This window comes from Budorcas taxicolor, chromosome 2 (genome assembly GCF_023091745.1).
Source record: "Budorcas taxicolor isolate Tak-1 chromosome 2, Takin1.1, whole genome shotgun sequence".
Taxonomy (NCBI): Eukaryota; Metazoa; Chordata; class Mammalia; order Artiodactyla; family Bovidae; genus Budorcas; species Budorcas taxicolor.
The window spans coordinates 33,959,255-34,535,970 of NC_068911.1; the positions used below are offsets into that span (position 1 = coordinate 33,959,255).

The 576,716-nt window shown below is 45.0% G+C and overlaps 1 protein-coding gene across 1 annotated transcript; it reads left to right on the forward strand.

The window, feature by feature from the left end:
* Positions 1-6,475: 6,475 nt before the first annotated feature.
* GRIN2A (glutamate ionotropic receptor NMDA type subunit 2A) lies at positions 6,476-442,865 on the forward strand. Its single transcript, XM_052664054.1, has 12 exons — positions 6,476-6,889; positions 262,539-263,131; positions 305,281-305,395; positions 345,747-345,952; positions 355,145-355,313; positions 355,399-355,552; positions 361,826-361,951; positions 365,555-365,784; positions 377,718-377,878; positions 404,443-404,630; positions 435,052-435,290; positions 441,066-442,865. Exons 1-12 carry the CDS (start codon positions 6,476-6,478, stop codon positions 442,863-442,865), a joined length of 4,395 nt encoding a protein of 1,464 aa, XP_052520014.1.
* Positions 442,866-576,716: the final 133,851 nt, after the last annotated feature.

Consider the following 576,716-nt stretch of genomic DNA (forward strand, 5'->3'; position numbering starts at 1 on the left):
CAGAGCTCTGATGGAGCAAAGGTGTTTTAATCAACATGGTGTGGGCATGTATACTGTCTTACAAGGTGGTTATTCTCAGCAAAGATAAAGATTAAAATTCCAGACTTACAAAACATAGGCAATCCATATTAAAGAGAGAGAGAGTTGTAAACAATCATTTTTACTGTATGGTTCACAAGAAGGAAGAGGGTGCTTATCACCATATAGAAAAACTAATGAAGGAAATGCCTGGATTCCTCAGCCCCCGGGAGAGGCTTGTCTCTCCTCTTAATTCCTGAATGGAATTAATAAGGAACAGAGAATTCCTGACAGATCCAAAACAGCACACAGGAAGCCTCCTGTTAAATGCTTCCTGACTCTCCTTGGAAGACAAGTTACGGCCAACCTAGACAGCACATCAAAAAGCAGAGACATAACTTTGCCAACAAAGGTCAAAGCTATAGTTTTTTCCAGGAGTCATGTATGGATGTGAGAGTTGGACTATAAAGAACGCTGAGCACTGAAGAATTGATGCTTTTGAACTGTGGTGCTGGAGAAGACGCTTGAGAGTCCCTTGGACTGCAAGGAGATCCAACCAGTCCATCCTGAAGGAAATCAATCCTGAATATTCATTGGAAGGACTGATGCTGAAGTTGAAACTCCAATACTTTGGCCACCTGGTGAGAAGAACTGACTCATTGGAAAAGACCCTGATGCTGGGAATGATTGAAGGTGGGAGGAGAAGGGGATGACAGAGGATGAGATGGTTGGATGGCATCACAGACTCTTTGGACATGAGTTTGAGCAAGCTCTGGGAGTTGGTGATGGCCAGGGAAGCCTGGTGTGCTGCAGTCCATGGGGTTGCAAAGAGTCGGGCATGACTGATAGACTGAACTGAACTGAATACGTTGTATAGGAAAACATAACTGGTTTCTACTAGGGAGTAGTGGCATCATCAACAAAGGGACACAAGGGTACTTTCTCAGTTCAGTTCAGTTCAGTTGCTCAGTTGTGTCCGACTCTTTCCGACCCCATGAATCGCAACACTCCAGGCCTCCCTGTCCATCACCAACTCCCGGAGTTCACTCAAACTCACGTCCATCAAGTCGGTGATGCCATCCAGCCATCTCATCCTCTGTCACCCCCTTCTCCTCCTCCTGCCCCCAATCCCTCCCAGCATCAGAGTCTTTTCCAATGAGTCAACTCTTCGCATGAGGCAGCCAAAGTACTGGAGTTTCAGCTTTAGCATCATTCCTTCCAAAGAAATCCCAGGGCTGATCTCCTTCAGAATGGACTGGTTGGATCTCCTTGCAGTCCAAGGGACTCTCAAGAGTCTTCTCCAACACCACAGTTCAAAAGCATCAACTCTTCAGTGCTCAGCCTTCTTCACAGTCCAACTCTCACATCCATACATGACCACTGGAAAAACCATAGCCTTGACTAGACAGACCTTAGTCGGCAAAGTAATGTCTCTACTTTTGAATATGCTATCTAGGTTGGTCATAACTTTTCTTCCAACGAGTAAGAATCTTTTAATTTCATGGCTGCAGTCACCATCTGCAGTGATTTTGGAGCCCCTCAAAATAAAGTCTGACACTGTTTCCCCATCTATTTGCCATGAAGTGATTGGACCAGATGCCATGATCTTCGTTTTCTGAATGTTGAGCTTTAAGCCAACTTTTTCACTCTCCTCTTTCACTCTCATCAAGAGGCTTTTGAGTTCCTCTTCACTTTCTGCCATAAGGGTGGTGTCATCTGCATATCTGAGGTTATTGGTATTTCTCTCGGCAATCTTGATTCCAGCTTGTGTTTCTTCCAGTCCAGCGTTTCTCATGATGTACTCTGCACAGGAGTTAAATAGGCAGGGTGACAATATAGATCCTTGATGTACTCCTTTTCCTATTTGGAACCAGTCTGTTGTTCCATGTCCAGTTCTAACTGTTGCTTCCTGACCTGCATACAGACAGATTTCTCAAGAGGCAGGTCAGGTGGTCTGGTATTCCCATCTCTCTCAGAATTTTCCACAGTTTATTGTGATCCACACAGTCAAAGGCTTTGGCATAGTCAATAAAGCAGAAATAGATATTTTTCTGGAACTCTCTTGCTTTTTCCATGATCCAGCGGATGTTGGCAATTTGATCTTTTGTTCCTCTGCCTTTTCTCAATCCAGCTTGAACATCTGGAAGTTCATGGTTTACGTATTGCTGAAGCCTGGCTTAGAGGGCACTTTCTAGGGGTGAGGAAAATGTTCTGTTCCTTGTTTGGGGTGATGCATCTACACAGATGCATATCACTTTGAAACTTGAACTGAATCCTTCAAAGATGCATTTTATTTTATATAATTTATGTCTTATTTCAATAGAAAAAAGCTGAACCTCTCCAAATTAGGGTCCTGTAACCTGTGCTAAAGTCCAAGAAATGATCATCTCCACCCAAGAGACGGGCCCAATCCAGCTCAGCCAAGTTACAGCTTCAAGAACGGAACACTTCTCAGTTCTCTGCCTTGTATCACACCACTCCACAATCTTACCCTCCAGAATTTCTCCCATCCTTTCTCTGTGGGTGATAAAACTCTGGAGAACTCGGCATATAGCCACCAACTTAATAATAAACAAATAGGTGTCCAGGAGCTCTGCTTCCATTCCTGTCTCCATTTCAGTGGCCATATCTGCACTCCTGGAAGGGGTCCCTTCTCTCCCAGGTCACTTTGTGGTTTATTGAGCACCTACTATGTGCTAGATCTTGGGGGCTCCTTTACCAAGGAGTTTTATCGTTTTCAAAATAACCCTGAGAAGTTGATTTTTTTTTTTTTTACTGTCTTCCCCATTTTTCTGACTAGAAAATCAACTAAGAAGATGAATAATCATCCTGGAGGTGGCACCAGGCCGGTTAAGTGGAGAACTCAGGGTTAGAACAGTGATTGTGAAACTCCTTACACTTTAAGGTCTCGTTTCTTCCAGGGCCTGAAGGGGAGAAAGCAGTGTTGGAAGGAGTGTAAAAGGGGCAAATGTCCTAACTTGGCAATGCTTTTCAAGCCCAGTTACCAGAATCCAAGTCAGTCAGGCCCCACACACCCAGGAGTCCCATGCTCTCTGGCTTGACCCTGCTGGTAGCTTAAAAGTGGCAGCTTCAGGGCGACTTTTGTTTGGTATAACTTAGAAAACAAGAAAGAAGCAAGTGGAGGGTGTCCAGACGTCTTTAGTTTTAGGTTTGTGGCTCCCTGAGACCCGAGGAGTGGGTTCCTCTTTGGGGTTGGCGAGGCACAGGGAGAGGCTTTGGAGCAGATTCTGTGGCGTGTGTGTGTGTGTGTGCGCGCGCGCGTGTGTGTTGGCGCGCCTGTGCGTGGAAGGGGGATTGCTGTACCCAGCGCAAGGCACTGGGGGAGGAGGAAGCGGTAGCAGAGATCTGAATAATTGATTCTTCAGCCGCACCAGACGCCTGGGAGCGGGCGGAGATCGTGGTTTCAGCACCACGGACAGCGGCGCGCCCGCCTCAGGCGCCCCCGCCGCCAGCCAGCCGCCTATCCCGGCCTTACCGCCGCCGTGCGCTCCAGGAGCCGGTGGGCCGCCGCCGAGGGACTGCGGGGTCTGCCTCGGCCCGCCTCCGGGGAGGGCGGCTGCGGACTGGAGACTTTCTCGCCCGCCGGAGCTCCAAACCTTTTCGGCTTTCGCGGGGGCTGCAGCGTCTCGCCGACTGAGAATAAGTCCCCAAGTTGGCGTGGGGGGCGCCCCTGCCTTCCTCCTCCTCTTCCTGCGAGGCGACCGCAGCAGAAGCACGCCTCGGGAGCCCGGTTGAGCCAGTTCTGTGAACCAGGGTGGCCGGGAGCTCTCCGGACTCCCGCCGGGAAGTGGGGAGCTGAACGCCTGGCGTGGAGCTGGCCCCACAGCTAAGGGCTTAGAGGGAGCTGCCTGTCCCCCCCCGCCCGGGCCTCTCTCGGCCGGGGACCGCGGGGATCCCCGGCCACACGAGCGCGCGCGCTCCCACATCCACTCACACACACACTCGCCCTCACACATCCACCAGCCCGGAGCCGGGGCTGCGGAGACGGCTCTCGCGCGCGCTCGGAGGACCGGGGCAGCGGCTGTCCGGAGTGGGGCAGAAAGCCCAGCTCGGGCTCTTGGAGGGAGGCGCCGAGGGCTTAGCCGGAGCATGGGTCCCGCTGAACGCTGAGTCGCGGCCGCAGCCATCAGCCCTGGAGATGACCAGGGGCGGCCACTGCTGAGAACTATGTGGAGAGAGGCTGCGGTGAGTGCCGGCGCGGGACGCGGGGCCTCGATAGCCCCTTCGGGAAGAGGACGGTGGGAGGCTTTCATAGGAGGGGCGACAGGACTGCAGGAGGGTCGTTGCGTGGGAAACATCGCACCTCCCTCGGGGGTCCGGGGCTGAGGGACCCGGAGTCCTTCCTTCCCTCTCTCCTCCTGCCGGCACATCGCAAACTCAACCCGCCCCCTCCCCCCACCTCAGCCCCCATTCCCTCCTCTTTGTCTCCCTACCCCCCTGCTTGCTTAGAAGCTCCTGGCCGCACTACTCCTGGCTGCCGGCGCCGGGGAGGCGGCAGGGGGTGAAAGCCGATGTGCCTTGTTAGCTTCTCGAGGGTGGCCAGCCCGGGGCTCCGGTTCTCCTGTGTGCCCCGGGAGTGAAGCTCTCCATTTCGGCCACACGGTTTTAGGAGCCGCACTGGGGGACGTCTCGGGCACAGAGCTTCAGCTTCCCAGCTCGGGCCGAACCCCCACTGTGCGCACAGGGGGCGGGGGTGGGGTGGGGGGGCTGTGTGAGCATTGCAGACTGCAGTCAGTTCCCCCCGTCCCTCTGCCTCCCCTCCCCCCGCCCGTGGGCTGACCCTGTCTCTCCGTCTCTTTCTCCGCCTCGGTAGAGCCCTGCTGCAGAGCCTCCGGCTGGGATAGCCGCCCCCCGTGGGGGCGATGCGGACTGCGCGGGACGGCCAGGGGAGCGCGCGGGGGCCGCAGCATGCGGGAACCCGCTAAACCCGGTGGCTGCTGAGGCGGCCGAGATGCTCGTGCGCGCAGCGCGCCCCACCGCATCCTCGACCTTCTCTGGCTACAGGTACGTCCCAGCGGGAAACCTGGGCCCCGCCGGGGTTCCGGGAGAAGGAACAGTCAGCCGGAGGAAGAGCGGGAGAAGAAGGATCAGGGGAGCGAGAGAGAGAAAGCGGGAGAGAGCGCAGCAGGAGCGAGGCGCGGGAGGAGCACCAGGGGGCGCTGCGGCTCCGCGCTCGCGGGGCTCCGCCGAAGAGTGCCGAGGCCCGCGCGAGTTCGCCCCAACTTCCCCTCTGCGCCAGGCAGCGCCTGGCCCGAGGGGCGCGCGCCTGAGCACGCGTGCCCGACGACGCTGGTATCTGCTGGCGGGCGCGGCCGTGCACCTGGCGCGGTCCATGTGTAGGCACTGGTGGAGGACGCGCGTGTGGACTCCGGATGGCCTTGGGCCCCTCTACTGCGGGCTTGCGGAGGTGCGCAGAAATGCACGCGTGCCTGTGAGGGTGCGCGGCCCACTGCCCACGAGCACCTAAGACTTGGTAACAGAATTTAAAGTGGGAAAGCCTGGGGTTGGGGGTGGACCAGTGCGGCACAGTTCACGTCGGTCGGAGAGCTTCTGGGGAACCAACCCACCCCGCCCAGCCCCACGCACGTTCCTTGCCAGCTCCCACGCGTCGGCCCGCGGCGGGGACGTGCCTCCCCTCCAGAATTCTGCATTGCACATGGCGTGCGAGAGAGATTGTGTGTATGTGTGTGTCCGAGCCTGTGTGTGCCCGGCGTGCGTGTAGGGGGCGGGTCCTGGGACTGCTGGCGGTTGCTTCCTGGCCCCTCTGAGCAAGGTGGGGCGGACCTTAAGTTTCCTCCAGGCACCCCGGATTCTCAGACGCAAGAGCGAGCGTCCTCAATTCCATGCGCTTGGGGCGATCCCTGCTCGAGAGGTGCGGGGTCTAGCGTGGGTGCTGAGTGGCGCCAGGTGGGTGATGAATCCCCGTGGGTTCTCAAGGGGCGGGGCCAGTCAACTAGCCTTGCGCCGTCGCTCGGCCGCCTCCGCACACTGGGGCTGGTCGGTAGTTTGCGCCGGGTTCGCAGGGGGCGGGGTCGGTAACTTGGACTCGCGGGGGTGGGAGAGGGGTGGGTGGAGGGTTTGCTCGGTGCGCCTACGTCAGGGGCAGTCGCCAAGTGGTCCCACTTAGGGAGTGCGGTGGTGATGTGGGTTGAGTCGAGGAGAGAGGAGGCTGAATGCGAACGTGGGTTTGAGGACAGTTACGGAGAATCAGCTCGGATTGGAGTTGTGGGCTGAGTTGCAGATGGGTCCAGGGACGTGGATGGCCAGGGAATGGGGAATGGAGTCAGAGACTCCAACAGCTCTCCCTGGGGTGGTTTCTGTGCCTGGCTGCCCAGAGCAGGGGGCTGGGTGGGTAAACCCCCTCCTCTAGAACCCTCGCGCACCGCCACGGCGCTGACTCTTCCTCTCCACCTTGCAGGGACCGTAAGTGGCGAGTATGGGCAGACTGGGCTACTGGACCTTGCTGGTGCTGCCGGCCCTTCTGGTCTGGCGCGGTCCGGCGCAGGGCGCGGCGGCGGAGAAGGGTCCCCCGGCGCTGAACATCGCAGTGCTGCTGGGTCACAGCCACGACGTGACGGAGCGTGAACTGCGAAACCTGTGGGGCCCCGAGCAGGCGGCCGGGCTGCCCCTGGACGTGAACGTAGTAGCGCTGCTGATGAACCGCACGGATCCCAAGAGCCTCATCACACACGTGTGTGACCTCATGTCAGGGGCGCGCATCCACGGCCTGGTGTTTGGGGATGACACCGACCAGGAGGCCGTGGCCCAGATGCTGGATTTTATCTCCTCACAGACTTTCATTCCCATCCTGGGCATCCATGGGGGCGCATCTATGATCATGGCTGACAAGGTAAGGCCGGGAGGCGACGGGCTGTCAGGACCCCAGCGCGCGCCAGTCATATGGCGGCCACTGCAAATTTTCGGGAGCCCCTGGCGTCCGTCTTAATCTGAAAGGGGGTTGTGGCCACCGACCCTGGGGAGAGCCAGGTCCTCCTTCTCCAACCTGGAATCGAATGGAAACGCTTTTTGCTTTGGTTCTGAAAGTGGGGGTACTCGGAGGCACCTTGGGTGTGCCAGGAAGAACTCAGTAAATGCAGAAGTAAATGGGGTGGTGGAATGCTTAGAGATGGCTAGGTGGTGCACAGAGGTGAGCCTGGGGGCAACTTGAAACAATAAGGTTTATATTCCTACAATATCAGTTTTACCTGATTGTGTTGTGGCAAATGTCTATTTTTTCCCCTACTAAAAGCCATGGAAACTATTTTTAAAGGATCAAACGTGGGAATATTGTGGAATAAAATGCAAAGTTTTAGCTAAAACAGAAAAAGGCAGAAAAATGTCATGTTTCCACAGATTGTCTACAATTAGAGGAAGTGGGGTGGGAAGTCTGAGGAGCCCTAGGCTAAGGGCACACAGGTCTGTGTTTCTCCAAGGGAGTGGCTGTGAGTGGAGAGAAGGGACTGCTGACCCAGAGCATGGTGGTGCTGGGTGTTCCTACTTGTTACCTGGGTGGGACTGCCCAGGGCTCCGAGGCCCTCAGATGGAAGGGTTGGCTCCCACAGAAGGGTTTTGATATCGGTAGTTGGAGAGTGTCCCAGTGAAGGAAAGGTGTCCAGATCGCTTGGCTTAGAGTGGGAGGGAGGGTCTTTCTGTGGATCACCTGGGGGTGTTGGTGTGGAGAAGACGGGTCTGGAGATTTGAGTGAGATGTTCTGAGGGCCTGGTTTGAGAACTGTGCCTAAGTGCAGGTGGAAAAGAAGCAAGGTGAAGAATGAGAAAGAAGGGGAGGGTTGGTGTTTGTGGGTGCCCTGTGCTTCTATCTAAGCCCTGGAGGAGAAATGGGGGGGTGTCAGGAAGGGAAGTGTGAATGTACTTGTGCACTGTGGGTGCCCCCAGCCCCGAGACCTTTTTGGAGCGTGTTCCTTAGATAGCAGGAGACATCCCAATGGAGCCAGCAGACGTTTATCATAGCACGTTGCCTCTGATGCTCTCAAAGCACTTTTACATCCATCAAATCAAATACTGCTTCTGCCTCAGCAATTCCCACCAGCTCCTTTGGGAACCGTATTAATTCTTTCAGGTCTCCTGGGCTGCGGCACATTCTGTTGAAATACACAACTGATGCAGTATCTTATTAAACATTCCTTTTAAATGGTTTGCAACCTAGCAGAATTCCTATGTGTGGCTGAGTATTTTCCCAGCCACCTCTCAGTTTTTTGGGGGTGGTTCCCAGTTTTTCTGGGATGAAAAAAGTAGGGAACAGCTGTGTCTTGCCACTGATATGTGGCCATTTCAGAACTGGAAAAGGTCTTCCAGTCTGTTAGAGCATCCTGTAACTTTCAGGTGAAGAGATTGAGGTTCAGGGCAATTAAGGACTTAGCTAAGACCACACAGTATGTGATGGAACTAGATCTCTGGTTTTCTGGTCCTCTGGTTTCTGATGAATGTACGAAGGAGGACAACAGCATTTCCTAGCAGGGTTTTGGAGTGGGATTTGGGCTTTAAATATCACCACTGATTCCTTCTCCCTTCTGAAGTTTTGACAGAGCAACATGCACTTAAACAGGAGCCATATTGAAAGTGAAATTTCTGTATTGACTAGGGCCCAGCACAATCAGTGGAGAAATACGGTAAAAGCTGAGTAGGAGAAGTGTTGCCAGCTGTGGGGCTTGGGCTCTTACCTGACTTACCCATCTGACTAGAGGCAAAGAAGCAGGAACAGAAGTGGGCTTATAGTTAGCATCCCCTTCATATGCAGTGACCCACCCATGTCTGGCTCTGACTTACTAGACCTCTAAGAGGGTATTAGGAAGGGAGTTTTGAGAAATCCAGAGGATATGGGTGGAAGCATCTTCTCTTGCAGAATTAAACTGCCTTATAGGGATTGGACATGAGTGTGACCCCACTTAAAGAAGAAAAAGGACTTCAGGAAAGGGCAAGAGGAAAATGAGAAAGGATGAGATGTCAAGATGAGAAACTGATTTAAGAGGGGGTGGAGAGAAGAGGAATAAAAGGGTGACTTGGCTCAAAAGTGGTGAAAGGAGTTGGATGGTCTTCATTACCGTTGGGGCTTTCCGAGTTGGTTTTGATGGCAGGAAGTCAAAGAAGCCATGGGATAACATTAGGGTATATGTTGGGTCCCCTATGTGGGATGTGCAAGTGATGTTAAGAGGAGTGGGGCTGAGGAGTGGGATTTCGGGAAACCTGATTGTGTTAAAGGGAAGAGATCATCTGGGGTGTGAACAGCCCTTCCTTCCATTAGCAACACGTTGAGTTGGCTTGTGTCTTAGCTGCCCGTTTCTGTGGAGTTGCAGTCTGGCTCTGAAGAAGCAGTCATGGGCATCGCCTTGTTCGGTTGGGTGTGCCCTCGGTCTTGTGGCCACAGAATCTGAGTCTCCCCAAACCACTGAGACCTCTCTGTCCCCCCCCATAAGATGACATCATTTGGTAAAGCCCAGCACATAGCTGTATTGTTTGCACTTCTAAATTGGTAACATGATACAATCTTGGTGAATAAGAATGGCAGTTAATTTGACTATCAATTAAATTGAGCCTCTCTCCCCAGTTCTTACCTTTTCCCCAATCTTCTTTACGCTTGGTGAGGGGAGGAGGGAGGAAAGAACAGAGCTTTGTAATAATTGAGATGTGTGAAGTGGCAGATTTTTGTGGTTTAATTTAATTTACAATGGAGATATTAATTTTTGCTTCTATCACTGGGTGGTCTTGAAATATAATTAATTTAGAGGTGAAAATAATGCTGAACATTGATAGAGTTCTAACCTTATCTTGGTCTGGCCATTTTGTTGCCATGCACATGAAATACACTCTGGTTTTAGTAACAGCCCTAGTAAATCGAGCATAGACACTGGACTTTTATGTTGCTGCTCAATGTCCTCACCTCCTCCCCTTCCCCCCTTATTTCTAACTGCTCCACCGGAGGGAAAAGGCAAGGCTTACATTTTAGCTACATCCATCCATGTCAGTTACTGTGTGGGTTTTGCTTTATATATTATTTCTATATATACTTTTTATCTCCTCTACTGGAGTGTAAGTTCCTTGAGGACAGATTTTTTTTTTTAAGTGTTTATGTGTATATGTATATTTGAAATAATGATATTCCTCCTCCACAGACAGTTTATAAAAATAATGTCTTTTCATTACAGAGCACTTAGAAAGTGTATTAAAGTTTAAAGAAGAAAATAAAAATCTCTCTTTAAATCTTATCGCCAGGGGTAACCACTGTGGACTCTTGGATCCCTTTCGTTTTAAGCTCTATGTATTTAGTTATAAGGGCTTCCCTCATGGCTCAGTTGGTAAAGAATCTGCCTGCAGTGCAGGAGACCTGGGTTCGATTCCTGGGTCGGGAAGATTCCCTGGAGAAGGAAATGGCAACTCACTCCAGTATTCTTGCCTGGAGAATCCCACGGACAGAGGAGCCTGGCGGGCTACAGTCCATGGGGTCACAAGAGTCGGACACGACTGAGTGACTACCCCACCACCACCATTTAGTTATAAGTTCAGGATTATATTATGTGTGTATATTGTTTTGTTTATTGTACTTTGTATCCTGTGGACTTTCTTAGAAGATCCAGGGTTTTTGTTTATCCTGGAAGAATCTCAGCCATTATCTGTTGGATGTTTCCTTCCTAACCTTCTCTTTCTCTTGCACGTAGTCTCTTAATAATTTCTCTGTGTATCCGAAACATTTTTTTAAAGTTCTCTGTCTCTCTGTGCTGTGTTTGTACGGTGTTTCCTCAATTCTTTATTCTAGTTAACCAGCTCTTTTCATTTGTGTCTGGTATATTTTTTTGCCTATCTGTGAAGTCTTAAATTTCAACACTGATTCATTTTATTTCTAAGATACATAACGGCTTTCTGCTTTTGTTTTGTTGAAACAATACCTTCTCATACCTTCCTGCTTTTGTTTTATTGAACCCTCTTCTCACTTTGTGGGGGTAAATCTCTTCTGTCCCTTCGAGGATTTGAAAAATACTTCTTATGAAGTCCTCCTCTGATTGCTCTAGCATCTTTTCTTCTTCCCGTGTGAATTCTTCTGTTTTGTAGAGTTTGATCGTTGGATATCCTCATATGTCCTCGAGTTTTTGTTTGTGAACTTATTGTCAAGGCAGTTTTATGGCTTCTTCTGCCCTGTAGCTATAAGCTGGTGTGTTTTTTAACCAGAGGTCCTGCCAACAGCTCAGCTCAGAGCTCTCTTCCTGCTCTGTACACTGTGGTGCAGGCTTGGGTCCTGGTCTCCTGTAGGTGCTCTCATTCTGGCCCCATTACGCATGCAGGGACGTTCCTGTGGCTGTGACTCACGGTGGATGGTGCAGACATCTTGTCCCCATTCACGGTCAGCTGCATGGTTTGGGTCCAGTCCTGCCCCTCGTCCCCTCGATAGATCTTGGGACCTCTGCTCCCACGGCTCATATCAGACTTACTCCCCCCTGCACTTTGATTCCTCCTGAAATTGTAGAGTCTCATCGTTTGATTCATTTATTTTTAGGGAGCACCTTCTATTTCTGATCTGTGATTCCCTTATTTTCAAGCAGCATTTTATAAGTTTTGAGATATCTAAAGTTTGATCTATAAATTCTGTGTCTTAAGAGCAGAAGAGGGAGGCAGCTGAATGTGTTCTCTCTGATTTTGACCCAGTTATATTTCACAACCTGCTTTCATTTCTTTCAAACTTGATTGTGTAGTCTTGGAATTTTTCCTTATCATTAAATCAGCTTCTCAAACATGATTTTAAATGGTGCAGAATGTTCTGTGTATACCATAATGATTTAAGCTTTTCTTCTGTTTTTCCCACCTTTAGTAAGGTTGGTTTGTGCTCTGCATGTGTGTTCTTTCGGGCACCTTGCACTGATCTTTGCTCTTTGCCTTTGTTTCTGGGTAAATATATGGTGACTGAGTGAGTCAAGTCACTGGTTTGGATGCCAACTTGCTGCAGTTTCTGGAAGAACTGACCATGCTGTGGGTCAGGGTTTTCCACCCAGTGTTTGTTCCCAAATGCTGACTGATTCCATGGGTGTGTGCCAAGTCTCCTCTTCTCTCTAGTGGGCAGAGAATCACTAGCCATCCTGAGGATTAACAGAAGGTGGGGGCTTCCATATGAAAGGCCTCCGTAGCTCTGCTGAGTAACAGCTCACCTGTAGGAGGATGCTGCACTCGTAACCCGGCAGCTCCGAGTTTGGGTGGGAGTGATGAGCCTACCCATTAAACTCAGAAAGCTCCTGGAAAGGGCAGACACACACATCAGAAGGGTGACGGAGCCCACTCAGATCCTGTTGTAGAGGCATCAGGTGGTTCCTGGGAGAGTGAGTGGGGAGCCCTATCTTCAGCCTTTTCCATGAGGCACGTCAGATGCAGTCATCACTCCTCCTCACAGAAGTCAGGGAGAGCCAGCCACCACCCCGAGAAGCACCGTGACCTTTCCATGGGGCCTTGGCGGGGGGAGGGGGGGGTCCCTGCTCATCACCTGGACCCCTGATAGATGTGGTCTGGCAGGGTTGGGGGAGTGTTCATCTTCTCTTTGGTAGCCTCACGTGGGAAATGCTTCTCTAGGTAGAGTGAGGGGGAGATGGAAAGATAATCACAGAGAGAAAGAGAGTGTGGAAAATCTCGGATTTACAACAGGGGCTTGTTGGCTTCTGATAAGGCCATCATGAAAAGGAATGGTTTAAATAGTGTGGTTTGTTCTAGGCTGCCCCTTAATTATTTAAATTTGAATTACTTGCCAACGTTTTAAAGTTAGGCGGTATCACATTGATTTTAAATCCAAATTTCTTGCTGCTTTGGGAAAATCAGAAGGCCTGGTAACACTGGCCTTGCTTCTCCCCATAGTGACAGGTGGCTGGAGATGAATAGTGCCCCTCCCCACCTTAAATTGGAAAAGGAAATGGCAACCCACTCTAGTATTCTTGCCTGGAGAATCCCCATGGACAGAGGAGCCTGGTGGGCTACAGTCCATGGGGTTGCAAAGAGTTGGACACGACTGAGCACCCCCTTAAATGGGCCTGAAGCTTGTCACCCCTTCAGACTCCAGTTTGCCTACATCACTCACTTATGTTACAGAGCTGGTCCTGAAGGCACTGGGATTTGTGATCCCTGATATGATAAAGAAAGAAGCTGGCCTTTGTTAAGAGGGTTGCTTTCCTTCTCTCCCAGACTGCTCCTTGAAAAGTGGAAAACTGGAGGTGTGCATGCAGCCACGTTGCTATGCTCACAGCTGCCACCCCTAATCCACTGTAGCATTTTGTCCTTTTTGACCATAAGCCCTAAATTCTTCTCAACATGGTCCTCCAGGAAGCCACTAGCAAGTTAGCTTGAGTTTGCTAACTACCAAGTTAGTTAACTTGAGTCAGAAGACCCCAGAATACCCTAGACAAACAGTCTGAGCACCTACATTCCATTTCCAAATAGCAGTGTGACTTTGAGACAGTCTCTTCAGCTTTCTCTACCTCAGTTTCTCCTTCTGTAAAATGAAAGTTTAGGGAGATAATATTTTTGCAAACCTCTTTCCAGCTCTGAAAATTTTATTGCCTTCGAGAAAAGGCTGGGAAGAAGCATAACAAAATGTGAGCCGTGATTATCTTTGGGTGGTTTGTTCATGGGTGTTTTCATGTTTTAAAAAATATCATTACAGCAAGGCTAATAAGGTGAACCTTGAGTTGGATTGTCTGTGTTTAAATTCAGGTTCTGGGGGATCATGGGGAAGTTGCTTCATGTTTCTGAGCCTTAGTGTCTTCATCTTTAGGATGAGAACAGTAATAGTACCTGCTTCCTAGAGTTGTGAGATTTAAATGGGATAATAGATATGAAGTATGTAGCTTAGTGCTTAGCTCTTAATATATACTTCTTATAGGAATGTTACTGTTACTGTGTCTATATTTTGTGGTTTTTATTTTTCTCCAAAGTACATGTGTGTGCTTAGTTGCTCACTCGTGTCTGACTCTTTGTGACCCCATGGACTGCAGCCCACCAGGCTCCTCTGTCCTTGGGGATTCTTCAGGCAAGAATACTGGACTCGGTTGCTATGCCCTCCTCCAGGGGATCTTCTCAACCCAGGGGTCGAACCCACTGCAGGTGGATTCTTTACTGACTGAACCACCAGGGAAGCCCGTAGTACATGTGCTTTTCAATAACCAGAAGGGTTATTATAATAAAATAATATTATAACAACCTGAAGGGTAATGTGGTGATATGAGGCTATTCCCTGGGAGAAACTGGAAATGAGTCTCATAGAACTCTTAGAATGGGAGAGTCCAACATGAAATGATTCATAATTTCTGAACTGGGACAACCAGCTTTCTTTGAGTTTTTAGGTTGCTATGAGCTTTATCTTGGCAAACTGAAGATTAAATGTGGCCAGTGTGAAAGTGACTGTTAGAGGTGACCTTTATGGTAAATAACTCCACCAATTGGAATACATGTTTGCACTGGGCTTAGGGCTTTGGGTCTAGACATATATGTGTGTGTGTGTGTTAGTCACTCAGTCATGTTCAACTCTTTGCAACCCCATGGACTGTAGCCCACCAGGCTCCTCTGTCCATGGAATTCTCCAGGCAAGAATGCTGCAGTGGGTAGCCATTCCTTTCTCCAGGGGATGGTCCTGACCCAGGGATTGAACCTGGGTCTTCTGCATTGCAGGCGTATTCTTTATCATCTGAGCCACCAGGGAAGCCTGTGGACATATATAGTTTCTCATTTTCTTTCTGCCAAGGATTAAGCACCTCTGAGACAGCCTGAGGACACCTAGCTGCCCCAAAGATATTTGACTGAAGAATCCTTGTGATCTTATTCTTTTCCTCTTATTTTATTATCCTTTCAAGTTAATGCTTGTAAATCCAGTTGGTTTAGGGAAGGGGCTTAGAGTCAAGAGGGAATATAGATTTTGATGTTAATAATCGGGTTGCTTTAACTGAAATGATTTAAGATGTTGGATGATGGAATTAAAATTCAAAACAGTCTTTCCAGGTTGAAATGATGAACCCATACTACAGACTGCACTGAAGGGTTTAAGGATGTACATTCTTGCAGGAAGAGGGAGATGTGACTTTCCAACTCACCTGAAATTGATATTTGTAAGAGTTGTGAACCAGTGGACTGCCTGCTGATCTGGCTCATGGATGAATTAGTATTTTATTTCATCAGCATAGTATTTTTAAATGCTTGAATTTTAATATCTTTGGACAAGGCATTCATTTTTAGGTTCCCTACAGCCCTCCTCGCTCCCTGTTATCTCACATCTAGTCAGATTCACATATTTATGTTAACTGCATGGTCTCTGCAAGCATTTGAAATTGTGATCCTCAATCACAGGATTTTTATTTCCTCATTTGTGTTGCCTTGACCAAGATACTCAGCAGGTCCCAAGAAGTGATAGGGTTCTTAAAAAAGTAAAGCCCACATCTCTAGAAATATAATGTCTAAATCAAGAGAGGTGATAGTTCTCTTATACCTTTTCCGTTGTCAGGAGTCTCTTCCGCTCCAAGTCGCAGAGTATTTGACCAGCTCTGGCTTAAACCATCAGGACATTTAGTTTTGTTGTTTAACGAGGTGCCCCAGGGCTGGTTTAGTATCCCAGTAGCCCGTTGAGGGCTCAGGTCCTTCCATTCCTGTTTTGCCTTCCTCAGATGCTGGTTCACCTTGGCCACAAGACGGCTGCTTCTGTCCCAGCTGTCGCGTCTTCACATGCCAGCATTCATAAAAGGAAGAAAAGGGAGAGACATGAGACTTTATTCTGGGCCCTCCCTCTCTCCTTTTAATAGAGCAGTCGTCCTGTTACATTTCATTGGCCCAAACTGAGTCATATGCCATCTCTTGAACATCACTGATTGAAATTCATAATCAGAATTCTTCTCCAAGAGTGGATAATTGCCACTGGAGCAAAATTTTCTTCTGTTAGCAGAGGTGTAGGAGCAGTGGCTAGTTGGTCCACCTGACACTGTCTCCAGCAACACTAACGCATCTGGACCCTTGACTTAGTTGCGGGGGGGGAGGGGGGTGGGTAATATTTGAAGATGAATGTTGGAAAACTTCAGTATGTCTAGAGGAAGAGCCTCCAGGATTATGTAGTATCTAAATAACGTATGATGAGAGTCTCAGAATAAATATTTAGGAAAATTCAGCCTGGAGAAGATAAATCTCAGAGACGGTAAGAGATATGTTCAAATACCCCATGGGCTCTTACAGAGTAGAAGGTTAAGTCTTAATTTTGTTGTTGTTCTGGGGACAGAACTGAGACCAGAGGGTGAAATTATAAGGTTGTTATGAAGAATAAGTTTGGCAATCAGGTCTCTAATAGAAGACTGTGATATTTCATAGAATAATGTGTCTGTTGGACCTGACTGAGCCCAGAGTGACTGCCATCTGTCAGGGACACAACAGAGAGTCAGACTCACACTGGCAAGCTTGGACTGGCTCACCTCCGAGGTCCTTCCTAACTCCTAGACTCTGCACCTCTCAAGTTCTTGAATTTCTAAAAATCCCCAAATCCTGATACTTTAGGCCCTTGGGTTTGGCTGAAAACCAACATCCCCACTTTCTGTAAGTGGGTGAGTAATTCAGTATAAATTTGCCTGGCATGGGGGAGGAATTTATGAACCCTGCATCATCACCCTAAATCCCCAGAGGACTTTACATCATTCTGAAGGGTAGATGATATTTGAAAAGCAGAAAACCTATGTATATATCAACTCACACACACACACATATAAATATGAACATAAGTAGGTCAGCTCGCGTCTTATTTACTAGTGGAAATGTTTTTGGCTGAGAAGTGCATCTACAGAAGACGACGTTTAGAGTAACTGCCAATGATCTCAAAAAGGGAAGTTTTTTGCAGTTCAGTTAATCATCATTACCTATTAAAGTGTATTCCTGTTTGTGTGCATATTACTTTGGTAATACTTTTGTATATCCTAAAGAAATAGCCAGACCCCTCTGTGATGTTTCAGCTAGGGAATTATCCTTTGCTGTCTGTTGTACTCCCCTGTGTTTTGAACATTTGCTTATGGCAGAAACTGCTCTGGGTACTCTTCCATTGTTTATCTCTTCCTCTGTTTTCCCCTCACACCTCCCAAGGAACAAACACAGCCCGCCTGACTCCTTCCAAATGCTTTGCCTTTCCATTCAAATTTTACAACTTTGCATATGATGGAAACGGATATTTTTTTTGTAATTATTCATTTATTAGAAATAGGTACGCAGGAGCAGAGTAAAAAAAAAAAAATCCAGAAAATACGATGCAGCATTCAGAGAAAGAATGTTTGCTTAATTAATGCACGATGCCTGGTTCTCTCCGTGGTGGTGACCCTGTTACCTATTCAAAGAGAAAATATGTTAATTGGGATGGTAGTTTGTTTCCCTTTGTGATTTTTGCTGAAGTTGGTATGTTACAAGGATCTTTTTCCTTTTTTAAAATCTCACTGACTTGAAAGAGGTTAATCGTTTTCCATTGGTCCCCAACTGTGTCTGTTTTTTCCCATGCAAAATAAAAGCTCACGCTCTAATATAAGCTGAAAATCACTGGCACCTCAAAGCTAGGCATACCTACTCATCCAAGGGATTTAAGATTTTTCGGGGGTGATCTGGGGAGAGGAGGAGTCGGGATCACTTTATAGGCTAATGAGAGCTACAGGCCCTTCCCCAGAGGAATATTCAGGAGCCTGCATCTGATACCATGTCAGTTTCAGGGGCACACAGACCCTCTGAAACCCATTCATAGCCTCCTTGGAATTGATTTATTCTTACTGGTTTATGAATATGTTCATTCTTCATTGAGCCTGTAAAACCTGGGCCCAAATGTTCTATAGATATATCTGTGATCAGATTATTTGCTTCCTTGCTATATAGCACAGAGAGCTCAGCTCAGTGCTCTGTGATGACCTAGAGAGGTGGGATGATAGGGTGAGAGGGGAGTCCAAGAGGGAGGGATATATGTATACATATCACTGATTCACTGTGTTGCACAGCTAATACTAATACAACTAAACTAATACTATAATACTAATAAACTAAACTAATACAACATTGTAAAGCTACTATCTCCAGTAAGAAAAATGCAGGTGTGTGCATGTGTGTGTGTATGTGTGCGTGCGCGCACACACACAGAAAAAAAGGTTATTTGCTTCCATGTAACTCAGAATCTGGTTGGAGGAGACGTACGGTTAAAGCCTTGAGTGATGGATCAGTGATTTGGGGGCCATGAGGCTATAGAAAGGAGCACCTCTTTCAGAGGTCTGAGGGTGGGGGATGAAAGCCAGGGAGGATGCCCTAGGGTCAAAGTCAAGAACTCTGGATTCGGGACCAGGCCACCACCCACGTGCCTGCCTGCAGGTCATCATTCAGCACAGTGGCCCGAGGAGCAGCCTCAGCGCGGAGGGGGCCACATCACCCCCCACCCCCAACCTGTCCCCCGAGGCTGTCAGGCTCCAGGGACGCCTTGACAGCTCCTGGATTTTCCTCTGGACGGCAGTTCTCAAAATCAAAACACTGAGTTTTTTGCCGATTTCTAGTCTGTTGTCACAAATGGCGGGATATCTCTTGCTTTATCTTGTCTCTTCCACGTTAGGAAATTCTTGCCAGAGGGAGTGAGTGCCATATAGTCCTTGGACTGAAACAAACAAACAAACACAAAACCCCTTATTTTCTAAGTGAATTGTTGTAAAGCTAAGATATTTGTGGGGCTGAGGAAATGTCGTGTTGATTGACGAGTGGATGACAGAGCCACTATGGGAAGATGCTGGGAGCTGTAGAAAAGGACGCGCTTGCAGAGGCTCTCGCGCCAGCTGAGGGGCGTGGCTTCCGCCCACGGAATTTTGAAGATGGCAGGCCCGGGTGAAGACCCCAGCTTTACGGTCAGATTGCCCTTTAAAAGTTAATTGCTGTTGGTTTTCACCTTGCTTAATTGGTATTCATTTTTTCCCTTCCCTTGTTTACTCTTTTTTTTTTTTTAATTGAAGCGTAACTGAAATAACATTATGTTAGTTTCAGGTAAACTATGCAACGATTTGATATTTGTATATATTGCAAAATGAACACCACAATGAGTCCAGTTAACATTCATCACCACGCATGCTTACAACCTATTTTTCTTGCAAAGCTGTTCCCGAAGGTGGTTTTTTTTTATTAGATAATTGCTTTACAATATTATGTTGGTTTCTGCCATTCATCAGCATGGATCAGCCACAGGTATACATATGGCCCGTCCCTCCTGATCCGCCCTCCCGTCTCCCGCCCCATCCTACCCCTCCAGGCTGTCTCAGAGCACTGGGTTGAGCTCCCTATGTCACACAGCAAAGTTCCGCTCGCTATCTATCGTATGTACAGTAATGTATGTGTTTCCATACTAGTCTTTTCTCCATTTGTCCCACCCTCTCCTTCCCCTGCTGTGTCCACTGAGGTGTTTTTTTATTTGAGGTGTTGTGTTTAATAGCAACAAATATGAAGAAATCGAAATTATCAAGTAAATCTCAATGTATCCATAGACTGGAAAATGTAGCAGATGAAAATGCTTATAAATAAGTTGTATTGATAATTACATATGAATTACCTGATACAATATAAAGTAAATTAAAAGCTATATATGAAGTTACATAATCAACATGCATATTTTATGTATGTGTTTAGATATAAGATATAGACAAAAAGATTAGAAGGATATATATCAAAAGGTTAATAGTAGCTGTTTGCAGATGAGATCAAAGGTGGTTTTTATTTTCTTTGTATATCTCTGAATCTCACAAATCCTCTAAAGTTGTGCATTTATTAGATTATTTTTATGTTAACTGTGGCTGTTTTTTAACAGTCCTTTACTGCTAATTGGCTTCCAGAAAGATTGGACCACTGGATATTTCTAATAGCTTGATAAAGTACCTCTGTAGTCTAACTATGGCCAGCACTTGAAACAAAGATTTTTCTAACTGACTTGGTGACAATGTTATCTCATTGTTTTAGTCTGCATCCCTTTTATGGCATCTGCTGTGGAATATATTTAATTTAGTCACACCTCACTTTTATATTCCCTGGGTGCTGCACATCTTAACCTCTGATATTTCTCATTGTGTAAATGGAAAACCTCAGAAAATGATGGATCCCAGTATAAAGTACAGTGAAATAATTTGAATTTCTAAAAAAATAATAAACATTTTGAAGCCTGGCAGGGAGTTCTATGATTATTCATTCTTAGTCACCCGGCATTGCTCAGCCAGTGTGTCTGTATCAGTGTTGTTTCAAGAATTGCTTTAACATGTAAAATTTCCCAGTGGAAAATCATCTTGTGGGACTTGACTATTATGATTTGCCAGGAGGTGCGGGGCAGAACCATGTCCTAGTTGGCTGGAGGTGGGCTCCTGTCACAGGCTTTGTGGTGAACGGTGGGGATGCAAAGGTTTGTTCTTTTCTTCAGAAAAGTGAAGGCAGGAGAAGGATGTGACGGTCACTGCCCTGCCACCTGAAAGGAATATTGCCTGAGTGGCAGGAACTGACTGATCTCTGTCTCTGTGGCAGGAGTAGGTGCAGTGAAAGGAATTGTACGTGAAAGTAAGAGGGATTTAGGTTGATATTAAGAGGTGTAGGGGGAGCTTCAAAATATTTAACCACTAATAAAGCATGATCAGTGTTATGAACTGTTTACGACCTTCCAAAATTCATATGTTGAAACCCAACCCCCATGTACCAGGTGGTAAAGCCTTTGGGAGGTGATTAGGTCATAAGGGTGGAACCCTTATAAAAAGAGACCCTGAAAAGTTGATGCTTAGAAAGTATGGAGAAGACTCTTGAGAGTCTCTTGGACAGCAAGGAGATCAAAGTCAGTCTTAAAGGGCTACTCATTGGAAGGATTGATGCTGAAGTTCCAGTACTTTGGCCACCTCATGTGAATGGCTGACTCACTGGAAAAGACTCTGATGCTGGGAAAGATCGAGGGCAGGAGGAGAAGAGGGTGGCAGAGGATGAGATGGTTGGATGGCATCGCTGATTCAGTGGACATGAACATGGGCAAACTCCGGGAGATGGTGAGGGACAGGGAGGCCTGGCTGGTGCTGCAGCCCAGGGGGTCAGGAAGAGTCGGACGTGACTTGGCGACTGAACAGCAGCGACAAAAGAGACTCCAGAGAGCTCCCTCGCCCCCTTCTGCCCTGTGAGGACGCAGTGAGAAGAGCTACCTTTGTGAATCGAGAAGCAGGTCCTCACTAGACTCCGAATCTCCTGGTGCCCTGATCTTGGACCTCCAGCCTCCAGAACTGTGAGAAAGAAATATGTCTTGTTTATAAGCCACCCAGTCTCTGGTTCCTTGGTATACAGCAATCCGAAGGGACTAGGACAGTCAGTAATGAGTCAGAGCACAGACCTTCTTTGTAAGATCCTGGAGCTCCCATTGTTTTGGGCACTAGTCCTTTCGTGACTGATTATGAGAAGGTGGGGGTGGGGGGAGGTTACTGAGGGAGGGACTGAATGGCTGAGGGACTTGAAGGCCCTGAAGGCTGTGGCAATCGAAACCCAGGCATTTCAGTGTCTTAATAATCAGCTCGGTTGTACGTGTTTGTATCAGCTGGCTGTAACACTAGAGTATTAGTGAGGTCTCTCGTGTCTTTCATGCCAAGGTGTGTGTAGTGGTTTTCCAGGACAGGAAAGAGGACGATTGCCTCCTCTGTCCTATGTCAGCCATGCCCTGAAGTGGGGAGGTGGGGCTGAAAACCTTCTGAAGTTCCCTTTTCTAAAGTATGGAATAGAAACGTGCTTTCTTCTACCTCTGAGCCCAGCGCTTTCCCCTTCTCTCCTGTGAGTTAATTCTCCACCTGCATGCCCCCTCCCATGATAAGAGGCAGACGAGAGCTGAAGCCAGCTTTGCTTTCACTGCCCGCCTTCCACCCCCTGGCTCCTTGTCTTCCAGGGTAAGACCTTCCCAAGCAACTCCTGTTTCATTGGCATTGAATGAAAGGGTCCGTTTCAGTAGTTTTGGGGATGTGATGTGGTCACTGGGAGAAGCACAAAAATAATGTTGTAACCTGCTTGGAATACTCCAAGCCTAAATGAGCTTTGTTCAAGATCCAGCTTTCCAAAGGATGTGCTTCGTTCAAGATCCAGCTTTCCAAGTCCCTTATACTTGATTTGCACGTAGAGTCTGCGCTTTTCCTCCCTCCTATAGAGTGGGAAATTCTCCTTCCCCATCCTGGTGCCTAGAGGTTTTCAAATCCTAATGGTTTCCAGGGAAGACAGGCATGCCTCTGGTTTCACCTGAGGATAGGAGGAAGCTGGGATATCTTGGAGTTAATTGTTTGAGAGTGTCACAGGCTCAACTGGGTCCCCCTAAAAACTACGTTGAAGTCCTAGCCCTGGGGCACTCAGAATGTGACTGTATTTGGAGATGGGGTGTTTACAGAGGTAAGTAAGGTACAGTGAGGACACGCTGCTGCTGCTGCTGCTAAGTTGCTTCAGTCGTGTCCAACTCTGTGTGACCCCATAGACGGCAGCCCACCAGGCTTGCCTGTCCCTGGGATTCTCCAGGCAAGAACACTGGAGTGGGTTGCCATTTCCTTCTCCAGTGCATGAAAGTGAAAAGCGAAAAGGAAGTTGCTCAGTCGTGGGTCCCAATACAATGTGACTCGTGTTGTTATAACCAGAGGAAGTGAGGACACAGTCATGCACGGAAGGTAGACTGTGCGTAGATACAGGAAGAAGACGGCCGTCAGCGAGGCGAGGAGTGAGGCCTCAGAAGGAGCCAACCATGCTGACGCCTTGCTCTCAGACTTGTAGCCTCCACAACCGAGAAGCTAAATTTCTCTTAAGTCATCTAGTCTGTCGTTAGGCACTTGGGTATGGCGGCCCTAGCAAAGCAATATGGAGAGGTGGGCTGGTGCTTCAAGCTTAAATCCAAGCTTTCTTAATGCTCTAATTCTCTTCCCAAACTGGAAGGGAGTTAAGATGCTCCAGCTTAGAACCCAGACCCCCACCTTCCTGAAGACTGACTTTGTTCTTCTCACGGTAATAAGGTTTCTGTTTTGGCCAAGGGGCTCCTGATTCCACTAAGTCGAGTCCTCGTCTTAGAATCCTTCCTAGAACACTTCTAGGACTTCAGTGGTTCCTAAATAGTTTTACTCCAATAGCCTTAGGGAGTGTGGTAGACAGAATAATCGTCCTCCACAGATGTTCTAATGCCCAGAATCTACTGCCTTTTATGGCAAAAAGGATGTTGCAAATATGATAAAGTTAAGGATCTTCGAGTGCGGATACTAACATACTTCGTCCATGCAACAGCATGAAGAAGTAGGCTGCCTTATCATCCCCAGTTTACAGATGAAGGAACTGAGACTCATGGAACCGTAAGGCGTGTGTCTGAATTCACACAGGTGGCAAGTGGTAGGGCCAGGATTTGAACCTCATTCTAGTTTGGCTCTTGGGCAGGGCTTCCCAGCCTCAGCACCTTTGCTGTGGGGGTGGGGACGGTGTTCTGTGCACCATGTGACATCTAGCGGCATCCCTGGCCTCTCCCCTGGTTCTAGTAGTGAAATCCTGAAGCCCTAGCTGTGACCAGCCAAAATGTCTCCAGACCTGCTAGATGTTGCCTAGATGAGAACCCTGGCTCTGGGTTTTGAGGTTTGCTCACGGGCCAGCACCATCTATACTGTGCTGTTCTGTTCTTAGTCGCTCAGTTCTATTCTTAGTCCCTCAGTTGTGTCGGACTGTTTTGCAACCCCATGGACTGTAGGCCGCCAGGCTTCTCTGTCCATGGGATTCTCCAGGCAAGAACACTGGAGCGGGTTGACATTTCCTCTACCAGGGGATCTTCCCGACCCAGGGATCGAACCCTCATCTCTTGCATCTCCTGTATTGGCAGGCAGATTCTTTACCACTGAGCCACCCGGGAAGCCCCACCATACAGTAGGTGCTTAATAAGTGATGTCTGCGTTACACTTTGAGCCTCACAATTCACAAAACCTTCGAAGCTCTCAGTAGGCAAGTGTCAGTTGATGTTCCTGCCTCTTTATCTCAGCAGCATCCAGCAGAATCTGTTCTCCTGTTTGGGGGTTGGTGTCAAGCCCAGGCAGAACTTTGTGTGCGAGGATGTTAATCCTTTGCATCGGCTTCCCTGGCAGCTGAGGAGTGCTGTGGCAGATTGAGTAAGGGCACCGAGCAGATTGCAAAAGGCACAGACACTTGTGCACATAGGCGCTTAATATCCTTTCCAGAGGGGTGATTCATGTAGCTCACACATGGCCTTGTGGGGAGTTGTCTGAACGATTAACATGCCTCCACCAAAGTCTTTGAGAACAGAATTTCCCCGTCACTCTTGGACCTTGATGGGGAAAAAAAGAGTCAAGAAATTCGGGATACTTGGGCAAGAGGAAAGAGCAAGAGTAAATTAATGATAAGCTCTCTGTTAATTTGAGCATTTCTCCAAAAAACAGCAAGATCAAGTTATATCTCGTAAATGAATCTATTAACTTTTATGGTTGACTTGGGTTAGGGCAATTGGTTGGAAGAATTCATTAAAGCTGCCAAAATCTCTGGTTCAGCTGCATGTAGGGACGTTTCTGTTCCCCAAGCATACCTACCTCTGCCTCTAAGCAGTGGTATCAAAAATACAAATTGTCAGTCGCAACATGAGATCAGTTCATCCACTTTGTTGCATGTATTGATGCTTTATTCCCTTTTATGTCTGAATAATATTGCATTGTGGGTAAACCCACTTTGCTTACCCAGTCGTCTTTTGATGGCCATTTGTGTTGTCTCCAGCTTTTGACCATTGGGAACAGTGATGCTATGAACATTTGTGCACAATTTTTTTTTTGTTTTGGTTGAGCACCTGTTTTCAATTCTTTTGGGTGTATGCCCCACAGAATGTTGGGTCATATGGTAATGCTACATTTAACTGATTGACGATTGACCTTTCTTCCCCCCACAGTGCTTTTCTTTACATCTTTAAAAGAAAATACATTTAAAAAGGAAATGCTATATCACTGCCAAAAATAGAAACCAGTTTCCCTTGCCATAAATAGATGGCAACAGTAAAGTAACACACACGATCACACACACACACAAACTTAAAAGCAAAATTAAAATGAGGACACACAACACAGAGCTATTAAATGTAACTGGGTGCTATTTTCCACTAAGGCTTAGCGTATCACACTCTCTTTGAAAGGGACATTAAAAAGTGTCAGAAGGGTGTTGAAGATCTATTAGCACCAAAGGGAGACCTTCTCATCAACTAATTAGAAAAACTGAAAGCGAATCAGCGCTTTATCGCACACGCTTGATTGCTGTTTGGTGCCTTGCTCCTGTAAGACAGAACCATCTCCGGCTCCACATCGGGTCCTCTGATCTGCGCATTCTTTGACTGCCTGAGTCTGGGTGACTGCCTCCCTCTCTGCGCCACTGGGTCCCTGTCACCTTTCACTTGGACTCTGACTCCCGACTTCCTGCCCGCATGTTCACTACCAGCCACCGCTCGCACCACCAAAGGGGAGCTTTGAGCATATTAATCTCCACTCTTGAAGCTTTGGTGATGTCCCCAGGGCAAAATTCACTATTTCTAGTATTGTTTTGTAAGTTTCTTCTTCTTCTTTATCCAGGGTGAAGTGTAAAGTCTTATCCAGGCACCCCAAGAGTCCCTGCAGTCTGTGCTCTGTCCTCTCCTGCTCTTTCTCCCTCCCATACCGTAGTGGACTTGAGACGCCTGCCCTTCCGTCTACACACCCCATCGTTCCGACTCTGTCACCGCATGCCTCACCGGTGTTGACTCTCACCTTGGTTGGCGTGCCTCTCAGAGTTCTTTCGAAGATCAAATAAGACATATGGAGACCCTGAGAACTTGAAAGAGAAATATGGTTGCAAAACGAGCCCTGCCTTGTCTGATGCCCTTGAGGTTCTCCATGTCAAGGTGCCTTTTCGCCTCTTAGGTTAGAAGCAGTTGCCTTCCACTGCCTCTTGCGCTCTCGGTATCTTTGTTGCCACACCACAGACAGACTGGTCTCCCATGTGAATGAATTTGTTTCTCTTCTTTATCCTTGCTGTCACCCTTCTCATCTTCCCTCCACCCCAGCCCCTGCAGTCCTCCCCAGTGCCTGGTATATGTAGTTTGAAACAGCAGATCCCTGTCTTAAGCTGCCCAAGAGGCTGTCTTGCCATCGTAGACTGGGAGTGCAAAATCTGTCGCTGCACCGGCTCCATCAAATATACTTTCTTTCCTGTTTCTCTTTCCCTATTAGTTGCATCTTTGAATGTTCTTCCTCTAATGGGAAGTGACAGTTTAATTGTTTGGGTTTCTTAAATTTATTTTCTGCTGCACAGCTGACCACACGTGATAAGGTGGGCAGCTCCGCTTCATGCCATGATCCCCTTCCTCTTGCTCTTTGCATTAGATGATTCAGCTGGAGCCACGAAGCAGCTAATTCCATGAGCGACAAGAGTGTTGAAAATCACTGTTGGGGACTGGAGCTTCCCTGGGGAGGAAGGAGACAGGTGTGTGCAGGAACCAGAAAGCTGGCAGTTCTCCTGGCCTCAAGGTTACACCATTCTTTCATTGTCCAGGGTCCCTTCCGCCACTTACAATGGATTTCTGCACGATTATTCAGTTTTGTGAAACCTTTTGAGCCTTTGGAAATGTGATACCTTAGACATCCAACATCATAATCGCTGATGGTATCAAAGTCACCTTATTGAACAAAACAGTTGACTGAGACCACAGAAAGATGTATTTAACTCAAGCCATTAAGTCGATGTGGAAGATGGGGTTCGGAGTGATACAAGGACTGGCTAAAGGCACCTGATTTCCTGACTCCCCGTCCATGGATCTCCTGGCCCATCAAGTGGTGCTGTAGAAAGGGCCTGCGAGGACATCCCTTTTCTGTGATGTGTGTGTGTGCGCTCAGTTATGTCTCTTTGCGACCCCATGGACTGTAGCCTGCCAGACTTCTCTGTCCATAGGATTTCCCAGGCAAGAATTCTGGAGTGGGTTGCCATTTCCTACTCCAGGGGATATTCCTGATCCAGGGATTGAACTGGAGTCTCTTGCATCTCCCAGCATTGGTAGGCTGGTTCTTTACCAACTGCACCACCTGGAAAGCCTTTTTTCTGATGGGGGATCCCAATGCAGACTTCATTGCCTTCAGATGAAATGTAAAATTACTGGTCGTACAAAGCCTCTTGCCCTGATTTCTGACCTCTGGCCACCTTTCTAACCCCCAGCCTCCATTCTCTCCCCTCTCCTTTCAATTTCCTCTAGTTATGCCTTCCCCAAACAGAATTCCAAGGAATATTGGTCCCAAGAGGTTTTCCCTCCAGAGAAGAGTTTAAGCCAAAATAAGTTTAGAAGATGTTCAGAATCAGGAAACCCTGAACATCAGGAAACCCTCAAATATTTACAACACATTATCTCATTTGAGGCTTTGAGAAGTCCTGCCCTACAGACCTCTTTTGAACCGTATTTAAATAGTTTCCTAAATCGATTCACTTGCGAAGCTCCCCTTTTGTTTTTTGTACAGTGCTTGTCCTTGTTGGCTTGATAAAACATAACAAAAAGTCCTGCTCCGGGTGTTTCAGTACCCCTGGCTTCTTGCCTGTGCTTCTGCTCTGCCTCCCTCTGGAACCCTTCGGGACTCATCTCAGAAGTCATCCCTCTGGGAGAACTGGCATCACTGCCCTCCCAGGAGTCAGGTGCCTTTCCTGTGGCTTTTTGCAGCTCCTGCATTCTGAGGCTGAGGATATCTTTTGTTGAGAATGGGAACCATTCTTTCTCACCTACCTCTTATCTGTGTGTGTGTTCAGTCATTCCACAAGTACGTATGGTGCCTCCTGTGTCCAGGCATACTTTAGAAGGCCCCAGGGATCTTCAATGACTGGAACAAGCCCCTGCCCTCAGGGGGCTTACATTCAAGGGATGGGAACAAAATATGAACTTGTGACAAATATGTAATGTTAGATTGTGGCAAGAGCTAGGATAAAAGCAGGATTAAGAGACGGAGAGTGTCGGGAGAGGCCCTTCACCATAGGGTTTTCAGAAAAGCTGGATCAGCTAGGATGGGTTTGCTTATGTTGCATAAACAATAACCCCTGTATCTTAATGGCCTGTCACAATGGGGGTTTATTTCTCATTCATGCAGCATGCCTGTCCAAGGGTCAGCTGGGAACTCCGTTCCACATCCCTCCGCTTGGAGAGCCAGATGGGCAGGCTCTGTGCCCCGTGGAGCTTGACTGGCTGTCATGGGTAGGGGAGAGGGGGTGTGAGGAGTCAGGTACCAGCTCTTAGAGGCTTCAGCACACCTTTGGCTGGCTACAGCTGACTCAAGGGCAGGGGCAGACGCTCTCCTGCCTTGTGCCTGCAGAGCGGGGAACTGGAGTGACTGATAGACAGCCTGAGTGAATCCGCAGAATCTCTGATAGGAGGACGTGTGAGCAGACACCTTAACGAGAGAGGAAAGGAGCCACGTGGACATGGGGGAAGGTACTTCCAGTGGAGGAGACAATACATACAAAGACCCTTCAGCACTCAACGTGGGGTTTTGCATTGAGTAGGTTATGAGGCTGTGTTTGTTGAATGAATTCTTGAATTTCAAGCCACTGTGCATTCATGAGACCCTTCTGTTCCAGTTGCCCAAGTGGCAGACTTGGGTGGGTGCACATTTATAAGGACCAGAACATATCTAACTAGCCCAAATAAGGGTTGTTTGATATTGGAGTCTCTCAGTTAAGGGACTTAGAGTCAGTTTACTGAGCTTATCTCTAGCTACATGATTTATTTTGACCTGCCCTTTGATTGAGGGTTTTTCCCTCAAGGATCTTATGTTCCAGACACAAAACAGGTAAAGTCACTTTAACTGTGTAATGTTGATAAAATTCATATAAAGAAGAAAACCAGTGTTGACTCGTGTGTCCCTGATGGCTTTATCATGCTTAAAATGATTGTTTTCACTGTCCTGACTCCCTGGTGCACTCCAAGAAGGCTGGGGCGTGTCTGTCTGCTTTACTGAGTACCCCTGGCACCTGGAATAGTGCCTGGCAAGTGATGGATGACCGGTACATCCAATACTTGTGGACTGGTTGGCCAAGGAAAGGGAAGGCTACGCATCTTTTAGAGTTCTGTGGAGAGAGTTCTGACTTCAGCGCCATTGCCTGTCAAGAAGATGAAATGGATTTAACCGGAGGAAGAGTGAGTTTATCTGGTAAAGGCTGTGGGGAACTGAACACCCAGTCAAGAAAGATGATAAGGTAGAGAACAGTTTGCTTGAGACCACAGGGAAATGAATTAGATCAGAGCAAGCACAGGTGGGGAGGAAGAACAGGCTCGATGGATGAGTAGAATTTTAACTGTGGAGCTGGGGGAAAGATTGCCACATGGGATCCATGGCGTTTCACCATAATTATGTCCATATTAAATGCTAACTTTGGCAAAAATAAGCAATCTGCCTGGGCTTATCCAGCCAGAGAGAACAGCATGAATAAAGACGTAGGCGGCCAAGTACATGGTGTGTATGAGGAACCATATGTAGATGGTGTGGTTGGAGCATGAGGTGTTTGCATTTAACCCTAACTCTTCTTGACTTTGATGCTAATCTGGGGCAAATAGAAATGGGACCAGCCATGTCCTTGGGTCTGCCAGGTGTTTTGATTTTCCAGTAAGAGCTTGCTCAGTCCTGAGGTCCTGCCCGCTCAGACCACCATTGTACTGGCTCCCCTGGTATCCAGTGCCAGGAGATGATGTCTGAGATGGGCTGGCTCTGGCTCACTGCAGCTCCTCGGGATGAGTGACGAGTTCAGCATCTCTGTTGGCATGCTGCTAAGTCAGCAGAAGTTTCCAAGTGTGCAGGCTCAGCATTTATCTTCTCTTCCTGCTGGTTTGAGTGAACATCTTACCTGCAGCTGCCTCGAGAAAAACTGCAGTGTTCAATGAGAAGGGTCAGGGGTCAGTAGAGGTTGGATGGTCCTGATGACTCTTGAGTGGGATTTTTGTTTGTTTGTTTTTTTAACAGGCTAGTATTTCCACCTGAAGAACCTTTAGTGCCTTGAACTCAGAGGCTTTGGGGGGAGCCTGTATGTTAATGTTCCTTGACAAGCTGAAGTTACTGGACAAACGCAAGATGGTAATGGCTGTGATAGTAATTTTGATAAAGGAAGGAGGAAACTTTCAGTTGGCTAGCCTGATTTCATTTTAAGGAAGCAAAAATGGAGGCTGATGATGTTGGCCTAACATTAATATCTTGCAGAAAATGCCCTGTTTTGTTATAGAGAAGAGATGCTCCAGGAAAATTGTTCTGCAGTTTTTCAACTTGAGTCCCTAGGGAGTCCCAAGGGATAGTATGTCTGTATACCTTGAAGGAACATTTGGTATTCATGCCTTATCATTTCCTTTTGTGTTGTGCCTCCGTGCAAGTTGTTACCTGCAGCTAGAAGGCCCTTCCCCATCCACTGTCAAAGTCAGAAACAGCTATTAACTTAAAAGCACCAGACACATTCTCTGGGCAGGAAAAGAGAGAGGGGCAGCTCATAAGATTGAGAATCCAAAGGGGCAGGGTCAAGGCAGAGCCTGGAGTTAGGGGAACAGAAACTGTTCAGGGTTTCTTGGCAGGGTTTGGGGGACATGCTTTTCAAAATAAAAAAAGCCTGTAGGACCCACTCTGCATCCTGTGTCTCAGATCTTGATCAGAGAAAGGCATCTAATAGATTTACCATGATAGCAGATGGCATCAAGGACCTATTGTATAGCACAGGGGACTCTAGAGTCAATATTCTGTAATAACCTATATGAGAAAAGAATCTGAAAAAGAATGACTATATGTACATGTATAACAATAACTTCGTTGTACATCTGAAACTAACACAACACTGTGAATCAACTATACTCCAATATTTAAGAAAATGAAAAAAAGATGATGGATGGCAAGAGTGAGGATTCCCCATAGGTATTTATGGTAAATACCCCAAAGGTATTTAAGGTGGTTACTGTGCCACCAAGGAGATTTAACATATGTATAGTCCATGCCTCAGCTCAATGATCACTTCCTCTTGGAAGCTTTCTTTGACTTCTTTGTTCACTCAACATACAACATTCAACAGATACTTGAACACCTGCTGTGTACTGGGCATGTTCAAGGCAACCAGGTGCAGTGATAAATAAGGTAGATAAAGTCCCTTACTTTCTGGTGGGGATGACATAATAAAAGAATGAATCACCAATAAGATAAATACGGGTAGGCAAGGAAATACAGCAGAGTAGGTGAGAGACCCCCTGGATGAGGCTGCATGTGAGACAGACTGACCAGGGGAGGTCTTTCTGAGGGGGTGACGTTTGAGCAGAGCCCCGAGTTAAGTAAGGGAGTCAGCTGTGAGGGGGATGGGCAGAGGGTGACAGCAAGTGCCTGGCCCCTGGGGTAGGGGTGGGTGGGCTTGGCATGTTCAGGGAACAGACTAGGGTGGCTAGAGGAGAGCGATCAGATGGGAAGTGGGAAGAGACAGTTTCTGAGAGGTGGGCAGATGCAGCTCCCATAGGATTTGTGGGCTATGAAAAGAAGTTTGGATTTTATTCCAAAATGTGATGGGAAATTGTTGGAGGGATTTAAACAAAGAAGTGATATAACCTTATGCATGTTAAAAAAAATTACCGAGGCTGCTGCATTGATAAAGAAGGGGATAAGAGGGCACCTGGGATGCTTCATGGCAGTAATCCAGCTGGGAGACAAGCCAGCACAGCTTCCTGGGCTAGGAGGTGTTGGTGGAGGCGGTGAGAATGATCAGGTTTGGGACGTACCTGGAAGGTGGACCACTTTTACTTGCTGTGGAGCGAGAGAAAGAGAAGTCCAGAATGAGAGAGAAAGAGTGCCTCCTGGGGTTAGTTTTGATAAACTAAACTTTATCAAAAGTTTAGTTGATAAACTTTGGAATTTGGGGATAATTTTAGATTTACAGAAAAGTCTCAAAGAGAATCCAGGGAATTTGCGTGCTTTCCTCACCCAGTTTGCACAAACAGGCAAAACCCTAGAGTTCTAACATGGTTAACATGGTGGATGGAAGTTGCTGTTTGTTGAGATGGGGAAGATGTGGGGGCGGGGGGGGAAGGATGCCTCCTCTAGCTCTGCTTGGGCCACGTTACTATGTCCTTTTACATCCACATGGAGACAGATGTCAAGTAAGTTGGCTGGATAAGTGGCTCTGGAGCTCAGGGTGGGGGCCTGGGCTATCCATGCTGCTCCCTGGATTTGCATGGCGTTTAATGTCATAAGACTTTGCATGGCTGAGTTCTAATGAAACTTTACTTGCAAAAACTGGGCAGTGGACTGGATCTGGCCCACATGCTAAAGGCTGCCAACTCCTGGCACCTCCAGTGTGAGGTCAGGAGGATGAGGAAGCATCAGCAAGGAGGCTGAGGGGGCAAGCCAGCAGGGTAGAAAGAAAAACAGGTGGCGTGGTGCCTAGGAAGGCATGTCAAGGAAAGGAGGCATGTGCCATGCCCGATGTTGAGTAGGATGAGGACTGAGAATTGGCCAGTGGATCTGCCAACACGGAGGGACCTTCACAAAGTTCATAGCTGGTGGTGGCCACGTGCCTGCCTGGAGTTAGTAGAGGAGAGGATGGTAAATGAAGAAGTAGAGGTGGCCGTTGTAGATGACTCTGGGGATCATTTTTGTTGTTAAAGGGAACAAAGAACTGGAAAATTATCTAGAGGAGACATGGGGGTCAAATAAGAATTTTTACTTCTGCTTTTAAGGCTGGAGCTGTGTTTATGTTTCAGAGCAGATCTTGTCCTTTTGCAGCTGTTGTACTTGCACACAGTTCTATAATTGCACCTTTCGCATAGTCGTTTATTTAAAATCTGTGTCTTCTGGGAGAGCAGGGTTTCTCAAGTTTGGTACACTTATATTTGGGGCTGGATATTTCTTTTCTGTAGGAGGGCCATCCTGTATACTGTAGAATGTTTGGAAGCATCTTTGGCCTTTACCCACTAGACGTCAGTAGCATCCCTTCCCTTGGTTGGGATAACCACACGTGTCTCCAGACATGGTCCTGTATCTTCCAGGAATATCGTTGCTCCTAACTGAGAACCACTGACTCACAATGTGCGCTCCTAGAGGGCAGGGACCAGATGGACTCTTCTCAGTCTCTCTGGTTCCTAATACTGTGCCTGGTGCAGATTAAGGGTTTAGTAAGTATTTTGTTGAGTGAGAGGTATTTTGATTATTTAATGGCAATAAATAATAAATATGTCACGTCATACCTGGATGATCCAATGGAGAGAGAGGGGAGGTGTCCAAGGAAGAGTTCAGCATGTCTAATCTTTTCTAGGGGTCCAGGGATTGCCTTTGAGAGAGTTTTGTGGTTGTCATCATTGAGGATGACCACATACCGCTGTCACTTCTTTTTAAAAAATATTTATTTATTTGGCTGGGCCAAGTCTTAGTTGTGACACTCGGGACCTTCGATCATTTTTGCAGCATATGAGACCCTTAGTTGTGGCATGCGAACTCCTAGCTGAGGCATGCAAACTCTCAGTTGTGGCATGCAGGATCTAGCTCCCTGGCCAGGGATCAAACCCAGGCCCCTGCATTGGGAGCGTGGCATCTTAGTCACTGGACCACCGGAGAAGTCCCACAGCTGCCATTCCTCACGCAGTCTCTGGACTGTCTTGGCCTCTCCCCTCTTGCCTCCATCACCACCTTGGGAATGTCACTGGCATGCTGTTTCTCCAGAAGGGAGTGGACACCAGAAATGGGGAAGGTCTTTATCTCGAGCTGGATTCTAGGATTCAGGCTAGTGCCCAGAAACCCCTGGCATCACCTCCTCAACTCCTGTCCTTCATCTCTAGACAGAAACCCAAAGGTAAGAGGACTTTCGGAGTCAGAACAACAGTAACACGAATAACCCCCACTCAGCAATAGCCCTGCGGATGTACACTCTGTCGGGGAGCCTTCATTCTCCCGCTGCTTCAGCTCTGGCATCTGTGTGTGAGCTGCTCTCAGCAGGAGCTGCAGGTGACCAGAAATAGATTCAGGCCCCACCCCTCATGCCCCGCCCCCCACCATGCCGGCTGACGTGATGCTCACCTCCTGCGGATCTGATAAAATGTCATTGAATGGATCGAAGAGTGATCTGTTTTTCTGCCCGCACCTTGTCCCTGAGTTCCTCGTTTCTGTGTCTCTTATTATTAACACCACCACAAGGGATGGGCATATTTACGATGGCTCAGTGGTTAAAGAATCTGCCTACAATGCATGAGAGACACAGGAGGGGCAGGTTTGATCCCTGGGTCAGGAAGATCCATCCCCTGGAGAAGGAAATGGCGACCCACTCCAGTAATCTTGCCTGGGAAATCCCATGGATGGAGGAGCCTGGTGGGCTACAGTCCATGGGGTTGCAAAGAGTCAGACACGACTGAGCATGCATGCAGCCACCACAAGGGAAGTCCCAGGGTTGCAGGAGTTGAGTACTTCCCTCCCTCTTACAGCCTTTTCTATTCTGCTTTCTCCTGGCGTTTGCCTTATCAGTCTATTACCTACCTGATGGGTCTACAAACTATATAACTCATCCCCTGATTTTGTAAATAAAGTTTTATTGGAACACAGTGCACCCCTTCATGTACGTACTGTCCGTGGTGGCTGCTTTCTCATTATGTCAGCAGTTGAGCAGGTGTCACAGAGATCATAGGACCCTGAAGCCTAACGTACTTACCAGCTGGTCCTTTACAGGAAAGTACGCTGACTCCCTTACCTACATTATTATTCAACCAAATGTTTCTTTAAATTGACTCAATTTTGAAGTTATTATGATGAAAATTATCAGACATACAAAGTAGAGAGAAAATGTAATGAACCCTCACGTACCCTTAATCCAGCTTCAACTCATAGAAAATGACTCTTTGAAAATGACTTCAGTCTTGTTTTCTTAATACTCTCTCCTCCTTCATACGCACCACCTCAATTATTTTAAAATGTGTTTCAGGGATTGCATCATTTTACAGTAAAATTTCAGTACGTATCTTAAAAGAGATTCCATTTGTTGAACTTAAACATTAATTTTGCCACTGCATTTAAAACAGTAATGAGTCTTTCATGTCATCATTTGCCCATAAATTGCTCAGTGTTTTTTAAACAGAAGTACCTGCTTACGTTTCATTCCAGGCAACAATTTGTTTGAAATTATGGTTTGGAAATGTTACTTATATTTTTTCTCATATGCATTCGAATAACTACTGAATTATTAAAAGCTTTGAAGGAAAATGTGTCCGTGTACCCTCATCTTGGAACACACCGTGTTAAAGAGGCCCTCGGCAAAGTTCTGACGACTTTTCCTCCCTGTTTGAGTGAAGGGTCTTAGCATGTCCTCATTTTACCGCGCCGGCAGAGCCCGTTAGAGCCTGGAGCAAACGCCAGGGACATGCAAACCAACCATGAAATCTGAAGGAACAGCAGCTTTGTAGTCACCTTCACCAGCTCAACACAATTTATAATACAATTAAGACCGACAGATATAATTGAATAAACAGAAAATAAAATTAAGGTAATCTATCCTCAGTGTACCAAATTCCTGTAATGAGTTGCTTTCAGCAGTTGTGGAAACATATAATTACCAAACAAATTACATGTTATTTTTATCCAAGAAGCTAATTAAGTGTTCTGTGTAAATTATTGTGTGGTGGCACAAGGATCCGAGTTGTATTAAGTACCTAATTGGAAAAGGGACGGGACCCGAGAATTTTACATGGGGATACGGTTGAGTGGGATCACAGGGAGGGTGCCTGATTGCAAGGCAAGGGTTGTGTGAAGACGGGAGGGAGGGACCGGGAAAGTGATTGGACGCCTACAGTTTGTTGAGCTGATTGAACGTGTGCCTGGGTAGCTGAAGTAAGTCACGGCTCTTTGCCTTGAGTGAGTCCTGGGTCCTTGTTATTTGTTTTTAAAAATTAATTTATTTTAATTGGGGAATAATTGCTTTACAGTATTGCAGTGGTTTTTGTCATACATCGACATGAATCAGCCACGTGTGCACATGTGTTCCCCATCCTGAACCCCCCTCTCACCTCCCTCCCAACCCCGTCCCTCTGGGTTGTCCCAGAGCACTAGCTTTGAGTGCCCTGCTTCAGGCATCGAACTTGCACCGGTCATCTGTTTTATACTTTTGTTTGTTTTAAAGCTTACTCCCCTTTCTAAACCTGAGCAGCAGAGCTCCCTTCATTCCAGCTTCACTGGGACCCTGGGCTCTGCCTTCTTTGTAGCACTTTGCTATCATCGCCTTGAGATTCAGTAACTTTTCCAGTAGCTCCCTGTGGGACTTGTGCCCTTTTTGTTGTTACTGTTGTTCAGTTGCTAAGTCGCGCCCGACTCTTGGCCACACCATGGACCATAGCATGCCATGCTCCTCTGTCCTCCGCTGTCTCCCAGAGTTTGCTCAAATTCATGTCCATTGAGTTGGTGATGGTATCTAAACATCCATCTTATCCTCTGCCACTCCCTCCTCCTTTTGCCTTCAGTCTTTCCCAGCATCAGTTTTGTTTTTTTTCTTTTTTCCAATGAGCCAGCTCTTCACATTAGAAGAGGCCAAAGTATTGGCGCTTCAGCTTCAGCATCAGTCCTTCCAATGAGTATTCAGCGTTGATTTCCTTTAGGATTGACTGGTTGGATCTCCTTGCAGTCCAAGGGACTCTCAAGAGTCTTCTCCAGCACCACAGTTTGAAAGCATCAGTCCTTTGGTGTTCAGTCTTTTTGCTTTCTGGAATGTGAGGAAATGGATATCTGGGGATGTACACTGCTTCTTTCCCATGTCTGAGAACAAGTAGTCTAGAAGGATTCTGCAATGGAGCTCAGAGCTGGACTCAGCCTCCTGAGCACATCCCTGTCGAGTGTTAAATAGGAGAGAAGGGTGTGTCTAGATGAAGGCAGGGGAGGAGCAGGTGGAAACTCCTCTGAACTGGAGTCATAAGATTAAATTTGTCCATGTCCTGGCTATGATAAACAGTGCTGTGATGAACATTGGGGTACATGTGTCTCTTTCAATTCTGGTTTTCTTGGTGTGTATTCTACACCCATGGTGGATTCATGTCAATGTATGGCAAAACCAATACAGTATTGTAAAGTAAAAAAAAAAAAAGATTAAATTTATCATCCTTGACCTGCTGTTGGTGAGCTGTATGACCTTCTACAAGGCATCACTCCCCTCTGAACCCTGGTACCTCATCTGTAAAGTATGGAAAATAGCCAGTGGCCTGTTTATCCATAGAGGTGCTTTGAGAATGACATCAGTTCAGTTCAGTCGCTCAGTCGTGTCCGACTCTTTGCGACCCCATGAATTGCAGCACTCCAGGTCTCCCTGTCCATCACCAACTCCTGGAGTTCACTCAAACTAATGTCCATTGAGTCGGTGACGCCATCCAGCCATCTCATCCTCTGTCGTCCCCTTCTCCTCCTGCCCCTAATCCCTCCCAGCATCAGAATCTTTTCCAATAAGTCAACTCTTCGCACGAGGTGGCCAGAGTACTGGAGTTTCAGCTTTAGCATCAGTTCTTCTAATGAATGCTCAGGACTGATTTCCTTTAGGATGGACTGGTTGGATCTCCTTGCAGTCCAAGGGACTCTCAAGAGTCTTCTCCAACACCACAGTTAAGAAGCATCAATTCTTTGATGCTCAGCTTTCTTCACAGTCCAACTCTCACATCCATACATGAACACTGGAAAAACCATAGCCTTGCCTAGACAAAACGTGGTTGGCAAAGTAATGTCTCTGCTTTTCTATATGCTATCTAGGTTGGTCATCACTTTCCTTCCAAGGAGTAAGCGTCTTTTAATTTCATGGCTGCAATCACCATCTGCAGTGATTCTCGAGCCCCCAAAATAAAGTCTGACACTGTTTCCACTGTTTCCCCATCTATTTCCCATGAAGTGATGGGACCGGAGGCCGTGATCTTCGTTTTCTGAATGTTGAGCTTTAAGCCAACTTTTTCACTCTCCTCTTTCACTTTCATCAAGAAGCTTTTTAGTTCCTCTTCACTTTTTGCCATAAAGGTGGTGTCATCTGCATATCTGAGGTTATTGATATTTCTCCCAGCAATCTTGATTCCAGCTTGTGCTTCTTCCAGTCCAGTGTTTCTCATGATGTACTCTGCATATAAGTTAAATAAGCAGGGTGACAATATACAGCCTTGACATACTCCTTTTCCTATTTGGAATCAGTCTGTTGTTCCATGTCCAGTTCTAACTGTTGCTTCCTGACCTTCATATAGGTTTCTCAGGAGGCAGGTCAGGTGGTCTGGTATTCCCATCTCTTTTAGAGTTTTCCACAGTTCATTGTGATCCACACAGTCAAAGGCTTTGGCATAGTCAATAAAGCAGAAATAAATGTTTTTCTGGAACTCTCTTGCTTTATCCATGATCCAGCAGATGTTGGCAATTTGATCTCTGGTTCCTCTGCCTTTTCTAAAACCAGCTTGAACATCTGGAAGTTCACGGTTCACGTATTGCTGAAGCCTGGCTTGGAGAATTTTGAGCATTACTTTACTAGCATGTGAGATGAGTGCAATTGTGCGGTAGTTTGAGCATTCGTTGGCATTGCCCTTCTTTGGGATTGGAATGAAAACGGACCTTTTCCAGTCCTGTGGCCACTGCTGAGTTTTCCAAATTTGCTGGCATATGGAGTGCAGCACTTTCACAGCATCATCCTTCATGATTTGAAATAGCTCCACTGGAATTCCATCACCTCCACTAGCTTTGTTCATAGTGATGCTTTCTAAGGCCCACTTGACTTCACATTCCAGGATATCTGGCTCTAGGTGAGTGATCACACCATCACGATTATCTTGGTCATGAAGATCTTTTTTGTACAGTTCTTCTGTGTATTCTTGCCACCTCTTCTTCATATCTTCTGCTTCTGTTAGGTCCATACCATTTCTGTCCTTTATCGAGCCCATCTTTGCATGAAATGTTCTCTTGGTATCTCTAATTTTCTTGAAGAGATCTCTCTTCTTTCCCATTCTGCTGTTTTTCTCTGTTGCTTTGCATTGATTGCTGAGGAAGGCTTTCTTATCTCCCCTTGCTATTCTTTGGAACTCTGCATTCAGATGCTTATGTCTTTCCTTTTCTCCTTTGCTTTTTGCTTCTCTTCTTTTCACAGCTATTTGTAAGGCTTCCTCAGACAGCCATTTTGCTTTTTTGCATTTCTTTTCCATGGGGATGGTCTTGATCCCTGTCTCCTATACAGTGTCACGAACCTCTGTCCATAGTTCATCAGCCACTCTATTGTTCAAGGTCAGGAAGGGCGGCCCTGAGGAGATACCCCTTGTCCAAGGTAAGGAGCAGTGGCTGGTGGTTTTCTGGTGCATCTGTGAAGAGATACCGCACGTCCAAGGTAAGAGAAACCCACGTAAGATGGTACGTGTTGCAAGAGGGCATCAGAGGGCATTAGAGGGCAGACACAATGAAACCATAATCACAGAAAACTAATCAGTCTGATCACATGGACCACAGCCTTGTCTAACTCACTGAAACTAAGCCATGCTGTGTGGAGCCACCCAAGACGGGCAGGTCATGGTGGAGAGGTCTGACAGAATGTGGTCCACTGGAGAAGGGAATGGCAAACCACTTCCGTATTCTTGCTTTGAGAACCCCATGAACATTATGAAAAGGCAAAATGACAGGATACTGAAAGAGGAACTCCCCAGGTCGGTAAGTGCCCAGTGTGCTACTAGAGGTCAGTGGAGAAATAACTCCAGAAAGAATGAAGGGGTGGAGCCAAAGCAAAAGCAGTACCCAGTTGGGGATATGACTAGTGATAGAAACAAGGTCCGATGCTGTAAAGAGCAATATTGCATAGGAACCTGGAATGTTAGTTCCATGAATCAAGGCAAATTGGAAGGGGTAACAGGAGGTGGCAAGAGTGAATGTCAACATTCTAGGAATCAGTGAACTAAAATAGACTGGAATGGGTGAATTTAACTCAGATGACCATTATATCTACTACTGTGGACAGGAATCCCGTAGGAGAAATGGAGTAGCCATCATGGTCAACAAGAGAGTCTGAAATGTAGTACTTGGATGCAATCTCAAAAACGACAGAATGATCTCTGTTTGTTTCCAGGGCAAACCATTCAATATCATAGTAATCCAAGCCTATGCACCAACCAGTAATGCTGAAGAAGCTGAAGTTGAACGGTTCTATGAAGACCTACAAGACCTTTTAGAACTAATACCCCAAAAAGATGTCCTTTTCATTATAGGGGACTGGAATGCAAAAGTAGGAAGTCAAGAAACACCTGGGGTAACAGGCAAATTTGGCCTTGGAGTACGGAATGAAGCAGGGCAAAGGCTAATAGAGTTTTGCCAAGAGAATGCACTGGTCATAGCAAACACCCTCTTCCAACAACACAAGAGAAGACTCTACACATGGACCTCACCAGCTGGTCAACACTGAAATCAGATTGATTATATTCTTTGCAGCCAAAGATGGAGAAGCTCTATACAGTCAGCAAAAAGAAGACCGGGAGCTGACTGTGGCTCAGATCATGAACTCCTTATTGCCAAATTCAGACTTAAATTGAAGAAAGTAGGGAAAACCACTACACCATTCAGGTATGACCGAAATCCAATCCCTTATGATGATACAGTACTGTAACGCAAATGAACATTATTTGTTAAGTCTAAATCTCAGCCGAAAAATAACTGGTTTGTGGTTATTATTAACCAATGTGGGCTTCCTTCGTGGCTCAGACAATAAAGAATCTGCCTGCAAAGCGTGAGACCTGGGCTTGATCCCTGAGTTGGGAAGATCCCCTGGAGAAGGGAATGGCTATCCAGTCCAGTATTCTTATGTGGAAAATCCCATGAACAGAGGAGCCTGGCGGGCTTGAATCCAGAGTCACAGAAAGTTGGAAACAACTAACGCTCTCACTTTCACTTTTTTTTCATTAACAAGGACAGTTCTACCAAGTCACACATGTGGGTGATGTAACTGAAAATACCAGGAATCATCTTTGAATCTGACTAGATTCAAGAGTCATTGGTCTTTTCCATTTCTCAGCGTGTTTTTTCTCTGTATTAAACTCATTTTCGGGGAATATCCTCTCATTCCAATTCCCAATGGGGCAGATGGCCACCAGAAGCTCTGGTCCTTCTCTCTACCAGTTACGTGACTCAGAGAAACTAGAAAAAGTGTGGAGCTTCCATCATGGTAGTTCCATCAAAAGTCCCAGGGCTCACCCTGATTGGACTCCTCTGGATCGTGTGCCCATAACTGAGCCAATCACTGTGGCTGAGGGATGGCGTGATGGAGTGCTGATTGGCTGGGTCTGCCCGATTACAGTTCAAGTTCTGCCAGGGCTTTTGAAATGAATATTCATTTTGAAATGAATAAACAGCAGCCATGGATCCCTATTTGTCATCTACTGGACCTCTGGAGGTTACAAATGGCTGCCTGTAGATAGGTTTTTTTTGTTCTTGCTGGAACCTTAAAAACATTAAGATAGTTCACTGAAAAGTTTGTATCTGGATTTTCTGCTTAAAAAAAAAAAAAGATCTAGAAACACGTGCCCTGATTTCTCTCAGGGCAACCTTTGATTTGAGCAGAAAAGTGGCTGCTCCCTTTCACTTAAGCATGCCATTCCAAGTTTACTAGTCACCACCACTCCCTAATGGTTACCCGGGTGGTTTAGATCACTCACATCACCTGTCTGGGTTCTGGGGTATTTGAATTTGCCATACCTGACAAACCAAATCAGTGTTTTCTAACCTCCCCCATGTTAAAAATAACCAGGGATGCTTCTTAGGTATCCCTTTGACCTCCCATAACTGTCACTCATTTTGATTCAGTAGTGTGCATGAGGCTGGATATTTGCATTTTTCACAAGGTGTGTGTGTAAGTGCGTACTAAGTCGCTTCAGGGGTGTCTGACTCTTTGCTGACCCCATGGACTGTGGCCCATCTGGCTCCTCTGTCCATGGGATTCCCCAGGCAAGAATACTGGAGTGGGTTGCCATGCTCTCTTCCAGGGGATCTTCCCGACCCAGGGATCAAGCCGAGTCTTTTTCATCTTCTGTATCAGCAGATGAGTTCTTTACCATTAGCACCACCCAGATAGCCCTTTTAACAAGGTACTCTCAGGTGATTCTCGTAAGGGCAGTTTGGAAACACTAGATTGATGTCTAAGCTTTGGAATTCAAAGTGTGGCCAATGGACCAGCAGGGTCTGTATTTCCCAGGGTATCTTGTTTAAATGGAAAATGTCAGCCCTGCCCCAGACAGACAACCAGAATCTGCGTTTGAATAATGTATCAGCCTGGCTTTTGATTTGACCTCTTTTCTGTTTTCATTTTAGTAAGCTTTCTCACCTGCCCTCCTTGCCCCAGGCTTCTTCAGGAGATCCAGTGTCCCCTGCTCCTCCCTGCCTGGGAGAACGTTGCAGGGACCTGTCCCCTCCCTGGGAGATGCCCACCCCACCCTCCCATCACTGAGAGATGACAGGGGAAGATGCTCTGCAAATCTAAAGAGAAGTCTCAGCAGCTGGAGATCTTGCTTCCTGAGAGCAGGTGGCCTGGACACCCAGGTCCACTGGCCTCAGAAGATCCCAGGCCCCCAGACCTGTCTCATGGTCTCACTAGGGCTGATTGGTTTTCTCCATCAAGTGTTCTGAGGTCTTTCACACATGACTGGGCTGAGACAATTTAGCCAAGCCTGTTCTGTTCCCTTTTTGCTGCTGCTGCTGCTGCTGCTGCTAAGTCGCTTCAGTCGTGTCTGACTCTGTGCGACCCCATAGATGGCAGCCCATCAGGCTCCCCCGTCCCTGGGATTCTCCAGGCAAGAACACTGGAGTGGGTTGCCATTTCCTTCTCCAATGCGTGAAAGTGAAAAGTGAAAGTGAAGTCGCTCAGTTGTGTCCAACTCCTAGCCACCCCATGGACTGCAGCGTATCAAGCTCCTCTGTCCATGGGATTTTCCAGGCAAGAGTACTGGAGTGGGGTGCCACTGCCTTCTCCTCTGTTCCCGTTCAGTGGTCTTGATTGTGAGGCTTTTTGTTCCCCAGTGCAAAACTTCCATGTGAAGAATTCTGAAATCCAGATACAGCCAAGTCTTTGCTGACGATGATCTTATCCCAGTACATTCATTCATTCAGCAAACTGTCTTTAAGCATATTCAAAGGATTCTGATAATGATGGCATATTAGACATAATGATGATAGTTGGCATGAAAGTTTATTATGTGCTAGGCATTGTGCCAAGTACTTTAAATATCTCTTTTAATCCTTTCACTAACTCTGTGATGCTTTGGGTATTCTTAGCTCCATTTGGCAGATGAGAAAACTGACACTTGTCAAAGTGAAACAAAGTACCCAAACAGAATCAAAGGTTAATTTGTTATATTATTCAAAGGCAGATTCTGATTGTCTGTCGGGGCTGGGATTGACATTTGCCTTTTAAACAAGATACTCCAGGAAATACAGACTCTGCTGGATTCAAATCCAGCTCTCTGTGACTTCTGAGCATGTTTTATTGACCATGGTGAGTCCAGCTAACATGAGTTAGACTTGATGAAAGGAACCCATTGTTAATGAAATGTTATCTATACAGAGTCTTTAATTCTTATTACTGCTGTGAGGAATGGGCTGTGTCCATTTGGTGATGACAAAACTGAGATCTGTAAATAGATTGGTCAGGAATTGGCGGACACCAGATTTGGGCTCTGGCTTGAAAACTGTTTTAAATCAAAGGCTCTCCCACCACCTCAGGCTGTACAGGCCAGTCTCCAGGAGCTGGCCCCTCAGAGCAGACTCCTGCCTAGTCCCTGGGAGTCTGACGAGTCCTGTGTGTCTCTGACAGACAGACCCCAGGCTCTGAGGATGAGACAATGACTTGGGTTGAGCTATGGTGATAATCCAAGTTTGCACTGATTCGACCAGTACCTCGTGCTAGGCACAAAACTCTCTCAGTTAATCTTTTCAACAACCCTGTGATTATCCCCATTTTATAGAGGAGGAAGCCAAGGGGTACGTAGTTATCTCACACAGAATAAACTAGAGGCTCTTCTGTAGGTCTTTTCTAGATAATTCTCTCTGTCCCCGGCTTCTGCTTACCAGAGGCTGGGGGTGAGCTGGAGGAAAAGGAGAGATACCGGTCTTTTAGTTTAGAAGATGAATAAATTCTTGAGATCTAACGTGCAGAATGGTGGCTGTAGTTCATGATAAGGTATTATAGAATTGAAATTTGGTACGAGAGTAAGATCGCAAGTGTTCTCAAGCCCCCCACCCCCACACGAAGAGTAACTATGTGAGATGATGGATAGATTAATTTGTTTGATTGTGGTAATCATTTCATAATGTATATGTTTATCAAAACATCACGCTGTGTGATATGTAATTTTTATTTGTCAAAAATAGACACCAATAAAAGAAAAGAAATGCCTCATTTTCCCTTCTCCCGAGCTCCTGACAACCACTCTTCTATTCTTCAATTCTATGAATTTGACTCTTTTAGATTTCTCATATAAGTGGAATCGTGCAGTACTTGTCCTTCTGTGACTGGCTTATTTCACTTACTGTAACATCCTCTAGGCTCAGTCATGTTGTCACGTATTGCAGAATTTCCTTCTTTTTTTAGAGCTGAGTAGTATCCTGTTGTATGTATATACCACAGTTTCTTTATTCATTGATCGATAGACATTTATGTTGCTTTTATGACTTGGCTGTTGTGAATAAGCTTCAGTGAGTGTAGGAGTGCCAATATCTCTAAGATCCCAATTTTCATTCTTTTGGGTAAATACCCAGAAATGTGATCGCTAAATCACATGATAGTTTTATTTTTAATTTTTAAAGAAATCTTTGGTAGCTCAGCTGGTAAAATATCTGCCTGCAGTGCAGGAGACCCCAGTTCAATTCCTGGGTTGGAAAGACCCTCTAGAGAAGGGATAGGCTACCCACTCCAGTATTCTTGGGCTTTCCTGCTGGCTCAGCTGGTAAAGAATCCGCCTGCAATGTGGGAGACCTGGGTTCCATCCCTGGGTTGGGAAGATCTCCTGGAGAAGGGAACGGCTATGCACTCCAGTATTCTGGCCTAGAGAATTCCAAGGGGGTCTCAAAGAGTCAGACACGACTGAGGGACTTCCGCTTTCACTTTCACTCTGTTCCATAGTGGCTGCACTCTTCTGCCTTCCCATGAATGGTAAGCAACTCTTCTAGTGCCTTCATATCCTCGCCAACACTTGCTGTCTTTCATTTTTAGATAATTGCCATCTTGGCAGGAGTGAGGTGATATCTCACTGTGGTTTTGACTTGCATTTCCCTGATTATCAGTGACACTAAGAATTTTTCACATACCTGTTGGCAACTTGTATGTCTTCTCTGCAGAGACCTGATTTTCATCAAGCTCCTTCATTTCTGCAAGTAACTTTATCCTCTTTGAGCCTTTTCTTTCCCCTAAAATGGGACTAATACAGCTTACTTATTAGGGCTGAGTAGTGCGTACTGCTGGTGCCTGCCTATATGCCCCGGTCATCATGTCTGTGTACCACAGGCTGTTGACTATGAATGCATGTGACTATCTGTGAGGTCTTTTCTGACTCTGGAAGCAGGTTCAACATACTTGCAGGGTGAGTGAAGGTGCTGGAAGCAGCCAGTGATGAGTGAGGAGTTGTGGATCAGCACCCCAGTCTCTTGCCTTTTAGGTGCAAAAACTCTAATGCCGATATTTTATGCTAGGTTCCTGATGGATAATGAAGTTCAGTTGCCCACAGTTGCAACTTGCTTAAAAATGCACAATTTACTGTTTTCTTTTCCTTCCCTGTCTGATTTCTCTTTTTCCCTACTACTGTTTCCTGGGATCTTTTCTCCAGTAGATGACTAAAAATTCGAATCTCTATCTCCTACTGGTTCAACTCAAAGTATGACAGGTTATCATAATGATCTAATTAAATACCATATGTAAAGTGTTTAGCACATCACCTAGCTCAAGGTAAGTCCCAGTAAAGGACAGCTACTATCATCGTCATCACCATCGTCATTCTGAAAGTAGAATGAGCTCATTCTTTCAAGACCTTTACTGGCAGATAAGGTCATCCAAAATTATGAAGAAAAATGTGAAAGAAAATGTCACTTGGACTCTGTACACCAAAAGTATTGAAATAGTTCCTTTTTTTTAAGGAGATAGTTTGTTAATTATTAATCAGTATTTTTAACCTTCAATCCTTGTCTAACAGCATGGATAACAGGTCTACAGTTTCATGAAGTACCTCTTGCATCATAGTTTGGTTATTCTGAGTTATCCATTTTGATTTTCTTGGAAGAAGTACTGGTTTCATTAGCATCTAGTTGCAACTGAACTTTACCTTTGACGTTTTTTGTTGATGTTTGGGCTTGCTTTCCTAGTGGTGGGCTGGAGAAAGAATTATTCTTGAGTTGGTGACTCAGATGGTAAGGAATCTGCCTGCAATTCCAGAGACCTGGATTCTTTCCCCGAGTTGGGAAGATCCCCTGGAGAAGGGAATGGCTACCTACTCCAGTATTCTGGCCTGGAGAATCTCATGAACAGAGGAGCCTGGCAAGCAATAGTCCATGGGGTCACAAAGAGCTGGACACAACTGAGCAACTAAACACCCATGCATGCATGTCTTATTGTTTTAGCCTTCATCTGTCGAAGAGGTGGGACTCTAGTGTCTGTGCTGTGGATTATTATGCTCTGATGTTTACACTATTGGCTTCCAGAGTAGTAAATGATGGACTTGCTAAAGCGAAGGACAACAGAGAGCCTTCAGAATCAATGGGGTTGGATAGACAGGAGCAAGAGGGGAAGAGGTGAGAGAGATGAAAAGATGAGCCCACTTGCCTGTAAACTTTCTCATTTGACTTATGCATGCTCACTCTGGACCTCGGACCTACGGGAAGGGATATCAAAATGCTTGAGAGACTATCCTGAGTGTTGGGGACATGGCATGATATGTATTACATCATACTTGGATGATAGTTTCATGTGTCAGTTTAGCTAGGTTTCACCTGCCAGTTTTCAATCAAATGCTAATCCAAGTGGGGTTATGAAGTTTTGTAAATGTGATTAAAGTCTGTTATCAGCTGACTTTATGGGAGATTATCCTAGATAATCTGAGTGGGCTTGGTCAGTTGGTTGAAGGCCCTAAGAGTGCAGCTGAGGGACTTCCCTGGTGGTCCGGAGGTTAAGAATCCACCTTCCAATGCAGGGCACACAGGTTTGATCGCTGAGCTGGAAAGATTCCACATGCTCTGGGGCAGCTAAACCGGTGAGCCACAGCTACTGAAGCCTGCGTGCCCTGGATGCATGCTCCGTAACGAGAGAGGCCGTGGCAGTGAGAAGCCCACTCATTGCAACTCGAGAGCAGCCCCCCACTTGCTGCAACTAGAGAGAGCCCACATGCAGGGACAGTCAGTGCAGCCAAAAAGAAACAGACAGATAGTGCAGCTGAGACTTCCGTAAGGAGAAACTCCACCTGAGGCTGGAGGCTTTGGCCCACGCCTAAGAATTCCAGCCTGTTCTACAGATATCAGACGTGTCTAGCTATTCCCCACCGTTATGTAAGCAAATTCCTTGTAATGAGTTTCTCAATACAGATCTCCTACTGATCTGTTTCTCTGATTGAATCCTGACTTACATGGATTTTGGTGCCAAAAGTGGGGTGCTGCCATAACAAATACCTACAAGAGGAGAAGTAGCCTTGGAATTGGGCAGTGGGCAAAGCCTGTAAGAATTTTGAGACATATCATAGAACAAGGTTAGACTTTCTTGAACTCATCATTAGTAGAAATATGAATTTCTACCGAACAGCTCTGCTACTGTGGACTTGGAGGAAATGATGAGCATCTTAGAGAAAACATGTGTCATCTTAGAGAACACCTGAATTATCATTAACTGACTGTTGGTAGAAACATCAGTGTTAAAAGTACTACCAGTGTCAGCCAGTCAGTTCAGTCCCTCAGACGTGTCCGACTGTGACCTCATGGACTGCAGCACGCCAGGCTTCCCTCTCCATCTCCAACTCCCGGAGCTTGCTCAAACTCATGGCCATTGAGTCGGTGATGCCACCGCCAGTGAGGATTAGAGGAATGGGAATGAGGAATATGTTATTAGGAACTAAAGAAAGGGAATTCTTGTCATAATGTGGCAGAAAGTTTAGCTGAATTGTGTCCTAGCATTATGTGGAAATCTGAAGTTGTAAGTGGTGAGCTCAACTAGTTAGCTGAGGAAATTTCCAAGCAAAATGTTGAAAGTGCAGCTTGGTTTGTTCTTTCTCCTTTAGCAAAATGTGAGAGGAAAAAAGATGGATTGAGGGAAGAATTGTTAAGTCAAAAGGATGATTTGGGAAATTCTCAGCCTATCTGAATTGTAAAAGATACTCCAAATAGGAGACTCGCTCTCAGGAAAGCTGCTCTGGAGAGAAAGCCAAGGATGTGACTGGATAATCTTTTATTAGTGCCTGGAAAGAATCAAAATGTCACAGCATTTGATCATACTATGAGATCTTTAAATAGATGAGGTGTGTGACTCATGGACCCCTCAGCTATCTAAGCAGAAGCCCAGGGATAGAGAGGATTATTTAAAAACGTTCTGTGGAAGAGCCTCTTGTCTAAGGAAATGAATCCCTGTGAAATACACAGTAGTCCCACAAGTTTCTTGAAATTTCATACTCGCAGGAGCATTGCCAACTTGGACTGAAGCAAACACAGAGGATGAAACGGAAGGTCATCACACTCCCAAAATTCTACAGGCAAGAAACACACTGCTAAACTCCTAGGCTGCAAACACATGCTACCTCTTGTGAAAAAGAAAGGCTTACTCTGAAGGCAGAGTCATGAAGCGCAGAGAATTACTTTCATGCCTTGAAACCTAATGTTTGCCTAGCTGGATTTCAGAATTCTTGGATGTGATTTTTTTTTTTTTTCCTTTCCATGATTTGTTTCCCTTTTAGATCAGGAATGGAGATAACTGTGATATTCAATGCCAGTCCCACAACTGTATTTTGGGAGCAGATAATTTTTTTTAATTAAGTAATTCCTTTGGTTGTGTAGGTCTCCACTGGGGCATGTGATCTACTTTGCATCATATGAGCTCTCCAGTTGTGGTGCCTGGCCTCAGTTGTGGCACACGGGCTTAGTTCCCCGACCAGGGATCAAACCCTAGTCCCATGCATTGCAAGACAAATTCTTAACCATTGGGCCACCAGGGAAGTCCCTTGTTTCCTAGTTTTATAAGACCTCAGATGGAGACAGATTTTGCTCCCGGATGGATCACACCTGACTGAGATGATTAGGATTTGGGACTTTTGAGCTGATGAGATTTAGATGAGATTTTTGGATTTTGGGTTGAAACTGTAACAGGTTGAAGCTTTGGGAGATGCAACGACTCTACTTTGCACATGGACCTGATGTGAATCTTTGGGGGCTGGAGAGGAGACTATGTATGGTAGGCAGAATAAAGGTCCAGCAAAGATGTCCACCTTCTAACCTTTGAAACCAGAGAATACATTATCTTTTGGGGCAAAGGGACTTTGTGATTAAGTTTCAACTCTTCCCATCTTGAAATGGGAAGCTTATCTTGGATTATTTGGGTGAGTCCAATGTAACCATAAGGGTTAGAGGGAAACAGGAGTATGAGTCAAAGGAGGAGATGTGATACTAGAAACCAGAGTTTAGGGTGATGTGGTTATGAGCCAAGGGATGCAGGCAACCTCTGGAAGTTGTAAAAGCCAACATTCTCCCCAGCCCTCAAAAGAAAGGTCTAGGAAGCCCTGAATGCTGACCCATTTTAGACTTCTGATCTCCAGAGCTAAGATAATACATTTACATAGTTTCAACCCACTATGTTTGTGTAACTTGTTACAGTGGCTAGGCCTTTGAAAACTAGGCCAGGCCTTCTACTAAACTCTTTAAATTTTTTTCAGCAGTTCCCCATGTTGTGACTGTGAAAACTGAGGCATTGAAAGTTCAGATAGCCTGCTGAAAATGATACAGCTAATAAGTGGTAGGTCTGGGATTTGTTACCATGTCCAGCTGGTTCCAATGTTTGTGGACTAGGTCTTGAATGATAAGTGCTGAAGAACATGATGTAGACAAATGGGTAAGCTGGAAATCCAGGAATACATAGTTCAATGTGAAGCTTTACACATGGCGTGGATGATGACCTGGTGGAAAGTGAGGTAACAGATGTTTAGGAGGTGTTATAGCAGATGGTCTTGAATCTGACTTTGCCACATTTACTGGTTCTGTGACTGTGGGCAAGTTATTTCACCTCTCTGGACCCCAGTTTCCTCACCTATTAATAGGATCATAGTGGCATCTTTCTTATAGGAATGTGGGGTTAAAAAGAGAATAACGTGGGTGAACATTCACCAGGGTGCCTTGCACAGGTTGTTGTCCAGTCGCTAAATTGTGTCTGACTCTGTGACCCCATGGACTGCAGCACGCTAGGCTTCCCTGTCCTTCACTGTCTCCCGGAGTTTGCTCAAACTCACGTTCGTTGAGTTGGTGATGCTGTGCAACCATCTCATCTTCTGTTGTCCCCTTCTCCTTATGCCTTCAATCCTTCCCGCCATCAGAGTCTTTTCCAATGAGTTGGCTCTTCACATCAGGTGGCCAAAGGATTGGAACTTCAGCATCAGTATCCATCCTTCCGATGAATAGTCAGGGTTGATTTCCTTTAGGGTGGACTAGTTTGATCTCCTTGTAGTCCAAGGGGCTCTCAAGAGTCTTTTCCAGAGCCACAATTCAAAAGCGTTAATTCTCCAGTGCTCAGCCTTCTTTATGGTCCATCTCTCACATCTGTACGTGACTACTGGAAAAATCATAGCTTTGACTATACAGACCTGTAGTAAGTGCACATAAAGAAAATAACGGTAATCGTAGTAATAACAGCAAAACATCAAAATACTAGTAGCAATGAAGAACTACTCTTCCTGTTATGGAACTCTAGGCAAGAGGGTATCAGGGGAAGGAACACGGGATCCATGGCAGGTAAGGGACGCAAGCATGTCACAAGCAAAGAGAAGAGGAGACTCTCCCAGCCTTCGCATATGCCGTGTTCCCCGTGGGGACCTCTCTTCTGCACCTCTTCTTAAACTGGCCACTCTCTTGGGGTCCTCATTTCTCTTTCGAAAGCCACTTGTCCCAGGAAGTCTTCCCTGATCTCGACTGGAATGGATGCTCTTCCTCTGTGGGTTTATAACGTGAAGTCCTTTCCTGCTCCAGTATCTTGGTTGCCCACCTAGGAACCTGGGAACCTCCTGAGGGTAGAAGTACCCTCAGTCTCTTATTCATTGCTCTGTCCTGGGGATTTCTTTCCTTTTTTATTGAATGAGTCACTGTTCAGGATGAGACTAGACCAGCAGACCTGAAGCATGCCAGGGAGGGCTTTCTCAGCTTCCAACATCCCCAAGAATTTCCCCTGAGTTGCTTTGCTTTCTTTTTGTAGCTGAGAACATCCCAGGGAGAGCTGAGGACACGGGGCCCACAGAGATGAGGCTGGTTGCCTAGCATCTCTATGGCCCTTCACCACGACAGCCCACTCTAGACACTGTTTCTGGTCTCATTAAAACCTGTTCTCCACCAGCCTCAGTGTTTAATATTTATTGATCTCCCACAGCATGCCAGCTGGTCAATAAGTGTATTCAGGAGCCTCACTCCATGCCTTCTTGATCGGCTCCTGCTGCTTCTTCCATCATCCCAGTTCTTGTAATCATGTAGTTGTGACTGAATTTTTAATCATCACCTTTCTAACAAAGGTCCCAGCTTCAGGGATGCCAAAGCTGAAGTTCATTTCATGTGCCTCCCAGCCTTCAGGGCACTGGTTTCTATAAAGCTGCCTCCTTCCTTCTTAGTCTTTAGTCCCCACACCTCTTCTTGGGATTGCCAAAAGGGAGGAAGAGCCCGTGATTGGCTCTGGTTTCCAGCTCCAGGTAGCTGTGCCAGTGTTAACAGCGTCTCTATTAGCATAATCCTTTTGACTCCCACAGCTGTTTGCTTTTTGGGGGGATCTGCCTGAGCCACGCCAGCCAGCCATTTCTGAACTTCCTTAATGAAGATAGGACAGTGGGTGGCTGGAGACAGGAAGCTGGAGGAGAAGGGGAGAGTCCCTTGGGTTATCTCCTTGTTACTCAATGTTGAATTGGATCCTCAACATGCCGTCACGTGATGTTTGGATGCTGGGAGGGGAGTTAAATATAGAATTCCTCCTTTTGGCATTTCGGAAGGTTTATATAATGTCCTGTTCCTTTTGACAGAGGGAAGGAAGAGGATAGGATGGTTTGGACGATGGGTCTGTGTCCAGAGCTCCATTCAAAGCAAAGGCTACTCAGCAGCCTGACCCATCTGCCTACTCAGGGCATGTTCTGGGAATCATGTTTGCAAAGATGCAGGTGTCCTTTTGAGCCTAAAGATCTGCTGAGCTCAAAGATGCTATTAATTCTATGATTCTACAAGTAGCCTTCACAAGAGTGGATGCTGAAAATAGATCAGTTGTGTGGCATGCCCTGAATTTGCCTGGGGCTGATGGTGATTTTTTTTTTTTTTTCTTCAACTCCTCCCTGAACCTGGCTTGGAAATTCTGTTTGCTTTGCCACTTGGAGTCCTGGATGCCAGCATTCAAACCTTGCCTCCACCATGTCCCAGCTATGTGACTCTTCTGAGTCATATTTTCCCATGTGTCCCCAAACCCGTGCCTCCCTCTACCTTCCCTTAGTAAATGACCCTGCTTTCTTTTTGTCGTTGTTAAATATTTATTTGTTTTTGGCTGGGCTGGGTCTTCGTTGCTGCATGTGGGCTTCTCATTGAGTGGCTTCTCTTGTTGCACAGCGTGGGCTCTAGGCCTGTGGGCTTTGTTGCCCAGGGGTATGTGGGCTTTTCCCAAAGCAGGGATCCAACTGGTGCCCCCTACACTGCAAGGAGAATTCTTAACCCCCGGACCTCCAGGGTAGCCCGACCCCACTTTCCATTTAGCTGTTCAAACTACAAACCTAGGAGTCATCTGTGATTTCTCCTTTTCTCTTAACTTCAGTGTTCAAATCATCAGCAAGTGCTGCCAGGCCTGCCTTCAAGACAGCCATAAAATGGTTCTCCATCTCCACCGTGACTCCCCACGTGGGCCACCATCAGAGACAACAGACAAGTCTTCCTAAGTGGTCTCTGCTTCCAGCCTTGACACCCCTACAGTCAATGCATGACCTAGCTAGGTCATGCCTGAGTGATTATAACAACAACAAAAAAACCCATAAATCAAATTATATTCATCTTTACTAAAACCTTCTTACAGCTTTCCATGTTACCAAGAATTAAAATCAATTCCTTGTCATGGCCTAAAAGGCTTGTGCACATCTCCTGATCACAGACAAAACCCTGTTCTTTTCCTTGGTCCTGTCTTTCTCTTCCTGGAATAATTCTACAGTACCCACCTCAGGGCCTTTGCACGTACTGTTGCCGCTGTCAGAATTTTCTTCCCTTAGGTCTTCCAATGGTTGGCTTCCTCTCATGACTCAAGTTTTATCTCAAATGTTGCTGCCTCTCATAAGCCTTTCATTCTTTCTTTTTTTTTAAAGTTTTTTTTTTTTTTAAATTATTGCTTACTTGTTTATTTGGCTGTGCCAGGTCTCAGCGGCAGCACCTTCAATCTCCATTGTGGCATGTGGGATCTTTAGTTGTGGTATGTGGGATCTAGTTCCCTGACTACCAGGGATTGAACCTGGGCCCCCCTGCGTCAGGAGCATAGAATTTTAGCTAATGGACTACCAGGGAAGTCCCAGGCTTTCCTTGATCACTCAGTCCAAGTGGCCTCCGTGCTCATTATTGCTCTGTTTTCAGCTTGATTTTCTTCTGTTCATATATATATACATGTTGTGTGCTCAGTCATGTCCAGCTCTTCGCAACCCCATGGGCTGTATATAGCCCGCCAGGCTCCTCTGTCCATGCAGTTCTCCAGGCAAGAATACTGGAGTGAGTTGCCATTTCCTACTCCACTTTGGTAACATATGTCTATCTAAACAGTGCTTTGTTTATGTTTTGGGCTTCCCTGGTGGCTCACATGATAAAGAATCTGCCTGCAATGCAGGAGTCCTGGGTTCGATCCATGTGTTGGAAAGATCGCCTGGAGGAGGGCATGGCAACCCACTCCAGTATTCTTGCCTGGAGAATCCCATGGACAGAGGAGCCTGGTGGGCTGAAGTCCATGGAGCCACAGAGACGGACACAGCTGAGCAACTGACACTCAGTTTATGTTTTATCTGACTCCTTGTATTAGAATTTGAGAGCAGGGAGCTTGCTAGTCTTGGTTACCCCTGTATCTTGTGAAGATATTTGTGCACAGAGTAGGTGCTTAATAAATACTGAATGAACGGATAGAGTAGCCATGGAATGAACACACACACACTTACGTGTGCTTTGAAACTGACATGATGAGAAATGCTGTTACTAGCTACAAGCCAGGCTTTCCATAGATCTCCTGTTGCCTTGGGTTGCCTTGATCATATTTATGCTCCCAAGAAACTTTTTCTGCCTCGCTGAATAAAGATTCTTTAACTTCTCGGCTACCTCATGGGCCTTCGCATCTGTTCTGCATCTGTTTCTTAGCAGACTAGCTTGGCACATGGTGCTTTTTAGAGACATTTAGCATGTAAAGATATTTATAAAGAAGGAATTCTCTTCTATTTTTGCCTAGTCATCTGTCGGAGGTAGAGGGATGGGGAGAGCAGCAAGCAGGCAGTCATGATTCATTCTCTTGCCTGGAGAGACTGCCCGTCTCCATCCGGGAGGGCTGGAGAGGAAGAAGAAGGCTGCCTTTAATGAATGAGGTGCCCATGATGGTGGCTTCGCCAGTCTCAACATTCCATAGCCAGGTCTGTTGTTTATGCCTCAATTTTTCCAGATGAGTTTTTTTTTTTTTTTAAATAAATATTATTTATTTATTTGGCTGCACCGAGTCTTAGTTGTAGCACTTGAGATCTTCAATCTTTGTTGCAGCATGCAGGATCTTTTAATTGCGGCATGTGGGATCTAGTTCCCTGTCCAGGAATTGAACCTGGGCCTCTGTATTGGGAGCATGGAGTCTTAGCCACTGGACCACCAGGGAAGTCCCCCCAGATGAGTTGTTATTATTATAGTCACTGCCCTCTGGGTGTCCTAAAGAGTGGGACTGCAAAGCTAAGGGAGCACAGTCCACCAAGCCACCCTTGAATCTGGTACCATTGCCAAGTGTTGGGTTCCCCAAGACCAACGTTAGTGTTGGTAATTCACTAGAAATTTACAGAATTCCCTTAAGGTTATGGTTTATTGTAGTGAAGGATACAGACTCAAAGCACCCAAGGAAAGCACATAGGGCATGGTCTGGGAAAGTTCCAAAGGTGGAAACTTCCAGGTGTCCTCTTCCCATGGAGTCATGGACACTGCTGTTTTCCTAGCAGCCATGTGAGACGACAGCACGCAGTCTTGGCAACTGGGGAAGCTTATCTGTGCCCTGATGCCCCAGGTACTGGGATCTGTGGTGGACAGCCCACATGCCTGTTGTCAGTCTCCAGTTGAGCTGCTATATATAACTCAAAGGCCCCACCTTAAACCCCATTGTTAGACTATCCAGTGTAAGTCGAGACCCCCAGGCAAACAAAACATCTTAACGGTTCATTGAGAAGTCATGTTAGAAGACCAGCCCTCAATTTTCTTCACTGTGTAAGAGCTGAACTTGATATCCTGGTCTGGACTTTTCCAGGTAGCAATGGGGCTAACCCTTTTCTTATTCTAACACTTGAAATGATCCATTGATTCCACAAATTTATACGGATTGTGAGCCATGAGCCTGGCTCTGTGCTCATTGCTGGAAATACAGCAGCAAAAGACACTGTTGTTCAAGCCTTCAAGACCTGGGGAAACAGGTAAACAGACAGTTATGGTGCTAGACATAATAGTAAGGGTTCTTGATGGATGGCTGGGTGTCTATTCCAGCCTCATTGCTGGTGAAGAGGGGGTGATGGTTAAGCTGAGATTGGAAAGATGATTAGGATTGTCCAACCTGGGTGGTATAGGGGGGTGGGGAGGTGGTGTTTAGTTAGAGGAAGGTCGCCTGAGAAGTGAGGGGGTTAGAAAGCATGTGATGAGCAAGAAGAGCTCCCTGCTCTTTTGGATGCCAGAGCTGGTTCACACTGAGCGTACAGTCAGTAGATACCATCAAGGATTTCTCCAACTTGTCCCAGTGTAGTTATGTTTCTAAATAAAGTTTCTTTGAGGGATTCTTGGCACCTGTTGCCATCAGAAAGTCTTTTAGACAAAAGGGAATGGAGGTGGATGGAAGGGGGTGAGGGGGTGGACAAGTGTGAGCTTTGGTGTTGAGTGGCAGAGGGCATCTCCAAGTCATTGAGAGACTGTCCTTTGCATATGGTGACCTCCAGACTTCAGGAGGCTTCCCAGGTGGCTCAGTGATAAGGAGTCTGCCTGCCAATGCAGGAGAAGAAGGTTGGATCCCTCGGTTGGGAAGATCTCCTGGAAAAGGGAATGGCAACCCACTCCAGTATTCTTGCCTGGAGAGTTCCATGGACAGAGTAGCCTGGTGGGCTACAATCCATGGGGTCCCCAAAGAGTCAGACATGACTTAGCAACTAAACAACAACAATAGCAGGACTAGAGAGTGTGACGCAGTCTTGTCATGGCCTCTGCAGAGGCAGGAAGAGAGTAGATTGGTGCTGTAGGTTTGGCTTATAAATTGGGTAGTTTATAGACACTAAGGATTTCTGAGACATTTTGGGCACATGAGCAGATAATTCATGGAGATTCTAGAAACCCTATTTCAAAGACAGAGAATATTTTTTGGCAGAATTAGATGGCTGCTTTGTGGTCCTTTCAGAGAGTTCAAGAAATGCCATAAAAATGGGTAGAAACTAGCCAAGAGGAGGGGAAAGAGTTGGCAATATTTTTCAGAGGGTTAACATCGTTCATATGAAAAGATTACTTACAAATTAAGAAATATGCAAATGTGCCAAAAGAAAAACTGACCAGGAAGATGAACAAGTGGTTGGTTCAGTTCAGTTCAGTCGCTCAGTCGTGTCTGACTCTTTGCGACCCCATGAATTGCAGCACGCCAGGCCTCCCTGTCCATCACCATCTTCCGGAGTTCACTCAGACTCACATCCATTGAGTCAGTGATGCCATCCAGCCATCTCATCCTCTGTCATCCCCTTCTCCTCCTGCCCCCAATCCCTCCCAGCATCAGAGTCTTTTCCAATGAGTCAACTCTTCACATAAGGTGGCCAGAGTACTGGAGCTTCAGCTTTAGCATCATTCCTTCCAAAGAAATCCCAGGGCTGATCTCCTTCAGAATGGACTGGTTGCATCTCCTTGCAGTCCAAGGGACTCTCAAGAGTCTTCTCCAACACCACAGTTCAAAAGCATCAATTCTTCGGCGCTCAGCTTTCTTCACAGTCCAACTCTCACATCCATATATGACCACTGGAAAAACCATAGCCTTGACTAGACGGACCTTAGTTGGCAAAGTAATGTCTCTGCTTTTGAATATGCTATCTAGGTTGGTCATAACTTTTCTTCCAAGGAGTAAGCGTCTTTTAATTTCATGGCTGCAGTCACCATCTGCAGTGATTTTGGAGCCCCCAAAATAAAGTCTGACACTGTTTCCACTGTTTCCCCATCTATTTCTCATGAAGTGATGGGACCAGATGCCATGATCTTCATTTTCTGAATGTTGAGCAAGTGGTTAGAGACCCCCTAAGAAAATGTTAAAACTCATTAATAATGCAAAGTATTAAAAATGAAATAACCAAGACAATCAGAGGACCCAGAAGTATTAAGTGGGACTCTGAATTACTTTTAAAATAAAAATAATTTATTTATTTTTGGCTGTGCTGAGTCTTCGCTGCTGTGCAGGCTCTTCCCTGGTTGTGGAGAGTTGGGGCTACTCTAGTGCGGTGCACGGGCTTCTCACTGCGGTGGCCTTTCTTGTTGCAGAGCACGGGCTCCAGGGCGCTCCGGCTTCAGTAGTTGCAGCACGTGGGCTCAGGGGTTGCGGCTCCCAGGCTCTAGAGCATGGGCTCAATAGTTGTAGTGCACGGGCTTAGTTGCCCCGTGGCATGCTGAATCTTTCCAGACCAGGGATCGAACCTGCATCTCCTGCATTGGCAGGTGGACTCTTTACCTCTGAGCCACCAGGGAAGCTCTCAATTAACTTTTTAAGTAAGAGAAGCAAAACTGCAGTTAAGGAAGCCAGCCAGGGCGCTTGGCAGGGCCTTCCTAAGAGCCTCCCTACTTCATTTCAGCGGGACTCCTGGGGGAGGAAAGAGAGGTCCGGGTTCCTCCCTTCTGTGATCTGGCTGCTCCCGAGTCCTTAGTTTGTCCCCACCCCAGCTTCCCTGCAGGTGTGAATGTGTCAGACCTCCTCTGTTCTGAGTAGGAGAGAACTCGCTGTATCTAGTGAGCTGAGGACAGGGAAAGACTTGCCTCAAGCACCCTCCTACTCCATCTCCTGCCCCCTCCTGCAAGATGCTGAGACTCCTGGCAGAGGAAGGAGGTGCCCTCCTTCTCCCTTCCTGGATTACCCGGATCATCACTGTGGTGGGTAAGGCGGCTCCCTTGCTCTCAGCCACCCAGCTTTGTGTAGACAGACTGGGCTAAGCATTTGGGGACCAGGGGACTCGGGGAGCCCTGTTTCCTTCTGGCTGCTCTTGGTATGGGGATTATATTTTAGCTCTCTCGCTTTGCTCTCGGGTTTCAGAGTCACTGGAGGGGAATTTCTGCCGCTCCCTGTCACGTCTCGGATTTGTGTAATTGAAGGAGGCTGCCGGGGGCAATTTACATCTGGGATTTATTTATTCCTTAGGAGTGCAGAGCTCGCCGTGGAGGGACAGGCTGGTCAATAGTGTGTTTACTCAGCACTGTCTCTGGAGGTTCTGACTCCTCCTCATGAGGGTTTGGGGTGGCTTTATCCAGCGCCTCCTGGGACTTTCAGTAAAGCTGAATGTTCTCTGCCTCCTCTGCACTTTTGACTCTGCATCCAGAAGGCTTTCAGGAATTCCTCACTTGGGGTGGTGTCTCCAGGGTCAAAGACCTTCCGTAGGAAGCAGAAGGCATTCAGAAGTCAGGTCCGGAACCGTGGTCCCAAGCCGCCGTGGGACTCAGTCTGTGCGGCGTTCAGTCTTTAGGTTTGCAGACAGACGGGTGGCACTCTCCTGTTCACTGGATCCCACTGTCTTTGGAATGCAGTCCTGGATCTTTACTGCAAGATCCTGCATCATTTGTCTGCTGCCTGCTTTTCTAGATTCATTTTCTACTGTCTCCTTTTTCTTGTTCTAACCCCAGGGCCTTGGCATCACGGTTCCCTATACCTAGAATGCTCTTCCGGTGCTCGGCACCTGATTACCTCCTTCTTATCTTTCAAGACTCAGTTTAAATATCTTTTCTGGGAGAGAGGCCTTCTGTGACAATCCTGTTAATTGTTCCCTTAGAAGCCTTCTCTTCCGGAACTCTTCGTTTAGTCGTATAGTCCTGTCCAATTCTGTGTGACTCCATAGACTTGTAGCCACACCAGCCTTTCCTGTCCATGGGATTCTCCAGGCTAGAATACTGGAGTGGGTTGCCATTTCCTCCTCCAGGGGATCTTCCTGACCCAGGGATCAAACCCGAGTCTCTTACGTCTCCTGCACTGGCAGGTGGATTTCCACTGAGCCACCAGGGAAACCCAACACAGCTCTCATTAACGAATATCTGTTCGTTTATATGATTCTGTCTCTTCTATGAGGTGGGCACTCCTTGAAGTTGGGGCCTTTGTTTCACCCATCTTCATTTTGTCTACTGAATGTCTAGTAGAGTCGCTGACACATGGGCCAACTTCACACACGGTGAGCCACGTGGAAAAACCTCTTCCCTCTAGTAACGTCAATCTCTTGTATCTAAGACCACAGAAAAGCTGTGCACCCAAGCACTGAGCAGTCCTGTCCTCGTTTATCATCCTTTTCGGTTGGCAAATAGCCTCTTTCCTCCTGGATGAACAGAGCATCATCCAGGCTGAGTTGCCGCTTTTCTTGGTCTCCTCTCCTGTTTGTCATTGTGAATGTGGAATTCTGATGGCAGCATCATAACAGCCTCCATTTATGAAGTGCCTTCTGCAAGAGGGGCAAGCACTTGACGTACATATCACTAATCCTCACGGCATCCCTGCGTGGTAGATTTTATTATCCCCTTTGACAGATGAGTAAATAGAGGCTTTCAGAGGTGAATTTGCACACAGCGTTCCCTGATTCCAAAACCCACATTCTTTTTCCACCCGTACAACACGGCCTGGCTTTGGGAACACAATGCATGCACAGCCCTTCTCAAACGACGATGGTAGAATGAGCTGGCCAGACCTTACTTGTTAAAAAGACTAAGCTGCTGGCTTGTGTTGTGAGGGTCAGAAACTTTCCATTTCACTTCCTGTGTCTCTGGGAACTCACCCGGGCTTCCTCTGGCCGAGAGGGAGGTGGACCCAGGTAGGAGGAAGCCAGAGCAGCGACAGCTCATGTCTTGGGTGTTTATTATGTTTATTTATTTGGATAAATATTTGGATATTTATTATGGTGTCCTGTGCTGCTGTGTTGAGTGCCTTTCACCTATGGCTGCATTTATTCCTCATGGCAACTCTAGTTTGCGCTGTTATTTTGAGCACTGTTCTGGAAATGAGGAAACTCAGACACAAGGAAAATTAGAAAGAGTAAATAGCAGAGGCAGGATGTAAACCCAAGTAATATGACTTCAGAGCTTAAGGGCTCAACTGCTGTGTGTTGTGTGTGTGTGTGTGTGTGCGTGCGTTCAGTCATGTCTGACTCTTAGCTACCCTGTGGACTGTAGCCCACCTGGCTCCTCTGTCCATGGGATTCTCCAGGCAAGAATACTGGAGTGCGTTGCCATTTCTTCCTCCAGAGGATCTTCCCAGATCAGGGATTGAACCTGCATTCCCTGCATTGACAGGCGGATTCTTTACCCCTGGGCCACCTAGGAAGCCCCAACCACTATATACCTACCAACTAGTTAAGTAAAGCTTCCCCCTGCTGTCACTATTCAAGGTGCCGTCCAGGAACCAGCAGTTCCAGCAGCCCCTGGGACTGTGTTAGAGATACCCAACCTCAAGCCCTCACCCCAGACTGATGGGGCCAGAATCTACATTATAACAAAGTCTCCCAGTGGGAAAGCCCCAGAAGCTGTGTGGATATGAAATAAGTGTGACTTTCCTGAAGTCAAAAGCTGGAGATTAAGGGCATGTGGGTTCTTGGAGACAACCTGCGATTTCAATATCTTACAAATTATGGCATTGACGAGCCATTGCTTCCTTTGCCGGCGGGATGAGTGATGACAAATTCATTTAGTGCCTTCAACAAAAATAAAAGCAAGTTGAGCTTGCAAAATTGATCCAAGGCTTAAAAAAAAAAGAGAGAGAGAGAGAAGCTGCTGCTGTCTACAGGACACAGTTGTCATAGAATTACCTTGAAGTGACCAGGGAGCTGAACTTGGGTTACTGAAGGTATCCAGGCTGCAGGTGAAGATTTGGCAAGTAGCATCTCCACGGATGGGGAGGTGATGACTGCTCTAGGTCTGCTGTGACTCACACATCTAAATGTGGTGAGAACAAAAGGGGCCTTTGATCCAAGAGAAACTGGTTCCACATCTTATTGTGTCAGGGGAAATACTTTGATTTCCTGCTTTGATTCGAAACACTGGCATTATGAGCTATATATATGTTTAATCATAGTCACTGGACCATTATTCGGCTCTGCTTCTTTATCTCACTGGGTCCTTGTAGATACACCCTTACATACCTGAATCCTTAACAGATGAGGAGAGGTGTTTGTTTTTTTTTTTTTTAATCTTTTGGGATGCATAAGTGCTCCAAAGGCCACAAAAAGCTCACGTGGACTTTGCCAATGATGTATGTGGTCATGTTCACGTCAACAGATATAGAAGGTGATTGACGTCAGGTACCTCTGAGCCACCTCATCTTCGGGGGGAGAAGATGCACCATTTATCCAGCAGGGGACTCCAAGAAGGCCAGGGCCATTTTCCTCTTTGCTGTTTCCTTTCATCTGGCCAAGCTACATTTAGCAGGTTATTCATCGAATTCCTTAAAAAAAAATTTGTAATGTTCTTCATTTTTTCTTTTAAGGGACGAAAAGAGCCTTTTAGGAAATGAGCATCAGGAAACTAATCAAAGCAGAAACTTTCTGGGAGGAATCTGACAGCAGCATGTCTTTAATGACCTTCAAGAAGATCACATGCTCCAGGCAATTATAGGATTTGGGAGAAAATAGCTCATTCTGAATAGCCTAACCTGTAGCAGTGTTTCTGCACTTTTCAGCCATCCTCTCCCACCCCACCCCCCTGGTAGCTTCCTTACTAAGAGCCTCCTGGACAAGATTTCACTTGGATTAATACTCCTTCAGCTTTAACAAACTGCAAAGGGGACAGCTGATGCTAAAAGGAGACCTTTCCCATGGTGCCAAGGTTTCTTCTGAGTTTTTTGGCTCTGGCTATAGGAGGTGCATAATACATTCTGACTTGGGGCCAGTTATTATTAGGGGATTTTGCCGCTTAGGCTCTTGGGTATGGGTGCAGCTGGGAAAAATAACATATTTGTCAATAGGTTACCCATTTCATAGCTGGTAGCATCCAAAAGGGGCTTCCCAGGTGGAGCTAGCGGTAAAGGGCCCACCTGCCAATGCAGGAGATGTAAGAGAGGAGGGTTCCATCTCTGGGTCTGGAAGATCCCCTGGAGAAGGGAACAGGAACCCACTCCAGTATTCTTGCCTGGAGAATCCCATGGACAGAGGAGCCTGGCAGGCTATGATCCAGAGGGTCGCACAGAGTCAGACATGACTGAAGTGACTTAGCACAGCATAGCACAGCAGTGTCCAAAAGAAAGGGCATTGAATGAACACCAGCTGGACTGGACTGAGGCTGGTCTAACATGAAGTTTTTCTGAAAAGGATTTCCAGGAGCCCAAAAGTGACCTTTCTGTGTGTGCGCGTGCGTGCATGCATGCTAAGTTGCTTCAGTCGTGTCTGACTCTTTGCAATTCTATGGACTGTAGCCCACCAGGCTTCTCTGCTTGTGGAATTCTCAGGCAAGAATAGTGGAGTGGGTTGCCATGCCCTCCTCCAGGGAATCTTCCCCATCCAGAGATCAAACCCCAGTGTCTCTGATGCCTCCTGAATTGGCAGGCGTGTTCCTTACCACTAGCGCCACCTGGGAAACTCTGTAACCTTTTTACTTTATTTTAATTAAACCACTTTTCCTTCTTGTTTTTAGGGCTATGTGAGATGTTAGGCACACCCTGATTCTTTTCCCCTCTTTTTGCCTGATGGTGTTTCCATTATTTGACCTCTTTCCTACTGAGTAAAATTCGCCAAGGCCTGTGCTGTATTAAAGTGTCAAAAGTTTTAGTATTTGCTCACCCTCCTTTCCCAGGGAGAATGGTTTCTCATCAGGTTTGCCTGTGTGCTCGGCCATGACTCGCAGTTTACAGCAACCCCCGTATTCCTGTGCAGTGAAAGAAACAGCATAATGATTTCAGCTCAGGCAGAGAGGCCTGGGAACATGTGAAGTGTGGCTGGACCCAGCGCCCGGCTGTGCTTGTGCTGGAAACCTCCTGCATTGATGTTATGGACATGGATGAGCTGCGCCTTGTGTTCCTGGGTTTCCTGACAGCTGCCTGATTTCCATGGTCACAGGGGGGCCAGAACATGACATGTGGACCCTAGCTTCTGCTGGATGCCAGCATTGTGAGCAATTCCAGGAGAGGAAGCTGTCTATGGGGTAAAGTGAGTGAAAGTCTGTCCCTCATGTATGACTCTTTGTGACCCCATGGACTATATAGTCCATGGAATTCTGTCAGCCAGAATACTGGAGTGGATAGCCATTCTCCTTCTCCAGGGAATCTTCCCAACCCAGGGATTGAACCTAGGACTCCCGAAAAGCCCCATTACCTTCCCCTTCACAGCTGCTGAGGACAGAGGACCAAGAGTTGGGAATTCTCTTAAAAAAAAAATATTCCCTGACAAGGTTGGGCAACCGTTCCCCAGGGGTGCAAGCTGACAGAAGAGGCAAAATGACCAGGTGGCCTCCTGGTGCCTGGGGGGTGGTTTCATCCTGCTGGTAGCTCAGTTTAACTCCGTGGTTGTCATCACTTGGGATGAAGGATGGGAGCATATGAGAGAGACAGTGTACCAAGGAGGCCGGTTGTCATGGTTGCCAGCTCACAGCCCCTGCTTCCTGAGGCTCCACCCCTTCTTCCTGGGCAGGGCTGGCTTGACCAGGGTCTTGCACTTTTAGAAGTGCAGTCAATCCACAGACTGTCTGATGACTGATGACTTTTGTGACTGGGCTTGAAAAGATGAACTTGAGTGTGGGGCTGTGTATTAGAAATCAGATAGGATTTTCCAGTGAGCCTCATTGATATGGGAGCTGAAAAGGTGCCATGAGAAGCTGACCAAATGAAGTGTGTGGGTGGGGACAGTAGGGTGAAGACTCTAGAGGGAGGCAGAAATAGGAGACTATGGAGAGAGAGAGGCAGGGGCAGGGAGACAGAGAGAGCACAAGAATATGAAGGCTTTCCAGTGGTAATCTATATGTGTCTTTACAATAAGCAGCTTTTTTCTTTTCTTTTTTTTTCTTGAACTAAGTGGGATGGGTCTCTTCTTGGTAACCCCAAACACCTGCATAGAAAGAGAGAGGGAAAAAAAGAGCAGGATCATGAGTGTATTTCAGACAGGAGATCTATTTTCCCGTGTGGTTAAATGTGGAGTCGTTTTGGTCGGCTCACCGCCCACCAACCCACCCACCTACATACACACACTCTCTCTCTCACTTAATGAATTTTTAAAAAGAGAAAGAGAGAGAGAACTTTAATCAGCAGGCAAAATGCTAAGACATGACCAGAAAATTGAGGTTTCTTGAATTAGGAAACTGAGAAACCTGTCTACTGGCATTAGGGCCCAGCAGAGTTCAGTAAGAGAAGGAGGCCTGAAAAAGAGATGAAGTGATTTACTGGAGAGGTAACCTCAGGTTACACCAGGGCTTCTCACCCTCAGCACAGTGAACATTTTGAGCAGGAAATTCTTAGTTATGGGGGCTGTACCATGTATTGTAGGAGGCTTTTCAGCATCTCTGGCCTCCTCCCACTAGACGCCAGTAATAATCCCCAGCTGTGACAACCAAAAATGTCTCCAGGCATTGCCAAATGTCCTCTGTGGGTGAAATGGCCCCCAGCACTGGGTTAGACAAAAAAGAAAGCCTTCCTTTCTTGAACAAGTTATGTCCTTTCTGGTTAAAGCTACTATTTGTGAAATGTGTGGAAGCTACTGAAATGATTTTAAGGCACAGACTGTGACCTGTATGCACTAACAGATTCCTGGAAAATATTAATGAAACCATCTTATCAAATAAAGCAGGAAAATCGCTTTCTCTTGGTTTTGAAGACCAGCAAAAATACCCATCTGTGTGGAATGGGTGAATCACATTCTAATTTAAAGTATGTAAAGATAATGGTAGATGCTGTGATAAACAAGCCCCAGGATTTCAGTGGTTTAACACAGTGGAATTTTGTTTCTTGTTCATGCAACAGGGTTCCTGGCTGGTGAATAGCTTTCCTCCACATGGTGATTCAAGGACCCAGGCTTCTGCCACATTGTGGCTCTTCAGTCCCTAAGATCTCACTGTCCTCTGTTTCCAATCAGCAGAAGAAAGAATAAGGAGAAGGCATATCCTCTTCTTGGGGTTCCCTGGTGGCTCAGCAATAAAGAATTCACACGCAGTGCAGGAGCCTCAGTAGACATGGGTTCAATCCCTGGATTGGGAAGATCCCCTGAGGAGGACACGGCAAACTACTCCAGTATTCTTGCCTGGAGCAAACCATGGACAGAGGAACCTGGAAGGCTACAGTCCATAGGGTTGCAAAGCGTTAGACAGGACTGAAGCAACTTAGCATGCACATATCCTCTTCTTAGGAGTCTTAGCCTGGATATCACTTTCTTTATGCTTACTTTCCATTGAAAATTAGACTCCTGATGACTTCTAATCAGATAGAATGAATCGAAACTGAATTGCTTCATCATGACTCAAACTCTGTGACACTCTCTGGGCACGATAATTCCCCAGGAGCCTGTAGATATGGAGTGCTTTCTTCAATATGGGGACACTTTTGCCTAGAGTTCTTCTATATGTGAGCGGGAGCTGGGGTGAGAATCCAGGTCTCCGTGTTCAGCAGTCTCTCTCTTTGCATCTCTTCTCTCCTCTACCAGGATTGGAGACATGGATGGTGCATAGTTCATTTCTCTATCCCCAGTACCTAGCGCAGGGTGGGCACAAATAAGGCATTCAGTAAATGTCTGCAGAGGGCATGAATGGATGAGCAGTATTGCTCACACCCTCAAAAGCATGCACTCAAGGAAAATTTCACTTGTTGACTGAAAATTACCACATATGTGCTTGTAAAACTGTACCCCCAGCTCTACAGTGTTGTCAGGGCAGGACGAACTCCAAGTTCTGCATTGGGGGTGATCATACTTCCCTTTGTTAGCCAGGGATCTAAGTGTCAGATGTGGAACTCAGAGAGCTTTAAGCTAAAAATGGCTATTCATTTGATCATATAACTTCAAAAGTTCAGGGGTTTTGGTTTCCAGCAGGGCCAGGTGCAGATGCTGGACAATGTGACCCTTAATTTCTTTCTCTCGGTTTCTTGGTCCTGCTTTCCTCTATGTCAGACTCATCATTCAGCAGTCTCTCTTCAAGTGATGCCAGAGATGTCACGGCTGGGGCAGACATTCATCTCTCAGCTGAGCCATCTCAGGGGAAAGACTCCAGAGAATGTCCCAGGGTTGAGTTTCATTGGCCCGTCTGGGGTCATGTGCCCATCCTTGCACCAATCACCGCAGCCTGCCTCTCATTGGCTGAACCAGGTCACATGTGTGCTGCAGACCAAGGGGATCCCAGTGGGCGTGGATTGAGAAGTAGAGAGGGACAGTTCTTTAGGGAAAACCTGGAAGGCATTTTCAAAAATATGAGGGTGCTGGATGGGCAGAGATACCTGATGTCGACTTTATTTTCCATCTCTTTATATAGCGGAACTCTTATGTTTTGCACCACACACTCATGAACGTTCTTTCGGTAGCTGTATCTGATTAACCTCTTTTAAGGCCCTTCCCTGCTGTGGAGAAGGCAGTGGCACCCCATGCCAGTACTCTTGCCTGGAAAATCCCATGGACGGAGGAGCCTGGAAGGCTGCAGTCCATGGGGTCGCTGAGGGTCGGACACGACTGAGCGACTTCACTTTCACTTTCACGCATTGGAGAAGGCAATGGCAACCCACTCCAGTGTTCTTGCCTGGAGAATCCCAGGGACGAGGGAGCCTGGTGGGCTGCCGTCTATGGGGTTGCACAGAGTCGGACACGACTGAAGTGACTTAGCAGCAGCAGCTGCTATGGCCCCTGAGCTTCTTGTGGAGGTTTCTCCCCATTCAGAAGTGGCGCATATGGCTTAGGCCTGGGCCACTGGGGAGATTATGTTCTCTGGGTCTCAGTGAGTAGTCCAGGGATGGTTAAGTGACCCAGGAAACGCCAATGAGATGAAATCAGACTTTCGCTCAAACTGGAGTGAAAGAGATCCTTTTTTTCAAAATTAACTTTTATCATGAAAACTTCCTTCCAGAACACCCAGAAATAGAAGTAACAGTAAAATAATACTCAGAGGTAACCCTCACAGACCCACTGTCCAGCTTTAGCATTTATTAACTCATGGACAATCGTATTATGTCACTAGCCACAGTGGATTATTTTGGAGCAGATTCTCAACATCATAACGCTTCATCTATTTATTTTTTTATTAAGTCTCTAAAGATAAGAGCTCTTGGGGGGGAAAAGATTATATTTCCAACTAATAAGGAAATCTGAGAAGCTGTAGGGAATAAAGTTGCTGCCGCCATCTTGCTTCCACTTAGGGGCAGTGATTGGAGCCAATCAGATGATGACAGAGCAGGAAGGAAGGGAGGACCTAAGTCTTGATGACACATTTTGGGTCCTGAATTCAGCTGTGCACAGACTCAGCTTTTTTCAGTTGAGTGAGCCAGAATATCCCTTTTTGCTCTGTTGGTGTCTTGCCCATGACCTCTTGGCCTACTCTGCAGGTCAGCTTCAAGCTTAGGTGGACAGTTCCCAACACAATGATGACTCCTCATCCCAGACATGGGTACCTCTCTGCCTAAGGGCTTTCTCTGGCCATAGTGTTGTGCTTGGCTCCTGCATATGGCACACCAGAAGTAGAAGGGCCTGAATGTTTCCCATAGCCACCCTCAACCATGAGGGGCAAAAGTTGGTGGATAAATACCTTGGCTTTCTTGTGGCCCAAGGAGAAAACACTGAGGCATGTTCACCACTGAGTGTCAGAAGGTCCCTTGTGAGACTGAGTCTGAGTTACCCCAGTATTCAGCCTCCCATTAATGTACCTGTGCTTGGCCTCCCTCTCCTTCCTGTCTTACATTCCTGTTCCATCACCATGCTAACTGCGATCACCTCCCAACTAAACAATGTTTTCCTGATTTCTTGTCTTTGGGTCTGCTGTAGAGAAAACCTAAACTGAGGTATTCCCCTCTCCTCCAGCCATTCTTAAAAAAAAACCAACCAACCAAACAAACAAAAAACAGTGCTATGTATTTATTTCTCACTCTCAATATTTGAGTGGACTATGAAATGATGGTTACTTTTGGGAAGCTGTGTCTCCCCCCAACCCTCGTACCCTGATATTCACGTAAGTTTCCAGTTTGAGGATCCAGTTGCAGAAGTCAGGCCTCAGGAATACCTGGTCTGCAGTGAATTTCACCTGCAGCCTAATAAAATCCCGGTGCTGTTGACATGGGCACAACTGCTGGACTGTGTATTGCAGCTAGTATGGATGCACCAGCAGCCTTGCATGATGGAGCCATCAGGGGCGTGCACATGGCAGGATGCTGTGTTCATCTTTCTTATGACGGATTTCTGGCATCTAAGAAAAAGAAGGTGGGGGGATACAAAGAAGAACACAGTCTCTGTGAGACTTTCAAGTGTCTTTCCTACTGTCTACAAATGAAAATACATAGGCAAGCAAACACTAGGTTGGTAATAAAACAAGTAGCTTCAGTAAAGAGACTTAGCAGTGTTTCTGGAGACCAGTGGTCCAGCATCTTGAACCTGTAAGGAAATCACAAAGTAAGCTGAGAAGAAAAAAAAAATCTTAGATCATCCGAACAACAGTCTCAACGTCTATGTGCTTTATATCAAAGGAAAGTCCTCCTTGACTCTCACTCAGGTTCAGTCGCTCAGTCGTGTCCGACTCTGCAACCCCGTGAATCGCAGCATGCCAGGCCTCCCTGTCCATCAGCAATCCCGGAGTTCACTCAAACTCATGTCCATCGAGTCGGTGATGCCATCCAGCCATCTCACCCTCTGTTGTCCCCTTCTCCTCCTGCCCGCAATCCCTCCCAGCATCAGAGTCTTTCCCAATGAGTCAACTCTTTGCATGAGGTGGCCAAAGTATTGGAGTTTCAGCTTTAGCATCATTCCTTCTAAAGAACACCCAGGGCTGATCTCCTTTAGAATGGACTGGTTGGATCTCCTTGCAGTCCAAGGGACTCTCAAGAGTCTTCTCCAACACCACAGTCCAAAGCATCAATTCTTCGGTGCTCAGCCTTCTTCACAGTCCAACTCTCACATCCATACATGACCACTGGAAAAACCATAGCCTTGACTAGATGGACCATTGTTGGCAAAGTAATATCTCTGCTTTTGAATATGCTATCTAGGTTGGTCATAACTTTTCTTCCAAGGAGTAAGCGTCTTTTAATTTCATGGCTGTAATCACCATCTACAGTGATTTTGGAGCCCCCCAAAATAAAGTCTGACACTGTGTCCACTGTTTCCCCATCTATTTCCCATGAAGTGATGGGACCAGATGCCATGATCTTCGTTTTCTGAATGTTGAGCTTTAAGCCAACTTTTCACTCTCCTCTTTCACTTTCATCAAGAGGCTTTTGAGTTCCTCTTCACTTTCTGCCATAAGGGTGGTGTCATCTGCATATCTGAGGTTGTTGATATTTCTCCCAGCAATCTTGATTCCAGCTTGTGCTTCCTCCAGCTCAGCGTTTCTCATGATGTACTCTGCATAGAAGTTAAATAAGCAGGGTGACAATATACAGCCTTGATGTCCTCCTTTTCCTGTTTGGAACCAGTCTGTTGTTCCATGTCCAGTTCTAACTGTTGCTTCCTGACCTGCATACAGATTTCTCAAGAGGCCAGATGGTCTGGTATTCCCATCTCTCTCAGAATTTTCCACAGTTTATTGTGATCCACACAGTCAGAGGCTTTGGCATAGTCAATAAAGCAGAAATAGATGTTTTTCTGGAACTCTCTTGCTTTTTCCATGATCCAGTTGATGTTGGCAATTTGATCTCTGGTCCGTCTGCCTTTTCTAAAACCAGCTTGAACATCTGGAAGTTCATGGTTCACATATTGCTGAAGCCTGGCTTGGAGAATTTTGAGCATTGCTTTAATAGCATGTGAGTTGAGTGCAATTGTGCGGTAATTTGAGCATTCTTTGGCATTGCCTTTCTTTGGGATTGGAATGAAAACTGACCTTTTCCAGTCCTGTGGCCACTGCTGAGTTTTCCAAATTTGCTGGCATATTGAGTGTAGCACTTTCACAGCATCATCTTCCAGGATTTGAAACAGCTCCACTGGAATTCCATCCCCTCCGCTAGCTTTGTTCATAGTGATGCTTTCTAAGGCCCACTTGACTTCACATTCCAGGATGTCTGGCTCTAGGTCAGTGATCACACCATCGCTATTATCTTGGTCATGAAGATCTTTTTTGTACAGTTCTTCTATGTATTCTTGCCACCTCTTCTTCATATCTTCTGCTTCTGTTAGTTCCATACCATTTCTGTCCTTTATCAAACCCATCTTTGCATGAAATGTTCCCTTGGTATCTCTAATTTTCTTGAAGAGATCTCTCTTCTTTCCCATTCTGTTGTTTTCCTCTGTTTCTTTGCACTGATCGCTGAGGAGGGCTTTCTTATCTCTCCTTGCTATTCTTTGGAACTCTGCATTCAGATGCTTATATCTTTCCTTTTCTCCTTTGCTTTTTGCTTCTCGTCTTTTCACAGCTATTTGTAAGGCCTCCCCAGACAGCCATTTTGCTTTTTTGCATTTCTTTTCCATGGGGATGGTCTTGATCCTTGTCTCCTGTACAATGTCATGAACCTCCATCCATAGTTCATCAGGCACTGTGTCTGACAGATCTAGTCCCTTAAATCTATTTCTCACTTCCACTGTAGAATCATGAGGGATTTGATTTAGGTCATACCTGAGTGGCCTAATGGTTTTCCCTACTTTCTTCAATTGCAGTCTGAATTTGGCAATAAGCCCTCATGATTTGAGCCACAGTCAGGTCCCAGTCTTGTTTTTGCTGACTGTATAGAGCTTCTCCATCTTTGGCTGCAAAAAATATAATCAATCTGATTTTGGTTTTGACCATCTGGTCATATCTATGTGTAGAGTCTTCTCTTGTGTTGTTGGAAGAGGGTGTTTGCTATGACCAGTGCGTTCTCTTGGCAAAACTCTATTAGCCTTTGCCCTGCCTCATTCCGTATTCCAAGGCCAAATTTGCCTGTTACTCAGGGCTAGATTACTCTTACTTTGCACACAATTCCAACAGAGGGTTGGAAGGGCAACCTTTTAAGCAGAAGGGAACATCACTAGTAGGTGCTGCAAATTCAAAAATTTAAAGGAATCAGGTGAGAGCTACAAACAAGTGAAAAAGGGCACGTGAACTAGGATTCCCGTGGAAATGTGGGTCAATTGCTGTCAGCTTGCCCAGTTTTTCAGGCAACAACTAGAAATTGGAATTTTTACAGTGTGTGTGGGGGAAACCTTTTATATAAGAAATATTTTAAGAAAAAGGCTTTAAAAACAAGGTGCAGTTTTGATACCTGGACTGGGGGCGGGGAGCTGACTTTGCCCCATCAAATGAAGCATGAATTCTCTATTTTGCCACTGCTGCTTCTTGGCTCCTTTAGTTTGTGATTCCTGTAGAGTTATGAGCACCAGGTCTGGATTAGGTTTTGGAAATACTTGTTGGAGGAATCAGTGGGTGTGTAGCTGTCTGCAGAGGTCGCTCTTAATTTGGTTGAGTGGGCAGTGTTCTTAACTCCCCAGAACACACCAGCTGTGGACATCCTGGGAGCCAAGTGGCAGGTGCCTGGGGACTGCTGGGAACTCAGGATGCTCTTCCTCCTCCCTTCCTGTGTTTACACAATTGGCTTTCAAAGATCATGATTCCTCTGTGGGCGACGGGCCGGCAGCCTCTGCTCTCAGCTTGGCTTGATTCAGGTCATTTCATCCAGGCTGGAACCTCACTGTCTGGAGTTCTCTAGGCTTTGCACAGCCATACCTCATTGAGCAGATTGAAAACAACCCCTTCAAGTCACTCTCAAGGAGCCAAGCAGTTATTGCGTGGGGCTTTCCTGAGAGCATATTTCAGCATCGACTTTGCAGAACACATTCCCAAGAAGTCCTGGGGTGTGGTTTGATGAAGGATTGAACCAATTCTCCTTCTTAAAATGGTCTTTACTCTATAAGACTCTACTCTTCAAGGTCATGAGATGGTCTTTTAAACGTTTAAAAATACTCTTTGGTAAATTTATTATTTTTATTGGTTCCTGAGACTGTTCTATGCCCACTGTTTTGGGAATATAGAATAAAATTAAAATGACCAATAATCCTGTCATATGTATTAAACACAAAAATGTCTGTCTCTGTCTGTTTAGTCGCTCAGTCATGTCTGACTCTTTGCAACTTTGTCCGTGGGGTTTTTCAGGCAAGAATACTGGAGTGGGTTGCCATTCCTTCCTCCAAGGACTCTTCCCGACCCAGAGATTGAACCCAAGTCTCCTGTGTCTTCTGCATTGCAGGTGGATTCTTTATCAGCTGAGACATCAGGGAAGCCTGATAAACACAAAACTTTTTTCCTTTTTTGTATGTGTGCACTGGCGTGTGTGTGTATGGATTTTAGCCTGTTCCAGCTGCTGTAACAGAAATACCATAAACTGCCTGACTTACAAACAACAAACGTTTATTTCTCTCAGTTCTGGTGACTGGGAAGTCCAAGGTCGTAGCACCAGTAGATCTGGTGTCTGGTGGAGGCAAGCCTCCTCATGCATGACCCTCTATTCCCTATGTCCTTCCATGGCAGAAGAGGGAGGGATCTCTCCTGGTCTCTTTCATAGGGGCACTCATCCCATTCATGAGGGTTCTATGCCTATGACCTCTTCACCTCCCAAAGGCCCCACCTCCTAATGCCATCACCTTGTTTGTTAGGTTTTCAGCTCGTGAATTCTGGGAGGAGAGAAATTGTCAGTCCATAGCAATGTGTGTGTATATATGTATGCATATGTGTGTTTATGTACACATGCACACATAAACATATACATGTATAAATGTATATTAATAATGGAAAAACATTTAAACATGAAGTTTGTATCTGCTTTTTAAAAATTTATTAACAAATTCTCTGCATGCATCATTTTTAATGCCTGCATAAGATCATGTCATGATGGTGCTTATTTAACCACTTATCCAGTGTTGAATATCTTGTGTTTTTTTTCATGGAAACCTTACCAGTGTAAATAACTTGGTGATAAACAGCTCTGTGGGCTTCCCAGGTGCTGTAATGGTAAAGAACTCATCTGCCAAGGCAGGAGACATAAGAGACAGAGGTTTGATCCCTGGGTTGGGAATATCTCCTGGAGGAGGGCATGGCAACCTACTCCAGTATTCTTGCCTGGAGAGTCTCTTGGACAGAGGAGCCTGGCAGGCTACAGTCCACAGGGTCACAAAGAGTCAGACACGACTGAAGCGACTTAGCACACACACACGCGTGCAAACATCTCTGTGGGTTTCCCAGGTGGCTCAGTGGTAAAGAATTCATCTGCCAATGCAGGAGATCTAGGTTTGATCCCTGGGTCCGGAGAATCTCCTGGAGTAAGAAATGGCAACTCACTCCATTATTCTTGCCTGGGAAATTCCATGGACAGAGGAGCCTGGCAGGCTACGATCCTTGGGTTCACGAAAGAGTCAGACATGACTGAGCAACTAAACAACATGAAAACATCTCTGTGCATAAATCTTTGTTTATTTTCTCATCATAGATTGCTCATTGAGAAGCCCCAAGCTGGCTAATTTCTAATACATTTAATTAATTTTTGCAAAAGCTGAAGTAAGGGTACTCTTTATTTCCACTTAATTGGTCAAGCCAGTAAAGAGCTTTTCTTGATTTCTTCCTGGATTAAAAGGTTGAGAATAATTACTGTAACATACAAACCCTCACATATCAGGGACTCAATGCACTAGAAATATTTAAGCCTAATGTAGATGCTTGTGTTCAGAGGGGAGTTTTTTGCCAAGTGGCAATTTAGAGATTTGGTTTCTTTTATCTTTGGATTCTGCCGTCATCAACAGGCAGCATCTAAGGCCACTGGGATGTCTGCATCAGGCTGTGGAAGGGGAGGGGCCTAGGAGATACTGTATGAACCGAATGTGCCTCAGAAGAAAATGGAGTGGGCTTAGCGAGCACTTATCCAGACCCCGCTACATCGTTACCCCTTACCTCATATATCTAGTCCGTCTGCAGATCCTGCTGGTTTTGTCTTTGCAATATTCCTTGATTCATCCACCTCAGCCTACATTCATGGCATTGACCTGCTGGGTTGTGATGCATTGCCATTTGACATAGTTTTAGGTTTGATCTGCTAATATTTTGCAGGATGTTTTTACATCATGAAGATAGTGGTCTATAGTTTTATTATGATGGCTTTGTCTGGCTTTGGATTCAGGGTAATAACTAACCTCATAAAATGAGTTGAGAAGTCTTCTCTCCTCATCTAGTCTATGAAGTAATTTCTGTGCTGTGTGTGATCAATCTCTCAGTCCTGTCTGAGACTTTGTGACCTGAGGGATTGTAGCTCAAGAGGCTCCTCTGTCCATGGGATTTCCCAGGCAAGAATACTGGAGTGGGTTATCATTTCCTGCTCTAGGGGATCTGCCCCGCTCAAGGATTGAACTCACATCTCCTGCATTGGCAGGTGGCTTCTTTACTACTGAGCCACTTGGGAAGCCCCAAATAAGTTGTACAGAATTGTTTTTTAATCTTTCTTTAAATGTTTGATAAAATTCATCAGAGAAGACATCTGGAATTGAGGTTTTCTTTATGGGAAGGTTTTAAATTATAACTGATATAGGACTGTTCAGGTTTGCGATTTCTTCTTTCTCCTATTACTTTTGGTAATTTGTGTCTTTGATACTATGATTTACGATGAGAGATATATAACTGGTTTTTCCACTTTAGGGCATAGAGCTCATAAAATCCTAGGAATTTCCTAAATGTTGAGAGTGATGAAGGTAAGTTTTCTTATGTTAATGAAGCGACTTTGGAAAGTACTTAAGAATAGGTTGATGGCCAGTGGAGCCAACCATGTGACTAGAGGGTTGGAACTCTCTGGCTCACCCACAGACCTCCAGCAAGGGGAGAGGGGCTGGAGGTTGAACCGGTTGCCAATGGCCAATGATGTAATCCACTTTGCCTGTGTAATGAAAGTTGTATTAAAACCCCCACGCATGGGGTTTAGACAGCTGCTGTGTGGAGATTTGGAGAGTGGTGGGCTTGGAGAGAGCATGGAAGCTCTGTACCACTTTGCCATACACTGCCCTGTGCATATCTTCCACCTGGCTGTCCTGCGTTATCTTCTCTGATAATCTAGTAACTGAAGAGTTTCTCTGTGTTCTGTGAGCAGCTCTAGCAAATTAATGGAACCCGAGGAAGACAGGGGATTGTGGGCACCTCTGATTTATTAGCCAGTCAGTCAGGAGTACAGGTCACAACCTGATCATGTTCATAATATTCCTTTACTATTTTTTAATATCTGAAAGGTCTGTAGTGATGCCCTCTATTTTATTTCTGCTATTGTCTCCTCTCTTTCTTGACTAATCTGTCTAAATTTATCAGTTTCACGGATATTTTTTTCAAAGAGCCATCTTTGGGTTTTATTGTTTTTTAAATTAATTAATTTTATTTGGAGGCTAATTACTTTACAGTATTGTGGTGGTTTTTGCCATATATTGACATGAATCAATGAATCACTCTTTTATTATTTTCCAGTTAGTTCTCAGCCTACATGTCTTCTCAGGAGGATGTCTCCATGCTAGCTAAAGTGGCTTCCCCTTTCTCTTGCTCTCCATTATTTATTTTCTATTTCACCCCTACATGTAATTATTTTAGTTATTATTTGCTCATTGTTTGTCACATGCCTTCTTTGCTGTTATATAATTTTCAGATATTGGTGATCAATAATTAGTCTATCCAATATGCTAATGTGTTTTGTAGATTTCCAGGAAGGACACATATGGCAGTTTCTGATGTTGGAATAGTATTAATAATATCTATAGTGGTCAATGGGCTTCCTGGTGGCTCAGATGATAAAGAATCTGCCTGTGAAGGCAGGAAACCCGGATTCGATCCTTGGATTGGGAAGATCCCCTGGAGAAGGGAATGTCTATCCACTCCAGTATTCTTGCATGGGAAATCCCACAGATGTAGGAGCCTGGTAGGCTGCAGTCCATGGGGTTGCAAAGAATAGGACATAACTGAGTGACTTTCACTTTCATTTTCTTCACAGTGGTTAGTAGGGCAACTCTAGAGTTGGCCAGTTTGAATTCAGGTAGTTGTGTGACTCTGGACAAGTTTGTCAACCTCATTGGGACTCAGTTTTTGCATCTGTAAAATGGAAACATAATGGTGCTTATCTTATCTCTTAGTTAAGATATGTACAGTGCCTAGTACCCAATAAGAGCTTAATAAATGCAAGCTGCCATCTTTTTTGCTACTTTTTAAAGCTCTTTGAGAAGCATCTTGCGGAATAAAATTCTATGGAGAACATTTTGGAAAACTGGTTTATGCACTGGATATTCGCAATTTTGACATAAATGGCATGGAATCATCTGAACCATTGCCGATAGGAGTTTGTGAGTGAGGGGGCACAGCTGAGCACCCAGAGCATGCCAGCTTGGTGTGCTTTGGTGACATCATGTGATTCCCCTGACAAGCCACAGGTGTTTCTTCCCGACTTGTTGAACGCTGATGCCAACCCTTCCATGCTACAATGAGGGTCACAGTATCCTGAATCACAAAGTCCTCTCTCAGATGAATGCTGATCCTTTCAGAGATGAGGGCTGTACGTGTGGTGGCCAAGAGTATAGGCTCTGTGATCTGGAGGCCTGGGTTTGAGTTCTGGCTCTGTCACTAGCCAGCTCTGTGTTGGGGGATGGATTGGATGAGGCATGCATGAGAAAGACCCAGCCCAGATCTGTCTGTTGCGCTTGGAGAATTCCCCTGAAACTCTAGTATTGTCCCCAAGAACATCATTTACCTTCTTCCCACCGAAGGTAAACGTTACCACGTCAGGCACTCTGTGTTATTCACCCGTATCCTCGCCACCTCGACCAGTGTGGTCAGATAGCAGGCCCTTCAGAATACTTGTGAAATCGATTCTTCTTCTTCTTGTTTATTATATCTGTGCCTCTGACTTCAGTGCCCTGAAGCTCAGCAGGAAAACAGCATCCTCAGCCATCTAGCCCTTGGTTATCTCAGCCGGCTCCTGCTCATCTCAGGTGAGCTGCTAATTTTCCTCTTAAGAATCCTCTAGACTGCCAGGATCCCCTGGGAGGGACAGGACCTTCAGGGATCTTGTGAACTCCAAAAAAAAAAAAAAAAAAAAAACAACCCAGCAAATCTTGTTCATAAAAGCATATCCACTGTTCTTCAGCCCTGGTTTGCAAATTCTAGACATGGTGGAGTGCTGCTGGCTTACGTGGGCTGGCAGGAGCATGGACACATAGTCAGAGGGTACAGGACTCGGGCAGACTCAGCAGGACCCCGTAATACACCCCACGGCGAATTTAATATTGGCCTACGGTGGTTTCTGTACCAGAGCTGCATGAAAGAGGTTGTCATGTTCCCTGGGAGCTGCTCTTGTTGTTTATGCCCCTCTGTTTCCTTTGGCGCAAGCAGATCCGTCCTATTTTTCCTTCGCCATCTTCCGGCCCTAACCTATCCTGTTTCATAGTGATGAAGCATGGGATGCAAACAGCTGAGATTTTCTGCCTGGCTCTTCTCAGTGCAGAGAGAGAACTTCCCTCTGTGTGGTTAGGAGTGAAGCACGCAGGCTCCTAGGACTTCCCTGGTGGTTCAGTGGTAAAGAATCCACCTGCCAATGCAGGAGACACAGGTTTGATCCCTGATCTGGGAAGCTCCCCTAGAGAAGGAAAGGGCAATCCACTCCAGTATTCTTGCTTGGAGAACCCCACCAACAGAGGAGCCTGGCAGGCTGTAGTCCGTGGGATTGCAAAGAGTTGGACATGACTTAATGGCTGAGCAAAAATAAATACAGGCTTGTAAATACAAAATCCCTTCAATGGGAGAGTCTGATTTCTACCTCGTGCCACCCCGCACCATGCTCTCTAGCTTCCTAGGTCCCTTTAGAGGTAGAGTTTTCTGAATTTGAAGGTAAAAGACCCTTACTTCTTGGAAAGGAAGTTATGACCAACCTAGATAGCATATTAAAAAGCAGAGATATTACTTTACTAACAAAGGTCCATCTAGTCAAGGCTATGGTTTTTCCAGTGGTCATATATGGATGTGAGAGTTGGACTGTGAAGAAAGATGAGTGCCGAAGAATTGATGCTTTTGAACTGTGGTGTTGGAGAAGACTCTTGAGAGTCCCTTGGACTGCAAGGAGATCCAACCAGTCCATCCTAAAGGAGATCAGTCCTGGGTGTTCATTGGAAGGACTGGTGCTGAGGCTGAAACTCCAATAATTTGGCCACATCATGCTTGGAAAAGACCCTGATGCTGGGAGGGATTGAGGGCAGAAGGAGAAGGGGATGACAGAGGATGAGATGGCTGATGACATCACTGACTCGATGCATGTGAGTTTGGGTGAACTCCGGGAGTTGGTGATGGACCGGGAGACCTGGTGTGCTGCAATTCATGGGGTCGCAAAGAGTCGGACACGACTGAGTGGCTGAACTGAACTGAACTAAAGCTGGGTTCAGATCTCCACAAGTCCATTTGTGAATGCTATGTTGGTTTTTTGTTTTCAGTCCAGTTCCTTTGTCTTAGTTTTGTTACTTGAAAGTGGAAATAAAGTCATTGTCTACCTCGGGAGGTTCTGAGGAGTAAAGAGTGATGCACACATTTAGCTCTGTTTTATTTTAAACATTGTTCACTTGACTGTGTCGAGTCTTAGTTGTGGCACTTGGGATCTTTGTCGCATCATGCGAGATCTCAAGAAAGCACAGAATCTCTCCTTGTGGGCCCAGTTGCCCCATGTGCTTAGTCGCTCAGTTGTGTTTGACTCATTGCAACCCCATGGACTATAGCCCGCTAAGCTCCTCTGTCCATGAGATTCTCCAGGCAAGAATACTGGAGTGGGTTGCCATGCACTCTTCAACGGGATCTTCCCAACCTAGGGATTGAACCCAGGTCATTCACACTGCAGGTGATTTCTTTACCATCTGAATCACCAGGGAAGCCCATGAATACTGGAGTGGGTAGCCTATCCCTTCTCCCAGGTATCTTTCTGACCCTGGAATCAAACCAGGGTCTCCTGCATTGCAGGCTGATTCTTTACCAGCTGAGCTACCAGGGAAGTACCTGCTAGCTGACCATGGCATATGGGATCCCAGTTTCCCAACCAGGGATGGAACCTACATCCCCTGCACTGAAAAGTGGATTCTTAACCACTGGACCACCAGGGAAGTCCCAGGTTTACCTGTCTTTACACAGCCTGCCTTGCCTGCCTTCCTTCCCTCCCTTCGTGACTCCTGCCATCTCCCACTCTGCTCCTTGAATCGCTGTTCACAAGAGTATTTTGAAGTCCTGCCTCATTCTCCTCTTTTCTCCAGAAGTGAAGGCGCTGACTTCTCAATATTTCTTGGAGTGCCCTTTTACTTTGTTAAAAGATCCCACTTCCTCTTGTGCCTTCAAATCTGTTCATCCAGCAAACATCACCTGAGTACCTTCTAGGTGTCAGGCTGCTTCCAGGCACCAGAAACTAGTCTTGCCGCTTGCCCTCATGGAACGTGGCATCAGCCACAGAGCAGGAGGCTGTAGCAGTGTGCTGGTGGATCAGCATAATGGTGTTCAGGTGCTGGTATTTAGAAGCTCTTTCTTATTTTTAAATAAAAAATTATTTTAACAGGAAAATTTTTTTTAGTTAAAAAAGGTTTTAAAAAGCTGCTAAGAAAACCCACTTCCATTAATTCCTTTCCCTAGGATGTTCATCAGGGCTTCCCAGGTTGTACTAGTGTTAACCTGCCTGCCAACTCAGGAGATATAAGAGATATAGGTTCGATCCCTGGGTCGGGAAGATCCCCTGGAGGAGGACATGGCAACTCACTCTAGTATATTGCTTGAAGAATCCCATGGACAGAGGAGCATGGTGGGCTATAGTCCGTAGCGTCACAAAGAGTCAGAAACGACTGAAGAGACTTACCACACACACATGCAAGGTGTTCAGCATCTTGCATATTTCAGACAGGGATGTATGCATGCCCCATATTATCTATGCTTTCTGGAGAGCTTGGGGGGGGCAAGCCTTTTTCCATACATACTTCTATCTATAATAGGTGCCAAAAATTGTAACATAGTGGCTGGCTGTTTTGCTTAATTTATTTAGAATGTCATAAGGAATTCCTGGGTCTTCCCTGGTGGCTCATATAGTAACGAATCCGCCTGTAATGCAGGAGACCTGGGTCCGATCCCTGGGTCAGGAAGATCCGCTGGAGAAGGGAATGGCTACCCACTCCAGTATTCTTGCCTGGGAAATCCCATGGACAGAGGAGCCTGGTGGGCTACAGTTGCAAAGAGTTGAAAATGACCGAGCAACTAACACACACACACACACACACACACACAAGGAATTCCTATGTCATTAAGACTGTTTATGTTTGTGCCATGTAGCAACTAGCCTGTGTACCACAATTACTGAGGCTTAGCTCTGGAGCTGGTGAGCCGCACCTGCTGAATGCACGTGCTCCAACTCCTGAAGCCCTCGCTCCTAAGCTCTGTGCTCTGCAGCAAGAGAAGCCACCACAACGAGAAGTCTGTGCACCGCAAGGAAGGGTAGCCCCCACTCGCTGCAACTAGAGAAGGCATGAGCAAAGCAACAAAGACCCATCATGGCCAAGAATTTAAAAATGATTGAGTTTTTTAAAATATATAAAAAAGACTGTTTATGATGGCTGCCAATACTCAATCAAGCAGCATGTTTCACATGCATCTAAGCCCTCCCACTGTAATTTTCAAATGTGGTTCCCTTAGGTTGGTGTATTCTTAATATCTCTATTAATGTTGGGTCAGATAGTCTGACTGCCCAGGCTAGAAACCTCTCCTGGCCCTTGATACGACCTTTATATTTCCCCCTCTCATTTTTCTGTCTTCAGAAAGACACAGTACAAACTGTTAACTTTGGAGGTTTTTGGCAGCTTCGCTAAAGGGCAAGGCTTTTTTTCTCCGGGGAATTGGCTTCACGCTTTAACTGCCGTGGTCAGCATTGCTGGGTAAAGACCCTTAGGCCTTTTGTCAGAGTCTCAGAACCTTCTTACTTCTGCTGAGCTCCTCCGGGCCTCCATCCATGGAAAAGGTTTGGGATGAACTCTGCCTCTTTTAGGACCATGACTGCACGCTCCAGACGCAGAGCATCACTGTCTTAATCTTGGCAGAGAAGATGAAGACTTGTTTGGGCAACTAATTAACAGTTTATTTCAGGCTTCTTTTATTTTATGCCTCCTCTATGCCCCCGTTGACACTTAGCAGGTGCCTCTGTTATATCATTTATCACATTGTGTTATCATTTTATTTTATCTAATTTTGACTTGCCCATCAATTTTGCTTATAAACTCTGAGCACATGAAGGATGTGGAAATCTGACCTGTTTCCCTTCTTGGCACCTACCGGAGTACCTGCATATACAGGGGGATCTAAAATGTTGACCTAATGGGAACCAAGAGATCATCGTATTGATTTTTAAGGCTGGGTATTCTTTGCACTTTTCCACTCAGAACTCAGGAGGGACTCAGTGTAGAAACCTGGCATTGTCATGCTGGTGACCCAAAGAATCCAGTTATTGGGAAAAAAAAAAATATAAGACCATTCCTCCCTACATCTTGGTAAAATCGCACTCATGTAAGCTCCCCAAACAAAAGAAGGCATTCAACCAAATGGAAAGCAAGTGTCAGAGGAGAATTCATGTAAGTTACATATTTATTACTTAATTACTTCATCAAATCCTTTATTCCAGTAGTTATTTATTGGATTCCCGCAAACTCTGGGGACGCAAAGTTGAAAAGATTTTGTTCTCATCCTTGTGCACATGGATGAGATTTCCGCACATTGGAAATCATTCATTTAGCAAATATTTGTTGAGTATCTACTACTGTTTGAGGTGCTAGGGATACAACAGTAAAAACAAAATAGACAAAACTATTGTCTTGTCCGCAATGGGAGTGCAGAACGGTGAAGGCGTGAGTGGTGCTGTCAGCCAGGTGCCTGGCAAACGAACAAAGCAAAACACAAACCCTTCAACCGAAATCCAAGCAAACATGGTATCAGGGGTTTTCTTCCCACTCTGCCCTTTCTTCTGCTTCCTTTCTTACCCATCTTCTACCCTCTTTCTTTCTGGGGGTTGGAAGAGGATGGGGCAAGTGTTTCTTTAGGAGTTTTAATAAATGTACATCTTATTTGGTGTGATTCATTTGACAGCCTAAGGTTGAAATATAAATAGTTCACAGCATGTCTGAATCACTAATCAAGATTGTGTCTGTCTCTGTACATAAGCTGGTTAAAAGGAAAAGATTGAACTCAAACTCAGTTTTTGTACTACAGCAGACTCATTTTTTCTTCCAGTTGTATTGATATATAATTGAGATATATAGCACTATGTAAGTTTAAGGTCGTTTGGTCTACATACATCATGATAATCACATTACATTTAGTGAACATCCATTATTTCATAATCAACCCTGAATATTCACTGGAAGGACTGATGCTGAAGCTGAAGCTCCAATACTTTGGCCACCTGATGCAAAGAGCCAATTCACTGGAAAATACACTGATGCTGGGAAAGATTGAAGGCAGGAGGAGAAGGGGGTGGCAGAGGATGAGATGGTTAGATGGCATCACTGACTCAATGGACATGAGTTTGAGCAAATTAGTGAAGGATGGGGAAGCCTGGCGTGCTGCAGTCCATGGGGTTACAAAGAGGCTGACGTGATGGAGCGACTGAACAACAATAATGACAGCAACATTAAAGGAATAGAAACAATTTTTTTTCTTGTGATTAACTTTCATTTATAACATACAGAAGTGCTAATGATATTTATCATTATGTTCAATTCAGTCGCTCAGTCGTGTCCGACTCTTTGCGACCCCTAGAATCGCAGCACGCCAGGTCTCCTTGTCCATCACCAACTCCCGCAGTTCACTCAAACTCACGTCCATCGTGTCAGTGATGCCATCCAGCCATCTCATCCTCTGTTGTCCCCTTCTCCTCCTGCCTCCATCCCTCCCAGCATCAGAGTCTTTTCCAATGAGTCAACTCTTTGCACGAGGTGGCCAAAGTACTGAAGTTTCAGCTTTAGCATCATTCCTTCCAAAGAACACCCAGGACTGATCTCCTTTAGGATTGACTGGTTGGATCTCCTTGCAGTCCAAGGGACTCTCAAGAGTCTTCTCCAACACCACAGTTCAAAAGCATCAATTCTTCAGCACTCAGCTTTCTTCACAGTCCAACGCTCACATCCATACATGACTACTGGAAAAACCATAGCCTTGACTAGACAGACCTTTGTTGGCAAAGTAATGTCTCTGCTTTTGAATATGCTATCTAGGTTGGTCATCACTTTCCTTCCAAGGAGTAAGTGTCTTTTAATTTCATGGCTGCAGTCACCATCTGCAGTGATTTTGGAACCCAAAAAAATGAAGTCTGACACTGTTTCCCCATCTATTTCCCATGAAGTGATGGGACCGGATGCCATGATCTTCGTTTTCTGAATGTTGAGCTTTAAGCCAACTTTTTCACTCTCCTCTTTCACTTTTATCAAGAGGCTTTTTAGTTTCTCTTCACTTTCTGCCATAAGGGTGGTGTCATCTGCATATCTGAGGTGATTGATATTTCTCCCAGCAATCTTGATTCCAGCTTGTGCTTCTTCCAGCCCAGCGTTTCTCATGATGTACTCTGCATAGAAGTTAAATAAGCAGGGTGACAATATACAGCCTTGACATACTCCTTTTCCCATTTGGAACCAGTCTGTTGTTCCATGTCCAGTTCTAACTGTTGCTTCCTGACCTGCATATAGGTTATATCCTTAGTATTTATTTATAAGTGGAAGTTTGTACCTTTTCCAGGCAGAACCATTTTTGATGGAATTCAGTCACACTTTTTTCCCCTTGTTCACATCTGCCACGTAATTTAGCCATGTCTGTATTTTCTGACTCTGCATCCCTAGTTATCCTTTTATTCATCACTTGTCTTATACAGTGCAAGGTGCTCACCATGAGAAATGTGTAGGAATGCAAGACAGATGCAGTCTCAAGCTAAAGTTGTAGTCTCATTGGACAGAAACACCAAATAATGAATCAGGCATCAATATTTAGTTATGATTGCCAAAATTGCAATGATTGGGAATTACAGGCTGCTATGAGAGGGGCCCTCAGGGTGAAGGGCAGTGCCTAAGCAGCATTTCTCTAAGGTGGTGATGTTTGAATCACTTCTGAAGGGTAATGAAGAATTAGCTAGGTGAAGGTGGGGCTGAAGGAGAGAGTAGCTGAGAAGGAGAGCATTCCAGCATGTGTAAAGGCTCTGCAGCTGGAAGGACTATGGCCTCTTTAAAGAACTGGAGAAAGGCCAGAATGATTACACACTGCAGATCCAGGAGTGGGGGTAGAGGAATGGAGTGATGGTGGTGTCAGAAGAGGCCAGGCCATGCAGAGGCGAATGGGCTACTCTGGGCAGATCCATGAAGGGTTTTATTTAGGAAATAGACATGATCAGCTTTCTCTCTCTCTTTTTAAATATTTAACTTTTTAAAAGTTTTGTTTATTTATTTATTTGGCTGCGCTGGGTCTTAGTTGCGTCATGCGGGATCTTTCATGTGGTGCACGGACTCTTGAGGTGTGGCTTGCAGGCTTAGTTGCTTCATGGCACGTGGAATCTTAGCTCCCTGACCGCCCTGCATTGCAAGGCAGACTCTTAACCATTGGACCACCAGGCAAGTCTGCAGGTGTTTTATTTTATTTTATTTTATTTTAAGAGAGCTCTCTGTCTGCTGAATGGGGAATGAATTGTAGGAGGCAACAATGGAAGGAGGAGGAAAGGTTTTCAACTTGTCATTGAACTTGTCCAGGCAAGAGATCACAGAGAGTCAGGCCAGGAGAGAAAAGAGAACAGTAGATGGATGGAGACAAATAGTGTATCAGAGGGAGAGTGACCAGATACAGGGCTTGAGGGGAAGGGAGGTAGTGAGAGTTCTAGAATTTCAGCCTGAACATCTGGGAGGATGGTGCTGCCATACTGAAGGGGAGGGTTAGTCTGAAGAGGGAAAAGTGATGAGTTTTTTTTTTTTTTTTTTTTTTTCTGTAAACACGGTAGATTGGAGGAGGCTGCAGGTCATCCTGATGGAAATGTCAGGGCAACAACCTGGAGCTGAGTGGCAGGTGAGCTTTAGCCGTGAAGATAGATAAGATCGCCCTGGGAGGGGGAAAAAGGTGGGAAGAGAAGAGGGCTGTGGAGTGAGCCTCAAGTGAACAATAAAGGGTAAGACGTGATTTTATCCATCATGTATGCCCACTTCCCTGGTTATTCAGTGGTAAAGAATCTGCCTGCAATGCAGGAGCCGCAGCAGGTGCAGGTTCGATCCCTTGGTCGGGTAAATCCTCTAGAATAGGAAATGGCAACCCCATCCAGTATTCTTGCCTGGAGAATTCCACAGACAGTGGATTCTGGCAGGCTACAGTCGATGGGGTTCCAAAGAGTCAGACACTACTGCATACATACAAACATCATTATATGCCCAGCCCTTAATGGCAACCCACTCCAGGACTCTTGCCTGGAGAATCCCATGGAGGGAGGAGCCTGGTAGGCTACTAGTCCATGGGGTCGCAAAGAGTCGGACATGACTGAGCGACTTCACTTTCACTTTCTCATAGGCTATAGTTTTAGAATCAGTACAGATCTGTAAACAATGCATAAATGAATGAATAAATTTAATAGTTTTTTCAAACTATTTTGTATTAGGAAAACTGTAGTTTGCAATTTGCCTGGTCCCAGAAAGGGAGAAAATTCCTTTACTTCTGCCTAATACAGTATGATTTTTTAAAGCCCTTTCACAAATGTTTATATCTTTGGCCACATTCGTTTCTGGGTTCCGTATTTTAAGAAGGATGTTGATCAACTGGACTTGTTAAGAGGAAGATGCCCAGGGGAGGTGTAGGCGACTGGAAATGGTTCATTAAGAGTATCAATGGAAGGGTAAGTGTGTGTTCTGGGAGTAGAGAAAAATAAGGAAGGGAGAGGACTTGGTACCTTGCTGTATACAGTAATCTGAAGGGCTTCCATATTGAATGTGGAGCAAATATGTTCCAAGTTGCTCTGGAATGTAAAGAAAGAGGTAGCCCAGGGGAGATAGAACCTGGCTCTGGAAAGAATAAGCAGGAGCACTGGGTGGACTCAGAGTTCTTTGTCATTGGAGGGTCAGCAGGCAGCATAAGCACGTGTCACAGAGAATCCAGCAGGAATTCTGGCACTAGGCTGGATGGCTGGGTATGAGCTTTCTTGTCCTTCAGATTCTGCGAGGTTATTAGGACTTCTGGTGATAGTCCCATGATATGGGTAGGTACTGGGCTTCACAGGTGGTGCTAGTGGTAAAGAAACCACCTGTCGATGCAGGGAACTTAAGAGATTCAGGTTCAGTCCCTGGGTCAGGAAGATCCCCTGGAGGAGGGCATGGCAACCCACTCCAGTATTCTTGCCTGGAGAATCCCATGGACAGGGGAGCCTGGAGGGCTACGTGCATAGGGTTGCAAAGAGTTGGACACGCGGGTATTGCTCCAGCTGCCCAAATGAGCATCTCCTTATATCCTCTCCGAATTCTAGAACCATGGCCATCGAATTGTAAGAAGAAATATTCTGAGGTTAGTACCCTTGACTGTCAGGATTCTGTGTGGTCGTGATTCTCTTTGTATCTATTCTGGTCTCACGATGGCTGAAATGATTGATCACTGCCCTCCAGACACTCATGCATTCTCTGCTCTGAAAAATGTCTGCAAATTGTGTCCTGATTGGTGTAAGGAGAGGCCGACCTCCATCCCCAAGTATGCTGTTTCTTTCAGCTCTGCTGATTCAGAGCCTGTGGTTTGAGTTTTAGCTTTGTTATGACTAGGTGTGCATCTTCGGATAAGTCTACATTCTCCTATCTTCAGTTTCTTCATCTTTAAAAAACAGTCTCTGTCTCTGCTGATAGTATCTATATCCCTGGAGCTGAGAGTGTATCTCCCTTTTGAGGGGCTTCCCAAGTGGCACTGGTGGCAAAGAACCCACCTACCAATGCAGGAGACATGAGAGATGCTGCTTCAGTCCCTGGGTCAGGAAGATCCCCTGGAGGAGGGCATGGCAGCCCACTCCAGTATTCTTGGATAGAGGAGCCTGTCGGGCTATAGTCCATGGGGTCGCAAAGAGTCGGACACAACTGAAGTGACTTAGCATGTACACACGCTCCTTTATGAGAGAGAACATAAGAGAAATTGCCCTATATTATCTGCTCAACTAGTCTGTGAGCCTCTTGATGTCAGGGATCATCCATTCCTTTCTTTCCAGCATCCAGCACAGGGTTTGGCTCAGATTAGAAAAGGAATGCTTGTTAAATGACGCTGCAACCCAGGGCATGTCTGTGGGCAGGTGAGTCTCGGACAATGAATGTCCAGGGAAAGAGTGTTTGAAGACCATGGAGAAGGTGACGGTGAAGTCGCTCAGTCGTGTCCGACTCTTTGCAACCCCATGGACTGTAACCTACTAGGCTTCTCTGTCCATGGGATTCTCCAGGCAAGCATACTGGGGTGGATTGCCATTTCCTTCTCCAAGGGATCTTCCCGACCCAGGGATTGAAGCCGGGTCTCCCGCATTGGAGGCAGACGCTTTAACCTCTGAGCCACCAGGGACCATGGAGAAAGCATGATAAATGTAGTCTTTAATTTTGGTGAGACATAAGTTTGAATCCCAGCTCTGCCACTTACTACCTCTGTGACCTCCAACAAGTTACTGATCCTCTCTGAGCCTTTCTGTCCTCATTGAAAAAGAATGGGTGATCACATCACCAATGTCAGTGAATTCCTGGGATGACTAGATGAGATAATTATGTGAAAATCCTCACCCAGTGCTAGAAGCATACTGGTTGCTATTGTATTGGACTTCCCTGATGGGTCAGTTGGTAAAGAATCTGCCTACAGTGCAGGAGACCCTGGTTGGATTCCTGGGTCGGGAAGATCCGCTGGAGAAGGGATAGGCTACCCACTCCAGTATTCTTGGGCTTCCCTTGTGGCTCAGCTGGTAAAGAATCTGCTTGCAATGAGGGGGACCTGGGTTCCATCCCTGAGTTGAGAAGATCCCTTGAAGAAGGGAAAGGCTAACCCACTCCAGTATTCCAGCCTGGAGAATTCCATGGACCATATAGTCCATGGGGTTGCAAAGAGTCGGACACGGCTGAGTGACTTCCACTGTAAGATGATCACTGTGTTGTGAGTTTTGCCTGTCATCTTTGCCTTTATGAACATCATTATATGCCCAGCCCTTAATGGCAACCCACTCCAGTACTCTTGCCTGGAGAATCCAATGGAGGGAGGAGCCTGGTAGGCTACTAGTCCATGGGGTCGCCAAGAGTCGGACATGGCTGAGCGACTTCCACTGTAAGACGATCATTGTGTTGTGAGTTTTGCCTGTCATCTTTGCCTTCACAAAGGTGGGTTGATGTCTTGAAACTGAGACTAGACTAAACTTTGAGTGGATTTTCCCCCAAACCTTCTAAACTGTCCCTCAGATGAAAGCAACAACAATTCTCTCATATAGTGGTGCTGTCTCTCCAACAAAAGCTTGGAATGTTCTTTTAGGGCTTGGGGGTATTTTATGTGTGTGTCTGTCTTTTCTTATCTCCATTTGATTTCTTTTTGCCTGAGACCCCACACTGATTTTCAAGGAAAGGAGAGGTAAAGTGGACTGACATCCCTGGGTTTTTCTTGCTGGAAGATTATAGGTGCATGTCCTAGGTTTATAATTGGCATCCAGAAAAATGGATTGAGAGGTATCAACCAGAAGGAGAGAAGAACTGGGTAAATCACAGGCCCGAATGACCCCTGGGATTCTAGCCAAAACCAGGGAGCAATCTTTCCTGGAACCCCAACATCTGCTATTAATCAGAAAGCTTCCTGGTAATTTGAGTCAACTTAATTAATTAGCCCATCTTCTTTATAGCTCTTGGAGCTTTAATCCTTTGAGACAGTGAACAGCTCTGAGTTGCCTGACTCACCTAGATGCTTCTTTTATCTGCTACTTCATGCGGTAGTTTTTAGCTCCTCTTCTCTCCAAGGTGTGCCCATTGGACCCTCCAGGGAGCAAAGGCTGATCTGGAGAGTCAGGAGTGGAGGTGTATAGGAGGTGGGGAGAATGAGAGTGGGAAGAAGCAGGGCGAGCAAGTGACAGACTCAGACCACGATGCACAGATAGTGGAACCCTACTTTGGGCAGAAACAATGAGGCCCTGGTAAGTAACCCCACCATGCTCAGTTACTGGCTGGGGAGTGCCTGGGGAGAGCATGGCCTCAGCTCTAAAGCTGAACCAGATTCCAAAGGCTGTAGGTGGAGGCTGACAGTGAACTGCGCTCCCAGTGGCTGAACAATTTGCTCTTTCTTGAAGGCAGATTCCATGGAGTGGTACTTCCTGGAAATCAGCATGTTTATGATGGATAGACAAATTCAAATGATTAGGGAGCCTGGCTGAGAGCCATCAGCTGGATCGTTCAAGTCCAATCCCTCCACAAATATTTATTTACACTTTCTGGATGCTTGTCACCCTGTTTAGCACCCTACTTTGCAGTGTGGTGAATCCAGCAGGGACTATCCCTTCAAAGAACAGAAAGCCTTGCTTTAATACTTTAATGAAGTAAGAAGTGTGGACATACAACCATTTCCAAGGACATAAATGGGCAAGGGTGTTATGAGCAGCGCCGAGAGGATCATCACTATAACAATAGCTGTTGTTATTGAATTCTCATGACAGGATAGGTACTTTCCACGTGTCATCTCATTTCATTAAGAGTTGTGGGCATTATTATTCCCATTTCACAGATGAGGAAATGGAGGTCCAGAGAGGAGAAGTGACTTGACTGACATTGTACAACCAGTAGAAACCCTTCTATCTCCACTCTCCCCTCTGTGTCCAGTGCTCAGTATCTCTTGCCAGGACAACTGCAGGGTCCTCAGGTTGCTCTCCTGCATGCATCTCAGCTCCTCTGTCAAACCTGTTCTCTCCACTGAATCCTGTGGGTTCTTTCAAAATACAGTCCATGTCTCACCCCTGCTGAAACCCCTTTGCTGGCTTCCTTTGCTATAGTGGTTCGAATGAAAGATTGTCTCTGTGATCTTTGAGGCGCTACTTGGCTGACCTCAGTTACTTCTCCGGCCACATCTCTTGCCTGCCGGATCTCTGCTCATGGGCCTTCATAGTCCCGTGGGCCTTCTTGTGGTTCCCCTTGTGCTTGCTTGCTTCTTTCTGACCCAGGCCCTTTGCACCTGCTGTTCCTTCCATGGTCACTCCTTGACCAGTAAATTCTTTTCATGTGCTTGAATAGCACTCACTACGATTTGCGATGTTCTATTTGCTTCTTTGATTATTTGACTAGCTCCTGTCTCCAGGCTCTGTAAGGGTGGAGAATCACCCATTTGTCTTCACCACGGTCTCTCCAACTCCTCGAACAGTGTCTCAGCCTGCAGTAGGTGCACAAGAACTTTGTTGAAAGAGCACATGTTATTCTTGTGCTGATATTTGATCTGAGATCATTCTGACTTCACTGTTGTGGACAGGCAGAGTTCGAACCGGTAGTGGCGGAGGGTCCCCAAGGCATCCTGGAGGAAGGGGCATTGGAATCCAGCCTTTGAAGCAAGTTCCTGCTCTTCTATCTCTTGGCCCCAATAAAGTGAAAGTGAAAGTCGCTTAGTCGTGTCCCACTCTCTGCTATCCCATGGACTCTAGCCCTCTAGGCTCCTCTGTCCATGGAATTCTCCAGACAAGAATACTGGAGTGGGTAGCCGTTCCCTTCTCCAGGGAATCTTTCCAACCCCGGGATCAAACCAAGGTCTCTTGCATTGCAGGCCAATTCTTTACTGTCTGAGCCACCAGGGAAGCCTCAGTAAACCAGCCAGCAAATCAAAACCCTGGAGATAGAAGGACTGGGTCAGCGAGCAGATCTCTTCTGCTCCATTCCGCTCTTGGGAAAATGCAGCCGCAGGTGGGATCAGCCTTGTGAAAGAGTACCTCTTTCCACATTTCTCTGAGCCAGGGGAGCCTTGATTATCTGAGGAGGTTGGAGGGGAGGGAGAACAGCATCCTATTGCCTTTTGAGTTATTTGTTTCCCCTGGTGCTAAAACTAGGCACTGGGGAGACAGGCCCCTGAATTTGGAGCTCTGGTGATTTGCATTTAATTACTGAGAATGTTCCTCTCTTTTAAAATTGTAATGCTGCTTGCAACAGTAAAAGAAGTTCCTGTTGAAATGAAAACACCAAAAGCTTTAGAATAGGTATCTTTTCTATTGAATAGGTGGAGTTGGAGCCATCTCAAAATAGGTAATTGATTTTTGTAATGGTTTTGCAATTACCTGTAATGATGCCCTTTATAATTTAAGGTCAAGGAGGAAATCTCTGGTCCAGTGGCACAAGGTATGGAGAATTTTAGAAGCCTCTTTGCTTTGATCCAGGGCTTTCCTGGTAAAGAATATGCCTGCGATGCAGGAGGCGACCCTGGTTCAGTCCCTGGGTTGGGGAGATCCTCTGGAGAAGGGAATGGGAACCCACTCCAGTTTTCTTGCCTGGAGAATCCCATGGACAGAGAGGCCTGGCGGGCTGTAGTCTACGGGATTGCAAAGAGTCAGATACGACTGAGTGACTAACACTTGCTTTGATCCAAATTTCCATAAGTGGGGGCGATTAAGAAGGAAAGGGCAGCTTAAGGATCTGAACACACTGACCAGTCATCTGTTGTCTCTGGTGGTCCCCAGGTTTGGCTCTATAGTACCTAGGATCTTCCTACAGTGGCAGACTTGGTCAGTCCCTGTCCAGGCCCTGGATTTCAGGAAAGATTTCATGGACCAGAAGGAAGGACAGAAGTTGGCTCTGCTGGCCCCTCTGTTGGAACTGCTGTTCCAGTTTGGCTGGAGGCTCTGCTCCCTCCCTGGTCCCTCAAAGATTTGATCACAGTGGATGTAGTCTCCAAGACACCCAGATGCTGTATGTGGTACAGGTTTCTTGGGAAGTGGCCCGAGTCCTCCTCCTCTAAGATTTCCAACCTCAAACATCTCCTCAACAATTATTTATTTAATGTGTGTTTTTTAAATCACTCCCTTTTAAATTTAAGTACATTTGTTTTAAAAAAGCAACTTGGCATCAGAACCATAAATGGGAAACCAGTATCACTTCCCACAAATAGAAAGTAAGTGCAAAAATAAATATGACAAAGACCAAACAGTGCTTTTTTATTTCTAGCTGGAGCCTGCTGCCTGCCTAAAGGCTCTGAGCCTGAGGCCTGAACTCTGTTAAAACAGGAGATTAGCCAGTGTCATAGTGCGTTCAGGACTTTTAAAAAAATTTTGTGACGTTTTCAGGAAGGGTTGAAACAGACTTGCAAGGGAGCCACTTTTTTACCATGTGATATGATGTTATTTAATTTTGTATTCTTGTACCAACCACCTAAAAATCATCGCAGTTAACATCACTATTACAGCATCACATGTGGAAAAGAGTTCTAGTCTTTTCTAGTAGGTGCCCTTGCATTTGTAGATTGGTTCTTTGTTTCCAGACTGAGTGGGCCTGGCATGAGAGTGATGTACGAGAGAAGTTAGTTCAAGGGTTAGTGGTGGTTGTAGCAGGACTGTGCATGGGGTGCTGACCTGCAGGGGAAGTAAAAGAGATATGGGATATTTGGCAAGAAGAGAATATAGTGGGCATGGGTTGGAATAGTAGAGGTAAGATGCACTATTTCGCTGTTGTTCCTGGACTTCGTCCTTTGGGGACCATTTAGGGAAAGTGATCTGGGACTTGATTTAAAATTTTTCTGAGTTCCCTTTTGTCCTCTCATTGGATCTAGACCTTTTGGGCTTCCCAGGTGGCGCTAGTGGTAAAGAATTCGCCGGCTGGTGCAGGAGACACAGGAGACATGGGTTTGATCCCTGGATCAGGAAGATCCCCTGGAGAGGGAAGTGACAGCCTACTCCAGTATTCTTGCCTGGAAAATCCTATGGACGGAGAAGCCTGCAGGCTACAGTCCATAGGATCACAAAGAGTCAGGCACGACTCAGTGACTGACACATTCACAAACACTAGACCTTTGTTATTCAAAATGTGGTCTGCAGCTCAGCATCAACGTCACCTTGGAGCTTGTTAGAAATGCAGTATCTGGGAGAAGCCCACCAAGACCCCCCTGAATCATAATCTATTTTAACACTATTCATAGGTGATTTGTATCCATAGTAAAACTGAGGTTGCACACTCAGGAAATAAAAGAGATGCAGGAAAAGGGAATGGCAGATCCCCTGGAAAAGGGAATGGGTGGAAAAGGGAATGGCAACCTACTCTAGTATTCTTTCCTGGAGAAGCCTATGAACAGAGGACACTGGCAGGCTACAGTCCATGGGGTCACAAAGAGTCGGACATGACTGAAGCGACTTAACACACACGCACATAGGTGATTTGTATCCATAGTAAAGTCGAGGTTGCACACTCAGGATCATGGCAACACTATTCACAATAGTCAAGAGGTGGAAACAACCGAAGTGTCCATCTGTGGATTAACAAAATGTGCTATATACAGACAATGGAGTATCGTTCAGCCTTAGAAAAGGAAGGAAATGCTGCCACATGCTACAACATGGATAAACCTTAAGGACATTATTTTAAGAGAAATAATCCAGACACACAAAGGCACATACTGTGTGATCCTACATGTGTGAGGAATCGAAAGTCATCAAGTTCATGGAAACAGAAAGTAGAAAGGTGGTTGCCAGAGGCTGCAGGGAGGGAGAGACAGGAAGTTGTTTAATGGGTACAGTTTCCATTTTGCAAGATGAAAATGGAGATCCATTGCAGCGACATTAAATATACTTAGCACTACTGAATTGTGCATTTAAAAATGGTTAAGATAGTAAATTTTATGTTGTGTGTTTTTGTTTTTAATTTTATTTTACTGAAATATAGTGGTTTTTATTTAGACTGTTGTGTTAATTTCTGCCTTACAGCAAAGCAATTCAGTTATTCATATATATATATATATATATATATATATATATATACTTTTTTCCATCCTTTTGCATTATAGTTTATCACAGGATATTGAATATAGTTCCCTGTGCTCTGCAGTAGGACCTTGTTGTTTATCCATCCTATATGTAATAGTTTATACCTGCTAGTCCTACCGGAGAAGGAAATGGCAACCCACTCTAGTACTTGCCAAGAGAGTTCCGTGGACAGAGGAGCCTGGTGGGTTGCTGTCCATGGGGTCGCACAGAGTCAGACATGACTGAAGCGACTTAGCATGCATGCATGCATTGGAGAAGGAAATGGCAACCCACTCCAGTGTTCTTGCCTGGAGAATCCCAGGGACGGGGGAGCCTGGTGGGCTGCCGTCTATGGGGTGGCACAGAGTCAGACACGACTGAAGTGACTCAGCCGCAGCACAGCAGCCCTGTGCTCCTAGTCCTTCCCTACCCCAGCCGCCTCTCCCTTGGCAACCACCTCTGTGTTCTCTGTGTCCGTGAGTCTGTCTCTGTTTTGTAGATGGGTTCATCTGTGCCGCATTTTGTTATAGATTTCACATGTAAGTGATACCTGGTTTTTATCTTTCTGATTTACGTGACTTACTGTGATAATCTCTAGGTCCATTCACATGGCTGCAGTGGCATTATTTCATTCTTTTTTATGGCTAAGTAATATTCCACTGTATATAGGTACTGCATCTTCTTTATCCTCTCATCTGTCAATGGACTTTTTATTTTAACCACAATTAAAAATTAACTGGAAAGGGAAAGAAGAATGTTATTTCACCTTAAAATAATTGAGAGGCAGTGTAGACTGTGGTTCTCAAGCTTTAGTGGGCATAAAGGCTTTCTTCCTCCAGGGTCTGCTTCATTATGTCTGGATGAGACCCAAGGGTTTCTGTTTCTAACAAGTCCCGGGCGATGCTGCTGCTGGTTGGGGATGCCTTGTTGTGAGCCATTCTACACTGGACCATCCACCCTGGTGCTCACTAGTCCAGAGAATGTCAGAATGAAAATTCCCTCTAAGACCCATAGGAGTTCTCCACCCAAAGAAGCACATTAGAATCACCCAAGGGGCTTAAATAACCACAAAAAACAAATATGCAGATGCCTGGACCCACACCTAGTGAATCTGGTTTTATCAGTCTGAAATGGGACCTAGACCCATTATTATTCCTATTATTTTAAACTGGATATCTTGATGTACACGTTTACAGAGAATCACATAGCAGATGAGTGGCAGGACAGAGCCTACAACCTTTACTTCCTGGCTCCCCGTTCTGTGCTCTTTTAAACCCCAGTCCTGCTATCCTCGAGCTGTTCTGTGTCTTAGTGTCTCGCTGTTTCCGGGCCATGACTCATCCACCCCATCACAGGTGAATGTGGCAAGGGCTGTGGGGGAGAGAGTGATGAAGGGCATGGCTGAGTCCCTGGGTATAATGTGCCTCCCCTCCCCCGTCACACTTGTCACCGTGCTGAGCAGAGAGCAGCTTCTCATTATGGGCTGAATCCTGCCATCTCCAAGTTCATATGCTGAAATCCTAATCTCCAGGACTTCAGAATGTAACTGCTTTTGGAGGTAAAGGGCTTTTAAAGAGGTGATTAAGTTCAAATACAGCCATCAGAATTGGCCTTTATTTCATCTGACTGGTATCCTTGGAAGAGAGGATTAGGACACAGAGGACCGTGTGAGCACACGGCAAGCAGGCAGCCATCTGCAAGTCAGGGAGAGAGGCCTCAGAATAAAGGAAGCTGGCCTGCACCTTGATCTCAGGCTTTGAGCCCTCAGGATTGTGAGGAAAGAAATTTCTATTGTTTACAGATGTAGAGAGCAAAGGTATGGGTCCCAAGGAGGGAAGGTGGGGGGTGGGATGGATTAGGAGTTTGGGATTCACATATATACACTACTTTGTATAAAATAGTAACTAACAGGGAACTCTGCTCAATGCTCTGTGATGACCTAAATGGGTAAGAAACCCAAGGAAGAGGGGATGTTTGTATATGCATAGCTCATTCATTTTGCTGTACAGCAGAAACTAGCACAACATTGTAAAGCAATGATGCAATAATTATTATAAATAATGAAAAATAAATATTAAGATATTTAATTAAATTAATTAAATGAATAATATTAAAAATTAAAAATATATTAACAATAAAACTTAATGAGAAAAAAGAAATTTCAGTTGTTTAGACAGCCCAGGCAAACTAATACACTCCTCAATAAAACCCCGAGTTTTCCGATTATTTGACAGACATCTGGGTCTCAAATCTTGGGAACCGGGGCTAGGAAGAGGAGATTTAGGTTTCCACCGCCCCTTGAGCACTCACTCACTGGGGCAGCACATCCATCCTCTATGGGCCACACTCTCATGTGTAAAAGGAGAGAAACCGACCTAGGTGAGGTCTGTGATAGCGGGCCCCAGGACCATCGCCTCCCTGGAGTTTTGGGCCCCCTGGGCAAAAGTGTTAGTCACTCAGTCGCGTCCAACTCTTTGCAACCCCATGGACTGTAGCCCATCAGGGTCCCCTGTCCCTGGGATTCTCCAGGTAAGAAGACTGGAGTATGCTGCCGTTTCCTCCTTCAGGGGATCTTCCTGACCTAGGGATTGAACCCACGTCTCTATGTCTCCTGCTTGGCAGGCAGGTTCTTTACCACCAGTGCCACCTGAGAAGCCCTCTGCTTGCAGTGGGAAGAAACTGTAACTCTTAGGTCTCTGCTCTTCTTCCTAACGGGGTCTCAGAAAGGTGGGAGGTAGCATTAAAATTTACTTCTCTTTCCCGAAAACCTTCTAATTAGTGTCCTTGAGTACAAGAGGAAGGGGGCTTTATGAGAAGGGACTCCAAGTTTATCTGCTTGATTTGCATCCTGCCTCCATTATATTGATTTTCTGTGGGATCTTGGGCAAGCCGCTTAACCTTTCTATGGATCCTCATCTGTGGATCTCCGGGGAATCTTCCTGACCCAGGAATCAAAGCTGCGTCTCCTGCATCGGCAGGCGGATTCTTTACCGCTGAGCCACTTGGGAAGCCCCTTCCTCATCTGTAAAAGGGGAATAAAAAAGAACTGACCTCATAGGGTGGTTATGAGCATTAAATTAGTTAAGACACAAGCGCTTAGAACAGTGCCTGGCACATCCTAAGTTAGTATTGAAGGCCAGATAGTTAAACATTGCCCATTTCTACTTCTTCCTTTGGAACTGGGAAGCTATTATATTCTCAGACAAAGGAGAGTTCCTTGTGCTCTGATGTTCTAGAGAAGTGAAGACACGACAGTCTCCGTCTTTTGCTGCCTCATTTCCCTGGAGGCACGGGAGGCGCTGCTGTCCCTGGTGGCTCAGGTCGGAAGGTCTCACGGGCCAGTGACCTTCTGCTGAGATGCTAACTTACTATTCAGCTTTAAAGACCGATTTTCCCTGGACTGTAACAAGATTCCTTTTCTGGAATGGAAGAGATTTAAAATATATGCGTGTAGATATTGTTCTGACACTAGTGTGCTGTTTGTGTGACTTAAAAAAAAAAAAAAACTCTTCCTAAATATTGATTGGGCAGGATTGTTCAGAGAGATAGAAGTTAGAACCTCTCCAACTTCACACATCACTCCTCTAACCAAACTCTTGTACCTCTTGTGTGTGTGTGTGTGTGTGTTTATTCTCTTTAAAAAGTTTTTGTGTATTTTTGGCTGTGCTGGGTCTGTGTTGCTGCATGGGGGCTTTCTCTAGCTGCAGAGAGTGAGGGCTACTCTCGAGCTCTGGTGCTTGGGCTTCTCACTGCAGTGGCTTCCCTGTGGAGCTCGGGGCCCAGGGTGTCACGGGCTTCAGTGGCTGTGACGCGTGGGCTTAGCTGGCCCCGCAGCATACAGGATCTTCTCTGCATCGGCAGGCAGACTCCCAACCACTAGACCATCAGGAAAGTCCTACCTTCTGTTGAAAGGTCTAGTTTGGTGGTACAGGAGACCACAGAGATAGTCCACAGACTATTGGGTGGACTGGCCAGAATTGCTTTATTTTTACGCCTTTATTGGTCATAATTGACAAATCATAAAATCTACTCATAAATTCAATTATTTTTAGCGAATACACAGATTTTTACAACCATCCCCACAAGAGAGTTTTCAAGCATTTGTATCACTCCTACAAAAATTCCCTCAAACCTGTTTGTATCAGTCATCTCTTCCACTCCCAACTCTAGGCAACCATGGATCTGCCTTCTCTGTAGATTTGCTTTTTCTGGACATTTCATGTAAATGAGACCATACAATATATGGTCTTTTGAATCTGACTTCATTCACGTAGCATAATGTTTTTGAGGTTAACCCATGTTGGAGTGTGTATCAGTGTTTCATACCTTTTCTATTGGCAAATACTATCCCATTGTTTGAATATACAGTGTACCATTCGCGAGCTGATGGATATTTGAGTTGCTTCCAAGGTTTTGTCTGTCATAAACACTACTCCTGTGAACATCCATGTGCAATATTTGTGTGGACATATGTTTTACTTTTTCTTGGGTAGATATCTACAAGTAGGAGTTGTCAGACTGTCTTCCATTGTGGCTGTTACCATTTCACATTTCCATCGCAGCAATGTATGAGAGTTTCAGTGTTTCTATATCTTTGCCAGTACTTTTTAAGTCATTCTAGTATGTAAGTGATATATCATTGTTTTAATTTTTATTTCTCTAATGACTAGTGATAAGCACCTTGTCATTTACTTATTAGCCATTTGTAGGTCATATTAATGAAATATCTATGCAGCCTTTAACCATCTTTTGAGTTATTTGTTTTCTTATAGAGTTGTAAGAGTTTTTATATATTCTTGATATATATCCTTTATCATGTAGATGATTTGAAAATATTTTTTCACAGTGGCTTATCTTTTCAGTATATTTTGGAGTGCAAAAGCTTTTAATAAAGTCTCATTTACCCATTTTCCCATCAATGGCTCATAAAAATGGTGCTGTGTCTAAGAACTCTTTGCCTAACCAAAGGTCAGGAGATTTTCTATAATACGTTTTTCTAAAAGATTTATAGTTTCAGCACTTAAGTTTTGAGTTAGTATTTGTGTGTGTTTTGAGATAAGAATATGAGTTCACTTCTTTACTTATGGATTTAAAATATTCCCAGCATCATTGGTTGAAAAGACTAACCTTTCCCTGTTGAATTCTCTTGGCATGTTTATCAGAAATTAAGTGACATAAATATAAGGGTTTATTTCTGAACTTTTAGTTAGATTCCATTGATCTGTGTGTCTCTTCTTACTTTAATACCTCACTATTGATTACTGTAGCTTTATAGTAAGTTTGAAATTGGGTAGTGTAAATCTTCCAACGTTGTTATTCTATTTCAAATTTATTTTGGCTACTTCATATCCTTTGTATTTATATTTCCCCAGGACCAAATTTTAGAATGTTTGTCAAGTTTTACAAAAAAAACCTTTCTGCTGATATGTTGATGGAGGTTTATTGAATCTAATGGTCTTCCAATCCATAAACATGGCATGTCTCTCATTTTATTTAGATTTTCTTTAATTCTTTTGGAGACTGTTTTGTGTTGTCAGGGTATAAATCTTTTGCTTATTCTGTTAAATTAGTGAAGCAGAAGATATTAAGAAGAGGTGGCAAGAATACACAGAAGAACTGTACAAAAAAGATCTTCACGACCCAGATAATCATGATGATGTGATCACTAATCTAGAGCCAGACATCCTGGAATGTGAAGTCAAGTGGGCCTTAGAAAGCATCACTACGAACAAAGCTAGTGGAGGTGATGGAATTCCAGTGGAGCTGTTTCAAATCCTGAAAGATGATGCTGTGAAAGTGCTGCACTCAATACGCCAGCAAATTTGGAAAACTCAGCAGTGGCCACAGGACTGGAAAAGGTCAGTTTTCATTCCAATCCCAAAGAAAGGCAATGCCAAAGAATGCTCAAACTACCACACAATTGCACTAATCTCATATGCTAGTAAAGTAATGCTCAAAATTCTGCAAGCCAGGCTTCAGCAATACGTGAACCATGAACTCCCTGATGTTCATGCTGGTTTTAGAAAAGGCAGAGGAACCAGAGATCAAATTGCCAACATCCGCTGGATCATGGAAAAAGCAAGAGAGTTCCAGAAAAACATCTGCTTCTGCTTTATTGACTATGCCAAAGCCTCTGACTGTGTGGATCACAGTAAACTGTGGAAAATTCTGAGAGAGATGGGAATACCAAACCACCTAACCTGCCTCTTAAATCTGTATGCAGGTCAGGAAGCAACAGTTAGAACTGGACATGGAACAACAGACTGGTTCCAAATAGGGAAAGGAGTACATCAAGGCTGTATATTGTCACCCTGCTTATTTAATTTCTATGCAGAGTATATCATGAGAAGTGCTGGACTGGATGAAACACAAGCTGGAATCAAGATTGCCGGGAGAAATATCAATAACCTCAGATATGCGGATGATACCACCCTCATGGCAGAAAGTGAAGAGGAACTAAAAAGCCTCTTGATGAAAGTAAAAGAGGAGAGTGAAAAAGTTGGCTTAAAGCTCAACATTCAGAAAATGAAGATCATGGCATCTGGTCCCATCACGTCATGGGAAATAGATGGGGAAACAGTAGAAACAGTGTCAGACTTTATTTTGGGGGCTCCAAAATCACTGCAGATGGTGACTGCAGCCATGAAATTAAAAGACGCTTACACCTTGGAAGAAAAGTTATGACCAACCTGGATAGTATATTCAAAGGCAGAGACATTACTTTGCCAACTAAGGTCCGTCTAGTCAAGGTTATGGTTTTTCCTGTGGTCATGTATGGATGTGAGAGTTGGACTGTGAAGTAGGCTGAGTGCCAAAGAATTGATGCTTTTGAACTGTGGTGTTGGAGAAGACTCTTGAGAGTCCCTTGGACTGCAGGGAGATCCAACCAATCCATTCTGAAGGAGATCAGCCCTGGGATTTCTTTGGAAGGAATGATGCTAAAGCTGAAACTCTAGTAATTTGGCCACCTCATGCAAAGACTTGACTCATTGGAAAAGACTCTGATGCTGGGAGAGATTGGGGGCAGGAGGAGAAGGGGACGACCGAGGATGAGATGGCAGGATGGCATCACGGACTCGATGGACATGAGTCTGAGTGAACTCCGGGAGTTGGTGCTGGACAGGGAGGCCTGGCGTGCTGCGATTCATGGGGTCGCAAAGAGCCAGACACGACTGAGGGACTGAACTGAACGGAAATATTTTATCCTTTTGATGCTAATGTATATGGATATCTTTTCTCTTGCTTTTAATATTTATTCATTAGTTAGTATTTTGCAGATTCTCTAGGATTTTCCACATATATTATAGGATTATGTGACCTATGAATAAAGAAAGTTTTAGTCCCTTTCCCACCTGGACTGGATAGCTTTAGTTAATAAACTAATTAACAAAGTCATCTGCATTTACTAAACTTCACTGACTAGAATCTCTAGTACAATATTGAATAAAAATGGTAAAAGTGACACCCTTGCTTTGTTCCTGGTTTTTGGGGAAAAACATCATCTTTTACTCTTGAGTGTGATGTTAGCTGTGGGTTTTTGATAGAAGCCATGTATCAAGTTGAGGATATTTCCATCTCTTCAAAACTGCAATAGCGTCTTTCACAGAAATGAAAGAACCCGAAAATTTGTATGGAACCACATTATCTAATCTGAGCCTCAGATTTCTGCTACAGAGTAAAGGTGACTTGCTGGTGCTACAGGGGCTCTTCCGTCTCATTGAGCCGAAGGTGTTCCCTACCTACAAGACAGGGATTGAGATTTGGGGGTCGAATGCGTCCCTTGCTGTCTGCTTTCATCTTACTTGTCCCAGCTATTGGAGACCATTCTCCCCAGTGTCTGTGGAGGGCTGGGGTTGGGTGTGGGTAAAGTGGGGTACAGTGATGCTTGATGTGACCCCAGAGAGTCTATGGTGGCAGTTTCCATGCTGAAGCTTAGGGAACCTGCTTTAGGGTTGTAAGGTGTGTTTCTCAACCTGGGCACCTCTGCCAGGGGCTCCGAGCCTCAGCAGTGTGAACTGCCATAGGTGGGTGCATATATGCATTTCTCAAGGGAGAGGGTGGAAGTGTTCATTAGTTCCTCAGCAAGGTACTTGATGTCTCCAAACATCCTGTGATGATGATATTAGTAATAATAGGTACATTCTACTGAGCTCTTAGAAAATGCTAGACATGTGTTAAGTGTATTATATAGATGAGCTCATCTAGTCCTTGTATCAGCTGGTGTTTAAGCTTTTTTATACTGCCATAACAAGCGACCCCCAAATCTCAAAGGTTTACAAAGCAAAGACTTATTTCTTGTACATAGCTTATGTGCATCTCTGAGAGGCTGAAGGAGCAGCCCCTAGCTGGGTCATGGCTTGTCTCCTGGCAGAGGTAAAAGAGAAAGAGATAAAAGGGAAAGGTGTGGACCATGGGATGGGTCTTAAGGTTCTTCTAGGAAGTGGCACACGTCACTTCCACTCACATTCCACTGACTCTGAGCCTCCCTTCGGTGGGGATTCCAGTTGCCCCATGGGGAGAAATCCTACAGAGAGGGGCAGGGAACACTTGAACAATAACGTAATCCCTGGCAGCTCAGACGGTAAAGAATATGTCTACAGTGCAGGAGACCTGGGTTTGATCTCTGGATTAGGAAGATCCCTTGGAGGAGGGAATGGCAACCCACTGCAGTGTTCTTGCTTGGAGAATCCCATGGACAGAGGAGCCTGGCAGGCTACAGTCCATGGGGTTGCAAAGAGTCAGACACAACTGAGTGAATAAGCGTGTAATCTACTAAAAATTCTGTAAAAACCAATAAGGTCATTGGTGGTGATTATTATTACTGTTCCCTCTTTACAGGTGAAGAAACTGAGGCTCAGAGAGATTACATTTTCCCCTAGTGCTGCATGATTATTAAGTAGTGGATCCAGGATTTTTCAGTGGACTCAGTCTGGCTCCAGAGCTTATGACTTTAAGCCCTACATTATCCTGCTCTCCAGGGCTATAGCTGCAGCTTCTTCTCTCTTCTCTCCTCCCTCTCCACCCTCAATCCCTGGCAATCCAAACACACCATCCTCTTAAACCTTCATCGCTCTCTGACAGTGCTCAAGAGAAAACCACTTCCCTCCCTGGGTTTCCATGTTTTCCTAGTCCACAGGCTCGGGATTCATTCTGGAGTGTCCAGCTAGGCATCCGTTTGGCACCATTCCTGTCCGCTAAGAGCTCACTGTCCGTGCCACGTTGGGAATGCGCTGGGTATTTTTAGAGCCCAGCAGCCTTGCAGAGCTGCCTGCTCTTCCCCGCAGCCCATGGATTAACCCAGGCGTGACATATGCCCACATTTGCAGGCCTTGTCCTGGTCCACAGTCCTCTGTGGCTGTTGAGAAAACAGATTGTCCCAGGTAGATACATAGCCAGATTTCCCACCCCCCCTGCTTCCCTCCTCTTCTGAGCCGCTCCTCCTCTTTTTATGGTGTAGCTTCTCTTGGGGACCCACTGTGATTTGGCAGCTGTTCCTGAGCCAGCAAAGATGGTGGGATTTGCTCTCTTGCAGTGAAGTCTGGCCAGGAAGCTGCTGGTTCTTGCTGCAGATGTTTCACGTGTTTGAGGCTTTGCCTGTGCTCCTGGGCAGCGGGATGAGAAGATTCAGAGGGCTCCAGAAGCAGTGATTTCTTTCGGTATCACTGTTTTTCCAAACACTTACGGCCCAGAAACTGGTGGGAGGGCCACTGTGAAGCATGGTGGCTTTGGTTTGCTTATTGTCAGAGCTCCGGGTAAGGGTTAGTTAGCAACGTTGCAATTTGTTGCAGAACTGTTGTGAATCTTCATGGGAAGGAAGGCTGGGGATTTGCATGAAATGTTATAGAATACCCAGAGACACTAACTCCGGTGTGATTCAGTTAAGCAAATGTTTCCTGAGTAGCTACTGTGTGCAAGGCATAGGATTTTGCTTCACATAGAGGTTACAGCATTTCAGGACGTGCCTGGAGAGCAGATGAGCACAGCCCCCAGTGTAACCCCAGATATGATATTGATAGGACATTCACATTTTTCTTTCATCTGTTCATTTGTTCCTTCATTCTAGTGTTGTGGTTAAAAGCATTAATTTTGGAGCTGAGGGACTGAGTTTGAGTCTTTACACTCAGCTCACTGGCTGTATGACAGGACAAGTAACTGAAATGCTCCGTAAGTCAGCTTGTTCCTTCCTAATATGGGATTAATGACAGTCCCTAACTCACAGAGTGGTATGGATTGAATGAGTCACTGTACATAAGGCACTCAGCACGGGTCCCGGTGCGTAGAAGCCCTGCCGAAGCGCTGGTTCCTCCTCCTCCTCTCATTCATTCACCAGATTTTTTTTTTTCAGTTTTAATTTTTTTCCTATTTTTTTAGTGGCTGCACTTGGCATGCAGGTTCTTAGTTCCCTGACTAGGGATCAAAACTGACACCTCTGCAATGGAAGCATACTGTCTTAACCTCTGGACCACCAGGGAAGTCCAACAGATGTGTTCTGAGTATCTGCTATGTGCCAAGTACTGACCTAGGTGCTAGTTACAGAGCAGTGAGCCAAATCCAAACCCTTTCCCTTGTAGAGCTTATGTTTCAGAGGAGGGAGACATTAATAAGGGAATAAATATATCATGTATCAGGTGGTGCTGGAGGCTTGGGAGAAAAGCACCCAAGATTCAGACTCTGGAGAAGTCAGATGGGGAGAGATTAATTCCTAATGAGTGGAGATTATGAAAACCCCCCTGGAAGAGGTAACATCTGCTGAGATAAAGATGTGGTTGCCCAAAGTATGCATATGACATCCAGTCCCCAAAGAAGATGTTGCTGGGCTATTGAAATAGTGTCCTCAGAAGGCATATTTGTCATATATCTCCCTTTTTCTTGGGCTTCCCTGGTGGCTCAGATGGTAAAGAACCTGTCTGCAATGCAGGAGACCCATGTTCGATCCCTGGGTCAGGAAGAGCCCTTGGAGAAGGGAATGACAACCTACTCTAATAGTCTTGCCTGGAGAATTCCATGGACAGAGGAGCCTGGCGAGCTACAGTCCATGGGGTCGCAAAGAGTTGGACACGGCTTCCATCCTTCAAATAGAGATTCCAAGTGACGTCAGAAGCCAGGACTTAGTTCTGGTCTAAATGGCCTCAGTGTTAGCTTCAGGGTTCCAGGAAGGGTTTTGTCCAACTGACAGATTTCAGGAGGGGACTCATTTCCTTGCTGCTGCTGCTGCTAAGTCGCTTCAGTCGTGTTCAACTCTGTGTGACCCCATAGACGGCAGCCCACCAGGCTCCCCTGTCCCTGGGATTCTCCAGGCAAGAATACTGGAGTGGGTTGCCATTTCCTTCTCCAATGCAGGAAAGTGAAAAGTCAAAGTGAAGTCGCTCAGTCGTGTCCGACTCTTAGCGGCCCCATGGACTGCAGCCTACCAGGCTCCTCGGTCCATGGGATTTTCCAGGCAAGAGTACTGGAGTGGGGTGCCATTGCCTTCTCCTCATTTCCTTGCTAGACTGATACAAAGAGGGGCTTGCTCTACAGGAAGGATTGTACCAAGCCCCACAGGTAAGGTTCTAGGAAGAATGGCGGAATCTTGCCTGTCTTGCGTTCTGTCCGCCCACACAACTTTTGGTACTGAGTAGGTGCTCAGTAAACAATAGAAATATTCACCGGGTGCTTATTACGTGCTGATGACATGTCAGTTTCTAAGCACTTGATGTACATTAACTTATTTAATTTTTACAACCAAAGTGCTATTTTTATCCCTGTTGAACAGATTAAAAACCAACAACAACAAAAAACTGAGCTCAGGCTATCTCTGGAGAAGGAAATGGCAACCCACTCCAGGAATCTTGCCTGGAAAATTCCATGGACAGAGGAGCCTGGCCGGCTATAAGTCCATGGAGTTGCAAAAGAGTCGGACACGACTTAGCGACTAAACAACAACAGGCTATCTTAGGCTCTCTAACACACCTTGGGAGGAATCAGAGAAGGCTTCCTGGAGGCGGTGACTTTGAAGTACGTCTTGGAAGATTAACAGTAGCCATCTTTGTAAGATAAGGCAGGCAGAGAAGCAGCCCAGTGAGAGAGCAGTGAGTTTGGTGAGTCTGCAGTGAAGAACTCTGGGAAGTCGTGAAAGAAGAGGATAGAGAGGAGGGCAGGGCAGACCGCATGAGGGGCCTTGTAGACCTTGTTCAGTAATTTTATCTTAATGACGTTGGGTAACCGTGCGCGTCATTTCTGAAAGGGAAGTGTCCCATCTTCAGACTGGCTTCCTATAAAGGTTACCACTTAAACCCAGCAACCAATGGTTTAGCACTTAATTAAATACTGTCTCGCAACATTTAATCCCACCTCGCAGCAGCCAGGCACGTCTGCTCATTCTCACGTGCGCTAGCACCTGTCTGGTGTCCAGGATGGTGGGAATTAACGTGGAGATTGTTGCATCTTGCACACCTGTCAGAGATTTGCACACCCAGAACAAACTCCCATTTGCATCATCTCTCTCCAGCTCTCCAAATGCCAGATAGTGGGAGTTTCTTCTTGGCTGAAGTTGTTGTTTTTTTGGGTTTGAGACGCAAACGTTTCCTTTGAAAAGATTTTTTTTTCTTTCTCATAGAGCAGCTTGTTCCTCCTATGCTGGCAGAGGCCTCTTTTCCTTAGCACTTGGAAGCTTATCTACCCATGCTGTGATCAAGTCAACCCTGGGTGCCCGTGGAAGCCTTTAATTTTCAAAAAGAGAATTACAGGTAAAGGAAATGGGCCAGTTAGGTTTTGAAGTCTTTTCTGTTTTATCATTATTGAAGGAGGCCCACGTGCAGAAATGTCTAGTGCTGGCTCCTCGTTTGGATAGCACTGACAGCATTCCACCTTGACCTCTTTAGAAATTTGTTGGTTCTTGGCTTGTATATTAGCTGTGTAACGAGTTGCCGTGGATGAGTGACTAACACCTATTTATTGTTTCACAGATCCTGTGGGTCAGGATTCCAGGTGCAGCTCAGCTGCATTCTTGGCTCAGGTCTCACAAGGCCGGCATTCAAGTGTCAGCTGAGGTAGGGTCTCATCCGAGTCTCAGGGTCTCTTCCTGAGATCATGTGGTTATTGACAGGGCTCATGTCCTTGAAGCTGTGGACCTCGTAGAGCTTTCCTTGTTCAAAACCAGCAATGGAGGGAGAGGTGGGGAGAGGGAGAAAGAGACTGACTCTCTCTGTTACTTCCAGTCCCAGAGCCCAGGGATAGCTTTAGCCTGCTTTTAGAGCTCTCACCTGATGAGGTCAGGCCCACCCAGGATAATCTTCCTTTTACTTAACTCAAAATCAACGGATTAGGGACCTCAGTGACACCTGAAAACCTCTTTGCCTTTATCACACGATGTAACATAATCACAGGAGTGTTGCTCTGAGATCATACAAGGGTCTGGATCATTGGTGGTCATCTTAGAATTCTGTCTGCCATGGCTGATGACCCAGATCCAAGAGAGAGACTCTGTGCTATTCGTCCTGATCTTTGGATTCAGCCTGTGGGCTTGAGAACAGCTGTTTTCCAAAGGCATCTTTTACTTTCATTGTAAGAGGGGGTGGGTGTGACTGTATGACATTTTGGATGTTTCAGTTCTGGGTGAGATGGAACCCCTGGATACAGGAGAAGCATCTCTTGTTTGCAGAGCCAGGTGAAAGCCTCCTGTTTCTAGGTGGGCTTTGTTAGAACTGATTGCTCTGCAGCATAAAACAGACCAGCAGATTCATAGCCCTGTGGAAAATGAAGTTTCTGGAAGTCGACAAGTTCTGGAAGTGATTAACCTTGGACCTGCTGACTCTAGGTCCTCTTGTATCATTTTCTTTCTTTCTTTTTTCCCTTTTAGTTTTTTTTAAATTTTTACTTTATTTTACTTTACAATACTGTATTGGTTTTGCCTTACATTGACATGAATCCACCACAGGTGTACATGCGTTCCCAAACATGAATCCCCCTCTCACCTCCCTCCCCATAACATCTCTCTGGGTCATCCCCGTGCACCAGCCCCAGGCATCCTGTATCCTGCATCAGACGTAGACTGGCGATTCGTTTCTTACATGGTAGTATACATGTTTAAATGCCATTCTCCCAAATCATCCCACCCTCGCCCTCTCCCTCAGAGTCCAAAAGTCCGCTCTACACATCTGTGTCTCTTTTGCTGTCTCGCATACAGGGTCATCATTGCCATCTTTCTAAATTCCATATATATGTGTTAGTATACTGTATTGGTGTTTTTCTTTCTGGCTTACTTCACTCTGTATAATTGGCTCCAGTTTCATCCATCTCATTAGAACTGATTCAAATGTATTCTTTGTAATGGCTGAGTAATACTCCATTGTGTATATGTACCACAGCTTTCTTACTCATTCATCTGCTGATGGACATCTAGGTTGTTTCCATGTCCTGGCTATTATAAACAGTGCTGTGATGAACATTGGGGTACATGTGTCTCTTTCAATTCTGGTTTCCTTGGTGTGTATGCCCAGCAGTGGGATTGCTGGGTCATAAGGGAGTTCTATTTGCAATTTTTTAAGGAATCTCCACACTGTTCTCCATAGTGGCTGTACTAGTTTGCATTCCCACCAACAGTGTAGAAGGGTTCCCTTTTCTCCACACCTTCTCCAGCATTTATTGCTTGCAGACTTTTGGATCGCAGCCATTCTGACTGGTGTGAAGTGGTACCTCATTGTGGTTTGGATTTGCATTTCTCTAATAATGAGTGATGTTGAGCATCTTTTCATGTGTTTGTTAGCCATCCGTATGTCTTCTTTGGAGAAATGTCTATTTAGTTCTTTGGCCCATTTACTGAGATTCTTGACATACACCAGTGTGTAAGTTTGATGTGTACAGTATAATGATCTGACTTACATACATTGCAAAGTGATTACCACCATTGGCTGACATCTGTCATCTCACAGAGATACCAAAAAAAAAGAAAAAGAAAAAAATTTTTTTCCCTTGTGATGAGAACTTTTAGGGTTTCCTGTCTTAGCTCATTGGAAAAGACTCTGATGCTGGGAGGGATTGGGGGCAGGAGGAGAAGGGGACGACCGAGGATGAGATGGCTGGATGGTATCACAGACTGGGTGAACTCCGGGAGATGGTGATGGACAGGGAGGCCTGGCGTGCTGCGATTCATGGGGTCGCAAAGAGTCAGACACAACTGAGCGACTGAACTGAACTGAACTGTCTTAGCAGCTCTCCAGTATGCCATCCAGCAGCAGCAGCGAGTTATTCTGCTGTCCGCTGCACGCTCAGTGCATCTTTAACTGGAATTTTGTACCTTTTTAACCACCTTCCTGCCATTTCCTCCCACCTCTGGTAACCACAAATCTTATTCCTTTTTCTGTGACTTCAGGTTTCCTCCTTTTTTTAAGATTCCACCTTTAAGTGAGATCATGTCGGATTTGTCTTTCTCTGGCTTATCTCACTGAGCGTAATGCCCTCAAGGTCCATCCATGTTGCGAATGCCCGGGTTTTAGTCTGTGAGATGGCTTGAGCTTGCTATTTTCTGTCCACAGGTCTTAGCTTCCTGATCTGAGGGTCAGAGAGCCTCTGAGGTCCCTACTCGTCTTAGTATCAGTTACACAGTCTGACTCACACGTGGAACACGTGCATTTAAGGAACAGGCAGGCGTGGGGAGAGATCCCTAAGCACTTCTGTCCCTCTTCCACAATAACCGGTTCCGGCTAGATGTTTTGTCTTCATGAAGGCAGAGAATCCTTCCGGGCAGAGAGAAGTTCTATTTGTATTTACAGCCGTCCTCAGTTGTATTTGAAAATGGAAGACTGTGTAGCTTAGGGTCCCCCTGGGTTCATGGTGCTTACTTTTCCTTAATGCCTCAATTGTACTTTTAATCAGAACAAATTTCGAACATTAATCCTCTGTGCCTGTGCCTGCCATTTCCAGCCACTCAACACTTCTTCCATAAACAAAGTGACAGTTTGATTGAATGTGGTTTTTTAATTAACTTGCCTTCACTTGGAGCAACTTTGGGAGCATATGTAGGGAGCAGAACTTCAGAAGTGGGAGCTCAGGCTGACTTCTGAGAAACATCTCCAGGCAGTTCGAGCAGAACAAAGGAAACCAGACAAGTGGAATTAACCAGGCACCAGGAACACAGGGCAACAGCTCCCGTTCCGTCCCCGCTCCCCGTCCCCTGTAATAAGTGTGCAAAGGCTCAGCAGTTGGTCCAATCGCCTCATGGTGAACTCAGAGCATGTGAAATCTGAGGAAATTGCCCCCCAGTGGCTATTTACATGGTTGGCATTTAAACTGTTTCTGGCATGTCACTCTCTTTCACAGTTGGGACTTCGCAAAAACAAAATGAAATGAGACCACTGTTATTCTGCCTGCAGGCACAACTCAGAGTTTTATGAGCAAGGGTGGCAATACAAGATCTTCCGAGATCTTAGATGTAATGGGGGAGACAAAGAAATTTGTGGAGATAAAACATACGAGATGGGAAGTCACGAGTGTGCAGTCCCAGCTTAGAAGGTGGAGCTGGAGCTGGAAACTACGTTACAGGCTCTTCAGAGGGCTGTTGGAATATGACAGGGGACAGTATGTCAGAGGACAGCGTTTGACCTCCTAGAAGTGGGAGTTTCCACGGAGAGAGGGTCCCAGCGTTATTGTCTGGGTACCATGCAAGGCTGCAGGTGGAGGTGATGGTTTTAAGTGGCATCAGCTGAGAAGCCCGTCCCTCCTTTGGTGTTCTGATATTCTGTGGACTAGAGATCTACCCTGATAAATAGCTCTGCTGCGGAGAAATCCATCAAGTCTTCACATGACTCATCTCGCTGTGGCAGGCATGGCGCTCAGCTTCCAAGAATAGCCTAGCCTAAGGGATCCAAGCTCGGAATCCCTTCCAACTTTCAGGGCTCTGAAGTTCGGCGCCCACAGAGGTCTGTGCTTAGGTAACGGGGGTGCAGATGGCTTGGTGTTTGCAGAGACAGCAGTTAATAACCATCTCCCTTCCACTTTTCCTTTCTTCAAAATTCCAGGAACACAAAATTTCAGGCTGGATCATGTTGCTGTTACCTAGGAAGCCTAATGCTAAAGAGGCCTGAAGGTGCACTTCAGTGGCTCCAAGGTGAGAGAGGCAGGAAGCCCACTCATTCATTTATTTGTTCATTCAGCAAATGTTTGCCGACCGCCTTGGGAGGGAGAACCCCAGTGAGAAGCGTAGCAGAAGGGTCTTGCTGAGGGGACTCCAACCTAAAGGCTCAGCCCTGAACGTACCCTTCAGCACTAAATCCTGGCAGGCAGGCAGGGGAGTGACAAAAATAATTGCAGGCATTTATTGAGCACTTACTATATGCTGTGTCTCAAGCACTTCCCACAAATCAACTAGCTGAATCTTCCCAATCATTCCCCTGGTTAGTTTCCATTATCATCCTCACCGGTGAACAATAGGGCACAGAGGGCTGCTTCCTGAAGTTCATACAAGCTGTCGGGAGCTGTGTAAGGAGCTGAACCCAGGGTTCTCTTATACGAAACACTTCAACATCACAATACTACCAGTGACCCTCCTCCCAGAATGTGCTGAGCTCTTTCTTCCTTGTGGGCTTTGCACTTCCCTCTGCCTGAAACACGATTGATTGCCTTGGCTCTTCCTCATCCTTCAGGTCTCACCTCAAAGACCGGGTCTCTACGAGGCCTGGGCTGTCAACCCAGTAAGTACTTTCCTCTTATTCCCTAGCCCAGAGCTTCATATCCTTCACGATCATATTGTGACATGAGGCTATCTGTCTCTGTGCTTTTAACTTCACACCCCTCCACACCAATCCCCTCTAGACTTGACGCTCCCGAAGCTAAGGACCTGTGTGTCTTATTTGCCTCCATCTCTGCAGCCTTATGGAGAAGGCAATGGCACCCTACTCCAGTACTCTTGCCTGGAAAACCCCATGGACGGAGGAACTTCATAGGCTGCAGTCCATGGGGCTGCGAAGAGTCAGACACGACTGAGCAACTTCACTTTCACTTTTCACTTTCATGCATTGGAGAAGGAAATGGCAACCCACTCCAGTGTTCTTGCCTGGAGAATCCCAGGGATGGGGGAGCCTGGTGGGCTGCTGTCCATGGGGTCGCACAGAGTTGGACATGACTGAAGTGACTTAGCACCAGCAGCCTTAAGCGGCAACCCACTCCAGTATTCCTGTCTGGGGAATCCCATGGACGGAGGAGCCTGGCAGGCTACGGTCCATAGGATCGCAGAGTCGGACACGACTGAAGTGACTGAGCACACACACATGTACGCACGCACTGCAGCCCTAAGACAGAGCCGGGCGCTCGGCAAGCCCTCCGTAGATACTTGCTGGATGGTCAGAGGAGGGACACAGGAGCAGAGCCTCCACAATGCCTCCCTGTTAGAGTGGATGAAGCCATGTGTTCAGGGCTGTGTACCTACTGTTATTACTGCCATTAGCGTGGCTGCTGAAGAGGAAAGACACCGGGATACAGCGCACAACAGAACACTCGCGATGGCAGTGCCCCCGCCACCCAGGAGTTCCTCAACGCCCGTCCCTTCCTGGGGGCTCAGTCTGTGGAGCTGCACCGGGAGGTTTCCACACAGCAGCCCACTCCAGGATTCTTGCCTGGGAAATCCCATGGGCAGGGGAGCCTGGCGGGCTACAATCCATGGGGTCGCAGAGAGTCGGACACACGACTGAGTGACTGAGCAGTAGCGGAGGAGGCATCAGCTCCTGGACAGTTGCCCTCGCCCGCCCCGCTCCCCTCTGTAGATGGAAGAGAGCTGTGCCCTGTGTTCCCCACAGCTGCTAGAGGCAGAGAAAGGGTGCAGACTCAGGCCCGGGGGGGCCCCCCACAGGGCGGCAGTGACTGAGTGGAGACTTGAGGATGCAGGCTGCATCCTCCTCGGGCGCATCACTGTGGCCCAGCGCCCCTTCCGCCCTCGCAGGACCTCCTCCTGCCAACCCCCCATCCATTTGCTTTGTTTCTCCTCCCCTGCTTGGCTTCACTTGCCACTGGTTCATGCTCATTCCAGAACATTCTAAGTATGTGGCCCCTGCATCTCACTCTGTTCCCACGTGAAATTGGGTGACATTGACCAACAGGGTGGTCATAGGATTAAGTGGGGCTGTCATTTGCCAGGCCAGTTCCCCAGCACTTGACGAGTGAAGCTGTGCTGTGCTGGTCCCATCCCAGTAACAACAATAAACCAAAAATATCTTATACTTAATGAAGGTGATTCAGACGTTAGACTAAGCACTTTATAACTGTTATTGCCATTATTATTATTACTGTTAAAATGTGCCTTTTTACAGCCTTATTGAGGCATAATTGGCATTGCAATAAACTGCACTTAAGTATCAACATATGTGTACCCTGATGAAACCGTCACCGAGTTTTATTCAGTTCTTACCACATCCCTAAGGAGGGCTTCCCAGGTGGTGCTAGTGGTAAAGAACCTACCTGCCAATCAGAAGATGTGAGAGGTGTGGGTCCGATCCCTGAGTCAGGAAGATCCCCTGGAGGAGGGCATGGCAACCCACTCCAGTATTCTTGCCTGGAGAGACCCGGGAACAGAGGAGCCTGGGGGGCTGCAGTCCATAGAGCTGCAAAGAGTCGGACACAAATGAAGCGACTGAGCATGCGTGAAGCACATTCCTTTTTAAAGACGAGGACACAGAGGCTTAGAGACATGAATACCTTATCCCGGATCACAAGGACAGCCCAAGGCAGAGCTGTCTGATCTGGGCCTGAGCCTCCAACTCTGTGCTGCCTCCCTCGGCAGGGACGTTTCCTGGCTCCAGGATGTTGGAGGAAGCCTGGCTGCTCACGCTTGGGAGGTTTGCAACCCCATGGACTCTAGCCCACCAGGGTCCTCTGTCCATGGGATTCTCCAGGCCAGAATACTGGAGTAGGTTTGCCATGCCCTCCTCCAGGGGATCTTCCCAACCCAGGGATCGAACCCAGGTCTTCCACACTGCAGGCAGATTCTCTACCATGCGGGCCGCTGGGGAAGCCCTCACAGAGCTAAGGAGCCAAATAGCTTGAGCTGTTCACTGGTCAGCTCACCCACAGCGAAGCTTTTGCTCTGCTTTGCCCACATGTGAAGCTGCATCACGGAGCTCGCTTGACGACAGGACGGGCAGCTTTGCAAGGGTGGATGACAGCTCACCAAGATGGACAGTGTTCCATTTTCCAGAGGGTGATCCATGATGCATCCACAGCCCGAAGCCCAACCCCTCAACTCAGGGCTATGTGGGAACGTTTTGGAAACTCTCACTGATGTTACTAGATACGGTGTCCCAGTCTCCAGAGACTCGGAATGCTGGACACGGGTGGGGGTCCCAGAAGCTGCAAAGGCGTATGACCTGGTCCCCATCCACGATTATCTCCTCCATGCACTTCGGGGCCTTCAAACCCTTGCTAGTTTGTGGAGGTTTTCCTTAGACTCTATGTGTTTGCTTAGACTCTTCACCACACCTTTTCTCCATCTCCTTGACCTGTCTCATCCATGGAGTCAAGCTGCCTGGTTTAATGCTCTGTTGCTTACTCACTGCATGATCTTGGACAAGTTACCTAATCTCTTCGCAGCGTTTCATCCACCAGGTGTATGTGTTATGTGCATTAAATAAGGCCTAGCAGGATGCCAAGGCCAGCGCCAAGCACCCAGAGATGCTGCTGCTGTAGCTGTCAGTGGTGGCTTTTCTTATTAACATCACCCTTTGCCTAGATTGGTAAAGAATCCACCTGCAATGCAGTTCGATCCTGGGGTTGGGAAGATCCCCTGGAGAAGGGAAAGGCTACCCACTCCAGTATTCTGGCCTGGAGAATTCCATGGACTGTATAGTCCATGGGGTTGCAAAGAGTTGGACACGACTGAGCGACTTTCACTTTGCCTAGATGGTCACTTGTCTCGAATTTAACCTGCACTTTCGTCTTCTCTTCCTCCTCCTCCATATGATCATTTTATTACTTGCCCTGCAATGTATTACCTACTACAAAACCTTCTCTGATATTGTTGCAGGAAAGGGGACCCCTTCCAGGGCCTGAGAGGGGCTCTTGTCTAACACTGGGAAATGAACTGTCCGAGGAGACGCACACGCTGATGAAGCAAGAGACTTTATTGGGAAGGGGCGCCCGGGCAGAGAGGAGAGCAGGAGGGTCAGGGAACCCAGGAGAACTGCTCTGCCACGTGGCTCACAGTCTCAGGTTTTATGATGATGGGATTATTTTCCCGGTTGTCTCTGGCCAATCACTCTGACTCAGGGTCCTTCCTTGTGGTGAGTGTGTTGCTTAGTCAAGATGCATTCAAGCAAGAGGGATTCCGGGAGGTTGGTAGGGCATATGAGCTGGAGTCTCCTCTCTCCTTTTGACCTTTCCTGAATTCTTCTGGTTGGTGGTAGCTTGTTCTGAGTTCCTTACCAGGACCTCCTGTTGTAAGATAACTCATGCAGGTGGTTACTATCGGGCCTGGCCAGGGCAGGTGGTTTGGGTCAGTGTTTTCCCTAACAATACGACCCACCCTTTGAGTTAAGACCTTCTCTTCTGAGGCCTAGTTATTCCTTCTGTCAACAGATATTTATTGAGTAGCTACTATGTGCTGGGGAAATGAACAAAGGGGACAGAAATCCCTGCTGACATGACACTTCATTTCTTGAGTAGGAGGAGGGGAAGAGGCAGACGATACAGGAGATGAATAAGTAAAATATGCTGTTTAAAAGCAGCAGGTCTGGTGGAGAAAAATAAATCAGGGAGCAGGGCTTGGGGTCTGCCCTAGTCTAAGTCTGCTGTTTCAGGATAATGGCTGATAGTTTCAAAACCATCTCAGTTTGGACAGCACTGTGTTCACCTTGGAGACAAGGATTGCTAAGGATGAGATTGTAGCTTTACATCTGACGTCAAGGAAGGCTTCAGTGGTGAGGTGATATCTGAATAAAGGCTGAAACGGGAGGGAGTGGACCATTCATGTGCAGAGGCTCTGAGGTGGGGACGTTTGGGGCGTGTTTGAGGAAAACTGAATAGGTAAGGGGAACTTCCCCGGTGGCTCACGGTTGAGAGTCTGCCTGCCAAGCAGGAGGCCCAGATTCAGTCCCTGGGTTGGGAAGATTCCCTGGAGAAGGGAATGGCTACCCACTCCAGTATTCTTGCCTGGGAAATCCCATGGACAGTGGAGCCTGGCGGGCTACAGTCCATGGGTTCTCAAAGAGTCGGACATGACCTAGCGACTAAACAGCAACAAAGAGGCAAGCACAGCTTGGGAAGGAAAGGAGCTGCTGGCAGAAAGGCGACTGGAGCCTGGCTGGAGTGTGGAGGGCCTTGCAGGATGCAGTGAGGCCTTGGCCGGGAAGCCCTCGCAGGGTTTGGGGTATGTAAGGAAGGTGGGCTGACTGATACTGCTGCTGTGTCGGCTTTGTGTTGATACTGAATGGTAAGGAGGCACAAGGGGGACCGGAGACAGTCATTCAGGGGAGAGCTGATGGTGGCATGGACAGGCTGCTGCTGCTGGTGGTGAGAGCGGAGAGGATTTGCTGATGTCTGGGATTCGAGGAATGAGAGGAAGAGTCAGAGATGCCTCCAAAGGGCCTGGCCTGGGACTTCACTGGTGGTCCAGTAGTTAGAACTCCGTACTTCCAGTGCAGAGGGCGTGGGTTCAGGCCCTAGTTGGGTAAGTAAGATCCCACATGCTGTACCCCGTGGCCAAAAATAAAACTAAATTAATGAATAAAATACAAATGAACGAGGTGTCTGGCCTGAGCAACTGGAACCTATTGGCCGAGACTAATGGTACATTTGAGATGCTCCTCAGATGTTGCATTAGTTTTCTACTGCTGCCCCAAGAAATTCCCATAACCTCATAGCCTGAAACATCTCATTTCTTATTTTCTAGTTCTGGAGGCCAGAAGTCTGACACGGGTCTTGTTGGGCTAAAGTCAGGGTGTCAGCAGCACTGGGTTCCTTCTGGATGCTCCAGAGAAGGGTGTGTCTGTTGCCTTTTCCTGCCTTTAGAGGTTGACCACCTCCTTTGACTCCTTCCTCTGTCTCCAAAGCCAACAACATTGCATCTCTTTGTAGCTTTCTTTGGTAAAAAGATGTCCCCCCTCCAACCAAGCTGGGAAAGGCCCTCTGCTTGTAGGAACCCTTTGCTTGTGATTGTATCAGGCCCATCAGAATCATCCAGGGTTATCTTCCCATCTTACGAGCTTTAGCTTAATCGAAGCTGCGAATTCCCCTTTGCCAAGTAAGGTAGGAAACTCCAGGTTCCAAGGATCAGGGCCTCTTTGGGGGGGCATTCCTCTGCCAGCCAGCACATAGATCTAGCTGGAGATGCTGGGTGGGGTGACAGTGGGGTATTCAAATCTGGATTTAGGGGGGAGTCCACAGTCCTCTCGATCCTCCAGACTTACACTTTGTGTCTATTCAGTCCCGTGGCTCTTTCTCCTCCAGACTCCAAGCTGTGTGAGGCCAGAGCCTGTGTCTTTTTCCTCTGTGTGTTTCTCAGAGCCCAACCCCGAAGAGTTCCAGATGGTCTGTGATGTGAAAATAGTTTGAGACCAAATTTAAACCAAACTCATCTCTTATTCAAGGACCATGACGTAGGTCCTTGGTCTCAGGACGGACACTGAAGCCTCTGTTCCCTGCCTTGCCTTGTGCTGATGGCTGGCCTTGTAAGAACCGAATGTAGACTGTGGACCCCCCAAACTCCTGTTGCCGCGTTCAGGTCCCCACCTTCGTCACTCTGGGCGTGAACTCAGTACATGGTTCCAGGTTTTGGGGGGGTGGATGCAGCAGATGTTGCTACACTGAAAACTCACCTATGGATGGTTTTTGGGTCAAGGCCCAGTTCCGCTGGATCCCATCGTGAGTCAATTTGCAAAGCTTAGCCATGGGGTCGTGAAGAGTCGGACACGACTGAGTGACTTTACTTTCACTTTTCACTTTCATGCATTGGAGAAGGAAATGGCAACCCATTCCAGTGTTCTTGCCTGGAGAATCCCAGGGACAGGGGAGCCTGGTGGGCTGCCATCTATGGGGTCACACAGAGTCGGACAGGGCTGAAGCGACTTAGCAGCAGCAGCAGCAGCAGTGCCTAACTCAGTGGAGAGGGAAATAAGCGCAGGCCGCAAGGACAGACTTCCTACCAGTGACTCAGAAGACGCCTGTGGGGGTGGGGTCCTCCTGCCACTTTGTTTACTCATACCTCAGGGCTTCCCAGGTGGCGCCAGGGGCAAAGAATCCACCTGCCAATGCAGGATATGCAGGAGCTGCGGGTTCTATCCCCAGGTCGGGGAAAATCCCCTGGAGGAGGAAATGGCAACTTACTCTGGTATTCTTGCCTGGGAAATCACATGGACAGAGGGGCCTGGTAAGCTATAGTCCATGGAGTTACAAAGAGTCAGACACGACTGAGCAACTTAGCAGCATGCTCACATCTCAGGTGCAGGGCTGGGAGAAAGGTCTGCTCAGCTCTGTGTTTGAACACGAGCAACGTTTTTGTGCCTTCTCGTGGGCAGCTCAATGGGCAGTTTTTGTGCTTATGCAGATGGGTCTCAGAATGAACTTCTTTGGAACAAAAGTGGACAAAGGGATGGTTTCAATTTCCTCCCTGTCCTTATAGGAGCCTAGGGACTTTATCTGGTTCAGAACCCAGACCCAGGACCTTAGACAGGTCATCTCTCTAGGTCTCAGTTTCCTAACTGGATTGAGTGTGATTGTGAAAATAACAGCCAACATCCTGGATGTTTACTATGTTTCATGCTTGAGATATTACTATTTTCCTCCATATACAGAAAAGGAAACTGATGTACAGAGACGTGAAATGACTGATATAAAGCACCCTGGGCTTTATAGGCGGAGAACAGAGGCTTCAGTGGCCGTCCTGAGACCAAGGTCAAGCCTGAAATTTATTTTTGGCCGTTTTTTTATTGTGGTAAAATACACATAACGTAAAATTCACCATCTTAACCATTTTTTAAGTATATGCATGCTCAGTCGCTTCAGTCCTGTCTGACTCTTTGCGACTCCTTAGCTCACCAGGCTCCTCTGTCCATGGGGATTCTCCAGGCAAGAATACTGGAGTGGGTTGCTATGCCCTCTTCCAGGGGCTCTTCCTGACCTGGGGACCGAACTCACATCTACCTGCATCTCCTGCATTGCAGGCGGATTCTTTACCCGCTGAGCCACCTGTGAAGCCCTTTTAAGTATATAGTTCAGTGTAATTAAGTACATTCATCTTGCTGTACAGCCATTACCACCATCCATCCACAGAACGCTTCTGTTCTTGCAAAACGGAAACCCTGTACCCATTAGACACTAACTCCCCATGAGTCCCTCCCCCTATCCCTGGCAACTACCATTTTTAATTCCTGCTTTTTAAAAAAATCTTCCCTTTTCTCTTATATCCTAGCCTTGTAGCCACCATTCTACTCTCTATTGCTGTCCGTTTGGCTTTTATTAATGTTATTCTAGAGTCTACATGTAAGTGAGAGTGTGAAGTATTTGTCTCTGTCTGGCTTATTTCACTCAGCATAATGTCTTCCAGGTTCATCTAAGTTGTTGCAAATGGCAGGACTTCCTTCTTTTTTAGGTCAAATAATATACCATTTTTAATCCATTCTTCTGTCGATGGACATTTAGATTGCTTCCATATCTTGGCTGTTGGGAGCAGTGCTGAAGTGAACATGGGGTTGTGGATATCTCTGCAAGATGCTGATTTTATGAGATTTTAACCCAGGTGATTTGGCTCCAGAGCCTTGTCTTCAGCTACTATACTATGCAGTCTCTCAACAATAATACTTCAGAGAGCTCTTTTAAGCATGCTGCTGCGTTTGCTACTAAGTCGCTTCAGTCATGTCCAACTCTTAGCGACCCCATGGACTGCAGCCCACAAGGCTCCTCCCTCCATGGGATTCTCCAGGCAAGAATACTGGAGTGGCTTGCCATTTCCTTCTTCAGGGGATCTTCCCAGCCCAGGGATCGAACCTGGGTCTCCCACATTGCAAGCAGACGCTTTAACCTAAACCCCACAGAGAAATTTTGTACCTATTAGCATTCACTTCCCATTTCTCCCCCCATGCCCCTGTCTCTGCCTCTGGAACTCAACTCTACTTTCTGTCTCTTGGATTTTTCTGTTCTGGAAATTTCGTACAAATGGATTCATACGTTATGCGGATTTCTTTCACGCAGCGTGTCTTCAAGCTTCATCTACCTTGTAACCTGTATCACTACTTCACTCCTTTTTATGGGCTAAGAAGACTCTGTTGTCTGGATAGAACCCCTTTTGTGTATCTGTTCATCATATATTCGTGAGCTGATGGACAGTTGGGTTACTTTCACCTTTTGGCTGCTGTGAATAATGCTGCTATAAACCATGTATGTGTGAGTTTTTGTGTGGACACAGGTTTTCATTCTTTCAGATGTATAGCTAGGAGTGGGATCTCTAGTGCCAAGTCACTTCAGTCGTGTCCGATTCTTTGCGACCCCATGGACTGTAGCCTGCCAGGCTCCTCTGTCCATGGGATTCTCCAGGCAGGAATACTGGAGTAGGTTGCCATGCCCTCCTCCAGGAGAGCTTCCTGACCCAGGGACCAAACCCTCATGTCTCCTGCATTGGCAGGTGGGTTCCTTACCACTAGCACCACCTGGGAAGCCCAGGATTGCTAGTTCTTTAATAATTCTGGCTCAGACGGTAAAGAATCCTCCTGCAATGTGGGAGAACTGGGTTCGATCCCTGGGTCAGGAAGCTCCCCTGAAGAAGAGAACAGCTTCCCACTCCAGTACAGTATTCTTGCCTGGAGAATCCCATGGACAGAGGAGCCTGGTGGGCTATAGTCCATGAGGATGCAAAGAGTCAGACAGGACTGAGTGACTTTCACTTTCTTTCATAATAATTCTATGTTTAGCTTTTTGAGGAACTGCCAGAATGTTTTCCACATCAGTTGCACCATTTTATACTTGCACCAGCACTGCACAGGGTTCTTTTTTCTCCACATCCTTATGAACACGTGTTATTTCCCATTCTGTTCATTTTACCTATTCTAGTGTGTGTGAAATGACACTGTGGTTTTGATCTGCATTTCCCTAAACACCAGTGATGTTGAGTATCTTTTCAAGTGCTTAATGGCTGTTTGTATGTCATCCTTTGAGAGATGTCTGTTGAAGTCCTTTGCCTATTGTTTCATTGGGTTATTTGTCTTTTCATTGTTGAGTTCTAAGAGTTCTTTATATGTCCTGGAAGTATGTTAGTTGCTCAATCGTGTCTGACTATGCAACCCCGTGGACTGTAGCCCACCAGGCTCTTCTGTCCATGGAATTCTCCAGGCAAGAGTACTGGAGTGTGTTGCCATTCCCTTCTCCAGGGGATCTTCCCAATTCAGGGGTCGAACATGGGTCTCCCAAATTGCAGGCAGATTCTTCACCATCTGAGTCGCTAGGGAAGCCCATGTCCTAGATAGTAGACTCTTATCAGATACAGTTTTCAAATATATTCTTCCATTCTGTGGGTCGTCTTTTCACTTAAGAGTGGTCTTTGATGCATAAAATTTTTAATTCTGATGAAGCTTGCCTAGCATCCTTGTTTATGATCCATTTCCCCCTTTAGCCCACTTTATGTATCCTCAGCCATCACAGTGGCTTAGGAATTTGTTTGTGCTGTGCTGCTTCTTTGGTTGGGGAAGAACAGACCAGTCCTCTGTACCTTGACAGACCCCAGACTCAAGGTGAGAGAGAAGGAGGGATGAGGTCCATCAGTCAGTTGAGGTTGGTACCCAGTGGTCACCATCAACACCTCAGCTTCAGAATCCCTTTCCTGGACCAAATCTGCCTGGCATCAGCCTGTGATGAAACAGCCCTTTGGAATCTTCAGAGGCAACACTCTATAAATGTTTTTCCTGTCTCCCCCGGGCTTTGCCTACAAGAACCTTTCATTTCTCTCTAGGTGTCAGGAAAACTCAAGAATTATGGGGCCTTGTCCTCGAGTTTGCTCAGCCTCCACCTCTGTCTCAGCTCATTTTTCCTCTTCCTTCTCCACAGCCACCTGGTTGAAAACCAGCTGCAGGTTCATTGACACCCAATTCCCCAAGGGTCCAGAACTTCAGGGTGTGTCAGGACCACCCAGGAAGTGTGCTATCCAGCATGCAGATTCCTGGGCCATTCCCCCAGGAACACTGAATTCAAATTTCTGGAGGATGGGACCCAGCGGTGTGCATGTTTAACCAGACCTCCAGGTGATTCAGATATCAGGGATCCGTAGACCAATCTGGAGAGGTGCTGCCCTATTCTACAAGCCTTCCACCCAAATCTGAGATCCCCATGGTTCTCTAACTTGACTGCATATCAGAATCACCTGGTGAAAAGCTGAAACCTCTGGACAACCAGGTCACACCATAGGCCAGTCAAATCAGCATCCCTGAACCTGGCACCCAGGCATTGGTAGTATTTAAAGCTCCCTATGTGGTTCCCAGGTGCAGCTAAGATTGAGATCGAGAGGTTATATAACCGCCTGGGGCTGGAGGCTAGCACGTTGCATGTACTGTTTCCTTTTGCTAAGCCCTCTCACCCACTCAGCAGCTGGATTCGGGCTTTACTCTCTTCTCTTTCACCCATGCTGCAATCCGTTTTTATTCTCTTGCTGCAAACTGAGGGCGCAGAATTGGAAGAGGAGGAAATGTGTGCATGTCTCTGAGTTCGCGACAGCAGGGGTTGGCTGAGCACACCGGACACTGCCCAAGGCCGCTTTTCTCACTCTCATGCTAACACTACATTGACCTGGACTTAATGAGGGAGCCACTGATGTCCCAAGCCCCCCAGATAAAGGGATCGTCACCTTCTGACCCTGAACCCGTGATACCAGAGTCTTTCTGGAGAAGGTTGTTCTACAAAGTAGTCAAGAGTGTGGGCTTTGAAGTCAGGCTGTGTGGTTTGAATTTTAGCTCCATCACTTGTGTGGGCAAGCTGCTGGTCCTCCCTGAGCCTCTGTTTTCTCCTCAGTGCAATGGGAATACAGAAAAGTACTGAGGAATTATCTTAAGCAAATGAATGGATAAAGAAAATGTGATGTATACACACAGTGGGGTACTATTCAGCTTTAACAAAAGAAGGAAATTTTGCAAAATGAGACAACATGGATGAACCCGGAGGATGTTATGCTAAAAGTGAAATAAGCCAGACACAGAAACACAAATAATGCTTGATTCCACTTACGTGAGGAATCTAAAACAGTCAGATTCTTATCATCTTAGAGTGAGAGCGTGGTTGCTGGGCGCTGGAGGAGGGGAAATGGGGAGTCATTTGTCAACAGGCATAACGTTTTAACCAGACAAGTGGAGTAAGCTCTGGAAACCTGCTTGTATCCACAGTTAACAGTCCTGTGTTTTGCATTTTAAAATGATCGCACCCTGGAACCCCATCCCTGTCCTGTATTTTGCATTTAAAAATGTCTTAAGAGGGTAGATCTCATGTGAAGGGTTCTTTCCACAATAAGGCAAACATACATAAATAAATGTGATTGAGCTTTCAGAAAGGAGGACATTTGTGTGAAGGATTAAGACGGAGGACTTCTCTGGTGGTTCAGTGGTTAAGACTCTGTACTTCTACTGCAGGATGCGTGGATTCAATCCCTGGTCAGAGAACTAAAATCCCATATGCCTCAGGGCTTGGCCAAATAAATAAATAAAAATAACCTATCTCCCAGCTCTCTCTCTCTCTCTCTCTCTTTTTTTTCTTTTTAAAAAAAAGCAGTTAAAGAATTAAGATGACCTGTGTAGGATGTTTAAAGCCCCTTGGCTGGCGTGAGCTTGTCTCCCTTCTCCTATAGGATTCTCCTCCCATAGGATTCTCCTCCCAAGCAGCAAGGATGACAGGAGGGCAGGTGCCTGGGACCATGCCGGCCACAGAAACGACGGCCAGGTACCTTGTCCCAAACACTTCCACGTGCGCAGGCTCAGCCCCGCCCCATCCTTTTCCACTCCAGCCCTGCCCGTGCATGCATGTGTGCTTAGTCTCTTCGGTTGTGTTTGACTCTTTGCAACCCCGTGGACTGTAGCCCGCCAGGCTCCTCTGTCCGTGGGGATTCTCCAGGCAAGAAGACTGGAGTGGGTTGCCATGCCCTCCTCCAGGCCGTCTCCCCGGTCCAAGGCTGGAATCCATGTCTCCTGACTCTCCTGCACTGCTGCTGCTGCTCAGTCACGTCAGTCGTGCCCAACTCTGTGCGACCCCATGGACTGTAGCACCCCAGGCCTCCGTGCTGCTTCTGCTCAGTCACATCAGTCGAGTCCGACTCTGTGCGACCCCATAGACGGCAGCCCACCAGGCTCCCCTGTCCCTGGGATTCTCCAGGCAAGAACACTGGAGTGGGTTGCCATGCCCTCCTCCAGGCCGTCTCCCCAGCCCAAGGCTGGAATCCATGTCTCCTGCATCTCCTGCATTGCTGCTGAGGCTGCTAAGTCGCTTCAGTCGTGTCCGACTCTGTGTGACCCCGTAGACGGCAGCCCACCAGGCTCCCCCATCTCTGGGATTCTCCAGGCAAGAACACTGGAGTGGGTTGCCATTTCCTTCTCCAATGCATGAAAGAGAAAAGTGAAAGTGAAGTCGTTCAGTCGTGTCCGACCCTCAGCGACTCCATGGACTGCAGCCTTCCAGGCTTCTCCGTCCTGGGATTTTCCAGGCAGGAGTACTGGAGAGGGGTGCCATCGCCTTCTCCAGCGTCTCCTGCATTGCAGGCAGACAATTGACTGCTGAGCCACTGGGGCAGCCCTGCCTGTGCAGACCTCACCATTTGCTCTCTACACAGCATCTCCCCAAGCTCCCCGCCACTTCCTCTCTGAAGGCACAGCTGTGATCACACCCTGGAACCCCATCCCTGTCATTTCACACACTTGAAGTTTTGCTCAATTTAACCTCTCCATGGGCAAAAGGGCCTTCATGTCAAGGCACACAAGAGATACATGTCCATCTTCTTAGTGAGACCCATGCCTTGCCTGGTAAGAGATCGACTCTCCCACTTGAGTCTCATGTTGCAGTTGTGGAGTGTGGACTCTTTTTTTTGTTTCAAAGATTAATTTTTATTGAGTATAATTGATTTACAGTGTTGTGTTAATTTCTACTGTACAGCAAAGTGAATCAGTCATATGTATATTATGAAAGTGGAAGTTTAGTTGTTCAGTTGTGTTCGACTCTTTGTGACACCATGGACTGTAGCCCACCATGCTCCTTGCATGGAATTCTCCAGGCAAGACTACTGGAGTGTGTCACCATTCCCTTCTCCAGGGGATCTTCCCAACCCAGGAATCAAGCCCAGGTCTCCTGACTTGCAGGCAGATTCTTTACCATCTGAGCCACCAGGGAAGCCAGTACGTATACATATATCTCCTCCCTCTGGACTTCCTTCCCATTGAGGTCTGTATGGGTAACAAGAGTGTAGACTCTCTCCTCTTCCCCTTTGACCTTGAAAGGGTTCGTATCCACATGACAGTGATATGTCCTCAAGTCCATATATTACATTGCCTTTCTACTGACTTCATTCTTAGAATATTTCAAAGTTTATAATTTTCCAGCTGTGCATGATGGGGCTGCGAAACAGCTGACCACACTCTCCAAGTTCTCATTCAACAGTATCTGGTGTTCAACCATGTGTGAAGTGTGGTTGTTTTATGGATGTATTACCCTAGATTTTCCCTTCTGATCAATACCGCCTGTGGCCTGGCCAGGGAAGTGTTGGATAGATGACAGTCATCGCTCCAGGAGGGTGCAGAGCTCCTGTGGTCCCCAAGGCAGGACTCTCACGTAGTTGATATGTGGATGCTAACTGCTCTCCCAAACAGAGGAGTGGGGAGAAAAAAGAAACCAGAGCAAAGGGAGCTGACTCTTTGGAGGGGAAAGTGCCCCTGAGAAAAGCAGGCGACGGAAGTGGGGCTGCTTGGAACACGTCTCTTCTATAAAGCATCAGGTCCAGATGGCCTGCGTAGGAGGTGGCCTGTGAGCTGGTTAACCCCACCGCCCAAGAATTTACAGCTGGTTCACAAAATCTCAGAGGAGTCACAGAACTCCAGACAGGAGTCTAGATAGATGGAAAAGAAGGGCTTACCTAAATTTACTACATGGAAATCTGATGAGTGGCAATCATGGAGCATGAAGGTGAGAAGTTCATAAATATCTCAGTGTCCCCAGGATCTCCGGCCCCAGGATGGTCCGTGAAGTTTAGGAACAAGTCATCTCAGGCCACAGCAGTAGCATTTTTACCATAATTACAAGCAGTTGCCGGACAGGAACATTATGGCTCGTTGAGCGGCAGGCTAGCGTTTCTCAAACTTTCATGCGTACACATCATCTGGGCTCTGATTCAAGTGCAGATTCTGCTTCCACAGAGCAGAGGGGCAGCCTGAGACTCTGCATTTCTAAGAAGCTCCCAGGAGATGCTTATGCCTCTAGTTATGGACCGCACAGTGAGTGGTGGGGCTAGCAGAAGGCTTGGTAAACAGAGGTAGGGGGTCCTGAATGGAGGTGTTCCCAGGTGGCCTGGAAGGGCTGCCAGCCTTTCTGAGGCTGTGTCCAGGGGAGGACTCGGGGGTCCCCCTAAGGTGACGGGGTAGAGTCAACCTTTCTGTCTGCCTCCAAGAGAAGAGAAAGATCGCAATCTTGAACCTTGTCATGGAGCTTAGAGAAAGGGAGGAGGCAGGCTAGGGGGTGGACAGGCAGGAGGAAACCCACAGGTATTCTTTAGTATTTCTTGACTGTTTTCCCTCTGCTTTCCGCCCCCACCTGTCTCTTCCCTACTCTTTCTCTCCTTAATAATCGCACCCACCATCCACCCAACTGCTTAAACCAAAGGCCTGGGGGCTGTCCTTGGATTCTTCCCTCTTGGGAAAAGGCGGTTGTGTGCAGCTCGCATGTCTGCTTAAGAGCAGGCTTGGGCCTGGAATGTTTTCTTGCAAAGAGATAAGCAGCGCTCACAGCCTGCTCTGGACTCATCGCCTTGCCTGGGCGTGTCTTTTCCTGCTCTGGGCTTGATGTGAGCTGCCTTGTTCTGCTTAAGCCTGTGTGTTGCGTTAATGCCTGCCCCCCCGCCCCACCCCCACCGCTGCTCTGTCTGTTCCTGGTGGGGTGGGGGTGGGGTCCATCCACTGCAAAATGAAGTGGGGTTTATGTGGCCATAGCTCTGCATGGACTGCAGGGTACATCTTGGCCTATGGGGCACTGACAGAGGGGGCCGGGATCTTGTGTGTTCTCATTTGTCTTGCTGCACATAAGCGCTGGACCCCGTGAGCTCGGTGTGTGTGTTGTCTATTCCCACTGACCTTGAATCATGCACGGATCTCTTCCCTGGGTGTCACTTACCTGTCTTTTAACCTTGACCCTACTGCCTTACTCCACCATGGAGCAGTGGACCATTCCTTTCTCGATTCCCCCATACTCAGCCTAATGCACTTTATAATCATTCTCCTTCAAACGTGTGCCTCAAATGCGTCCTTACCTCCACTTCCACACCCCCCATCTACCCCCTAGACCTCTGGATTAGCCTTCTCTCTCCCTGCTTCCACCTTCACCCCCCTCCAATCCATCCTTCCCACTGTAGCTGGGTCAGTCCTCTCCTTGAAAGCTGTCAAGAGCTTCTCATGGCATCTCAGCCAGAGTCCAGGTACCTTCTCAGGATCTGCATGGCCCTGCCTTTCTCATCCCTCTCCCCTCTGCCAGATGAGCGCCACCAAGCTGGCCATTCTGAACACACCCTGTGTGTTCCGAGTCTTTGCGTATTCTGTTTCCTCTGCCTGGAACCGGCACCTCTTCCCCCACCTGGAGTAAACCCTCCCATTTCACCATGGCCTCCTGCCGATCAGTGGGTCTCTGCTCCCCTCTCCTGTCCTCAGGGAGGCCTTCCCTGAGCACCTTGGGGGTGGTGAGTCCCCAGCACCTGTGCCTTACCTTCCTGGCACTGACCAGGAGTCTGGTTTGTATACTGTGGGTTGCCTGCCTCTCCTGCTTGGCTGTGGGCACCACTAGGGCAGGGGTCCTGCTTTTCTCCTCTGCTGCTGAATACCCATTGCCCAGATCCAGGGTCATAGCAGACACTCAATACATATTTATTCAAGGGTCGAGTGAAGTAGAGAAAAAATAAGCTTTGGGAATGCAGAGAACAGAGAGGAGTGTGTACAAGAGGCTGATGTTCACTGAAGCACCTACTGTGTGCATCTCATTTACTCTTGCCCACGGATGGCTATCAAATTCATCTCGCAGTCCAGAGAAATGTGACTCACCTGCTCCAGGTACACAGTAGCGAGTTTGCACCCTGCTCAAGCTTAGCCTAGGGTTTCTTGACCTTAGCCTTATGACATTTGGGTCAAAATAATTTTTCGTTGTGTGGTGGAGGGGGAGGCTGGGTTGTGCCTTGTCGGGCATTTAGCAGTACCCCTGGCCTCTAACCCTCTCAATGCTGGGAGCAGCCTCTCCAACATATGGCAACCAGAATGTGTCCAGACACTGTCAATTGTTACTTGTGGGCCAGGCCAGCCTCCACTTGAAAACCACCAGTTTAGCCTCCCCTGTGCTCCTCGACGCCGGGCCCCACCACCCCTGTCCTCTCTGAGAGCTGCTGTTTCTTGTGGACTTTCCCTTACCCACTCATTTCTGACACCCCTGCCTGTGTATCCCTCTGGGAATGCCGCAAACGGATGGTGAGGTTCCGCATGTTGCAACAAACATTTGCTTTTCTGGTTCATTTAGCGTCAGCCCCGAGTTCAGATGTTTGTATCAGTGGCGTGGATGCGCACAGGCTGTCTAGAAAGTGTGCGGCATATTTTCCCCCTTTGCCTACATCACACATCTGAATGTTTAGCATGAGATAAACCAGTATGTTTATGAGGAGATAACTTGTCAAAACAGACTCATGGCTTCACCGCTGGCACAGCCTGGCCTCCTAGCCTTTCTTCATTCAGAGACAGAGTGTGAATGTTTCTTGGGTGTTTTATGTGGATTTAAAGTAAAAATTTATTTCCTGCCTGTTTTTTTTGACAGAGAAAAAAAGCCCTGAATACAAGTTGTTTTTTTTTTTTTTTAAACAAAAGGGACGAAGAGAGGAAAAGGTATAGAAAAGAGGCATGTGTTCATTAGAGAAAAAATCGAGTGAGTTCCTAGTCAAGGGATCCAGTTAGAGGTAGGGCTCCCTTTTTTGCTCATTCATCCACCCATCCATCCCCTCATCCACCCACCCATACCCCCCATTCATCCATTTATCCACTCGTCCATCTACTCATCCACTCATACGTTCATTCACCTGTCCAGCCACCCATTATCCTTCCACCCATCCATTTACCCATCTATCTATCCACTCATCCACCTGCCCATCCATCCATCCATCTACCCATCCACCCATCCACTCATCTGTCCATCCATCAGTTCACCCACCCACCCACCCGTCCATCCCTCTACCCATCTACCCATCTACCCATCCACCCATCCACTCATCCACCCACCCATCCATCCACCCATTCATCCATCTACCCATCCACCCATCCACCCATCCACCTACCCATCCATCCACCCATCCATCCATCTACCCATTCACCCATCTATCCATCCATCAGTTCACCCACCCACCCACCCGTCCATCCCTCTACCCATCTACCCACCTACCCATCCATCCACCCATCCATCCATCTACCCATCCACCCGTTCACCCATCTATCCATCAGTTAGTTCAACCACCAACCCATCTACCCATCCGCCCGTCTGTCCTCCAGACGTTGTCCATCTGTCTTTGTATCTGATAGATTATGAGCTGGAAGTGTGCTGGTGCCAAGGGCTGGGTCCTGATTTGTCTCCCCTCTCTAGGCATTTTGTGGAAGATACATAAATCAACAATTATTATGTTACAACACTGTGTGTCAAGTGCTGGGACAGAGGGAAACACAGGGACTGGAGTAGCCAGAGGAAGACCCCTTGGTCCCGTATTGTGGAGGGCTGCTAGTCAGGGAGAGCTTCCTGGAAGGGGTGAGCCCTTCCTTCTAGCCGCAGCAAATGCATCTGAGCGCAGAGTTGCTCCCTTCCAGCAGGTAGCTTTCAAGAGGGCAGAGGGAGAGCTGTGTCTGCTTGCTTACACCCACTGTGGGTTTCTGTAGAGCTTCCCGTGTGCTCTGCCTGCTCATGGGTGGTCTCACTTGGCCCTCACAGCTGCCCTGTGAGATTGGCACTGTTGTCGGAGGAAGCTGAGGCCCAGGGAGGTGAGGGTAGCTGTGCTTACCTTTCAGGTTGTTGTAATAATTGAGGGTATTGTATTTGAAGTTTCTGGTACCCGGTACCTGCTCTGTATCACTGTTACCAACAGAGATCTCTCCTGCTAACCTAGGGATGCTTCCTTGGCGTTTTCATTTTGGACCTGGTTTATTTCACCTAGCATGGTCATCCATGTTGTAGCATGTGGCTGGATTTCTTTCCTTAAAGGCTGGATAATAACCTAGCTCTTGATGAAAGTGAAAGAAGAGAGTGAAAAAGTTGGCTTAAAACTCAACGTTCAGAAAACTAATATCATGGCATCTTGTCCCATCACTTCATGGCAAATAGATGGGGAAACAGTGGAAACAGTGACAAACTTTATTTTGGGGGGGGGGGGGCTCCAAAATCACTGCAGATGGTGACTGTAGCCATGAAATGAAAAGACGCTTGCTCCTTGGAAGAAAAGCTATGACCAACCTAGGCAGCATATTAAAACACAGAGACATTACTTTGCCAACAAAGGTCTGTCTAGTCAAAGCTCTGTTTTTTCCAGCAGTTATGTATGGATGTGAGAGTTGGACTATAAAGAAAGCTGAGCACTGAAGAATTGATGCTTTTGAACTGTGGTGTTGGAGAAAACTCTTGAGAGTCCCTTGGACTGCAAGGCAATCCAACAGTCCATCCCAAAGGAAATCAGTCCTGAATATTCATTGGAAGAACTGATGCTGAAGCTGAAACTCCAATACTTTGGCCCCCTGATGCGAAGAACTGACTCATTGGAAAAGACCCTGATGCTGGGAATGATTGAAGGCAGGAGGAGAAGGGGACAACAGAGGATTAATTGGTTGGATGGTATCACCTACTCAATGGACATGAGTTTGAGTTAGCTCTGGGAGTTGGTGATGGACAGGGAAGCCTGGCATGCTGCAGTCCATGGGGTTGCAAAGGAGTCAGACACGACTGAGTGACTGAACTGAACCAAATAACCCATCATATGGACAGACCACATTTTGTGTATCCATTCATCTGCCAAAGGACATTTGAGTTGTTTCCATCTTTTGAGTATTGTGAATAGTACTACTGTGATGTGAAGTGTTAGTTGCTCAGTCGTGTCTGACTTTTTGTGATCCTATGGACTATAGCCCAACAGGCTCCTCTGATTTATGGAACTCGCCAGGCAAGAATACTGGAGTGGGTGGCCATTCCCTTCTCCAGGGAATCTTCCTAACCCAGTGATTGAAACTGGGTCTCCTGCATTGCAGGTGAATTCTTTACCATCTGAGCCACTGATGGACTGGCCTTATAAATTGGTATTAAAGCCAAGTGTTACTAAGTGCCTCCTATGCACCTGGCACTGTGCTGGGTGCTGCTTACACAGTTCCCTTGTGTAACTGTCTCCATCCCGTGATGTTGACCTTCTGTGTCACACGGAACAGACATGGTTGGGAAGGGAGGCTTTACATGGTCCAGTCGCTTGTCCCAGGGTCTCTGAGTGATAGATCCTGGGTGGGGATGCCTGTCCCTTGGAAGCTCATCATTTTTATAAACAGAGTAAGTGATCGTGAATGAGGTCTCTTTCAGTGAGGAAAATGAGAAAGCCTGTAGCTTGCCTCTGCTGTGATGTCCGTGTGTTTGCATAGCGCTCCTTCAGCATAGCTACCTTCAACAGGCCGCTGGTTCTCCACCGACAGGAGCTAACCTTGAAGCTCTCTGCTGCTCCTTCCCTCTCTGCTTTTGGTGACAGAGATATGTAAGTTGGTGCTCGCTCCAAAAGGACATAATGGGACAGGATCCCAATCTGGGAAAGACCCTGGGGGCTGCTGCGTGAGCCAGTGCACAGCCAGCCCTCCCAGAAGTGCAGTGCAGCAGAAGCAAAGACCCCCGAGAGGCGGCAGGGGGGAGACACATCCCAAACTTCAAAGGCTGTCAGGCTCCTGCTCTGACGCCGGGAGAGATGAAGTCCTGCGTCAGGACAGAGCAGCATCTGCTTCCTAAAGCCTGAAGGAGGCTTCCACTCAGCTCCGAAGATGGGACTGGGGTGTGAGGTCAGGAGGACAAGGAGGAATGGTCGTTGAAGTCATGACCCATTTCCTGAAGCTGTCTCTCAAGGAAGAACCTTGGTGATGTGGGCAGGTAACGTTCAATGAGGAGAAGGGGATGACAGAGGATGAGATGGATGGCATCACTGACGCAGTGGATGTGAGTTTGAGTGAACTCTGGGAGTTGGTGATGGACAGGGGGGCCTGGCGTGCTGCAGTCCAGGGGGTCGCAAACAGTCGCACACGACTGAGCGACTGAACTGAACTGAACTTTCAGTGTACTGTCAGTTTGGTTTCGGTTTGGACTGGGGTTCGAGTAAGGGATGGCTCCATCCTTCTTCCAGCTTAGCATTCTGCTTGGTGGTTAATGAGATCTTCCATAATTGATACACTATGAAAAACACGCTACATTCTGAGCTTCGTGCTGAGTGTTTTATATCCATGATCTCACTGAATCCTTTTAAAACCCCTATAAGGTGTAGGGAGAGAAGGCAATGGCACCCCACTCCAGTACTCTTGCCTGGAAAATCCCATGGATGGAGGAGCCTGGTAGGCTGCAGTTCGCAGGGTCGCTAAGAGTCGGACACGACTGAGCAACTTCACTTTCACTTTTCACTTTCATGTATTAGAGAAGGAAATGGCAACCCATTCTAGTGTTCTCACCTGGAGAATCCCAGGGACGGCGGAACCTGGTGGGCTGCTGTCTACGGGGTTGCACAGAGTCGGAGACGACTGAAGCGACTTAGCAGCAGCAGCAGCAGCAGCATAAGGTGTAGGGGCTAATGCCCCTCTTTACAGATGAGGAAACTGAGGTTAAGTAACTTGCCCAAGGTCACACAAGGAGCATATGACAGCAATCTAAACAGAGATAAATGCCCTTTGGGGATGGGTGACTCCTTGAGGCACCTTGGACAGATGGATTCTGATCAGCCTGAAGTAGAAAGACCTCTGTGACATTCATATTGAATTGTCATAGATGGAGAAAGAAAACTCTGGTTTTAACAAAAAGCCCTAAATAGAAAGGAGAGATACTTTGAGTTGCAGGTGTGTTATTTTGGTAACAAGTTTTTTCTCATCTGGATACTGCCATGTGGTGGGTACCATAAGGAACATGTTTATATAATGATGTTAATAATTCTCCAAACTAATGCCAGGAAGGTGTGTTACATTAGAGTGAAGCACAGAACTCATTGGCATCTATGAATTCACTTGCACCAGATATTTATTAAATTTCTACCTTACACTAAATGCAAAGTATGAGATGCTATGTGGAGAGCCTTATGTTGTCACCAGACGTTGCTGAATTTCCATGTTTTTTTTTTTTTTTTTTGGCACGGTCTCAGGCCTTCTCTTTCAGTTAAATTATTATGGAATTTCTAATTTATGTTACCTTCTGGACGCTGTAGGTGATAGTCAAAAAGTTTAATTGGTTAGTTGTAAATACTGGTCAGCTTGAATGGATGGATGCATTGACCAGCTGAATGGATGCCAGTCATTGCCTGCTGGCTGGATATCAATCATGCTCTGAGGTACTGAAGGTTTCCCCCTAGTTTAGTCCATGGAATCAAAACAGTAATTTGTGTTTCACCAAAGTGTGTGAGATCCAAACAGAGACTGAACCAGCAAGAGTCAGAGATGAGCATGCAAAGCAAAGATTTTCATTTGCGACTTTTGTGTGTAGTCTTCCTGGAGTGGTGACAGCGGGCCCTGTTGAACAGTGTCATGACTTGATATGTTTTAGCCACAATATTAACTCATCTTGAAATTTCAAATACCAGTAGAGAAAAATGCACGTTTAAAAATGTGGTATCAAGATAAATGGGTAATGAAAAAGCAGTGTATACACACCATGGAGTTTTATTCAGCCCTAGAAAAGAAGGAAGTCCTGTCATTGGTGACAGTACAGATGAATGTGGAGGACACTATGCTCAGTGAAGTAAGCCAGTCACAGAATACTGAATGACCCCGCTTATGCAAGGCACCTGAAACTGTCAGGCTCATGGAAGCAGGGAAGAGAGCCACGGTTGCCGGGGGCCAAGAGGAGGGGGAGATTGGACTCGCTTAGTTGGTATAGTTTTGGTTGCATAAGATGAATTCATTCTAGAAGTCTGATGTGTAGGATTGTGCCTCTAGTCAACAACTCTGTATTATGCTAAACATTGAAGAGAGTATTAAGCAAATACTGAAACAAAACAAAACAAGGCAACATGCACACAAAACCACAAAGGGGCACGAGGAAGCTTTTGCAGGCGACAGACCTGTGTGTTCCCTTGATATTGTGATAATGACATCACGAGTGTGTGCATATTTCCAAACTTATCAAATTGTATACTTTCAGTGGTGATGCACGTGTGCTCAGTCGTGTGCGACTCTGCAACCCCGTGGGCTATAGCCCGCCAGGCTCCTCTGTCCGTGGAATTCTCTAGGCAACAATACTGAAGTGGGTTGCCATTTCCTACTCCAGGGGATGTTCCCGACCCAGGGATCAAACCCAAGTCTCTTGCGTCTCCTGCATTGACAGGTGGATTCTTTACTGCTGCGTCACCTGATAATGCAGTTTATTGTATGTCACTTATATCTCAGTAACCTGAGATATAAAAATGTTTATCAAAGGGGCATGAGTTATAAAAGCTAAGAAAGGCTAATGAAAGTGTGAGCAGAAGTAAACATTGGGTCAGTGTAGCTTTGGGGGCATTATGGAGCAAAACAGTTCATCTTTCTCAGATCAATTTTTAAAAAAAGATCCTCACTGAAAATGTTTGAGGATCTCTGTTTCTGGGCTTGGGGAATCAGGGAAGGTCTCAATGCCCAGAAAGTGAGGATGAGGAGAGCAGAGGCCAAGGCCAGCGCTGCTCTGAGGCATCAAAGCATCTCCACCCCCATCTCTGGGTGGAGACGGGGACGTGCCTGGGACACACTCAGCTGTATTCATGGAGTGCTTGCCAGTGCCCAGTTCTGCACGTTGTTGGCACTAGTCGGGGGTTGTTTGGAAAACAGGAAAGTCAGTTCCAGCTTCTCAGGGCATTTCTGTTCTGGCAGGAGAAACAAAGCACTTAGCGAAGTCAGCTCAGTTCCACAGGTATTGATTGAGTGCCGACCATGGGAAAGAAACATTCTGCCTGGGAAGTAACTGGAGAATCACTGCAAAATGACAGATGGGTGTGAATTGAATGAAGCAGGACAGAGCAATCCTATGCGTGCTGCTGTGAGATACAAACCTGCAGAGCACGGGGCATGCTCTGACTAGCAAAGGCTTCGAGGATGAGGTGACTGTGGACTCATGGATACAGTGGCTACCTCCTAAGGGAACATGGAGAAAAAGCTTTTGCTCCGTTACCAGCTTGGCTCTGAGCAATGCGAGAAATGAAGGTTACCATGAGTAGAGAAGTTTCTAATGTTTTCGCCACCTAATGTGGTTCTTTTTATTATGTCGGTCCCTGAGGACACTGTTTTTGGAAGGATTTTATACTAATCAAATGTACCTGTAACTTGAGACCCAGATCTTCTTCTTTGCTTGCTTTATTTGCTTGCTTTGATTTATTCATTTAACCAATATTCACTGGATACTGAACCAGTTGATTTAGGTTTGGTGGTTTATGACAGAAAACTCATATGAACAATGGATTAAGTGAGACAGAATTTTATTTTGCTCTTATATAAAAGAAGCCTGGCAGTGGAGCACTCAATGCCTGTAAGGTGGCTACACAATAAGGACACAATTTTCTTCTATCCCGTTCCTTACTGGATGGCTTCTATGCCCCCCAAGGTCACCTCATGTTTCAGTATGGCTGCTGGAGCTCCAGCCATTGTGTCTACATTTCAGATAACTGGATAGGGAAAAGGGGTGAAAGAGGCAATAAGCTGTCTTTTAATAGAGTTCCCCAGGAGCTGCCGCATATACTTTCCTACATCTCACTGGTCAAAATTTAGTTACATGGCAAAACCTAGCTGCAAGTCAGCCTGAAAAGTACAGAAGTGTAAGCTTCGACTGTAGCTGAGACTTGGGATTGGAGAATAAAGAAGAACAAGAGAACAGATTTTTGGGTGGGAAGCTAGTGGTTTCTGTCACAGGCACCTACTAGGAGCTGCACCCCAGACCATGTGCCAGAAGTGGTTACGTGAGATGGCAATTTGCTGTGTTTCTAGCTTGATGGTTTTTGAACTTCAGTGTGTGTCAGAATCACCTGGAAGTTCTGTGGAAATAGAATTCTAGATGTCACCCATGGAATTTCTGATTCATTTGGTTTGGAGGCGGAAGGTTAAAAATTTGCATTTCTAGAACATTCTAGATACTGCTGACATTGCTGGTCTGGGAACCACATGAACACAGTGCCTTAGGTAAAGAGGCAACAACTCACGGCCCATGGGTCAAATCCAGCTGAGTAGTTCCCAAAGACACCCTGAAGCCTGCAAACCGACAGTGTTTATTATCTGACCTTTTACAGAAAAGTTCACCAACCCCTGCCTTCTAAAAAGCTGATTCCAAACAATCCCTAAGGACGTATGTAGAGAGTGGAAGTGTTAGTTGCTCAATCCTGTCCAACTCTTTGAGACCCTATGGACGGACTATAGCTCCTCTGTCCATGGGATTTTCCAGGCAAGAATACTGGAGTGGGTAGCCATTCCCTTCTCCAGGGGATCTTCATGACCTAGAAACTGAACCCAAGTCTTCTGCATTGCAGGCAAATTCTTTACCACCTGAGCCAGCAGGAAAGCCCATGTGTAGAGAAGTCAGTAAGTATGGGACCCAGATTCCCATCACATCCATGCCACTAATTTCCACGTGCCTTTGGGAATCAACTTCCATTACCCTGAGACTCAAGTGCCTCATTTATATGAGTGGGCATTGAACAAATGATTTCAAAAGCACCTTCCAGCACTTCTCTGATGTCAGCAGAGTTGACTTTACAGCTGCACAGAATGCCAGACTCCTGGCTGAATACGTTCCATTTTGCCAAGCCACCTTTGTTCCTCTGTTTGTGAAGGTCTCCCCCTCACTACTCTTGGAGGGAACACCTTCCTTTCTGCACCTTTGATTGACAGCTGACATTTGTTGGCTCTGACATTCATTAGTCCCTACTTTCCCCAGCCAGTTTCCACCGTGTTCTGTTCATCACTGTGACTTTTTGGTGCCTCTGAGACTGCTGACCTTCTCAGAGTCAGAAAAGAAGCACTTAGAGTTTATAATGACATATAATATCAGACCACCCCTCTCTACCCCAGAATTAGTTCACTATGGATTTGAGAGTTTTTTCCAGAAGCAACAAGGGAGAAAAATCTTTTTTTCCTAGAAACTTGCTGAGATTTTTTTTTTTTGGCTGTGCCATATAATATGTGAGATGCAGGGTCTTAGTTTCTTGACTGGGTTCTGTGTCCCGAGCAGTGGACATGCAGAGCGTTAACCACTGGAGAGCCAGAGAAGACCTAGAAAACTCTCCTTTCGATGGCACCTAGCCAACCAAAGTGAGATGCACAGTTGACTATATTTAAATGGAAATGAATGAGTAGAAAAAGTACATCGAGGAATCTCAATTCATTTGGCTTTTTAGTAAGAATTACGGGCAGGTTTCTGCATTGTTTAGGAATTGTGTTTGTCAGTAGACGGATCTAGAAATCAGTTGCTAAAACAAAATAGAAGTTTATTTCCTCCTGGGTTAAAGCAGCCTGGAGGTGGGTGGTTCAGGCTGGCATGGTGGCTTCTTGGTGTCATAATAGCTCTAGGTTGCTCTGTACACTGTTCTGTTTCTAAACACATGCTTTACTTCATTGAAGTTGCTGCGTTTTCCAGAAGGGCTACTGGAGCTCTGTAGCCATTGGTCAAGACAGTGTATGAAATGTTATGTAATCATGTGTCTCTTCATTAGCTACAGGAGAAAGTCAGAAAATTCTTTCTCTGTTATTCACGACCCTCCCTGGTGGTTGCATAAGCTCTATTCTCAACCTATTACTCACGACTGAACTGCAGACATTCTTAGAATAAAGGTTTTTTTCCGTCTTGCCCATTATCTCCAAAAACTATCTTCCAGCTGCCCGGGTCTTTCTGTCTCGGCCAGCACTGCAAGCTGGGGAGTGAGTGCTCTCTTAAAGTTTGTGTCCTAGATGCCTTAGCCTTGACCCAGGTGACCATTGCTCTCATTTGGGTGGATGCTATAGCATCTAAGCTTGCTGCTTCTGCCAACAGTCTTTTCCGCTGTAATCCATTCTCTACCCAGCATCCAAAGAAATCTTTTAAAACAATGTAATCAGATGCTTTTATCTCCCTGCTTAAGCCCCCTCTCAGTGCTGGATTTAAAGTGCGACCCCAACCCGTCCCCTGGGTCTATGAGGTCCAGCATCATCACCTGGTAGCTACTCCGCTTTCCTTCCCTTCTTCCTCTCTAGTTGCTGTCCTCACTCCAGCTGCACGAGCCTTCTTCCTGTTTCTCAGCTACCCAAGCTCCCCTCCCATCATAGGGTCTCCGTGTTCTGAATTTTCTGCATTGTGGTTCCCTGGGCTCTTGCTTCCTCCATGGATTGTCATGCCAAGAGTACCTCCGCTCTCCCTACTGAGGTTTAACTGTACCGTATAGCTCTGAGGTAGGCTGCAGTCCATGGGGTCGCTAAGAGTTGGACACGACTGAGCAACTTCACTTTCGCTTTTCACTTTGATGCACTGGAGAAGGAAATGGCAACCCACTCCAGTGTTCTTGCCTGGAGAATCCCAGGGACGGGGGAGCCTGGTGGGCTGCCGTCTATGGGGTCGCACAGAGTCAGACACGACTGAAGCGACTTAGCAGCAGCATAGCTCTGAGGATTCACTACCCAGCGGGTGTCTCAGTCTGTAACTGTCGTGTTATTTGCCTGCTTCTTGACTATTCTGCCCACTAGAATATAAGCTCACTAGGGCAGAGACCACATCTGTCTTTTCATCCCAAAGTGTTCCTGCTGCTGCTGCTGCTAAGTCGCTTCAGTTGTGTCCGACTCTGTGCGACTCCATAGACGAGAGCCCACCAGGCTCCGCCATCCCTGGGATTCTCCAGGCAAGAACACTGGAGTGGGTTGCCGTTTCCTTCTCCAGTGCATGAAAGTGAAAAGCGAAAGTGAAGTCGCTCAGTCGTGTCTGACTCTTTGCGGACCCCATGGACTGCAGCCTACCAGGCTCCTCCATCCATGGGATTTTCCAGGCAAGAGTACTGGAGTGGGGTGCCATTGCCTTCTCCAAAAGTGTCCCTAGCACTTGCCACATTGTCAAGCATGTCATAAACACCTATGATTGTTTGGAAATGAGTGAGTGAATAAATGAATGGATCAGTGCATAAATACTTTAACACATAAATTTGGAGTTTCTGTCCTGGGGTCCATGGGCCCCCAAGGGGGTCTGTGAAAAGAATTCAGTGGTCTGTAAACTTGAATGTGGGAAAAGTTATCTATTTTTACTCACCTGTAACTGAAAATTTTATTTCCTTTCATTTTGAATGCTAGCAATGAACCACACTAATAGGAGCAGTTCTCTGTTTTCACTAATAAAAATCACTTGTATTTTCATATCACATTGCCATGGTTGCAGATATCTTAGAATTATTGTTTACTTTCATCAAATTACTTTGAAATGACAGTAGTTATTAAATATAGTATAGATCTTACTATTTAACATTTTAATATGAATTTATATACATATCACACATTTATTTCAAATATATTGCTATGATTGTGTTTTGATAGAATTGGTTTCCTTCATCACTTGGTATATTTTCAGTCATTTAACAGCTGTGTGCTGGGGAGGAATCTGGTCTCCACCAGCCTGCCAAAGCAGTCCTTGGTACAAAAAGTCAGGGCCTCTTGGGTGAATGAATGACTCGTGTAGTTTTGTTTATTGAGGACCATTCTCAATAGGTAGCAATCACTGACTCAAGGAACATGAATTTCCTTGAGCAAACTCCAGGAGATAGTGGAGGACAGGGAAGCCTGGTGTGCTGCAGTCTGTGGGGTCACAAAGAGTCAGACATGATTTAGCCACTGAACAACAACAAGTTCTAGATGAAGTCCCCCGCCCCCTGCAAGCACCAATTAGTTAAATCCTAACAACCCTTCAGAGTCTAGGTAGATCTTTCTCCAAGAAGCCCCTGGGCTCCTACTTCTCTGAAAGTGTGTAGCGTTTACTCACTTTGACAGATCCCATAGAGCCCCCATCCTGCCTTAAGCCCATGTAGGGGATGAAGGTTCACTTCTTATGAGTTTGTTCTTGTTTTCCCAACTCCCGGAGGCCTTCCCAGCCGTAACTGGTGTCCTGGCCCCTGGGGTATTAGGGTCTTCTTCATAGAACCGAGTTCTTTCCTTCATGGAATTTAGCACAACTTATAAATACTAAGTCCCTTACCTATGAACCTTCAAGTTTCAAACTTTCAAGTGTGCAAAATGTGTGTTTGCAAGTCCAGATCATGTAAATTAGTTCATGTGTCGGACATACATTGTCACGTGCCTACATCCTCTACAACGGGTTGTGCTTTTGCATATAATACTGATAGAGTACAGTTGTACAGTATCGTTATTTCAAGCCCAGCATGACTGGAAGCAAGCATAAAAGCAACAGTATATGACCAATTGTCCCGGTAGGGTACCGAGGCTAACTTGGGTTGGACTTACAAACAAATTGGACTTATCAGTGCGCTCTGAGAACAGAACTTGTTGATATGTAGGGGACTTCTTGCATTTATTTGTATGATTCTTTGTTTAATGCTGTATATCCATCAGGGAAGAGACTGCTCATCACGTAGTGAAGGCTTTAGAACTTTTATATTGGAAGGGGGTGGGTGGTCCAGACTTTTATATTGGAAGGGCCTGAGTGCCACCAATAGGTGGTGAACGTGACTGGGGAACTTGCCTTGAAGCTCAGTTTTCTTGACAAGCTCATTGTGTTTATTTAGCTTATATTTATACTTGGAGTCTGGTGATGTTAACGGGGATATTAGCATGCATGGGAGGCAAAGCCCATGACATTTTGCTGCTGTCATTGTTTCTGTTGTATATTTAGCTCTCAGAACAATGTCCGGCACATAGACCATAAATAACCCGTGGATGGATGGAATGAGTGGTGGATGAGGTGGATGGGTGAAGGGTTATGGAAGGTTTACCTACAGGTTGGAGATTGGAGAGGTGGTGGAGTAGTTGGTAGAAAGAATGGTATATGAGGTTCATAAGGTGGCCAAAACTTAGTACTGCAAATTCGGTGGCTTAAAACTACAGAATTTTATTGTACCAGAGTTCTGGAGGGAAGGGGCTTCCCTGGTAGCTCAGCTGGTAAGAATCTGCCTGCAGTGTGGGAGACCTGGGTTTGATCTCTGGGTTGGGAAGGTCCCCTGGAGAAGGGAATGGCTACCCTCTACCAGTATTCTTGGCTGGAGAGTTCCATAGACAGAGGAGCCTGGCAGACTAGAGAATTCTTGGCTGAAGAATTCCATGGACATGGGGTCACAAAGAGTAGGACAGGACTGAGTGAATTTCACTTTCACTTTCTTTCTGGAGGGAAGAAATCCAACATCAAGGTGTTGTCAAGATTGTGTGCTTGCTAAGGCCTTAACAGGAGAGAGGATCCTTCCTTGCTTCTTCTAGCTTCTGGTGAAAGAAAGTGAAAGTGTTAGTTGCTCAGTTGTGCCCAACTCTTTGTGACCCCATGGACTGTAACCCACCAGGTTCCTCTGTCCTCAGGAGAGAATATGGAAGTGAGTTGCCATTTCTTCCTCCAGAGGATCTTCCTGGCCCAGGAATTAAACCCACTGACTTGGGTTGGCAAGAAGATTCTTTACCATCTAAGCTACGTGGGAAGCCCAAAGAATATGGGGTGGGTTGCCATTTCCTTCTCCAGGGGATCTTCCAGACTCAGGGATTGAACCCATGTCTGTGTCTCCTGCATTTACAGGCAGATTCTTTACCACTAGCACCATCTGGGAAGCCCCTAGTTTCTGGTGGTTGCCAGCAATTTTTGGCTTTTCTTGACCTGTAGATGTTTTCATTCTAATCTCTGACGTTGTTAGGTGGCATCCTCCTGTGTCTCCTTGTCTCTATTTTCTCTTCTTAGAAGGGCAGTAGTCATAGAAATGAGGCCCGCTCTAATCCTCTATGACCTCATCTTAACTAATTACATCTGCAAAGATCCTGTTTCCAAATAAATAGGTCATATTCTGAGGTTCTAGGTGGACATGAATTTTGGTGGGGGGACACTATTCAATTGCAGTACAGGTCGTTAGTAGTTGGAGAGATGGATGTGTGGAGCCATGAAAGGTAATTGAGTAGGTGATGGAGAGTTGGAAGGGAGGATCAAGGTCGTTGGAAGCGTGGAAGGATGGATGGGTGAAGGGTTATTGTGAGGATGAGTGGAAAGATGTAGGATTCAGAGTGAAAAGCTGGACTGGAAGAAGGGCGAGTGGAGGGATGGATGATTGGCTGGATGACTGTATGAGTGAATTAATTGGATTATAAACATCATAGTAGAACTCATGGCTTACGTATTTATCTTCTCTTTATTACTTAGTATGGCACTTTGCATTTAGGAAGTGCGTATTAAATATTTGTTTTGTGCTTTTCTCTGTACAGACCTTTTGTTCGTTGGACTGACTCCTGGCAGCTCTCTTTGGCTATGAACTTGCAGGGGAAGAGAGTATATGTGTACATTTACCTGATGCAACATTCAGTCTGGATCTACGTCCAGCCTGGAATGTAATTCTGGTGCTTGAAAGGACTAAGATAGAAATAACATGTTGCATATAATTCTCACTGTTCAGGAATAAAAATATATAAATACCACTGTTTCATATCTCAACATATTTAAAATCTTAAAAAAACATATCAGATAAAGCTGCCTTTAGGCATGCACAGTTGCATTCTTTTTTTTCTTTTTTCAGATTGGAAGGGTTAATGTTGTAGTGTTGGTGATTCTGAAGTGTGGGTATTGATTTATGTTTGAAGGTTTTACTTTATTTGTCTAGGGAATGGCTTAGTTGAATTGGAAAGCAAATGACTCTGGTGTTTAAGTGATGGAGTTTGCCAGTGCTCTTTTAATAGGAGGTTAGCAGGTTGGTGCCAGATGGATTCACTTCATCAGATGCCAGAGATCTTCTTGGTGCTTCGTCTGCTCAGAGCATCCATTAACATTGGTCCAGACATCTCTGATGAGCTCAGAAGTCTCAGAGAAGTGGTCATATCATTGTGTTTGAAAACTTTTCTTTGTTCTTTAAAAGAAAAATGCTAGGATATTTCAGATGTACACAGAAGCAAATAAAATAAAATAACAAGCACCCATAATACCAACCATTCAGATTTAACAAATGTCAAGACTTTTATGATATGTGTTTTAGAATTTTAAAATATGAATAAAGATCTCATCAAATCCTGTTACCTTTTTCCTATTCCCTTCTCTTTCTCATCAGAAGAAACCACTAACCTAAAGCTAACAAAGGTGTTTTTCCATATGCGCCTGCAAACTTAGAGTGTATGGTAGTTGTGTTTTCAAGCTCTTTATAAATAATACTACATTGTATATATTCTTCTGCACTTTTTTTTTTTGATAGTATCTTACTGAAATTCATCTATGTTTAAACGTGAGCTCTGGTTTATAGCATGCATTGTACAGATATACAATATTTTTTTTACTTACCCTTAAACTAAATGTTGGGTAGTTGGGTACCATTTTTTTTTTTAAACTAGAAACAGGGAACATCTTTACATCTTAAGAGATTTTCTTAAGAATATATACCTGTAAGTAGAGTTTCTGAGTCATAGGATGTGAGCATCTTCCATATCACTAGAGACTGCCAATTTGTTCAGCAAAATGACTGAGCCAGCTTATGCTTTCATAGCCAAGAAGGAAAGACACAACTTTCTCATATTTTTTTCAAATCTTGGTATTATTAGTCTTGTTCGTTTTTGCTTATATGATAGGTGTGAAATAAAATCTTATTATTGTTTTCAGTTTTTCTTTATATTGTTACTAGGGAAGTTGAGCATATTTTCTTGTCTGTTGTCCATTTGGGTTTCATTTCTACTTGGATAATTTTTTCTTATTGATTAATGTATATTTTTATTTATCATATATGCTAGTTTTTTAATCTGTTGTGGACTTTAAAAACCCCTCATCTTTCAGTTTGTCTTCTAATTTTATGTATTGGGTCTCATAATTTAAAAGATGAAAAATTTTAACACAAGAATTTATAAAACTTTTTCTTAGTGGGTTTTGCTTTTTGCATCTTAAAAATATGATTCTCCTTAACCCAATGGCATTAAGATAGGCCCTTTAAAATGTAAAGCTTTGCCTTTTACATTCAAATGCTTATTCTACCTAGAATATGTTTTGTATGTGACATGAAATAGCAATTTAATTTCATTCTTATATGGAGAGCCAATTACTTCAGCACTGTTTGTGGAATATCTCACCACTTTCTCCCAAATTTGCAATGACTCTTCAGTGATACCATTCTTTCTGGATTCTATGCTTTGTTCCATTGGATTGTTTATCCTCATACCTTTTTCATAATGGTTTGGGTTTTTTTTTGCATTAATGTAGCTTTATAATAAGATTTGGTTTCTGAGAGGGTAAGTCCTTCAGTCTTGTTTGTTTTAATCATAATTTTCTTTTGTTTTCATAGGCCTTTATCCTTAGCTATAAATTTTGTGCTCAGCTTGTCATAGTCTATAAAAATTCTATTGATTGCATTCATTATTTAAAGTGGTATTACATTTATAGATTAATATAGAGCAAATCAGAGAAAGCAGTGGCAATCCACTCCAGTACTCTTGCCTGGAAAATCCCATAGATGGAGGAGCCTGGTAGGCTGCAGTCCATGGGGTGGTTAAGAGCTGGACACGACTGAGCGACTTCACTTTCACTTTTCACTTTCATGCATTGGAGAAGGAAATGGCAACCCACTCCAGTGTTCTTGCCTGGAGAATCCCAGGGACAGGGGAGCCTGGTGGGCTGCCGTCTATGGGGTCGCACAGATTCGGACATGACTGAAGCGACTTAGCAGCAACAGCAGTAGCAACAGCATAGAGCAAATCAACATTTGATAAGGTCGTCTTATTCATGTACATGGTATAGCCTTTTCACTTATTTGGGACATATTTTAAACCATTTATTGAAAATTTAAAACATTTTCATAACTGTCTCACGTATTTTTGACATCCCTGAAAGTGAAAGTCCTTCAGTCGTGTCCAGCTCTTTGTGATCCCATGGCCAGAATACTGGAGTGAGCAGCCTTTCCCTTCTCCAGGGCATCTTCCCAGCCCAGGAATCGAACCCAGGTCTCCCACATTGCAGGCAGATTCTTTACCAGCTGAGCCACAAGGGAAGCCCAAGAATATTGGAGTGGGTTGCCATGCCCTCCTCCAGGGGATCTTCCTGACCCAGGAATCAAACTGGGGTCTCCAACTGAGCTATCAGAGAAGCCTCGTTGACATTCCTGAGTGCTTTATAATTAAAAAAAAGAAATTCAGTGGGATAGATAGCTCTAGCCATAGATAAAACATTTTCTACTTGATACTTACTTGTGTGGAGGGACATTATTGTTTTCAGCACATTAATGTCATTTTAAAAATATTCTGAATTTATTGTTCTCATTATTTACCTATATATGAATAGATATTTCCATAAGGCAATCATATTGTCTGTGAATGTTAATAAATATTTTCTTATCTTTCTAATGCTCGTATTTCTTGAATAATCTTCCTTGACTTATTACACAGACAAGATTGCCAGTTCAGTGCAAAGCAGAAGTAAACTATAAGGACTTTTTTTGCATCATCTAATTTAACCCTCACTGATGTCCTATGGGGTGTGTCCATTTTACAGGTGGGATAAATGAGACTTGGACTGATTATGTGAAGAGCCCAAGGTTGCCCAAATAGTAAGTAGGCTTTTTAACTCAGGCAGCCTGGCTTCTAACTACTATGTAACACTGCTTAAAAAAAAAAAAAAAAAGCTTTATTTATAAACTCAAAATGGATTAATGATCTAAATGTAAGACCAGAAACTATAAAACTCCTAGAGAAAAACATAGGCAGAACTCTCTCTCTGACATAAATGACAGCAAGATCCTGTGGGACCCACCTCCCAGAGTAATGGAAATAAAAGCAAAAATAAACAAATGGGACCTAATTAAAATTAAAAGCTTTTGCACAAAGAAAGAGACTATAAGCAAGGTGAAAAACAGCCTTCAGAATGGGAGAAAATAATAGCATACGAAGCAACTGACAAAGAATTAATGTCCAAAATATGCAAGCAGCTCATGCGGCTCAATTCCAGAAAAATAAACGACCCAATCAAAAAATGGGCCAAAGAACTAAATAGACATTTCTCCAAAGAAGACATACAGATGGCTAACAAACACAGGAAAAGATGCTCAACATCACTCATTATCAGAGAAATGCAAATCAAAACCACAATGAGGTACCATCTCACGCCAGTCAGAATGGCTGCTATCCAAAAGTCTACAAGCAATAAATGCTGGAGAGGGTGTGGAGAAAAGGGAACCCCTCTTTGTGGGAATGCAAACTAGCACAGCCACTCTGGAGAACAGTGTAGAGATTCTTTAAAAAGCTGGAAATAGAACTGCCATACGACCAGCAATCCCGCTGCTGGGCATACACACTGAGGAAACCAGAATTGAAAGAGACACATGTACCCCAATGTTCATCGCAGCACTGTTTATAATAGCCAGGACATGGAAGCAACCTAGATGTCCATCGGCAGATGAATGGATAAGAAAGCTGTGGTACATATACACAATGGAATATTACTCAGCTATTAAAACGAATGCATTTCAGTCAGTTCTTATGAGGAGGATGAAACTGGAGCCTATTATACAGAGTGAAGTAAGTCAGAAAGAAAAACACCAATATAGTATATTAATGCATATATATGGAATTTAGGAAGATGGTAACGACAACCCTATATGCGAGACAGCAAAAGAGACACAGATGTAAAGAACAGACTTTTGGACTCTGTGGAGAAGGCGAGGGTGGGATGATTTGAGAGAATAGCATTGAAACATGTGTATTACCATATGTGAAATAGATGACCAGTCCAGGTTCGATGCATGAAGCAGGGCACTCAAAGCTGGTGCACTGGGACAACCCTGAGGGATGGGGTGGGGAGGGTGGTGGGAGGGGGGGTTTGGGAGTGGCTGGGGGGTCACATATACACTCATGGCTGATTCATGTCAATGTATGGCAAAACCCACCACAGTATTGTAAAGTAATTAGCCTCCAATTAAAATAAATAAATTTTTAAAAAGCTTTATTTAAGTGTAATTTATAAATAAAACTGTACATATTTAATGTATACAATCTGATGAGTTTAGAACTATGGCATACAACTGTGAAATCACTACCACAATCAAGATAATAAATAAACCCACCACCTCCAAAAGTATCCCTGTGCCTCCCTTTCTTATGTGCAGCATTCCCTTAAAATCTCTTTGGTACCCTAACCCTAAGCAGCAGGCTCACCCCAGAGTAAGAGCTCAAGCCATCATGATTAAGAGGGTCAGGAGATCTTGGGTTATTTCCATGTCCCAGAGCCAAGGAACTCTCATCATTTGACCACTTTGGCCTCAGTTTCCTCCTCAGTTACCAAATGTGTAAGAGAACCCTTGCCCTTTGCACTTGCGTCTCAGCTCTGCCTACAGGACTGGTCTGTGGCTCTTCATTGCCACTGCCAGCTGCCCTTCACTCTGCTGCCATCAGCGCCCACCTGGACTGCCACTGGTTTCCTTGCCTTCTCTCTGCTCACCTCAAATTCATTCTCCCCCCCTGCTGGAGGGAACACAAAGCTTTCCTCAGACAGTTTCATGAAGGGACTCTGTAATCAGGCCCCTCATCCCTCCACTCCTGTTCTCAGAGGTTGCTATATAAGCATTTTTGGTTTCTTTAGAATTCTCTGTGATGCAAAGACTAGCATAGCATACAGGCAAACGGGTGAACTGGAAAGAGCTTACATGAAAACGTCGTTCATCTTCTAAGAACTGAGGTTGAGCTTTTTACCTAGAACTCTTTGAGGGGGCCTCCTGCTCCCCCACTTCCTGGTCCTGATCATTGACAAGGGCTCCTTAACTGTAGGAGGCACGGTTTAGACGAGGCGAAGAGGTCTAATTGTGGCTCCATGTTCTCCCCAGGCCAGCCCAACTTAATGGAGGTTTGGATCTCTTAAAATTCTCCATGAACTTGTTGCTTTTTCTCCTCCAAAGACATCAGCAACTCTGTTTGTGACTCACAGTCCACGGGAGAGATGAGACAGAGCAGGAGGAATCTGGGCCTTAGACATACATTCAGGCCCCAATCCCAGTTCTTCTCTTACTATTTGTCCGACTCTGAGCAAATTAAGTTAAAATGGGACATCCTTATAAGATTTTTGTGAATATTAAACAAATTGACACATGAAAAATGACCAGAGAATCTGACATGCATTAGATGCTCAATCAGTATACAGTAACTTTTGTTTTAGCCTGACATGTAGAGTCCTGTGGATCAAACAGCCTCATCCACGATATCCTCTGCTACTCATCTACAGAAACCACCTGTCTCAGTCCATCTGATTTTCTTGAATCTGAGCTTCCTTGAGTTTGGAGTTTCGAGTGCAGTGCCTCCACTCCACCTGTCCCTGTCTAACTCTTTCTCCAAGCATGGTCCTGGACCTGCATCAGAATTACCTGTGGAGTTTGTTCAACATGCAGACTCTCAGCTTTCACCCAAACTCACCCAAAACTGTCTGATTTTAGTGGGAGTGGGACCTAATATCTGCACATAGAGGCTCCCAGGCAGAGATTTGCTGCCTTGACAAATCCATCTTTATGTTTAGCGTGTGACCCACGTCTTCCAAGAGGTCTTTGCCACAAGCCAGCCCTGGGTGAGTGTGCCCTCCCTCCAACTGTGAAATAGTTTGTGTCTTTGTCCACTCCTCTCCCAGGTGAGCCAGTTGTCATTCCTGTCCCCTCGGGCAGACGGGAGCCCCTTTCTGACAGGGCTGGTGTCTCATTTGCAACTTGACTCTTCCCATTGGAAGCTCACAGTAGACAGTAAGTAGAACTTAGCAAGAGTGTGGCAGGGAGCCCAGGCTTGATACTTATCCAGGATCAAATTCCAGCTCTGGCTCAACCTCCTGTCTGTTTATTTTTGTTGAGAATTAATGAACATAACATTTTTTTTGGTAAGTTTAATGTATACAGCCTGTTTACTTGCTACCTTATATATTAGAATATGGTTATCACTGTGATATGAGCTAACACCTCTGTTGCCTCATGTAATTATCATTTCTGTGGTGGGAACAATAAGATCTAGTCTCTTTGCAACTTAGAAGTTTATTATACAGTATTATTGTCTCTGGACTTCCCTGGTGGCTTAGTGGTAAAGAACCCTCCTGCCAATGCAGGAGACGCGGGTTTGATCCCTGGGTCAGGAAGATCCCCTGGAGGAGAAAATGGCACTGTTCTTGCCTGGAGAATCCCATGGACAGGGGAGCCCGGTGGGCTACAATCCACAGGGTCACAGAAGAGTCAGACACGCCCTGGGGACTAAACAGCAACAGCAGCAATGTTGTTGTCTGTAATCATACACTGTGCGTTAAATCTCCAGGACTTATTTATCTACTGGTTCCAAGTTTGTATCCTTAAACAACATCTCCCCAATTTCCACCCTCCTCTAGCTTCTGGTAATCACGATTCTATTGTTTTTATAGTCTGACTTTTTTAGATTGCACATGTAAATGATATTATACAGTATTTGTCTTTCACTGACTGGCTGACCTCACTTATTATAATGCCCTCAGGGTCTATCCGAGCTTCTCTCGTAGCTCAGCTGGTAAAAGAATGCAGGAGACCGTGGTTTGATTCCTGGGTTGGGAAGTTCCCCTGGAGAAGGGCATGGCAACCCGCTCCAGTATTCTTTCCTGGAGAATCTCCATGGACAGAGGAGCCTGGTGGGTTCCAGCACACGGGGTCACAAAGAATCGGACACGATTGAGTGACTAAGTACAGCATAGCAAAGTCTATCTATGTTGCAGCAAATGGCAGGGCTTCCTTTTTCTCATGGCTGAATAGTAGTCCCCTGTAAGGATAAACCACATTCTGTGTAGCCATATTTCTGCTGATGGACACAGCTTGTTTCTGTATCTTGGCTATTGTGAATAACATTGTAATAAGCATGGGAGTGCATGTATCTCTTCAATACCTTGTTTTCATTTCCTTTGGATAAATACCCGGAATTGAGATTGCTGGGTGATATAGTAGTTCTGTTTTTAATTTTTTGAGGAGCCTCCATAGTGTTTTCCATAGTGGATCCTCCGTCTCACCTTTAAAGCTGTGTTAGCTTTGCCCACCTCTCAGGTCTTGTGTGCCAAGTCGCTTCAGTTGTGTCCATCTGGGTCTTTGTGACCCTATAGACTATAGCCCACCAGGCCCCTCTGTCCGTGGGATTCTCTAGGCAAGAATGCTGGAGTGGGTTACCATGCCTTCCTCCAGGGGATCTTCCCAACCCAGGGACTGAACCCACATCTCTCATGTCTCCTGCGTTGGCAGGTGGGTTCTTTACCGCTAGCGCCTCCTGGGAAGCCCCTCGCAGGTCTGGAGGGGAAGATTAAATGTAATAGGCTCTTTGAAAAGTAGTTTCCTTTTCTCCACTATTCCAAATGGGGAATACATCTATCATTAGGATTATTTCTGTGTTGTTTTCCTCCACAGTAAGATTTAATAGCCTCACGAATCTCCTGACAACATTGTTTTTGGTGTGCGTGATGTTGTCTTCCGGCCTCAATTCTTGTCCTTTAGGGACTTCTCTTTTCAGTCCATTATGATTCTGCAGTTTTCCTACTGAAGTCATCAGTAAAACAGGTAGCTTGGGATCTCTCAGCGCAAATGAAAGAGGTTCTTGGAGTTTGTTTTTCTTTTTTTTTTTTCGGCATTTGACGGTGATCTGAGAAATGAAACTGCATTGTTATGAGGTTCCCACTGCTGCAAATGCAGTCTTTATAAATGCCGATCTAATTGTGACGCCCCTCTGTGACAAGCATTGTTGACAGGTTTTAGGAAACGAAAACCTTACAGGTTGAAGTGGAGAAAGGAAAAGCCTTTATGGATTAAGATATATTGAGCCGCTTAGAGTATCAGCTCAAGGAGGATAGCCTGCTGCTTGCCCGTTTCCAGGGAATGCTCATGCCCGCATGACCGAGTGCTGGGGTATGTCAGCATCTGGGGACACTGATAGCTGTCTGTCTGTTTCCCAGGACAGAGGGACTATTCGGCAGACACAGATCTATCCAGGCACATTCCTTAAGTGTTAATTCAAATTCAGGAAATCAATCAGTTTGCAAGAAACACATTCGCACATATCCGAATGAAGTCTGGGATTGTGCTTGGGACAGGTGGGAGAAGCTTGCTTCTTGCTGTTGCTGACTGTGTTTGGAACTGGTGGACCACTTGAATGGATTCCATTTCATGGCAGAAGTGGTAAAAAATTCACCTGCCAATTCAGGAGACACAAGAGACATGGGTTCCATCCCTGGGTTGGGAAGATCCCCTGGAGTAGGAGAAATGGCAACCCACTCTGGTATTTCTTGCCTGGAAAATCCCATGGACAGAGAAACCTGGTGGGTTACAGTCCATGGGGTCACAAAAAGTCAGACACGACTGAGCACACGCTCATACACATAGTTGCTTTACAATGTTGTGCTAATTTCTGCTGTGTAGCAAGGTGAATCCGCTCTACGTATACATATGTCCCCTCTTTTTTTGGAGTTCTGCCTCGTTTAGGTCACCACAGAGCCCTGAGAAGGGTTCTCTGAGCTATACAGTGAAAAGTGAAAAAGTCACTTAGTCCTGTCTGGCTCTTTGGGATCCCATGGACTGTAGCCCGACAGGCTTCTCTGTCCATGGAATTCTCCAGGTCAGATTACTCGAGTGGGTAGCTGTTCCCTTCTCCAGAGGGTCTTACCAAACCTAGGTCTCTCCTGCGTTGCTGGCAGATTCTTTACCATCAGGGAAGCCCGAGCTATACAGTAGGTTCTCATTAATCGTCTGTTTTATACATGATGCCAATAGTGTATGTATGTGAATCCCATTCTCCCAATTCATCCTACCACCTCTACTTTCCCCCCTTGGTGTCCATGTGTTTGTTCTCTATGAAATGTATTCCTGCAGGGAAATTCTAGGAATCAATGCAGAATCCATGCCTGATAATTATCCTTACCAAGGAATGAGGCGGCTGGGCTATTTATACTCCCATGCCTATTAGTCATCAAAGGCTGTTCCAGGGTGCAGTATGCCTGGTGGATCAGCTCCAGGCAACAGGGGGTCAACATCTGCAGAGTTGCTCTCCCACAAAGATGCAGGTGTTGGTTATTGGAAGTCAAATGGGTCTTACTGGAATGGTAAGGATATCTGAGGGCATTTCAGTGCAGAACCAATAGCGTCTGTATCAGCTGTGGGACTCGAGTCTATAAAACCACAGAACAAAGTGAGGCAAGTTACTGTGAGTGCAGCGGTTCTTCCCTGAGGGCAGTTTTGTCCCCTTTCTCCCGCAAGGACAATGTCTGGAGATATTTTTGGTTGTCACAACTAGGTTGTGTACCCTGTAGGTATTGCCACTAGTAGCTAGCATGTAGGGCTTGAGGATGCTGCAAAATATCCCACAAGGCACAGGAGGGTCCCCACAGCAAAGAATTATCTAGTTCAAAATGTCGGTGGGTACAGAGATTGAGAAACCTAGCGTAGGGCAAAAGGCTTTATTTCTGAGCTTCATGGAGGAGGGTAGACACCTGAATAAAATGGGAAACGGGTGGGGGTGCTCATGGAAGTTGGTTGTGCCACAAGGATGATCTACTGCAGAGGGGCTTTGCACATTTTTTATGACTGACTTCATAGGAGGCATGTGCAGCTCTTTCCTACAAAACGTCTCTGGATGCCTCTGCCAGACAGTGCTGTGGCCTGAACGGGCCATTGGTCTGACCCAGTCTGGCATTTCTTATCTCCATCAGGCTAGCTGCCAAACCCTGAGGATAGGACGTCACCTCTGGCAGGAGATCAGTCAGGATGAATTGACGGTGAAGCTGTGTCCCACTTTGAACCTTTCTCTTCTGCTGCCTGAGCTGTACAGACCAGTTTCCAAGAGGCCTGAGATGAAGCCTGTGATGCTAAACAACATGAAATAGCCAGAGACCCCTGGGGAACATAGGGGAAAGGAGAACATTTTGAGTGGAAGGAAACGATAATTTTCTGGGAGAGGGTATCTATATGATTATTATTACTATTATAGGTGTCTGCATGTTTTAAAATGCCACTTTGTCATGTTGAACTCCCAGGATAGATTTTCATAGGCCATACCTTATCAGAAATCCTGGAGTCAGGTCTGCAGCCTTGCATTGCAAGTCACCAAGGAAAGCTTTGGCCACTTGACAAGGAGCTGTTGCCAACTTGAAGAAGACTAGGACATCAACCAATGGTCCCAAACAATGTTTTTCAAAAGTTATTTTTGTACCATTTTCTGCCAGGTGATTATGTATAGTAAATGTCTAATTCAAGAGCAATTTCTTTGCATTGCTCAATAATTCATTGGTCGTTGATTGGGGAATGGGTTACCCAATTAATGCTTAACTAAACAGATGACAGTTGTCACACATTTAGGTACAAATATTTAAATGCTTGCCTCGATGTTGGAGACATAGTGATGAAAAGAATCCATTCCTTGCTCTCGGAAACTCACAGTCCAAAAGAGAAGACAGTTTCAAACACACTGTTTGTGTTAACTGTGATAACTGTTACAGAAACACAGTAGACATTGGGTGCCATTTGAATTGTAAATGCATTTATCCATTGCCTCGAGATTTATTACGCTTCTACTAATACCAGCCATTTGTACTTGGGGAGTTGAAAGTATGTGGTTTTTTGCATATCTGATTCTCAAAGAGATTTTCAAGAGCAGATAATCACAAAGCAATAAATTTCTTGTTTTATTAAAGATATGTGCAGAAAGATATATACTTCACTGTGGTCTGAAGCACAGTGACTTAATTTAGGGGTTGGGAGATATTGTTAAGAAAGACTTCACAAAGACTGAGCAAAGGGATGAGGAAAGAAGGAGGTATAAAAGAGGGCAGGCAGGTCAAATTTGTCAATGCACCAAAAAAACAATACAGACATGATTGCAAAGATATTATTGCAGCCCTTTTCTGTTGACCAGACAATCTAAGACTATGTTAGGGATTCATGTTATGCCTACTATTTTGATATCTAGATTCAGGAGAATCTGTACAAGAGAAGAATTTGGCATCAGAATTTGATCTTAAGGAGCAGACAGTGGGGCTGATAGGGGCAGGTTAGTATGCTTGAATCAATTTGAAATCCCTTAGAACTAACCTATGTGTTTCCAGTTGTCAGTACAGTGGGGGTTCAGAGCAGGGAGCCTACACTGAGGGCTAGATGGTGGCAGAAGCATTTCCCGCTGAGATAATTGAAGGTTGGTGGTGCCTTTGTAGAATATTGAGAAATAACACCTTCTACAGTGAGAAGTGGAAAATCACATCAAGACCTGTCCAGCCTGGGAAGGCTGCACGGCAGAGGGCGATGTTTGGCTCTATCCAAAGCTGAGGAGTTAGCATTCAAGGTTTGGACTCGCTGTTGCTGTAGTCCAGACTGCCTTCCTGAGTGAATCTGGGGTGGGGGGGGGGGGGGGGGTGCTATCTCAGCATGACGTTTTCCTTATCAGTGCGGTGTGTTGGAAAGAATGTGAACTTAGAGTTCAACAGTCATATACTGAATCCAAGCTGTGTCTCTCATTAGCTGTGTGACCTGGGGCAATCTATTCAACCACTTTGAGTTTCAACTTCTTCATCTTTCAAATAGGGATGATAAGGACTTCCCTGGTGGTCCAGTGTTTGAGACTTTGCTTTCCAGTGCAGGGAGTGTGGGTTCAATCCCTGGTCAGGGAGCTAAGACCCCACATGTCTTGTGGCCAAAAAACCAAAACCTAAAAGAGAAGGAATACTGTAACAAATTCCATAAAGATTTTAAAAATGGTCCACATCAAAAAAAAATCTTAAAAAAAATAAGGATGATAATATCTGAATTGTTGGACCCAGAGAGATTAGAAATCAGCTGTGGGAAGTGGCAGAGATAGTGCCTGATGTAAAATACAGGTTGCCCATTAAATGTAACCCTTTGAATGAGCTGGGATGTGTTTAGGTACATGTAAGAGAACTTTGACTTGAAGTAGCTTATACGATGGAGGAGTTTATTATTTTGCATGACCAGAAACTCTGAAGTAGGTCAGGCTTTGGGACCCGTAGAGTCAGTGCTTCAGGGTCATCATCAAGAACACAACTTTTGGGGATTTTCTTGACTGTCCAACCGTTAAGACTCCATGCTCCCAGTGCGGAGGGTGTGAGTTCAATTCCTGGTCAAGGAACTAAGATTCCACATGCCGCAAGTCTTGGCCTGAAAAAACCACAAAACAAATCAAAAAAGAACACAGCTTCTTACTTTCTCTACACTACTGTCCTTGCAGCTGCCTTCACTCATAGACTGGTTCCAAAATGATTTCTGAGGTTTGGGCTATCACATCTAGGCACAACTGCCTTGTAGCACAACAGCGACTTTGTCCCCTTCAGTCCAGTCCAGTTCAGTTCAGTTCAGTCACTCAGTCGTGTCCGACTCTTTGCGACCCCATGGATTGCAGCACACCAGGCCTCCCTGTCCATCACCATCTCCCGGAGTTCACTCAAACTCAATTCCATCGAGTCGGTGATGCCATCCAGCCATCTCATCCTCTGTCGTCCCCTTCTCCTCCTGACCCCAATCCCTCCCAGCATCAGAGTCTTTTCCAATGAGTCAGTTCTTCGCATGAGGTGGCCAAAGTACTGGAGGAATGAGTAAGTAAGCCTTTCCCAGAACCCACGTCTCCCTTGGCAGCTTCCTCTCATTGTACCACTTTCCAGGATTGGTTTAAATTCCTGAACCATGTGCTGATGGAATGTATTAGTTTGCTATTGGTGCATAATAAATTATCCCCAGACGTAGCAGTTTGAAAATAAACACCTTTTTCTCACAGATTCTGTGGGTCAGGAATTCAGGAGCAACTTAGGTGGGAGATTCTAGTTTGTGATCTTTCACGTGGTTGTAGTTAAATAAAGGCTGGACTGAGGCTGGAAGAGCTGTGGACAAGATGGCTATGGGCAGGAGGCTTCATTTATTCTCTTTGAGAACTTCTCCATGGGGCTACTTGAATGTTCCTGCCAGCCAATCCTTCTAGAGTGAGTGATCCAAGACAGAGAGGTGGAAGCCACAGTGGTTTTGTTGATTTCATCTCAGAAACCACCAGCTATCACTTCTGCCATATTCCATTCATTGCAAGTGAACCACTGAGGGCACTGGAGGGAATCAGGCCTCACCTTTTGAAAGGGGGAGAAGTGTATAAAAAAAAATTGTGGACTCATTTAAAAACTACCAATTGAGTGATGCAACAGAAATACCGTATTGTCTGAGAACAGTTTTCTCAGATCATAACAGTTTTCTCAGGTCTGGGTGGAGAGCATGATGGGGAACCAACCACAGGTCTGCCCTGTTACCTTAAGTCACATAAACTGAGGCACACCCGCTGGGTCCTTCTCATTCTTCTGGGTGCCGAGGGGCCCACAGGGATGAGTTAGATGTGGACCCTGGTAATTATGGTACGGAGGGAGTATAAGCTGTGGTGGAGATGACATTACAATACAGAATGCTAAATGGCCCCCAGGAGAGGGACAAAGTGCTGGAAGGCAGGTGTAGATCACAGGTGGAAATGGTTTACTTCCATTGCACACTCACAGAGAGACTTCATGGTAGAGATGGGGTTTGAACTGGGCTCCATGGAAAAGGTTAGATGTATTCATTCAGAGACGGGGATTGGGGCTTGGGAAGAACATGAACATACCAAAGGTATCAGCTAGCATTAACTGAGTACCTATATGTACCACGCAGCTTCCCAGGTGGCTCAGTGGCAAAGAATCCACCTGCCAATGCAGGAGCTGCATGGGACACGGGTTCGATCCCTGGGCTGGGAACATCCCCTGGAGGAGGAAGTGACAGCTCACTCCAGTATTCTTGCTTGGGGTTAACCATCTGTCCATAGGGTTAACAGAGGAGCCTGGCGGGCTATAGTTCAGACGGTCACAAAGAGTCGGACACGACTGAGCGACAGAGCGTGAGCTCGACATACCACACACTGTGTATATGCATATATATATATGTGTGTATATATGAAAAGTAAAAGTGTGAGTTGCTCAGTCATGTCTGACTCTTTGTGACCCCATGGACTGTGGCCTGCCAGGCTTCCCAGTCCATGGAATTCTCCAGGCAAGAATACTGGAGTGGCACCTTCTCCATAGGATTGTCCCAACCCAGGAATTGAACCTGGGTCTCCTGTATTGCAGGTGGATCCTTTATCTTCTGAGATACCAAGGAATCCTGTGCATATATATATATATATGTGAATATACATGTATATATATACTTATACCCCCTTATAGCACTCCTGGGAGGCAGACAGTATTATCTCCATTTTGCAGATGAAGAAACAAGCTCAGTGACTTTCCTGGTGGTCCAGTGGCTAAAGACTGCAATTCCAATGCAGGGAGTCTGGGTTTGATCCCCGGTGGTCAGGGAACTAGAACCCACATGCTGTGCAATCAAGAGTCTGCGTGCCACAACTAAGAGCTGGTGCAGCCAAATAAATAAATAAATAAAAATAGACATTTAAAAAAGTGATCTCCCAGAGGACTTGTAGCTAGTTAAGAGGCCCCACCCAGATGCTTGCCTAAGGGATACTCCTATTTCAAAGCACTTGGGGGACAGTGTCTTGCCTTCAGAAATCTGGTTAGCTTGTTCAAAGCTATATGACAATGTAGCTTTAGGGAGTAGGTACAGCAGAGTGAGTAATCTCTTTACAAAAGAATTTGTCATTTTATTGAAACTTTACTGAAGCTTCTCCCTAATTATCAAGCCCACACCCCATCCAGTACATTGAAAATATGATTCAAAACTTATTAAGATTAACTTTGCATACCTCTCCTCCTGGAATTCCTACTCAGCATCATACCTTTTGTAGGCTGGGTTGTTGGAATAATTAGCTTATAAAAAAGAATCGCTTGTAACACTGGGATGGTCTCACAGAGGAAGCGAGGTCTTAAAAATTAAATTCACTTTTTTTTTTGTTACTATAAAGGTGATAAGTTTTATTAAAGTAAAAAAAGTAATTGTTGTTAATTAACACCTGGAACTCCACCCACTCAGATAATCGCTGTGTATGGGAAGTGAGTCAACCGTGGTTACTTTGTCAAGACAGTTTAGTGTCAGGAGGAGGCTGGGAAGGGCTTACAGGAAGCACAGAGAAAACTCCCCTCCCCAACCTGAGACACAGGGAAAGTTAAGGTTGAGATCACTCTTGTCTCTGGAGCGCCGAGGGACCTCCCAGCCCTCTCCCCAGCATCTGCATCTCAGTCTCCAGAATGGCTCTTTAAGGGTCAGAGGCAGATGTAAAGAGAATTAGAGGCACAAATGGATGTATGAGTGGAAAAAGGTGGCTTAAAACTCCACATTCAGAAAACGAAGATCATGGCATCCGGTCCCATCACTTCATGGCAAACAGATGAGGAAACAGTGGAAAGAGTGAGAGACTTTATTGTTTAGGGGGCTCCAAAATCACTGCAGATGGTGACTGCAGCCATGAAATAAAAAGACGCTTACTCCTTGGGAGAAAACTTATGACCAACCTAGACAGCATATTAAAAAGCAGAGACATTACCAACAAAGGTCCATCTAGTCAAGGCTATGGTTTTTCCTGTGGTCATGTATGGATGTGAGAGTTGGACTATAAAGAAAGCTGGGCACTGAAGAATGGACGCTTTTGACCTGTGGTGTTGGAGAAGACTCTTGAGAGTCCCTTGGACTGCAAGGAGATCCAACCAGTCCATCCTAAAAGAAATCAGCCCTGAATATTCACTGGAAGGACTGATGAAGCTGAAACTCCAATACTTTGGCCACCTGATGCGAAGAACTGACTCATTGGAAAAGACCCTGATGCTGGGAAAGGTTGAAGGCTGGAGGAGAAGGGGACGGCAGAGGATGAGATGGTTGGATGGCATCACCGACTCGATGGACATGAGTTTGAGTAGGTTCTGGGAGTTAGTGATGGACAGGGAGGCCAAGAGTCAGACATGACTGAGTGACTGAACTGGACTGTGTCATGGTTTGCTGGTGTTTTGTGTTTATATACGTGTAGTGTGTGTGGTATGAACGTGTGTATTTATGTGCATGTCTGTGTATTTGTAAGTCTGTGAGTTTGTGTATGAGCTGTGTATAGGGTTGTGTATTTGTGTGTGGAGTGTGAGACATACAGTTTGAGGTATGCGTGTCTGTATATATAGTGGGGATGTGTGTGGTGTGAATGTGTGCATCTGTGAGTTGTGTATGAGGCGTGTGTAGGGTTTGTGTGTGGAGTGCGAGATGTTTGCGCATGGTGTGTGTGTGTGTATGTGTATTCGGTGTGTGTGTGATGTGAATGGGTATGTGTGGGTATGTGTGCTGTGAGTGGGTAGGGTTGTGAGTATGTATGTGTGTGGAGTGTGGAGAAAGGACTTCTCTCTCCTTCAGCCCAAATCCTTCGCAGCTGAGAGAGGGGCCAGATTTCTGCCTGGCTCCCAAGGGGAGAGGAGCTTGGAGCTGCCCCTGGGCCAACCCCGCCCTTCTTCCGGAGCTGCCCCGCCCCCGCCCTCCAGGCTCCTCCCTCCGCTGCGCTTGGTATTGGGTGCTGCGCTGCTCGGTAGGTGGCAGCGTTGTAAGCCTGGTTCCCATCCTTGCCTCGGGGGGATTAGCTTTAGCAAACGTCTTTAAGACTTAAGCTTCTTGGAGGAAAAGAAAAAAAAAAAAAAAAAGGCACCTGTATCTTTTAAAAGAAAACAGCGAGTTTGGTTTTAACAAAACGACATTTACCTGAGACCCCGGGGATAGAGAGCCGGTTTGGTACCCGGCTGCGGTGTGAGTCATATATACTGCTTCCACGTTTCTACATTCTTACTCGCCTTCGAGCGGTGTGCATGAAAAAGGCTGAGAAAACACGCTGGACACAGAGAAACCTCTTCAAATCCGGACACCAGGGGACAAGACCACCCTCCTTTCTGTTTTCCACTCACTTGCCTTTTCATCCACTCGATCCACAATGGGAGTCCATTCCTTAGGCAGGCCCCGCGCCAGCACCCCAGGCACGTAATAGAAGCAGATGTGGTCCCGGCTAACAGGAGGGAGACCAAAGGAAACGCACAATGAACCTGCATGGTGAGAGATGTGGTTAAAAATGGGACATGGCACCTTGGGACCTGGAGGAGGGGCTGGAGAGCTTCCTGGAGGAGGTGACACTGCACTGAGTTTTAAAGAACCAGTTGGAATTATCTGGGCTTGGGTACATTTGGCAATATCTAGGAAGATTCTCCAGGGCTTCCCAGGAGGTGCTAGTGGTAAAGAGACTCCCTGCTGGTGCAGGAGACACTGATTCAATCTCTAGGCTGGAAAGATCTGGAGAAGGGCATGGCTACCCACTCCAGTATTCTTGCCTGGAGAACCGCACGGACAGGGCAGCCTAGCGGGCTACAGTCCATGGGGTTGCATGCGACTTAGCATGCTCGCACAGGAAGACTTTTGGTTGTCAGAACTGGAGGTGGGGAGGAATTGCTACTAACATCCAGTGGGCAGAGGCCAGGGAGGCTGCTAACAGCCCTGCAGTGCACAGACAGCCCTGCATGGGCTGGATTATCCATACCCCAAAGGACAGTGGTGCCGTGGTCCAGGCAGAGCAGGAAGGAAGGACATTCCAGGGAGCGTGATGGGGCCCGAGAGAAGCTGAAGGACTCTCTGCTTGCCTGGAGGGACGGCCAGGTAGGAGGTGAGCTTAGAAACAGGAGTTGAGACACTGTCACATGCAGAATATTGAAGACCCTCAAATGCCTGCTAAGGAGTTTAGACCAGGAAGCCCCTTAAAGCGGTTTAAGCGGGGGATGCCATGGTGAGATAAGCTTTTTAGAAAGACTGTGGTGTATGCTGAGAGGCAGGTGAGATGGAGGGGGGCAAGGCCGAGCCTGTGGGGGGCAGGGAGTGGGTGCTCTTAACGCAGCCAGTGGAGAGGCCATCACTGCGCATCCATGGAAGGGCTTCGAATCCTGTTAGTTAACTCGGTGCAGTGGAATGTGGTTATATAACAGGGTCGCTTTTATATTTCATGAAGAAAAGCATTGGCGAGATGGGTAGCCAGTGTTTCTCCTGGCTACCGGTGCCCTTTCGTTTAAATTGCCAGTCAGGTCAGCACGTTGCATAATGACATGAGCAATCCACTTTTTGCTCACCCGAGCAGAATTGTCCAGGAGCCCAGATTCTGATGCTTGGACTGGGGACGAGGGATGTCTGTGAGCTGATGTGTCATCAAGGCAAGTGAGTTGTTTTTTTCCACAGTTTGGATCCTCCAGGGATCAGAGGTGTTTTTTTCACCTGACAAGGTGTCATGAGCCTAACTGTCCCCCTCCCAACTCTGTGGAGAGTTCCTTAACCCCCAGGACCTTGGAATGTGACCTCATATGGAGACAGCATCTTTACAGAAGTGATCAAGTTCAAACGGGGTCATCAGGATGGACCCTAATCCAAAATGACTGGTGTTCCTATAAAAAGGGGAAACTTGCAGACAGAGTCAGATTCATACACAGAGAAGATAATGAGGAGACACGTATAATTTTTTAAAAGTACTACAAACTAATGTTTTTGTTATTGTTGTCGTTTAGTCACTAAGTCATGTCTGACTCTGTTGGGACCTTCTGGACCGTAGCCCATCAGGCTCCTCTGTCCATGGGATTTTCCAGGCAAGAATCCTGGAGTGGGTTGCCCTTTCCTCTTCCAGGGGATCTTTCTAGTCCAGGGATTGAACCCATGTCTCCTGCATCTCCTGCACTGGCAGGCAGATTCTTTACCGAGCCACCTGGCAAGCCCACTAATACTTTTATTATGGCATAAATGGGAGAGTGTCATCTGTAAGCCAAGGGACACCTGAGGCTACCAGAAGCTAGGAGAGAGGTGAGAAGAGGTTTTTTTTTGTCCTAGTTCTCAGAAGGAACCTGCCGACCTGGTGCCTTTGGGGCTATTCACCTCCAGAGCTCTGAGAGAATGAGTTCCTGTTGTTTAAGCCACTCAGTCTATGGTCCTTTGCCGCATCAGTTCAGTTCAGTTCAGTCGCTCAGTCGTGTCCAACTCTTTGCGACCCCATGAATCGCAGCACACCAGGCCTCCCTGTCCATCACCATCTCCCGGAGTTCACTCAGACTCACGTCCATCGAGTCCGTGATGCCATCCAGCTATCTCATCCTCTGTCTTCCCCTTCTCCTCCTGCCCCCAATCCCTCCCAGCATCAGAGTCTTTTCCAATGAGTCAACTGTTCTCATGAGGTGGCCAAAATGCTGGAGCTTCAGCTTTAGCATCATTCCTTCCAAAGAATTCCCAGGGCTGATCTCCTTCAGAATGGACTGGTTGGATTTCCTGCAGTCCAAGGGACTCTCAAGAGTCTTCTCCAACACCACAGTTCAAAAGCATCAATTCTTCGGCACTCAGCCTTCTTCACAGTCCAACTCTCACATCCATACATGACCACAGGAAAAACCATAGCCTTGACTAGATGGACCTTAGTCGGCAAAGTAATGTCTCTGCTTTTGAATATGCTATCTAGGTTGGTCATAACTTTTCTTCCAAGCAGTAAGTGTCTTTTTATTTCATGGCTGGAATTACCATCTGCAGTGATTTTGGAGCCCCCAAAAATAAAGTCTGACACTGTTTCCACCTTTTCTCCATCTATTTCCCATGAAGTGATGGGACCAGATGCCATGATCTTTGTTTTCTGAATGTTGAGCTTTAAGCCAGCTTTTTCACTCTCCTCTTTCACTTTCATCAAGAGGCTTTTGAGTTCCTCTTCACTTTCTGCCAGAAGGGTGGTGTCATCTGCATATCTGAGGTTATTGATATTTCTCCCGGCAATCTTGATTCCAACTTGTGTTTCTTCCAGCCCAGCGTTTCTCATGATGTATTCTGCATAGAAGTTAAATAAGCAGGGTGACAATATACAGCCTTGACATACTCCTTTTCCTATTTGGAACCATGTTGTTCCATGTCCAGTTATAACTGTTGCTTCCTGACCTGCATACAGATTTCTCAAGAGGCAGGTCAGGTGGTCTGGTATTCCCATCTGTTTCAGAATATTTCACAGTTTATTGTGATGCATACAGTCAAAGGCTTTGGCATAGTCAATAAAGCAGAAATAGATGTTTTTCTGGAACTCTCTTGCTTTTTCCATGATCCAGCAGATGTTGGCAATTTGATCTCTGGTTTTTCTGCCTTTTCTAAAACCAGCTTGAACATCAGGAAGTTCATGGTTCACATATTGCTGAAGTCTGGCTTGGAGAATTTTGAGCATTACTTTACTAGCGTGTGAGATGAGTGCAACTGTGCGGTAGTTTGAGCATTCTTTGGCATTGCCTTTCTTTGGGATTGAAATGAAAACTGACCTTTTCCAGTCCTGTGGCCACTGCTGAGTTTTACAAATTTGCTGGCATATTGAGTGTAGCACTTTCACAGCATCATCTTTCAGGATTTGAAATAGCTCCACTGGAATTCCATCCCCTCCACTAGGTTTGTTCATAGTGATGCTTTCTAAGGCCCACTTGACTTCACATTCCAGGATGTCTGGCTCTAGATGAGTGATCACACCATCATGATTATCTGGGTCGTGAAGCTCTTTTTTGTATAGTTCTTCTGTGTATTCTTGCCACCTGTTCTTAACATCTTCTGCTTCTGTTAAGTCCATACCATTTCTGTCCTTTATCAAGCCCATCTTTGCATGAAATGTTACCTTGAAAAGTGAAAGTGAAGAAGTGAAAGTGAAAGTGAAGTCACTCAGTCGTGTCCGACTCTTTGTGACCCTATAGACTGTAGCCTATCAGGCTCCTCCATCCATGGGATTCTCCAGGCAGGAATACTGGAGTGAGTTGCCATTTCCTTCTCCAGGAGATCTTCCCAACCCAGGGATTGAACCCGGGTCTCCCACATTGTAGGCAGACACTTAACCGTCTGAGCCACCAGGGAAGTCTGTAATGTTCCCTTGGTATCTCTAATTTTCTTGAAGAGATCTCTAGTCTTTCCCATTCTGTTCTTTTCCTCTATTTCTTTGCATTGATTGCTGAAGAAGGCTTTCTTATCTCTTCTCGCTATTCTTTGGAACTCTGCATTTAGATGCTTATATCTTTTCTTTTCTCCTTTGTTTTTCACCTCTCGTCTTTTCATAGCTATTTGTAAGGCCTCCCCAGACAGCCATTTTGCTTTTTTGCATTTCTTTTCCATGGGGATGGTCTTGATCCCTGTCTGCTGTACAATGTCATGAACCTCAGTCCATAGTTCATCAGGCACTCTATCTATCAGATCTAGGCCCTTAAATCTTTTCTCACTTCCACTGTATAATCATAAGGGATTGGATTCAGGTCATACCTGAATGGTCTAGCGGTTTTCCCTACTTTCTTCGATTTAAGTCTGAATTTGGCAATAAGGAGTTCATGATCTGAGCCACAGTCAGCTGTTGGTCTTGTTTTTATTGACTGTATAGAGCTTCTCCATCTTTGGCTGCAAAGAATATAATCAATCTGATTTCAGTGTTGACCATCTGGTGATGTCCATGTGTAGAGTCTTCTCTTGTGTTGTTGGAAGAGGGTGTTTGCTATGATCAGTGCATTTTCTTGCCAAAACTCTATTAGTCTTTGCCCTGCTTCATTCTGTATTCCAAGGCCAAATTTGCCTGTTACTCCAGGTGTTTCTTGGCTTCCTACTTTTGCATTCCAGTCCCCTATAATGAAAAGGACATCTGTTTTGGGTGTTAGTTCTAAAAGGTCTTGTAGATCTTCATAGAACCGTTCAACTTCAGCTTCTTCAGCATTACTGATTGGGGCATAGACTTGGATTACCATGATATTGAATGTTTGCCTTGGAAACGAACAGAGATCATTCTGTTGTTTTTGAGATTGCATCCAAGTACTGCATTTTGGACTCTTTTGTTGACCATGATGGCTACTCCATTTCTTCTGAGGGATTCCTGCCTGCCGTAGTAGATATAATGGTCATCTGAGTTAAATTCACCCATACCAGTCCATTTTAGTTCACTGATTCCTAGAATGTCTACGCTCACCCTTGCCATCTCTTGTTTGACCACTTCCAATTTGCCTCGCTTCATGGACCTGACATTCCAGGTTCCTATGCAATATTGCTCTTTACAGCATTGGACCTTGCTTGTATCACCAGTCCCATCCACAGCTGGGTATTGTTTTTGCTTTGGCTTCATCCCTTCATTGTTTCTGGAGTTATTTCTCCACTGATTTCCAGTAGCGTGTTGGGCACCTACTGACCTGGGGAGTTCCTCTTTCAGTATCCTATCATTTTGCCTTTCATACTGTTCATGGGGTTTTCAAGGCAAGAATACTGAAGTGGCTTGCCATTCCCTTCTCCAGTGGACCACATTCTGTCAGACCTGTCCACCATGACCCGCCCGTCTTGGGTTGCCCCGCAGGCATGGCTTAATTTCATTGAGTTAAGCAAGGCTGTGGATCAGTCCTAGCAATTAATACAGTCAGAGTAAATAGGATGATTAAAAAGGGGGAGAGCCTTGTGTATTTCAGAGAGACCCCTTGATCTCAGTAACACAAGTGAGGGGTTATTAGTGGGTGCTTTAACAACCCTCAGTCACCACTTGCACCTGAAGCATTTTCTGCGAAAATCAAATTCCGTAGAAATACGTTAATGTCTAGTGCAGTCATTCTCGAAGTGTGGTCCCCACACCAGCAGCATCAGCATCATCTGGCAGTACAAATTCTTGGGCTTCTATGCAGAGAACTGCCCTCCTCCCCAAATCAGAAACCCTCCGGTGGTGTTGATGGACACTCATATTTGAGAGCCACTGGCTTAGGTGTGGAAGACAGTGGAGAAGTCAGTGCATGCTTCATGGTGGAGACAGCACCCGAGATGGGCCTTGAAGGATGGGTGAGCCTTCAGCGGGGAGGGACATTTCAGATGGAGCAGAGGCAGGGAGGGATGGAAGCCTGAGGCTTATTTAGGGGGAATGGAGCAATCCGGTTTGCCCGGAGGGTAGAGTCTGTGTTGGAAGAGGAGTGGGAGAAAAAGTAAATACAGACACACAGTGGGAAGTGAGGATGAAGCCAGAGATGTTCTGTTGTGAGGGATTTGAAAGCCAGGATGAGTTTATGCCTAACGGGGAGACCTGGCAGGAGTTTCAGGACAGTTACTATGGGATGATGCATCCATGTGTGATTTGTATGCGCGACACTCAAATTGGCTGAACCTGGTAGGATGCTCCCAGCCAACAAATCACTGAACACTCAACTAGTATTTCTCAAAGTGTGGGCTGCACACTGGTGCTTCTTGAGATGACAGAGGGGTCACACCAATACCAGGTTAAATTGACTGAATCACAGACCCCCTTGGTACTTCATCTCCAGCTTTCCAGATTATGTCAAGATAGAGACTTAGCTGGAGGTATCATTTCTCCAGCTCTAGCTTTTCTCCATTTTAAACAAAATGTCATAGGACTCTGGTTGAAGATTTTTGTCAGACTCCTGTTACCACTAGAATTCACCAGCATTATTTTGTAATTTATTTGTATTTACATTTATAGCTGACTTTATGTCATGATGAACGATACTGTTTTTACACTTCTAGTGCTACAAATAAAATTATATTTCAAAATAAATTTATTTAAGTGAAGACTAACTAAATTTTAAAAATGTTAAGTTGCTAATAACATAGGTGGCTTGCAGATAAGGCAAAAATCCCAAAGATGATTTTTGGAATGATGGAAGCTGGAAATACACCAGTGTAGAATAGGCAAAGAAAAGTGCAAGTATTGAAGAAGGGCCTTGTTGTATGTGAGGAGGGTGAGTTTCCAGTGTAGGGATCTTAGGCCCCAATTGATTTATTCCTCATGAGAACCACTGACAGTTTTTTTAGAGTGAATGTGATGTAATATCAGCTGTACATACATGCATTTGTGTGTCTAGATGTGCATTCATGTATGTCTATCTCTACACAAATATGTGTGAGTGTCTCTCTTTGTATCTATACATCTGTATATCTTTCTGCATTTATTGATACATGCTTGCATGTGTCTACATAAGTCTGTTATATAGTATACATGTATATATATGTATATTTGTGTCTGTGTATATATGCACATCTGAATGTGTAATGATACGTGTGTGCATATATATGTGCCTGTGTACATATATAAAAAACATATGTGTATTTGCATATGGTAGGGGCTTCCCTGATGACTTGGGGGTGAAGAGTCTGCTGCCAATGCAGGAGATGCAGGTTCAATCCCTAGGCTGGGAAGAGCCCCTGGAGAAGGAAATGGCAGCCCACTTCAGTATTCTTGCCTAGGAAATCCCGTGGACAGAGGAGCCTGGTGGTAGTCCATGGGGTCGCAAAAGAGTCGGACACAACTTAGCGACTAGACAACAGCGACAACATGCATATGCGGGGGATGCTGGGGGCACCTTGAACTTGAAGCTCTTTAAGAATGCCAAGGGCAACAGACCTCCTCTACAGATATTCTAGTTTTCTCTCACGTGAAGCTATTAAAAGGCAAGTAACTCCTTTATGTCCTGACCTTGCCCATTAGCCAGCAAGTTATGATTCTTCTACCCAGCATCTGGCTCCACCACCTCTGAGCCAATTTTGCCGCAAGTTGCTAAGCTCCCCTGATCACCAGTGCTGCCTGAAGGCAGAGAGTGATGGGCAGTTGTCTCTGGGAGCCACATGATTTGGTCAGATAAAGTGTGGATCTGCCTGCCCTTTTCTCAGCTAATCTCGGCTCCCACGGTTGCCTGGCTTCGGAGGACATCCATCTATGCCAGGGTTCTGGCCCATCCTGAGAGTTCCTCTAGCACATGTTTCTGGTTGGTTGTTGGGCCTGGGGCAAAAGGAAAAAAATTTAAAAAGAGGCAGAGAAGGGGCCCATCTGTCTCTGTCTCCTCTTTGCTCAGTGACCTGGTGAGGTGGGAGGAGGAGGATGCCTCCTCTCTGCCTTTCTCACAGTTGGCTGCTGGGCTGGACAGCCTGCAGGCAACACCCGTCTCGGTGGACAGCGAGCAAGCGTGGATTCTGTGTAGCGAGGCTGAGTCAGGAGGAAGGCAGTGAAGAGGCAGAGGCAGGTCGTGCGGGGTCTTCAAGGCCATGCTGAGAATTCAGGTTTTATTCAGAGAGTGAAACAGGAGGCCATTGGAAGCTTGAGAGCTGGGAAGTGACAGGAACTGAGTGGCAGAAGGAACTGTTTTTGTTCAGACAGTGAATCGTGTCTGACTGTGACCCCATGGACTACAGCACGCCAGGCTTCCCTGTCCTTCACTGTCTCCTGGAGCTTGCTCAAACTCATGTCCGTTGAGTCGGTGATGCCATCCAACCATCTCATCCTCTGTTGTCCCCTTCTCCTCTTGCCCTCAGTATTTCCCAGCACCAGGGTCTTTTCTAATGAGTCAGTTCCTCACATCAGGTGGCCAAAGTAATGGAGCTCCAGCTTCAACATCAGTCCTTCCAATGAATGTTCAGGGTTGATTTCGTTTAGAATTGACTGGTTTGATCTCTTTTCTGTCCAAGGGACTCTCAAGGGTCTTCTCCAGCACCATAGTTCAAAAGCATCAGTTCTCTGATGCTCAGCCTTCTCTTCATGGTCCAGCTCTCACATATATTCATGACTACTGGAAAAAGCGTAACTTTGACTATATGGACCTTTGTCAACAGTGATGTCTCTGCTTTTTAATATACTGTCTAGGTTTGTCATAGCTTTCCTGTCAAGAAGCAGAAGGAATATTTTTCTCTAATTCCAGGTACCCAAACCTCTTTCCCAAATTCAGATGTCTCCTTGGCCTCATGAACGTTGGCATACTTCATGAACGTTGGCATACTTCTATGCTGGCAGCCACTGTAACAGAGCCCGCCCCAGAGCAGAGCATGAGGCAGAAAGCCAGAGAGGCCGACTCCACGCTCCCGAGGCTCCACGTGTCCCAGGGTGCGGCCAAAATAAATAAAGTTAACTAAATAAAACCAGAGAGGCTGACTCCACGCTCCCAAGATTCCACGTGTCCCAAGGTGTGGCCAAAATTAATAAATAAAATTAAATTAACTAAATAAAACCAGAGAGGCTGACTCCATGCTCCCAAGATTCCACATGTCCCAAGGTGTGGCCAAAATTAATAAATAAAATTAAATTAACTAAATAAAACCAAAGAGGCTGACTCCATGCTTCCAAGATTCCACGTATCCCAAAGTGTGGCCAAAATAAATAAATAAAATTAAATTAACTAAATGAAACTAAAGAGGCTGACTCCACGCTTACACTGCATGGGGGTGTACTTTTGATTCCCTGGTCTGGGAACTAAGATTCCGTGTGCCCTGAAGTGTGGCCAGAATAAATAAATAAAACCAAAGAGGCTTTACTTAAAAAAAGAAATGGTGACAAATTATAAACTTGTTTACCGTCCTTCCCACTAGACTGTAGGTGCCTTGACAGCAGCAAGTGTGTTTTGCTCATGGCTATGACTCTTGAGGCTTGAACAGTATCTGAGATTGTAGATGTCAATAACAGCTTGCTGGGTTAATAGACGATCACCCTGAACTTAGTTTCCAAGTAATGTCTCTTGGCTTGAGAGCAGAAATTCAGCCAGCAAAGAGGAGGGGGAGGGCTCGAAGGAAGAGAAAGGTGGGAGAGGCCCTTTTGGAATTCATCGATGGAAAACCCCAAAGGAAAACACATCTTATGCTTACAATAGATCACAGGTAGAAAGTAATCCACAACCAATACCTTTCTGCCTGAAAAGGCCAGGTCCTGTGTAGGACTTCTCAGGATGCCTGGATTTCCAGGTGCAGCTCAATCACCCACTGGAGGAGAAAGCGCAGGCAGGAGACTGGAGCTAATACCTTGTGAGTTTCACACTCGGCTCCCCATGGCTATGGTGGGGACTGAGCATGGCAGCGCTGGAGAGAGCAGCGGCCACACCCCTTCAGTGCCTCCCAAGGAGGCAGCATCTCGGCTGTTAAGAGGCTGCTAATGCACTCACATCAGCGTCCGGAGCAGAGAAGCAGAGAAGGGGGACGGAAACCCAGAATGCATGTGTCTGTCATATTTTCTGCCAGAACTGACAGTAGTATTGAGTGACAAGGGAAACCCCATTGTGCAGTATTTAATGGTTAAAAAAATTTCACCCAAGAGTGTGAAGATGTGGAAGGTGTCTGGAAAGGTTTCCTCATATCCAGCATAGCACCTTGCCTGCCATCCGTTTCCACCACCAGCAATAAACTCGGAGGACCCTGCAGCCTCGTGGAATTTCTGTTTTCACTGACTGCGTTATGCAAAAAGCCATTGTGTGAACAAGGCAGGCCCCCTTTTAATCACAGCTGAGGTGAGACATACACTTCATCCCCTCAAATAAATGTTGGGGCATTAACTTTTAAGTGCTACATCAGGTTTTTCTATTTAATGTTTTATTCAGCATTTCTGTCCTCTTTTTAAAATGCTGTTTTTCATTTGACTCTATAAGACGGCAGCCTTTGGGAAGATGTGTGATTAGGCTGGGAAATGTCCCCTTTGGAGACTCCTCCTTCTGATTTTCCACCAACAGTGAAGCCTGAGGCCTAGATTCATGGCCCGCTCAGGCCTCAGGGAAGGAAGATGGGGTTGGGCCTGGGAGATCCCTTCCTGTGTGTACAGTCATGGATGGTCAGGGGACCAGTGAGGACTGTTTGTGATCACTCCTCTCCTCTCCCCAACGTTACTTGATTAACTTTAGCTACCATGACAGATGACTCAGCCACCCTCAGTTTCAACGGGTTTGCCAAACTACAGCTGAGGGCCAAGTCTGGCTGTCTGTTTTATTTGTAAATAAAGTTTTATTGGAACACAGCTGCATTCATTCGTTTACAGATTGCCAAAGGAAGCTTTCATGCTGCAAGGGCAGAGTTCGGTCGCTGTGACAGAGACTGTAAAGCTGAACATATTTGCTGCCTAGCTTTTTATATAAAAAAGTTTGCTGATCTCTGACTTCCTAGTAAAGCTCATTTCTCACTCATGCAGTGGTCCAGTGCAGGTCAGTAAGCAGGTTTTTTTTGGGTGGGGCAATGGAAGACCCAGTTCCTACCACCTGTGGCTCTGTCCTTCTCCAGAGTTTTCCAAGGTCAGCCAGGGGAAGCAGAGGTGGGAAGGTGGGGAGGAGACTTCTCACCTCGTAAAAAATGCTGGCTTGTGTCCTATTGGTTAGAACTAATCATGTGGCCACACCCAACAATGGATGCTGGGAAATGTAGTCTCTGGCTAGGCGACTACCTCCCATAGTGACCACACCACACAGTGTTTACCTAAAGGGGAACACACATTTTGGACAGATAGCCATCATCTCTTTTCCCTCTATGCTAAATTTATCTTTGAATCATCATTCTGCCACTTATTGACTATGAAACTTTGAGGAGTTCAATTAAAGACCCTCAATGTGGATGCCTCAATTTTCTTGTCTCTGAAGTGGCTGTAACAATAGTGCCTACCTCACAAAGTTGTTGTGAAGAGTGAGTGAAACTATGTGCTGTCATCCACAGAACACGTGTGGCATGGGGCATTTGGAGAACAAGTGCCTGTCGCTAGTGATGATGATGGCTTTCCAGCAACTCCACAGAAAACCAGAAAACCAGCAACATCCTCTAGTCATAGTCCTGAACCACCTGGGCTTCTGTGGGGGGAGCTGAGTGTATGTGAAAAGGGATGCTTTCCAGAGAGATTTGTCCAGGCCAAGGCCATGGGGACAGACAGAAGGTGGAAAGGGCCCTCTCATCAAGACACAGAATGCCTAGGAGGAAGGAGAAGAGAGCAAGCAGAGAGCCTGGTTCACGGGTGCAGCAGCTCTTGCTCTGTCCTTTACAGGAGACAGCATCCCTGGCTTGTCTGAATGGGAAGACATAGAGGCGCTGGGCCAGCCCCCCCGGAGCTTAAATACTTCCAGTAACATCTCACAAGAGCCCCTCCTGCCTTACCAGTTACCCCTTTCACCACAGAAGACAAACATTCTACTGATACTCAGAGCAACTGGTTGGTGGTAAGGATTTATCATTCCGCTTCACAAATGGCAAGATGGAATCACTGACAGACACGCCAGCCTCACCCAGCTGGTCAGTGCAGACCAAGCCACGCCAGCCTCACCCAGCTGGTCAGTGCAGACCAAGCCAGGCTCCTATCCTGCTCTTGGGATCATAGAGGTTGTGACCAAGACAAGCCAAGACAAACATTCCTTGGAGAGGAAGCCCGTTACATTTCCACCATTGATATTCAGATACTGGTGTTCTTGCCTGCTAAACTGCTAAACTTTGCTGTGAGGTCTTAGACAAGCCCCTCATCTAAGTTTTCTAAGCCCCTTGACCACAGTTTTCTCATCTGTGATATGGGCAACTTCTTTTTAAGGCCCCTTCATGCCAGAGAAGGCAATGGCACCCCACTCCAGTATTCTTGCCTGGAAAATCCCATGGATGGAGGAGCCTGGTAGGCTGCAGTCCATGGGGTCGTGAAGAGTCGGACACGACTGAGCGACTTGACTTTCACTTTTCACTTTCATGCATTGCAGGAGGAAATGGCAACCCCCTCCAGTGTTCTTGCCTGGAGAATCCCAGGGACGGGGGAGCCTGGTGGGCTGCCATCTATGGGGTCACACAGAGTCGGACATGACTGAAGCGACTTAGAAGCAGCAGCACACCTTCATGCATATGTCTTGGGTTGGGGGAAGCTATTAATGACTCATTCTTTCATGCAACAAATAATATTTGAGAGACTTCTATAGGCGGTGAATGCTGTGGATATACAGCAGCCAACAAAACAGGCAAAACCTGTGTCTTCTTTGTGGCGACGCTGTAGTGTGTGTGTGAAGCAGGGAGACAAAGTATGAAACATGTCAGCTGGTGATAAGCACGAGGGAAAAAATGGGGCAGGGAAGGGCAAAAGAAGAGTTAGGGTGGTGGTGCGATGGGGATTCAGTTTTAAGTAGAGCCATCAGAGGGTTTTGCTGAGAAGGAGCCATTTGAGAACAGACAGAGCCTGTAGGAGAGGGTGTAATTCCTGCCAGAAACTTGAGGAAGAGCATCCATAAGTGAGGGAACGGCATGTTCAAAGCCCGGAGGTTCCTCCAGCTGATAGGAAGAATCTGAAGGCACCTGCTTTCACACTTCCCCATTTTTTTTTTTTTTTGGTGGGGGGAGGAAAGAGAAAGAGAAGTAGGTGTGGTTCTTGTTTGACCTGCCTCTGATTGAGTGGAGTTGGTGATTTTCCCTGGGGTTGCTGTTAAAGAGCTGTCACGGCCCATGTCTGCTGGGGGTGCTCTGCTCTCCAGATTCTCTGAAGTTCCTCCTGGCTTGCCTGTGTGGCTGAGAAGGGCATCTCCAGGGTCTTCAGTTGATGGAAAGGGAGAGTCAGAGATCAGTCCTAATGCTCTTTTTGGATCAGGGGACAAAGTGATCTGAAGATTGAATTTAGGAAGGACTTTTTTTTTCCTTTTTCTTCCCCAAACCTTTTGCATATGTTGGGTACATTGCATGGACTTCCCTGATGGCTCAGCTGTAAAGAATCCACCTGTAATGCAGGAGAATTTGGGTTCAATCCCCGGGTTAGGAAGATCCCCTGAAGAAGGAATTGGCAATGCACTCCAGTGTTCTTGCCTGAGAAATCCCGTGGACAGAGGAGCCTGGTGGGCTACAGTCCATGGGGTCACAAAAGAGTCAGACATGACTAAGCGACTAAGCACACACTTTGCATCAACCACATTGAAATGCAGAGAAAAAGAGACTCCACCCAAATAACAATAATAAATAACAATAGCAGTAGCTTCCTGTCCATAGTGGACAGTGCCTCGAGGATTTTATTTTTTGACATTTTGTTACTTCTGTCATGCCGATGAGGTGCAGAAAGCTGAAGTGACTCGCCCCAGACCATTCACGTAGTGAGAACCTAGGTCTGGATTTGAAGCCTGCTCTCAATCACTAAGCAGTCGTGAATCCTGCCACCGAGTGGGAGGATTCTGAAGGTCTTCTTTGCCTCCTTCTGGCTTTGTGTGTTTTTTCCTATGGTGAGCATAGAGAGCTTCTATAACCAGGAAGAAGGTTGGACTGAAAACAGAGAAAATGTAGAGCCAGACAGTGTCAAGTGAGTCGGAGAGCCTGCCAGGGTTGACTCCAGGACTTGGCCGCCAACTTGCTTTGCCACACTTGCCTAAGCCACTTGCCCCCCTTTCTCCTCTGGAGGAAAGTTCCACTGCCTCGGATACATAACGTCATTGCAACTCTGTCCAGAGCTTTGTGTGGAAGTCTCCAGGGTTTGCAGCAAGATTCCTCTGAAGCAAGGCTGTATCTTCCTCCATGAACCTTGGCATCCCCTAGCCTGCCTCTCACCACAGGGGACACACTGGGGGCGGGATGGCTCTTGTCAATGCCTTTGGGTGGACCCTGCCGAAGAGGCTGCTCTTGCGTGTTTGTTTTCCCTCCTGGGGCAAATTGTTTTCCTGGAGTCAAATTAGAAGGTTCGCTGGCCTCCTTACTTTAACACATTCCAGGAGTCCTGCTGCTTCCCCAATCTGGCAAGTTTGAGACTAACACCTTTCTTTAAACCCTGGAGTCATGAGTTTCCTATAAACATGAAAGTGTGATGATTCAGCTGCACCACTAATAATTGCTTTTCCTTCTTAGCCTGTCTAACCTCTCTGTGTGTCTCTCAATTCCCTCCTCTGCTCTTGCCCCTTCTCCCCGCCCTCTCCTCTCCATCTCCTTCCATTCTCTCTCTATTCCTTTCTCCTCTTCATTCCGTCTTCCGCCCCTCTGATCCTTCTCCAGCCACATCCCTCAGCCACTCCAGCCTCTCTCCGCTTCAACCATCCCATTCACCCTTGGATCATTTTGTGGGAGACTGTGCTTGAATTAAAAGCTCATTTCATTTCTTCAAAAAATGAGCAAGCAACCAACAACCAAGTAGCTATTCTGTGTCCATAGGTGGTCTCAAGTCACTCAGCTTCCTTGACACAAAATCCTTGCTGAGCCAGGGGAGAGCTTTTGTGCCTGCCTTCAGCAAGTGAGGAGTCGGGGGTTATGCTTGAACGTGGGTCTTTCCGCTCGTGTTTAGTACTCTCGTCTGGATATCACTCTGACTCTGTGGCTTCAGTGGGACTGCAGAATGAGAGTCTGAAGGCCAGGTCCACCGTGGGCTATTGTGTGATTTCCAACAGGCAACACGAGGCAGAGACGAGGCAGTAAGGACATGGGCTGTCTGAGTCCGAAGCACATCTTTGCCTAGGACTCTGTATGGCATCGATTAAGTCTTCATAAGAGTCTAGCATGAGCCACAAATCCGATGAACGGGCAGGTATCTGATGGGAATCTGATGGACTTAATGTGAGCCCTTGTCTGTCCTGGGGAGAATCTGGATGCCATGGTAGTTGAGGGCAAGTCTTTGGGTTCAAATTCTGGCCCTGATGACCATCCATCTAACCTTGGATGAGTCATTTAACCTCTCTGGGCCCTAACTCACTCTTCTGAACAACGGACACCATGACAGCTTCACATGTAGATTAAATGGCATAATGTGCAAAGTTTCTGGCATAGAGCCCATGTTTAATAAACATTTCTCATCAGTCTTTTCACTGTTTGGGGATCTCATTTTCTTTGTGTGTAAAATGTTACCAGTGCCCACCTCCCAGGGCTGTTGGAAGATTAAGTGAGATACCGTATGTTGATGGCTTCTTTGGAGGGCCTATGGAAATGAGTGGGTCCGTTGTCACTCCTATCATTTCTGTCTGCAGGTACAACTAGCAAGACAAGAATGCCCATTTATATCCATATACACTGAAAACTTTCATCTCATAAGAAGTCATTGAACCAGGACATAGGGAAATACCAGAATGCTCTTTCTGGACGTTTAATTCCACCATACCTATTTCTTTCATCAATAGTTATTGAGAAGTTCTCAGTTCTCACCATCAGTTGCAATAGTAGAAAAATAGACTCATATTGGTGTTCAGATCCTGGTCTGCTGCCTGACTGGTTTTAAGATTTGTGCCATATTTCTAAGTAAATCTCAGCCTAAGTTTCTCATCTATAAAGCTGTAATCATAATACTGATTTTGAAGAGTCATTATGAAAACCGTACTTGTATGCACCCAGATATATACCAGACATAAATACTGCAGAAAATCACCAGTAGATCATGTGGTATCTGTCCAATATAATCTACTTGGCTTCTCCTGGTGCTTATAGAGCCAGTGCCTTAGTTGGCTCAATTATTCCTGATTTGGAAATACATTGTTCTCAAGCTTTGAAATGTAACTGGAATACCAGGAGCAGCTGGTGGTCATCATTTTGTTTGTTTACGAATTGGTATACAGTTAGCCTGGGAGAACTCAGTTGGAATCTACCTCCTCAGCGTCGACAGCGGATTGCTGAGGCGAGAATCCTGGCTTCTCCTCTTACCAGCTGCTGAGATGTTGGACTAGCTTTTTGGATTTCACTTTCCTTTGCTCTAAAATGGGGATAATAATAGATCTACCCTTAGAGGGTGATCCAGAGGGGCTTCTAGGAGGGCGGAGCCTACATACAATAGGTGCTCAATAATGTTTTAATGAGTGTATGCACTTGCCTTTTGGTGTACCTCCTCCACAAGAGTAAGTTCAGTGAGGGCTAGCTCCATCGCCTATGACAGTGCCTGAAATATGGTAGGTGTTCAGTAAATATGTGTTGAATGGATCCATGCTGGATCCATCCGTTGACGTCATCCGTCTTTCAGCGCCTAATGTACCCGAGAGCTGGGAAGGCACAGGTTTCTCAGAGGACCCAACTCTGGTCTCCCTTCTCCCAGCCACCTAGTGTCTGGTCCCCAAAGTCCTTGGAAATGTTTCTCTGGGGGTTCTGGCAGCCACCTGCCCCTGGAAGGACTTCTCCCAGATCCGGATCCGTTGAATCTCAGCCAACCAAGACTGCTTAGTTGTTAACGAGTCTGAAGCTGCTTGGTGAGCGGTGTAGCGCGGTGCTCAGAGGCAAGAGGGAGAAGCCCATGGGATGCAGTGGAATCGCGCACATCAGGTACGGTTTCCATAGAGGCTCTTCAGAGTCAGTATTGTGATTTACAGCTTTATAGATGAGAAACTAAGGCTGAGATTTGCTTAGAAATTCTCACGGATCTTAAAACCAGGTTTCAGAAGTGCAGGGGCCTGACCGAGACGCAGCACAGCTCAGTGACGTGTCCAGACTCTGCACCTGTGGTCCTCTGTGCTGGGGCTGACACAGATAGGATCCCTACTACACCTGGCAGGAGAGTAGCAAGGATAATGATGGTGATTATTACGAGAGGACAATAATGCTATTCACTGAACGCTTAATAGGGGCCAAGCACTTTGCCTGGTACTTATATGTACTTAATTTTATTTCATCCTTACAACATCATGGGTTACACTGTAATTATTTACCCTCATTTTGCAACTGAGTATTGAAATACTTAACTCATTGGCCTTATCTCAAATAGCTAGTGAGCACATTTGATCTCTTGCCTCCAGAGTCCACGTTCTCCTTGGCTGTTCAGACTCAGAAGTTAAAACTCTGTATTATCGAGCATCCTACTGTGTGCCCCATGCATTAACCTCCTACTTTGTACTGTAATGATAATATGCAGACCTTCAATTTTATATTTATTGGTTTACCTACACCATGGAAGGTGTTTTCTACATAATAGGTTTCTGGACTTGCTGGAAAAATAATGCAAGGCAGGTATGAGAATTCTCATTTTCCAGATGAGAAAACTGAACCCAAAGAGCTACAGTGAGCATGGAGGTGCATGCACGGAATGAAGGATAGAGGCCAGGTCTTGATGGACGGTCATCTGACTTCAAGGCTGGTCCTGCTTCCCTACACCAGTTCTTCTAAAAACAACAGTGATGATGAGATCCACTTTAAAAAAAAAAAATATTGAGTTTTTATTGTCAGATACTTTTCTAAAATACAATAAAAAATAATTACTGGACAAACGATCTTACATGTGGACATTGCAGCAGTGCCAAATTGCTAAAAATGTGTCTAGACACTTAACTCTCAGTTTCTGTTGCTGTTGTCCTGAAACCATAACAACCAGGTCCACGGACCACACTCTGAGTCGCTAACATTCCTTGAGACACACACACTGCTTCTCCACTGCATCCTCTTTCTCTTGCCCTGCATCTCCCACCCCTGCACATACATTGCATCACCAGACAGTGAAAGTCTCTCAGTCGTGTCTGACTCTTTGTGACCCCATGGGCTGTAGCCTACCAGGCTCCTCTGTCCATGGAATTTTCCAGGCAAGAGTGGGTTGCTGTTCCCTTCTCCAGGGAGTCTTCCTGATCCAGGGATCAAGCCCAGGTCTCCTGCATTGCAGGTAGATTCTTTTACCATCTGAGCCACCAGGGAAACCCACATCACCAGAAGGTTGTCTCAATTAATTGTTCTGAGATGGAGCCTGAGCATCTGAATTTCCAGAAAGTACCCTACATGGTGCTCATGTGTAGCCAAGGTTGAGTGTCTGTGTCCATTATTTTGCTTGAAACTGTTCTTTAAAGGATTCAAGTGGGATGATGTTCCTTATCTTTGTCGTTTCTTACTGATGGAGAGCTGAAGGTCAGAGAGACGGGGTTCACCACGGAGCCAGATCTAGTCTGCAGTCCTAGCCCAGGGCTCTTGCTGCTCTTCTGGTACCCTAGAGAAAGCCCCTGACTTTCCACAAGACCCTGGAACCCCTCTGCTTAAGGCCTGGTTAGTGGAAGTCCTCAGGCACTCCTAGCTGGATGGTGAGGGAGGGAAAGGAACGAGGAAGCTGGTACCTGGGCAGGAAGGGAAGGTCGGAGCAGCTCCTGGAGGCTGAAGCTGCGTCTGAAATTGAGGGACCTGTGTGCGTGCATCCTCAGTGACTGGCGGAGAAGCAGGGCTTGGACCAACCAGCCTCCTGAGGGCTTTGTGATTCCAGTGACACTGAGCTCAGTGGCCTGACTGGCATGAATCTGCTTCTGTCTTCTCTTTATTTACAAAACTACCACGAACGTGTAGAAAAATACAGAGAGCTGTTTTACAACACTGGCCAGCCTATCTCCTAAGACTGAATGTTTACCCGAGCTTCTGGCCCAAAGTGGAGTCTATTAAAAAGTTGACCAAGATTAGAGACTAAATGTTCAGAACCAGCTACCCCTGGGGAAACGTGCTTTCAGATCATGAGCCCAGAGCTTCAGGGGCTTTTCATTTCTGCAGGATAATTTCTCCTTCAGCCTGGAAGTCACTGTGGGGTGAATCCAGGAGCCACCACTTCTGATGTCTGTGGTTCTGAATCCTTTCTGGCCTGTGGGCTGAAGCTGTGGTTGTTGTTCAGTTGCTCAGTCACGTCAGACTCTTTGCAACCCCAAGGACTGCAGCATGCCAGGCTTCCTTGTCCTTCACTGTCTCCTAGAGTTGGCTCAGACTCATGTCCATTGAGTCAGTGATACTATCTAACCATCTCATCCTCTGTCAACCCATTGTCCTCCTGCCCTCAATCTTTCCCAGCATCAGGGTCTTTTCCAATGAAAAGACCATTAGAAAAGAGCTTTTCCAAGGAAAAGCTCTTCATATCAGGTGGCCAAAGAATTGGAGTTTCAGCTTCAGAATCAGTCCTTCCAGTGAATATTCAGGACTGATTTCCTTGAGGATTGACTGGTTGATCTCCTTGCAGTCCAAGGGACTCTCAAGAGTCTTCTCCAACACCACATTCAAAAGCATCAATTCTTTGGTGCTCAGCGTTCTTTATGGTCCAACTCTCACATCCGTACATGACTACTGGATAAACCACAGCCTTGACGAGACAGACCTTTGTTGACAAAGTAATGTCTCTGCTTTTTAATATGCTGTTTAGGTTTGTCATAGCTTTCCTTCTGAGGAGCAAGATCTTTTAATTTCATGGCTGCAGTCACCATCCATGGTGATTTTCGAGCCCACGAAAATAAAATTTGTCACTTCTTTCATTTTTTCACCATCTCCCCAGGAGCCACCACTCCTGATGCCTGTGGTTCTGAATCTTTTCTGACCTGGGCTGAAGCTAACCTGGCTACAATCTCAGAAAAAAACATTTGCTGAACAAATGAGTAGTAAAAAAGGAAATTGGGGCATGGGGTGGGGGTGGTTTAATCCACTTGAGAGCAAACTGTTTTCCTGCTCTGGGTGGATAAATTGTTTATATGCAAATAATGCTAATTAGAAATGCCTTTTATCTTTACATTAAAGTGTGCCCACGGATGTCTGCTTAGAAATACTGTTTTCACTTTCCTCTTTGAAATGCCTCGGAGAGTGTGCCATTCTTTTGACAATACCTACCATTTATTGTGCTCCTGCCGCATGCCAAACTGTGATGGATGCTTTACATGCATGATCTAATTCTAATCCTTACAACCTAATAATAATAATAATCATGACAGCAATGATTATAAAACGATAACAAACAATAACTCTCATGCGTTGAACACTTGTCACATGCCAGGCATTGTGCTGAATGCTTGCTTTAACTGCACCATCTCATTTTATTCTTACACCTGCCATGCAGGAAAGGACTGTTTATCTGCCCATTTTACCAGTAATGTATCAGCAGTGGGAGTGATTCCCCCCTTCTTTTATTGTTGGGGCAACTAAGACACAGATCTGGCAGTTTGTTCAAGATCACAAGCTGAAACTGGGATCTGAGTTTCTCAGAGATCCCTGTTTCCATGAACTTATCAGAGAATGGATCATCTCACTGTTGGACATCTGAGTCGTGTCCAAGTCTTTTGTGACCACATAGACTGTGTAGACCGCCAGGCTCCTCTATCCATGGGACTTTCCAGGCAAGAATACTGAAGTGGGTTGCAATTTCCTCCTCCAAGGGATCTTCTTCACCCAGGGATCAAACCCACATCTCCCACATTGGCAGGCAAATTCTTTACCATTGAGCCACCAGGGAGGCCCTTCATCTCATTGAAAGTGAAAGTCGCTCAGTCGTGTCCAACTCTTTTGCGACCACATGGACTATACAGTTCATGGAATTCTCCAGGCCAGAATGTTGGAGTGAGTAGCCTTTCCCTTCTCCAGGGGATCATCCCAACCCAGGAATCGAACCGGGTCTCCTGCATTGCAGGGGGATTCTCTACCAGCTGAGCTATCAGGGAAGCCCAGCTTTAGGGCATCATCTCATTGGGTCTTGTTAAAAACATATTTTCTTAAAAATAGAGTTGTTTTCTTGGGGCTTAGAGGGATTTGGGGAAAAAAAAGTGGGATCTGAACCATGGTTTAGTCCATAGTCATTGGATGCAACCCCAGCCTGTGCTGAGACGGAGAGTTTAGAGCTGTATCCCTGGGTTTATTATCAGAATGTCCGAAGTGTGGGTGTCTCTGAGTCTGAGATCTGGGCAGTCAGAGCAGCTTTGCAATGAGAAGCGAGTTTCCTTCCCGCTCACCTTCACAGTACAGCGTGGGGCTGGGTGTGCTGCATCTGGGTGAAGACGGGGACAGGCCAGCTAAGGACAGCGACCTCCCTGGTCGAGATCCCCACATGCAACCTCAGTGCTAGCTGGATCGGAGGCCCCCCGCCCTTCTGTGCAAGTGTCTCCTAGGTGGGCAGCCTGAAGACCCTCCAGGACCTCTCACCTGTCTGCACGCAGGTCTGGCTTCAGAGTGGAGCTGAGGCCTGGACCACACGGTGCAGGATGTGTGGGTGAGCTATCCTCCAGGGGCTGGAAGGCATGTCAGTTACGATGGGGCTGCTCCCTGTGTACCTGCCTTCTGGCGCTACCTCCCCAACCCCACCTCTCCCTAGTAAACATCAGCCTCCCTTTTTCTCCTCCTGATTGGAATTTATATAACACCCACCAGTGTTTCACTTCAGTTCAGTTCAGTTCAGTCGCTCAGTCGTGTCCGACCCTGCGACCCCATTAATCGCAGCACGCCAGGCCTCCCTGTCCATCACCAACTCCTGGAGTTCACTCAGACTCACGTCCATCGAGTCCATGATGCCATCCAGCCATCTCATCCTTGGTCATCCCCTTCTCCTCCTGCCCCCAATCCCTACAAGCATCAGAGTCTTTTCCAATGAGTCAACTCTCGCATAAGGTGGCCAAAGTACTGGAGTTTCAGCTTTAGCATCATTCCTTCTAAAGAAATCCCAGGGTTGATCTCCTTCAGAATGGACTGGTTGGATCTCCTTGCAGTCCAAGGGACTCTCAAGAATTTTCTCCAACACCACAGTTCAAAAGCATCAATTCTTCGGCGCTCAGCCTTCTTCACAGTCCAACTCTCACATCCATACCTTACCACAGGAAAAACCATAGCCTTGACTAGATGGACCTTAGTCGGCAAAGTAATGTCTCTGCTTTTCAATATACTATCTAGGTTGGTCATAACCTTTCTTCCAAGGAGTAAGCGTCTTTTACTTAGCAGGTATTTATCGTCTCCCATTTTGGTTTTGTGTTTGAAGTGGCCCACATGTTTTCCTTTGCCTCTCAAGCTGGACTAAGTGCCTCCCAATCAAGCCTCCTTTTAATAATTCTTCTCTTTAAAATTGTCATCTTAACCCTTTTCTCTAGTTATAAACATGACATGTACTCATAAAAAATTTGAAAGAATGCATCAGAGTCAAGACTCGGTGACCTAATGAAGCAATGGCTTTGGGAATAGAATTCAAGGAGGGGGGTGCCAAAAACTGATGTCAAGATAGATGCTGCTTTGATGCAATACTTAGAAGAACAGAAATTAATGTATTCTATGATGAATTCTATGATGAACAAAATATTGAACTTTTTAATAAAAAGAGGATCCAACGGGACTAGGACTCAGTACCAACCAGGTGGATCAGACAAATGCAGGGGCACACCCTGTCTTTATTTCAAATTCTGGTATTTCTTTCATCATGGGTTTTTCTTGCATTTATTTTGATTTGTAAAAGTGTGGCATTCAACTGTTCTCTTTATTGCTGAGTCTTTTGACACCTTCTTAAATTCTGTACCCAAAGCAAATATCTCATTCACTTTGCCCAGGTCCCAGCCCTGATAATAATTAATGACCAATGTTTATTGAGCACTCCCTGGGTTCTAGGCTTGTTCTCATGCTTTTTAAAAAATGTAATTTTTAATTTTTAAAATTTAATTAATTTATTTTTAATGGAAGGATAATTGCTTTATAGTATTGTGTTTGTTTCTATCAAACATCAACATGAATCAGCCATAGGTTTCCCTATGTCCTCTCCCACTTGAATGTCCCCCCATCCCACCCCTCTCGGTTGTAACCGGTTTGAGTTCCCTGAGTCATAAAGCAATTTCCTTACTGGCTGTCTACTTTACATATGGTAATGTAATTTTAAAAATTTATTTATTTGACTGCGCCAGGTCTTAGTTGGGACCTGTGGGCTCTTCAGTGTTTGTTGCGGGTTCTTTAGTTAGGGCATGTGGGATCTAGTTCCCTGACCAGGGATTGAACCTGGATCCTCTGCTTTGGCAATGAGGAGTCTTGGCCACTGGACCACCAGGGAAGTCCCTCGTTTTCATGCCTTTTATGTGTACAGTCCCCACAGCAACCTCATGAACTAGGAATTGATATTGTTCACATTTCTCAGAGTAGTTTTCATAACTTTCTACTAATGCAGCTTGAATGAGGCCAAACCAAGATGCTGACCTAGGCTGTCTGGCTCTAGACCAGCCACTGGGGTGACCACACTCTGTGCAGAAGTAATTTCCAGTCCTGCCTTCAGCCATCGTCTTCCCCAGGTAGCCTTCTCTGACTGCCAGACTGATCAGCTGCCCCATGACGGCACCGTCACAGTGTTATTTACTTGTCTGTCTTCCTCCCCGGCCTCTTAAAAATAGCCATTTCTCCATCTTTCCATGGTTATCTTGTGGCCTATAGAGGGGAGGTTCACCCTCTGCTTTGGGCTCATGATGGGCTCTGGACTCAACCTCATTTGCCCCATAGAAATACCTCTGAGAGGACAGAAAGAGGCATCTTATCTCATGGATAAACACAGCTCTTCCCAGCTTTTGTGTTCATCCATCATGGCCCATTAAGCAGCAATGGCCTGGGGCCATTCTCCATTATGACTGATGACATTTGAAGAATCAGCAGAGAAGGTGTGGGAGCTCCATCCTGCCTGGCCTGTGCGAGGAACAGTGGTGGGGTCAGGGGTGGTTCTGGTCGAGTCAGAGATGCAGAAGCCCCCACTACCCCTTGCAGGGGGCAACGTTGTCACTGAAAGTAGGAGAGGAACCAACTAAACACCCAGCCTCTCAGTTATCCATTTGTCTCAGAGTCACTGTGCCAGACACTTTGGCCCCAGCAGGGACCGGGGAAGACAGGGCTCGCTGCCTTCATCAGGCACATGATTTGTTGAGCCATCTGCGTTGTACACAGAAATGGGTTTATGGTTGTGTTGCAGAAACCAGTACTCGAGAACCCAAGCACCACACTCGGAGAGTCGGAGAACTCAGGTCTATTACGCCGGCGGGCTCAGAGGAGTTAACCCTCCAAGCTCTGAGCCCTGGACAAAGGGGTTACAGTTTTTATACACAGACAGGCATGATTTAGCAGGTTTGCGGGTTTGCAGGGACTAAGGTGATTGCAAAGAGCAGGAAGAGGTGAGTGGGATAAGCTCCAGGTCCTAGTATTGAGAGTCCTCACTTTCTGAGACCTACATGATTTAGACTTAGCAAGGAGCAAGCTGAGTTACAGAGGCAGAAAGAGCAGGAGGTTATATAAAAATTTTAACTTTTCCTCTCCAGTTGGAGCACAGTGGCAGCCCCTTACAAACACACTGGATGCAGCGTCCTGTGCTTCCTAGTGCAGGAAGTGGGGGTCTGAACCTGACCTGTCCACACTGTGTGCTGAGGGCTGCCTGGGGTGAGAGAGGGAACACTCACCATTCAGTTGAGAATTGAGCAACTTTCTAATATCCAAGGTGCCTTTCTAATATCCAAGGTGTTCCCTACCCCAACATAGGCTGGGTTAGGTGCCCCTATGACCCTCGCCAGCTTCCTTTGCTCAGGGCAAGCCCTCCGTGTTATTGAATCAGGGTCTGCCATCTGTCCGTGGGGATGGCAAACAGTCGGATAGGACTGAGTGACTAACACTACTGCCTGGGGTGCTCATTTCCTGGACCGACCATGAGCTTTCTCAGAGCAGAGACTGATTTGTTTTACCTCCGTCCCTGCAGTTGCTGTGGGCCTGGTAAATAGTACCTGCTCAGTAAATGTTTGTTGAAGGAATGTGGGGAATGGATGATTGAGCAGCTGAAAACGCTTGGGAGTAAGCGTATGCTGCAATGTTAAGTGCATGCAAATTAATCTAGTGCAAACTGCATCTGTAAGGGCAAAGCGACTTTCCAAATATAAGTATTCTCAAAATTTGAAGTGCTTTCAGAATCAGCAGGAAGTCTTTTTTTTTTTTTTTTTTTGCTTAAGTAAGCTAGTCATTGTGTCACTATTAATTTGAAGTAAGTCATCTTAGAAGCAGTCTCTGGTGGTATGCCACAGGTCCCTGTACTTGGGTCGGTTGGATAAACACTGTGGGTCTTTTGGGTCTGTGGCTTCCTCTCCTTCTTTCCTCCTATGTTTTATAAGACTCCAGTTATTTCTCATTTGGGCTGTTACAACAACCTTCTAAATGCCCTCTTACCCTTCTATCCGTCCATCTTCCCATAAACACTAGAAGAAAAAAAAAACAACTTTTTTTCTGAAATGCAAATGTCATGTTCTGATTAATAAGCCATTCCTTGTGGATAAAATCCATGTCACTTCAACTTCTGCCCAAGTCCCTCGGTTCATAGCTTTCCAGGCTTGTCTGTTCACTTTCACCTGTGTTTCAACCACTTAAAATACTTGTCACTTCCTGAGACACCTCCATGCTTTTGTAATGCTTTTCCATTTGTCTGGGGCTGCTATTCCATTCTCACCTGTTAACCCCTGCTGTTCGCACAGAACCCAGCTTTTTCTAATAATAGCACTTAGTTACACGATCATCTATTTATGTCTCTGTCCCTCTTACTTGATTGTGAGCGTTCTGAGGTCAGGGTCATGCTTTTCTCTTCTGTTTATCTTCAGCTGCCCCTTGGGTTTGGCTCATAGTAGCCACTCAGGCTGTGTTTGATGACTGAACGAAGATCCAAGGTTTTCTTAACCAATCAGTAAATGGCAAAGCTAGGAGGAAGGAACATATAAAGGCGAGTGAAATCAAGCTTCAAATATGGGTCACTGAACTGGAATGTGGAATAAAGTTGTCACTCAAGTGACACAAGTATTGAAGTCTGGCATTTCATTTACAGAATTTATTCTGCAAGTGCCAGGTTGAAAGGTGGTGATACTCATCCATGAAAAAAAAAGACCAGATGATGTTAATAGGGTGAAATTTCCATTTGTGTTAATAATAAGGCAGAATAATGACAAGTAAGATGCTCCCACACATTCACCGACCTACCCATTTATTAGCTAGACTAGGTGCCAGGGAGGGTGGTGAGCAAACATAGATTTAGGCCCTATTCCCACAGAGTTTATAGTCTAGTGGAGGTCACAGACATTAAACAGCCAGCCGTGGGAACTGCGTCTACTTACGGAGAGAGTGTTATAAAGGAAAAGGACCCTCACTGGAGGAGTTTGATCCAGATTTGTAGCTGGTCAGGGAGGGCTTCTTTTCCTTTTAAAATATATTTATTTATTTATTTTTGGCTGTGCTGGGTCTTCGTTGCTGCAGGCGGGCTTTCTCTAGTAACGGTGAGTCGGAGCTACCCTTCGCTGCTGTGCGCGAGCTTCTCGTTGCGGGGGCTCCTCTTGTTGCGGGGGCTCCTCTCGTTGCGGGGGCTCCTCATTGCGGGGGCTCCTCGTTGCGGGGGCTCCTCTCGTTGCGGGGGCTCCTCTCGTTGCGGGGGCTCCTCTCATTGCGGAGCCCGGGCTCTAGGCACATGGGCTTCAGTGGCTGTGTCTCCCACTCTAGGGCACAGGCTCAGTAGTTATGGTGCAGGGGCTTCATTGCCCCTCAGCACGTGGGATCTTCCTGGACCAGGGATCGAACCTGTGTGCCCTGCATTGACAGTTGGATTCTTAACCACTGAGCCACCAGGGAAGCCCAGGAAGGTCTTCTTTGAGGAAGATTTGAGGGCTGAGTAGAAGTTGACTCAAGAGCTTGATGATTTCCAGGAAGGGAAAGGAGATTGGAGGGAGTGAAATGGCAAACCATACAGAGGTCATTTGGAGTGATTTTTCTCTTTGCTGGAGAAAATGTCTTTACCTGGGGAAAGATTAAATAATTTTAAGCATAGTTTATATTATCTGCCTTTGAGAAGATACAGAACTGAAGTTACCATGGTTTGCTGTCCTTGGTCCTGAAGCAGGGTATGCGGGTTGATGCCAGTCACTTCATTTAAGAAGGGCATGAGGAAATTCAGTATGTGATCAGAGAGGACTGTGATTCCAGCAAAGGTCTCAAGAAGAAAGGCAGAGGCCATGTGAAAGCAGTCATCAAACGTCTAAAAGACTCTTCTGTGGGAGAGAGGTGGCAGACCTTCTGAAAAATCAAAGCTCTTAGGTATGGGGATGACGCTTGTGAAAATAGTCAGCTCCCATCATGTGACACGTTTAGGCAGAAGCAGGATGGCCCTTCCCTGTGATAACACAAAGAGAATGCTTTCATGGGAGTAAGCTGAATCCAGCCCACAGATATGCTCTGGGCCTCAGAGTGTTAAAAAATCAAATCAGTTCTCAGTAAACTATTTAGATTTGAGCTACCTCTGACAAGGCAGAAGAGCTGGCAAATGGGGCCAGCATTCCAGAACTGTAACAGCTGTTTGCAACTGATACTTGGGTGTATTGGTTTCCTATTTTTCTAACAAATTACCATCCAGTTAGTGGCTTGAGGGGCTTCCCAGGTGGTTCAGTGGGTAAAGAGCCAATGCAGGAGATTTGGGTTCAATCCCTGGGTCGGGAAGAGCCCCTGGAAAGGGAAATGTCAAACCACTCCAGTATTCTTGCCTGGAGAATCCCATGGACAGAGGAGCCTGGTGGGCTGCAGTCTAAAGGGAAGCCCAAAGAATGGCTCCATGGTAAAGAATCTGCTGCCAATTCAGGAGACACAGGATCAATCCCTGCTCTGGGAAGATCCCACAGGCCACAGAGCAACTAAGCTTGTGTGCCACAACTATTGAGCCTGTTTTCTGGAGCCTGGGAGGGGCAGTCACTGAGCCTGTGCACCCTAGAGGCTATGCTCCCCCCAAAGAGAAACCAGTGCAAAGCAAAACCCGAGTACCACAAAGACGAGTAGCCCCCGCTCACCTAACCGCAGCTAGAGAAAGACTGTGTGCAGCAATGAAGACCCAGCACAGCCGAAAATAAATGAATAAATTTAAAAAATTAGATAAAGAAAAGATCCTTACCTTAATCACATCTGCAAAGTACCCTTTGCCATGTATGGCAACATATTCACAAGTTCCAAGGATTAGGGTATGAACATAATTATTTGGGGACCATTATTCTGCCCACCCCCTTGACCACCCTTTTAGAGTCTACTGAATGGGCTTTATGTAGTTTCTCTGTCTCTTCACTGTAGATATTTGCATGTGTGACACCTGAATTAAAAGGTTTGACCAGTTGACTAGCCCTACAATTATTCCGTAACTAGAAATTAGTTTAGCATATGAATGAGGGTTAGCTCTATTAATGAAAGCTTTCTTTCTTGGGGGACTGGAACCAGGAGAAAAGGAGGTGAGGGAGAATTTGAAAGGTTTTTTTTAAAAGTATCAATTGTATTGCTTGCACGATGTCACATAATCAGTTCATTTCAACTTATTACCGAGCATGAGCTCTGTTCATTACTGGGCCAGAAAATATGGAAGACAAAGCATAAAATGGAAATCTCTTTCATTTCTTTCCCACTCAGGGAAACATTTCAGAACACAGGTGCTCAAGAATGACGTGATTACAGAAATGACTTTGAATGCACTGTAGTTTACCAAAAAGCTGAAATCATTTATAAATTCTGCCATTTGAACTGGGATTCTGACAAATTGGTGGCATCACACCTCATAGCTGACCACTTGGTCCACTGGGAGGCAGGATCTCTTATCTGTGATAGAGTCTCTGACCTTCAGGAAAATAAGTGTTACAGTGAAGCTCGGAGCAGTGTATAGCCTTGTGTGTGGTTGAGTACTTGTGCGTGTGGTCCAGACAGTGGGTGGTAAGTGGCTCTGGAGGGCATCATGGTGAGCCACCTCCGAAGGATGCTTGGTGGATATCACTCCATCAGATAGCAGGTTCCCGCCCTTGGGTTCGACAGTCAAGAGCAGGGAGAAGAAACCAACTTGGGGTAACTTACATTAAAAAATCATTCAATGGTAGGTTTCAGGGATGCTCTGGAAAAGCATGTCTCTTCCAGAACAGGAAAGAGGGTCTCTCTGGGGACTCAGGAAGCAGGGCCAGATGGGCAGTTACTTCAGCACACAGCCCAAGGTGAATCAGCTCTGACCATGTGTCTTTCCCCTGGAAATTCAAATTATTGGAGGGAATGAATTTGCTTGGTTGATCTGGATCCCACTTTGACTGGAGAGGGTAGGTAATGATGCCCAAAAGGAAATCTGATGTTGCTACTCGCAGAAGAAGGAATGGTTAGTGACGTCAGCTGTATCATTTTACCTGAAATAATTGTCAGTCATCATTGTTGTTCAGCCGCTAAGTCGTGTCTGACTCGGTGACCCCATGGACTGCAGCACACCAGGCTCCGCTGTCTTCCACTGTCTCCTGTGGTTTGCTCAGATTCATGTCGATTGAGTCAGTGATGCTGTCTGACCTTCTTGTTCTCTGCTGCCCTCTTCTCCTTTTGCCTTCAATCAGGGTCTTTTGCAATGAGATGGCTCTTTGCATCAGATGGCCAAAATATTGAAGCTTTGGTTTCAGCAACTCTCCTTCCAGTGAATATTCAGGGTTGATTTCCTTTAGGATTGACTGGTTTGATCTCCTTGCAGTTTAAAGGAATCTCAAGAGTCTTCTCCAGCACCACAATTCGAAAGCCTCAGTTCTTCAGTGCTCAGCTTTCCTAATGGTCCACCTCTCACATCCATACATGGCTAATGGAAAACCTTAGCTTTGACCCCATGGACAGTATCATAGTTGAGGTCCAGTTGATTCCATAGGTCCCCTGGAATCTTGCTAAGTACTTAAGGTGAGAGCTGTACATGAGCTGAACCAACTTGGTTGAGTCCATTTTCCTTTCTGGGATTCAGTTTCTCCTCTTAAAAAAGATGGGGGAGGCTTAGAGCATTTCTAAGTTCCCTCTCATCTCCAAATCTAGGATTCTATCTAGCATAAGTCCCCGGGCAAATAACTTTAGCAGTGGATAAGTTAGTTTAACATTTACCTGCTATTAATGATAGGAACCATCTTCAAAGGAAAGGCACACATATTTCTGTACAGTCCTAACTGATTCATGAATCAGAAAAAGTGGGGAGAGGGGTGTGGGCATCTCCCTAGTTGCTTGTGGGGATGGTAGCTGCCAAGGGAGAGTGTGGCACTGATGGCTGGGTACACTGGCCATGAAGAGGTGGGGTGGGCACCATGGAAACAGTGCTACAGTGATAACCCAGCAGACTGAAGCTTTAGCACATGGGGTCTGCCACGATTTCTCCACTCCAGATTCCCGAGGGAGATGATGCCCATGGAAGACGATATGAATGCCGCCCCCTGCAGTTGTGCAACGTGGCAGTCCTGGATGAGAGATCAGCGTAAATACACATCATCCCTGGGGACCAAGCTTAGCCTTCTGGAGAGGCACGATAAGACCCTTTGCCACTTAGGTGCCTGAGGTTCGAGGTCTGCCCTTTCACTGAGTCATCACTTGCTGATACTGCATATCCGTGGTCTTCATGGATGGATAATAATGATGGGAAGCATTGGACTTGCCCGGTGGTCCAGTGGCTAAGATGCTGTGCTTCTAATGCAGGGGCCAGGGATTCACTCCCTAGTGGGGTAGCTAAGATCCCACATGCTGCATGATGTGGCCAAAAAAAAGGGGGGGAAGCATTTATGAAGAACCTACTAACGCTCCCTATACATGAGCGCATTTAATTCTACAATAATTTCCAGAGGTAGGCACTGTTGTTAATCTTCTTAAGACTGAACACTCTCTTGCCACTGGAACAAGCTCCAATCTTGAAAGTTCTGGAAGACTCAGAAAAATATGCATATGTGAATTGCCCTCTGTGGGACTTATTCTTGCCCAAGTGCACAGGGTAATAAACAACCAGATAATTAATAATAAAACAAGGACACTCACCTTAAGGTAGGCATTGTCTTATCTGCCTGGAGGGTGGAGACACTCTCATCAGGGTGCCCCAGGGCACAAAGCTAGGATGTAGGAATTTGAACTGAGTTCAAAGCGATACGTGTGCTCAGAGGGGACACTCAGAGAACGCAGGGGCCTGGGCCTGGGTCTGGGCCTAAGAAAGTGGCCGCTCCACGCCAGGCCAGCATCGTTAGGAAACTCAGGTCCAGCCTCTGTGTGTTGGCTGCCTCTTGCTCATCTCTGTCCCATATGATCTCTCCCTGCAGGGTTTGCCTCTGGCCATGTGACCTGGCTCTTCCGTTCTGTGCTGGAATGATACAGTGATATTCATTTCCCGCAGGAAAGACGAGGTTGGCAGGTTTTGCTCATTTGAGAGAGACAGTGAGAACATGGAGGGTAGAGACAGGAAGTGAGTGGCCTTTTGCAATCTGTGCTTTATCAGTGAATTGAGTGCAGGTAAGACACGACTGAGTGACTAAGTACAGCACAAGAAAGACCCACGAGAATCACAGGTTGGTTTAGTCGCTAAGCTGTGTCCGATACTTGCAACCCCATGGACTGTAGCCTGCCAGGCTCCTCTGCCCATGGGATTCTCCAGGTAAGAATACTGGAGTGGGTTGTCATTTCCTTCTCCAGGGGATCTTCCTGGTCTAGGAATTGAACCCAGGTCTCCTACGTGGCAGGCAGACTCTTTACCGACTGAGTTATGGGGAAGCCCCACCTGGGGCAGGTATGCTGGTAAATCGAGGCACCGATTCCACTGCACCCCATCCCATCCAGGTCTCTCCCCCATTACTACTGGCCTCTCCTGATCTGTGTCTAGGTATTGCTTTGTCCTTGGGGATTGAGTTGACTCTAAATAAAAGGCCACTTATGGCTTTGGGTTGAGCATACTTTTGAGCATACCGCCTACAGTATGTCACTGTCACTGTCTACCTCAGCGTTAAAAAAAATCCACCTCCTCTTGGCTTTTAATCCTCACTCCATCCTTAATCTACCTTTTGCTTCTCTCAGTGTACCAATTCTATTATGCTCTTATGGTTATATATTTTAAAATATTTGTTTTGAATAAGCAGTACATGCATGTGGTAAAAAAATTAATCAGCCCACCATGGATAGAGCAAACATTCCCCTTCCATAACCTCCCTTCCTGGGGGAACCACTGGCTCTGTCTGTGTATGTATTAAGTTAGACCACGTGAAATTACCTTGTTTATAGGTTAGAATGGTGGCATATTGGCAATTTCACGTGGTTCCGCCAAATTCAAGCGTTAATGTGGGACCTATATCTTATCACGACCTGATATATAACCTGTTTTCACGTGTACTCTCTGTGTTTCTCCATTATCTTGCAAATGCCGTGGCACTAGGACTTGTTTTGTTCACTGCTGTATCCCACGTCCTGGGTACAGAAAGTGTTCTCAACAATAAATGAATACATCGCTCACTCTCTTTTCACAAATGGTGGCCATCTCCATACACTGTTCTGCGTCTTGTCTTCTTCACTCAACACTGTGTGTTTCAAACTGTTCTTTGTAAGTACAGTTGGCCCTTGAACAAAGCCAGAATTAGGGGTGCTGACCTCCATGCGGTCGAAAACCTGAGTGTTACTCTCTCTGCCTCAAAAGCGAAGGCGTTGATAAATGACTCACCCAAGGGCAGGAAGCTGGGACAGACTGGATAGAATCAGGACTCAAACCCTAGGTCTTTAGTTCCCACTAATCGAGGTTGTGTTACTATCGTAAGTAGATTGTCGTTGTTGTTTAGTCGCTCAGTCATGTCCAGCTCTTTTGTGACCCCATGGACTATAGCCCACCAGGCTGCTTGTCCATGGGATTTGCCAGGCGAGAGTACTGGGATGGGTTGCCATTTCCTTATTCAGGGAATTTTCCTGACCCAGGGTTGAAACCTGCGTCTCGTGCCTTGTCAGGCTGATTCTTTACTGCTGAGCTGCCAGGGAAGCCCTGTTTTGAGTAGATGTTGCCTAATCGTTCCATTGGATGCCTAGAGAGAAATCACCATTCTCATGGGCCTGGTGTTTGATCTTTCGGTTGTTACTGCTGCAAACAACACACCCACCTTCTTGGCTCCCACAAGAATGCGGGGGAGGTGGTGGCTACACACTGTTCACACTTCTAGAATTCTGTCTTACTAACCCCAGTGGTCACCAGTAGTCCGTTCCTTGTGTGCTAACCTGTTACATCTGTATTGGAAGACAGATTTCTCAGCATGACACAACCAAATTCGTTCTGTTGGAAGCTGCCATAGGATGCTAGTTGGGACAGAGCTGCAGCAAAGCCAGGAGACATGAAAACTTGGGAAGGGGGGACGTGGCCATGAAATCACAGTTTCTCTTAGGAGCGAGAGCTGTCAGGGTGCAAGACAGCAGTTTTCCTCCATGGACTGCAGCCCCCGCCTCCTCTCTAGAGTTATTATGACCTGGCTCCAATCTTCTTGGCTTCAGCGCCCTTTCAGAGTACCTGCTGTATGCTAAATGCTTCTGCTCGAGATCCAGTTGAACTTTCTTAGAGTCCAAGGACACCAGCTGCATCTCAGAGAGGATGTAACAGAGGCTCAAAGAGGTAGACTGACTTGCAGAATAAGTGTTTTAAAAACGTGATATCACCTCATACCCGTCAGAATGCATGCATGCGCACCTGCTAAGTCACTTCTGCTGCTGCTGCTGCTGCTAAGTCGCTTCAGTCGTGTCCGACTCTGTGCGACCCCATTGATGGCAGCCCGCCAGGCTCCACTGTCCCTGGGATTCTCCAGGCAAGAACGCTGGAGTGGGTTGCTATTTCCTTCTCCAATGCATGAAAGTGAAAAGTGAAAGTGAAGTTGCTCAGTCGTGTCCAACTCCATGTTGCTACCCCATGGACTGCAGCCTACCAGGCTCCTCCGTCCATGAGATTTTCCAGGCAAGAGTACTGGAGTGGGGTGCCATTGCCTTCTCCATGTCCAGCTCTTTCTGATCCTGTGGACTATAGCCTGCCAGGCTCCTCTGTCCATGGGATTCTCCAGGCAAGAACACTGGAGTGGGTTGCCACATCCTCCTCCAGGGGATCTTCCTGACCCAGGGATGGAATCCACACATCTCCTGCACTACAGGTGGATTGTTTACTGTTGAGCTACTGGGGAAGCTGGTTACAGTGGCCGTCATCAAAGAATCTACAAATAATAAATGCTGGAGAAGGTGTGGAGAAAAGGGAGTTCTCTTTCACTGTTGGTGGGAATGTAAATTGATACATCCACTATGGAGAACAGTATGGAGATTCATTAAAAAACCGGGAATAAAACTACCATATGACCCAGTAGTCTCACCACAGGGCATATACCCTGAAGAAACCATAATTGAAAAGGACACATGTACCCCAATGTTCATAGCAGGACTATTTATAATAGCTAAGGTATGGAAGCAACCTAGATGTCCATCAGCAGATGAATGGATACAGAAATTGTGGTACAATGGAATATTACTCAACCATAAGAAGGAACAAGTCTGAGTCAGTTCTAGTGAGGTGGACGAACCTAGAGCTTGTTATACAGAGTGAAGTCAGAGAGAGAAAAGCAAATATCATATATTAACATGTATATATGGAATCTAGAAAAAAGGTACTGATGAATTTATTTGCAGGGAAGGGATGGAAATGTAGATATAAAGAATGGACTGTGGACACAGTGGGAGAAGGAGAGAGTGGGACAAACGGAGAAAGTAGCGTTGACGTATGTATACTACAGTATGTAAGATAGATAGCTGGTAAGAAGTTGCTATGCAACACAGGGAGCCCAGCCTGGTGCTCTGGGACGACCGCGAGAGGTGGGATGCAGGGAAGGGAAGGCTCAAAAGGGAAATGATATATGTGTGATTATGGCTGACTTGCCTTGTTGTACGGCAGAAACCAATACGTTGTAAAGCAATTTTCCTCCAATTAAAAAATAAATTTAAAAAATGTAAATAAGACTTCCAGTTTAAGACCTTCCAAGTGAAAGCCTTCTCATAATTCTCACTCGGCCTCTGCCAATAGCTCCGATTCAACGTTACTCCCCATATCTTCTTCTCACGTCTCGATCCAGGAACCATAACCTTCTATTTGCCCCTTAAATGTACAGGCTCCTTCCTACCCCTGGGCCTCTGTGTTTCTACTTCCCTGTGCCGAGAACATTCAGCCCCTAAGTGACAAGCACAGTGGGGATGTCACCTCTTCAGGATGCCACATCCTTCTCGTCTCTCCCTTTCATCACACTCCCTCTCATTGCCCTGTTTTTTCCTTGTGCACAGATCTTCCCACAATCTGAAAATATGGTTTTTGTTGTTCACATGTTTTATTTATTGACGTGGCCTTTGGGGTTGCTTTTTTAAAAAGTGTGTTGTAGGGAGAATGGATAGGTGTATATGTATGGCTGAGTCTCTGCTGTCCACCTGAAACTATCAGAGCATCATTAATCAGCTGTATTCCGATACAAAATAAAAAGTTTAAAAAAGAAATAAAAACTGTGTTTTCAGATCTGGGTAAAATGCTTATTTGTAATTCCATTCAAATTTTGACCTTAGGCTAGGAGGACGTGACCTCTCTGGCTGCAGTTGGGATTGGTGTCCAAGATTCCTGGGACCATTTTACTTGGATTGACCAGCGAGGCTGGTTAAACTGCATTGGGAGGTGGGGCTTGTCTTCTCTCATATAAAAGAGGTAATTATTCCAACTCTCATCCCTGCATATATCTTCACTGAAGGAAAACAATTATTGGTTGACCCTGGTCAAAGCTGTAAGATGAGGTTAAAAGCTACCCTTTAAGAATTTATGGTTTTAAAAATAATTGGGTTTGTGTAGGTGTGTGTACTGGAGAAGGAAATGGCAACCCACTCCAGTATTCTTGCCTGGAGAATCCCAGGGACAGAGGAGCCTGGTGGGCTGCCGTCTATGGGGTCATACAGAGTCAGACACGACTGAAGCGATTTAGCAGCAGCAGCAGGTATGTGTACATAGATGTGCACAGGCAAAAGAAACAAATTCTATATGAATATGACCATACCATGCCACTGAGTGAGACCCTCCCCCTTTTGTCTTCAGGTTGGAAACACAAAAGCACTTAGCGGAACTTACGATAGAGTTTGCAAGGTGTCAAGTCATAGGTTGCCTAAGTCTTGACTTACGGTTTTCGAGTCATTTGGCCTGCATGGTGTTCTGATTTAGCCTCCAACATTCTAAAACCCAGAAATATTACATAAAATTCTGGGGTTTTGGCTTATCTTGAAAGTTTAAACACTCTGCTGATGCTGCCTTTTGAAACAGCAGTAATGTAACAGGTGTGAACAGTGGCTTCTTTCTCTGGAAAGGGTCTGCTCCCGCCAGGCTGCCTGCCGCCTTTCTCACCTGGACCACTTCACTCACTCACGTCACATCCTTGGCCCCGTCAGCATTTGATTTTGTGACTTCCATTCTGAAATTTCTCATCCATTTCCCTTTAGAATGGGAAATAGCAAGTAATATGAGTAATAAAAGATGATATATTCATGTTTGTTAATTGGTGTAATTGCCCAAGTTTACCAATACAAATAGCAGATGTGTGTGTGTGTGTGTGAGAGAGAGAGAGGAGGTGAGGAATCAACATTTAAGACTACAGTGGCTCAGAATAGCAGTAGTTTTGTTATCTGATCTTCCTTGCTACTTTAAGCATCAATACTTATTTAAAATAAGCTCTGATCATGTACGCATGGCTGAGTCCTTTCGCTGTTCACATAAAACTATCGTAATGGCTCAGTTGGTAGAGAATCTGCCTGCACTGTAAGAGACCTGGATTCACTCCCTGGGTTGGGAAGATCCCCTGGAGAAGGAAAGGCAACCCACTCCAGTGGGTTCTTGCCTGGGAAATCCCATGGACAGAGGAGCCTGGCAGGCTACAGTCCATCAGGTCATAAGAGTTGGACACGACTTAGTGACTAGAGGAGCCTGGCAGGCTACAGTCCATGGGGTCACAAGAGTTGAACATGGCTTAGTGACTAAACTATCACCACCAACATTGTTAATCGGCTATACCCTAATATGAAATAAAAAGTTTAAAAAGCTAAAATAAGTGCTGACAAAGAAGTAATTACTTGAAATGATTACTTTAAGAGATGCATGGTGCTGGTTGTGATTTTTTTTTTTTCAAATGATTATTTTCATTGGTTAATGCTTGTAACCTAGATATCGGACAGTGCCCTTTTTGGTCCAGTCTCAGAATTGTGTCAAATTCGGAGAAATACAGTTGAAAGTGAAAGTGTCAGTCACTCAGTTGCATCTGACTCTGCAACCCATGGACTGTAGCCCACCAAATTCCTCTGTCCATGGAATTTTCCAGGCAAGAATACTGGAGTGTGTTGCCATTTCCTTCTCCAGGGGATCTTCCCTATCCAGGGATCGAACCCGGGTCTCCTGCATTGCAGGCAGTTTCTTTGCCATCTGAGCCACCAAAGAAGTCCATAGGCTGGATACTAAACTGCTAAGATATCCATGTCAGAATGCCTGGACTCTGTAAATATGTGAATATGTTACCTTATATGGCAAAAAGGACATATACAAAAAGCACATCGACTAAACCAAGGATCTTTAGGTAGAAAGATTATCCTGGATTATTCAGATGGACTCAGTGATATAATCACAAATATTCTTAAGAGGAAGACAGAGGGAGATTGTCCTAGAGGAGATGCTGAAGTCATTAGATAGCTGAAGAAAAACGCTACGCCATGGGCATGCCTCTTCCTTGAAGATGGAGTAAGAGGCCATGAGCCAAGAAATGCAAGGACTGCAGCTCCAGGAGCCAGAGAAGGCCAGGGAATGGATTTCTCCCCAGAACCTCTGGAGAGATTATACCCCTGCTGACACCTTAATTTCAGCTCAGTGCACTTGCCTTAGGACTTCTGACATCCAACTGTAAGTGAATAAATACGTGTTATTTTAAGCCATAAAGTCTGTGGTAATTTGTTACAGCAGCTAGCAGAAACTAATACATCCCAGAACCGGTGTCTTCCTTTGCGGCCCGTGGGTGGCAGTGAGACAGCACGCACAGGGAACCAGGACAAGAAGCCACCCTCTTTCCCCATCCCATGATTTCTTCCCAGGAAAGACAAGGAAAAATGGATGAGATGAGGTGGTGGAGCTGTGTGACTATGTGATCTGGTATCCACAAGGACTTGACCAAAATCAATGCAAGAACTGACAACTCAGTAGAACCAAGAGTCTTCCTCAAGCGTTGATCCCTTTTTAAAAAAAAAAAAATAACTCATATTAACTAATTCATTAGAACTTCCCTGGTAGCTCAGATGGTAGAGAGTCTGCCTGCAATGCAGGAGATGAGGGTTCAATCCCTGGGTTGGGAAGATCCCCTGGAGAAGGAAATAGGAACCCACTCTAGTATTCTTGCCTGGGAAATCCCAGAGATAGAGAAACCTGAGGGGCTAAAATCCTTGGGGTCTCAAAGAGTTGGACACCACTGAACGATTAAACAACAACAACTAATTCATTACGCAGTTTCTTTGCTATAATGACCTCATTCATTGCTGCACAAGCCCACCCAAACCATCCACCAGACTTTCTTCTGACATGGGCTTACCTAGACTACATATGGCTCTGCCTCCGGTGACTGTCTGCTTCATTTGCATGGGTTTTACTTATTCTGATGTCATTAGTATAAAGCAGGAGTCTCATTGCCAAGCAACCAGAAGTGGGAGCTTGCATGATTTCAGCCTTCTCCAAGCACTCAGATCTGCTTGGTACATTCCCACTGACTTCTTGGCTCTCCCGTCTTCCTTTGCCAAAATAATGCAAACCATTCCATGGTCATTCTTGTTCATTCTTCCTCTTTTTGTTAATGGTTGAGAAAGTCTATACAGTCTTTCCTGAGTTCCCTAACTTAGTTCTATAATTTCTCCTAGCTAATGCTGATGTCTTTTCCTTTTCTTGTGCAAATGGATTTCCTATCTGAAATCCCTCTGTGATAATTATTACCAGCCACACCTTCCACAGGGTTACCTGGTGGCTCAGACAGTAAAGAACCTGCCTACAATGCGGGAGACCTAGCTTTGCTCCCTGCGTCAGGAAGATGCCCCTAGAGAGGGGAATGGCAACCCACTCCAGTCTTCTTGCCTGGAGAAGCCCATGGACAGAGGAGCCTGGTCGTCTACTGTCCTTGGGGTCGAACAGAGTCAGAGACGACTGAACGACTAACACTTTCACTTTCCCCACCTTTCGCGTGGGCTTTTCTGTTTCTTCCACACTACTCCTGACCACTCCATGCTTCCTCACCATTGAAATTAGAAGCCAGAGCCTCTCTCTGTTTTTCTCTTGTTTTCTTTTCAAGTTTAATTTTTCTTTTATATTAGAATGGATTTACAGTGTTCTGTCTGTTTCAATGTACAGCAACGTGATTCAGTTATGTTTGTACATGTATCTGTTCTTGTGCGGATTCTTGTCCCACACAGGCATTACAGAGTGCTGAGTAGATGTCCCTGTGCTAGACAGTAGGTCCTTGCTGATTCACTTTTCATATTTATTACTGGGTGTACATTAAGATCAGCCTTCTAATTTGTGCCACCCACTCCATCTTTTGTTTTTGGTGATCATAATTTTGTTTCTTAAGTACTTGACTCTGTTTTTGCTGTGAAAATGAGTTCATTTGCATTGATTTTTAGATTCTACCCATAAGCGATATCCTAGGCTCTTTGTTGTTCTCTGTCTGACTTCCTTCACTCAGTATGATCATTTCCAAGTGCATCCATTTTGCTGGAAAAGGCGTTTTTTATGGCTGAGCAATACTGCATTGTATGCGTGTGTGTGTGTGTGTGTGTATTTGTAAGACACCTTTATCCGTGTATCTGACGAGGCCCATTTTGGCTGCTTCCACATCTTGGCTACTGTAAAGCGTGCTGCAGTGAACCCTGGGGTGCGTGTGTCTTTGGGGTTCATCTCTGCACGAAGGCCCACAGTGGCACTGCTGGACCACGCGGTAGCTCTCTGTTCAGTTGTCCCAGGAACCTCCATGCTGTCCTCCATTCTGCTGTTACCACTTTGCATTCCCCGGAGCAGTGTAGGGGGGTTCCCTTTTCTCCATCCCCTCTCTGGCATTGATTGTTTCTAGACTTTTGGATGATGTTTGCCCTGCATCTTGACTGGACCACTCAAAAATGGATGGAAGATCAGGGACTCCGTATTTTCTGAACAGAAAGACAGAGGAAGGCCTCCAGGAAATGAGGTCCTCGTTTTACTTCACTGCTTTATATTGCCTTTCCCCTTAAATGGGCACCAAGAGCTATTCGGAGTCCTGATGTCCGAAAGTATTAGCCTCTGCAGCTACTCACTCACTCAGTAGCAACATGCCGGATATTTCTGGTAGTTAATGCATAAAAGTTTATTTACACTTCACAGAATGTTGGTGAATTTTGACATAAATAAAAGGCCTTCCAGGGTTACATAGGGAAATTACCTTTCTCAGAGAGGCCGTGAGATGGGGGGCCCATTAGGCAATTGTAGTTCACAAATGGATTCTCTTTGACCTTCATGAAATCTTAAATGTGAGTGAGATTCCAACTTTCAAAATAGGAATACTTCACACAAAATCTGATTTCTGAATTATCTTGAAATATGGAAAGACTTAACAGCATTATTGTGTTTCTTATGGCCATAGAGAGCTACAGTCGAGCAGTTGCTTATCTTGGGGGTGACATGGCAACTTTGATTCATCTAGGTCTGGCATTTATTTTGTTAACATTTATTTATTTGGCTGTGCTGGACCTTTGTTGCAGCATGGGGGCTCTTTTTAGTTGTGGTATGCGGGATCTAGACCTAATTCACGACCAGGGATGGAACCTGGGACCCCTGCATTGCAAGCGTGTTCTTAACCGCTGGAACACCAGGGAAGCCCCCCAGTCTGGTATTTAAATCAACCTGAGCGTGTGCATGCTCACTCTCTTCAGTCCTGTCCTGCTCTCTGTGACCCATGGACTGTAGTCCACCAGTGCCCTCTGTCCATGGGGTTCTCTAGGCAAGAACACTAGAGTGGATTGCTGTTTCCTCCTCCTGGGGATCTTCCTGACCCAGGGATCCAACCCACGTCTCCTGCATTGCAGGTGGACTCTTTACTGCTAAGTCGCTGGGGAAGCCCTTAAATCAACCCTACTTTGCTCAGTTTTGTAAACTGCCTGATTTCTGGTAGGCATTTGAGTTTACAACTTCTCTCATGGAGTTCCAGACTCACAAGAAGAAGGTACCAGATAGGTGGCTATACCTCCCTCATCCGCCTGATCTGGGAATGTCTCTTTGCTATGTCTTGACGCTGGTTATTTGGTCTCCAGAAATGAAATGTTCCTTGCCTTCCCACGTAACTGTTCCTTCTGTAATCAGTTCTCCCTCCAAGAAAAGTTCTGCCGTAGACTGCAGTAATGTTTTCATTTAAGACTTCCCAACCCTTGGTTGGAGTTGTACTTGGGGGTGCGTCCATGTGGATTATTCCGCCCCACCCCCAAAACCTGGTTTCCACTGCGTTCCCAAGGGCTGGACCCACTAAAGGCTGTCGGTTCAACATTCGTCCTGTGTTGCTTGTAATGCCCCGGGGACCCTGGTACCTCCTCTTCCTGTGATTCTCTTTATCTGGTTATTTTATGTCATCGGAAAGCTCATCTGAAATGTGATGCCATCTGAGAGATTGCTCAAGGCTTGCTTGGGAAGACCCAAAGGAAGGTATATTAATTTTATAGTGATAATGATGTTGATAGCAATGTTGATCATAGTAGCTACCCTTTACTGGAAAACTGCTGCCAGGGCAAACCACACGCCAGGATACATGATAAATAATCATTGTTATATCTACTACCTAATTAAAGGTAATCCTAATCCTAATTAAAGGCTGCCTAATTAAAGGTAGAAATTATCCTAGATTACAGATGAGTAAACTGAGGCTCAGAGAAGTTAAATATATTCTCAAAGCCATTGAGGTGGACATTGTGTTGTCTCTCCAAAATTCATTCCTCTGTCTTTTGGTAATTGCAAAAGTTTTTCTTCGGATTTCCACTCCTGCATCATGTGGGTCTTGTTCTTTGGGAAGACAGGCCATATAAGTTAGGCTTATATCAATCAGCACAATTCCCTTTCACTGGCCACAGTGATTGGTTTGTTGGTAAGTATGAGTCATGGTTAAGAACAGTGGGACTGGAGACTGGTTGGGGGAGCTTCTGAGAACCTTCTGAAGAGACTCTTTGTGTTACCCAGGACACAGAAGAGCATGCATGTTGCTCTTGGAATGCTTGGTGTGTTCTTCTCTTGTGTGCAAAAGATGGTTTTAACAGGGAATGCAGACCAAAATGGTAGAAAGAACCAAATCCTGATGGTATCACTGGTCCAACAACTTAAAGTCATCCTGAAGTCATCTTTGTCACTGGTCATTCTAGTCACATGAGCTGATAATGTTTTCTTTTTAAAATTTTTTTAAAATTAAAATTTAATTTTTTTTATTTTAAAATTGTTGAATTATAGTTTGTTTACAATGTTGTGTTAATTTCTGCTGTGCAGCAAAGTGATTCATCTATGTATATTATATATAATATATTTATATATATATACTGTGTTTCATATTCTTCCCATTATGGTTTATCACAGGATATCAAATATAGTTCTCTGTGCTATACAGTAGGACCTTGTTTATCCATTCCATATACAATAGTTCACATCTGCTGCTGGTGCTGCTGCTAAGTCGCTTCAGTCGTGTCCGACTCTGTGTGACCCCATAGACGGCAGCCCACCAGGCTCCTCCGTCCATGGGATTTTCCAGGCAAGAGTACTGGAGTGGATTGCCATTGCTTTCTGCATCACATCTGCTAATTCCAGATAATATCTTCTTTATTGTGTAAGATGGTTTGAAATTTCTGTCACTTGCAACCAGGTGAATCCTAACTGGTGGATATAGTCAGTTACTAAGTAATGAGGTCATGATTCAAACCCAGGACTGTCTGGTTCCAAAATCTCTGCCATTGCTACTCTTCTGAGCTTGGTTTAGACAGACCTTCTTTTGATAGAAGCACAGAATCTCAGAGCTGGAAGAGAGAGACCTATGAGACTGTAACACCCAGCCTCTGATCTTACAGACAAGGAAACTGAGGCCAAGAAAGGAAAAGTAACTTGTCCAAGTAAGGTGAACTTCAAAGCTGAGGGGGGCTGACCCCAGGGCACTGCTCTTCACATCACAGTAACTCTATTCCCATTCCTGTTAAATGGATTTTTCTCTCAGGGATTCAGATCCCTTGCCTACAGATCATGGACCAGTGGGTGATGGGACAAACTTCCTGGGGCCAGCAGGGGTGAGGAGATCATGCGTGAAGTCTGCTTTTTATGTTGCCACTAAGACTAGGATCAAAGCAACGGGGATGGAAAGCTGAAGATACCCAGTACTGCATCCATTCCTAGAGAAGGAGAGAGAAGGGAGTGAGTGAGGACAGTAGGGGAGGGAAAGAGGAGAACAAGGAGAGAAAAAGAGGAAAAAGGTGTGCATGAGATGCTGTCGAAAGCAAAGGAAGCATGAGGGATAAAGGAGAATAACTTTTGCCTTTCTCCTCCCTCAACACAATGAAATCTGTAGATCAGATTGTCCACTGTGCCCAGAATGCTGCTGCTCTCTTCCATGCATTTGGCTATTCCATGCCAAAGCAGCCTCGAGGACTTCAGGGCCACTTAATAAAGTTTTAGAACATAACTCAGCTCTTGATACTTCAGACAAGCAGCCCATGGGTGAAAAAGGAAAGAGATGTTTTATCAAGTGATTTTAGAGGAATTCTAAGAAAAGGCTATCGGATTTTTACTCTCTCTCTTGAGCCACGAACGCTTCTCATTTTCCTTTTAAAGGACAAGATGTTGTCTTTTTCTGTACTAGTAGGAGTAGCAAAAAAGCAGTAGCAGGTAACATTTGAATCTCACCACACATGGCTGGCAGAAGAATGACTTTCCAAAGATGTCCATATCATAGTCCTCGGAATCTGTACGCGTCCCTTGGCGAATCTTATCAATCTAATCGCCCTTGGCGAAAGAAACTTGGAAGATGTGATTGAGGATCTTAGGGACTTTCCTGGCAGTTCAGTGGTTAATACTTTGCTGTTCAATGCAAGGGGTGCAGATTCAATCCCTGGTCGGGGAGCATCGATCCCACATGCCTCGTGGCCAAAAAAGCTAACACATAAAACAGAAGCAATATTGTAACAATAAAGACTTTAAACATGTTCCACATCAAAAAATCTAAAAGAAAAAAAAAAGAAGAACTAAGCATCTTGAGGTGGAAAATTGATCCTGGATTCTTCAGGGGGGCCCAGTGTCATCACCAGGGTCCTCAGAAGTGAAGGAAGGAGGAGGCGGGGTCAGAGAGGAGAAGATGTGACGGTAGAAGAAGGGGCAGAGGTCAGGGTGTTGAGACTGTCGGCAGCGGAAAGACCCAAAGAATGTGGTCAATCCTAGAAGCTGGAGATCAATGAAATTATTTTCCCTAGAGCGTCCTGATAAGCACAGCCCCATGGACACTTTGATTTTAGTGCAGTGAAGCCCAATTAGAACCTATGGCTTCCACAGTTGTGGGATGATAAATGTGTGTTGTCTTAAGCCACTGACCTTGCGATAGTTTGTTGCAGCACCAAATGGAAAGTAATGCATCTTGTGACAGGGTTTGCACTCATTGTATTGCGTGCATTCTTGCTTAACTTTGATCAGCGCTTCATTAGGGTGCTTCTCCAGTGACTCAGACAGGGAAGAATCTGCCTGCAACACAGGAGACCTGGATTCCATCCCTGGGTCGGGAAGATCCCCTGGGGAAGGAAATGGCAACCCACTCCAGTATTCTTGCCTGGAGAATCTCACGGACAGAGGAGCCTGAGAGGCTACAGTCCATGGGGTCACAAAGAGTTGGACATGACTGAGCAACACACACTTTCACTTCCTTCACTGTATGTAAAGTTGATAAAATATTGCTCTGCGAGCTAAGTTAATATATGTAGGGTTACTGCATTAATTAAGCGGTTGGGTCAGCCTCTGAACCCAGGGGTCTGATACCCGAACCTGGATCCTTAACTGTTGCTCTCGGCTGCCTCCCTGATTGGACTGGAAACTCATAAAAATGTCCTTCCTGGCCCTGGGAAGCTGTCTTAAGTGTAAAGATCTGAGTCGTCCTGAGGGAAGTACTCCACTTGTCTAATAGGAATTGTGATGTCCTGGAATCTCTAACTTTGGTTGTTCTATGGATATAGTGCTTCTACTGGCTTTGACCTGACTGCAAGGATAAGAATTCCAGGAATCCTTATGCCCACCCTCCCCTCCTCCCCTCTCCCCCCACCCCCCAGCCTATTTATGCTCCTCGTGTGGCTGTCCAGAAAGCCAGTTCTGAGTGGCAGGAAGGGAGAAGCCATGCATGTCATTGGAACTGATACATCACCTGAATTTTGGGTGGGAGTTGGGGGAGCATTGGCGACTATGGTCAGAACCATTCATAGAATTGGAGAGGAAGGTTGGAACAGGTTCCCCACAATCCTGAAAAGGAAATAGAGCTTTGAGAGTGCAGGAAGGGAGCAAAAGAGAGAGGAGGAGGAGAGAGAAAGAGAGGAGGGAGACACAGATACTGAAATAAATTGAGGATGAGACATAGAAAGAGGTGCACTATACAATAACACACAGAGAAAAGAAGTAAGATTTTACAGGGCCATTTGCTGATCTTTAAAACACATAATCTGTGATTTAACAAGTTTACATTTGTTTTAGGTCAGTAAAATACCCATAATGTAAGCTTTTCTATTTTAGCAGTTTTTCAAGGCACTAAGTACATTTACAGCACCGCTATCTAGTTGCAGAACATTTTTTATCACCCAAGTGGAAACCCCATACTTGTCGAGCAGACGCTCAACATTTCCCCCCTCGCCCAGCCCCTGTGCATGCTTTAATCGCTTCAGCTGTGTCCGACTCTTTTGCAACGCTGTGGACTGTAGCTGCCAGGCTCCTCAGTCCATGGGATTTCCCAGGCAAGAATACTGGAGTGGGTTGCCATGCCCTCCTGCAGGGCATCTTCCCGACCCAGGGATGGAACCCTTGGCTCCTGCATTGCAGACGGTGTCACTGGGGAAGCCCCCCCACCCCCACCCCCCCCACCCCTAGCCCCGAGCAGCCATCAGTCTGCATTCTGTCTGTGTGGACTTACCCATTCTGGACGTTTCACAAATGGAATCACTCAAAACATGCTTCCTCGGCATGTTTTCAAGGTTCGTCCACAGTGTGGCGTGTAGTGATGGCAACAAAAATAACCACACATGGACTAAACGTTGATTGTAGGTCTAGGACTCATCTGTACCATGGGAAAAAAGAATCTGATAGAATGAAATGGAATCTTAGACTGATACCACTGTCTTCGGGGTCTCTAAGACATTGTTTTGCCTGAAAGCAGCAAGTTATAGAACAGAAAGCCTATCCGATTATTTAGGTAGAAAGTTATGAGACGGGTTGATATAATTCTCTATATAAATATAGGCTCACAATGCACAGGCAAAGGCTTGGAACCCGGCAAATTTATCACACCACAGCAGTTGCTGTGGGATTAGGGGTGATGGTCAAGGGATCAAGAGATCAAGGTCAAGATACCAGTGTTTAGATTTGCCAAAGGAGACTATGTTCATACACTGAATGAGTACACATGACTGACTGGAATTGAAAGCAAGCGAGAAACAGCGTGAAAGAGACCAACAATGCTGAGAACAGGCACGGAAAGCAGCTCACAGTGAGGCAGAGAGGCCCTGGGGTGGAATTCAGTGAAACTGTTCATCACACCATTACTCTGCCCTTTGGAGCGTTCCTTAGGGCATGCGTGGGGTGTGTTGAACGGTGAGAGCTTTAAGCTTCCGGCTTCTCCCCACTGTGATAAACTGAATTTAATTACAGCATCTCAAACACTGGTGATTATTGGTTTGTGCCAGTGTTGGAAAGTCTTAGAGGCCAGTTCCGGCCGAAGCTGCTGTGTTAAGTCTTACTCGGCAGTCAGTGTTTCGATTTCAGAGGAAAGTTTTCTGAGCTGAAGTTGTTCTTCCTTTGCCGTCAGGATGATAAATTCCGAAGATGGTGATGATAAAAAAAAAATCGTGATTTGCTTAAAGGAATGCAAGAGCATAGCTTAAGCAATTGTGTAAAAGATTGGCGTCTTCTGCTTAAAACTTCACGTGTGCGTGTTATGTGTGTGTGTTGCTTCGGTCGTGTCCAACTCTTTATGACCCTGTGGACTATAGCCCACCAGGCTCCTCTATCCGTGGAATTTCCCAGGCAGGATTACGGGAGTGGGTTGTCATTTCCTTCTCCAGGGGATCTTCTCAATCCAGGGATTGAACCTGGGTCTCTTGCTTTGCAGGCAGATTCTTTACCATGTGAGCCACTGTTTGAAACTTCATAGGAATTAGCCATTCAGTGTATGAAAAATAATTTTATGATGTTAAAAATAACCTGGTGGAAGAATTAGATGAGAAAAAAATGAGCAGTACTGTTTTCCTTGTTAAGAACTCTGAATTCTGGGGTTTGGGATCCCCACCCCTATTCCTTTACTCATTCTTACCAATCAAAAAAGAATTATGATTATCTTTATTGATGTACAATTGATTTACAATATTGTATTAATTTCAAGTGTATGGAAAAGTGATTCAGTGATACATATGTATATATTAGTTCAGTTCAGTTCAGTCGCTCAGTCATGTCTGACTCTTTGCGACCCAATGAATCACAGCATGCCAGGCCTCCCTGTCCATCACCAACTCCCAGAGTTCACTCAGACTCATGTCCAATGAGTCAGTGATGCCATCCAGCCATCTCATCCTCTGTCATCCCCTTCTCCTCCTCCCCGCAATCCCTCCCAGCATCAAGATCTTTTCTGATGAGTCAACTCTTTGCATGAGGTGGCCAAACTATTGGAGTTTCAGCTTCAGCATCAGTCTTTCCATTGAACACCCAGGACTGATCTCCTTTAGGATGGACTGGTTGGATCTCCTTGCAGTCCAAGGGACTCTCAAGAGTCTTCTCCAACACCACAGTTGAAAAGCATCAATTCTTCGGCGCTCAACTTTCTTCACAGTCCAACTCTCACATCCATACATGACTACTGGATAAACCATAGCCTTGACTAGATGGACCTTTGTTGGCAAAGTAATGTCTCTGCTTTTGATTATACTATCTAGGTTGGTCATAACTTTTCTTCCAAGGAGTAAGTGTCTTTTAATTTCATGGCTGCAGTCACCATCTGCAGTGAGTTTGGAGGCCCCAAAATAAAATCTGACACTGTTTCCACTGTTTCCCCATCGATCTGCCATGAAGTGATGGGACCAGATGCCATGATCTTCGTTTTCTGAATGTTGAGCTTTAAGCCAACTTTTTCACTCTCCTCTTTCACTTTCATCAAGAGGCTTTTTAGTTCCTCTTCACTTTCTGCCAAAAGGGTGGTGTCATCTGCATATCCGAGTTTATTGGTATTTTTCCCAGCAATCTTGATTCCAGCTTGTGTTTCTTCCAGTCCAGAGTTTCTCATGATGTACTTTGCATAGAAGTTAAATAAGCAGGGTGACAATATACAGCCTTGACGGACTCCTTTTCCTATTTGGAACCAGTCTGTCGTTCCATGTCCAGTTCTAACTGTTGCTTCCTGACCTGCATATAGGTTTCTCAAGAGGCAGGTCAGGTGGTCTGGTATTCCCATCTCTCTCAGAATTTTCCACAGTTGATTGTGATCCACACAGTCAAAGGCTTTGGCATAGTCAATAAAGCAGAAATAGATGTTTTTTCTGGAGCTTGCTTTTTCCATGATCCAGTTGATTGTGGCAATTTGATCTCTGGTTCTTCTGCCTTTTCTAAAACCAGCTTGAACATCAGGGAGTTCACAGTTCACGTATTGCTGAAGCCTGGCTTGCAGAATTTTGAGCATTACTTTACTAGTGTGTGAGATGAGTGCAATTGTGCGGTAGTTTGAGCATTCTTTGGCATTGCCTTTCTTTGGGATTGGAATGAAAACTGACCTTTTCCAGTCCTGTGGCCACTGCTGAGTTTTCCAAATTTGCTGGCATATTGAGTGCAGCACTTTCACAGCATCATCTTTCAGGATTTGAAATAGCTCCACGGGAATTCCATTACCTCCGCTAGCTTTGTTTGTAGTGATGCTTTTTAAGGCCCACTTGACTTCACATATCAGGATGTCTGGTTCTAGGTGAGTAATCATACCATCGTGATTATCTTGGTCTTGAAGCTCTTTTTTGTACAGTTCTTCTGTGTATTCTTGCCACCTCTTCTTAATATCTTCTGCTTCTGTTAGGTCCATACCATTTCTGTCCTTTATCGAGCACATCTTTGCATGAAATATTCCCTTGGTATCTCTAATTTTCTTGAAGAGATCTCTAGTCTTTCCCATTCTGTTCTTTTCCTCTATTTCTTTGCATTGATCTCTGAGGAAGGTTTTTTTTATCTCTCCTTGCTATTTTTTGGAACTTTGTATTCAGATGCCTATATCTTTCCTTTTCCCCTTTGTTTTTTGCTTCTCTTCTTTTCACAGCTATTTGTAAGGCCTCCTCAGATTGCCATTTTGCTTTTTTGCATTTCTTTTCCATGGGGGTGGTCTTGATCCCTGTCTCCTGTACAATGTCACGAACCTCTGTCCATAGTTCATCAGGCACTGTGTCTGACAGATCTAGTCCCTTAAATCTATTTCTCACTTCCACTGTATAATCATAAGGGATTTGATTTAGGTCATACCTGAATGGTCTAGTGGTTTTCCCCACTTTCTTCAATTTAAGTCTGAATTTGGCACTAAAGAGTTCATGATCTGAGCCACAGTCAGCTCCCCGTCTTTTTTTTGCTGACTGTATATAGAGCTTCTCCATCTTTGGCTGCAAAGAATATAATCAATCTGATTTCGATGTTGACCATCTGGTGATGTCCATGTGTAGAGTCTTCTTTTGTGTTGTTGGAAGGGGGTGTTTGCTATGACCAGTGCGTTCTCTTGGCAAAACTCTATTAGCCTTTGCCCTGCTTCATGTTGTACTCTAAGGCCAAATTTGCCTGTTACTGCAGGTGTTTCTTGACTTCCTGCTTTTGCATTCCACTATATATGTATATTTCAGATATTTTTCCGTTATAGGTTATAATAAGATATTGAATATAATTCCCTGTTACAGTAAATCCTTGTTGCTTATCTATTTTATGTATAGTACTTTGTATCTGTTAATTCCATACTTCTAATTTATTCCTCCCCCCACCCTTTTCCCCTTTGGTTACTAAGTTTTCTTCCCTCTATCTGTGAGTCTGTTTCTATTTTGTATACAGATTCATTTGTATTTATCTTTAGGCTCCATATGTTATATCATATAATATTTGTCTTTCTCTGCTTCACTTACTTTACTAACTATGATATTCTCTAGGTCTATTCATCAGAATTATTTAATGAGTGGTTATTATGAACCAAATGCTAGGGAATTAAAGAATACTCATGGCCCGTTTCCATGGATGGAGTTTATATTGCACTTGGGGAGTCAGAAACTCAACAATAACCACAACAGTTACGTATGTGTGATGACAGATGCTGACAAGGGGAATTCTGCGCAGACAAGTGAATTTGGAAAATTACTTCCAGGTGTGCAAACCATAATCCGCTCAGGGACTGATCACCTGGGAAAGCACATCTAGTTGGATTTCCGCACTCTGGCCTCGGGCAATTAGTTTTCTCTCTTAATGAGTATGGTAATGGGTAGGAGCAGGTCTTCTGACGTTCGGTTTGCATTTAGTTGAACTCAATTTCCTTGTGTGCCTGAGTCTGAAAGAATCGTTAGTTGGGAGAGCCCAGGGAGGTTGCTTCATGGCAGTGGAAGCAGAAGTGCTTTTACCTGGTGCGGCCCTGCAGAAGAGACCGAGGCTTGCTCCTGCACCTGAGTCATCAAGGCAGAAAGAAGCGAATGATGATATAACTGTTGGAGAGGAGCCTCCGTCCTGCAACCACTCTGCCATTTTCTTGGTCATCTTGCTTCTTAACCCTTCCTGGCACCCCTGCCTTCCATCCTTTTATTGCTTTATTTCCACATTCGTTTCTCCTTTTTTCCTTTCTACACCCTCCTTTTTCATTCCGTGTCCTCCCTTGTCTCCTCCCACTTACACCTTGCTCTCTTTGGGTCCCTCCTACTAGCCTATTGGTTTTCCTCCTTTGTCTGTTATTTCATCTCTTTGTTCTCTCTTGATCAATGTGCTTCCAACTTCCCTTGGTTCTTTTATTTTTCTACCTCCCTACAAGTCCCTCCCCCATTATATCTTAGATTCACAAGAATTCTACACACATCACTTCCTTATCCCTCTGGTGTGACAATTAGGGTCGTAGGGACCACTTACCCCTTGCACTGAAAAGGCATTCTGAGGATATAGGATTGGGAGACCCACTGAGACTGGGGTATGTAGAATGTAAGAACTATTAACTTGATTATCACTTGCCGTAACTTTATAATCACATTGTACGCTGTGTGCATGTGTGTGCGTGCCTGTGTGTTGGAGATGGGGAGATGAGGCGAAGGGAAGTGTTGATATCAGTTGATCAACATCTTGGGGGCATTTACCTGTTGGGGAGATTTCAGCCTGGGTCAGACTGGTTGGAAACCCTGCTTCATTCTCTCACATCATTGTAAGCCTTTCCCTCCTTGAACTGGTGCCAATGTGTCTGGAAAGAGTGAGATTTCCTCATGCTATGTCAGCCAAACAATGTTAACAAAATTCTAGTCTTTCTTGAACCTCTTAAAAGGTGAAAACCTGCAAAGTCTTCTTAAAATCCTAGTTCTTCATTTCCCCTCTGTGAACCTGCTTAAAAATTTCCTGTCTTTTGTTTGTTCCCCAAACTCTCTTTTTCAGCTGCATCAGCTTAGCCTTACTTTTCCCTTGTCCCTTCCTCCACCCTCCCCAAGTCTTCACATGCCCAGTTTTCTTCTTGCCATTTGGGTCCTTGTCTGACCTTCTGTAACGTGGAAAAGATACCTTGGAGGATTTGCTGAAAACCGAGGACTCTCTTCCCAGGAACATGCACTTAAGTCTAATAGTTTTCGTTTTCTCCAATTTCAGGAGATTTCTCAGCTCCCCTGAAGCACATCTCTCTGGACCTTTTGGGCATCTGTTCTGCCATCTCAGTCCCCTCCCTTGTTACACCCTAGCACATCAGCTTGTGTTTATTTGCTCCTTATAAAGCTAGCTGAAATTAGGCTGTTTTCTTGCTTATTTGTGGTCATCAACATCTTGACCAAGAACACCTCCATTACCATAGCAACTGGAAGCAACGGGAAACATTTCCAGGAAAAGGCAATCCAATGACATGAAGGCGTCAAGCCTAGAATGTTGCTTAATGTTTTTTCCTGCTGTGGTAATGCAGGTACCCGTGGCCTGAAACTTCATAGAGAAAAACTCTCAGTTATAGCTGGTGGTTTCCATTTGTACACAAATCCTTCGCTGTCTATGGTGTTCTCTTCTATTTGCTCTGTCTGTTTTGATAGAAATCAATAGTTCCCTCATCTCACCCCTGCATTTAGAAAAGGGAATTGACTCTGCAGTCTCCCCACTCCTTTGATGCACAAAGATTAGCATCTGGGGGAGGTCAGTCCTTGGGACAGAACTTTGTTAAGAGAATGTTTTCTTCCTAATTGATTGGATCCTGTTGCTCAGACCCTCTCATTCCCCCTTTCACCTGGGGACTCAAAGGGCTCCACCATCTCCGGAACACTGACATTTTGCTTGATTGCCTGGAAGAGAAGGAGATAGAAAGCTTGGACACAGGCAGTATGAGAACAGGTAACCCAAGTCACCTCTTCAAATCATGGGAAGAAACTCGCCAGGAGCAGATAAATGGGTTTTGTAGCCAGACAATGCAAGACCCTCTTCAGCGGTTTGCCTTGGGAATTGGAAGAAAATGAATCTTGTCATTGAAGATGGAGCGTTTTTGGTTTTTATGTGAGGAAGGGGGAGTTCTACAGCATTACCCTCATTGCTGAGCATTTGTGTCAAAGACGTGAGATAATAGCATGCAGGATGGTATTTCATGTGATGAACGTCTTCTTCTCTTGCCCCGGAATGTTCAAGAACAAGTATTCATCTGCAGTTCCTGTAAGAGAGCAAATGGCTCTTCAAAAGTGAGTTGAAATGGACACGCAGCAGAACACAGAGAGATTTCAACAGTGATAGAGACAAAATCAAGGGATTAAGTAGCTGATTAAATAGTTAATCCCACTGGGGATTGTAAGGGCTCCCCAGGTGGCGCTAGTGGTAAAGAACCCACCTGCCAATAAGCTATAAGAAGTGCCAGGTTTGATCCCAGGGTTGGGAAGATCCCCTGGAGGAGGGCATGGCAACTCACTCCAGTATTCTTGCCTGGAGAAGTCCATAGGCAGAGGAGCCTGGCAGGCTACGGTCCACAAGGAAGCAAAGAGTTGGACACAACTGAAGCAACTTAGCAGAGCCCACAAAGGGGATTGTAAGTAGAAAAAATATGGGAGACCCCTGCAAGTTAATGATCACTTAAAATAGTAGGTTTGCTTAACCACAAAAGCAAGCAGATTTGCTTAGCAACAAAACCACACAATGGAAGCTTGAGCCATGCCCCCAAACAATAAAACTATGGTGGCATGAGACCCACATGCTGCCCAGTGAGCTCAGTAAGTTAGTGATCCCTAGGACATGCTCTCTGCACAAATAAAAACAATAATTTATGGGAAGGTGCTCATTGTCCAGAGACCTGAAATATATTTTACAGCCCTGCCTTGACCATGTAGGGACCAAAAAAAAAAAAAAAAACCACCTCTGCCCAGCCTGGAGGAGGAGCTAATGATGTTCACATGCCATCCACTCAAGAATGAAGAAGAAAGTTGTCTTTTTCCCCACTCCACACTTCCTTTGATGGTGAAGCTGTAGCCCACTAACTTCTCAGGGCATGGCACCCTCTCTCCCACCTGCTTGTAAGTCTCACCAGCATTTGACTCTAATAAATCACTTCTTATCAATCACTTTGCCTCTTGCTGAATTCTTTCTGTGCTGAGACACCAAGGACTGGAGCTCTCTGGAGCTCCCCTAAAGCACCACCTAACACTTCCAGTAGTGAGCACCAGGACTGAACCTCTTCCTTCCACAAGCATCTTACACTCACTCATGATGCACCTTGCCGTTTCTTGCCCCTAATAACTTGGTACCTGGGGTCTTTACCAGGGCGTGACGGTGGAGATAGGGCAGATTTAGGCTCTGGTTTTAGTTTTCCCTTTTGACAGGGTGAGTGGGCACCTTTGGGAACGTCACCCAATTACTCTGTGCCTTTCTTTCCCCACCTTCGATACAGGATGGAGGCACATCTCATGCACAGGAGAAATTTGAAATGCAAGAGTCTCAATTCCTAAGGAAAATAAAATTGTTTGTTTAAACTATGAGAGTTTATCGCCATTACTTACTGAAGGAAATTGCAGTGTTACACACAAGATTGAAAGGCGGCGGGGCCTGCGGATGTCTCCTGGCGCGTGTCTTGTCATGTACTCTAGCCTCTCTGTCTCAGATTTGTCCTGTATCAACATTTCCCCGTGAACTGCATTTCACATGGTTGCTTTGATTCCTCTTCGGCCTGATTTATTAGCCCTGGTTGATGCAAAGCAAACCTCTGTGTGCAATCAAGAACCATTTATAACCTGCTTTGTCAGCAAATATCCAGAATGTTATTCACCGTAAATGAGTTAGTTGGTTCTGTTCTCTGCCCCTGGTTGAAGAGGCGAAAACAGGGCAAATTATTTTAGCCACAGATGCCATCTCCTTAACTTCAGGAACTAAGAAATATATTGGCCTGTTTCTTACCTTTGATGGCTCAAAGAAATAGGACACAAATAGTTTGCAGTTAACTGGTGGAGTGCAGCTGGCCCTTTTTCTGCTGAGCAAATAGAATAGCTCATCCCTATTGCATCTTCACGTGGGAACATAAACTCCCAGAGCTTCCAGACAGATAAATCCTTGTCTTCACTTCTTCCAGCTTTCTTTCTAAGCTATCTTATCATCTGAGAGGCCTCCACATTATGAACCATGATTGAAATTGGAAACCGCGTCCTTTATTTTACCAAATGGACCATTTAGTAATTCAGAGCTAGACTTTGGGGTCAGATGACCAAGATTCAATTGTTTCTCCACCTTGGGGACATTGTTTCCTCTTTGGGTCCTGTCTTCCTAATCTGCAAACTGAGTTAATAGCGCTTGATATTAGATTGTTGGGTGCATTAAATCTGATAACTCTACTAACATGCTGACTGCAGTGCCTCATTAAGAAATGCCAGGCATTTGCCTTTTTTCCATTTTCTTTTTAATGAGAACATTGGCATATTATAAATATCAGGTCATTTGTTAAAACAAGAAAGCTGTATTATTCAAAAGCTAACTTACAAGCTCTGTTAGCCAAAACTTCTCTTACACTTGACCTTTATGGGAAAGAGACATGTTAAAAGAAATACCTGAAGTTTTTTCTCAAAATTCTACTTCTAGGCAGAATCTAGGATCAGCATTCATTTTTACCCTAAAATTTTGGTCCCTGGGCAACGATTATTGATATTCAGGGTGATGGTACCAAATCCCTGCCAGGGTCAGCTTCACATATCAAGATTCAACACTCACCAAGATTTCATCTCCTTATTAAGGCAGAAAAATGGACCAATGTATTAAGCTTTCAACATCGACTTGAAGGGAACATAAGGATTAGTTAGGATGAACATTGTTAGCTAGGTAGGTCTGTTGATTACACCTTTCTTCCTTCTCATCTTTCTAACTGAAAACATTGGATTCTTGGGGAGCTTGGGCTACATTATATCAAAAGTAGGAGTACCAGGGGACTCTGTGGTATTACATAAAGTGTTCTTTGTCCTTGTTAAAAATGTGTGGGGGTGTGTGTGTGAGAGAGAAGGGGGTGGGTAGTTAGAGGGTAACCATTAGGGGCTGTGGGGATTCACTTGTGGCTCAGCGGTAAAGAAGCCACCTCCCAATGCAGGAGATGCAGGTTCAATCCCTGGGTTGGGAAGATGCCCTGGAGAAGGAAATGGCAAATGGAAAATCCCAAGGACAGAGGAGCCTGGTGGGCTACAGTCCATGAGGTTGAAGAAAAGAGTCAGACACAACTTAGCGACTAGTGAGGAGGAGTAGCTAGACCTGGAGGGGGCTGGAAGAAGGTTTCAAGTGGTTTTCTGTATCTCGATTTGGGAAGTGGTTACATGCGTGTGTTCAGATCGTAAAAAAATTGAGTGGTATTCCATAATGATTCATCCACTGTTATGTATTAAAATTTTACAAAAATGTGTCTGTGAGACATGCATACCCGCAAACACATATTGATAACAAGGTCCTCGTTCTTCCCATGTCCGGGGGAGACACAGTCCCATAGAATCTTGGTGTCTCCTTCCTTCGGTTAATGTTGCTGACATCAGATGTGATTTTGGTCCGTATATCTCTTTGAACCTGGTACTCTTCCATTGCCTCTATTAGGTGGTAGGTTGGTGTCGTGGGAGTCATCTGGACTTTGGAAGCAGAGAAATTAGGGTTTGAGAAGAGAAACCAGGGTCTTGGGTTTACCTTTCTATAAGCCTCTGATTTCTTGTCTGCAAAATGGTTTCTGTGAAGATTAGAGATGATTCAGGTAAATCATTCTGAGTATTAGCATTGCACTTTTGGGCTTTCTTTCTTGGGCAGACACAATTCCTTGCCCCTAGTCTGGAAAGATGTTGATTTCTGTAGAGTAGCTTTTCTGATGGTCAAGAAACTGACTCATGCCTGGGGATTTCTCCCTCCTGGAGTGGGTATATCTATCCAACCTAGATCTGAGTTCACTGGGATTTTCCTAGAAGTGTTTAAGACCATTACTTCTGGACTGGGCAAGTAGAGGGAGAAGTTCTCATGTAAGTGAGAACTCTTTCTTTGCTTTTATTTAAGCCGGATGTATACAGCTGAAGTATCTAGTCATTTGCTTCTATCTGGGGTCATTGGTTTTATTTTCTCAGTTTAGCTCAAGGCGGAGGTGACTATATATTTTTAGTATGCCACGTTTTCAACATGGGTGGGCATATTTGTTTACTTTTCTATGTTGCCATTTAATTCTACTGCATTTGGATTGGGCGTAAAGTAGCCTTTATCAGGTGGATGCTATTCTTAGTGAAGAGGCGGAATTCCATAGGGGCATCTAGCGGTAGACAAAACGATGTTACTTTAGTTGCTTTCTTACCTCCCCTTTAGTTTCTGAATTACAGATGGAAGTGAAGAGGCTATGATATGCAACCACATAATGAATGTTTTTAACAAAGAAAGAAGTAGCCCAAGTTGGAGTCATCTTTGTTGATCAGTCACCAGAATCAGTTTAGAGAGCTCTGGGACAAGCCATGGCTCTTTTGTCTTAATTAGTAACCTGTTTAAATTTTTTAATTTAAAAGTCACTCAGTCATTTCCAGCTCTTTGTGACCCTATGGACTATATAGTTCATGGACTTCTCCAGGCCAGAATACTGGAGTGGGTAGCCTTTCGCTTCCCCACAGGATCTTCCCGGCCCAGGAATCGAACCGGGGTCTCCTGCAGTAACCTGTGGCAGACAGCAAACTATGTGCCCAGTGGAGAGTTGAGTCCCTAATAGATGTCTATAAGTGGGTCCATGGAACACTTATACCAATGACACCATATATGCTGGCTCAAAATCCAGATTCCTGGGTACCATATCCAGAGATTCTGATACAGTGAGACTGGAGTGGAACTCCTTTACATGCCTTTAAAAAACTGCGTTGTATGCTTAGTCGCTTAGTCACGTCCAACTCTTTGTGCCCCATTGACTGTAGCCCACCAGGTTCTTCTGTTCATGGACTTCTCCAGGCAAGAATCATGGAGTGGGTTGCCATTTCCTTCTCCAGGGGATCTTCCCAACCCAGGGATCGAACGAGCATCTCCCGTGTCTCTTGCATTGGCAGGTGAATTCTTTGATAACTCCTGAGACTCCTGGGAAGCCAGGCGATTGTGATGGTCACCAAATTACTGAATTCCTGCTTCCTGCATTCTAAGAGTTTGGAGGATGGAAAATCCCTTTGTGAGGTGGTAGGGATTCTGGGAGAGGGAGAGTGATATCTAGATCTTGAAAGCTGACAAAACATTGACAAAATTAGCGTATATTATTTCTTAAGAAATCTTTTGGTTATTATAATAAGTGCATGTTGTTTAAAATAGAAGGAACTGTGAAATATAATAGAAAAAGCACTTGTAATACTATCACTACTGTAATATTTTGATATAGTTTTCAATGTTTATTTTTTCTTTAAAGTATCTTTTGAGATGATCCTGTACTTATTTGTGTTTGCTTTTGGTAACCCAATATTATAGCTTAAGCATTTCCCTTGTTATTACAGCCTCTCAATATCCTCTTTTTTCCTTGATCATAGAATTCCTTTTTTATTTGGTGTAGAATATTCCATCAGGTGTATTTCCTTTCTTATCGGTGTATCTTGGTACACAGGTAGGAAGGACAGTGGTGATGATGGTTTCTGCTTGCAAAGGGAGATGAATTCTGCTATTTTCCCTTCAGAGCTGTGGTTCCAGCCGATTAACTAGGAGTCCTCCATGTGCCTCCATGATTGTGATTGCCTCTGGGCTTGGCCGGATGATGGCCTCACACCCACATATTTCCCTTGTAAAACACTGACAAGTCATCACTTCGGATCATGAAGACAGATAGGAACCAGAGGATAAACTGAAGTTTCTTCCCATCCCATACAGAAAGCCATGTAGAAATGAACGTGTGAATTAGTCCGCCCCATAGCAGGAAGTTGCGATAACACCATTTGGTTTTTTCTTCTTGATGGCAAGGGAATCTGTCCCTCCTGTGTAACTAAGGAGCATTCTCAGAGCTGGGCAAACCAGGCAACTTCTGTCAATAATCGAGTTTTAGGCAGAACCTCATAGAGAATCAGGTTGCTTTTTAGAGTGAATGAGTGTGTGTGTGCGCGCTTGTGCACCTGGAGCATATGTACGTGTGAGGGAAGGTGCATGTACTGGTGTGTGTGTGTGTGTGCGCGCGTGCGCATTTGTAGGTGAAAGAGTGTCACAGCAAGAATGAGCCTATCCAGAAATCCAGGTGCTCCTTGGCTTGTGGGAGCATCACTTGAGCTGTCTCCTCTTTCATCTTCACATGACGCTCTCGCTGTGTGTGTGTCTATCTCCAAGCATCTTTTCATAAGAATGTAGCTATACTGGATTAGGGTCCCCTAGTGACTTCACTTTAACTTGATCACCTCTGTAAATATCCTGTCTCCAAGTACAGTCACATTCTGAAGGCAATAGGGGTTAGGACTAAACACATGGATTCTGGGGGTATGGTGGGGAACACGGTTCAACCTTTAACAGATATTGTTTAAAAATAACCCTCAAAATATAAAGATAAATCTTCCTACATGTGAAAATATGCACTGAATAATGATACTGAAAAATAAGACAATTACATAGTGAAAGAATCTTTACCTGCCTATCTATCTATATAATCTGTCTATCTGGGGCTTCCCTGGTAGCTCAGAGTTAAAGAATCTGCCTAGAATGCAGAAGACAGAGGTTTGATCCCTGGGTCAGGAAGATCCCATGGAGAAGGGCACAGCAACCCACTCCAGTATTCTTGCCTGGAGAATCCCATGGACAGAGGAGACTGGCAGGCTACAGTCTGTGGGGTCGCAAAGAGCTGGACATGACTGAAGCAACTGAGCACAGGCGCATGCATTCTATCTACACACACACACACACACACACACACACAAACACACACACACACACACACACGCACACATGAATGTATAATACCGGGGGTGGCTATGAAGGAAGGGGGAAAGAGGATGCAGGGAATAGAAGCTAGATGTCTTTGACTATATACTATTTTTATAGATTTGACTTTAGAGACATTTAGGTATTTTATCTCATTATGAAAAATGAAATTAAAAAGCAACTCCTAAGTACTAGAAGGAAAGTAAAACAAGTAAATCTAATTTTTGCAATAACCACACAGAAAAGAGCTATTCCAAGTGACTTTATTTTATTTATTCATTCATTTCTGGCTGTGCTGGGCCTCGCTGTGGGGGCCTTTTCTCTCGCTGCAGTGAGCAGGGCTCCCCTCTAGTTGTGGAACACGGATTTCTCACGGCAGAGCCTTCTCTTGTTGTGGAGCGCCAGCTCTAGGTGCATGGGCTTCAGTAGCCGCGGTGTGTGGGCTCACTAGCAGTCACTCCCGGGCTCTGGAGCACTGCACTCAATAGTTGTAGCACGCAGGCTTAGTTGCTCCACAGCGTGTGGGATCTTCCTGGACCAGGCATCAAAGTGATGTCCCATGCATTGACTGGAAGATTCCTCACCACTAGACCACCAGGGAAGCCCACAAGTGTCTTAAAAACAGAACTTTGTATATTCCAGGTAGAATGAATCCTTAAGGACAAAAGGAATAGCAAGAAATCTTGTTTTCAGTATTTTCAGGAATAGTATTAATAATAATGTTTTTTTTTTCCTGAGGCTTGTACATGTATAGTGTGAGATAAAGAAAATTAGTTAATTATGTTGATGACATGGAGAATGAGTCTTTTGTCATAAGAGAAAGAAGAGATCTGTGAGATTGAATCCTGAACTTAAAGAGTATCGGGATGAATGTATGATGTATTTTAACTTAAAATATCTGTATATGTACTCTAGGATATTAGCCAACTTAGTAGCAATAAGCACCTCTAGAATCAGATCTTGGTTTCTAAATACTGTTTGGCTCTGAGAGAAACCACTGGGAAATTGGCTTTTTCACAGTGTGGGGCTGATCCTTTCTAGAGCATCCTTTCAGAGCAGAGAGCAGAGCAGTTACAAAGACTGCAGGTCAAAAAGCCCAGAAGCCAATCTGAAGTTCCCATTGGCCAGGGATGGAACAACTTGGGAATTCATAAGCATGTGTGTGCTAAGTCACTTCAGTCGTGTCTGACTCTTTGAGACCCTGTGGACTGTAGCTGCCAGGCTCCTCTGTCCATGGGATTCTCCAGGGAAGAGTACTGGAGTGGGGTGCCATTGCCTTTTCCAGGGAGTCTTCCCAACCCAGAATCGAACCCAGGTCTCCTGCATTGCAGGCAGACACTTTACCCTCTGAGGCACCAGGGAAGTGCTAATAGTGACAGAGATCAGATCAACTATTGTCAGGGTTCAGAGGCAGAAAGTTTAGGTGCTGAACACAAAGAATGAGGGAGAATTTGGGGTGAAGGAAATAGACGTAGATATTTTCTGTTACAACTGCTGTCACAATACTGTATGTATTTGTCAAACTGTATAAAACTGTGTGCTTAAAATGGGTAAGTCTGTCCAAGGGATTCTCCAGGCAAGAATACTGGAGTGGGTTGCCACGACCTTCTCCAGGAGATCTTCCCAACCCAGGGATCAAACGTGCATCTCTTATGTCTCCTGCATTTGTAGGTGAGTTCTCTACCACCACTAGTTCCACCTGGGAAGCCCATTGTATATCAAGTATATCATAATAAAGCTGATGAAAGAAAAAAAAATCAAGAAGAAAAAAACAAACAAAGATGCTGAGGCCAGAAAAAGCTGATCATGGTCTGGAAACTGTCGAGGTCTGTTGTGATTGGTGAACAGTAAGTGAGAAGGAGAGAGGCCCAAGATATTTGATCTAATTTGGTTTTCAGAGTAACCACGTGGACTGTCCTTATTGGTCCTCTCATTTCATAGATGGGAGAAGCAAAGCAGTCCTCTGGTGTCATTACTAGTAAGTCACGGAATAGACTCTCAGATCCTTTTTATGAGACTGGTCCTTCCCCAGGCAAATAAACTAAAGCCTCTCTTGCTCACTCTTCTCACTACCAGAGAGGTCCGTTTACGCCGTACATGGCAGGACCGCAGGGAGGGACTGGGGTTGAAAAGAAAGGCGAGATCCCACATGCTCCTCAAGCTGACGTCAGGGCTTCTTCACAGGTTTCGCTGTATAAGTAGGAAATATGGGTACAGCTTTTCAATGTCTTATAAGCATCTGTGGGCACATAGCAGAATTTGCTGTCACATCCATCTGCTGCTCTGCCTCTGTCTCGCTGAGTAACCTGCCATTTGAGATGGGGAACCAGAGCCACATCATGTCATCAAAGCAGAGATGAAGACATCCCGGTTCCGGTGCGGCATGGGCTCAGCAGCTCGGAGTAGGAAGCAACTTGCTTTCACCCTCTGAGAGACGCCTGCTGCTGATTCCCCAGTCTTCTTTTCTCCAAAGGAAAAAGGAATGAAAAGCCTTCTGGGGTATGTTCCTATTGCTCACAATTGTTTTCATGGTGAGCTTGACCCGGGTCACCGAGTGGGAGAAATCTGAGGTTGACACTGAGTATAGACCTTTTCTGTAGGAGGAGAAAGAGAAGGAGGAATAGGAGGGGGAGAAGCCCTGTGGAGCACTTCACATACTCATGATGACCGTTACAAAAGCCCAGCCAGGCTAGGAGTTATAATCACCTTTCTACAGATAAGCTCAATGTAGCTGAGAAAGGTTAGCAGACCTGCCCAAGTTCCCATAGACAAGAAGAAGCTGAACCAGGCCCGTGCAGCTCCATTCCCTGAAGCACACAGTTTCTCCATGGATGCTCTGAAATGTGAGCGGTTGGTGCTTTGCTGAGACTGTCGCATCTTAGTGTCCTAGAAAGGTAGCATCTGAGAAATGTAGCATCCAGGTGTTTCATGGTGCACAGAAGAGGCTCAAGAAGGTGAAGAATGTGTCCAAACTCCCCCAGCTGAGAAGCAGCAGAGCCTGGATCCAAGTTCTAACTCCAAGTCCACTGCTTTCTTCTCAAACCATCGCTGCCTTGTTCTTGCCGGAGCTCTTTTTTCCTCAATTACTGTGGTCAAGGTCCAGGGTCAGCATAATTGAGAATGTCCTTGTTTTGTCAGTTAGAAAGGATTTTCAGTTTACGTAGAGTTGGGATTGAGGTTAAGAGAGGAGTGTATTCACCAAAGTCTACTTCCCTAGGGAAAGCCGACAGACTGAACTCCTGTGTGTGTGTGTGTGTGTGTGTGTGTGTGTGTGTGTGTGTGTGTGTGTGTGCACTCGCTCATTTGATGAGGGGCAGAGGGGGACTGGGCACATTTGCATATGTGCTACTGTTGAAAAAAAAATTCTGCTGTATTCTTTCCAGTTTCTTCTGGTTGGTCTGAAGATCAACTGACATGAGACACATTAACAAGAGAAAACCAAATTTAATTACATTTGTACGGGCTGGGGTAGCAGGCTCCATAAGAATAAAGGACCTAGTTAGGCAGTTGAGGCTTATGTGTTATTTGAGAGAGGACAAGGGTAGGGGTTTGGGACTTCAAAGGGGAGGAAGGCAATTTACAGGAAGATCCAAAAGAATCAATGTTTGGGAAACAAATGTTTGCTGGGCCACCTGGAGACACAGAAAGTACTTTGATCAAACTGGCCTTCAGGGATATATGTATCCATATAGCTGATTCACTTTGCTGTGTAGCAGAAACTAACATGACATTGTAAAGCAACTATACTCCAATAAACATTTTTTTTAAAAACACTATATGTGAAAATGATAGTTTAAACTTTGAAAGAACACAAAGATATAAATGCTTAAGAAACTTGCCTTTCTGTGTTCCATTGACATTTGAAATCTTTCCTCCTTTTGTATTTATTTAGATTTGGTTTGGGCGTAAATTTGAATTCTCTTTTGTATCTAGTAAACAATTTTTAAAAGTTAAAAAATAATGGTCTTGTTAGTTTCTGCCTGTCTGCTACACCAAGGTCATAAACTGTCATACACCAAGTACGTGGTTATCTGTGATGATAGTTCTTTCTGGAACCGGTCCTCTATCTAAATCCTTTTAGCAGTTAGAAAGTAGAAGTGTTGGTCACTGAGTTGTGTCAAATTCTTTGCAACCGCATGGACTGTAGCCCGCTGGACTCCTCTGTCCATGGGATTCTGCAGGCAGATTCTTTACCATCTGAGCCACCAAGGAAGTGCCAAGGTGTTGGTCACTCAATTGTGTCCAACTCTTTGCAACCCTATGGACTGTAGCCCAGCGGGCTCCTCTGTCCATGGAATTCTCCAGGCAAGAATACCGGAGTGGGTAGCAGGTGCCATTCCCTTCTCCAGGGGATCTTCCTCACCCACCAATCCAACCCGGGTCTCCTGCATTGTAGGCAGATTCTTTACCATTTAAGCCACCAGGGAAGCCCCTGCAAGGCAGTTAGGGTGAAGGTCTTCCTGAGTCTTTGGACCTTGATTGTTTTAGCTGGAAGCAATTTGCATGCTGAAAGGGCACACATTGAGGTGGCAAATTCTGCTTAGCCAGGCTAGTTAAAATTCACTGGCAGAGCTGCCTAAAAAATGTGCTTGAGATCGGCCTTCAACTCAGCCCTGCAGTGGGCAGTGTCCTGTATTCTGAGCCCCTAAATGTGCACACAGCCTGTGTCTCTGTGCCCAGACACAGGGGGCTTCATGTGTTACCTGGCAGGTGGTCTGCAGTGCTGTCTCCTGCAGTTTGCTCAAATTCATGTCCATGTCGGTGATGTTACCACGCCATCTCATCCTCTGCCTCCCCTTCTCCTTTTGCCTTCAGTCTTTCCCAGCATCAAGGTTTTTCCAATAAGCAAATAACATACCCAGGGCTCAAGTCCACATCTGTGTAAGTTTTGAAACTGGGGTCTTGCAGGCCAGTTGCACACTGAATGGGGATCATGTAACCAACCGGTCGATTAGGGATTAGTCGCTGTGATCAATTAAGGAATGCAGAGAGTTAACTTCTTAGCTGTTGGAAGCAGAGGCAAAATTGGACAAAGTTCATTCACAACAGTGAGCAGAACCTAGGCAAGACAAACTGTTTTGTATTCCACGATTGTGGCAGCCTTTCTCTGATAACTCATGGATTCCGAGATCTCATTCCTCACCCAGTGTGGTGCCAGGCCGGCCAACTGATGGATAGTGGCTTTCCTCCCAGGGGTGAATTTACAAGGCATGCCAGCTGAGCCACTTCAGAGGACCTGCATCCTCCCGAGGCTCCTGCAGGGTGGGCGTGGGGGTGCCTGCCTGCAATTCCATTACTGGGATTGACGCGCTCCCTCCCAGTTTTCGTAACTCCCGCTGATGACGTCAGTCTTGTCGGACAAACAGACGTGGCTCTGAATATTCCTGGGGGCTGACTGCTCCCAGCACACTGGTCTGGGTCTTAATTTATAAAGGTGACTGACAGACAGCATGAGGATGCTGGTGCCATTGAAAGAAAGCTTTCATTACTCATGGTTCCCTTGAAACAAGAGACAGAGCAGGTCCAACGGAGGAGAGCCACTGGGTTTGGGTCAGGAAGCAGAAGCTGGGAGGAGCAAAAAGGATAAGGCAGATGATTTATTGGGGTTTCCAGGAAAGGCGGGACAGGGTAAAACAGTTTGGGCTTAGCTAATTTGAATAATTTCAGTGGGCTCTAAACTATAGGGATGGTGTGCAGCTGCCTGGCACCTGGTCCTTGGATGATTCTGGCAAAGGAACATTGCCTCCGGGGGTTTATGGGCCCAAGAGAGGCTGTGTGGTTCTGGACTGGTTTGTTTGCATCAAACAAACCAAGTTTGATGTTCCCGAGTCCTTGCTATATCTAAGAATTGGATAGCACCAGAAGGTGCAATCTCTCCCATAAGACGTCAGAAAGGCTTTTTAAGATACCAAAACATCATAATACACAGAAAATTTAAAATATGTATAATATGCACACCCGGGCTTTCCAGGTGGTATGATAGTAAAGAATCTGCCTGCCAATGCAGGAGACCCAAGAGATGCAGGTTGGATCCCTGGGTTGGGAAAATCCCATGGAGGAGGAAAGGGCAACCCACTGCAGTATTCTTGTCTGGGAAATCCTATGGATGGACGAGCCTGGCGGGCTGCAGTCCACGGGGTCGCGAAGAGTCGGGCACGACTGAGCGACTGTGCACACACGCGTACACACCTAACTCTCTGAATTGGCTCAGGATTTTGGACCTTTGGGTTCTAGCAAAGAATCAGAAGATGAGTGGGTCTGCAGTCCTTTCTTTTGTGACATGAGACCAGTTAGTCTCCTCCTTTGCACACATGAGGGAACTGGGTTGCATCAGTGTCTCCCAGGATTCAGGATGCGACAGGTGAATGAGATGCTTTTAGATGGTTTGGCCTCAGCCTGACAGAATGTAGACTCAGAGCAGGCATGCACCAAGGCTGGGATTTCAGAATATGGTTTATTTTTGTGGTGATAATTTATGTAAGTGACATATGCTAGCTACAAAATCTCCCTTAAAGAAGCTTAATTACATTTTTGAAATTTATTTATTTTTAATTGAAGGCTTAATTACATTTTAAAAGTTGAGTTGATTTATAGGCAAATAAGTAATCGCAAGTATCTGTGATTGAAGAGAAACTGATTATGGAGGTATCTGTTTCTCCCTTCAGTACTATTAAGTATTGGGGGATTCTACTATTACGTGCATTCATGTTTATGAATGTTCTATCTTCCTGATGAATTGACCCTTTTATCATTATGAAATGTCCCTGTGGTAAATACTCTTTTGTCTTGAAGTCTGTTTTATCTGATGCTATTACAGATGCTCCAGCCTCCTAATGTCTACTGGCTATATGGTATGTCTTTCTCCATCAATTTACTTTCAATTTGTCTGTGTCTTTATATTTAAAGTGCATCTCTTAAAGAGAGCAAATAGCTGGTCTTGCTGTTTTTAATCCATTCTGATAATCTTTGCATTTTATCCAGTCCCGACAAATGTGCCTATGGATGTGTGTAGATGGGGTAGATCATTTTATTGTCCTCTGCTTTCTTCTTCTCTTCTCTCTTATGTATTGGTTTTCTTTTTTTATTTTATTTTATTGGAGTATAGTTGCTTTATGTGGGCTTCCCAGGTGGCTCAGTGGTAAAGAATCCACCTGCCAATGAAGGAGACATGGGTTCAGTCCCAGGGTCTGGGAGATCCCCTGGAGGAGGAAATGGCACCCCACTCCAGTCTTCTTGCCTGGGAAAGCCTATGGACAGAGGAGCGTGGCAGGCTACAGTCAGTGGGGTTGCAAAGAGCCTCGTACGACTTAGTGACTAAACAACACCACATAGTTGTTTTACAATGTTATGTTAGTTTCTACTGTACAGCAAAGTGAGGCAGCCATCCTTATACATATATATGCTCCCTTTTGGTCTTCCGTCCTGTTCAGGTCACCATAGTGCATTAAGGAGAGTTCTCTGTGCTATGCAGTAGGTTCTCATTTGTTATCTATTATCTATTGTTGCTGTAACAAATGACCACAGACTTCAGGGTTGCAAGACTGAAGTTTGCATTTCCTTACTGTCTCTGGGGTGGGGGTTGGTCCCCAGCAATGACTGGTCCTGAACCTATAGGCTTTGACTATGACTCTGACTCCTCTGCCGCCCCTCTCTGATTTCAGCCAGAGGAAGTTCTATGATTTTAGTGAAGCGAAGTCACTCAGTCGTGTCTGACTCTTTGCGACCCCGTGGACTGTAGCCTATCAGGCTCCTCCATCCATGGGATTCTCCAGGCAGGAATACTGGAGTGGGTTGCCATTTCCTTCTCCAGGAGATCTTCCCAACCCAGGGACTGAACCCAGGTCTCCCACATTGTAGGCAGACACTTAACCGTCTGAGCCACCATGATATGTGATACACTGGGTTCAGTGGGCTCATCTCTCTGTTTTAATGTCCTTAACTACTCTGCAATCTTCTTTTTTTTTTTTAATGTAATGACATATTCCTAGGATCTAGAAATTGGAGCACAGGTATCTTTGGGGACCATTCTGCCTGCCACACCTACCTTAAAAAATATTTGTGGATATTTTAGAATTCCATTTTAACTTACTTATTGGTTTCAACTATATGTCTTGCCTTTTTAAAGTGATTGCCTTGGGAATTACATAAACATCCTTAGATTTTCACAAGCTATGTAGGTTTAATATTGTACCACTTCAGGTAAAATGTAGAAACATTTCACTGGATATGCCCATTTACCATCCTTCAGCATTTTTTAGGCTGTGGTATGATATCCACTGAATCTACATACATTAAAACTGCAGGAGACTGGAGCCGATTATACAGAGTGAAGTAAGCCAGAAAGAAAAACACCAATACAGTATACTAACACATATATATGGAATTTAGAAAGATGTCAATGATGACCCTGTATGCAAGACAGCAAAAAAGACACAGATGTGTATAGCGGACTTTTGGACTCAGAGGGAGAGGGAGAGGGTGGGATGATTTGGGAGAATGGCATTGAAACATGTATACTATCATGTAAGAATCGAATCACCAGTCTATGTCTGATGCAGGATACAGCATGCTTGGGGCTGGTGCATGGAGATGACCCGGAGGGTTGCTGTGGGGAGGGAGGTGGGAGGGGGGTTCATGTTTGGGATCGCATGTACACCCGTGGTGGATTCATGTCAATGTATGGCAAAACCAATACAGTATTATAAAGTAAAATAAAGTAAAAATTAAAAAATAAAAATAAAAAAGTAAAAAAAAAAAAAAAAGAACTGCAGGAGACAATGTAAGAACTTTTGCTTTAAACAGCCGTATGCATATGTATTTTTTAAATTAAGAGGAAAAATAATTTCTTATACTTATCCAGATGTTTACCATTTCTATTTATCATTTCTAATGCTCTTTATTTGCTCCTGAAAGAATCCAGGTTTCCCCCTGGTATTATTTCCCTTCAGCGTGAAGAACTTTCTTTGATATTTCTTGAAGTACTGGTCTATTGGCAATGAATTCTCTTTGTTTTCTTTTATTTGAAAAGCCTTTAACTTGCTTTCATTCTTTGTTTTTCAAAACCCAGGACTCATCTTATTTTTATTTATTTTAAAAATTTTATTGGAGTATAATTGATTTGCAGTGCTGCACCTGTTTCTGCTGTATAGCAAAGTGTATCAGCTATACATCTGGATATAAGCACTCTTTGTACTTATTAATGCTTTCATGCTCCAGAGGCATTTTCTCCCAATACAGAATTCAGGAATTTTCTTTCATCACTTTGAGGATATTATTCCAGTGTGTCCTGGACTTTATCAACTATAGTTTGTTAAGCCTGTGAATCATTTTCTGTCTATCAGTTCAGTTCAATCGCTCAGTCATGTCCAAATCTTTGAGACCCTATGAACCGCAACATGCCAGGCCTCCCTGTCCATCGCCAACTCCCAGAGTCCACCCAAACCCATGTCCATTGAGTCGATGATGCCATCCAGCCATCTCATCCTCTGTCGTCCCCTTCTCCTCCTGCCCTCAATCCCTCCCAGCATCAGGGTCTTTTCAAATGAGTCAGCTCTTCGCATCAGGAGGCCAAAGTATTGGAGTTTCAGTTTCAACATCACTCCTTCCAATGAACACCCAGGACTGATCTCCTTTAGGATGGACTGGTTGGATCTCCTTGCAGTCCAAGGGACTCTCAAGAGTCTTCTCAAACACCCCAGTTCAAAAGCATCAGTTCTTCGGTGCTCAGCTTTCTTCACAGTCCAACTCTCACATCCATACATGACCACTGGAAAAACCATAGCCTTGACTAGATGGACCTTTGTTGGCAAAGTAATGTCTCTGCTTTTTAATGTGCTGTCTAGGTTGGTCATAACTTTCCTTCCAAAGAGTAAGTGTCTTTGAATTTCATTGCTGCAATCACCGTCTGCAGTGATTTTGGAGCCCAGAAAAATAAAGTCAGCCACTGTTTCCCCATCTATTTGCCATGAAGTGATGGGACCGGATGCCATGATCTTAATTTTCTGAATGTTGAGCTTTAAACCAACTTTTTCACTCTCCTCTTTCACTTTCATCAAGAGGCTCTTTAGTTCTTCACTTTCTGCCATAAGGGTGCTGTCATCTGCATATCTGAGGTTATTGATATTTCTCCCAGCTATCTTGATTCCAGCTTGTGCTTCCCCCAGCCCAGCGTTATGTATCATTTTTTTCTTGCTAATGTCAAGATTTTATTTGTCTCCTGATTTTCATTAGTTTGACTGTGATGTGCCTAGCATGGTGTTCTTCACATATATTCTGTTTAGGGTCTGCTGAACTTTTTGAATTGTAAATTTTGGTCTTTTGCCAAGTTTGGGACGTTTCTAGCCATCATTCTTCAGTATTTTTTCTATCCCATTTTTTTCTCTTTCACATACTTTACTTTGCTAATTTTTTATGCGTCTTTCTGTCATAATGAGTCATTTCTTTCACTTGAAGTTCTTTGAATCTTTCTTATGTCATCTCCATTCTCATTTTAAGTCCACCAGTAAATTCTTTATTTCAGGGACTCTCTATTGACAGCACAGTCACAGGGCCATCTCGATCCAAGAGGAGGAGAAAGGACCCATCTGGCAGTGGGGAGGATGGCAAGAAATGTGGAGCCCCCTTTAATTCATCCCACTTGTTCCTGCCTGCCCCCTCCATCTTTACCACCTTGCCATTTGTTCATGCCCTCAGCATCTCTTTGTAGGACCCCTGAAGTAGCTTCTAACTTGTCCCCTCCCTTCTCAAATTTCCCTTCAGTCTTGCCTCTCTTAACTATCTACCTACACAATCCCTTGACTTCTTGAGAAAGTCTTCCTCTCTCTTCCAGAGGGAATGACCTTTCCATTTGCTCACTCAGTTGTGTCCAACTCTTTGCCACCCCATGGACCATAGCCTGCTGGGCTCCTCTGTCCATGGGATTTCCAAGGCAAAAATGCTGGAGTGGGTTGCCATTTCCTTCTCTAGGGGATTCTTGTGACCCAGGGATGGAACCCCTGGCTCCTGCATTGGCAGGTGGATTCTTCACCACTGAGCCACCTGGGAAGCTGACCTTTCCATATCCACACTTTTAGTATTTACCACTTTGTCCTGCAATGATAAGGTCTGTTTTTCTTCCTCACCAACTAGTCTCAGCTTCCCAGGGGAAGGGACCATATTTGATAACATCCATTGTTTCTCCCAACAAGAGCTCAGTGGCTGTAATCTCCCTGTGAAGGCTGAAGACTTTGACTGCTTTGTTTATCATGTCCCCAGAGCCTAGCCTCATGCCTGGCTCATCAGAGATGCTTAATAAATATTTCTTGAACTGGAAAGATTTAAAAATAAAAAATTCACACAGTCAGTTAAGGCAAAACCACAACTGGGTTCCAGATTTGTTTTCCCTCTCAATTAATTCTTTCTAGGGCTCCCCAACAGCTGAGTGAGACTCCACCATCCTCAAGGCTTCTTTTCCTTAGAATATCCAGCTTATATCTTCATCCACATATCTCAAGAGCACTTTCTTTCATGTTTTAAAACATAAACCAAGTTTAGCAGGGTGAAGAGAGTTGAGGATTTTTCCACATTGGTCTCTGTTCCAGCCTCTCTAATGAGCAATGCACCAAACACTGCTATAGTTCCTGGTTTCAGACTTGGAAAGAATCCATCCAAACTCCAGGACTAAGAAGCATTTTGCATATCACATACTTGTTGCTTTGGACCATGAACGTTATAGGTTTATTTCTTCTGGAATCGTGTGATAAAGGAGAGAAAAGACTTCAGTGACTAACCTGGAGGCCCAGGAGGTTGCATCCTGAAGGCTGAACTCAAAGTACTCACCCAGACTGTGAACTTCCTTTTCTGTATCAACTCTTCTGTTGCTTGACAGAGAACGAGAGTTCAATGGATGTCTTTGATATTAAAGTTGTCTCCACCTAAAGCAATGACTCTCAAACTTTAATCTGCATAACAGTCACCTGTAGAGCTTGTTAAAACACTGATTCTGGGCCCTGCTTCAGACATTCTTGTTCAGTAGCAACTGCACATTGAAATGATAATGTTTTGGATCTATTGGGTTGAATAAGATACATTGCTAAAATTGATTCCACATGTTTGTAAGATAAGATATGAAATTACCTATGTGGCATGCATTGTATTTTTTAAATATTTGTTCATGTTGTTGTTGTTCAGTCACTCAGTCATGTCCACCTTTGAGACCTGCAGCCCGCCAGACTTTCCTGTCCTTCACTATCTCCCGGAGTTTGCTCAAACTTATGTCCATTGAGTCGGTGATGCCATCCAACCATCTCATCCTCGGTCATCAACTTACTTCTCTTCCTGCCTTCAATCTTTCCCAGCATCAGGGTCTTTTCTAATGAGTCAGCTCTTCACATCAGATGGCCAAAGTATTGGAGCTTAAGCATCAGTCAGTCCTTCCAATGAATATTCTGAGTTGATTTCCTTTAGGATTGACAGGTTTGATCTCCTTGTAGTCCAAAGGACTCTCAAGAGTCTTTTCCAACACCACAGTTCAAAAGCATCAGTTCTTGGGCGTGCAGACTTCTTTATGGTCCAACTCTCACATCCATACATGACTCCTGGAAAAACCATAGCTTTGACTATACAGAGTTTTGTCAACAAAGTGATGTCTCTACTTTTTAATATACTTTTAGTTTTGTCATAGGTTTTCTTTTGTTTATAAATAACTGTTTGTAAATTTTTTGTTTATTAGTTATTTGTAAATACATTTATATAAATATTTTAAAATAAGCTTATTTATTTATTTAAATAAATGAATAAATAAATGTCTTTATATTTATAAAATATAAAACAGTGGCTCTTACTTGTGGTGTGTAGGATCCAGTTCCCTGACCAGGGATTGAACCCAGGCCCTCTGCGTTGGGAGCATGGAGTCTTAATCACCGACCCACCAGGGAAGTCTCTGCATATTTTGTTGGACAGTGCTGCCTAGAGCAGTTTCCATGGAGAAATGAGGACTAAGACCAGCTGATAGCTGAGGAGTGAGCAGGAGGTGAGGGTGTATTCACGGAGAGTGGACGGCTCTTTGGGCAAAAGGGAGGGCTAGCAGTCCCATTGGCCAATGTGGATTGCTTGCTCTTTGGCAGAAAGAGGGAAGGTGAGTGATGGTATTGTTATCTAGAGGAAGAAACAGTGTCTCCAAGGAAGGGTGTATTTTCAGAAAGAGAGAGATTTGGACATGTTTGAGGCCACATGTGAAAGAGTCAACAGAGAAGAGGTGGTAGCTAAGGAGAGAAGAAAGAACAAAGCAAGTTGAGGATTAAGGAGACTGTCCTTGAACAGCTGGGTGGAGGGGAGGGGAGAACTCATCTTTGTCTGTAGCCCCTCTGAGCCTCATTCTCTTAAAAACGGGGGCCAAGGATCATGTTGTAATGGTAATGCTTCCTCACAAGGCTGTTCTGGGCTCTAAATGAGATAGTTGATAGGGGATCAACTTGGTAGGTGGTGAAATACCACAGAAGTTGGAGTCCCCAACCTCTGGGATCTAATGCCTGATGAAAAAATAATTATAGAAATAAAGTGCACAATAAATGTAACATGCTTGAATCATCCCCAAACAATTGCCCTTTCCCTGGTCTGTGGAAAAATTGTCTTCCACCAACCAGTCTCTAGTACCAACAAGGCTGGGGACTGCTGAAAATACTTCAGCCACAGTCACCAAGTACTTCAGCCACAGTCACTTTCTCTCCCACAGTTTGCTGCTGTGGACTCCTAATACATTCAGGGTTTATATTCTTTATTGCCAGAGTGTTGCAGGAAGAATTCAGTCCAAATTTCCAAAAGTAGAACCTTTTCTACCCAGAATCCACTGCTAACATGTGCAATGGGAGTGATTTCTGAACAGTGATAGCCATTGGGTAACCCTTGTTACCATTGAGAACCCTGGCAGTGGTTCTCAAAGTGTGTTCCCTGGACCAGCAAAAATCAGCATCTCTTGGGGAAAGGCCTAGAAAGTGGGCATTCTCAGCTCTACTGAATCAGAAACTCTGGGGGCAGGCCCTGACAACCTATATTTTAACAAGCCTTTTGGGTGATTCTGGTTCAATCTAAATGTTTAGAACACTGCCCTAGTGAAGTCAGGTCACTATCCTTTCAGTGCAAGGATCCTCAAACTTTGGGAAACCGGTTAAAATTCAGATTCTGGGCCTATGAAGCTGCATAGAAAAGGTCCCAGGATTATTCAGATGGGTTACCATAATATATTGTAAAGTAGGAGTCAGTGAACATTTTCTGTAAAAGGCCAGATAGTAAATATCTCAGGCTTGGCTGACAAAGAGGCCGCCTGCTCTGCTCTTGTAGCAGAAAAGCAGCCACGGGCAATGCTTTAAGCAAAGAGTGTGGCTGTGTTTCTGGGGCCAAATGACATGGAATGCATGGTGGGTTTGGCCAGTGAGCCATTCCAGCTTTAGAATCTAAATATCACCCTTGGTTTGTGGTATAGGTTTGTTTCATCTTCCCATCCATCATTCTCTTTCATTTCACTCATTCATTCACCCATTCATTCTTTAATACTTCTTACTAGATCTGAGCTTCCCAGGTGGCACTCGTGGTAAAGAACCTGCCTGCCAATGCAGGAGACATAAGGGAGATGTGGGTTCGATCCCTGGGATTGGGAAGACCCCCTGGAGGAGGGTGTGGCAACCCACTCCGGTATTCTTGCCTGGAGAATCCCATGGATAGCCCATTGGGGTGCAGCCCACTGGGTCGCAGAGAGTCGGCCATGACTGAAATGACTTAGCTCAGCACAGCCCTAGATCCTGACTGTGGGCCAGGCACTTACGTAGGCATGGGAGACTGACGCTGATTTTTTGGAGAGGTTCTTGCTGTCAAGGAGATGGCAGTCTCACCCAGTGTGTGGGCAGTTGGGTGGGGGGTGGGGAGGGGGATGTTAAACAGTGTCAAAATCTGTTGCAATGTCTGGTTAAAATGGGGGAGAACGTTTACTAGCCCTCCAAAGAACTTGTATTCCATAGCCCAGCCCAATATACTCTGTGTTCAATTTTCTGGCTTCCTAGCTACCCAAGTGTTAATAAAGTTGGGGGAACCTTTGGGAAACATTTTTGATTCCACCCCACCAGTTCCCAGTTCTCTGCAAGTGATTTACAAAGCACTTATCACCCACCACCGGTTAGGAGCCAGACTAGACCAGCTGGTTGATACGGCGCAGAGGGTTAGGAGAGGGATCTGTTGTAGCTGTTGGTATGGAGATGCTGACACACCAGGCAGTGTTTGTTCTGTCAGCCTACGAGGATGCAACAGTGTTTATGAGAAAGTTTTTCTTAGGAACTTTTGTCCAAATGGGAACTCTAGATGTGTGTATCTTTTGGAGCAGTTCCTTAAGACCTGAGCATCCTCAGGATTTACAACTGATTGGCGTGCCTCCTGGTCCCAGAGGTTCTGGCATTTTCTTCTCAGACTCCTTTGAATCTACTGTAACAATAACGATAGTAATATCTTAGTATGTAACCATTCCCAGGCACCTATTGTACAAGCCAGGCATGGTGCCAAGTACCAGTGTGTATGGTGGGCAGAAAATTGGCTCAGCAAAGATGCCCATGTCTTAACATCTGTGAATATGTTACTTTAATGGCAAAAGGAACTTGGCAGTTGTGAGTCAGGGTAAGGACCTTGAGATGGAGAGGTTATTCTAGATTATGCAGATAGGCTCAATTTAAATACATGAATCTTTAAAAGTAGGGGGGCTTTCCCAGCTGCGGTCAAATGTGAAGACAGGAGAATCATCAGAGAGATGCTAGCCTGCTGGCTTTGAAGGTGGAGGAAGGAGCCGTGAGCCAAGGAATGCAAAAAGCCTCTAGAAGCTTAGAAATTGGAAAAGGGAGGGGTTTTCTCCTGGAGCCTCCAGAAAAGAATGCAGCCCTGCCAGCACTTTGAGGCTTGTTTTTGGGCTTCCCTGGCGGCTCAGATGGTAAAGAATCTGCCTGCAATGCAAAAGACCCAGGTTTGATCCCTGGGTCGGGAAGATCCCCTGGAGAAGGGAATGGCAACCCACTCTAGTATTCTTGCCTGGAGAATCCCATGGACAGAGGAGCCTGGTGGGTCCACACGCTTGCAAAGAGTCTGCCACGACTGAGCGACCAGTACTTGCAGACTCTTTTTTTCAACCCTGACTTTCAACTCTAAGCATAATAAACTCGTATCATTTAAGCTGCCAAGTTTGTGGTAATTCATTAAAGCAGCAAGAGAAAGTTAATACACCATGATCTCGTTAAATCCTCAAAAGAACCCTTTTTGTCTAACTGCTAAGAGTTCCCTGGAGAAGGGAATGGCAACCTACTCCAGTAGTCTTGCCTGGAGAAGCCCATGGACAGAGGAGCCTGGTGGGCCACAGTCCGTAGCATTGCCCAGAGTCGGACATGACTGAAGCCGCTTAGCACACACGCACGCAATAAACATAGAGATGGAGAGTTAACAGACAAGCAGTAGTTGTTTAAGAGCCTTTTTATTTTTTCAACAGTACTTTACAGAGGTATAACTTACATGTAATATAATGCAAAAATCTTACATGTATGCTCAACGAATTTTTTAATTTTTAATTTTTCAATTTATTTTTAGTTGGAGACTAATTGCTTTACAATGTTGTGCTAGTTTCTGCCATGCAACAATGTGAATAAGCTATAAGTGTACATGTATCCCCTCCCTCTTGAACCTCCCCGCAACTCCCCATCTTACCCCTCTAGGTTATCACAGAGCGCTGAGCTGAGTACAATACAGCAGCTTCTCGATAGCTGTCTCTTTTCCACATGGTAGTGTGTATATGTCAAGGCCACTCTCTCAGTTTGTCCTACCCTCTCCTTCCCCTGCTACACTCAGTGAATTTTTCCATGTGTTTCTGTGAGATCACCATGCAGGATCAAGGTGTGGAACACTTCCAGTGCCCCGGAAATTCCACTTTTGCTCCCTGCCCATCAACCCCAACATAACTTCTGCTCTGAATTCAGTCACCGTAGATTAGCTTTGACTGTTCTTGAACTTTCTATAAAATTTCTGCTCTGTTACATTGTTCTTAGAAGGATTATATAGTTGTGCATTCTTCTATAGCTAGCTTCTTTCACTTAGCATAACGTTTTTGAGATTCATCCGTAATGTTGAGAATAGAAAGCTCTTTACCGCTGCAGTTCACTCGTGCCTCCCGTATCGTCAGATGAGTTCCCAGCCTGTAGGGTGGACCTCGAATGGATGATGCTTCCTTTTTGACATCTGAATGGTACCCGGTGATTCCCGTTTGGAATATCTTCCTCATGGGCTACAGCTTCAGTTAGAAAGTGGTTCTTGTTACTGAGTAGAGACTTAATGCAGGACCATTAAGTAAATGTGTACATGACAAGTGTTTCTCCACCTAAAATCTGTTGAGGGGTTACTATGATAGCAAGCACTATAGAGCTGAGCATTTTGTGTTCACTTGGATGGAGGAGCCCGGTAGGCTGCAGTCCATGGGGTCACTAAGAGTTGGATACGGCTGAGCAACTTCACTTTCACTTTTCACTTTCATGCATGGGAGAAGGAAATGGCAACTCACTCCAGTGTTCTTGTCTGGAGAATCCCACGGACGGGGGAGCCTGCTGGGCTGCAGTCTATGGGGTCGCACAGAGTCGGACACAACTGAAGTGACTTAGCAGCAGCATCTCATGTAAACAAACAACAACAACAACTTGTTGACTTGCCTGAATGGTAGATATTATTATCCCTAGTATATAAAGCCTAAAATTGAGACCAAGTCATAATGAGCCCAAGCCACACAGTTAAAAAGTGACACATTGCTTGATTCCAATAAATATTAATATAGTCCCCTCCATCTGTCTGGACTATATTTTAATTTAACTGACTTTTCCTTTCTAAAGTAAACACAGAAGTTAACTATAGGAAATTTGAGAAATACAGAAAATCTAAAGGGAGAAAAAATAATAGTATTCATGTGCCACCACTCCAGGACAATCACTATTAATATTTTGGTGCATGTTGTCTTCTTGCATTATTTTCTATGTACAGTGTATTATTTGTTCGTTTAATAAGAGTATGGTCGCGGTTGTTGTTGTTGTTCAGTCACTAAGTTGTGTCTAACTCTTTGTAACCCCATGGACTCCAGCATACCAAGCTCCCCTGTCCTTCACTATCTCCCAGAGTTTGCTCATATTCATGTCCATTGAGTCAGTGATGTTATCTAACCATCTCACTGTCTGTCGCCCCCTTCTCCTCTGGCCTTCAATCTTTCCTAGCATCAGGGTCTTTTCCAAGGAGTCAGCTCTTAGCATCAGGTGGCCAAAGTATTGAAGTTCAGCCTCAGCATCAGTCCTTCCAATGAAGATTCAGGGTTGATTTCCTTTAGGATTGACTGGTTTGACCATGGTACACCTACAAAATTATACCTTACTTTTTCATGGAACTTTTTTTCTGGGTTGTGTAAACTCAGTGGTTGTGATGATTTCATTCAGTATTCATTCAGTTGATGTTTCTGGATTACTTGCTGTGCGACATTATTTGTTGAGCCCCTCCTTTGTGCGGGGTACTCTGAGGCTTGTGTTCCTTACTTGCAGGATTGACTGTCTTCTATTTGAGCCAAGTTAGTTGGGTCCCAACCAGAAAGTCACACCGTCTCCCCCTTAGAGCATTGACGTTGCTGGATGATGTGCCTTTAATGGATGACTCCTAGGTTTGAGGCTGCTTTTCTAATTAATAAAAGAAGAAAACCACAAGAACAGCATCCATGTTTCCCTGCAGACTCCCAGGGCTCCATGCTTTTAGCACAGCAGGAATTCTGTGTAACAAATTGGAGCAGGGACTCCTGGGATACACCGTCCCAGGTGAGGAGTTCAGATCTCACACACAAGAGCGCTGGTTGCATACTTACATACCAAAGAGGCTTGCTCTGCAAATAGATTGAAGGAATTCCAGAACCTGAGTGCCACAACTTGATTTTCAGAATCAGCCAGAAGCTGCAAGCCTGTTAAGAGCTCTTACTGGGGCATGTGCAGGGCGTGAGGAATTGAAATAGGAGGAGATGCAGTGTCAGGTAATTCCACCCTAGATTCAGGATGAGAGCTGGGGGGATGGATCAGGGATGAGCAAATGAAGCTAGCCTGTGCATCTCCTGGGAGGTTGGGCAAGATGTTTTCTAGAGGGCTGTGAATTATTTGAAGCAGATTTCAGAGCACTGCAGCAGATGAATGCAAATCCAGCCTATTTCTCTGGTCCAGATGGTTACTTATCCTTCAGCTCAAAATCAAACATTTGAATGGAAACAGTACTTACGGGGTGGAACAGAGCCAGACTGCTCCTAGCAGTGTTTCAGCGGCTTAATGGAAAGAGAGTTATGCATGCTGAGGGGCATAGGTTGAACATTTGTCTCTATGAACATAAATTAGCACCAATTCTTTCCTCTTTATATCTTTTCAACACCAACTCCTCTATGTTCATTCATTCATTCATTCAGGAAAATCTGTTTAAAGTTTTCTGTATGTCCACACAGGTGATACAACAGTGAGCAAGGCCATTCCTGGGTGGATTTGGTGATCTGTTGTGGGAAGGGAGATTACGCTTTAGATATTCACTGAGCACCTACTATATGAGGCTTGGGAAGAGATGGTATTATGAGCTATTCAAGTTTTAAGTTCTGCCCTCACATAGCTTGAAATGTGACACGAAAGTTAAGATACGCAACTGATACCTGAGACATAGCAAATATTCTTCCTCCAATGCACTGTGATTCTCCATAATTCATTTTGGCAAAATACTTACATCCTATTGGTCTGTCCTAGGGCCAATTTGAGGACCAGGTGACTGAGAATCTGCTTTACAAACAGATTCCTGTGCCACACCTCAGGCAGCGACACTAGATAAGAATCTATGGAAATAGGACCCTGGAAGACCATGAGTAAATGCATGGAGGCAGAGGGCTGGATTTGTGTGTCTGTGTGTGCATGTGGTCTTTGATAGGCATGATGGATCATCAATAATTAGTTTGGCAACTTACAGTCTAGTTTACCAACAAAAATAGATTTAGAAGCCCAACATGGCCCAGTTTGGCAAAGGTAAGCCATGACCCTGTGGCATGCCAACTTGCAGACAAGATGGGTTTGGTAGTGAGTTCAGGGTGGACTGGATGCTGTAGATTGGCAATCACAGTAATGACTAAATGTATTGGGAGTTCATTGAATGCCGGGTGCTTTTACATCATCACCACCTTTAATCCTCTTAGTCTTCTGTGCAGATGGTTATCTTTTAGGCAGTTATCTTCGCTACCAGAGGAGGAAACCAAGGCACAACAGAGGTTAAGCAACTTGCCCAAAGTTGCCAGGCTTGGAGTTGGAGAGCTAGAATCCTAATGTAGTTTATTATCATCCTTCCTTCCCAATAAAGCTGAGAGGAAAGACTCGACAAGAAGCACACATCATCAGTAAGAAAAAATGAGCCAACCTGGCCTTTGGGAGGACCTTCATTTCCTTGGCAGATGTTGGTCGTGAGAGTGACCCATGTCACACTCTGGAACCCAAGAGTATGCTTGCTGGCCCCTCCAGGAAGAGCCTCTGGTGATATTCTCAGGCATAGCTCTGCAGGCAGTTCTGAGATGAGGTTCAAAGGGGCCCAAGCAACTACCTCTCTGAGCCACCTAGCCCTTCAGAGTTGTCATGGGTCATCTTTGGGTTGTTAAATCATCCAGTTAAGGAGTCAGTGTTGCCCCCTCCCTTGCCCCCTTCCCTGTGGTTGAGAATTCTGGTCCCATCTCTTGGTATGACATGATTGTATCATTCTAGTAATCTCCTTCCATCTAGGAACTATTCTCAGGGTTTTTATTTGCCTCATTTCTGCTATTCTGGCTGCCCAGTGTAAGCAGAGTGTAGCTGTGGATTGCAACTTTGTTCCTTATAATGTCTCAAGAGGTGATTTGGGTTTTCACAAGTGGAGGCGTGAAAAAGAAGGTTCCTTATAGGAGACCACAGTGTCTGGAACCAAATGCTAAGGCGTGCTTTTAGAAGTAAAAGACCTTCTTCCTCCTTGGGTGGCCCATGGGGCAAGTGGTGGCCTTGTCATGTGGCAAAAGCAACCCTGGGCTTGCAATTCAATCCTGGATCCACCATTTGTGAGCTGACCCTGAGCAGTCTGTTTAACTCAGCTCCCCCAGGAGTAAAACAAGGGTCTAGTGCCAGGTCATGCTGGTCCCCTGAGCTTAGAACAGGCCAAGGCAGGGAGCACACAGGGCCAGAGTGACAAGCCAGGGGTATTCCCAGGGTGGAGAAAGTTAAGAGCGCTTTGTGATCACAGAGAAGCAGAGGAGCACTAATAAGGTAATTAACACCTTTCCTCTGATGAGCAGCCAGGGAATTAGTGATAGAGATTAAGTAGAAACTGTGAAAAGATCCCTGGGTAACTGAGAAGTAAGGGAACGGTAATATCCTGTTATCTATGCAGAAAGGAATAAATGTATGTTTTATGCAGAGAAGGGGTCTTTGTCACCCTTGCTCAGATGTCTTCTATTCAGACCTCCACACTTGCTTTCTACCACGGAGCGTTTGCACATGAAGCTCCCTCTTCATGAGAGGCACTCTTTCTTCTACTCTTCGTTCGTTTTGTTTTGACCACACCCCAGGGCATGCAGGATCAAAGTTCCCCAACCAGGGGTCGAACCTGTGTCTCCTGCAATGGAAGTGAGGGTTCTTTACCACTGGACTCTCTTCTCATCCTTGCTTAGGTCACTTGCACTCCAGCGTCCCTTCCTCAGGGAAATCTCTGACCATCTAGATTGTTCACTTTCCTTCACTGTGGCTTCCTAAAGCACCATAAACTTTCCCTTCAAATCTTGAATGTCAGTAGCAATTTTACATTCACATAACAGTTTGATTTCTGCTTGTCTCCCACCTGGACCATTAGCTCTATAGGCGTAGGTTCCTTGGCTGTTTTTATTCACCGTTGGATCCCCATTCTTCAGCAAGGTGCATGGCACAAAGATGAATAAACAGTAGGACAAATGAATGAAAGACGTACTTGGCATCGGGTCCTTTGTACAGTTCTAGAAAGTTGGTAAAGCTGGAGTTATTTGTCATTCCCGTGAAGAAACCGAGGATCAGTGAAATAAAGGGACTTTCCCAAAATGCTCACCCTAGAAACCAGAACTCATATAGAACCCTGGAGAATCTGAAACTTTCTTCATCTTTGCTTTAAGTATGGGTGTCATGTCACTTATTGCTAAAAGTAGTTTAAAAATTCAGAAAGTTAAATGAGCAAAAATCAATAACAACAAAAAAATGAAAGACAGACAACAAAGGACCATGGATTCTGTTCCAGTTCCTCACTTTAGCGTCAGCCACATTTGAAGAATGCCCACCTGTTGCACGTAACTTGCCTGGCACACACCTCTGTGTTCACCTTATTGCAGCCCCTGGAAATATTTCTGCATGTTGATCACCAGTGGGAGCAAGGAAACCTTCAGCCTTCCTAGGATGACACGGACAACGTCAGGGAAAGATGTGGGGACCACGGTAGGAATGAGCACTTGGTGCCTGTCTGAGGTTTGTCAGCATGATGCCCAAGCCGCCCGGCATCGCTGCCCAAATGTTGTGCAGCCTGCTAAGCTTCCTGGCTTGTTGAAGTTACAGGTGGAGATGGAATCTGAATCAGAAGTATCTTCCTTAGTTCTGTGTGACTCAGGGACCTAATTCACATGGACACACATGGGCAAGACTCCTAAACCCATTCAAAAGAAGCTGGTAAACCAAAGCACATGGTTAGGACATGTCACCACAGCTGTCAGCTCCTTGCAGATGGACAATTCCTGAATCTTAAACTCCAGCCCTGACCTCCTTCTTGTCTTCAGACCTGCGTATCCCGGTGCCTGTTAGGCTCTCCTACACAGAAGCTCGCAAACAGCCAATCGTAACTGCTTCCTGTGGTGTTTCCCCCTTCTCCTCCCAGCACCTGCTCCCCGACCTTGCTCACTCATTCATTCAACAAACGTTTACTGAGCCACTGCTCTGCATTAGGAACTGCACTAGGTGGCAGGGATACACCTGGGAGGAAGAAAGCAAGGGCCCCTGCCTGTTCTCCACCTTTGTAAGTGACATGCCATTCACCGGGCCAGCCTCCTCAAATCCTCCCTTTCCTCCACACCCCCATCCTGCCAATCCAATCAGTTGGTTGCCAAACCCAGTAGGATCTGTCTCCTAAACATCTCTTGAATCTTTCTCCTCCTTTTTTATCTCCATTGCCACGATCCAAGTTTGGGTCTTTCCCTCTTTTTCTGGGATTGTGCCTGTGGCTGCTTAACCTGCTCTTCCTGCCTCGATTCTTGCCCCCTCCCTCTCCAAGCTGTTCTTCAAGCTTTAGCTAGGGTGGTCCTTTCAGAAGACAAAAATCTGATCATGTCATATCTCTGCTAAAAATCCTTCAGTGGATTCTTCTCATCAGCTGTAAAGAAAAAGGCCAGTCCAGAGTGAAGAATTGAGGACCCCCATTCATCAGCATGATGGGGCTCTATTACCAAGTATGGCTTTCTCTCTGGGTGAATCTAGGAAGCCAGTAGCCCCCCACCCTCCATCCTCAATTTTGTATAAAATGGGAAGGAAGAGAGCTGTCTTCTGATTTCTTATGGTTTCCACAGAGGTTGCAGTAAGTATAGAATACATGAGGGTGAAGGGTACTGATGGGGGTTGGAAGGCCAGTGGGCGATATGTGCCAGGGCTCCTCTTGCCTCTGGCACCCAGAAGCAGGAGCCTCTTACGTGTCCAGTGACCCTGAAGAGGACACACCTCCCTAAGCATGCCGAGGCCGCACCAAATGTATCTGTAGCGGGGAAGCCCTGGGTCTGAGCAGACGTACAAGTGGACCGTCATCAATTGTGTTTTTCTCCTTTCAGATAGCAATTTGGAACCCTTTTCAGAGGCTGACATTCAATTTTCCCTTTTATGTCACTTCTCCAGAAAACACTCAAACCATCACTTTTTCTGTTAAAATCTCTCCCTCCTTACCACCCCCTTTTTACATCCCTAATTCCTTTTGTGCTTGGAGTTCAACTGGGGCGATAAACTCTGGTCCCAATTAATTCATCCCCTTTTTATTTTGAGCTTCAAGTGGATCTTGGCTTAGCCCTTGTTAGAGGGAACAAACAAATGTCCGCTTTTTGTTGTGTGCCCATACACAAATGTGCCGGGAGAACTGAGCGTTGCCCCGGGAAAGGGGCCACTGGGACTCTGTGTTTGGTCCATGGGTCTCCAAGGGCATGAGAGATGGATAAGTCTGATGCTCTTCAGATGCCTAGAGCTGCATACGTTCCAGGAAGCTCTTCATTCTTTTAGCGTCACAGGGAAGTGATTAGTAAGCAGAGTATTATGCCCAAGTAAAACGGGGCAGGTGCGTGTGTGGAGCCAAGTCGCATGAGTCGTGTCTGACCCTTTGCGACCCCATGGGCCATAGCCCTCCAGGCTCCTCTGTCCATGGGATTCTCCAGGCAAGAAAAGGGGGCAGGTAGGGATTCTAAATCAGTTGGCATCAGTTCAGGACTCATCCTCGTGCTGTAGAAGCATCACTCGTAGAAGAGGCATCCAGCACTGTGCTGAGAAGGGGTGATCTTTAGGCAATATTTGAATATATGCCTCAGGAGCCTGCCTTGGGCCGAGGAAAGAAAGCAAACAGTGACAAACGGTGGAGAGCAAGGGCTTTGGAATCCAACAGAATTCAAATGAACTCACTTTGATGTTAATACTGCCAACTCCACGGGCTTGTGCTAATGATTAAATCAGATAATGCGGGATAAGGGACTAGCTTGGAATAAATAACCGGTAGCTAGCCTCCACTTGTGGGTCAGGCGCTGCGCTGGCTGCTCTGTGTGCCTGACCTCATCTAGTCCACCAGGGAGATGGCAATTGCTTTTCCTGTCTCACAGCAGAGGACATGGAAGCTTGCTGATGCTGAGTCGGAATCTCGGGGCCCCAGAGCTGGTCGGCTGCAGAACAGAGGTTTGAATTCAGATGTGTCTCCCACCCCAAACCCGTGTGCCATCCACCACAGCAGGTAACCCCACCACCTGAGATTCTGCCAGGTCTGTGCCCATGCAGAGCAGTTACACCGTCCTGCTTGAGTGTGTTAAAGGACGGGAAGAACCAAGCCTGCTTGGCAGCCCTGTTGAGAGAAGGATGTCATCACAGCCACTCAAGTATACGTTCTGTGAGGTCGGGTGTGACTGGTGACCACAAGGCTGCTGGAGAACCTCAGATACCCAGGAAGAGCAGGAACACTTGGATGGTCACCTGTGCCCTTCTGGACTCCCCGGAGGCCCTTCCTTCCAGCTGGGCCAGCACCTCAAGTGACTGTGAGGTCTGAGGACCCCTTGTCACACCAGCTGAAAGACTGAAGGGACCTAGAAGAAGCAGCCAGCCTCAGCTTCTGGCCCCGCTTGCTTACTTTATTTATTTGTATGCTGTTTTTAAAAATTGTGATAAAATACAGCTAGCTTAGGATTTAAATGCACATTAAAATGCACAGTTCTGTGACAGCTACTCGGTGTTATATGACCACTATCCACTTCCAGGATCTTTGTCACCCATCGGCAGCCCCTCCCTCCTGTCCCCAGCTCCCGGCACCTGCCCACCTTGCTCTCTGTGGGTGGATTTCCCAGCTGTGGATGAGCCACATAAATGGAGCCAGACAGCAGGTGGTCCTTGACTCCTGGCTTCTTTTGCTGAAGTTCTGTGATGGCGGTGCGGGGGGTGCACAGAACAGGGGAGTTGGGAGTGAGGTTGGCATTGGGAAAGGAAAGGCTGTGTTCCTGGGTTTGGATACAGGGGCTTACTTGTCATTTTGTCTGGATCTGTTTGGTTCCTGAGTTCTGCCGAGCAAGTGGCTGGTGTGCAGACAACATGGAATACCAGCCCAATCCCTGCGTGCCCCTGCTATGCCCCATTTGCTTTCTGCCTTCAGATCATGAGAGTTTGGATAGCAGAGGCTTGATTCCTGTACTCCAGACACTCAGATTTGTTTCCCAGCTCCCTTGTCTCACACCCCCACGCCCACAGCACCCACTTAACCCCCACCTCCCAACTCTGAGGACGCGCCCATGACTCAACCACTCTTTCTCACTGAATGTTCTTTCATTCCTTCCCTTCCTCTTACTCACACTTTAATTCACTCATTCCCTGTCTCACCCACACCCCACTCCATCCATGCATTCATTCACTCTCTTTCCCACAACCCCCTTCCTTCATTCATTCCTCCCCACTCTTAGCCACACCCCACTTCATTCAGTCACTCTCTTACCCACAGCCCCTTCCTTCATTTATTCCTTCCTTCCCGCTCTCACCCACACCCCACTCCATCCATTCATTCCTTCATTCTCTCTTTTACCCACAACTTCCTTCCTCCTTTCTTTCCTACCTTCCTTCCTTCCCTCCTTCCCTCCCTCCCTCGCTTACTTACACCTTCAGCTAATGTGTTGTGTTCTTAGCCCCACCAGGTATAAGAGCTGGCCTGGGTGCTGCTCTGTAGAGAAAATTCCTGTAGCGGAATTTACATTAATCTAGTTGCATGGAGACAGATATGTACATTAGACAGCCTGAATACCTGGTGGTGAGATCAAGAGTCGAGACCTGGACCGCGTGTTCTGGGAGCTCACGGGTTGCAGGGAGAGGAGGGGAGAGAGGAAGCAGCAGTGGCTGGCTCTGTGGCCATGGGTGGCACACCTGTCCCTGTTCCACAGTTCACAGGGCACCTGCACATCACCGCACCACAGGTGGCCGGGCAGCCCGCCAGAGCCCCACTGGGTCCATTTTACAGATGGTAACAGAGAGGCTCAGAGGGACTCAGCCACCTACTCGTACGTGAGACCAGCAGGGCTAGCCTGAGGGGGTGGGGAGGTAGCTGACTTCCCAGAGAAGTCACGCCCACACCGGCAGGTGGGTGTGGGCACCGCCTGGGTGATGACGACCTCGCTGTACTCCCCTGGCTTTGGGTGGCCTTGTGCTCCCGGGAGGGGGCAGTTCTCTGGGGCGGGCCCCTCTGCCTCCCTCCCTCCAGCACAGTTAAGCTCTGACTCACAGCCTCTCCCTTCAAGCACTTTGTCAGATAAGATGATGGGAGCGACAGGCTGTGACACGTGGCTGTCTCAGCCAGGAGGCTGATGGAAACACACAGGGGCCAGGATGTCAGACAACTGACGCCCTCCCCTCCCTTCCCTGGAAGACAGAGTCCACCTGGCGTCACAGCTGAAGGCTCCTGTGGGGTCAGCCTGGAGGTCTGAACCTCTGTTCTGCCAGACACTGGGCAACCTTGGGCATGGGGCCAGCGGCTGCAGCGCTGCTGCTCAAAGCTTAGTCCGCTGACCAGCAGCATCAGCGCCACCTGAGAGCTTGTTAGCAATGCCCCAGTCCACACCCACAGAGTCTGAGTCTGCAGCGGAATAAGAGCCCGCCATGGTTCTGATGCTCCTTAAAATAAAGAAGCATATTTCTCTATATCCTCAACTTCCTGCACTGTTAAATGGGAACAGAAATACATTTCCTGAAAGGTTAGTGTGACAATTAAATGTGCTTAGACTTCTCTGCTTGGCTAAGAGGGTCACCCTGATTTGCCCAGCACTTAAGGGGCTCCAGGAACACAGGCCTTGCCATTTGAACACTGAGATGAGTTGTCACCTGTGCTCAGCTGGTGCCTGGCACAGAGTAAGAGCTCCTTTGAAGTGATGGTGTCATGTTAGGACATTTAGGAAGCATGTAGAGGGGAGCCCCAAGGGAACTGTCTGTATTTTCATTAATGCTGCGCTGGTGGGTTGGAGTGTTTGGGGCTTCATTGTCGTCATTGTGGTTCATTCTTTCCTGATGACAGCAGCCACGGTGGTTCCAGCTCTCATTAATTGAGCTCTCGGTATGTGCCGAGAACTGTTCATGCATCATCTCATCACCACAACCTCTTGAAAGCAGGGACTGAAATTCCCTCCCTTTTGAAAATGAGAAAACGCAGCCTCTGAGAGAAGATGGATGTTGCCCAAGACCCTGACATTAGCAAGACAGAGAGCTAAGACTTGAACCCTCCATATATTTGGCATCAGTGGCTATGTCAGGTAGACTCCCCAAACACCCAGATTCCCAAATGGAGAAGCGATTTCCTCCGAAGGCTTGGATTCCAGAGCTGTTCATGGATATTTCTTAGGGAACATCAGGGCATTTTGAAGAAGACGTTTCTACTAAAATGTTTACCACCAGAGCCTGCCCCTTCCAAGTATCATAGGAAAGTCTGGGATTCTCCTTTTTCCAAAATAAAGCTGCCTACTTCAGTGCCCCGGCATCCCCTCTGTGTGTGACAGCCAGGGACGGGAACGTAATGAACGGGACCTGTTTGCTTTTCCTCCTCGCTGAAACAGATAATGACAAGCGACTATTATTGGTGGCAACTTGTCACATCTTTCCTTTTGGTCATGACAGCGCGGCTGTCAGACTGACTGAGAGGAAGCCAAGCTCAGTGGCATATGAAAGAAAAAACAAAATACCCCCCAAAATCAAGGAAGGATGAAGAGCTCATGCAAGGAAGAGAGATACATGTGGAGAGAGGCGGCTGCCCCCGGGGGAAGAAGCAAGGATCAGAAAAGGAAAGGATGGCAAAGGGACATGCACTACTCTGTGGCCCAGATTCTTCTGATCCAAGTTTGGAAGATGAGTGAAGAATGAGTCACATTATTCTCCATTTTTTTTCCCTTCCCTAAAATGGTCAGAAATCTTTGGTTGCCAGTGACAGAAAAGCTAATTCAAATTGGCTTAAGCGAAATAAAGTCACTAATTGGCGATTAACTGGGACATGCAAGGACAACATCCTGATTCTTTCATCTTCTCTTACCTAGAAAGACAGTGACATTGTTAACTGTGACATCTGCTTTGGGTATTAAGGAGAATACTACAATTAAAAGTCCAAAATAGTGTAGCTGTTGTTCAGACATCCAAGGAAATAATTAGGTGGCACTAAAAACCCTCTTGATGAAAGTAAAAGAGGAGAATGAAAAAATTGGTTTAAAGCTCAACATTCAGGAAACGAAGATCATGGCATCCGGTCCCATCACTCCATGGGAAATAGATGGGGAGACAGTGGAAACAGTGTCAGACTTTATTTTGGGGGGCTCCAAAATCACTGCAGATGGTGATTGCAGCAATGAAATTAAAAGACGCTTACTCCTTGGAAGGAAAGTTATGACCAACCTAGATAGCATATTCAAAAGCAGAGACATTACTTTGCCGACTAAGGTCCATCTAGTCAAGGCTATGGTTTTTCCAGTGGTCATGTATGGATGTGAGAGTTGGACTGTGAAGAAGGCTGAGCACCAAAGAATTGATGCTTTTGAACTGTGGTGTTGGAGAAGACTCTTGAGAGTCCCTTGGACTGCAAGGAGAGCCAACCAGTCCATTCTGAAGAGGATCAGCCCTGGGATTTCTTTGGAAGGAATGATGCTAAAGCTGAAACTCCAGTACTTTGGCCTCCTCATGCGGAGAGTTGACTCATTGGAAAAGACTTTGATGCTGGGAGGGATTGGGGGCAGGAGAAGAAGGGGACGACAGAGGATGAGATGGCTGGATGGCATCACGGACTCGATGGATGTGAGTCTGAGTGAACTCTGGGAGTTGGTGATGGACAGGGAGGCCTGGCGTGCTGTGATTCATGGGGTCACAAAGAGTCGGACACGACTGAGCAACTGAACTGAACTGAACTGAACTGATGGGTGTAGCTCAGCTGGTAAAGAATCTGCCTGCAATGCAGGGGACCCTGGTTTGATTCCTGGCTTGATAAGATCATCTACAGAAGGGATAGACTACCCAGTCCAGTATTCTTGGGTTTCTCTGGTGGCTCAGTTGGTAAAGAATCTGCCTGCAATGCAGGAGACCTGGGTTTGATCCCTGGGTTGGAAAGATTCCCCTAGAGGAGGGCATGGCAACCCACTCCAGTATTCTTGCCAGGAGAATCCCCATGGACAGAGGAGCCTGGTGGGCCACAGTCCATGTGCTCACAAAGAGCTGGACACAACTGAGCAACTAAGCACAGCACAATGACAACAAGGCTTCAGGTCTGGCTTGAACAAGGTGCTCAACATGACATGGTAACTCCAAGTCGCACATCTCCATCTTGTCCTAACCCTAATTTTTTCCTTTGACTCTGATGACTTCCTTCTCAAGATACTGTGTCTTGGCGGGATGGTTGTTAGAAATTTTGGCTGAATGTACTTACAGGTTTAAGTCTAACAGTAAGAGAAACTTTTTCTAATCGCTCTCCCACAAATCCCAAGAATCACTCTGATTGCACCACTTAGGATGTGTTCCTACCCATGAATTAATTGCCAGCCCTAAGGGAATTGGGTGGGCCAGTTGGTTTGACTGAGAAAGGGGAAATGATGGCTCCCTGTGGAAATTTACGATGACCAGTAAAGGAGGAAGATCTCAGCGGTCGGAATGGCAGATACCCATGATGTGGCTCAGGGAGGCTCATGCTTCTTTAAGAAAAGGAATCTGAAATAAAAATGGCTTTAGGTGCACAGAGAAAGGTCAGTAGGCCAGTTACACTTGGGACCTCCAAAAAAAGATGCTCTCGCTATCAGCTCTTTAGAGACCTGGCTCAGTGATCTGATCAGGTAGAATTTCCCTCTGGTTTTCTCTGTGAGAATGGGTAGACCTAGAAGGCGATGACACCCCACTCCAGTACTCTTGCCTGGAAAATCCCATGGATGAAGGAGCCTGGTAGGCTGCTGTCCACGGGGTTGCAAAGAGTCAGACACGACTGAGTGACTTCACTTTCACTTTTTGCTTTCGTGCATTGGAGAAGGAAATGGCAACCCACTCCAGTGTTCTTGCCTGGAGAATCCCAGGGATGGGGGAGCCTGGTGGGCTGCTGTCTATGGGGTCACACAGAGTCGGACGTGACTGAAGCGACTTAGCAGCAGCAGCAGCCTCAGAGAATCTATAATCGCTAACAACCCTGTTTGGAAGGCTTGAGTCAGATGGTCACCCGCAGGTTGACAGAGCACCGGGTGAAGCCAGCTTGGGCCTTTGCTGCATCCTTGCATAGAAATAAGGGCCTGAATCTCAGCAGGTGTCTCTTCTTGGCCAGCCCTGCTAATGATCCGGAGAGCAGGACTGGTCTAAGAGTGAGGATATGCTTCTGAGGAATGTGGGGGATGCTGGACTGTCCTGAGCTAGTTGCAGCTGGAAGCAAGGCATAATCTCTCCATGCCTCTGTGAAGTCTCTCCTCTGGCACTGTGGTATCTGTTAGAGGGAGGGCTTGACTCTGGATGGTGAACTGGGATGAGCTCTGAATGGCCCCAGCAGACGTGGTTGTCCTCACCACACTATTCAAGGTTAGGGCACCAGGTGACTGAATGATGTAGCAAACAGTTACCTGCCTTTCTGCATCTTCAAGGGAGGCTCCCCTCCTGGCACAGGTAGGAATTCCAAAGAGAAAAATGGGGCTGGCTCACATGAAATGCCAACATCCCCAAAGTTCCAGATCCTCTCCTGAGCTAGGAGATACTACTGGTGCCTTTAGCAGAGGAATTCTTTGGAATAAAAAGGACCTAGGAATTAAATCCAGCCCCCTTGCCATGATCTTCAGAGCTCTCACTGTAACATGTGGGCTCTGCTGCCTGTCCTACCTAACTTTTCTCACCACCCTCTTGTTGGCAGATTCAACTGCAACTGTTCTGATCTTCCTTCTGTTCCCTGACCTTCCAGGCCCTTTCTTACCTTTGTGCATGCAGCTCCTTCTGCTTGGAGGGCTCTCCTTACCTCCAGCCCACTCCTCAGCTTTGCCTGGCTGACAACTCCTTTATTTTCTTTCGATCTGCTCCAGGGTAACAGACCAGATGATCAAAAAGGGCACTCCTCTCCCCTCCCGCCTTGAACTGCTGCCTATCTGATTTCCTTTCTCCTTGTCTGTCTCCTCCCATGTGCTGTGCTTAGTTGCTCAGTTGTGTCCGACTCTTTCTAACCCCACCCCGGGCTGTAGCCCGCCAGGCTCCTCTGTCCATGGGGATTCTCCAGGCAGGAGTACTAGAGTGGTTTGCCATGTCCTCCTCCAGGGGATCTTCCCAACCCAGGGATTAAACCCAGCTCTCCCGCATTGCAGGCAGATTCTTTAGCAGCCAAGCTACCAGGGGAGCCCATCTCCTGCCATAAGAATGTAAAGTTCCCGAGAGTGGGGATCTTCACTTTGGAAGCCTCCTTCCCTTGATTCCCTTTCCTAGAACAATGCTGGGCACATAGCGGGAGTTTGTTAATAGTCGCCGAATGAACGAGAGGCGATTCTAGGTGGACGTCTCCTCCTAGAGCAGTAGACCCGCAGGCTCACTCAAGTCCATAAAGCACTGGTCTCCAGCTCTGCTCCCTTTCAGCCTTGCACCCTTGGGATGTTACTCCCCGTTTCATTCCCAGAACCGTGGCGCACTGCCATGCAAGGGGTTGATGAGGACTCAGAAGGGTGAGGGCTCCTGTCCTTGAGAATTCTAGTCTGAAGGACAGGCGAGATGCGTGCACCCAGGCAACCACACAGAGGGCTGAGGGGTGGGCTGGAACGATCACAGTGCTGAAAATTCAGAAAGGGGGAATATGTCGGAAGTGGGGCAGTAAGGAGGCCATGGTGGACATGAGACGAGGCTTCACGGTCAAGGTTACCATCTGTCCACCTCTACTAACTCCAGGTCGACTTGACTGAGGCCCCGCAATGTGCCAAGTGCCTTATGCACTTCGTTGTTGTTCAGTCGCTAAGTGGCATCTGACTCTCTTCGACCCCATGGACTGCAGCACGCCAGGCTTCCCTGTCCTTCAGCATCTCTCAGAGTTTGCTCACACTCATGTCCATTGAGTCGGTGATGCCGTCCAGCCATCTCATCCTCTGCCGCCCCCCTTTTCTTTTGCCTCCAATCTTTCCCAGCATTGGGATCTGTTCCTATGAGTCAGCTCTTTGCATCAGGGGGGCAAAGGATTAGCATATTTAGGGGTAAATATATATCCTAGGATTCCTCTAGGTGAGATGCTGATTCAGTGGAGATGGCATGGAGCCTGGAAATCTGAAGGTATAAAACCTTCCCCAGGTAAGCTAATACAAAACTATAGGGTTGGATGCTGAAGACTTGGGTTAGTGTTTTCAATCTTGGCTGCACATTAGACTTACCCAGGGGAATTAGATATATTCTGAACCCCATCCCAGACCAACTGATTTGGCATCTTTTGGGGTCGGACTGGTAGGGGACAGCATCAGCTTTGAAGATTTTTGAGCCTCTTAAAATGTGGTTAGTGACTAAGAAACATATTTTATTGTACTTCATATTTTAAGAATCAGTGTAAATAGTCATGTGTGCTCAGTACATGCTAAGTTGCTTCAGTTGTATCTGAGTCTTTTGTACTCTGTGGACCATAGCCCACCAGGCTTCTCTGTCCAGGGGATTCTCCAGGCTGGAATACTGGAATGAGTTGCCTTTTCCTCCTCCAGGGGATCTTCCCAAACCAGGGATTGAACCTGCATCTCTTATGTCTCCCGCATCAGCAGACCAGTTCTTTACCGCAGGGCCACCTGGGAAGCCCGTGGTCAGTAGGTGCTGTATTGGAAAGCCAGGCTAGAAGACAGTTGAAGGCTTAGTCACTTTATGTGGCTCCTTCCTTGCTCCACCCCAAGTCATAGTGTTCTCCTTTGTAGTTATCTTGCCTGACACCCATCCTTCCCGCTTTATTCTGAGAGGCTAGTGCACAGACTCAAGTGTTCCTCTCCTGGTCTCTGAATCAAAATTCTTCAGCTACCTTGGACACAGCTACCCTAGCTGGGAACCCAACACTCACTAGAAACTTAACACTAAACTTCTAATTTGAAGAGAGGAGAGGAAAGAGCTGAGAAAGGATTTGTTAGGTTATTTTTGACAAATGCTGGTCCACCAGCTCCCGACAAAAGCAAAATGGGAGATAGACCACAGATCATAAAATGGTCCAGTGAGGTTGCTTGGAGTGGAATTCTGTGTCTGTGGGGAATGGGGCTGGTGTGTTTTGGGGACATGATGGACCGGGGAATGTATGAAGACTTCCTTTGGGTTTCTTTACAAGCACTCATTACTTAGCTTAGTTAGCTCTCTCAGTAATTCAGCTTACCACATGTTCATGGAGTCCCTGACCTCTCACAGGTGCTGATGGAGATCCTGAGTCCCAAACACTTGAGTCCAGACTGTGATGGGGTTGGTGTGTGTCTCCACTTTATCTTGAAGGCTGTTGGAGCTACTGAAAAATGTAAAGAGGAGGGCCCTGTGGTCCAGCTTGAACTTTAGAAAGACAGATCCAGCAGCAGTGTGGAGGGTGGGCAGGGGAAAGGGGAGATCAGGGTAGGCACTCTAGATAAGAGGCTCCTTCTGTATAGTTAGAGAGAGAACTGCCAAGGGTCTGAACATGAGCGGGTGCGACAGGGAAAAGAAAATGAAATAAACCCGTTGGGTGATAAAGATGATGTGGATGCGGCTTGGCTTGAGAAGTGGTGGACTACAGCCATAAATGAGGGAACAACCTGTCTGTGTCTTCTGAGAGGAGCCAAGTGAAGGACAGATCATGGATCATAGAATGGTCCAATGGGTGGAGGCTGCCTGGAGTGGGATATCGTGTTCGTGGGTGGTGGAGCTGGTGTGCTTTGGGGAAACGGTCCCTGGGTGTGACTTCCCCGCTCAGTTCCGCTCTCCCGCATACCCTGCTTGACACCTGATGTGAGGTCGTTGCTACTGGTTGCCCATTTCTGAGGGATTTCCAGTTGGATGCCTCAAGAAAGATTAGTGGTGGTATTCACCACACACACACACACTTACGCCTTTCTCCTTTTCTGCATACCTGGAATCAGTGTTTTCCGGTAGCTAAGCAACCAGATTTTGGACTTGGATCACCTAGCCTTGAATCCTGCCTCTGCCATGTACTGGTTCTGTGGGTTTGGGCAAGTTACATTCTCTGAGCCAGTGTTTTTAACCTTTATAAATAATACTTGCTACTATATATCACATTGTATTATATATAGAGGGGCTTCCCAGGTGGCTCAGTGGTAAAGAACCCACCTGCCAATTCAGGAGACACAGGTTTGATCCCTTGGAAAAGGCAGTGGCACCCCACTCCAGCACTCTTGCCTGGAAAATCCCATGGACGGAGGAGCCTGGTGGGCCACAGTCCATGGGGTCACTAAGAATCAGACATGACTGAGCGACTTCACTTTCACTTTTCACTCTCATGCATTGGAGAAGGAAATGGCAACCCACTCCAATGTTCTTGCCTGGAGAATCCCAGGGATGGGGGAGCCTGATGGGCTGCCGTCTCTGGGGTCGCACAGAGTCAGACATGACTGAAGCGAGTTAGCAGCAGCAGCAGCAGGTTTGATCCCTGGGTTAAGATCCCCTGGAGAAGGGCATGGCAACCCACTCCAGTATTCTTGCCTGGAGAATCCCATGGACAGAGGAGCCTGGCGGGCTACAGTCCGTGGGGTTGCAGAAGAGTCAGATACAACTTAGCGACTACACAACAGCAGCTGCATATAGAATAAATGCTGGTTGCGGTGATGACCATGATGACGAAGGTGAGGATGGCTGGATGGCAGTGCTGAAGAAGGTGGTGATGGCGGTGATATTGCTGCTGATGATGGAGGAGGCAGCAGGCAGATGGCGAGAGGAAGAGAGATCCTCTAGTGAAACAGATCCAGCTTACATGTATGTGAGCATTCTATTCATCTGAATCCTCAGGCTCCTCAAGCTTGACATTTCTACTTTTCCTCTCATCCATGAAAAATGAAATAAAATATGCTTACTAGCTCAGTTGATACACAACAAGAGGAGCAGAAAGGACATCAGGGCTTAGCCAGGCGGAAAGCAAATTCCCAAGGAGTCTTTCAAGATCTTTGTTGGGTCTTCTGCAAGACTATGCTTTTTTGTTTTGGTGCCCACATGGCAGGCAGAGGAAAATAAGCTATGGAAATGGGTTCCGGGTTAACAACAGCAGCCAGTTCTCTCTTGCTTCCTCAGGATGAGTTTCCTGCTCATTTACTTTTCTCACCAAATATTTATTGGGCCCCTACTGTGTGTCAGACAGGGCGCTAGGCTTTGAAGATACGAACGTGAGCAATGCTCACCTGCTGCTGAGAGAAGATAGAGGAAAAACAAATATGTCAGCTTTGCCGTTCATATACTCAGGTCACAGAAATTCAGTTTCAGCTGGACTGGCATGGAGCATGAACACTGGTTTTTTTGGGTTTTTTTTTAGCTCTCCAAGTGATTCTGCTGTGTAGCCAGCAGTGAAAGCCACTGGTGTGTGTAAAGAAACACTGGATGACATCTTGCAATAAGTCAGCTGTTGTCAGCGTGGGGCCATGTGGATTTTAGGGAAATCATTTACCCTTCTCCCTGTGTCTTTATGAGAAATGCCATCCACGAGGGTTATAACCACTGGCAGCACCTCATCTCTTGAGTAGTTAGAATCAAAGAGATAATGGGCGTGGGTGTCCTTTATAGCCTCTAAATGGGTACGTGTAATGAGAGTTGGTTTTAGACTCTATTAAACATCAGACCTTGATCCCCATGGAGTCAGGTCTCACCCCGGGAACTCAGCGAGGTCTGGAGCATTCTAGAATGACAGTCACGGCAGGACTGGAATGCAGAGTAGAAAGCAGACACCCGTAATCCCACACTTCCCTGCCCCTCGACTCTGGGTTTGAAACGGTTTGTTCTGCTTCTGCAGAGCCGTGAGCTTGGGGAGGGAACCGCTTTTGCTCCAGAACCAAAGCGGGTGTCTGAAATCTGTTCCTCTGCCCCGGCAGCATGCTGCCGAGGGAGCCGGTGCCAGAGTTGATCAGGCTGATCTGTGGGGCCTGAAGGGAGCAGGCTGAGTGATGGTGGGAGGAGGGATGTGCAGGAGGGTCAGCCTTTGCTGTCCAGGTGGGAATCGGAAAGAAGGTGCAGGAGGGCCTTGAAACAAAGGCCCATTTGGCACACACATCAGATGCTAGGTCCCAGGCGTGTGGTCAGACTCCCCCATCACCTCCTGCACATCCATAGAGCCATCTTTGAAAATCCCAAAGCTAAACACAAGCCTTGTCAGTGCCTTGCTGTGCAATTATGCTTTTTAAAAAATTATTTAATTTAATTGAAGGATAATTACTATACAATATTGTGATGGTTTTTGCCATATATCAGTATGAATCGGCCATAGGTACACATGTGTCCTCTCTCCCTCGGGAATCCCCCCCGCCACCCCATCCCTCCAGGTTGTCACAGAGCCCCTGCTTTGGGTGCCCTGCATCATACATCAAACTTACACTGGTTATCTATTTTACATCTAGTCATGTAGATGTTTCAATGATATGCTCTCAAATCGTCCCACCCTGTTCTCCTCCCACTGAGTCCAAAAGTCTGTTCTCTACGTCTGTGTCTCCTTTTGCAAATAACTTCTGGCTTTCATCCCTCCAAGGGGTATACATTGCCTTTTGTCCGCCGTGGTTTGGGAAGTTTAAGTTTCAGACGCCAATGGAAATGGCAGTGGTGCTTGAGGTCCGTAAAGGACATTAGCCACGGTTTCTCTCCAAAGCATGATTCATCTCTTCCTTCTGTTCGTGCAGCCCCTTGGGCTCAGGATGAACGGGCTGGATGATCTGGTTTTGGACGGAGAAGGGAATGCAAAACTATCATGTCAGTAGACCTGGAGATACCATTTTTACTTATAATAAGGATCTGACCCACTTAGGTTTCTGGCAGTGTCCATGTGGTCTATCTAGAGTAGGGGTCCCCAGGCTCTGGAATCTAAATGCCTGATGATCTGAGGTGGAGCTGACGTAATAGTACTAGAAATAAAGTGCACAATAAATGTAATGCACTTGAATCATCCCCAAATCATGCCCACTGTCCCTGGTCTGTGGGGAAATTGTCTTCCACGAAACTGGTCCCTAGTGCCAAAAAGGTTGGGGACCACTGGGAGAACAGAGGATGAGGAGGGGACCCCCTGAACCGTGGGACTCAGCCTTTCACTCCTGCTTATCCTCACAGCAGCCCTGTGGATGGTACTCACAGTTACCGTGTCATAGGCAAAGAAACTCAGATCCAGGAGGTTTAGGTAGCCGTGGTCACATGGCTAGCTGGGCTTTCTCTGTGGCTCAGCGAGTAAAGAATCCACCTGCCAGTGCAGGAGATGCGGGTTTGGTCCCTGCGCCTGGAAGATCCCCTGGAGAAGGAAATGCCAACCCACTCCAGTATTCTTGCCTGGAAAATGTCATGGACAGAGGAGCCAAGTGTGCTACAGTCCAAAGGATCGCAACTGATGACTAGGCACGTGGCAGTTAATGCAGAGCCAGGACTTGAACTCAGGTCTGATAGACCCCAGAGCCCGTGCTGTTTCAACTATAAAGTCTGACTGGTGTGCGTGAAGGGGTAGAGTAGAGGGTGTAAACTGAATGTAATAGATCCACGGGAGCCATCAATGTGTGTGTGTTACAGCAGTGTGTTACAGCAGTCTTTTAGAAATTTCAATCAGGCAGCCAAGGACAAGGCTAATTGTTGAGATGCTCGAGTCAGGAGTGAATTACCAGGACTTCTCTGGCGGTCCAGTGGCCGGGAATCCACATTGCAGTGCAGAGACACGTGTTCGGTCCTCAGTCAGGGCACTAAGATCCCACATGTCCAACTCTCTGTGGCCCCATTGACTGTAGCCCTCCAGGCTCCTCCGAGCATGGAATTTCCCGGGCAAGCTTACTGGAGTGAGTTTCCATTTCCTTCTCCAGGAGAGCCTTCCAACCCAGGGGTCGAACCCACACGTCCTGCTTGGCAGGTGAATTCTTTACCACTGAGCCACCAGGGAAGCCCTCTTTGTCAATAAAGGGTACACTGGTATATTTTGGGCATTGGATGGTGCAGTGGTTCCTCAGAATAGGGGGATAAGCATGTGGAAAACTTTCATTTTTTGGACATGACGTGCAAGTCACACAAAATGCAGGCTTGGATGCTGAATTCTCCCCTTTCGCGCCGTGTTTAAATCAAGGACACCTCTCTCAGGCTGCGCTCACACATCTGTCCCCTCATGCACTCGTTCACTCTCCACTTACTGACGGGCCATGTGCCAGAGCTTCTGCCAGGTTTCGGGGACACGGGTGAGGACAGCAATCTCTGCCCTTAAGCAGTTCGCAGCCTTGTTGAGGCATGATTTAAAGTGATTAGTCAATCCAAGAATATTGGATTTCTCCAAAAGCTACTGTAGGGAAAAAGATAATTATCCAAAGTCTTTAAATCTGTTACCCAATTTAATTGATTTAATTAGGGAAAATTCATAGAACTGTAATGTTGAAAGGGACCCAGAAGGCATTTATTTCTATTTTTTTCTCTCTGCCTTCAGGCCACGCTGCACTCAATTTATCCCCCCAAACACCATGCACTTTAGGAAAAGGGGGATATTTCTAAGAACTGTAGCTTTTACCCTTTTTGGATAAAATTTTCTATTCAGTGAGCATCCTCGGGGAAAATTATGCAGACTTGTTGAAAGACTTGACATGCACAGCTACAAAGTATTGCTCTGAAAGACATGAATGGAATCATCTACTCACAGACACACACATGCACACATGCATGAAATGGAATCACTGTATCCATACAATTGAGGATGTGTTAAACATACATGGTAAGTACAGAAGGCAAAATGCAAACATGGCTGCAATATGATAGTTCAGTTCAGTTCAGTCGCTCAGTCGTGTCCGACTCTTTGCAACCCCATGAATCGCAGCAATATGATAAGGACCCTCTAAAAATTCGTTCAGTTTCCAGAAAAAAAATACATCTCAACAATTGTCAAACCCTGTTTTGCTATAATACAGGTTGATACTTTCTGTTTAGTCATCGTTTTCACACCATGCCAGTGGGTCCATGACATGGTTTAAGCACCTACTTTATGGACATCTTCAGTGATCCCAGTGGTGGTATTTTGGGAGGAGGGCAGGAAGTTGAACCAAAACCTGAGTTTGGATGCTGACTCGCCATGGACTGTCCTGAGGCTCATTTGCCCCTGCCAGTTGCTCAGTTGTGTCTGACTCTGCGACCCCATGGACTGCAGCACTCCAGGCTCCCCTGTCCTTCACCATCTCTCGGAATTTGCTCAAACTCATGTCCATTGAGTCGGTGATGCCATCCAACCATCTCATCCTCTGTCGCCCGCTTCTCCTCCTGCCCTCAGTCTTTCCCAGCATCGGGGTCTTTTCCAATGAGTTGACTTTTTAAATCAGATAGCCAAAGTATTGGAGCTTCAGCATCCAGTCCTTCCAATGACAGTACCAGCCTCACAGGATCATCACAGAAATCTGACAAGTTAAGGGTTTGGAAATGGCACAACTGTGTGCATCACCTGTTCTTTTTCTAAACAGATATTTGCTGTTATGATCAGGGTCATGACTTGGGGAGATGTTAGGACTATGAGGGACCCTTTAACCCAACACAAGTAACCATGTCACTTTCCAGGGTAAGCATTCAGGCACTCACCCTTATGCTCAGTATAAGATCTGACACGGCTCCTGAGGCTGTATGTGATAGGGTTTCTGCCAAGCTCTTCAACATCATCTCATCCCCCTACATCACAGGCCATCATCCATTTATCTCCAGCTCCTGAAACAGTCAAGATGTATCCCCAGGGCTCCTCTGACTACACTGTCCACTGGCTTCCCTCTTTTGAAACTTCAGCGTCTCCTTATGCCTCTCTTAGCAATCAGTTCATTGAAGTTACTCTTCCTCACTTTTATTCCACATCTATGAAGGCAGAGACCATGTGTGTCAAGCGCTAACATGCTGTTGCCATGTAATTAGGTGATTAGCAAATATTTATTGATCAGAGAGATGTCCACCTGGTGTTTATCACAGTCGATATTTCACAGGAATCTAAAGTTCAAGTGACCGAAACCTTGCTCAGATTAGTTTAAGTGTGGCTTATGTAACCAGCAGGTCTAGAGTAATTGGCTCCAGAAACAACAGAGTCTGTCATCAGAAAGCTCCCCCATCTCCTGATGTTGTTTCCCGGCTTCATTTTCCAGTCCTGAGTCTGGGGGTCAGGTAGTGTTTGGGGACCCAAAGGGTTGGTAGTGTGATGAACTGGTAGACAGTGAAGCTGGCAAATTAACAGATGTCCTTCACTGTTACAGGCTCTGGGCTCCAAGTTCAGGGACCTCCTTCATCTCTGCGTTTCCATTATCTATTCCAGAGCGTGGCCTACAGTAGGTGATCAGGAATGTTTGCAAATGAACAGGCATGTGATTTCTTTCCCGTCATTTCTAGGAAGGAGCTACAAAGACAGATGGTCATCTGTAAGCTGCCTTCTGCCTCATTTGCTGTTTTGCTTTCTTTTCACCCCATGGCAGGATCCAACGTCTACCTTCTTCCAATTTGGAGCATCCATCCAGCAGCAAGCCACGGTCATGCTGAAGATCATGCAGGATTACGACTGGCATGTCTTCTCCCTGGTGACCACCATCTTCCCTGGCTACAGGGACTTCATCAGCTTCATCAAGACCACAGTGGACAACAGCTTTGTGGGCTGGGACATGCAGAACGTGATCACGCTGGACACGTCCTTCGAGGACGCAAAGACGCAAGTCCAGCTGAAGAAGATCCACTCTTCCGTCATCTTGCTCTACTGTTCCAAAGACGAGGCGGTTCTCATCCTGAGCGAGGCCCGCTCCCTCGGCCTCACCGGGTACGATTTCTTCTGGATCGTCCCCAGCTTGGTCTCCGGGAACACAGAGCTCATCCCCAGAGAGTTTCCATCGGGACTCATTTCCGTCTCCTACGACGACTGGGACTACAGCCTGGAGGCGAGGGTGCGAGACGGGCTGGGCATCCTGACCACGGCCGCGTCTTCCATGCTGGACAAGTTCTCCTACATCCCCGAGGCCAAGGCCAGCTGCTACGGGCAGACGGAGAAGCCGGAGGCCCCCATGCACACGCTGCACCAGTAAGAGGGGCTCTTTGCTTGTCCCCCAAAGTGGGACCAGAGTTTTGTCGTGGTTGTCTGTTTCAGTACTAACAGTCACACACGCTCCTTGCTGAACTGTGCAGAGAATAGAGGATGTTGTGTGTCCGCCTGTAGGATTTGCTGGCTTGCTTGCTTGTTCTCCTCTCCCCTCTTCCTCTCTTCTCATGTCCTTTTGTTTTTAAGTAACAGCATCCTTCCTTGGTTTTCTACAACTTGCTTTTTTTACTCAACAGTATACCTTGGAAACCTACGCTTGAGATCTATATATCTGCCTATCTCTCTATCTATCCACCTTCTATCTATAGTTATATCTTAAGTATAAATGTGTATATATGTGTGTATCAGTGTGTATATACACACATGTACATAAACATGTGAATATATGTAGATGTATGTATTGAATGAGTGACTAACAGTCACTCTTTGTGTCTGTTCTTTGTGTCTGACTCTGTGACCCCATGAACTGTACAGGCTCCTCTGTCCATGGGATTCTCCAGGCAAGAATACTGGAGTGGGTAGCCTTTCACTTCTCCAGGGGATCTTCCCCACCTGGGGCTTGAGCCCGGGTCTCCTGCATTGCAGGCAGATTCTTTACCATCTGAGCCACCAGGGAAGCCCAGATGTATGTAGCCATACATATGAATTCATACATGTGCAAATGCATGTGAACAGATATATATATAGGTCTGCATATGAATATGTAAATATGTGGATATAGGAATACTGACATTTCTTGTAACCTACATACTGCGTTCCTCAATAGGGCTATCCCAAGTTTTATTTATCCAGTCTTCATAATAATAGAAATTTGTGTTGTTTCAGATTTTTTCCATTAGAAACTAAACTTCAGTGATGATCGTCCTGACCTGACTTTTCACATACATGTACGAGTATCTTTCTAGATTTGTTTCTAAGAGGTAGACTTTTGGGGTCATGGAACATGTGCATTTTAAACTTTAAGTGTCTATTGTCAAACTGTCCCACCAAGTCACTGTGTAACTTATGTTCACTCTGGCAGCGTGTGAAATCACTCGTCTTCCCATGTCCTCACCAGCATGTTACACTTTGGGGCAAGTGCCCACACTGGCGCTCCTGGTCTTGGAGTTTGTATGTCTCTTCCCTTTGTATGTCCCAAGTATTTTTGCAGGTTGTTGGAAATCTTGGCAAGCATCACTTTTAAAGTTGCGCTGTCTCCCTTCATGTGGCTGTGTCATAATTTAGTGAGCTACTCCCATCTTCGTGGACATTTAAGTTAGATTTTATGTTTCTGAGTAGCATTGTTTGTCTTTGCAGGCTGTCGTTATGGCTCAGCTGTTGAGATTTGGAAGGATCACTCCTACACTCATTGTGCTTGTTTTTGCCTGATGTTGACTGATTTAATCCAAGCTCATTTCTTAGATAATGAGCAGGATAGCACTGTGATGAAGGGACTGGGCTATGGAGTTAGACTTGTTGGCTTTCGAATCTTGTCGTATCCACTTTCCATGTAACTCGGACAGTCATTTTACCTTTCTGGGCTTCCATTGTTCATTGCAAAGTGGTAATAATAACACTACTTTCTAGGCGGTGATTCTCATACTTCAGCGTGCATCAGAGTCACTGGGTGGGCTTGTTAAAACAAGACGCTCTCAGAGTGTCTAGTTTCTAATGGAAAAAATCTGACACAGCATAAACTTCTATTGTTATAAAGATTGGATAAATAAAGCATGGGATAACCCTATGGAGGGCCCCACACTCAGAGTGTCTAATTCAGTACCTCTGGACTAGGTGCCAAGAATTTGCAGTTCTAGCAAGTTCCTGGTGATGCTGATGTTGTCACTCTGGAGAACATGCCTTGAGAACCAATGTTCTAGGAGTTGTCATGAGTATTACTTGAGGTGATGCATGAAAAGTGCTGCTTAGCACAAATGCTGAGCACCTGGCAGTTACTTAATGATTGTTAGAGTGAGCAGTGAAATTGTTTTGGTCATCAGAAATTATAGTCCACAGATCCTGTGAGTTTATTACCCAAAGAATAACACATCTCTCTAAAATGTCTCAGGCTTCCCTGGTGGTTCAGATGGTAAAGAATCTGCCTGAAATGTGGGAGATCCAGGTTTGATCCCTGGGTCAGGAAGATCCCTTGGAGAAGAAATCACTACCTACTCCAGTATTCTTGCCTAGAGAATTCCATGAACCAAAGAGCCTGGCAGGCTACAGTCCATGGGATTGCAAAGAGTCAGGCTCAATGGAGAGAGTAACATTAAAATGTCTCTGGAAGGTTTTAGGACTTTAAATCTGCTACAGTTCAGAGATAATTTCTGGTCTGGGGCTTGGTGTGTGTGTGTGTGTGTGTGTGTGTGTGTGTGTGTCTGTGTGTGTCTGTGTGTGTCTGTGTGTGTCTGTGTCTCTGTGTGTGTGTGTGTGTGTGTGGTGGTTTAAACATTTTACCTGAAATTGACATTTACCTGAAAAGTGAACTTTTGGGTTAAGAAATCATGGTCCTTTGAAGTTTTCCCTTCCCCTATCTTCTTTCCCTCTTTAACAATCTTGTTTCTACATTGCTACTTTCAGCATTTTAAATAATTGCCCAAGTATCAGGAAGGAACTCAGATAAATTGGTGTGAAGCATAGGAGCATGTTAGAGTCAGGACTGCTGCCAGCCCAAGACAAGGGCTGCACTAATGAATTCTTACTTTCCGTCATAAGTGCCCTGCAGCTGGAATATTTGTATGATTCTGATGGAAACATGACTCAATTGTAGGGCAATTGAAATATAACGTATACAGGAAAAGGAATTTGAGAAGGATAATTGGCAAGACAGTCAAATACTCTCTCCAGTGACCGCCCTGAATTCCATTCCTTAAAAAAAAAAATAAATTCTACTGCTCTGAAATGTTGGCCTGCTATTTCCAGGAGTCATGCTTCGAATGCAGCAATGTTGTAGGTGGTATTTCAGCCCCAAACAAGTAATGCATTAAGTGCAGTGAGCCGTCATCCCAGCCTGGTGTTTAATAAAACATCTCTCTACCCGAGGAGCGCCAGAGGGTTCAGTTCACATGCGGCGCTCAGGCAAGTGTTTGGGGTCCTCGCCACACTTCCCGACTAGCCCAGCGTTTATTAAACCCATCTCAGAAAGAGTGGGACCTTTCCAGGCAAGGCAAGGATGAGCAGCTGGAGAGAGTCCCAAGAAGGTGGTTTTTAGGGAAGGGGTTAAGAGCACTAGATCTCTGTCTTCTATCCATCACTCCTTCTATCCAGAGAACCATGTGTTAGCCTCCAAAATCATGCACAAATTAGCATACAATTTAAAGAATGTACAGTCTGATGAAGGTTGAGAAATTTGTCTAAAGACAACCTCAGGTAACAAGTAAAAGTGGAAGCGTTAGTCACTCAGTTGTGTCCAACTCTTTGCAACCCCATGGCCTGTAGCCCTGCCAGGCTCCTCTGTCCATGGGATTCTCCAGGCAAGAATACTGGAGTGGGTAGCCGTTCCCTTCTCCAAGGGACATTCCCCACCCAGGGATGGAACCTGAGTCTCCTACATTGCAAGCACACTCTTTACCATCTGAGCCACCAAGCCCAGGGTTAGGTAACAAGGACTCTTTTCTTTTTTTTTTTTTTAAGGAGAGAATAGTATCAAAAAGCTGAGTCTGATGAAACACCCACCCCTATACTTGAGCCAGAGAGCTAAGTGAACACGTCATATTTGTTTCAAGTGTTTAAAAGAAATAACACAGTACTGATCAGGTAGAAGTCCTGCTTATTTCTTTCTCCCTTTCTCGCCATGGGAGAGAAAAACAGAAAAACACCACAGTGAATCTGGCATGTAACCAAATCCATGCACATGTTTTGAAATTTTGATGTAAACATATGTACGACCTTAGACCCAATGTGTGTGTGCCCTCAGTTGCTCAGTCATGTCCGACTCTTTGCAACCCCATGGACTGGAGCCTGCCAGGCTCCTCTTGTCCATGGAATTTTTCAGACAAGAATACTGGAGTGGGTTTCCATTTCCTCCTCCAGGGGATCTTCCTAACCCAGGGATTGAACTTGCATCTCCTGCATTGGCAAGCGGATTCTTTACTATAAGCACCACCTGGGAAGCCTTAGACCCAATGGATAGCTCTTTTTAATATATATATAAGTGGTATCTGATGTTGGAATTTCCTTTACCTCCACCTTATGGCTCAAGCATGGTCTATGAGGACAGATAGAATTCTAGCATATTCATCTTCGTTGCTTTTTTTGTATTCTGTTTTATGTGTTCCATCTTTTAGTTAATCATCTCCCTTTGATGGACATTTGGGTTGTTGACAGTAAGGAATCTTTAGTCTGGATAACAGAGAACACGGCCTTCCCTGGTGGCTCAGACAGTAAAGAATCCGCCTGCAATTCAGGAGACCTGGGTTCGATCCCTGGGTTGGGAAGATCCTGTGAAGAAGGGAATTGCTGGAGAATCCCATGGACAGAGGAGCCTGGCAGGGCTACAGTCCATGGGGCCGTAAAGAGTCGGACACAACCGAGTGACTAACACTTTCACTTTTAGCAGAGAACACACGTGTCTGCACCCTGATTCAGACCCATCACCTTGTTCAGTGCAAGCCCATGACTCCAGATTTAGGAGTTCTCACGTTGGGCTTTGAAAGTTACCTTTTCAACTAGAGGAAAAAGTGTTAGTTGGCAAAGCAACTGTAAACAAATAGCTCTCATCACTCCCACTCCGTAGTGAGGAGGGTGCAAACTAGCTTCGGAAGAGGTTCAGGTAAAGTCATACATGATGGATTCATGGCGAGGTGCCGAGGGACTGGGGGTCCTGCTTTGACTGGTTGAGTTTGATGTCTTGGGTCTAATTAGGGACTGGTGGTCCTCATGGACATTGCTGCTAGTCTGGCGCACAGAGTTTGGGTAGTTAGGATACTGTGCAGTTGTTCACTGCTGACAGTGCCAGCCCAGGCATAGAAGACTGCTTGCTGGGTTAATGACCCCACTGTGGACCTGTGTCTGTTCTGGTTTCAGGAAAAAAATAGTGGGGAAAAGGGGAACTGTTCCTGATGTTTAATATTCCTGGTTTTAGAGGTGGCACTTGGGAAAGAACAGTCAGCATTTTCCCAAGTTCAAAAATAGCTCCGCCATGTTACGTAACCTGCGCCTTGCTGCTGCAAAGTTGCTAAACATCTGTTCCTTCACCAAGCACAGAGCACATCGCTGGCAACTCCTGGAGCTGTGAAGGTAAACCGTTACCTGTTTCATTGGCACAGAACCGAGAGTGCTCTGTCCTGTCCTGTCCCGAGAATGTCTCCAGTTTGCTAGTGGGTGGGGCTCCGGGAAGGGGCACAAGATCACAGTTAAGAGTGTGGGCACTGGAGCCAGGCTGCCTGTGTATGGATCTCTGATCTGAACTCTCCTGGGTCTGAGACTCTTGAGCAGGTCACTCAGTTCCTCCAAGTCTGCTCCCTCAGATGTAACACAGGGATAAGAAAAGTTTTGTTTCTTAACCTAGAGCCTGGCACGTGGAAAGCGATCTGTAGATGGTTCTGTGTGTGTGTGTGCTCAGTTGTGTCCAACTCTTTGTGACCCAATGGACTGTAGCCCATCAGGCTCCTCTGTCCTTGGGATTCTCCAGGCAAGAATACTGGAGTGGGTTGCCATTTCCTACTCCTGGGATAAAAGATTACTACTCTTGATTCAATGTGTGCACATTTGTGAGTATCCTCATCCACTTTGGAGGGGACACATTTTACATTTATTGAGGAGGAGGTCATAGCAGGGAGATGGAAGGTGTTTTTAAGACCTGAGTGCTCTTGCCAGAGGATTACCTTGGGAGGAACGCTGTGAAGAACACCACTAGTGGGAAGAAGGGGAGTGTGGAGGAGAGAAAAATTCATGAGAAGGGTAATTGCCAACTTGGTTTTGAATTAGCCACATATTTACCAAGTATTAGTTACTAAGTGCTGTGAACTCAGGTTTTAAAAAAAAGAAGCCTCTGTGTGTGTGCGAGGTGGTAGGGGGAGTCATTTCTTTGTATTGTAGTAGAATTAAATGGAAGTATATATGTAAAGCACTCATCATTGTCCCTGGCATGTAGCAGTAGTTGCTATTCAGTCGCTAAGTCATGCCCAACCCTTTGTGACACCATAGACTTTAGCCCGTCAGGCTCCTTTGTCCATGGGATTTCCCAGGCAAGCATCCTAGAGTGGGTTGCCATTTCCTGCTCCAAGGGATCGTCCTGACCCAGGGATCAAACCTGCGTCTCCTGCATTGGCAGGCAGATTCTTTTACCACCAGCCACCAGGGAAGCCCCGCATGTAGGTGGTACTTCACAAATAACTGTAAAGTCATTGTTGTCTTCTTCTTATGACGATGATCATTGTTATTACTTTAATTTTTGCTTATTATACTGCAAGCTGTACACAGACAGGAAAGAGAGAAATGGAGGTATATTTCAGTCTCGTTTCTTGCCAATCGAGTTATGTCTCTGTGTCCTAGGGCTCCCATTTCAGTTAGGGGAGGAGGAGGTGGAGATGTTACTACACTGAAGTCAAATAGAAGCGCTCAGGTAGATCGATAGCCCAAACCAAGGCAACAAAAAAATCTTCTCTTGGGTGAGTTATGAATTAGTATTGAAGGGAAGTTATTTGGCTTTAATTAATGATACCTGGCTTGACCACTTATGTGTTTTACAGTAACTTCCTGATTTATGAAGTCCAGTTTCTGCTTTAAGAAGCAACAAGATTGTAAATTATGACCCTGACAGGAAGGGAAATGGAAGGAAGATATATAAGTGAGAAAGAGTTTAACTCATATCCAAGTTACATTTGATACTTTTTTCAATCTTCCTTTCTAAAATAACCATAGGAAAAGCTGCTGGTTTAGTGACCCATTAAGAGACTGAGCTGAACCTGGTTGGCATATTTTTATTTGGTAATCAGAATTATCACTGTTGGTTTCTTTTTTTAATGCCAATAAAGGAGCCTGCTCACTTAATTCTCTGAGCTTGACTGGAGTTATAACTTCCCTGGGTGAATGTGATAACTCTCTGCAAATATTTATCTGTGGGATCACTATATGCTCAACAAACATTTCTGGCAGTGACACCAGGCACCCAGGAGACCAGACCATCCTCTGGGCCTGTGCTGTAAATCTGATTGGGAGTCTGGACTCAGGGATGGGGAAAAAAAGCTGAGCCTCAAAGAGATATGCAGTGAGAGAATCCTGCAGCCATGTGCCAAATTGAAAACCCAAAGCATATTCTACAAGGCTACGTGACTTTGCAGGCTTCCCAGATAGTGCTAGTAGTAAAGAAACTGCCTGCCAATGCAGCTGACATAAGAGACACAGGTTCAATCCCTGGGTCAGGAAGATCCCCTGAAGGAGGGTATGGCAACCCACTCCACTATTCTTACCTGGAGAATCCCATGGACAGAGGAGCCTGGTGGGCTACAGTCCACAGGGTAGCAAAGAGAAGGACGTGCTGAAGCGACTTGGCACACACAGACACGTGACTTTGTGGAATGTGGCTCTGGATAGTGCTTTGTTCAAACCATTTCCTGGACTCAGAGAAGGTTGTCCCTGGCAACTTACTTAACATCTTTGAGCCTCCATTTCCCTGAGTATATACAGAGATGATTCCAACCACAGAGGATTAAGGTAACATTCAAATCCATGGAATATATTTAGCCAAGCACCTAGGATGGAGTTGGCACCAAGCAGATGTTGATTTTCCCCCTTCCCCGGGGCCAAATGCACAGCTTGATCTAACACCTCCTATGGCCCGATGGACCCACAGGAGGTGGGCTGTGCCCCCTGGGCCTTCAGTCGGGGAGCGAAGTCAACAGCCTCTCTTCAGCATCATCTCTGTTTGTGGCATCTCTCCTGGACCATGGCCCTCTCTGTTTTCTGGCTGGAAGTCAGGAGTGCCGTATGCCAGCCCTGCAGTGCAAGTCAATCATTTCCAATTGGCATACAATGAATAGCTCGACAAATGGTGGAAGCCTGATGCTGGCGACTTGAAAGGATCAGAAATCGTCCGTAACTTTACCTTGAGGGAAAGGAGGTTTGAAATGTTTTGGGGGTCACACATAAAGCATAAATATTGTTCAAATTTGCCTTATATCAGATGCAACTTTTTAGATTCTGGAACCAGGCTGCCAACAAAAATATATATTGATCTTTTTCTTCCAAGGTTGAATACTAGGGATGGTTTCTTTTTGAAACTTGTTAATTTGGTGACGTATACTAATGATTTGCTGCAGCTCTCTTCTGTGAAAAGATAATGCAAAGAAAAACACCATCATCAGTACTCTGGTGCCTGATGACAGAGAGTATGTTGGGGGCAAGGGGTCTTGATGTGTAAGCAGAGGGGCCAGTTATGACACCGTAACGTGAATCTCTGTAAGGCTGGGGGTTCAGAGACAAGTGGGTGGGGTTATGCCTGTTTTGGAAGTGAAATTAACAAAACATGATGGATGACTATGAAGTGGTAGAAGAGCTACAATATCATTTTTTCACTTGAACAGCTGAATAGATGGCGGTACCTTTTACAAAACTGGAGAAGAAATAAGTTGGGGGAGAGTGAGCCAGGAATGGCATCTAATTTCAAACACGTTCAATTGAACATACCTTGGAGACATCCAGATGGCAATCTCAAGGAGGCAATTGGAGAGAAGAGTCTGAGTTCAGGCTGTAAATACAACACAGAGGTTTTGAGCTTACTGACGGCGGTTAAAGCCCCAGAATTGGGTGACATCACCTAGTCGGGAGTGAAGACTCAGAGGTGGGAGCAGGTTCCAAGATTAATTGGTAAATCACCCCCAAGGGGAAGGAGAACACTGGAGGAAATGAATTGGGCTGTGAATTTCAGCTGCCATCCACCTTTGGAGACTCTCCATTTCCAGCCTTGATTTTGTCGTGTAGCCTGGTGGGTGTCTGTGTGGTATCTGCTCTATGCTTTGCTGTTGTTCAGTCACTCAGTTATGTCCAACTCTTAGACATGGCGATAGGAGCCACAGACCTTCCAAAGATCTATAGTCCATAGCCATTTCTAGTCTACCTGGGCTTAGCACAACCTAGGAGGGTTAAATAATCATACCAATAGTTTTGGCTTCCCAGGTGGTGCTAGTGGTAAAGAACTCGTCTGCCAATGCAGGAGACATAAGAGACTCGAGTTTGATCCCTAGGTGGGGAAGATCCCCTGGAGCAGGGCGTGGCAACCCACTCTAGTATTCTTGCCTGGAGGATCCCGTGGACAGAGGAGCCTGGCAGCCTACAGTCCATGGGGTCGCAAAGAGTCGGACATGACTGAAGTGACTTAGCATGCACACACACACACACACCAATAGTTGTAATCGATACATGGAAGAAGTAAAATTTATTTCATGATGAACTGCCTGGAAGATCATCGGAACAGGAAATGCTTTCAGTTAAAGGGAATCAGGACTTGACTAGGCTGGAGTCATGATACAGATGACGGGCCAAGTGTTTGGATCCGAAGCCATGAGGAGGTCACACTCAGGAAGAGGCTGGGAAAAACCTCTGCCTTTGTTTCATTCTTGACATGATCTGGAAAACATCCGATGCCACACAAAACGAGTTAAAAATCCTGTCCACCAGCAGGGAGGAGCATATGGTGCAGTGTGAAGGGCCAGTCCATTTATAAGCTGTTCTTTGCTTTCTTTCCTGGAAGGGTGTCTGTCTCTGCACCTCCTCCTGGTATGTAGGGCAGAAGCCCGCCCTATCACTCCTTCCAGGTGGGAGCTAGACAGCCAGAATGGACCTCTTCCCCTGTCCTCTGCCTCCCCCTTCTATTGCCTCCGTGTGGACGCTGCCGGCCTGCAGGTGTGACTGCCTGCCTGCAGGCCCCCATGCAGACTCTTGGTGCCTCCAAGCGTGGCATGGATCCCAGGGATGAAGGAGTCACTGTCAGCTTGGCGATGCTCGCTAGGTTCTGCGTGGGCGGGGAGGCCAGCCACATTTCCACACAGGCCCCAAAGTTTGGTGAATGAACTGGCTGATCTGCTTATGGTCTGGTGTGCTCTTGGCCAGATCCCTGTAGCCAGTTCTTACAGGTTTGCTTCGTCTGATTAAATTCTATTGAAACACAGGAATAAATATATATCACGCAGTTTCCTACGTGGTTGGAGGAGCCCTCTCCTGAGACTCAAGCTCATTTCCTTTTCCTTTCCATCCCTATTAATAAAAGAACTTCTTAACAGTTTTATTAATACATTTCTATATGTTGAGGGGGGAGGAAAGGGGAACTTCAAGTTTCATTAAGTTATATTATGGAGGCATATATATATTTATTGAAATAGAGTTGATTTGTGATGTGTTAGGGGCTTCCCCTGTGGCTCAACTGATAAAGAATCTGTCTACAATGCAGGAGACCTGGGTTTGATTCTTGGGTTGGGAAGGTCTTCTGGAGAAGGGAAAGGCTACCCACTCTAGTATTCTGGCCTGGAGAATGCCATGGACTGTATAGTCCATGGGGTCACAATGAGTTGGACACGACTGACCAACTTTCACTTTCACTATGATGTATTAATTTCTGGTGTATAGCACAGTGATTCAGTTATATGTATATATTCCTTTCAGATTCCTTTCCATTATAGGCTATTACAAGATATTGCATATAGTTTCCTGTGCTATGCAATAGGACCTTTTTGTTCAATCTGCAGCAACATGGATAGACCTAGAGATTACACACTAAGTGATGTAAATGAGACAGAGAAAGATGAATATGATATCAAATGTGAAATCTAGAAAAGTGATACAAAGTGAATATAGACCCACAGGCGTAGAAAACAAACTTATGGTTACTAAAGGTGATGTGGGGAGGTGTAAGGTGGAAGCATATATGTTTTAAAATCAGATATAATGGAAATGTTGAAATACTCTAATGATAAAACCTATCATGTATTTAGTACCTCCTATGTGCCACTTTAAATGCATTATCTTTAATCCTTAGGTGTGACCAGTCACTTTAAATACATTATCTTTAATCCTTAGGTGTGAGTTAGGATTCTTTTGCAGCAAGTAATAATCAACTGAAATTAGTTATGTGATTGAGTTATTTGATTGGAATCCCAGAGACAGGGTGGACTTCAGGTGCAGTATGGTCAAGGTTCTGGTTCTTTCCCCTATGGTCTCCTGACTGCTCTTTGAGGAGTATAGTCCTTGATCTCAGACTGCCTCCTTCACGACCTTAAGTTTGCTTCAGAAGCACCTTAGATGACTTCCTTGTTCATGACTGCATTAGATCTTGTGCCCACCTCTAACAGCCATTTTCAAAATGCTGTATACTGACCAGGTTAATTCTGGACTGCTGACCCAGTCCCTGAGAAGTCAAATAGGATCCAGTTCAGTCAGTTCAATCGCTCAGTTGTGTCCAACTCTTAGCGACCCCGTGGACTGCAGCACACCAGGCTTCTCTGTCCATCACAAACTCCCAGAGCTTGCTGAAACTCATGTCAATCGAGTCAGTGAAGCCAGCCAATCGTCTCATCCCCTGTCATCCCCTTCTCCTGCCTTCAGTCTTTCCCAGAATCAGGGTATTTTCCAATGAGTCAGTTCTTCGAATCAGTGGCCAAAGTACTGGAGCTTCAACTTCAGCATCAGTCCTTCCAATGAATATTCAGGACTGATTTCCTTTAGGACTGACTGGTTTGATCTCCTTGCTGTCCAGAGGACTCTCAAGAGTCTTTTCCAACACCACAGTTCAAAAGCATCATTCTTCAGCACTCAGCTTTCTTTATGGTCCAACTCTCACATCCATACATGACTACTGAAAAACCAGAGATTTGACTAGATAGAACTTTGTCGGCATAGTAATGTCTCTGGTTTTTAATATGCTATCTAGGGTGGTCATAGCTTTTTTTTTTCCAAGGAGCAAGTGTCTTTTAATTTCATGGCTGAAGTCACCATCTGCAGTGATTTTGGAGCCCAAGAAGATAAAGTCTCTCACTGTTTCCATTGTTTCCCCTCTATTTGCCATGAAGTGATGGGACTAGATGCCATGATCTTAGCTTTCTGAATGTTAAGTTTCAAGCCAGCTTTTTCACTCTCTTCTTTCACTTTCATCAAGAGCTCTTTAGTTCTTCTTCATTTCATTTCATTTCAGTTCAGTTCAGTTCAGTCGCTCAGTCGTGTCTGACTCTTTGCAACCCCATGAATTGCAGCATACCAGGCCTCCCTGTCCATCACCAACTCCCGGAGTTCACTCAAACTCAGGTCCATCGAGTCGGTGATGCCATCCAGCCATCTCATCCTCTGTCGTCCGCTTTTCCTCCTGCCCCCAATCCCTTCTTCATTTAGGTCACACCAAACCAAACCAGAACGAGGATGGGGTAAGCTTCCATTCCTGCAAGTTCCATGGATTCTTGCAGGAAACATGAAGTCTCAACAACTGTGATTTCTCATTGAAAAAGACTGATGTAGGGAAAGATTGGGGGCGAAAGGAGAAGGGGGTAACAGAAGATGAGGTGGTTGGATGGCATCACCCACTCGATGGACATGTGTTTGAGCAAACTCCAGGAGACAGTGAAGGACCAGAAAGCCTGGCATGTTGCAGTCTGTGGGGTCACAAAGAGCTGGACACAACTTAGCAACTGAACAACAGCAACAATTAAGAATGAGGAAAAGGGAAACAGACATTGGATAGATTACCAGCTGGCCAATTAGAAATCATAACTCCTATTAAAGATAAGGAAACAAAACTAGATAAGTTATGGTCCCCAGAGACCAAGGTCATGCAGGTAATACAAAATGAAGTCAGAATTCAAATCTATTTTTTTTCCTTATCTGAACTCCATTATACTCCTTTATTTTTTATTTTTTGGCATGGCATGTGGGATCTTAGTTGCTTGGCCAGGGATCGAACCTGCGCCCCCTGCATTGGAAGCATAGAGTCTTAACCACTGGACCACCAGAGAAGTCTGCATGCTACTCCTTTAAAAGCTTGCAAATTGAAGCTTGAAACTCAAACAAATTGACTTGAAGTTGCGATATTTCTTTTTTGACTTGAATGTCTTTACTCTTTTCAAAAGTTGAATAAATCCCAACATTTTAAACCTGTAAGATTTCACAAAAAAATTATATTTTTAGCTTGTCTTGAAAACTGTGAAAAGCTGATAATGATAATCCCACATTCCTATCTGACAGTCTTAAAAGTTGGGGCTCTACATGTTGGGCTTCCAAACCGTTCACTCTTCAGGGAGAAGCTGGAATCTGCTTTCTTGACTTTGTATTACTGTGCTGTGGGTGGAGTATATGACAAGAAAGTATCTCAGCCTTTTGTACCCATTTGGATGTGGAGTGGGTATTTTCTTGTTGGGGCTTCCCAGGTGGTCCTAGTGGTAAAGAATCCACCTGCCAATGCAGGAGACATAAGAAATGTGAGTTCAATCCCTGGGTCAGGTAGATCCCCTGGAGGGAGGGCATGGCAACTCACTCCAGTATTCTTGCCTGGAGAATCCCATGGACAGAGGAGCCTGGTGGGCTGTAGTCCACAAGGTCACAAAGAGTTGGACGTGACTGAAGCAACTTAGCACACACGCATTTTCTTATTCACTTGATGTATAGGAGTCACTCAGCTGGTTTCTGGATTTATTTCAGAAAGAATTGCTCCATAACTGTAGATTCAAAGTATCCATGGGTGAAAGTGTTTCAAGAAAGCCGCCAACCTCTTATACCAGAACCTTCCTCTTATTTGGAGATGGTAAGCTGGACACAAGACCTGACCTTTAGATCAAGAAGGGCCTGCCCAATTCCACCTGGACTACTTGTTCATATCACCTCCATAGTTTCTTTTAAGTGTTTTATCATAAGATGTCATATATTTATTTTATTAATTTTATCATAATCATCATTATTTATAGGCAATACCAAGCAAGACCTTGAGGAACCTTAAGACTGGCAGATACTCAAATGAGTGATGATAAAAAGTTTTCATATCTCACTTAGAAGAATCACCTCTGGTACTAAGTGGTCATTTTATATGGCCGTAGTTCATAAACCTACTTGTCTGTTCAACTTACAGGTGAGAATTTGAGTTGTTTCTGCCAAGTGGCTTTCCCAAGACAAGGACTTACTGAATTATCCAAGGAAAGTCCCACTCATCCAATTGGATCAATTTGTAGATGTTCCTCTAAAACTTGAAGAAAATATTTGTTCTGGTAGGTGGGGTGGGGTAGGTTTCCTGCTTTTCTACAGTCTGCTGAAATTTGTCAAATAAACAGCAAATGAGGAAGTCTGATGGAACTCATGCCAGTTCTTGAGGATCATTGCTGAAGATATCAGTTTATTATCTAAATCTCGTAAATTCTATGGTTCGAATCTGATTTTTCTTCTTTATGGCTCAGATTCATAAAATATATTATTAGTTGTAACAAATTATTTTCAACTGGTGTTACAACAGTAAAATTATAAATTACTTCTCTACGCTTTATTACAGATGAGGAAAGTGAGGCTTGGAAGACTCAGGGTTCATTTTTTACTATTGAGAGACTGGCTAATGGCAAGGACATGCTGAGCCGAAGTTTTCTTTCTCTCAGACCCAGATGTGTTGTTCCAAAGAATCAGTCCTCTTTCCTTATAGGTCCTTTATGATTAATAATAGTCATATGGTGGTGATGATGATGGAGGCGGTGGTGGTGGTGATGGTGGTGATGGTGGTGATGGTGATGATGGTGGTGATGGTGATGATGGTGATGGTGGTGATAGTGATGGTGGTGGTGGTGATGGTGGTGATGGTGGTGATGGTGATGGCGGCGGTGGTGGTGGTGATGGTGGTGATGATCGTGGTGATGGGGTGATGATGGTGATGAAGATGATGATGGTGATGGTGATGATGGTGGTGGTGATGGGGTGATGATGGTGGTGGTAATGATGATGATGATCGTGGTGATGGGGTGATGATGGTGATGGTGATGATGGTGGTGATGAAGGTGATGATGGTGGTGATGATGGTGGTGGTGATGGTGGTGATGAAGGTGATGATGGTGATGATGATGATGGTGGTGGTGATGATGATGGTGATGATGATGGTGATGGTGGTTATGGTGGTGGTAGTGATGATGATGATGGTGGTGGTGATGAAGGTGATTATGGTGATGATGGTGGTGGTGATGGGGTGATGATGGTGATGATGGTGGTGATGGTGATGATGGTAATGATGGTGGTGGTGATGGGGTGATGATGGTGGTGATAATGAAGGTGGTGGTAATGATATGGTGATGATGATGGTGGTGGTGGTGATGGTGGTGGTGATGATGGTGATGATGATGGTGGTGGTGGTGATGATGGTGGTGATGATGGTGGTGGTGATGGGGTGATGGTGATGATGGTGATGATGGTGATGATGGTGGTGGTGATGATGATGGTGGTGATGATGGTGATGGTGTTGATGATGGTAATGGTGATGATGATGGTGGTGATGATGATGATGTTGGTAATGATGGTGGTGGTGGTGGTGATGATGGTGGTGGTGATGATGGTGATGGTGGTGGTGGTGATGGTGGTGGTGATGGTGATGATGGTGATGATGATGGTGGTGGTGATGATGGTGATGATGATGATGGTGGTGGTGACCATGAACTCCAGGGACCTTGTCCATTATATCTGCATACCCCAGTACTCAGCATACTGCAGACACTTAAATATGTGTTGAATGAGTGAATCATGCCGTTGTAATACAGTGCTTGACCGGATCTAAGGATTTTTACATACATTATCCTATCTTATTCTCACAAAAACTCTGTGAAATAAGTGGTATTATTATTTCCATTTGTGTGTGAGAAAAAAAAAAAATCTCAGAGAGAAGAATGGCTTTTCCAGGGTCACTTAATGGTAGAATCTGGATCAAGATTGCCTCTCTGACTTTAGCATCTAATCCTCTGATTGTCTGGCCTCGCAGGGTAAGAAGACACCCTGGGCGTGTTTTCATGAGGCCCTAGAGGTCTTCCAGTGCCCTCAAGCTCATTCAGAGATTCTCCCATTGTGTATAGGAGTCATTTCGCTTGTCTTAGAGGTTAGTGTATCACAAAAACGTGATGTATGGGATTTCATCTTGTAAACCACAAAACCTTCCTGAAAATGTTAATAACATCCTCACCATCAATATCAGCTAGTATTGTTGTCATGATCGTAGAGATTGGTGTTTGGCATTGCCAAGAATAAAGCAAGTGGAAAACAAAGGAAGAAGCTAATCTTTCCAGGGAGAATTTTTATGAGAATAAGTCAGAAGCTCAGTTGCAGAGTCATCAACTCCCTTTAAATTAGTTCAGTAAATATTAATTGGAAGCGAAGAATTGAGCAAAGACGTCATCAAGGAAGTCTCAGTAATTCTGACTAGGCAGAAAGAAGGAAGTAAAAGGTAGGAAGGAAGAGGGAAGCCAATATTTAATTTCGACACTGGGTGCATGCCAGGTCATAATGGGGTTGTCTGCCTTAATTTTTAAATATTCTATTCACATATATTCAGGAATGCTAAACAATTGGCAAACTCAGAATAGGGAGGAAGCCATCATCCATGCCTCTAAACTATTTACAGATCTTGAGTTTAATCTTCTGCTTTCAAAACAGAGCATTTCTTAAATAAGACTCTGAATTCTGAACTCGGAACATAGGACTGGGAGAAAGTGTTTGTTTTCAGCTGGCTAAGTGAAAACAAAACAAACAGAATAAAGACAGTGCCCTGACGTCTGTTACCCATATTCATCTGTTGATTGCCTGGGTCTCATTCTTTGTGTTCATTCGTTCACTCACGCATACATGCATTTTTTTTCATCCGTGTATTCTCTCATGTAGTCAACACATAGTGTGTGTCTGATGGTCTTTGCTGGTGGCTCGGATGGTAATGAATCTGCCTACAATGCGGGAGACTCGGGTTCCATCCCTGGGTCAGGAAGATCCCCTGGAGAAGGGAAAGGCTGCCCACTCCAGTATTCTCGCCTGGAGAATTCCATGGACAGAGGAGTCTGGCGGGCCACAGTTCATGGGGTCACAAAGAGCTGGACACAACCGAGTGACTAACACTTTTTCATGTGTCATACCCACGGTGTGTGTCACATACCCACTATAGGTATGAGATGTGTGCAGTGATGGACAAACAGACAGGGCTCCCCACCTAAAGCTCCTGTTCTAGAGAGGAGACCAAAAATAAGTAAACAGACACATAATGTCAAGTTAGTATTGACATGAGATGGGGAGAAAATTGGGCAAACCAAGCTCCATAAGGTCTTAAAGGCCATGGTGAAGGTTTGGGGTTTGTTTCAAAAGCTATGGGAAGCCATTGGAGAGTTTTAGCAGGGGAGTGAGATAGATGGCTCCAGAGAACCCTGAACTTGCACAGGGTATTTCTGGAGCCTCATTTGCTTTTTCTTTGTCCTGTGCCATTTCATTTCCTATTAGAAACAAGCTTTGCTTAGTGTGGAACATAAGGTGATTTCCCAGGTTCCGTTTTTCTCCTTCCCCACTATGTAGGCTGTGATGGGTGGGCCCTATTTGGCCACAGCTCTTTAAAAATAATCCCATCCATGTCCCTATAGCAATTGGTTCAGGAATGAACATGTGATCTAAGTTGGTCTAACAGAGCGAACGCCAGGACTGTTCAATATATGGCAAGTCTGCAGATGTAAGGACTGGAATTTCTGCTGCTGGGTTTTTTGTTTTGTTTTGTTTTTTCTTTTTTACTATGGAAGAAATCAGGTAGAAGATAATGGTAACTCACACACTGGCCAGAACAAGAGAAGTAGAGTATAGCAAACAAGCCAGAGCATGATCAAACTATGCTGAAGTCCATTCTATCATCAATATTTTCAGATATTAACCACCAGACTTCCTTAGTGGTTTAAGTTGGTTCAAGTTGGTTTCTGCTAATCACAACCAAAAGAACTTTTATAAATATTCATATTTGGCAGCAAATGTGTAATATTATGCTAAATAGTTGATGTATCATATCCTTTAATGTGGTTGCCTTTAATAAAGCTGAATTTGAACAACAAGGAGATATTATCATTAAAAATCTTAGATTGTTTTACCGAGACAACTGTGACTCTACTTCCAGGCAAAAAACTCCTTAATGGGCATAATCTGTGCTTTGTTATGGCAACCCACTCCAGTATTCTTGCCTGGAAAATCCCATGGACAGAGGAGCCTGGTAGGTTACAGTTCTTGGGGTCACAAAGAGTCAGACAGGACTGAGCAACTGAGCACATAATGTTTGTAGCCTTTGGAGGATTCCAATCTAATAAATCCCACAGACCTTGAAATCAGATTCTAGATTTTTCTGCCACTCATTAGCCGTGGAACATCGAGCAGGTAACTAAAGTACATCTGAACCTCATTTTTGTCATCTGAAACATGGAGATGATGCTAGTCCCCACTCAGAGTGGGGAGTTTGTGAGAATTATATAAGCCATGGAAAGCACTGGGCTCAATGTCTGATACATGTTAAGTGACCTATGCATTTTAGTCCTTGTACAATAATATAATGCTCAGAATGATCAAGAAAAAAGAGTAACAAAAATGCCACCTAGATGGCAGGGTTGCTTTGCATATATTAATTAAATGAGTTTCATTATTCTAACTCCCTGGGGCTTTTGAAAGAAAAATAGACTTTTAAAAATTTAGAAAGGCATTCTCATTAACTAAGAGAGTGGGGAGGAGCAGTCCGTAGGGAGTAAATGAGAAGGAGGAAGTGGTGAAATTGTGGAGCAGACTACGTTAGTATTGATGCTAACTTGCTCCTAAACAGTAAATAGACAAAGAAAGCCACATAACCATGTTTTTTCCAGAGGATTTTTTTTTTCAATGTAAGAAGAGCTTGAGTTCTCCATAAGAAGGAAATGTCACCATATTTTACGTAATCTAAGACTCCAACAATTGTAAAAATAATCTTTATTTCAAAAACGATAAAAGGTACAAATTGGGCATCTGAAAACTGATGCAGAAGAGTAACAGTGCCTCCCATGCCCAGCGCTCTAAGCACTTAAAAGGTAATCAATATCTTCATTTTATATATGAGTAAATTGAGATTCAGGAAAGTTAAGTGACCTTTTCAGAGTGATACCAAATGGCCAAGAGTCACCGTTGCATTCATTCACTCACTGGAAGAGTTTATCTGGGGTTCAGTGTCAGTCCTGCACGGGATACGCCAGTGAATACAAGAGTATGCCCAGTCTTCAGGAGGCTTCAGTCTACTAGAGAGTGCAGACAACAATGAGAAGGAAGTCCAATAAAGAAAATCATCACACATCTCTGTGGCTGCTGAGGAGAGACAGGAGGCACTGAGATGGAGAGCATCTAGGCTGGGAGTTGCACTTCTCTCTGCAGCGTGCAAGGAGAATGCCCCTTCGTGGAGGATGAAGGACTAGATGTGCACAGAACCAGGGGAAGCCATGCTGGGCAAAGGGAGCAGAGCTTGCAAAGTCCCTGAGATGGGAAAGACTTTGGTGTTCATATGGAAATGAGAAAACAGATGTTATCCTGGTGGGCCGCAGTTTCATATCTTCCTGACCACTAGGTCACACCCTTTTGAAGAAAGGGGCTGTCACTGACTGTTCAAAGGATGAGAAAGGCTATGGAGCAGTGGCTGTCCAAGGGGGGCTGGTCACTGCCTCACGTCAGCGACGTAATCCTCCAGAAGAGAAGACCTCTGGGACATCATCTAACTAACCCTGTCCTCATCCTATTAAAGCTGGAGGAGATATTTGAAGGCTTCCATATGAGGCATGTGGGGGAGTGGCCTACATGAGATTGCCAAAGGGAGGCTGATGGAACAAGAGCTGGCAGTGGACAGCATTTGTTGACCTGAGCCATCCCCTGTCAGAGCTGGCTTCCTCTGGAGCACAAGGTGCCTGTTAATCCCACACAGCAGAAGGCACATGGCTCTCATCCTGCCATGGCCCCAGCTGTTCAAGTTGTGCCCTTCATCCTGAATGGCTTCACCTTAGAACCTTCTTTTCCACCAGGAGGTGTTGAAAATAAGGAAGAATGAGAAGACCTCAATTCACAAATGCCTGCCAAGTCAAGCTGTAGGAGAAGCTCCCACTCTTAGCCTCTTGGCCTGTCTGAGAAGCTAGATAACACTTTGATGTAACGTACTCTTGGACTTCCCTGGTGGCTCAGATGGTGAAAATCCACCTGCAATGCAGGAGAACCCAGTTCAACTCCTGGGTCAGGAAGATCCACTGGAGAAGGGATAGGCTGCCCACTCCAGTACTCTTTGACTTTCCTGGTGGCTCAGTGGTGAAGAATCCACCTGCAATGCAGGAGATCCAGGTTCAATCCCTGGGTTGGGAAGATTCCCCTGGAGATGGGAATGGCAACCCACTCCAGTATTGTTGCCTGGAGAATTCCATGGACAGAGGAACCTGGCGGGCAACAGTCCATCGGGTTGCAATGAGTCAGGCACAGCTGGGCAACTAACACCTTCACTTTCACTTGCACCCTTTGACTTTTCCCATGGACTTGCCATGAAGCTTGGGCTCGGTGGAAGGCTCTGTGGCTAACAGGACCATCATTTTGTATGGTTCCCCTTCCACATAACAGCATAATGGATAGTTATTATTGATACAATAGTATTGTATAGAGCTTTTTGGATTCAAATACAGAATGGCCTTGAATCCTCATAATGACCCTGAGTCAAGTGAGATTATTCTCCTTTAAGAGATAAAGATAATAATGTTCATAGAGGTGATATGATATAGGCAAATCACACAAAGATATCGACTCGATGCTTAGGCCTCCAGGCCCAGAAGATAAAGGTTGCTGAAGGTTGGGAGACATGATATTCTTTTGTGTCTCTCAACAATCTCAGGGAGGAAGTGAAGATATTGATTAATAACTAGTTCAACAATCATAAGCATCCATCATGTGCCTGGGGCATACCTGGCACACTGTGCTCTATTCTATGTATCAATCAATTGAGCCCTTGTGACAACTCCATGAAGTAGTCTCTACTACTGTCTCCATTTAGCAGACAAGGAAGGTGAGGCTCAAAGAGGTATAGTAACCACTTACCCCAGTTTACCTAACCAGCAAGTTCCACAGAGAAAGAGTTCACAAACCCTAACAGTTTGACTCCAAATCCAGTGTTTGCCATCCCCACTTAACTTGCATTGTGTATGAGTCACTGGTTCACCGTGTTGAGCACACTTCTATTTGTGACTCTCCTCTTGGTGACTCTTGGTTAAAAAAAAAAAGAAATTAGAAGTTTTAGGAACAGGATACCATTATATTCTTACCACATAGGCACAGGGAAGCAAATAATTGGAGGACTTGCTTTGATAATAAATAATCAGACTGCAGAGCTGCTGTCCTAGTAGAAATGTGTTCATGTGTATTTCCTATTTTATCAGAATGTTTGGATGGTTGCCTGAATCCATGCCATTCTTCCTAAGGCAGGGGTTCGCTGTTATTAAGGGCAGTAGACTCAATTCCAGCTTCCCAATTTTGATGTGTTCCATAACCAGGCAATTCCTATTTTCCTGACTTCTGCTTTGCTGTCAGCTTCAGCTTCTTCCACTGGCCTTATTAAGAATTTTGCATAGTCAATAGGATGCAAATAAATGGAAACATATGCACCTCCCTGCATGTGGGAAGCGTCACTGTTGGCAGTCCTGCCACTTAGCTGCCTTGGCTCTAGCTTCCGATTGAGGCTTTGCATCTTTGGGGGCTGATCTGACTGCTACTGACACATCCAGGTGATGGAGCTAATCCAACATTGGTGGCAAGTTCAGTTCACCGACTCCTCCCTCAGTTTGGGTCTGAAAGCCCCTTCTGGGTCCGTTTGTGCATCTTCAGTGAACCTAACTTCTATGCCACTGTGATCATATGCGCTGGAGCTGGTTCCTGAACTTGGACTTGGGGAGAATGCTCCACTGTGCTTTCATGCTGTCCAGAAGCCAGATCTGATATCCAGGGCAGGTGCAGACCTGTCAGCCACACAGCTGGTTGAGTTAGCTCTAGCAGACAGAGTTGGACATTCCTGTTGTCTGAAATAGAAACGAGTATGGTGGCAGGCTGTCCATTTGCCAAATGGTACCCCTGTCGGGCTGGCTTGGGTCTGCCTCTCTTGTTGGTACATCTGCTGGATTTGGCTGCCAGCATGTTGGAAACTGGCAGTTCTCTAAAGTTTTACTGTCTTTCTAGGTGTTTCTGTCAAGAAGAGAAATACTAAAACTTGCCATTTTAAAAAATTAATTTATTTTTTATTGAGAGATAATTGCTTTACAGAATTTTGCTATTTTCTGTCAAACCGCAACATGAATCAGTCACAGGTGTACATGTATCCCCTCCCTTTTGAAACTCCCTCCCATCTCCCTCCCCATCCCACCCCTAAATTTGCCGTTTGTTAATGATGACTTAGCATTTTTGATTCCTGACTCTACTTCCACTAGAAGAAATTAGCCTCTGATTTTATGTTAATGTCAGAAGTGCGTTATCTTTTGGACTAAGAATGACTTTCTACTTTTCCTGTATATCATAGGTTCTCAGGAGCCTCTGTTCTAAATTCTTTCCAAACACTTGGTTCCACTGCCTCTCAAAGAATGAATTCTTGTAATTTTTTCCCTTTCTCTTTTTCTTTTGAAAATCAGCTGCAAGTAGAAAGAACCCCAGTGGATGAAATGCAATAGCCCTCCTAGAGAAGACATGGAGACAGTGTGTTCTCAGACTTCAAGCCCGCACTGATGTGATCTGCCTTCTTCATGCTTGGCAGGCTTTGAGGACTGAGATGGGAAATGCAAACGTAACCTCTTAGTTAAAGGCAAAGCTTAAAAAAAGGTGTGGAGCGGGGCTTGTTCATCAGGTAGCTCTTACTAAAGGGCTTTTTTTTTTGAGTGAAGTGCAAGTGAAGCATAGAATAGAGCTCCTTTCTGGGATGCTATGCTATGCTATGCTAAGTCACTTCAGTCATGTCCGACTCTGTGCAACCCCATAGACGGCAGCCCACCAGGCTCCCCTGTCCCTGGGATTCTCCAGGCAAGAACACTGGAGTGGGTTGCCATTTCCTTCTCTAATGCATGAAAGTGAAAAGCGAAAGTGAAGTTGCTCAGTCGTGTCCGACTCTTAGCGACCCCATGGACTGCGGCCTACCAGGCTCCTCTATCCATGGGATTTTCCAGGCAAGAGTACTGGAGTGGGGTGCCATTGCCTTCTCCACTTTTCTGGGATATGAGACCCAATTTCTGAAACATGTGAACTCTCGATTGTATTAGCTGCTTCGTTGCAAAGCAGCTGGGGTGTGAAATTCAGTGACTTACGTTCAGCACCCAGCACTGTGCGTGGCACGTGTTGAACCCCCAGGTGGATATCATCAATAAGGATTCCTATGTAAAGGGAAACATAAAAACACTGGGTTTGATGACTTCTTTGACATGAAATACAGGTTTGCCTACCTTGTAGCTGAATGCCTGTCAATCTTTACATAAATGTTCCTGGGATAAGATTTCATTCTGATCATATTCTGAAAATCCCACATTCTGTCTGGGGAGAAGACAGAAGAATCTACAGGTGTGCTTTGGAATGGAAAGGAGTATTCATATCTAATATACATGAGCAATGGCTGGAGAATCCCACAGAAGGGACTTCCAAGGGAGATACAGTATTTGTCTTCAGAGTTTTAAAGTTTTGTAGTCTCCTTTGCTTACAGTGGGGAAGTAGAGCCAGCAGGTTGAAGTTTCAAGGAAATAATTCTGGCTCTGTGGAAGGAAGACTTTGCTAAACTCTTAGAGCTGTCAGTGAAAGGGACCTTCCTAGGAATTGGGGAGATGGCACTCAGACACTGACTGGCACCTCCCCATAGATGGGCAGCTGTCTGTCAGGAAGGGGTCCTGCGGTATGTGCTGGGGTCAAGTGTGGAGGGAGGCAGTTCTATCAATTTAGATAAATAACCTTAAAACCCTTCTATGTGGAGACTGTTTGGGTCCATTGATTTCTTTGCCTTAGAATCTTCCATCCATTTGTGCTGAAGAGTACACCCACTGCTGCCCTCTAGATGTGGAGTTCAGTAGCCTTGGTCCTTGGCTCAGATCCTCCGCTTAACTGTGCCCCTTGAAACCTAGACAGCATATTAAAAAGCAGAGACATAACTTTACCAACAAAGATCCATCTAGTCAAAGCTATGGTTTTTCCAGTAGTCATGTATGGATGTGAGAGATGGACCATAAAGAAAGCTGAGCATGCTTTTGAACTGTGGTGTTGGAGAAGAATCTTGAGAGTCCCTTGGACTGCAAGGAGATCAGTCCATCCTAAAGGAAATCAGTTCTGAATATTCATTGGAAGGACTGACGCTGAAGCTGAAACTCCAATACTTTGGCTACCTGATGCTAAGAACCGACTCATTGGAAAAGACCCTGATGCTGGGAAAGATTGAAGGCAGGAGGAGAAGGGGACAACAGAGGATGAGATGGTTGGATGACATCACCAACTCAATGGAGATGAGTTTGAGTAAACTCTGGAAGTTGGTAATGGACAAGGAAGCCTGGCACGCTGCAGTCTATGGGACTACAGAGTTGGACATGGCTAAGCGACTGAAGTGAAGTGAACTGAATGGCTCAGATAGTAAAGAATCTGCTTGCAATGCAGGAGACCAGGGTTTGATCCCTGGGTCAGGAAGATTCCCTGGAGAATGGAATGGCAACCCACTGTTTCTTATGAATGTATTCTTATCTGGAGAATTCAATGGACAGAGGAGCCTGGTGAGTTGCAGTCCATGGGGTCACAGTGAGTCAGACACAACTGAGCAACTCATAATTTCACTTTTCACATACCAGTGATAACTAATGTTTATTCTTCAGTTATTAAGTTCCAGGATCTGTATAAAGTGATTTCTGTGTATTGTTCTTTTAATACAGCAGCCGTATGAGATGAATATTTTCTTAATTGAGATATAATTGATATATATTATATTAGCTTCAGGTGTACAATGAAATAATCTGATATTTGTGTATATTGCAAAATGATCATCATAATAAGTCTAGTTAAGATCCATCACCATACATAGTGATGAGAATGTTTAGGATTTATGTCTTAGCAACTTTCAGATAGTGCATTATTAACTATAATCACCATGCTAGACATTTGCCTGACTTATTTGTTTTATAACTGGAAATCTGTAATTTTGACCCCCTTTCACCCATTTTGCCCCACTCCCCACCCCCTGCCTTGACAATGACCAATCTGTTCTCTGTAATCTATGGGCTTGGTTTTCGTTTTTTTGGTTCCATGTGTAAAGTGAGGTCATATGGTATTTGTCTTTGTCTGTCTGACTTAATGCACTTAGCACAATGCCCTCAAGGTCCATTCATTTTTTTTCACCAGTGGAAGAGTTTTCTTTTTTATGACTGATTAATATTCTATTGTGTGTGTCACATTTTTTAACCCACACATCTGTAGATGAATTGTTGCTGTGGTTCAGTTGCTAAATCATGTCCGACTGTTTGTGACCCCATCAACTGCAGCACGCCAGGCTTCCCTGTCCTTCACTATCTCCTGGAGTTTGCTCAGACTCATGTGCATTGAGTCGGTGATGCCATCCAGCCATCTCACTTTCTGTCATCCCCTCTCCTCTTGCCCTCAATCTTTCCCAGCCTCAGATGTGCACTGAGGTTGTTTCTGGCTTGGCTGTTGTGAGTGATGCTGCAGTGAACATGGGAGTGAAGATACCTCATTCCAGATCCTCTTTCCTTAGAATTTAACCTGAAAGTGGGATTACTGTTGAACCAATTCACATTCCCCACAAGGTTCCCCTTTCTCCACATTCTTGCCAACAGTTGTTATTGCTTGTCTTTTTATCTTTTTGGTAAGAACCATTCTAAAAGGTATGAGGTGATGTCTCACTGTGGTTTTGATTTGCATTTCCCTGATGATTAGTGGTGTTGAGCATCTTTGCCTGTACCTGTTGACTATCTTCTTTGGAAAAATATCTATTCAAGTCCTTTGCTCATTTAAAAACCAGATTATTAGTCCTTTTCCTGTTGAGCTGTGTGAATTTCTTGTATTTTTTCTATACTAACCCCTTATATGGTACATAGTTTTCAAAGATTTTTCTCCCTTTCCTTAGGTTATCTCTTCCTTTTTTAATATTTTTGCTGTGAAGAAGCTTTTTGTTTGATGTAGTGCCACTTGTTTATTTGGGCTTCCCTGGTAGCTCAGCTGGTAAGGAATCCACCTGCAATGTGGGAGACCCCATTCTGATTCCTAGATCAGGAAGATCCCCTGGAGAAGGGATAGGCTACCCACTCCAGTGTTCTTGCCTAGAGAATCCCTATGAACGCAGGAGCCTGGCGGGCTACAGTCCAATGGGTTGCACAGAGTCGGACGTGACTGAGCAAGTAAGACCAGCACCTGTTTACTCTTGTGCCCTTTCTATCAGAGAGGTCATAGAAATGATTCTTGGATAGAAGTTTAGATCAAAAAAACTGTGGGATCCCTGATAAATCTCATATCCCAATTCAGACTACTTCTTGTATATTTTTTAAAAACATAGTGTTTTGAGTCTTTATTGAATTCATTACAATATTTGTTTCTGTTCTATGTTTTGGCCCCTTGACCACAAGGCACGTGGGATCTTAGGTCCCTGAACAGGGACAGAACCCGCACCCCCTGCATTGGAAGGCAAAGGGTTAACCACTGGACCACCAGGGTAGTCCCTCTTTGTTATTAAAAAAAATTTTTTTTATAATATTAAAATACATATAACATAAAATTTATATAATATAGCATACAATTTATATTTATAAAATTTATATAACATATAACGTAAAATTTATCATCTTAACCATTTTAAACTATATAATTCAGCAGTGATAAGTACACTCAAAGTGTTTTTCAGACATCGTGATTCTCTAGTACCAGACAGTGATTCCACAGATCAGTAGTTCTTCTGTCTTTTGCCTAACCCCAGACAATTCCTCTCCCAGTTATGCACCCCTAAAGAATTTAAAATAATATTCAAGAAAAACTTGTACCTGAACGTTCATAGCATCAGTACTCACAATAACCAAAAGGTGTGGACAAATGTCCATCAACAGAGGGATGGATAAGCTTAATATGTATGTCCATACAATGGAATATTATTCAGCCAGAAAGGAATGAATACTAATTAAAGCTACATCAAAGATGAACCTTAAAGACAGGGTGCTAAGCGAAAGAAGCCAGACATGGAAAGGTCACGTACTGTATGATTCCATTTATATGAATATGTTTATTACCTTGTTCATATCTCTAAGCCCTCTGTGATATTTTTCACATAGTACTTCTTCACATCGATTTACTGTTTTAGAGATAAAATGTCACTGCAGTTTCTTCCTAAGCAATGATATCTATGAAATAAGGGGTCTGAGGTGCTCGTTCCACTTTCAGATATATGTTAAAATAAACAAACTTGATTCTACAAATAAAGTTATCCTATGCACTTATCGAAATGCATCTGTTTGCCTCCTGAAGCGTACACTTAGGGCATTTGGGAAAACAGCCTCCTGGTTCCTCTTGGCGACCAATTCCTTCCTCAATGTGATTCACAAGGCTTCCAGACTTCAGCTGTCCAACACTGGCAGATGCGGGCCACAGGTGGCTATTTAAATTTAAGCTAATTAAAATAAAATAAAACGGAAAATTCAGTTCCTCAGTCACACTCTCCACATTTCAAGTGCTCAGCTCAGTAGTGCCAGGTGATGAGCAGCTGCCGCCACGCACATCACAGATGTATGAATTTCCATCCTGGGGGGAAGGTATATTGGGCCCAGCAGGTCCAAAACTGGCTTTCATTCTCCCTGTTATCCCAGGGAGGTGCCCCATTTCCCAGGTCCTATGGGTAGGTCAGCATCTCACTCAGCACCCTCGCTTCCCACCGCTTGTTCCTGGCCGACCATTCATCCCCCAGCCAGGTCTGAAATTGACCTACTTTTCCAATGTCACCAGGGAGGGCGGGGTGCCAAGGCACAGCATGGGGCCCTATCCTGCTTCCTGTGCACCAGCTCCAGACTCCGTCCTTCTTCTCTTTTTCCTTTCTCTTTAAATTGGAGTATAGATGCTTTACAGCGTTGCGTTAGTTTCTGCTGTGCGACAAAGTGAATCAGCTCTATGTATGCATATATCCCCCTTTTAAAAGATTCCCTTCCCACTGAGGTCATCACGGAGCACTGAGTTCCCTGAGCTACTGTGCATTCTCTTTTTCCCTCTCTCTCTTCCTCCCACACCACCGTTTCCAGCTTTCCTGAAGAGCCCCGCTCTGCTTCCAACTCCATTTCATTTTGTTATTCAAGTGGGAGAGAACACCCCCCTCCCTTTCCCAGGCTTCTCTGCCCACTCTCTTATTTGTCTGCCTTTCTCTCCCTTCGCCATGCCTTTCCTTCTCTTCCTTCATTTCCCCCTTCCTACTCTTATGTTTCCTCTTCTTCTTTTTACTCTCCCCTCAATCATCTTCCTGGAGTTGTAAAATGAATCCTTTAAAGTGATACGGAAAACAAATAGGAAGAGGAGCTATAGAGAGAAAGAGCTGTATTCTTTCTATTATTTATAGAAAAAAAAAATCCAGCCATCGTTGAAACAGCAATTCTTCTTTGCTCTTTAGGAGGTAAATACATGATTTTCTTCCCCACCAAGAAAGTGATCTAGCAGTTACAGACGAAAATATGACTATCGGGGCAGGACAGGACTGTGGAGCTGAGTTTACCAGGGGGCACATTTCCACACCAGAAATCCATGGCAGGATGTGAAACATTATTACTGCTGGATTTACACAGGGCTGTCAAGTTTCATTATGAGATGAGGCAGCATGTAGACCACTATTTAGGCCAGGACATATTTAACTCTGTCCTGATGGGCGTGAGGTGTCACCCAGCACACCGAGACATTCTCTGTGCTGCTGAGGGCTCCAGCTCTGGCCAGATGAAAACCTGGTCCTGTTCATTCAGCAAATGGTCACTGATCACCTGTGCTCAGGGTGCACGGCGTGCAGCAGCAGCTCAGACACGGCCCCTGGTCCCCAGGAACTGACCATCCAGCCAAGGATGGATGAGTGGATGTGGAATGTGCACAGTAAGATGATGCATATGTATGTGGAAAGCTCTGCAAACACCAAGGTGGAGAAGGGGGCTGTGGAGGAAGTGGTGGGAGGTCTGAGGAGGGTATAGGGGACCCTCCTACAGAATCAGTGAACATTTGGAGAGGAGGTGAACTCTGTGCTGTTTTTTTTGCAGGGGTATGAATATGTGAGTATTCAGGGGAGAAAAATCTTTGTACTCATTGAGACTTTTATGACTTTCAATGATAGAAAACCGATTCTCATTAAGCTCAGAAAAAATGGAATAGGAACTTCTTTCACATTCCAGTGATTAAGACTCTATGCTTCCAATGCAGAGGGCACAGTTTCAATCCCTGGTCAGGGAACTGGATCCTGCATGCAGTGCAAAGTGATCAAAAATTTTTTAAAATAAATGAATTTACTTATTAAATTTATTCATAAATAAATGTATTGATTAATTTTATTTCTAAAGAAGTGATTTAAAATAAATTTAATGAATAATATTAATTAATAAAATAAATATAATTGATTAAATTTTATTAAGTCAAATTAATTTTTTTATAAAATAAATTTAATTAAACAAGATGAATTGGTCTTTTCAACTGGAAAGAATATGGGGTGTATGTCTTACCTGCCAAATCTTAATCTAGGCTCAAATGATGTCTTCAAATTTCTGTCTATCTGTCTCTTTCTCTCTCATTCTTTTCCTCTTTCTCTCTCCTTGTTCTCTCTGTTATGGCTCATTGTTTCATCCTAATGAGATAGGGAAGAGCATCATTTAAATAGGTATGGGTTCACATACTTTCGTCACTGTGTCTCCTTAAGTCAAAAGAGTGGGTATTTTCTCTAGTTTCAACAGAAAATTCCCAGAGAAAGATTCTGACTGGATGAGCTTGAGTCACGTGCCAATCCCTGAACCGATCACTGTGTCCAGAGATACTCTTGTTGGTCAGGTAGGGGAATGGTCAGGTAGGGGAAGACGTACTATCAAGAAACAGCCGTAGGGAGAAACAATAGCTCTTACTGTTTTCTCAGTAAAAGAAGATGTAGGAATAATAACCAAGGGGTGGAAATTCACAAGGACATCACGAGTCATTTGGGTCTGCTCCAGAGCAGGGTCGGTAAAGAACAGTTTTTAAGAAGGAAGGTTGAAAGCTAAAGTTGACTAAGGAGCGTGCATTTTAGTCTTGGACATTAGGGAGCCACTTCAAGCTTTTGTGCAGAGGTACGTATAACAGAAACTGACGTTTCGGAACATTTATCTGTCAGGTAGGCTTACTGTGAGTGTAAGGGATGATATACAGGGAGTCAAGAGACCAAGTAAGATCTTTCAATAGCCCGGGTAGGAGCAGAATATTTCTTTAAAGTGTTTAAGTAATAGGTGCAAGGAGATCCAACCAGTCCATTCTAAAGGAGATCAGCCCTGGGTGTTCTTTGGAAGAAATGATGCTAAAGCTGAAACTCCAGTACTTTGGCCACCTCATGCAAAGAGTTGACTCATTGGAAAAGACTCTGACGCTGGGAGGGGTTGGGGGCAGGAGAAAAAGGGGACAACAGAGGATGCAATGGCTGGATGGCATCACCAGCTCGATGGACGTGAGTTTGAGTGAACTCCGGGAGTTGGTGATGGACAGGGAGGCCTGGCGTGCTGCGATTCATGGAGTCGCAAAGGGTCGGACACAACTGAGTGACTGAACTGAACAGAAATTAATTCTAACTAGCTTAATTTACTGGAGAAGGCAATGGCAACCCACTCCAGTCCTCTTGCCTGGGAACTCCCATGGGTGGAGGAGCCTGGTAGGCTGCAGTCTATGGGGTCAATAAGAGTTGGACACGACTGAGCAACTTCACTTTCACTTTTCAGTTTCCTTCATTGGGTCAATAAGAGTTGGACACGACTGAGCAACTTCACTTTCACTTTTCACTTTCCTGCATTGGAGAGGAAATGGCAACCCACTCCGGTGTTCTTGCCTGGAGGATCCCAGGGACAGGGGAGCCTGGTGGGCTGCCGTCTATGGGGTTGCACAGAGTCAGACACAACTGAAGCGACTTAGGAGCAGCAGCAGCAGCTTAATTTAAACAAAATGAGATAATGAATGATCGAAAATCTATTGGGGATCCATTGGGACTTTACTGGAGTCTCTTGAGAAATCAAGGTAAATGTTGAGAAGCCAAGGTTTGGAAAGGTCAGGAGGTAAGCCTACATTTACTGATGAAACAAAGTTACTATCACCTTGGACCAGATTGAATAATTTCTGGTCTCTGTCTCAGCTATAAATTTTCAGATTCCTAGGTGAGAGAATCTGATGGTTCCAGCTTGGATCAGGTGCACTTCCCTCTCCCAGCAGATCTAATTTTTTATGGTCAAAGGAGAAGAGAAGAGTAAATGTTCTGGTGTATATAGTGATGGGGGCGGGGGTTAGTGTTTTTCAAAATAAGGGAGCTCATTGTGTGTCAGTAAGCCACCCTCCAAAGGATGTAATCTTGTGAGCTGTACTGGCACAGAAGGAAGCAGGGTTTTTGCTAGAGGAAGGAATATGAATATTCATAAGTTTAAATTTAGAACAGAGAGTTCAAATGAATGGTTAGTAGATGTGCTATATTTCATTTAAAATATTATTTTTAAAATAAATTGTTGAATGCCTTTAGCTGGGATTTTCACCATTCTCAATAATCTCGCATCTAGTCCATTTTAGTCCTTGATGTTACCTGTCCAATTTTATACCTGGAAATCATGAGAGGTTTTGTTTTGGTTTTTTTCCGGCAAATAATTGCTTTACAATGCTATGCTATTTTCTGCTGTACACGGACATGAATCCGCTATGTGCATACATATATCCCCTCTCAACTCCCCTGCCCTTCGAGGTCATCACAGAGCACCAAGTCAAGCTCCCTGCGCTCTACCTACTAGCTATCTATTTTACACATGGTAGTGTGTATTGAAAAGTGTGAGAATTTTTTAGTATTTCAGCGAACTTAACTTGGTGTTTTCACTGAAAAAAAAGCAAGCAGAAATGGAATAATGGAAGAATAATCAGTATTCTGAGAGATTAGGTCCCCTGTTAAAGTTCCTATAGCTTCAGGTACTTTAGTTGTGGATATATATATTACCATTTTTTGGTAATATATCCTGCTTTTTTGCTAAACTCTAAGTAACTTCATGGGAAGGACCACATGTTTTTTACTTACCATTTTATCTCCTGCATGTTGCTGGCATATAGCGGTTACTCAATATTTGTTTAAATTGATTATGTATTTGGTAAATGAATTTGAAACCTTTCTATAGATGTGCTTTTGAGGTGTTGCTTACTGGACCAAACTCTTAATTTTTGATCCATAACTTAAGGTCCTGGTTTTAGCACTGAATGGTCCCTCCCGCAGGAAATCTCTCAGTTTTGGGAAAACTGGCATAGTTGTTCATACCGTTTATGAACAATAAATGGTTTATGTCATACTGTTTATGAACAACAAACGTTTACGAACAATAAATGTCTACGGTGATGTAATCAGTTACGTATATGTCAATCCTACCTCTTAGCCCCACCACCATGAAACTTCTCATTAACTTTGTGTAATTGCTCTGCACTGAATGTTTGCATTCTCCCAAAATTCACATGCTGAAGTTATGTTGAACTCCAGTGTGATGTTATTTGAAGGCGGAGCCTTTGGGAAGAAATTCGGGTTAGATGAGGTAGTGAGGGTGGGGCCCTCATGATGGAATTAGTGTCCTGAAAAAAGAGGAGGAGACGAGATCCAACTCTTCAGCCTTGTGAGGACACAACAAAGTGGTGCATAAACTGGGAAGAGGATCCTCATCAGAACTCGTATCTGTCTGGGCTTGACCTTGGACTTCAGTCTCCAGAGCCATGAGAAATAAGTGCTTGTTGTTTGAGGCACCCAGTGTGTGGTGTTTTGTTATAGTAGCATGAGCAGATTAAGACAGCAGTGGTTTCCCCATTGACACAGGAGTGAGGGGAAACTCCTGGGAGCTGGATGAATTGCTTGAAGGTACAGCATCAATCACGGTGGATTTAAAAACTCAACTGCAGCTTGCAAACCCCTAATCTGCTCTTCCCTCTACATGACAATGTTCCTAGAGTTCAAAGTACTGAGTTATGAACTCTTGTCCTCAAGGACTTTGTAGCCCAAAGATAAAGCTGTGCAGGTGATGAGTAACACGGGGGCCCTTTTTGCATCACATGTATCACAGATTTGTGTTTTATTTTCACAGTTCTTCTGGCAGATGGTAGTATCGGGTTGTATTAGTCAGGGTTCTCCAGAGAAACAGAACTAGCAAGATATTTATATAGAGAAAGACATTTACTACGAGAGATGGGCTCACAAGATGATGGAGGCTCAGAAGCCCCACAATCTGACCCCACCTTTCTCCTCTGCCTCTATTACCTCATCGACTTTTCCTTCCCTCATTAATATGTACTGAGCAGCTTCTCCACGCCAGTCACTGTTCCGGGTTCTGGAAGGAGGATACAGCAGAGAACAAAAGAGAAAATTCCCCTTCTCGTGGGGCCTAGGTTCTAGGATGGGGGATACCCAGAGATTCCTGGATAAATTCACACTTTGAATTGACCCATTCTGCATATTTGGGGAAGATGAGGAGTCAGTATGCATGTACATCTGCCTGTTTGAGATCCTGAATAATCTGACAGCAGAGACACAGGTGATCTAGGAAGCTTGTAGAAACTGCTTGTCACTTGGCCTACTTTTGTCTGGCTCTCTTGGAATAGATGCTCTTGGAAAGGACTGGATCCACTGACCCCTGTGCCTGTCAGTTCCAAATGCTTAGATGAGGCAGAGCCATGAAGGGTTCATGGTGACATATTTGGTACTATTTTGATAGTGTTGCAAAATACTACCCAGAATTTCAAGAACTTCCACATCCTCCACCAGGTTTCTGAAAGAACCACACATATAAGGAGCAAGAGATCCCGAGAACAGCTTTATTAATGCACCCTCAGTCTTCCAACAACTCCTGATAAAGTAGAGTTAGAGCATACATATTAGATCCTAAGTATTGGAGCTTCAGCTTCAGCACCAGTCCTTCCAGTGAACATTCAGGGTTGACTTCCTTTAAGATTTACTGCTTTGATCTTCTAGCAGAAGCTCTAATACTTTGGCCACCTGATGTGAAGAGCTGACTCTTTGGAAGAGACCCTGATGCTAGAAAAGATGGAAGGTAAAAGGAGAAGGGGGTAGCAGAGGATGAGATGGTTAGATAGCATCACCGACTCGATGGACATGAATTGAGCAAACTCCAGGAGATAGTGGAGGACAGAGGAGCCTGGTTGTGCTGCAGTTCCTGGGATCGCAAAGAGTCGGGCAGCCCTAAGTGACTTTTAGCCAGATGGGTCAGGCATGTTGTCTACTGATGGGATGAATAGAATAGTCACACTTATAGAGAAAACTTTGCCCTAACTTACTCCATGTTTTAGACTTAGAAGTTATATTCAAAAGACAGTAGGTGGGGCATGTCCCCGAAAATCGCCTTTGGCTCAGGTATGCTCACCAAGCAGAGACAGGAAGCCCAAGAGCCATGAAAGGCATGCTGGCAGCTGGGTCAACACCCTTGCATCATAATCCAGTCCAGGGGTACCTGGAGCTCTGAGCAATCAGATTAGCCTGGGGTAGGGACCTGGAGGGTTCATTGCCTCCCTTCAGAAACAGGGATTAGCAGCCCAAATGATCCTCCAGCATCTCAGAGAAAGCCCTTTAATTTCAAAATTTAGAAGGAGAGAAGATAATTATGTGAAACCATGACAACTACTGCTACCCCCGCTGTCATCATTTACCAGACACCATTATGTGCCAAACACTCTGCTGGTCACATTATATACCTTCTCTCGTTAAGTTTCATCTAATGTAAGCCCTGTGATTACACAGAGATGTGGCCATTATAACTTCACTTTTACAGAAGAGGAAATGGATGCTCTGAAAATTTAGGAGACTTACCTGGGATTGGAAGCCACAGAACTGCATTCTAACCCTGAGCTTGCCAATTCCCAAACTAAGCAGTCGTCTTGCAGAATTGCCTCTCTACAGTTGCACAGAAAATAAACATTGAATGAACATGATCTCAGTGGCCTATGGCCACTCATTCATTTGTTCCTTTATTCAACAAATATGTTTAAGCTTGTACTGCAAGACACTCTAAGGTGTTTTAGAATCTCAGTGATCAAAAGAAACATCCCTGCCTTTTTGGAGCTTGCCACTCATGTTCTAATTTTTTAAAAATTAGTATTGCTTAGCTGACAACTAACATTAATATGTTGTTTTTTCTTTTTTAATTTGGCCACAATGGAATTTGAGAAGGAGTAAATACTCACTCTCTTTTTTTAACCCAGTTTTTTATTTTATTCTTTTGCTTTTCCATAATGCTGTAGTTTCTGAGCCCGTTTTGAATGCCTTACTGGCCTGGATTATGCAGATCTGTGTGTTGGAGTTATTATATTTCAGTCCTGACATTTAAGTTTCAGCTCTGTGGTCATGCCTTTGGTAATCATTCAAGGGAAACCAGAAACCACCAATGAGTATATGAGATTGGGGCAAAGAGGAAAGTACACTCATCTAGAGACTCGCTGAAAGGAAATGGTGTGAGGATGTATTTGGGGCAGACGTGGGGCAGGAGATGGGAATTAAAAGTGATAAAAGCTCCACGAGTTTGCTCTAAAGAGACGATTCATGCCCGTAAGGGAAGGGTTAATGGAGGATGAGAAGGTGCTGAGAAAGGCATCCACATGGAAGGGATTTCAAGCCACCAGGAGGACTCTGGAAAGAGCCAAAACATTTTGTAAAAATGAGAGTGTCTTGAGAACTGAAAAAAGGTTAAAGAAAACAGTGACTCTGTTTTCCAAAACATGTAAATTAGCTGACAAATGAAAAAAATGGTGACACGCATAGCAGTCTGTGTAGGCATTTAAGGGATAGTGTGATTCGGGGAAAGGCCCGGGGAACAAGGGAAGTAGCAAAGCAGATGGAAAATTAACTGAAAATTGAGACACACTGAATGGGTTATGGTGGCATTTATGAAACTGTAAGGGAATTAAAGTCTGAAGGGAAATAGTGAATAATAAATATGTCTAGAGAACATTGCAAACAATCAGATTTGGGAAGTTAAAGGAGAGTTACGAGGCAAAAGAGAGAAAGTAGAAATCTGGAGGAAGGAGACGTTTTAAGTAATAGGTAAAGGCTTATGCAGCACATATTTGGATGGCTTTTATTTTTTCTTTTCTTTTTTTTATTGGCCTTCTCAGGTGGCGCTAGTGGTGAAGAACTTGCCTGCTAATGCAGGAGACATAATAGACTCGGGTTAGACCCCTGGGTCAGGAAGCTCCCCTGGAGGAGGAAATGGCAGCCCACTCCAGTATTCTTGCCTGGAGAATCCCACGGACAGAGGAGCCTGGCGGGCTACAGTCCATGGGGTCACAAAGAGTTGGACACGATGCAGACCAGATACGGATGACTTTTTTTTTCTTTCTTTTTTTAATTGGGGTATAATTGCTTTACAATGTTGTGTTAGTTTCTGCTGTACAGAGATGTGAACCAACTGTAAGTGTACATATGTCCCCTCCCTCTTGGACCTCCTTCCTGCCCAGCCACCGCCATCCCACCCTCTCGGTCATCACAGAGCACCCAGCTGAGCCCCCTGCGCAGGACAGCAGCTCCCACCAGCTATCTGTTTTACACGTGGTAGTGTCTGTATGTCAACCCTAGTCTCCCACTCCATCCCGCCCTCTCCTTCCCCCACTGGAGCCACAAGTCTGTTCTCTACATCCGTGTCTCTACTCCTGCCCTGGAAATATGTTCATCTGTACCATTTTTCTAGATTCCACATATATGCCTTAATATGTGGATGGACCAAGAATCTGTCATACAGAGTGAAGTAAGTCAGAAAGAGAAAAGCAGATATCGTATTTGTCAAAAGCTTTCTTTTGACAAAAAGAAAGCACTCTGGCAACGAGTGGATGGAATGGCAGCGATAAGCATGGCTTTACAGGGACTAACAACAAGGTTGTGTTTGGGGCAGTGTGTTAGGAAATATGTCAGAGTAGAAAACTATTTTTAAAAATGCATGAAAGCTTTATGTAAAGGTTAGGCAACATCTGTGTACCAGAAATTGGACTGGATGTTTTTCTATGAACTGTTGCTAATCCCACTCACAAAACCTGGGAGTTAGGGATCTGTTAGGTTAAACCACATGAAGCCATCACGGTTAGTTCATATGGTTTAACCTGATCCATTTTTACAAAGAAGGAAATTGGAAACTCAGAGAATTTTAAATGCACAACCCTAAGAGATGAAGCTGAGGAGCAGCAGAGGCAGGGTTCAATCTCAGCAGTTGCTGGATGGCAATTCATTCCTTTGTTCATTCTGCACCTGTTTGTTTTAGCACCTCCTTTGTGCAAGGCACTCTGTTCAGCACTAGAAATAAAATACAAAACAAAGCAGAAGAGGTCCCTGCCTTCAGGATGGATCTGCTGGTTAAGAAAACAAGACAAAACACCGAAGACGGTCCTGAATAGCTGTCCAATAGAAATATAATGTAAGCCATTTATCATCTTCAATTATCTGGTAGCACTTCAAATAAGTAAAAAGAAGATGAAATTAATTTTAATAATGTGTCTTATTGCAATCAACGTGTCTAAAGTATTGCAACATGAAATCAATATAAATTTATTCATGAGATTTTATACTTTTTTTTTCATACAAAGTCTTCCAAATCCAGTTTTGTTATGCCCTTTTGGCACATTTCTATTCACACTAACCACATTTCAAATGCTCCACAGCCACCTGTAGTTGGTGACTACTGTTTAAAGCAGATCTTGAAAGAACTTGATAATTCTGACCCAATTTTTTTGTGTGGTGATAATGTAGGAAAAACAGTCCACCATGTTTTTCCATGTTATTTCTGACCCACATACGCCAGCCATTCATAGGGCACAAAATACAAGCAACAGAAATGTTTCTTTCACCTGGGACTTCAGCTTCATACACCTGAGGCTGTAGGTACCAAAGGAAACTTAGATGTACGTGCATCACATAATTTACATATTTTCTGTTATGTGTGTCACTGATTAAAAACGGCACCTCACAATCAACGGACAATAATAATACAAAAATGGCTCCTCTGCAAGCCACCAGAGCCTTCCCCACATCCACATTTTGCCAGCATGTCCTCTTGTGTTTATTGCTCCCGATGAAAATATTGAAGATGTAATTCGAAGCTTAGCAGCAGCCAGAATTTCTGATACTGTATCTGGTCACTAAAAGTTTGTAATCAATTTTCAAAAGATAAAACAGTGATAAGATTTTACTGTTTAATACAAGTGCCCAGCAGGTGTTAATGGGGACCAAGCAGTGGGGTGTAGAATGTTTTTTCCCTGGGTAAAGAATTTTTCTTTAGAGTAAGCTTAAGTGGGAAGAAAGCCTGCAGAAATATGGATTGTCCTTCCTAGAAATTGGATGGTGGAATTGAAGGTAATAGGTACTTGTTCCCTACCAACTTCATAATGAAATTACTGTTGAACGAAAGAAATTCTGTTAGAGGGCTTTTTCCCCTCCCAAGGGACAGAAGACTCTTAATAGGAAGAAAGCTAGACCGAAAGGAAGGCAGGAAGGTAGATAATATAAACACTGAGTATACGGACTCATTGGCCCAGAATATTGAATCTTTAAGGAACAGAGAACAATTGGAGCCTTAGAATTTCCATACAGTTGTTTCCATATAATCTGAAGAAGAGAAATTGCATCTAAATAATGTCCCTGCTACTTCCATCTGATTTCACTACAAAATGGGAGGCAAGGGAACAAGTGGGGAAAACAGAAGTGGGGAATGAAAGAAGAGAGATTTAAGTACATCCAACTGGCAAATCGGAAGAAGAGCAGGTGCTCAACAGGGCATGCCAGCTCCGAGATTAAAGCGGTGACAGCAACATCCATTCACACAACATAACCCTGTGAATGGCTCTCCCCTGGGCCAGGTGTCCAAGTCAAACCCAAAGGATTCGTCCGCTGCTCCGCCTTTTCCAAACACAGAACGAGCTGGGTATTTCCAAAGCTCTTGTTGATGGACTAAATTTCTCAGTTTCACTTACCTTTGGGGCATTAGGTAGACTGAACACGAGCTCTAGTTACCTCAAGTTATTGTATAATCAAAATGTGGCTTGAGAGCTTATTGGATGACATTTTAAACAAGCAAAACCCCTCAGTGAATCAGCTGGCCTGTGAGTTTTAGACAGCAGATACGGAGTGACTTGGTCATGGATTTTTTTTGCCAGCCCAGATGAGGTCCACTAGTGGGCTTTGTAGTTTTTATGCTGAAACTCCATGGGCAGTGTCCCATCAGGATGTTTCATGGGTCTACGCCCTTGGCTTTGCAGTTTCCTATGTGCAGTGAGTCACTTCTCCCCTCAAAACCTTCCATGATCCTCACGTCCTTCGGAACAAAATCCAGACACTTAAGGCCCCTATGGTCTGGCTTCAGAGAAGCTCTGTGGATACATCCCCACTGCCTGTTGTTCTAACTAAGCTATTTCCTATGTCCCATAGCACGTGTCACTTCCTTTGCTGACTCTTTTTTGTTGAAGATGACTCCTCTGCTCCGAATATTCTTCCCCACCTCTCGTCAACCCCTTCGCTCCTGAAGATTCCCCTGGAAGCCCTCCCTACGTCACGGAGCTCACATTAGAGACCCTCCCTCTATGTTCTCACGACTTCTCCTATTTACAGAGCACCAGTACACAAGTGGCCTTCTACGGGCTAGCAACATTTGCGTGTCTTTGTCACTGAATTGTGAGAATGGAAGGGGTGGGATGGACCCTGTGTTTTCTATTTCTGTATTTATAGGACTCTCTGTAAGGCCTGGCACATGATAGACATTCGGTAAATAGTTGTTGAATCCGTAAATTATCTTCCTAGGAAATGATCAGATGTACCAAATAAGATGGTGATTGCTCTTTGCCTCTTCCAGAATAGCAGTGTTTCATTTTTTTTTTTTCTGTGTTTAAACAAAGAGTATCTTTGTTAAAAATAAAAAGTATTTGCAGAGAATTTCAAGAGTACAAAGATAACACAAAAGAAAATAGAAAGTACCTGGAATCTTTCCATGCATAGACAAACCCTATTTTTATCTTCGTTTCTGCTTGTTTAACAGTAAGTAGCGAGAATTATCTTCATGCCATTAACTTTTCTTGAAAAACATGATTTTTTAAGGACTCTAAGAGGCCTTTGAATGGATACACAGAAATGTTCTTTGCGTTTCCCCCACTTTCTTCACCTTGGAGACCTGAGTCTTTCCCCAGAGGACACAGTCGGGTCTTGTGCACTGTGGCTGCCCAGGGGCAGACATGTGATCAATTAGGCCAGTCACTCTACGTGGAATTGTTTTTATAGTCTAGTCCCCTTCCTTGGTATTTTACTTCTTTAGCTGCTTTTGTTGTTAAGGGAATATAAAGCAAGAAAATGCTGCAGCTTTGAGATACCCTGCCTTTCTGGGGGTGTTTGCTTGCTTTTAACCACCATACTGCATTTGCTGACTATCTCCTAAGTGCTACGTTTTCTGGACATCTTTAACAGCGTCACAGTTTTCTCAAGCTGAAAAGGAAATGTGAATCCCTGAGAACCTTCCTCCCAAATCCTGTCTTGCTTCATGTCAGCGCTGAGCCTGGCTACAGGCAAGTGGTTTTGAGGAGGGAGGGTTGGAGACGGAGTATCATGAGACAGACAAGCCTCCCTTGTGATAAAGATAACGGACGGATGTTGTACAGGGCAGACACTGAAGACCCATTCATGATGCTTCTCTCCTCTACCCTCAAATCTGACCTATCCCTAAATACCTGCTTAAAACTTCTCCACTTGGTCCTGTGTGTTACGGCTCCTGCTCTTCCTTCCCCTACTCTTTTGGGGTCAAAGCCAGCATCATCTCTGACCTGGATTAATAAGAGCACTGTAATCGGTCCCCCATACTCACTGTGGTCCTCTGCAACCCTGTTTTCTACACAACCTTCAAGTCTGATTATATCACTGGTTAAAATCTTTGATGTCCTTCTATTGTTTTCAAGCAAAGACAGAACTGCCTAAATGGCCTGAAAAGCTTTGCACTGTCTGCCCCATTCACCTTCTCACCCACACCACACTCCACAGCCCCTTGGCTCTCTCTGCTTCACTCAGTCCTCAGTAAGCACTACCACAGGACCTTTGCCCATGCTTTGCCTTTTGCTTGGAGTGTGCTTATGTCTTTTCTTATCTAGTTAATGCTGCCTCATTCTTCAGGTCAAGCTGCACTTCCTTTTAGGAGCCTGGTCTGAGCCCCATTTCACTTTCACGGAGCACATACACCCCTACCCCCGCCATCGTAACACTTGTCGTCTGTTGTTGTTTAGTTACAAAGTCATGTCTGAATCTTTGCAGCCAATGGACTGCAGGCCACCAGGCTTTTCGGTCCATGGGATTTCCCAGGCCAGAATACTAGAGTGGGTTGCCATTTCCTTCTTCAGGGTATCTTCCTGACCCAGGGATCAAACCCACGTGTCCTGCATTGTGGACAGTTTCTTTACCACTGAGCCACCTGGGAACCCCAACACTGGTCATATATCTGTGATTAACCAATTAATACCCATCCTCTCTCTTAGACTATAAGCTTCTGGAGAGCAGGGATCATGTCTGTTTTCTTGTTTATCCCCAGCCAACCAGCTGATTGCTGGCATGTAGCAAATATTTAATAAATATTAGTTGAACAAATAATGAATTAATGGGATATCATTTCTTTGATGTTGTATACCATGTGGCTTGTGAGCAAGCAGTTTCCTTTAAAGTAGCTTAAGATGCTTTCAGATCCTCTTGTTAGAAGATCATTGAACAAAGGTCTGTAGCCTGACAGAACAAAAATGTTCCAACTCATCTGTTAATTGCAACCAGTTATGGGAGTCTGGGAGTGATTACAGGTACTGATTAGCAGAGCCTGCACAGGTACTGATGCTTCCACAGGTAGAGGCTGCTGGCAAAGAGTTTACACCTTCTCAGCGTTACACGGATGGTGGCATCTGCTCATTTGTCTGAAACCTCTTAGATTTTTCCGTAAACATTTGTCTTTCTCTCTTCCTTTCTCCAGATTTATGGTCAATGTGACGTGGGATGGCAAAGACTTGTCCTTCACTGAGGAAGGCTACCAGGTGCATCCCAGACTGGTGGTCATCGTGCTGAACAAGGACCGTGAATGGGAAAAGGTGAGCATCGTTCCATGTGCCGAATACAGGGGAGGCAGGAGAGGATGGGCAACAAGCGGGCTCACACTCCTCCTTTTCCCAAAGCGTTTCCCTCTGAGCAGCTCCAGATGCCATCTCAGGGCACTGGGAACAAGACAGACAGATACCGTCAGGCGCGATGGAGGTGCTTTCCCTGGGTGACTCGGGCAGTTGTGTGTTGCTCTCTGCATTGGGTTCACAGATCTGAGTAGGGAGCATCCTGGAAAGACTTGGAATAATTTAAAGTCAGTGAAGTTTGGTTCGCATCATTACAGTAGCAAGTATTGACTCTATGGCAGTGATCACACCAGTTTGTCTAAGCCTCATAACTTGGTACTGTAGTCACACATTTTGCCCTATGAGTGAACCCCCTATATCTTCATTTGTTTGGTCTTTTGCTTTGAGTCCAATCAATTCCAAAACTTAAACGTATCCATTCTTCAAGTCATGGGTTGGAGAGGGGTGTTCTGTTTCTTGTAAAGCACATTTTCCAGTGCATGTATGTTAACTATTAAAAAATAAAAAAACTCAGTGTACAGGAAAAGCTTATCTAACGTACCACACAAACTGTGTCCTGAGTCAGAAAGGAGAGACTTCACAGGGAGTTTGGAGATGACCCTGTGAGTATAGTGGCAACATCTGGCCCAGTGACATTCCTCTTCCCACATAACTCAACTCTCAGCTCTCAAATTCAGTTCAGTTCAGTTCAGTCGCTCAGTCGTGTCTGACTGTTTGTGACCGCATGAATCACAGCATGCCAGGCCTCCCTGTCCATCACCAACTCCTTCACTCAAACTCATGTCCATCGAGTCGATGATGCCATCCAGCCATCTCATCCTCTGTCATCCCCTTCTCCTCCTGCCCGCAATCCCTCCCAGCATCAGAGTCTTTTCCAATGAGTCAACTCTTCACATGAGGTGGCCAAAGTATTGGAGTTTCAGCTTTAGCATCATTCCTTCCAAAGAACACCCAGGACCAATCTCCTTTAGAATGGACTGGTTGGAGCTCCTTGCAGTCCAAGGGACTCTCAAGAGTCTTCTCCAACACCACAGTTCAGAAGCATCAATTCTTCAGCGCTCACCTTTCTTCACAGTCCAACTCTCACCCCCATACATGACCCCTGGAAAAACCATAGCCTTGACTAGATGGACCTTTGTTGGCAAAGTAATGTCTCTGCTTTTGAATATGCTATCTAGGTTGGTCATAACTTTTCTTCCAAGGTGTAAGCGTTTTTTAATTTCATGGCTGCAATCACCATCTGCAGGGATTTTGGAGCCCCCCAAAATAAAGTCTGACACTGTTTCCACTGTTTCCCCATCTGTTTCCCATGAAGTGATGGGACTGGATGCCATGATCTTCGTTTTCTGAATGTTGAGCTTTAAGCCAACTTTTCACTCTCCTCTTTCACTTTCATCAAGAGGCTTTTTAGTTCCTCTTCACTTTCTGCCATAAGGTGGTATCATCTGCATATATGAGGTTATTGATATTTCTCCCGGCAATCTTGATTCTAGCTTGTGCTTCCTCCAGTCCAGCGTTTCTCATGATGTACTCTGCATATAAGTTAAATATGCAGGGTGACAATATATAGCCTTGAAGTACTCCTTTTCCTATTTGGAACTAGTCTGTTGTTCCATGTCCAGTTCTAACTGTTGCTTCCTGACCTGCATATAGGTTTCTCAAGAGGCAGGTCAGGTGGTCTGGTATTCCCATCTCTTTCACAATTTTCCACAGTTTATTGTGAGCCACACAGTCAAATTCTTTGGCATAGTCAATAAAGCAGAAATAGATGTTTTTCTGGAACTCTCTTGCTTTTTCCATGATCCAGTTGATGTTGGCAATTTGATCTCTGGTTCCTCTGCCTTTTCTAAAACCAGATTGAACATCTGGAAGTTCACGGTTCATGTACTGCTGAAGCCTGGCTTGGAGAATTTTGAGCATTACTTTACTAGCGTGTGAGATTAGTGCGATTGTGTGGTAGTTTGATCATTCTTTGGCATTGCCTTTCTTTGAGATTGGAATGAAAACTGACCTTTTCCAGTCCTGTGGCCACTGCTGAGTTTTCCAAATTTGCTGGCATATTGAGCACAGCACTTTCACAGCATTATCTTTCAAGATTTGAAATAGCTCCACTGGAATTCCATCACCACCACTAGCTTTGTTCGTAGTGATGATTTCTAAGGCCCACTTGACTTCACATTCCAGGAGGTCTAGCTTTAGGTGAGTGATCACACCATTGTGATTATCTGGGTTTGTGAAGCTCTTTTTTTGTACAGTTCTCCTGTGTATTCTTGCTACCTGTTCTTAATATCTTCTGCTTCTCTTAGGTCCAGACCATTTCTGTCCTTTATTGAGCCCATCTTTGCATGAACTGTTCCCTTGGTATCTCTAATTTTCTTGAAGAGATCTCTAGTCTTTCCCATTCTGTTGTTTTCCTCTATTTCTTTGCATTGATCTCTGAGGAAGGCTTTCTTATCTCTCCTTGCTATTCTTTGGAACTCTGCATTCAGATGCTTATATCTTTCCTTTTCTCCTTTGCTTTTTGCTTCTCTTCTTTTCACAGCTATTTGTAAGGCCTCCTCAAACAGCCATTTTGCTTTTTTCATTTCTTTTCCATGGGGATGGTCTTGATCCCTGTCTCCTATACAGTGTCACGAACCTCCGTCCATAGTTCATCAGGCACTCTGTCTATCAGATCTAGACCCTGAAATCTATTTCTCACTTCCACTGTATAATCGTAAGGGATTTGATTTAGGTCATACCTGAATTGTCTAGCAGTTTTCCCCACTTTTTTCAATTTAAGTCTGAATTTGGCAATAAGGAGTTCATGATCTGAGCCAAATTAGTCATCACAAAATCGCATGGAAAGCAGAATAAAAGATAATGAAAAGGAAAAAGGACTATATTGTTATCACATCTTTTTGGACAAGCAGTGCCATGTCTCTGAACCACTTTAGCAGCCCCAGATTTGTCTTCACTTGGCACATCAGACCTATGGGTAGGAAGACATGGGATATAGTGTGGAAGTCATATTATACTTAACTAGAATCAGAAGACAAGACTGTGCAAACAGAAGCATTGCCTTTGGAGTAGGGGGCCGATGACAGATTCCTGCCGGGGGATGATGAAGAGGAAGCTTTGGAGTTTGTGCTGCTACATCCAGGAGCTACCAAGTTCCCATTCCTTCCAGTGCACTTGAAACAGTGACCAAAGTAGACTATATGCTGGAGCCTAAAATAAGTCTGTTTAAAAGGGTTCAAATATGCCCAGTGCATTCTTTGACCATAGCAGCATTGAAATAAAAATTAATGATAAGAAGATATGCAGGAGACACTGGTTCGATTCTTGGGTCGGGAAGACTGCCTGCAGAAAGAAATGGCAAGTCGCTCTAGTATTCTTGCCTAGGTAATCCCATGGACAGAGGAGCCTGGTGGCCTACGGTACATGGAGTCACAAAGTGTTGGACGTGACTTAGCAACTAAACCACAACAGTGAAAGCTCAACATATCAAAATTTGAAGAATAAAGTTGGTGACATGCTAACAGGGAAATCCATAGCTTTCAATGCTTATAATTTTATAAAAAGGAAATTGTAAAGTCAGGCTCCTCTGTCCATGGGATTTTCCAGGCAATAGTACTGGAATGGATTGCCATTTCCTTCTCCAGCAGATCTTTCCAACCCAGGGATGGAACCCAGGTCTCCCGCATTGTAGACAGACACTTTACCGTCTGAGCCACCAGGGAAGTCCCTACATTAAGGCACTGGATAAAAAATAGAGCAAACTAAACCCAAATGAAGTAGAGAAAGAATATGATAAGCGTAAAAATCAACAAAGTAGAACATAAAGTGTAAAGAAAATCAACAAAGCCAATAGCCAATCTGAATAGTTCCTGAGAAACTTGATTCAAAACTAAAACCCTTCCCATTTAAAAAACAAAACTTCATCCCCGTGCACCAGCCCCAAGAGATGATATGGGGTGGGAGGTGGGAGGGGGGTTCATGTTTGGGAACTCATGTACACCTGTGGTGGATTTATGTCAATGTATGGCAAAACCAATACAGTATTGTAAAGTAAAATAAAGTAAAAATAAAATTTAAACAAAAAATAAATAAATAAATAAGAAACAAAACTTCAGGCTTAAATGGCTTCACTGTAAATTCTATCTATCAAATATTTTTAAAAGAAATAATGCAAATCTACCCAGAGATTTTCAGTATTTTAGTAATCACAGTTTAGCAATATATTGGAAAAGGAAACTGCATTATGGATAAGTGGGGTTTATTCTAGGAATGCAAAATTGGTTTAACATAAAAAAATAAATCAGTATAATTTGCCATATTGACATGATAAGGAGAAAATTATATAAACATCTCAATAGATGCAGACAAACCATTGGACAAAATCCAATATCCATTTTTTTTTTTTTTACTGGAATACAATTGCTTTACAGTGCTGTGTTGGTTTCTTTGTACAACATCATGGACCAGCTGTATGTGTACGTGTATCCCTCCCTCATGAGCCTCCCTCCCACCCCCTCATCCCACCCCACCCCCCCAGGTCATCAGCAGGCACCAAGCTGAGCTCCCTGGGCTGTACAGCCACTTCCCACTGTGTTACACGTGGTAGTGTGTGTACCAATATCCATTCTTGATAAACAAGGGCCATTCCTCAATCTGATAAAAGTTATCTATGAAAATTCTATAGCTAATATCTTATATAATGATGAGATAATGGAAATAGGTTCATAAATATATATTCAAATGACTTTTGATGAATAATTATAACAATGGGAGAAAGGAAAGCCTTTTTAATAAGTGCTGCTAGGTCAACTGGATATTCTTAGTGAGAAAATAAAAAAAGCAAAACAAACAAAAAGCAACCTTGACTCAGTTCATACTATACACAAAAACTTAAAATAGATTCCAGACTTAAATGTAGAATTTCTATAAGAAAAAATTAGGAAGATATTTTTGAGCTATAAGAAAGCATACAGTAAAAGTAAGAAACTGGACTCCATCAAAATTTAAATCTTTTGTCGTGTATAGACACTGTTAGAAAATGAAAAAGGCAAGCCACACATTCAGAAAAAATGTTTTTAAAAAATTACCTGAATCAAAGGACTCATATCCAGAATATATAAAGAACTGCTATAAATCAATAATAAAAAGAAAATCAACACAGTTAAAATGGGAGATTGACTTAGGAATTTTACAAAAAAAATTTAGTCAAATGGCCATTAAATACATGAAAACATGCTTAACATCCATGATGATCAGAGACATGCAAATTAAAACCACGGTGAGCTACGACTTCATACCCCCTGCTTGGCTAAAATGAAAAGGCCCAACAATACCAAGTGTTGTTAAGAACATGTGGTGGTTTGGCCACTCAGGCATGGCTGACTCTTTGTGACCCCATGGACTGTAGCCCACCAGGCTGCTCTGTCCATGGGGATTCTCCAGCCAAGAATACTAGAGTCGGTTGCCATGCCCTCCTCCAGGGGATCTTCCCTACCAGGTATTAAACCCAGGTCTCTTGCACTGCAGGTGAATTCTTTACCATCTGAGCCACCAGGGAAGTGCTTATGATCCAGCAATTTCACTCCAGCAATTCACTCCAGCAACTCACTCTAGTGTTTTTGCCTGGAGAATTCCATGGACAGAGGAGCCTGGTAGGATACAGTCCATGGGGTCACAAAGAGCTGGACATGACTGAGTGACGAACAGTATGACCCAGCACTCCTAGGTGTGATCCAGCAATTCCACTCCTAGGTGTTTACTGCAAAGACATGTAAAAATATACCCCAAAAGTAATATTTGTGAAAGACATTCATAATAACAAAACATCAGGAAGAAATCAAAGATTCATCAACAAGGATATATACATTATATATATATGAATATACATATGAATATATATATTCAACAAGGTAAATACATTATATATATATTCCTGAAATGGATTGAAAATGAAAGTTGCTCAGTCCATGGAATTCTCCAGGCCATAATACTCGAGTGGGTAGCCTTCCCCATCGCCAGGGGATCTTCCCAACCCAGGGATTGAACCCAGGTCTCCCACATTGCAGGCGGATTCTTTACCAGCTGAGCCACAAGGGAAGCCCAAGAATATTGGAGTGGATACCCTCTCCCTTCTCCAGCAGATCTTCCTGACCCAGGAATTGAACCAGAGTCTCCTGCATTGCAGGCAGATTCTTTACCAACTGAGCTATCAGGGAAACCCATAAAATGGATTGCTACACGTGAATAAGTTGTGAGCTTGTAATACCCACAACAATGTGAATGAATTGCAGAGGCATTATGTTGAACAAAAGAAGCCAGACGCAGAAGATGATACTGTATATCATCTTCCATTTGTATGAAGTTCAAGGAGAGACAACACTAGTCTGTGGGGTCAGATATCAGAATGATGCCTGGAGGAGGGCATGGCAACCCACTCCAGGATTCTTGCCTGGAGAATCCCATGGACCGAGGAGCCTGGTGGGCTATAGTCCAAAGGACCACACACAGTCAGACACAAGCGACTTAGCATGCACACATCAGAATGATGGTTGTTTTTATGGAGAAGAAAATTAAGAGGAAAAATGCACAGGCAACTTTCTAGTGTTATAACAATATTCCCTGTCGTGAACATTTGTCAAAATCCATCAAGCCACCACAAAAGATTTGATATTTTACTGCTTGCCGTTGTATCTTAATTAAAAGATATGTTTTGAAGCCATTCAAACTGAGATACCCTGTACAATGAATTACCGATGTTTACTGAATTTTCATACTCAACTCCATGACATGAGTACTATTGATGACAACAATAGCTGTTGTTAATTGAACACTTGCACAATATGTCCTTTATGTGGTACACCCAAGCTCTGAGTGACAACGTGGTTTGTTCATCCCTTCCACAAATGTTTATTCAGGGCCTGGTGTGTGTGCCAGGTGCCATTCTTGGTGCTTGGAATCTGTCAGTGAACAGAACAGACAAGAAAGCAATTTCTGAGTCACTGAACTTAGATTCTAGTGTATGTGGAGAGGGATGGGGTGGGGTTTTGTGCATTTTGGTGATGCTTCAGGAGAGCGCTGGATTCTGTCTCCAGGAGTTAGCTCCACTCTTCCCTCTGATGTACCCTATAGCCCACCGTCCTAAGTGGCGCACATCTCCATGTCTGAGCTGGTTCCTTTATGCATCTGAGACCTTGAACATGCTTTTTATTTTTCTTTCCTGTAATGCTTTCCTGTATCCTCACTTTCTTTTATTCATCCCTCAAATTCTGGCCTCTCTTTCCTCTTGCAAATGGAAAGTCAAAATGCAACTTACTTTTTTTTCTTATCCATAATGGGAGGTAGAGAACTCAAGCCTGTCTGTCTGCCTTTGGTGTTTACACTTGAGGGTTATTTTTCCACCTTTTGAAGTTACACAATCGGAGGATCACTCTCGGAGCTGTAAAATCATTCTCATTGGTCAGATTTCACCAGTCCTGGGTCAGGCTCGGCTCACACCTGTGAATTCTCCTTGCTGCCTTTGGACCTGGCTCGTTTGCCAGGAAGTGTGTTTACAAGGGAGGTCACTGCAGTGCAGTTGATAACACTGCATAAAAGAAGGCTGCCCTTGACAGACTCCATTTCCATCTACAGAAAAAAAAAAAAAAATACCTTTTTAATAGTTTGCATGTCCTCCTTCAAATTTCTGTTGAAATATAGCAATTTCCCAAAGAAAAAGGCAGCTCGGGGAATTGCTGCCGACTCAAGCTTAGAATGTACAAATGCTTCCTGTAGTTGCTCTGTTCTCTGGCGCTCAGGGGATCCAGTGCTTCAGAAATAGCTCCTTGTGCTTCTGTCTTGAAGAAAGAGGAAGCCAGTGGAGCAGGTAAATACCCATCATGTTACCCTGCAAGCCCTCCCCAGCAGCATCATCTGATAAGGCAGGTCAGCAGATAGCGTCCCTGGAAGCAGCAGCGTGTAATGAGGGTGTCTTGGACAACATGACAAGCCCTTAGAGGGACACTGGCTTTATGCTGGGGCTTTGTGTGCAGCAGGGGTGGATGGTTCCAATGCCTTGCACAGCTTGCTTGTGTTCAGCAGACACGGAGCTCAGGGCTGAGCAGGCTTCCCTCCAGCACACTGGAACCTCCACGCCCTTTGCTTCTCTCCCCCTTTCCAATGGCTTTGCTCTGCATTGGAGCATGATCAGTTCAAGCCTTCCCAGTTGTTCAGTCGCTCAGTTGTGTCTGACTCTGTGACTCCATGGACTGCAGCATGCCAGGCTTCCCTGTCCTTCACTATCTCCTGGAGTTTTCTGAAACTCCTGTTTATTGAGTCGGTGATGCCATCCCACCAGTCTCATCCTCTGTGGTCCCCTTCTCTTCCCGCTGTCAATCTTCGTAGCATCAGGGTCTTTTCCAATGAGTTGGCTCTTCACATCTGGTGGCCAAAGTATTGCAGCCCAGAGGTGCTTGAAAATAATATCCTGGATACAAGCCAATTGGCACCCTGGGCCAATACAGTCAGTACCCTCTGTGGGCCAACTCGGTGGCCAACATTTCATCTGCACCAGGGTCGGGGACAAAGATAGGTAGGAAACAACCCCCTCCCCCCAAGTAGCTCATGACTGAGCCATCTCCAGGGAGAAAGGGGTGGACTTAGTTGGGGAAGTCTTCTTGAGGGTAGGGACACTGAGTAATAGATTAGATTTCTCCACATTGAATCACTTTCTTATTAACTACTTGAAAAAATCCTTTGGAAATAATTCCGTTTACCATTTTAGGGTTATACCAGATTTAAAATGAAAATATGTGTGCATATCAATGTAACGTACATACAGACAAGCTTTATGTGTGTGTGTACTCATTTGTGTATGACTCTTTGTGACCCCACAGACTGTAGTCCACCAGGCTTCTCTGTCCATGGGATTTCTCAGGCAAGAATACTGAAATGGATAGCCATTCCCTTCTTCAGGGCATCTTTCTGACCCAGAAATCAAACTCTGGTCTCCTGCACTGAAGGCAGATTCTTTACCATCTGAGCCACCAGGGAAGCTAATTGAGGACAATAGAGATGCCCCAGAAGACAGAAGGGAGACCCATGATTACCTCTTCTTAAACTGAGGGTCTGTCTCCCATCTCTCATGCATCCACTGCCCCCTTTAATCTGACCACTCTGGCTGCGTTCTTTTTGGTGCCCTTGGTCTCAGCTGCTTTCCTCACTGTGATAACTCCCAGGTCCTTGTCTCCAGCCCAGATATCTCCTGGTCTACCAGACTTGCCACCTGGACACCTTAACATGGACAGCCCATAGCCCTCCAACTTTTCTCTTATTCAAAACCAAAGTCATCATCTTCCTCTCCCAAATATGGTTATTCTCCTGGGTCCCATCACAGAAAGCTTCATTCGTATCCTCCTAAGATCTCCCAAGCCCTTATATTTGCTTGTCATATGCTCATTCTCTGTCTCAGATCCTATCTATTTGAACATTTTCCTCTTTTTGCCAAGGATACCCCTTCTGGATAATCCAAAGTGAGTTGAGTCCTTTCCGCTTTGTACTAACCTATATCCTAGTCCCTAAGAGTGTTAACAGCTTATATTGCAGTTGCTTTCTTGCACATCCATCTTCACCTGGACTGTGAGCCCCACCAGGGAAAGGTCTGTTCCCTCCAGGGGTTTCTTCAGTTGCACCATGAGGCACTGGTTCAGTGCCTACAAGGGCCTCTCTACAATCTGCTGAGAATGCTGATTCAGCCAGTATTTACTAAGATCTACTCTATATCAAGAACTGTGCTGAGCAGTTTGTATCCATGATCTCCTTCAGTCATTTCAACACCTCCTCTACAGTAGGTATTCTTTTCCTTGCCTCATAAATGGAAATTCAGGTTCAGGGAGGCCAGGGACTAGGTTCAGATCCTGCGTGTGATGGAAGCAGGATGTGAATGGAGGCTTGCCTGACCCCACAGACTGTGTTCCTAATACTTACATCATACTCAATAACGGGTAGTGGGAAGGGACATTTTAGAGGGGAAATGAAGGGAGTTCCTCCCATCTGTAGAGTGATACCACCTCCTTATTCTCACTGGATGCAGCAGGTTCCACTCAAACCCAGCCAGTGGGAACCTGGGGTATCAGCATTTATCTCATCTCACAGGTGCTGTTTCTTTTTCATTCTACTGAAGTCCCACCTTCCAATCTGGCTCCTGGAAGTAGGAAATTGTACCCTGCCTCTGAATCTCATGCATAACGAAGCAGATGGCAGGTAAAGAATTCCTAGTACAGATATGATAAAGGAGATCTTAGGAAAAGCTAAGATTGATCCCCACTTCTGGCTGTGGCATATCATTGTGATACCAGCTCTATCGAGGCTGTCACCCACCATGATGTATACATGGGGTGCAGTTCTTTCATGACGGGCTTGCTAATTATAAAAAGTTGTAACCCCCTGCCTTCTAAATCATTCTATTTCCACTACCCCTCTATCACTGTCCCATCACATTTAACGTAGATGGCTGAGTCTCACGGTTCACGTGCACATTTCTAATGTGTGTGCTTGCGTGTGTGTGTGTGTGCGTGTATGTGCAGTATCAATTACCTGCCAAAAGGTTCATCCTGCTAAAAGACGGAAGTATTTGTGGAGACATTATGCTTGGCATATGCACACACATACTCCAATGATTATGCTGAAGAAATCATGGAGGAAAATTGTAATTGAGAAGACACCAGTAAGTGACAATTGATAGAGCAATTGTGCGAATTGTTAAAACTGAAGTGCATTGTTTACATAGCCTATACACGGCCAGGAATATGTTATGCCTTCTCCTATGTGCTCGCTTTGCTTAGAAAAACTATGGTGGTCCATTGATGAAGCTGTGAATTCTGGCTCTGACAAGCACTGAAGGAATACTGTTCATCTTCAGGTTTTTCCTTTGCCATTCTATCGCTGGCACTCAGTAGCTGAGACTCAGTAACTGTTTGTAGAATGGATACAAGAATGAAAGAACTTTCTCATGAACCTTTCCAAATAAGGATCATCTTTTAATATGGTCAACTTATAAGTGTGGTACTGTTATTACTTTGGTTATTTTTTTTTATATTTCTATGTTATTTCTATGTTGTTCTTGCATCTCAAGCTCTTCAACAGAACACCCAAAGATGACTGAATAAAATCCCATAGCCATATCAGAGTCACCGTGGAAAAGATGTCAAAATATTAGCACTACCTCAAACCTGCGGAAGAATCGTTTCTGATTCTGCTTTGTCATAAGCTCCCCTAGCGATGCCCATTAAAAGTGTAGAACTACTGCTTTAGGACATGAATTTACTCTCTGTCATCCTGAAAAAGAGTCGTTTGATCTAGGTCATCCTAGTTATCAAGGCTTCCTGCTTCTTAGCCTTTGTATGTCTTTCTTATTTTGGAATACACTGCTTAGTAGCAGTGTTTAAGAGCAGGGGTGCAGAAGGAAAGGAAATAAGAGTGGTGTCTTGTTGCACCAATTGTAATCTCTGCTGAGTGGGACAGTAACAATGCCAAGTAAAATGGTGCTTATGGATGTAGTACAGTTCCTGTCACCTGGTGTGTCTTCCATAAATAGAGTTATTAAGTGACTGATTTTTTTTCAGTTAAAAGCATCTCCCTTAAATAGAGATGGTTGAGTTTGGAGTTTATAAACCTTACTTAGTCACACATTCATTCCATCAAACAAAATTTCCTGAGTACCTACTATGTGCAAGTCACTGTTGAGGGATTCAGTGAGACATAGACCAGCCTTAGAGGGTCATAGGGCATGAGGAGATGCTCATAACTACAAGACAATATGAAATGTGCCACAGAAGATGCCCCAATCTAAAAGTCTATGGTATTTATAAAAGGGATCTGTTATGTATAGGCCCTAAGAGGGTCAAGGGCATCCATACAGAGAGAGCTTCTCATTTGAACAAGGTCTCAGATTAGACCTTCTGGACACGTATAATAAGGAGGTTCTTCCATGAAGAAGGACCATCAAAAGCCAAAGTCCAGAGGCAAGCATGCTCAAGGCTCATTTGAGGAAGAGTTCAGTGAGTTTGAAGCATTCTGCCTTGTATGGTAGGCAGGATTCTAAGAATGACTCCCAACGACCCTTACTCTTCTGTGATCCTCTCTTGGAAAGTGAATATGGTGAGACATGCCTTTTGTGATTGTTATGTTAGGTAGCAAAAGAAGGTTTTCAGTTGATTCTGAGTTCATCAACAGGACTGCTAGCAGGGTGAGCCTAACCTGATCACATCAGCCTTTTGAAAGCAGAGAGTTTTCTGAAACTAATAGCAGGAGAAGTCAGAGAGATTTGAGCCCAAGCAGGAATGGATTTGAGGACTGAGGGGACCACATGACAGGGAGTGCAAATGACCACTGGGAGCTGAGTTTAGACGCTGACCAACAGCCTGCAAGGAAACAAGAACTTCAGTCCTACCACCTCTAGAACTGAACTCTCCCAATGACCTGAGTGAGTCTGGAAGTGCATTTTCCCCAGATCCTGTAGCTATGAGCCCAGCTGGCTCACAGCTTGGTTTTGGCCCCAGGAGATCCCGAGCAGAGAACCCAGCTGAGCCTGGCCGAACTTCTGACCTACAGAACTGTGAGGTAATAAAGGGGCATTGTCTCAAGTGGCTATGTTTGAGGTAATCTGTTACATGACAATAGAAAGTGAATACAGATTGTTCAAAGGGAAAGTATGGGAATGAAGGACCAGCTGGACTTTGAATTATAGGCCGTGGGGTTTTATTTTGGGGAGTCGTCTTGGGACTATTGTTGAGGAGCCAAATGGGAGAACAGCATAAAAATAATAGCAGTAATAGCTAACACTTGTTCAGTACTGATGACATACCATGCAGGGTGCTAAGCGTTCAAATATATTAACTATCTAATCCTCAGATAAACACTATGATGCAGATGCTACTGTTCTCTTTTACATATGTAGGGGATAAGCGTTAGTCGCTCAGTTGTGTCCCACTCTTTGCGACCCCATGGACTGGAGGCTGCCAGGCTCCTCCATCCATGGGATCTTCCAGGCAAGAATACTGGAGTGGGTTGCCATTTCCTTCTCCACGGGATCTTCCCGACCCAGGAATCGAACCCCGGGTCTCTGCATTTCAGGCAGACTCTTTACCATCTGAGCCACCAGGGAAACCCCGTGTAGGGGATAAGACCCTGAGAAATTCAGGAACTTGCTCGAGATGACAGAGCTAGTAAGTTGCAAAGCCAGGATATGAACCCCACAGCCTACTCCCTTAGGCATAAACTAAACTACTTCTTTAAAAATGAAGCGGTGATTGGCGTGAGTCTTTGGGAAATTTTCTAAGGGGCTCTTTAAGTAGCTCAGGTTAAAGGGAATGTGGGTGTGAGCAGGAGCATTGGCAGTGGCATCTGAGAAATTCCAGAAACAGAACTGAAAGTGCATAGCATAGACTGGATGATTTGCTGAGAGGTTCATGAAAGAGAGAAGTCAGTCAGATTAAAATGACTCTTTTTTAGGCATGGGTTTGGGCTTTGGCATTTCTGAACTGAGCATTTCCAGAAGAAATTCATCATGAAGGTGACATGACATGAACCTGTAAGTGACATGGCTCATCTCTCCTTCTCCCCCTCTTTCCCTTTCTCTGTATTTCCTTTATTCTCCAAAAATCCACAGCTAATGTTAAGTGCCCTTTTGTAAGATGGGTTTTGTAATATCACTCCCTTAGCAGAAGCTGTATAAAATTTCATTTGTTTCCTTATAGAATGATCATTACGTTTCTCAAATGATGTGAGTCCCTGAGAGGGAAAGTTTAGCCATTACAAAAGATTTTAAATTATCCTCTGACTTCCCTAGAGTCATACACAGTGACTCTTTTAAATACCTATGTGGTATACAGTGTGTTAGGTCACAGTGGGGAGAAGACAGTAGGTGTCTAGCAAATTAACACATCAAAGTGAAACGAGTGATGTCATCTTCTTGTGTGCATGCGTGTGTTTCTGCCTTGCGTGGTTAATTTTTCTTTCTCTTTTTGCAGTTGTAACCTATGTCCAACTCCAAAAAGCACAGGGATTGAACTATGCTTTTCTGCAAGGCAATATTCTGCTAATAGTTTTCTAGATTTCTAAAAAAATTTTTAGAAGTAGTTCATAGAAAAGACATCTCTAGGGGAACATGCATTGATGAGAATATTGGTAAAGATGATTGATGATGATGGTCATGATAATGATGGTGCTCTTAATTGATGCGAGGATCAAGGAGACAGCAGCTGCCATTAGTTTGAGTGCCTGTTATTTGCCAGACACCATGCAGAGTGTCTTATTTCACTGAAATATCACAACATCCCCTGCATTTTGTCTCATATGTAGAAGGAAGGTGATAATAGTACTTACCTCAAAGAGTTGTTGGGAAAGTTAAACAAAATAATATGTCAGGTGCTTCAAACACTGACTGGCATATAGTAAAGTGAAATCGCTCAGTCATGTCTGACTCTTTGCAACCCCATGGACTGTAGCCCTCCAGGTGCCTCTGGCCATGGGGTTCTCGAGGCAAGAATACTGGAGTGTGTAGCCATTCCCTTCTCCAGGAGATCTTCCCAACCCAGGGATTGAACCCAGGTCTTCTGCATTGCAGGCAGCAGATTCCTTACCATCTGAACCACCAGGGAAGCCCATAGTAGGTGATCAGTAAATGCCAGCTCCAGTTATTGTTGTTGTTCAGTCACCAAGTTGTGTGCTACTCTTTGAGACCCCATGGACTGCAGCACGCCAGGCTTCCCTGTCCCTCACCATCTCCTGGAGTTTGCCCAAGTTCATACCCATTGAATCGGTGATGCCGCCCAACCATCTCATCCTCTATCTCGCTCTTCTTCTTCTGCCTTCAGTCTTTCTGAGCATCAGGATCTGTTCCAATGAGTCAGCTGTTCACATCAGGCGGCCAGCATATTTCCAAAGAATATTCAGTGTTGATTTCCTTTGAGACTGACTGGTTTGATCTCCTTGCTTTCCAAGTTATCATTAGAGCTCCACTGTATAGGAAAGAAATTGATAGCTGCACGGGATGAATGACTTGCCCAAGGTCATATAGTAGTGAAGGCAGAATTTGAGCCTAGGCAGTATTATAATAGAGCTAGAATTAACCAGTATGTCATCTGCAGTGTCCATCTCTACCCAGTTCACAAATTCAGCTTGATAAGGAAGCTGTCTGAGGGTGATGGGGCATTTTTAAGCTGACAGATGATATAAATGTAAGACAAAAGCCATACCCTTGATCATTTGCCATCACCATCAATTATGAAAATGAGTGAATAGATTATTGAAATGATCTCAGATAAGTAAATTATTCAAACAGACTCGCAGTCAGAAGTATTTCTAGAAACTCCTGTACAGACAGATGAAAACCGTTTTTATTTTCGGACTGGGTCATCAGCTCATCTGTGTTGTAGATGGATGCAAAGCCCTGAGATCCTGTCATAGCGGGGAGAGAGGTGGACGGTCGGCGGAAAGAAGAGACAGAACAAGAGAATGGACACCAGGCCTTAGTCAACACTGCAGAGCATAGAACAGACTTCCTCCTTTATTTGGGGAAAGTTTCTTTTTTTTTAAATTACGTTCCCTGAAATGCTATGTTCTTGGAGTACTGGAAGGGCCTCTGAGTAGATTGGGGTTAATGAGACAGAATACAGCTTTAAGCAGAGATGGTAAGGTTTTATCTGTTTGCTCTATTGGTGCTCCAAGAGAACGTTCATTTGTGGAAAAGATGGACTATTTCTAAAATAAGCTTGTAAGCATAAGAAGATTCACTTTAGTCATCTTCTGAATATAATGCAGATAAATAGTAAGCATTTCCTGAGCATCTATTATAAGCTGACCCTTACAACATTGGCTTTATATTTACCCTTCTACTTGAGCGACAATGATAATCCTATGGAGTATTCTGTAACTGTTGAGTAGGGAAGATTTGGAGATATTTGGTGGCATTTTTTCAGTAGCTGAGAAAATATTCAAGTTTAAGTCTTGTGGGTCTCCTAGCCTGGTGCTCATTCAGATACTTGACACAGCTTCTAGGATTAATGATGGGGATTTTCATAAAGGACCTAGAGGCTCTTGGCAGTGTTATCTGCCTTGGACATTGAGTGGAAGGAAGGAATGCGAGTTTCTTTAAGCAGACTCAGAGCTTATTCCTTTGTTGTTTTTGTTGTTCAGTCACTAAGTAGTGCCCTGTTCTTTTCGGCCCCATGGGCTGCAGCATGCCAGGTTCTCCCGCTCTTCACTATCTCCTAGAGTTTGCTCAAATTCATGTCCATCGAGTCGGTAATGCCATCCAACCATCTCATCCTCTGTCACCCCCTTCTCCTTTTGCCTTCAGCCTTTGCCAGCATCAGGGTCTTTTCCAATGAGTGGGCTCTTCGCATCAGGTGGCCAAAGTATTGAAGCTTCAGCTTTAGCATCAGTCCTTCCAATGAATATTCAGGGTTGATTTCCTTTAGGATCTATTGGTTTGATATCTTGCATTACAAGGGACTCTCAAGAGACATTAATTATTAACAATGAGTGTCTGATATGATTGAACTATATGTCTATTTATCTGTCCACCCAGCCAATCACCCAGTGACCAGTCACCTAATAAACCATCCATTTGTCCATCCATTCATCCATCCATCAACCCATCTGAGTCTGACCGACCATCTTTCATCCATCCATCTGGTCAGCCACTCTCAAACCCAGCACTTACCAACTGCTGATCTGGTTACCTTGTATCTACCTTGTACCAGGCCAGTGGCAGGTGTAGATGGAGCCAAAACGAATAATATAATATCCCGGCCCTCAAGAAACTCACAGTCTAGCTGGAGAGACAGAGAAATGAACTTTCAGTTACAGCATAGGTGAGTGCTAATAGTGGCAGTAAGCCCAGGGCAATGCAGGATGTCTCCCCAGCCTGGGTGTTAAGAGGGGGATGAGAAGAAGCTTCCTTGAAAGAGCTAACACGTGTCATGAGTCCTAAAGGAGGAAGAAGCCTTATCCAAAGGGTGAGAGTCATTTGATCCCTTTTATTAACTGAATCACCAGCATTTGCAGCTCCTCATTTTTTTCTTGATCTCACAATTTGTCCAATTAGCTAGCTGTCCCTGGATGGCTTCCCACCCACCTACAGCTACCAGACCTCCATGATTTGTTGTCTGGACCCGCTCTCTACTTTCTGAGCAGTGTGTCTGTCATTTTTGTTATGTCCCCCATTTGCACAGTGATGGTGCAGACAGGAATGGCATTTGTCTGTCAGAAAAGAGGCAGAACAGTGAAGCGTACTACCCCAGCAATCTGCTTCTGGCTACAAGTGGCTGTGTCAGGCTGCCTTCTGTGGCCGCACTTTGGTTTTCTCATCTGTGTTACTGGCAGCACTTTCCACGATGCTGTTTTTCTTGGCTTTGGAGCCTGGGTTGGACCAGAGAGAGAGGCAGAATAAAGACTGAATATTCCCAGGGTAGCTCTCAAAACTGTGGAAGACTTACTGTGCTTTCTGCTCTCTGAAGACAAGAAAATCAGCTATCTGTTACCTTGAGATCTTCCCCCACATTTTGTAAAATAATCAGTAATAAAGAATACAAAGTAAGGCATGTTCTCATTAATTATCTATTTTATACCTAGTATTAATAGTATGTGTGTATATATATATAGATCAGTTCCAATCTCCCAACTTCTCCCATGGCTTCCTTTCCCCTTTGGAATCCATAAGTGTGTTCTCTATTTCTGCTTTGCAAATAAGATCATCTATACCATCTTTCCTAGATTCCACATATATACATTAATATATGATATTTGTTTTTCTCTTTCTGACGTCACTGTATAAGACACACTCAAGACTTTCTTCATCTTTGTGATCAGTTATTCTTGTCTATAAAATAAATGTCTGCTTATAGATAAATTTAAAAATATAATTTCTGTGTCCTAGTTATAGCTTGTGTGTGTGTGTTGGATTCAGTCATGTCTGACTCTTTGTGACCCCATGGATGTAGCCCGCCAGACTCCTCTGTCCATAAAATTCCCTAGGCAAGAATACTGGCATGAGTTGCCATTTCCTACTGCAGGTTGTCTTCCCAACCCAGGAATCGAACCCATGTCACTTGCATCTCCTGCACTGGCAGGTGGATTCTTTACCACTGTCACCACCTGGGAGAGCTTTATATCCATTACTTTGACCCCATTTCAACAGATATTCAACATGAATACTATCATCCTTTCCCCAATTTATATGTAAAGCAAATGAGGCTCTGAAAGAATTGATGACTTGCCCAAGGTTACAGAGTGTAAATGGCAACTTCTAGACTGCAGCTCAAGTCCGTCAGATGATAAAGTCCATTTTATTTTGATGACACTGGATGGTAGATGGGGTTACTTGTGCAGTGATGGTGAAGGTTGGCATTGCTATAGTTACGGACACCTGCCTTGGGAGCCCCCATCCATGCCTGCTTTCAGTGTGTGCATGATGGTCGGATACAGGTATGAGATTCTCCACTAAACCAGGCATCTCTTCCTCAACTTAGCCCATAACATTCCACTGAGCTGTGTGCAGATCTGCCATGTAATCAGTCTCTTGCATCTTTGTGCAAAACCAGTTAACATTCTTCTGCAAATCTAAGGCTATCATCACCCCCCACTCTTGCAATGCGCTGCATATTCATCCCTTATTACTCCATCATACATTTATTATCTGTAGCCACTGTCTTTTGAAAATATTTTTAAAAACTCACTGCAATCATATCTCTGCTGTGTGCTTAGTTGCTCAGTCATGTCCAACTCTTTGAGACCCCATGGACTGTAACCCACCAGGCTCCTCTGTCCATGGGATTTCCCAGACAAGAATACTGGAGTTGATTGCCATGCCCTCCTCCAGGGGATCTTCCCATCCCAGGGATCGAACCCAGGTCTCCAGCACTGCAGGTGTTACCGTCTGAGCCACCAGGGAAGCTGTCATGTCTATAGAGTTCCTGGAGTCTATTTCCCTTCCATTTGTGTTATAATTCTGCAAATTAGAAAGACAGAAGGGACCTGTTTGAGGAGGAAGGGGATAGGGACAGAACCATCTTGATTTCTCTGCTTGTGCACATAAAGACTCCACTGGGAATGCACATGAGGGAAAAAACACTGACGTTGAGAAAAGACAAGAGTCAACTCTTACTCACTTGGAGGAAGTTTTACAATGACTTGAAGAAACCAATGTTCCCTTGGTTATATTATGTTTAACTTTAAAGTTGAAAGAGGCAATCTGAGCTGTCTCTGATTCTTTGTATCTTTTTTCATCATAATGACCTCTATGTGTGCAGCAAATTATAGCTGATGGCATATCTTTTTTCTTTCCACAATTAAAGTGTGTTTGGAGCATAGGCAGTTAGATGGTAGAAAAGGAGGGCAAGAATCTGATTTGGATAGAGATCTTAACACCCACCCTACTTAGAGGAAAAGCAGGAACATTTACCTCATTTTAGAGGTAAAAGAGAAGCAGACGTTGAGATGGGGTAAGATGCTTGATCAGGGTTCCTTGGCAGGGACTGTACACATCTCTGTCCACAGAAGCATTCAAGTTGGTGCCTTGAATCCACGTAGGATTTAGGTTTCATTATCAAAATGACACCCTGACCTTTGCATTCAGAAATTGTCATCTCATAGAAAATGGATGAGGATTCAGAAATGTGGGACACCCATCCAGTTATACTATAAAATCAATCAGGACAGAAGTTGGAGACAAAGATGTGTCTAATCCAGAGCCCAAATCCTGAATCCGTGTCCAAAGGTAAGGGAGTGAGTGGTCCAGGCAGGCAAAGGTCAGCACCACGGTCAGCAGACAAGGCCTGATGGCCTGGGTGAGCCTGGCACTGGCTGGTAGCTGAGACATTTAGGAGAGTGGAGTATTTGATCAACTTTACAGGAGCTGATAGACTCTCCTGGTGGCTCAGTGATAAAGAATCTGCCTGCCAGTGCAGAAGACACAGGTTTGATCTCTGGGTTGGGAAGATCCCCTGGAGAAGAAAATGGTAACCCACTCTAGTATTCTTGCCTCGAGAACCCCATGGAGCCTGGTGGGCTACAGTTCATGGGATCGCAAAGAGTTGGACACAGCTTAGCAACTAAACAATAACAATAAAAAGGAGCTGATAGTTGTGAGACCCAAGTCAATGCTGTCATTCCTTGTATTTCTCAGATTGATCAGTTTCACCATCAGTAAAATGGAGCCAATGGTAATACACACCTCATGGGGTTTCTGTGAGGATATTAATGCTACCATTTATTAAATGCTTCTTGCATGTCAGAAAGAGCTTTAAGTGTAAGATCTTTCTTAATTCACACAGAACCTAATGAGATGGGTACTGTTATCATCCTATTCTATAAATGAGAAAACTAAATAAGACAGCTGCTGCTGCTAAGTCTCTTCAGTCGTGTCCGACTCTGTGCGACCCCATAGACGGCAGCCCCCCAGGCTCCTCTGTCCCTGGATTCTCCAGGCAAGAACACTGGAGTGGGTTGCCATTTCCTTCTCCAATGCACAAAAGTGAAAAGTGAAAGTGAAGTCACTGAGTCGTGTCCAACTCTCAGCGACCCCCTGGACTTCAGACAGGAAATATCCAAGAATCTGAACTGAGTTTTGGCCCTCTCCCATTTGTCTGATTATGAAGCCCATACTTTGACCACTGAGCTCTATTATCTTCCTCAATTGAATTCTAAAACGCAGGGATGTCACCCAGGGCTGCCGGAGGTCGAGGATGCAAGTGAGAAAAGCACGCAGTTTGTTTTTCTGACATGATTTCAGATAATGAAAGCACAGAGCCTCACGATTTCTGAGCAGTGACTATGCCGCAGGCCCTGAGCCAAGCATATCACATACATTATCACAATTTATGTTCACCAGAGCCCTAAATGGTAGCTTTCATAATGATTTTTATTTTACAGATGAGAAAATTGAGGCCAGAGAACTGAATTAATTGCGGCATGGTCACCCAGCCACTTCATAACTTGAGAGATTATAAATAATGTGTGTGAAACAGCCAGCAAAGGGCCTGGTACACAGTGGAAAGTGTTTAACAAATGGGAATTATTATGCAAAGTGCAATATGGATTCTTTAATGACAATTACCAGGTTTTGGGTTTTTTTATGCATTTTGAGTGGGTTTCTGAAAACCTATTGCTGGTATTCTCTTTTCTCAAAGGAGCTGGGCTCCAAGTTCAAAGGTGAACATACTAACGAATCATTGTCCCTTTGTTTTCTGTTTGAGTCCCACACAAGGAGTTGAATACTAAAATGCAGACCATTAAGCAAGTCCTGGGCCAGCAGTCAGAAAACTCTCTAGTTCTTTCACGCATCTGCTGTCCTCTTCTGGCCCATGTTACTTGAATGATCAGTAGTTTATGGCTCTGAAAAATTGTAACAATATCTCCTCTACCTTCATATGACTGCAATGAAGGTCAAATGAAATGAGATAATAAATAGCAACTTGTAACCCACAAAGAGCTATATAAATTCTGGGGATTTTATATTATTAACCTCACAGTAACATTCAGCACTTTGGCCAGGGTGATTGTTCCAAGTATGTCTTGGAAGTTTATCTGAAATTTCCATCTTATATGTCTTTTCTTTTTCATCCCAACACAGCTTCTTCACCAGCTGAGAATTCAAAAGTACATTCATAAGGTTGTATTTTGGGGCATAAGGATCCAAGAAGGCTTGGGTTACATTTATAGTTACAAAATTAATGGTATGCGTTAATTCTGCAGAATTTCAAACCAGCAAATGGAATTAAAAATAATTGTCAGGCCTCTGGATTTATTGCTAGAGCTAAAATAACACTGGGCTGCTTTTGGCAGGAATTCTGTGCACAGAATTATATTAATAGGCAATATCAGTTCTATCTAGAGTAGGTGAAGAACATATCTGTTTCCCTTTGGGGGAAAAAAGCAAGTGCATTTCCAAAGGGTTATCTTGGTATAGAACACCTCGGCTTGGAGTTTTGGTAAAATTAATGTTTTGCTCTCTCCTATTCTGAAGATACAGTCTGTGCCCTACATTTAGGGGTTAACTTCAACTTCAAGAGTACCTGCACATTGTAGATGGGAGTGAACTAACCTTGACTGAATACCTGCTATGGACCAGGCTGGGAGTTTCCCATAAGCAACTCATGTAATTCCCACAAGAGCCCTGTGTATGAGGGCACCTGGCACTGGTTGAGCAGCAGTGGCCAAGTGGCACACAGAGTCATAATTGTTCTGTAGGCCTGGTTTTATTTAATTCTCACAACAGTCATATGATACGATTACTCCTAGCATACCCACTTTACAGAGGAGGAAACTAAGGCCCAGGAAGTAAACAAGTAAACACAGCCAAGGTCGCACAGCTAGTGAGCATAATAGCTGATATATGCAGGCTCAAGTTCAGCCAAGTCCGAAATCCACATTATTTTCAGTACATATGACCAGAAGAAGCCAAATAAAGTTGACAAGTTATTACAGGAGGATCATGGTTATGGTGGGCATGTTGGGATATTGACTTATTCAGTTGTCTGCTTAATTAACATTTACGTATCTACTCTGTAAGAGGCCCTGGACTGGGTGTAAGGGATACTAAGGTGATGGAACACAGTGCCCACGCTCAGTGGGTCTGCTGGGCAGGCGGGTGAGTGTGCAGGTACTCATAACACTTTCTGAGACAAGCAAGGCGGTCACCTGGCCAGTGTTCTGGGATCATCAGGGTCTGCTTCCCAGAAGAGGTATTCTCTAAGTTGAGTTCTGAAGGGCAAGTCGAAGGGTGCCATTTTGTGTGTGTGTGTGCCGCGTGAGGAGCATGTGTGGATACCTGTCTCTGAGACAGGAGCTTGATGTACTTGGGAGCCTAGGATTAGTTCTATGGGATTCAGCAGTCCATGTGTGGGATTTGGCCATCAGAAAGGAGGCTGGCATGAAGGCAGAGAACTAGAGACGCCTGGGATGCACTGGGTCATTTGGGGCATGGTCAGGCATGTTCACTTGATTTCGAGTGTAGATAAAAACCATCCAAAGGCTTTAAGGGAGAGACTGGAATGGTCATATATGCAGGGATGTTTGGAGTGTTGGCTTGGGTTGCAGCGGGGAGGAGAGGCTGGAAGGCGTGCTGTCTGGCAGGGTGGGGGAGCAGTCTGGAGACGGTGGCAGGAACCAGAAAGAGGCGAAGACCAAGACTGAGGGGTGGTCTGACTTAGGAAAGAAGAGGACAAGGGGAAATATTCAAATATTAGAACTCGCAGGGCTTGGCAATTGATTTCACATAAATGGAGGTGGAGGGAGAGGGGTGAATTAAGGACTGTTTCCAGGGTTGAGATTTCAAGAACTCATATTTGGCACATGGGGGAAAATATTGTGCTTTTAAAAAAATAAAATAAAATCACTGAAGGTAAGATGATGAGTTCTGCTCTGACTCTGTTAATAGAGTTTGAGCTCTCCTGGAGGCTAAGAAGAGGAGCTGGTGAAAGACAGCCGTGTCTGAGAAAGGTCACCATAGAGATGATAACTGAAGAGTGAGTAATAGATGCCTGAACAAGAGGTGTGAGGGCAGGAGGGAGGGGCAGGGAGTGTGAAATGTGTGCAGAGAAAGAGGGGCTTGGATTTTGACAGAGCTGGGGAAGTCAAAGAGGTGGGGACTCACCCAGAAAGGGGAGGATCGTGACTGTCTAGGGCAGGGGACTCAAGGAAAATGGGAGTGACTTTCAAAGTCAAGTGGATGCACCTGTTGGCTTTCATGATGAGAAAGTCACTGGCAACCTTGATGAGGCCTGATTCAGAGGAGAGATTGGTGCAGGAGTGTGTCCAGGTCACAGCTGATGGGATTAGTAGGAAAGAGTTCCCTGGCATCAGTGGAGGAGGGGCGAAGGATGACAGGTATGCAGAGACAGGTAAGCTTGGGGGGTTTATGGGTCATCCATAGACTGTGAAATCAGAGGCAGATTCATCAGCTGGGAGTGAGGATGGAGCTGGAGGAGTTGCAGTCCCTCGTGGGCAGGTGTGAAGGTTTGAAATAGTTCCCAGGGAATGGAAGAGAGCCAGGCAGGAAAAGGGGAAAGAACTGCTGGTCAGGGAGGGAATCCTTACATTCAAAAGGGTCTCTGCGGTTATGTGATGTTCTCCACCTCTATATTTTGGTTTACAGAGTGATCTACAGAGGGGGAAGTGGCCGGACTGACTGAACTGGTGAAAGGTGGTGCTGGGCAGGTGTGACAGGAAGACAAAGTGGGGCGTGATAGCTGTGGAAGTGGCAGAGCGTCCATCGATGTTGATGGAGAGGTCTGCATTGGAATGGGGAGGACGTAAAGGCTCGAGTGAGTAGATCAGTGGACAGAAAAGAGAGGACCCTGGGACCATGGCCAAGTGATGCTGGCAAAGGGGCATGAGGACAGCAGCGTGAGAGCACTGTGGGTTTATCTAAATTGAGGATCACTGAAGTCAAGCATTTCTAAGTGAATTTCCCCTCGTGGGAATGAGTGGCTCAAATGCGCTGGAGGTGGCCGGTGGAGAAGAGGTCAATAAACTGACCTCTAATTTTATCCAGATAGTCTGGCAAATAAGAACATATTTATGAAGCAAATGGTGCAATCATTGGAAAAGAGGACAATGCCGAAAGACGTGGAAAGCGATAAATACCAGCCACACATGTGTGAAATCACCAGTACTATCTCCGGTGCTAAGTCATCAAGGGACTCCCAGGGCCAGTTGCCATTTTGAACTCAAAAGCAACCAGATTGCAGTTTGCATGTAGCAATTTCAGCCCAGTATCCAGGGGTTTCTATAATTTGTCCCACTGTATCCTTTTATTCCTCTTTCTCGCTCATCCCCTTTGTACACTGTGTGTTTCATCCCATTGGGGCAGCTTCCTAGTCTACAAACATGTCCCTTAAGCTCCCTTGCTATGCTTTGGTCTGCAGTCTTCATTCAACCAAGAAGTCTTGTCTCTGCACGCTGATTGTCCAACTCCTCTGCCAGCTCTCCAGCCTCTCTCAATTGCTGCTCCTTTCGCAGTGTCTCCCCTCCCTCTTCAGATCTGCCCTTCCATTTCCTATTCTCCCCGCTGTGTTTGTTTCACCTTTCCTTTCTCAGTACCTGTCATTTTCTCTTTTAGTTTATAACTAATTCTGAGAGCATTGTATTGCATTGTATTTTCCCTATTAGTAGTCAGGTCACTTACAGACAGAGACGTGGATCAGGGCTTGGTAAACACTTTATGCAAAAGACAGCTAGTAAATATTTTAGGCTTGGCGGGCCATGCTGTATGTATGGCAGGAACTCAAGTTCTGCTGATTTAGTGGGAAAGCAACCGTAAACAGCGTATAGGAAAAATGAACTTGGCCATGCTCCAATCAGACTTTATTTACGGACATGGAAATTCAGATCTCATCATTTTCACGTCACAGAATATTATTCTTTCCATTGTTTTCGACCACTTAAAAATATAAGATCCATCCTTAGCTCACAGGCTGTACAAAAACTACTGGCCCTGGGGTCTGAGTTGGCTGACCACCAGCTCAGAGTCCACTTACTGCTGTATCACCAGTGCTAAGACAGTGTGTGGTACATAGTAAGCTCTCAATAAACATTTACTGGGTGAATTAACCAATGGATCAATGTCATCCAACCCTAACTGACCAAAAGCCTAGAAAACAGTTTTGTGTGTTGGTTGTGAACGCTCAGAATCATCAAGCAACTTGGGCTTCTACCTTTGGCTACAATGTGTGTGAATCTGAAAAGTTTGTATTTCATTAGCATGACATGGCTCAGAAGTATCATCATGGAACTTGACTTTGAGTCTTCTGACTTCAAGTCTAGGGTTCTTTTGAACTGTGAGTTTGCCAGTAGGATTCGATAAGGAATGCCACTAGCTCCCTGGATGGTCACCGAGATTCTCATTTCATCCAAGTAACTGTGCCGGATTCTGGCATTGTTAATTAGTGTCCAAGATGGGGACAATTGGTTTGGATGAAATGGGATTGACAGTGGAGGGCTACTGAGGCTCAGTTTACTGAATAGAGTGAGTCTTATCTGGTCCATCCCAAGGGGATCCTCATCTCCCTCACTGCCTTCTAATAATCACGTTTTTAACAGTGGGCAAAGCTGTGGTTAAGCTTATTACTGTTTCCTCACCATTAAATCTTCTGTTGGCTTTAGTATTTCAAAGGATCCTCTCTCTGGAATACTTTAGGGTTCAGAAAAGCCTGGAGCAAAGTAGTTTGGGGCCAGAGCTGCACTAAGAAAAACGATTGTGAAAATACCGTCTTATTTAAGGTGAATTGAAATTCTCATCTGTGTGCATTTCATCACAGGGATGGCTTTCGTTAGCATCTTTGTAATAACCAGAAGGGCCTCAGGCACCAACCCCTGGCTCGCCCTTTTGTTTAGAAGAAGGAAGATGTCCACCACAGAGACTTAAATGTATTATCTTGCCCCAGATATGAAAGAACCAATGCCCATCGGGGACCTGACACCAAGTGTTCCAAACCCGTCAACTTTTACAAGCCAAGAACTTTTCACGGGCGAGGGGATGAAATGCTTTGCCACTGATCGATACCCCCAGGTCTTATAACCTTATTTTAAAACTCTGCAGACACTGTCAATGAGGTTAACTTTGAGTGTTTAGGCTGAGATCCAAATGGAATTGGCTTCTTTACATAATGCTGAGTGAGGAAAACCATGAGTCTTTGGCCTGTCTTATCCCTTAAGTCAGGTTTGATGCATTAAGGTCTCTTGCTTCCTCAGCCTGCGATTTAATTACCTGGAACTTATCTCCTTTTAGGGCTTCCTGGTGGCTCAGGGGTAAAGAATTCGCCTGCAATGCAGGAGACCCAAGTTCAGTCCCTGGGTTGGGAAGATTCCCTGGAGGAGGAAGTGGCAAGCCACTACACTATTCTTGCCTGAAGAACCCCGTGGACAGAGGAGCCTGGCTGGCTACAGTCCCGGGGGTTGCAAAGAGTTGGGCACTACTGAGAAGCTTTCACTTTATCTCCTTTTAGAAGCTGTTAAACACAAGGCCCCCCAATTTTTTTTTTTTTTTTTTTTTTTTGCCACTTTGCAAGGTTTTCACGGGGGGGGGAAAAAAAGTTGTTCAAGAGGAAGAGGAAGAGTCATGTTTGTATTCATATCCAGCCTAGTCATAATTTTCAGGCTGGTGAGAATGACTTAGGAATCCCAAGGAATGTGGGGCCCTCTGAGCTATCAGCCCAGTTTTGAAGGGCTTCTAACACCTCCTGAGCTTCCCTGATGGCTCAGATGGTAAAGACTCTGCCTGCAATGCAGGAGACCCCGCTTCAATCCCTAGGTCAGGAAGATACCCTGGAGGAGAAAATGGCAACCCACTCTAGTATTCTTCCCTGGAGAATCCCATGGACAGAGGAGACTGGTAGGTTACAGTCCATAGGGTCACAAAGAATTGGACACAATTGAGCAACTAACACTTTTCACTTTCTAACACCTCCTAACTCTTACTGGCAACTCTGCCAAGGGAACCAAGAGCTGCTAAATATCCTTCAAGTAAATATTCAAAAAAGAGCTATTTACTCTGCCAGATTGCAAATGGCATTTCATTTATCTTACAAGTAGAAACTACACTGATCTTTGAAATTTACCCAGAAGTACCTTAGAAGGTCAAAAGAAAAACCTTTTCCATGCTTCCAAATTGTCTTTGCAAAGGTGTCAAATAATATTTGCGGTTATCACAGCTGCTATAATAGAAGACTGATCTTGGGCCAAGTTCTTGTCCAATATTGGGTGCTTATTTTCCCCAACTCCACGTTCTGCGATTGTCCCATTTTCCTTCACATCTCCTTCTAAGCTGTTTCTGCAGACCTAGAGTCACACAGAGTGACTATTTTAAATACCTACGTGGTATACAGGGCGTTAGGTCACAGTGGGGAGAAGACAGTGGAGCTGGTGTGTCAGAGGCATGTTCCAGGGTGGAACTCAAGGTCCTTAGAAGAATCAAGTTACAGGAACACTGAGGAAATTGGCAAACGTGAAAGAAAACCACATGGCAGCCGTCCCTGGCTGTAGTCTCCTTTCCTCCTGTATTTCACGAGAAAAGAACACCTTACCCCTCTCTAAAGGAGACAGGCCACGCATGTGGAGAGGCTGAGCTCAGGTGTCCCAGCTCCCCGGGATATTGCTGCCTGCAGTGAGGTCTTTCCATTTCATCCACAGAATGTCCCCTCTTTCCCCTTGTTTGCCTTAACATCTCCCAGACCAGATCTGATGGCACCCTGGGGAATGTCGAGCAGCAGTGATGGCCTAGGTGCTTGAGTCTGATGGCCTGAGCTCAGCCTCCATGTGCTCTCAGTGGCTTTTTTGATCTTGGTTGAGTCACATCAGCTCCCAGTTTCCCAGTCTGTAAAATGGACTTACTGACGTCCTTTTCCATACAGAGTTCTGAGGGTAAAATGAGAAAGTCCATGTTAGGGTGATCACCGTGCCTCAAGACATACCAGTTATTATACTTTTTAATTATTTAGTAATTATTATTACAGCCTGTTGGAGGGCTGGCTGATACAGAAGTTTCACAATGAAGGACTCCCAGGAGAGGGCTCAAAGATTAATTAGTATTAATAATTGTGAGAGAGGCCTCCTTTTTATTTTTTGCTGGCTTTTCAAATCTCTAATGTTAAGTCATTCCAAGGTGAACCCAAAGAAGAGAAAGAAAACACTCTTAACTGTTTAGTTAATGACCAGGACACACCCCTTTTTAAAAGCATGCAGGAGTCTAGAATGATTGTACTGGTGAACCTATTTGCAGGGCAGCAGTGCAGACGCAGACATCGAGAGCAGACTCATGGGCGCAGTGGAGGAAGGAGAGAGAGGGACGGATTGAGAGAGTAGCCTGGGAAACATGTACACTACCACACGTAAGATAGATAGCCAGTGGGAATTTGCTGTATGATGCAGGGAGCTCAACCCAGGCCGCTGTGTGACAACCTAGAGGGGTGGAGTGGGTGGGAGGTGGGAGGGAGGTTGAGGAGGGAGGGGGCATCTGTATACCTACGGCTGATTCATGTTGATGTATGGCAGAAACCAACACAATATTGTAAAGCAATTATCCTCCAGTTAAAAAGAAATGAATTTTACTGACTCATGTCAATGGATGGCAAAAAGCACCACAATATTATAAAGTAATTATTCTTCAATTAAAATCAACTAATAAAAATACATAAATTTTTTCAAAAGTAAAACAAAGAAGTAGAACTTATCTCCATCCCCAGGAACCTGGGAACAGACACTTTGGAGAACTGAAGATAATAAATGGACTTCTGAAGAATATGGAGGCTCCTTGTTCCAGAGACCTTTAAATGTGAGGTTTACCCAGCCTTGAGCTCTTCTCGTGTTGGCTGAACCTCAGGAGGAGAATGGAAGCAGCAAGTTGGCAGGTTGTTCATGGAAATCACAGCGATCAAAACACGTTTTGAATTACCAGTTCAGTGCTAAGTCCTAAGACAGCTGATGCTGTTATCCATAAAGATATTAGATTATCCTGAGAACAGTTGTTATAGGAGAAAAAAAAAAAATCAACTGCTCCAATGTGAGCTGTATAACAATTAAGCAATTCTGAAATTTCAACTGAGAGGAATTTAATTAAGGCTCTAATAGCTGATTAAACTCATTTAGATCTGCTGGCAGTTGCTACTGGTGACATAAGAAACCCAGGAAGACAGACTTCCTCCTTTTCTGTGTGCTGTATTTAATCCTGCCGGTAGTCACAGGTATGATTCTTTAAAGTGAAGTCGCTCAGTCGTGTCCGACTCTTTGAGACCCTGTGGACTGTAGCTGCCAGGCTCCTCTGTCCATGAGATTTTCCAGGCTATAGTACTGGAGTGGATTGCCATTTCCTTTTCCAGGGGATCTTCCCGACCCAGGGATGGAACCCAGGTCTCCTGCATTGTAGACAGACGCTTTACCGTCTGAGCCACCAGGGAAGTCCTTTAGGGGCTTCTCAAAATGTGGTCCTTAGATCACCTAGAACAGAACGACCTGGGATCCTGGTTAAAAAGTTAGGTTCCGGGGCCTCCCTCATCCCACATCTACTGATGCAGAGACTCCAGAGATCTACAAGAGTGCATTCATTCATTCATTTTAATTGAAGTATAATTAATTTACAATACTGTATTAGTTTCAGATATGCAGCAGAGTGATTCAGTTACACATATATATATATGTATATTTTCAGATTCTTTTCCATTATAGATTATTACAGGATATTGAATATAGTTCCCTGGGCTACACAGTAAATCCTTGTTGTTTATTTTATATGAAACAGTGTGTATCTGTTAATCCCATACTCCTAATTTATCCCTCCTCCCTCCTTCTCCTTGGAGTTTGCTTTCTTTTTGTTTTAATTTAAATTTTTATTTTATATTAGAGTATGGTTGATTTGCTATGTTGTGTTAGTTTCAGGTACATAGTACCGTGATTCAGTTTTGTATATATATATTCTTTTTCAGATTCTTTTCCCATATAGGTTGTTAATATTAAGTAGAGTTCCCTGTGCTATAAGTAGGTTCTTGATTTTGGTGTCTTTAATTAGTTTTTACTGGAGTGTAGTTGCTTTACAATGTTGGGTTAGTTTCTGCTGTACAGCAAAGTGAATCAGCTACGTACACGTGTATCCCCTCTCTTTTGGATTTCCTTCCCATTTAGGTCGCCACAGAGCACTGAGTGGAGCTCTCTGTGCTGTGCAGTAGGTCCTCAGTAGTGATCTAGTTTATACATGGTAGTGTATACATAGAGTCTGCATTCTTAATCAGCCCCCAAGGAGAGGTTCTTATTCCTGCTAAAGTTTCATAATCCAACAACCTTTAGTAATTGCATTTAAGACCATGAATTCCAAGGAAGTGGGTGCTTTACTTCAGCACCTGAAAAGCAGTTCTTAGTTTCACTCTGCCAGTGGCTATCTGAGGCCCCATGACACAGGACAAAGTAGGTTTGGTCCACACCTGCTTTTCAGCAGTTTCCTTGTAGAAGCTGGTTTGACTGTAGGGTGCAGTGGAAAGCTGGGGTCCAATGTGACATCGAGTTTCACAGACTCCTGCTGTCTTGAAGGAACCATAGATTGAATCGATTCACAAACAAACCGCTAGACTCAACTGCGAACTACTCCAAATAGAACATATTTCAATTTGGTATCAGGTCACAGTTGTGGCTCAGACATCTTTGCTGTGAAGTTTCCAGATCAATCAAATTCAGGTCTGCTTTTGGTTTCAAGCAGCAGCCGAAGACACAGAATTACTCGTGCGTAACCGTGCTATCACCCACTCCAGTACTCTTGAATGGAAAGTCCCATGGACGGAGGAGCCTGGTGGGCTGCAGTCCATGGGGTCGCGAAGAGTCGGACATAACTGAGCGACTTCACTTTCACTTTTCGCTTTCCTGCATTGGAGAAGGAAATGGAAACCCACTCCAGTGTTCTTGCCTGGAGGATCCCAGGGACAGGGGAGCCAGGTGGGCTGCTGTCTATGGGGTCGCACAGAGTCGGACACGACTGAAGCGACTTAGCAGCAGCAGCAGTGTGTATATTTGGAGAAGGAAATGGCAGCCCACTCCAGTGTTCTTGCCTGGAGAATCCCAGGGACGGGGGAGCCTGGTGGGCTGCCATCTATGGGGTCCCACAGAGTCGGACACGACTGAAGCAACTTAGCAGCAGCAGCAGCAGCAGCAGCAGCAACCGTGCTATCAGCTCTCTTGTGTGTTACATTTGCATGGGAGTGATGGAAATTGATGATACTGTTTATGCTAAATACGGACATTAAGTCATTTTAAATACCCTTCATGGACATTAATCTTATGTCCTTTGAAATACTTTATATTTCAGGTGGAGAGAAATTGGCCTCCTGTTTGCTCTGTTTTTCTCCTGAAATTCATCTTCCTGAAGAGTTAATTCCTCACATTTTCTCCAGCTTGGGAGTAAATCACTGCTTATTACCCAGAGTGAAATGTCTTCTGGTGTTTCTGCACATGTGAAGCATTCGCTTTAAGGCTTCTTCCCCCACCTGGTTATGATATCACCCAGTGAGCTCACTGGGGCCAGTCAAGCTGGAGCCCAGGCAATGTGAACTCTGGTTTCATCATCGGTTTTAATAAATTTCTTCTCTGATTTTTAATTTTGCAATCCCTATTGTCTTCTCTCCAAGGAGAGGATCTGAGTAAATAGGCAAGTTTCCTCTTTTAACTTTGAATTCTAAGTAAAAATTGATGCTGTGCTACAGTCTGAATCGAGTTCAGTTCAGCAAATATTTATTGAACCGGCCTGTGGTAAACACTGTACTATAGCTGGTGTGGGTCAGGAGGTAGGAAAGTCTGGTTGGGCCAGATATTCTATAATTCAGGGCAAACTGAACCCTTGCTCCCCACCCGCAAGCAGTCATAGAGTTGGTCTCTAAGTTGTATTGATTCCAACAATTTGGGGTCCTGACCGTTCATGCAAGCCCCCCCCACCACTTCGATATGGCCCTATACCAGGTTTCTCCAGGTTAACTGCCTCCTGACCAGTTACTCCGTTCAGAATCTTCTAGGCACAACCCCTTTCTCTGCACTGCCTTGAAAAGAAGTGTCCTAATACATCAGACTGATTTTATCCCTCCCCCAGTTAAAAGTCTTCTTATAGTACCCATCTCCTTCCTGCTACGCTCTTCTCTCACCCTGAGAACAAAGGTGGAACTCCAGAACAAGCCACGCACCAACTCTCCTGCTCTGGCTCATGGCTGGAAGTCACTTCCTGTAGGAGGAGCATCTTTGGTTTCCTTGCAGAGCAGGATGTACCCTGCTCCAGTGGCATCCTGTGCCTACCCCAGCATGGGAGTTATTGCATTCATGATCTCATGTTATCTCATGAGATCCCGTGTGCTCCAACTCCTCTTCTCAACAGACAGGAAAGTCTGAGGACAAGAACCAGGTCTGGATTAGTCTCAGCTGCAGCCCCAGAGCCTCCTGCAGAGCCTGCCATAGTGCAAAGCCCTGGATGCACATGTGCTGAGCTTATGAACGAACACGCAGGAGAATTCAAGGGAAAAAGACTGTTCAAAAATGCACTCTGGCTGGAGAACTAGGCTGCAGGGGAGCAGTGGTGTTTAAGCTGGAAGTGGAAAGAATGGACAGGATTCCAGTCAGTGGAGATGATAAGGAGAGGGATTTCAGGCAGAAGAGGTAGTGGAGGCAAAGAAGGGGCATGGGTGTCATGCAGGGTGTGTGCAGTGAGAAGTGAAAAGTGTACGTGTCATTGTGGCTTAGTGTTGTAAGTGAGAGTGGAGGTGTGTGTCAGGTATGTATGTGTGTGTCATTATACCGGTATGTGGAGGTGAGTTGTATATGTGTGCATAGCGAATTCAAGTAGGTATGAGTGTAGCTGTATGCATAGATGTATAAGTATATGATATGTGTAAAGTATATGATCTGTATTATGTATATGTATATGTACATATATACACATATATATACACACACACACATATATATATACATATATGTGTGTACATATACGTACACACCCTGGTAAAGAATCTGCCTGCAATGCAGGAGACCAGGGTTCAATCCCTAGGTCGAGAAGATCCCCTGGAGAAGAGAATGGCTACCCTCTCCAGTAAATATTCTTGCCTGGAGAATTCCATGGACAGAGGAGCCTGGCAGGCTGTAGTCCATGGGGTCGCAAAGAGTCCGAATAGCATGAGTTTGAACCGGGTGGATCCACTTCTATGAATTTTTTCAGTAGTGAATTTCTGTAGTACTTACTGCACAGTCCCCAGGGGTTGAATCTGCAGATATAAAGGAACCATGGATATGGAGGGCCACGTCCTCACTGCCTGCATGAACAGTCAGTGCTCCTAAACCCCACGTTGATCAAGGGTCAACTGTACCCACATATATACATACATACATGTGTGAATATTTGTAGGTGTTAGAGTATCTGTGTTTGAAGATGTAACATGTATATGTTTTAGTGTGAGGGTATGTATAGAGTGTGAGGTCTTCCTTCGTAGCTCAGTTGGTAAAGAATCCACCTGCAATGCAGGAATCTACCTGCAGTTCAGGAATCCACCTTCAATGCAGGAGACCTGGGTTTGATTCCTGGGTCTGGAAGATCCTCTAGAGAAGGAAATGGCAACCCACTTCAATATTCTTGCCTGAAAAGTTCCAGGACAGAGGAGCCTGGCAGGCTACAGTGCATGGGGTCGCAAAGAGTTGGACATGACTTAGCAACTAAACCACCACCATGTATAGGGTGTACAAAAGAGAGATGGAAAAAGTGATAGAAAGAGAGAGTATTGGGGTTGATGGGAATCTATACTGTGGGGTCTATTAACATAAGAGGAGACTGGATTTGATTCTGTGGGCAGTCTGTGACATGGAAGGGTTTGAGTAGAGATAGAGCTATGATTTGGGTGTTTAGGTGTACATTTTTAGGAGTGGCTTGGGAGAGACCAGTTGTGAGGTGATTTTAATTGTCTCTTGTTAGCATTTCATTGGAAATGAATGAAACGATTCATTGAAAAAGACCCTGATGCTGGGAAAGATGGAGGGCAGGAGAAGGGGTGACAGAGGATGAGATGGTTGGATGACATCACTGACTCAATGGACATAAGTTTGAGCAAACTCTGGGAGAGTGAAGGACAGGGAAGCCTGGTGTGCTGCAGTCCATGGGGTCACAAAGAGTTGAACAGGATTTAGTGACTGAACAACAAAAAGCATTTCATGAATAGATCCAATACAATCAGTCTCACCTCTTTGAAAGGAGAGTCTCGAATATCTATTAACCTCATTTCTTCCAGCCTTTTGCAGCCTCTGTGACACTTCCATGGATTTACCCAGATATGAAGGGATGAATACTAACTTATGACAGTTTCTGGAGACGAAATTATCTTTTCTCTGAGAAAATCTTGGCTGAACATTTTGATAAGTAATCACTGACCTTTCACTAAACAGCTCCTTTTAGGAGCTGAAGAGCAATTAGGTTTCTAAAAGCACAGCATTTAAATTTTATTAATAAGAATGGTTAAAAAAATCATTGCAAATTAATCTTCCTTTTCTATACTTCTTTTAACAAGATCACTTTTCTCCATTAAAGGTTAATTATTTTTCTTTGTCCTCAAAACTTCAGTTTATTCGCTGAAAGCGTTTAAAGGTTTCTCACCAAAATTCAGTTTATTTTGAAGATAAAGATTTTTTTTTTCCTTGTCCCATACAACCTATTTGGGTTAATTTGGGACTGTTTTCAAGTACCAAAAAAAAAAAAAATTCATGAAAGAGATAAAAATCATCTGCCCACACCTTTTTCTCGTGTATATGGTGTTTATAAAAATTAAAACAGTGCTAAGAATGAAAAGTGAAAAAGTGAAAATGTTAGTCTCTTAGTCATGTCTGACTCATTGTGACCCCATGGACTGTAACCTGCCAGGCTCCTTTGTCCATGGAATTCTCCAGGTAAGAATACTGGAATGGGTAGTCGTTCCCTTCTCCCGGGGATTTTCCCAACCCAGGGATTGAACCCAGGTCTTCCACATTGCGGGCAGATTCTTTACCATCTGAGCCACCAGGGAAGCCCGAAGTGCTAAGAATAGTGCTTATTAATCTCTGGACCTAGATATTATCACACTAAGTGAAGTCAATCAGAGAAGGACAAACAGCCTATCACTCATATGCGCAATCTAAAAAGAACATGATACAAATGAACTTATCTACAAAGCAGAAATAGACTCACAGACTTGGGAAACAAACTTACCAAAGAGGAAAGGCAAGAAATTAGGAGTTTGGGATTAACCAATACAAACTACTGTGATCTAATGTTACAGACTCTGCCACGTGTGCTATGTTCATTCTTTCCATCACCAGCTATCCCTTAAGTCCTTTGTGCCAGGCCGTGAGTTAGAAGCTGTAGACCTAAAAACCAATTAATATGCATATATTTATATAATATATTGGGTTGGCCAAAATGTTTCTTATGTTTTTCATACCTTCTTATGGAGAAACCAGAACAAACCTTTGGGCCAACCCAATATATATACATATCCCTGCTAGACTGAGGTGTCACCATCTAATGAATGAGACATAGACACAGAGGGATGGTACAGGGTGGGATATGGGAGGGGGATTCAGGATGGGGAACACGTGTACACCTGTGGCGGATTCATGTTGATGTATGGCAAAACCAATACAATATTGTAAAGTAATTAGCCTCCAATTAAAATAAATAAATTTAAATTTAAAAAACATAGACATAAATATATAGATTGTGAAGGTATAATATTGTTAGGCAAATGGAAATTTAGATATTTCAATCAAATTAAGGATTTGTAAATGAAATGTTATGATGTCTGGGATTTCCTTCAGTATTATATGGGAGGAGTGGCTGGGAGTATAAATGAGACAGGACTGGCCATGAGTTGGTCATGAATGAAGCTAGATAATGGGAAGATGGAGATCCATTCTACTATTTTACTTTTGTATGAGTTAAAATTTTTTCATCGTAAAAAAAAGAAAAAAAATGAATGGAGGAAGTAAAGAGCTTCCACTTTTAGGCAGATTATGTTTGGACACATATTCATCATGATTTCTGCATTTCTTTCTTTGTTCCAGATAACAGACTAGATTAACTCTCAGGGTAAATCTCAATTCCCCTTAATAGGACCTACAGGGCTTCACATCATCTGGCCCCTGCCTGCCTGGAGTGCCCCCCTTCCATCCTTTCATCCTTTCATCTTGGATTTCCAATCTCAGCTTAAGTGCCACCTCCTTGGGGAAGCCTTCTGGGATTTCTTTCTCACTCTTTCCAATCTTAGACCCATATTTTTTTTTTCCTCCTAGTTTGCATGTATATATTCTTGTATGATTATTTGACTCATGTGTGTCTTCCCAATTAGCCTAAAAATTCAATGCAAGTAAAAATATTGCTGTTTGCACTACAGTATCCTTGGTGCCTAGCACAGTGCTTGACACCTAGAAGCCACTCAGTAAATATTTACAGAGTAAATGAATCTCTATTAAATCTGTATACAAACCCCAGACTCATTACAGCCCTTTGTAAATAGGAATATAGGAGGGGAAAGTGAAGGTTGTCTGTTTCTCCCCAGTCTGCTAGAAAAAATCTTAAGAGTTGAGACGTTTGGTGTTTGGAACAGGAGCCCATCAGACTCTGAGAAGGAGGTGCAAGCTCTCAGGATCCAGGGCAATGTTGACACAGCAGCTTCAGCTCCGGATCAAGTTTTCCACCCACCGCATATTTCCACCCTCCTTGGCTGACCCATGGGTGCTTACTTAGATGTGTTGGGAAGGAAGGGAGTTAGAGAAGATCTCAGAAGTTACTGCACTCCAGGGACTCATAGCCCTTTGTAGCCTGTCTCTCCGTGAGTCAGCCTTGGGCTGGAACTTTTGCCTGCCTCCCACAGTGTAGAGTATGTGATGTGGTCAGTGACGTCACTGAAGATTCTGCTAACTCAACGGGCTTTGCCTCTATTTGTGTGTGTTACCTTGGGATTTTAGGAGTTGTCTCTGCAAGGAAGAGAGGATCTTGGAGCAATAACATGATTACTGCAGATCCATTACTAGGAGCACTAGTGGGAAAATGCCTTTGGATTCAGATGATTCCATGGTGTAGCTCTGGCTCCACCACTTAAAAAGCTGTGCAAGTTTGGGCAGGTTGCATAACTTCTCTGTGCTTTAGTTCCCTGAACTGTGGTGTTGGAGTAATAATCTTTATCATATGGGATTTGTGGGGATTAAGCAAAGTGGTAATATTGGCATATTTCCTTAGCACACAGAAGTGCTCAGAAGTGACATTGTTATAATTATAGCTTCAAATGCTATGGGGGAGCTGGGAGCAATGTTCTATATTACCAGGGAACATGGGAATGCCTTTGCAAATTAAGTCATATTTGAGCTATATCTTACATGCTAACTTCCCAAGTGGTGCTAGTGGTAAAGAACCTGCCTGCCAATGCAGGGGACATAACAGACACGGGTTCAGTCCCTGGGTCAGAAAGGTTCCCTGGAGGAGGGCATGGCAACCCACTCCAGTATTCTTGCCTGGAGAATCCCATGGACAGAGAAGCCTATAGCCCATAGGGTCACAAAGAGTCAGCAGCAACTTAGCACAACCACGCTAATAACATAATAGTATCTGCCATGTATGTTACATTCTAAGGAAATTCTGTACTAAGCGCTTCAGGTGTATTTTTGGCTTATTCAAAGCTCACTATAGTCCTGAGAGCATATGCTGTGTCCATCCACATTCTACAGGTAAAGCGAAGCTCAGAAAGGTTAAGCCACTTTTTCAAGGCTGCTTAGCTAATGGGTGAAGCCAGGATCAGCATTTAGTTCCGTTTGACTCCAAAAGCCATTGTCTTGGCCACTGAACTACCCAGTCTCTTAAAGGTTATGTTTGAGTTTTCTAAGAGAGACGGAAAAGAAAGGGATGGATGTAGCATATTCCAAAAGGAAGAGCCTGAATATCTCTTCATCTATTTGCATGTTTATTATTGTTGGCTTGGAAGGCAGGGAAGTGATAAGTTTTGTCCCTCATTGTTCTCAGGCACATGCCAGCAACCTAGCCAGCGTTCAATAAATCTCTGTTGAATGAATGACAGATTTGATGGGCTCCATTTTCTCTCTATCCTGTGTTACACATCACAGCATGAGGCGATGAATGTGTTTATTTGTCCAAATTACTCTACCGCCTTCCGTAACTTAAAAAGGAAGGTATTCGTGAAGCTGGGCAGTTTTGTAATTGGCCACGTGGCACATTTCTCGACAAGCAGCAAACATTTTCCAGTCCAGATGCTGAAGTCATCTCTGAGAACAGACTGATTGCCTTCTCTCCCGACACCCCGTCACCTCTCCCAGTGTCCAGCGTATCTGAATTCTCTTTAAGGGCCTGAGATTCATTTCTGGTGACACTTACATTACAGGAGGAGAGATGAGAGGGTCACGTCAACAGAGACAAGCCCGGACTCTCAGCACTTAGCTCTTCAGACGAGGTATTTTTCCTTGAGGTTGATGCTACAAATAAAGCACTGACCTGCGGTGTCAAGCAGTTGCATGTGGGAGCAGGAGTAGGAAGGAGAAAGTGCGAAGCTGGGGGCAGCTTTCCCCCCGTGTGTATGCGAAGAGTGCCAATAAGCTGTCAAATAACATTAAGGTTCAAAACATACAGCCTTCAATTTGATTTTGCTAAGATGCCGGCTGCTGCAGGGAGGGAACACAATCGATTCTGTTTTGACAGCTCTCAGTGTTCGCTAAGCAGCAAAAGTCTCCACTCTGTGCCTGACTGATAAAAGCTCACCTGATTTGCAACTTAAATAGAACCCCATCTGAGCTGGAAGGGAGGCTCTCATCCTCCCACCAGACCTCCCTCCCTTTTGCTCTTGGACTTCTTCCTTTTCCTCTTTCTCTCTTTCTTAGCACTTGTTAAATTTCTCTCCCTCTCGCTGTCTCTCTTCTATACTTACAGGGAGAGTTTACACAGTCCCTAATACCTGCCAGGCATCGGGCTGTAGGCTTTTCTCAAAATGCCTTGTTTCATTCCCATGACATCCTTATAAAGTAGGTGGAATTGTGTCTATTTACAGATGAGAAAACAGATGTTCATCGTGATTAAGAGCCTGCCTGGGGTTGTACAGCTAGCAACTGGTAAGAGCTGGGGATTTAAGTCCAGACCTCTCTAACTGGAAAAGTCCCTGCTTTTTCCTTTTTCCTTTTGGGCTAGTTTTGGCCGTGCTGGGTCCTCAGTGCTGAGCGGGCTTCTCTCTAGGTGCAGCAAGCGGGTCGGCTCCCGAGTTGCAGTGCTTGGGCGTCTCATTGCCGTGGCTTTTCTTGCTGCTGAGCATCCGAGGTGCACAAGCTTCTGTAGTTGCAGCTCCCAGGCCCTAGAGTGCAGGCTCAGTAGCTGTGGCGCACGGGCTTAGTTGCTCCGTGGTATGTGGGATCGTCCTGGATCAGGGATGGAACCCATCCATGTCTCCCCCGCCCTGGCCTGCAGATTCTTAACCACTGGACCACCAGGGAAGCCTGGTTGCTGTTTTCATGACATCAGTGGTCCTGAGCACTGGGGGCACGTTACAGTCAGCTGGGGAGCTCTAACAGCATCTGTACTTCGTCTCCAGCCCCGTATTTACTCAGTCTGGGGAGAGTCCCGGGCACGGGGTTGCTTTCTCCTTTATCCCCATCTCTCTTAGTGTACAATAGATGTGTGTGTTGAGGTAGGTAACGGAAAGCCCCGAGGATGGTGGACTTCTTCTCCCGTGCCTCTTCTGGGGGAGGACTCCCCCTTCAAGAAGCCGGTGGTGCAGGAAAGCACAAGCGTGTGTCTGTCTTTTTGCCGCAGGTGGGCAAGTGGGAGAACCAGACCTTGAGCCTGAGGCATGCCGTGTGGCCCAGGTACAAGTCCTTCTCCGACTGTGAGCCGGACGACAACCATCTGAGCATCGTCACCCTCGAGGAGGCCCCCTTTGTCATCGTGGAAGACATTGACCCGCTGACAGAGACGTGTGTGAGGAACACCGTGCCGTGCCGGAAGTTTGTCAGGATCAAGTGAGTCTGGGGGTACAGTGGGTTGAACGTGCCCAATCGTGCCCAATCCTTTACAATAGCTTGTATCACTGATAACAACAATACCTCTTGTTGTTGTTGTTCCATCGCTAAGTAGTGTCCAACTCTTTGCCACCCCACAGATAGCTGAGAAAGGAAGAGAAGTGAAAAGCAAGGGAGAAGGGGAAAGATATACCCAAGTGAATGCAGAGTCCCTGAGACTAGCAAGGAGAGCTAAGAAAGCCTTCCTACGTGAACAGTGCAAAGAAGCAGAGGAAAACAGTGGAATGGGGAAAACCAGAGATCTCTTCAAGAAAATTAGAGATACCAACAGAACAATATCTCTAAAATAATAATGAAATGTAATATAAAACATACTCTATTATAATAGATAAGATCAGATCAGATAAGAATAGATTTTTTTAAGACTAGAACTACACCAGCTGGTATGCATTCATTTCATTTCCAGCAACAGTAATGGGGGGGTGTGGTTCTGCCCATTTTAAACACCATAAAAGCTGAGTTTACTGGGAGAGTAAGAAGCGCATTCAAAGCCGCTCAGCTAGTAAATGAGAGAGACAGGACTCAAGCACTGGGCCATCTGACTCCACTGCCATATTCTTAACCATATGGTGAATCAACCCTCCCCTCAGTCCTTCCTAAAATAATTATTTCTTTTGTACTTTTCTGGTTGCTCCCTCCCCCAAACCATAGCTTCCACTTCCTTCCACCTCCTTTCTAGTTTCCAGATCCACACTCCTCAGTATTTTCAAAACTTCTCTCCATATCGGGGTCAACATCTCCCTTCCAAGTGACTTTCTGATGTGAACCAGGTGGAACTGATCTCCTGGAGGTCTCCTTGGTCATCAGCAGCAAAGCCAGCATCACATCAAAGTTGTTTCTTCTTTTATTATGATTAAAGAGAAACTGACAGTTAAATCAGAGCCTCTGGCAAAGGGCTGTCCCTAATCTATAAACCCTTTGGAGACTTGTAAAGCTTCATGGCTGAGTCCCAGATGCTGATTATAGTCTTTGTAATACAAACATAAACACAAATACCACCCTGGTGGGGAATTCACAAAAGGATAAAGCCTGTCATTGGATGGAAATCTTTTTATTTGTTTTTTTTTTTTCTGAGCATTTTGCGATTGCCTTCTTCCGCCTGGAAAATCCTGGCTTGTCCTTCAAGTCTTAAGCACTTCCTCCCAAGTTGGGTTAGTTCTCCCTACTTCCACAGTGCTGCCTCTGTCTCTGTCTCTTAATTCACTCAGGCCCTTGTGATGAATTACCACGAGAGGGTGGCTTAAATAACAGCCTCACAGTTCTGGAGGCTGGAAAGTCCATGGTTAAGGTGCCGGCAGGTCTGGTGTCTGATGGGGACCCTCTTGTTTGCACGTGGCTGTCTTCTTCTTACCCGCTTCTTCTTATCAGGGCACTGCTTCCATTTATAAAGGTTCCACTCTCATGACCTAATTACCTCCCCAAAGTCCCACCTCCAGATAGCATCACAGCGGGGATCAGGGTTTCAATATAGGAATTTGAGAGGAACATAAACATTCAGTCTGTAGCCCTCTCTTGTTTATCTGTCTCACTTGTTTTTGTGGTTTAAAGTGTGTCCATATTTTCCCCGGGGGTATTAGCTTCTCTGGTGACTCAGACAGTAATGAATCTGCCCACAATGCAGGAGACCTGGGTTCAATCTCTGGGTCAGGAAGATCCCCTCGAGAAAGGAATGGCAACCCACTCCAGTATTCTTGCCTGGAGAATTCCATGGAATTCCCTAAAGTCCATGGGGTCACAAAAGAGATGGACATGACTGAGCAACTGTTACTTTCACTGTCATTAGCTGTCTAAATATAGGGAACGTGGCGTATTATTCTGTGTCCTCAGTGACAAGCACAGAACGTGACACACAGTGTTGGTGACGCTTGAACTGAGGAGTGAATGGATACTTTTCCTCCCACCTGCCAAATTCCAACCTCAGTTATTATTATATGAGATGCAAATCCCCATGGCTCAGCGCTTTGGATAAAGATAATTTTTAAAAAATATGATTGCTAAATGTACGATGAAGGCGCATTTTGGTTTGGAGAAATTTTTGTCAATGAGTAAGCTTTCTGGGGCTGAAATTCTGAATGGACTATTCAGTAAGTAATCATCAGCTTTTTTTGGAGTCATCAGCCTCTTCAGGGTTGAAATTCTGAATAGATTAGTCAATAAATAAATACTCATGCAGCATAGTTTCTGTGTTAGTCACCGTGCTGGGCATGGGAGATGTATCAGTAAACAAGGACAAATCTTGCAGTCAAGGCCTGCACAAGTGTGAAAAAAAAAACCAACTCAGCCAATAAGGAAACAGAGCAGCTCTACATTAGGATAAACCCTGTGAAAGATGTGAGTAAGGTGGCGGCATCAGAGATAACTGGAGGCATGCGGGGCTCCTCCAGCTCGCGCAGGTAAGGCTTACGGTGACATATAAGGGAGGAGAGGGAGCCAAGCACGTGATGAACGAGGAAGAGCCAGCCAGGTAGAGGACAGGTGCAAAAGGCCTTGAGGGAAGAGAGAGACTGGCGAGTTTGGGAAACAGAAGGAAGTACTTGGAAGTGATGAGCTTGGGATGGGGGTGGGGGTAAGGATATTGGATCGGCCAAAAAGTTCGGTGGAGTGTTCCCATGGAAAAAAACCAAATGAACCCAACAGAAGGGATTATGTGGGAAAGTTGACAAAGGAGGTTTTGACTTCGGTGGGTGTTCTTTGAGCAGATGGTCAGATGAACTGGGTCTTTGAACTTGTCCAAATGAAGAAAGCAGAGTAGCTAACACGAAGCAAAAAGTATAACCCCACTGGGGCACCCCCTTTATAATAACAATATCTCGTCTGCTTCAGTAAGGCCAATCAGGCCCGGCCTCTTATGCTTCACACTCGATCATTGCCGTTTAAAGTCTTTAAAATCAGAAGCCTTGGAGCTGAAAGCAGTAGATCACCAAGTCCTGAGACACACGGTCTAGAGGAAATGAGCCTACAGATATATTACTGTCTTTAAAAGAATCGGCTTTTCAACTGAACAATATAAACCGATTAACTGGTTCAAATTCACATTTTGTGGTGGTGTGGAAGGTGGTGGCTTGCAATTTTTCTTTTCCCACTTGGTGACGTGAGAAGCTTGCTGTGCTTCTAGGTGTCTTTGATTTACCTGAAAGCAATGGAAAATAACTAGGATCCACTAATCCCACTGTAACACAATTAAATCAATTGTATTTCCTAAAGATAACATCTTTGAGGCAGGGTGATTGGTTCCATTGAGAACTCCCATTAGACAACATGATTGTGTTCATTTTTCTTGGAGATATTCTTTCAGGGAAAGCCCTTTGGCTATCACTTCTGGCAAATGGTGGGATCTTGAGAACACAGATCAGTCTCCTAAAAAATCAGGTAGTAGGAAATGAGCTGAGAAACCAGACTTTTCTTCTAATCTGCTTTAGTTGAGTGTTAAGACATGAATAGAAAATTGAGGAACAATTATCTAATTTGATATGTAGGGATAAATGGCTATTTGTTGTTGCTCAGTAGCTTAGTTGTGTCCGACTCTTTGCAATACCATGGACTGCAACATGCTAGGCTTTCCTACCCTTCACCATCTCCCAGAGCTTGCCTAAATTCATCTCCATTGAGTCAGTGATGCCATCCAAGCCATCTCATCCTCTGTTGTCCCCTTCTACTCCTGCCTTCCTTCTTTCCCAGCATCAGGGTCTTTTTCAGTGAGTCAGCTCTTCATATTGGATGGCCAGAATTGGAGCTTCAGCTTCAGTATCAGTCCTTCCAATGAATATTCAAGATTGATTTCCTTTAGGATGGATTGGTTTGATCTCCTTACAGTCTAGGGGACTCTCAAGAGTCTTCTCCAACACCACAGTTCAAAAGCATCAATTTTTTGGCCTTCAGCCTTCTTTATGGCCCAACTCTCACATCCATACATGACTACTGGAAAAACCACAGCTTTGACTAGACACTTTTGTCAGCAAAATAATGGCTCCGCTTTTTAATATGCTAGGTTTGTCATAGCTTTTCTTCCAAGGAGCAAGCATTTTTTAATTTCATGGCTGTGGTCACCGTCTGCAGTGATACTGGAGCCCAAGAAAGTAAAGTCTCTCACTGTTTCCATTGTTTCCCCATCTATTTGCCATAAAGTGATGGGACCAGATGCCATGATCTTAGTTTTTTGAATGTTGAGTTTTAAGCCACTTTTTCACTCTCCTCTTTCACTTTGATCAGGAGGCTAAGTTCCTCTTCACTTTCTGCCATAAGCGTGGTGTCATCTGCATATCTGAGGTTGATATTTGTCCCAGAAATCTTGATCCCAGCTTGTGCTTCATCCAGCCCAGCATTTTGCATGATGTAGTTTACATATAAGTTAAATAAGCAGGGTGACAATATACAGCCTTAACATACTCCATTCCCAATTTGGAACCGGTCCATTTTTCCATGTTTGGCTCTTGACCTCCATACAGGTTTCTCAGGAGGCAGGTAAGGTGGTCTGGTATTCCCATCTCTTTAAGAATTATCCAGTTTGTTGTGATCTACACGGTCAAAGGCTTTAGTGTAGTCAATGAAACAGAAGTTTTTCTGGAAATTCTTGCTTTTTCTGTGATCCATTGTATGTTGGCAATCTAATATCTGATTCCTCTGCCTTTTCTAAATCCAGCTTGAACATCTGGAACTTCTTGGTTCACATACTGTTGAAGCTTGGCTTGTAGAATTTTGAGCATTACTGTGCTAGCATGTGAGATGAGTGCAATTGTGCAGTAGTTTGAGCATTCTTTGGCATTGCCCTTCTTTGGGTTTACAATGAAAACTGGTCTTTTCCAGTTCTGTGGCCACTGCTGAGTTTTCCAAATTTGCTAGCTTATTGAAAGCAGCCCTTTCATAGCATCATCTTTTTTTTTTTTTTTTTGCAATCTTCTTCTTTTTTTTTTTTTTTTTTACTTTACAATACTGTATTGGTTTTGCCATACTTTGACATGAATCCGCCACGGGTGTACATGAGTTCCCAATCCTGAACCCCCCTCCCACCAGCCTCCCCATATCATCTCTCTGGGTCATCCCAGTGCACCAGCCCCAAGTATCCTGTATCCTGTATCGAACCTAGACTGGCAATTCGTTTCTAACATGATAGTATACCTGTTTCAATGCCATTCTCCCAAATCATCCCACCCTCTTCCTCTCCCACAGAGTCCAAAAGTCTGTTCTATACATCTGTGTCTCTTTTGCTGTCTCGCATACAGGGTTAGCATTACCATCTTTCTAAATTCCATATATATGTGTTAGTATACTGTATTGGTGTTTTTCTTTCTGGCTTACTTCACTCTGTATAATCGGCTCCAGTTTCGTCCACCTCCTTAGAACTGATTTAAATGTATTCTTTTCAATGGCTGAGTAATACTCCATTGTGTATATGTACCACAGCTTTCTTATCCACTCATCTGCTGATGGACATCTAGGTTGCTTCCATGTCCTGGCTATTATAAACAGTGCTGCAATGAACATTGGGGTACATGTGTCTCTTTCAATTCTGGTTTCCTCAGTGTATATGCCCAGCAGTGGGATTGCTGGGTCATAAGGCAGTTCTATTTCCAATTTTTTAAGGAATCTCCACACTGTTCTCCATAGTGGCTGTACTAGTGTGCATTCCCACCAACAGTGTAAGAGGGTTCCCTTTTCTCCACACCCTCTCCAGCATTTATTGCTTGTAGACTTTTGGATTGCAGCCATTCTGACTGGTGTGAAATGGTACCTCATTGTGGTCTTGATTTGCATTTCTCTGATAATGAGTGATGTTGAGCATCTTTTCATGTGTTTGTTAGCCATCTGTATGTCTTCCTTGGAGAAGTGTCTATTTAGCTCTTTGGCCCATTTTTTGATTGGGTCATTTATTTTTCTGGAATTGAGCTGCATAAGTTGCTGATTTGAAATGGCTCAGCTGGAATTCCATCACCTCCACTAGCTTTGTTCATAGTGATACTTCCTAAGGCCCACTTGACTGCACTCCAGGATGTCTGGCTCTAGGTGAGTGATCACACCATCATGGTTATCTGGGTCATTAAGATCTTCTTTGTATAGCTCTTCTGTGTATTCTTGCCACCTCTTCTTAATATCTTCTGCTTCTGTTAAGGCCATACTGTCTCTGTCCTTTATTGTGCCCATCTTTGCGTGAAATGTTCCCTTTATATCTCTAATTTTCTTAAAGAGCTCTCTAGTCTTTCCCATCTGTTGTTTTCCTCTATTTCTTTGCATTTATCACTGAGGAAGGCTTTCTTATCTCTCCTTGCTATTCTTTGGAACTCTGCATTCAGATGGATATATCTTTCTATTAAATGGCTATACTGGCAGTTAATCCCCTAAACTGTCAAATCATTGGTGAGAAGAGAGGGAATGTATTTTCAATCACTTATGTGAGAAGTACTTTAGATACTTTATTTGTCCAACTATTATGTAAGGTAGGTATCAGCTTTCTCCACGTACGAGTATGTAAATCAAAGTCTGTGAATGAAGAGGCCCGTCTGAATTTCCATGCTTGTTAAGGGCAGACCCAGGATTTGAAATTCTGTCTGACTTGCAAGGCACATCCACTGGCCACACTGGGAAATGGTAGAGCCGAGAACTGATGATTTATTGGATCCCTCTCCCTGTATATGTTCTGATGAGTCTCCCTGTCTTCTGGGTAATGGCAGAACGGAGACTCTCAGATGTCTGGGTCGTTGTCAAGCCCCCTCCACATGCACACAAGGTCTGTGATAGAACCAGTGCAAGTCCCCACTGTGGTCTGTGTTCGCATCGTTTCCATGTTCAATCCAACTAGTGTACTTTCTGCTTGTCTTTTTCACTCCGCATCCCCAGGATCTCCTTCCCTGTCTTTACAGGGAGTAGCTACTCAGGGGTGCTTGTGGGGTGAAAATACATCAGTGACCACTGGCATCTACAATGCACTAAGTGTTAGGGAACTTGGGGAATAATTAGTTTAGAGACTGACTGAGGTTCCCAGTGAGGTAAAAGAAGCAGTGAGGCCCCGATATGGCTGTCACCTTGAACCTTAAACCTTAACTCCTATCCAGATTGTCCCAGGTGAAGGAAAAGACTGTAATAGAATAAGGGAAGAAGCAGAGAATGAAGGGGATACAGATGGAAAGAGGTGCTAAAGAGGCACTGATGCACAGCCTACAGTGGCCAAAGAGAAAAATAGAGAATTTGATATGGGCATGTTTTTCCAAGAGCCATAGATACCAAGAAGAAAATCATATTTGAACATGCCATTAATTGAATGTGCTTAGGACATGCTTCTGTATTTATGGCAGTCGCAACTCCAGCTTGACCCTTTCTGCTCTGGGAAATTGGTGGAGAGAGGAAAGGTCCCTACTTCCTGTTGTATTACAGAATTAAGTCCCCCAACCATCCATCATCTGTAAATATATGTGGTGTGGCCTCCCCCAGCCCCCAGGCTGAGGGCAGCAGGGCCCAAGCAGGTTGTCCAGCCTCAAGGCTGGAAAGTGAGGTCTCTGGTGGTCCTGGCTGGCAGATGCAAGTCAGTTGAGCAGAACTCAAAAACAGGATCGGCAGGGGCAGTGGTGAAGACAGCAATTTAGGATAGGTGATCTGTGACCCTGAGATAAAGAAAACACTGGGGATGGGGAAGGTTTCATTCTGCAACTCACTTCCATTACTCAAAGTTAGACTGTCAAATCTATCCATATTCTTGGATATAGATGTATACCAATGGTGCTTAATATGTGTGTGTGGTTAGCCAATTACGTATATGGTATATACTCACTCCAGACAACTTGGGGGGGGACTAAAAATATGAAAAAAGAAAGACATGTCTTACCATTCAAAAATAGCTCTGCTTCCTATTTCATTGTTTTTCCATCCAACTACATCATAAGCTCATTTGTTTTTATATCGCTTTGACTATTCTGTATGTATCACTGTGTAACCTACTTTTCTCATGTGATATGGAAACATAAGTATTTTCCTATGATGCTGTTAGAATTCTGTAAACATCGTTTTAGTGCTTCGGCAACAGTTCATTTTAGTACTTAGATGTGCCAACAATGGAATAGTCAGGCAGCGCGGATCCCGTGACATGCATATGTCAGCATCAGAGCCTCGTGCGAATGGAACACCCCAGAGCAAGGTGGAATCAAGTGCATTGCCCAGAGAGGTCTTGATCCTCCCACATGAGTTGTTTAAATAGTTTTTATTATCAATTAGGAAGACCTCAGTTTCCTCCCCTTTTAAAAGCATTTCTGGTTTTTCTGTGGGTGTCCTTTGAGTATGACGTGGTCAAGTAAATAAAGCACAGTGGCTGGTACAAAGCAACGAGTGTAACCTGGGTAGGTTTTGATAGGTTTTAAGACAGCAATCAATGCCTTCTGTATTTTAATAGGGCTTTTTCCTGATGAAGGGCATTGCTATTTAATAGTGTCACTGTTTACCCTTCCTGCCATGTAGGGAAAATGTTATGAATGAGCCTTCATTTGACATATGACTAAATCAAGAAATATTAAGTTGATAGACTCGGGCACAGAGTAGACCCCAGGTCTCCCGATTCTTAGCTGAGAATTCCTAGTTTTCTTCAGCAAGGAAAGTGCCTTTCCTAAGGAGGTAAGGCACCCATTTTTCTCCCCTTTGGTTGCTAACCTCTATCTTTAGTGAAAGAATAAGGCAAAACTCTCCTTGCTCTGGTAATTTCATGTCTTCCTCTCCTCCATTTTCCACCGTTTTTTTTTTTTTTTAAAGAATTCAGTTTAGATCAGATGACTAAACTGATCTAAAGAGGTTTGATGTCTTACAAGCTCTAAAAAATAAGAGGTAGTAATTCTCATCTGTGTAATGGGGATCTGGATACTACCTAATTAAGAGAAATGTCATGAAGATTAATCCAAGAATTAATATAAAGCATTTATCACAGTGCCTAGCAAACAATTAACACTCAAGTAAACATTATATGTTGTCACCATTACTGTCATCATTAAGAACACTTTCTACTTCTGCTGTCATAAACCTACTGCTTGTCCTTGGAAAAGCCACTTCCTCATTTTAAGCCTCAATTTCCCATGTGAAAAATGGCGGAACAGTGTAGATAATGACCGTGAGCACATTCTCCACGACTCACCCTCTGCCGTCCCGGGGTTGTCTCTGCAGCAATTCGACCAACGAAGGCATGAACGTTAAAAAGTGCTGCAAGGGGTTCTGCATCGATATCCTCAAGAAGCTTTCCAGAACGGTGAAGTTCACCTATGACCTTTACCTGGTGACCAATGGGAAGCACGGCAAAAAAGTGAACAACGTGTGGAACGGGATGATTGGGGAGGTGAGTCCCCTTTCCACCCCCTGGGCCCTCAGGGACGGTGGGAAGGATAGGCACAGATGGTTCTCGTTTTTGGCCTTCCTTCCAGGTGGTCTACCATCGGGCGGTCATGGCTGTCGGCTCACTCACCATCAACGAGGAGCGTTCCGAAGTGGTGGATTTCTCTGTGCCCTTCGTGGAGACAGGAATCAGCGTCATGGTTTCCAGAAGTAACGGCACCGTCTCACCTTCTGCTTTTCTAGGTATGTGAACTTCGTAGCCACTGTTGCCTTCCTGTCGGGAGTCACAGCTATTCTGTCTTGTTTGCTCAAATGACAGGACCAGTTAGGACCTTGTTCAGTTCCATTTAACCACATGAGCATATTGAAAGTGTCTTGCATTTGAATTATCCCGATTTTTCCCCCGGTTAACATCTTTCATTTATCTTTAACTTGGAAATAGCCGCTAAAAATACAACCACATATTCCGATACTGCCCTTGATGGTGTAGAATATAGATTAGGAGATATATTGCTTAGAGCCTTGAAAGCATTTAAAAAATAAACCTGTCGGCCCACAGTTAATTTAAGTCAGCTCATAAACTTTTATTTAGCAGCCACATACCCATCCTCCATCCCTCATTAGAATGACAGTCATTTATTTACTGGATGTGAAAGTAAGAATAATGATGACTGTGCAATGATTTATACCAGGACTCTGACAAACAAAACAGAAGCGGTCTGAAGAGGATATACCATTTTAAAATTAATGGAATCATATTTTAAATGTGACTATCCTTTAAAGCTGAATGGTTTATAAGGGAGGAAATTCTTCTTACTCTCCTTTTAACTACCTCATAAATTTATGTTTTTACATTAAAGGTTTGTGCTTTTTAAACCAAGTTTTTTCTATCATCTAGTTTTCTTTAGCACCTACGCTTTCAGTAGCCTGGCTGGTGTAGATGAAACTGCATGGGACGTAGCCAAGCATTTTAAATTTTTTCTTTAAAGGAAATCATTGTGCTGAATGTTTTGTCATCATAAATAGGTTTTGAAAGTGGCTGTCTTAAAGATCATAGGGTTCAGATTAACTTCCCCTTGGCATTCGCATATAACCTTCCAGATTTGGAAAGGTTGAGACATACACTGACGCCCTAAGAAAACTGCATGAGAAAGAGAAAACAGATTAGGGTCAAGTGGGCTTCCCTGGTGATTCATGCAGTAAAGAATCTGCCTGCAATGCAGGAGACCCAGGTTTGATCCCTGGGTCGAGAAGATTCTCTGGAGAAGGGCATGGCTACCCACTCCAGTACTCTTGCCTGGAGAATCCCATGGACAGAGGAGCCTGGTGGGCTACAGTCTTTGGGATCACAAAGAGCTGGACACTAACACTTCCGCTTCACTTTCTAGGGTTAAGTGAATTTCTTACTTTTTTTTTCAAAAAAAAAAGCTTTATTAGAGAACTGAAATGCAGACTAGGACCAATTTGTGGACACTAGCCCCTAGCCCCTAATCTTACCCTTCCACTGTCTTTATTGATATGTGGTGTTAGCATCTGTGCTTCATTCTCTTGAGTGAAATATTGACTAACAGGATTTTGGATACTGCCTGACTCACAGACACATATGGATTTACTGTTTTCATTTTTGATAATCCACTTAAGCTGTTGAAATCCTTACCACTCACTGGATTTGATTTTGCACTCACCTCAATTTTTGTAACCTTTGTTGGAGTAACATGGACCTTGACAAATACACACCTCATTAGGTTCCTTTTGGGCCTTGTCTGATATGGACCAGATAGTAAAGAATCTGCTTGCAATGCAGGAGGCATGAGTTTGATCCCTGGGTCAGGAAGGTCCCTGGAGAAGGGAATGGCAACCCACTCCTGTATTCTTGCCTGGAGAATTCCACGGACAGAGGAGTCTGGTGGGCTACAGTCCATGGGATCACAAAGAGTTGAACATGACTGAGCGATTAACACTTTTTCACTTTCTGATATGGCTAGTGATGCCCATATCTTAATAAAGGAGCCTCAATGTATCATGAAAAATACTACTCACTGACATTGACAACATGAGCAGACTGTTCATAGTTATCAGATATACTCTCACATTAGTCACCCTAATCATTTTCTCACTACTCCCTATTGGATCCTTTAACAGAAATCTTTGGCCCTAGAGGTTAAGAAAGGGTTGGAGGAAGGGATTTCATGAAAGAAATGGAAAGAGATCTGTTTCTTATCACAAACTATCCACTCATCTCCTTAGTGAACTACAGAGAAATTTTGATCCACTTCAATCAAAGAGGAAAAAAAAAATATATCAACTGACTTGTCTTGTAAATATGGGTCACTGATATTGAATCTGGTCTCAACCCAGTTTCCCTAGATTTTTATCTTTACCTGCATTAGTAGAACATTTCCGTAAAAGTCAAGTATTTTTGCTCAACTTAAATAAATCTCTTTTCCACCCCACTCTTCCTACTGCACCTTAAAAGATAAATTGTAAGCAGAGGAATCTGTCTTCAATGCTGTTTTTACACAGTAGGCTTAATATTCTTCCTAGTCACCAAATTGCATCCCTATTCGATTGACTTGCACCCCCTCATTTACGGTCATTATCTGCAGGTTTTGAAAGTCATAATGAACCATGCTAAGCTACATTTTTCCATTCACTGGCTCAGTCATCTGGAAGAGCCAAACATTCCCAATCTGATTGCATTGCTCTTCATTATTTCCTATTCTCTCTCCTCCGAAAACTCCATTAACTCACATCGGAAACACTTGTAGGTAATGCCTCTGAGCTTTTGTGTGAAAATGTAACCAGTGACTCTTCAAGGACAAAGATGACATCTCTCGCAATGTTTCCATTCAGTTAGCTCTAAAGACTTTCCAAGAAGGTTAGCATCTTTGATCCACAGACATACTGAGCTGGAGTCTCTTCTGGATTAAAGTTCCTTCACAGACAGATCTTGAATCTGTTTTAAGCCAGTAGAGAAAGTAATCCAGAGCTATCTCAAAATATTTCTGGGTCACATCGTAGACCCGACAGATGGCAGCTCATGACTGCCCTGTGTGCTCAGCCACTCAGTCAAGTCCAACTCTCCACGGCCCCATGGGCTGTAGCTGCCAGGCTCCTCTGTCCATGGCATTCTCCAGGCAAGAATACTGGAGTGAGTTGCCTACACCAGGGATTAAGGATCAAACCCACGTCTCTTGCATCTCCTGCATTGGCAGGCGGATTCTTTACCACTAGTGCCACCTGGGAAGCCCCACCATTGTTCTAATGATTTGCTTTGTTGTGGTGTGTGAGTGAGTGTGTGTGTGTGTGTGTGTGTGTGTGGTGTCTGGAAATAGCCATCCCTTCATGGGTACCTGAAACCAGAATTCTACAGCAGAATCTGTCATGCTCATTAGTCAAGTGACAGATGTCATCACTTCGAAGTGAGAAAACATCTGGGATAAGCTGTTTGATCATTTTCCATCTGATTTTCTGAACAGTTAGTGATTGGGACATATCAGGGGCCCAGTGAAGTTCACTGCAGTCTTTCAGATTCTGCCCTGTGAGTACAAGAATTCAGGGAGGATTTCCCCTAATATTTGTAATAATGTCCTCATTACCCTCAGAGAAAAGAAGTTATCAGATTAACAAGTATGCATATTTTAAACTGAGTTTCCCTGGTGGCTGAGTGGGAAAGAATGTGCCTGCAATGCAGGAGGTGAGGGTTCAATCCCTGGGCCAGAAGGATCCCCTGGAGAAAGAAATGGAAATCCACTCCAGTATTCTTGCCCAGAGAATCCCATGGACAGAGGAACCTGGCAGGCTACAGTCCATGGGGTCCCAAAGAGTCAGACATGACTTAGTGAGTGAGCCCACAAACAGCTATGTGATGAAGGTTCCATAAAAATCCAAAGGGACAGCTACTAGGTTGCTGAGCATGTGAAAGTGTGGGGAGAGCAGTGTTCCTGGAGAGGGCATAGAAACTCCACGCTTTTTCCCCAAACCTTGTCCTATATATCTTTCCATCTGGCTGTTGATTCATACCTTTTAACATTCCTTGTGATTAATGGGTAAATAAATGGCAACCCACTCCAGTGTTCTTGCCTGGAGAATCCCAGGGACGGGGGAGCCTGGTGGGCTGCCATCTATGGGGTCACACAGAGTCAGACACGACTGAAGTGACTTAGCAGCAGCAGCAGCATACTGAGTAAACTAGTTTCTTGAGTTTTGTGAGACGCTCCAGTGAGTTATGTGAGACGTCTTAGCAAATAAACACCAACGTTTTAAACTAGTATTCCTTTTTCAGGACCCTGGACAGCACCCCACCGCACCCACCACCACCCAAACAGCTATTCCATTTAATTTGTTATGTGTATACAGTGCTCAAGGGCTTCCCTGATGGCTCAGTGGTAAAGAATCTTCCTGCAATACAGAAGATTCAGGTTCAATCTCTGGGTCGGGAAGATCCCCTAGGGAAGGGCATGGCTCCCCACTCCAGTATTCTTGCCTGGAAAATCCCATAGAGAGAGGAGCCCGGCAGGCTACAGCCCATGGGGTCACAGAGAGTCGGGGACAACTGAAGCAACTGAGCATACACAGTGCAAAACACACCACCAAATGCTTTACACGCGTATGCTCCTTTACTCATTACAATGATTCTCCTCTGGTAAGACACACTATGCCATTAGCTCATCCAACTTGGAGAATTACTTTAACATCTCTATTCCTGAATCTTAAGTAATTTTTAACCTCCTAATTTTTCATTTATGTCTCTTCCTTTTTGAATAAACCTCATTACCAAATTGCTTTGATTTCAGGGACATGATGTGATTTGTACTCAAGTTAAAAATAAGATAAATTTCAGTTATAGTCTTATTAATTTCTTTGAGCTCATTTTGTATATTTAAGTCAAGTAAGTTGTGTTTGTACCTATTGCTTCTTAATGTATTTGCCCTATCAAACTGCATTACAAATTATCCCTTCAGGTTTTAAAATTATTCAATATAGTCAAAGCTTCAGACATATTAACTTTTTATTATATATTATAAGCTCATTACATTGGAATTTGTGATGATCTGTGTTAAGTCATCACAGACTTTAATAAAATGGTGGCCTGCTATCAGCCTAGTTCTTTATTATTACTACTAGCTTCATCAGAAAAAATTCAAAAATAATAAAATGTCTATTATTCCAGAGGTATTACTGTGCTTTTTATATTTTATTCTTAGAAAATATTTGCTCATGATGAAAATATTCTAAGTGCATTGGCATCCAAGGGCAGTTTTTTCCCAAATGCGATCAGGTAAAGATATGTTCATTTAAAAAATGTTATTCTCAGTTGATTTTCTAGCAAATCTATGTCATACGTGGATAAAATGGCTCCATTCAGCTCAGTTTCATATTCTTGTTCAGTTTTAATAAAAACGCTAATTTATTTTACATAATATCTCCTACCTTTCTAAAATGATCTGAGATTTAGAACCCTGTGTCTCGCCCTATCCTTCTGAGACACCCACACGAAAACGAACTGATGAAAACTATTTTTAGGGGAAATAACCGTCCATCCATCTACTACTTCATTGCCTCTATCTTAAGCGATGTGTTCTCATTGAATTATCGTGTGACTGTAATATCCTCAAATGACTTTTCAATTGCATTGAATCCCATTACCAACCTCAACAAGATTTTTGAATTGTAGAGAGCTCATCTGTCTAAAGCAGAAGGTAAAAGGAAGAGAGTAATAGCAGAGGGGGCAGACTGTGACTCTCCCATATTCTTGTCACTCCCATAATTTTATGACCTTTTCTTGCAGGTTATAATTCTCCCTTTACTTCTGGGGTTCCCCACACATCATCCCTCCAGCGTGTTAGGATAAAAATGAAAATAAAACTCATGCTGGTTTGCAGAAGCATTGTGGTTGACTATTCAAGTCTAGTCTTATTTCTTTTTAGCTTTGGTTCCCTGGATGATGCTATAATTACCTATGACCCTGTGGCCTCTTTATTTGCATTTTCACTTTCTCCTTTGGTTTTATCATTCTATTTTGTTTTTATTATCCTTGACCTGGTTTGTAAAATGTCATATGCTCTTCTCTATTTTTATCCTATTGTATGCAGTCTTATAAAATACCTCAAGTATTTTGTAAAGTAGAGAATGATTTAAATGTATGAATAAGCAATGACAAGGGCTTCCTAGGTGTCTCAGTGGTAAAGAATCTGCCTGCCAATGCAGGAGATGTATGTTCAATCCCTGGGTCGGGAAGATCCCCTGGAGGAGGAAATGACAACCCACTCCAGCATTCTTGCCTGGAGAATCCCATGGATAGAGGAGCCTAGTGGGCTACAACCCATGGGGTCACCAAGGGTCAAACAGGACACAATGACAGCTTCTTTTGAAAGATGAAATTCATACCAGAGTGGGTTTCTCAGTGAATCTGAAAATGGACCTCGAGGCTTCCTGCTTGCCCGGGTTGTGAGGAGGAGTAACTGATCGCATAACTGATCATGTCTCCATCCCTCTGGCCTCTTTCATCTGCAGAACCATTCAGCGCCTCTGTCTGGGTGATGATGTTTGTGATGCTGCTCATTGTCTCTGCCATAGCTGTCTTCGTCTTTGAATACTTCAGTCCTGTTGGATACAACAGAAACCTAGCCAAAGGGAAAGGTGAGGCTGTCTTCATATGCATGATTCAAAGTTGATGCCATTTAATTGACTTTCAGTGAAGATTTCAGATTTAGAACACGTGATCCTACACTACCTTGCTATACCATCATGTTAATGATGCTGTGTCATTAATTCTACGTGCAATGCCATCCAGGTACGGGTTAGTCCCTTCAATGGAAAAGAAGGACAAGACTTTAAACATGAGACATTTTTAAGCTTGCTATAATGTGGAGTCAGTAGTTGTTAGGTAAATACTGCTGGTATTTGTTGAGAAAGCTTATTTGAAGCAGTTTTTTCTGGCAATTAGCTTTCAAAATGTGCATCAAAAGAAATGTTAAAACCACTATTGAGTCTCAACTTCAGTCTATGCAAAGAAAATGGTTTTATAGAATCTGGGTTAAGAACATTCTCTAAACTTCTGAATTGTGCTCTCATTCGTTTGATGATAAATATAATGATAAAATGGTGATTTTCCCTGGTTACATTTTCCTCTTGAAAATGCCTGACTTTAGTGCATTAGTACTTGATAAAGTGGCAATCAGTAAGCAGAAAATTGAATTGGGATGCATTCATTGGCTATAACTTATTAAGAGGATCGCACCTGAGCCTTATGCATAAACACAGCACACAATTTTGAGTGAATTTTTCTCAATGCACAACACATTCTAAGTAAATGGTATCAGAAGACCAAAGACCAAATCTGTTTCCTGAAAAATGACTTTAGATGATGGAAGATAGAAGATCTTCAAGGTATAGTTATTAAAAAAAAAAAAAAAAAAAAGGCACTTTGCCATATGTTCTTTCCACTAGGAAGATTCAATGTTGAAAACAGCCAACAGGTCATGAGGATCTATTGGGAACTCAGTTTTATTGAAGTCCTCCCACTTCTTAACCATTGAAGAGTGGTGATTACCACATAAATCACCTCCAAGCAGAGTAAAAATGCCCTAAATAATCATGTTGTGTTTAAGTGGGAGAGTTGCCAGTCTTTCACTAAGCAGGTAATGTAATTAACCTAGTAAGAAGCTTTCCAACAGACTGGGTCCTGAGGCAGTTTTCTATGGGTGATAATATTGCAGGAGAGTAGATGTTTACGTTTGCAAAATCAGAGTTTGTGTTGTGTACGAATTCATGCATTTATTTGATGATTATTTATTGAGTGCCTGGTACTGGAGCAGGAGGGTAATGTGATAAATTGGATAGAGAGTTTCTGACTCTTTGGGAACTGATAAATTTAGTTGTGGAAATAATATGTCAACTGCATACATGAATAATCACAGATTGTAGTAAATTTCAAGAGGACAGGGGGGAAAATGATGGGATTTGAGCACATCTTAAATGTGATGGTCAAGAAGGACAAGAGCTTCAGGAAAGGATGATGCTTGAGTTGAGACCTGAAGGATGAGGATTCCAACCTATGAAAAACTGAGGGAAAAGCCTTCCATGCAGGCTTTACAAAGTCTTGTATCTTAGCAGATACAAAGTCTTTGGCACAGGATCAGTCTTGACCTGCCCAAGAAACAGAAAAGACGTAAGTGAGGTAGACAGTAAAAGACGGAGTCAGTGGTGAGCATTTTCAGACTTTCTTCAAAATACAATGGCAGGGACAAGGCAGAATAGACACCTGTATAGTGCAGAAAGGTCAGTTTCTATCCATCAAAGTTATTATGCATCAATATAAGCTGCCCAGTTCATGGGGTCACAGAGTCGGACACAACTGAGTGACTGAAGAACACCTATCGAGATGATGTGGAAAGAGGGAGGCTGGTTAAGGAAGGTGGTGTCGGTTTCCAAGAGAAAGAATTACAGTGGTTTGGGCTTGGATGGAGATGATAGAGATGGAGGTGAATGGACACGTTTGAAATGTATTTTGGAAGATATTAATAAAAAACTACCGAAAGGCCATCATGTACAATACATTCTCCTTTGGCCAAAGCACACACTGTTGTGAAGGAAGAAATCTAGCGTGCCAATTCCCCAGCCCTTCCATCACCTGGAGGCTTTTTGTTTTCTGCTCATCCACATGTAGAAACTCTCAGGAAATCACAGCTGCTTATTTCCTTGCACAAAATAGTTTTCTGTTACATTTCAGTCCTTTTGGGGAGGGGGGAATTATATGATTCAGGAACAGTCTACTTAATCAGGAATTCCTAAATGTCTTGGACAGCTACCCTGCAACTGCCCATTTCTGATTCCCAAATAGACGTCACTTCTGATCAACAGGCAACCCTAATAAAATTAAGTAGTTCATGGAGTTGACTGGATCGACTCTAATTATTTTTTGCAAAGAGTTCTCAGCCTCTTGGGTATAAGCCCAGAAGCTCATAAAATGAGGCAAAGAGAAAGCAGAAAGCTTGAGGTTGAGGATAGTAGAATTAGTTGCCTTCTCTTTAATGTGTTGTATATGGATATTGTAAGTATTGCTGTAGCCTGAGTTTGCCCTCCATGTACCGAAAGCCTGATTCCTAGTTAGGCTGTCTGCCCAGAACTTCATAACTTCCATCAATCTGGATTCACTTCTGCCTCTTTTATCTATTGCCCACTCCACGTGCATTGCCAACTAAAGTCTAAGTAGATCATTCATATCTTCATTTACTTAAATGACATAAAAATTAACCTTCTGTTAAAGGAAGACTCTTTTCCCCATGAAATGAGGGCATAAATTGATTTTTTTTCTCCCTTGCACAAAAACAGCTTGAAAGCTCTAACGTGCGTTTTGCAGCCTGCATATTCTCCTCCCCAATAAATTATGGCATATTGTTCTGCCTCTTTAGTTAAGTCTGTGGCAAGGAACACTTAAGAATCTTAAGAATACGCAGAGGGAGAAGGAGTGCTGTGATATCAGAGTTCATTTCCAATGACCCTGCAACCAAATGTCTCCCATCTGTGAAGTGTTAGGAGAATTAAGCGCTATTGTTCTGTTCCTTAATGTCTCCATTTGGAGAGCATTTTAGTTTGGTTTAATTTCTATATTGTGCACATCTTACATCTGAGTTTGAACAGGAGCCATTGCTAGGGACAATCAGATTAGAATATAAAACATCAGTCCCTCTGAATTGCATGGTTCTCATACAATAACACAACCCATGTATACCGAATCAGCCCATACACACGTTTTTTTTTGTAAGGCCGTCCTAAAAGGAAATCAAATTAAATCCGCATTTAAAACAGGTCATAACACTATTTCTAATTCAAGCCTGCATTTTCACTTTGTTCTCTCCTTCCTCCCTCCCTCCCTTCCTTCATTCTTTCTTTCTTCCTTCATACATTTCTTTCTTCCCTTCCTCCTTCCTTCCTTTCTTTCTTGCTTCTTCCCTTCCTTCCTTTTTCCCTCCTCTACCTTCCTCCCTTCCTCTCTGTCTGTCTTCCTTTCTTTCCTTTTCTTCTAGGAAATGTGGCAAAAAGTCAACAATACTTTTGTGGGAAATAAGAAATGTGGGAAGAAAGCTAATTTTTAGAGAAAAAAGAACTCGTGGTTGTGGTCCTGGGACAGTGATGAGATACACTTGTCTTCTGACAGCCTTCAGGGTTGCTGGGGCCAGTGCATGCTCCCAAGTGTGTGTTTTGAGGATGCCCTGAGAATGTCCTTCCTGTCATTTGCAGCACCCCATGGGCCTTCTTTTACGATTGGAAAAGCTATTTGGCTCCTCTGGGGCCTGGTGTTCAACAACTCTGTGCCTGTCCAGAATCCTAAAGGGACCACCAGCAAGATCATGGTGTCCGTGTGGGCCTTCTTCGCCGTCATCTTCCTGGCCAGCTACACAGCCAACCTGGCCGCTTTCATGATCCAGGAGGAGTTTGTGGACCAAGTGACTGGCCTCAGTGACAAAAAGGTAAGGTCACTTCGCTTTCGTCTCTGCCTGAGGAGTTAATGTTACGTGTTCCCCGCTCAGAGGATGTTTTCCTGTGAGTTTTCCAAGAGCCAACTGAGGGCAGGAGGACAGGGGGGCCACTAGGGATGAGATGGTTGGATGGCATCACCGACTCAATGGACCTGAGTTTGAGGAAACTCTGGGAGGTGGTGAAGGACAGGGGAACCTGGCATGCTGCAGTCCACGGGGTCGCAAAGAGTCAGACACGACTGAGCAACTGAACAACAGAGGAAGTAAATCAGGCTCCCACCACCCAAATCATCAACTCTACAGCACAAACCTAGGGGGATTTTCTTTGCCTCTTAACTCCATTGGGCATAAAGTAAATCAGGCTCCCACCACCCAAATCATCAACTCTACAGCACAAACCTAGGGGGATTTTCTTTGCCTCTTAACTCCATTGGGCATATTTTGAAAGGTCTCAGGAACAGAAGCTTAAGCTTAGCTCTCCTAAGTCTTAAGAAGTCCAGATCTAATTTGGGAACATAGTTTCCCCCAGTATCATCCCTCATATTTACATGGTTGTGTTCATGATGCTTTCCGATCTCCGTGACTTGCATCACAGCTTAGGGCAGAGGCTTCCCTGGTGGCTCAGATGGCAAAGCGTCTGCCTGCCATGTGGGAGACCTGGGTTTGATCCCTGAATCGGGAAGATCCCCTGGAGAAGGAAATGGCAACCCACTCCAGTACTCTTGCCTGGAAAATTCCATGGACAGAGGAGCCTGGTGGGCTACAGTCCATGGGATCACAAAGAGTCTGACATGACTGAGCAACTTCACTCGTCTTGTCGTGGAGAGGACAATGGTGAGGAAGATCCATTAACCTTGGACCAGGAGAATCTTGGATGAAGCTCTCGGCTATAGGTACCTCCCAGTTCTGTGACTTTGTATGAGTCTCTCATGCTCCTTGCCTTGGATTCGTCATCTCTGACTTGAAAACAAAAATCCTCTCTAAGCCCTGCCCATGTGTTCAGTCATGTCTGACTCTTTGTGACCTCATTGTAGCCCACCAGGCTCCTCTGTCTATGGGATTCTCCAGGCAAGAATACTGGAGCAGGTAGCCATTTACTCCTCCAGGGGATCTTCCTGGCTCAGGGAAGTCTCCTGCACTGGCAGGCAGATTCTTTACTGCTGAGCAACCAGTGAGGCCCTTCTCTGAGCCCTGCCCAGATACGAAACTGACAGCTCCTTTTCACCTCATAACCAATCAGCCCATTGCCAGCACTTGACTCACCTGAAATTTCTTCAAGGGATGCAAAAGGAATACAGGACCGATTTTTCACTTCCCACCGGTTCCATTTACTCAGACACAGCTCCAGGCCTCCCTCGTGTATGTCTGTGCTTCCCACCACCAGGGAGAGAGGAATGTTAACACCTGCTCTCTCTGTTTCCCAGTGCCATGTAACGAGGGCTGTGGGGTGTGAGTAGCTACTCAGAAATGCACAGGGAGGAAGAAAGGAGGTAAACTGGGTACGTCCTTCTATTGAAATTTTAGTCTCAGGAAGCAGACCCTGACTTGCTAAGCTCAGCAGTGTGGGGATTTGCTGCGTTGCAAAGATTTTCTGTCTTGTGTGCGAGTATAATTTGTCTCTTTATAAAATCTCACTATCGTGTCTTGTTGGCATAAGGCTACATATATCCTTTCGGCATTCATCAGCAGACCGCTGAATAGAAAATCAGCCCATGAAGAGCCTTTAACAGCTTATCCGTGACTTACAGGGTGGTTGAACGAAGTGCAGAGAGGCCTGTCATCAGAGAGATGGTGGGGGGCGGGGGTGCTGGGGTGAGTCACCTTCACAGAGGCACCATCACCCTCGGGAGTTGTTGGCCTCTGATGGCTCCCCGTCAGAAATGCCTCTTGAGTGAGTGCCACTGTCCTCATCGTGACAATGCCCTGTGCTAGCTGGCCCATCCCCATGCGCCCTCTCCCTCTCGCTCGCGGAGGCCCCCTCTCTGTCCCTTAGGCATCCAAGTGTGTTTCCACCGCAGTGCCCTTGCATGTCTCAGGTCCTCTGCCGGGAATGTTCTGCCCCCTTTTATTCTCATGGATGACTCCTCCTGACCTTGCACTTCTCAGGTCCTCTGCCTGGAATGTTCTGCCCCCTTTTATTCTCATGGACGACTCCTCCTGCCCTTGCATGTCTCAGGTCCTCTGCCGGGAATGTTCTGCCCCCTTTTATTCTCATGGACGACTCCTCCTGAACTTCCAGGTTTCAGGGGAACTACCACCTCTTGGGAGGGCCTTCCTGGTCACCATGGTCCCCTTGGCAGCCTGGGCTTGTGCTCCTGTGAAACTTAAATTCCAGTAGGAAGAAATAAGCAGCACCTGAGTAAATGTAATGGACAAGGAAATTCCAGGCAGGAGTAAGTGCTGTAAAGGAGAGAATACTGATGAGATTAAAGTAGACTTGGGGGAAGGGGGTGGCAGGGTTCCATGGCACTGAGTGGATGCCCAACGCACGCTTGCTAACTGAGTGAGAAAGCCATGGTGTGTTGGGCCTGCGGGCACCCCCCTGGGGCTCCTTGGATCCCTTACCCGACTCTGTGCCCAGCCTCACCTTTGCTGATGAAGGCTCAGGGACCTTCAGAGGGTGATTATCTTATAGCAGCAGAACGGTGCATGTATGCCTGGATATTATTGTTGTTGTTCAGTCGCTAAGTCATGTCTGACTCTTTGTGACCCCATGGACTATAGCACACCAGGGTTCCCTGTCCTTCACCCTCTCCTGGAATTTGCTCAAACTCACATCCATCGAGTCTGTGATGCCATCCAACCATCTCTGCCTCTATCACCCCCTTCTCCTCCTGCCCTCAATCTTTCCCAGCATCAGGGTCTTTTCCAGTAAGTTGGCTCTTCATATCAGGTGGCCAGAGTATCAGAGCTTCAAAGTTAGCATCAGTCCTTCCAAAAAATATTCAGGGTTGATTTCCTTTAGGATTGACTGGTTTGATCTCCTTGCAGTCTGAGGGACTCTCAAGAGTCTTCTCCAACACCTCATGAGACACAGCTCAGCTTCCACGCTCAGAGCATTAGCAGCAAGCAGATAGCATCAATGTTAGAAAGCATCGACCTTCCTGTAACCAATGACTAACCAGGGGGAAACCTCCAAGGTGCAGTTTACTCTTGAGCTCCCTTTGGGTTCAGACTGATGTTAAGACTTTGCCCATAGTCACACCCTTGCCTGGCTTCCTCCCCTTCCCCAACCTCCTTCCCCCATATCCTTCCTGATTTCTCCTGGAGCCCTTCCTTCATAAATCACATTCACTCAATTCCTTGGCTCACCTAAAGTGTATCTGGGGGCAGCAGAGAAAGCCATCTACTTGGAGTCAAGAAAGTTGGGTTTCCTTTCCTCTCTGCCATGTACCAGCCATGTGATGCCTTTATTGTTGTGTAACCTTGCTGCGCCTCCTAGCTTCTCTCTCAACATTTGGGAGTCATAGTTGCTCTGAGGATAAAAGGAAGCTGCCAATGAGAATGTTCCCCATAGCCAATGAAATCCTCTACAGACCCAATTACATCATATATGGGAGCAAATGTATAGTTTCTAGAATAAGTGACCAGAGGAACATTGGAAGCAGTGGGAAACCATGTTCTGGATGAGAAGATTTTTCAAGAAAGTATTAATAATCTGTAGGGACTTCTTTGGACTTCCCTGGCAGCTCAGTAGTGGAGCTGAAGGAGATGTAGTTTAGACCCCTGGGTCAGGAAGATGCCCTGGAGAAGGGAATGGCAACCTGCTCCAGTCTTCTGCCTGGAGAATCCCAGGGACAGAGGAGCCTGGTGGGCCACCATCCATGGGGTTGCAAAGAGTGGGACACGCAGGGACTACTTGGTGGCCCAGTGGCTAAGACTCTGTGTTCCCAGTGCAGGCGGCTCGTGTTCAACCCCTGGTTAGGGAGCTGGATCCCACATGCCGCAACTGAGACCTGGCACAGCCAAGTGAACTAAATAAACATTTTTTTTTAAAAAAAAGAAAGTAGTTGGCAGAATATTTTACTTTTTGATGCTATTTTCAACAGCAAGGAGGGAAAAAAGTCCCTTGCTACCTAGTTTTAGGTCTAATAACATGACTGCTTGTGGGAAAACTAATTAGAACCACTAATAATTCCACTGACCTTCTCTGACTTGGAAACACCTAGTAACAGATACTGTATCCTCATGAGACACGGCTCAGCTTCCATGCTCAGAGCATTAGCAGCAAGCAGATAGCTCTTTTAATTAAATGTTTGATACAATTAAATAATCAGCAAAATTCCTGGAGTAAATAAGCTAAGTGCTCCCAGAAGATTAATGGCAAATACACCAAAAAAGTCTGCAAAATAAAAATATATATTGAATCAATTTATTTTAATACTGTATGCAAGTGTATTTATTTTTTGTTTGTTTTAATCATGAGTATCTATGTAACAACTCAGGCTTATAATACTTTGCAATGATTTGCAGTATTAGTGCTTGCTGTTGGAGCCCATGGTGTGCTCAGGTGACCTTGGGGTTAAATTATACATAGAGGAATTCATTCTCCTCGAAATTATTAAAGAAATTGGAATATTGGTGGTGACCCTTTTCAAATGTTGAGTGTTACCGTGGTTGCTGAAATCTGTCTCTGGGAGACAGATTGCTGTAGTGGAGAAAGCAACACCATTGGGGTCAAATGAATCTAGGTTCAAATCCTGGCCTGCCATATAGTAGTTGTATGGCCTTCAGAGTGCCTGTCTCCCCATGGCCTAATTTCCTGATAGAGGGGTTTAATACCGTTCTGGCAAGGTTGATATGAGGATTAGGGATAATCCTCACACCGTGCCTGGCACATGGCAGGTAATCCTGTTATAAATGTTCTTTCTTCCCTCGCCTCACCATTCCTCCAGCCCCTCTCTGCTGCCTCTTCCTGCTCCTCCTTCTCCCCCCACCTCCTCTTGACCATCACCGTTGCCTGATTCGAACCAACCCTCCTTTCCGGGGTCTGGAATGTTATTGCACCAACAGCGACAGAGGGAGTTCGGGGACTGGACCTTGTGGATGAGCCCATGAACGTGTTCTCATGGAGTCATTCTGGGTGAGCCTCATACACCACCCTCACTGGTTGAATGGAGGCCTCTGAGCCTCTCCTTCCTCTTAAGGGCCAGGACAGTTTGATGCTACATCTGGAAGCATGTGGCTTCCCGGGTGGCTCAGTGGTAAAGAATCCGCCTGCCAGTGCAGGAGACACAGAGACACAGGTTCGCTCCCTGGACTGGGAAGATCCTCTGGAATAGGAAATAGTAACCCTCTCCAGTATTCTTGTCGGAGAAATCCAATGGACGGAGGAACCTGGCAGACTACAGTCCACAGGGTCGCAAACAGTCAGACAGGACTGAAGCAACTTAGCATGAACACATGTGATGTTATTGATGGAGGAGACCTCTGCACCACCCTGGGCTGGAGCCCACATTTGTTTTTTCTGCTCTCTGAACTCTCTGGAAGAAAGTTACCTTGGAAATCCATTCCTATAAGAAACACATACAGAGTACATCATGGGAAAAGCAGGGCTGGATGAAGCACAAGCTGGAATCAAGATTGCCAGGAGAAATATCAACAACCTCAGATACACAGATGACACCACCCTTATGGCAGAAATAGAAGAACTAAAGAGTCTCTTGATGAAAGTGAAAGAGGAGAGTAAAAAAGTTGGCTTAAAGCTCAACTTTCAAAAAACTAAGATCATGACATCCAGTCCCATCACTTCATGGCAAATAGACAGGGAAACAGTGGAAACAGTGACAGACTTTATTTTGAGGGGCTCCAAAATCACTTCAGATGGTGATTGCAGCCATGAAATTAAAAGACACTTGCTCCTTGGAAGAAAAGTTACAACCAACCTAGACAGCGTATTAAAAAGCAGAGACATTACTTTGCTGACAAAGGTCCATCTAGTCAAAGCTATGGTTTTTCCAGTAGTCATGTATGGATGTGAGAGATGGACTATGAAGAAAGCTGAGCACCAAAGAATTGATGCTTTTGAACTGTGGTGTTGGAGAAGACTCTTTAGAGTTCCTTGGACTGCAAGGAGATCCAACCAGTCAATCCTAAAGGAAATCAGTCCTGAATATTTATTGGAAGGACTGATGCTGAAGCCAAAACTCCAATACTTTGGCCACCTGATGCAAAGAACTGACTTATTGGAAAAGACCCTGATGCTGGGGAATTTTGAAGGCAGGAGGAGAAGGGGACAACCGAGGACAAGATGGTTGGATGGCATCGCCGACTCGATGGACATGAGTTTGAGCAAGCTTCAGAAGTTGGTGATGGACAGGGAAGCCTGGTGTGCTGCAGTCCATGGGGCTGCAAAGAGTCAGACATGAATGAAGGACAGAACCGAACTGAAGAAACGCAGAAGGTGCCCTTAACACTAGGACCTGGTCTGCCTGCAAGAGTCATCCTTGCCCCTAGGTATTTGTCACACTGTAGGTCAGGACGCTTTAGGGAGTCATGACATTAATTTACAGATTGTGGCCGTTTAAAAGGTAGTTCACCATGGCTGACACTGGAGGATAATCCCAGGTAGAAAGCGTGCTGTGACGTGTCTGTGTGTGTAGGGCAGAGATGGAAGATGTGTCATGAGTCATGCTTTCTAAAGTTTGACAGCCTTTAGTTGAGCAGGAAAAGGTTCCTCCATCTGGGTGCCAGGCTGGGTTTAGAGCAGGTGATAGTACAGTCAAGGCCAGAGAAGTGTAGAAATTCATCCCCGAGGTGGACTCCCTCTCTCTATTGTTCTGCAAACCAAAGGCAAAGAAGGAAAGGATCTCAAAGAGCTATGTGCCTCCTCAGCTACAGATGGTGAGTGAAGGGGAAGGCAGTTAGGCAAACAGGCCATTGACGTCTCAGGAGATTGGGAGCGGCTGCTACAATGCCTAGATTTAGGAGCAGAGCCGCTGCCTTTGTGCCCCTGAGCAGACAGCTGCCGTGCCATTGCGCTGGGGTAGCACCTCCCCCTCCAAAGTGATGGGTTGTGATGCCACTTACCTGAGTGAGTGCAAAGAGCATTCTGTTGTCTGTACACACACACAAACACACACACTCCTAACGCAAGGCTCCCAGCAGGAGGATCTCATTTGGACAATGTATGGCCACATCCCCCCAATCCAGTTACGGCTGCTTATTAGGCAGCAGCATGCCTAATTGAAGGGGGACGATCTACAGCTGGAAATTTTAATTAACAGTGAAATGAAGTGTGAGCCTGGAAAAAGGAATAATGGTTTCCATGGGCCTCACCCTGGGGTAAACTTGGACACTTCCTTGGGCAGCTCTCAGTTCCGTGGAAGACGTCCTGGCCTGGGACTCTGAGAGACCTCTGGACCCCACTGGACCCCAGTGCTGGTGCTGCCAGAGGTTCACTGGCTGTCCTGCCCTCTGGGTTTCAAGGTCCTCACCTCTCAAAGAGGAGAGATCACTAGTGGGGGTCCCGGAGGAATGATAGAGTTCAGACCTTAGGGCTGCTTACAAAGAGTGTAATCTTAAGAACACTTGACGAGCCAACTCATTGGAAAAGACACTGATGCTGGGAAAGATTGGGGGCAGGAGGAGAAGGGGACAACAGAGGATGAGATGGTTGGATGGCATCATGGACTCAATGGACCTGCGTTTGAGCAAACTCTGAGAAATGGTGAAGGACAGGGAAGCCTGGTGTGCTGCAGTCAGTCCATGGGATCACAAAGAGTCAGACATGACTTAGCGACTGAATAGCAACAATGATCTCAAGAAGGTCATGTGACCTCTCTGAGCCTTGGTTTTCCTCATCTGTGAAACCAAGCCTTGAAGGTTAGTTTCCTGGCAGAGTTGTTCTAGGGCTTCCCGGGTGGGTCAGGTAGCAAAGAATCTGCCTGCCCATGGAGGAGACCTGAGTTCGATCCCTGGGTCAAGAAAATCCCCTGGAGAAGGGAATGGCAACCCACTCCAGTATTCTTGCCTGGAGAATTCCATGGACAGAGGAGCCTGGCGGGCTACAGTCCATGTGGTCTCAAAGAGTCAGACATGACTGAGCAACTAACACACACACAGGGTTGTTGTATTAAATGAGCCAATATTTGTTAATGGCCTTGGCACATTGCTGGCCCCAGCCAAGTCCTCAAGAAGTGTTAAGTCATATTATCATCACTTTCTGGTTCCAGAATTCCATATTTCATAGAAAAATGAGGTCCAGGTTACATTTTTTTTTTTTTTTTTTTGCCCAGGATAATGGTAGAAATGAAAAGGAAGAGCTTTTTTTTATTTAAAAACTTTAAAATTTGTTTTTAATTGGAAGATAATTGCTTTATAATGTTGTGTTGATTCTTGCCTTGCAACAAGACCAATCAGCTGTAATTATATATATAGATCCCCTCTATTTTGAGCCTCCCTCCCACCCCCTCATCCCAGCCCTCTGTGTCATCACAGAGCCCCAGGCTGGCGCCCTGTGTTATACAGCAGCTTCCCACTACCACTAGCTATGAACAGTTTTATTTTGTGAGTGCTTCTTCTGTTCTAGACACTATTCTTATTACTTGACAAGCACTGTAATTTTAGATCTTCCCTTTGACCCCAAGAGGGAAGTACTGATGGGTTTCCTACTCTGCAGACAGGAAGTAAGTGGAAACAGTGGGAAGGGAAGTGACTTCACAAAGACTCCACAGTCTGAAAGGGACTGATTTTGGAACCTGTGAAGCTGGGCTCACACTTAATAACCATCGCCTTGTGCTGTCTCTAGATTTTAAGTGTATTTCCAGGATTTAGACCCAGTTCTTTGGACACCTAATCTGATTAGATTATCCCAAACACTGAAGATGTGAGCAGATGTCAGAGAGGAAGAAAACCTTTCTCTCTCCTTCTGGATTCTTCTGCCTGGTCTTAGAATTAAATTAACGTGAGACAGACCAACAGGAGAAAATCTAATTTAATTTTGAATGCACAGGAACCCCCTCCTACCCCCCGCCGCCTTACATGAGAGTTTCAGAGACAGAAAGATAAAATCAGGATGAAGTGCCATCCCAAGCTAAGGAGTAGAGTAGGAGCCTGGGGCTGTAGAGGGAGGTGGGTGATTCACAGGATGATGAGAAGAGCAGATGTTCAGTAATTAAATGTTTGCCTGTCATAGGTCATAAAATGTTATTTCTGATTATCATTCTTCTTATGGGCAAGGCCCCCAATTTAAATTCTTTAAGGGAAGGGGGAAAAGTTTCTCTTGAGCCCATGGGATCTCGAATGCCTTCAGCTAAAAATAATTCACATGCCAAATTGGCATATCTGGGGGAGGGATAAATTAGGAGTTTGGGATTAGCAGATACAAACTACTGTATGTCAAACATAAACATCAAGTCCCTCTGTATAGCAGATGTTGAACTGTGTTCAACATCTTGTAATAAACTATCATGGAAAAGAATATGTATATATGACTGAATCACTTTGCTGTATACCAGAAGCTCACACAATATTGTAAATCAACTTCACTTCAATAAAAAAAATTTTTTTTTAAAGAATGGAAAAATTCAGGAAAAGACAGCTTCACTGGTAAATTTTACCAGTTTAAAGAATTAATACCAATCCTTCTTAAACTCTTCAGAAAAATAGAGAGTAAGGGAACACTTCCTAACTTATTCTATGAAGCCAGTATTTTTCCTTGATACTAAAGTAAACAAAGATATCACAAGGAAAAAAAAAAAAAAAACGATGGGCCAATGTCTTTTTTTTTTTTTTTTAATTGGAGTATAGTTGCTTTGGGTCTTCCCAGGTGGCCCAGTGGTAAAAAAAAAAACCTGCCGGCAGGAGGCTAAATGCAGGAGATGCGAGACGTGGGTTTGATCCCTGGGTCGGGAAGATCCCCTGGAGTAGGAAATGGCACCCCACACTAGTATTCTTGCCTGATAAATTCCATGGGCAGAGGAGCCTGGCGAGCTACAGTCCATGGGGTCACAAAGTCAGACAGGACTGAGCGACTGAGCACGAGCTTTATAATGTTGTCAGCTTATCCTGCACAGCAGAGTGAATCAGCTCTATGAATACATACATCCCCTCGTCCCTGGATCTCCTTCCCATTTAGGTCACCACAGAGTGTGGAGCAGAGTTCCCTGTGCTGTGCAGTAGGTTCTCATTAGTCATCTGTTTCATACATAGTACTGTATATCTGTCAATCCCAATCCATCCCACCCTCCGCATCCTCCTTGGTGTCTGTACGTTTGTTCTCTACATCTTTTTAAAATATTGATGCAAAAATCCTCAGCAAGATACTAGCAACCCAAGTCAAGCAGGAGCATGTAAAAAGAATAATATGTCATGACCAAATGAAATTTATCCAAAGAATGTGTGGATGATTAAACATATGAAAATAAGTTGATGTAACACACAGCATAAATAGAGTAAAAAAAATAACCACATGATCAAAGTGGGACATCTTGGGGAGGACTGTTCTGAACAGCCAGTCTCAGCCAATCAGGGAAGATGAGGGGAGCATGGACAGTGAGCCGTTACAGAGGCTCGGTAGCCACACTGGACATGGGTATGCCCGGGAAGCTAAGGTTAGTATGGACTCCAGCTCAAGAAACCTTCACAGAGGCTGCCGTTGTGCCTGGGATGGATTGTTGTTTTAGTTGCTAGCTTGTGCCTGACTCTTTTGTGACTCCATGGACTGTAGCCTCCAGCCTCCTCTGTCCATGGGATTTCCCAGGCAAGAATACTGGAATGTGTTGCCATTTCCTTCTCCAGGGGATTTTCCCGACCCAGGGACCAAATCTGTGTCTCTGCCATTGATAGGCAGATTCTTTACCACTGAGCCACCAGGGAAGCCCCTGGGATGTGTTAGGCCCTCGATAAGTACTGCCCGCCTGCATGCATGAATAGATGAATGAATGAATGATGGCCAGAGAATGAGTAAATGATAACATAGAATCATTGTAAGGGAAGAAAAATGACTGTCCCTCTGCCCTTGTAGGTTCTTGGTTGAGACCTCCACTCCCCATAAAGAAAAAAAAAAATGACAGATTAACTGGAGAAAAACATGTATACCTCCTGTATATATGGGAGATACCCAAGAAAACTGAGTGACTCCCTAAAATAGCCCAAACCACCAGCTTAAATTTTATCCTCAGCTGAAGACATAAGAAAGATGCAGGGCAGTGAGGGTTGGGGATGTGTGGCAGGGGGGAAGGAATGTCAGTTCCAGGAGGTGACCAGGAAAAGCACAGTAAGCAAGGGTACGGTCGTGATGCAGATTTAAGTCACTGCCTTCTCCACTGATACGAGTTTTAGAGATTTAGTCATCATCCTCTTCAGGTTACAGAGAGGAAGACACCCTTATAAATGTAAGATTTTTGCTTCTTCCAAAAAGGTTAACTTGGGCTCAGTTTTCAGAGTTTCTCCCGTGTCTGCTCTATCTTAAAAAAAAAAAAATAACCAGCCCCCCAAAAATCCGTATGCCAGAGAGGTATATTTGGGGATGGCAAATTCTGCTCCCCTTCATCATCTTCTGATGGAACGTATTGGAAGGAATTGTGAATGGAGTCCAGAGATGGGAGTGATTGGTGAGGATCTCAGAAAATGTCACTGTAAAGCTGATGAATGAACTAACGTCATACATTACCTCCAGCTCAACTAGCATTTCCCGGGTTCTCCCTGTGTCCCTACCACTAGGCCAGTCTCTCTAAAATTCCATCCAACAGGCATCTATTGCACACCCAGCCGGGCCCTGTGATGGGCTCCAGGGAACAGTGAGGAACAAGACAGACTCTGTTTCTGACTTCCTGGAGCTCCCAGACAACTGGAAGGTGTGATTAAGCAGAAAGGAAGGTCAAAAATGGCTAACGCGTGCCAGTGTTTGACTCCTGACACGTGGCAGAGGATGGCTGACTCTTCTTTCTCCTCCTGCTCTCTCTCTCTCTGTCTCTCTGCAGTTTCAGAGACCTCACGACTATTCCCCGCCCTTTCGATTTGGCACGGTGCCCAACGGCAGTACAGAGAGAAACATCCGGAACAACTACCCCTACATGCACCAGTACATGACCAAGTTTAATCAGAAGGGAGTCGAGGACGCCTTGGTCAGCTTGAAAACAGGGTAAGGATGGTTTTTCTTTTGCTCTGCAGGCCTGCCCGTCCACGCGCCTTACAGATAATGACTGTGCGCCTTGGTGCTTATCTGCTTCCGTGTTGTACTTTCTCAAGAGCTGGAGGTCAAGGAAGCCCCCTGCTGAGGGCTGCTTTTTTTTTTTTTTTTTTTTTTTTGTTAATCTGATGAGAATCCAAGCCTTCCTTCTGAGTTGTGCTAAGCAAAAATCAAATCCAGGACACTTTGAAATGCAGAGAACCAGTGGGATCTCTTAAACTGATAAAGAAGTTGGCCCAACTCAGTGGGATTATTTTAGCCATAGGAAGATCTAAGGAGGTGGAATTTATATCAAGTGGTGAAAACAAAGTGCTATCAATTTTTATCTGATTTTAGGTAGGAGTTTATGAGGTGTAGCCTTCTGTAGAAGAGTGTCACATTGAGGAAGGTGAAAGGAAATAGGGAGAGAAAAGCAGTGAGAACTCAGTCTCTCTAGAGGTATAGGGAACATTCTCATCTACCTGTTGGCATTGTGGAAGCTAGCAGATGCAAAATAACTGAGGCTCTAAAGAGAAGACCTGTTTTATGACCTCAGACAATTAATCAATTGCCCTCAGTCTCATACGTGAAGTGGGAATAATGATAAGACCTAATTCTTAGGGGTTTTATGAGGATTAAAAGGAAATTTACTGTAAAGCATTTCAGATAGTGCCTGGCACTGAAACGGGACCTAATTGCTAGTGTTATTTAGTGTAAAGGTTAAATTCTATTCTGTGGACTCTTCAACTTTTTGAAAAGTCAGTGATGCGTGAAATGTGTTTTTGAAAGGGTTCCATTAAAAATAATTTTGTTTTAAATGGTGGGATTGTTTAAAGAGGAAATTTTTGCTTATCCAGAAAATTAACTTACATGTACCCTCTCAGCTGTCAGGAATTCTGACACGTAAAACGGGCTGCAGTGTATTCTCCTTGCAGATTAACACACACCCTCTTTCCCTTGGCTGTTCTGCCAGGCATTGAGAAGGTCTTGCTGCTGCTTTTTTTCTGGTGGGGCGGAGGGACCCCTCTGTATCATGCCCAGATCTCTGCATCATTTCCAGGAAATGAGGCCAATGGCATTTTGTTTTTCAGTCTCCTTAGGGATTTCTTGGTATCTCACTCAACAGGGGCTGGGAGAGCATTTATTTAGAAGTCGAGCCTGTTACTTATCCAAAACTCATTCACACACTGTTCATGACTTTTAAAAAACTTCCTGAAAGGCATAACAAAAATTCAGAAAATGTACAAGTGTTAAATATGCAGCTTGATGACTTTGTCCAGCTGACCTAACCACCCAGATCCTTCAGCTCTCCCATCTCCCACCTCCTCTCCCTCCTCCAGTCAGTAACTTTTCTTGCCTGTTCACTCGATGCCAGCCCCTGTATGCCAGCTGTTGTCCTGAACTACAGTACTTTTCAAGGTACTGTCCAGTAAGATTAGAAATGTTTTCTTTATTTTTTGTGCTTGTTTGTTTTTTATGCATTATTTGCGTGAAAAGTATTATAAACCTATTACAGTACAGTACTATATAGCCAATTGAGTTAGCTGGGGACTAAGCTAACTTTGTTGGACTTACAAACAAATTGGCCTTAACTGAACTCACTCTCAGAATGGAACCTGTTCGTACGTAGGGGACTTACTGTACTGTCTTCCGTCTACCATCCTCACTTCTAAAACCGTAGATTCTTTTGCCCTGTTATTCTAACATATAACGAAATCACGTTTTCTTTCTGGATTGCCCTTTTTCTGGCTCACCATTCTGTTAGTGGGGTCACTGCATGTCTTTCTGGCTCTTTCAGTCTTGTTGCTATGCAGAATTTTTGGTGTGGGGACATACCACAACGCACACATCTCTGCTAACCGTGATGGACGCTGGGGTGGTGTTCCACGTGGGGCTATTATGAGTCAAGCTCCTTAGGGCTTTTTCCTACATGTCTTCTGTTGCACAAGTGGATACATTTTCCTTGTTATATACCTAACATTGGAATTGCCGAACTATAGAATGTGGGATGTTCACTTTTGGTAGATACCAAAAAAGACAAATTTTTGATGACTTTCCAGCTTCACCATAGACATGAGTTTTTATTTGTTTGTTTCCACTGTGGTATTTTCATCAATATATACTGTTATTCTGAACAGACCATGAGGATAAATGTCAGGACAATAGTTAGAAACAATGGTTGAAGGCTGACTGGTCTTCTCTTCATCTATCTGTTACCCAGAGGACAAAATAGGTTTTTTTCTTCTTTTTCTTTTTCAATTTTTTTGAAAATAATGCAAACAAAAAAGAGTAGAGATATACAAACCATCCCTGGCCATAAATTGTATGAATTGCTCTCAGGAAGCCATATAATGATTATAAGATCCATCTTAGCAAACTTGGGCAGATGGTGAGTTTACTCTGCGTTCAATCTCCAGAGAGGAGGATGCATGACATTGTTACTTTAAACTCAGAAACTAGAGCTAAAGTGGTGTGCCTTTTTTTTTTTTTTTAAAGAAATAACTACACACACTGTTATAGGTGAGGGCACTCCAGCTTATACTTGGAGATTCTGTCTCAGTGGAGTTAATATTAGGGGAAATCACTTATATGTTTAACAGGCTTCTCAGATAATTATTTAAATCAAATTTTGAATAGATAGTTCATTTACACAATTCAAAAATAAGAAATTAAACAGTGGAGAGCCTTCCTTCCACAATGTGCCTTTTTTGCCTAGTACTCTCTGTGCGTGCGTGCTAAGTTGCTTCAGTCACATGACTCTTCGCGACTCCATGGACTGTGACCCACCGGGCTCCTCTGTCCATGGGATTCCCCAGGCAAGAATACTGGAGTGGGTTACGATTTCCCCCTCCAGGGGATCTTCCTGACCCATGGATCAAACCCGCGTCTCCTACATCTCCTGCATTGGCAGGCATGTTCTTTACCGCTATACCGTCACCCGGGAAGCCCCAGTACCCTTTACCCTTACCCAGTAATCACCTTTACTGCTTTTCCTGTGTACCTTCCAGATCTTTCTCTGTCAAAGCATAAACAGCTGCAGAGACTTTTTTTTTTCCTACAAAATTATAGTCTTTTTCATTGTGTGAGTGTACCATATGGTATTTCATCAGTCCCCTACTGATGGATATTTAGGATATCATTTTGTTGTTGTTGAAAGCAATACTGCAGTGAATATGCTTACATGTGCATCACATACATACATTGTAGGAGAAATTTCTCAGATTGCTGGGTGAAAGACTACACACATAGCTGTGATTCTGACAAACATTGACAAATTTCCCTCCCAAGGAAATTACCCCCTGCTGTATAAACGTACCTGTCTCCTCAAAGTCTTTGTCAACACAGCATGTCATCAGTCTCTGAAAATTTTGCAAAGATAATAGGTGAAATATGTGCCAACATTTAAATTGCACCATTTTTATTATCCATAACTTTTTTTGGCCAAATATAATTAAAAGCCTTCTGCAATTACTTTTTTGAAAACATTCGTTATTTTTTTCTCTTGTTTTGATGATCTTTTCTTATTAATTTATCTATTAGAGAAATGAGCCCTTTATTTGTGGTATGATTACAAATGTTTGTCCCAGTTTTCTGTTGTTACTTTATCTTTTGAGCTTGCAGATAATTTTTTTTCCTGTGGAGATTAATATTTTGTATAGTCACTGATTTTGAGTTGTAGTTCAAAACTCCTTTTCACTCAGATATAAAATAGTTTTAACCTCTTGTATTTTGGTTGCATTTTTAATATTTGGAATTTTTCTTGGGCTGAAGTATGAGAGGACCTTCCCTGGTGGCTCAGATGGTAAACAAACTACCTGCAATGCAGGAGACCTGGGTTCAATCCCTGGGTCAGCAAGATCCCCTGGAGAAGGGAGGTGGGTATCCACTCTAGTATTCTTTCCTGGAGAATTCCATGGATAGAGGAGCCTGGCAGGCTGCAGTCCTTGGGGTCACAAAGATGACTGCAACTCCTCAGATGCTTATGAGAACTAAATTTGAGAACTGCCATCACGAAACTGCACCCAGGTCTGACAGCTTCTGTGTATTGATCGTGTCTGCTCATCCCATCATGAGACTTCTGTCTTTCCGGTGTCCGCTTCTCCACACTGAGTTGCCTTTTCCCTTTCCCATCCCATTTTCTTTTAAAATTTTTCATTTTGAAATACATTACTTTAAAATAGGAAATGTATTATGAAGTTATTTTATAAGAGTAAATATCATGAGGATATACAGTTTAAGGAATAATAAACTCCTCATGTAATAATGATAATAATAAACCCCAGCTTTAAAAAGATAGACATTCCCTTCCTTCACTATGTATAGCATCTCTAGAAGTTTCTCTTCTCAAAAAGTACAGAGAGGTGCCCTGTGTGCTTCTGGATTGTTGGATTTCAGGATATTCCCTTTATGCTATCCCCAGTATGCTAGAACCCAGTGAGGCTTGGCTTAGAAAACCCAGAACAAGTAGCTCAGCTGTTGGGTCCCACCCCTCCACTCACAAGTCTCACTGACATCTGTGCTTTAGTGATTATAAGTACATATACAGCAGCGTCAATGAAAGGGGGAGGCTCCTTTATGAACTGTAACTTACTAGAAGAGTCTGGAACACAAGAGGGACTTTGGATTGTGGTTAAACAAGAGTCCCAGCTCAGTCTGAGTCTGGGCTCTATCATTAGCGAGCTGTGACCTTGGACAAGTCATGTCACGTCCCTGAGCCTCAATTTCCGCATCTAAAGAGTAAAAGGGCTGGGTTCTTCAGTCTCTGAAATAATTCTGAGATTCTTTTACTTGTGTCAGCAACTTGAATACTTCTTTAGCACTTTCCAAAATGCTAAATCCAGACAAACCACAATTATAAACGGCTGTCAGTTTTGCAGAAAGGATTTAGAATAACTCTTCACAGCTGGGTGTCTCCAACCCTGGCCAGGGAACCAACTCTACCTAAATCAAATGTGTGTCTGTGCTAGTTGCTCAGTCTTGTCCGACTCTTTGCAATCCCATGGACGGTAGCCCCTGAGGCTCCTCTGTCCGTGGACTTCTCCAGGCAGGAATACTGGAGTGGGTTGCTATTTGCCTTCTCCAGGGGATCTTCCCAGCCCAGGGATCGAATCCGGATCTCTTGCATTGCAGGCACATTCTTTACTGACTGAGCAACCAGGGAGGCCCACCTGAATCGAATGGTTCCTTGTAAAAATGCAAGGTTTGGGACTAACGCAAGACCTTCTCTTTAGTGGTAGAGATTTTGGATTTGCATTTTAACAAGCATCCTGCTGCTTCAAGGTGATTTTGATACAAGGTAAAATCTGAGAACTACTGTTTGCAAGTTCAATAAATACATTATGCACATAAAGAGTAGGCCAGCTATCTAAACATGTAGCTTGTCTTCACAATCCAGAATCACTTTAAGAGTCTTGGGGCACAGAAACTTGAAACTAAGTTGTTGTGTCATTTGAAACTAAGTTTTTTAAGTGTCATGGTTTATTGAAATGTATAATAAATGGAGATAAAACATCCCAGAAAATATCAAGCAAATCAGTGAGAAAATAGGGTTGATCTGCAGACATTGACAGATGGGGTTTTCAGGAACAGCTCTGTTCTGACATGTGGGGGTCTCCTGAACCAAAGGTGGATGAGCATTTCATGACCCTGGGTTTCCAGGCCAATAGGGTCTGAATCAGTTGTTGTTGTTTAATCACTAAGTCGTGTCCAACTCTTTTGTGACCCCGTAAACTAGCCTGCCAGGCTCCTCTGTCCTTGGAACTCTCCAGGCAAGAATACTGGAATGGGTTGCCATTTTCTCCTCTGGGATCTTCCCAACCCACACCCGTGTTTCCCACATTGGCAGGCAGATTCTTTACTCCTGAGCCACCTGGGAAGCCCACCTGAATCAGTAGGGATGCTAATAAAAATGGGAATTCCTGAGCCCCACTAAGCCAACAGAACCTGAATCTCTGGAATTTGGAGATTCAAATTCCGCATCTGCATTCAAATTCCAGATCCCATGCTTGGGAATCTGCATGCTTTAACAAGTTCTTCAGGTGACTCTGATGTACAGTAATCAAATGTGGGGCCCATGTGCTTTAGAAGAGGGAGCTGAGGCTGAAATGAGTGGAGACAGATTTAGATTTATAAACGTTCAGTCATCAGAAGCCAATGTTCTCCAAGTGGTTTTGGCAAGTAGGCAAAACTGCAAGCATAGCACTTACGCCAGATTTAAATTAAACAATCTACGTTCTTACGACTCTGAAGAGCCTAATATTTGAAGACATAGTGGGATGGTTTATGTTTTCTTATCTTAACCGACTTTCATGTCCAATTATGCATATATAAATTTATGGAGAAGTCCCAGTTTCCTTTAGAAGCATCAGTCAGGCCTCCTCCCCAGTCCCTTTGCTGATTTCATTTCCAGTCCGACAATGTTGGGAAGCAGACATGCATCTTTTGGCTTCTCTTACACTGAGTAGTTTGGAAGAAGAATTGGAAAGACCCAAACTGTGAGGTGTCCGTATACTAAAAGCCAGAGGGTGGTCACATCTCTTTGCAAGCATCAGCAGCAGTTTCATAGGAAAGGCAAACATTGCGTCCCTGTGCTAGGGCCAGCACCTCCAAGCCTGTGGGGGTCAGGAGCCCCTGTTTTTATTGGCACTGCTGGTGACTCAGGTACAGGCAGTCCCTGGGCTTTGCAAGGTTAATTCATTGAGTACTGAGAACTGCTGTTCTGTCAGGAGTGGACAGGATGGAGAAGAGGAAGGGTTCAGAAAGAACAGAGGCATGGAGGAACACACGTTTAGGTTTGCATGAGGTAAGTTGAAAGTGCCTTTGGGACAACATCATGATATTTCATCTTTGCATTGATTGAAACCTAGCAATCTGTTAGATGCAGCTCCAAGCACTTCACGTGCATAATCTCGTTTCATCCTTAGAAGATGCCGGTGAGCTGGGTACCATTACTGCCTTTACTGGGTACCATTACTACTGTTACTCAGGGGTACTATTATTCCTCTGAGCTGGGTACTACTATTGCTATGAGCTGGTAGTCTTACTGTTATGAGCTGGGTACTCTTACTCCTATGAGCTGGGTACTGTCAATCCTATGAGCTGAGTACTGTTGCTCCTGTGAGCTGGGCACTCTTACTGCTATGAGCTGAGTACTATTATTCCTATGAGCTGGGTACTTAAAGAGATGAAGAACCTAAGGCTCTACAAGGTTAATGAATTACCCAATAGGCTAGTTAACTAAGTACTTCACACTGTAGAGTTATTGACTGTAGGAGTTAGGCTTGCTTCCCAACTTGTCAATGCCAGCGAGGCAATTGGATATATGAGATTAGAGTTGAAAGGGAAATTGAAGACCAAAGTTCTGTATTATATTATTGTGGAGGAAGAAATAGAAATCTAGAAAGCCTCCTTTCTAGATTCTTGTGGCTAATCTAAGAACTAAATTGACATGAGACAGATTAACAGGAGAAAGTCAAACGGAAGTTTAATAACATGTAAACCCTGATGCTGGGAAAGATTGAGGGTGGGAGGAGAAGGGGACGACAGAGGATAAGATGGTTGGATGGCATCATTGGCTCAATGGACATGAGTTTGAGTCGACTCCGGGAGTTGGTGATGGACAGGGAGGTCTGGCATGCTGCAGTCCATGGGGTCTCAAAGAGTCAGACACGACTGAGCCACTGAACTGAACTGAAACCTTGGAGAGAGCCGGGAAAACCAAATAACTCACCAACATGGCCAAAGACTCAGCTTAAATACCATTTTCAGCTAAAGACAAAAGAAGGTGTTGAGCGTAGTGGTTTGAAATTTGAAGGGTAGGAAGGCAATTGCCATGGAGATAAGAAAGCAAGTGTTTGATAAATAAATGTTTGCTGGGCCAGCAGAGTCAATGGAGTACACTCTCACCTCTAGGCCCAGCCTAGAATTTCCCTGACCACACTTAGCCCATGTCCTCTGCAGACGTCTCTGCTGATAGCTGTAATCTGGGACAGGCCCTCCATCTTTCACTTAGGCAGTTAGGAGGAACGTCACAGTTTCTTCCTGAGTCTTTTGGGCCTTGACTGTTCCAGCTTGAAATGATCTACATGCCAAAGAGATATTTTGGAGTGGTAAATTTTGCTCCCCTACAATATGTATTGTAAGTAGAATACTGGAGAGGACTCTTGAGAGTCCCTTGGACAGCAAGGAGATCAAACTAGTCAGTCCTGGAGGAAATCCGCCCTGAATACTCACTGGAAGAACCCATGCTGAAACTGAAGCTCCAATACTTTGGCCACCAGATACTAAGAGCAGATTCACTGGAAAAGACCCTGATGCTGGGAAGGATTGAGGGCAGGAGGAGTGGGGGCAACAGCAGATGAGTTGGTTGGATGGCATCACCGACTTAATGGACATGAACTTGGGCAAACTGCCAGAGATGGTGAGAGACAGGAAGGCCTGGCATGCTACAACCCATGGGGTCACAAAGAGTCCGACGCAACTTAGTGACTGAGCAGTAGCAACAACACGATATGTATATGTACATATATTTAATATGATGTATAATATGCAGATACTATATAACATATATGTGTCAGTTGGCGATCTGAGAGTTGATGAGATCCCAGAATCCTCCTTTCCATCTCAGAAGAAACTGGTCCAGGGATCCTCAAATTGCCAGGGCAAAAGTAGACCAGGAAGGCATGAGTGTCCTCACTGATGCGGAGTTGCCGTGCAGCATGAGTTCTTTTAAGGGTGTCATCTGAGCATATTTTATTAGCTATATTTTACCAGTCAAGCAGAATCCCACTCAGAGGGTTCCTTTCCAGCTGCTGAGCTCGAAAACAGGCATAGATCTCAGGGTTTGGTGAGCTGTTCTCCTAAATGAAATAGCACAGTCTCCAGAGAAAATCGGATTGACAGTGACCTGGTTTCTGAGGTCCACCCCCACACGGCAAATAAAGCTCAAAAATAATTGCTACCACATCAGAGAGTTAGCAATTTTACCCTTGATAAAAACTCAAGAAAGCGGAGAAATCTTTTTTGTTCTTGAAATTATCTCTTGGTAAACTCCATTAAAACTATATTAAGGGACATTCACGACCACCCATAAAGTATTAAAAAATTTTTTAATGGGGGAAGAGTTGAATAAAATGGGATCCAAATTCTGTAAATTCAGAGAAGACAAAGAGGCAGAAAGGAGACTAAAATGAAATACATCTAACATTATGAGAGACATTGTAGTTGATGAAGATTGTGGGCTTTCTATCCTCTTTTACTTAACACATTTTTCTGCAACAAAAATGTTACTTGTAGTAAGAAGCAAACAGTGTTTTTCTGAACGTAATTATTCAGTTCTTCTTGCATTTCCTTCGGGCATTTGTCCACATGATCATAGTTTATATACATTGAACCGGTGTCCTTGCAAACCTGTTTGGCTTTTCTCAGTTGAATCTATACAGTTTTGTGGGACAATTATCACATTTAACAAGGAGGTGCTATTTTACTGAGTTAGAAAAAGATTAATTAATTTAACTTTTACTGCTGTGTGTTTTCATCATATGCTGTCTGGCACTGGAGGGCCCTCCAAGAAAACAGTTATTTCAGAGAGCTGGCTGATGCTGTTACGGTACCAGTTTGTTCAGACTGCCATTCTACATCATGTCTCAGACTTCTGTGCTGTGAACAACATTGTTTTTCTTGGCTGTAAGGTGCTTTTATCTCATGGACAACAAGTCCTGTAATTCCTCATAGTGCTCTTTTTGCTCGGGCTTCTACATAACTCAAAGCTTAATTTATGATCTTCCGTTAGCAACTGCAGAGAGCTTATGGCGTGAATATCTGCTTTCTGACTTTCCCTAAGGCCTTACCTGCTTTTCCATCTCAGAATTCAGTTCACTCAAATTGCTTTCTCCATATGCTGAAAACTTCTTCTACTGCAGTTTGAATAACCTGCCTGAATTGTTTTGGAAACCAAGCAAGGTATTTCCAACTAAAGGATATTATTTACCTGTGTGCCAGGTACCGTTCTGAATGCATTGCCTGAAGTGTCTTATTTAAACCTCCTAACAACCCTGGGAGGCAACAACGATCACGATTCGCATTTATAATCGAGGAAGTAGGCACCAGGAAGGTTAAAGAGCTTATCTGCGGTCACACTTGCTCCAGAGCCCACGCTTTGAGTCATGACTTAAAACACTAAATATGAACATTTCTAGAACAGTGCACAATTAGCCTGTTTCTGATTGCTCACTGTTATAAAAACTCAGAACTAATTTTGTCCATGCTTTAAAATGTCTCTTCCTCTCTTTGAAAGTGTTAGTGCTGCTTTTAAAATGGTCAATATTTCTCCTTCCATTGAAATGGAGAAAAGAAATGAGCTCACAGAGAAAAGCCAGCTGAACAAAGGATGTGTTCCTTATATTGGGAGCCATGTGGTTAGGAAATTCTCCCTGGGGCGACTGAATGAGCAGGAGCTTCCTGGCAGATTCCATCTCCTTGTCTCCTTAGGGATCACCTCTCCTGATTGGTTGCCAAACTCACACAGTTGAGTTACCAAACTCAAACTTCAGATATGACATCTCATTTCATACTGATTCAACTCTACCAAACAGGAGTTCTCTCCATTTTACGGAAGGTGAAATTGAGGCTCAAGGAGCAGAAGCAACTTGTCCAAAAGTTAAGTGAGCGACAGTGCTGGCACTCAGACTCAGCCCAGCATCTCCTTTTATCCTTGATGTCTACCTCTCTGCTTGTCCTGACAAGTGAACGATTCCGAGAAGTGCTGAACCTCACTTTTGTCATGAGGTATGAGGGCTAGGACCAGAGAAGCTGATGCTCCTGCCCATCAGGGGCTCAGATTTGGAAAATCTTGGTAGTATGCTCCCTCTCTCTCCACTGTGAACAAGCTCCCACTGACCCAGGTGCTAAAATGGTCTCCATGTTAACGCATCAGCTCAGTGTGTCCTCTTGCTCTTTCTAGCAGGAGTGGGAGGACGTGTGAGTTTTCCAGCTGCCAGGTTAGTTCTTAGCACAGGTCGGAAGATGCTGTCCACACCCCGTGGTGAGTGCCTAGGGCCCAGACAGTGGCCCCTGCCCTCATTCCATCGAGAGAAACGCAGATTGAGGAGCAATAGAAACTCGGGCACTGCTCCTCGGGTTTCCCTACGGTGGCAGTTCCCTAGCATTGCTGTAATAAATAACCACAAACTTGGGGGCTTGAAACAACAGAGACATAATCTCTTCCAGCTCTTGAGTCCACAAGTCTAAAAGCCAAGTGTCAGCAAGGTCACACTCCCTCCAAAGACGCTGGGGGAGAATTGTCCTTGTCTCTTCTCATTTCTGGTGGCTCTTCACTTGGGCACCGTCATTCAGATCTCTGCTTCTGTCTCCATGTGACCTGGTTCCTCCGTGTGACCTCCATGTGTCTCCTCTTTTTATGAGGGATGCTTCTAAGTCATCGGATTTAGGGCCCACCTAAACCCAGGATGATTTTGTCTGATTTTTAGCCTTAACTAATTACATCTACAAAGACCCAACTTCCCAGTAAGGTTGCATTCTGAGGTTCTGATGGATGTGAATTTGAGGGAGGGACACTATTCAACCCACCACACTCACCTGGGCACCAGTGTGGTTTTCCCAGCAGCATCCTCTGTTGGTATCTGACATGAGCACTGCCACAGAAGGCTCTTGTCTGGGGTCTAGGGTCTGCGGGGGAGGCCTCCATCCAGTATGTGCTTGGGAGTGTCACCCGATGACTCTCAGTGGAGAAAGGTACAATACGGGTTCTTGCATGTAAACTACCCCAACCCTGGGCGATGCGATTATTATGTTGGCTAGTTTCCATCCCTGCTTCCTCATCTCAAATGCTTAGCTGTTCTCTCTCTCTGCCAGATGCTCTTATAAGCACTTACCTATAATTCTTCATTTAATTTCACAGCCGCCCCACGAGGGTTGGCATATCCAATCTGCACTGGGTACACAGAGAAACGATCGTCAGGCATGGGAGGGGGAGAAATGTTTCCCGACTCTTCTAGTGTTTTCCTGGCTGGTCAAAGAATTAAATTGAGGTGAGACAGGTTAGCGGGAGAAAGTCAAATAAAATTTTAATAATGTGTATGTGGGAGAGACCCAGGAGAACTGGCTAACTCACCCAAAGGGCCCAAGCCTCACCTACCATCCTCAGCAAAAGACAAAGAGGATGTTGGAGGCGGGTGGGTTGGGGCTTCCAAGGAGAGGAAGGCAAATGACATGGAGATGGAAAAGCAGATGTTTGGGAAATAAATTTGCCGGGCCACGGTAGACGGTGGAACACACCGATCTTTAAGCCCTGTTCTGTCTCCCCAAACAGAGTAAACCCATGTTCTTTGCAGACAGCTCTGGTGGTAGCTCTATTCTGGGAACAAGCCCTTCATCTAAATTCTTCAGGCAGTTAAGGAGGAGGTAAAAAGAAACATCTCCTGAGTCTCTTGTTTCTTAAAAATAATCAGCCTAACTTAGTCCTCATGCCAAAGAGACACCATTTGGGATGGCAAATTTGGCTCCCCTGCACTGCGTGTGGGCTTCCCAAGTGGCTTAGAGGTAAAGACTCCACCTTCAGTGCAGGAGACGCAGGTTCAGTCCCTGGGTCAGGAAGATTGCCCAGAGAAGGACATGGCAACCCACTCCTAAATTTTTAAGGAAATTTAAACAACCTGGCTGAGCCTTTTTCCCACATCTTCCAAATCCTGGAGGAAGTAGCTACCCACTCCAGTATTCTTGCCTGGGAAATCTCATGGACAGAGGAGCCTGGCAAGCTACAGTCCACAGGGTCGCAAAGAGTCGGACACAACTGAGTGGATGAGCGTGTATGCCCACACTGGCGTGCACAGCTTAAGTCTCTTGCTGGTGAGCTTCAGAGATGGGATTTGAAGTGGCTCTAGCATCTCTGCTGAAAATCACTCTGCTCTATCACTCTCACAAAAGAAGATATCCTTGCTGGTAAAACATGCAGATAAATAAGCATCCATTTGACTGTGTCCCAATTCCAAATCACCCCCAGTCCCTGCAGGTAAGCAGTGTGCTGTCTTTGATATACATGCCATTTCTCCCAGATCTTTGTCAGATGAACTTGCAAATATTTATGTGTTCACATATAATTATAAAATTTTATTTTGTGGGGTGCTTTCAAACTCTGTGAAGTAAGGCACAGTTTGGTTTTTCAGTTAATAATGTGTTTTGAAGTGCCTTCCATGTCCATAGGTGTCTCTTGCCTTCATTCTCTTTGATGGCTGGAAAGAATTCCATGGTTTGCATATAGCACAGTTTATTATATTAGTTCCCTCTGGGGGGCTCTTGGTAATATGGTCATATTAAAATCCATGATGAGGTGTCTGTGTGCTTTGGCAAGTCATTCTTTAGGAATGATCTCAAGAAGTATGATTTCTGGGTCAGAGTATTTATACTTCCTAGAAAAGGTTAGTCTTATTCAGCTGATTGATTGACTTATTTATTTTCTGAATGACCCCATGATTCAGAGCATTGACCTTGAATTGAGAAATACCTAGCTTTATTTTCTTACTCTGCTAATTACCAGCTGTGTGACTTCTGGAAATTTAAATAACCTCTCTGAGGCTATTTCCCACAGCTTCCAAATCCTGGAGGAAATAGCTACCCACTCCAGTATTCTTGCCTGAAAAATCCCATGGACTTAGGTACCTGGTGGGCTACAGTCAGTCCTTTGGATCACAAAGAGTCAGACAGGATTGAACACGCACATTCAGAACACTTCTGAGGACTGAATGAATCGACTTGCGGAAAATTCCGGCACTGTATCAGATGCATAATAGGCTTTCATTGATTCTTTCCCCAGTCTCTCACTGTCATTTATTTTCTGGCCTTGAGAGTCCCTGCCTTTCAGTCCTGGTATGTGACAAGTTCAGCAGGATCACCATCTTTACCAGGAGTGTGTGGTGATGCTTAAGAGCCAAGCATCCTGGATTCGAATTCCCTCTCTGCTGACGGTCAGCTGTGGGACTTTAGACACGCTAATTAACTTCATAGACCTCAGGGTTTTTGTTTATAAAATAATGCTAACTATGATTCCTTCACCTAGGAACCATACCTTAGGAACCTGCACTTAGAACCATTGTAAGGATTAAATGAGACAGGCAGGCAGAGAGCAGTGTCTGACGCACAGTCAACATTCAGGAAAAGTCTGTAACAGAAAACATTCTGTGTAATATGAGCATTTTAAATACTGTGCTGTGCACCGTGGAACTTTTGCACCGTGGAACTTGAAGAATATCTACTAAGAAACGCCATAAAAGACTGACGTGTGGGCAGGAATCAATACTTTTCCTGGTCAGAGCATGAGCCATAGCATGAAGAAGGAAGAGCATTTGCAGAGCACTCTATAATCCCTCAAGCAAGTTTCCAGTCATTGCTTCCTTCAACCAGAGTACAGCCACCAGAAGAGATCGTTTTCCTTCTGGTCAGATGGGGAAGTCAAGGCTTAGGTCTGAGCACAGACTCACCCAACGCCCCACAGTGATGCTTCTCTGACTCCATACCCAACCTGAGGACAGGCGCTCTGATTCCGGAAGCCAGTGACAGCCTGGCCCTGAAGGCGCGTTGCATTGGCAGGTGGTAGACGGGTCTGGAAGCTCTGATGCTGTGGGACACCCAGGGCAGAGACCTCCTCTGGGCTTTGGTTTTCTCTCCTGAAAAATCAAAAGGCTGCAGTACATGATCTATCAATATCTTGGATAAGGTTAGTTTGTTACATTCAGCAGTAATGAAGAAGAGGGGGTTTGATGTGTCATTTTAACCTTGTCCTGTTTGTGAGGTTGTTAGTAGGCAAACTGTTTGCCCTGCTTCCTTTCTGCTGTTTCTCCCTTTCTCCACTCTCTCTCCCAAGACTCCTGAGAGTCCCTTGGACTGCAAGGAGATCCAACCAGTCCATCCTAAAGGAGATCAGTCCTGAGTGTTCATTGGACGGACTGATGTTGAAGCTGAAACTCTAATACTTCGGTAATCTCATGCAAAGAGTTGACTCATTGGAAAAGACCCTGATGCTGGGAAAGATTGAGGGCGGGAGGAGAAGGGGATGACAGAGGATGAGATGGTTGGATGGCATCATTGACTCTGTGGAGATGAGTCTGAGTCAACTCCGGGAGTTGGTGATGGACAGCGAGGTCTGGCATGCTGTGGTCCATGGGGCAAAGAGTCAGACACGCCGGAGCGACTGAGCTGAACTCCCTCCTCCTCTTTCTCCCCTCCTCCTTTCCTTCCCTCCTCGCTTGCTCCCTTCCTTCTTCTTTCTCTCTCTTTCCCCTCTCTTGGCCTCCCTTCTCCCTCCCTCTCATCTCTGAGTCTCTTCCTGTAGGCCTGACTCCCTCTTTTCACTCTCTCCCTCTCTGTCTTAACCACTCTCTCCTCCTCTATCTCTCCCTCACTCTCTTTGTTCTTTCCTGTCTTCTTCTCTCCCTGTCTTCCCATTTTCCTTGGTCCCTGCTTCCTTCTGTATTTCCCCCCTCTCTTGTTTTCTCCCTCCTTCTCTGCCTCTCTCTGTCTCAGTCTTACAATACTGCTCAGAATGTTCTCAGTTAAAAAATAAATAGTCACCATCCGTCTTTTTTGCCCAATTCACAGTGAATATTACTGTGAAGAATTAATCAACACAAATTAAACTGACAGCAGCGAAAAGCACACAGGGTGAAATTTGTTATTGACTGCAAATCCATAAATGACTCAAATCTTCTTGGCCAACTTTGCCTCTCTGTGCAATTTTGACCCAGGAGAATTGGACTTGATGGCCACCATCCCCATTAGAGAAAGCTCAAGATGGCAGAAGTTATAAATTAGTAAAATTTGTTACGGTCCAAACACTGATCAATGAATCAAATCCTTGTAAAATTGCAACACAAAGGAATTGATCCCAGTGAAAATAGTTTCTAAAAAAAAAAAAAAAATTGGAAATAATTCAACTATGCTACACGAGGCATTCATCTAGGAATTAAATTAGCTTAATGGAGTTTGCTCTGAAAAATGCTTCCTTAGTGAAAAGGCATCAAGGTTGGTATAATTCTGACTTCAAAGTTTGTACACATAAACTTCAAAATGTGATTCTGGGTCATTTTCCTAAAATCTATTTCAGACCATCCCATGCTGATGGCAGGTACGGTCTCTGTATGTATTGAGAGTCCCTTGCCCAAGCAGACACTTCCAAAGGCTGTCGTGCATCAAGGGTACCTCTTCTTTGGCCCGTGAATGTGCCTCACCCACCGGTAGTGCTGAGTCTGGATGCTTTGATGGTGATTTGCACACCATGGCTTCTCTGCTCACGTATGTCACCCCTGCCCCAGCCATCCCCTGGATTCGTACCAGGAAACACAGTTTCCAAAACACCTTCACTCCCATTTTCATCCATCCTGTATCCAAGAAAATCAACCCTGCATATTCATTGGAAGGACTGATGCTGAAGCTCCAAGACTTTGGTCACCTGATGCGAAGAGCTGACTCATTGGAAAAGACCGTGATGCTGGGAAAGACTGAGAGCAGGAGGAGAAGGGGACGACAGAGGGTGAGATGGTTGGATGGCATCACCGACTCAATGGACATGAGTTTGAGCAAACTTGGGGAGATGGTGAAGGACAGGGAGGCCTGACGTGCTGTGGTCCATGGGGTCATAAAGATTTAGACACAACTGAGCGACTAAACAAGAACTGTCCAGTCCCATGAAAGAGTTGCTATTCCCCTACCTTACAGATGAGAAAAGCAAAGCTCAGAGAGGTCCCATGACTGGCTCTCATCCGTAGCGCTGGCCAAGGCAGACCTGAGCCCCCTCCACTGTCCCACATTCGTCCTGCTGACCTGCCTGAACTGCTGACTGCCGTGCTCCTCTTCCTAAGAAGGCTTTGATGAGCACCCCCACCCCAAAATACAACCAGTTAGCATCCAATGCCCAAGTCTCACTAACGCTTTGCACTAGACCTCCAAAACATACACGCACACAACACACGTTCTGGTTCCATTAATTCATCAGAACAAGTCAATGTCTAAGTTAAAGACTTCTTGAATGTTAATGAATGAATAATTAACTTTAACTGTATAATTAGCCTTTAAATGTGCTAAGACCCCCCAGAGAGCCTCTGAAAACATGCACAAGGAGATGATGAGCTAAAACCGGAAGCTTTTGATGAGGAAATGTCAAGCCCCTTGACAATACAAGCCCCTTTCCCCAAAGGAACCATGCGGTGACTGGAGGCCACAGTCTCGCATTTTGCAAGGGGAAGTCTGCTTGGCTGGCAGACAGTCTTAGGGCCGGGAGTGAACGTTCAGGCCATCGTGTAGCTACAAGAGAGACCCGCTGAAGTAACAGGGTCAGATCTACACACTGGAGGAAGCCGCAGCTGCTCCGCAAAGCTGTCAAAAATGCGGCAGGAAGCCGCTGGGTGAAAGTAGCATGGGACCCCTGTGAGAGTCCTCCTTTGCTCTTTGCAAATCTGCAGAGAGGAGGTCTTATTTCCCCCTCTAGTTCGGAGTCACTGTCATTTTTAATCATTTGCTTTCCTTGAGGACCGCGGGTGACGGGAGAGGATGACAGCACCCACACAGCCTCAGTGATGCCTGGCGGAGGGTGGGGATGTCCCACAGCCAGCACCGCACAGCATGACTCTTCAGGCTCTGGTTGTGTCCCAGCCCTCGCACTGGTGAGCCGAGGTTTCGGTTCATTTGTCACAAATGTTTGCAGAAGAGCTCACCCTTCAGTAGGGAGCAGAGGTGGGCCTGGCAGGCACTCTGTCCCCATCATCGTTCTCAGATGGGATCTTTAAGCCTCCCCTGCCCCTAAGTGGGAGAAGCACTGAGCCAGTGACAGCCGTGTGGATTGGCAGGAACTGGGATGGCAGGGCCGCAGACATCTCTGCTTTAAAAGCAGGAAAAGAAAAGCTTCCCTGGTAGCTCGGTGGTAAAGAATCTGCCTGCCAACGCAGAAGACTCAGGTTTGATCCCTTGTCCGGGAAGATCCCACATGCTGCGGAACAACTAAGCCCGCGTGCTCTAGAGCCAGGAGCCACAACTTCTGAACCCACATGGTGCAACTGCAGAAACCCGCATGCCCTTGCCCCTGTGCTCTGCAAGGAGAGAAGCCACTGCAATGAGAAGCCCGTGCACCGCAGCGAAGAGTAGCTCCCGCTCGCCGGAACCAGAGCAATGCCTGCTCAGCAACAAAGACCCACCTCAAAAATAAGTAAATGAGTAAATTACGAGAAAAAAAAGCAAGGGAAGAAAAAACCAAGCAGAAAAACATCACGGCTCTTCCCTGTGAGGCCTGAGGCTTCCAGCCATGGCTCTGCGTTCTGAGGGGCTCTTCCGCCAGTGCCCGCCTCTAATGTCCGTGTTGTTTCATCCCCAGAGCTACCCGTTACCACCGTGCAGCCTAACATGCCTCTCTCTTGCCCACCATTGCAGTTCCAATCCCCCCAGAGCTTTTGGTCTCAGTTGGGCTTCTCTTTCTGACGCTCTACCCTCAACAGGAACCTATGGCCGCCTATGCCTAAACGACTCCCATACGAGTAGGGTTAAGATGTGTTGGGGGCAAGAGATGGTTCCTCTGGAAGTGACTCCAGACCTCACATGGCTGAGCATCTCCTGGGAAAGAGACAGACGAAACTGAACAACCCACCAGATCTTTTAAAACCCGGATGGCTCTGGTCTGATCCTTTCCCTTTTTTCATCATGGTGGGCTTCACGTTGAGCTGTAACCCCCAGCCTGAATTTCATAAGTAAGAGAGCTGCTTCCACTTACTCCGCAGTCTATGGATAATGTGGTCCCAGTGGTTATGAGGGTGGCCTTTGTCGTCAGGCTGTGTTAAGCCCAAGTGCCATCTGACAGTCACATAAGCTGGCCTGCCATGCCCCTCACTTCACCTTTCAGGGCCTCTGTTTCCTCATTCCACAGGGGTGGCAGGCGTGCATCCTGCTTTACTCAGTCAGAGAAAGTAAGTGAAACAAGATAATGTCTATAAAGTATTCAGGTCCAGGCTTGTCCTGCACAATGCATGAATGTTGTAAGCCCCTCTGCTGGAAAATCTGAATGCAGAGGGATCCACCAGTGTTGGCCCTGCACGCACCTCTCCTTACATAACCTCCCTTTATTCCCAGTGGCCTTCGGAGGGCAGCTCATGTCTGCCCCGCTTTACAGGGAGAAGAAGAAGGCTGAGAAACACAGGGGCCTTGTTCAAAGGCTTTGACCACAAAGCCCGAGCTGGAGGACGTCAGCGAGTTTTACATCTTTTCTTTTTAACAACGGGAACATTTTCCCTTCAGTGGGAAGGAGATCAAAGGCACAGGTCTCTGAGTTGGAGCCAGGAGAGGCAGGGCCCCACCTCCCCCGCCCACTGGGAGCCACTTCTGCAGCCCCCGACCACGCCTGGCCATTTATACTGGAATCTGATTTAATGAAACAAAATAAAATGGACACCTCAGGTCCTCAGTTGCAGTAACCGCATGTGAAGGGCTCGATAGTCATAGCACAGATTTGGAGTATTTCCATCACTGTAGAAAGTTCTGGACAGTGCTGCTATAGAGAGTGTGTGTACAGTAAGTCCCCTACGTACAATTGAGTTCCATTCCGAGAGTGCGTTCATAAGTCCAATTTGCTCCTGAGTCCAACAGAGTTAGCTTAGGCACCCAACTAACATGTCAGCTATATTGTACTGTACTATAATAGGTTTATAATACTATTCATGCAAATAATACATTAAAAAACAGGCACAAAAAGAGAAAGCATTTTTAATGTTACAGTACCTTGAAAAGTACAGTAGTTCAATACAACAGGGCTGGCATACAGGGGCTGGCATGGAGCAAACAGGCAAGAAGAGTCGCTGACTAGAGGGGAGAAAGGAGGTGGGAGATGGCAGAGCTGAAGGATATTCAGCAATAGGAGATGAAGGGTAAGCTGCAGTTTCCCTCATGCTTAACAATGATGGAATGAATGTTAGCATCTTTGAAAGTTCATACTTGAAGGTTCCTTTGTAGGGAACTTCCTGTACAAAGTTTGGAGATACTGCTGGTGAGCTTCAGGCAGTCTTTTGTTGCTGTTCAGTCACTAAGTTTTGTCCTACATTTTGTGACCCCGTGGACTGTAGCATGCCAGACCTCTCTGTCCCTCACCATCTCCCGGAGTTCACCCAAGTTCATGTCCATTGAGTCAGTGATGCCATCCAACCATCTCATCCTCTGCTGCCCCCTTCTCCTCCTGCCCTCAATCTTTCTCAGCATCAGGGTCTTTTCCAGTGAGTCAGCTCTTCCCATCAGGTGTCCAAAGTATTGGAGGTTCAGCTTCAGCATCAGTCCTTCCAGTGAATATTCAGCGTCAATTTCCCTTAGAACTGACTGGTTTGATCTCCTTGCTGTCCAGGGGACTCTCAGGCTTTCTCCAGCACTACAATTCCTTAGCCTCTTGAAATCTCATCTGCTCATAAACAACACAAGAAAATAAAATAAATAATAATAATAAATCTCCCTCCTGGGCATTTGTGAGGCCCCACTGGGACAATGCATGTAAAATGACTGTGTGTTTTTGTCAAGCGTTGTACAAACAGTGGCCATGTCTATCGGGGGTTCTGTGTAAGCCCTCAGATGTTCTTGAACATGCAGGTATCTGTGACCAACGCATTTAGACTCCAGCTCTCTAGAATCCTCCATGAGGGACAGAAATCAAAGTCACGTAGCCCTGTGGTTTCCTTCACATGTTGTCCTCACTTTGGTTCTGACGTGGCCCTGAGACCTCTGAGGGTACTGGTGCCAGTCCACCCAGAGGTGCCCACGTGTGATCACTTTGCTCAGAATAACTGTGTCTTTTGCAGGTGTCCTCCCTCTGACTTGATGATATCTTGCTTTTGCAAGCTTCGTTTTCCAAGTAAACTTCCCCTTTTTCTTTGCACTTATCCAGCTGTTCTTTTGCTCAGCTCAAGACTTGTCATGAAATATGGTAATGATTTGCAGAAATCCATGCCTCTGCATAAAATACAAATTTAAACAGCTCTTGGACAGCTCTCATACGGGGGCCAGGTACAGATTTAATTTCCATTCCAGAAATGTTTCAGCATGTGGTGGGTTAGCAGGATGGGGAGGACTTTCACCCCATGAATACCAACAAATGGCCTTAATATATGAATACCCTTGTACACACCTAGGCGTTTATTTGTGTTTGCTTTTTGAGGAACTGAGGTCAGAGAGATGGGTGAGTCTTAGAAAGTTTCAATAAAACCCAGGTTCTTAGCATCCCCATGGCAACATAAAGCGTTGGAGTTGCAAGCACTCCACCTTCATTAAGACGATACGTGCCATCCGTTTGTCCCAAAGACCCCAGGACACATGTTATCCTAAGTCTCAGTTTCCCTATTCGGAGTGACAGAGATGACTCAGGTTTCAAAATTGTAGAATTCCACAGTTCCACAGGACCACAATGTCAACCTCATCTCACAGATGACAAACCAGCAGTGCAAAAGAAGGAAGTGACTTTCCTGAGGTGATGCTGTCATCCAAATGTAGACAAAGCACATAGATCCCTCCCACCTGTTCCTCCACAGCTCCTGTCACAAGCCCTCCTGCCATCATGCACAAATCAGCCTTTAACAACTACACCCCCCGCCCCCACGAAGTCCATGGGTCTCAGAGAAACCTGTATGCAGGTCAAGAAGCAACAATTAGAACTGGACATGAAACAATAGACTGGTTCAACATTGGGAAACGAGTACATCAAGGCTGTATATTGTCACCCTGCTTATTTAACTTCTATGCAGAGTACATCATACAATATGCTGGGTTGGATGAAGGACAAGCTGGAATCAAGATTGCCAGGAGAAATATCAATAACCTCAGATACACAGATGACACCACCCTATGGCAGAAAGTGAAGAGGAACTAAAGAGCCTCTTGATAAAGGTGAAAGAGGAGAGTGAAAATGTTGGCTTAAATCTCAACATTCAAAAAACTAAGATCGTGGCACCTGGTTCCATCAATTCATGGCAAATATATGGGGAAACAGTGGAAACAGAGGCAGACTTTATTTTCTTGGGCTCCAAAATCACTGCAGATGGTGCCTGCAGCCATGAAATTAAAAGACACTTACTCCTTGGAAGAAAAGCCATGACAAAGCTAGACAGATATTAAAAAGCAGCGACATTACTTTTCTGACAAAGGTCCATATAGTCAAAACTATGGTTTTCCCTGTAGTCATGTGCGGATGTTAGAGTTGGACTGTATGGTCCACGTTCTGGACCATAAAGAAGGCTGAGCAGTGAAGAACTGATGCTTTCAAACTGGTGTTGGCGAACTCTTGAGAGTGAGTCCCTTGGACTACAAGGAGATCAAACCAGTCCATCCTAAAGGAAATCAGTCCTGAATATTCATTGGAAGGACTGATCCTGAAGCTGAAGCTCCAATACTCTGGCCACCTGATGGGAGAAGCCAACTCATTAGAAAAGACTGTGATGCTGGGAAAGATTGAGGGCAGGAGGAGAAGGGGGCAACAGAGGATGAGATGGTTGAATGACATCATTGACTCAATGGACATGAGTTTGAGCAAACTCTGGGAGATGGTGGACAGGGAGACCTGCCATGCTGCAGTCCATGGGGTCACAAAGAGTTGGACGCAACCGAGCACCTGAACCACAGTAGCATTGCTGGCTCTCCAGAAAGGCTGTTTCCTCTTGGTTTGTCAGTTGTGTTCATCATCACCGTTGACAACACCCAGTTTTTCCCACTCTTCCGCTTAGATCATCTGATGCCCTTTAAATAGTCTCAGAGTATAAAACCGAGTCTCCAACCCTACAGCCCTGAGATGAAAGCTTCAGAGTCTGTGAGTGAGGCACGTCCTGTAGTTTGGCCCCATCTCTAGCCATTAAAGAAACAAACAAATTAAAATGAAGAACGTAGCTGCAAACCTTCCAAATCGTTTTGTTCCCACAGGGAGCCCTTCCGCACTTGTCTCTGAGAGGATGCAGCATTTTACATGCTCTTGCTACCACTTACATTTTTCTTTGCTTCACTGTTTTATGTCTTCTTGTTAAGGAGAGAAGAGCGGTAAAGCTGAAAAAGTGTCAAGAAGTTGAGCACTCCTCAACTGACTTTTCTTATTACTTTAGAGTTTATACTTCCATCCCTGTTTTCAAGGGTGATTGATCATTTCAGCCTTCTTAAATAACTTTAAAAAATGGAAAAAACATACATGCCCATTAATAGGTATGTAGGTCATGAATTAGGCACAGCCATGTCTTTGAACCCCTTCATCAATCACAGCCTTGTCATGGTGAAGGGGCTTGTGTAACTCAAAGAAGCCATAACCCTTGCCATGAAGGGCCACCCAAGATGGATGGGTCACAGTGAAGCTCAGTTCAGTTTAGTTCATTTGCTCCATTGTGTCCGACTCTTTGTGACCCTATGGACTGCAGCACGCTGGGTCTCCCTGTCTATCACCAACTCCTGGAGTTTACCCAAACTCATGTCCATTGAGTCAGTGATGCCATCCAACCATCTCATCCTCTGTTGTCCCCTTCTCCTCCTGCCTTCAATCTTTCCAAGCATCAGGGTCTTTTCAAATGAGTCAGTTCTTCATATCAGGTGGCCAAAGTATTGGAGTTTCAGCTTCAACATCAGTCCTTCCACTGTGACGAGTTCTGACAAAATGTGGTCCACAACAAAATCTAGACAGGGTATTGAAAAGCAGAGACATCACTTGGCCAACAAAGGTCCGTGTGGTCAAAGCTATGGTTTTTCCAGTAGTCATGTACAGGTGTGAGAGTTGGTCCATAAAGAGGGCTAGATACCAAAGAACTGATGCTTTTGAACTGCGGTGTTGTAGAAGACTCTTGAGAGTCCTTGAATATCAAGGAGATCAAACCAGTCCATCCTAAAGGAAATCAAACCTGAATATTCATTGGAAGGACTGATGCTGAAGCTCCAATACTCTGGCCATCTGATGCGAAGAGCCAACTCATTGGAAAAGACCCTGATGCTGGGAAAGATCAAAGGCAAAAGAAGAGGCCGGCAGAGGATGAGATGGTTAGATAGCACTGAGTCCATAGACTCAATGGACATAAATTTGAGGAATCTGCGGGAGACAGTGGAGGACAGAGGAGCCTGGCGTGCTGCAGTCTACATAGGGTCAGAAAGAGTTGTACGCGACTTAGCAACTAAACAGAAGCAACAATATCTTTGAGAGGATTACTGGATGCTTGCTTTTTTGGAGGGTGCTGACTGGGAGAGGCGAACAGAACTTTTGAGATGATGGTGATGTTGCTTTCTATCTTGATGTGTGTGATGATTTCAAGGATGTACACATATGTAAAAATTTATCTAGCGCTTTATTTCATATAAGTTAGACCTCAATAAAAATAAATGTACCAAAAAATTAAAAAGAGTGCTCTGTTTATTGACATAGAAGCACATTCACTGTGTGTGGGATGAAATAAGAGAAGAAAGCCATTGGTAAAATGGTTTGCATGGCATTGTTATATTTTGGAGAGTGAAACAGTGTTGGCAAACTAATGTCCCATGGGCCAGGCTATTTTGTGTGAATAACCTTTTATTGGGACAGAGTTGAACTCCTTCATTTATGTATTATCGATGGCTGCTTTCATACTGTGTAGTTTCCTAGGATTTTGATAACAAAGCATCACAAATTGAGAAGCTTAAGCAATAGGGATTTTTTTTGGTCTTGTATTTCTGGAGCCTGGAAGGCCAAGATCAAGGTTATCCATAGGGCTGTGGCCCCTCTGAAGGCACCAGAAGGGTCTTCTGGTCTCTGGTGGTTCCTAGGCTTGTGGCAGCATAACTCCAACCTTCCCTTGACGGTCTCTCTGTGAGCACGTCTGTGTCCAAATTCCTTCTTTTTACTTTTTAAAAGCTTTTCATTTTGCACTGGTGTCTAACCGATCAACAATATTGTAATAGTTTCAGGTGGATAGCCAGGGACTCAGCCATACATATACATATATCTGTTCTCCCCTGGGTGTTCATTGGAAGGACTGATGCTGAAGCTGAAACTCCAGTACTTTGGCCACCTGATGTGAAGAACTGACTCCTTGGAAAAGACCCTGATGCTGGGAAAGATTGAAGGCGGGAGGAGAAGGGGACGACAGAGGATGAGATGGCTGGATGGCATCACCAACTTGATGGAAATGAGTTTGGGTAAACTCCGGGAGTTGGTGATGGACAGGGAGGCCTGGCGTGCTGCGATTCATGGGGTCGCAAAGAGTCAGACACAACTGAGCGACTGAACTGACTGACTGAACTGATTCTCCCCTGGTGGCTCAGATGGTAAAGAATCTGCCCTCAATGCATTGGGAAGAGTGTCTGGAGAAGGGAATGACAACCCACTCCAGTGTTCTTTCCTGGGAAATCCTGTGGACAGAGGAGCCTCGTGGGCTATAGTCCATGGGGTTGCAAAAAGTCCAATACAACTGAACCTCTAACATACATTCTTTCCCAAACTCCCCCCCAATCCAGGCTGCCACGTAACATCAAGAAGAGTTCCCTGTGCTACACTGTAGGTCCTTGTTGGCTATTCACTTAAAATAGAGCAGTGTGTACATACACATTCCAAACTCCCTAACTATCCTTTCTCCCCATTCTTCCCCCTGGCAACATAAGTTTGTTCTCTCCAAATTCCTTCTCTGTATCAGGACACCAGTGGTGTTGGGTTAGGAGCCCACCTTGCTCCAGTGTGACCTCGCCTCAATTAATCTCATCTTCAATGACCCCATCTCCAAATAAGCTCATATTCAGAGATACTGGGGCTTGGGACTTCAACATATGAATTTTGAGAAAGCAAAGTTCGGCCTATAACATGCTATAGCAGCAGAGTTGAGTAGTTGCATCAGAGACTAAGCCTAAACTATTTATTACAGTGTCTTTACAAAAGAAGTACTAGCCCCTGTTTTCAAAGACGTGTGTATGTGTGTGTGTGTTTGCAAATGCATACAAAATTCGGAAGTTTGTTCGCAAATACATTAACAGAGATTGCCTCTGAGTTACAGAACTATAGGCAATTTTAACTGCATTCTTAATATTTTCTACATTATTTGGGCTTGTAAAAATTATGATGTAATAATTTTTGTAATAGAAATGAATAGTAAACTTGTCTCTTTGTGCAGGAAGGGGCATCATTCCTGTTTAGTCTCTCTGCTTCCTACATGCAGCCACAAAATTCTCCTGTCCGTTAATGGTTTGTTTTGTTCTGATGCAAACCTCTCTAAATAGGCCACCATTCTACACTGTTAGGAGTGCTGATGGCAAACACTTAGCAACCGGCAAACTCAACTGTTTACTCACTTGGGCATAAGGATTCTTCATGTCTTTATTTAGCTGCCTCTTGTAACTCAGGGAGAAAAGGTTTTGGCTTTTATCTCCTCATTAAAAATAGATCCTTTTATGATGACGGGATGGAGCAGTCATGAGTCATCATCTCCTGGGTGATAGGGAAGTGTGTGATGCTGGATCAGGCCTCGGGAGATGGGCCCCAAGATGGTACCTCACCATCACCTTGACTCTCTGGCTTCTTGTCATTGCAGGAAACTGGATGCTTTCATCTACGACGCTGCCGTCTTGAATTACAAGGCTGGGAGGGACGAAGGCTGCAAGCTGGTGACCATTGGGAGTGGGTACATCTTTGCTACCACTGGTTATGGGATCGCCCTCCAGAAGGGTTCACCATGGAAGAGGCAGATTGACCTGGCCCTGCTCCAGTTTGTGGGTGATGGTAAGACTCTGGTTGACTTCCCCTACTTCCGGGGGACTGGAGACCCTCACACCCTCTGCTTCCTAACTGGCTTTCCAGTGGATCTTTGGGTAATGACTTGGCTCACTATAAGTATTTACTGAGTGCTGACCACATGGTATCACGGTTCTTTAGGTTGCTTATAATGGTAATCAGTTATGGACAACTAAGTCAATTTAAAGGAGTTTATTTTAAGGATGCTTAAGTGTCTATCTCAGTGAATTTAGGAAAGAGTTGAGCAAATAAGTTCAGAGGGAAAAATAGGAACCAGGGCAGCCCTGGGGCCTCAGCAGCAGGAATTCATGGGTCCTCTCTCTGAAGGAGTGCTTCTCAGTGCGGGGCAGGGATTTCATCCCCTGGGGGATATTTGGCTGCATCTAGAGATATTTTTGGTTGTCATGACAAGGAGGTTATTTGATACCAGCACTTGGTGGGTAGAGGCCAGGGGTAAAGGATGCTGGCATCTTTCAATGCTCAGGATAGCCCCCCCTCCAAAAAAAATCTCAAAACATAGAATTATCTGACCCCAAGCATACAGTAAAGAATCTGCCTGCAACACAGGGGACCCAGGTTGGATCCCTGGGTGGGGAAGATCCCCTGGAGGAGGGCATGATGACCCACTCCAGTGTCCTTGCCTGGAAAGTCCCATGGACAGAGGAGCCTGGTGAACTATAGTCTATTGGGTCCCAAAGAGCCGGACACGCCTGAGCAGCTTTGACTTTCACGCATTTATAGTATCAGGGCTAAGGGGAAAGCTCTGCTCTAGAGCACTTGCTGTTCAGTTGCTAAGTCTCTGAGCATAGTCACGCTCAGGGTCTGACCCTTTGAGACCCTGTGGACTGCAGCACACCAGGCTCCCCTGTCCATCACTATTTCTAGAGCAGTGATATCACACAACTAGTCCCAGTCTCTATTTTCCAAATTCTAAATTTCCAATTCCAGAGGAAGGATTCCTGATCGATTTTGGGTCAAAGGCTCTTTCCTGGACCCCTCAGGAGTGAATAAAGGTTAGAGTTACGTTGTCCTAACATGAGAGTTCCTACTATTTTCCTATGGGGAGATGAAGGAGAGGTGATTGCCATACAGGGAAGAGTTAGCGGAAATCCCATGGGTTTCCACTACAGTCCACCCCTGGGCTGCCTATCCTGAAAAAAGACCACTTCCACCCTCATGGGCTTGCGGTCTAATGGAATGAGGGTGTTTCTGGAGCTTCCAGCTAACTGGACTGACTCTCTCCAGCAGCATTTCCTTCTGTCCATCTCTGCTTTTAGTTGGGGATTTCAACATAGCTCATTGCTCCAGGACATGGTTTTAGAATCCTGTCCTGGCTCACATGGCATGCTGGTTCCCCTTGGACCTGCGAACACTGAGATGGGAAAAGCAAAAGCAGCAGAGATGGCAGGTGAACCCTAAAAATGAGTACGTATGAGTAGGAAACAGAAGTTCAGGGCATAGGTCAGAAGCTGCATTCAAGAATGGGCGGAGGCTATATTTGGAGACAGTTCCAGAAAATGCAGGGCTTCCCAGGTGGCACTAGAAATAAAGAACCCGCCTGTCAATGAGGGAGATAGAAGAACCTTGGGTTTGATCCCTGGGTCAGGAAGATCCCCTGGAGTAGGAGATGGCAACTTACTCCAGTATTCTTGCCCGGAGAATCCCATGCACAGAGGAGCCTGGTGGGCTACAATTGATAGGATCACAAGGAGTCAGACACAACTGAAGAGACTGAGCATGCACACATGCCCAAACATGCTACTCTTGTCCAGGGCTGGGGAGGATGGTCCGTCAACTACCATGGCCAAACACAGTGTTGAAAGAGGCAGAGGTTTGTGTGTACGGTTGGTATAAACTTGAGCAAAGGGCATAATGCCTTATACCCTCTACTCCCAGATTTAAACCTTAGGTTCTCACAGTGTCATCAAGAAACCTGAATGTGTTTTATATTTAACTCCCAAATGAGAGCATCTGAATCTTTGGATTCTCTCTAGGGCATTGGTACCTTTCAATCAGATCAACACCCATGTCCTCTGCTATGTCCTAGTGACGTGTAGCTGTGTCGCCCAGTTATCGCTGTGACATCTTGGAAGAACATGACAATTGGCATTTATTCTGCTCGTGGGAGCACAGGTTGAGTGGGAAAGCTTGCCTTGGGCCATGGTGGCTCCACCTCCTGCTGCAAGCCCAGGGATCATCTCTGTGGTCTTTGTTCCATCCGTGTTTATTCTGAGTCTCAGGCTGAAAGGGCAGCAGCTAGCTGGGAGAAGCTCTTTTCCTGGCTGTGTTGGAGGCACAGGAGAAAACACCCACCTGTGCAGGCACATTTCAAGTCTCAGCTTTCTTTTTTTAATTTATTTCTTTTATATGGGAGTATAGTTGCAGTACCTGCCTGCAGTGCAGGAGCCGCTGGAGATATGAGCTCTGTTCCTGGGTCGGGAAGATCCCCTGGAAGAGGGCATGGCAACCCACTCCAGTATTCATGGGCTTCCTTGGTGTCTCAGAAGGTAAAGAATCTGCCTACAATGCAGGAGATCTAGGTTTGATCTTTGGGTTGGGAAGATCTGGAGGAGGGAACGGCTACCCACTCCAGATTCTGGCCTGCAGAATCCCATGGACAGAGGAGCCTGGAGGGCTACAGTCCGTGGGGTCACAAAGAGCCGGACACGACTAAAGCGCCTGAGCACAATACAGCACAGCACATAGTCGGGTCAGCAGAGCCCTGTGAGTTTCAGGTGTATAGCAGAGTGATTCAGTTCTACAGATACACGTGTCTATTCGTTTTTGAATTCTTTTCCCATTTAGGTTGTTGCATAATATTGCTTGGGCTTCCCTGGTGGCTCAGACGGTAAAGAATCTGCTTGCAATGCGAGGAGACCCTGGATCAGTCCCTGAGTTAGGAAGATCCCCTGGAGAAGGGAATGGCAACCCACTCCAGTATGCTTGCCTGGAGCGTTCCATGGACAGAGGAGCCTGGGGGGCTATAGTTCTTGGTGTTGCCAAGAGTCAGAGATGACTGAGTGGCTAAGACTTTCAAATACTGAGCAGGGTTCCCTGTGCTCTACAGTAGGTCCTCGTTGGCTGCCTTTGCCACATTCGCATCTGCTAACACCCTTCTGTCCAAAGCAAGTCCTATGGCCAAGCCCAGAGTATACTCTGGAGCAGGGGTGCCAACCTCTGGGGTCTAGTGATGATCTGAGGTGGAGCTGATGTAATCACAATAGAAATAAAATGCACAATAGATTTAATGTGCTCGAGTGATCCCGAAACCATTTTCCACCCCCCATCCATAGAAAGATTGTCTTCTGTGAAACTGGTCCCTGGTGCCAAAACGGTTGAGACCGCTGCTCTGGAGTATGCTCGGCCTTGTTAAAGAGGAGTTTTGGAGTCAGACGACCAGGCGTGTGTGCACAGGGGAGTGAAGCATCCATCTGCCACGGTGGTCACCTAAGCACCTCCCTGTGGTGTGAACTACCCTGCTGACGAGGGTCTTGTGTCCAGCAGTAAAACCCACAGAATCTTGAACATAACAAGTAACTGGTCATTGGAGGACTGGATGAATACCTACACACATGGATGAATGGATAGTGTTAGGATGTATTTCATTTGACAGGAAACTTCTAATGGGTATGATGGGTAGCTGTCAAATCTGTCGGTTCTAACTCTACACCTACCTACCACTGCTGTCACTTCTGCGGCATCTTTTATGAAATAGCAACATATTTGGGGAATAGGATATGCCAATCACCACACCGGATGTGTTACATGTGTTCTTTAATTGAATATTCATCACAACTTTATAAAGTTAAATATTGCCTTTGATGATTTTACGGAGAATGGAACAGCAGTTCCACAGGCTTATCATTTGTTAGTGAGTAAGTGGCGAAGCCTCTTCTTCAAGGGGACTTACTGTTGATGAGGGTCAGTCATTTCAGACTTTTGTTTCATTTAATTCTCCAGAATGCCTATCAAAGTTTGCTAATTAGATGCTTGAGATGTATAGATACCTGTGTGTGTACATGCGTATGTGTGTGCTCTTGCACACTCAGTCGTATCTGACTCTGCAACCCCATGGACTGTAGCCCACCAGGCTCCTCTGTCCGTGGGATTTCCCAGGCAAGAATGCTGCAGTGGGTTGCCATTTCCTACTCCAGGGGATCGTCCCGACCCAGGGATCAAACCAGCGTCTCCTGTCTGGGCAGACAGGGTCTTTACCATTAGCACCATCTGGGAAGCCCATAGACCCTTGAAGAAGAAGTAATTTAGTGCATATTGGATGATTATCTATTGTCCCATTTCCAAATGCTTCTGTGAAAAGGTTAATTTTTTTTAGCCTCAGTTTATTCATCTGCAGTTGAGTACAGAAATATTTACCAGATAAGGTTGTCATGAAGATAAAATGAAAACTTATATTTAAACAGCCACCTGGAAATAGAAATGATTCAGTAAATGCCATCTTCACCACCACCATCATCATCATTGCCCCCCTCCCCTTCCTCCTCTCTTCCTCCCCTCCCCACCCCCACCCACATTATTGTTGTCCATCCACAGCTCAAGGATTCAAAAAAGCATTTTTAGTGTCATATTGGTGATAATATGGTCAAGTTAGCATCATGGAAATGCCGTTCTGAACAGAAACCTCCCCTCTGTGGCAAATAAACAAACGTTTAGTAGAGGCATCCAGTTAAACCAAAGAGGTGTTCCCTGTTTTAACAGAGTGTCTAGATTCTTAGAGGCATTTTCTGTCCCAGTCCAGGGCTTTCCTGGTCAGACTGTCTGGATTGGGGGATGTGTCTTCACAGCTTCATCTTCAGAGACCATCTGGAGGCCAAGCCACGAGAGAGAAAATGACGTGGCTCCAGGGGGCATCTTGAGATAATCTTCCCGGAAAGCGACGTCCAATTCTGAATGTCTCTCTAGGAGTAAATACATGAATTAACACAGCTGCATAAATATTTCACTTATCTTATGCAGCTTCGGCAGGATTAATTATACTCCAAAATTAGACCTGGAAAGAGCACAGTGCTGAGCGGTCCCTAATTATTATTCATCCCCTGGAATGGAGTGTTTATCTCTTGTTATAGAGTAGCTTCGGTGGACGATTACGAGTCTAATGAGTGTCAAAAGTATAAAAAATTTTCCTAATGAGCTGTGTAAATATAACCTTTTGAGTAGAGTGTTTGGTTATTGGGGGAACCTCTTATGTGAAGCCTACCAAGCATTTCCCTAGGAAAGGGCCTGCCAATCTCCCGTAAGAGATACACAGGATCCCAGGAAGCCCTCCTTTTCCTGTCTGACTGTTGTGTCCTTTCTGAAAGAGTGGTGTGCACCTGCATGTGTGCAGGCGTGCTAAGTTGCTTCGGTCGTGTACAACTCTGTGCGACCCCGTGGACTGTAACCCGCAGCTCCTCTGCCTATGGGATTCTCCAGGCAGAAGTGCTGGAATGGGTGGCCATGCCCTTCTCCAGGGAATCTTCCTGACCCAGGGACCAAACCTGCATCTCTTATGTCTCCTGCATTGGCAGGTGGGTTCTTTACCACTAGCGCCATCTGGGGGTTCACTTGGGGACACTCAAAGATACTTTTCAGCATCTTTCATCAATACCCATTGTTTACTGAGAAACACACATTCCTAGGCACTGAGGTTCCGAGAAGAAATCCTTCCTTCAAGGAGCTTACCATCCAGTTGGTTGGCAATGGGTGGAATTAAAATGTCTAATTTCAAAATATGAACATATTTGTAATACTTCATGTATATATGTTAATATATACCGTATATTCATGTTTATATATGTATGGGCTCAGTCGCTCAGTTGTGTGCAACTCTTTGTGGCCCCATGAACTTTAGCCCACCAGGCTCCTCTATCCATGGAATTTTCCAGGCAAGAATACTGGAGCAGGTTGCCATTTCCTACTCCAGGGAATCATCCGAACCCAGCAATCGAACTGGCATCTCTTGGGTCTCCTGCATTGGCAGGTGGATTCCTTACCACGCACACCACCTGGGAAGCCTACAGACACACACACACATACACACACACACACATGCACGCATGCATGCACACACACGCACACCCACACACACCCACACACACACACACACACACACGCGCACGCACGCACACACACGCACGCACGCACACACGCACACGCACACACACACGTTGGTATCTTGAGTAAGATGAGAGAGTAGTCGAGGAGAAATATGAGATATCTTATTTTTTAGTAGAGGAATGCAAATACAGAATAAGTCATAAAGAAAACAAGTAAGATTTAGACAGAGATTAGGATGGGCCAGAGTTCCCAAAGCCCCATTCATTAGTTTATCCAGCAGCCAACAAATAACTGCTGGGTCCCAGGTATCATCCCGGCACCTAAGAGGTGACAGCTAACTGAGAACGTACAGAATGAGTAAGTCTGGGACCTAAAAAAATGGCATTTCTGGCTTCAAAGGAAGGCTTGAACAGAAAGTCTCTTAGGCCCTATCAGTCTCATGGATTTTGTAATTTTTATGTGATTCTGGGATTTGAAGAGACAGAAGAAAATCATAAGAGGTCAAAGGCCCTTTTGGAGGATAGAAGCCAGCAAGAATATATCAAGGAGAACGAGTTGATATTGTAACATTATTCAGAAACAGGTGATGTTGAGAAAATAGAAGGAAACCAAGATTTTGAGCCTATACTCAATGGTCCACTACCATGCTAAACGCATCACAAATGATCTTTATAATTCTTTGTACAATGTTCTGGAGTAGATCTTATTACCTACATTTTGCAGAGCAGGAAAACGAGGCTCATTTAGGTTACATGAGCTACAGCAAGGGGCTTCCCAGGTAGCACTAGTGGTAAAGAACCTGCCTGATAGTGCAGGAGACATAAGAGACATGGGTTCGATCCCTGGGTCAGAAAGATTCACTGGAGGAGGGCATGGTAACTCCCATGGACAGAGGCGCCTGGAGGGCTATGGTCCATAGGGTCGCAAAGGGTTGGACATGACTGAAGCAACTTAGCTTGAGTTATAGCAGAGCGTCTCAAACTTTAACCTAATCAGGACTCACCCAGTAATCTCTTTAAAATTCAAGCTCTGTTCCAGTCAATCTAGGGGGCCTGAGAGCCTGCACTTCTAACAAGCTCCAGGTGATGCTACTGATGCTGGTCTGTGGACCACGCCCTATATAGATTTATTATTAGAGGTAAAAATTGAACCAGGTTTGCCTGATTCCAGCTCTGATCATCTTTCCATTCAACTGGGTTTCTGGAGGGAGAAGGCAATGGCACCCCACTCCAGTACTCTTGCCTGGAAAATCCCATGGACAGAGGAGCCTGGTGGGCTGCAGTCCATGGGGTGGCTAAGAGTCAGACATGACTGAGCGACTTCACTTTCACTTTTCACTTTTATGCATTGGAGAAGGAAATGGCAACCCACTCCAGTATTCTTGCCTGGAGAATCCCAGGGATGGGGGGAGCCTGGTGGGCTGCCATCTATGGGGTCGCACAGAGTTGGACACTACTGAAGCGACTTAGCAGCAGCAGGTTTCTGGAGAAGTCTTACGAGTGGCCAGATTACTTTAGCTACAAGTCATATATTTAGCTTTGAAAAGCACTTAATCTTCCTCTTGTATTTTGCTCAGTTTTCATGGTTGTTGGTTTCTTTTTAAACTCAGAAAAGCATTACTTCTCCCTGGTGTCTAGTCTGAGTTCATTAAACAAATAAAATGAAATATATGTATCAAATATTTTTATAAAGTTTATAAGGTATATCCCATTGCACTTATATTAGATATATACAGATATCATATATAAATATTTGAAAGATGACACATGCATGTATGCTCGTCTTGTATTCTAAGGTGACCAGCTCAACCCATTTTGCTGGGACTCTCTTGTTTTTAAAACTAGCTGGTGACCCCATGTGTGCTGTCACTTCAGTCGAGTCCAACTCTGTGAGACCGTACAGGAGACTGTAGCCCACCAGGCTCCTTTGTCCGTGGGATTCTCCAGGCCAGAATTCTAGAGTGGATTGCCATGCCCTCCTACTTCAGGGCATCTTCCTGACATAGGGATAGAACCTCCATCTCTTAAATCTGCCTGCATTGGCAGATGGGTTCTTTATCACTAGTGCCACCTGGGGAGCCCCAGGTGTATCATATTTGGACATACATAGTAGATTCATAGATGGAATATTCACCAGGGCACATCCATATCACTTCAGTTGGATCGGTTCCCTTTGTCCCTTTGGTACTGCAACTTTGTAAGCAGTCGTTTTGAAGACTCATCCAGTTGGTAACAAATCAGATGGGACCACACGTCTGCTCTAGTATTACTAAGGAACCTTGCTGCTGTCGACTCTAGAGCTTCCTAAATAAGATGCTCGCAGTTCTGGGAAGGGGGGCGGAGTGCTGGGGGCTGACAGTGGAGACCCCCACTCCCTGCTTCTGACTGGCTCACTGTTAACATTCCTGATTCCCTTATTTGTTGGTAGCTCTTGCACTGAATGCACAGGATGGCTTTTGAAGGCGAGGGACCCCATGCAGCCAGCCAGACTCGAGTGTGTCTGTGTGATTGCAGAAGTCATCTGTGTATCTAATTAGGACTCTCATAAATTGTCTGAGCCATGGAACGGGTTGCTAATGTCCTGAGCACTGTCCTCATCAAGCTTCCCAGCTTAATATCTTTGGGCCAATGTGTGAGTCTCGGGGAGACCTGGATGCCCGCACAACTTGGGTGGTGAGCATCACCCATACATCCCTGCATGGCTTTGCAGCCCATCTTCTTAGGGCTGGCTTAAGCCATGAAGGTACAGCCATGTGGGTGGAAGAGATCGCTGCAGGCCACCTCACTCCTAAGTATTTTCCGTGCTCATCTGCCTACAGTATCTGAAATTGCAACATTTGGACTTTTTTTTTTCAGAAGCATGGATCCTTTTATGCAGCCCTCCTGCTTTAAATTCAGAGTTTCTTCTCCCATCTTCTCCTGAATTCATTTCCTGATCTGATATCTGACCCATCCTTCAGCCCACACACCCCCCTGTGAAGGTTTCCTTAAAGACTGCAGCTCTGACAAACTAGAACCCTTTTGTTGTTGTTGCTGTGTAGTCACTCAAACATATCTGACTCTGTGACCCCATGGACTGCAGCCTGCCAGGCTCCTCTGCCCATGGGATTTCCCAGGCAAGAATACTAGAGTGGGATGCTATTTCCTTCTCCAGAGAATCTTCCCAATCCAGGAATCAAATCCAGGTCTCCTGAGCGTCTCCTGCATTGCAGGCACCTTCTTTTTTCACTGAGCCACCCGGGAAGCCTTCAGCTCCATGAAACTCTTTTCATGGAGAAAGGAAACTCCTTTAGCTCCATGCTTATAGCATTTGTGTGCCATTTCACTAAGTGACACAAGTGAAGGGGTGTGACGGAAGGTTCTGTAGCTCCTAGCTGCATGGCAGGCTGTTTCTCTGAGTTCCAGGTTCCTCAATTAAGCATGAAAGCAAATGGGCTTCCCTGGTGGCTCAGTGGCAAAAGAATCCACCTGCCAATATAGGATATGCAGGTTCAGTCCCTGAGTCAGGAAGATCCCCTGGAGAAGAAAATGACAACCTACTATGATATTGCCTGGGAAATTCCATTGTAGAGAAGCTTGGCAGGCTATGTGTCCAGGGGGTCACAAAGATTTGGACACAGCTACACACACACACACACACACACACACACACACACACACACACACACTGTTCTCTCTAGGGGCTGCATGAATTTATAATCCCGCCAACATAGGCCACGCACTTTCATGTTCATTCTGTTGCCCTTTCCTCTCTCCTAGGACTCATTCCTGAGCTTTACACATAGTAGATGCTCAAGTAAAACTTATTAGATGAATGAATAAATGAATGCATGGATTTCAAAATACCATAGATATACTTTTGTGAGGCTTACTTCATTCATCAAATACCTTCTCTGATGAAGTTCCGTTCAGGATGTTATTTTCTTTGGGATGAACATCAGGTGTCTCTAGGCAAGAGACACAGAGAGGAAATCACTAAACCACTGTCCAGGGCGACAGTCTTCCCAAGCCTCTGACCCACGTTTTCACTGCCATGCAGGCAAGTTCTCCTGTTATCTAATCTGTGTGCTCTAGTAGTCAAATACATCTGCTCTGTTCTTTTTAACACACTTTTCTCGGATCAATATAATCAGCAAGATTATATTTTAGAACTGGAGTGGATCGTAAATCCTGAGTGACTCTGTGGTTTGTGATCAAGGAGGTAAACAGAGAAGGAGCGTCACTGTCTATTTTTGAAAATCCAGTTGTATTGAAACGCAGCCGCATCCATTCATTCAGGTATTGTCTGTGGCTGTTTCCCCTACCACAGCAGAGTCACACTGTTGCAACAGAAGTTGTAGAATCTGCACAACCCCAAATATTTATTGCTGGGCCATTTGTCGGGAAAGTATGATGACCCTGGCCTTCGACTGTCTGGAGGAAGACAAGGAAGGCTATGACTTGATATTGTAGGTTGTCCACTTCTTCTAAGGAAAGGGGAAAGATCCAGATGGAGAAAGGAAGAAAGAAGGGGCAGATAGGATAGAGGGACAGGGATATGTGAGGGGGAGAAGGATGGAAGAAGAGATGGGGCGAGAAGAGGAGGAGGAGAGGACGAGGGGTACAGAAAGGCAGAAGGGGAGAGGAAGGATCAGAGAGAAAGTGTGCTCGGGGGACTAGTCGGGTAACACGCCTCCTGCATCTACAGTGCAGCCTGGCTTGGTCAGCTGAGCAGTTACGCACGTTGCAGACAACGCTGAAGGAGCCTGGGAGCCATCCACTGCCCTCTCTGGGCTCCATGGTGGAGCCGGGCGCAGGCCCCCGGCTGACTCACTCCTGCCTGGGAGAAGTCTAATCTGTCTCCCGCGGGCCTCCCCTGCCAGCAGCTCTTCGTGACATAGGGCCCGGTGTCCTCAGATGACTCAGCAACACCCTATGTCAACCAGCAGCCTCGGTCCGTTTAAAGAGATAAAAGCCAAAATGAGGATGGGGGGTTTGGTGGGGGGAGGCTCTGAGGAGCTACTTGCATGGGGAAGAGACAGTTTTCCATGTGTTGAAAGGGAAGTCATTCCAAGCTACCATCATTAGTGTTATTTTTATCGAAGTTTTTAACAACAGGCGGGGGAGCCTGGTGGGCTGCCATCTATGGGGTCCCACAGAGTCGGACACAACTGAAGCGACTTAGCAGCAGTAGCAGCAGCAACATTCACAGAGGGGCAACTATGGGTCATAAGATAATCCGTCTTTATATGTATTAATTTCATGCAGTTCTCACAGTTATTAAATGCCATGAATTATGACTATAAGTATCTGCCTACAGATGAGGAAACTGAGTCACAGAAAGTTTGAGTCATGTGTCAAGCTATAGTAAGTGGCTGATCCAACCTGGGCAAGTAGGCTCTAGGGTCTTCATTTGAGCCATTATGCAACATCGTGTCTCCTTTATCTGCTGTTACCCTCCCAGACATCTCATTCGGCAAGCGTTCCCATCTGGGAAGGGGCTACTGACCTATGTGATTTAAAAGCACATAAGTCAATAGCCAGGCTTCCCAGGTGGCTCAGTGGGTAAAGAAACTGCCTGCAATGCAGGAGACGCAGGTTTGATCCCTGGGTCAGGAAGATCCCCTGGAGGAGGACATGGCAACCCCCTCCAGCATTCTTGCCTGGAGAATTCCACAGACAGAGGAGCCTGGCAGCCCACAGTCCATGGGGTCCCAAAGAGTCTGACATGACTGAGCATGCAAGCACGCACGCAGGTCAGTAGCCAGCCTCTGTTCCTTCCTCTTTCACTGAAGGATAAGTTGCCTGCAGGTGATACTGGACTAAATAACTTGGCAACACAGCTTGAGGGTGGGAGAGAAAGTAATCTCTGTTTTTTCCATCTTTCCAAGGGGAAGGAGACTTGTCCATGCCCCGGGCCCCAGCACCATGGGAACAGGCTCAGCCTAATTTTTGAGATCTTTCAACCCTGGCAGTTTAGGGAAAACTCAGGACCCAAAAGCAAGAGATGAGAAGGAATGAAACAAGGACAGAATGTAATTAAGAGGAGTCAGATGTTTGGCCCCGATACAGGCTTGCCGAGCAGCCTCTCTAGATTCACAAAGACCGACATGCTTGCTGGAATTGCTTGTTCCCCACAGAGCTCCTCGGAGCTGCATAATCCCCAGCATTTCAGGAAGTTATTGTTCCTTGCTAAACGTATTTTAATCAAATTGAGACTTCAAAGGCGGAAATCACAGTTTAGGCTAAGCAAAGCCACTCTGTAAATCACAAACTCCATTATCAAGTGAGCAGGGGCTGGGTGCTGTTAACAAAACCCCTTAACTTATTCACACATTTGCCCATTCATTCAGTCTCCCTGTAGACATCCATCCAACAAAAAATAACTGAGCAGCTTCTAAACACCAGGTGGTGGGACGTAAAAATGAGGAAAGGTTTTGCCATCTTGCCATCGATAGCTACCTTACTTTGAAAGACACTTTGGGCATTTCTGTGTTCATCAGACTCAGTTAGGGAGATGTTGAAAGCAGGCTTTCCTGGGGGCTCAGACAGTAAAGAATCTGCCTGCAATGCGGCAGACCCAGGTTCAGTCCCTGGGTTGGGAAGATCCTCTGGAGGAGGAAATGGCAACCCACTCCAGTAGTCTTGCCTGGAGAATTCCATGGACAGAGGAGCTTGGTGGGCTACAGTCCATGGGATCACAAAGAGTTGGACACGACTGAGCAACTAACACAAAAAGGAGATACTGCATTAGACTGTGAGCAGAAGTAGTGGTTCAGAAAGGAATAAAATAGATATGAAAGTGTCTGTTGCTTCTAAAGATTTCATTTTCATGTATTGACCATAATAACAAAGTTAAAAATAAATCAGGCAAGACTGAAAGACCCACATTTAGGCAGAAAATGAGTCAGTGTTTCTATTGATTAAATTAAATCTGGAACCAAGTTTGGATGTGATGGCTATCCTGATTCCTTAACTGTGCAGATGCGGTCTCACTGGAACCCACTAGGGACCTGTGGTCAAAGACCATTACTGACAGATGGACTGAATCTAATTTTTCTTATGGCTGTCATGAAAGCTCCTCACTCCAAGTGGGTGACTTACATGCATCCAAACCTCACGTATACAGAGTACCAGCTTGAATGATATATACCAAGTTCAGTTCAGTCACTCAGTCATGTCCGAGTCTTAGAAACCCCATAGACTGCAGCACACCAAGCTTTCCTGTCCATCACCAGCTCCCGGAGCTTGCTCAAACTCACGTCCATTGAGTTGGTTGATGCCATCCAACCATCTCATCCTCTGTCATCCCCTTCTCCTCCTGCTTTCAATCTTTCCCAGCATCAGGGTCTTTCCCAGGGTGTTGGCTCTTTGCATCAGGTGGCCAAAGTATTAGAGCTTCAACTTTAGCATCAGTCCTTCCAGTGAATATTCAGGACTGATTTCCTTTAGGATTGACTGGTTTGATCTCCTTGTGGTCCAAGGGACTCTCAAGAGTCTTCTCCAACACCACAGTTCAAAAGCATCATCCAAAGGAAGTGATGATTAATGACCATTTTGATGCCTCAGCCACTAAGTCACTTTGAGTCTCCTATGGTCTAAAAACTAAGTCCAGGGAAAACTACTCATTTGGAAATGAAATATTTTCAAAGGAAGAAATGTGCTGATCCTAAGCGTAGATTAGCAATAAAGGGCTTAACTGCTTCTTCACTGGCCTGTGACCAGATGGTACCATAAAAATTAGACTTGTTTATCTCCCTCCTAATTTTAACTGGAGACATATTTGGAATAATAACGGAATGGTACTTACTGAAGAAACAGATAAAATCTGTAAATATCCTAGAGAACCATCAATTCTCCCTTTCTGTTAGAGCTCCAAGGGTTTTCATCTGCGTGAGTTCACAGTGAATTTCTCAATAGATCTCTTGAGATCCGGAGTTGCAGTCTTTAGTATCAGTCTGACACCAGTATTAGAACAAGGTCAGCGGTGCCAAATTTGTGCCTGACAAGCAGTGAATCGCTCAAACCAGGGAAGAGTCAAATGTCGAGAGAGCCATCAGAGGTGAAATAAGACATAATGAATGGTTTGCTGGTAAGTCAAACACTGATGTTGCAGGAACTTAGGTAGGATTTATGGGATGGCTAAACAGTAGCCTCAGATCTCTCTCAGTCTACATTTTTAAAAACATTTTTACTTGGAAAAGGAATATAATATACATATAAAATCACCCCAACCTACATAATCTGATCCTCACCATTATTTTAATTTTTGCATAAAATGTTCTAGTCATTATTAAACCATAATTCATTACATGGTTTTCCTAATGTGAAACATTTCTTTTTCTTTTTTCTTTACTAGTGTAGATAATGCTGGAATGAACGTCTTTCTGCCCATTTTTTTCTCTTTTGATTGTTTATTTGTAACAAGCTCTTAGATGTAGAATTTGAAGCATTAATAGCTATAAACATCTCTAACATTCTTAATTCTATAGTGTCATATTAGTGCCCGAAAGGTTTGTTCCCACTGAAAAGTGGTTCCAGTTAAGAATCAATGGGTCAATTTTATGATTATCTAGTAACATTGAGTGTTATCATTTATTTTGATATTTTAGAAGGTGTAATGTTGCCTTAATTTGAATTCCTTCAAATACTGGTAAAAATGGAAAAAAAAAAGTGAGCTGTCTTTTCATCTTTTGAGAATATCTATTTTTGCATACAAATTTTAATGGACATTTTGTATATCCTAATCATTTACTATAATATTAGTGGTACCATCTCACACAAAAAGCCATAACTTTAGCAGCTAGAGGTCCAGTTAAGAACAAAGGCTTTGGGTTCAAGTATAACTGATCTTTACCAGCTCTATGACCTTGGGAAATTCACTTACCCTTTTTAAGTGTCAGTTTCCTCTTCTTTCAATTGGGGGTTGTAATAGCACCAACCTTACCAAGTTAAATAGTATAATTGGTGTATATCCATCTAGCAATAGGTACCCAATAAGTATCATAGATGATAACAGTGGTCAAATTGGGCTTTATTCTTGTTCATATTTATTCATATAAATATTTTAATCATTTTATTTCCTTTTTTGATTGCTTAAATCAGGATCCTGCAAATTGTAGCCCACATAGGCCCATTGTCTGTCTTTGTAAATAAAGTTTTATTGGAATACATCCCACCCATTCATGCACTGTGTGTTTTTACAGCTGCAAGGGCAGAGGTGAGTAGTTCTGACAGAGACCATATGGCTCATAAAGCTGAAAATATTTACTAATTAGCCCTTTACAGGAACAGGTTGTTGACCTCTGGCTTAAATTATAAAAGGAAAGCATGTTCTTATAGAACAATTCCAACAATATGGAAGAATTTAACATAGCTCGTGCCCCTTCATCCTTTAAGATATTTTTCTTCATAAAAAAACAAGTTTATATTTCTTTATAAATGAATTTTTTTTTCCTCTTTAAAAAATCTGCCTCCTTTCACTTTCTTGTTATTCCCTCTCTTGACCCCCAAAGTGGAAAAATGCCTTAGATCTCTCCTATGCCACTCTTTTCTTTTCCGTCTGTAGACTGTACTATAAAGTCAACTCTGGTATCTGTGAGGAATTCCTTCCAGGATCCCCATTGGATACCCAAATCCACAGGTGCTCAAATCCCTTATATAAAATGGGATAGTATTTGCATATAAACTACGCATATTCTCCCATAGACTTTAAATCATCTCTAGGTTACTTTTAATACCTAATACAACGTAAATGCTATGTTAATAGTTGTAAATACAATGTAAATGCTATGTAAATAGTTGCGGGTGCACTCCACATCCAAGGTTTTCTTTTTGGAACTTTTTGGAATTTTTTTCTGAAAAAATTTTCCATCTGTGGTTGGTTGAATCCAGAAATATGGAACCCACAAATACAGAGGGCGGACTGTACCTTCACTGTATTGCTGCATCTCAGTGCCCCATTATGTTTATTTATATGGCTGTTCTGGATTGCGATCTCGAACATGACCAGCACCCCCAGAAAGCTCCCCCATGGCCTCTTCCAGCCAATGTCTCCCCCAGAGGTAACCACCATTCTGCCACCCATGATCATGGGTAGGTTCTGCCTTCTTTTGAACTTCAAATAGGTTGTGCAGTCATGCAACATATATTCATTTGTGTCTTTTGTGGCATGGATCCATTTTACCGCCTGTACTAATAGCTTCCTGTTTTTTCATTGAAAAAGTGAAAGTGTTAGTCACTCAGTCATGTCTAATTCTTTGAGACCCCATGGACTGTAGCCCACCAGGCTCTGCTGTCCATGGAATTCTCCTGGCAAGAATACTGTAATGGGTAGCCATTCCCTTCTTCAGGGGATCTTCCCAACCCAAGGATCAAACCTGGGTCTCCTTCATTGGGGCAGATCCTTTACCACCTGCGCCACCAGGGAAACCTGTTTTTTCATTATTGCATGGTATTCCATTGTACAGATTTACTGCAATTTATTTATACACTTGCTATTGATGGACATTTGTGTTCTCATTTTTTGTCTGCTTTGAACACCCTTGCACATATTTTTGGTGCATGTCAGCACTTAATTGTTGAGGAATAACCCAGGAATAAGATTGCTTGACCATAGGGTTTACATATACTCCAGCCAATATTTCCAAAGTTTTCAGAGAAAAAGTACAACCGGGTTACATTCTCACCAGCAGTGCATGCAGCTCCTCTAATTTCTTTTTTATTGTTCCCTAATTTTCCTAATTTAAATTTTGGTTTATATTGGTGTGTAAGAGATGTGGGTTTGATCCCTGAATCGGGAAGATTCCCTGGAGTTGGGCATGGCAGTATTCTTGCCTGGAGAATCCTATGGACAGAGGAGCCTGGCTTGCTATAGTACACAGTGTTGGTCGCATAGGGTCGCAGAGTCAGATGCAACTGCAGTGACTTAACACACACACATGCATAGTTGATTTACAGTGTTGTGTTGGTTTCAGGTGTATGACAAAGTGGCTCAGTTATACATATACATTCAGATTCTTTCCCATGTAGGTTATTATAGAATGTTGAGTAGGTCCTTGTTGAGTATCTATTTTACATTTAGTTATGTGTCTGTGTTAATCCCAGCCTCCTAGTTTATCCTGCCCCCATCCCCTGCATGCTCTGTCACTGTCTTTCCATACGAGAGGTGAATCGAGCCTGCGTAACTGAACTCTCAGTACGTTCCTCAAGGGCTGTGTGGTTGGAGTCTGTTGAATGATCACAGCCAACAGTGGAGAGACCCAGAGTCCTTTCCCAGCTTCTTTTTCCTGGCCCCAGTTGCATTGTTAGCAGAATGGGGAGAGAGGACCCTCACGTCTGCCCCTCTTGCTCCCAGGTTGGAATCTGAACCTGACTACTCCTCACCCCACACACTTTCCCAGGCATGCCCGGCCATGGGCCCACCCCCATCTGGCACTTCAGGCTTGGGATGCAGCCGAGGAAGCCAGAGGAGCGCTAAGACCCTAACAGGGAGAGGAGGCTGCCATTAACACGGGTGGGCACGGCCCAGCCTCCGCATTACACCCTCGCCACTCTCCAAAGAAAGAGAAGCTGTGTCTTCTCCTTCTTTAGTTGTGAATAGCTCTGTCTGCAGGCACGGAGTCCTTCCTCTAAAGGTCCCATTTCTCCCCTTCTTGTCTTCTCTTTCCTCTTTCTTCCCTCTCTGCTCCCCCATTTTCTCTCCTCTTTTCTTTCCTTTTCACTCTCTCCTTCTCTTTCTCCTTCAACCCACAACTGAGTCTTGAGTGCCTCCCCCTACCAAGCTCTCTGCAGTGTCCTGAACGCTGGGAAATGCAGGTAAAATGGACAATGGGGATGATCCCTTTGCTTCAGGGATCAGGATTTTATAGGCTCAGATAGCTCATTGACAACACTTCGATAAAACAGGGAATGATGTCATATTACTTGCCGAAAGAGAGAAGATATTTCTTGGCATGGGTTGTGGGATTATTGCTATCTTTTTTTTTCCTTGCATTCGTAGACTTTTAAAACACAAGGATCTCTCTGTGATATTCAAAAGTTCTCACACACTTACACAGTGAGTCACAGTGTTTTGAGAACTATTGATTGAGAAAATGCGCAGTGTCAAAAAGATCCTGTGAATCCATTTAAGCCTACAAATGCATACTCCTGTTAATTCATAAAAACTTGACCATCTATTTGTGTGTGTGGCAAACTGGTGAAGCTGACTCCAGAAGAGCTTGGTATACATAGGAGTTCCTGGACTTCTTGCAATTTTTCTGTTGTCTTACGCCACAGATTTATATCTCACCAACTCCACTGGCTAATGGAAAATTGTGACCATCTATACTGTTTGACACTTGATAGAGTTGCCCAGTCCTCTCTCTTCTTTTTCCTTTTTTGTCTTTGAAGACATAGGTTGGGCACCTGTGCACATAAAATTCCCCAGCTTCCAACTTGCACACTTGATCAGGTGGCCTGTGAAATCCCAGCCAGATGGCGACAGGCAGCCATGAATTCTGCTAAAACTCGAGCTCCATCCGCAGAGCAGGGACCTCAGTTGGAAGGTGGTAGCGAAACATTTATGCCAAAGACAGCCCGTCTCTGTCTCTAACTGGGTACATTTAAGCCTAGCCCTAGTTTTATTTTGGTTTTGTGACTTCTCAGCATTATACAGAAATGGAATATTCTGACATTTAAATAAGGGAGATTTATCTTCCAAATTCAGTCTATTTGCGTTCAGAATCTTGTACGATTCCTCTCCTCCCCACAATGGTACTTTTTTTCCTCTCCAGCAGAATTGTTCAGTTTGGAGATCATGGGTATGGAAGTCCTAGGCTCTGGAATGCCATTATTTCCAGATCCAAGGTCATCTAGATTTCGATCAGATGAGTGTGGAGTCATAAAGCCAAGGCCCCAGGGTCAGTGATCAGATGGTCTAGCTGCTCTCACTCTGTTCCAAAGCCACAGACCACCTCCCAGCTTGGACCAGCAGCTTCCTTCAAGGGCAACTGGTGAGGAGAGTACTTGGTCTCAACACTGCAGCAACCTCCACCGCCCCCCCCCCCCAATCCTTCTTCATCCCCTGAACCACAGTGCAGAGCTCCCAGAGGCCGAATCCATTCTCACTGAGGACATGAGCCTGCCAATGAGAATGCCCTAGATTTTCTACAAAGAAAGATGTTCTTTCGCCATTTCCAATTCCATTCGGGCTTCTGAGAAAGCCAAAGTGCCTGGTCCCTGGGCAAGACATGAAACAAGATGGAAACGGGGTCAATTCCCCTCTCGGTGTTCACAGCAAACCCTCACTGGATCGACAGCAGCATCACCCCTGACATCTTTAAGCTGTAGATGGAGGCTGTTTCTCTGCAGGGGACCACTGGACACCATCGCTATGATCTTTGATTGAAAATGACTTGCCCCAAGAGTCAGCCTTGATTTCTGGGTTTCAGAAACTATTCCTGAGCCCTCTGCCTAAGATTCCTTCCTCTCCCTGGGTCCAGCTGATCCTTAGATCAGAAGAGCACAAGCTGCTGTAGGAGAGGAGCCTTGTGTCATCTACAGTGAACAGTTTCGTGAACCACCTACTATGTGCCAAGCCCTGTGCCAGGGACTAGAGACACAGGAAGAATAAGACAAGATCTCCACCCTGAATAAACTCACCTCCCAGTGGGGAGAACTTAGAAGCAAGTGGCAGTTATATCGCAGTGGCAGTTCTCTATTGACAAGATATCCAGGATGTCACGGAAGGAGAAACCATAGTCTCATATGCATATCCCTGTGCGTTCAGGGTAGGCTTCCTGAAGGTGGAGACCTCTGAGCTGGATCCCTAAGACAGGCACTGCCACGTGTTCAGCATGATACCGTGCAGCTGGTAGATCCAAAGCACATTGTTGGGGTGGTGGTGATACTGAAGACAGTTTACAATGGATCCCCATCAGGAATTTCTTGCAGGTGGGCATCTCCCAGTCACTACATAGCCTGGGAGCAGGAGAGTTTAGTCTGCATGGACTGCCTGCCCCTGAAACCAGGGCAGGCCTCTAACAGTGTCATATCCCTGGGATAGAATTTCCTGGTGGCCTTCCCATAGTGCATGCAATAGCACTATTGTCCACATTGGCTCAGATGGTAAAGAGTCCGCCTGTGGTGTGGGAGACCTGGGTTCGATCCCTGAGTTGGGAAGATCCCCTGGAGAAGGGCATGGCAACCCACTCCAGTATTCTTGCCTGGAGAATCCCCATGGACCGAGAAGCCTGGCAGGCTACAATCCATGGGGTTGCAAATAGCTGGACACGACTGAGCGAGCACAGCACAACACACACCTGTAACAGCCAATCTTATATGTGGTTTCTGATCATATATGTGGTTTCTGACCCATGTTGCAAAAACATAGGCAGTAAGTGAAGAATCTTGGGTCCACCAAGTGTACAGCTGGTCTCATCCAGTGACCCCACTGTTCCCAGGACAGCCCAAACTCCTTATCCATCTGGCTCCTACTTTCAACTGCCTGCTTTGATGGCTTGTTTCTCCTTGCCAATTTTGAACTGTTCTCTGATTTCAAAACATGCCATGTTTCTCGCTGCCTCCAGCCCTATGCAAATTCAATCATCTCATTTTGCCATAATTACTGGTTTACATGACTGTCTCTCCCACAGGACTCAGAGCCGGTAGAGGCCAAAGACTGTCTGTTATTCGTCTCTGTGAGAATACAGAGATACCGACCTCACGCTAAGTGCTTTAGAAACGTCCTTTTTTCCAGCGGCTGAACGAGTGAGTGAATGAATGAGTGAGGGAGTAAGACACGACCTGGTGAGGTCCTCAGAGGCCCCCAAAGCATTCGCTTCCTTGACTGGAAATGAAACAGAACATCAGACCCAAAACTAAAAGCACACGCTGTTTCTTTCTGCGCCATCACTGCCTAGGGTCAGGTGCTTTGGCCAGAAACCAAGGGGAAAAAAAAATATGTAGATGTGTGCCTGCGAGGGTGTATGTGTGGGCTGATTTCAGAAGATGTACTTCAGTGAATTCTCAGGCCCTAGACAGAGCCTAAAGGGTATAGGTTCAAAATGGACTTTTTACAACCGACCTCAGGGGAGAAATGCTGAGGCTGCCTGAAGGCGAGTCACATTGCCTGCTGTGAAATCCTTTCCCGAAGCAATCCCCTTAGCACTCAGACAGCTTCGCAGGATAGAATGAAATCTAATCTAAAAGGCAACTGCAGTCCCTCTGGAAGCTCAGAGAATGAGTCTGAGGACAGAGAAGGAACTGATTTCTCTGACGTTGGACACAGCACGTTCTTACTGGAGGGCTTAGCCTTCCCTCTGGACATGTATCTGGGAATCATGCTGTTGTTGTGGTTGTTCAGTTGCTCAACCGTGTCCAGCTCTTTGTGCCCCCATGGACTGCAGCACGCCAGGCTTCCCTGTCCTTCACTATCTCCTGGAGTTTGCTCAAACTCATGTCCATTGACTAGGTGATGCCATCCAACCATCTCATCCTCTGTCGTCCCCTTCTCCTGCCTTCAATCTTTCCCAGCATCAGGGTCTTTTTCAATGAGTTGGCTCTTCACATCAGATGGCCAAAGTATTGGAGCTTTAGCATCGATCCTTCCAGTGAATATTCTGAGTTGATTTCCTTTAGGATTGACTAGTGTGATCTCCTTGCAGCCCAAGGGGCTCTCAAGAGTCTTGGAATCATAGACTCCAGAATTGGAAGGGCCCAGGGAGTGTTATGTGATCCACCTCGCCCACCAGCTCCCTGGCTTCAGGCAGGAAATAACAGTGTCTCCAACCGTGTGTTGATGTTGTTGTTCAGTTGCTCAGTCACGTCCTACTGTTTGCGACCCCATGAACTGCGCCACGCCGGGCCTCCCTGTCCCTCTCTATCTCCCATAGTTTGCTCAGATTTCGTCCATTGAGTCAGTGATGCTAACCATCTCATCCTCTGCTGCCCCTTTTGCCTTCAGTCTTTCCCAGCATCGGGTTATAGGTACTGAGTAATCAAGGCGTGCCAGGCACCGCGTGCATGCATCCTCGCTTAATTCCAGTAGAATTCCTACAGGTAAACACTGTTGTGCTGATTTGGTAGGTGCCAGAACTGCATTTCAGAGAGACTGAGCAAGTCCCTTAACCTCTTTGTGCTTCATCTGTAAAATGGGTGTGATCCTGGCCCCAGCCTCATTACATGGCTATGCGGCTACCTGGGTTACTTTGTGAAAACCTTAGTATATGCCCTGAAACAGAACAGACTTTATGTAACTTTGTTAACTGAAAGACTAGAAAAATAGATCAGTGAATGGATGAGTGGATGCATAGATAAGCAGAGTAGCAGATCCAAGATCAACTGGGTAGTAAGTGTTGAAGACGAATTGATCTTAGGCAGTCTGACCCTTGTTCTACCTCCTGTAACTGTTTAGACCTTACAGGGTGGTTCAACACGTTCCCTAAACACTTCAGGGAAGGGGGATCCCTTTTGTAGCTTATTCTAGGTTATTTTCTACCTGAAGCATTCTTTCTTGTAATTTGCTGGATGGTGTCTACTTGAATTTTCATCTAATTCTCTTTTGCAAATCTGAAACCCCTGGCTTCGACTTTGTGAGGGGATGGATAATGTGAGAAGTCCTGTGTTTGTATGTGAGGCCTCACTGTCTACATCCTTTCTGTCCCTTTCGTCTGACCACCCTGTACACTTCACATAGCCTCTTGCAACAGCAGCATCTAAGAAGAAGATGGAAGAGGGTCTCAGATGCCACACAATGCAGCTCAGTTCTCACGTGGTCCCTTTTGGATTTTGCATCTTTATGGCTCCCGCATTTTGAAGCCACATCACTCTGCCTTTTAACTAGTAACTGTGGGAGAAAGCTGGAAGAGAGAATGGGAGAGGAAAGAAAGAGGGAAAGGGAGGGAGGAAGGGAGGCGGAAAGAAAGAAAGAAGGAGGAAGAGGAAGGGAAAAAGCTATGATGTCCTGCTCTGTGATCAGGACGTCACAGCCTTCCTTAGCGTGGCACAGAGCTCAGAGACCAGCAGAGGATGCACGCGGCTGGCAGTGCCACCTCCCCTGAAGACAGATTCAGCAAGAACATTGAAACAGGCATGACCTCCATGCCTGCAGGGGCATTTTCAAGTGCATGTGAGCCTCCCGTCATTGGGTGTAGAAACAGAGAGGGAAAGAGAGGGCTTTCCATGTCATGGAGTTGGGAGCTGTGCTGTCGGTGGGGAGGGGATTTCAAGTATTGCCCTGGCTGCAAACCCAAAGCTCTGCAACCTCCCTCTGCCACCAGGAGCTGTTAGTTTTTGTCTTCCAGCAAGAATAAGTCTGCTTTAGAAAAGGCGTTTAATTGCCCCCATTGACCAGCTCCACGTCCTAAGATCACACTGACAAAGATTGTGGCCTCTGTAATGGGCTGAACTGACACGGACTGAGCAACACAGGCTGTTTCCTGGTAGAGGAAAGAAAATGACATTTGGGCTTTTCCCTAAACGGAGGATGTACTCTCCAGCCTTTTACTCTCAAGCCCACTCCCTTTTGCTTTGTATTTCCTCTCTTTAAGTAAGTGTTCATTGCTTAGTCATGTCCGACTCTTCCTCTCTTTATGTGGCAGAAAAGCTCACCCAATAGATCTGACCATATTTTTTTTCTTGCAGTGCTGCCCAATTTAAGCCTGGAGATGGAAAGAGACAGAAAATATGGATGCAATGCTTACTACCTGCTGCAGGCCTGAGAAATAATCAAAATCGTAAAACGTGGTTCCTGATCTCCCTCAAGGAGATGACAATATTTGAGTAAATTAAAAACGAAATTAGAAAGTATTTGAACTACAGTTCAGTGCACTAGTAGAAAAGGCCATGAGGCAGGAAATGAATGGCTGGAGAATGACTGGAACAAGTTGTAACTGGTGTTGAGAAATGTGTGTTTGCCCCCCTTTCGGGAGGTGGGTCTGGTTTGCCAAGTTGACCTATTTCAAAGAGAGGTGTTTGAGCAAAAGGCAGAGGGAAAATCTTTGTATTTACATCCTGAAAGGAATCAAAATGATATTCCTTCGACTGAGACTGACCCTGTTACAGACATTCTGTCTCTCCTTGTGTGCGGGCTAAGTCTTTTCAGTTGTGTCCGACTCTTTGCGACCCAATGGACTATAGCCTGCCAGGCTCCTCTGTCCATGGAGTTCTCCAGGCAAGAATACTGGAGTGGGTTGCCATGCCCTCCTCCAGGGGATCTTCCTAGCCCAGAGATCTTCCTGGCCCAGGAATCGAACCCGCATCTCTCATGTTTACTGCACTGGCAGGCGGGTTCTTTACCAAGAGTCCCACCTGGGAAGCTCTGTCTCTCTTTGAAAGTGAAAAGTAAGTGAAAGTGAAAGTCACTCAGTCATGTCTGACTCTTTGCGACCCCTTGGACTATACAGTCCATGGAATTCTCCAGGCCAGAATACTTGAGTGGGTAGCCTTTCCCTTCTCCAGGGGACCTTCCCAACCCAGGAATCAAACCCAGGTCTCCTGCATTGCAGGTGGATTCTTTACCAGCTGAGCCACCAGGGAAGCCCAAGAATACTGGAGTGGGTAGCCTATCCCTTCTCCAGCAAATCTTCCTGACCCAGGAATCAAACTGGGCAAACTGGGCTCTCCTGCATTGCAGGCAGATTCTTAGTTCTTCCTGGAGCTATCAGGGAAGCCTTGGGACAATACCAAAGGGAAGATATGCTGGGAATTTGACAAAATGTAATGAAAAGACCCATTTCTGAGTCCTCACAAACTCCAGTGGGAGGGAGAAAGTCAAAACACAGTATTTTTGGAAGGATGGCATTGGTGTTTTGGGGAGAGGAGGAAGCCACCAGGTAAATCTTGAAGCATACAGCAGGCAATGAATTTGGACGAGTCAATGGTGGTGCTGGGCAGACGGTGAGGTCATATTGCTGACTGTCCCATGACATTTGTGAGAACAGTACAGGAGACTGTTAGAGAGAAAGAGTTGAGTTAGAGAGAAAGAGTTTTTCTCCCATAAATATGTATGCTTTTAAAAAATCATGATTACAAAATTTATGGGGCTTCCCTGATGGCTCAGACAACAAAGAATCTGTCTGCAATGCTGGAGACACAGGTTACGACCCTGGGTCGGGAAGATTCCCCTTGAGAAGGACCCACTCCAGTATTCCTGGAGAATTCCATGGACAGAGGAGCCCGGTGGGCTAAAGTCCATGGGTCAGACACGATGAGCGACTAACACTTTCACTTTCACAAAAGTTGTACATGCATAGATGGTAGTGGTACAATGGAAACTTAACTGATGTAGGACCCCTTCATGCTACAAACTGCATAAAAATGCAGCATTATAGGTATGTACACATACACACATATGCAAGCCCACAATGCACAGCAAAGGCCAAAAGGAAGAGAAATCCTTTGGTGCCAGAAACAGAGGGGAATGGGAATCCTCATGGTATGCTTCAGCTGTGGTGCTGACAGGGAGACAGGCAAGAGGGGTGGGACCTGGGGCTTTAACATCCACAGGGAGGCCCTGAACTGTGCAAGGAGATGATACCACGGCTTCAATCTGAGACTGTCAAGGAGTCTGTGAAAAGGAGACTAGAAAAAAACAGTCCATCATAGCAAAGGAAGTACAAGGAGCTTAACATCTGTTTGAAGCTGAGAGATTAAAACTCAAATTAGTATGGAGGTTTAAATGTATGTTAAATGGTGGAGTAAAACGGTCGGATTTCTTTCACACAAAGATGCAGAGAGCAAACGTATGGACGCCAAGTGGGGAAAGGGGAGGGTGGATGAATTAGGAGATCGGGATTGACATGTATATACTATTGATACTAGTGGGATTGACACGTATATACTATTGATACTATGTACTGTTAGTGTTCAGTTGCTAATAGTGTCCAACTCTTTGCAACCCCATGGACTGTAACACTCCAGGCTTCCCTGTCCTTCACTATCTCCTGGAGTTTGCTCAAACTCATGTCCATTGAGTCAGTGATGCCATCCAACCAACTCATCTTCTATCGTCCCCTCCTGCCCTCAATGTTTCCCAGCATCAGGAAAATAGATAACTAATGAGAGCCTACTGTCTAGCTTAGGGAACTCTCCTCAATGCTCTGTGATGACCTAAATGGGAAGAAAATCTAAGGAAGAGGAGATATGTGTATACCTACAGCTGACTCACATTGCTGTGCAGCAGAAACAAACACAGTTTTGTAAAGCAACTATACTCCAATAAAAGTTAAAAACTGGTACATTGAAAGCCCCTGGAACCATGGCCAGAGCAAACCCAGAGCCCCTCCATGAGGCCTTGTCTGTAACCCAAGTTGCTTGGGAGCCCCATGGGGTTTAGGGAGAGAACAGCTTTGCTGAAGATGCGCTCATAATCAAAAGTTACAAATGCCACAAGGAAGTAATCTACCATGAGAGTCAGCACTCATGGCAAACAGAACAGAACCCTGAGAATTCAGATGGCTTGTGGGGGGTGGTGGGTGGAGCGGGGTATGAGGCTGAGAATAATCGGAAAGACTATAGGTTTGAAATTCCAAACTGTATAAAAGTTTTCAGAGTCAACCGAAGTAGGGCATTAGGACAAAATGAGCGGGCAGAATTTTAAAATAACTAAATGAATGTCACAATTAAAATAGATTAAAAACTAAAACATAAAGTCAAATATTACCAATGAAGGAATAAATGAACTGGAAAATAGATCTGTGGGAATCAGATAAATTGAAGACAGAACAATGAAGGAATGAAAAACATGAAAACAAAGTTAATAACCAAGAGGACAGAGTGAGAATGTCTTGAATATTTTTAAACAGAATTTAAAAGTAGCTTATTAGGATTGTTTTAAGGAGCTGTGTGGCATGTAGGGTCTTAGTTCCCTGCCCAGGGATTGAACCCATGCCCCCTGCATTGGGAGCGTGGAGTCCCAAACACAGGACCACCAGGAAGTCCCTGTCTAGAGTATTTTAAACAAAATTTTCTGAGGATAAGATTATCATGTTAAGGATTTGCAAAGGACTTGCAAATTAAAACAATGTGATGCACACCTTATTGGAATGGTCAAAATCCAAAACAAAATCAGTGCTGGTGAGGATGTATTATATGAACAGGAGCTTCACTCATTGCTGATGGGAATGCGAAATGGTACAGTCATTTTGAAAGACTGTTTGGCAGATTCCAAGAAGGCTAGATATAGTCTTACAATATAGTCACTGATAATGCCCTTAGGTATTTACCGAAATGAATTGAAAACTTATATCCTCATGGAAACTTAAACATGAATGTTTGTGTTTCTTTCATAAATGTCCAGACTTGGAAACAACCAAGATATCCTTCAGCGGATGCATGCATGCTCAGTTGCTTCAGTCGTGCCTGACTCTTTGCAATCCCATGCACTGTAGCCCACCAGGCTCCTCTGTTCATGAGATTTTCCAGGCAAGAATACTAGAGTGGGTTGCCATTCCCTTCTCCAGGGGACCTTCCTCACCCAGGGATTGAACCGGCATCTCCTGGGTCTCCCGCATTGCAGGTGGATTCTTTAACCACTGAGCCAGCTGGGAAGCCCCATATCCTTCAGTAGTTGAATGCATAAACAAACTATATGTCCATGCAGTAGAATACGGCTTAGAGATAAAAAGAAGAGGTCTATAAACCCAGGGAAAGATATGGAGGAACTTTCGATGCATCTTGTTAAGAGAAAGAAGCATGTCTGAAAAGGTTGTAGTGTATGGTTCCAACTATACGATGTTCTGGAAAAGGCAAAACTATAGAAAGAGAAGATCAGTGGTTGCCAAGGGGTGGAATGAGGGGTGACAGAGGATGAACAGCTGGATCACAGAGGATGTTTAAGGCAGTGAAACTGTTCTGTATGATACTGTCTTGGTGGATACATGATGTTAAGCGTTGGCAAAACCCAGAGAATTGTACAGCACAAAGATTGAACCCTTATATAAACTACGTGAAGTGAAGTGAAGTGAAAGTCACCCGGTAGTGTCCGACTCTTTGTGACCCCATGGGATAGTCCATGGAGTTCTCCAGGCCAGAATACTGGAGCGGGTAGCCATTCCCTTCTCCTGGGGATCGTCCCAACCCAAGGATCAAACCCAGGTCTCCCACATTGCAGGCGGATTCTTTACCAGCTGAGCTACCGGGGGAGCCCAGGAATAGTGAAGTGGGTAGCCGTTCCCTTCTCCTGGGGATCGTCCCAACCCAGGAATTGAACCAGGTCTCTTGAATTGCAGGCAGATTCTTTACCAGCTGCTGAGCTACCAGGGTGGTCAATATAAACTATGGGCTGTAGTTCATGATAATGCATTTAGCTCATAAGTTACAAAAGTATATTACATCAATGCCAGATGTTAATAGGGGAAACCAAGAGGAATGGGAAGAGAGGCTCTATGGGGATTCCACTTTCTGCTCAGTTTTTCTCTGAATTTAAAATTAAAAATAAAGTCTGGTAATTTTTTAAAAGATGGGGAAAGTTAATAGTCAAAGCAATGATGGGTGAAATTCTTCCCAAATTAAAGTTATGAGTCATCAGATTGAAGAATCACAGAATCACAGAGTCCAGAGCAGAACAAATGAAACATATCCACACCTGGATTCCACACAAAGAATTAAATTCTCAAAAGCGATTAGAGAGGAAATATAGATTGCACAGAAAGTAATGATAAATACATGATGAGCTGACCTCTCAACAATTACAATCTAGGTCAGAAGGACACTTTATAACATCTCCAAAAGGTCTAAGAAAAATAAGTGGCACCTTCGGCCTCTATGTTCAGGCAAGTGTTTCAGGAGTGAGAAGAAACAGAAAGCAATATACACGCATTTCATAAAACTTAAAGAGAGCGGTGTAAAGGCAATAATTATGATTAATCTCTTCAAAGAAAATCAGACATTTTGAGCATTTCTTTTTCTCTGCAAGTGTTGTTTTTTTTTGGAAGTATAGTTGATTTACAATGTTATATTAAAATGCACAAATAGCGATTCAATGTTTTTATAGATTATACTCCACTTAAAGTTATTACAAAATAATGGCTACATTCCCCTGTGCTGTACAATATATCCTTGTTGTGGACCTATTTTATACATAGTCATGTGTATTTCTTAATCCTATACTTCTATCTTTTATATCTTAGAGATCACATGTATATACAATATTAGTCGTACACTTCACTTAACATTCTAGGCATCTTTTTTGATTTTCACTGTTTTTGAAGGATAACTTTTAAAGGCCTGAATCATAGTCTAAGCACCATGGTTTAGTGAATTGCTAGACAGTTAGTATAATTACTAGACATTTAGGCCAGAGAATTTCCTCCTAAATGGCAACTGGATAAAATACACATAAAAGAGAGACAAAATAATGCTTTTTTTTCCCCCATTGAAACCCCCACCTGCTTCTTTAGTTGCCTGCCTGGGGAAGTATTTAGTTTGCAAGGGGCCATTTAGAAGCGATTGAGTTGTTTCTTTGCAAGGAACATGCTGTGCCCTAAGTGCATTGCTTGAGGTGACTTTTTGGAATAATCTTTGATGCTCTAAACAAAGAAATGACTAGTGTATACTTCCTGTACAAACGTGTACCAAGCTCTGTGCTGGGTGCTTCCTGGACAACAACCCTTGCAGGCTACTATTTAGGAGTACTTACCATGCGCCAGGCACTACATTTAAGAATTTTGCATATGTGAGCTCCTTTGATCTTCTCTAGAACCGGAGGGAGTATGCGCTATTATTCTACCCATTTCACGGACAGGATCACTGTGGCTCTGAGGTAACACAGCTAGTCAGTGATGGAGTCATAACAAGAATGTGAGTCTTCCCACTGCCGCCTACTGTCAGCTTATCCCATGTCCTGCTCTAGGCTTGGGTGGATGCGGGGGGTGGGGATACAGAAAAGCTGGGTGCTGTGTGCTTAGTCACTCAGTCGTGTCTGACTCTTTGCAACCCCATGGACTGTAGCCCACCAGTCTCCTCCGTACATGGGATTCTCCAGGCAAGAATACTGGAGTGGGTTGCCATGCCCTCCTCCAGGGGGTCTTCCCAATCCAAGGATTGAACCCAGGTTTCCTGCATTACAGGTGGATTCTCTACTGTCTGAGCCACCAGGGAAGCCCAAAGCAGGGTGGGAAGAACGTGATAATAATGACCAAAAAGAGAGAGAGAGATTCAGGGACTACGCCAAATTCTCTCTAGACAGGATCTCAGTGCCTCCTCCTGCAACCATGTTACGTAGGTGTTGCCATCATTATCTTCAGCTGACCAGGGAGGGAACGCAGAGCTCAGTCCCCCCCCACCCTTGAGGTTGTGCAGCTGTAAGTCACACCTGTCTGCCCCAAGCGCAGGGGTGTCTGCCCCGAGGTGCGTGCCCTGCTCCTCACTGCCTGTGGCTCTTGTCTTCCGTCCAGGGGAGATGGAGGAGCTGGAGACGCTGTGGCTCACGGGGATCTGCCACAACGAGAAGAATGAGGTGATGAGCAGCCAGCTGGACATCGACAACATGGCAGGCGTGTTCTACATGCTGGCAGCCGCCATGGCGCTCAGCCTCATCACCTTCATCTGGGAGCATCTCTTCTACTGGAAGCTGCGCTTCTGCTTCACGGGCGTCTGCTCTGACCGGCCGGGCCTGCTCTTCTCCATCAGCAGGGTCAGTATCCCTGACGGCTTCTTCTCTCTGCAGCAGGCAGGTCCAGAAAAGCACAGGGGCTCCCAGAGTGCTTTGGGACCCCTGGGCAGGGGGTGGGGGTCTGCACACCCTCCCCTCACTCACCAACCCTTCTTGGATGTGTGGAAAGGGCACTGGATTCTGTGTTCATGAGCCAGACGACCGTACAAGCCAGAAATGGAAGGTGAATGAATGAGGCAGGCCGGGCCTGAGAAAAATAGCACAAATGGAATGAAAAATAGCAGCTGAGCCTGGGTGTCAAGGAGAGAGAGCAATGGAGACTGTGGTAAAATATGACAATGTGTCAAACCCAAAGGAGAAGATCATTCTCTGCTCTTGCTGAGGATGGTCTTAGTGGAAGGCAAGGCCAATTTTCAGTTTTGATAGGAGAAAATGGCCATCTGATTATACATGAAAACTTTCAATTTTTATTTAAAATTTTTTGGTTGTGCTGTGAGCCAGGCAGGCTCTTTTCCCCAACCAGGGATCAAACCCGCACCCCCTGCAACAGAAGGGAGGAATCTTTACCACTGGACGGCCAGGGATGTCCCTCAGTCTGTAAATGCTAGTAACTAATTCCATTGAAAACTAGAGAAAACACCAAAACACATGGGCTAAGCACAGCCAGTCTGCGGCCTCCCTGACGAGCACCCGGATATGCTCTAGGACGTTATTAAAATTCCTGTGCAGCATGTTACAACGTTTGCATGCCTTCAAAGAGATCACATGTGACCAAACAGAATCACGACACAACACCATCTGTGTACACAGCTAACAAGCCACAGGAACATGTGTGATGCAACAGAGCCTGAAATGAAATAGGCTTGAAGGACCACAAGAAAACACACACACTTCAAACAGAAAACAAAATACATGTTCAGCCTGACATAAACAGCAGCACAGAGTATGCACGCCATAGTCAGTGCACTCACATGAAAGCCGCAGAAGTCTCCTTTCGTGCTGCACACCATGGCACGTGCGTGTGGCCATACACAGGTGCACATGGTGAGATGCATTCATCACAATGACAGTCGTGGAAAGTGCTTCTATCTGGGGGACCCATTTATTTCCCGGGCACCAGGGAAGGACTTTATACTCTTCATCTCATTTAACCTACAAACCACTTCTATGAGGTCGGTACTGATGTGGTCCTAGAGTTGGGGAAACTCACAGTTATAAGGTTAGAGGAAAAACCCAACACCACTCAGCCTTGCTGGAGCCAGGATCTGACTCTAGGTGGTGTAGTAACAGCCTGAGCCCACAATCTTACCCAAGCAACAGACATCAAATACAAGCAAACTAAGAGATTTGATGCAAATCATACTACACACATACATATGCACACAACTGAACGACGTTTACCTGTTCAACACAAGCTAGTCGCTTACTTGCCTCAGATAAAAGCATGTACATATATCGTTTACTGATCTTCCAGCACAGGATAGGGGCTTCCCTGGTGGCTCAGATGGTAAAGAACCTGCCTGCCATGTAGGAGACCCAGGTTCAATTCTTGGGTCAGGAAGATCCCCGGGAGAAGGAAATGGCAATCCACTCCAGTATTCTCGCCTGGAGAATGCCATGGACAGAGGAGCCTGGTAGGTTACGTTCCATGGTGTCGTAGAGTTAGACGCAACTGACACAAACTTTCACTTTACATACATACATGTTGCTCACTGATCTTCCAACGCGGTAGAATATTATCTATCTATCTGATAATCAATGTCATCTATCTATCCATCCATCCGCCCATCTATCCATCCATTCATTCATTTATCCATCCATCTATTTATCTGTCTATTTCTCCCATTTACTCGCCTTGGAATTTGTTTTACTCTGAAAGAACTGGACAAATTAAGATTTGAAACATGGTGAAAAATGTGTAGTTAGAAGCATCTAGTTTTAGATGCTAATGCTTATTGGGGAAACAAAATAATCATTTAAAGAGGAACTTATGTGTTCTTGGGGTTTGGTGGTTTTAAGAGATCCAGAAGGCACACACAGGCTTAGTCAGGAGGATTTATTTTCTCCGTTCAGCGGCAACTAAACTTGAGCTCCATGCAAATACATATTTCCTAATTAGCTTGATGGCATCTAAACACACAGATTGTTTAAAAATGACAATGTGCATGCATGTAGCTAGGTATTAAGCCAACTTTAAGCTAATTCTCTCTGCCAATTACTGAAGGCTTTCCATATCTAAATGATTCTGGGATTGCCATGAGCGAATGCACACAATTGCCTTTACTTGTAAATCTTGCTTGTTTTTGAAAGAGCGCTCCTTCTGTCTGAGATACCATTAAGGAAGCCAAGTGAGGACTGTTATTCTGAGAAATGAACTAAACCCCTCACTCCTCCTGTTCCAAGCCTCTTGAGGGACAGGCACGAAGGGGGAACTCAGTGCAGCGTTGCTGTGTTGTGTCCTTGACAAGCCAGGACCTGAACTTCCATCTCCTCCTCCCTTGTGGAGAGGGGACCCCATGTCCCACGGGACACAAACCTGAGATGCCTGCCCTTTTGCAATGGCCAAGGGCAGAGGCCAGAACTCAGAGGGTCATTTATTTTACATTAGAACCAAGCTTCTCCCATAGCAGTGACTTTTGTCCATTATGACTTACAAAAAAGACATCCTCTCTTCTGTGGGATGCCTTTAACTTTTGTTTCCTCTCCAAGACACTGTCCCTTTCATTATATTAAAAAAAAAAAAAAATTCACTGTCATCAGGAAAGAGAACCACTTTGGTTGTCTCCTGAGATGTGAGGAATGGGAAACATAGCAAAGCCAGAGACAAAGGAGGTGGAAACCATGGCATCCTTCCAGAGAGCTCAGAGGAGAGCCTGAGGCAGCTTCTGGCTGACCTGCAGTGGGGACGACAGAGTAGAGGTGATAAAGAGTCTTAGCCGGGGCTTCCCAGGTGGCTCAGTGGTAAAGAATCCATCTGCCGATGCAGGAGGTGCAGGAGATGTAGGTTTGATCCCTGAGTCGGGAAGATGCTCTGGAGGAGGAAATGGCAACCCACTGTAGCATTCTTGCCTGAAGAATTCCATGGACTGAGGAGCCTCATGTGGCTACAGTTCATGGGGTCGCAAAAGAATCGGGCACAACTTAGCAAATAACAACAGTCATCTTGGGCCCTTCCAGCTGCTCTAACAAATTACCACATGCTCAGTGCTTCATCAACAATAAAAACATGACAGTCACAGTTCTGGAAGCTGGAAATCCAAGATCAGTGTGTCAGCATGGTGGGGTGAGGGCCCTCTTCCATGTTGCAGATGTCCCCTTGTGCTGAAGGAATGAAGGGGCTCTGTGAGTCTCTTTTATAAGAAGTGCTCCTGCCAAAGGCCCCACCTTGGACCTCATGACCTAAGCACCCACCTACTATTAATACATCACCTTTGGGAGCTGGGATCTCAATGCATGAATTGGAAGGCTAGGGGGACACAAATAAGCAGAGGATACCAGAAACTTTAGGCATCAGGCCTGGGTGCCAAGGAACCAAGGAGGACAGTTGTGCTCAGGCCCCACTGAGAATGTTCTGAGTGGTCAGGGTCCTCTGGGAGTTGGAGGATGGACAGAGCCAGTTGTCTGGAACAGCATGTTGAGCCTCCAGTGCTCCGTTCATCTGAACCCATCGTGGGCCGAGAGGGCATATCACTTACACAAGCCATAAAAGGTAGCTGGAGTATGTGAATACTAGAGAGGAGGAAAGGGAGACCTCTGCAGGGAAGAAAGAAACCCCAGCCCAGGGATCTGCCTTCCAGGGTCGGGTTTGGGCAGCATATGGAATCAGAAAGCCACGATGACTTTCCAGAGCTAATGTGCAGTAGTAAAGGGTAGCACCCATTTCCTACGGCTCTGATCATAGGGCCACTGTGTGAGAGGACAGAGGGGTGACAAGCAGGAGGAGCACAATGGGGAGCAGCTCACTCACTTGCATTCACAGAGCCCCATCCACGTGAGGTGCTCTGCTTGCATTGTCAGATCTTGCCCTGATATCCACCTTAAAGAGTATGATTCCCATTTTACAGATGTGGGACTTGAGGCTCAAAAAGATGTAGTGACTTAGCCAAGGTCCCAGAGCTAATAACAGATGATGCTGGGGCTCGTTTCCAGTGGGCTTCTGGCCTCTGACTCTTCCCACCCTTCTGTAATACACACTCCCACCTCCCCATCAGCCCATCTGGAGGATGGATCAACTCAGTTGGAGAACCCCCACCAACCCAACCTGGGGTACAGGCCCCCATTATGATGACTCCTTCCTGAGGCTTTGCCAGGCAGATCTGCACCTGAGGACTGCCTTAGCTGTGTCCAGTGAGCCCCAGGGGAAACCAGGGATGAGAAAAAGCAGTCAGCTGCCATCCTCCTGACTCTTGAAACATAGCTCAGCTCCCCAGCCACTTCTGAGAGCCTCTTGCAAATACGGAGACAACGAGCTCATCTCGACAGGCGGGAGCACACCACTCTGATGGGGGAGGTTGGAGGCGAGTTCTCAAAATCTCTAAAAGGAAGACAGAAGCTCATTAAAATAAAATTGCAAAGTTAGAAAAACATGTAAAAGCTAATGTTCTCACAGTGCTAACAACAGGAAGAAAAGGCTCTGATCTTGGCTGATTCAGACATGTAGGAGACACACTGATTTTCACCCAATATAGCAGAGTCCCTCTAGGTTAGCTTATGAGACTATTACATCACCGAATTGGTCAGGGAAAGCTTAAGTTAGCATACAAGATTCAAAAGCCCTGCTCTATGTGAAATACACGTTTGTACTTTTGACATCCTGCAGCCTCAGAAACAAAAAGGAGACGCTGCCTCCTGGCAGGGAAAGAGACCACTCAGGGCCTAGAGAAGGAGACTAGAGGAAAGGCTGCAGGAAGGTGAGAAGGGCCGTCACCTCGTCTTGGGCAGTCTTCATCCTGCAGCCTGGGGTGGAGAGGTCAGAGGAAGAGATGCTCAAACACACAGCTGTAGGCCTTGCTGTTTACTCTTCCTTGACGCAGTGGAGACTGTCTCTAGAAAACAAGAAAGATGCAGGAGGGCAAACAGTGGTGGCTGTCACAGTTACACGAGCATCCCTACCGTGGGGATCAGTGGGGCCTCTGTCATCCGAGTCCACACTTCTCACACATCCTTCCCACGAGTTTACCCCAGAGTCGGCAGCAGCTTCCGCATCCCTTTCACAACCCCCTTCTTGGGCCAGACCCCTGTCAGTCTCGGGAGAACCAGGTCAAACCCTAAAGCCTGGACCTGATTGTTCCGTTTAGGTTGTTGGTGTTCAGTTGCTAAGTCACGTCTGACTCTTTGTGACCCCATGGATTCTAGCCCCCCAGACTCTTCTGTCCATGGGATTTCTCAGTCAAGAACACTGGAGTGGGTTGCCATTTCCTACTCCAGGGGATCTTCCCAACCCAGGAATCAAACCTACATGTCCTGCATTGCAGGCAGATTCTTACTACTGCACCACCTGGGAAGCCCAGTTGTATGAGAATTAGAGGATATTTTTTCCTCAAATTCCATGTATGACTATTGGCAAAAGTGTCAGATAATCTTGATAATCTAAGTAAATCATAATCAAACGAGAGAGACAAGGGAAGTCTGATGCTCTGTCACTGGTCTCATACACTTAAGAACATTATCAGGATTCAGATTGCATTTCACTGTTTCTCCAGGGCACCTATGTCTCTCCTTTGCAGACAGAGTTCAGGTGTGACACGGTTTCGTGTCCCCAATGCTGCTAACGGTGTTTTCCATTCCTCCCCACAGGGTATCTACAGCTGCATCCACGGAGTGCACATTGAAGAAAAGAAAAAGTCTCCAGACTTCAACCTGACTGGATCCCAGAGCAACATGTTAAAATTCCTTCGGTCCGCCAAAAACATCTCCAACTTGTCTAACATGAACTCCTCAAGGATGGATTCCCCCAAGAGAGCTGCGGACTTCATCCAGCGAGGCTCCCTCATCATGGACATGGTTTCAGATAAGGGCAACCTGGTCTACTCAGACAACCGGTCCTTCCAGGGGAAAGACAGCATCTTCGGGGACAACATGAACGAACTCCAGACCTTCGTGGCCAACAGGCACAAGGATAACCTCAACAACTATGTGTTCCAGGGCCAGCATCCTCTGACTCTCAATGAGTCCAACCCCAACACAGTGGAGGTGGCCGTCAGCACGGAGTCCAAAGGGAATTCCCGGCCCCGGCAGCTTTGGAAGAAATCAATGGAGTCGCTCCGCCAAGACTCCCTGACCCAGAACCCCATCTCCCAGAGGGATGAGGGGCCCGTGGAGAACCGGACCCACTCCCTGAAGAGCCCTCGGTACCTTCCTGAAGAGGTGGCCCACTCGGACGTCTCTGAAACATCGAGCCGGGCCGCGTGCCACCGGGAGCCAGACAACAATAAGAACCACAAGGCCAAGGACAACTTCAAGAGGACCATGGCCTCCAAGTACCCCAAGGACTGCAGCGAGGCAGAGCGCTCCTACCTGAAAACCAAAGCGAGCTCTCCCAGGGACAAGATCTACACCATTGATGGCGAGAAGGAGCCCAGTTTCCACCTCGACCCGCCCTCGTTCGCGGAAAGCATGGCCCTCCCCGAGAACGTGGACTTCTCCGACACCTACCAGGAGCGCGGCGAGAGCTTCCGCAAGGGGGATTCCACGCTGCCCCTCAACCGGAACGCCCTGCATGATGAGGACGTGCTCCCCAACAATGAGCCGTACAAACTCTACTCCAAGCACTTCAGCCTGAAAGACAAGAGCTCCCCGCACAGCGAGGGCAGCGACCGGTACCGCCAGAACTCCACGCACTGCAGGAGCTGCCTGTCCAACCTGCCCACCTACGCGGGCCACTTCACCGTGCGCTCCCCCTTCAAGTGCGACGCCTGCCTACGGATGGGGAACCTCTACGACATCGACGAGGACCAGATGCTTCAGGAGACGGGGAACCCCGCCGCCCAGGAGGAGGTCTACCAGCAGGACTGGGCCCCGAACAGCGCCCTCCAACTCCAAAAGAACAAGCTGAGGATCAGCCGGCAGCACTCCTACGATAACATCCTCGACAAACCCAGGGAGGTGGACCCTAGCAGGCCCTCCCGGAGCATCAGCCTCAAGGACCGTGAACGGCTCCTGGAGGGAAACCTGTACGGGAGTCTCTTTAGCGTCCCCTCCAGCAAACTCGCGGGGAACAAGGGTTCCCTTTTCCCCCAGGGCCTGGAGGTCGGCAAGCGGAGCAAGTCCCTCTTGCCGGACCACACCTCCGAGAACCCTTTCCTCCACTCCTACGGGGATGACCAACGCTTAGTGATCGGCAGGTGCCCCTCGGACCCTTACAAACACTCGCTGCCGTCTCAGGCTGCGAACGACGGCTATCTCCGCTCGTCCTTGAGGTCGACGGCGTCATACTGTTCCAGGGACAGTAGAGGCCATAGCGACGTGTATATTTCAGAGCATGTTATGCCTTATGCTGCAAATAAGAATAATATGTACTCTGCCCCCAGGGTTTTAAACTCCTGCAGCAATAGACGTGTGTACAAGAAAATGCCTAGTATCGAATCTGATGTTTAAAACCTTCCATTAATGTTTATATCTATAGGGAAACATACCTAATGGCCAATGTCTGGATGGGTAAATGGTGGATGCCCCAATAGTGCCCTGACCAGAGGAAGAGGATTTAGGAAGGTATTTTTCAGTTGGTTCTTTTGCACATGGCTCCAAGCCGTAGTCTTCCACTCAAGGAACCTTGTGAGGTGTGTGCCGAGCACACCAGAGCCCAGATAGGTGAGTTCTTAACCAAAAACCAATCCACACCAGGGCAAGTCTCCTGGACATGCCCTCCAGGTATGTCGCAATAACGACGCATCGGATGCCAGTGGTCATGTGACGATTTCCTATATTCCAAATTCCATTAAGACCAGCCCACCCTGTAATTTCCTCATCAGAAATGCCTCACGGTTCCTCTGATACAGAATAAGCAATATGGTATGCATGTAAACCTGTCACAAAATAAAACAAGAGTGCATCTGCAGTGTAGTGAGACAGAGTGTGCCAGAGACTAGGAAGTTCGGCTTTTTAAGGGGTTCGGCTTCAGTGCTCTGCCTCCCATGATGGCCCCGGCCCAACCCCAGAACTCCAGGCTCCTCCAAAGTATAGCAAACCCGCGTGTTCATGGTTCACTTTACTAGCTTCCTTGTAGTCCATTTCCAAGACACATGGAGTAAAAGGCCCAGGAGGACCCTCAGGCAGAGAGCAACGAGTCTCTTTGGATGTCCATTTGTGTATTTCACAGACACTCTCTCACCCTTGGCTTCGGTGGTCTTGCTCAGAGCTGCACAGACTCACACACATGTGTCTTCGGTACCGTAAGTGTGGATCTTCCATCTATGATGCAGCGGCCCTTGTAGTTGATCCCGAAGACTCCTGTGTACGTAAGTTTGCATTTCCCCCTCCTCTGGTGATGACTCAGGGTTGTATAGTATCTGTTACTCTCCTCCTCCCTCCAGGAACCTTCACTCATTCAGTCCCCCGAATGGCATTTAATTGTGCGTTGCTGTTCCCAGCATGGTGAATGTGGGGGCACGTGCCAGCGGCCACATGTGTGCCGTGATCTCTAAGAAGTAAAATGCCATCTGTCTTGCTAAAGGCCAGTGTGGCTGTAGGGCGATCTTCCTTAACCTGTTCTGAAATTCGGCAGGACATGCGTCCCCGCTCCAGCCTCCTTAAATCAACAGCCTTCAAAACAGGAGAGACACTCATGTATCTACCCTGAGCATCCTCCCAATTGTGGCATCTTTAGTGGGACGAGTGATTCCTCTCTTCTGAAATAGTTGCTCTGTTGAAAGCCAACTGCCTCACCAGCACCAACAGAACTCGCAAAATTCCTCGAGGCATTTGTCATTTCCGAGTCACTTCCGTCATTCCCTTCTCACTCGCCTCAAACCTCTGCAAAAATGATAGGAAATGATACTCATTTTTGTCCACTGTGGGGCGAGGCTGGGGAATCTTGACACACGAGAAGCTCTCAGCACAGCACCCTGTACATTCAGTATTGCCCCTGCAAATAACAAGCAAGTAGTTATATTACGACACTTCACCAAAACAGAATTTTCTAGTTTAAAAATTAAACACTATTAAACACGATAAAAACTACAAACAACATTCATTACATATTTTATACAGTTCGAATCTAGTAATTAGCGTGTTTTAAATACATGAATATGCCTAAGATGTTTGGGCTAAGTAGCCACCTGACTTGCATAGTCCCTGGATCTGTGTTGGTGTCCTGTTACAGAAGCCCTAGGCTAATGCAAACTAGCTGGACCATTCCCCAGCTTCCTCCTGCATTTTGCCCTGGGCTCTTGGAGGAGGGGGCAGAATGACAGCTTGAAAAGTTAACCCGTGTCTTAGAGTCCTGTCGTGTTCTGTCTTGTAGGCAGTGATTTCCTGTGAGTGGGCAGGTGCTGGGAATAATTCTCTTAGAGCTTGAGGACTCATTGTATGTCTCCATCTTTGAGTTAGGACACCTGATCTACCATATTCCTATAATGATGCAAAGTGGTTGCTGAGAAGTTCAGGGTCAGTGGGAGAGAGGCAGAGGGAGCCAGTGAAAGTCTTTGAGGTGGACAGGCAGAAGGGGCTGACAAGGTACCGAAGATAAGCGCACATGAATGTTGCATTTCATTGCTTGAATGTTACACCTTTGCTTCTCCAGCAAGGGAGAAGCCTAGATTAAAGAACCCGGAATAGCCCTCCAATCTCTACTCTCATGCACACCTGTGATCATATCCTCTTTCACCATGTTCTGCCTTTGCCCTTCCACTGCTTTCCAGACCTGCACGCCCCCAGCCAGGATCACCTCCATTTCCTCACAAGAGTGTCATGTCTTGACACAAAATGAACTGAAGTCTCCCAGAAGATAGCCGCGGTATATCACCAATCTAAAGAGGCTATCTGTCTTTCTCCAGTGTCTCCTCAAAACCAAAGAGCTGCCAAAGGTGGCAGAGATCTCCAAGGAGAGTGAGAATTACACTTGGAATGACCTCGTAGATCAAAAAGCCTTCTTCTAATAACAACATTAGCTCTGCTGTTAACCCCATACCTCTCTGGGTATAGAAACTAAATATATGGCTTTGGGAAGAATCGACAGCAATGTAGCCCAAAAAAGAGGAAAAACTATACCCTTCCTCTAATAGCGAAAGGGTTTTTTTAAAAAGAAATAGCTAGAGTTGGATGCTATGTAGTAAATACATCATTTCCTTTCTCCATAGATTCACTGACACCGAGTAGTGATGATCCCAAACATAAGACAGCCGACATTGATTGATGGTCATTTTCCAGTTGAAAGATAGTGATGTCAGGCTATTAGAGGGCCATGCAAGTCTTTCAGTTCTTTGGGGAAAGAGTAGCAGGAGTATAACATCCAGAGGTAAATCACACCTTCAGGACAGGAGGTGATAAGAATTACAGGGAATGCCCTGAACTATGGGTTCATTACAGAAGATTCCGCAGACACATCTCAACTCTGAGACCTTCCATTTGTTGATGCCGAGGATCCAGGATCTCTGATCTCAAAGGCGTGCCTGAGTTTCATCTGACTCCAAGTCGGAGCCGGTGTCCGTTGTGATGCTAATTAACTCTTATTGGTTTTCTCCGCTTGAGAAGGACCCAGATAGGTTATAGTGCACATGCGCAACCAACTTAGAATGTTCTGTGTAAGAGGAGAGTCTTCTGGGATGCAGGCTCTACTCTGGGCAGCCTTTGGGTTTCTGGAAAATTGTTTCCATTATCCTTACATCTGCAGGTTCCTAGGCCATCCCAGGTTTTAGTGCTCTGAAGGGTGAGATGTCAATGAGTCTGCTTTTCTGCCAGTGAGGCTTCCAGGAGAGGAGTGGGATTACAATCGTCCTACTCATTACGCTTGTGTCCTTTGCAAATCGCATTGCATTCTTTTAGTCAGCACTGTCTCATGGCCTGTACCTGGTTTTCTCTTCCCTGTTTGGTTAAGGTGCCTGAGAAGTGTTTGTACTTAGGTTTCCCGACAAAAGCATTAAAATTCATCCTTTGCAGCAAACTCAGTCAAATCAATTCACACTTATTTTCAGGGGAGAAAAAATAAAATTACACCTTGTTTACAAATGAAGTAGTTTCAGTTAAATGGGACTCCAGCCAAGGCAGTTAATTAGTCAAAAGACTCACGGCAGTCGTGCGTTCATACATTGTTTATTCTATTTGCTATGTCTACCACTGATGTGTATTTAATATTCTGCATCTTTCTCAGGAAATGACAAACGCCCCGAATTCTTTGCAAATGGAATTGCTAATGAAAAATAAAACAAAAAGTTGGTGTTAATTAAATGGTGATTAAAAATTTATCTCCTTCAAACCTAAAAACGTCTAGCCTTAATAATCAGTTGTCATATAAATCAATACCTTGCACTGAAATCCTTTGCAGGGTTTAAGACCTAAATAAATACTAAGTTGAGAAACCTAAATATCTTTCAGAAGAGCTGAATACATTCGTTAACTTTATGCAAACCCTATACTGTTTCTTTGTGTAGAGCTGTTGTTTATGAATTCTTCAAAGGGGAACATGAATTGCTGAAATGGTGCCTGCTTGCATGAAGCGCAGCTAGAACAGACGTAATTGGACTTCAAGGGGAAAACCACCACCAACAAAAAACTCCCCAAACTTAATAGGTGAAAGCTAAACTCAGTGGTTGGTATTTAATATGAGTTCAAGGCAATTTGCATTCCAAAAGCAGTGTTTATTTTCCCTTGAGACAAAATAAGACCTTTGCAGATACCCCATCTTCTCTTGGCAGTGTCGGAAGTGTTTAATGAAAGGTTACCTGGAGTTTTGACTTGAAAAGGTCCCCCAGTATGCAGTTGCCCTTTCGCATTCAACCCCTTTACGTTGTTGTATGTTCCTGTCTAATTGTATCAGATGAGGTCAGCTTGGCCCTTGATGGAGATCGGAGATGCCCAAATGCACTTATCCTGTGAATATCAATGCTCGGGTACACATGTATATAATATACATGCTTGTTTTCTACAATTTACACGTACGTGTATTATCCAAATAAAGTTGTATATAATGTAAAGTTTATGTTAAAATTTAAATGATGATAAGGATATTAACACATGGAAAACCCATTCTGGTTATTGATGGGATGATATTTCTATAAAGAGGGCACTATTTTTTTTTTTTTTAATAATCTCAGTTCTAGGGAGGATAACAGAACCCAAGTGGCATTAGTGTGTTGGAGTTCTTGGTCTCTTATGTAAAAAAATATCTGGGGTTAGGGGTGCGGGATGTAGTCTGTTCACTGTTACTCTAGAAGACAGTGCTGATACAGACATGCACTTGATTTCTGCAGACCCACTGAAGGGCGCGTTTCCTGTTTGCCCACCCACACTCTTCCCGTGCCCGTAAATACTCAGTATAGTATCAGCTAACAATGTCTGCCCACAAGGGTCTTAAAAAAACAGAACTTATGGAACTACACCAAGTTCCAGGGCAAGGAGAAAGGAGATGGGAAAATTAAGAGAAAATGAAGCTGCAAAGGGGCAGCAGTCATCTGTTTGAGACTGTCAAGTTGACAGGGTCAAGAGTCAGGTCTAGAACCCAAGACGTCCTGGTCCAAGTCCTAGCTTGGTTCCCCTTTCCAGGCTATCTCATCCCTAGGTTTCTCTCAAGAGTGTTCCCCTGAACACCTCTAGGATCAGTGCCAGAAAACCTCACAGAGCTGACCTGGCTGTCTTTGTCTCTTGCCTTATACAGACCCATGCACCCTTCTTTGAATTTGGTTTTCCTTTAAGCTCCCCCAAAACCCCCAAAGTCCCTTTCCAGGGACTTATTCCCTGGGAAGAGTGGATAATGGGATATAGTTTAAAATCTCAAACCAAAGATGAAAACTGGCAGTAATCGTTGAGGTTATATTGTTCCATTTCTCGTTAGCCAAGGATGAACAAAGGACCTTGATTAGCTGATGGAAGCTGACTAAGTATCCACTCCCCTTTTAGGGCCAGTTTGGGATCCGGGAGAGGCAGAGGGAACAGGAAGTCCAGCCTCTTCCCATAAGCACCCTCTAGAACTTCAGCGCCCTAGGACAAAAGACAGACCAAATGAAGAAACGAAATGATGACGTTTTCATCAGGAGATAAAAGTGTATGTGATTCCATGATCAAACAATACAGGTAATCCCTTCCCTAGACTTATTTCCAAGTACCTTTAGAGAATATAGTTGTTCCTGGAGATACCCGTCCATGATGGCACTCAGGACACCTAGGAGCATTGATCAGGTAAACAGACTCGCCCTTCTCTGATTTTGCACAGGCAGGCTTGGGTCTGGGTCCTCTCAGTTCTCCAGACCTTGCCGCATCATGTCTCCTTCCACCTCTGCTTTATGACATGTGCTTTAAGAAAAGGTTGGGGGGAAAAAATCCTCAAAGGATTGGGAAATAGACTATGATGTAAAAAGACTATTTCCTGAAAGCTTTTGTGTTTGGTTTGGTTTTTGACTTGTGAAGAGTACTTTGGATAGTTCAGGGTAAAAAATGTATCAGGGAGGAAAGTAGAGAGAATTCCTGTGGAGTCCCAAGTGCCTCTGTGTTGTGGCTAGCCAAAAAGAACGCGTCAGGTGCCTGGAAAGAAAAGGGGACGATGAGACAGCAAAAGGAATTAAGGTGTATTTCAGAAAGATGGTGGGGTGGAGAAGGGGCTTATTTTTTCCTCTGTCCATCCTATCCTGTGCATTTCTCAAACACGGGGGTCTCCGTTCATCCCGAGAACGTGCCTTGGTTCAGCACCTGAATTTGGAAATATCAAAATGTATCTACATTGCGTGTAGACTGTATTCTGGGTACGTCCTAGAATGCGATCCTCAAAATAGCCTGGGGATGTTAAGTAGGATTGCTCTCCTTTTACAGATAAGAAAACTGATGCAGTTTGGTTTCAGCCTCATTCAGCCACAGAATCTGCTAATAAACGTGTATTATTAGGCATAGTCTTGAAGTGCCTGATCTCCTCCAGGGGAGGGGGTCAGAATAGAAGTCTGGAAAAGAGATGTGTTGTTTTGAGGTCCCCGGGGCTCTGTCTTGAGTTTCCGCCTCTGTGGTGAGGAAGGTGATGAGTGTCTGTTTTGGGATGTGTTGAGAAGGCCCAGGATCCCACCTCTGTTCACTGGCCCCTCCTGAGACTTGAATGCTATCTGTGTCTCTCCTCTGTATGCTTGCACTCAGCACTTACTTTTTGGTTCCTGGGGAGTTATTTTCTCTACTTAGCATGTGCCTAATATTAAATATCCCCTTCCTAATATCTCTTCTTTTTCTTAGTAGACATCAGGGATAATTCCATTAACATATGCAAATAATATGCTCTCACATGTGTGCAAGCACACATGCCTGCACGTGCACACACACACACACACACACACACACTGCCTTGTGGCCCCATTAAAGCCTTCCTACGCATGGTGGCCCATTTTCAGAAAGAGGATACTGCTTGCAAATGACTGTCCCTTCTGTTGATTGTCTTTGCCAAGCAGACAGAACAGAGTTTGGAGGTGTGACAGGGAATAAGAAATAGAGTTTGTGCATAAATGACCAGGAGCTTTGGTAATCAGTATGGCTGAGGGCCAGCTATTAAGATTTTATTCCCCTGGTCACTGACTTTAAGATAAGATAACTGTTGAACCACTGCAATGCTTGTTTGGTTTGTCTCATTAAAGAATGTCGCACCAGAATATTCCCACCAGGCTTTCTAGGAGTCTGAAAAGATGTAGGGCATAATGCATTGTGTAGGCAATGACCCATGAAGCCTTTCTTGAACCCCTTCTCCCATGTTCTAAGCCATACCCCTCTCTCCTGGCATTTATATTTACTGCGAGGTGGGGCACAGTAGAACCATTTTATAGAAAAGCAAACTGAGTGGTTTGAAGGAATGTCTATCTGGGGGATTCTGTGACCCAGTCCCTCTAGAGGGTCAATTAACCTAAGGGTAAATGACCTTAACCTTGAGGTTGTCCTAGTCCCTGAGAAATTCTCTAGCCCTTTATGTATTTCAAGTTGGCAGTAAAAAGTCTCTGAAGACAGAAAGGTTATTGTTACTTAATAGTTATTTGAGATCCTGTTGTTGCGTCTACAAATGCATGACAACATTCTCCCAGGGATGCTGAGCTTTGCGTAAACTAGAACACTCAAGAGAACAATTTGGCCAGTGGTATCTCTTCACTGGGGCTGTATTTCAAAGCACACAACTCTCTAGGGAGCAGGAACCAAATTGTTGAAAATGGAGTCATTTTTCAGATTAACTTCCTCCAATGAGGTGTCAGCAGTATGTAGGAACAAACAAGACAAAACCAAGGTCATCACTCGTAAATCCCTCTTCTATGCCACATGCCTGAAACAATGAGTTTGCATCCCGGCAATTCTGAGAACATTCCTCATTAGCCATAACCCTTGGTCATCACCTCCTCCAGTTAATTCTCTCTCACACCTTTGGGAAGGATTTAAGTTGAGCCTTCAAAAGGATATTAATATAACACGTAGCCAATACCACAGCTGCCTTTTAAATTAATAAGGTTAATTGTTCTCCAGCAAACATAAGTTTGTCTTTGGCATTTTAAATGCTTCTCATTGATCTGACATTTTGCTGTTTCAAGCTTTTAAAAGGGCTCAAATCAAAGACTATTGATAGCTGAGCAAATAGTGAAGGTTCAGAAATATAAAAAAACATTGTTGGCTTTTCCATGAAGAACAGTCATAAGCTTTTGAATTCGATTGAGGTTTCTACATTAGCCATCTAAGATTTATTAAATCATTTCTGTTCTCAGTTAAGCTAATCTGAATAAATGAACTGTATTGACTTTTTAAACCTATTTTATTTTCTTAGAAAATCTTTAGTTTATTAGGTTTGTAGACACAGTTCTGGGGCCATGACCATTAAGTAAATGTTCCTGGGCAGAAATTTATTAATAAGATTCAGATGACTATTTGGGGTCATTTCAGTTGATCATCTTTGAAAATCTTGATGGATTTGGGAAGATGAATATAGCACTCCTGACATTTATGTTTCTTAAATTTTTTCCCTGGGAAAGAATGTCAATTGTTTATTTTTTTCAAATAAGAGATAAGGTTAGAATAATATTTTCATAGAAAATTCAGTAAACTACTCAAAAAACTAATTACATGGCTAGATATGGCTCAGATGCCTTCCAAGCCTGAGGGTCCCCAAAGATTTCTTTTATCAGTTGTTTTTAACTCTGAATCTTAATCTTATTCATTCCCTTGCTAAAACAAATTTAAAAGCATACACTTTCCAAATTATTTAGTCGGGATAAGTCAATGTAGTTTATCACAATAGAATGTCTGCGTGTATGTTTACGTATAGTCTATATATTTCAAGCTAGATATTCAGAAAGAATCAGGTGAGTTAATCGGTGGCTTGAATAAGATCATAAACATCATAAATAATGGCCTTCTCAGACAGAAAAAGAGGGTAAACTATCCACCTTTCACTTGTGTTCTAAGACTCACTTAATAATACACAAGCTGGTCATTACCCACAAGAAAGAAATTTAATTAAGTGGCTTGAAAGGTCCGTGTCTGAGTTCGCTTTTAACGCAACGTGGATAGGATTACACGTCTGTATGCAGAGGGTTTCCATTCACAGCTACATTCAAACACAGTCGAAAACCCACATCAGAACTGGCTCGATCTCTGGTTTGGTGGAGCCCAAAGCAAGCTGCATTCTCTACTCACTGGTCTTTGTTCAGGAATAAGATGTTCACTTACCAACCGCAACCGTGTATATCTGTCATGTTTTAATCCACTGCATGAGGAAGTGCTAATAACTGTATTAAATATTTCCAAGCATAGCTACAGAATTACACGTTTGCTTAACACCTTTCTATGATAGAGGAAGTAGATACTCTGGTTGTCTCCTTGTAGTATGTCTTTTATTTTTGTTCAATGTGTTATCAACTGTTTTAAGGAATGGGGTTTGAAATGTGTGTGCAAACTGGTATGTACAAAACTCCCGAGGCAACAAAAGTGCCCAGTCCTATGGTGTAAAAATGTAAATACAGGAAAATTTCATTTTTCTAATAAAGATAATTTCTGCCAATTGATAGGAAAATGAGAAATGGAGTTGTGGTCTTTGTTCTTGTTGTTGCTGCTGCAACATGGGCATCGGGAACGTTTCATACGGGCTTCATGTTTGTAGAAATGGGAAATCGTTTGACTTGCCCCTCTGCGCATTGGAGGAGTGATGAGGGGGAGCGTGGAACTGGGAAGAACCCAGGACTTGGCTTCAGGATTTTAGCAGCAAGCTTGGCCGCTGTCCTTCACCTGGATCTCATCTTCCTGTGCACTTTCCACACTCAGTCTTGACTCTGATAACACTGAACTTCACCGAGGCCTGTGACTTATGAGTCTGGGGGGAAAAACAAACAAACAAACCATGGTTAAAGCCCTCCTCTCTCTCCTTTTCGTATCCCAGGCAACAGCTGACCGCAAAGAACCACCCTTCTCCATACGCCTTTGATATGACTCACAGATGTCTGCTTGTTTCTCCATTCCAAGGCCAAACACAGACCCTTCAAATTCCCAGTGTCTTCCTCATAAATGATCAGCTGACCTTCTTGTTCCCAATGATCAACTGAAACAAAACTGCTTGTTGACCTGCCAGAGCAAGCTCCCTGCCTGCTGCTAGGAATGGACTGGCCTCAAATTCTCAGATGTACTTCTGTCCAGTCCCCATTCTCTCCCTCATCTCATGCCCCCACATCCTGTTCTTTCCAGTTCTGTTTACCACCACCTACAAAAGAAACACTGCTTTTACCTAACACGTGAGATTCTTGCAGATCCTATAGTCACAGCATTCTCCCCATTCCAACAGTCTTCCCCCTATTGTAAGAGTTCCTTTCTTTTCCTTGAAGTAATTCTTCTCAATCAAGACTCTCCTGACTAAAACTAGATTTAATTTTCATTTGACAACTCCCAGCTCTAGATCAAATGACATTTCTAAAACCAAAATCTGACTGTGTTCACTTCACTGCTCCTGTACTTTCAAATCTTCAGCTTGAAACAAAGAATCCACAGGTATAGCCCGAATTCCACAGGCCAGCACGCAGTCTTCCCAGTCCCCACCAAACCCCTTCCCACCACGTGCCTTAGGCTATATCTGCAACTGAAGTCTTCTCTGCTCCTCTCCAAAGCCACCGTGAGCTCTGGGGGTTCCATGCCTTCGCTCATGCTCTTCTTTCCTCCCGAGATGCTAGCCTCCTGCTCATCTCCTTGTCAACTCTTAATCCTCCTTACAATTGCATCTTTGACAGAAGCCTCTTCTTAGTCTTCCCAAGCTCCCCCCAGCAGCAGAATGAACAGTTGACTTTTCCATGATTCAGCCCCTTGTACACACATCTATCAAACGATTTAGCAGGCTTCACTAAACTTTTTGGAAAAGACCCTGTTGCTGAGAAAGATTGAAGGCAGGGGAAGAAGGGGATGACAGAGGATCAGATGGTTGAATGGCATCACTGACTCGATGGACATGAGTTTGAGCAAACTGTGGAAGATGGTGAAGGACAGGGAAGCCTGGTGTGCTGCAGTCCATGGGGTCGCAAAGAGTTGGACATGACTTGGTGACTGAACAACAACTAAAATTTGGGGGCTGCTTGGGTGGCACTAGTGGGGAAGAATCCACCTGCCAGTGCAGGAGATGCAAGAGACATGCATTCAGCCCCTGGGTCGGGAAGATTCCCTGGAGAAGGAATGGCAGCCCACTCCAGTATTCTTGCCTGGAGAATCCCATGGACAGAGGAGCCTGGTGGGCTACAGTTCATGGGGTCATAAGGCGTGAGACACAATTGAGCGCACACACAAACACACTGAACTTTCTAATGTGTGCTATCTCTCCTAATGTACGATTTTCCAGGGCTTTTCAGTCCTAGATGAAAATATATAGTTTTTCATCTTTGAGTCCTAGCACCCAGCCCAGCGTCTGACATAGAGTGGGCCTTTTTGGATCGGTAGGAGAAGAGCTAATTGGAAGAGTGGGTGGCTGATGCTTGGGTGAGTGGCTGGCTGGGCATATAGATGGAGTGCCTTGGAACCTGTTCTTGGTTTACTTTGCTGTCCACCTTACCTACTCTGACTATAAGTGCCACTGATTAGTCCCACATCTTTGTATTTGTGTGGCCTCCCCTATAAATTCTAGACGTACATATCCATATCTGTATTGTGTAACTCCACCTAGAGGTCTTAAAGATGTCCAATGCCAAAATATCTGAAAAAGCATATTGGACCATGCCCCCCTCCCCACATAGAATTCTTATCCTCCCACAGTGTTCCCCATCTCAGGAAACAGCTCTGCTACTGACCTGACATCTCAGGCTAAATACTCCCTGGTCATCCTTCACTCTTCCTCCTGACCCCCACCCCCCACCTTACTCCATCCACCAGCTCTGTCTGTGTGACTTTTAAAATGCACTCAGGATCCATCTGCTTCTCATCACTTCTACCACCTCCCTGTCACCTGCCCGTTTATGCAAATACAACTGCTTTTTAACCTGTGTACCTGCTTCCTCTCTTGCCTCCTTGCCTCCATTCTCCAGACGGAAGACACGAATTGCATCACATCCCTCACCGGGTCTCAAGTCTTTAGTACCTTCGCACTGCGGTCAGAATAAAATCAAAATTCTTCCCCATTTTAACTCCAAGTCCCAAACTCCTTTTTTGAAAACTGTGTCTTTGTCATTTTTAATTATTTTGGGCTGCACCAGGTCTCCGTTGTTGGCTCACGGGCGTCCTCTAGTTGTGGCGAGCGGGAGTTCCTCCCTGGTTGTGGTGTGCAGGCTTCTCGTTGCGCTGGCTCTTTTTGTTGGGGAACATAGGCCCTAGGGTGCCGGCGTCCGTAGCTGTGGTTCCTGGGCTCTACAACACAGGCTCAGTAGTTGGCCTTAGTTGCTCCACGTCATCTTCCCAGACCAGGGATCAAACCTATGTCCCTTTCATTGGCAGGCGGATTCTTAACCACTGCACCACCAGAGAAGCCCCCAAACTCTTATACTGTAGTCACACTCCGAGAAAAAGAAAAGACAAACGTTTCCCTTTGCTCTTGCCTTATTCCTTGTTTTTGGAGTCTAGGGACTCCAAAGCCTTTTCTCTTTTTTTGGATCAGCCAACGATGGGCCATTTCCAACACATTTTCCATTAACTGAAGTGGCACTAAATACCACTCGCTGCTATGAAACTAATCAGCAATTTGTGAGATGCCTGTACATCCATGTAGCCCCATTTTGGGTCATAATTATTTCCTAATTAGGAGGCAGTTTATACTTGGGACTTGGGACATTTGCTTTTGCCAGTGACGTGGCTATCCAGAATGGTTCAGTTCTTTTTTTTTTTTTTCTCCCTCAAGATTCTGCTGGCTAAAGCCAGATGACCAGACAGCCAAGCAAACTTAATTAACAGACAGTTCTGTTCCTGTGGGAGGGAAAAATCTCTCACTTTCCAGTCAAATGTGCTATCATTCTGAGAACAAAACCAAATATATTTCTTTTGGAAGACCTTGTAATCTTCTGCTAGGAATGGAGTGGGGGGAGAGGAGGAAATCAGTTATCTTTTTCCCAAGAGTTTTGATGCAGTTTATTAAAGTTCTTCAACTAACCCATCTGTGTAAAAATCTCTTTTTAAATCCTTAAAACACTCCATTGTAGCAGGGATTATAATACCCATTTTACATATTCAGAAACCAAGGTTCAGAGAGTTGAAGTGACTTCCCGAAGACTATACAACCAGGTCATTGTGAAGCTGGGGCCAGAGGTGAGCACATGTCAGCTGGACCTCACATCCTGTGATATTTTCATCTCTACTTAGTGTTCACCATTACTTAGATTCCAGTACTCTCAGAGTCCTGTGCAAGAGGAACCGCCTCTGTGTTCCTGATGACTTACATATTGTAAATGGCCAGTAAAAGTTTTTAAATAAACAAGAAGCAGAAAGAAGAACCAGGAAGTCTCAGTTCTTGGCCACATCTTTGCTGTGTGACTTTTGTCTTTTCACTTCACCTCTCTGATTCTTTTCATAGTCTTCTCATGCATATCTGTGAAATGAGGATTTTCAGCTCCAACTTTGTCCTCTTCCTAGGCATGTGCAGAGGCATTGTCAACTATAGCATACAAAAGATAACCCCTTCAGTACTTTCTTTAGTTCCAAAACTTTGGAGTTGTGTTCTAGGTATCTCTAAAGAAAAACAATTTCCAGTGACCATCTGACTTCTCTTCTTTTCTGGGGATAGAGGGTATCTTTCCCTGGAGGTGAGAATGGTCCAAGAATTAGAGGTCATAGATTAAGACTTTCTTTTTTTTTTTTTTTTTTTACTTTACGATATTGTATTGGTTTTGCCATACTTCCACTAAGGAAGCAGAAAAGTGGCCACTGGCTTTGTTTCTGAGCTCTCCGCGGTACTGAAAGCTCCAAAGATTTATGTGCCAAGTCTTCACTACTCTCCTTAGACAGCAGAAAGACAAGAGGTTCACATTTTTGTTTCTGGAAACTTCAAGATGCTAAAATTTCCAAGTTTGTGTATGCAAAGCCTGGTGCACTATGGTTTAGAAAAAACTTCCATTCAGCTTGCACACTGGCAGGAGCCAGGAGGAGACTGTGCTATGACTTTCCGTTTGAAAGTCTTTATTTCCCCTGAAGAAGTGTCCAGCTCTCTCCTGCTTCCCACCACCCGCTGACATGCCAGGGTGTTTTGGAAGTTTTCTCTTTCTTTCTCTTGCCTTTCTCTCACTTTGTCTTTGTTCCTGCCTGAGGAAGAAACAGCAGCCTTGTTCTTCTTAACTCAGCGGTACTGCAGGCAGCCCTGCAATCTTAAGGAGATCATCCTCCTCTTCCATTTCTTCCTAAGCAGGTAAGACATCCCAGTGCCCAGTTCAGAGGCTGGGCCCCTGGAGCTAGTGGCATCACATGTGCTCAACAATTTTGTTACTTTCCATTGCTTGCAGCCTTTCACTGACACAGGAGCCAAGGAATTTAAAAAAAAAAAAAAAAGTGTAACATAAGATGGAAGGAAGAAGGAGTCATTACCTTCTTCCCCAGATCCCACTCTGTGTCCCCATCACCAAACACAATGAGAAAAACACACAGACCTCTTGCTGTGTTTCAAGAAGGTGACTGATTACCTGTGGCCTCCCTGGTACACTCAGACTAATCTAAAGAAGCCAGGGTCCAAGCTGGCTTAGCAAACCATAGCATATTTGAACTGACTTCAAGAGGGACAGACGTCATCAGAATAGGAAATGTGAAGGACAAGCCCATCTCAGTGCAGTCAACACGCAAGGGAGGCTTTGTAATCCAGAGCATCCCAAAGTCATGATCATGGGTTAAACCGTAAACCAAATTCTACATCTTTCCCAATCCCCTCCCACCATCTTAACCACTCATATTCCATCATAAGCTGCAGGGGAGAGATATTTACAGGAAGTGTGAGCATTGGTATTGCCTTCTGCAGTTTTCAATGTTGGCCATAAAGCTCAGCATCACAAAGCCCACAGTGATTCATCAAAGATAAGTAAAAATAATAACACAGATACACATTCTCAGCTGCCTCTTGCATATCTTGAAAGCATCCCAAACTCAACATTGTCAAAACCAAACGCATCCTCCTCCCCTCGCCCCCACCTGCACTTGCTTCCCTTCTAGAGTTTTCTATCTCAGAGCAGAGCACCATCAGCTCCCACTCACTGGGCCAAAATCATGACAGTCTTTTGACTCCTCTCTCTTCCCCCCTTCCTCCAGTTTTGGTTAATCTCCCTGTCTATATCCTCCCACATGCCTCCTGCTCCCACTGTCTGATTTCCATCTCTCATCTTCTCCTACATGAATTATTGTGACAGTCTAATAACTGGTCTCCCTACCTCCAATACTGATCCACCTTTAACTCTTTCTCTATATACCTGCCACTGGAATTGTTCTAAAACTTAATTCTGGGCGTGTCATCCCCAACTGAAAGTCTTTTAATAACTCCCCATCACCAGATCATGTAAAGACCAAGACTGTTGGCATGCCTGCCATGGAGTTTCCTGGTCGGTTCTGTATTTTTTAATATTTGCTTAATTAGTTAATTGGATGCATTGGGTCTTAGCTGCAGCTCACAGGATCTTGGGTGCATCGTGCAGGATCTTTCTTTGTGGCACACAGACTCTGGAATTGTGGCATGCAGGCTCAGTAGTTGCAGCACATGGGCTCTCTAGTTCAAGCGCACGGCTTTAGTTGTTCCAAGGCACATGGGTCTTAGTCTCCACCAGGGATAGAACCCATGTCTCCTGCACTGCAAGGCTGATTCTTAACCACTGGACCACCAGGGAACTCCCAGACCTTCTGGTCTGTTCTTGCTGACACAAATTCTCTAATCTTAACTCCCAGTACTTCCTTGCACACAGATACTGATCCAGCCAAAACAAACTTTGTCCTTAAAAAATACTGTTTCCACTTCTTCATGAATATTATTTAACCATCTGGCAAATGTTTAATTACCTTTCACCTCCCAGCTCATGTCAACTCCATGAATCTTTTCTCAGTTTCCCCAGTGTTAGCGGCACTGTCTTCTGGACTCCCATGGATTTTTGGACATTTCTCCATTGCAGCATGTTATTGGTCCCTTTGTCTGTCTACTTCCTCCTACTGTGAGGTTTTCCTTGAAGATAATTGTCTGTGATCCCACAGGGACATGTAAAAATGTTAACCATCAGGAAGATGGAAATCAAAACCACAACGAGGTGTCATCCTCCACACCTGTTAGAATGGATATCATCAAAAAGATAAGAAATAACAAGGGTTGGCCAGGATGTAAAGAAAAGGGAACCCTGGTTCACCCTTTGTTGGTAGGAATGTAAATTGGCGCAGCCACTATTGAAAGCAGCATGGTGGTGCCTCAAAAAACTAAAAGTAGAAATATAATCCAACAATTACACATCTGAGTGTATATCTCCAAAGAAATTGAACTCGGGACCTTGAAGAGATATCTGGATCCCACATTCACAACAGAATCCAGAATAACCAAAATATAGAAACAACTTAAATATCTGTCAGTTAATGAATGGATAAAGAAAATGTGATATGCATACGTGTGTGTGTGTGTATGTATATATATATATATATATATATATATATATATATATATATATATATGCAATGGGATATTATTCAGCCTTGAAAAGGAAGGAGATGTTGCCATTTGTGACAACATGGTTGGACCTGGAAAACATTATGTTAAGTGAAATAAGCCTGACAGAAACACAAAGACTGTATGTTCTCACTTGCATATGAATCTAGAATAGTCAGACTCATAGAAGCAGAGAATAGAATGTTGACTCCCAGTGGTAACGGTGGATTTGGGAGAGGGGACTGGAAGGATATCCTTTGACCATATCCTTTGGTCAAAGGATATGAAGTCTCAGTTATGAATATATTCTGAGATCTGCTTTATGCTTAGAAACTATAGCTAACAACAGTGCATTGGATACTTGAAATTTTCCAAGAGAATAGATTTTTAAAATTAATTAATTTATTTTGGCTGTGCCAGATGTTAGTTGCAGCACATGGGATCTTCACTGCAGGATACAGGATCTAGTTCCCTGATCGGGGATCGAACCCAGACCCCCTGCATTGGGAGTGAGGAGTCTTAATTACTGGACCACCAGGCAAGTCCCCCCGAGAGGATAGACCTTATGCTAAATATTCTTATAATAACAATAGGGGCAAGAAGGCAACTTTGGGAGGTGACGGATATCTATAGCCTTGACCATGATGATGGTTTCATGGGTATGAGCTTATCCCCAAATGCATCGAGCTGTGTACCTTAAACATACACAGCTCTTTACATGTCCATCCTACGTCAATAAAGTGTTGGTTGTTTTGTTTTTTTTTAAGACAACAAACTGTATGAGGCACAGGAAAAGAACTGAACTAGAGATAACTTGGAAGTCACCAAGATATAGATCATAATTGAAACTGTGGATGTGAAAGATTGTCAAATGTTAGTCCCACATAATGCATGCGTGTAAGCACAGGTGGTGATCATAGAGGATAGGGCTTAAGACAGTGATGTTGGAGGTAGACCAGCCTCCAATGATTACTACCATTATGACCTTGAACACAGTAATTAATCTTTCTAAGACAGTTGATCTATCTGTGAAAATGAGAATAATTATTACTACTTTTTAGGTTTAAGAAATTAGAGATAAGGCTGTCAATGAAATGCCTATCACAAAGGGAACACTCTAAAATGTTAACTATTTTTAATTATCCATACTTCAAATTACTAAAGACCTTCCTTTTTGCTCAGTCCCATATCATTTAGAAGATAAGTCTATAAACTTGTTAGTCTCTGGGACTCTCCCTAGGTTATTTGAAACTAAGTCTCTTTTATTACACCTGAGCGACTTCACTTTCCCTTTTCACTTTCATGCACTGGAGAAGGAAATGGCAACCCGCTCCAGTGTTCTTGCCTGGAGAATCCCAGGGACGAGGGAGCCTGGTGGGCTGCCGTCTATGGGGTCGCACAGAGTCAGACACGACTGAAGTGACTGAGCAGCAGCAGCAGCAGCAGCAGAGTCTTAAAAGTTGATTAATTTCATTTTCCAATACGAATTTTCCTCCTTTTTTGTATAAAGCACAGAACACTAACCCAAGTTTTGCCTATGGTCATACACTAATGATGGGCTCTCTGAGTACTTTGAACTAGCTAAGTTTCCGTATCAGGTCTGTCCACAACTTGAGTTGATTCAAGAAATTCCTTTTGTCTTCTTTTTGTTCTGCCAAAGGAGATTATTTTTTCCCTGTGTAATGTTGTCTTACTTTTCCAGCTGAGGCTGTTATGTGAAGTGCTAGACTTTTAGATGGACTGTCGTTGTTCAGGACTGGTTGAAATAGTTGTCCTCTTTCTTTTCATAATATAACCTTAGGAAGTTTTGTCAAATGAGCATTGTGAAATAAAGTTTGAAAAAGCATTGGTAACTTCAAAAACAAACAAAAAACTGAGGCTGTGGATGAGACCACTTGAGAGAATATGTTGCTTTTATACTGTGTCACCTTCCTGATTCGGGGGCACTGACAAGCGAAATGAAGGGAGATTTGGAGGGAGAAAGCAGTCATTTGTTTTCAGGGTACTGCATATATGTTTTTTATCTGACTCATTTCATTGGGGAAGGGTTGCTGGCTGACCTGCTCTGCCATCCCTTGGGTCCCCCTTCAGCTTTTCCAGTTTCGAATCCAGGTGCATGTTGAGTTCCAAGCGTGTGTCAAGGATGTCAGCTTCTCCAGCAGGACTCTACCTCATCAAGGTGGGAGGCAGTGAGAAATAACACAGGTTCTGTTCTCTCATCGTGAGTTCCAGGCTCATTCTTATGGGTTCCACTTTGCCCTTGTTCTTCCTCTCTCCTTTTACATCTATCTGCCCTTCCCGGTGACTTTCCCTGGGGTCTTCAATCTTCACCAGCAGACATGGAGTCAAGACCTTACAGACACTGTTCACTCAGCTTCCACAATCGCCTAAGGTCAAATCTATCATCTTTCTCCATATCTATCTATTATCTATCACTATCATAGTCAAAACTATGATTTTTCCAGTAGTCATGTATGGATGTGAGAGTTGGACTATAAAGAAAGCTGAGCACTGAAGAATTAATGCTTTTAAACTGTGGTGTTGGAGAAAACTCTTGAGAGTCCCTTGGACTGCAAAGAGATCCAACCAGTCCATCCTAAAGGAGATCAGTCCTGAGTGTTCATTGGAAGGACTGATGTTGAAGCTGAAACTCCAATACTTTGGCCACCTGATGCAAAGAGCTGACTCATTTGAAAAGACCCTGATGCTGGGAAAGATTGAACGCAAAGGAGAAGGGGGCAGCAGGGGATGAGATGGTTAGGTAGCATCACCAACTCAATGGACAAGAGTTTGAACAAACTTCGGGAGATAGGGAAGGACAAGGAAGCCTGGTATGCTGCAGTTCATGGGGTGAAGAGCCGGACAGGATTTAGCAACTGAACACAACACACTATCATCTATTATCTCTATCTATCATCTATCTATTACCTCTCTATCTATTATCTATCTATCTCCTCGTGGCTCTTATCTGATTGGACTCTGACTACTACCTAATTTTGTATCAACAGTGGGAATGAAAACCACATCACTTATCTATTGTCACAAAACCAGTGGCCCCCAAACTTAATAGCGTCAAACATATACTACCTCAAAGTGGGTCAGGGATTTAAAAATCAGCTTAGCTGAGTGCTTTTGACTCACAGTCTCTCGTGAAGTTGCAGTCAAGGTGGTGACTCAGGGTTCCATCATCTGAAGGCTTGCCTGGGGCTGAGGAGCTCCTCCAAGCTCACTCACATGATGGCTGGGGGAGTCCTCAGTTCCTCAACATGTGGGTCTCTCCATAGGAATGCTCGAGTGCTTACAACATGATATCTGACTTGTCTGGGGAGAGGGAGTGATGAGAGGGAGAGAGACAGAGAGACCCACCCAGAGGGACAGACAGAGAGACAGAGAAAGAGAAATCTACTATAAAACAGTCTCGTGAGTGAACCACCAGCCCTTCCATCACAGTCTATGGGAAGGAAATGAGTCACTAAGTTCAACCGGTGCTCAAGAGGAGCAGACTAAGTGTGTGTGTGTGTGTGTGTGTGTGTGTGTGCGCGCGCGCATGCGTGTGTGTGTGTGTGTGTGTAGAGAGAGGGAGAGAAAGCTGAGCACAGGAGAAGGCCAAGTATGTCTGACTTCATTTATCCAAAGTGTTCCAACTATTTTTCTGTCTCTCATCTTTTGCTGCACATGAGCAAATCCTGCATCCATCCAAGCCCTGGAAATAAAAAGTTCAGTATCAGTTATAGCCTTCCAGTCAAGAAGTTTGGAACTGTTCTTTGCCTGGAGATCTCTTCTAAATCTATAACTGCACACTAGCAATTGTGTTAAATTGTATGGTAAACACTGAGTGGAATTGAAACCCAGTAGAAGTCATATTTGTCAAATGAATAAATTACATCAAATCCCTGCTCATTTTTCCTAATATTCATTTATTAGATATTTACTGAGCATGTATTATGTGCAAGGCCCTACTAAACTGTGAGGCTGACTAAGCTGAATAGAATATCCCTATCTTAGAGGGGCTCTCATTTGGCTGAATGTCAATTAAGCCCTCCTATGAGGCCTCAAGAGGTCTCGAGGGTGAATTTGCCTTAAGCTCTTAAGGCATCCTTCATCCTTCACAGGGATGACTTCCTGAGATTCTGAATCAGTGCCTTAAAGGGGGAAGGGCAGGTGCTCCTGGGGTGCACACCTGGGCCAGTGTTAGGGTATCTTCCCCTAGGGGCAGCCACAAGCTGGGCTTCTCAGGGGCAGATGGAGTTGGGGGGAGGAGGCTGCCCTAGGTGAGATGCTGCAGAAAGTCAAGGGATGGTTCAGAGTGAGTGTCTCGTCAGCCCTTGTGACATCCTTGAGGACTGAGTCAAAGGTGATGGACACAAGCCCCAGCTCCTCCTCCTGCCTTACCCGCTGGCTATTTTTGGAACAGGTGCCCTAGATTTAGTCCACGTCACAACAAAAGTTGTCACTTTCGAGCAGGTGCAGGAGGTAGAATCAGATTTTCAGCTTAAAGGGCCAACAGCGGTTGTGTGACTCGGTGTGATTGAGCAGACCACTCATGGGTTGTTTCTATAAGCGGTCGTCTAGCCTAGACTTGCATGCCTCCTGTGATGGACAGCTCACCACTTCCTGAAATTGCTCCTTGCACTGTGGGTCAGCTCTACCTATTTGAACGGCTCTCCTGGCCCCATGGAGACAAGCCAGCTTCTTATCTCTATTTGCTGCCATCTTGTTGTCTGGATTCATCTCAGCTAAGTGCAACTCCCTCTCTGTTTGGGGTTTTTTTCTTTAAGATTTATTGATTTAATGTCTGCACTGGGTCGTTCTTTCAGTGCATGGACTCTTCATGGCCGCACACAGGCTTTCTCTAGTTACAATGAGTGGGACTACTTTACAGTTGTGTTGCACGGGCTTCTCATTGTCGTGGCTTCTCTTGTTGCACAGCACAGACTTTAGGGCATGTGAACTCAGTAGTTGCAGCATGCAGACTTAATTGCTCTGCAGCATGTGGGATCTTAGTTCCTGGACCAGGGATTGAACCCATGTCCCTTGCACTGACAGGCAGATTCTTAACCAGTGAACCACCAGAAAGTGAAAAGTGAAAGTGAAAGTTGCTTAGTCATGTCCGACTCTTTGTGACCCCATTGACTATACAGTCCATGGAATTCTCCAGGCCAGCATACTGAAGTGTGTAGCCATTCTCTTCTCAAGAGTGTCTTCCCAACTCAGGATCGAACCCAGGTCTCCCATATTGCAGGCGGATTCTTTACTAGCTGGGCCACCAGGGAAGCCCAAGAATACTGGAATGGGTAGCCTTTCCCTTCTCCAGGGGATCTTCCCAACCCAGGTTCGAACCCAGGTCTCCCACATTGCAGGCAGATTCTTTACCAACTGAGCTATCAGATAAGCCTTAATTCCTTTTCAGTAATAACAATAAAGATAATAATAATGGTAATAAAATCTTACATGTCTGGAGGACTATGTGTCAGACCCAGATCTGTGCTTTACCAGCACGGTATTGCTCATTCCTAGAATAACCCTAGGAAGTCGGTAGTAGTATTATCCCCATTTCACAGATGAAGAATCTGTATCAGGAAATAAATATCAAGTTCCACCAAGTTTTTTTTATTTTCAAAGCTATGTATCCTCCTATTTTATCAGCTCTTCATCTTTTGTCTTGAGAGACAAGACAGTATAGTGGGCAGAGCGTAACTGCTTGAGTCAGGCTGACCCAAATTACGTCTCGTCTGTCTCTTACAAGAGGCACCGCCTTCAACGAGTCACTTAAACATCTGAGCTGCCGTCTGCTTGTCAACAGGGTTATCATAGTAGAAGGTTAGGAGGAGATTTGCAGGCCTACGTGTGATGTGCTTGACACAAAACAAACGCTCAGACAACTCTATATGTTTCCCTTGGTTGCCGTCACGACATGGTGGGGGTCTGCCAACTCCTGTTTGTATGACAGGCAGGTTGCAAATGCCATTCCCTAGGTGTTGCCTGTGGGCATAACCTGAGAGTATTATGAGTGCTGGGGCGGCCGCATCACATGACTGATTCATACAGTACTTCCAGTTGACTCGGACCCCTCTACATGCTGTACTCAGAAGTAACACCTCCATCCTGTTCTGGAACGGTGGCTATTGGGGCCCAGCTGCAAGAACTGATCTTATCCCAGTTAGTCTACAACCTGCTGAGTCACTTTGGAGCCCAAACTGTGACCAAATGTCTCCCTCTTCCTTCACCTTCAAACCTGGTCTCGGATATGGTGAACCACTCTCTACGCCCTGGATCCAATGAGGACACATTGAATCCTCCTCCTCTCTCACCCAGGGCACCACCTAATCACAAAGTCACAGCCCTTTCACCTCCTAAGGATTTTTTTTTTTAATCCATCAGCTTTGCTCCTGCTCTGCCATCCCCTCTCTGGTCCAGGCTCCGTCATCTCATCTCATCTCATCCACATCTCATCTCATCCACATCTCATCTCAGCATGATGGAATTCTCTCGGCATCCATCTCCCTACTACTTCTGCTGCCTTTCAACCTGTGGAAGCCTGGCTTGCTGCAGTCCATGGGGTCGCTAAGTCAGACCCAACTTCACGACTGAACAACAATAACCTGTGCTTCATGAAACAGCCCGAGTGAACTTTTAATAAATGCAGATCATGTGACCTCCCCCATTTAAAACTGCTCCATGGATACCCATGGCTCTTCTGGTAAGAATCAAAGCCTCTCCTGTGGGCTGGAGGCCGCTCCTGGTCCACCTACACCTTTCTCTGGTTGCGCACCCAGCTCCCCGAGCTCTATGTCCACTCAGCTGCATTCAGTCCTGAGCACCCTCTGTCCTCCTAGTGGAAAAGGGATCCTGGGTGGGCCATCCTCTGCCTCTTCCCTCTGTCCAGTTAAAACCAACACAACCTTGAGACCTCAGCATGGATAAGAGCACTGACTCTGAGCCAGCTGCCTGGTACAGCTCTGCATTTGTGGCTGTGTGACCTTGGGCAAACCAATCAACCTTGCTGAATCTCAGTTCCTCATCTCTAAAATGGAAAAGACCCTGATGCTGGGAAAGATGGAGGGCAAGAGGAGAAGGGGGCAACAGACAATGGGACGGTTCAGTAGCATCACCAACTTGATTGACATGAATTTGAGCAAACTCTGGGAGACTGTGAAGGACAGGGAAGCCTGGCATGCTGCCGTCCATGGGGTTGCAAAGAGTTGGACAAGACTTAGCAACTGAACAACAACAAAATAGACACACTAGTAGCAATAAAGAATAGAGCTGCTCTGAGGCTGATACATGAAACATAGCAAGAAAGCTCAGGGCCTTGGCTTGTAGAAATGCTGTAAGAGCACTAATCATTATCACATAATAACAATTATAATTATTCAGGAGAGTGTCCTCCAAGCCCTCAGTCTAGGTCAGGGACCCAGGGTGTGTGTTTGTGTGTGTGTGTGTGTGTGTGTGTTAGGGACTCTCTACTTCCTCAATGTAGAAGTGATATCACTTGCAATTTTGCATTCATTCATATTTATCAATTATCTATCTGCATTACGTCAGTCCCCCACCCCTAAGCTGTCAGCTCCATGAAGGCAGACTCTTGAGTCTCTTACTCATTTCAGCATCTGGCCCAGTTCTTGGCACTCCTAGGAGTTCAGTCAGCATTTTTGGAACGTGTGAATGTGCATTGCTGAACACAGCAGGCATGTCTTCAGGGTGATCAGGTTCTTTCATCCCTCTTACCCACGGCCACCCCAGGATACTTTCCTTCAGTCAGTCCCAAGTCTCCCTGGAGGTCTGGTCACTAGCTTTCCATCACATATTCCAGGTTATGGGTGCAGAAAAAGCAATGCCAGCCTTGCAAACAGGGGAGACTAAGATTCAAATCCCAGATCAGACACATGTCTCTTTGGATCTCCAGAGCCAGCCTCCAACCTCATTTCTTTTTTCAGTTGGAGGAAAATTGCTTCACAGTGTTAAGTTGGTTTCTGCAGTACAACAACAGGAATCAGCCATAGTTATACATGTCCCCTTCTTCTTGAGTGTCCCTCCCGCTGCCCCCCATGCCTGTCTCGGTCATCACAGAGCGCCAGGCTGAGCTCTCTGTGTTTTGCGGCAGCTTCCCACCAGCCATCTGGTTTACACATGGCAGTGTCTATATGCCAATGCCACGCCCTCAATCCGTCCTGCCTCTCCTTCCCCTACTGAGTTCACAAGTCCGTTCCCTATAAGTGATGGAGTCTGTGCCTCCATCCTTTCCCTTCAGATAGGTTGCTCAGTACCATTTTTCTAGATTCCATATATGTATGTTAACAGACGGTATTCTTTTTTCTCTTTCTGACTTACTCTTTGTAATGGCTCTAGGTTCATCCACCTCACTGCAGCTGACTCACATTCATTCTTTGTCATGGCCGAGTAATATTCCGTTGTATGTATGCACCACAGCTTCTTTATCCATTTCTCTGTCAATGGACTTCTAGGTTGCTTCTGTGTCCTGGCTATGGTAAATAGTGCTGCAATGCCTCTAACCTGTTTGAGCTTCAGTTTGAGTACGTTGGGGGAAGAGGGCAAGAGGGAAAGAGGTAATATTAGCATCTGCCTTAAAAAATAAGAGGATCACTAAATAAGGGTGGTAAAAATGGACGTTTATGGAGTTATAACCACATTACCACTAATGGCCTTAATTTTTTACACAATTGTCCCATTTAATCCTCACAACCCAACTCTGAGGCAGGTGGTATTGTTTTTCCCAGGCTGCAGATGAGTACATGGACACCCAAAGTCATTAGTGTCTTGCTCAAGGTCACATGGGCAATGGAAAAAACAAACAAACAAAGTTGAGCCTAATCTATGTGGGTCCAGAGCCTGAGGTCTTTATCACCCTCCCTTTGGCCTCATGTGCAGTTTTAAGAAGTGCCTGGTGCAAGTCTCATAGTGGAAGGATGTCGGTTAAAGGTTGAGGGATGTTGGAGGTGAGGAGGAGGCGTGGCCAGCATTACGCTGCACAGACACGCCATTCTCCATTCATTCTCCTCTGTCTCCTGCAGCCCCGCCCAACACCCGCTGACATCACCTCCAGATTATCTGCTGACATCACTGACTACCCAGTGAACATCAGGGTCTAATCCAAAGAGAGGTTTTCTAAGAATAACTTTCATTTTCTCCACACCACTGGGTAATATTGTTCCCCATCTACCCTGGCTAATAAGATTTCTTACTGATTTGAAAGCAAATATAATAACAATAAGAATGCCACTTATTAGCATGCAGCTTAGAAAGTGGCTCATCCTGAATAGTCTATTTTTTTTTTTCCACTTGAGAAGTTTGGAGATTGTTCAGATGAGCCAGCTATTACTCAGAAGCAGGAAAGTGGAGGAATATCGGAAATCAAAGAAACCCCACAGAGAGTTATCAGTGATCTGCCTTTTGCTGCTGGGGGTTTGGAAGGAGATTAGGAACGCATATAGCATGAATCAAGGAGTTGCAGAGTTGGGGACAGAAGCTGGGAAGTTGGTGGGGGAGGGTATCAGAGAAGAACCAGCCCCCAAGCTTTTTATCATTTGTGTGCCTTTATGACATACCCAGGGTATTAGCACATATCATTTCTAATGCTCATAACATCCTCCTATTTTGCAGATAAGGGAAATGGGGTTAAGAGAAGTGGGGGTAACTTGGATAAAATTTCAAAGATTGTAAAGGGCAGAGGCAGAATTCAAATAGCTTTGTGCCCAGTTCATCATCCATGGGGTGTGTGTGTGTGTGTGCGTGCACACGCGTATGTGTGTATGTGTGTGTGTGTAATTACAGAGCCCATGAAGCTCAATCTCCTTTCCTCGGGGTATTCTTTCTCCCTGTATTCTATACCTCTGGTCAGTCTCGTGACATTCAGCACAGGCTGTAGGCTGACAACCCTCAGATTCGTATTTCTGGTCTGGATCTCCCTCGAGAGCTTCAGACTTGTAATTTTTTTTTTCTTTTTTGCCTACTTGACATTTCCATTTGGATGTCTAACTGTAATCTAGACTTAACACTCCCCAAACTAAAATCTTCATCTCTTGCTAAAGTGTGTCATCCGTCCTGCGGCCCTCCCCACCACAGAGGGTGGTGGCACCGCCCATCAAGCCCAAAGCAGAAAGCAGAGAGCCCTTCTCTGACCTGGTTCCCTCAGCCCCCACCCCACGCACCCATCCCACCCTGCCTCCTTCCCTCTGTCCACCTCTCTCCATTTCTACCTCCACCACCGCAACAGCAGCGGTCTCTCTGCTTCCACCCTTGCCTTCATCCTCAATCTATTTCCTACTCATCCCTTGGAATCAGTCCACCTCCATCAATGACCTTTAAGGCACAATGGGATTCAAACTCTGCCTGAATCGTATACCACTTTTCTTTTTTCAAAAATATTTATTTGGCTGTGCTGGGTCTTAGTTGTGGCACGTGAGATCTTTGATCTTCCTTGTGGCACATGAGATCTTAAGTTGTGCGTATGGAATCTAGTTCTCTGGCCAGGGATTGAACCCAGGCCCCCCGCACCGGGAGCTCGGAGCTTTAGCCACTGAACTACCAAGGAAGTCCCTATATACCTCTTTTCTTCTCTGTGCTCCAGACATGCTGTCCATCCATCAGGTCTCTGAATACTTTGGCCTTCGTTATGCATTGGACCCTCCACAACCGGCACTGAATAGTCTAAGATTCCTTTCCTGCTTCCTCCACTGTCTCTTATTCACTCTCTAGATCACAAGGTAAATGTCCTCGTCTCAGAAAGACTCCCCCAAAGCACCCAACCTGCAGTATGCAAGGCATTTTTCATTTGCCATCTGTTTTCATCTGTTTCTTTTTGCTCGTTGCATCTTTGTCAATTATTAATTTTTACAACAACTCAATATAGTAGGCATATTTTTTCACTTCTTTTCTGAGAAAACCAAGGTATGGGGCAGTGGTGTCCAGGATCACAGAGCTAAGAACTTGTGGAACCAGAGCTTGAGCCCAGATCATCCTGACTGCCGAACCAATACCCTATTCACCGCCATGTGCTGTCTGCCCAGCCCAAGACTCAGGCGTGCGATAGGCGTTCAATCTAACGTGTGGCTCTGTTTTTTCCTCTGGTTCCTCATTCTGTGAGTGGCAGCTTAACTGAATTACCAGCCTTCTCTGCTCTGTTCATTTCTCCTGTGCTAGTAAAAAGAAAAAGAAAGAAAAAAGAAAAGATAAACAAGCAAACAGACAAAACCTGCAACTCTTCAACTCTCAGCTTTTTCATAATGGGCGCTTACAGGGAGCACTATTTCTTTATTTACTAAACAATTCTGAGCTCTTTGTCTGGACTCTTTCACTCTGATTGTTGCTGTGTTTTCAAATGTGTTTCCCTGCAGGATCGTGGACAGAGCCATCTGGTCTCCATTCCTTTACCGCATAGCAATGTTTAATGTGGAACCCTCTCGACAAAGGTCCTCATGCTCTGAGTGCCTGAAGTCATGTTGGGAAGACTGACAAGCAGACAATTACTACACAGTATGGTAGGTGCTGCTGGGCTTCCCAGGTGGCTCAGAGATAAAGAATCCTCCTGCCAGTGCAGGAGACATGGGTTCGATCCCTGGGTCAGGAAGATTCCTGGAGAATGAAATGGCAACCCACTCCAGTGTTCTTGCCTGGGAAATCCCATAGACAGAGGAGCCTAGCGTGCTACAGTCGGTGGGGTTGCAAAGAGTTGGACATGACTAAGCATCTAAACAGCAGCAGCATGGTAGTGCTGCAAGAGCAGGCTGGCCACACCGCTGGCAGAGGGTCAGAACATCCCGTGGGCAAACTGCCTGACCGCAAACACAGCTCACGAAAGATATTCGATCAATGATAAACCTGTCCTCTCTTCATCTGATACCCAATTTTTGAATGCCAGTCTGACCAGCCAAGATAATGAATGATAAGACTCATTTTGAGTTTTTCCAGGGTCAACAATCTCAGGACACAAACATCTGAAGTACGATTTCTGATCACAGAGGAAGAGAGAGGACCTTGCTTCCAAGTTCTAAGGGTTTCTCTTTTCATCATGAACCTAACCCCTCCCTTCTCCTCCTTCCTGTCCTCCCTCCATTTTCCCCTCCCCCTTTCATTTCTTCCTTCCTTTCTTTCTTCTTTTCATTGATGTTTATTGAATATCTTTGAGTCAAACATCACATAAGTCTTGGGAACCTTTATGATGAATGAGAAGAGTTCCTGGTCTAATGGAAAAGACCCAAACAGTCTCATTAACTGACCTCCAATTGCAAAGTGAGGTAAAGCTTCTGAAGGAAAGAATGTGGTTATCAGATAGGGCACAGCAAAGCAACATGATCTAGGCTAGGAGGTCAGGAAAGTCAACTGTGAGTACATGAAGGCTGAGCGGGAGTTAACTAGATGAAGCAGGTGAAGCAGGCCATTTGGTCATGGAGAAGAGCCTGTGCAAAGCCCTTCTAGAAAAATGGAGTGTGGCATGTGCAAGGAAGGGGAAGAAGAACTTGTGGCTGGAATGTATAACTGCTCTGCGTAGACCTCCCTAGCCCACAGTGCATGCATTCGGGTGTGCAAAGAACTCTGTTCAGTGGAACAGCCCGGAAAACACTTCGATGGTGATGATGAGACTATAAGAACTGTATGTAAAATGGTCCCAGGGAATAAACAGCCCTGTCGACATTCATAAACCGGAACTGATATGGAATCCCCATCTCTGCCCATCTGGCCATTCCAAACGTCCTACAGGGAAAGGAAAATGGATGCATTGGCAGAGTCACCTGAAATGAGGTTTTTGAGCAGTGCCTACCTCTGGATGAGATACAACGATACAGACAAGATGCGCTCACAACCAGGTAAGAAATGCCACTTGGCCCAAAGCTTATGTATTGTCTTTCTCCCCAGACAGAACCTGGGGACTAACTGTCACTGAGCAACTCATAGGGGCCAGGTGTGAATTCAGCCCTTGTGCCTACTGTTTTTTGTTTTTGGGGCTATGGCACAGATCAGCTCCCTCTGGAGAAATCCAGAAACTACTAGAGAGACTCCTGTAAGTGGGGTAACTGAGAAAATTCTTCAAAATGGGTAGGAAAATCTGAGACATAATCTCACCCCTAGCTCAACACCATACAACCGGGTTGTTATTATTGTTGTCAGTCACTAAGTCGTGTCTGACTCTTTGTGACCCCATGAACTGCAGCATGCCAGGATCCCCTTTCTTTCCCTATCTCCCAGAGTTTGCTCAAATTCATGTCCATTGAGTTGGTGATACTCTCTAACCATCTCATCCTCCGCCACCCTCTTCTCCTTTTGCCTTCAATCTTTTCCAGCATCAGGGTCTTTTCCAATGAGATGGCTCTTCACATCAGGTGGCCAAAGTCCTAGAGCTTCAGTTTCAAGCATCAGTCCTTCCAATGAACATTCAGGGTTGATTTTCTTTAGGATTGATTGGTTTGATCTCCTTGCAGTCTAGGAGACTCTCAAGAGTCTTCTCCAGCACCACAATTGGAAAGCATTAATTCTTCAGCATTCAGCCTTCTTTATGGCCTAACTCTGACATCTGTACAACCAGGTGAATTGAAGTCACTCAGTTGTGTCCGACTCTTAGCGACCCCATGGACTGTAGCCTACCAGGCTCCTCCATCCATGGGCTTTTCCAGGCAAGAGTACTGGAGTGGGTTGCCATTTCCTTCTCCAGGGGGGTCTTCCCAACCCAGGGACCGAACCCGGGTCTCCTGCACTGCAGGCAGATGCTTTACCTTCTGCGCCACCAGGGAAGCCATGCAGCCAGGTGGGGATCTCTAATTGCCAACTTGTCACTGAGAATCAAAGGGTTAGGACACCAGCTCTTTTGGCTGCTCCCCAAGGGACTGGCTCCCAACTCACATGTCTCTGGAGACTACTGGCCCAGCAATTGCTGAGCCCCTGGGATCACAGAGAACAAAGTTGAGGTTTTAAATATGGCATCAAGCATTTCCTGTGACTCCCTCCCCACTGCTCACTCCCATGGTAAAGCCCATGGACACTACATCACCAGGGGTGCCTGTTTAAATACAGAGTTCTGGCCCCATCCATAGGTACTGAATCAGAATCTCTAATTAAGAGCTTATTTGAGTGAAGAATAAAAAAGCATATTGAAGGCTCTCGCAACTGAGGCACATGGATCTTAGAACTTGCCCATGTTTCTGAACTTTTCCCCCTTCACTCACCAGGATTCTGCACCTAAATCAGGTTCTGGCAGATGAGCCATCCTGGAACACAGGAGAGGGAGTTTTAATGAGGGACGTCCTCTGGCTTTACCTTCATTGTTGGAAACCTTCAGAAACATCAGAAACGGGGTCCAGCAAGGCAATGGAAAAGCTCTTAGCCTGCCGGCAGAGCCCCGTCTGCAGAGGGAGATGAGGCTGAACAGTTAACCCACCTGGTTGGGCTCAGGGAGTAATTTCCCTTGTCACATTTGAAGCCAAGTCTTTGAGAGGCTCAGTGGTGGAGCAGAAAGTCACGCCTGAGTCCTATTTCCAGCTTCACCATTTCCTGTGTGTGTGATCCCGACAGTTAGTTAACCAACCTGAGCCTCAGTTTCCCCATGTGTAAAATGAAGATGACTGCCAGCTTCCGGACGGTGGTGAGGATGAAGGGAAATAACACAGGAAAGTACCCATCACAGCAACTAGGCGGGTGGATACTTCCTAATTACTGCTGTCTGTCTTTTAAAACATCAGTATTTGAATACTTACTAGACATCAAGCAGGCATATTGCCAAATATATATATTTATTATAATATGTTTATAATATATAAATATATTATTTATATTTATACCATAAAAATATATAATAAATAAAAATACATATGTATGATAACTATAATATTATATACTTTTTTATATATAGACAAATATATATTTGTCAGAGAATTTTTCTGATTGGGCAGTTCAAACTTACCATTGCACAGAAATTGGAAACCTGCATCTTAAATAATGTTCCTTTCTTCTTAGGTTACTATCTTTTGAGGAAAGTCCCTTAAATAGGTATACAGACACCGCAAAACATGCTTTACTACTTTCACAAGTGTGTTGACAAAGTGGAGATTTTGATTCACCTGTTCTAACCTGGAAACCGAAGACAGGTTAGACAACTCGCCTCATTAGGTCACTAAAGAACAGACTTCATGAACTGTTAGATATTGTGATGTGTAGGTGTGTATGTGTGCTTAGCCATTCAGTTGTGTCCGACTCTTTGAGACCCCATGGACTGTAGCCTGCCAGACTCCTCTGTCCACGAAATCTTCAAGGCAAGAATATTGGAGTGGGTTGCCATTTCATATGCTAATGCTAAGTCGCTTCAGTCATGTCCAACTCTGTGCGACCCCATAGACAGCAGCCCACCAGGCTCCCCTGTCCCTGGGATTCTCCAGGCAAGAACACTGGAGTGGGTTGCCATTTCCTTCTCCAATGCATGAAAGTGAAAAGTGAAAGTGAAGTCGCTCAGTCGTGTCCGACTCTAAGCAGCCCCATGGACTACAGCCTATCAGGCTCCTCCATCCATGGGATTTTCCAGGCAAGAGTACTGTAGTGGGGTGCCATTGCCTTCTCCGCCACTTCATATATATATATATCTATATATATATATATATACACATACATATATATTTATCTCTCTATCAGAGAACGTAATACCCTCATGGGTAAGGCTTCAATATTCACATTTTACACATAAGAAAATTGAAGCCAGAGAGGTTCGGTAACCTGCTCATGGTCACACAGCAAGTAAGGAGCAGAGCAGGGATCCAGGTGTTCACAGTCAGTATTCTTGCTCTTAACCGAGGGGGATATGCTGGTTTCCCCCTTGCTACCTTTCTCTTAGGGTAGAGTTCAGAGAATAAGATAGTAACTGTCATTCTGGAGTGATGGTCCTGATACTGTCTGGCTTTGCACTAGGTGTCTTGTGTATTAAAGAGAGTAACCCCCCATGTCCCAAGCAGCTGCCGTGCCCTGACACCTTGCTGCACTGGCCAGATGCTTGCTGGTTACATATTGTTTACACATTGTTCTCAAACCTAGCTTCATGATAATATCATCTGGGGAACTTGAAAAAAATATCTATCCCGGCCCTAATCAAACCCAGATTCCCAGGGTGGGATCCAGGCATCAGTTTGTTTAAAGCTCCCCAGTGGATGTCAGGGGTATTCCATGTTAAGGCTTGTTTAGGGTTTTCTGTCTTGGCCCTCCAGGGTTTCCCTGATGACTCAGCAGGTAATGAATCCACCTGCATTACAGAAGACACAGATTCAGATTCAATCCCTGGGTTAGGAAGATCCCCTGTTGAAGGAAATGACAACCCACTCCAGTATTCTTGCCTGGAGAATCCCATGGACAGAGGAGTCTGGCAGACTAAACATGCATGCTCTTCACCTTCCAACAAATCCCAGCTCAGATATGAGAGTGCCACTTGCAGGACGCTCCTTAGCTTTTTTATTTATTTTTATTTATTTTTTAAAGATACTATCCCATGTTCATTTTTTTTAGTTGTTTATTTTTTACATTTTATTTTAGGCTGCACTGCACAGCGTGTAGGATCTTAGTTCCCTGCCCAGGGATTGAACCCACAGCCCCTGCATTAGAAGCGTGGAGTCTTAACCACTGGACCACCAGGGAAGTCCTTCCTTAACCTTTTTAAATGTCTTCTTGAAAATTAGTTTATGGGATGTCTAGGGATGCCTTTAGGATTTAGGATGACCCTGGGTCATCACAGAAATAGAAAGAAAGGCCCAATTTCCATTTTCTCAACAAATCTCAAGTGCGCATCTTCAGGCAGATTGGCTGTACTGGGGTCCTGAAGGCTGTGGGTGTGGGGTGAAGCTGCCTTGATTTGGGCTCAGACAGTCCCAGGTACTGGCTGTGTGGGCCTGGGCAAGGTACTTCACCACTTAGAGCCTTGATTCCTTCTTTTAGAAAATGCAGCTCATAATATGATTATACAGTGGAAGTGAGAAATAGATTTAAGGGACTAGATCTGATAGACAGAATGCCTGATGAACTATGAACGGAGGTCCGTGACATTGTACAGGAGACAGGGATCAAGACCATCCACATGGAAAAGAAATGCAAAAAAGCAAAATGGCTGTCTGGGGAGGCCTTACAAACAGCTGTGAAAAGAAGAGAAGCGAAAAAGAAAGATATAAGCATCTGAATGCAGAGTTCCAAAGAATAGCAAGGAAAGATAACAAAGCCTTCCTCAGCGATCAATGCAAAAAAACAGGAAAACAACAGAATGGGAAAGACTAGAGATCTCTTCAAGAAAATTAGAGATACCAAGGGAACATTTCATGCAAAAATGGACTCGATAAAGGACAGAAATGGTATGGACCTAACAGAAGCAGAAGATATTAAGAAGAGGTGGCAAGAATACACAGGAGAACTGTACAAAAAAGAGCTTCACAACCCAGATAATCATGATGGTGTGATCACTCACCTAGAGCCAGACATCCTGGAATGTGAAGTCAAGTGGGCCTTAGACAACGTCACTATAAACAAAGCTAGTGGAGGTGATGGAATTCCAGTGGAGCTCTTTCAAATCCTGCAAGATGATGCTGTCAAAGTGCTGCCCTCAATATGCCAGCAAATTTGGAAAACTCAGCAGTGGCCACAAGACTGGAAAAGGTCAGTTTTCATTCCAATCCCAAAGAAAGTCAATGCCAAACTACCACACAATTGCACTCATCTCACATGCTAGTAAAGTAATACTCAAAATTTTCCAAGCCAGCCTTCAAAAATACGTGAACCATGAACTTCCAGAAGTTCAAGCTGGTTTTAGAAAAGGCAGAAGAACCAGAAATCAAATTGCCAACATCCGCTGGATGATGGAAAAAGCAAGAGAGTTCCAGAAAAACATCTATTTCTGCTTTATTGACTATGCTAAAGCCTTTGACTGTGTGGATTACAAGAAACTGTGGAAAATTCTGAAAGAGATGGGAATACCAGACCACCTAACCTGCCTCTTGAGAAACCTATATGCAGGTCTGGAAGTAACAGTTAGAACTGGACATGGAACAACAGACTGGTTCCAAATAGGAAAAGGAGTACATCAAGGCTGTATATTGTCACCCTGCTTATTTAACTTCTATGCAGAGTACATCATGAGAAACACTGGGCTGGAAGAAGCACAAGCTGGAATCAAGATTGCCGGGAGAAATATCAATAACCTCAGATATGCAGATGACACCACCCTTACGGTAGAAAGTAAAGAGCAACTAAAAAGCCTCTTGATGAAAGTGAAAGAGGAGAGTGAAAAAGTTGGCTTAAAGCTCAACATTCAGAAAACGAAGATCATGGCATCTGGTCCCATCACTTCATGGGAAATAGATGGGGAAAGAGTGGACTTTATTTTTGGGGGCTCCAAAATCACTGCAGATGGTGATTGCAGCCCTGAAATTAAACGACACTTACTCCTTGGAAGGAAAGTTACGACCAACCTAGATAGTATATTCAAAAGCAGAGAGATTACTTTACCAACAAAGGTCTATCTGGTCAAGGCTATGGTTTTTCCAGTGGTCAGGTATGGATGTGAGAGTTGGACTTTGAAGAAAGCTGAGCACTGAAGAATTGATGCTTTTGAACTGTGGTATTGGAGAAGACCCTTGAGAATCCCTTGGACTGCAAGGATGTTCAACCAGTCCATCCTAAAGGAGATCATCCCTGGGTGTTCTTTGGAAGGACTGATGTTGAAGCTGAAACTCCAGTACTTTGGCCACCTCATGCGAAGAGCTGACTCATTGGAAAAGACCCTCATGCTGGGAGGGATTGGCGGCAGGAGGAGAAGGGGATGACAGAGGATGAGATGGCTGGATGGCATCACAGACTCGATGGACGTGAGTCTGAGTGAACTCCGGGAGTTGGTGCTGGACAGGGAGGCCTGCGTGCTGCGATTCATGGGGTCGCAAAGAGTCGGACAGGACTGAGGGACTGAACTGAACTGAACTGAATGGGTTCTTCATTAAAATGTAGAGGTTAGAGACCATGTCCAGAAAAAGTAGACTGGATGGTGCCTGGCATATAATAAGTGCTCAATAAACAGGAATCATGAGTAGTAACAGTTGTTATTTATTAAATAGAGATACAGGTGAGGGATAAAAATTGCTGTTTTGTAGGTCAGAACAAGTGTCATTAGTTTCTTATGGTTCGGCCCCACCCACTGTGCTTCATATGGATTAAGGTGTTCAGTCATGACAATGGCCTCTTATCATCCCATTTCATAAGGGAGTACACTGAGTCCTAGTGAGGCTAAGAAATTTCCCAGGGTCACAGTAGTAAATAGCAGTGTCTCCCTGTAACTCATCTCCCAGAAATCCCCACGCTGATTCATTCTCCTCCTTCAGGCTTTAGCTGAGTCACTTCTGCAGAGGGGGCTTCCCTGAGCCCTCCCCTACAACCCTCTCCCACCCCTCTGACACCCACCCAGCTTTGTTTTCTTCACATCACTCATCACCGTCTGCTATGTTCTTGCTCATATATTCATTCTGTTCCTCAGCTTGACTTGAAACTCTGTGAAAGCAAGGATCCTATCTCAGTAACCACTAGAGACCCAGCACCTAACCCAGTGCCCAGCACACATAGATATATAAAAAATGCATGTGAAATGAATGATCAAAGGAACAAGACAATCTGATTCATTTCTTAGCTGATGTATATTATATCACCGTTTTAGCATGATTATTCATAACCAAGGTCTTCTCACTTCAAGATTTGATGCTTAGCTAATTGCCTTCTAGATACAACAGAGCTCAAACCTAGAAGGAAGAAGTTGGAGGAGATAATCTGCCCTCCCTAGTGTGGGATCTGTCTTCCTGACCCCTTGATCAAGCACATACTCACAAATACGCACACGGATGCAGACACATCCTCCGTAGCTCACGTTGCTTTTGCTCCAGAGTCGGGGTGGGGGGACTTGGTCATAAACTCCCAGGCAGAAAACCATGGTGACCATCCTCTGGTTCTAATAAAAGTTGGATGAGTCAGTGTCGTGAATGACTATAGCCAAATTGAGTCTGATCACATTCATTTATAAAAGGCCATGTTTCAGCCACATCATTTGATAGGAATAATTGCTCTGGAGGTTATTCTCAGCATTGTTCCACACAGGTGAAATGTTTCAGGTGGTGATCAGGAGTGCTGGACAGGCATGCTGGTAGGGGGTGAAGTGGGAGGGGGCCAGTCCCTCCAGTAGCCTGTCCTGTGCCTCTACACTCACGCTTTATGTCAGGAAACCCTGCAAAAATCACAAATGATAACCTGGTCAAGTGTTTTCCAGCATCCTCGGGTATCTTTCTCTCCACAGGCTGGGATCCTTGAATCTCTAGCTTCAAGTTTTCTGGATAGAGATTTACAGCAATGAAAAGACCATTGCCTTTATTTTTAAAATTTTATCAAAGTATAGTTGATTTACAAGACTGTATTAATTTCTGCAGCACAGCCAAGTGACTCAGCTAACTATCTATCTATCTGTCTATCTACCTATCCTTTCCATTATGGCTTATCACAGCCTATTGAATATAGCTCCCTGTACTATACGGGCCCTTGCTATTTACCCATTCTATACAAACAAATTTGCACCTGAGAATCCCAAACTCTTAGACCCTCCCTCTCCCACCCCACTGCCCTCTGTTCTCTATGCCTGCAAGTCTGTTTCTGTTTTGCAGATAGGTTCATTTGTGTTGTAGTTTGGATTTCCGCATGTAAATGAGATTATATGATACCTATCTTTCTCTCTGGCTTCCTTTGGCTAGTATAATTATCTCTAGGTACATCTATGTTGCTGCAAGTGGTATTATTTCACTCCTTCTATGGCTGAGTAATATTCCATAGCATCTATGTACCACATCTTCATTCATTCACCTGTTGATAGACACTTAGCTTGCTTCCATGTCTTAGCTATTGTGAACAGTGCTCCTATGAACACAGGAGTACATGTATCTTTTCGAACTGCAGTTTTGTCTGGGTAGATGCCTAGGAGTGGAATTGCTGGATCATATGGCAACTCTTACTTTTAATCTTTTGAGGAACTTCCATACTGTTCTCCATAGTGGCTGCAACAAGTTACATTCCCACCAACAGTGTAAGAAGATTCCCTTTTCTTTATACCCTCTTCAACATTTATTACTTATAGACTTTTTAATGATGACCTTTCTGACCAGTGTTCAGTGGTGCTATGTTGTGTTGTAGTTTTGATTTGTATTTTCTAATAATTAGTGATGATGAGCATCTTTTCATGTGCCAATTGGCCATCTGTGTCTTTTTTTTAAAATTTATTTATTTATTATAATTGGAGGCTTATTGCCTTACAATATTGTGGTGATTTTTGCCATATATTGACATGAATCAGCCATGGGCATATGTCTTTTTTAAAGAAATGTCTGTTTAGGTCTTCTGCCCATTTTTCAATTGGTTTCTTTTTTGTCATTGTTGTTACTGAATTGTATGAGCCGTTAGTGTATTTTGCAAATTAAGCCCTTGTTGAAGACCATTATCTTGAGTCAGACCTTTGAGTCTGAATCTTGGCTCTGCTTCTTGATGTCTGTGTGACCTTGCAGAAATTGCTCAACCTCTCTGAGTTCTGAGTATCAGTCTTTAGTGGGAAAAAGTGTCCCTGTAGTCCTTTCAGAGAATCTAGGCTCAGATGTCATAGACGTCACTTCCAGAGCCCTGAACCTACATACTGTCAGAAAAGCTCAGGTTCCATGAGTCTAAGAATAAGTGGTCCTATAAGAATGGTCCTAACCATTATGTGGGCTACAAATGAAGTTTTAATCTTTATTTCCTTTTCTGGGATACTTAGGCAACACTGTAATATATCTTCCACTGAAAATTAGTTAGAAACATGGTTTTTAAAGAAGAGAATAAAAATCACCTAAAATCCAACCAACCACCACTAATATGTTAGCATATTTCCTACTTGATATTTTTCTGTGAAGATATAAAGAGAAAATATTGCTTTAAGATCTGGCCATGAATTTCTGTTTGTGTCTGAAATAATGCATTGGAGAGCCATTTGGGGTAGAAGATGAGCTTGTGGCTATTGGTGTGTTTCAGAAAGAGATAGAGAGATGCCCCTTGTGTACATACCTCTTCTCTTGAGGGGAAGGGCTAAAGAACCAAAAACGAGAGGAGTGAGGGGCCACCAGCACTGCGTGAGGCTCTGTGCTGTGCTCTGCTTGGGTTAGTGGAAATTTTGGGGAGAAATGGACGTGTGGATAAAGAGGAATCCATATTCCTCATTTTCAAATTGTTAGTTTCATGGTACGCATTCCCCACATCTCCTGCCTTGGCAGGCAGATTCTTTACCACTGAACCACCAGGGAAGCCCAAAGGAAGGTTAGGGTTCTGGAAGGCATGAAGGACTTGAGGCTGGGCAAACAGAAACCACAGTGTCTGCTTCTGCCCTAGTTCCATGGATTGATTTTTTTCCCTTTCGTTGAAGTTAAAAAGCCATTCTCTCCCTCCTCCCCAGGACCCACACCTCTTTCCGGATTCCTTTTCATGCAGATTCCTAAGAAAACAGACTCCCCACCAGCAGCAGCAAGAATGAGTGCAATTCAAACATCAGGTCGAGATGTTTACCCCATCACCTGGCTGCAAGCATAGACCCGGGGGTTCATCTCTCACAAGAGACGGAACTCAGCCCTCTCAGAACTGGATAAAGGGGTGGAGAAAGGGCAGGAGGCTCAAATGGCATGGGGAGGTTCATCACTCTTAATTGGAAGGAAAACCTTGGCGAGGGAGGACTGATCCATGGAAGCTTTGCTGTTGCCGTGGAAGCTGCTGGTATCTGTGCTCTGGGAGCTCTTGCTGTTGTTCAGTCTCTCAGTTGTGCCGACTCCTTGTGACCTTATGGACTATATAGCCCACCAGGTTTCCCTGTCCTCCACTACCTCTGAGAGTTTGCTCAAACTCATGTCCATTGAGTTGATGATGCCTTCCAACCATCTCATCATCTGTCAGTCACCCTCTTCTCCTCCTGGAATCTCTGGTTATAGTTAATTGAAATCAGAGAGCAGGAGAAGAAGGAGAAGACACAGAAGATCCCAGGTTTTTTTGCAGACTCTGAATGACTCAGGAGCAGATGAAGTTAGTGGCTTTCTTTAGGACTTTCAACCAATCAGGCAAAGATGATGTGTGTGCGTGGGTGCTAAGTTGCTTCAGTCATGTTTGGCTCTTTTAGAACTTAAGTCGCTTCAGTCATGTCTGACTCTTTGTGACCCTGTGGACTGTAGCCCACCAGGCTGCTCAGTCCATGGGACTTCCCAGGCAAGAATCTGGATTGGGTTGCCATGCCCTCCTCCAAGGGATCTTCCTGACCCAGAGATCAAACCTGTGTCTCCCCCCCCCCCCCACCCCGTCTCCTGCATTGCAGGCTGATTCTTTACTGCTGAGCCACCAGGGAAGCCTGATACTGCCCAGGGGGCTGATAAAGGGAAGTAGTGTGCCCACTGATGATGTAGTGTTCTCATGCTTGAGCTCTGGAATTTTTTTTTTTTTTTTTTTTTTTGCAATTTCTACTTAAAAAAAAAAAAATTATTTATTTTTTGCTGGGCCGGGTCTTTGTTGTGTGTGCAGGCTTTCTCTAGTTGCCATGAGCGGAGGCTACTCTTTGTTGCAGTACACAAGCTTCTCATTGTGGTGGCTTCTCCTTTTGCAGAGTGTAGACTCTAGAACAGAGGCTAAATAGCTGTGGCATACGGGTTTAGTTGCTCTGAGGCATGTGGGATCTTCCTGGACCACGGATCGAACCTGTGTCCCCTGCACTGGCAGGCAGATTCTTAACCACTGAGCCATCAGGGAAGTCCTGTGATTTCTTTATCTACAACACACATGTATGCTAGACTGAGTTCAAAAGTGTCTCCAGGTCTTCATCACTCCTGGCATCCATAACTTTGCAATGTGGCCTTGCAGTTTCTCTAATCAAGAGAGAAGGGTCTGCTTTTTCACCCCCGCCCACACACAGCAACAAAGACCAGTGCAGCCTAAAAAAATAAATAAATAAATGAAACTTTTCTTTTAAAAAGTAGAAATTGATTGGTTGAAAGTCCATAAAGTCCATAAATATGGTCTGGCCCCAGTATTCTCTTTAGTCACTAGGGTGTGGTGGGATTAACTCTGCTGGTTCCCAGCTGAGGTCTCAGGATGTCTTGTGTGTTCCACTCTTGTTCTTGGAAACTTACCAGGTGCCATATGAACAAGGCCAAGCCAGCTTGCTGAATGATGGATGACATATGGCCCACTCACTCTCCACCCCAGCCAACAACCAGGCATGTGAGCAAGGTTATCCTAGATCTACCAGCCCCAGCCAGCTGGTCAACCAACCGTAGTCTCAGACCAGTCAAGATCACTCAAATGTTTTAAGGCATTAATACAACATGATGGGGATCTGAGAAATGAGTGGAAAGAGAGCGACTTAGATGACCTAGAGAACAAAGTGAAACAGTTTCTTCTTCACACCCCACATCTTATTTTGAGACTCACATCTGAAAGTGGAGGCTTGATATCCCAACAAGGCTTAGCCTATCCATCAAAACAATCAATATTCCAAATTGGCATCCACCCACCCACAGACTTTAACTTTCCTGAATAATGCCCTGTTCTATGTTAGCCCAAGAATGGAAATCTGTATCCTTTCCAGCCCCAGTGACTGAATGTCTTAAAAAATAGGTATATATTTAGGATTTCCAAAAGAGATAATGAGCAATTGCTAATAATTATTTGAAGCCATTAGAGTTGGACCCAGCACAATTAATGCTACTGTTGAATTTTGATAATACCATAAAGATAATTTGAGCTCGGTGCAAGAACGGATGCCAAGACACACTCAACAATTGAATGGAATTTTCAAACATACAGATGTAATCTTTTCAAGTGGAGTGAATTCAAGTGTATTGAATTGCAACACAATGATGGTCTCTTGTACATTTCCTAGAATATTCAGAGTTGAGAGGCAGATGTTTCCAGAGAAAAGACAAGCTCAGAAGAATCTGGCTTGATTCCTCAGGAGCTGGATGGGATGCCAACATGTAGCCCAATTCAGACCAAAACAATAGCAGCTCTTTGAGTCAATTGAGTCATGATTTCTGTATTCATTTCCTGGGCTGCCCTAACAAGTTACCACAATTATGATGCCCTAAAACAACAGAAATGTAGGTAAGAAACCCAAAGTCAAGCTGTCAGTAGGCTTGGTTTCCTCAGGAGGCTCTGAAGGAGAATCTGTTGCAGGCTTCTCTCCTAGCTTCTAGTAGCTCCTGCCAGTCCTTGGCATTCTTTGGCTTCTGTAGTTTTCCTATCACAGTTATTGTACTGGTAGTCACAGAGCAGAGATCTAGTCTATTTCCCATCACCCAAGGATAGGGGATCTTCTAGGTTTCTCCGTGGTTGAAAAACTAAGGTGCCTAGTGACAAATGTTCATGTTCTTTTCCTCTTTCTGAAATGATGTCATCAGGCAGGGTTTATTCTTATCTCATGGCCTCAAGAAGGCTGCTACAATTCCAGGCATTGCATAAAGGCAATGCAGCCCACGGTCAGAAAAGAGGTTGTAAGTGTCTGCTGTCTTTCTTCTCCATGGACTCCTCTTTCCCAGAGTCCACCCCCAGTCCACTTAGACTTCAAGACTCACTGGCCAGGTCTACATGTGTGCAGAGATAAATACGACACAGCTAGACAATGATCCCTCAGGAATAGGAGAGTCGATAAGTAGATTCCTAAGTAGCCGGAAAAAAAAAAAAAACCCTGGATTTGGAGACCATAGCATGTGGGGTTCAAATCCCAGCCCTGGCTCCTTATCCACTGTGTCGTTCTGGCAGCTTCGCAGGCTGCAGCTTCTTCCCTGTAAACTGGATAAACAGCTCTTCTAGTCTTAGCTCCCTTTATCACTTTCTCATGTCTGAGAAGCCAGAACCCATAAAACCACAGTCTTCCTTTGGCACCTTCGATTTTTCTCTCCAATAAGCTGCTCAGAGGTGCCAAGGGAAACCAATTATTAAAGAGAATTATGTCCCAGCCAGGCTAAGCATGTGCTAATTTTCTGGTTATAACCTGGAAAACAATTTCAACCAGATGGAGGTGCCCTGCCCTTGATGCTGGCCACCAAATTGTTGCCATTTTACTTCTCTGAAGGAGGCTCTACTATAATATCAGAGAGAAAACAAGGGCTCTTTTCTACCCTTTACTCCAAATCTGCTCTGGCTTAAAAGCCTTAAATATTTCCAAATGCTGAAAAACAACAGCAAGCAGCAACAACTTTCTGGATGTGTGAATGTGTCCTCCATCGCTCTGTTGTGTCCGACTCTTTGCGACCTCATGGACTGAGGCCAAGTCAGTGGTTGACTGGATGATGCTAAAAAAATCTTTTCTACCTCTAAGGACCCAAGAAAGGAGTGCAAACTCTTTTCCTGGCAGTAGACATAACAAGCATGACAGTCACCCGACAAACCCAATCTGCTGTCATGTGTGAGGTCCACGTCAGTCCCCAATTCATTAGAACTGGTTGCCCTTCTTTATTGAGACATCTCTGTAACTTCATAGCTTTAGAAAGCAAACTGCCTAGAGAGTTTCTTTCCTATGGAGATTGGGCCGTAAGGTATATAGAGTTTCTGTTCTCTTCCAGGGGCCTAGTAGTGGTTGGTTACCAAGGGTATGGGATGCCCCCAGCCTGCTCCTTTGGGCCTTCCCAGGTGGTACTAGTGGCAAAGAACCCACCTGCCAATGCAGGAGCCATAAGAAGTGCAGATTCGATCCCTGAGTGGGGGAGATCCCCTGGAGGAGGGCGTGGCTACCGAGCTCCAGTATTCTTACCTGGAGAATTCCATGGACAGAGGAGCCTGGTGGGCTCCAGTCCACGGGATCGCAAAGCACGGGACATGACTGAAGGGACTTAGCACGCATGCGCACAGCCTGCCCCCTTGGTCTCTTTCAAAATTTCTGGGGAGTAGCTGGTAGCATCGCAAGCACTTTGCAAAGGAGGCTTTCTCAAGGAAGAAAAGCAGTGTTCGTTACACAGATTGCTCCCGAGGCAGGCGAGTGGCAGGAGACTTTGGGGGATTTCTGAGCTGTGAATGCTGAGTGATGAAGAGGCTGTAGAATTAACCAGAAGAGGAGCACGGGGCTTGAATTATTGGTAACGTTTGGGTTTTCTCCCGGCCCAGGTGATCCTGGGTAGCCTACCCTGCCCTGCTAAGGGACACAGAAATTCCAATGTGGAGAGGAAAACCAAAGCTCCTAGGAGAAGCTCTGGCCGGCGGACACACAGCTTCTGCAAGTGTGTCCGCCGGCCAGAGCTTCTCCTGACCTAGTTCTCCCTGGCTCTGAAGAGTGTCAGTGGAAGCTTCTGAACCACAGGGCTCTTCCGATTTGCACTCACTGCACCTTAGTCTCCAGTCCTCAGCGAGCTGCGAGCTGCCCACACCTGACTCTGTTCCTTGACTTCTGTCTTCACCCCTGGTTCCTCATGGCCACCAGCTTAATCCCATCTTCAGCACCTGCAACCAGGTCACAGCAGTGCCTTCTGTCCGGTCTCTTGTGCATGCTAAGTCGCTTCAGTTGTGTCCAACTCTGTGCAACCCTACAGACTGGAGCCTGCCAGGATCCTCTGTCCGTGGGATTCTCTAGGCAAGAACACTAGAGTGGGTTGCTGTGCCCTCCTCCAGGGGATCTTTCCAACCCAGGGATCGAACCCGAGTCTCATAGGTCTCCTGCATTGGCAGGCGAGTTCTTTACCATGTGTGCCACCTGGGAAGTCCATCCGGTTGCTTAGTTTTGTTCTGTTTATTTCTCTTATGTGTCTCCTTCCTCTAGTCTTTCTGAGTTAAAGTTCTGTTGTCATACCCCTGGGTTTCATGACTTCTTGTCTGGCACAAGTAGTTCCCTCCATCAGAAGTTAAATAAGAAAGCACTCCCCCGCCAAAGTTCCTCTTGTCCATTGACAATTCTCTCCACCCCACCCCTTCTCATCCCCAGGAAGACACTGGTCAGCTTTCTGTCTTTATAGGTTGGCTTGCATTTTCCAGGATATTAGATCAACAGAATCATACAATGTATGCTCTTTTTTTTTTTTGTCTGATTTCTTTCACTTGGCATATTTGTTTTTGAGATTCATCACTGTTGAAGATATCAAAAGTTCATTATCTTTAAAAGGAAATATTTATTTATTTATCTGGCTGTGCTAAGTTTTGGTTGTGGCATGTGGGATCTTCTCTGGTGGCTCAGAAGCTAAAGAATCTGCTTGCAAGGCAGGAGACCTGGGTTTGATCCCTGGATCAAGAAGATTCCCCCAGAGGAGGGCGTGGCAACCCACTCCAGTATTCTTGCCTGGAGAATCCCAAGGACCGAGGAGCCTGGTGGGCTACAGTCCATGGGGTCACAAAGAGTCAGATACGATGGAAGTAACTAACACTTTCATACTCATGCAGAATCTAGTTTCCTGACCAGGGATCAAACCCCAGACCCCTGCCTTGGGAGCTCAGAGTCTTAGCCACTGGACCACCAGAGAAATGCCAAAAGCTCATTACCTTTTATTATCACACAGCATTGCATCATGTGTGTTTATGCAGTCACTTCCACTCACTCCACAACCCCAGCTGGGTGTTTCTGCTTCAGGTCTGTTGCATATGAAGCTGTTATGAACACGTGTCTACAAGTCTTTGGATAACACTTTTATTTCTTTTGAATAAATACCGAGATGTGGAATGGCTGGGTCAAATGGTAATTTATTATCTTTGACCAGATCTTGAATAATTGGATACTGTGTTATAGAAAAGGATGATACCGGTGAACTTCTGTATGTAGTTGTGGGATGCCTACAAGTACTTATTATGGAACCAAAAGACACATTCTTTTCTCTCTCTTCTTGTTGTTGTTCAGCTATTAAGTCATATCAGACTATTTATGACCCCATGAACTACAGCATGCCAGGCTCCCCTGCCCTCCACTGTCTCCCAGAGTTTGCTCAAATCCATGTCCATTGAATCAGTGATGCTATCCAACCATTTCATCCTCTGTTGCCCTCTTCTATCTTATCCTTCCCTCAACCCCACAGATTTCTGCCTTGCTGGCTTCTTGCCTTTGAAACAGGTTAGGAAGGAAGAATCCAGCTTTTCTTCACATCTCAAAATATTGTGTGTACTTGGAGCCACTCTCTAATGACTATCCCTTCATGGTCCCAGGGTAACTTTATAAGAGACCACATTGGTTTCCAAAAGATGGGACAGGCTTACTGAATATTTATCCTGTTACAGGAGCTAGAAAGGTCGCAAAGAGTTGGACACTCTTTGCGTGAGTGACTGAACTGAACTGAACTGACTGACGCATTCGTCTTATAAGCATCTTCGAATTTCACCACCTTTTCCAGGCAGCAGATATTAATGGGTCAGTAACAGTTCTGGAGCTAGACCACCTAGATTTGAATTCAGGTCATTCTCTAGATCATGGACTTTGTGCAAGTTACTTAACGTACTTTGTCTCAGTTTCCTCATCTGCAAAAAGCAGACCATGGGCTCCTTCTGAAGTTTAAACGTGAAAGCATCATGCCTGTCATGTTGTAAGTTCCCTAGAAATGATATCTGTTATTGTTAATATCCAGTCTCCTTCCAGCCTCGGTTCTCATCACTATGGCAACTTATGTAACAAAAGGGATCTGAGGTGACCTCTGATCCTTCCAAAGTTTACGACACCACCATGCCATTCATCGATCTGCTTTGAAGATACCTTGTTAGTCTGTAAGTTTCATAATCAGTGGCCCTAAGCACCTATCTCAAGAGAAGTGGAAAAAATAAAGAGGTATTTTAAAGCGATTAGTTGGGACCATATAGACATACCCAAAGAAATAAAACCAAAATTCATTATGTTAGGTTATGGGCATTCATGGCCATTGTCCTTAAGATAATTTTAAATATCTACCAGAATTTTGGTCAGTAGGAGGGAAACTGGCATGAAAAAGAAATCAAGATTTTCTCTCATACCAATCCTGTTTTACTAACATTGAACCTTGATACAAATAATGTTCTATCCAGTTAACCCTGCCTTATTGATATTCTTCAGCACGCAGTCACCTCTGGGAACTTCATCACGTTCAATGATATTGTGAGGTTTTAGAAATATCCAGGGCTGAGTGGGCTGGCTTTTAGGAATAATGAGCTTTCTGAGGTCCATCTGCTTTTCAAGGTTTTCTGTGTCCTCCATGGTGGGGCTGTCAGTTGCCCCTTCTCCTATCTGCTTCCTCAAGCTTCTTCCCATCTCCTTCTTCGGTTGCTTGCAAAGTGTGATGTAATTTACCTCCAACTCAGACCTCAGAGGCTAGAGTTTGCTTTGAGCTATATTGACGACCTCGTTTTGGATCCTCTATAGTATTTTGATATCAAGGTTGCTGGTTCAATCTCTACTCCTCACTAGGGGTTTGAATAATCAAGTTTGGTGTAAGAGTAGCTGCTGGTATATGAGTACCGTGTCATATTTGTATAACAAAGGGGAGCTAATTTATTTCACTTGAGATTCTCCTAAGAAAGGGAAATGTTACAATTAGTCTCAGAGAGGCATTTTCAATGCAGGAATGGGATGGATGACTTTAGCTCTCTCGATGGTCTAGTCAAAGAGCAGTGAGATGCTGTGGAATGAATTGGGGTTTACAGACAGACAGACAGAACTGGATTTCAATTTCAGGCTTAGCTACCCAGCAACAGAACAGCTAGTCCCTCGTCCCCAGAATTTGGGGCCTAGAGGTTTCTGGATGTCAAGCATTTGGCACTCAGGAAGCTGGGACGCTTTCATCTCCATCCACTCTCCTGAGGTCGTTTCCCTCAGCTGTCCAGTGGAGGGACAGAGCTCAGACCTCCTAGAAGCAGACCCCGCAAGAGCAGGATCCAATCTGGTTGGCAGAGCCTGGCCCTGCCATAATGAGGATGTTTCATAAATAAATGGTAAATGATTGAAGAGTACCAGGTTCTACGATCAGGCTGAGACAGTGATGGGCATTCCTGGTACTTATGGGAGTACATGAGAAATTTTTTTTTTTAGCTGTCTCAGTCCTAATTAAGGTTGTGCTTGATTGAAATTCACAGCCTCCCAAACATGTCCCACTATTCCTACCTCCCCTTTGCAGGTTCCTTGCAAATGCGCGTCTCATTCCTGTTCTTAACAGCTCTGTGTCTGGCTAAAATGGGTTCAGCCCAGCCTCCCTCTGCCTCTAACCTGGGTAATTAACTTTGGTCCAAGCTGCAGCTCATTACCTCCCGGCAGGTGTTAACTGAAGCAGAGCTGACCTCTTAGGAGTTCATTAGTCAGATGCCAGAGGTAGAACGTGGACTCAGGTTGCCAGGGCCTCCGTGACAGCGCTGTGGACCAGAAGTCTCTCTGTTGGAGTGCTTTTACATCAGCATGTTTAAAGAATAAAATAGCGATGACCTGTCATGTCTTGGATATTCTCCCTGTAGGATGCCTTCTTGCCAAACTTTACTTTGGCACGATGCCATCTGCTTGCATTTAGAAACCAGATGAGAAATAACCTGTAAACTGTTTCTGTGTTTGCTCAAAAGCTGTTATTGACAGCTACGCTCATTCCTTAATACAGGGCCCTCCCTCTGAGCAGCCCTCTGAGAAATTCTTTCTGCCTTTCAGTACAAGAGACAGTTATACTTTTCCAGGGCAGCTAATGGTGGAGAAGTGCATTGAGAGACCAGACCTGGATGTGAATTTCATCTTTACCACTTTCTTTTTTATGTATGTATTTTAAAATATTTATTTTTATTTATTTGGCTGCACTGGGTCTTAGGTGCATCATGCGGGATCTTGAGTTGTAGCCTGCAAACTCTTAATTTCACCATGTGAGATCTAGTTCCCTGACCAGGGATTGAACCTGGGTTCCTTGCATTGGGATTACAGAGTCTTAGCCACTGGACCACCAGAGAAGTCCCCATCCTTACCACTTTCCAACTCTCAGCTCTCAGCTTGAGCACCTCTTTCATTTTAAAACTCAGAAGATAATACTTGGCTTGCATTTTGTTGTGAGGATTAGATGAGGTCATTCCTGTAGAAGCCTTGTACTGAGTTTGTACTTGGTTGATGGCCTTCACCACTGTTTGCTTCTATGTATAGACATGAAGCTCATAACCAATTGTCTTTGCCTCCTCTAGATGCTAGGAGGTACAAAAGCAAATTTGTGGCCCATCTCCAGCAAACCTCTAGGATTCCTTGGTATATAGATTTTGTGTAACAAATCTTGCTCCTGGTTTTCCCTCCATTTATTCTTTATCTTGTTGGGGTGTTTTCTGTTTGGACATTTTAATTAATTGGGGCTTCCCTGGTAGCTCAGCTGGTAAAGAATCCGCCTGCAATGCAGGAGACCCTGGTTCGATTCCTGGGTCTGGAAGATCCCCTGGAGAAGGGATAGACTACCCACTCCAGTATTATGGGCATCCCTGGTGGCTCAGATGATAATGAATCTGCCTGCAATGTGGGAGACCGGGGTTCAATCCCTGGGTTGGGAAGATATTTTAATTAATTGGTTATAATTTATTCTACTTGAAATATTGTATATATCTTTCATACCTGACTCAAGTACTGTTTGGGACAAGCTGGGATATAAACATTCTAATACAAAATTAAAGAAAAAAAGGAAAAAGACGCAACCTCTGGCATTCAGTTCTAATTGGTCAATTTTAAAAATGTGAAGAAAAAAATCAGTACAGAAGCTATCAAGAAAATGATTAGTGTCCACTCTAAAGATGGAAGTTATATTTTTGAAATGAACCTTTTATCAGATATATGATTTGCATTCATATTGACCTGGTCCTTCCTGCTGCTACTGCTGCTAAGTCACTTTAGTCGTGTCCGACTCTGTGCGACCCCATAGACGGCAGCCCACCAGGCTCCCCCATCCCTGGGATTCTCCAGGCAAGAACACTGGAGTGGATTGCCATTTCCTTCTCCAATGCAGGAAAGTGAAAAGTGAAAGTGAAGTTGCTCAGTCATGTCCGACTCTTAGTGACCCCATGGACTGCAGCCTACCAGGCTCCTCCATCCATGGGATTTTCCAGGCAAGAGTACTGGAGTGGGGTGCCATTGCCTTCTCCCTGGTCCTTCCTAGGTATCTACAAAAATGATCAAACAATATATGCTGCTGCTCACTGGGTAAAGAATCTACCTGCAATGCAGGAGACACGGGAGACCTGGGTTCAATCCCTGGGTCGGTAAGATCCCCTGGAGAAGAAAATGGCAACCACCCCAGTATTTTTGCCTGGGAAATCCCAGGAACAGAGGAGGCTGGTGGGCTGCAGTCCGTAGGGTCTCCAGGAGTTGGACATGACTGAGCAACTAAGAACACAGTGAGAGAAATGCAACTTCATGACCGGAGTGATGGTTAAAAGTAGGCGTATAACTCAAGTTAAGTCCATAAGAGTCAGTGAGAATCTGCCTTAAAACTTTCTCTGGAATTGTTAAGAAAGGCATGCTATCTTTCTGATTGGGCTTCCCCAATCAGACAGTAAGGACAGTAAGGAACCTGCTCAGACAGTAAGGAATCTGCCTGCAATGCAGGAGACGTGGGTTCAATCTCTGGGGCAGGACGATCCCCTGGAGAAGGGAATGGCAACCCAGACCAGTATTCTTGCCTGGAGAATTCTATGGACAGAGGACCCTGGTGGGCTACAGTCCCTCGGGTTGCAAAGAGTCAGACACGACTGAACAGCTAACACTTTCGCTTTCATCTTGCTGATAAGGTTGTTAAAGAGCTAGGGTGGGAGTCAAGAGCTGCTGGTGACCATCCCCCATCATATGCAGATAGTTATCTTGAGAATAAAGCCAACAGAGAGAAAAGTCTGTAGAAAGAGACTCCTGATGTTGCTGAGCACCTTGATGGAGCCATGCCTGAAACCAGTAAAACTCCTAGAATTTGAAGAGACCTAAGATAATACATTTTTTTTGGTTATTAGGCTGTTTTTAAATTAAATTATTTATTTTAATTGGAGGGTAATTACTTTGCAATATTGTCCTGGTTTTTGCTATACATCAACATAAATCAGCCATAGGTATACATGTGCCCCCCCATCCTGGACCTCCCTCCCCTCCCCATACATTTTTGTTCCACTTTTTAACTTAAAACCAACTCAAGTGGGTTTCTAACACCACCAACCAAAAGAATCCAACCTGAGGCAGTCTCCTGATTTTATTTTAGGGCTCTGTCCTTTGCCTTTGTGATTTAAAAACTCATTAACAGCTGAAGACTTCAGAACCCCACTCTGTTCTGTAATAACATTAGCGCTTTCCATTCATAGTTCCTTAGTCCTCTTTGTCACTCTTTTCTCTGTAGCCTGAATATAATAGGACTTTTTTGACACCAGATGAAAAGGTACCAAGTCACTGAGCTATTCCAGTGGGTCAGGAAGATGCTTGGGTGAATTAAACGTTTTCTTCTAAAACTGACCGATATTTATCAGATCCTTTGGCTCCAAAAGGAGCCAAACTACTGGCCTGATGCCTTCCAGAGGTAAAGGGCATAGAATTAGCTGAGTCCTTCTCTGGGTCTCAGCTGCCAGCTACAGGTCCCTCATTTTCACAAGTACAGAATGGATTGTTTTTTCCTTAAGTATGTTCACTGCATTTGGCATGAGTAGCTTCAGTTCTTTCTCTTTCACGAAATGGTTATCTGCAAAATTGGAGTGACGGGTCAGGATTCTAAGGCAGCTGTGTTTTCAAAGGATAAGGCAGAAAGCCAGAGAAGGTGGTGATCCCCCTCACAAATCACTGTGAAAGAACAAAGGCTTAGAAAGCAATGAATTGTCTTAGGTTTTTATTGTTTTATTGAACAAAATTGTGTTGGGACTTGATGATCCAATTCCAGCCTTAAAGGGCTGCCATCAATCACCATTATCTGAGAAAGGAGAGCATAAGCTTTATGCTTACAGGTAATAAAATGATTATATGATATCAGCACATGCTGGGAGAAAAATGGGCCCTAGCACAAGCACAGACTGGGCTCACATTCTGCTTATGCTAATCGCCAGCTGTATGCTCTTAAGGAATTTATTTAACTTATGGAAGCCCTCTTAGAAGGAGATAATACATATTTCATGTTATTTGGACAAATCTGTAAAGTAAGAACAGGGTTTCAAATTTGAGTCACTCTGACTTTAATGAATAAGCTCATAGCCATTTCTCGTGTGTAAGCCTATTGCCTTGCTCTAAAAATAGGCAGACTCTTCCATTTCCAGGTAAGATGGGGTAAGCACACAGTACCCTGCCTCTCTGGCTAAACAGAGTGGTAAAGCCCAGGCATAATGTAAGAACCAGGTTTTGAGAACTCTGAAAAGCAAAAAGTAGCCAGCAGATTGGAGGACAGACTATGTCCTTGGAAGTACCACTGAGTCATCCATAACTTTAGCATTTTTCTCCTCTGGAATTGCTTAGCTTGGAGTCAAACCAAGATGTGAGCGTCAGTGAAGACAGAGAGAACTCCAGGAGCAGTCCTTTAAGTTGGGTTCTAGGGACATTTCTAGGGCTTCCCTTGTAGTTCAGATAGTAAAGAATCTGCCTGCAATGCAAGAGACCCGTGCTCGATCCCTGGGTTAGGAAGATCCCCTGGAGAAGGGAATGGTTACCCAGTCCAGCATTCTTGCCTGGGGAATCCCATGGACAGAGGAGCTTGGCAGCCTACAGTTCATGAGGTTGCAAAGAGTCAAACACAACTAAGCACACACACACGAAAAAGATGTTAAAGCATCCATGGCAAAAATGTTCTATTAGGCACACATTCTTGAAATGAATGAAACAATTAAAAGTTTCAACAAAGAAACAAAAGAACCAAATGGAAATTTTAGAACTGAAAAAATACGGTAGTAAAAACAGACAAGCTCACTGGAAGGAGGCAATAGCAGAATGAAAATAAGGAAGGTCAGTCAGTGAACTTTGAGACAGATCAGTAGAAATTATCTAATCTGAACAAGAAAAAGAAAGATTTTTTAAAAACACAGTCTCAGAGACAATACTGAAAAGTTAATATTCACGTCAAAAGAATGAAAGAAAGAGTACGGAGTGGAAAAATATATTTAAAATAATAATTGTTGAAAACTTTGCCCCCCCACACATAAATGTTTCCAGGCTTGGTGAACCTCAAAAAGAATAAAACTTCATAGACAGATACCATGGTCAAACTTCAGAAAATTAAAGACAAAGAAAAATCTTAAATGCGGCCAAAGGAGAAAAATGTATATTATTTATAAGGGAACAACTTAAATGTCTACGAATTTCTCATCAAAAACAATAAAAGTCAAAATAAAAGTAGAATAATATTTTTAATGTGCTAAAAAATAAGAACCATCAAACTCAGTTTGATGTACAGAGAGAACATCCTACAAGAGTTAAGGTAAAATAAAGACATTCTCCTACGAGGGAAAATAAGAGAATTTGTTGCCAGCAGATCTTTTCTAAAAGAATTGCTAATGCTAAAGGAAACTCTTTGGGCTAAAGGAAACTATAGCAAAAAGAAATCTAGAATATTGGTAGCGAAGGAAGAACAGCAGAAATGGTGAGAATCTGGGTAAATATAATAGACTACTCTTTTTCTCTTGAGTTCTTTAAAATAGATTCAGCAAAAGCAAATGTAATAACGTTGTCTAGTGAGATTTTTGATGTGTGTAAATATAATGCGTGTGTATATTAGTCGTTCAGTCCTGTCCAACTCTTTGTGACCCCATGGACTATAACCTGCTAGGCTCCTCTGTCCATGGGATTCTCCAGGAAAGCATACTGTAGAGGGTAGCCATTCCCTTTTCCAATGGATCTTCCCCACTCAGGGACCGAACCCCAGTCTCCTGCATTGCAGGCAGATTCTTTACCATCTTAACCATACATGAGGGAATATCAACATAAAGAGGAAGGGGAAAAGGCCTGTAAGGCAGTGATATTTCCAAATTCCACTTGAAATGATAAAAATTGAATCTACATAAACTGAAAAATTAAGCATTTTTAAGAAATCATTACCAAAAGCATTATACAAGAGATATGGTCAAAGTCATAATTTATAAAGTGAAAGTGTTAGTCACTCAATCGTGTCTGAATCTTTGTGACCCCATGGACTATAACCTACCAAGCTGCCTGGTCCATGGGATTCTCCAGGCAAGAATACTAGAGTAGGTTGCCGTTTCCTTCTCCAGGGGATCTTCCTGACCCAGGGATTAAATCTGGGTCTCCCACATGGCAGGCAGATTCTTTATCTTCTGAGCCACCAGGGAAGCCCGATTTGTAAAGGGGGAGGGGCAATTTACATACAGTAGTCATGAATGGATGTGAGAGTTGGACTATAAAGAAAGCTGAGCACTGAAGAATTGATGCTTTTGAACTGTGTGCTGGAGAAGACTCTTGAGAGTCCCTTGGACTGCAAGGAGATCCAACCAGTCCATCCTAAAGGAAATCAGTCCTGACTTTTCATTGAAAGGACTGATGCTGAAGCTGAAGCTCCAATACTTTGGCCACCTGATTCGAAGAACTGACTCATTGGAAAAGACCCTGATGCTGGGGAAAATGGAAGGTGGGAGGAGAAGGGGATGACAGAGGATGAGTTGGTTGGATGGCATCACTGACTCAATGGACATGAGTTTGACCAAGTTCTGGGAGCTGGTGATGAACAGGGAAGCCTGGAGTGATGCAGTCCATAGAGTTGCAAAAAGTCAGACACAATTGAGCAACTGAACTGAAATGAACTAAGGGGCAATTTAGGGGTAAGAGTATTAAGAAGTACAAACTATTATGTATACAATAAGCTACAAGGGCATGTTTATAATATGGGGAATATACCCAATGCTTGTGCACTTCAGTTGTGTCTGACGCTTTGTGACCCACTGGATTGTAGTCCACCAGGCTCCTATGTCGGTGGGATTCTCCAGGCAAGAATACTGGAGTGAGGTTCCATTTCCTCCTCCAGGGGATCTTCCCACTCCAGGAACTGAACCCGAATCTCTTACCTTCCCTATGTCTTCTGCATTGACAAGTAGATTCTTTACCACCAGCATCACCTGAGAAGCCCATATGGAAGTATCTCTTTGCGACCCCACAGACTGTACAGTCCATGGTATTCTCCAGGCCAAAATACTGCAGTGGGTAGCCTTTCCCTTCTCCCGGCGAGCTTTCCAACCCAGGGATTGAACCCAGGTCTCCCGCATTGCAGGCAGATTCTTTACCAGCTGAGCCGCAAGGGAAGCCCAAGAATACTGGAGTGGGTAGCCTATCCTTTCTCCAGCAGACCTTCCCAACCCAAGAACTGAACTGGGGTCTCCTGCATTGCGGGTGGATTCTTTACCAGCTGAGCTATCAGGGAAGCCATATTGAAGTATAGCAGATTAAAAATGTGAGTTTCAAGTTGAACAGCAAAGGGACTCAGCCATACATATACATGTATCCATTCTCTCCCAAACTCCCCTCCCATCCAGGCTGTCACATAACACTGACCAGAGTTCCACGTGCTGTACAGTAGGTCCTTGTTGGTTATCCATTTTAAATATAGCAATGGATACCTGTCCATCCTCAACTCTCTAACTATCCCTTCCTCCATCCTTCCCCCAACCACAGCAACCATTTGTTCATTCTCTAAGTCTGTGAGTCTCTTTCTGTTTTGTAGATATATACTTCCATTGTTTTAAAAGCACAATTTATAAACTAAAATGGGATTCTAAAAGAGGTCCGGAGGAAATCTCAAGGAAAAGGAGAAAGTATCTGGAACTGAATGAAAATAAGATGCAGCATGTAACAATTGTTGGGGTGGAAATACACTAGAATACACTAGTGCCTACAGGGAAATTTAGCATTAAATGCTTACCTTAAAAAAGAAAAAATAATAATAATAAAAGGCCTCATATCAACAGTCTGAGCCTCCTCTCTAAGAAATGTGAAAATAACAAGCAGACTATCCTGGAGCTAACAGCACAGTGTTATTGTGTTTGCTTTCAACAAGGAAATGACTAAGACCTGCAATCAGTGGACTTGAGGACAGAAAAGGAGGGAAAATTAACGAAACCAGAAGCTACGGTTTCTTTGAAAAAAAATAAAATAAAATCAATGCCTTTGAAAAATCTCCAGAAAGACTGGAAAAGGAAAAAAATGTGAAAAGACACAAATTACCAGTTTCAGCAATGAGGGCAAACACTACAGACCCTGCAGCTCTTAAAAGGTTGAGATGTGACCCCTACAAACAACTCTCTCTCTACACATAAATTTGAGCGCTTAGATGAAACAAACCAATTCCTTAAAAGCTACAAGCTGTCAGACTCACCAAGATAAATAGATAACCTGAGAAGATATAGATGTATAAAAGTAACTAAATCTGTAGTAACACAGCTAAAATACCTCTGCCTCAAAATCTCTGGACCCAGATCTAAAATTTATGTGGAAAGTCAAAAGATCTTGAACAGCCAAAATAATTTGAAAACAAAGAATAATACTAGAGGAATCACTTCACCCAGTTTTGAGATCTACTATAAGAAACAACAACAGTCAGCACGGTATGGGATTGGCAAAGGGGTTGGCATGCATGCATCGATGGAAGAGAAGAATGTAGAGGGTTCAGAAACAAACCAAGAGAAAGGCGTCCAGTTGAGTTTGGGAAAGGTGAAAAAGACACTCAATGGAAAAATATATTCTTCCAACAAATGGTGTTGGGACAACTGGATATGAATATGCAAGAAGAAAAAAATAAAAAGGATCCTCAACCCACACCTCATGCCTTAAACAAAAATTAACTTAAAGTGAATTATAGATCTGATGTAAAGTGCAAAACTGCAACAATTTTAGAGGCGAACCTTTGTTCTGTGAAGATGCTATGAAGAGAAGGCAAATACAAACTTACAGACAGGGTGAAGGTTTGCCCGTTGTGTAATCAACAAAGGATCTGTATCCACAATATATAAAAAATTCAAACTCAGATGCCAAAGAAACAGTCCAGTTACAAATGGGCGAAAGACTTGACTGGACACTTTACTAAAGAGAATAATGGAAGACAAATAAGCATGTGAGAAGGTATTTAACACCATTAGCCATTAAAGAAATTCAACTTAAAACCACGATGAGAGACCACTAAATGCCTCTTCTGATGGCCAAAGCCAATGATATTGCCAATATCAAATGCTAGGTTCAGACAAACTGATGAGAACTCTCATACTTGCTAGTACAAATGGAAATGTTATTTGGCAGACAGAGCGGTAGATCTTGATAAACTTAAATGCATTCTTAACGTATGACCCAGAGTTTCCACTCCTGAGTACCTATCCTAGAGAAATGTAAATTTAGGTTCACATGAAAATCCTTAGGTGAATGTTTGGTGGAGATCTGTTTCTAATGACGGAAACCTAAACATCACAAATGTCATTCAGTGAATGAATAGAGTCACTGGGTGGTCCGCCCACACATACTGAGATACTGTTGTTGTTGTTCAGTTTCCCACTCATTCCCACTCTGTGCAGCTCCATGGACTGCAGCATGCCAGCCCTCCCTGTCCCTCACCATCTCCTGAAGTTTGCCCAAGTTCATGTCCATTGCATCAGTGATGCCATCTAGCCATCTCATCCTCTTCTTCTGCCCTCAATCTTTCCCAGCAGCAGGGACTTTTCCAGTAAGTCAACTCTTCACATCAGGTAGCCAAAATACTGGAGCTTCAGCTTCAGCATCAGTCCTACCAATGGGTTTTCAGGGTTGATTTCCCTTGTGCTGTTGCTGTGCTTAGTTGCTCAGTCGTATCCTACTCTTTGCAACCCCATGGACTGCAGCCCGCAGGCCCCTCTGTCTAGGGGGATTCTCCAGGCAAGAATGCAGATCTTTCCAACCCGGGGATGGAACCTGGATCTCCTGCATTGCAGGCGGGTTCTTTGCCTTCTGATTCTCAAGGGAAGCCCTTAAGATTGACTGAGATACCACTCAGCAATAAAAAGAAGTGACCTACATGCAGCTGGTCAGTTTCAGAATGTTACATACAATATGATTCTATTTCTATGACATCCTCCAAAAGACAAAGCTACAGGGATGGAGAAGAGATGGGTTGTGGCCAAGATTAGGGGTCGAAAGAGGATGGGATGGGTCAGCCTGTGTGAATTTGGGGCACATGCTAGATCTGTTCTATATACTGATCAATAGGGCTGAATATTTGGGTCCCCCTTGCCTCATTCATACGTTAAAGTTCTAACCCCCAAAATGATGGTATTTGGACGAGCAACCTTTGGAAAGCAATTAGGTTTTTTCTGCTTCCCTGGTGGTTTCAATGGTAAAGACTCTGCCTGCAACACAGGAGTCCTGGGTTTGACCCCTGAGGGGAAGATCCCCTGGAGAAGGAAATGGCAACCCATTCCAGTATTCTTGCTTGGGAAATCCCATGGACAGAAGAGCTGGGCAGGCCACAGTCCATGGGGTCACAAAGAGACATGACTGAGGGACCAACCGTAGGTTTCTTTTTAATATCTATGTTTATTTATTTGGCTGCACTGGGTCTTAGTTTCAGCTCATGAAATTGTTTTTAGGTGGAGCTTGTGAACTCTTAGTTGTGGCATGTGGGGTGTAGTTCCCTAATCAGGGATCAAATCTGGGCTCCCTGCCTTGGGAGTGTGGAGTCTTAGCCACTGGGTCACTAGGGAATTCCAGGAAGTAATTAGGTTTAGATGAGGGCATGAGAGTGGAGCCCCTAGCATGGGGACAGTACCCTTACTATACACCATGGCAGCCTCTCTGGCAAGTGAAGTCACAGGGAGAAGGCACCACCAGTAAGCCAAGAAGAGACCCTCACCAGGAAACCAGACCCTGCTGACCTCTTTTCTTGGACTTCCAGCCTCCAGAACTGGTGAGAAATAAATGTCTGTTGTTCAAGCCACTCAGTCCGAGGTGTTTTGTTATAGCAGCCCAAGCATACTGATACAGTGATTGTGGTGGTGGTTATACTAATGTGTACATGTACTGAAATTCATAGAACTGAACAGCAAAAACACTGATTTTAATGTCTATTAATTTTTAATCAAAAATTAAATTGAAATAAATTTAAATTGAATTAAAAATTAATTTTTTAAAAGTGTAAATTTAAAGCACAGTTGACGATGTCCCCTGTCATGGAGAAGATGCAATTGATGAGGATTCTGCTTCTGGAGGTACCTTAACAGGAGGAAAATATAGTATGACCAATAGTAAACATTTATCGAACACACACTTGGCTAGAGTGGTAAAGAGCCCGCCTGCCAATGTGGGAGACATAAGAGACCCAGGGTTCGATCCCTGGGTCAGGAAGATCCCCTGGAGGAGGGCATGGCAACCCGCTCCAGTATTCTTGCCTGGAGAATCCTTGGACAGAGAAGCTTGGCGGGCTACAATCCATGGGGTCACACAGAGCAGGACATGCCTGAAGCAACTTGGCAACACGCACTCACACTTAGCAAGAACTGTAATATTACTCCATTTAATCTTCCTAACAACACTAAGATTTGGTCCTATTATTATCCCCATTTTGCACGTAAGGGAAACTGAGGTCCACGTTAGATGACTTGTGCAGATACATGGCTAGAAAGGTGTGCAGCTAGTATTTGAACCAAGGTCTCCCCGACTCTTGGCATAAGAGTCTGGGCTTTGTGCCAACCACATTCTAAACAGCTTATGAGTCTCCAGTATCCTGCTTTTCTTATTTTAAAATCCTACATCTAAACTAGCAATGGTCTTGCCACCAATAAACATCACCTCTGCTTTGTGATAAATACTTGTCTCACCACCAACCTCTGGTCCATGAGAAGTGCTGACTCGGGCTGAGGAAACTCTCCTCTATTGATTTCCCTTGTTTTCTTTCTCCGATGCAGCTGTTAAGTTCATTTTAACAAAGTAATTCATCATGAGACAGACAAGCCTGAGTTTTACTGATGCAACAATTAATTAGTTGGCTGCTTGGTCCTGCCAAGTTTGTTCTGGATGAATGGCTGGCCAGACAGGGGGAACCATGATACAACTCTAACAGACAATCTGGACGTGCTGCTGACTAGATCACTCTGGAGACGCTATCGGGGAGGGAGGTCCCCCCTTGAGTCCGGGTCAACTGGTGGCTGACACTGCACGCAGAGCTGTTGAGAGTGCTGCCTCCTTGGCAACAAAGATGCGGGCTGCTCATTCCTGGTCTCTTCCAAGTTGGGTTCTTGGGCCCTGTTAGAAACAGGTCCGTGACCTCATAAGTCTAGGATTACCCCCACACTGGAGGAAGGCTGTGTTGCATAGTGGACAAGAGAGTGAGGGTCACACTGCTTGGGGTTCAATGGTTGACCCTCCACAGACTGGAGCAATAGACCAATCATTCTTTTTAATAGCTTTGTTAATATTTAATTTATGTACCATGTCATTCATCCATTATGAGTGTACAATTTAATGATAGTCAGTATATTTACAGAATTGTGCAGTTGTAACCACACTCTTATTTTAGAATATTTCCATCACCCCAAAAAGAAACCTCACACCCATTTGTGGCCATTCACCACCTCCCACTTCGTCACCCCTACCCATTAGGCAACTACTGACGGACATTTTTTCTGAAAAATTAATGTAAATGGAATTAAGCAATGGAAGGTCTTTTGTGCCCGACTTCTTTCACCTGGCAAAATGTTTTGAAATTCATCCATGTTGTAGCAAGTGTCAGTACTTTGTTCCTTTTAACAGCTGAATAATGTTCCATCATATGGCTAGACCATGTTCTGTTTATCTCTCCTTCCACTGATGGACATTTGGGTTGTTCTCACCTTTTGAATAGTAGGAATAATGTTGCTATGAATATTCATGTACAAGTGTTTATATGAACATGTTTTCAACTCACCGAAGAGTGAGACTGCTGGGTTGTAAGGCAATGCTTATATGTTATATTTTAAGAAACGGTGACACTGTTTTTCACAGTGGTTGCCTCATTTCACATCCTTACCAGAAATGTGTGGGGATTCCAGCTTTTCCAGGTCCTCTCCAACACTCGTTACTATCTGCCTTTTCACTTCAGCCACCCTTGTGTGTATGGAGTGTATCTCATCATGGCTCGGATTCGCAGTTCCAATAGATGGGGAAACAGTGGAAACAGTGTCAGACTTTATTTTGGGGGGCTCCAAAATCACTGCAAATGGTGACTGCAGCCATGAAATTAAAAGACGCTTACTCCTTGGAAGAAAAGTTATGACCAACCTAGATAGTATATGCAAAAGCAGAGACATTACTTTGCCGACTAAGGTCCGTCTAGTCAAGGCTATGGTTTTTCCTGTGGTCATGTATGGATGTGAGAGCTGGACTGTGAAGAAGGCTGAGCGCCGAAGAATTGATGCTTTTGAACTGTGGTGTTGGAGAAGACTCTTGAGGGTCCCTTGGACTGCAAGGAGATCCAACCAGTCCATTCTGAAGGAGATCAGCCCTGGGATTTCTTTGGAAGGAATAATGCTAAAGCTGAAACTCCAGTACTTTGGCCATCTCATGCAAAGAGTTGACTCATTGGAGAAGACTTTGATGCTGGGAGGGATTGGGGGCAGGAGGAGAAGGGGACGACAGAGGATAAGATGGCTGGATGGCATCACGGACTCGATGGACGTGAGTCTGAGTGAACTCCGGGAGTTGGTGATGGACAGGGAGGCCTGGCATGCTGCGATTCATGGGGTCGCAAAGAGTCGGACATGACTGAGTGACTGAACTGAACTGAACTGATGGCTGATGATGCTGAGTATCTTTTGACATGCTTATTAGCCATCTGTATGTCATCTTCGGAGAAATGTCTATTTAAATATTATGCCAATTCTTAAATCAAGTAGTTTATCTTCTTCCTATTGACTGATAAGGGCTCTTTAATCAAGGTCTTTGTTGTTGTTGTTTAGTCGAGTCCAACTCTTTTGTGACCTCATGGGCTATAGCCTGCCAGGCTCCTCTGTTCGTGGGATTTTCCAGGCAAGAATACTGGAGTGGGTTGCCATTCCCTTCTCCAGGGGATCTTCCTGACCCAGAGATCCAACCCATGTCTCCTGCATTGGTAGCTGGGCTATTTACCACCAAGCCACTTGGGAAATCCCCAAATCAGGGTGTTTATCTTCTTGCTATTGACTTGAAAGAGTTTTTTATATATGCTGGGTACAAGTTCCTATAGACCAGCCATTAAAAACCTCAACCTGTTTTCCTCCACTGCATATCAGTGTTTCATTCCTGGAGATATGTACTATAGTTTTCATCTTGCCAGTCCTTTTATTCTTGCTTTACAATCCTTTCCCATCAGAAAAGGAATTTGCTGTGATGCACTCACTGCCTCAAGAGAGTACAACCCCAGACACAACAGACCCAGAGCAGAATCAACTTTCTTCAAACTCTGACCTGGCAGCACTCGCTTTCAAGAAAACAGATTTCTCCTCTTCTACTTCTCATCCATTTAAAATATTCTCCTCCCCTTTCCTCCCGCAAAACGTTCTAAAACTTGGAATCAAAATTCCAGATTCTCAAATCCTTCTAGAAGGCATCAAGGTACCTCAGAAAGAGACAAATTTGGAGTTTGACTGCTCTGCATTCAAATACCAGCCATGCCACCTTCCCGCTGTGTGTCTTCAGGCAAGCTGCTTCATCTCTCTGAGCCCAACTTTCTTCAACTATCAAAGAGAAAATAAAACTTGTTAGTGCTGAAATGAGTATGTAAGAGCCTAAAAAACATGACTGGAGAATTAAATGACCACCTCAAATGTGTATTAAAAGTTATTAAAACAAATGTCCTGCCCACTGGGCTCATTTACTGGCAAAGCGGTTCAGTCAAGTGGATGTTATTATCCCCATTTTATAGGCAACAGAACAGAAGCTCAGAGAGGTAAACTCACTTGCCCTGTGTAACACAGCCTGGGAGAGACAGAGCCAGGATACAAACCCAAACAGGACTCTCTCCAGAGCTTCTGTTCTTCTTAATGAGCTTCAGAGACAGGAACACCACATTACAGTTGTTTAGAGAAAAATGAATGAATTCAGTCAAGGGCCTCCTTACAGGGGCTGTTTGTCTGTGATGTTTGCTTTGTGTGATGTTCAGTCTTTATCCTGAACCAAGGCACTGTGCTCTGTAGCATGCAGAGTGGCTTTGGGTCTGAAATCGCTGAACAAATAAGTGCAAAGTTATTACTTCATGACACCCTGTGCTAAGTGAAGTGCCCAAGTTTGCCTTCTGGCTCTGAAATTTGCACCTTGGATTCTCTGAGCATCAGTTTCTCCACCTGTATCCCGGGTGAGTTAATGCCTGCCTCGCCAGGCTCTGGTGAAGTCCAGGGGTATTATTAGCCTGAGACAGTTCGGCTCCAATTAAGTGCTGCAGGGGTGATCGGGGTCCCAAATTCCTGTTTTCCAGTCTTCGGCTTGCAAATGCTCCCACGTCCTGAGGCGGGAGGCAGCTGCCTCTCCTCCGAGCTGAGGCAGCCCACGCAGTTCAGGGGCAGCGGCTGGCTGACTTCATTAGGAGGAAAAGCAGCACTGAGCAGTGCGCGCTGAGAATACCTTGTCTCCTCGAAGAGCTGCAGACGAATCACTGTGCGCATGATTAGAGTTTTAAGGAAGTCCCAGAGGAACAGACCTCACTGGGCTTGGCATTCCTACTGCAGACCAGGGCAGATCTGAAGCCATCTGGCAGACTTCTGTTAATTATATGTGAAGGTTCTTTCCGAATAAAGCAGGGCAATTGCTCTAAAAGATGTATTTAGTAACAGGCTAGAGCTTGCCTGACGTGGGACAGAGGACGGCGTGGTATATAATGGATGCGATGCCAGATCCTTTGTGTCTGTTCACAAATGGGAATTTTATTTCACCTTCAGTACTTGGTTCTTCGAGGGAAAGTACCCAAGTGAGAAGGTGGAAAATCTGTAGATGAAAAATACTCGTGTGTCGCATTAGAGGTACAAGCCCAAACTCTGTAACACGGCATCTGAAGACTTTACAGTCGGGCCAATGGATTTCTCGCCTGTGGTTATCAGCAAGGAGCTGGAGCTGGGCTTCTCGGGTGCCAGTCCCCACTCTGCCTCAAAGCCATTGTGTGATCTTAGGCAGGTGACTGAAGCGCTCAGAGCCTTCTTTTTCTTGTCTGAGAAATGGGGATAAATGCTCCACCTCATGGGGGTATGGTGAGGAGGAAACGGAAGTGGTCCGCTGAAGAGATATACAGCAGGGCTTGGGAGGAGAGCCATCTTTTACACTGCAGGAGGCTCGGGAGCATCCCTGACCCGCCTCCCCTGGATGCCAGGAGCTCCCACCGCCCCCCCCGCCGCCACCCCACCGCAGCTGAGATAACCAACAGTTGCTCTGAGTGTGTTAGTCACATAAGCTGTGTCCAACTCTTTTCAACCCCATGGACTGCAGCCCACCAGGCTCCTCTGTTGTTGGGATTCTCCAGGCAAGAATACTGGCATGGGTTGCCATGCCCACCTCCAGCGGGTCTTCCCAACCCAGGGATCAAACCTGTGTCTCCTTCGACTTCTGCATCACTGGTGGATTCTTTACTGCTGAACCACCAGGGAAGCCCTATCATTTCCACACCTGCCTCTAAAACCCTTCTTGTAAACCCAATGACCTGAAATTCAGGACTAGAATGTGTGTTTTTGTTTTTGTTTTTAATTTTGCTTGTGCAGGTTCTTCGTTGCTACGCACAGACCTTCTCTAGTTGTGCCACATGGGCTTCGTTGCCCTGTGGCCCCCGTGTGATCTCAGCTCTCTGGTCAAACCCACGCCCCTTGCATTGGAAGGCAGATTCTTCACCACTGGCCCACAACGGAAGTCTTCTGACAGCCCTCGTGCACTCAACTCATGCCCTCCCTTCGGCCTCAGATTTCCCCTTTAAGTCTTCTTTTCCTGATTCCTCCTGTATCACCTCCTCCAGGAAGTCTTTTGACTTTCCTTCTCTCCACCCCAAGCTGGGAGTGCTCTCTTGCTGGACGCACAGAGTGCCAAGTGCTCCATTCACACATTCATTCCTTCTTCTGTTGGTTCATTCAAAAAAGACCTTGCTTAGCTCACAGTGAGCACCCAAAGAAACACTTTTTACACAGGAGTTTCATGACCTGATTGTGTCTCCCTCCCACAGAGGACCACGACCCTCTGAGGTCAGAATTGCTGGCTTTTAGCAGACTCCAGTGCAGAGAATGGGGAAAGGGAAGCGATGGCCTGGGGTCCTACCCAGGGGGACTAAGACACCAACATCTCAGGGTTCACATCGTCTCTCTCCTCCCTCCTCTGTTTTCCCCAGCATACAACCCAAGGAGCAGCAGGCATTGCATCAGCCCCAGTAAATAAGACCCACTTTTAAAAAACGTCATTAGAAACTCATTTACCACAAGCCAGCAAAGCCACATGAGGCAGGAAAAAAAAAAAACTGGCCCCTTCCCCTCCGTCTTCCTCTTGTCCCATTTGCTCCCTTCTTTTGTCTACATTTTTCCATGCATCTTTCTGATCCTCTCCCTTTCCAAAGGATTATTTCCACTGGTCTTTGCTGCCAAGTCCCAAACAATCGCGCACAGAGCTGTGTGTTGCTCGAGGCAAGATTGTTCTGTGCTGCTGAGCACATTCTCTGCCCTTTGCAGGATTTTCATTCCAACACCCCAAGATGCTGGAGCCCAGCCCTGCTCACAGATACACTCTTGGACTTACTTTCTCCGCATAGAAAAATACACATGCCGGCTTTTAATGGAGTTTAATTGCTGCATTTTCTAAAACTTTCTCTCTTCCCTTCCCAGTCCTAGTCGGTGCTATTGGTTGGCTCGGAAAGTAATTGCTTCAACTTATTTGAAAATTGTCTTAAAAATAAATTTTTGAAAATTTCCACTCAAAGAAATTTCTCATTCATTCAGAATTGTCTTAGTTATCAGCTGGGAGCCTGCTCAGAGTTGCTGTACTCTGCCCCATGGACTGTGGCATACCAGACTCCTCTGTCCTTCACTGTCTCCCAGAGTTTGTTCAAACTCATGTCCATCGAGTTGGTGATGCCATCCAACCACCTCATCCTCTGTCATCCCCTTCTCCTCCTGCCTTCAATCTTTCCCAGCATCAGGGTCTTTTCCAATGAGTCGGCTCTTCACATCAGGTGGCCAAAATATTGGAGCTTCAACTTCAGCATCAGTCCTTCCAGTGAATATTCAGGGTTGATTTCCTGTAGGATGGACTGGTTTGATCTCCTTGATTTGCGAGGGACTCTCTAAAGTCTTCTCCAGCGCCACAGTTTGAAAGCATCAGTTCTTTCCTAGGTCCAGCTGCTACACTTCCTACTTAGAGAAAAGGGAGCAAAAGGAGATGGAGGGCGATGCCTGGGGACCCACCCAACACCAGGTCCCTGTGCATGAGGTCTCAGGAGCCACGTTAACCAGCGAAGGCTCTGGAGCACAGACAGGTTAAGCAATCTTCCAAGGTCACACTGCCAGTAAGTGACAGAGGCGGGATTTCTAACAGAACCACCTCCAGAAAACTCTATTGCTGTCATTGTCTCTGTCTTCTTACTCCACATGTTTGAGTCCTGGTGATATACTAACATCCCCCACAAAGACCCATCCAGAGAAGGAGCAATGGAAATCCTTTTCCATCTGCCCATTTTGAAAGGAAATGCTAGTCTCTATTCTCCTAGGGCTGCTTAGAGGGTCAAATCTTCTGAATCTGTTTCCTCAGCCAAACACCCAGAAAGCAAATTATGATTATTAGTGGTCAATATTACTTCTGCCCACTAATAATTATCTGCCCATAGCATATAGTCAAAGCCATGGTTTTTCTAATAGTCACGTATGGATGTGAGAGTTGGACCATAAAGAAGGCTGAGTGCCGAAGAATTGATGCTTTGGAACTGTGATGCTGGAGAAGACTCTTGAGAGTCCCTTGGACTAAAAGGAGATCAAACCAGTCCATCCTAAAGGAAATCAACCCTGAATATTCACGAGAAGGACTGAAGCTGAAGCTCCAATAGTTTGGCCACCTGATGCGAAGATCCAACTCACTGGAAAAGACCCTGATGCTGGGAAATATTGAAGGGAGAAGGAGAAGGGGACCACAGAGGATGAGATGGTTGGATGGCATCACCGACTCAATGGACATGCTGCTGCTGCTGCTAAGTCGCTTCAGTCGTGTCTGACTCAGTGACACCATGGACTGCAGCCTACCAGTCTCCTCTGTCCATGGGATTTTCCAGGCAAGAGTACTGGAGTGGGTTGCCATTGCCTTCTCCGCAATGGACATGAGTTTGAGCAAACTCTGGGAGATGGTGAAGGACAGGGAAGCCTGGCATGCTGCAGACCGCGGGATCAGAAAGAGTCAGACATGACTGAGTGACTGAACAACAAAAGTATTATTTCCTACTTCAAAAGTATCCGTCTTTCAAGAACCTTAGCCTGACTAAAGCAGAGAAATTAGTATCTAATTTGAATAAAAGTAACATGTTAAGATTTAAAATTCACATTTAATTATTCTGTTGACATTTTGAAAATATATGAAAATCTGTAAAATAAAATTAATATATGACTGTGATGGTGGCTGTGGGCTTCCCAGGTGGCATCAGTGGTAAAGAACCTTCCTGCCAATGCAGGAGACACAAGAGACACAGGTTCGATCTGTGGGTGGGGAAGATCCCCTGGAGAAGGAAACGGAGTGGGTTGCCCTGTCCTTTTCCAGGGGATTTTCCCCACCCAGGGATCAAACCCGGGTTTCCTGCATTTGCATGTGGGTTCTTTACCAACTGAACCACCAGGGAAGACCGATATATAACCACCTAGTTTTGTTTTTTTTTTTTAAGAAGTATCCATCTTCGGTTGCATTCTCTAGGCTCTGCCTGCCATGCTGATTCCTAAATGGTGAGTTCTTTGTGGACTGTGACCGTGTTAGAACCAACTAGGCTTTGAGTGTACTGCCTGGCACTGAGCTGAGAAAATGCTGGTTAAATTTACTCAGAGAGTGAACAGTGCCCTAGTGAATATCTTACCCTGTCCAGGCAGTCTGATGCCTTGGAGCCCACAGCAAACTGCCTGCTGCTTCTTGGACTGTCACAAATGCTCCTCCAAAGACCATAATGGATCAAGTTAACAGCAGAAATGTGAGACATGGTAACAGGTGAACAGGGAAAATATTTGAGTGTGGATGGAAATTTGTCTCCTCAGATTATATTACAAAGAGGATCATGTCTTTTCTTTTTCTGGTGCTTTGAAACTGTCCTATTCTTAAATTAGGCTGTCCAACATCTTGTTCTTAAGTTCTACCTCACACTGCTGGGCTGTGCTTCGTCGCTCAGCTGCGTCTGACTCTTAGTGACCCGCCAGGCTCCTCTGTCCATGGGATTCTCCAGGCAAGAATACTGGAGTGGGTTGCCATTCCCTTCTCCAGGGGATCTTCCCAACCCAGGGATGGAACCCAGGTCTCCCGCATTACAGGCAGATTCTTTACCATCTGAGCCACCAGGGAAACCCCTACCTCGCACTGGGCACTGTGACCTGGTGCTGTTGACGACAAAAGATGATGACGACGTATTCTTCCTCAAGGTGAAATGAGGTTCTGTTCATAGCAGAACAGGTGAGCACACACAGGTGGGTGTCCCCCCCTTAAAGTTCTTGCGAGCTTTTCTCCTGGCCTCCCAGTGGGATCGTGTGACTCTTTCTGGCCAGTGAGTTAGGAGCATGTCTGATCTGGACTATTCATTTGCCTGGTAAGACCCCCTGCTCTCTTCAGTGTGATGCTTGCCCATCAATCTGGGACCCTAAGTGATTAAAATGCATAGAACCCTTCTCCTACCTTTCAGTGGGCATGCAGCATGTGGGAGAGAGAAACATTTGTTTTAAGCCCCAGAGTTACTCTCATTTCGGGGCTGTTTATTATTGCAAGATAAGCCAGCTCATCCAGGCTCATACAAAATAGGCATACATTGGACCCTTGCTGTGAACCAGACCCTGTCCCCGTGTTACAAAAATTAGCACGTCAATCATGCAACCCCATGAGTAGATTCTTCTACGTGTTTCTAATTGAGCTTTGGAAGTTGAGCTGCCCAGGGTCACACTGAGAGTAAGGAGAGGAGATATGGTGGACCCAAGGGGTCTAATCCTGAGTCCTTGTTTACCCCTGTGTGGTACCATACTCCTGCCTCCCAAATAAATCAGTTAGTGATGTAAGGGGAGAGTGAAAAAGGAAGCCACCCAGAATTAGGAAGAGAGAGAGATGATGTGGCAGGGGAGGAACAGCAAAGGCCTTGTGGGGAGACGGAGACTGAGAAACTCTCCTTTGGCGCACAGGCTTCAAAGGGGCAGGCAGAAAAATAAAAACAAAGAGGGGACACATGTATACACACAGCTGCTTCACTTTGCTATACAGCAGAAACCAACACAACATTGTAAAGCAACTATGATGTTGTCCATTATTGTTCAGTCACTCAGTTGTGTCCCACTCTCTGCAGCTCCTGGGACTGCAGCACACCAGTCTTCCCTGTCCCTCCCTATCTCCTGGAGTTGGCTCACACTCATGTCCATTGAGTCGGCGATGCCATCCAAAGCAACTGATTAAAAAAGAAAAGGTCTCAAGATGAGATCACCCTGGATTACCGGGGTAGGACCTAAATGCAACGACAGGGGTCCTTACAAGGGCACAGCCTGGAGGGAGATGAGACAGACAGACGAGGAGACACAAGAAGGAGAGGAGGCAGCCGTGTGAAGATGGGGCAGAGATGGAAGATGCATCTTTAGCCAGGACCGCCAGGGCCAGCAACCCCCACAGCCAGGCGGGCAGCGTGGGTGCATTGTCCCTCAGAACTTCCAGGGCAGCCAGTCCTGCCAGCAACTTCTTTCCCACTTCTCGCCTCCAGAGCCATAAGACAATGCATTTATGTTCTTTGAAACCCCTGATTTTGTGCCAGTTTGTTACTGCAGTCCTTGGAAACTAACACAGAATGATGTGGAGGGAAAAGAGGGGGAAGGAACCACAGCCAGACAGGAGAACACTGCACTGATCCACACGTGAGGTGTGACTGCTTCAAACAGTGGGGATGGGAATGGAGGGGATCAAGAGGCATCTGTACCCTGGTTTTCACATCTGACCTCCTATATTTCCCCCATGTGTATTACACATACAAAACTCATTTATTGAGCACTTGTTATGTGCCAAATACTTTACACATTGCATTCATCATTTCATTCACATAATGAAAACAGAAGATGATTGCTTCTTGGCAGGAAAGCTATGACAAAAACCTGACAGTGTGTTAAAAGGCAAAAACATCACTTTGCCTACAAACGTCCATATAGTCAAAGCTATGGTCTTTCCAGTAGTGATGTGCAGATGAGAGATTTGGGCAATGAAGCCTGAGTGCCAAAGAATTGATGCTTTCAAACTGTGGGGCTGGAGAAGACTCTTGAGAGTCCCTGGGACTGCAAGGAGATCAAATCAATCAATCTTAAAGGAAATCAACCCTGGAGACTCTTTGGAAGGACTTGTGCTGAAGCTGAAGCTCCAGTATTTTGGCTACCTGATGTGAAGAGCTGACTCATTGGAAAAGAGCCTGATGCTGGGGGAAATTGAAGGCAGAAGGAAAAAAGGGCAATGGAAGATGAGATGGCTGGATGGCATCACTGAGTCAATGGACATGAACTTGAGCAAACTCCCAGAGATGGCGATGGACACGGAAGCCTAGCGTGCTACAGTCCATGGGGTCACAAAGGGTCGGAAACGATTTGGTGACTGAACAACAGCAACAACAATAAAACAGTGTTTAAATAGAGATGATTATCATTCCCATTTTATGGAGAAGAAAACGGAGACGTGGGGCGATAAAGGAATTTGTCAATGTGTATAGATAGCATTTGTAAGTGGCAGAGTTGAGGTTGACGTGTAAGTGCGTCATACGGAAAGGTCAATGCCTTGAAGCAATGCTCTGCTGTCTCTGAGTTCTTTCTTCAGCGAGAAGCTTCATAAAGGCATCTTAGCTGTGGGAATTCAAGGAATCCTGGAAACACACACACACAGGGCTTGGGTCTCTGCCTGTGGCATCCTCGGGGTACTGCTAGAGTGCTAATTAGCATTTGTTTATTGCTTCTAATTACCCGAGACTCCCTGACAGTTTGAGTTCATGAATGCTAATGTGAGGGCGTAGTCATGAGAACTTGGAGGCAGAGGTCTCCGGCTCACAGAAACAAAATTTGGGATTTTATCTGACCCAGTGGCTTTTGGTAGGGCAGAGTGACCAGGAGATGGGGTTAAGAACAGAGATTGAAATGAAGAGGGTCACTTCCCAGGTACCTCCCACCCCAAGAGCCCTAGCCTTGGTGGAATTATTATCTAAACAACCCAGCTCTAGGACCAATGCATTTGAAAAAATGGATGTCATCTTAACATTTGTATTGCAAGAGGTTGTAGAATACATCTACTATCTTTTGCCTTCCCCCAAACAATTTCTCTCTCTTTTGGTAATAAGACTTAGGTTTTGCTTAGAAGCCACCCATCCCTACTTTAGGTTTATGTGAATCTGACCTAGTCTAACTCACATGCTAGATCTTGACTCCAAGAGGGCTTGTTGTTGTTCAGTCACCAAGTCGTGTCTGACTATTTGTGACCCCGTGGACTGCAGCATACCAAGCTTCCCTGTTCTTCACTCTCTCCTGGAGTTTTCTCGAATGCATGCCCATTGAGTCAGTGATGCCATCCCAATCATCTTATCCTTTGTCACCAGGAATAAGCTGATGAGATTCAATTCCAACGTCAGCACTGCTGGGAAGAGATGTATGTGAGTTGCAGATAAATTTCATAGGCTTCAGGCTGAGCTATATCCATAGGCTTGGCGGTATAATCAAGACTCTGTCATTCTCCATCTCTGGCCCTGTTTTCCTTGATATTGCTTCATTTTTAGGCTCATTCTCCACATAGGTCGGGCATGCTGGTCATCAGCAGGACCCTTCTCTAACCTGGTATCCGTATGTCTAATGTGACAGAAGAAATTGGTTGCTTCTTCTTGCCTGTACAGTCCATCCCTGGGCCAAACACAGTTGAGGAAATGAAGTTCTGTGACAAGTCCCAGCCACCTTCACAGCTGTGGGGAGGTGGGGCCGGTCAGTGCCACCAAGCTACTCTCAGTGGAGGACAAGGAGGTTTCTCAAAGCAGGAGAAGCTCAAATGCCCTCCAGACTGCTCATCAACGGTGAGTGGCTTCCTGTCCTTTGCAAATGCCCAGAAATCTGTTTCATTAGACTTTTCAGACTAAGGGCCCAGTGGCTTCTCTGTCCCTTGTGTTGTTACCGAAGGAGAGTGTGGGGTCTTGCTTCTTGCCACTTAAAAGCCAGGTTGGTGGAAAGGAAAGTTTATTTCAGATGCCAGCCACTGGGGGTGGAGGGGGGCAGGGGGCAGGTGGACATCTGTCCAGAGGTCAACTCCCCACACTGGCAACCAGTGGGGCAAGAGCTTTTATAGACAGAAGGAGGGGGCTGCATGCAGAAACAGCAGAGTCAGCTCTGACATCCATCTTCAGATTGGTCATTGGTAGTCTGATCAGCAGCATCTTGGTTGTTCTAGGTACAGTTTATCTTCAGTTCCAGGGCCTGTTTGTTCCGATTTCTTTGAGGCCAGTTCTTGGAATTGTGGCCACTTACATCGTGGGCATCAGGTAGTCAAATGCTTCACCCTAGTGTTCTGGTATCTATAAGACAGCCCACAGGATGTGGCTCAGAGTATTATCTATAACCCCTGAGAAAGAACGCAAGGTCCCTGACTATGCTTAATGACTGCGTCATTATTATTTGGTCCCCTTTGACTGTTTCCCTTCGTTTCCACCTGTTCTCACTTCTCTGATTAAACTTGTTCTTTGACTAAAGCTTTCCACAGACAGAAGGCAGGCAGAGGACTTGGGGGAGCAAGGACCACAGGGTCCTGTTCTGATTCAGTGTCACTCGCCAAACTTCATTCCTTGGAAGACTTGCAATCCAGTTTATAAGCAGGTGTTGGTTATACTAGCATGCTACTGCCAATACACACGTCTTCAGGCTGATGGGCCCATGTGGAGCGAGGGGATCCTCGGGGACCCCCAAACCCTCCAAGAACAGGAGATAAAAGGAGATGGTGACTGTCCCCAGTCTGCACCCTGGGACAGCCTCTCTGCCCCTTCCTGTCTCCTCCATTCTTAAATCCATCCTTCACATTACTGGCGGAGAGGTTGTTTCCAAATCTAAACCACTCATGCCACTTTCCTTCCTAAAAGTCAGTGGATCCCATCTTACTAGGCCCCAGTCCAAGGTTCTAACTTGGCATTGAGGGCTCTTTCCAGCCCAATGAGAACCCGTGCTTTCAAACACGCCCTCACACTTTCCCACCTTCTCCTTCCGCCTATGCTCCAACAGCAGCAAATTATTTTTTCTTTTTGCCCCCTCCACACACAGGCTGTCCGGTATCAGGGCCTTTGTACATGTGATTGCCTGTGTTGTTGTTCAGTCACTCAGTCAAGTCTGACTCTGCGATCCTGTGGACTCAGCACAGCAGGCTTCCCTGTCCTTCACCATCTCCTGGAGTTTGCTCAAACTCATATCCATCCAGTCAGTGATGCCATCTAACCATCTCATCCTCTGTTGTCCCCTTCTCCTGCCCTCAATCTTCCCCAGCATCAGGGTCTTTTCCCATAAGTCAGCTCTTTGCATCAGGTAGCCAAAGTATGGGAGCTTCAGCATCAGTCCTTTCAATGAATATTCAGGGTTGATTTCCTTTAGGATGGACTGGTTTGATCTCCTTGCAGTCCAAAGGATTCTCAAAAGTCTTCTCCAGCACCACAATTTGAAAACATCAATTCTTCGGCACTCAGCCTTCTTTATAATCCAATTCATACATCCATACATGACTACTAGAAAAACCATAGCTTTGACTATACATTTGATGCTTTTGAACTGTGGTGTTGGGGAAGACTCTTGAGAGTCCCTTGGACTGTGAAGAGATCAAACCAGTCCATCCTAAAGGAAATCAGTCCTGAATGTTCATTGGAAGGACTGATGTCGAAGCTGAAACTCCCAATACTTTGGCCACCTGATGCGAACTGACTCCTTGGAAAAGATGCTGATGCTGGGAAAGATTGCAGGCGGGGGAAAAGGGGACGACAGAGGATGAGATGATTGGATGGCATCACCGACTCGACGGACATGAGTTTGAGCAAGTTCTGGGAGTTGGTGATGCACAGGAAAGCCTGGCATGCTGCAGTCCATGGGGTCACAAAGAGTCGGATATGACTGAGTGACTGAACTGAACTTGACTATACCTACCTTTGTCGGCACCGTGATGTCTCTGAACAATCTTTAAAACTCCTTCTCATTAAGCCGACACTGTATTCTAATCATTTGCCTGAAGCTATCATGCAGTGCTGAAGAACATAGACTCTTGAAACCCAACATGCTGCCTCTGCCTCTAACGAGCCCTGATCTTGGTCATTAGCCTCAGTGTTCTCATCTGTGAAATGGGGGACAGTGCTAGCACCTTCCTCTTGGAATTATTGCGAGGTTTAAAGTGTGGTCAGTGATCTGGCACACATAGAGCAGTGCCTGGCACACCCCAAGCATCAAAGAAGACATCATTGTTGTTTTCACCTGTCCACCTTTCTGTCTCCTTGCAGATTGCAGGCTCTTCGAGGGCAGTGCTGTCTCTTCTCCACCTCTGTTCCCTCCACGTTTATTTCCTCTCTTCTCTTCCCTCTACTGCAAAAAGAGCCTGGGTTTCTGAGCATTGTGAGTCTGAACAGCCCCCAGTTTCCTCATGGGGGTGGGGGGAGCTTATCCAGAAGCAAATCTCAGTGAACAGGTAAGCTGAGTCAAACTCAGAGCTGGAGTCCTGGGAAAAGCATCATTCAGTTCAGTTCAGTTCAGTCGTTCAGTCGTGTCCGACTCTGCGACCCCATGAATCGCAGCACGCCAGGCCTCCCTGTCCATCACCATCTCCCAGAGTTCACTCAGACTCATGTCCATCGAGTCCGTGATGCCATCCAGCCATCTCACCCTGGGTCGTCCCCTTATCCTCCTGCCCTCAATCTCTCCCAGCATCAGAGTCTTTTCCAATGAGTCAACTCTTCGCATGAGGTGGCCAGAGTACTGGAGTTTCAGCTTTAGCATCATTCCTTCCAAAGAAATCCCAGGGTTGATCTCCTTTAGAACGGACTGGTTGGATCTCCTTGCAGTCCAAGGGACCCTCAAGAGTCTTCTCCAACACCACAGTTCAAAAGCATCAATTCTTCAGCGCTCAGCCTTCTTCACAGTCCAACTCTCACATCCATACATGACCACTGGAAAAACCATAGCCTTGACTAGACAGACCTTAGTCGGCAAAGTAATGTCTCTGCTTTTGAACATACTATCTAGGTTGGTCATAACTTTTCTGCCAAGGAGTAAGCCTCTTTTAATTTCATGGCTGCAGTCACCATCTGCAGTGATTTTGGAGCCCAAAAAAATAAAGTCCGACACTGTTTCCACTGTTTGCCCATCTATTTCCCATGAAGTGATGGGACCAGATGCCATGATCTTCGTTTTCTGAATGTTGAGCTTTAAGCCAACTTTTTCACTCCTCTTTCACTTTCATCAAGAGGCTTTTTAGCTCCTCTTCACTTTCTGCCATAAGGGTGGTGTCATCTGCATATCTGAGATTATTGATATTTCTCCCAGCAATCTTGATTCCAGCTTGTGCTTCTTCCAGCCCAGCGTTTCCATGATGTACTCTGCATATAAGTTAAATAAGCAGGGTGACAATATACAGCCTTGATGTGTTCCTTTTCCTATTTGGAACCAATCTGTTGTTCCATGTCCAGTTCTAACTGTTGCTTCCTGACCTGCATACAGATTTCTCAAGAGGCAGGTTAGGTGGTCTGGTATTCCCATCTCTTTCAGAATTTTCCACAGTTTATTGTGATCCACACAGTCAAAGGCTTTGGCATAGTCAATAGAGCAGAAATAGATGTTTTTCTGGAACTCTCTTGCTTTTTCCATGATCCAGCGAATGTTGGCAATTTGATCTCTGGTTCCTTTGCCTTTTCTAAAACCAGCTTGAACATCAGGGAGTTCACGGTTCACATAGTGCTGAAGCCTGGCTTGGAGAATTTTGAGCATTTCTTTACTAGCATGTGGGATAAGTGCAATTGTGTGGTAGTTTGAGCATTCTTTGGCATTGCCTTTCTTTGGGATTGGAATGAAAACTGACCTTTTCCAGTCCTGTGGCCACTGCTGAGTTTTCCAAACTTGCTGGCATATTGAGTGAAGCACTTTCACAGCATCATCTTTCAGGATTTGAAACAGCTCGACTGGAATTCCATCACCTCCACTAGCTTTGTTCCACAAGCATCGTTACTTGGGGCCAACCAGGATGTCACAGCAACTGCTCACCTAGTGGCTCTGATGGACCAGTTTAACAGGTGACAACGCAGAGAGTAGATAACATGTTCTCACCGGTTCTGGGACCAGTACAAGGGGAGGCGGGGGTGGGGTGGAAGGCTGGGAGCACCGCGGGGCAATTGGTTCAAGGAAGCAGCATGGCTCCTAGCATGCGTGCCGAGTCCTCTGCAGGGCAGGCAGCTGGCGCAGGGCCAGGGCGTGGAGCAGTGTTTAACGGCTCTGTTCTTGTTCCCAACAGCTGGGCGATAAAGGCTCATGCTTCAGACGAAGAATAAGCAATCGAATCTGAAATTGTATTCTGGTAACAAATAAAAACAGGCTGGCCTGGAGGAGAGTTGTGTTGCCTTTCGGTTCCCCACTTCCACATTTATTGCAGGAATTATATTGCTGCTTCTCCAGCTGTGAGAACTCTTTTAGGAATAATAAGAGCTCTCTTCTGCCTTAAACAGACCAACAAAAGAATTTATTCCTTCTGATCTACCTGTTTGTGGATACTGGGCGCAGTGATAGCTGGCATTTATATACTGCCTTACATAGGCATTATCACTGGATCCTTGGGGCAGCTTTTGGGGGTAGGTAATCATCTTAGTTACAGCTGAGGAAATGCAGGATCAGAGAGGTGAAGCAACTTGCTCAAGATCACACAGCCAGGGTGTAAGGTAAGATGGTAAAAAGCAAGAGTCCCCCTCCTCTGGGATCTAATGACTGACAATCTGGGGTGGAGCTGATGTAATAATAATAATAGAAACAAAGTGCACAATAAATGTAATGCCCTTGAATCACCCCAAAACCAACCCCCGACCCTGGTCTGTGGAAAAATTGACTTCCATGAAACTGGCCCTTGGTGCCAAAAAGTTTGGCAACCACTGGAAAGGAAAAAGCTTCACTTTGAAGTCAGAGAGGTCTGGGTTCCAATCTCTGCTACTTAACAACTGCATGACCTTGAGGAAGCTGTTTCACTTTCTGAATCTCCATTCCTAATTATTCAAATGGCATTTTAATCCTCTGTAGATTATAAATTGAATAAAATCTTATGTTAAAAGTTCTTAGCATCATATATACTGCTTGATAACCCACTTTCCCTCTGTTTCTTTTTTTTTTTAAAGTAATCAGGATGAACTCTTTTTAAATGGTTTCATTTATTTATTTTTGGCTGCCCTGGGGTCTTCACTGTTCTGCAAGCTTTCTCTAGTTGCATCGAGCGGGTGCTACTTTTCCTTGCGGTGCTCGGGTTTCTCATTGTGGTGGCTTCTCCTCTTGTGAAGCACAGACTCTAGTCATTTAGGCTCAGTAGTTGTGGCACACGGGCTTAGTTGCCCTGTGGCATGTGGAATCCTCCTGGATCAGGGATCGAACCTATGTCCTCTGCTTTGGCAGGCAGATTCTTAGCCGGCACACTAAGCGCAGCCGAGAGCTACCCCACGTCGGAAGTCAGGGACAGCGGCCCAGAGTGCCAGGCTGTGACGGCGCAGGAACGGCTAGGAGGAGCCACCGGCGTCAGAGGTCAGGGGTGGCGGCCGGGAGGAGACACCCCGCGTCCGAGGTCAGGGCGGCGGCCGGGAGGAGCTACCCAGCGTCCGAGGCCAGTGGCAGCCAGGAGGAGACACCCCACGTCCGAGATCAGGGGCGGCCGTGAGAAGCCACCTCACGCCCGAGGTAGGCCAGGGGCGGTGACCCTCAAGAGCCACCCCAAGCCTGAGGCCAGGGGCGGCAGCTGGGAGGAGCCACCCACTCCCGAGGCCAGGGCCGGCGGCAGGGAGGAGCAACCCGAGGAGCGGTGGCTGAGCAGGCACAGGAGGGCCTAGAGGAGCTCTACCATGTTGAAGGTCAGGAACAGCAGCGGTAAGGAGATACCCCTCATCCAAGGTAAGGAGCAGCAGCTGTGCTTTGCTGGAGCAGCCGTGAAGAGATACCCCACACCCAAGGTAAGAGAAACCCAAGTAAGATGGTAGGTGTTGCAAGAGGGCATCAGAGGGCAGACACACTGAAACCATTCTCACAGAAAACTAGTCAATCTGATCACACTAGGACCACAGCCTTGTCTAACTCAATGAAACCAAACCATGCCCGCGGGGCAACCCAAGATGGGCGGGTCATCGTGGAGAGGTCTGACAGAATGTGGTCCACTGGAGAAGGGAATGGCAAACCACTTCCTTATTCTTGCCTTGAGAACTCCATGAACAGTATGAAAAGGCAAAATGATAGGATACTGAAAGAGGAACTCCCCAGGTCATTAGGTGCCCAATATGCTACTGGAGATCAGTGGAGAAATAACTCCAGAAAGAATGAAGGGATGGAGCCAAAGCAAAAACAATACCCAGTTGTGGATGTGACTGGTGATAGAAGCAAGATCCGATGCTGTAAAGAGCAATATTACATAGGAACCTGGAATGTCAGGTCCATGAATCAAGGCAAATTGGAAGTGGTCAAACAAGAGATGGCAAGGGTGAACGTTGACATTCTAGGAATCAGCGAACTAAAATGGACTGGAATGGGTGAATTTAACTCAGATGACCATTGTATCTACTACTGTGGGCAGGAATCCCTCAGAAGAAATGGAGAAGCCATCATCATCAACAAAAGAGTCCAAAATGCAGTACTTGGATGCAATCTCAAAAACGACAGAATGATCTCTGTGCGTCTCCAAGGCAAACCATTCAATATCACAGTTATCCAAATCTATGCCCCAACCAGTAATGCTGAAGAAGCTGAAGTTGAATGGTTTTATGAAGACCTACAAGACCTTTTAGAACTAACACCCCAAAAAGATGTCCTTTTCATTATAGGGGAATGGAATGCAAAAGTAGGAAGTCAAGAAACACCTGGAGTAACAGGCAAATTTGGCCTTGGAATGTGGAATGAAGCAGGGCAAAGACTAATAGAGTTTTGCCAAGAAAATGCACTGGTCATAGCAAACACCCTCTTCCAACAACACAAGAGAAGACTCTACACATGGACATCACCAGATGGTCAACACCGAAATCAGATTGATTATATTCTTTGCAGCCAAAGATGGAGAAGCTCTATACAGTCAACAAAAACGAGATCAGGAGCTGACTGTGGCTCAGATCATGAACTCCTTATTACCAAATTCAGACTCAAATTGAAGAAAATAGGGAAAACCGCTAGACCATTCAGGTATGACCTAAATCAAATCCCTTATGATTATACAGTGGAAGTGAGAAATAGATTTAAAGGCCTAGATCTGATAGATAGAGTGCCTGATGAACTATGGAATGAGGTTCGTGACATTGTACAGGAGACAGGGATCAAGACCATCCACATGGAAAAGAAATGCTAAAAAAGCAAAATGGCTGTCTGGGGAGGCCTTACAAATAGCTGTGAAAAGAAGAGAGGCGAAAAGCATAGGAGAAACGGAAAGATATAAGCATCTGAATGCAGAGTTCCAAAGAATAGCAAGAAGAGATAAGAAAGCCTTCTTCAGTGATCAATGCAAAGAAATAGAGGAAAACAACAGAATGGGAAAGACTAGAGATCTCTTTAAGAAAATTAGAGATACCAAGGGAACATTTCATGCAAAGATGAGCTCGATAAAGGACAGAAATGGTATGGACCTAATAGAAGCAGAAGATATTAAGAAGAGGTGGCAAGAATACACTAAAGAACTGTACAAAAAAGATCTTCACGACCCAGATAGTCATGATGATGTGATCACTAATCTAGAGCCAGACATCTTGGAATGTGAAGTCAAGTGGGCCTTAGAAAGCATCACTACAAACAAAGCTAGTGGAGGTGATGAAATTCCAGTTGAGCTGTTTCAAATCCTGAAAGATGATGCTGTGAAAGTGCTTCACTCAATATGCCAGCAAATTTGGAAAACTCAGCAGTGGCCAGAGGACTGGAAAAGGTCAGTTTTCATTCCAATCCCAAAGAAAGGCAATGCCAAAGAATGCTCAAACTACCGCACAATTGCACTCATCTCACATGCTAGTAAAGTAATGCTCAAAATTCTCCAAGCCAGGCTTCAGCACTATGTGAACCGTGAACTCCCTGATGTTCAAGCTGGTTTTAGAAAAGGCAGAGGAACCAGAGATCAAATTGCCAACATTCGCTGGATCATGGAAAAAGCAAGAGAGTTCCAGAAAAACATCTATTTCTGCTTTATTGACTATGCCAAAGCCTTTGACTGTATGGATCACAATAAACTGTGGATAATTCTGAAAGAGATGGGAATACCAGACCACCTAACCTGCCTCTTGAGAAATCTGTATGCAGGTCAGGAAGCAACAATTAGAACTGGACATGGAACAACAGACTGGTTCCAAATAGGAAAAAGAGTATGTCAAGGCTGTATATTGTCACCCTGCTTATTTACCTTATATGCAGAGTACATCATGGAAACGCTGGACTGGAAGAAGCACAAGCTGGAATCAAGATTGCCGGGAAAAATATCAATAACCTCAGATATGCAGATGACACCACCCTAATGGCAGAAAGTGAAGAGGAGCTAAAAAGCCTCTTGATGAAAGTGAAAGAGGAGAGTGAAAAAGTTGGCTTAAAGCTCAACATTCAGAAAACGAAGATCATGGCATCTGGTCCCATCACTTCATGGCAAATAGATGGGAAAACAATAGAAACAGTGTCAGACTTTATTTTGGGGGGCTCCAAAATCACAGCAAATGGTGACTGCAGCCATGAAATTAAAAGAGGCTTACTCCTTGGCAGAAAAGTTATGACCAACCTAGATAGTATGTTCAAAAGCAGAGACATTACTTTGCCGACTAAGGTCCGTCTAGTCAAGGCTATGGTTTTTCCAGTGGTCATGTATGGATGTGAGAGTTGGACTGTGAAGAAGGCTGAGCGCTGAAGAGTTGATGCTTTTGAACTGTGGTGTTGGAGAAGACTCTTGAGGGTCCCTTGGACTGCAAGGAGATCCAACCAGTCCATTCTGAAGGAGATCAACCCTGGGATTTCTTTGGAAGGAATGATGCTAAAGCTGAAACTCCAGTACTTTGGCCACCTCATGCAAAGAGTTGACTCACTGGAAAAGACTCTGATGCTGGGAGAGATTGAGGGCAGGAGGAGAAGGGGACGACCCAGGATGAAAGGCTGGATGGCATCACAGACTCGATGGACATGAGTCTGAGTGAACTCCGGGAGATGGTGATGGACAGGGAGGCCTGGCGTGCTGCGATTCATGGGGTCGCAAAGAGTCGGACACGACTGAGCGACTAAACTGAACTGATTTATTGTTCAATGAGCTTGATCTGCGAGGATTTAGGGGGACAGTGAGTCCAACTTTGAATATTACCTACATGTTAAATTGTCTGTGGGGAAGCCACGTAACACTGTTTAATTTAAGATGCAGTGTTAGTGAGAGATGCACTCACTGAGCTGAAGCTTGCAAAACCAGTCTGAACTCTGGCTGCAGATTTATGATTTACTGTCCTACAAGGGGCCAGGTTATAATATGTGCTTTCATGACTCTCAGAGGTAGTAGAGATGAGATGTGGCAAGGACAGAAATAATTATTCTTTAAAACATGCACGTGCTGGATCACCACAGATCAAAGCAGACAAGACTCCTGTCCTCATGGAGCTTAGTTTTCAGTGCAACTTAATTTTCATTCAAATGTATGCTTCCCCAGTGGCTCAGATAGTAAAGAATTTGCCTGCAATGCAGGAGACCTGGGTTTGATCCCTGGGTGGGGATGATCCCCTGGAGGAGGGCATGGCAACCCACTCCAGTATTCTTGCCTGGAGAATCCCATGGACAGAGGAGAGTGGCAGGCTGCAGTCCATGGGGGTCCCAAAGAGTAGGACATGATTGAGCAACTAACACAACCCAAAATTTGAGATGCCAGACTCTCCGAACTGGGTCCATGATGTGTCCAGAACACATTCATTTATTTATTCACACAAAGGATACACCTTCCGCTCCTGCTCTGTGCCAGACACCATGATAAACAGAAACATGGATGAGTAAGACAAGATACAGTCTCTTCCTCTCATGGAGCTTTGAGTCTATTGAAAGGGACAGAGAGTGGCCACACTTTGTGTAGTGTACACAAAGCTGCAACTGTGACTGGGTCTATAATGAAATCTCAGGTAATACTAGAAAGTTTTAATCTAAACAGGCAAGTTGGGGAGGACTTTCCTAAGGAAATGATATTAATGGTGGGGACTAAATATATGCAGATGACACCACCCTTATGGCAGAAAGTGAAGAGGAACTAAAAAGCCTCTTGATGAAAGTGAAAGAGGAGAGCGAAAAAGTTGGCTTAAAGCTCAACATTCAGTGAGAGTTTTACTTCTTCTTTTCCAATTTGGATTCCTTTTATTTCTTTTTCTGCTCTGATTGCTGTGGCCAAAACTTCCAGAACTATGTTGAATAGTAGTAGTGAAAGTGGGCACCCTTGTCTTGTTCCTGTCTTTAGGAGAAATGCTTTCAATTTTTCACATTGAGGATAATGTTTGCTGTGGGTTTGTCATATATAGCTTTTATTATGTTGAGGTATGTTCCTTCTATTCCTGCTTTCTAGAGAATTTTTATCATAAATGGATGTTGAATTTTGTCAAAGGCTTTCTCTGCATCTATTGAGATAATCATATGGCTTTTATTTTTTAATTTGTTAATGTGGTGAAATACATTGATTGATTTGCGGATATTGAAGAATCCTTGCATCCCTGGGATAAAGCCCACTTGGTCATGGTATGATGGTTCGATGCAGGATACAGGATGCTTGGGGCTGGTGCACTGGGATGACCCAGAGAGAAGGTATAGGGAGGGAGGTGGGAAGGGGGTTCAGGATTGGGAACACATGTACACCTGTGGCAGATTCATGTTGATGTATGGCAAAACCAATACAGTATTGTAAAGTAAAATAAAAAACAAACAAGCAAACAAACAAAAAACCAACCAAACAAACAAACAAACAAAAAACCAGGGGGGGAAAAAAGCTCAACATTCAGAAAACTAAAATCATGGCATCTGGTCCCATCACTTCATGGGAAATAGATGAGGAAACAGTGGAAACAGTGGCTGACTTTATTTTTTAGGCTCCAAAATCACTGCAGATGGTGACTGCAGCTGTGAAATTAAAAGACGCTTACTTCTTGGAAGAAAAGTTATGACCAACCTAGAAAGCATATTGAAAAGCAGAGACATTACTTTGCCAACAAAGGTCTGTCTAGTCAAGGCTATGGTTTTTCCAGTGGTCATGTATGGATGTGAGAGTTGGACTGTGAAGAAGGCTGAGCGCCAAAGAATAGATGTTTTTGAACTGTGGTGTTGGAGAAGACTCTTGAGAGTCCCTTGGACTGCAAGGAGATCCAACCAGTCCATTCTAAAGGAGATCAACCCTGGGTGTTCTTTGGAAAGAATGATGCTAAAGCTGAAACTCCAGTACTCTGGCCACCTCATGTGAAGAGTTGACTCATTGGAAAAGACTCTGATGCTGGGTGGGATTGGGGGCAGGAGGAGAAGGGGACAACAGAGGATGAGATGGCTGGATGGCATCACGGACTCGATGGACGTGAGTCTGAGTGAACTCCGGGAGATGGTGATGGACAGGGAGGCCTGGCGTGCTGCGATTCATGGGGTCGCAGAGTCGGACACGACTGAGCGAGTGAACTGAACTGAACTGAACTGAACTGAAAGAATAAGTTATTAAGCAGATGAAGAAAGTAGAACTTGAAAGAACAGCGTATATAAAGGTCCTGTGGTGAGAAGAGCATGTGTATATGAAAGATTGGCAAAAGCTACTGCTCCATTCATTGAGCAAAAACCTGTCATTGTATCCTCATCCGTAGTGTATATTTGAGCCCTGTTAATACTTAGTTACAGTGTGACATTAGTTTCAGGTGTACAAATAGTGCTTCCACGTTTTCATAGATTATACTGTGTTTAAAGTTGTTATAAACTATTGGCTTTATTCTCTGTGCTGTACAATATATCTTGCAGCCTGTTTATTTTATATGTAAAATAGCTTGTATCTCTTTATCCTTGATCCCTATCTTGCCCCTTACTCCCTCTCTCTCCCTACTGATAACCACTCATTGGTTCTCTGTATCTGTGAGTCTGTTTATGTTTTGTTATATCCATTGGCAGAATTTCATTCTTGTTTATGACTGGCATATGCCATGGAAAATTACTTTATCCATTCCTCTGTTGACAGATACTTAGGTGGCTTCCATATCTTGGTTATTGTAAATAATGCTGCTGTGAACTATGTATCTTTTCAAATTAGTATTTTTCCTTTTCTTCAGATATTTACCCAGGAGTGGAATTGCTAGATCACACGAAATTCTGGTTTTAGAATTTCTGGGAATGTCCATACTGTTTTCCACAGTGGCTGAATGAAGTGTACAAGGGTTCCCTCCTCTCCACATTTTCACCAGCATTTGTGATTTGTGTTTTTGATGACAGCCATTCTGACAGGTGTGAGGTGACATCACATTGTGGTTTTAATTTGCATTTCTCTGATGGTTAATGATGTTGAACATCGTTTCCTATGCCTGTTGACCATCTGTGTGTCTTCTTTGAAAAATGTCTGTGCAGGTCTTCTGCCCATTTTTTAATCAGGTTGTTTGCAGAGGGTTTTGACAATGAATTGTATGAGCTGTTTATATCTTGTGAATATTAACCCCTTATCAGTCATATCATTTACAAGTCATTTCTCCCCTTCAGTAGGATGCTTTTTTGTTTCATTGATATTTCCTTTGCTGTGTAAAATTGTTTCTGTTTCATTAGGCTCCACTTGTTTATTCTTGCTTTGTCTGCTTTGCCTCAGGAGACAGATCCCCAAAAATATTGCTGTGATTTATGTCAAAGGGTGTTCCGCCTATGTTATGTCTTCTAAGAGTTTATGGTTTCTGGTCTTGTTTCGGTTCATTTTGAGTTTAATTTTTGTATATGGTTTGAGAAAATGTTCTAATTTCATTCTTCTATGTGTAACTGTTCAGTTTCCCCAGCATCACTTGAAAAGACTGCCTTCTCTCCATTATCTATTGTTGTCATAAATTAATTCAACCCCCTGGTTTCGGACTGGTACCAGTATGCAGCCTGTTAGGAACCCGGCCGCATAGTAGGAGGTGAGTGGTGGGCAAATGAGTGACTCTTACTCACCCTTCCCCATCGCCTGCACCATCCGCACCTACCTCACCCTCCCCTCTGGCCTGGCCCCTGTCCGTGGAAAAGTGGTCTCCCATGAAAACAGTCCCTGGTGCCAAAAAGTTTAGGGACCGCGGGATTCATTGGCCATAAGTGATAGCTTTGTTCCTGGGCTCTTTATTACATCGCATTGATTGATGTGTCTGTTGGGGCTTCCCAGGTGGTGCAGTAGCTCCTCCTGCCAATGCAGGAGATGCGAATTCAATCCCTGGATCAGGAAGAGCCCCTGGAGTAGGAAATGGCAACCCACTCCAGTATTCTTGCCTAGAAAATTTCATGGACCAAGAAGCCTTGTGGGCTACAGTCCATGGAGTTGCAAAGAGTGGGTCGTGACTGAGCCCAGTTTTATGCCAGCTCTATGCTGTTTTGATCACTGTAGCTATATAGTAAGTCTGAAGTCAAGGAGCGTGACCTCTGGCTCTGTTTTTTTTCTCAAGATTTATTTGGCTATTTGAAGTCTTTGAATAATTTTGTATTTATAGACAACACATAAATTTTAAAATGCTTTCAGAACTTCAAAATGTGAAGAAGTTGCATCTCAGAATTGTACCAGTTTCTATGGTTATGGCATCAGAACTAACACTTCAGAGTTTTTACTATATACCAGACACTGCTAAGCACTTTTGATTTAAATCTCAGACAATACAGATGAGGAAACTGAGGCAGAGAGTTAACTTGTTCTCCTAGAGTCAGCTTTTAGGATTGACCAAGTCAGGACTTGAGTGTGGGCAGTCTGAATCCAGAACTTGATACCCAGTACATATGACCAGGCTTTATAACTTTGACTCAGCTCCAGTTCCCATGATGAGCTTTTCTTCCATCAGCTGCTCTCGAGGATAATTGATGAGCTGAGTACCAAGGGATAAAGCTGAAGGAAGCTAAGTCTTTAGCCAATGACACATCCCATGCCTTTGAGCATCCCTTATTCCCTCTGCACTCACTTTTCCTATGCTATACCAAGTACAACATGGAAATGCCATAAGTTCCTTGGCCTCAGAGGAAAAGATGGTCACCTCCAGACTCAAGACCAGCCTGGCCATACTGGCTGCACAGATCTGCTGGGTTAGTACCAAGAATTGACTTTCCAATGAATGGCAGCCCAGGGGCTGTTGATAGCCTCATAATTATTCGTGTTTCTGTCCAGGTAATCAGAGTCATCCTTCAATTTCGTTTATCTTGTCTACCCTAGGCACCATGAGAGAGAGAAACAGCCATTACTCATTGCCTCAATGTTGATCTCTTTTGTTAATTTGTTAATTGGCTTTGTGGTAATGTCAGTGGCAGATATAAAGTAAATGTGAATTTCACTATACGAGAATTTCACTATAAAGAATGTTGGGGGAAAAAACCCAGAAGGTACTCTTGTCCATTCTCAACATATGAAGGACCCTGTGAGTAAGACAGCTGTTACCTGCAAGGTATGGGAGTCCTCATATTCCTTGCTTGCCATAAAGTATGTATTTCCCATTGCTCATTTTTCCTCTGGGTGAAGACATTGAAGACAGTTGTACATTTTACAGTTCATACAGAACCCTGTAGCCTGCAAATGTCAGAGCTTCCAAGCGTGCTTCTGTCCTCAGATTATCAGGGGTTGAACTCTAGCTCTCTTATTTTCTTAGCGAATTTAAGTTGCTTAACTTCTCAGTACCTCAATTTTCCTATCTGTGAAATGAGATTCATGATAGTCCCTACCTTACAGAGCTGTTGAAGGTCCTAGGCCATACGGAATCTTCAGTAAATGCCCCTTTTATTCTTCTCCTTCTCATTACTGTTGGTTTTGTTGTTGTTACTCTTTTGATATTTAGTTTTATTTATTTAGTGGCTGCACTGGGTCTTAGGTGCAGCACGCAGGACCTTTGACCTTTGTTGCTGGCATGCAGGAAATTCAGCTGCAGCATGTGAACTCTTAGTTTCGGCATGCAGAATCCAACTCCCTGACCAGAGGTGGAACCCCGGGTCCCCTGCTTTGGGAGCTCAGAGTCTTAGCCAACCGGATCACCAGGGAAGTCCCTTGTTATGATTTTCAATATGTGATTTTATTAGATCTTTTCAAGCCATCTGTAGGAAAAGGAATAGCATCATTTTTAAAGGAGTGTAACCCACTGAGAGAGGAATAGGGCTTGCAATTGTGCCAACCTAATGGAGGAAGAGTCTTGGCTGTTCTATTGACTTAATATTCCAACATTTTAAAAATCGACTTCATTGAGTTGTAATCCACATAACATAGAATGCTCACATTTTAAGTGCACTGTCTATGAATGTCTATCAAATGTATATACCTATACAGTCAAGACACAAAACATTTCCATCACGCTCAGGTATTTCCTTGTATCTCTTCCCAGTCAATCCTCCTCCCCCAGCCTCAAGGAACTACTGATCTGCTTTCTTTCTTTGTCTTTTGTAGAATTTTATGGAAATGGAATTGTGCAATAGGTACTCTTTTGTGTTTGGTTTCTTTTACTTGGCAGAGTGCGGTTCCAGCTTCAACCATGTGTGGTAACAGTAGTTTGTTCCTTTTTATTGCTAAGTAGCTTCACATTTTATGGATGTAACAGAGTTTATCTGTTCAGCAGTTGATTGACTTTGGGGTGGTTCCCAGTATCTGGATGTTATGAGTTAGGTTGCTCAGTAACTTGTGCACAAGCCCAAATCCATGTATTTTCACTTCCCTTGGGCTGATACACTGGAGTAGAATTGCTAGAAAACCACAGAATCTCGAGCACAGTATCAATTAAGGACTACTCACTTACCCAGCCAGTCATCACTCATCCAGCCACTCACCTATACTAATTCTTACCGACGTTTTTATTCTAGACTTTTTAAAGATTGTGAAATTAGAATAGCAAACTCCAGGAGATAGTGAAGGACAGGGAAGCCTGTGTTCTGGAGGGCATATGTGCTAAGCCGCTTCAGTCGTGCCCAGCTCTTTTGCAACCGCGTGGTCTGCAACCCACCAGGCTCCTCTGTCTGTGTAATTCTCCGAGCAAGAATACTGGAGCGAGTTGCCATGTCCTCCTCCAGGGGATCTTCCTGACCCAGGTATCAGACCTTTGTCTCCTGTGACTCCTGCATTGCAGGTGAATTCTTTACCTGCTGAGCCACTGGGGAAGCTCCATGTGTTCTGGCAAAATGATAGTATTTGAGGGTTGGATGGATCACCTCGCCAGAGACATTCCCACCAAAAGTACATTCAATGAGTAGTAATAGAAGGAAAACAAAAGTGTGTAACTGAAAGAAGGGATAATGATTCCTGTACTAGAATAACCAATAGAGACCCACTACAGTCCTCTCTAGCCCAGAAGAATCCTTCCTGCAGACCCTAGTTTAGACCTAGAGCCCTTTAGGTGTTTAGAATTTTAGATACTGTGTCCAGGTGTAATGAAAGACTCCACATAAATTGGTGGGGTCTAGGGAGAAGACTTGGACTAAGGGGAGCCTAGTAGATGTCTTTTAATCAAGCCTCTGTTGAGTTCTTCCTATGTACCAGACACTCTGGAGTGACACGGAGAGGAATCGGTGCTTCTTTCCTTTTTAAAGTTCATGGCCTAAAGGAGGAAGACTGACATGAAAACAACAAAAAGATCTCTTCTATCAGACAGATTATTACAGATGCTAAAATGAATGAGCAAAGGTCTAGGAAACAGAAATAAGGGAGAGGTCAGTTTTGGCACTGGGGCAAGGAGGAAGCTGGAGCAGGCTTCCTGGAGGGATGCTATCCTAGCTGACCATTCGTGTAGCAACCATCTACTGAGCATCTATCATAGGTACTTGGGTGCTGCAGTGAATAACAGAGACCAGGTCTGTAGTCTCATGGGGTTTCCAGGCTCTAGGGAGTTTAGCTTTGACTTGCCCCTGGCTACCCCTCCAGCCCGATGCCTCCCCCAGGCCTCACCTCCAGTTCTCATTTCTGTTTTAACCTCTGGGTATCGAGTCATTAACAGACAAGCGGCTCCTGTTTTGTCCTGCATCCACGGATGGGCTCTCGTTGCTCTTGCCTGAGACCCCCTCCCTGTCCACTCTGTATCTAACCAACAACTAATACTTTCTCCTCCAGGAAGCCTTCCTGGAAGCCCTGTCTCCTCTCTTGCCTTGGTCTTATTCTGCCTCCTTTATGCTCTCACATCCCCCGAGAACATTATGTTCTTGGTCTCCACAAGCTCATGGATGACCTCCCAAGCCTTGATTCTACCTTCTGTCCACATGAAGGGAGGGAGTACCTTGGATTCATCTTATTTCCAAGTATGTTTGCTGAATTGGTTTCTTTTTGTTTGGTTGGTTGGTTTGCTCTATTTCTGATGAATGAATGCATATTGGAGGAAAAGAGTCTGAGATCTACGTCCTGGTTCTGGTCTTGCTTCGGCAATCAGATTACTGTGACCTGAGATAAAACCCATTTCCCCCTCTGAGCCTCTATTTCTTCGTCTGGATTTGAACATCTTTAGGGTCTTCTCTTTAGTTCAGAGCTTCTATACATCTCCTTCTCTCAAGAAAATTATGACTGTCTTTGTAAGAAAGTAAAAAGGAAAAATGCCAAACTTAACCCCAAGTCCCACCGTCCAGAAATAACCATAGTTAACCTTTGATGAAGATCACTCCAGACATCGTTCTAAGGTTATGTACTAATAGATGGGAGATCAACAGATAGAAAGAAAATTCTATTTAAAAAAAAAACAAAACAGGATCATTGTATTCTGACTTTTTGATATGCAGTGTTAAATTATTTTTTTTCCTGAATGTAATAGCAGAAAAAGAAATTGAAATGAAACTAAAGGACTTACCTAAATCCCAAAGTCCCAGTACTCTGACATTAAATGCTCACAAGGCTACAGCCAAAGAAATAGTAACAATTTAGATACAAAGAAATTTCAAAACAGAGGGTAGAACAGATGCCTTTTAATTCTGACCATGAAATCTCAGACCCAAAGCTAGACGAATAGGCTGCAGGGTCCCAGTGATTCAGTTCCAAGGGATTCAGAAAGACATGATGGATGACCAGCTGCCCAGCCGTGGGCCATAATTGATGACAGCACCGCACTGACCCAAACACTTCTGCTTGAGAAGCCTAGCACCCAAGCCTGCCGGCCAGGGCTGTCAGCCATCCAGTGGGGCTGGGGTGGGGCCTGCAAACTCCCGTCCCAGGGAGCTGACATGTCTGACTGCCTGACAGATCCCCCCGCAGAATCCAAAATGACTGAGGGCAGATGGGCGAGATCTGGAGACAGTGCTCTGATTTGATTCTGGGGGATGGGAGGGCTTCCGGCAATAAGTTACACATTTGGCTGAGATTCACGCATCTTCATGCCCTGTCCCCATCCCTCTCGGCTTTTATAGACCGATGAACTCACAGTCTGATTTTATCTACTCAGACGGCAGAGGTGGCTGTGACAAGAAACAGGGATGTCTTGACTTTTGCAAAAAGAATATAGGACAGGATGGAGCACCAGCGTGGGATTTTAGTTTCAGGCAGTGGGGAGAAAAAGGTGGCATCACCCTAGGAGAAGGTAAGTCCCAAAGTTTGGGGTCCGAATCCAGGATTGGCCCTTCCCTAGCTGTGCTCATTCAAGCAAATGTCTTAACCTTTCTGTGCCTCAGTTTTCTCCCTTGTGGATGGAGCTGGAATAGCAATGATTGCTGAGGACCACTGGGCACGTATAAAGCAGCTAACATCCCCAGGATTCTCACTAAGTGAAATCTATTTGTATGACCTTAGCAAGTTAATATGGCCTCTTGGTATCTCAGTTTTATCATAATCAATATAATAACAATATGATGATAGTAGCTAAATTTGAATAGCATGTCCTGGATTCTTAGTGAATGGTGTAAGTGCATACACGCTCAGTCATGTCAGACTTTTTGCAGCCCCATGGACTATAGCCCACCAGGCTCCTATGTCCATGGAATTTTCATGTCCATGGAATAGTATGAGTGGTGGGTATACAGCAGAGAGGTAATTAAGGAGAGTTTAATAAGGAGTCTAGTTACAAAGATGAGGGTCAGGTTAAGGGGTATGATGAAGTACCCCAGGGTTAGCTAGAGTGGGAAACCATAAACTATTCAGCTTGGAGGATCACACTTCACAGAGCACCTGTAGGTCTGCTAATTTATAGACAAAATAGGGGATAGAGGAACATGTTGAAAGATAACACATCTCAGTGTTTGGATCCTTATTCACACAAGCCAAATGTAAGAGCAGAGAAAATTTGAACTGGATAATCCATAACATTAAGAATGATTTAAGGGATTATCCTGGTAGTCCAGTGGCTAAGGCTCCAAACTTCCAGGGCAGGAGGCCTGGGTTCAGTTCCTGGTTCGGGAACTAGATCCCATATGCTGCAACTAAGATCTGGCACAGCCAAATAAGTAAACAAATATTTTTTGAAAAAGACAATGATTTAAAATTTGGGGACTCTCCTGGTGGTCCAGTGGTTAAGACTCTGTGCTGCCACTCCAGGGGACACAGTTCAGTGGTTAAGAATCTGCCTTCCAATGCAGGGGACACACGTTTGATCCCTGGTCAGGAACTAAGACCCCACATGCAGCAGGGCAACTAAGCCTTCAGGCTGCAACTACTGAGCCCATGTACCACAACAAAAGATCCTGCATGCCTAACGAAGATCCCACGTGCAACAACTAAGACCCAGCCCAGCCAAAAATAATAAATAAAGATTATTAAATAAATAAAGCATATAAGATGAAAGAAAAAAATATTGGCTCCAGGAGCTGGAAGAGCAGCTGCAGCTATTGGAGAGGGCTGCCCAGCAGAAGTTCAGCCTTGTAATTTGAAACTCCCAGGGCTGCAGGGAGCTTCCCGGGTGGCACAATCAGTAAAGAATCCGCCTGCCAGTGCACGAGAGGCAGGTTCAATCCCTGGGTTGGGAAGATCCCCTAGGGAAGGGCATGACAACCCACTCCAGTATTCTTGCCTGGGAAATCCCATGCACAGAGTTGTCTGGTGTGCCACAGTCCATGGGGTCGCAAAAGAGTCAGACATGACCAACAACTAAACAGCAGCAGCAGCAACTGGATACCACAGCCTAGCATCACAGCATCCTCCCATGCTCCCGTGCCTTTTCAAAAGCTGTCCCATCTGCCTGGGTGTCCCTACAAGCCTTCTCCATGTAACAAGGATTAGAAGCACTGCCCAGGTGTCCTCTCCTTTGTCAAGTCTTCCCAGATTTCCCCAAGGAGAATGAGGACCTCCCCACCTCGCCTGACCCCCATAGCAACAGAGGCTCCAATATTTGCCACAGCACAGCAAACATTTACTTGGATCCCCTCCACCCCAAACTAGACTAAGGGATGAAGGGTGGGTATTTTTTCAACCCAGTGTCCCCAGCAGGTAGCCCATAATGGGGGCACAATAAATATCCGTTAAATGGATCCATGTATTACAGATAAGAAGAATCTGAAGGGACAAACCCTGATGCTCGTGGCAGCATGAGAAGATTTCATCACACACAAAAACCCACCTGTGTGTGCATTTTACCCCACTCGGCTCTGATCACAATGTGTTTCCCTCTCTACTGCTTTGAGCAATGTCAGGGCAGAGCTGCCATGGGGCCAGCTGAGTCATTAAAGAGTGAGTGTAGAGGATTGGGGACCAAGGCAGGCACGTCTGCAGAAAGTCACCAGTGGCCGCTCTCTGTAAAGTTTCTGCAATTGGTATTCCACAGTATGTGACATTTTTCAGCTTCTTGCTGGAAAACACAAAGTGGTTGTAAATCACTCCACTGCTGAGTGGTAAGTGCCTGGGAATTGGGAAGGGACACGGGGACGAGCTCCTGCCTTCAGGAGCCAGGGAGGGCTATTTCCGAGGCTCAGCGATTTATGCTGAAATGCAGGAGTCTTGGGTCCCAAATCCACAGAAGTCAGAGCGGCGTTCATTCTCATGGTGGAGTCCACAGGGAAAGATGCCAGAGGCCAGATCTCCTGGGAGAATAGGTCCTGCAGCACCCTGGAGATGTAGCCACCTTAGTGAAAAATCCACTTCTGAGCCTGGTCAAGCTTGGGAAGATTATTCAAACTCCCTGATATTCGTTCTTGTTCTGCTTCCTTGTAAAGCGGAGACGGAAATAGTAGCTACTGGACGGAGTTGTGAGGATTAAATGAATGCTATTAAAGCATTTAGAACAGTTCCTGTTGTTGTTATTGTTCCGTTGCTAAGTCGTGTCCTACTGTTTGTGACCCCATGGATTGCAGCACACCAGAAAGGTGTTAGGCACTGTTAGAACTGTGCCTAGAACATGGCAACCACGGTATAAATGCTTTCAGTCATTACCATCATCACCGTGTCATTATCAGCCTCATCCCCAGCATCATGTCATCATCCTCACCTGTTACCACCTCCGCCTCACATCACCATCACCATCACCATATTGTCATCATCATCGTCACCATCTCATCAGCTCCATCACTGCCATCACCATCACCATCATCTGTAACCTGTCATCATGATCGTCAAGTATTTACTTAGACCCTATGACAAACCAGGTTCAGAGAATTCTAGACACTGAAAGATATGATCCTCTAACAGGAAGTCGGGCATGCAGACATCCACAGGTGCTGCAATTCAAAGGCTTCGAGGAGCACAGAGATGAAATTGATGAAGACTTTCAAGAGGCGCAATGTTTGAACGAACTCTTTAAGATGGTGCAAGAGAAGAGGAAACTGGTAAGGCAGATGTGCTGTGTAGGGTGCAGGAACAACACTCCAGGTAAAGGGAAAGCTTGGAGACTCTGATCTTAAAGGTGCAATTAGGGAGCTATATGACCCGCCACCCAGGTGGCACTAGTGGTAAAGAACCGGCCTGCCAATGCAGGAGACTTGAGAAACAGGGGTTCGATCCCTGGGTTGGAAAGATCCCCTGGAGGAGGGCCTGGCAACCCACTCCAGTATTCTGGCCTGGAAAACCCCATGGACGGAGGAGCCTGGAGGGCTGCAGTCCATGGGGTCGCAGAGTCAGACACGACTGAAGCGACTCAGCACGCATGACCCAGTACAGAGCCGGGGCAGGGATATGAGACGGGAACTGATGGCCCCTCCAAGCATTGCTGAGGTGCTTTCACAGCCACAGAAGATTCCTGGCCTTCTGTGCACTCTAACACGTGCTCTGTGTGGGCGGACGTTCCTACTGTAACCTGTCTTCACAGCTTCACTCCATTATCTCCATAGCAATGTTTGCTGGATAAATCCAGGGCTTGGATTTCGTCTTCAGCCCAGGTGTGCCAACAAGAAGGAAAAAATGCTACTCAGGTTTCCCGTGTGCCTTGGATCTCTTCATTCATGCCGTGTAAGTGTAAGATTGATAACTCTCACTCAACGGGCCTTCATTTTCTGCGCCAAGCACTCTTCCAGACACTTAATATGCAACATAGGGTTAAACTGTCAGAAGAGTTGCAACAGAAAGAGACTCACAGACTTAGAAAACTAACTTATGGTTGCTGGGGCAGAGGGATACTTAGGGACTTTGGGAAGGTCATGAACACATTGCTCTATTTAAAATGGATAACCACTGCTGGGCATACCCACAGAGGAAACCAGAATCAAAAGAGACACGTGTACCCCAATGCTCATCATAGCACTGTTTATAATAGCCAGGATATGGAAGCAACCTAGATGTCCATCAGCAGATGAATGGATAAGAAAGCTGTGGTACATACACACAATGGAGTATTACTCAGCCATTAAGAAGAATACATTTGAGTCAGTTCTAATGAGGTGGATGAAACTGGAGCCTATTATACAGAGTGAAGTGAGTCAGAAAGAAAAATACCAATACAGTATACTAACGCATATATATGGAATTTAGAAAGATGGCAATGATAACCCTATATTCAAGACAGCAAAAGAGACACCGATGTATAGAACAGTCTTTTGGACTCCGAGAGAAGGCGAGGGTGAGATGATATGAGAGAATAGCACTGAAACATGTATATTATCATATGTGAAAGAGATCGCCAGTCCAGGTTCGATGCATGAGACAGGGCGCTCAGGGCTGGTGCACTGGGATGACCCTAAGGGGTGGGATGGAGAGGGAGGTGGGAGAGGGATTCAGGAAGGGGAACACATGTACACACGTGCAGATTCATGCTGATGTATGGCAAAAACCACTACAATATTGTAAAGTAATTAGCCTCCAATTAAAATGAATAAATTTAAAAAAATAAAATGGGTAACCAACAAAGACCTATTGTATCACACATGGAACTCTGCCCAAAGCAATGTGCCAGCCTGGACGGGAGGGAGGTTTGGGGGAGAATGAATGTGAAAGTGAAAGTCGCTCAGTCGTGTCTGACTCTGCGACCCCATGGCCAGTAGCTCACCAGGCTCCTCTGTCCATGGGACTCTCCAGGCAAGGATACTGGAGTGGGTTGCCGTTCCCTTCTCCAGGAAATCTTTCTGACCCAGGGATTGACCCAGAGTCTCCCACGTGGAAGGCAGATGGAAACACCATCCAGAGGTAAAATTCACTGTTCAAGGCCACACGCCTGATAATTGGTGGAGGAGGTGATCAGGCCCATGTTATGCTGACTCTGAAGGCATTTTACATTATAATGTGGCGGCACCACATTATAATCGCCAAGGGCTCCAGAAATGGTGGGGCTTCCCTGGGGCTCAGTGGTAAATAATTCACCTGCCAAAGCAGGAGAGGCGGGTTCCATCCCTGTGTGAGAAAGATCCCCTGGAGAAGGGCATGGCAACCCACTCCAGTGTTCTTGCCTGGAGAATCCCATGGACAGAGAAGCCTGGTGGGCTGTAGTCCACGGGGTCGCAAAGAGTTGGACACAACTTGGCCACTAAACAACAACAGAGATGGTGGGGAGAAAGGAGTGTCAGCTGTCCCCCCAAGGCAGGGTGCTGCTGGGACCCCTTTTCACAGGGCTGGTCAAAATGCCCAGCAAGACTGGCCACCCTGGAACAGGCTGTTTTGCCAGAGCCCCTTGGTCCCTCCAGCTGGTTGGGAGAGGAACATCATTGCAGAGAAGAGCTGCCTGGAAGTGGAAAGCAGAGGGGCCTCTGGGGAGGCTTCCTAGGGTGTTGAGAAGCCCTTTCCACACCAGAGCCTTGGGTTTCCTCCTCCACTGAATTTCCTTAGCTTTTCAATTATATTTAACTACATTTTTTCAGTGAAAACACTTCTCAGGGATATTCCTAATTAAACGAAGAAGTGATATTCTCAAATTATTTGGGGCAAACATTGTCTCCATTTCCCACTTGGAGGAGAAATTAAAAGTCCACAATGACTTTTTAGAAAGATCAAGGCCAGTTTTACTCCCTTACATCCATTCTAGCTGCCTCCTTCTCCTTCCTTCCTTCGCCATTTCCTTCTTAAAAATTTGCATCTCAGGTGTAGAACAAAAGGAGTAACCATATCTGAGGCTTAGAGGATAGAATTTACAGGAGTCTTTAGCAAAGTCCCCTCCTGCATGCATCCACTTTTGCTTATTGATCAACCTTCCAGTGGCTATTTCTAGGCTGTGATAGCTTGCACTTTCCCAACAAAGATTATCTACTCCTTTGTATTACAGCATTAATAGCCACTTCTGTTTTTATCAGTGGCTGTAGCACCAGCTTCCACAGCCCCTGACATGTCTGATGGATGTCCAACAACTCCTGGTTAATAACATTGCTTTGTGTGTCTTTCATAACATTTAACACCTCCCAATGGCAACCCACTCCAGTACTCTTGCCTGGAAAATCCCATGGACAGAGGAGCCTGGTAGGCTGCAGTCCATGGGGTCGCACAGAGTCAGGCACGACTGAGCGACTTCACTTTCATTTTTCACTTTCATGCATTGGAGAAGGAAATGACAACCCACTCCAGTGTTCTTGCCTGGAGAATCCCAGGGACAGAGGAGCTTGGTGGGCTTCTGTCTATGGGGTCGCACAGAGTCGGACACGACTGAAGGGACGCAGCAGCAGCAGACCTTATGTTGTGCGCATTTCATTTCCCCTGTTGCTGGAATTTAAGCCATAAGAAGATGGAGATTTCTTCCTCTAGTTCCGTGCCCTGTCCCCAATCCCAGGAAGAGGCACCCCACCAATACTTGTTGGACAAATTAAGCACAGCAAAGCCACAGTCAACCCCCGAGAAGAGGCGGCTCGTCTCCAATTCCAGATTCAAGGTGAGAAACGGAGTGGAAGGTGGTACTTGGTTCCTGCAGGGAAAACCAATTAGGGGCTTGTGTATCCAAGCGTGGCAAACAAAGCTGCTAAACAGGAGAGCTATCATTAGTAAATAGTTCATCTACAACTTGTGAAAAATCACCTCCCTCATCTCCTGGCAACCACTCGGGGAGCATTCTGTGCGCATTATCTCATTTAGTCCACAGCTGCCGTGTGGGCCAGGTTATTCTTTTTAAAGGATCTCCTTTTGTGGAACTACCTAGAGATGAGAAAATCAAGGTGTACAGAAATGGGGGAAATTGTCAAAAATCACAGGGTTGGCAAGCAATGAGGCCAGGTTCGATCCTTAGTGCCCGCCTTGTTCTACGACCTCCCTTAGTATGAAAATCCCAACAAGGACTTCCTGGGTGGGCCAGTGCTTCGGTATCCACCTGCTGATGCAGGAGACACGGGTTCAATCCCTTGTCCGGGAGGTTCCCACCTGCCCGGGAGCCACAACTACTGTAGCCCACGTGCCGTAGACACAAGGGCACACGGGCTGGTTGTGTTGTGCCCCACAACAAGAGAATAGCCCTCGCAACTAGAGGCAGTTAAAGAAAACCCATGCCCAGCAACAAACACCCAGCTGGCCAAAAATAAAGAAAGAAAACCTACTTCTAAAAAAGAAAAGAAAGAAATCCCAAAGATATTTGTAATATCACTGATCAGAAAGGGGCTTGATATTCAAGCATAACTGAAGTGATCTAAGGCAAAGGACAAAAAAAAAAAAGCCTCACCGTCCTCTGCATCTTTGTGTTCTAACAAGCATCTCTATGGTTTCAAGAACTAATCCTTTTATTTCCATAATTGATTCTTTTTGTTTTCTCTCTTTGCTTTCCCAGCTAAATGCTATAAAATATATATTACTACCTGTGCTTTTCCTCTTTCTTACCTACGATGTTAAAGCTCTCTTGACAAGGGCCTAAATTTCCCCTCTTTGTTATCTGAAGTATCTCTATTGTAGGATTTTTTTTTTTTTTTTTTTTTAAACGCAGAGCCTGAGCTCCAGGAGAACAGAAAGCTGGTCTAATTTATCCTCCATTCTATCCGTCCACGGAATCTACATCAGTTTTAGGCACAAAATAAAAAGACACCATAAATATGTCTGAAAAAACAAATAAGAGCACTTTAGATGCAGGTGAAATAACTGGACCCTAGACTTCCCTGGGGGTCCAGTGGTTGAGAATCCACCTGCCGATGCAGGGGACACAGGTTCGATGCCTGGTCCAGGAAGATTCCACATGCCGTGGAACTATTAAGCCCGTGAGCCACAGCTACTGAAGCCTCAAACCTAAAGCCCATGCTCTGCAAAAAGAGAAGCCACCGCAATGAGAAGCCGAGCATAGCAACTGGAGAGCAGCCCCGCTCACGAAATGAGAGAACGCCCTCGAGCAGCAACGAAGACCCAGGGAAGCCAAAAAACAAATAAAAACAAAAAACAAGACCTAAAGATGATGGCAGGGCAGGGAAGGAGGGACAGCTGAATTTACTGAAGTCAGGAGGTCCTGGAAAAGTGGAAACTAGCCTCTGTTTTGTGAGGGACCCTCTGCTCTGTATTCTAGAGGGACAAGATTGGGAAGACGCTAGAGTGAGTACTGCAATGTGGAGCGAGTCTGGCTTGAAGCCAAGAATGGTGTGCTTTCAAGAAGCTAAAAGAATCTCAGGCCAATCTCCTTCTTGAGGATGCATGGGGCAGGGGGTCCTGATATTGGTGCCCCCCAGACTGATCCAACACAGGGAGAAATGTTCACTTCTTGCTATTTAGTCACTAAATTGTGCCCAACTCTGTGACCCCCATGGACTGTAGCCTACCAGGCTCCTCTGTCCATGGAATTCTCCAGGCAAGAATACTGAAGTGGGTGCCCATTTCCTTCTCCAGGGGAATCATTTACTTAGGTCTTTTAAACTCCAATAGATTTCAATAAATTTTCCCAAAGTCAAGTTCCATCTTTGCCTCGAGCAAAATAAAGGTAGTGAACCCTTTCAAGGTACTTATAAAGATTTAGATGGCTGAGATCTTGGCTCATGAGTCAGCCTCAATCCCGAGGGGATGGTGACTTGTCTGTTTGGCTGCTCTCTGATCAGAGTGAGTGGCCCTAAATGATTTCCCGTTCCTATTTGGAAAAGGATAGGTCACGAGTTTTGTTGTTTCCAAGGGCTGCAGTGACAAATTATCACAAACCATGTGAATTTATTTCACAGTTTTAGATACACAGCCCTGTCAGCAGGACCTTGGTTCCACTGATAGCATGCTTGGTCACGTCTGCCTCTTTGTGACACCATGCACTGTAGCCCGCCAGACTCCTCTGTAATACTGGAGTGAGTTGCCATTCCCTTCTCCAGGGGATCTCCCTGACCCAGGGATCAAACCCAGGTCTCCTGCATTGCAGGCAGATTCTTTACCATGCTTTTTTTTTCTTTACCTTTAATGCCTTTTATGTTCAAGGATACCTTAGGACCAACCAGTCTTCCTTCTGTTTTCTCCTGGCTCCTTGCCCAAACCTGCAACATACCTGCATCATCAGATCACATCTCCTTACACACCCATCTTCTCAAGAAGGCTGTGAGTCCCCCAGAGGGAGGGCGAGAATCCCTAAAATCTTCTTTGATTCCATGGTACAAAGTATATCTTGCCTATACCTTGGGATCACCTAGGGAGCTCTAAAAATATTGATTCCTGGCTCTCTTCCCCAAAGATGATCATTTAGTGGACCTGAGATGTGGCTGGGAATCAAAATTTTTAAAGCTCCCCGGATGACTTTAATACAAAGGCAGCCAAAGTTTGAGAATCAAGCACTGAGGTTTGGTAGCAGCAGCCACAACAGCTAACATTTATTGATCCCTTGTGATGTGGCCCTGGCACTGTGCTCTGTAACTGACACGCATTGATTCATTCATGATGTTGTTGTTGTTTAGTCACTAAGTTGTGTCTGATCCTTTCGCAACCCATGGATTGCAGCCTGCCAAGCTCCTCTGTCTATGGGATTTCCCAGGCAAGAATACTGGAGTGGGTTACTATTTTCTTCTCCAGGGGATCTTCCTGACCCAGGGACCAAATCTGTGTTTCCTGCATTGGCAGGCCAGTTCTTTACCACGGAGCCACCAGTGAAGTCCTTCATTCGTGATACAACCATCCTAAAAGGTAGCAACTATCATTATACCCAGTGCTTCCCTGGTAGCTCAGATAGTAAAGAATCTGCCTGCAGTGCAAGAGACCCAGGTTCTATCCCTGGGTTGGGAAGATCCCCTGGAGAAGGAAATGGCAACCCACTCCAGTATTCTTGCCTGGCGAATCCCCATGGACACACGAGCCTGGTGGGCTAAAGTCCATGAGGTCACAAAGAGTCAGACATGACTGAACGACTGGCACATTATCATCCCCACATTAAACAGGAGGAAAATGAAGTCTAAACATTTACTCAAAGTTACCCAGCTAATAGGGGCTGGAGCCAGGCTCTCAGTTCTCTAGAGATCTACACACCCATCCCAGCTGCACCCCGCTTCTGCCCTTCACCATTACATCATACTACTTCCACCATGCTCTGTGTCTCCCTCTATTGTCATATAGGAGACGCTCCATAAATACCCCCCTCAAGCTTTACTGAAGTCAGTTCAGTTCACTTCAGTTGCTCAGTCGTGTCCGACTCTTTGTGACCCCATGAACCACAGCACGCCAGGCCTCCCTGTCCATCACCAACTCCCGGAGTTTACTCAAACTCATGTCCATTGAGTCGGTGATGCCATCCAGCCATCTCATCCTCTATCATCCCCTTCTCCTCCCTCCTTCTATCTTTCCCAGCATCAGGGTCTTTTCCAATGAGTCAGTTCTCCAAATCATGTGGCCAAATTGTTGGAGTTTCAGCTTCAACATCAGTCCTTCCAGTGAATATTCAGGACTGATTTCCTTTAGGATTGACTGGTTGGATCTCCTTGCAGTCCAGGGGACTCTCAAGAGTCTTCTCCAGCACCACAGTTCAAAAGCATCTATTCTTCAGTGCTCAGCTTTCTTTATAGTCCAACTCTCACATCCATACATGACTACTGGAAAAACCATAGCCTTGACTAGACGGATCTTTGTTGGCAAAGTAATATCTCTGCTTTGTAATATGCTGTCTAGGTTGGTCATAGCTTTTCTTCCAAGGAGTAAGCATCTTTTTATTTCATGGCTGCAGTCACCATCTGCAGTGATTTTAGAGCCCCCCAAAATAAAGTCAGCTGCTGTTTCCACTGTTTTCCCATCTATTTGCCATGAAGTGATGGGACCAGATGCCATGATCTTTGTTTTCTGAGTGTTGAGCTTTAAGCCAACTTTTCCACCCTCCTCTTTCACTTTCATCAAGAGGCTCTTTAGTTCTTCTTCACTTTCTGCCATGAAGGTGGTGTTATCTGCGTATCTGAGGTTATTGATATTTCTTCCAGCAATCTTGATTCCAGCTTGTACTTCATCCAGTCCAGCTTTTCTCATGATGTACTCTGCATATAAGTTAAATAAGCAGGGTGACAATATACAGCCTTGACGTACTCCTTTTCCTATTTGGAACCAATCTGTTGTTCCATGCTCAGTTCTAACTGTTGCTTCTTGACCTGTGTACAGATTTCTCAAGAGGCAGGTCAAGTGGTCTGGTATTCCCATCTTTTTCATAATTTTCCACAGTTTATTGAAGTATAATTGACAAATAAAAAATTGTATATATTTAAGATATACAAGGGTGGCTTAGCGGTAAAGAATCCACCTACCAATGCAGGAGACATGGGTTCAATCCCTGGGTGGGGAAGGTCCCTTGGAGAAGGAAGTGGCAACCCATTCCAGTGTTCTTGCCTGGGAAACCCCATGGACAGAGGATCCTGGTGGGCTACAGTCCATGGGGCTGCAAAAGAGTCAGACACGACTTAGTGAGCAGACAACAGCAACAACAAGGTGTACAATCTGATGGTCTGATCTACATATCATCAAGAGATTACCACCATCAAGGTAATCAATCGTACATGAACTGAGAACTTCCATATGTTCAAGCTGGATTAAGAAAGGCAGAGGAACCAGAGATCAAATTGCCAATATCAGGTGGATCATAAAAGAAGCAAGAGAATTCCAGAAAAACATCTACTTCTGCTTCATTGACTACACTAAAGCCTTTAACTGGGTGGGTCACAACAAACTGCGGAAAATTCTTAAAGAGATGGGAATACCAGACCACCTCATCTGCCTCCTGAGAAACCTGTATGTAGATCAAGAAGGAACAGTTAAAACCAGAAATGGAACAAAGGACTGGTTCCAAATTGGTAAAGGAGTACAAGGCTGAATATCGTCACCCTGCTTATTTAACTTACATACAAAGTGCATCATGTGAAATACCAGGCTGGATGAAGCACAAGCTGGAACCAAGATTGCTGGGAGAAATATCAATAACCTCAGATATGCAGATGACACCACCCTTATGGCAGAAAGCGAAGAGGAACTAAAGAGCCTCATGATGAAAGTGAAAGAGGAGACTGAAAAAGTGGGCTTAAAACTCAACATTCAAAAAACTAAGATCATAGCATCTGGTCTCGTCACTTCATAGAAAATAGTTGGGGAAACAGTGACAGATTTTATTTTCTTGGGCCACAAAATCACTGCAGCCTTGAAATTAAAAAATGCTTGCTCCTTGGAAGAAAAACTATGACCAACCTAGACACATATTAAAAAGCAGAGACATTCCTTTGCCAGCAAATATCCATCTAGTGAAGGCTATGGTTTTTCCCATAGTCATGTATGGATGTGAGAGTTGGACCATAAAGAAGGCTATGTCAAAGAATTGACACTTGAACTATGGTGTTGGAGAAGACTCATGAGAGTTCTTGGACTGCAAGAAGATCAAACCAGTCAGTCCTAAAGGAAATCAGTCCTGAATATTCATTGGAAGGACTGATGCTGAAGCTGAAGTTCCAATACTTTGGCCACCTGATACAAACAGCCAACTCATTAGAAAAGACCCTGATGTTGGGAAAGATTGAGGGCAGGAGGAGAAGGGGATGACCGAGTATGAGATGGTTGGATGGACATGAGTTTAAGAAACCTCTGGGAGATGGTGATGGACAGGGAAGCCTACCATGCTGAAGTCCATGGGGTCGCAAAGAGTCGGACACAACTTGGAAACTCAACAACACGGCAACAGTCAAGCCAATTAACACCTCCATCACCTTACGTAGTTCACACCACTTCATGTGTGTGGGGTGAGAACTACTGTTTGTAGTTTTTTCAAATGCCTGTGAAACATATAACAAGAATTCCATGTCCTGGACCAGAAAACAACCTTCAAGTGACTGAGAGGAACTAATATCACTCAGAAGGCATTCTCCAACCACAATGGAATCTTGTTAGAAATTAATGAAAGGATAATGGGGAAAATCTCCAAACAACTGGAAATGAAATGACACATTTTTCAGTAATCCATGAGTCAAAAACACAGTATCAAGAGAAATAAAATGAACTGAATGTAAATGATGGTACAACATAACAAAAACTGTGGGCCACGGCTAAACAGTGCTGACAGGGAAATCTATAGCACTAGCTGCATTCATTAGGGCTTCCCTGATAGCTCAGCTGATGGACAATCTGCCTGCAATGTAGGAGACCTGGGTTTTATCCCTGGGGTGGGAAGATCCCCCGGGGAAGGGAAAGGGTGCCCGCTTCCGTATTCTGGCCTGGAGAATTGCATGGACTGTATAGTCCGTGGGGTCTCATTCATTAGAAACAAGGAAAGTTTAAGATCAATAATCTAAGGATCCACCTCAGAAAACTAGAAAAAGAAGAATAAAATAAACCCAAAGTGAGTAGAGGAGGGTAATATTTCATATAACAGCAGAAATTAGGGAAGTTGGTTATAGGAAAATAATAGAGATGATAGTGAAACATAGGACTGCTGCTTTGAAAAGACAAATCAAATGGACACAATTCTAGATGACTGACAGAAGGGAAAAAGAGAGAATAAAAAATTGTAATATTAGGAATAAAGCAAACGATATCCTGTAGGCCCTGCAGACATGAAACAATAAGGAAATGCTGCAAACAACTCTGTATGCATAAACTTGACATCTTAAATGAAATGGGCCACTTATTTAAAAAATACAAACTATCAGAACTCACTCAGTGTGAAATAGATAATGTGAATAATGCCACAGCTATTAAGGAAACTGAATTTGTAATATATACACTTCCAGGCCCACTCGGTTTCCATGAAAAATTCTAATAAGCATTTAAGGAAGAAACAACACCAAATCTAAAGAATCTCTTCCCCAAAATGGAAGAGGAAGGAAAATATATCAAATCACTTGAAGAAGTTAGGATTAAGCAGACAGCTTAATACCAAAACCAGTCAAAGACTGTTCAAAGGGAGAAAATGTTAGTCACTCAGTCATGTCTGACTTTTTGCGACTCCATAGACTTTAGCCCGCCAGGCTCCTCTGTCAATGGGATTCTCCAGGCAAGAATACTGGGGTGGGTAGCCATTCCCTTCTCCAGGGGACCTTCCCGACTCAGGGACTGAAGCGGGGTCTCCTGCATCACAGGCAGGTTCTTCACCATCTGAGCCACGAGGGAAGCCCAAATAGAGCGGGAGGCACTGTTACAACAGCAGGCTGACTCGAGGAAGACTCAGTGCCTTTCACAGACTAGTAGCCAGTTTTATAGCCTTGAGACAAAATTCCTGCTGCAAGGGTAGCTTTAGATGATCGGTTAGTGTGCTATAGGGAGGGTATTTTACCTAATGTGGAGTCAGGGAGTTGGCCAGTGTAGGTCTTGGGGGTGCTCACGGCAATGGTTGCTACGGGGCTCCATCCGTTCCAGGGAAGACGTTGGTACAGAGCTCCAGACCTGTGGCCTTGGTAAAAGACTTTACTCCTGTGACCTTGGTATAGGGCTCTACTGGATGGCTCCACATTAATTCTTACAATTTCATGTGAACTTATGTTACCTCAAAATTTAAAAAAAAAAATCTTAAAAAAAAATGACAGTGGTACTGAAATGATTCGACACAGGAAGCATCATCGCCGTTACTGGATTGCCTGTCGATTTGACTTCAAAATATTTCAGGGGGACTGAGGAATCAAATCCAATCAAAACCGTTCCCCTTTGAAACACCGATGATAAGTTACTTCAAGGATTACTTCTCATGAATACTCAGAACCTTCCTCATCAATGCTGGCATCCCACGTACAAACCACAGGACTGCTTCCCCTGGGTCAGAGGGCTATTTCTGTGCCCAGAGCAGTGCACAGAATGAAACTCTGGGAAGCAGAGATCAGGCAAAAAGCTAGCTGACGCTTTGGGATGGATATATAACAGTGAGTCAGTTCCAAGTTGTCAGAAAGGGTACATCATTGAGGACTCCCGGAAGGGATTCCCAGGTGTCTGAGCAACAGACCAAAGAGCCTAGGAAATCGGTCCGCCAGCCATTCATCCAGACTGATAAGCAGCCGGTGGACGGGGCCATGGAGTGGTTTTACTGTCTCCTAAATGGTTCCATCTGTGGCCGCTGTGGTCGCAGCAAGGTCTGTCTGCAGGTAGCAAACTGTGGGAACCAGAAGGTGGCAGGCTGAGATGCTGACGGGCTTTGTGGGATGAGCTGTGTGAGAGCGGCCCCGGCGAACAGTGGGACGGAAGCCGTGCTGGAAAAGGATGCAGCCTGCTATCACTGGGGCCAGAAGCTCCCTCGTCCCAAACACAACGGCCACTGCCGAAAGCTTTTGGCCTGCAGGGAGATGTGCTTAGGGCTTCCCAGGTGGCGCTAGTGGTGAAGAATCTGCCTGCCAATGCAGGAGACACGGGAGACGCGGGTTCGATCCCTGGGTCAGGAAGACGCCCTGCAGGAGGAAATGGCAACCCACTCCAGTATTCTCGCCTGGAGAATCCCACGGACAGAGAAGCCTGGCCGGCTATGGGTCCATGGGGTTGCGAATAGACGTAACTGAAGCAACTTAGCGTGGGATGTGCTTGGTTTGTTTGGAGCTGGCATCCTAGATTCTGGGGGCTAAAAATGATAAAATCAGGAGCATAGAGCTGACTTTCAGAACTCCAAGAGCATGAATTGCTCTCACGTACAGAGCTTTTCTGGAAAATGTTAAAGGAACAGAATTAATTATTTCCCTTGTAAAGTCTAAGAGCAGTTTGACATTCTGGACCATAGTTTCCCAGCCACACAGTCCGCTCGATGCTTGTTAATGGCCATCATGATGGCTGGGCTTGTCCATGTCATAAATTCAGAGCTGGACCTGGTGACCTTCTGAAGAGCAGGCAAGGAGGCCTGGGTCACCTGAAGAGCAGGTAGGCGACCTTCACCCCTCTCTTGACTGACAGGTTACAAACCGCAGAGATTAAAGGTCAAGACTGAGGCTTGTCTTTGCAAGAAAATGTTTTCTTCTCTTTTTGTCAGGTGGAGAAGATGAAGCCAGGAAGAAGCATAGAGTTGAGAAGCCTGAAACAGGCTCAGGGAGGGTCTTGGCATTTTTAAAAAGAGCCCAGAGGAGCCATCGGAGGATTCTCGGTGGGAAAGTGCTGTGAGCAGATGCTCCTGGTGTGGACTGAGACCCTTAGGCTATTTCTGAGAAGCAGAAGAGAGGGAAGGAGGCACGGCGGGGCCTGCTGACTTCCAGGTGGACAGATGGACGTCATCCTTCTGAATACTTCCTGGGATGGAGGCCGGAAGGGCAGGGCTTCTCAGCCAGGACGCAACAGACATCTCGGGCCACACAATCCTCTGTGCCCTGTAGGAGGTTTAAGGGCATTCCTGGCCTCTACCCAGGCACATTTGTTGAGTGTTAATTTGTGCCAGAAGTGGCGACAGCCAGTCTCATTGTCTACTCAGTCTTTGCAAGGGTCCAAATCGGTTACCATTAGCAACCTCATTTAACAGATGATGAATCTTCGCTCAAGGTGAAAAGGAAGTAGACAAAAGTCAAACCGTGGGCACGTAGGCGACTCTCAAATGCACAAGCCTCTGACCCCAGAGAGTTAGAGTTTTCTTTCCGGCAAGTACAAAAATAAAACTTCTATCCAGTTGTGAGAAATGTCATAAAAATGAGCAGCGTTTTAGAAGTCCTCAGAACTGAGGATGAGGAGAAGGGAAAATACACAGGGCTCGGGAGAACGCAGTGGTGTCTGCAGCCTAGAGTGCAGTCAGCACCAACTCTTAGTCAAGAATGGAGAGCAGCTAGGAACTTTTGGAGAAGCCTTGAAGCAGAAAAGGCAAACAGGCTGAAGGAGGGGATATTAGTAAGTGAACTTTCTGGTAGGAACCAGGCAGAGTCTTCAGGGAGGTTGAGAATGGATGTGCCGGGCTAGGAAAAGGAAGAGGTCCTTGATACGGCAGCAGAGTCCAGGACACTGAATTTAGGAGAATTTGTAGCCACTGCCTCAGTCACTCAGTGAGGATGCATATAACAAGACATGCCACATGAAAATACAGCTCTGCAGCCGGACATAAATTGGGTCTTCCACGACCGGTGATTCATGACATCTGATGCAGCCCTGTGTTACAAGATGCTGCGGCACGTTGAAACTTCAGCCCCATAATTCAACATGACGGCTGAAATGTCCAGAGAAGAAACATCTGTATCTGCATCAGTTCTGGTACTCTGGGTGGTGGCCGTCTGAGGGACGTTGTCAAGAAAGAACCCCGGCCAAAGCTGGCGGGAAGCTGGCCAGGGAAGGAGGTGATAAACATGCAGGATAAAATTTCAGGACCCCATCACAGGACTGCTCTGTCTGTCTATTCAGTCATCTCCAGTTCTTTGTGATCCCACTGGGCTCCTCTGTCCAATAGATTCTCCAGGCAAGAATACTGGAGTGGCTTGCCATTTCCTCCTCCAGGGGATCTTCCCAAACTAGGGATTAAACCCTCATCTCTTGTGTGTCCTGCGTTGGCAGATGGATTCTTTACCACCGAGCCACCTGGGAAACTGCAAGGCTGTTAGTGATGACAAAAGTGAGTCTTTATTTGTGCCAACCTAGGAACAATCAGTCGGAGAAGGCAACGGCACCCCACTCCAGTACTCTTGCGTGGAAAATCCCAGGGACGGAGGAGCCTGGTAGGCTGCAGTCCACGGGGTCGCTAAGAGTCGGGCACGACTGAGCGACTTCACTTTGACTTTTCACTTTCATGCATTGGCGAAGGAAATGGCAACCCACTCCAGTGTTCTTGCCTGGAGAATCCCAGGGACGGGGGAGCCTGGTGGGCTGCCGTCTCTGCGGTCGCACAGCGTCGGACACAACTGAAGCAACTTAGCAGCAGTAGCAGCAGCAGGAATAACCAGCAAATACATGTTCACTGAGAACCATCAATGCATTATCTCATTTAATTCTCGGAAACAACTTAAACAGTCAGGAATAATCTGTACTTTATTGATGAAACAAGAGTTAGGAATATCATCCAGTGGCACCATAGCTAGAAGCTGGCAAAGCTGGGATTCAAAAGAGAGAGAGATGTCTGACAAGGGCCTACGGTATAGCTCAGGAAGCTCTGCTCAATATTCTGCAACAACCTAATTGGGAAAACAATTTGAAAAAGAATAGATGCATGTATATGTGTAACTGAACCACTTTGTCATTCACCTGAAACTAACGCAGTATGATTAATCAACTATGTGTGTGTTATTTGCTCAGTCATGTCCAACTCTTGGTGACCTCATAGACCTGCCAGGCTCCCTTGTCCACGGGATGCCCCAGGCAAGAAAACTGGAGTGGGTATTCCCTTCTCCAGGGGATCTTCCTGACCCAGGGATCAAACCTGGGTCTCCTGCACTGCAGGTGAACCAACGATGCTCCAGGATAAAATAAAACGTTTAAAAAAAGTCTGAGTCTAAAACCCACGGACACAAACACTGCATTCCATTTCTCCCAGCATCTAGCAGAAGTGCTCTGAGCACAGTGGAGGAGGACACGTGTGGAATACATGAATGCCTGTGCGGTTTTGATGAGGTGATTCCCATGGCCAGATGATTTTGATTAGAGACGTTTACCGATTGAATGTCTACAGAGGTATTTAGTCCACAGAATTAAGGGATGACATTTACATAAATATTGAAATATTCTGCGTAAAAATCCATCTTTCCTGTGACTTTGGGAAGACTGGAAAATGTAGTAATTCCCGGCTCCCTCGGCAGTCATCTGTCGCAGCTGATGATGTCTGATTCTTGGCAGTCATCTGCCGTAGCAGACGATGTCCAATTTGCTGCATTCTCCACCCCTCCTTACTAGCGACTGCTGCTGCTAAGTCACTTCAGTCGTGTCCAACTCTGTGCGACCTCATGGACTGCAGCCTACCAGGCTCCTCCACCCATGGGATTTTCCAGGCAAGAGTACTGGAGTGGGCTGTCATTGCCTTCTCCCCTCCTACTTCTGCCCTCCCTACTGCTTCTCCGAGTCTAAATCCAAATGCTTCTGGACATGGGTCATTGCCTTTGGGGTGTTTTTCTTTCAGATGATGAAGGAAAAAGTGAAACAGTTTTTATACTCATCTCTATCCAATACTTTCCCTGGTAGCTTAGTCGGTAAAGAATCTACCTGCAGTGCAAGACACCCAGGTTTGATCCCTGGGTTGGAAAACCCTCTGGAGAAGGAAATAGCAACCCACTCCAGTACTCTTGTCTGGAAAATCCCATGGACAGAGGAGCCTGGTGGGCTACAGTCCACGGGATTGCAAGAGTCAGACATGACTTAGCGACTAAACCACCACTATCCAATGCAGGAAAACAAACACAGACTGAGAGGGCCACACATTTCTGAAAGACTTGGTTTTGCGAAATTGAAAAATATCCTATGTGTTTAACACACTCACAAGAGGATGTCTGTGTCAGAGGTGTACATCTAACCCAGGCGACTTGACTCATCTTCATTTCCAGCTTGATCTCTGCATGAATTTGACTTTCAGCCCCCGGTCTAGACAGTCAATTTCAACAGCCCAATAGCACAAAGGATCTTGTCAATATAAGGTCTGGTCTGTTTGAGAGCAATCAGGAAAATCTATAACAAATCAGAACTGGTCATTTGGTTGTTACTCTACAGGAATATAAGGATTCATGTATATTTCAGGAGTTAGATCTTGAAACCATCACTGATCCATCACATTTGTGTTTTGGAGCAGAAATCTATTGTAAGATAATGATAATAAAAACAATAAATACTACCCTCTATGGAGCTACCTACCATGATCCAGATATTTCATGACTTCTATACATAGGCTGTATCATTCATTTTAATTATCCCAGTCCCCCTTGAAATGTAGGTATCATTTAATCCCAGCTTTTTCAATAAGGCAGTTGAAACTCAGTCAAGGTTAAGATAAAAACTCAGGTCTAAGTCCAAAGCCCGAATTCTTTCCACTCTCCTACCCTGCTTTAACTTTGTCTGATTGTAATGTGGCCAACTCTGCTTTCCTTTTCAATTTTTTTCTGCGGTTTGCTTGCTGATTTTTCATTTCTTTGTAACCTTTTTTTGCCATTTAAGACACTCCCAAGCAATGTAACTTGGATTTAAAGACAATTCTTCTAAGGAGCTTTTTACAAGGAGTTTGGCTCACAGTAGAAAAATACATACGTCTGTGTAGTGAAACAACACTTTATATGGAAGGTAATCCATGAACATGGTGTCGCAGGGAGATGGTCAACATCAACTGGGAGAGAAAAAGAAATTTTTTTTTGGCTGCCCTGGGTCTTCGTTGCAATGCCCAGGCTTCTCTAGTTACAGTACACGGGCTTAGTTGCCCTACAGCGTGTGGAACCTTAGTTCCCTGACCAGGGATCAAACCTGCTTCCCTTGCATTGGAAGGTGGATTCTTAACCACTGAACCATCAGGGAAGTCCTGGAGGAGAAAGTGTTAAGTTAAACAATGCTGGATGTTTCATGGCTTAGCTCCTGGGAGCTGTAAAGGTGTGGGTATCTGAGGCTTTCGTCTTTTTCTTCTTATTCTCTCCTCTAAAGATGCTGAAGGAAATTCTTGTCCAGAAACCAAATAAATATGGTCAAAAGTTCAGGGAATATTGCAAAGCTACACAAGCCTCCCAGTCCCTGGAAACCACCACTCTCCTCTCTGTTTCTATGGGTTTGACTGCCACGTATAAGGGATTCATACACTATTCATTTGCCTTTCTCTGACTTATTTTGCTTGGCAGAATGCCCCCAAGGTCCTTCCGTGTGATTACAAATGGCTGAATAATATTCCACAACCGAGTTACTGAACAACAGCATACATATCACTTCCCACATCTTCTTTATCCATTCATCCATCTTTGGACCTTTTCCTTTGCTTCCTAACATCCTTCTCGGATGGACATGAGCATGTCATGTTTGGAGGAGAGGAGAGGGAGAGAGGACCAGAGGGAAGGAGGAGCAGCTCTTGTCTCTAAAATCTGTATTCTCTCCCTCCTCCCATCACCATCACCATCAGGATCGCTCTCACTGTCTTTGATTCTCTCTCAGCCTCATCGCTTTGCTTCTATTTCTGCTCCCTCTCTGCCTCCCAGCTTCCCCTGTTCTTGACTCCTTCCTCTCTCTTGCATGGGTCATGACTCCAACCTTTGAAATGCTCTTTGTTTGAAATGCTCTGTGAAAACCCCTGTTTAATTAAATCACGAATAATGGCTCTGAGAGGTGGAAGAAGCGAAGACATCCACTGAAGCTCCAGCTACAACAGCCTCAGGAGCATGGAGTGACAAGGGAAGCGGGGGGTGAGGAGAGGATGTGTGTTGGGTGCAGGCATTTGACAGCACCGAGTCTGCAGAGGGTTCCCCTGGGGCCAGCTCCACGGCTTCCTAGGAACAAGGCCGGCTGAACACAGACACGTATTTTAACTGCACAGGCTTTCTGCAGAGCTCTGAGCACTAAGCCCGCCTCCTTCCCCACAACTTGGAGGGCTGGAGAGCAACAAAAACTCTCTTGGCCAGCCTCCGGTCTAGCCAGTGACAAAGCTGATGGCGTGGACAGCTCCCCAGCCCCTGTTCAAAGGATCCCAGGTCTTCAAGTGCCCTGGTGGCCAGCAGAGATCTCTCCTCATTCATTTCTGTCGCGGATCCTACTAGCTGTTTCCTGATCTACTCCGTGTGTGTTAAGTCGCTACAGTCGCGTCCAACTCTTTGCGACCCCATGGACTGTAGTGCACTAGGCTCCTCTGTCGATGGGATTCTCCAGGCAAGAATACTGGAGTGGGTTGCCATGCCATCTGCCAGGGGATCTTCCCAACCCTGGGATCGAACCGTCATCTCTTACACTTCCAACACTGGCAGGTGGGTTCTTTACCTCTAGCGCCATCTGGGAAGCCCTCCCTGGTGGCTCACATGGTAACTATCTACCCCTGACCCCATCTAATGTCTTCACTGGAAGACTCTGCACCCTGTGTTTTATCCGATCTTTCATCTCTCTCCAGAAGACCAAGTTCTCCATGAAGCGATCTTTTAAAACCTAAGTATAATTTACCTATAAAACACAGGATTTGTAAGTGCTCAGCCAGATTAATTTTTATGAATACAAACCTCTGTGAAATTAGCATAAGATCAAGATACTGAAAATTTCTATCATGCCAGAAAATTTGCTATCATGCCAGAAAATTTGCTTCTGCCCCCCTCTCAGGCTATAGCAATCATTCTTCTGACTTCCGCCACCATGGATTTGCTTGGCCCACTCTTGAACTTCATAAGAATAAAATCATACCATATTTCATTCATATGAATGAAATCATGCCATATTTATGCTTTTGTGCCTTCCTCCTTTGCTCCACATCATGTTTTTGAGATTTATTAATATTTTTGCATGTAGCAGCCACTTGTTCTTTTTAGGAAGAAATATACTACAATTTGTTCATTCCTCTTTTTTTTCTATTGAGAGAAGTCACATTTTAAATGATGAAGTGCTGATATTTGGAAAATTCTCAGTGGAAAGAGAAAGAAAGCTTATCCTATTGGAGCAAAAATATTGTCAATGCTGTGGTATCAAAACCTCCTGGGGCTGTCTTGTTCTATCTGAGGACCGTGGTGGGGAAATGTAGGTGACATCTTTGGGATTTTTCCTGGAGAACTAGGCTGGCTAGAAGTGTCTGCAGCCACACTGCTGGGTTAGGGACTCTCCATCTAAACTGGACTCTGGGTGCAGGGAAAACTGCAAGAAATAACACTGAAACACACTATGATGTAGTAAGGGCTTCCCTGGCAGCTCCACTGGTAAAGAATCCACCTGCAGTGCGGGAGACTGGGGTTTGATCCTTGAGTCAGGGAGTTCCCCTGGAGAAGGAAACGACAGCCCACTCCAGTATTCTTGCCTGGAAAATCCCATGGACAGAGGAGCCTGGCAGGCTAGTAGAAAAGCATGAACCCAGACAGACCATCTGGGTTTAGTTCGTGGAAGTTAGCCTCAGCTATGTAATGTTCAGAAAGTAACTGAGGTGTCGTACCTCTCAGATTCCACGTTGTGAAGCAGGTTTATGAAGCAGACTTTATAACACTGTGAGGTTTCAGTGAGATCCCGACACATCGTAGGAAAACGCATATTCAGAAAAGAACTCTATTCTTGGGCTGTGGTTTTCAGAAGCTTCTTAGAGAAGTGAGATTTGGGGGTGAGTTTTTTCTTCTGGGAAAAAGACATAGAAGAGGGGACTTCCCTGGTTGTCCAGTGGCTAAGACTCTGTGCTCCCAAAGCAGGAGGCCTGGGTTCTGTCCCTGGTTGGGGGACTAGATTCCACTTGCCACAACTAAGAGTTTGCTTGAAACAACTAAAGACCCCACATACTGAAACTAAGAACTGGCACGGTCAAATAATAAAACAGAAAAATACGTGCATTTTAAACGATATTAAGGAAACTTTTAACTTTCAGGGGAGAGTTCCATGGCATATTCTAACACAAGGGCATCAAACATTCTCTCCAGGACTTGTGGAGTTGTGGCTATTGTCTGCATCCCCTGCAGGACTAGAAACCAACAAAATACACACTCCATTGTGGTTCGTATCTGGGTCCCCCCAGGTACTCTCTGCCCTCATTCTGTCCCTCTTGACCAAGTTCATTGCCATGCAATCCCCTGGTACCCTGGCACCCCCTTTCTCTGCTTCATCACTTCTCCACCTTAACTGTTCATCCCACTGGTTTACACATATGGCTTCATGTAGGTCCTACTGGAAGTCTTTCCACTGACGCGCATTCTCTCCAGGTAATGCCCAGTTTCTCCCCTGTCCTCAGAGCAAAGTTGCTCGGAAGAGCTGGCCTTACTCACCATCCTCAGGTCCTAACCTCTCACACTCTCCTCAAGCCCACTCCCTCACTGTGACTATCACCAAATGTTGACGACAATTCTAGATCTTGCCAAAGCCAATGGATATCCATCCATTCATTCAACAGCTACTTACGACCCTTTCTTCTAGCAATGTCTGTTCTGGGTCCTGGCATAGATCTCTGTACAAAAACAAAGACCCCTACCCTTCCTCGAGTTTACCTTCCAAAGGAGAGTGACCAGGTTGGAAGCCATCATTTCCCTCCTTCTCTCCACAAGCGCTTCTTTTCTTGAAACACTTTCTAACTGTATGACCATGGGCAGACAACCTTCTAATACTTCAATTTCCTGCTTTTGGGGGGGAATCATTGAAAGGGCCTGACTAGGAGCTGGATCCAGGCAATCTCAGGCTCCTCGCCCCTCCCCTGAATTTGGAATGTACGTTCTCCACACAGTCCCACGGTGACAGCCATTTTCAAGGATGCAGCCTTTGAGACAGTGATGCTGTGGGGACCATCTGGACTGTTTACAGGACTGAACTCTGTTAAGGCCTTGATATAAACTGTTAAGATTCTGGCAGGCGAGTGCGGAGATCACTCATCACTCAAGAAAAAACATGTATTTAAGTTGCCTTGTTTACCAACCCTGCCACCTACCAGTCTGGAGTGCCTGCCTCTTTCCTCCTTCCTTCTCTGCCCTCTGTGTACAGGGGCTAGTTTGTGAATCTTCTGGAAGACCCGAGTGATGATATCTACATGAAATCTACCTGGGAGGGTCCTTGAGAAGATCCAGAGAACTCTGATGCACCCAGTGCTTCCACACACACATGCACAGAAATGCCAGCTCCAGCTCCTGAATTATTTTTCCTTACCCCACCAAGTCTTTAATAACTAAGTATGTAACTTTGTATTTGTTATGCTTGTAATTATAAAGTAACCTCCACAATAATATATGCAACAGAATTAAATTGCCTACAGCTCAACATCCATTGTTTTTTTTTTTTTTTTAACTTCCAATTTTACGGTTTCCACCAGCTTGTTGATTTACAGACTTGTAATCACCTTTTTCTGCCTGTCAGCGCTGCCAGCCCAGGGACGGCCTTGGCTTGTTTAGTCGAGACCTTCAGAGCTGAACAGCCTGGCCTGAGGCCCTGTTCTCTGGGAATCATATCTTGGGTTTCTCTCTTTCTTTATTCCTTCAACTTTTGATTTTGATATAATTTCAAACTTGCAGAAGAGCTTCAAGATGAGTTCCAAAAAAAAATCCCAAGGACCTTTAACCATTTTCATTACATCTCGCTCCATTTTGTGCATCACTCTCCATATGTAGATGATCAAACCCCTATGTCATTCACTTTAGTGTGTATTTCCTCAGATCAAGAATATTTTTTATAAACATAGCGTCATCAAATTTGAGAAATTTATCATTGATTTACTACTCTCATGAAATCCACAGTTTACACTCAAATGGTGTTAATGAAGTGATAGTCACTCAGTCATTTCCAACTCTTTGGGGCCCCATGGACTGTAGCCCACCACGCTTCTCTGTCCATGGAATTCTCTACGCAAGAATACTGGAGTGGGTTGCCATTCAGTTCTCCAGGGGATCTTCCCAACCCAGGGATTGAATCCAGGTCACCTGCATTGAAGGCAATTTCTTTTACCATCTGAGTCACCAGGGAAGCTCTCAAATGGTGTCAACTTCCCCCAAAATGTCTTTTACGGTCCCCGCCCCACTCTGCCACCATCCAATCCAGCATTTCGTCATCGTGTCTGTTTACTCTTCTTTTATCTAGAATGTTCCTTGGTCCTTCTTTGTCTTTCTGATTTATTTACTTTTGGTTGTTCTGGATCTCCGTTGCTGCGTGGGCCTTTCTCTCTAGTTGCGGTGAGCGGGGTCTACTCTCTAGTTGCAATGGACAGGCTTCTCTTTGCAGTGGCTTCTCTTGTCTCGGAACACAGGCTGTAGGTGATTGGGCTTCAGCCGTTGTGGTGCACAGGCTGTTTCCCCCGAAATATGGGATTTCTCAGACCAGGGATCGAACCTGTATTTCCTGCATTGGCAGGCAGATTATTTACCACTGAGCCACCAGAGAAGCCCCTCTTTATCTTTCCTGAGCTTGATATTTTTGGAGAGTTCTGATTGGTTATTTTGTAGAATGGTCCTCAAAAATCTCTTGGTCAATGTGGTGTCTACCAGTTTTCTCCACTGTATCTTCACCATTTTCCCTTTAAAATTAATACATAATTTCTACGTACATACTTTGAAAATCTGTATGTATCCTGTTTTTTTTTTTTAATCAAAGCTTCCCAGCAATGATTTAGCATTAATTGGTGATTTTCCCAAATCCATCGATCCTTCTATACATATTAGTTGAAATTCTACCATAAAGCAGAGCTTTTCTTTCTTTTCCATATACTCATGGATTCTTATTTTATTTGATGAGTTGTAATCTATTATCATTATTTCCATACTCGAGCTGTACCAGACTGAGCCAAGAGGAACTCCTTCGTGTTGATGCCAGATCTTGGGGCTAATTCCACATCATTCTGCAAGACTTTCTGGCAAAAAAAAAAAAAGGAATTCCAGATTCAATTTATACTCTCCCTTCTCCAGCCCTGGATTTAGTATTTTTCTCCAAATAGCCCAAGTGCCTTTCAGAAGAGAATGATACTTGAAAACCAATATCTAGGCCTAAATGTGCTCACTGCTGATACTATAGCATTGCATATATAGCAAGTTCTCCTCAGTAGATAGAGTTAGAAAATACATGTATGTCCAAACAAACACACACATTTATTAAACAAAAACCACGACCAGGAACTTCCCTGGTGGTTCAGTGGCTGAGACTCCACACTTCCACTGCAGGGGCACGGGTTCAATCCCTGGTCAGGGAACTAAGATCCCACATGTTGTGCAGTGAAAAGGAACCCACAAACTTGAGCTCGTCCTGATATTTATAATTCTTATCCAGTGGCACAAGAAACATTTTAGCTTTTCCCCTTTCTATATTTGCAGCAGCTTTTTCTAACAGTGAGAAGCCTAGATCTCATTATCTTCAAAATATTTACTCTTTTTCTCAAGCCCAGGACACATAAAAAATAGTTTCCCAATTGCTAACTCATGCCACTGTAAAGGACTTCTCAGGTGGTGCTCAGTTCAGTTCAGTTCAGTTCAGTCGCTCAGTCGTGTCCGACTCTTTGCGACCCCATGAATTGCAGCACGCCAGGCCTCTCTGTCCATCACCAACTCCTGGAGTTCACCCAAACTCATGTCCATCAAGTCAGTGACGCCATCCAGCCATCTCATCCTCTGTCGTCCCCTTCTCCTCCTGCCCCCAATCCCTCCCAGCATCAGAGTCTTTTCCAATGAGTCAACTCTTTGCATGAGGTGACCAAAGTACTGGAGTTTCAGCTTCAGCATCAGTCCTTCCAAAGAACACCCAGGACTGATCTCCCTTAGAATGGACTGGTTGGATCTCCTTGCAGTCCAAGGGACTCTCAAGTGCTAGTGGTTTAAAGGGAAAAGAAAAAAAAAAAAGCCTGCCAGTATAAGTTAGACCTAAGAGATGCAAGTTCAATCCCTGGGTTGGGAAGATCCCCTGGAGGCAGACATGGCAACCCACTCCAGTATTCTTGCCTGGAGAATCCCATGGACAGAGGAGCCTGGTGGGCCATTGTACCCAGGCCCTTGAAGAGTTGGACACAACTGAAAAGAAAGGATGCACGCACACACGCCAGTGTAAAAAGCAAACCAATTAACTAGAGTTCACATTTTATTTTTAACTTTTTGGTAAAGTTTACATAAAATGAAATATACAAATCTGAAACGTGCACTTCCTGAGTTTTGGAAAATGCATCCATCTGTGTAGCCTGCAATCCTGTCGCTATACACAGCATTTCCATCACACCAGTAAGTTCCAGCCTGCCCCGTTTCCAGTCAATTTCCCACAGGAGGCAACCATTTTTCCTGATGTTTTTCATCATATGTGAGTTTTGCCAGTTTTAAAATTTGATATAAATGTAATCGACCACTGTGTTATCTCGTGTGTCCAGCTTCTTTCACTCAGCACAGAAATAATTTATCTATGTCATTATGTGTATAAATAATTCATGCTTGTTTACCGCTAAATTGTCAGTCCATTGTATAAGAATGCCACAGGCTATTTCTATGTTTCTTTGTCAATGCTTATTTTGGTCGTTTCCAACTTGGGGCTATGATGAATTTGCTCTCAGCATTCTTACACAAGTTTTTTGGTGGCTGTATATTTCCATCTCTCTCTGGTATATACCTAGGAGTAGAATTGCTCAGTTATTAGGTGGAAGCTGAGAATTCTTCCTAAAGTAGTTGTATCGTTTTACACACCCAGTAGCAGTGTGTGAAGGCTCCTGTTGCTTCACACCTTTGCCAACTTTTGGTGTTGTTGGTCTTTTTAAGTTATAGTTATTCAGGTGAGGGTATTAATTTTGTCGTGGTGGGTTTAATTTTGTATTTCCCTGGTTACTAGTGGTGTTGAGCACATTTTCCTGTATTTATTTCAGATTCACATATTTGTTTGTAAGAGGATGTTCAAGGCTTTATCCTTGTTTCCTTTCTTTGGCTGCACCAAGTGGTATGTGGGATCTTAGTTCCCTCACCCAGGATTGAACCCATGCTCCCTGCATTGAGAGCAAGGAGTCTTAACCACTGGACTGCCACAGAAATCCCACTTTGTCCAGTTTTAATTAGACTGTTCTTGGACAGAGGAGCCTGGTGGGCTGCCATCTATGGGGTCACACAGAGTCAGACACGACTGAAGCGACTTAGCAGCAGCAGCTTTATTACTAATTTGCAGGACTTCCTTATGTATTCTGATACAAATCATTTGTCAGATAAGTGTTTTGAAAATATTTTTTCACAGTCTATGTTTTCTTGGTTCATTTGTGTAATGGTGACTTTTCATGAGCAAAATCATTTAATTTTGATGAAGTCTAATGTATCATTTTTTTTTCTTTTTCCTTTACTGCACTTTACTTAATGAAAGTTTTAACCACTCCCAAGTCATATGGATTTTCACCTATAATTTTTTTTCCTAAAATTCTATACTTCTGATTTTTATGGTTAGGTCCATTGTTGTTGGTCAGACTCCAAGTCTTGTTCAACTTTTCATAGACCCATGGACTACAGCATGCATGCTGCTGCTGCTGCTGCTAAGTTGCTTCAATCGTGTCCAACTCTGTGCAACCCCATAGATGGCAGCCCACCACGCTCTGCCGTCCCTGGGATTCTACAGGCAAGAATACTGGAATGGGTTGCCATTTCCTTCTCCAATGCATGAAAGTGAATAGTGAAAGCACAGTCCCTCTCAAATCAATTTTTTGGTATGGCATAAGGAAGACATAAATGTTTATTCTACTTTCCCTAATGAGCTGCTTTGGTGTCTTTGTCTAAAGTAATTTAACCATTTGAGTCCATTTCTGTACTTTCTGGACCATACCATTGATTTAGCTGTTCTTTTATTTTGCCAGTATCACAAGCTTTATGATAAGTCTGCTAAGTCTGGAACAAAGGGTGACAGTTGCACAGTATCACATTATGTACTTAATGCCACTGAACTGTACATTTGAGAATTGATGGAATGGTACATTTTATGTTATGTTTTGTTGTTATTCTGTCCCTAAGTCGTGTCTGACTCTTTGTGACTACATGGACTGCAGCATGCTAGTTTCCTCTGTCCTTCACTGTCTCCCGCAGTTTGCTCAGATTCAGGTCCATTGAGCTGGTGATGCTATATAACCATCTCATCCTCTGCTGCCCCCTTCTCCTTTTGCCATCAGTCTTTCCCAGCATGTTGTGTGCATTTTGTCCATAATATAAAGAGTGTACTGAAAGCTTTTCAATTCATACTGCCCTTGGGGACTTCCTGAGAGTCTAGTGGTTGAGACTTAACTTTCCAGTGCATGGGGTGTGGATTTCATCCCTGTTTATTTAAGTTATATGCAGAGTACATCATGCAAAATGCTGGGCAAGATGAAGCACAAGCTGGAATCAAGATTGCTGGAAGAAATATCAATAACCTCAGATATGCAGACGACATCACCCTTATGGCAGAAATTGAAGAAGAACTAAAGAGACTCTTAATGAAAGTAAAAGAGGAGAGTGAAAAATTTGGCTTAAAACTCAACATTCAGAAAACGAAGATCATGGCATCTGGTCCCATCACTTCATGGGAAATGGATGGGGAAATAATAGAAACAGTGAGAGACTTTATTTTGGGGGGCTCCAAAATCACTGCAGATGTGACTGCAGCCATGAAATTAAAAGACGCTTGCTCCTTGGAAGAAAAGCTATGACCAATCTAGACAGCATATTAAAAAGCAGAGACATTCCTTTGCCAACAAAGGTCCATCTAGTCAAAGCTATGGTTTTTCCAGTAGTCATGTATGGATGTGAGAGCTGGTCTATAAAGAAAGCTGAGCACCGAAAAATTGATGCTTTTGAATTACGGTGTTGGAGAAGACTCCTGAGAGTCCCTTGAGAGTCCCAAGGAGATCCAACCAGTCCATCCTAAAGGAAATCAGTCCTGAATATTCATTGGAAGGACCAATGCTGAAGCTGAAACTCCTATACTTTGGCCACCTGATGCGAAGAGTTGACTCCTTTGAAAAGACCCTGATGCTGGGAAAGACTGAGAGCAGGAGGAGAAGGGTACAACAGAGGATGAGATCGTTGGATGGTATCACTGACTCAATGAACATGAGTTTGAGTTAGTTCTAGGAGCTGGTGATGGACAGGGAAGCCTGGCATGCTGCTGTCCACGCGGTCACAAAGAATCAGACACGACTGAGCCACTGAACTGAACTGAACAGGGAGCTGAATCCCACATGCCTAATGGCAAAAACCCAGGACACAAAAGGGAAGCAGTATTGTAACAAATTCAATAAAGATTTTTAAAATGGTCCACATTAAAAAAAAATCCTACTGCCCTAGACCCCTCAGGGAAATGTTCCTTTATTACCCACTCCTTCCTCTCCGACACCTCCTTATCCCAAGGCTTCTGGACTGAGGGTGCCCATCATTTTGTTGTCCTTCCTGGAGCCCCGTCTTTCCCATTCCTCCTCCCTCCTCTTCATGTTGGTTTTTCCCGGGACTCCGTTTCCTCCTCTCTGCTCTTCTTACTCAGAGTATGATCCTTGGGAGATCTCAACAACCCCATGGCTGCCCTTCCATTCCCATCTGTGTCCTCAGCCTAGTCCCTTTTCTCAGGTCTAGACCTTTATTGGAAGATGTCTCTTGGATCCCCTACTAGGTTGTTCAGCCAACACCTCAAGTCCACCAGGTCCCAAACCTAACTCAACACTCCTCTCTTTTCCCCAAATCTCCTTCCCCACCTCCAATGTTCCCCACTTTACTCACTACCTATGTTACCTTGGGAAGGTTCCTGAAGTTCATCTTACCTGTCAGGGCTATGGCTAGAAAAAGATAGTCATGAAAAAGAGAGGATTGGGAAAGAGCTTAAAGATGGAAGTCTGTGTAAAGAAATAGGCAAGTTTAGCAAAGATGAGGGAAGCTGAAGCACCCTGGGCTGCCAGCGATGGAGAGCCATCCTCACCGCAGGAACAAGAAAAGGGAGAATTTCCCAGAATTCAGAGCGAGCTGTGGGACAGGGCTACCTGACACACACTGAGGTCGTCAGAGAGGAATCTGAAAGGTCAGGGAAAGGTCAGGCGTGCTGAGGCATGCCCGGGCATGTTGGGACATGCCCCGGCAGAGGGCGCTGCAGACACACCCTGGAGACGGGCTGGCAACCAAGCCGACCAATCAGGAGCCGACATGAAGCCCTCACCGTCCAATCAGGAACCGACACGGAGCCCTTGAACACCAATCACCACTGAGCCCGCGTTTTCTTCCTTATATGGGAGCCCTGGCGCGGGCTATAAAACCCCTTCCCCACCCCTCACACCTCGCAGACTCCACAGACTCCCTTTACCCCACAGACTCCCTTTGCTTCGCAGACCGCCTTCGCTCCCTTGCTTACCCGCCCCCGGGAGTTCTGCCCGAGAGCGACCGGCCAATAAAAGGCCCTGTTCAACGGTCCATAGGGGTGGTTCCTTCTTCCCGCGGCGTTTCTTACAGAATCCAGTCCTTGCCAGCCCTGCGCCCTTCAGGGATGGAAGCAGGGGAAGAAATCGTTCCAGCGACTCTTCCCTCTCACACCCCAGTCTCCAGGTGATGTCTCGTACTGGCTGACTCTAACCAGAAGCCAGACGGCCAGGAAACCTGGTTCAAGCAGTCCAGAGAAGCCAGTCTCTGGGTCAAAGCAGAGTGGAGAATGAATCTGGTGGGACAAACAGAGAATACCCAGCACAATCACGATGCCTCTTTGCTGTCATATACAAAACTGGCATTAGAATTGTACCTACCTAGGGACTTCCCTGGCAGTCCTGTGGTTAAGACTCTGCACTTTCAATGCAGGGGGCATGGGTTTGATCCCTGGTCGGGGAACTACGATTCCACATGCCACACTGTGGGGCCAAATAATAAGCAAAAATCAGACATACACATGCATGAAGAATACTACCTACCTGATGAATCTTTCACGAGCAGTAAGTGCTTTACCGTGCATAAAGCACCCAGAACACCGTCTGACACATAATAAAATCTCAATAAATGTTTATTACCATGTTTCTTTTCTTCCTTCTTGTCAACTTGATTGAACTAATCCAGAAACACAGTTCGAATAAAACCTTCTAGCTCCAAGAGAAGGCAGCTGTCCAAAACATGCTTAAGTCCTGGTTGTCCCAATTTGTGCAGCAGTATGCTTTGCTTATCAACATCTGCTCTTTCTGGAAACTGACAGGTAATTTTCTTACCATTTAGACACTGATTTCTCATATGCAATAGATATATAAATGCATCCATCATCCATTGTGAGGCTGATTTTGAGCAGACCATGAAACCCAATGGCCTGTTCCAATTATTTCTGGAATCCATAGGTGAATGCAGATTCATTTGCCTTGAATTTTATGAAAAGTTCATCTTTTATCATCATCTCCTGTCAAGCCAGCCTTGTGTTAGTTGCTTCAAAGAATCACAAAGTGTGTAATTATATCTATAGGGATATGTTACATTTAAACCACAATTAGAAGAACAACAAATACGCCTGATGGCAAATATGAGACAATCACTTAAAGCACATAAAATTAGTTGTAATTCCCCTAGGTTCACAACATATATCCATAGTATGATTGTGCTATATACTATATACATCATATGTTGAATATTGTATATTACATTATGTATTAAAGCAAAAGTTTTTCAGTTGGACAGTTCAGGCTGAAATGTAGGTTCTGTCATATACTAATTCTATGAGTTTGGAAAATTTATGTGCTGTGCTTAGTCGCTCAGTCGTGTCAGACTCTGTGCGACCAGGATCCTCTGTCCATGGGGATTCTCGAGGCAAGAACACTGGAGTGGGTTGTCATGCCCTCCTTTAGGGGATCTTCAAAACCCAGGGATTCAACCCAGGTCTCCTGCATTGCAGGTGTATTCTTTACTGTCTGAGCCACGAGGGAAGGAAAGCTTATGGATTATCTTTAAAATTCTTTTATCTCAGTGACTTCCCTGGCAGTCTGGTGGTTAGGACTGGGCACTACCAAAGCAGGTTCAGTTGATGGATAGGGAACTAAGATCCCATGTGCTGGGTGACCAAAAAATAAAACTAAAAGAATTGATTTCTCTTGCTGCAAACTGAAGACAATGATGTCCAATTCACAGAATTATTGTGAGAATAAGTGTGACACTGTACTATTGGAACTCAGGGTGGGCCATCCCCAAATGTGCCTTATTGGCATATTGATTATTTTGAGTTAAAATTACTTAAGAAATGGCCAAGGCAGACGTATACTCTGACCCTCTGCTCTGTCTCTCTGAAAGCAGGAAGGAAATCTCCACCATGAAACGTGCCCTCCTTGCATCTGGAGGGAAAAGGACACCCTTGTCACCAGAGACAGGGAACTGGGACCAAGAAGCCTACATTAGGGCTTCCCGAGTGGCCCTCGTGGTAAAGAGTCCACTTGCCAAGGCAGGAGATGCAAGAGACGCAGGTTCGATCCCTGGGTCAGGAAGATCCTCTGGAGGAAGACATGGCCACCCACTCCCGTATTCTTGCCTGAAAAATCCCACAGACAGAGGAGTCTGGTGGGCTATAGTCCATGAGGTGGAGAGAGTTGGACATTGCTGAGTGACTAAACACACACACAAATCCACAGCCTATATCAATAAATCTTGTCACTGCTTTAACTGATGACCACAACCCCTAACTCTGTTTCGATTCTTCACCAGTTAAGCACCTAAAAGCCTAAGTGTCTTTGTCCTGTCAATTCCTCACAGATTTACTGCTTCTCTGTCTTAAAAAATATATAAAAGTGTCTGCTTTGACCACTTCTTGGGTTCTATTTCTACGAGATCTCCATGTATGCAAATAAAAATTGGTTCCTTTTCCTCCTGTTCAACTGTCTTATTATCAGCCCAGCCACAAGAACTCAAGAGGGACAGAAGTGAAAATCTCCACTTCTTGACAATATGTGAGATGTCTAGTCCTGGGCCCAAAAGATGATTTGTGCTCCATAAATTAAAGATTTGGGGGAATTCCCTGGAGGTCCAGTGATTAGGACTCAGCACTTCCACTGCAGGGGGCTCAGGTTTGATCCCTGGTTGGGGAACTAAGATCCTACAAGCTACACAGTGAATCCAAAAGAAAAAAAAATTGAAGAGTAGATTATTATGGAAAACCATATTTCTGTTTATCAATATTTATAGTTTACTGGATGGACCATTACTTTATTTCCCAAAGAGCTGTATCTGGAAGAACGAATGCTGGTTGTTACTGTTCAGTCACTAAGTTGTGTCCAACTCTTCATGACCCCATGGACCGCAGCACACCAGGCTTCCCTGTCCACTATCCCCCAGAGTTTGCTCAAATTCATATCCACTGAGTCAGCGATGCTGTCTAATCATCTCATCCTCTGCCGCCCACCCCCTTCTCCTCCTGCCTTCAATCTTTCCCAGCATCAGGGTCTTTTCCAATGAGTCAGCTGTTCGCATCAGGTGGCCAAAGTATTGGAGCTTCAGCGTCAGCATTGGTCGTTCCAATGAATATTCAGGGTTGATTTCCTTTAGGATTGACTGGTTTTATCTCCTTGCTGCTCAAGGGACTTTTAAGAGTCTTCCCCAATACCACAATTTGCCGTTCTTCGGCGCTCAGCCTTCTTTACGGTCCAGCTTTCATCTGTACATGGCTACCGGAAAAAAAAACAAAGCTTTGACCATATGGACCATGGAAAACTACAGTTTGCAAAGAGTCTTTACCAAGAGGGAAGGAGTGACTAGGCCAGGTCATGGGGACGTCTTCTGGGTACTTCTTACTGCAACATGGCCTCCTCCTCATTGCCACTGACTTCAGGCTCTTCTAAAGACAGAAGTTTCTAGGGAAGTCCTGTCACAACATCTCCATTCAGACCAGCTCTCGGGAGGTCAGTACTCATGTTCCTTCCATTGCTCACTGTCAACCCGAGTATGTTGGGGCCCTCTGATCTAAGCTGCATAGCACTTCTCAGGATGAAATGTCTTTGGGCATTTCACACATGCAAGAGCACCAGGTCAGAAAATCCTGAAAAGACCCTAGAGAGTCTGTGTTAGGATGAGACAGCTCTTTTCTGTCTCAGATGCCTCTGGGGATGAGCGGAGGCATAAATTAAATCAACAGATTTAAGAAAAGGAAAAGATATGAGGAAATGGATTTTGTTATCATGGTCCCTGGACCAAACCCTCGATTAAAAAACACCCAGATTAGAAGGTGGTATTAAGTCAGAGTTATGAGTAGGCAGGCAGCAAGGAAATACTCATAATAATGGTAAATATAATGATTACCATGACTAAGCTTTTTGAGTTTTTACTATGTCCCAGGCATTGTGCTTTCTATATTTGAGTTCTTAAATCTTCAAAACAATTCTATGGAATTTGTACTATTATTGTCTATATTTTTTCAGATAAGTAAATTGAAACAGAGAAGACAATAAATTTGCCCGAGGTCACACAGCTAATAAGTGGCAGAGCTAGGATTCAAACCCAGGCAGCTAATTCCAGTCTAGACACAGCCAGCCTCTGACATTGGGTCTTCTCCCAAATAAAAATACGGCCTTGCTGATGTGAGTGTAGGTAAGTGACAAGGACAATCTGATATTTACAAGCACCCTTTTAAATGGAAACACATATATTATCCAGGTGAGTTAATCTGAGAGGTGGGGAGATTTCCACAAGCCCCAAGAATAAAAAGACAATGGCTCCAAGATGATTGTGCTGCTTTCTTCATATTTTGGCAGGAATCTACCTGTTGAGACATGGTCATTGCTAACCAAGTGTCATATGAGGGAGACAGGGACCAAGGAAATCCCTGCCCTGGTCCTGCTAGAACTGTTCCTGCCCTGTGCATTCACTCTGCACTCTTGAAAATGTCTGGAATATTTGCTAATAAAACATACAACCTATTGTAGGTCTCTATGTACATCCATGTGATATACGGAAAGAAAGAAAGAAAGACATCATGTCTGACACTTTGTGACCCCAGTCACTATATGTACATGAAATTCTCCAGGCCAGGATACTAGAGTAGATAGCCTTTCCCTTCTCCAGGAGATCTTCCCAACCCAGGGATCAAACCCAGGTCTCCCGCATTGCAGGCGGATTGTTTACCAGCTGAGCCACCAGGGAAGCCCATATGATATATAACCCACTTGAGATCCTGCAAATAATTGACCCTGTGGGCCTTTCAAAAAAAGTTGATTGAAGTACAGTTGATTTATAATGCTGTGTTAATTTCTGCTGTACAGCAAAGAGACTCAGTTATTTATAAATGTTCCTTTTCATGTTCAATTACATTATGATTTATCACAGGATAGTGACTCTCGTTCCCTGTGCTATATATGCTAGGACCTCATTGTTTACCTATTCCGTATATAACAGTTTGTATCTGTTAATCCCAAGCTCCCAGTCCTCCCCTCCCAGAGTCCCTCCTCCCCTTTCACAGCCACAAGTCTGTTCTCTATGTCTGTGGGTCTGTTCTCTACGTCTGTGGGTCTGTTTCTGTTTTGTAGATCGGTTCGTTTGTGTCATATTGTAGAGTCCGCATATAAGGGCCATGACGCGATACGTCTCTTTCTCTTTCTGACTTACTTCACTGAGTGTGATCATCTCTAGCCCCATCCTTGCTGCTGTGAATGACCCACTGTGTATCTATGCCACATCTTTATCCATTCATCTATCAGTGGACATTTGTTTCCATATCTTGGCTTTTGTGAATAGTGCTGCTATGAACATAGGGGCACATGAATGTTTTTGAATTACATTTTTCTCCAGATATATCCCCAGGAGTAGGAGCGTGGGATCATATGGTAACTCCCGGTCATATCTTTCTCTTTGAACTGGACCTACATAGGAAGTATATCTCTAGCTTTGGTTTTGTTAGAGAGAATCCCCCTAGCTAGTTCTTTGGTTTTGTTAGAGAGGTCCCCGTGGCTAGTTCTAACTACCATGACCAGGGAGGGGCTCACCCCCTCCATAGTACCTAGGAGCAAGATAAGGTCACAGATTTTCAGCCTATGGGCCTCATAGGTCTGCTCAAGTGGGAGGCTCACCACTTGATAGCTAGATACAAACCAAATGCCCCAACCACAGTGGACCTTCACACAGCCTGCAGTACCTCTTCCCAGGCCTATTTGAGACAAAGTCCGGCGTGTGTGCTGTCATGTCCAACTCTTTCTGAACTTCTGGGCTGCCGTCCACCAGGCTCCTCTGTCCATGGGATTCTCCAGGCAAGAATATTGGAGTAGACTGCCATGCCCCCCTCCAGGGGACCTTCCTGACCCAGGGATCAAATCGGAATCTCTTATGCCTCCCACACTGGCAGGCAGGTTCTTTACCACTAGGGCCACCTGGGAAATCTGAAGGGTTACTCACTCAGTTGTGTCTGACTCTTTGTGACCCCATGGACTGTAGCCCACCAGGCTCCACTGTCCATGGAATTTTCCAGGCAAGAATACTGGAGTTGGTAACCATTCCCTTCTCCAGGGGATCTCCTCAACCTCAGCATTGAATCTGGGTCTTCTGAATTGGCAGTTGGGTTCTTTACATATTGGACCATCAGGGAAGCCCCAAGAGAAAGCCCACATATTGTCCACCGATTAGAGAAAGCTCTAATATGCGGACAAGTCGCCCCCCACCACCATGCCTTAGAGAAGCGGTGATTAAGAGCAGTGTCCCTGGAATCAGAAGATCCGAATCCTTCCCACCCCCCACCACCTTTTCTCAGCTCTGTACCATGGGCCATTTAGTTTCCTATGCATGTCTGTGTGTTCACTTACTTCAGCCGTGTCTGACTGTATGCAACCCTATGGACTGTAGCCCACCAGGCTCCTCTGTCCATGGGATTCTCCAGGCAAGAACACTGAAGTGTGTTGCCATGCCCTCCTCCAGGGGATCTTCCTGATCTAGGGATTGAACCCAGGGCCCCTATATCTCCTACACTGCAACTGGATTCTTTACCCACTGAGCCACCTGGGAAGCCCTTAGTTTCCTATACCTCATATAATGCTGGTGCTTGTGTTATAAGGTGATGGTCACAAATGAGTTAACACACATAACGTTCTTACAACAGAGTCTTGCACAAGCACAAAAGAATCTGGATGTTCTTCTGCAAGTCTGTAGCCTCACATTGGTATATCTCATCTATAGCACTTTATCAATGAAGAATTTGATTCAACTCAGGTCCTGTCTGCTTAGCAAATGCCTCATCTCTTGACAAGGTGCAAGGTCTTTGTTTAAGCTATAATTACCAATCTACTGAACTCTCTTTCTACCTAACTTCTCCAGGTCTGAAATTCCTCAGCTGAAATACTCATTATGTCCCATGAAAGAATAGTCACTATTTTACTGTAGCTTGGATGCTGTTCACCTATCAGCTCCTCTGATTTTGCCACCTTCTTTCAACTCCACACCAGCACAGACCTCATGCCTGGCCCCCTGTCTTAGTCTCTAGGTGGCTGTTCATGACCCATCTGTATGCTAGTGCTTAGCCCCAGGCATTAACCAGAATTATTTGGGGTTGAAACGAAACATAGAAACTGCCCCACTTTTTTTTACAATGAGGAAACAGAGAGGGGTGGGTGAAGGGAAAGAAAATTGAATTGTAAGCACATTAATTGAGCACCCTCTTTTTAAAAAACTTGTAATTTTATATTGGAGTACAGCTGATTGACAATGTTGTGATAGTTTCAGGTAGACAGCAGAGGGACTCAGCCATACATACACATGTATCCATTCTCCTCCCATCCAGGCTGCCCCGTGACATTGAGCAGAGATCCCTGAATTGAGCATCCTCACGGTGCCAAGTGCTATAGCATTTAGCCTGTGTTGTTTCAGTTCATCCACCAGGCAGTCTTACTAGGTTGGTGTTCTTATTCTCCATTTGCCAATGACAAATGTGAGATTCGAAAAGGACTGGATAATTTGCCCAAGGTCACACAACTGGAATGCAGCGAGTCCAAGATTGGAACCAGACCTTTCTATTTCTAAAGCAATTTTGGTCATTTCATTAAATCATGTGACTTAGCTCCCATGTGATTTATGCAAGGTCACAGAGCTCACAGAGGACGTCTGAGATGTGAATGCAACCCTCCTCCCCTACCCGTCTTCTTCAGTGTGGTCAATAGCAAGGCCTTTTAAAATATATGGTTTTATAATCTGCTCAGGTTACAAAAATATTTGAAATGCAGACACCTCATTCCTGTAGCAGAAATATTAGACGTTGCTCAGGCAAAAGGCATCATCTGATAAACCAGCTACTCATAGTTTGTCATATCCAAGCATTGTGATAAACTACTGCTCACCATAGTGAATGTATTTATAAAACCATAAGAGCATATCAGAGTGGAAACTAAATCCCCTTTTTCTTATCTCTATAGAAATGTTTTCCCTTCTCAGCAAACAGGAGGGCACCAGGGCAGAAGGAAGGGAGATGCCGCCCCTCTTAAGTTTCCAATCTGATTTAGAGGTCACTCTTGCAAGCCAGGCATCCCCTTCTTGCTTCTCTGAGCTTTGAGGATGTCAGTCTTGGGTCAGGAAAGAGAGCAGAAAATGAGCATTTTTCCCCCTAGTGCTCATGTTTGCTGACCTTTGCTTAATAGGTATTTATGAGTTGCATCTATTTCCAAACTGTGAAGCTCTGGCAGGAATAATCAGTTTCACAGCATCAGGTACCTGTTGAACTATTATGTGCCAAGCATTCTGCAAAGCATTGCGCTTTGCATGAGTCATTCCATTTGATCTCCCCGCAATCCAATGAGGTCAATCATTTCCTTGTCCCCATTTTACAGATGAAGAGACTGAGGCTTAAAGAGGAGAAGTGGTGTGGTGAAGTTGTGCAGCTATAATATGACAAAACTTGTCATACAAATCTTTTCCAGCAGAACCTTCTGAAGACCCCAGAGAGACCTTTCGTTTTTAAAAAGAAGGTTGGTTGAGGCATTTATCCATTAGTTCCATTCCCCAGTGGTTGAGGATTTTTCCTAGGAGAGTTAACCCCCAATACTCCCAGGCTTTGTTTAAACTTGGACCAAACAGTTTCCTGAAGCCCTTGGATAAAATGCTGGGGCAGAAATCAGAAAGACACACAGTGCATGGTTTTGACTCATTCCAGCAGGGTCTATGAGGTCAGCTTGAAAATATTTGGGGGTATTTATGTGTGTTTGAGGGAGCTTGAAAATGTGTGTTCTGTGCCAACACAGGTCAGTATTACAGCCAACTCATATGTGGCTATTGCCATGAAATTAAAAGACACTTGCTCCTTGGAAGAAAACCTTTGACAAACCTAGACAGTGTATTAAAAAGCAGAGACATCATTTTGTCAACAAAGATCCATATAGTTAAAGTTGTGATTTTTCCAGCAGTCATGTACGGATGTGAGAGTTGGACCACAAAGAAGGCTGAGCACCAAAGAATTGATGCTTTCAAACTGTGGTGCTGGAGAAAACTCTTAAGAGTCTCTTGGACAGCGAGGAGATCAAACCAGTCCATCCTAAATGAAATCAACCCTGAATATTCATTAGAAGGACTGATGGTGAAGCTGAAGTTCCAATACTTTGGCCACCTGATGTGAAGGGCCAACTGATTGGAAAAGAGTCTGATGCTGGGAAAGACTGAACGCAGGAGGAGAAGGGGGCAACAGAGGATGAGATGGTTGGATGGCATCAGTGACTCTGTGGACTAAGAAAATTCTGGGAGATAGTGGAAGCCCAAGGAACTTGGCATGATGCAGTCCATGAGGTCACAAACAGTCAGACACAACTTCACGACTGAACAACAAAATAAAATTTCACTTCCCCCTTCACTAGTCACATTTCAGGCACACAAGAGCTTCATGTGTGTGGTGGGAACACTCTCAGGCAACAGGGATTTAGAACATTCCATAATCACAGAGAGTTCTGTTGGACAGTGCAGGGCTTCTAGTCACCAACATCTGGTCACTCAGTTCCATCACCATGACAGTTCAAGGACTTTTTCTTATCAAGGACTCTTCAATTGTGAAACACCTATTGTCCACCAAGAACAAGAAATAATACCTTCCATATATGCTGTGCTGTGCTTAGTCACTCAGTCATGTCTGATTCTTTGCAACCCCATGGACTGCAGCCTACCAGGCTCCTCTGTCCATGGAGATTTTCCAGGCTAGAGTACTGGAGTTGGTTGCCATGCCCTCCTCTAGGGGATCTTCCCAGCCCAGGGATCCAACTCAGGTGTACCACATTTCAGGCAGATTCTTCACTGGCTGAGCCACCATGGAAGGCCAAGAATACTGGGGTGGGTAGCCTATCCCTTCTCCAGGGGATCTTTCCAACCCAGGATTCGAACTGGGGTCTCCTGTGTTGCAGGAGAATTCTTCACCAGCTGAGTTACTAGAGAAACCCCACATTCAATATATCCTCTCCCTCAATCCTTGAAATTCTAGAAGTGAACAGTACCCTCCTCTCATATGTAAGGTGAGAGGATTAGAGCTTTCAAGGTCAAGTTACTTACCCAGTGTAACTTGGGCGTGGTAGAGCTGTGATGTTAGACCAAGGTTGTTGTTGACTCACTTATGTCTAACTCTTGTAACCCCATGGACTATAGCCCTCCAGGCTCCTCTGTCCATGGTATTCTGCTGGCAAGAATATTGGAGTGGGTTGCCATTTTCTTCTCCAGGGGATCTTCCTGATGCAGGGATCAAACCCAGTTCTCCCGCATTGCAGGCAGATTCTTTGTCATCTGAGCCTCCAGGGAAGACCAAGATACTAGGCTCAAAAATGAAGGCTCTTTCTGTAGGAAGCATTTGTTTCTCACTGAAGCCTTGCTACGTGTGTGTGAAATTTCCCATTGGCATTTTTAAATCAGTTGCTTACCCACTGTTTCAATCCTCTGCAGCTTGGGTAAATGGCGAGATGCCGGGCAAGCAGTCATGCCTCACCGCTTTAACTCATACGTGCATCCACATCAGGACTTTCCCTGGCAGTCCCATGGTTAAGACCCTGAGGATTTACCAAGTTAAATCCTTGGTTGGGGAACTAAGATCTGGCATGTCATGCTGCACGGTCAAAAACAAAAACAAAAAAATTTTTAAATATATGTGCATCCATGTCTACACATTTGGTTTCCAGATGAGTGTTCTCCAATACAAGAAATGAATAAAATACCAAAGATCTTTTATCTAATTAAAATGACATATTACTCTTAGAAAATATACAATGCACACTAAAACTGACAACTGTGAAATTTGCACATGGTGAAATGTGTTACAGTGGAAAAACGGACTAAAGAATCACAGCTTTTTAATAATGCTGAAATCTGCAAAAAAGAAAAGAAAAAAGACCCAAGGGAAAAATCAGAACAGGTAGAATGCTTGAAAGAAAGTAAAACATAGCAGCAAAAACTGTACTGACAGGCAAAGTCGTTTGTTAATTACAAATTTGTTAGAAGACTCAAATTTTCTTGACAAAATTTAGATATGCAAAATTTTACCTGAGAATATTTAATTTGGTAAATAAAAAAATTAGTAATGTTTTTTAAAGGTCAAACACTAATCTTATGGATCAACCAATGTGATAAACACTTACTATTGTTGTTGTTTATTCACTCAGTCATGTCCGACTCTCCGTGACCCCATGGATTATGTAGCCCGCCAGGCTCCTCTGTCCGTGGGATTTGCCAGGCAAGAATACTGGACTGGGTTGCTATTTCCTTCTCCAGGTACCTTCCCAACTCAGGGATCGAACTTGGGTCTCCTGCAATGGAGGTGGATTCTGTGTGGTTTTACTTAATTATCAGATAAAACTGGGAGATTGGTA

Bases quoted from the DNA above. Each gene is read 5' to 3' on its own strand.
- GRIN2A (XM_052664054.1), top strand. From the start codon at position 6,476: ATGGGCAGACTGGGCTACTGGACCTTGCTGGTGCTGCCGGCCCTTCTG. The intron at 345,953-355,144 runs GTGAGTCTGGGG...TTGTCTCTGCAG, and splicing joins CGGAAGTTTGTCAGGATCAA to CAATTCGACCAACGAAGGCA. The intron at 355,553-361,825 runs GTATGTGAACTT...TTTCATCTGCAG, and splicing joins CTCACCTTCTGCTTTTCTAG to AACCATTCAGCGCCTCTGTC.